The sequence below is a fragment of the Apostichopus japonicus genome, chromosome 16 (assembly GCF_037975245.1).
Source record: "Apostichopus japonicus isolate 1M-3 chromosome 16, ASM3797524v1, whole genome shotgun sequence".
Lineage (NCBI taxonomy): Eukaryota > Metazoa > Echinodermata > Holothuroidea > Aspidochirotida > Stichopodidae > Apostichopus > Apostichopus japonicus.
This window is the reverse complement of record NC_092576.1, coordinates 7,497,501-8,025,000: the sequence shown is the minus strand read 5'-3', so window position 1 is coordinate 8,025,000 and position 527,500 is coordinate 7,497,501. Positions and strand designations below refer to the sequence as shown.

Sequence of the window (527,500 nt, the reverse complement as noted above, 5' to 3'; positions counted from 1 at the left end):
CATTCAAGCTTTCCTGACGCATACAGCTGTCTTAAAACTAGTACCGCGACGGGCTTCTTCTTAGCAAAGAAACAACCAGCACTTAAACACTATTGTCACGGTTGTACGATCAACTTGTCCTTTAAAGGTTGATTCGCTTCCGCGTCACTGGATGAAAGTTACGCAAACTTGGAGATGCAAAAGAGATAAAAACTTTAGCAAAGCCATCGTTTCTTCACAATTCACTTTCGATTACTAACATCTACATCTCACCTGAGAAGACTGAATCATGGCTCTGTCTCTGGTCACTGTCGTCTTTGCCTTAACTCTCCTTGGAGGATGCAGTGCTTGTTCCTGTTACCCCGACTGGATGGCAATTCCTGGTTCTGGCTGTTACAAGTAAGCAGAAATTATATTTCATTTTGTTAAATAGGTTGTAGTTAATTTCATTTTCTTATAGAAAATTCACCAATATTAGAGAATGAGCATATAACCAAACAAGTTATTTAATTTTCAACCAAAGTTCACTTAAATTGATATTATAACCGTGAGAATAATTACGGCGTAACGTCAGGCGAGCATCACGGAAATGAACGATGGGAGCCTGGGCACGGAAACCAAACGAATTAACTGATCCACTCTCAACACTAGTCGCCTTGCCTCGAGACTCTGACAGTGTGATCAGGTGTATGTGCATCTGAAGAGTCCATTCGGAATGGAATAGATACGAGACAATATCTTAGACAAAACGATGAAAAGGTTAAAGCTCTCTAAATTTGCTGTTTCGAAAGCAAATACAGGTATTTCATCGGCTGATTCCGCTTTGGGGGCATTTGACATCAATAGTTGTCTGTTTAAATATTAAACGTGTAATAATCTCTTTAACGAACCAATTTCATACAAATTCGCACATCATTTCAAATTTCATAAAATGCTACAAAATACAAATGCTTCATTGATCAAAATCATCATACATTGGTGCCTTCGATATTTACGTCAAAGAATGAATGATTCCTAAAATTTAACATGTAAAAGTGTCGATGTTTCAGTTAGCAGTGTATTCGAAAGCTAAGTTCTACTTATAAATGGAATTCTTCGGATATTTAAGCACAAATTGTATCATTTGGATGTCTCCTTGGTATTCTCATTTATATTTTGGCTCATGTGACAAAATATCTCCAAGAAATATGGAGTAAACAGATTGATGGATCAATCTTCCACCTTCCTCATTTAGTAGGGATATTATACATAGGTCAAGGTTTTCAGCAAATATCTCGAGGACTGTTAGGTAATCTTCCGCCTCTTAATATATCCAACGACTATAGTCCCGAGAAAAAAAGGAAGGGCGAGTTATTTTATGGTGTCTTACAGGCACTGAGTAAACTTTTAGTCCCGCGTACAATGTGGAAAAGTCTCTTTAACTTCTTTGAGTCTTAGAATGTCGTTGTAAAATGTCCTTGTTCGTAGATTCCCTTCCCATAGAAAGATAGACGACCAATTATTTGTAAGTTTAGTTATTACCAAATTTACACATAACTGGTTCTTTCATCATAATTTAACTATCCCATTCTCCCCAGAAACACACTTAACAAGAACCATTTCAAACAACTTTGTCAATAGACACTTTTTCGTTTTCGTTATTTAGTGGGAATCGTTGTAACGGTTTACAGAATCTCCTTTGATTAATTTATATACATGTCATCGTGTAAAAATAACCTGTATACCGATGAAAACTACTTTACGTTTTTATTCCGTCACAGATACGTCGATACTCCTAAGACCTTTGAAGAAGCAGAATCGACGTGTCGACATTTTAGTCCAGGCCCTTATGGTTTCGGACATCTTGCTTCAGTCCATTCAACCGAGGAATATGAAGCCCTAGCTTCAATGGTTCCAGGGGTAACTATAATATCCAGCAATGTTTAAAGAGACCTCGATCAAGCCATTATTGTTTGTCTACTTGATAGTGCTCACTGTCATCAATACCTTCCCCAAACAGCTAAGAAAAATCTTACTCAATCTTGGGGATCACATATAATTAATGTTCCTTTACACAAACGCTGAAGATTTGATGAAGTCAAACTATGGCATCATAGAGTCACATGGACTGCATTTTTTTATGGTATTATTTCCTTATTTTAATGTTCATTTTCTGTATCGGAGTTGCCATGGGTTTTTTAGAAATCCAAACCCTTAAAATGATCTAATCATGGCAATGGTTTCAAAACTGTTAACATGCTACCCTGCAATTATAAAGAGAAAATCAAAGAGAAATCGAAAAGGTTTTTTATAAGATGTTAGTGGCATAACGAAATCACAGACTTACAGCTTACAGACTTTTTAAAGTAGAATATCACCCAAACAGAGAAAAATGTTTTTTATCTGTTTAGAGGTCAGTTGTTCTCCAAATATCGGTCAAATAAGTTAACAATCATGGATGGGTGTATGTCCTCTTTTTAATAGGAATCGGGGTTTCATGACCCACTTTATAAAACCACATAGGAAAAATTCATAATGAAAAGAGATCCTTAAATTTAATCAAAGAAATTAATGGGTTATGCATCAGTTACGTTCTGATAATAAAATGCTTTATAATACTTAGAAATTGTGTAGTATGTAGAAAGTAATGTTTCATATCACGACATAACATGTTACGAAACATGACAGTGACGAAAAAAAATAAGACCTTGCAACTGGAAAGTGTGAATGAAACCTTAACCTCTACATTAAACCATTTACAAAATGAAAATAAATAATTCAAAGTTTCCACAATAGAGAATTTAAGTGTTGCCTTTTCAAAATCTATTTAACCCCCTGAAGTGCTGCTCAAACAGTACACAGCTAAAATCAATGTTATCACTCCAGTTTGTGTCACAAAACAATCAATTTAACATTAATATTAAGACCTGCAATCAAGTCCAATTTAACTTTAGCGCATCATTCCAAGGACTTGAATTGTTTTAAAGTTGAATATCTTAGACAGAAGGAACTTACAAGCTTTTAAATTCCCTTCTTATGTTTGAATACAAATAATCAATCCAACTTTGTAATATATGTGTGTGTGTATATATATATATATATACATATATTATACACGTATTCCTGTCCATGATATCTGTTATAAGAGATATTACTTGCTTTACCTTAAAGGCTACTGATGGCTGGAATCCCCAAGTCTTCATAGGTCTTCGATTAAAGGATGGTGTTTCACCCGCCTGGACGGACGGCTCCTACTACGACTACCAGAACTGGTGCGGAAATGACCCCAATGCCCACCCTGATGGGTACGGTGCCTTTTCCGGCGGAAGTTACTGCAATGGTCAATGGGTGGACGTCCATACATTCACTAACGATCAATTTCCTTTCATTTGTAAACTTCCATGTCTTTAATTGGATTTTTTAGATCAAAACAGTTGAAGTTTGCACGTTTGTGCACAAAATATGAACTTTAAGAAAAGCGACTCACACCGACGAATTTATATAATGTCTTAAATACCTTAAGATGTTCTCCATTTGTGTTTAAATTGATAACTTCACATTGTCAAAATAAATTCAAATCCTAACCAATCCAGTAGAAATAATTTAAAAAGTAAAGAAAACACAACATGTTGCTTATCGGTGTACAACTGTGGTATCATTATAATGTTTGTTTCATGTTCATATATGGTATAAACTGTGACAACTAAAATTAGCAATATTTGGAAAACGCATGGTAAAAAATTGCTAGAAGCGATTTTTTTTTCTTGGATGAATAATCAATATCTTTAGTCTTTTTTTTTCCTCTGGACTATCATTTGAAATTAGAAACTGTTTTTAGCGGACGTTGTTTACTGTACCATTGTCGAGTTGTAATCAATATTCTGTGAAGGTTTTACAAAAATGTTTAGACTTCCGTTTTTAATTTAAATGGTCTTTGGTAGTGTAAATGCATGATTAGTTGCACGTAGGTTTCAATGTTACTCCAGACTTTAATTTGTCATCAATACTTTAACATAATGGAATAAAATATTGTGGAAATGGGAATAAAGTGGTTTGTATTCTCTGATTCCTTTATTGATGTTGCAAAAGAGCACGAAATAGGTCTCACGTGCTCATACACATCTGGTTTAAAGCTATATTTAGTTAATTATGTAACCTCATTATAGCCAACCCTAAGATATTCCTACATAAAGTTATATATCACCAAGAAGGAGAGAATAATCCAATGGAAATCAACAACTTATTCGTCGACATCAAGATTGCGACATGTTACATTTCGAATGGATACTCTTTGAAGCATAACCGTTGAATCAACCCTTAGAACAGTCCTTACCTTTTACCCGACGCTACATGGGCTCCTGACCTGTAATAAAAAAAAACACTGACAGTAGCTATAATATCATCAGTATTGACTCCCAAACTTTAGCAACCTAAAAATGCTAGAAACTTTCAGAAATACTTTTGTAGAGACTCTGATCCTCCAATTGATTAACCATAGACAAGTATAAACCTCAGTGTGGATATCTTCTACTCAAAATGTCAATTGCATTTGTTAGCTACATGAAGGTTTATGCCACTTCCCATCTTACAGCATTATACCAACCTTCCCCCACCACCCACCCCCACCCCCACCCCCACCCCTCCCTTCCATCATATATTCGATATTCAGGTTAACACAACTCATAAAGTATAGGTAGGTAAATGAGAGAGATTTGTCCCACCTGGCAACTTCCTTGACCTATCACTGGGCGGAATATGCCTCAAAGAAAAATATCTTTAAAAAAAAATTGTATGATTGCAAAATTTACGTTTAGGGGGTGCTATTCAAAAAGTGGGAAAGTTCTACATTTTGACCTTTTTTGCTTTCAAACAAATCTACGCGCCACATAGAAACAGGCCAGCACCTTCATAAATGTTCTACAACAAGCCCAACACACTAAAACAAACTACCTGGAACGATCAGGGCTAAAGAGAATTGGATATTTGCAATATCTTCGGAAAATCGCCAAAAACCCGTCCAAAAACAGAATAACAGTTGATAAACTTCACAGTTTCCAAAAATCACAACTCTTTTTAAAAAGTAATAAATATTATGTTCTTTACAGGCTTCCTTATAACAGTAAAGAAATGAATATCGGTAAAGCGCCACCAATCCGTTGTTGTAAGAACAAGGCTTGCACAATGTGTGGGTGTATATACGTGATTTTTTTTATGTATTGTATAGCCTGATAGAGGGGGCGTGTCCGCAATTTTAATGACAATCCTTATATTTCGGTCATTTTTTCAACAAATTTTCACAATTTTAGCCTCAAATGATAGAAAATATTTTAGATAATACTATTTTTACATTAACACTTTAAAGGGTTGAAACTTATAAAAGGTCACTGCACGGTCAACCTAATTAACATGGACGGAACCATTGTCCAGACAGGGATGTCCAAACATCTGGATAAAGTTTTCGGGCACTACACTGTCAGCGGTATTTTAACTTTTATGTGATATATATATCTCATCATTAAGCCATTACACTCATACCAATCTCTAGAAAACATTTCAATTACCTCCAACATTTTGTTATCATGTTGTATTAGTAAATATTTAATGCGATGACAGTGGTGGATGCAAGATTATGAAGAGGAGGGCCTGAGGTCGTTGAAGCGGATTCTCATGTTGGAGTTGGGTTTTTAATGCCCATCTCCCCGCCAAAGAAACTGATACACTCATTTGAGGCATTTTTAGGCTTTCAGTTGGGTGAATAATTACGGCTGGTACGGTTAACAAGCACGGTTGTGCTTATATCTACTTTCATTTTTTATGTGGGCTGAAAAAGGGAGTTGTACCCCACCTTACCCCACTGGATCTGCGTATGGATATCGGTACGACGTGAAAGTCATAGACAAATGTTTGAACTTTCAAGAGTAACCTATACGTCACACCTTTAACTATTTATAAACTCGCACTGGTGACACCTGTTCATAACATCTACCCCTCTGCTGCACTCGCTATCAGAAAAAAAATAGCCAAATTCGCAAATATCTTGATCAAATGTCGACTAAGTCACTTATCCATGCTTTTGTTTCATCCAGACTTGACTGTTGTAACAGCCTTTTATTTGGACTTCCGGCTTACCAAATCCAGTGAACTGTTACAAGTAGGTCCTATAGGGAAAAGCTCTGTTCACCAGCTCGAAACTTATTTGATACTAATTACTCAAGCTAAATGATGCACGATAGGTGTCACCAACATAGAAAATATGTTTGTTGAAGAATTTTGAAAACAAACTTCCGAAGCAGATTCAATATTTCTCATCCTAAATGCACTCTGACCAAGTGGGTTTATTGAAAAAAAGCTGTCGCAATCGGAAGAACGAATTTATTTTCTATTGCTTTTCTTCCGGGAATGTTTACCGTAAAATCACTGCTGACCGCCCATATCAGCATGTTCATTACACAAGTGAAACCTATATATACTCGTATCGTCCACTTTTCGTCCACAATTTTACGGAGGAAACGTCTGAAAACACCTGTTTAGTCCTTGCAATGGGAGGAAATAACACAATTTCGCAAGATACATCGGTAAGACCGATAGAAAGATATATACTATTCAAGAGAATAGACCTAAAACAGGATAGCACGCAGGCCTCACGGTCGTAAACAAAACAGAGAGATTTGATTTACGCGCGACCTGTTTGGCGGGGCTTGCATAGTTTGAATGTAGTTTGAAGAATCTACGGACTCGTTAAAAAATCTGGCGAATTTTATTCTGCTTAATATGTTTAACGACAGATAATTCAATAAAAATAATCATTATTTTATGAAAACTGTATAGAACGGTGTCATTTTTACTGAGCTTTTAGGGCAGTAAGCTGGAAAGGTCGAAGTTAAAATTTGGAAAACAGACGTTGAGACTTTAAGGCATCTCATCTCGTGTCGCAAAGAGGTCTTACCTGTGAATTCGGTCATGTCCATTACAGTCACAAATAAAAAGCTAATTTTCCAACTAATCAGCACCGATACACGGATGTCTACAACACGTATAAACTTTCACGTACTGGTGCCATTGGTGAATTATTACACAATGTTTTGTTTACACAATTTACCTGAACTTATTATTTATATTTTAGCGTGTCAAAGGGCTGAGTTTTAAACATGCATGACTTGGAGTCTCAGCGAGATTTCAACAGCGGTACTAAGAGTTAGAAAGGAGACAATTATAGACAAAAAAAAATACTTACATTATCACGCGATAAACAATATGCAGTGGGAATAATTTATTATCATGTTGAATACAAGTGTTGATTGCAGAATCATAATAGCGTTCCACGTCATTCTACGCATTCCCTAATAAATGTATTTAATTATAGTTATAATTATCAAAGAAATCAGGTTCATGCACCGATATAGTGTGCTGTGTGGAAAACATACTTAATTCAATATTGGCATTTTGACATTAACTTTTAACATGCTGATACTTTTTCTGAGGTACTGATTTATTCTATCATTTTGAATCATATGTCTTTCCGTAATTTATGATTTTACTTTCAATGATAATTTTTTACAATTACTTTCCCTCTAAAATGTAATAAATAAAAGAGGCAGAAAAAAAATGTCTCACGGTTTTAATGATTGATTCTGAGAAAAACTACAGGTGAGTAGTGCGTGGTAATCCTATTACAGAAGTAAAACAGGAGACACTAGAAGCAAGGAAACACAATGCCTACACCGTGCTCTCTTGTAATCCATCCAGCCTCAAAGCTTTTAGTTGGAACTTTACTAGCCAGAAATGGGGCAGCCTCTTCAAAGACCCCGGTCATTTCGACAATCTCCATATCTGCTAGACATCTCCTTGACCTACTTGTTGACATCGTTGTACACGCGTTGCCGTTGGTACTCTGGATGGCACACATGAGAGGGTCGAGGACTTCACAAAAATTGACGTCATCCCTAAGACTATCACAACCCCAGTCGAATTTCGCTGGATAGTTAGAAAGACGAACGTCCTGTCCCCCGACAAAATTGTCCAAATCCTTGCCCAGTTCTTCGTTATCAACACAATTTTGATCATGGTAGACACCGATCCGCATTACGTCGTCATTATCTCGTAGGATGATGTAATCTTCTCCCATTTCAATGCTGTCAATATATTGAATTGCATCTGTACTCGTCATGTAAGGAACTAATAACGGTTTTGCTGCGTCAGTTAAAAGTGCCAACCAGATTAACGCATGGTCACCGCTGTTGGAGGAAACAACAGGTAAACCAATGAGAAGGACGGTCCCGGAAGTGGATATCTGGTCCTGTTGGGAAGTAGAGAGTCCGTCAGCAATGGTCAGATCCGAACAACTTTGTACCAGAACTGCTACTTCACCAAGAGTATCATCGTACTCAGAAGACGTCAACAGTTGAACCATACCTACATGAAAAACAAAAAATTAATTACTTTCTTCTTCGAAAACATACAGTTAGTTAAAGTGTTTCTTATGCTATTATTTGTTGGATTTCTTAATTAATCAAAAGTCAGTGTAGTCTCATGATCAAGTTGTTGAAACTAGACATTATTGCTACACATATAAGATAGCAAACAAATCAAATTTTGAGTTGCTAATATCAAAACCAAAAACCTATGAAATTATTATTTTAAATGGTTATCTTATCACCTTTAATATGAGGGATCTAGTTATGATAGCATACAATATGTAACGTTCATTGTTATTGATAATAATCACAAATTAGATTCGAAAAAAAGAATAATATGCAACACTTAAACTTTTAATCAAACAGGATACATCTCGTGTGAAAATTTGAGAAATTATAGAGACTATTGTATGCCTGTGCAGAAGAGCAGAGGAACAACACTGGAGGTACTGGTCATGTATGAAAAAGATGGCAAACGCGCCAGTTATCCAATGGGGAGGTGCTAGCAAACCTGTCTAAAGTTTCTACAAGTCGATTAACGACAAAATTATTTTCACTAGTTTTTGTGTATAAACCAACTTGATAAATTGTTAATAATATGCATTCTAAAAAGTTGTAATCTTTTTGTACTTTTTAGTAATACCACAAGATATCTTACTGACGGTACCCCTGGACAAAGTTTGATAAAACATGTACCAGCATTTAACCAAAACATGGACACTTAAATAGTGGCAGTTTGGAAAAAAGGTACAGTACTTGCATTTAAGAATTGCTGAGAAAACTGAAACAGTACTTTAACAAGTTATGCAACCACTTTAGCTTAAGAAAATATAGTAACATGTTTCCGATGTGTTGTAAGTGTATGAAATAGGATTTGACAGTAAATGAATATGCCAAAAGTTGGTTGTTACAATATTTCGTCGATAACATGGTGAGTCTACCTAGAGTATGGTATAGGTAGAACTATGAATGTGAGACCCTCTATCCTAGCAACAAAATCATATTTGATTTTGGGCGATTTGCAGCTCGTGATATACGTCTGTGTATTAGGACGCATTTTATGGTCTTGGCAACGATTAGATTTCATAGTGTAATGACATTAATTTATCCTATTTTGTTTCTTTTTGTTTTATTCATAGAACTTTATTTCAGATGATTTTGAAATAAACAACATACTAATACACAGAATATGATAATTTTAAAGAGACTGAGGAGTGCTCACAAGAAGCTTGGAGTAACTTATTAACATAAACACCCCTTTACAAAATACAAATACCACTAACTATAGAACCATAAACGAGAAAAAGAGTTAAAAAACACAAAGAAATGAGTTACTGCTATTTAAGGTAATCAAAGACTTCAATAGCATAACCAAGAAATATTAGTCACACATATTTGGTCATGAGATGGAGTTTAAGGGCATTTTAAAGGTATTATTTGAGAGACATTTAATTGCTTTATCGGTGAGTGAATTCCTGAGTTAATGTCCTTGAAAACGGACAATGTGCTGCGAGGAAATGAATCTAAAACGTGGAATTATATCAAATCATATATCCGGTAATAGTTACAAAAATCTGATTCGTCAACTTATTTCAGTCCTTATTGATATTTCCTTACCTTCTAAGCCAAGCTCTTGGATAGCGTCTTCAAGATGTGAACGTTGAACGAGAAATCTCCCACTAGGTCCAAAATTCTTGGCATATCGAAGACCAGCTATTATTTCTTGAGACTCGCAAAAATATGCATAAGAAACAAGCCAAACCATGCAGACAGCAATCTTCGGAATGGATCGTTGGACATTCATGCTGATAGACTTATCCTGAACGAAAGATATTTAATATATTTAACTAAACAGTTAAGTAAAAACAAAACTGAGTCTTGACAGCTGAACGGCAAAAGTAAAATGACGTATCATTTAATCAGTCCAGTTTGTTTTATATTAGAGTAAGTTTAGTTGATAAATTCAGTCGTCACTGGCTTGCAGCCCGGTTTTTTCTTCTTAAATACATTTATTGTCGAATAATGCCCAATACAGTTGGAAAAGAACATAAACAGTTTCACTATTAGAGTATCTGTAAAAGAATACGATCAGTTTTGAAAGTACAATCAACCATATTGCAACAGACATCTTTGCATATTTGTTGATTTTCCTTTACTACTTCAATAAAAATAAACATTGCATCTTCATGATGTTCTTTGTCTAAACTAAAACATTAATGTTAATTGCTACAAATTTGAATAGTGAACCATAAACGATACTCAATTTTTGATGAAGTTATAAAGAATTATTCGCTTTTATATCTAGTACATATTTATTTAGATGTTATTACGTTTAATATCAATATCATGCATGATGCTTTATTTCATTCCAGTCGAGTAAACTTCCACTGCGGTTATCTTGCGTTGGTATATATATTGATGTTCTCAAAATATTATTTCAATGGATAAAATTATATGTCATTATATTTTGATGTCAACAAAAAGCCTGGAGAAAAACATAATCGAACTTGAAGATGGATTCAGAGATGCGTGCAATCATAAAACCATTCACATATGAGGGTACATATAGCCTCGCTTCTTTAAAAAGTAAAGGACTGTATGGCAGCTTAAAAAACATGGGCTATAGCAACGTGTTACACAGATAAGCCTAATATATACAGGCCCGTATCCAGGATTTTCTAACCCGGGGGGCGCGAATTACTATCCAAGCGGAGCGCGACCATCGGTTAGCGCGCAGCGAACAAGAACATTTCTGCCCCCCCCCCTCCTCCGCCCATGGTACGCCATTGGATCCACTACATTATATTGACAGGAGATGTTCTCAATTCTCCAATCGCATGCGGAATTTATTTTTATATTCATTGTAAGAGTTGCGGTACTAGGTTTGGGTAACAATTAGCATTCAGGTCTGAGGGTTTAACATTTTCTCTCGAGATGGCAGTGTTGAATCGAAGGACATAGGTCTAGTGCAGTTCGCATACAGATCCTGGTTTAATACCAAATGCGTCATGTTCCCCGACGACTTGGTAGAGTTCAAGACCAGCCAAGCACAATCGTACAACTTTTTAAGGCGCCCATACACACACACGCGTTATGATAGACCATATATAGTATATATATATATATATACATTAGTGAAAGAGGAAAAATGAAAACGACAAATATGGAGTTGTCGGTGTAAGGGGTAGGGTGAGGCGCACACAGGGATCAGCGCTTTAATTATGTCACTGTTCCTCCTTCTCTTCCCGGTGTCTTTGCGTTTTTCTTCTTCTCCCTCCTTTTCTCCTCTCTCTCTCTCTATCTTCTTTTTCTTTTCCCTTCCTTCCTCTCCTTCCTCCTATTTTTTCCCCAGTGTTTTCCCCCTTTTCTTCTTTCTTCTGTTTCTTACCCGGAGGTCGCGCGCCGCCCCAACGCCCCCCCCCCTGGATACGTGACTGTATATAATATTCATTCAAGCGCTCCTGACGCATACAGCTGTCTTAAAACTAGTACCGCGACTGGCTTCTTAGCAAAAGAAACAACCAGCACTTAAACACTATTGCCAAGGCTGTATGGTCAACTTGTCCTTTAAAGGTTGATTCGCTTCCGCGTCACCGAATGAAAGTTATGCAAACTTGGAGATGCAAAAGAGATAAAAACTTGAGCAAAGCCATCGTTTCTTCACAATTCACTTTCGATTACTGACCTCTACGTCTCACCTGAGAAGACTGAATCATGGCTCTGTCTCTGGTCACTGTCGTCGTTGCCTTAACTCTCCTTGGAGGATGCAGTGCTTGTTCCTGTTACCCCGACTGGATGGCAATTCCAGGTTCTGGCTGTTACAAGTAAGCAGAAATTATATTTCATTTTGTTAAATAGGTTGTAGTTAATTCCATTATTTTATAGAAAATTCACCAACTTTAGAGAATGGGCATAAAAACAAACAAGTTAATTAACTTTCAACCCAAGTTTGCTTTAATTGAGGCTATAACCTTGTGAATAATGACGACGCAACGACAGGCGAGCATCACGGAAATGCAATACGACTTAATATATGTCCCAAAGATAGGAGCCTGGGCACGGAAACCAAACGAATTAACTGATCCACTCTCAACACTAGTCGCCTTGCCTCGAGACTCTGACAGTGTGATCAGGTGTATGTGCATCTGAAGAGTCCATTCGGAATGGAATAGATACGAGACAATATCTTAGACAAAACGATGAAAGGTTAAAGCTCTCTAAATTTGCTGTTTCGAAAGCAAATACAGGTATTTCATCGGCTGATTCCGCTTTGGGGGTATTTGGCATCAATAGTTGTCTGTTTAAATATTAAACGTGTAATAATCTCTTTAACGAACCAATTTCATACAAATTCGCACATCATTTCAAATTTCATAAAATGCTACAAAATACAAATGCTTCATTGATCAAAATCAACATATATTGGTGCCTTCGATATTTACGTCAAAGAATGAATGATTCCTAAAATTTAACATGTAAAAGTGTCGATGTTTCAGTTAGCAGTGTATTCGAAAGCTAAGTTCTACTTATAAATGGAATTCTTCGGATATTTAAGCACAAATTGTATCATTTGGATGTCTATTTGGCTCATGTGACAAAATATCTCCACGAGATATATGGAGTAAACAGATTGATGGATCAATCTTCAACCTGCCTCATGTAGTAGGGATATCGTACATAGGTCAAGGTTTTCAGCAAATATCTCGAGGACTGTTAGGTAATCTTCCGCCTCTTAATATATCCAACGACTATAGTCCCGAGAAAAAAAGGAAGGGCGAGTTATTTTATGGTGTCTTACAGGCATTGAGCAAACTTTTAGTCCCGTGTACAATGTGGAAAAGTCTCTTTAACTTCTTTGAGTCTTAGAATGTCGTTGTAAAATGTCCTTGCTCGTAGATTCCCTTCCCATAGAAAGATAGACGACCAATTATTTGTAAGTTTTGTTATAACCAAATTGACACATAACTGGTTCTTTGGTATCTTTCATCATAATTTAGCTATCCCATTCTCTCCAGAAACACACTTAACAAGAACCATTTCAAACAACTTTGTCAATAGACACTTTTTCGTTTTCGTTATTTAGTGGGAATCGTTGTAACGGTTTACAGAATCTCCTTTGATTTATTTACATGTCATCGTGTAAAAATAACATGTACCGATGAAAATTACTTTACTTTCTGCTTCCGTCACAGATACGTCGATACTCCTAAGACCTTTGAAGAAGCAGAATCGACGTGTCGACATTTTAGTCCAGGCCCTTATGGTTTCGGACATCTTGCTTCAGTCCATTCAACCGAGGAATATGAAGCCCTAGCTTCAATGGTTCCAGGGGTAACTATAATAACCAGCAATGTTTAAAGAGACCTCGATCAAACCATTTTTATTTGACTACTTGATAGGGCTCACTGTCATCAATACTTTCCCCAAACAGCTAAGAAAAATCTTACTCAATCTTGGAGATCATATATTTAATGTTCCCTTACACAAACGCTGAAGACTTTATGAAGTCAAACTATGACATCATAGAGTCACATGGACTGCATTTTTTATGGTATTATTTCCTTATTTTCATTTTCATTTTCTGTATCGGAGTTGCCATGGGTTTTGTAAAAATTCAAACCCTTAAAATGATTAATCATGGCAATGGTTTCAAAACTGTTAACATGCTACCCTGCAATTGTAAAGAGAAATCAAAGAGAAATCGAAAAGGTTTTTTATAAGATGTTAGTGGCATAACGAAATCACAGACATACAGCTTACAGACTTGTTAAAGTAGAATATCACCCAAACAGAGAAAGATGTTTCTTAGCTGTTAAGAGGTCAATTGTTCTCCAAATATCGGTCAAATAAGTTAAACAATGATGGATGGGTGTATGTCCTCTTTTTAATAGGAATCGGGGTTTCATGACCCACTTTATAAAACCACATAGGAAAAATTCATTATGCAAAGAGATCCTTATTAATTTAATCAAAGAAATTAATGGGTTATGCATGATTTAGGTTCTGATAATAAAATGCTTTATAATATTTGGAAATTGTGTAGTATATAGAAAGTAATGTTCATATCACGACATTACATGTTACGAAACATGACAGTGACGAAAAAATAAGACCTTGCCACTGGAAAGTGTGAATGAAACCTTAACCTCTACATTAAACCATTTACAAAATGAAAATAAATAATTCAAAGTTTCCACAATAGAGAATTTAAGTGTTGTTTTCAAATCCATTTCACACCCTGAAGCGCTGCTCAAACAGTACACAGAAAAAATCAATGTTATCACTCCAGGTTGTGTCACAAAACAATCGATTTCACATTAACATTAAGACCTGCAATCAAGAGCCGATACCATCGTCAATTTAACTTTAGCGCATCATTCCAAGGACTTGAATTGTTTTAAAGTTGAATATCTTAGATAGAAGGAACTTACAAGCTCTTAAATTCCCTTCTTATGTTTGAATACAAAATAACAATCCCAAATTTGTAATATATATGTGTGTGTATATATATATATATATATATATATATATATATATATATATATATATATATATATACATATATATATATATATATATATATATATATATATATATTATACACGTATTCCTGTCCATGATATCTGTTATTAGAGATATTACTTGCTTTACCTTAAAGGCTACTGATAGCTGGAATCCCCAAGTCTTCATCGGTCTTCGATTAAAGGATGGTGTTTCACCCGCCTGGACGGACGGCTCCTACTACGACTACCAGAACTGGTGCGGAAATGACCCAAATGCCCACCCTGATGGGTACGGTGCCTTTTCCGGCGGAAGTAACTGCAATGGTCAATGGGTGGACGTCCATACATTCACTAACGATCAATTTCCTTTCATTTGTAAACTTCCATGTCTTGAATAGGATTTTTTAGATCAAAACAGTTGAAGTTTACACGTTTTTGCACAAAATATGAACTTTAAGAAAAGCGACACACACTGACGAATTTATATAATGTCTTAAATACCTTAAGATGTTCTCCATTTGTGTTTTAATTGATAACTTCACATTCTCTAAGTAAATTCGAACCCTAACCAATCCAGTAGAAATAAGTTAAAAAGTAAAGAAAACACAACATGTTGCTTATCGGTGTACAACTGTGACATCATTATAATGTTTGTTTCATGTTCATATATGGTATAAACTGTGACAACTACAATTAGCAATATTTGGAAAACGCATGGTAAAAAATTGCTAGCGATTTTTTTTCTTGGATGAATAATCAATATATTTAGTCTTTTTTTTTTTCCTCTGGACTATCATTTGAAATTAGAAAATGTTTTTAGCGGACGTTGTTTACTGTACCATTGTCGAGTTGTAATCAATATTCTGTGAAGGTTTAAAAAATATGTTTACACTTCCGTTTTTAATTTTAATGGTCTTTGGAAGGGTAAATGCATGATTAGTTGCATGTAGGTTTCAATGTTACTCCAGACTTTAATTTGTCATCAATACTTTAACATAATGGCATAAAATATTGAAGAAATGGGAATTAAGTGGTTTGTATTCTCTGATTCCTTTATTGATGTTGCAAAAGAGCACGAAATAGGTCTCACGTGCTCATACACATCTGGTTTAAAGTTATATTTAGTTAATTATGTAACCTCATCATAGCCAACCCTAAGATATTCCTACATAAAGTTATATATCACCAAGATGGAGAGAATAAGCTAATGGAAATCAACAACTTATTCTTCGACATCAAGATTGCGACATGTTACATTTCAAATGGATACTCTTTGAAGCCTATCCGTCGAATCAACCCTAGAACAGTCCTTACCTTTTACCCGACGCTACAGGGGCTCCTGACCTGTAAAACAAAACACTGACTAATGATAACAGTTCAGTAGCTATAAGATCATCAGTATTGATTCCCAAACTTTAGCAACCTAAAAATGATAGAAGCTTTTAGAAATACATTTGTAGAGGCTCTGATCCTCGATTTATTTGACCATAGACAATTATAAACCTCAGTGTGGATAACTACGTTGAGAGTGCGAGTAAAATCTGGCATATTTGGAATCACTGCTGATATTCCTTCAGCTGATAATATCAGGGAGAAATCATGTTGTTTGATTCATCTTCTACTCAAAATGTCAATTGCATTTGTTAGCTACATGAAGGTTTATGACACTTCCCATCTTACAGCATTATACCAACCTTTCCCCACCACCCCCACCCCACCCGTCACCCCTACTCTCCATCATATATTCGATATTCAGGTTAACACAACTCATAAAGTATAGGTAGGTAAATGAGAGAGATTTGTCCCACCTGGCAACTTCCTTGACCTTTCACTGGTCGGAATATGCCCCAAAGAAATATAACTTTTGAAAAAAATGGTACCTTCGCAAAATTTACTTTTAGGGGGTGCTATTCAAAAAGTGACCTTTTTTGCTTTCAAACAAATCTACGCGCCACATAGATACAGGCCAGCACCTTCATAAATGTTCTACAACAAGCCCAACACATTTAAAAAAAGTACCCTGGGAAGATCAGGGCTATAGAGAATTGGATATTTGCAATATCTTCGGAAAATCGCCTAAAACCCGTCCAAAAACAGAAAAACAGTTAATAAACTTCATAGTTTCCAAAAATCATATTTCGCGCACCCTACAACTCTTTTCAAAAAGTAATAAATATTATGTTCTTTACATGATTCCTTATAACAGTAAAGCAATGAATATCGGAAAGCGCCACCAATCCGTTGTTGTAAGAACAACTTGCACAATGTGTGGGTGTATATACGTGATTTCTTTATGTATTGTATAGCCTGATAGAGGGGGCGTGTCCGCAGTTTTTCAACAAATTTCCACAATTTTAGCCTCAAATGATAGGAAATATTTTATATAATACTACTTTAACATAAAATACACCAAAAACAAAAAGTTTATTACTATTGGTATGTATGTATCAAAAAAAGCTATTTTGGGGACCTAATTTTTATACGTGATCTTATGACAATCCTTGTACCTCGATAATTTTTCAACCAAGTTCCACAATTTTGACCTCAAATGATAGAAATATTTTAGATAATACTATTTAAACATTAACACTATAAAGGGTTGAAACTTATAAAAGGTCACTGCACGGTCACCCTAATTAGCATGGACGGAACCATTGTCCAGAGAGGGATGTCCAAACATCTGCATAAAGTTTTCGGACACTACACAGTCAGCGGTATTATAACTTTTATGTGATATATATCACATCATTAAGCCATTACACTCATACTAATCTCCGAGAAAATATTTAATGCGATAACTGTGGTGGATGCAACATTTTGAAGAGGAGGGCCTGAGGTCGTTGAAGCGGATTCTCATGTAGGGGTGGAGGGTTTCCATGCCCATCTCCCCCGCCAAAGAAACTGATACACTCATTTTGAGGCATTTTTAGGCTTTCAGTTGGGTGAATAATTACGGCAGGTACGGTTAAAATGCAAGGTTGTGCTAATATCTACTTTTATTTTTTTTTATGGGGGCTGAAAAAAAAGAGTTGTACCCCACCTTACCCCACTGGATCTGCGTATGGATATCGGTACGACGTGAAAGTCATAGACAAGAGTTTGAACATTCAAGAGTAACCTATACGTCACACCTGTAACTATTTATAAACTTACACTGGTGCCACATGTTCATAACATCTACCCCTCTGCTGCACTCGCTATCAGAAAAAAATAGCCAAATTCGCAAATATCTTGATCAAATGTCGACTAAGTCACTTATCCATGCTTTTGTTTCATCCAGACTTGACTGTTGTAACAGCCTTTTATTTATTTTCTATTGCGCTTCTGGCGGGAATGGTTTACCGTAAATCACTGCTGACCGCCCATATCAGGATGTTCATCACACAAGTGAAACCTATATATACTCGTATCATCCACTTTTCGTCCACAATTTTACGGTGAAAGAAAGATATACACTGTTCAAGAAAATTGACCTAACACAGGCTAGCACGCAGGCCTCATGGTCGTAAACAAAACAAAGAGATTTGATTTACGCGCGACCTGTTGGGCGGGGCTTGCAAAGTTTGAATGAAGTTTGAAGAATCTACGGACTCGTTAAAAAATCTGGCGAATTTTATTCAGCTTAATATGTTTAACGACAGATAATTCAATAAAAATAATCATTTTTTTTATGAAAACTGTATAGAACGGTGTCATTTTTACTGAGCTTTTAGGGCAGTAAGCTGGAAAGGTCGAAGTTAAAATTTGGAAAACAGACGTTGAGACTTTAAGGCATCTCATCTCGTGTCGCAAAGAGGTCTTACCTGTGAATTCGGTCATGTCCATTACAGTCACAAGTAAAAAACTAATTTTCCAACCAATCTGCACCGATACATGGATGCCTACAACACGTATACACACTCACGTTTGGTGCCATTGGTGAATTATTACACAATGTTTTGTTTAAACACTTTCCCTGAACTTGTTATTTATATTTTAGCGTGTCAAAGGGCTGAGTTTTAAAAATGCATGACTTGGAGTCTCAGCGAAATTTCAACAGCGGTACCAAGAGATAGAAAGGAGACAATTATAGACAAGAAAAATACTTACATTATCACGCGATAAACAATATGCAGTGGGAATAATTTATTATCATGTTGAATACAAGTGTTGATTGCAGAATCATAATAGCGTTCCACGTCATTCTACGCATTCCCTAATAAATGTATTTAATTATAGTTAAAATTATCAAAGAAATCAGGTTCATGCACCGATCTAGTGTGCTGTGTGGAAAACATACTTAATTCAATATTGGCATTTTGACATTAACTTTTAACATGCTGATACTTTTTCTGACGTACTATTATATTCTATCATTTTGAAACATATGTCTTTCCGTAATTTATGATTTTACTTTCAATGATAATTTTTTACAATTACTTTCCCTCTAAAATGTAATAAATAAAAGAGGCAGAAAAAAAATGTCTCACGGTTTTAATGATTGATTCTGAGAAAAACTACAGGTGAGTAGTGCGTGGTAATCCTATTACAGAAGTAAAACAGGAGACACTAGAAGCAAGGAAACACAATGCCTACACCGTGCTCTCTTATAATCCATCCAGCCTCAAAGCTTTTAGTTGGAACTTTACTAGCCAGAAATGGGGCAGCCTCTTCAAAGACCCCGGTCATTTCGACAATCTCCATATCTGCTAGACATCTCCTTGACAGAGTTGTTGACATCGTTGTACACACGTTGCCGTTGGTACTCTGGATGGCACACATGAAAGGGTCGAGGACTTCACAAAAACTGACGTCATCCCTAAGACTATCACAACCCCAGTCGAATTTCGCTGGATAGTTAGAAAGACGAACGTCGTGTCCCCCGACAAAATTGTCCAAATCCTTGCCCAGTTCTTCGTTATCAACACAATTTTGATCATGGTAGACACTGATCCGCATTACGTCGTCATTATCTCGTAGGATGATGTAATCTTCTCCCATTTCAATGCTGTCAATATATTGAATTGCATCTGCACTAGTCATGTAAGGAATTAATAACGGTTTTGCTGCGTCAGTTAAATATGCCATCGAGATTAACAAGTGGGCACCGCTGTCAGAGGAAACAACAGGTAAACCAATGAAAAGGACGGTCCCGGAAGTGGATATCTGGTCCTGTTGGGAAGTAGAGAGTTCGTCAGCAATGGTCAGATCCGTACAACTTTGCACCTGAACTGCTACTTCACCAATGGTATCATCGTACTCAGAAGATGTCAACAGTTGAACCATACCTACATGAAAAACAATAAATTAATTATTTCATCTTAGAAAACAAACAGTTAGTGTTCTTGTGTCTAATGTTATTATTTTTTGGTTTTCTTAATAAATCAAAAGTCAATGCAGTCTTATGATCAAGTTGCTGAAACTAGACATGATTGCTACACATGTAAAATACCAAACAAATCAAATTTTGTGTTCCTAATATCAAAACCAAAATAGTATGATATTGTTGTTTTAAATGGTTATCCTATCACCTTTAAATACGAGGGATCAAGTTATGATAGCATACAATTTGTAACGTTCATTGTTATTGATAATAATCACAAATTAGAATCAAAGAACGAATCAAACGCAACACTTAAGCTTTTAATCAATTAGGATACATCTCACGTGAACATTTGAGATATTATAGAGATGCTTCTTTTAGAGACTATTGTATGCCTTTGCAGAAAACAACCTTTAGAGACATTTAATTGCTTTATCGGTGAGTGAATTCCTGAGTTAAGGCCCTTGAAAACGGACAATGTGCTGCCAGGAAGTGAATCTAAAACGTGGAATTATATCAAATCATATATCCGGTAATAGTTACAAACAATCTGATTTCTCAACTTTTTTCAGTCCTTTTTGATATTTCCTTACCTTCTAAGCCAAGCTCTTGGATAGCGTCTTCAAGATGTGAACGTTGAACGAGAAATCTCCCACTAGGTCCAAAATTCTTGGCATATCGAAGACCAGCTATTATTTCTTGAGACTCGCAAAAATATGCATAAGAAACAAGCCAAACCATGCAGACAGCAATCTTCGGAATGGATGGTTGGACATTCATGCTGATAGATTTATCCTAATTGAAAAATATTTAAAATATTTAACTTAACAGTTGAGTAAAAACAAAATTGAGTCTTGACAGCTGAACGGCAGAAAGTAAAATGACGTATCATTTAGTCAGTCCAGTTTGTTCATATTAGACTAAGTTGAGTCTTTTAGTTCATTAAAACTGCAGTTAACGACCTTCCCAATGCATATTAAAATTCATCTGAAAAGAAGATGAAGAAAAGAACGGGTATGTCAAATGTCAGCATTTAGTACACGTGAACCTTGCATTAAGGGTGTAGGCAGGCGCTTAGCCAAAAAGGGGGGGGGGTTAGGGGCGAAGGGGGCGACCGTCCCCCCCCATGTGCATATTTTTTTGTATGTTTTTATGATATCGCTAGTCATTTCAAGCTTAGATGCAACTTACAAGGCCTGGGAAGTGCCTTTTCCAGCAATCTGGGAGGCAATTTCAGCCAAAATATTCTTGTACTCGTAGCGCCAACTCATGGTGGCGCCACGCATGGATAGTTTCCACTGCAGAATCTACGGCTCTGGTAGTTTGCCTACAGGGTCGCCCCTCCCTTGGCAAATTCCTGGCTACGCGCCTGGGTGTAGGCCTACAATGTCAACTGTTTTCAAAATGTTTTGCAGTCTCGAATATCACACTTATAAGCGAATTTATTAAAACTTGCCTTCAGACAAAAGCAATACAACGATGAGAGTCCGGAATGTGAAAAAAAAATTAAAGACAATGAAAAAAATGTTGTCCACGGAAGAATGTGACATGACACATTTCTTTGGGGGGAAGGGGCGAGAGGGGGGAGTTCACATAATAATGCACATTCAGAAGTTGTAGGTAAGTGAGAAGGCCTATTCCTTTACACGACTAAATTCATATACGCAATTCAAACTTTGCTTGCAGCCCGGCGTTTCTTCTTACATACAGTTATTGTCGCATAATAACCAATATAGTTGGAAAAGAACATTAACGTTTTCACCATTATGTTTCTGTAAAAGTATACAATCAGTTTTAAAAACACAATCAACCACAAAATATCAGAGACCTTCTTCCATATGTTTGGTGATTTTCCTTCACTTCGTCAGTAAAGACAACGATTGCATCTTCATGAAGTTCTATGTCTAAACTATAATATAAATTTTGCTAGCTATTAAATTTAATATAGAAATATAAAACGTACTCCTATTTTTTGATGAAGTAGTATGGAATTATTTGCTTTTAGCCGGAGTACATATTTTTATAGATGTTATTACGTTTAATATCAATATACCTGCATTATATTTTATGTCATTCCAGCCGAATAACTTCCATGCGCTTATCCTGCGTTGGTTTGTCTATTAAATTTTCTCAATATATTAACTTCAAGCGATAAAATTATGTCATTGATATTTTATTGAAAAATAAAACAATCCTGGAGTTGTAACTTTCACGTTACAGAGAGTAAATTGTTGTTTTATATTAGGAAGATTTTACTGGTACGTGGTAAATATTTGTATGAAATTGTTGAAGTAGGTAGCGCATCCTTCCGAATACGTATCTTATAATAATAATAATAATAATAATAAATATTTATATAGCGCATAACCAGCAAAGCGCTTTACAAATGTTAAACCTAAACACAAATGGTAACACAAACCAAAATATTAAATATAAAGAACCAATAAGACAAAAAATGCAAAAGCAACAATTTAAAAAAAAACACCGGTACTAAACGATACTAAAATAATTTTAAAAAATAAATTAAAAGAAAAAGCCCATAGCGCAATAGTCCAAAACAAATTCAGAAGTACGTAAATAGTATAATTGATTAAATCGTAGTCAATGTTTAAATATAAATAAGAATGAGAAACTATAGTACAGTAAGACAATTAATGTAAAAGCCTAAAGCAGATAGTAATAAACACCCAATACTAAACGATAATAAATAGAACCCTTATAAACGTAGTAAACAAAATATAATAATAATTAAAAAATTAATAAATAAAAAACAAATGTTAAGAATTAAGAAAATAGTTCCAAACGTAATATCTATGAATAATAACTGTTAAAACATAGTCAATTACACAGTAAAGCAAGTCTAAAATAATATATTTTCAAAGCAGTTTTAAAAGTGGTAAGAGAACTGCATACACGCACAGAAATACTGCTGTATCAATACAGGAGGTCTCCTCGCAAGTAATCCTCTAATCTCCTTAAGTCTGTGCATGCTGTATCTAACAGCCATGTATAGGCCTAGTAAATGGCAGAGACCTACACTGTCACACAAAATTGAATTGAAAATACTCCAAAATGCTCCAAAATATTAACACTATTCCAGCTGAAACGCCATAATTCAGTCCTTGGGTGCAAATAGGCCTACTGTGTATCACTTAATTCTATATGACACACGGTCCTCGAATTCGTTTGAAATCGAAGCATTTAACGATAGCTCACTTTCCTGCAGCCGTACACTCTTGGCGCATGTGAAAAAAAAATGATTTGGAGCTAAATTATATTATTGTTCCTGTTATGCATTATCCTTTCCAACCGCACAACAATTCAGAGTAGTTTTCTTCAATAGCACAAACTAGCGTTAAGACCTGTTCATAGACCTTATTTATAGTCGAAATTTGTCTCAGAATAAACATATTGACGTTGTAAACGTGAAGGTTACTCTCAGAACCTTCCCTACCAACTACCCCCTCCCCCGTTCCACCTTGCTTCTCTTCTCATTCTACAATATTTTTTTACAGGTAGTGTTTTATCGTTGTGTGACATTACTTATTTTTCACTTGCAAAATGTTTGTTGTTAATATACGCTATAAACTTCTATTCCTGCAGTAAAACGACAACCTCGTGTAGCAATAGATATATGGATGGATGGGTTGATGGGTGGATGGGTTGATGGATGGATTGACGGACGGACGGACGGACGGACGGACGGACGGACGGACGGACGGACGGACGGACGGACGGACGGACGGACGGACGGACGGACGGACGGACGGACGGACGGACGGACGGACGGACGGACGGACTGAAAAAAATAAGAAACTATTTCAATACTAGAGTGGCGCTGTTTACACTTCGATTGCTCATAATACCGGTATAGCTTAATAGAAGTGCGGAGTGAGATCAGACTTATTCCAATCATTAAATCGAGTACTCAATCGGCTCCAATTAACTAGCCAAAACCCTCTGACTGACTTTAAAACATGTCCCTCGTTTGGTGTTGATGAAGCGTATAATGACCCTGGACAATAGTCCCTCGTGTTCGTGGACATCAGTCCCTTATGAAGACAGGCCATTATTCAAAAAGACATGAAAAGGTGCATGAACGAACAGGCGGTCCGAAATGTGGAAATTATGAAGACAAAGATCAGGGTAGTAAAATGATTTGCTGCCGAGTGTATCGGTTTCTTACAAGTGACAAAAACCTTATGATCCCATGCCTAAATGGTCTGATACGGCTACGTCACGGTTTCTTTGTAGAAAGCAGTCGATAGGGGCGTAAAGAACAGGGAGAGTCTATGTATGTGGGTATGGGTGTATGTATGTATGTATGTATGTAATTTAGATCCTCCTGTAAGCAGGAACTCGCGAAGAAGCCATCAGTGCCTAATCAAAGCCGCAAGCTGACCGAAGTCAGTCTCCTTAGATTCATAGTTAACGTCCATGATTATGAATTCTCAACAACTCTGTAACTGGACGACAAACATTAATCTTGGAGTAACTCGAACTCGGGACAATATGGTTAACCACTGAGCTAACACTCCTATATATGTTTCAATGTGCAATATAATTACAAACAACAGTAAACTTAATAACAGAAGCATTTTTCTGTAGTCTATTAAAGTTTTACATCTATTTTGTATTTACTGCATATGCATGTTTCATTTTTACTTGTTTTGCCGAGTTCCGATATTTTGTTAACAATACATTATTACGCAATGCTTAAGGATGCACAAACCATGGCTAAATAATTAGCATCCAATTAACTCAACACGCAAAGAAATCAATACAATCTTGAGGGGGTTTTCCCAGAGTCATGATAGGGACATTTTAAGGTTAGTTACGGTGGCGCCAACAGAATTTGAAGGTAATGGAGAGGGGATCAATGTCTAAACTTCCCCGACATATTTACATATGGGCTGAGCCTATATGGAAGGGCCAGAGTCGGATAATGGATTTTATCAAGAAGAAGTGGCCCGCCCTCAACCAGCAACCCCTCCCCCATTTACTCACGCCACTTGTATAATTTGTTTGATGGTTCAATGTGTAAGTTAACGGGTAAAATTATGCAAAGTATGCTACCTCATACAAATTTCGCATGCCGCCACCTAGTCTGTCGTGCTTATTTTATTCTTTCTGATTTGTCTCCGGGCCATATTTAGTACTCTCTTCCTCCCGACTCTAAATAATAAAGTTGTAGTTCACAGCGGTAATGTTACTGAGGAACGGACGAAGTAATTTATGGGGGGAGTACAACTCTTCCCCCGCACGGACCTACTATTTATCTTGTAGTTCATTGCGGTTGTGTTGCTGAGGAAGGGACCTTTTTTTTTGGGGGGGGGGCGGGGCTCTGAATAGAGTGCACCTCTTCCTCCCGACCCGAACTACTGTACTACTTATGTTGTATTTCACAGCGGTTGTGTTGCTGAGGAAGGGACCATGTAAGTTTTGGGGGAGGGGCGGGGCTCTATATAGAGTACACCTCTTCCTTCCGACCTAAACTACTAATCTTGTACTTCGCAGCGGTTGTGTTGCTGAGGAATGGACGAAGTTAGTTATTTGGGGAGGGGCGGGGCTCTATATAGAGTACACTTCTTCCTCCCGACCCGAACTACTACTTATGTTGTATATAGTACGCAGCAGTTGTGTGTGTTTTTTTTTTTTTTTGGGGGGGGGGGGGTCAAGTTGAGAGGTAAAAATGTTACCACTTACTTACATATAGGCTATTGGAGGCCGTTATTTGATATTAATTAATCATAAGGCCAGACTGAAAGAAAAGAACACATTAGAATTGAGGTGCTTCTAATTTTTTTCTCGAATTTCATCTAGTACGTAAATGAAAGATTAGTTTGTTAGCGTATATTTTACAATTTAAAAAAAAATATTACACTTGATATACATAAAGTATATATATATAAATGTATAACAGCATACCTATTAAGTTCCTGTATCATTCAAAAATTTTAATCAAATCACAAGCAAAACAAGCAAGTTCCAAGCAAACACGTAAATTACATGCAAATACAAGCACAAAAACTAAATTCATGAATATGCATAACCGAGTAACTGGCAACACAGAACGCAAGATTTGTGGAATGCTAGCCGAGGAAAACAAAAGTGTAACTTCCCCACGACATGAATTTAAAAATGTCAATTGTCACAAACTTTGAATCAAAATCATTGTCTATGTAATTGATAAGTTGACAAAATACTAAATGATTAGTTGAGTTGTCCTTTTTCTTTGGAGGTGGGGGGGGGGGGGGGATGAGGATTAACTGGACTATTTTTCACGGTTTCTGATACTACTTCTTACAATGTCTTTGTTTTATTTTGCTTTTTTTTTAAAAGAGGGTGGGTACTACAGCTAGCAGGACATTCATTTTACAAAGGACAAGGGGGTTTTTATGAAAGAGAAACAGCAAATGAAAAATGTGCCCTTTAACTTTTACAAATTTCCCTCCAGTTGTAGGTAAGACATAATCTTCCGAATATTGGCTAACATGCTACACAAAAACACCAATGTTAATTTAATTATGTTATATGCATATTTCAAGTACCAATGTCGCTGCCATCAGAAAGGTCATTCAAGATGATATCTTTTTAGTTACTATTAAAAGTTAGGATTTAAAAAAAAAAGAAGTTTGATGCCATTAGTTCTGTAAGTTTCATCGTATCATTTCTGCAACGAAATGTCTTATCATAATAAAAATGATTATACAACACATATTTCTTATTAACTTCCCAATACAGTTGAACGTATGATCCTGTGGTTCCATCAACTAGGTTTGTTCATTCGCAATTTCACAACGAGCTCCAACAACAATGATGGATGATACGGCCAAGAAATCATATGCAAAGCTATCAAAAGAAAAGCAGTCCCTGAATTTTGAAAGACATCAGCGGTCACAAGTTCAGGGCAAACTAACAAAAAAAAGCTTCCACTGTTTCATAAAAGCATCGAGACACTCCCGAACTATTTCTGAATTAAAAATGAAATTATGAGACCCTACACAACCACTCTAGCAGAAAGCTGTGGTGAACACTGTCAATCATGCCATCAATAAACAACTTTAAGACTAATAAATAAAATATTAAAATCTGTGTCTCATGGCATAATGACTTGTAATTACGTACAATTTACAACTGTACTCAATTGATCAGCTGCAGTTTTTTTTTTTTTTTCAATTCAAGTTTCAACTGTCAAAAGACAGTGCGGATTCTGTACAAGGCAGTTCATTCCCCCTCCCCCCCCTCACCTAAACCTTCCCCTCCACCTAACCCTCCCCAATCACCAATACCAAGTGGGATTTTCTTTGCCTTCAACACAATAACAAGTTGCACTTGGTTTGTAGACCTTATTTGGCAATAATTCAATATAACAATCACAAACACTATCAATATAACAAACACTATTATTATGACTATCACAAACACTCACAAATACATGAACATTATATATGGTGTAGATGGCGTTGCCAGGAAATTAGCCGGAGATGTGTAATCTGGTTACTTCAACGTAGCCTGGTTAACTCATCTAAGCCTCAATGAAACAGCCTGGCTAACTCACTGTTAGCTATAATGATACATATTGGGCTACCTCAACTAGCAATCAATAACACAGCCTGGCTAAATCACCTGTAGCCCCAATCCTACAGCCTGGAATACCTCACCTTTACCCTCATTATATAGCCCAGGCTACCTCACCCTTACCCTCTTTATACAGCCAGGCTACCTCACCCTTACCCTCTTTATACAGCTAGGCTACCTCACCTTTACCCTCATTATATAGCCAGGCTACCTCACCCTTACCCTCATTATATAGCCAGGCTACGCCACTCTTACCCTAGTTAAACAGCTAGGCTACCTTAGTATGGATGCCTCATATAACCATTTAAGTAATACAGACCAGCTATCTCGGCCTAACCATGAAGAACACAAACCTACTTAAATCATGCAACAGCCTTCTACTTTACTCCTTTAACAGCCTCCATAGTCCTAACTAATGCATATGATATCACGCTACCCGTACAGATGCTTTCGTCTTCATGGCAGCTACAACATATTCAGCCTTTACAGTCTATTCCATAGCTCATCATGAGCTTCCTGCAAACTGCAAGAATACAAAGGCCACTTTACGAAAGAAACTAAAAGACAACAAACCCTCATTAGGGTTGTACAGAATGGTTCTGTTTTGATCTGACAGCCATTGAATACCAGAATAACCAGCCTAAAGGTCATAGCCAAATCAATAGAAGCCTCAGACAAGTTCCTAATACTAATATGATATTAAAAAAAAAAAAATTAACAATAATAATAATAATAATACTAAAAAAAAAAAAAACCTGAAAATGTTCCTGATACTAATATCATAATAAACAAAAATAATAATAATAAACATTGTTTTAAAAATATATCAAACGTGCCTCTTTTCCTAAAAATTACAGGGGTCATGGCTAAAGACCCCCCCCTAAGCTCCCCCCACCCTGGTATACATGGCTGCTTCCCTGCTTCTACATGTACCCACACCAATGGGAGTTTCACTTGCATTCATACTCATGCTGTGCTGCTATTACTACACGCCTTCCTACCTGGCACAAACACTGACATGTTACAGGCTATTACCATCCTGAGTACCAATACGGGTTATATTTCTGTATCCTGTAGAAAGTTTTTGAGAAATATTTAGCTGAAGTGAAAACTCATCAATCTGATCAGCTGTTAACATCTCCTTTTGATCCATGGCTCATGGACATTGTCAACATTGCCACAGAATACAATTTCACAGGTGGGAGCAATTCCAAAATGGGAGGTATAGCTGATAGCAACCCAAACCTGCCTTTTATTTCTTCTTTCTGTGAACGGCATCCAACAAACCATCGTATTCCATTCTGGCTTAAATATTTGTGTGTTACAAAACAATCGTTTATGGAAGTATATAGTATAATAGTACAATATCCGCCAAGTAGGTAACTAGCCCTAAAAACACAAAACAGAACCCCCCCCAAAAAAATAAAATAAAATAAAATAAAATAAAATAAAAACCATTTTAAATCCCCTCCATAATATTCATGTTTAACTGCCATGGTGATGCAGTAAGCTAGCGATGAATGATGATATCGAAAAAAAACAACTAAATGAACACTGAATGTTAAAAGCTATAGAATATACTTGAAGTTATATATACATTACACTAACTAATTTCTACTATACTACAAAGAGATTACAAACATTTTTTCAAAACTTTTTGACTAACTTTACACTGTTAGAAATCTTTCGTTTTGTTACGGAGAACGGCGACTGGGGGGGGGGGAGGGGGGGCATGATGACTCAGGTGGTACACTGCCTTAGCACAAATAAATGTACTCACCATTGCTTCATCAAATATTAACAAGAATGCCCTCCACTGCACCCTCTCCACCCCACCCACCCCCCCCATGTATTTTAACAATTTTAATAGTAGCAACATGGTACCATCCAATTCACAGACATTAGCATGACCAGAGTGGAACCTTGCTTTATATATAAGATTGCTGACCAAATGCAAAATGCTGTCTCCGTTTAAATCCACCTCAGCATTCCATCCTCCACCCCTCTCTCTGCACTCAACAAGATGTGCAATCTCTTATTTACCTATCTTCCTATCTTGTTTAGATCTCTTTATTTTTTAGCCTACACTGTCATAGTAACACTACTCTAATAAGTATAAAAGATATCTGCAACTAGTCACATTAGCTAGTCTATCATTTTGGCAAAGGCAAAAGATAAGTGCTTAATTCATGCATTCTCCAACCACATCATACAAACCAAAACTAAACTTCCATTCAGATGAAAGTTTAATTATTGGTTTTGCTGCTCAAAGAACATGAATTCAATTAGGAAGAGCGCCCCCAAGAGGGTCCCCTTCACTTTGACGTCGAGGTCCATGGGGAATTGAATTCCAAAGTTGTCGGCGTTGGTGAACCATTCTTTGGTGATGCCGGACCACTGCTTGCTGATCTTACCGATCTGCTGCGATTCGTCGAGCGTCATCAACTTTAAGAATACGTAGAAACAAAAGCGAACAAGATATGGGTTAGCACAAAAGGAGGTTGCTAAGGAGTAAGATCTCATTCATTTGAGCTAACATTATCGCCCCTATCAAACACATATATACGAAAAGAGCTCAACCAACATGAAGCGTCAACAAAAAGTGCAGACAAGGGGTGAACAGCCACAAAACACAAAAGTGAGATAACATCTTAACTCTTTTTTTGAACATCTAGCTTTAGTTGTTGTTATTCTTCTTCTGTTCAAAGAACATAAATTCGATTAGAAACAGCGCCCCCAAAAGTGTCCCCTTCACTTTGACATCCAAGTCCAGCGGGAACTGCATTCCAAAGTTATCGGCTTTGGTGAAACATTCTTTGGCGATGCCAGCCCATTGCTTGCTGATCTTACCAATCTCCTGAGACTCCTGCAAGGTCATCAACTTTATAAATAGGCAAAAGCAGACAACATCCATTAACTAAGAAATTTACTGTCGAGCAAGAAAGAGTCTTTGGTTCTCACTGATTCAATGGTCTCTTGGGTTAAGTAAGCCTAACGAACTGCCCTACTCGACTGGACAGCGACCTAGGTTTCTAAAACTATCACAAATCATAAGGTCCCCGGTTGCATCATAAGGTCCCCGGTTCGAGTCACTCCCAGATTAATGTTTGTCGTCCAGTTACAGAATTGTTGACAATTAACAGTTCATAATCATGGACGTTAAATATGAATTTAAGAGACTGACTTCGGTCAGCTTGCAGCTTTGATAAGCCAATGAGGCTTCTTCGCGAGTTCCTGCTTGCAGAAGGATCTGATATACGTATATACATACAAAGACCTTTACTGTTAAAAATGACCAGCCTCCCCTCCTGAGATAGCCAGTTACGCAGAAGAGGTCTGTTTTAACCCCCAGGACAAGAACCAGTGGAAGCCGTAAGAGTTTTAGAGAGCCGATAATACTGACAACATTTCAATACAAAATTTACAGCAAAATGTTTTTACAATTTTTTTCCTTTCTGTATAACATTTTATCAAGATTTTGATTGTATTTTGAAGCTGACCACCCACCAGTTTTGACGATTAAGTTGACTATGAAAATTCTGAATTTCTTTCTTGTTTCGTTCTATAATATTATTAACACACTATACAGATGATCGATTATAGCTAAAACCTGGTGATTCGACACAACGTTGACCGTTGAATGTTGATTGCTAGCAATGAGGCTCTCAGCCTTACACGACATCAACGAAGAGGGAGGGAGCTGTCATGTCCCCCGAATCTAACGCCACGAGATTTGGACAGGTTCATTGACTGACCAATCACAGCCGAACGTCGAGTCGATCAATAATACTATATACACAACTCCCTTCGTCATTAACCAGGAGAACGGAATAAATGAGCCTGAAGAGATCTTGAGATTTAACTTGTGTCTACCGAGGCAATCATTTGGTGCGGTCAGAACTGCACGGGTAGGAACATGAACAAGTCAATCATGCAGTGTGTCTTGCATGCGAGTTTCATCCCACTAACATTCTGATCAGCTCATTCAGGGTATCGTCTTACTCTGATTCAGACACCCATAAAGTGTAGAGATTATAGACGTTTAGATTGACATGACGGCGCCCTCTACTAACAAGAGCATCAATGACGCAGTATCTCAATACTGGAAGTTCTAATTTCGATTCCTAGTTTCTTATCTTTGCTCTGTCTCTACAATTATCAATATCAATATATATAATACTTTTGGTCATATAGTTTGACGTCAATGACAACAGTCAAATAAGAAGAGGCAAACAACTCGACCATATTCCTGATGCCCGCCTTGAGAAAGCTAGGCCTATCGACCTACTGTAGGTTACTGTAGACTGTAGTGGTGACTACCATCAAAACTGTGTACACTTCCAATTATCAAAACAACCCACGTTTTTCCATCTCAATAATTTTGACATGAAGATTTCGTGGATTTATGACTTGGAAAAAATAATGTGCATATGTAGAATATAAGTTTTAAATTGAAAGTGATGGGTGGCCTCCTCCTCCCCTAATAGCCACCCCAGTTCCTCTCCATTTTAGTATTTTCTTTTAATTCTTTGTATATTTGATGTCAAACATCACAGGTTCAAAAGAAAGCTAAACATACTTCTTATAACCTTATTATATCCTTATAAATAAGACATAACCTTATCCAATTTTTATAGTCTTATAAAAGTTGTAATGCTATGGCCGGCTCCTCTTTTATACATACTCCAGTGAAAATAAAATGTGATAGATTATAATTTTTGTTTTAATTCTTTTTTTTTTTGGGGGGGGGGTTAAAGAAATATACCAAACAAGCTGTTAATTCATAATGATGCTTCATTCTAGAAATGCACAATATACACTCTATTCCAAATGAATAGTTGTTGTATTATCCCATTAACATTATGTTAAATTTATGGAGTCACAGTTAATATATAAGTTGGAAACTTAACTTAAAAATTAAAACACACTGTAAGGCAATCAAACAAACTGACTGTACCATGGCCCAAAACTGCCTGAACACCACCAGTACAATGCTAATGTGGCTATTACTAAATGAAGGCCTAATATAGAATGCATTAGGCCTAGCCTAAACTTGTAGCCTTCAGCAGCACAACAAAGTGTATACGTAATTATACAAAATACCTGATGGGCAATCAAACAAACTTATCATGACTCTTGCTCTGAAAAACTACCTGAACAAAAGAACAATTCTTAAATTGATATTACTAAAACCATGGAGCTATAAACAGACGAAGTCCTAATATAAATTAAATGCACAACAATGTGTATATGGAATTAGTGTGCATTGGTCGTGAGGGTGACCATTTTCGTATATCTAACATGTAGCTGCCATGAGGCATAGCCAATCTGCTACAAACCAGACTTGGAGGCGGGGCTTGAGTCATAGCCAATCTGCTACACAAGACTTGGAGGCGGGGCTTAATCATCAAAAACAATGAAACAAACAAGTTTTGGAGCGTGTGCAAAAAGGCCTCAGTTCAACTGTTTTTCAGAGGGATTTGGCCAAATTTGGACATAAATCGGTGAAAAAGTCATAGAATGAGATACAATTCTGGAATAAAAAATAGTAACTTTTGTTGGCCTATATGATATATGCTTGCTCTGGAAATTCCAGAGAAAAAGAACTTTGCATGAAGACGCTGAAAAATTTTTAAGAGAAGAGAGAGTCCCACTTACTGTTACAATATCTCTATACATGTAATGTATTGAGATAAAAATGAAAAAAAATTAAATAACAAGCGGGAGTCTCTACTCCCCAATGACTCTCGACTCACCTTGAAGTCTATGTCACATGTACAACAGACCGCCTGGCAGAAACAGCAAGGGCCCCAAATCTTCAGGACTGGTTCCATGTTAGCATCGAGAATCTCATAATGGGCCTTCCATTTACTTCCCCTGTGGATGAAAAAAGTAAAAAAATTAATAGAAATGAGTGTCATAGTTGTCATAGTGTCTTTGGTTTTGGCTTTCACCTTGTGAATGAAAATAAATGGATAAATAGTCATTCCTATCATATCCATGTGAACAAAAAAAATTCATAAATGAATCTCATAATGGGCCTTGCATGTATTACTTCCCTTAAAAAACAACACAAAATAGACTACTTTACTGCATGTGTTAAACTCAAAGACAAGACAGTCTACCTTTCTCGAATTATCTATTGAAGGGCAGCTTAATGGTGTTTTCCTTTGTCACTGAACCAATCGATCAAACGATTGTGTATAATTTGCTAAATATAAGTTCAAACATGATACTTTTTTTTTCTGTAGTATTTGTCCGATCTGTCTGATCGCACGAGGATAATTGGTCATCAAAAACAAAACTTTGTCCTCTCAGACGATAGAACAATGGTTAAAGTCCGCCACGGTTGCAAGGAAAAGGGAATTTGATATTTTGAAGTGACACCACCGTGGACCAATTACATGATGCTGTATTATGTTTTTGGATGTTACCTCTGCCGGACGTGTCCGATCACTTGGCCAGGAGGAGACTCGATGGCGATGGTGAGGGCACAGTGATCGCAGCACCCTGCGCACCAGCAGCACCCCGAGCAACATTGGAATGGCCTCACCACCCTCAGAACCTCTTGGTTCAGGTTGTTGAGGACATGCATCATAAAGCTACGCTGAGGTCCACAACACAGCCTCATGCACAGTTCAGACTCCTCGTAGGCAAAGAACATCTTATCAAGAAAACGGGAAAGGATTAATGGAGAGAGAGGGGGAGGGAGTGTGAGGGGGAGGACTGAGGGTGGAGAGGGAGTGAGAGGAGAGGGAGTGAGTGAGAGGGGGCAGGACTGAGGCCTGAGGGGTAGGGGGTGTGAGAGGGGGAGGGACTGAAGGAGGGAGTGAGTGAGAGGGGGAATGACTGAGGCCTGTGGGGTGAGGGAGTGAGTGAGGGGGAAGGACTGAGGCCTGAAGGGGGAGGGAGTGAGTGAGGGGGGAGGGAGGGAGTGAGTGAGGGGGAAGGACTGAGGCCTGAGGGGGGAGGGAGTGAGTGAGGGGGAAGGACTGAGGCCTGAGGGGGAGGGAGTGAGTGACAGGGGGAAGGACTGAGGCCTGTGGGGGAGGGAGTGAGTGAGGGGGGAAAGACTGAGGCCTGAGAAGGGAGGGAGTGAGTGAGAGGGTGAAGGACTTCAAGGACTTGAAGGATTTAAACAGGAAGGTGTCTTAAGATTATGACACTTCAATCCCTCACTGATTTCACTTCTAGGTCCGACGTTGGTGTCATGCTGCACGACGGAGCCACAATTAGAAGTATCAACTAGATTTGTAGGTCTCCAATGTTCTAGGCCATACCTTCCCCTCCCCCCACCCTGGCCCCGGGAGCAATGGGAACTGTTCCAGGACCCACCAGGAAACCACTCTTCAGATTTGACTTGATACTCATTAAAGTTATGAAAGCTGGAGCCTGTAGAACATGAAAATTGGCAAGCTCCAAAACGTGTATGTCTCATTTTTTGATGTCTGGAAATTTCTCACACATGCCCCCCCCCCACCCCAAAATAAAAGAACCAAATGTTGTGTCCTTGTCCCATATTTTGTAGTCTGTTGTTCAGACTGGATAAACTTACCTGCTGTCCAAGAGCATTCTTAATCTGGTAACGATTTTTGGTCTCAATCCCAGTGAAAGCTTCAAAGAGTTCCACCTGTTGGTGAACAAGTATCTGGTCTAACTGTGTCAGGTACTCAAGGCCAGGGGGACATCCAGGAATAGCCTGTTGTTAAAATGAACATAAATTGTTAAAAAATGGATATATTTTATTATTATTTTTTTTTGTCTTGATACATGGTAAGAATATTGTTATGTGTTATTTCTTTTCAAAACAAAATTGATGTTTATTTATGATTGAATATATTTATGGGTTAGGCCCTAATCCAGTCCAACCTGTGCAAAAGATGCAGAAAATTGCAATCAGGAGCAAAAAAGAACCAGATCTGGCTTGGGGTATTGACAAGAAACTTACCTGTCTCTGCTCTACTAATGCACCTAAATATTTTCCCACACTAAAGTATTAGCTGGTAACGTATAACTACAGTATTCCACGTAGACCTGTAAACCTGTAAAATATTGATCCATCTATTCTCAAAAATCTGGTTATGTGTGCAGTAAATTTATTGATGTACCATGGAGATTATTTGAGTGCAATGTACACTGTGCAGGTGGTAAATGGTAGTGGGGTTTTAGTACAGTAGGAGTTCAACCATATTAAACACAATAAAACACGATAAAACATACATACTGTACACAACTAAATATACACAATAAAACAATTAAACATTCGTATTAAACCAGTGGAAGCAAATTTTAGACACAGAATTAGCTGGGTGGGGTCTATACATTGTAAAGTAGTAACAGCTAACTGGAGACTACTGAGAAAATATTTTAGTGGTACGGGGGGACCTCCTCAACCCCCTGTACCAATAAAACAATTCAACATACCTATTAAACGCAAATATTAGATACAGAATTAGCTGGGTGGGATCTACACTGTAAAGTAGTTACAGCTGACTGGAGACTACTGAGAAAATATTTTAGTGGTACTGGGGGGGGGGGGAGGGGGGTAGAAAGGAAGTTGGCCCAAGGTAATGGGAGAAATGTACATTTTTACAAAGTACACATATTATCTATGGTAATGGTTGGTTGTGTGATGAGGGGATTACTCACTGGTGGTGGAGCCATCCATTGCACCTGTCCGGGAGCTCCAGGTAGAGGTTGACCACTCACAATCGGTTGTCCTGGTATCGGCTGAGCCTGCTGTCCTGGCGGTGTGGTCACCCCTGCTTCGCCCATTCCATACTGGGTCTTCTCAGCGGTATACTTATTATCCGACATTTTACTATCTAGAGCCTCTGAGAGCGGAGAACGTTTGTGTAGCTTTAAACACTAATCGCTCCAAACTAGGAAAGAGAGATAGTGAGAGAGAGAGAGAGGGAGAGTTACTGTAATGTAGTCAGACACATGAATGGTATAATCATGTATTGCTATTTACAGTGTCCTTGAGTTACGTAACTAAATTTGTTAGGGAAATGTTATCATTCTTATGCAAGATGTACCATGTATGCTTATTATTAAATATATTCTCTCTGCTAATCTTGTCTCAACGTATTCCCCGATTTAAAAATAAAAGCAATGCCGCCCTCTGTCCTAGCGACAACAGATTCATTCCTTAAATGTGGCATTCTCATCCTTAGTGTAGAGCTAAACAGAATATATGGATTTGGGAACTGTTACCGCAAAGTTCTCAGGTGTTCGAAATTTCAATCCATATCTCAGTTCTGCGTACCCTATAGGCCTGCTGTGTAATCGTAGTGTGCGTTATGTGCAAGCATTTTTCGCTGGTTCACAATGGTGTTAGTTGTACACAATTACTATCCCTGACAGTATTGGGCACTATTAAGGGCAATTCCTTTGCATTTGGATGCAATTACTGGGTGTTTCTACTTTCTATATTACCAAAGCTAGTTGAATAAATGTGTATCAAGTAAATTAGGTTTCCATACAGTAATTCTAAAGATTTTGAAAGGTTCCTATTCATATTCATTGCTTTTATATCAAATTGTTACGGAAGTTTCCTATGAATTTGTAAAGCACAGACTAGTGTATACCAATCTTATCTTTCATTTATTATTAATTATTCTTTTTTACTTTTTGTTTAATTGTCTAAGTGACGTTTGTATCACATGATAACTTGTTCAACCGGCAGGGGATCCCATTTTCTTCAATTATCACTCAGTCGGAAAGAACCACTTTAGCAGCATTCCCACTTTCAGAGAACATTGTTAACTGTTTTCTAAGTTCATATTCTTTATAAGACAGAAATTAACAATGAAGACTTTTTGTTGTTGTTATTGCTTGATAACTATGTCTCATGTTGAAACAGGGTTACTTTAGTAGCCAAAATGGCTGGTGTTGGGCAGACTTGTCCACTGCTAATTATCTGCTCAACAACTTCACTATCATATTAATCTGAAACTGCCCGGACCAACACTCCTACACTATGTTGCTTACTGCAGTACAGTACTATATTGTAAACACAGCTTTCAAATTGAAGTCTTTAATCCATTGTACATGTACACCTACATTAAAGCTAGTACAAACAGAGAGCCTAGCAAACAAGTTGTTTTGTACAGTATGATGCAATACCCTGCACACTGAGTACTGAAGATGCACAAAGCTACACATTTTAAACAGTTTTGTTTCTCTCCAAAGTTTGAATTTGTTTAGTTTTCTTCTTCAAAATTTCAATACATCAATATGAAAAGAAACACTCATGTGGAATGGTTAAGTGTACAGACTTTACAGGCATTGTCACAATGTCAGGAAATCCTTAGGGCAGGAAATATGGTAAGTCTAGGAAACCTGATTCTGTAAAATAACAAACCTATACAGTACATGCTGTGCTGTAGGTCTGTACAGTACATGCTGTAGGTCTGTACAGTACATGCTGTAGGTCTGTACAGTACTGTACATGCTGTGCTGTAGGTCTGTACAGTACTGTACATGCTGTGCTGTAGGTCTGTACAGTACATGCTGTAGGTCTGTACAGTACTGTACATGCTGTAGGTCTGTAAAGTACATGCTGTAGGTCTGTACAGTACTGTACATGCTGTAGGTCTAGGTACAGTACATGCTGTAGGTCTGTACAGTACTGTACATGCTGTGCTGTAGGTCTGTACAGTACTGTACATGCTGTGCTGTAGGTCTGTACAGTACTGTACATGCTGTAGGTCTGTACAGTACATGCTGTAGGTCTGTACAGTACTGTACATGCTGTGCTGTAGGTCTGTACAGTACTGTACATGCTGTGCTGTAGGTCTGTACAGTACATGCTGTAGGTCTGTACAGTACTGTACATGCTGTAGGTCTGTAAAGTACATGCTGTAGGTCTGTACAGTACTGTACATGCTGTGCTGTAGGTCTGTACAGTACATGCTGTAGGTCTGTACAGTACTGTACATGCTGTGCTGTAGGTCTGTACAGTACTGTACATGCTGTGCTGTAGGTCTGTACAGTACATGCTGTAGGTCTGTACAGTACTGTACATGCTGTAGGTCTGTAAAGTACATGCTGTAGGTCTGTACAGTACATGCTGTAGGTCTGTACAGTACTGTACATGCTGTGCTGTAGGTCTGTACAGTACATGCTGTAGGTCTGTACAGTACTGTACATGCTGTGCTGTAGGTCTGTACAGTACTGTACATGCTGTGCTGTAGGTCTGTACAGTACATGCTGTAGGTCTGTACAGTACTGTACATGCTGTAGGTCTGTAAAGTACATGCTGTAGGTCTGTACAGTACTGTACATGATGTGCTGTAGGTCTGTACAGTACTGTACATGCTGTGCTGTAGGTCTGTACAGTACATGCTGTAGGTCTGTACAGTACATGCTGTAGGTCTGTACAGTACATGCTGTAGGTCTGTACAGTACTGTACATGCTGTGCTGTAGGTCTGTACAGTACATGATGTGCTGTAGGTCTGTACAGTACTGTACATGCAGTGCTGTAGGTCTGTACAGTACATGCTGTGCTGTATGTCTGCACAGTACATGCTGTGCTGTAGGTATGTATATACAGTACATGGTGTGCTGTAGGTCTGTACAGTACATGCTGTGATGTAGGTCTGTACAGTACATGCTGTGATGTAGGTCTGTACAGTACCTGGTTAGTAGGACTTGCTGAAGTACCCAAGCCTTTGGCAAACAATTGCAGTCCAAATGGTGTTCTTTGCAAATACATATTGAAAAGAGTTACTGTAAACATGTCACCATCCCTGTCATCAGGGTGTTAACTTGAACAATACTGTATGTACAGCTCAACTATATTATTCAAACCTCTGGACATACAATCAGTGTCTATAGCTAGTGGTTAGGGTATCCGCATGTAAAGCAGGAGGCCCGGGTTCGACTCCCGGTGGAGGCTGGAAGTTTTTCACTGTTCTGGATTTTCCAACTCACTACAATTTCCAATATATAGTATGTATTTTATACTGCCAAACAATATTGAACAGTCCCTGTCAGAGCAGACAGCAGCTCAATGTTTACATGACACACACAGTACAGAACATTAAAGACACACCATCAATCAATAAGTACTGTTTACCCTGTCCTCCATTACCAGCTACAGTAAGTAAGGCTATGACACTCTGCAGTGCAGAAGTCTATGGCACATACAGTAGTACAATACAGTATTGATAATCAATAACCATGTATCAGTGCAGTACTGTACCCCTGTTACTAACTGAACACCACTTGTATACATGTATACAGAATCATGGTGTGTGATAGTGAAAGCTTTATACAATGTGATTATTATCACTTGCTCAGACCGTACAAACACCTTGTTACAGAAATGACCACTTCATTTTTATAGTACACGCATACATGTACCAAATCTGTACCCTTACAGTACTACAAAGACTAAAATATGATAGCCATGCATTAATTACACAATACACTGTGTATATTTATATTGCTATGTACATGTGTCGTACAGTAGGGCAGGCCTGCAGAATTTCACAGCCTATGGGATATGGTGTTGTGCATGACAAGGTTTAATGAAAATGGATAGCATTCCAAAATTCTATTGTGAAATAAATTTTCATTTCAAGGTAATGCATACAGTTTAGCAACTGAAGAGGTAACCTTTTAGTAGTTCTTTAAATGGTATTCAAATGTACAACAAAAGGCTGATTCACTAGAGCAGGTCTTGAGCACAGTCACAATAAATCAACATGGACTTCACACGCTACAATGCTGGGGAATGAAAGAGAATTTGACTACGCCCTCTCGATATTTCGCAGGATAAGAATATACACAAAAGGACAAAATGAAGACTGGTAATCTGGTAAATAACAGATCAACGGGAAAAATACCGAAGATACAAAAAGGGGCATTTAGACACACACACTTCACTAGACTTACAGATGTACTGAATGTATGTATGGTATGACAATTGCTATTATTATGAATGCAATGGAACGTACAGAACCTGCTGTACATGGCCAACTAGTATTGTAAGAAGTGTGTGGGTGGTTTTTGCTGTACAGGTAGTATTGAACTCAATCTTGAGTCTATTGGTCTCTGCAGACACAATTGGGTACAAATATATTAGGTATTGTTCACTGCACCACTGCCCCAAGGGTTTAGTTGTGTAGCTGTATGCACCTGGTGGGATTCTACAAAGGCATTCCTCAAAGACAAACAACTGTTGAGTGTGTATTACAAGAGCCACAGGTTGCAGTTTTACTGATTCACAGAGTAAGTACGTACTGCACCACACCTCACCAACTTTTCCTTTCCTATTGTTTGTCATTGTGACCTTTACTGATGTGATGATGACTGTCTCGGGTGTTTTTTTTTTTGGCTTAAATTCTAAACTATATAAATCGATCGATACTTTGAAATATTACCTAAATCTAGGTCCAGTTAAACTGTACTTTATCACCAGCTATATTCAATGCAGTCTGTTTTGCCAGTATTTTTTTTTAAATATATAATGAAGTACTTCAGTTTGGACTGACTGCCTTGGAAAAACGTTTCACAAAGATGAATCCTGTTACTGAATGAACAGTGGTTTCGTTACACGATTAAATTGCTGAGTCATTATATTAATGCATGTCACAGTATAGCTCAGCAGGTGCTATATATACTTAATAGCCCCCAAAAAGGGTGAAATCTGATCGATCATTTAGGCCATCAGCTGAAGGTCGAAATTCGCTTGTTTCGTTCCAGCAACTGCGGGTCTAAAATTTCTCTACAGCATTGAATACATAAATTAATTAAGATTAATGATCCAAAAGTTCTCCATGTACTTTCCTGCAGTTTTTTTGCAATTCCGCTCGAAAGATCGAACTATATTTTTATTGCGTATGTTAAGAAACTTGCCGTTTTACGTTCAAAAGTTGTGCGCCAGTGAGATATCTGTACCATGTGATATGAATTGTCCAATGAGCCATGAGTTCTGTGTGCAATCTTTGTAGAAAACAACAAACATGGCGGCTCCCACGGGCGCTCAACGAGGTAAATGATTCATTTACCTCGTTGCGGGCGCTAGGCAGTCTCCGACACACGGAAATCTACAGTGCTCAGTGCACATTGAATCTGTAAAATTTGAAGCATTCAAGGCACTGACGAATAAACGATGGACTTAAGTTACTTCCTGCGCTAAAGATTGGCTTAATCTCAGCGGCGGAGACAGTGATATCGCCGTACTACTGATTACTCCATGGCCTACTACGATCAAGCGTGTGTTCAACAGCATAGTATGATGGGGTTCCACGATAAGTGTTACAGGCGGTTCATTGATAGCAAGCACATTGCTGCAAGAAAACGGACAGTTCCAGAGGAGACCCCATATGATTTTAAACGAAGAATTGACGGAAAAGATCGAGGAAACCAAGCAGAAGCTCTGGTGTATTGCCTGTTCAATTTATTATATGTGGGAAAAGAAACAATACATTACTAGGCGTTGCAAACGGGACAAGCTGCAGCAGGCAGAGACTTTCGATGGCGGTAAGCCTAAGCATACTACACGACTCTACTTGTACTTCTGTGGCATAGTTGAAGTGTTAAGAGAAGTTGCATAATGCAAGGTCAGTAGCTCTTAAGGGATATAATCCAAGTCAAAGGGCACAGTGTTGGACCTGAACATAATATAATTAGTGGCATGGTCATCTGATTTGTTTTGTTATATGGTGGTAGGAACGGAAATTTGTTTCAAATTCTCCATCTGGGCACTAGCCTAAGTGTTAAATACAGGCGTCATAGTTTTCTTACTGTGGCCCTTTATTTGAATGATAGAGATATTATATTAGTTAGAAAAATAAGTGTAACAAAGGTGCAATAAGGTTAGGTTTGCAAGGTCTTATGGTCAGCCTGTCTAGCTTTACCAAAATGAACAAGTATCTGTCTCCTTTATTATTAGTAACAGATATAATCTACCATTGTATAATTTAAACCATAACATTAAGAGATAATGTACTGTACTGTCAAAAAAAGCCTTTTTTAATTTTTTTTTGCATGACACTGGTTTGCAAAATTTGAATGTGTCTTTGTTTGTCCATAGAAGATGAGCAGATCACATGTTATATAAATAAAATTGTCTTAGTTCTTATTTGTTCAAACTTACATTTTGATCAACAGAAAATGCAAAACAATTTGCTTTTTTTATTTCATTTTATTAAGGTATTGCTTCGACAAGCAGCAGAGCGGAAAAAAGATGAGCCCAGATTTTATGAATATTAGAGGAAAAGACCGTGTTGCCATTGAAGTGAGGTACCACTCTCTATGTTGAAGAAACTAGATACAATTCTTGACAAGGAAGACATACAGATCTTGAAAGGTAAAGTACTCTCTTCAATGTGTGGTTCATTGAGTGTTCAGGGGTGGATCTAGGACTTTTGGAATATGGGGGTCCTCCCCAAGGAAAATTAAAAAATTCTCTAAACGCTTTGAGATGCAATATCAGGTTAATCTTTCCATTGAAATTATTAAAGTAATTTGCAACATATTTTTAGCTGAATTGTAATTATATTGGTACCCCATCATAAAATGTGAGACTCAAAAATATCCAATTTCATGGTACAAGGTGTTCTGTTCATCTCCTCCTCAGAGCAGAGTTTACCACCAACAAAAGATGCTCTGATCCAGCATGTTAAGCGCTGCACCAACCAGGCTGCTATTCACAGTAGGGCATTGCAGCAAAGGATTGATGCACTCTCACCAGAGGGACATGGATGGAAACTTGAAAATGATGACCTTATAATCACTTGGATGACGAAGCCACCTGACCCAGATGTTTTGTTCAGTGTGTCAGCAGTAGCTGTAGAGTCGGCAAATGTCTTAAAGGAAGATGTTCCTGAATGAATGCACAACTACCGTGTACAGACCTATGTAAATATAGAAATTGCAGCAACTTCCAAGAAGATGTTGAGATTGTTGATGCAGGGGAAGATGATTTGGAGGATGAACTGTGATGGTGTTAAATCTTGATATCTTAGTCTGAAATTTTAATCAAGTTTGAAGTTTGTGAAGAGGGTTAACTTTTTCAAAGTCATGTTGTCATTATTTTGTTCCCCAGAGTTTAAAGGAACCAGAAAACATGATCTTATTCATATATTCATTTTAGCTATTAGTAGTTTTACGTAGATTACCCTACCTACCAGACACCTTTGATAAATATCCACATTTTCTTCAAATCACACTTTTTTTTGAGAGGGGAGGGGAGGGGGGAGGAGGGTGTTATGGGCATGCTTTACCTCTTGCATATTCACATATCCCCTGACCCTGTTCCAATATCACAGTTCTTTATTGTTTGCCGTAACATTTCGTTACCTGTTTTATTCATATTGTTAATATGTTCTGTGCATCTGTTTAAGTTTTGACTGAAGGATATTCAAGTCTTTAGTGACTTTTATTTCATCTAATTATCTTCACCTCTACTACGGAATAGACTTTCCCTTTTCCATACCATATCTGACTACCAAGCAGTGAATTGAAGTGGATACTGTTAAGACTAGTACAACTGTCCTTGGATGAACTTTTAATCACTTATTAATTCCGCTCCGCGCCTTTTGATGAAGAACCTGTATCTTGAATCATCGCAAAGGCCCAGCTCTACTACACCATTGAGTGTATCGACCCAGTCTTAATAGATACATTATTTCTTTCTATCTGGGGCTTAAGTTAACTGTCTTCGTTATTCACTTATTTGTACCATTCACCTTTATTATTCATATTATTTGTAGAATATAGAACTATTATTATTCAAAATACCATTCGAAACCTTGTCGATCTTTTCTTTTATACGTTAACTCCCTTGGAAACTCTTTTTGCAGGAATACGAATTATAAACATGTCGTTTCAGTAACAAGGAGAAAGTACCTAGTTTTGCAGAAGACTGTAGAAAGAGTACTAAGGTAACGGATATATATGGACTATAACTTTATTTCACATCTATGATATGCCATGACGTCTTAGTGTGCCAACTTATATATTGATTTATACAAAAGAAATAGCTCACTGGTCTTGGGGCATTGGTACATCTCATTGTAACTAGGGATTTAGCTACATGTAAAGTAGAGGGGGAGGGGGTTGCATTTGTAAAACAGTTTGGATGGGGAGTGTAACAATTATGGAGAGGAACTTTTCATTATATGTGTATATTTACGCATACATGCACAGACGAAATGCATTTATAACATAGGGGGAATATCTCAAAATATTTGATTTATTACAAAACATTATATCTGAGTTTATTAAAAGTGGTACATTTTTATAATTAAAACCCTTAAGTTATAATGTGCAAAAATTGTATTTCATATTTCAAAGTTGAAAATGTGATTTTTTACCATTTTGGCGAAAATGGAGGGGGGGGGGGGCACAACTTGTAATGCCTGAAAACAACCCTCACTGACCCTTAGACCAGAATCCTCTTCCACCATTCTTGTAACCCTGACCCAACTATTATACAAAAAAAAATATATCAGTCGTAATTAAACATATAAGAAAAGAGTGGTATGCATGCACCACTGTACCAAATCTAACGTTAGCACATGTGTTCCTAATACATAGCATCGTAGCACGTAATGTCTAAATAACATACCCAATTTCAAGGGTTTCTTACAAAAATACTGCAGGAAATTTTTTGGAGAACTTTTGATATAATGATTGTGATGCATTAAGCTACCCAAAAATGCATTAAAAGTCTAGACCCGGTGTTGCTGGAACGAAACTGATTTTACAGCCACATTTTGAGCTTCAGCTGATGGCCTAATTGAGGTGTCAAGCTCTGCCGATCACCATACAGTTAGGGTATGAATATTCATGAGCAATAATTCTAACTCTAATTCTAGGGCATTTTGAACTGTTCATTCATGAACTAGCCTCTAAAAAAAAACATTTTTAATATCTGGGGTAAAGCAAATCACAAACATACAATGTACATTTTGTCACCTATATTATTAAATATTCTGACAAAAATTGGCTTTTTTAAGATTTTGCTGTTAGTTTTGCAGTTTGAAACATAAGTTTCAACAATATCCCCTGGAAGATTTAAAGGAGAAACACCCAATGCCCTTAGAATAGCTTGGAATGTAATGACATCATCAGAAAGGAATTTTCTGACAAGTCAATGGTATTCAAATGGAAATTTTTTTCATACTTCAGCATACTTCAGCAGAACATCAAAATTTGGGTGGAAGGCGTGGCTTGAGGCAATTTCATGTACTCTACAGTAAATCTAAAATTCTAAAATCTGCATAATTTCAATGTTCCTTATTAACCAAAGAAAGAGTGGCACAAAATAATAATTTCAAATTAGTGATCACCAAATCTTTCCAAAGGTCTTCATATCCACGTAAAATGTCTGTGGCTTGCTACCGATATCACTCATTATTAGTCGCAACATCAGGACTTTTGCGATTATGGTTTGTCAAGCTCCTAAATAAATGCCACGTACCATTATGCTCGTAGGCATCATCAGAACTTTCAAAGGGGGGGGGGGGGGTGGGGGGACCCAGGCCAAAGCTATATATAGACAGATTGGTGATGGACCAGCATCTTGCTTCTGGAAAGTTGGGAGCTTTGCTACAGTAGTCCGTGCTGAAGCTCAACACTTTTAAACTCAAAGGTTAAAAACAGTGCAGTTATTGGTACTAAACGCCTTCAAGAGCTCTGGACATAATTGGGGAAGCCTTTACAATAATCTACTGCTTTCACAAGAGTGGTATGTGTACGAGCTGGCCTTAGCAAGGAATGTTTGGAACAGACCACATGTATACTGTACCTAGTTCTGTATAGTGTTATTAATGGTACAAGTAGAAGCAGAAAACTTGACATTTTCACTCGATAGTTCAATTTAGGTCAAGGTAATGATGCAATCATTTAATGCATTTCTTCTTGGGGATATGATCATGTTAAGGCTAAAGTCAGTTACTATTGGAAAACTTTTTAACGATCCAGTAGCATGTTCTATTCCGTTTAAATGATTAGGCTGTGTTGCAATTATTGTACATGGTAATCATTATCAAGATAAAATGTCTCATATAATCATTTAATGCATTACATAGTAACCAGTGTAACCAGTGTACAATACATGTGGTGTGCGAGTGAGCTGACCACTACTATTACTAAATCGAAAAAGTGGCGCCTAGCCTATTTGTGTTTTTTTTTTGGTGTATTTTTGTGCATATCCGGGCGCCAGTTCAGATGATCCGAACGCCTGGGGCCAGCTGATTTTCACCCTTGCAGACAGTGACACTCCTTGTCTAGGCTTAAGTTAGTGCATGGGTTCTGGTAGCGGTAAGTAGGCCTAGTCTATGCAATTAACAATCTTAAGCCCTAGAAGTTATCCATCTTTGTAAGCTAGGCTGTAGTATTTCTATGCAATGTCGATTTACCCGTCAAATTGGACACAGGTAAGATGAGAATGCCTAAACACCCTATAGACTCTAGAGTGGACCTACTCTAGAGTGGACCTAGCCTAACTCGTTCTACTAATAACAGGCTCTAGCCTATTGTACTTTGTAGGCCCTAGGCCAATATTACATTGACACTAAATTGTTCTAAATATATCGGTGACGTTTACGAACGGAAAACCAGTCGCAAAAATGATAATTTCTCCATCCAAAACTTTGCCAAATAATTTAACTTTCAGTACTAATGAGACATCTCACCTTTGCCAAAGGTAAAGGATCATAATAATTTAAGATAGTAACTTACCAAATACCTCTGTTGCGATATGGACCTGGCAAGTTAACCTAGTACTATGCTAGTAGTAAACACTATCAGGGATGTGTCTGTTGTGCAACGCTCATGACTGTACGTACAGTGCTAAGTGGTAAACTGTGTTTTGGGAAGGTTATCATCCATCACACGTACGCATACGTAATATGACGATATATTACATACTAGTTCACTCGTCCCGTGCTGTATACAGAACTACGTCAGTGCTTATCATATCACGATACTTGTGAGAGCGCCTAACAATCATTTCATTTATTTGTTTCTCTTCAAAATACAGCTATTCGTGGTCAAGTATTCTTGACAAGCGTAAGCCTCCTTTTATAGATGCTCTATTCATCGATTTTGCTGAAGCCTTTGATAAAATGCCCCATAATGTACTTTTGCATAAATTAACAACTCAATTTAATATTACTGGACCAGTCTGGCACTGGGTCCAGTCTTTTTTGTTTGATAGATTACAAAGAGTTCATTTTTATGGTAATAACCCCTCGTGGGTTAAAGTCAGATATGGGGTACCCCAAGGGAGTGTCCTTGGGCCAACATTGTTCATACTTTTTATGAATGATTTTACAAATAATCTGTCATCTCAATGCTCTTTGTTTGCAGATGATGCTGATTTATAGATACATCCATAGTAATGCCAGTGGCGGAGCGTCCATACAGTCAGGGGGCGGGCGCCCCCATCACCCCCCCCCCTGACGGACTCAAATGGACTGCTGGCGCCCTTAATTTTCAGCTTTTTACCACTTTTTACTTATTCGCGATTATTTACTTTTTTATTACGCTCTCATCTACCTATTGACATTTGTCACATTATCTGCAAATTAGCAAGGCCCGGAAAGGGTCAATTCCGGCGATCTAGGGAGTAACTTTACTCAAAAAAAATTATACGCGATCCGCGCCAACCTGTGGTGGCGCTCCGTTTAGATAGTGTCGAAAGCGCCCCTACAGACCTTTCTCGCCCCCCCCCCCCCGACCAATACCCCTAGCTCAGCCACTGAGTTATGCTGATTCTATTGCATTCAAATTCAGCTTTGGTAACGACGTGCCCGAAAAATATAACCAACATTTTTCGTACGCTTCGCGCGCGTTCAACAAGTTAATGTACATATCACATAGACATGCATCTATTATTACATCGCATGCCAATTACATACAATACTTTGCCGTGTTATTACCGAAATGGCGAATTAGTCGGGCAAGCTTAGAACTTTATTATAATTGCCAAGGAGATATTTTTGAAATTTTTGATTTCCTTTAGCTATACATCATTGCAATTTATTTGTCTTTCAGTAGGTGCCCGAAAAAATTCTCAGCATATTACCCGAATTTTCACAAAAATATTAGGTCGGGGGCTGCAGCCCTCCCCCAGACCCCCCCCCCCTCCCCCCGCGCCTCCTACGCCTCATAGCATGTCAGTACATAGTTAGTAATATTCATATCAATTCCTTAGCGCCATTCCTTGTGCGGCACGCGAACTGAGTTCCACCGCCGCAGTTTAGGCCTATGACTTTACCATATAGACCATTTTCCTACAGCCATAGCGTGAAAAGTTAATACCGAATAAACTTAGTTCAAACGGCACTAAACAGAGAAATGTGTTGTCTCTAAAGTTCTGTTATTTTCTTAACAATACAGTTCAAACTTCCACCGGACTTCGGTGATTTACGATGCAAGGTTAATAAATATCGAACTCAAAACCCTCATTGAAAACACACAGTAAATACTGAAGAAAATCACCATTTGATAGCCGTACTTTGTTTGCGTAACCATCCTCTTGAATATTCATTGACAAATTTAGTTCAAACGGCTTTGGAAAGGATTTTTTCTTAACTTCACATTGATGTTAAATTCATTTTCATTGGTCACTATCTTCAATCGGACCAAGTACAATCCAATCGAATGTCTTCTAAGAAAAATACAAGTTTCGCTTTCTTCGGTGGGCACGGCCGTTACGTAATATGTGTATCCTGTACTCTGCAATAGGGTACAGCTACGCAATGCACAGTGTTCACCTACATCGCCACAGCCGAGTTTCGCTTTCAAAACGTCATATTTTATTGAACTTAATATTATTTCAAAGAAAATGACCGTGGAATATGCATCATAAATATTGAAGCAAGTAAGTGCCAATTAATTTATCTAATGCAATCCTATAATTATTGAAACACCATTTAAGACCCCCTGATGAATGGAATAGTCCAAACAACTTGTCCGCACAGAGCCACAGGATTTTCGGTCAAGGTGATGAGTCATACGCGTTGGTCAGTAAGAGGGCTATTTTGAAGAATGTTTAGTGTGCATTTTAGAAAGAAAGGAATTGATATGAAAGTAAATACAACGAGGAAAGAAGTGGTCTAAGGAAATATATTTCTGGCATGTATTTTGTGCTTGAAAGTTGCTACGAGAGAACAAAAATGTCTCAAAATCGAACAACTCCCAGCTGGAGTAGGTGCAGGCGGAGAGGGTGAGGAGGAAACCTTATGTGGTCAGTTTGTACGCTTGGGGATTCCGCAGTAGTAGGAATCCATAGTTCTGTATACATCATGATATATGTTGCCACCAGATGGAACTTCTTAAAAAATTTCGATTGCTTCATTTTAAAGTTCCCTCTTATTAGGAAATTCGACTGTTCTATCTTCAAATATTATTTTGAAATTCAAGTCAGAATTTCATTTACCGGTATTTTCTTTAAAATTTTCACAACTGAAAGGCGAGTTTTTGTCTTCTCGAAAACCCGAACAGGTTACAAAATTCCACCTAACAAATATATCAAACTAATTTCGACTATTGTGACGTCAACATTTCGGCATCTGAAAGTTTCAAGTGTAACTTATTACTATACCATAACATGCCTATGTCGAAACTTTGACCAGTTATCCCAGACATTCGAACATTTCACTACAGAATATTTACTTCTCTTGAAAATGTGACATTTTTGTCGAAATCGAATTGTTCCCCTCAAGTTAATTTCGTTGAACTTTATGTAGGCTGATGTATTTTTGGTTACTGTGGTGCCCAACTTCAGCGTTGCTAGTTTCGCGTTTTACACACCAAAAAAACGACAAATTTGGCGATTTTCAAATGTTATTGAACTCATGCAGTGATGCCTTCAGTCCTGGTAAAAGAAAAGTGTGTGAAGGTTTATGAAGAGGATTAATCAATTTCCGGCTCAAATTTCTGGGGAGAAAAAAAGCGGGTTCTACTGTAACTCTCTTTGCAAAGATTTTAGATTTTTTATTTTTTTTTATTTGGGGGGGAGGGTGGGGGTATTTAATAATTAGTTATTGTTTTGTGTGTACAGGGACCACAGTGGAAATAGCTGGGCTTTAGTCTGCTGGTTACACTTAACTGTGTTAAATATCCCTACGTATACACCATCTGTATTGTATTCAATATTTGTCTATTGTATTTTGGTGTGAGATACATCAAATCAATATTTTTAGTATACCACGTACGTTTCACTCCCTAATGTTCATATGAGTAACGAATTGCAAACCCACGCCCAATTCCGACATAAACATTTATGGCCAATTGTCATAAAATGACAGTAAATCGATCCGTTTATTTTGTTTTCACCCGATTTGGTCGGCGTTACAAAATATCTGCGAGAAGTAGGAAAACAATTTGGGATAAGGGACAAAGGCTTGCTTCAGCGGTTAGAGTGTCCGCCTCATAATCCTTAGGGTCCAGTATCAAAATTCCCCCATGAGCCAGATTCTCTTGACCTATTCAAAAATCTGCTGCGGCAGTGGTGATGTGAGTCTTCCGTAGATTTGGTATATCTGGTTTGTGAACTTGGGGAAATGGTTTGTTTCTGTTCTTCACTTGGTTGCGAAACAACTTTGTGATCGTCATGGCTGCACTGCAGTGATGTCGAACAGGGGGGGGGGGGCGTTGCCTATACCTCTAACAGTATTTGAGGAAGTGGTTAGATGCTGGGGCATACAGTTCTCTCGTCCGTCGGATGGGGTCGTGAAATGGTGGTCCCGGGAGCAGTAATGGGAGCGAATTCACACCCCTGACTCGTTATCTGCTGAACACTTATCGAAAAGAGAAGGCTTGAAATAAAAGTCGGTGCATCCACGAACTAACACTGAGAGGGTCTCAAATAAGCTACTATATGTAAGCTAGGCTTCCTGGTCCTTGGGTCTCTAAACTAAACTGACACTAGTGAGGTAGGTAGTCCATATGGTCGCACCAACCCAGCTAGCCTCCTGCACCAACACTAACGATATTAATTTGGGTCCGCCCCTGCCAAACTATATAGCTATTCTTTGCGTTTATATTTCTGTTACCGAACTGCAGTGGCGATGCCAGACATTTCAATTTGGGGGTGGGGGGGGGGGCACAACACTTAATCATGGGGCACAATGTTTATTGGGAAGGCCGTCCTGGGGATGGGGTCTAAGGGTATGGGGACACTGTCCCTAAATTGTGTTTTATTAACTAAGGGTCTTAACATGCAATCTGGTGCTATATTTTGCAACTTGCAGTAACTTTATTTTCAAGAATTTTCGGGCTTAGTCCGTCCGATATTTATGTTTTTAATTGAGGTGGATAAAAAAGTTATACAAAAGAAGGAAATTAACCGTCTTGCTTTGATAATGTTTGTAACTAAGAGGTGTTGAAAATTAAAATTCATGCAGGGTAGTAGCGCGATTCACGCCGGGCCACTGTGACCTTGTTTTAGTGAGAAAACAATTATAACTGCATGGTTATTGTGATGGTCGGTGGAAAGATGTTTTACAGAAGACAGAAAACCTTTCGTCCCCCTTTGTGCACTTTTTTTGTTTGAGTAATGTTTTTTAACACTACAAATCGCATCTATGGTGGGAGGGGGGGGGGGGGCACCTGGGAGCACAATTAATTTGGGCGGGCACGTTCCCCACCCCCAGGCCACCCATTTATGACGCCACTACCGATTGAAGTAAATATTTATATTGCCTACTCCTTCCCCCCCCCCCCAATTGTCATAATATTTATGACTGCTTTTCAGTATTCTGATATCAATCGAGCGATCGAGTAGGTGTCATGATTTGGAGTTTTGGAGGACCCATAATGCATCAGACTTTAGGAGGAACAGGATTGCGCAAGGAATTAATTGTTCCAACAACCGATGTTCTAGTCAATTTTCAGAAGGTTTTTAACGCATGTGTAATGTCCTCGATTGACTGGCACTCAGTTTATAACTACTAATTACGATTGCTACTTCCGATCGTTCCACTTGTTAGATTGCGTAAGTAACTTCTCCCCTCACATTTCGTCATTGTTATTTTTAGAAACAAGAATTTGAGCTCTGTCTGCAAGTACAAAGTCCGGTGAAGTGAGTCGCACACATCGAGGCAAGGGAGATCTAAGGGAACCGTTTTAGACAGTTAGTCAGAGTGTGGTGGTAAGCATATGTAAGGGATCCATGGTGACACCAACACTACCATGTAATATGAATTTGATTAATACAAGCGCCAGAAATATCGCAACTTTGCATTCCTGCCAAATTGAATTTTGTTACGAAAACGTCAATAGTAATGGTTAGGCTGTTTACATTTAGGCTTTAGGCTAGGCCAACACTAAGTTAGGCTGGCTGGTGATTCCCTTAGAAATGTCCACAGTGACCTTACACAGAAGTAACGTGTTGCACCCAATTCTAAAGTTCGGTGCCCAGTGGAACGAATTTTCAAGATATGTAGGGCTATACTGTAGACTAGGAGCTATGTTACAATATGACTTATGACAGTAACACTAACAGGTACTGAATAAGCTACCTGTCATATACTTACCATAACTTAGGCATCTATATATTTATCTTAAACTAAAACTAAAAGAAACAAAAGGATTAAAAGTTTTGATATCGATAACCTGTCCCTAGGCTAGACAGCACCCACCCCTTTTACTGAATCATCACCCAAAAACTTCATAACATTTTCATAAGTAGGCCTAGGGGCCTACGTAGAGCCTATATGTTTTTTAATATTTGTTAGGCTATTATGTTTTGTGTCACCAGACTATATTTCTAAAGATGAGTCAGGTAAACCGGTTGCATCAATATTGAGGTATTGAATTTATGTATTCATTCTATGATATGATTAAAAATCCAGAGCTGATAACCATGCACTCAAGTGTGTTACTATACATGTAACTTGAATGTTCCTACACTTAAAGAGTTCTTTTGCAGTCTCTGTTCATGTACATGTATAAACAGCTTCAAGTAAGATGGGGTATTTTTTTGTCTCTCGATCTTGTTGGTTATACAGGAAACAGTTTTAAGTTTGAGATACAATATTCTAGTCCAGCCTTCCCATACCAAACATGGCAGAAACGTTTCAGTATGGGTCATTAAAAAATGAGGTTGTGACAATCCCACCAGGACGGGGACAACCACCATACCAACATGGGGGACAACCAGCGCCTTCAGCTGTTGGACAAATACAATGGATGGCACCACCGCCCGTAAGTGTATTGGACCCATTGTAAACAGAAAATAGGCCTAATGTAAATATTTCACTTTCAAGCTTAATCTGTCTGCTCATAACTTAGGCACTCTGGCTGTAATATTCCCAGACTGACCTGCAACTTCCATGCAACAAAGGTATAAAGTTCTGCAATGAAAATTGTGTTGGCCTATCTTTGTTTCTGTACACATGACCTCAGTACTTTCACAACTCACTGCGTGCTTTTGAAAACACACTTCCATAATCCTAAAGTTACTACACAAGTTGTGGAGAGTAAATCATTCCTTGCCCTAGATACTACAGGCCTTAATGATGAAAACCCTATATACCCATCTGCCATCAATCTTCACTGATGATGCATCACTTAAAGGTCTTCTGTATAGACCCCAACTATAGCATGCTATCATGGAAAAGTTTCTTGAGATTACGTAATCGACCTGCCTAATCAGGCGCGTAGCCAGGAATTTGCCAAGGGAGGGGCGAAACTGAAGATTTGGCAATGCAAACTATCTAAGCGTAGCGCCACCGGTTGGCGCGAAGCGTACAAGAAAATTTTGGCTGAAAATGCCTCCCAGATCGCTGGAAATGGCACTTCCCAGGCCATGTAAGTTGCATCTTAAGAATTTCTCTTTCGAAAATACTAGCGATATCATAAAAACATAAAAAAAATTTTTAAAAAATATGCTCAATATGCCCCCTTCGCCCCCCCCCCCCCCCCCTTGGCTACGCGCCTGCCTGCCTTGGTCGTAAAATGACCTCTCTTTACCAATTAGTCTGCAATGCCTCACCATATACTTTTTCTTGTATGAGGGTCTTTGTGTGAACGCTGTATGATTAACTACATATGTAGACATGAACATATTTCCACACAGTGTTTACACAAAGAGCCTAATGGTGTTAAATAGCAATGCAGGCTAATCATAGAGCCTGAGGTGGATTTACGACCGTGGCAGGTCGATAAACTAATCACAAAACTTTCCTAGCTATAGCATGCTATAATTGGAGCCAATAAAGCAGATTCTATTCGTCTCTTCATCCCCTTTTTATATGACAGAAACAGTGGTTATCCACCACCACCCCTTATAGTCTGAGCCTCTAGCTGGCTTCTTCAGTGTTCCCCTCTGATTTTGATCACTATTAATGATAGTAATTACTAAATAATAAATTAATAGTAATTATGTAGTGAACCTGCCTGTACCTTCTACTACTCTTTTGCAACACCTCTTTAATACTCTGCCAGGGTCATTGCTGCTTAAAATGTTAACACCTTTTCCCTACTTCTTGTTTAATTTCTTTTGGGTAGAGAACATTTCTTAAAAAATGTTGCCAAAATTAACAGTTTTTTCAACATCTCCTAATGTTAGCATTTTGAAACTTCAGTTCAAGAATAAGTACAGAATTTCACCATAAACTGATGGGTTTGAACTCCTCCTATTTTAGACACTGGATTGACAAATTTGCAGCACCATTAAATTAAGTTTATAACCATAATTTCTCTTCAGTCTAGAAAGAAGAAAGAAATTTCTGATACGATATATACTGTACATACGGAGTAGATAAATCGTAGGCCTGTGCATTTGTCGTAAGTCTCTCTATCATAGAGTCTATAGGGACATTTTTGACTTGGTTCTGCTAACAATCTATGTTTATTTTACCAACAGTCTATTCCTGGATGTCCCCCTGGCCTTGAGTACTTGACACAGTTGGACCAGATACTTGTTCACCAACAGGTGGAACTCTTTGAAGCTTTCACTGGGATTGAGACCCAAAATCGTTACCAGATTAAGAATGCTCTTGGACAGCAGGTAAGTGTATCCGGTCTGAACAACAGACAACAAAATATGGCACAAGGACACAACATTTGGTTACCAAGTTTTTTTGAAATTTGATCGTAGGTTTTAACGGTTGAAGGGACAGGGAAGTCAATGGGTGAGCCTGTGAAAGAGAGGGTATATCTTGGGGGGGCAGCGGGGCCAGGGAATTGGGGGGAGTAGTGAAGTCTTTTTTTTTGGATAAAATGTAAGCTCTCGTTTGGGATAAAAACTTTTAGGCACTTCATCGCATAGATATTGATTACATGTACATACTGCAGCATTGATGTACAGTACAAGTGTTATCTTAATGTGGCAATGAGCCGTGCACATGGAACCCTTCTGAGGTACATAAAAGAAAACAAAATCAAAGGATGTTGCTTCAAAACTGGTAGTTATTAATTGCTCAAGGTAATAATGCATTGCAGCTCAGATGCCGGCCTGTACCTGTCCCACATTATGTTTTTCCAAACCATTCCTGCTTAGTGTTACCATGCCTGCCACAGAGTACATTTGGCATAAGCATGACCAATTCCACCTTTGATTTTTAAAGGTTTTCTTTGCCTTCGAGGAGTCTGAGCTGTGCATGAGGCTGTGTTGTGGCCCTGGGCGGGGCTTTACGATGCATGTCGTCAACAACCTGAACCAAGAGGTTCTGAGGATGGTACGGCCATTCCAATGTTGCTCGGGGTGCTGCTGGTGCGCAGGGAGCTGCGACCATTGTTCCCGCACCATCGCTATTGAGTCTCCTCCTGGCCAGCCGATAGGACATGTCCGGCAGAGGTAACATTACGATCATCCCTGCCTGTAGCAAATACCACTCGAGTCCCCTGCTTTGGGCTAAAATTAGGGGAGAATGAATATATCTAACCGAGTTTGTAATGCTCTGCTCAAATTCATGATTAAACACACTGCATACTATTGCAGTTGTCAAGTCAAATTTTGTCTTCACACACGGAGAGTAGTGCTGGCCATTAGAGCACTTGTGTTTCCAATCATATGGTGGCTGGTCAATTAAGTAGGTGCACTCATGGATGAATCCTAATGACAGTATTTCGGATAGCCTATATGGTATCAAGTAACTAATGATTCATGCTCGAGTGAATTTGAGGACGACTGTTTTTCTATAGCCAGGCTTTACCGTCATGAATTGGCGTAGTTTAAAAAACGACCGTCATGACTGTATTGAGAAGGATGTTTGCCAACCAATCTAGATATGTGTTATGAATTTACACCGGTCTGTGGCAGTCGGCAACAACGGATGTTCATTCTTACTAACCAGCACCAATCGATCGTAGGTCAATCCACGGGTACCTCTTTTGTTTCAACCAATACTTAAAATGTACATCAGTAGAGGAGAATTTCCGAACATTTTAATAAATCAATAACCTTATTCATCCCTTGAAATTTGCCATGATGTATTAAATGTTTATTCGTGACAGGTCATATATTTCTGTATGATTGATATTGTGTGAAAGGTCGTACTCCTGTATGTTTGTTACGTACACTAGCTCTAGGTATCCTAGGCGGACAACTGATTATTGTTTATTCCAAAGAAGGAAGTCATGTTTCATTTTTCGTAAAATTAAGGGTAATACCCTCTGTGAGATTGGTATATTTTGTTATTTTCCATTCACAGGTAAGTGTCAACCAAAGACCGCCCACACTGTAACATTCATTCATTTTGTTTCTTTTAATCCGCAGGGGAAGTTCATGGAAGGCCCATTATGAGATTCTCGATGCCAATATGGATCCCGTCTTGAAAATACGTGGACCCTGCTGGTTTTGCCAGGGTGTCTGTTGCACTTGTGACGTTGACTTCAAGGTAAGTAACCTGTTATGTTATCTCGAAAACTCGGAGAATCGCTTGAGGTATCAAAGCGTAAGTTATGACCCAATGCAGTTAGTTACCAGCTTATCAGTCTGTTATCGATAACCATCTAGTAAATTGTGCAACAAACTCTGTAAATATCATACACAATTTAACATTGAAATATGCTAGGAAATCAAGTGATTGTCAACCATGTTCAGACTTTTGATGCGAGTAGTCGCTGCCATGTTTACTACGTCTGTCCCAGTTACAGGTGATTAATTCGTTTCGTCGAGCTTATATTCCTCAATCGCTGCCCAAACGATCTGGAATTTGGAAACCCAAACAAATATCATCACTAACGATACGGAAGAAAATTGATAATTAATGACCATGACTGTGGCATATGTTTTCTTGCCAAAAGAATCATGTGTTTTTGTTTTTGATAATATTTTTTTGTTTTTTTACTTTTGTTTGACAAGGTACTGTCTTTGGACGAGGACCATGAGGTTGGTAATATTACCAAGCAATGGGCTGGATTTGCCAAGGAATGCTTCACCAAAGCTGATAACTTTGGAATTCAGTTTCCGATGGACCTCGACGTCAAAATGAAGGCTACGCTGTTGGGGGCACTCATCCTAATTGAATTCATGTTCTATGAGCAGAAGAAGAACAAGAACAACAGATATTAGATCATTCATTGATTGGAGGGTAATTGTTCAATTTGTATCGGCATGGATGGTTTCTACTTTTCTCCATATTTTAATGTCGATCACAAGAGATTTTTTTGCTTCACTGGTGACCCTTTCAAGGCTTTACTTTGACAAATCTGTGTATTATAAATTGAAAACAGTTCCCAGAACTGTATGTACATAAGATAATGCAAGCATACCACATGTTTTGGTTTATATGCAGTGTTACCTCACTCAGTATTCACTCCAAGAGTCACCAACAAAAGTGAAAGACATGCAGATTGTTCACTGATTTGTGAAAATTTTTCCATAGTATTCGTTAACAATGAAATTTGAGTTATTTTTCTAGAAGATAGATAAAAACATTGGGCCTCTTCCACTAAAGCGACGTGATAAAGTCTTCCATAAGCAAAGTATGTACAAAGATGTGGCAGCTATCAAGACTCCCAAGCCAGCTCGTCCATCCACCCTTCTATCAGCCTGTATGTGCTGTGTCGACCTTGCTCATAGGTACCACTCATTAAAGCAGTAACAGGCACCGTTAGTAGGAAAATATGATTAGAGGTTGTAGGGATCAGGGAGCCTGCACTACCCACGGTTGCCAAGCATAAGTCTGATTTACATCACGTACTGAAGTTAACATGAACTCCTTAAAAAGGGGACACAGTGATGTACTTGACCTCAGGCCCTGACCTAGTTCTATCTGCTGCCCTCTGTCCATGCCTGCATTGAGTTTGCCTTGCGACATTTGCATTATACTCTGTCAATGTATCATGTTCTGTCTAAAGATTCACTGATGGTTATTTGTAAGTTTATTTGATTGAATCAAACACTATTCTAGGTCCAGCTAGATTGATTGCTATGTTAAGAGATGACTATAAAGTCAGAATTTGAGTCTTTCATATAACACACTATGAATAGAAGATAGACACGTGTGTGTGCGAGAAGTATTTGTCTAGCTAACAGTTTATACTCTGGAATGCTCCTTTAAGGCTAAATAATTGATGTTGATGATGGTGGTGGTGATGATGGTGGTGTTGGTGATGATGATGACGGCAATGATGATCCTTATTAGTGCAGTCCTAAATGTTCAAAATCCCATGTTCTTTTTTTTTTTTTTTAATGATCATAAATCAATCAAAATGTGTTTCTAAATAAAATGAAACTGTTAGCAAACCGCTTATCCATAAAAAAAAAAACCTGTATAAGAAGAATGTGTAAAAGTAAGTGGGCCTGACGTTTCAATGCTAGCAGGATCTTCTTCAGAGGCTGAACGACAGAGTAACAGCAAATACTGTTACTTTTGTTAACGGTTTGCTAACAACTGTTCCTGTTAATTTCATATAAAGAACAGGGAATCCTTCGTCACATTCAACACCAGAGATGTCCTTAATATATTTGTAATTGATTTTAAACAATGTAAACATGTTTGAAGCATATTTTATTTTTTTTTATACATTTTATATATTTTATACATTGGTGCCAAGTCTATATTTTCAAACTTTCCAAAATATATTAATCAGGTTTACGCAGGGATGAGACTGAGCCGGGGAAAAAAAATCTGAAATTTATTGATCGCCGTCCTGGGGGAGGGGTTTAAGGGGAGGGGGTGTCCCCCTCCCCTTTAGAATTTTTTTGTCAGGTAAGGAGGGCTTAAATGCAAAATGGTGGACTCTAGATGGAATCTATCACATCACGTAACTCGCCCAAAAATTGTGGAGTTTCTGCTTGTATAATTTATCCATTAGCTTTTTTGAACCAAAAAAAGGCTTTTTTGCTTGCTTTGTGCTACTTGATTCCACCACTGGTCAAATTCGGTGTTCCTTCCCTTCACAGTCCAGCATGTTCGGCACAAAAAACAAAAACAAAAACCAAAAAAAATTAAATAAAAAAATAATATAAAATAATAAAAATCGCGAATTACGAGAACAAACGCGAAAATGAAAAAAAAAAAAATCTGAAATCCGCGTTTCCGCGGAAGAGTCTCATGCCTGGGTTTACGTCAGCTCTGAAAGTACTATTTTAAATGTTTTAAGTACTTAAACTGTATCTTTGTGTAATTCGTAAGTGTTATTTTTTGTTAAGTATGTGAAGAAATTGCTTTACACTGTCACTCTTGCTATATACTTTGATGTCTAAGCGCTGTGGGTATACATGACTGTAGCCTGCTGAGAAAGTTTCATGCCTGTAATTTCATGAGAATAAAGTTCTTTACAAAAGATAAATTCAGTTGAGAGTCATCTCGAGCCAGTTATCCGCTAAGATCCATACCTCGCCAACGTTATAGTGAGAAATGTGTGCCCTATGGTTTTTGGCACGGACCTTATGAACATAAATATGGTTTTGTTGTCAAACGTAAAAACTTGTACCTTGCAAATAACTTCGCAACATGTCGAATTGTAACCAAACTTGGTATACAGTTGTAGGTTAATAGTTGGTCCCATGCAAATTCTGGGCCCATTTTTGGGTCACGTCGGGCCATATTTCACTTCCACCTCAAATACATTTTTGGGACACATTCTTTGGGACCGAAATTATGAGGCCCAATATATTTTGGGACCATTTGGGACGAATTTGTTGTTCAATTTTGGAAGGGGTAAATTTAATTTAGAGCCATGTTGTTTGGGCCAAATATTTTTGGGACCATTTATTGCAATAACTACACAAGCATATTTAAATTGGGTATTATTTAATACCCAAACAGGTCACAAATACACTTATATTCCCAACTCAGATTGATTAAAGTTGTGCTATGATGTCACAAAAGAGCGATGAGTATACAAAATTGCAAAAATGACAATCTTATATCATTAAATATTTTGATATTATAATATTCCACATCTTTTTTTTTATCCAGAATATGTTTTGATGGTTCGATGGCTAGTTTCGTATCTACTATACTATTACTCATGAGTCACATTCTCGGCATAAATATGCACAGCTAAATTGATTTCACCTTCTGTTTCGTGACATGAGATATCCATAGTATATATATAAATTGTGCTGTATTATGGGTAACATTTTTATGGCCATTCTTAACTGTGAGGACTTGAAAGAAAAGCCAAGAGAATTCAAAGTCCCTCGATCCTTCCAATATGTCTCCACATCGAGATATACCAGCCTCCAGACATGACATTTAAACTAGGTTATATCCCAACGAAATATGTTGAGTTTCTGCTGGTGTAGCGAATAAATCACAAACATTTCTTAAGTGCAACAAAAAATAGCATTTACACTTTCTATTGGATTCCCCAGTCAACATGTATTTTTTCAAATGTCCATTGTTTATTACACACATGTAGTAAATCCTGTCACCCACCTCTCCCTCCCACACCCACCTCTCCCCTCCCGCACCCAGCTCCGCCACCCACCCTGATGATGGATACTTTAAAGAAAATATTGCTTTAAGAAAAACAAACTAACCTTGACAATCCCTTGCAAGAATAAAAATGAAATAAAGTGTTTCCTTGTAAGAATACCAGTATACAAGCTACAGTTTACAAAGAATAACAGCATACAATGTACAGTTTACAAAGAATAACAGTATACAATCTACACTGTTTACAAAGAATAACAATGTACAGTTTACAAAGAATAACAGTGTACAATCTACACTGTTTACAAAGAATAACAGTGTACAATCTACACTGTTTACAAAGAATAACAGTGTACAATCTACAGTTTACAAAGAGTAACAGTATACAATCTACACTGTTTACAAAGAATGACAATGTTGTTTACAAAGAATAACAGTATACAATGTACACTGGTTACAAAGAATAACATTGTACAATCTACACTGTTTACAAAGAATAACTGTAAGTGGACTTATATATTTTTCTTCATTTCACTGCAGGTGTTTTCATTTTTGCCTAATATATGGATCATGTCCCACTCGTCCCAGCCTGTTTTACATTGGACGATACTATTCAATAATAGAATGGTATCCAGTTTAAGAAAGGTAAAAGGTCAACAAAAAGGTTTTATAGAGATTAATAAAAATAAAAATAATATTAATTCACTGAATTAAAATAGGTTAGGGATGTGAATTACGTTTCATTCTTAAAATAATTTGATAACGACAAAACAATTTTTGTTTTAGATTCTACACAAAAGCAAAACACCCATCTCTTAATACTGGAATATACCAACTGGCGACGAGCTGGACATGATTCCCCTTTGTAAAATGAGAGCCTGGAGGAAGGAAAGTTGTCACTTCTGGAGTTACTTTCCATAAAATGAAGTTGGAAGAAAAAGAAATTAAATCATAATGCAACAAATAAACACAGACAATGTAGACGTCTACAGCATATATAAAAGGCTGTGGCTATTCTTACGACTAGTCGTAACAATTATTTATAAACTATTCTTACGACATCGGCGAATTCATGCGCAGTAAAGTAAATAAAGCAACTGCCCATGTAGTAGGGGTAAACCTAACCCTAACCCCTAACCTAGCCCTAACCCAACCCTTAACCGGAAAATATTGTTACTCCTAGTCCTAAAAATAGTACTCCTAGTCCTAAAAATAGCCACGTTAAAGCACCTGTGCATGCGTAAAAGGGAATTATTGTTACTCCTAGTCGTAAAAATGGTACTCCTAGTCCTAAAAATAGCCACGTTAAAGCAACTGTGCATGCGTAAAAGGGAATTATTGTTACGACTAGTCGTAAGAATAGCCACTTTTGCATATAAAAACAAAGCACACGTTTTGTGAAACAGTTTATAGAAAGGGTGGGTGACCATCAAAACCCTATGGAGAGAAACTAAACACACACAAGATATTGACGTTATCTAATATATAGAAGATAGGTTTATCCATCCATAGACACTACACTTTTGTGTTATAAAACTTCCTTTGTCAATAGCAACTACCGATACAAAGTATGAAAATGAAATTTGAATATACAAAACTGTCATTTAAAATGAGAGATATTGTTGAGAGCACACAAACTAATCATGTCAATTAAATTTGTAAATGTCTAATTCTGCAGGTTTATGAAAATTTTACACAGAGAGACCAGATGAATGAGACCAGATGAATATTAGTTTCTAAATAGAAAACTTTAGTGTTAGTAATATTTCTATAGTTGAGGCTTATAAAATATATTCAGTTGTCTGATGATTGCTCAACGCGTGAAACTAAGTAACAACTAGTGTTCCACTAGTCTCAACTATATAAATATATATACATACATACATACATACATACATATATATATATATATATATATATATATATATATATTAGCTTAGGAGTAACAGGAAAGTGTGTGGGGAAGTAACCCACGTGGTCTGTGATTTACCATAAATAAATACATGGAAGTTAAAGATTATTGCACAATAGGGAGAGAGAGAGAGAGAGAGGTGGAGAGAGGGAGAAATAAATAAAATAGTGCGCTGACAGTATTTGGTTGGATCATATCCAAATGTTTGCTAAAAGTTGTCACAAACAAGTTTTCACGTTAGTGGTAATGTTACGTACACTCAGTTACTTTATACAGTACAGCAATAATTTATAATGAAAATAATGACCAAAAAAGGACTTGTGACAGCAGCCTCACTATTCTAGTAACTTAATATACCTCACAACTTTACATGACAATGATCCACTTTACATATTTCATTAACTTACAAACAACAAAGTACGCAACATGAATTCTAGTAATGAACTTGTCAATAAGCCACAAACTGCTACCTATGTTCAATCTCTGAGAGATGAGAATACCAGCCCAAGATATTCTAACAGACAGGTTGGACAAACCCCTAGTGGCTCCCCAATAGTCAAGGTTGACATGCAAACACTTCCAGGCACTTTCCACTTTTGGGTTGTGCTAGCAAACCTTAAATTTGTGTGGGGTGGGGTGAGAGGGGGAGGGAGAGGATGTTGTCTCAGTGTAGCACTGGAGAGGTAAAACCAAACCAAGCCTTTTATTAGTTTTTAATTATAGTAGTTATTAATTAGTAGTAATTATAGTTTGTAAAACAAGAGGTGACCTGTCCAAAATTCTGACCAGAAGATACATTTATGAATTTTATTTGTTATCATTTTCCATTATTATTATTTTTTTATTTTTTTTAAAGATTTTGAAGACTTTGTCAAAGAGATGAGAGTATAATTTCATTATATTTTGTATACATGCAATACTTAATTTTTTTTTTTTTGCAAGAACAAGAAGACGACAAAGAAGGAAAAAAAAACAAGAAAAACAAAAACCAAGTTTCCTATGTTTTCTAGCTAATGACAGAGCACACAGGATATAGTCAACACAAGACAAGAAGTGAGGCAAAAAAACGATATAGAGGTATATGAACGCAGCTTTTGCGTTTTGCTTTGGAATTGCGCTATATAAATAATGTAAAGTATCGGTTTACAAAATACCATTTGATTTTCTTCATGCACTTATTACAAATATTTGTTTATTTATTTATTTATTTATTTATTTTTATAGAATGTAATTCTCCTTCACCAGCTACATCTATTGTTACTATTTGATTTATTCCTTCAAAGAAGATTAAAAATAATAAGTGTTCAAAAATTTTTGAATACTTGTATGTAAATTAATAACTTAGAGACCTGGCAGGGATTCAAAGGTTTCCTTTTTTATTTTATATTTCTCTGACTTACAAACAGAGGAAATAGCCAGTACCTCAAAAACATGTTTGCATATGTTTTTCACGACATGCAAATTAAGGAATCCCGGTACAACTGAAAACCGTATGCTACCATACCACATTCAACAGCACACAGCAGGACCACGATGATTACTGCAAGAGAAAAAGGTGCACTATACAAACATAACACCCACATACATGATACAATACAATGACAACTTTGAGAGTCCAGAGAATGCTAAAACAATAGTTTCCATTATAAATTCATACTAAAGATGATTAAAATAAAAGTTGGTCATGAACGGGGAGCTAGCAATAATCATTTATGTTGCTTTAATAAGAGACATTCCAGCATCCTTGTTAATATCTAATTAGTCAATATGTTAACATAAATTTAACGTTGCAGAGACATATTCAAAATTTATGAAATTGACACAGGGCTTGTTTCTGCAGCCTTGTGGCCGAGAACAAGTACCTCATGGGCTAAACAGATAATCCAGTGCAACTGAGTCGACTGAATCTGTTTGTCAACAAGCACAACATTGTTAAATGTTTCAGAAACTTAAATGTTAGAACCTGTTACATTGAAAACAAAAGAATTTTATGAACCCTGACATTGTAAATGTTTTCTACTTTATCTACTTTGTTCAAACGATTTTTAAATGTAGCCAACCATGACACCTCTCCTCTCTAGCATTCCTCAGTTATTACATGAACACCGAACTATCTTAAAAATGGTTTGTTTTTTTCTGCGTTCCCCCCCCCCCCCATGTCGTTCAGTCAATACCCTACGCAGGGTGAAATCAGCTGGGCTGTGGTGGAATGTGTATCCAAGCTATTGTTATATTGTGATTAGACTCCATAGACTTCAAATTATAAACATCCCCCTTCAATCGTGTACGCTCCCTTTAACTCATTTTTTTACCCATCTTAAGCCATTTTAGTATAAACTGGAATGCTTTCAACTTAATAAATTGACAAACTTTGAGTGATTTGTTAGCAGTATGCCCTGATTTACATGAAACATTATTAAGATAAATAATCACAACATCATGACCTTCTAACTGACCCCCATTTCGGTGTCCCCTCGGTATTTGAACTTTCACAAAGCCTGCTGTTAAGACCAATTAGAGTCTGCTCGAAACCTCTCCAAGCACACAGAGTTCTTTGACAGGTGATTGAGAGAGAATCATTATGTGATAAAAAACATAAAAACGACACCATCTTTCCACTAATTGTCTACCTGGGTGTGTAAATTATTTGCATGCTTTTATCTGTTACCGTTCGGTAACAGTGGTCTTTGCAAAAATGAAAGTTTGAAGGTTTGGATGTGAATGCAAATTATTTTAAAACACTGTGCACTTCATTTTAAATTAGCATTCCATCTATAACCACCGAACCGATTCTACACAGCGATAAGCTCTGATATAACTTGCTGGCACTATGATCGCAAAATTTTAAATATTATTATTACAATATTAGAATATGTAAGATATCTTTGATATAAATCTGCCGGCTGCAAAAATGTAAAATAACTAAAATCGCTTCAATCACCCCCCCCCCCCCCCACCCCACCGTATTTGGAAGTTTTAAATGTACCACTTCAAATTAATAGCCGATGTTAGAGACTAGTATGTGTGTAAATCTGAAGCAGGTTAATTTTTGCATTTTGGTTGTTCAATATCAGCCAGCATTTGTTCAGAATAAAATAAAAAATAAAATAAAAATGATAATATAGTAGCAACAAGAGAATACATATTCCAAACTTGATACACACAAGGACAGACAATTCTTTAAAATAATGACATTTATGGCTGATTTTTAGCAGCTTTTTTAAAGCTTTCTCTGTAGTACAAAATAACAACCCAAACATTTATGCAAATATGGTTGGCGATTTAGTCAAATGCTGTTAGTTACAAACAGCGAATCCCAACTGACCGCCTGCTTGCTTGCGCAAGGTTTGTAACAATTCATAAATAAAAATTAGCCTATCATTCACCAAGAGTGCCAGCAGCAGTGTTTACAGAAGCACACACCTAACCGGCTGCCTACCATTGATAACGATACATTCCCTGCGAAGAAAGGGAAAACCTGCTACGATACAATACAGACACAATGTTACATTGCTCATCTCTGGGTACAAACACCGTTAACGTTTTCACTTACATCTATTACACAAGGCGCGCATGCTATCTTCACCGTTGAACAACGCTACCACGAAGTTCCCGTAGATAAACATCCTGGTATCAATATTAGACTGCAAATATATCGAGATCAGAATCCGTTACCATAGTTACATTAACGTTGCGTCGCATGGCCGTTGGCACGGACGCCGTTCCCATTCGGATGAGCAGGAAGTGAACTGTGTTCCTTGCCGTTGGACATTCTCTGTTTCTTCGTCACCGGTTCGGTCGTGGTCTCCTGGTGGGGATTGGTCCGAGAGGTGGGTAGTTTGAATTTGTGTTCCAGCATCATGTGGTTGATTGGAGCCAAACCAAGGCATGCTCTGATATGGAATGTAAAACAAGAACAAATAAGTTATTCATATAACATATGCCATGATGCACATTAGGCTCCTCTGTTCACAGGTCACAGTGTTAATGCTAATCTATTGACTATCACTATTATGTCAAAATGTCTTTGTTAAGCTTCACAGAAGCAGGGCAGAATTTATATTTGACTGACGAACGAAGACTATATTCAAAGTATCCTGGTGGAACTTGCATTCGATTCATTAACACCTCTAATGAGATGACAAATATTTTGAAGTTCACACATCTTCCACCAAAAGTGAACTTGAAGCAAACAGGTGTGATGTCCTAAATGCACACTCTAAATGGCTCCAATTTTATTCTTCTTCTTCAAACTTGAGATGTATTAACATATCAATACATATAAATGTGTACAGACAACTCTAACCAACATTGTGTGAATCACTCTAATAGGCATTAGAAATCCTGAAAATAGCTGCAACTCCCATCAAAATCCATCAAAGATTGACCATTCTATGAATTATTTATTAAGTTAAGTCAAGAGCTAATTATGCAGATTGATGACGTCAAGGAAGTGACTGCCTAATTTTTCTGTCATGTTATCCTTTTGTTTTACAACCTTTCGTTTCTAGGACACTGCATGAACACAGGTTTGTGGGCCTAAGGCGAAACTTTTTGAAATATTTTAGTTGGCTTCTTTGAAAAGAGGAACATCACCTATTTTCAAATAATATATGTGGGCTCTAAATTAGGGGTTAACTCATCAAGGCCTAAAAAGCGATATTTGGATGAGAGCAATACTCCACGTCATAGTTTGCACATATTTAATGAGTTTCCCAGATTTATAAAAAAAAACTATCAAATGTGTACATATCTTGGAAACAAAAAGAGCATTTCGAACAATTTCAACAGATTTTGAAGGAGCTCATCAAAGACAACAAATGTACTGAATGTGGGGCATATTGGCTAGGTGTCCATATTACTTTTAATCATTGGGGAATTCATAACTTCACATCCCCTTTTGGCAAAGTTGGTACCATTTCCAATCCAGTGTCAGAAGAATGAAGTGATCAAAATTCCCATAGGTTTAAGTTTGAACTATATTGACTCAATGGTTAAAATAATAAAGTGAAAAGTTAAAGAAAACCGAAACAGTTTGCTGCCCGTGTGTACCAATGACATCACACCTGTTTACTTCAAGTTCACTTACGGTCAAAAACTGTAACAGCATAATCATCAATCTCTCCAAAACGATACCTAGGAATTGCACGCAAATTTCTCCTGGATGCATAGTGTTTATTCTTCTTGTTTCATGTTTTCAACAATAAACTAATCCCTTTTAATATCCTTTCAAAGATGAATTCCAACACGACCTTTCCAAGAGGAATAAAAGTTACATTCCTATCTAACCATGTTTAATGGTTTTTGACCACAAATTGGCTTTTGGGGTTTCCATGCCATGTCAGGAGTGAAGTGGAATCAGTTGTGAGCTAAACTAGGTCATCCAGACACTTCGATTGATGAGCCTCCAGGGTTTCAAAGTGTAATTTTTCAACTAAAAAAGGTAACAAGAGGTTTTTTGAAAACGTACCCAGATAAATAACAGTTGACTTAAGTCGTTGACTACAAATCAAAAAGAATCTGTTTTGTCCAATGTCATCTATAAAGGGAGCGATAATAGAACCAGCTAAACCAGCGAGTCTAAGCTCTATCTTACCTGAATATGTTTTCGATACAAGCTCGCTGCTTGAATAAGGCATTGATGACAGGTGTACCGGGGGGTACCAAAGGGGCCTTGCACAGGTAGCTCAGGATAGACAAAACTGGGTGGAAACTTTGGTATTCACTTTGAGAAGCTATAGCAAGGAAGAACAAAAGTGAGTATCTGTGAATAGTTTATACTTTTATCGATTCTGTCAGAAGTACTTATATTCTAGCATTTTTGTTGAAGGAATTACTAGACACCCTTTTGTCTTGTCAATGAAACTTAAATGTGTAAATATTTAAACAAACATATATATATATTTATAAATATATATATACCGGTTTCGAACCTCTGAACATACAATCAGCGTCCATGGCCTAGTTGGTTAGGGTGTCCGCGTACAAAGCGGGAGGCCCGGGTTCGAATCCCGGTGGAGGCTGGAAGTTTTTTCACTGTTCTGGATTTCCTTCTCATTATCTTTTCATTTACATATATATATATATGTATATATATATATATATATATAGATGTCACCAAATTAGAACTAGCATTGCTCGATACATCATGTAAATGCCTACTGTGGAATGACGACCTTCCTTCCTGGTTTTGAACATCAGACAATCAGCGTCCATAGATAAATGGATTTTCTTTGCGTACTTTTATACACCAGTTTATTATTAGGGAGCAACACTAATTTATCTGGCATTGCCACAAGCTGAAATCACAGATTATGGTATGACAGGATCTAGGATGTTGCTAGCAGTGAATCATCACTAGCATTATATGAATACAAACCTGTTCTGAAGGATATCCTCTGACAGATCTCAGTCAGAATGATAAGATCTTGGATGATGGGTGATGCTAGCAGTGAATCATCACTAGCATTATATGAATACAAACCTGTTCTGAAGGATATCCTCTGACATATCTCAGTCAGTATGATAAGATCTAGGATGATGGGTGATGCTAGCAGTGAATCATCACTAGCATTATATGAATACAAACCTGTTCTGAAGGATATCCTCTGACAGATCTCAGTCAATATGATAAGATCTAGGATGATGGGTGATGCTAGCAGTGAATCATCACTAGCATGATATGAATACAAACCTGTTCTGAAGGATATCCTCTGACAGATCTCAGTCAGTATGATAAGATCTAGGATGATGGGTGATGCTAGCAGTGAATCATCACTAGCATTATATGAATACAAACCTGTTCTGAAGGATATCCTCTGACAGATCTCAGTCAGTATGATAAGATCTAGGATGATGGGTGATGCTAGCAGTGAATCATCACTAGCATTATATGAATACAAACCTGTTCTGAAGGATATCCTCTGACAGATCTCAGTCAGTATGATAAGATCTAGGATGATGGGTGATGCTAGCAGTGAATCATCACTAGCATTATATGAATACAAACCTGTTCTAAAGGATATCCTCTGACATATCTCAGTCAGTATGATAAGATCTAGAATGATGGGTGATGCTAGCAGTGAATCATCACTAGCATTATATGAATACAAACCTGTTCTGAAGGATATCCTCTGACATATCTCAGTCAGAATGATAAGATCTAGGATGATGGGTGATGCTAGCAGTGAATCATCACTAACATTATATGAATACTAACCTGTTCTAAAGGATATCCTCTGACAGATCTCAGTCAGTATGATAAGATCTAGTATGATGGGTGATGCTAGCAGTGAATCATCACTAGCATTATATGAATACAAACCTGTTCTGAATGTCTGACAGATCTCAGTCAGAATGATAAGATCTAGTATGATGGGTGATGCTAGCAGTGGATCATCACTAACATTATATGAATACAAACCTGTTCTAAAGGATATCCTCTGACAGATCTCAGTCAGTATGATAAGATCTAGGATGATGGGTGATGCTAGCAGTGAATCATCACTAACATTATATGAATACAAACCTGTTCAGAAGGATATCCTCTGACATATCTCAGTCAGAATGATAAGATCTAGGATGATGGGTGATGCTAGCAGTGAATCATCACTAACATTATATGAATACTAACCTGTTCTGAAGGATATCCTCTGACAGATCTCAGTCAGTATGATAAGATCTAGGATGATGGGTGATGCTAGCAGTGAATCATCACTAGCATTATATGAATACAAACCTGTTCTAAAGGATATCCTCTGACATATCTCAGTCAGTATGATAAGATCTAGGATGATGGGTGATGCTAGCAGTGAATCATCACTAGCATTATATGAATACAAACCTGTTCTGAAGGATATCCTCTGACATATCTCAGTCAGAATGATAAGATCTAGGATGATGGGTGATGCTAGCAGTGAATCATCACTAGCATTATATGAATACAAACCTGTTCTGAAGGATATCCTCTGACATATCTCAGTCAGAATGATAAGATCTAGGATGATGGGTGATGCTAGCAGTGAATCATCACTAACATTATATGAATACTAACCTGTTCTGAAGGATATCCTCTGACAGATCTCAGTCAGTATGATAAGATCTAGGATGATGGGTGATGCTAGCAGTGAATCATCACTAGCATTATATGAATACAAACCTGTTCTGAAGGATATCCTCTGACAGATCTCAGTCAGTATGATAAGATCTAGGATGATGGGTGATGCTAGCAGTGAATCATCACTAGCATTATATGAATACAAACCTGTTCTGAATGTCTGACAGATCTCAGTCAGTATGATAAGATCTAGGATGATGGGTGATGCTAGCAGTGGATCATCACTAGCATTATATGAATACAAACCTGTTCTGAAGGATATCCTCTGACAGATCTCAGTCAGTATGATAAGATCTAGGATGATGGGTGATGCTAGCAGTGAATCATCACTAGCATTATATGAATACAAACCTGTTCTGAAGGATATCCTCTGACATATCTCAGTCAGAATGATAAGATCTAGGATGATGGGTGATGCTAGCAGTGAATCATCACTAGCATTATATGAATACAAACCTGTTCTGATCGATATCCTCTGACAGATCTCAGTCAGTATGATAAGATCTAGGATGATGGGTGATGCTAGCAGAGAATCCTCACAGGTGTTGTGCATTGATATCGTGTTGGTTCCTCCCATCATTATCTCGGACGTGTATTCATCCATTGCACGCTTGCTGTCCTTCACATACGGCACATACTTTATAACAACCTGTAAAATGAAAATAAGAAAGTTTGTTGAAAATCAGATGTTTATTCAAGTCAAGAAGTTTATATACAGCTAAGCCAAAGGAGATATTTTTTTCTCGACCCACATCGTGTTGCTGCCCTCTGTGATACACGACCTGGTAACATTTCTCCATTTTCACCATCTATGGGAGAAACTATTGCAGTTTAAGTAAATTAAATAACAGCTGAATTTAAAAACTAGAGCACCAATGGTGCAGAAGCTCATACCTTTTCGAGCTTAAAAATGTAGGGCCCACAAAACTTTATGGCCCACCAAATTTCAGGCCATTTTTCAGATTCCACCAATTTTGGGCCCATGAGGGATAACCCCCCCCCCCCCCTCCCTCCGTTAGCAGAATCCTGGCCACACCACTGGCTATAATTCCTATTTTCCCCCTTTAAATCCTATTTTACCCACTCTCTCAAACAATACCACTGACCTACTCTATTAAACTTTCTCCCCTCTACCTGAGCAGACCTGAAGCACTCCTTTCCAAAATTTTGGCTGGCTGCCTACATACCTCAGGCTCAAAGACTTCTAAGAATCGGCAAGTGCTGATTGGCTATAGGGCTCTCACGCTTACAGTTCAACAGTTAATAACAACTCCCAGTCCTGCTTTAATTCCACTAACAGCCTCTGCAGAGCTTAACCACAAATGTAAACAAACACTGCAGAGACTGGGAGACAAATTAAAGGAGCTTTGGCAAAAGGTGAAGGCTCAGATTTTTTAAACAATGGGGATTAATTGTAATTAATTAACTATGACCAAAAATTATTAGGCATCACCTTATTCATACACAATCCAACAATCATCAGTTCAACTTTGAATATGATCCATCAAAATCTTGAGAAGATTGAGATATTTGAAAATATTACAAAGAATGACCCCCGATGACCCCCTAAATGACATTTGACCTCAATTTTCCGAACACCCCTCGTAACTCCTATCCCGAGGAACGTTGTGACCAAGTTTCATTATCACTGGCCATACACTGTACGAACAGGAGCAATTTGAAAATATTGGGCCGCGGCCCGGGCCACAAAAGACCCCTAGTTGATCTTTGATCTGAAATTCATGAACACCCTGAAGGTAAAACTTCCATAGTACTATCGTGACAAACCCTCAACATTGTACCATGGAATCTGTAGGAGAAGCATTTTGCGTATTTCCACAAAATGGCCCATTACGGCCCACAGGTGACCTTTGACCCCATATTTCGGACCATCTCTGATGGCCCTATACCCAATGGTCCTTGTGTCCAAGTTTCATGAAATTCCATCAAACATTGTGCGAGTGGGAGCGGTTTTACCAATTGTTGACGGATAGAGTGATAGAATGATAGAGTGATAGACGCCGCACTGTAACAATAGCTCACACCAGCATGCTGGTATGAGCTAAAAATCATATCTATATTCTGTTTTACCATCATTTAACAGATATCCTTTGAATTGAATCCAGGGATGTATATATTGTAGTGAGTTGGAAAATCCAGAACAGTGAAAAAACTTCCAGCCTCCACCAGGAGTCGAACCCGGACCTCCCGCTTTATATGCGGACACCCTAACCACAAGGCTATGGGCGCTGATTGTATGTCCAGAGGTTCGAAACCGGTAAGGAAGGTCGTAATGCCACTCTAGGCGTTTGTCACCTGTATCGAACAATACTAGTTCTGTTTTTGGTGACATATTTTGCTTTACTCTAGGGATCAAACGTGATGCTAACCAACTCGAAATCATTTGTGATTCCTAAAGCCGGATCTCTGGTGAAATACTTTGAACAGACTTTGTTAATGAAATGGAGGTAAACGACAAAGGCAAATGAATATATATTTGAAATCGTAGCAAGTTGGAAAATCCAGAACAGTGAAAAAACTTCCAGCCTTCACCTGGATTCGAACCCGGGCCTCCCGCTTTATATGCGGACACCCTAGAGATACATTGCTGACTGATTTGGACATGTTTTGCGGATATGTATTACATCAATCACAAGTATATCGTAGAAGTACAGACAGTGTCAGTTTTTCTCTTGCAATATGAATAATTTCTCTACATCAGAAACTTCCACCAAACTGGTATCTCTGTCTAAATGGTCGAGTTTTTTAATAGCCAATTGAATTTTGATGACAAATTTACTCCGTAAACACAGATTACGTGGTAATAGCTCTAGTGTAAACTTGGATCTGGGGACTTAATCTTTGATTGTCAAATATGACTAAAGTCAACAGAATATATATATATTTCGAGTGGGCAGAGATGATTGGTATTTATGCCGTGGACTTTGTATCTTCGCCAACAGTTGGTAGACGGTAGCCACTCATCATGCAGGATTTCACATCTGTATCCAGGCAACATACTGATGCTAAACATTCTCGTATGAAATGCTCAAACGAGACTAACATGGACTACAGACGCTATATGAAATCATACCTGATAACCATGCACAGGAGAAGAAATATGAACATTGGACAACTTTTCACTGAAAATTTGGGAAGGCTTACAATAAAGACTGTAGTATTCTCACTGGAATAAATTGGAGAATTTGGAAAGATTACCTTGGCTTTAATGGAATCGGAAAGTAATAACCCATCTTATAAAGATTTGAAATGTGAACACTGAACACCAGTTTGTGTAATCGGCCGCTGAGTGTTAATACTGGATACAAATACATCGCTACGGTTTCTACCGTTTATTCATCAAAATTTGTGAAAGATTTCATATTCTTCCATTGGAAGAGCACTCTGCTTCCCTTGGTCCTGCTCACTGGGATACTTAATTCCAAACAGTCTAAGCGGATTGTCCGACATTGGTTAATTTGAGGCAGCAATTTCGGATGGATTGAAAACGACGAAGACAAGATAACAGCTGTCCAAGCATATGCCAACAGAGCTTAAGAAGATGTCTTGAATACAAAAACAGCTTAACAACACTACATAGAGTAATCACATTTATCGGTGAGGGGAACGGCTCGGCTCTTGCATTCATTTTTCACTGTGAGATACCGACCCAGTAGCAACAACCCAAAGAATTCAAGTCTATTCAAAGAGAAGGTAATTCATAGCTTCTTTTTTTTCTTCTTTTTAAGCAGAAAAATTTCTACATCGGAGGCAAAATATTGCCACAGCTGGAAATGAAAAATAATGGTATCATAGCTATGACGCTGTAAAACAAAATGATGCTGGGTGACCATCTTTATACTCACTGTAAACTGTGAAATATCTTTGATCATCTGAGGTTAGAAAGCTACGGTATAGCAAAGTAGACGACTTGGTCGTGTCATTTCAAACGATGTAGTACAACTGCACGTTATTTTTCTTCCGTTCTCAGAACTTTTTGAAGGGTGTAAATTATGACCGTGGAACTATTCAAGCAAATTTGCTGTTTGATTAACTTTATGGCTGTGGTCGTTTGTCCACAGATAAAAGAGTAGAGAGTTTGCTCAAAATATTTGTACTTGAGAGGGATATATTTCTTGGACAAGGTATGAGATATCTTTATAATACAAATACAAGTAATAGGACATTCTCTTGAAAAAGGTACACGTTTTAATTGAATATATATGATATACCAAAATATGAATATTAGTAAACCTTAAATTTGTTTACCATACAGTGTTACCTTTAAGGGTTCATTCCTTGCATCACAAGTTATTATTTATATTGGGACAAATTTAAGAAACGTCTTAAAGTTTCCAAAAGTGGGACTACAAGTGAATGTATGTAGCAGGGGTTTCTCAATTTATTTTGCTACGGATCCAAACTTCTAGGTAGGATGGTAGAGTGCTAAAGCCCTTTATGCTGGCGATACCGAATTAGAACAAGGTTAGGGGCTATTATGTTTTGTGGGCTCAATATGGCATGTGGGCTGCCTAATGGGAACCCCTTCCCCCTCTACAGGAGGTGAAAAAGGGGGTTAAAGGGAGGGAGAAAAACAGGTTATGGGAGATGTGAAAGAGAGATAATGCAAATTGATCAGGAACTTAGTGTACATGAATGGTCTTATTGTGTAATAATAACATTGTAATTGATAACAGGGTCATTACTCAGTCTTAATTAAAGTTCCACTTTTTCCTCAAGATTCCTAAGGATGTCCTGGAACGCCAGAATAAAACAGGAACAGGGTAAACGCAGACACCTGGGCCCTCCGACAGCCATGAAGAAAGTCCTGGTGCACACGAACCCGCATTACGATCGACTACTGCACGAGCGGGTGGCGGCCGTGGACAAGGACAGGACGGAAGCCCTCAGGAGACTGAAATGGCAGAAGCAGACGTTCGTGATCGACACTGCCATGAAGGAGACCGAACTGAGGGAGCTAGAGATGCCGCACATGTCCTATCTACCAGAGATAGAGATGAAGACCACCGTACCAGACGTGTGGGCCAGGAGGCCCATCGTCACCCACAGGAGAAGTTCCACGTGGATGATGCGAGAGTTAGGAATGGAACCGAAGAGCTCCCTCGAAAGAAACGATAACAAGGCCAGATATCCGACTCTGCCGGACAGCTCCGGAGAGCCTGCTGGACGGGTACAAAGGTTACGACCTAGGTCAGGTGCCCAGGCTGAAAGGCATTATGGGAGTAGATTGCCGTTATACGGGCAGGACCACGTCAGCAGGAGGCAACAGAAGAGGCTTCGGGAGGTGACCAGATTACAAGCTGAATTGAATTCCAAAAATATACAGGAAGATTCGAGGTTCTGTAACTTGAAAGACAGTTTAGTGTTATCCAACCACAAAGACAATACCATGGCAACAGCTGTGCAGCCAAAAATTCTGTAGGGGTCACAGACCATCAGACAAAACAGAATAATAATTGTGGATGTTAATGCAGCATTTTGCATTTGGTCGCCGTTTTCTCCTTTTTGACATGTCCATGGATTTTTTTACATATATCAATCACAAAACAGCAAACTAAGATATCAGCCAAGTTATTCCCTGCCAACATCGTTAATTGGCGAGTAATTAAGGATATTTGCAGATAATGAGAAAAGTATCCACGAAAAAATTCCACATTTAAAATTAATCGCATACAGTTCCCCCAAAACCCACTAGTTTGAATTCAACCAATCAGAGATGCAGGTTTAGTTATGAGCCGTTGCTAAAAATAGATTCAAGACTTTGCGTTGGTACAACCAGGGAATTGTTACGGAACTCCCTGGTACAACTGCCATATAGACTGTACACAAATCAAGCTTGGTGTTGTATTACGTATTGGTCAATGACCTTCGTAATGTTTAAATATTCATATTATGGGCGAGGTTTATTGGGATCCCAACGGAAAATATCTTGGAGAAAAACAAAGTTGAAAGTTGCAAATTTTTCAACTTTTTTTATGCCACCATTTGAAGTAAGATTTAAATAGATAAGCTAGTTATGTATGTCGTTATGGCATAGTGGAGTCAGTGAGGTTGAGAAATATCATAGAAAAGGACGCAAAATGCTGCTTTAAAGTAAAAAATCTGAAGTCTTCTTTATACCTTTACTGCCACAAGGTTTCTGATCCTCTGTTAATTTATAAAGTGTTGGTGTGAATTTAATTGAAATCCTCCAACTATTACTGGCAATATTTACTGTCTATGTTCTTAGATATTCTTTGTCAATTTCTCAAGTTTGGAAAACCTGGCAAACCATTAAAATTATGTCCAGTGACGTAAACGTCTCTGCCTTGCAAACCACACCGAAAAAGCGGGCTGGGATTTATATATCAATGAATACTAAAGAGAGTACAGAGTATCATTTGGTTAGAACAGGATTTGCACCAGCGACCACCAGGGTTGCAGTTTCTGCGCTCTGATGAAGAGTGATTTGATCCATGGATACCAGCATGGACATTCTGACCAGTAAAAGTACACATGCCTTCATTAGAAGGAGTGTTTGTGCCGACGAGTTCTTTGCTTTTCCAAAATTTACTTTACAGTATATCTTTACAGTAATCAGTGTATAGGGACCTAGAACCACAATAGTGCTAAAGGAGATCTCAAAAACGGTTGGCAACTGTTCAAACAATATGTTTGTTTATATATTATTTCTAACCATGTAAATGTCAAAGTTATAATATGTACCAGATTTATTTTACTGCAACTATACTTATTTGCAGTTTTATTTCAACTGCAAATATTTGAATTTTGAAGAAGATCCTGCTAGGATCGAAACGTCAGGCCAACTTACTTTTACACAATATTTGAATTTAACGACACAGAACCTTGTGTTTAATATTTCGAGAAGTGCACTGATAGACAAAACCTCAAACTGTCCCAATTCATTTTAAATTCATAACAGATATGGCCTTCATTTAGCTACAAGATATTTTTTTTTTTATGAGATGCATGCCACAATAAAAAATAGCCCCAATAACTTTAAAGGGGAAGGTGGGGGGGGGGGGTAGGCTGTTCAATAAATATAAAGTTTGAAATATTGAAAGTTGTCATTTGTTGACTGACTAGATTCATTGTTTCCTTCCTTTCATGAGTACAGATTTGTTGACATATTTTATGGCATCTCTTCCTTTTTTCTTTCCCCCCCCCCCCCTCCCAAAAAAAATGTTTCATCATCAACATCCAAAAATAAATTTCACATTGAAATCCCTTGTATGCAGCCAAGAAACTGTGTGTTTCTAACCAGCAAGCTTATAAAGAAAGGACTTATCATGTAATATTCCAACAGAATAAATTGTATAAAGGAAGTTGCCCTGACATTTCGATCCTGGCAGGATCTTCTTCAGAGGCTAAATGACAAGTAACAGTAACAGAAGGGACAAAAACATGTATAGAATACAGACATGTTAATGAGCATGGTGAACACAAAGAGATAGATGTAAGGGGATTATTAGGCAAGGGATGGAGAGAAGAAAGAAAGAAACCAACAGGGGAAGAGGAGAGGTAGGAGATGAACAGTGGAGGGACAAAGAGAGGAATAAATTGACAGTCTGCAATCTATGGGTCTGCCATCCATACTTGTGTGGGGGTGAGGAGGGGGATTTCTAAACAATGCAAAGTTCATCTACACTCCACGAAACTTGGCAATATTTACATGTGAAATGTTACAGACTTTCCTGCCTGTTTTCAGTAAACAATAACCACATGAAGTCCTCCTTCGACAAGCAGGATGAAACCTAATTTTGCAGACTTATCATTTGTATCTGCTGGTATAGGAGTGTGTCTAATAAACAAGGCTTTCACTAATAACCTGACTGCTCAAATACGACAGATACCAGCATACCGAGCAACCCTTATCAGACCTTCATTGAAAGGCAGCTGTTTCTCTTCAATTGCAAATCTGTGTCAGTTGTGCAATCTCGTAGAATGGCAAACACTTTGGCCCAGCAGCACTTTTGTGCCAACCAGTTAATATGTGCACAATACATACCTGACAACATTACAAACTTTACTGCCTGTTCTCAGTAAACACTTATCACAGGAACTCCCTTTCACAAGCCAGTTGAAAGCAGTGTCATTCATATTGGTCGGTCTAGGAATGTGCTACTATATAGGAGGCTTCACTAATTATACATACTACCACACAGTATCAGGTTATCTATGTGTATCTGTTACTTGGTGTATACTCTAGTCATGTATTAAACCAAGGTGCCTGCAAGGACTAACTGACAAATTGAGTCAAAGGGTGAAAAAATATTCATAGAGCCCTTTTATACAATAAAACCCCAAATGTCTTTGGTTCAGAAGAACTTGTGAGAGCAATTATTGAATGTATCTTGACCATGGGTGAACCATTGATCAAAGTTACATGTATTAATTATGTAAGTCAAAATATTGTAAATCATTAAAACTTACACAATGGTCTGGTTTTTTACCGAAAGGATCAAGTGAGAGCAATTATTGAATGTATCTTGACCATGGGTGAACCATTGATCAAAGTTACATGTATTAATTATGTAAGTCAAATATTGTAAATCATTAAAACTTACACAGTGGTCTGGTTTCTTTTACCATAAGGATCAAGTGAGAGCAGTTAATGAATATATCTTGACCATGGGTGAACCATTGATCAAAGTTACAATTATTAATTATGTTACAAGTCGAATAATGTAAATCATTAAAACTTACACAGTGGTCTGGTTTCTTTTACCATAAGGATCAAGTGAGAGCAGTTAATGAATATATCTTGACCACGGGTGAACCATTGATCAAAGTTACATGTATTAATTATGTTACAAGTCAAATATTGTAAATCGTTAAAACTTACACAGTGGTCTGGTTTCTTTTACCATAAGGATCAAGTGAGAGCAGTTAATGAATATATCTTGACCATGGGTGAACCATTGATCAAAGTTACATGTATTAATTATGTAAGTCAGATATTGTAAATCATTAAAACTTACACAGTGGTCTGGTTTCTTTTACCATAAGGATCAAGTGAGAGCAGTTAATGAATATATCTTGACCATGGGTGAACCATTGATCAAAGTTACAATTATTAATTATGTTACAAGTCGAATAATGTAAATCATTAAAACTTACACAGTGGTCTGGTTTCTTTTACCATAAGGATCAAGTGAGAGCAGTTAATGAATATATCTTGACCACGGGTGAACCATTGATCAAAGTTACATGTATTAATTATGTTACAAGTCAAATATTGTAAATCATTAAAACTTACACAGTGGTCTGGTTTCTTTTACCATAAGGATCAAGTGAGAGCAGTTAATGAATATATCTTGACCACGGGTGAACCATTGATCAAAGTTACATGTATTAATTATGTTACAAGTCAAATATTGTAAATCGTTAAAACTTACACAGTGGTCTGGTTTCTTTTACCATAAGGATCAAGTGAGAGCAGTTAATGAATATATCTTGACCATGGGTGAACCATTGATCAAAGTTACAATTATTAATTATGTTACAAGTCGAATAATGTAAATCATTAAAACTTACACAGTGGTCTGGTTTCTTTTACCATAAGGATCAAGTGAGAGCAGTTAATGAATATATCTTGACCACGGGTGAACCATTGATCAAAGTTACATGTATTAATTATGTTACAAGTCAAATATTGTAAATCGTTAAAACTTACACAGTGGTCTGGTTTCTTTTACCATAAGGATCAAGTGAGAGCAGTTAATGAATATATCTTGACCATGGGTGAACCATTGATCAAAGTTACATGTATTAATTATGTAAGTCAGATATTGTAAATCATTAAAACTTACACAGTGGTCTGGTTTCTTTTACCATAAGGATCAAGTGAGAGCAGTTAATGAATATATCTTGACCATGGGTGAACCATTGATCAAAGTTACAATTATTAATTATGTTACAAGTCGAATAATGTAAATCATTAAAACTTACACAGTGGTCTGGTTTCTTTTACCATAAGGATCAAGTGAGAGCAGTTAATGAATATATCTTGACCACGGGTGAACCATTGATCAAAGTTACATGTATTAATTATGTAAGTCAAATATTGTAAATCGTTAAAACTTACACAGTGGTCTGGTTTTTTACCATCAGGATAAAGTATTTTGTTGGACTCTACCATGTCATCTACAACATTACTCTTTGAAATCTATAGAGAAAAAAAAGTGGAGAAAACAAGAATGCAAAACAAAATGAAATATAATAAACATGGCGGTGAATTGACTAAATTATTAATGGGCATCCTGTACATTCAAGATCACAACATAAAAGCAAGTTATTTTTAATCCGTCTTATTACAAACAGCTAATTTCCAAGCAAGTTTTTGTAATTATCTGCCAGGGAGCAGGTTTTTCCTAAACATCAAGAACAACGATCCACATTTTGATTACCATCGCAGTGATGTTTCGAAAGTTTTGCAAATTCCTTTCTCTCAATTTGGCATTAGGAAGTGAGTCCTTACAAGTCTTCACAATACTGTGTTACAGGTCGTCCATATTGCCTCCAAAATGTACAGCATGATATTGCAACAATGCGTATGTTACTGTCTTAAAGGTCGTCCATATTGCCTCCAAAATTTACAGCAAAAAAAGAAGATGTAACAATGCGTTTTGTTCTGTCTCACAGGTTGTCCATATTGCCTCCAAAATTTACAGCATGATAATGTAACAATGCATTTTATATAGCAGTAATAATAACGTATTTAATCTAATGATATGTATGTAAAGTTAAATTAATGCCTGGATGTGAAAATAACAATTGGCTTGAAAGGCAGTTTATTTTGCGACTTTAAGCAAACCACATGTGCATTGGGAGATGTTGAAGAGACTTGTTATTTGGAAATCCATTTCAGATGGGAAAACTGTAGATTTCTCCTGGATGAAACCCCCCACCTTAGTTTGGCCTGACAGGGATGCAACCCGGGACGTACCAGTTGCTAGGTGACATTGTGACTGGTGTCACCACTTCTATTCACACTGTACCTTAGCACTTGTTCACACTGCTTGCATACATGTTCATTCATTAACTCTGGTCTTAAGCTTGCTTTAAATCACACTTCGTGATATATTAAATTAGCTCTCACCTCTTTAGAACGGAACTGCTTTGGTGCGGAGAGGTTCATGCCGTCGTTGTTGCCCAGGTGATTGTAACTCACTATGGAGACGGGCTACGAAAAAAAAAAAAGGGAGAGAAGAAAAATAAAAGTGGAATATCTCAAATGGAATGAGCTGATTTAATCACCCTGGACTACAGTCTACTTGAAGGTCTGACATATCCCATAATCTCATTCCTCTAGGTATTGAAACTTGTCTTAATTGGGACGAGGGGGAGGAGGGGGAGAGGGGGTTAGTGTGTACTTTGATGCTTCACAGGACCCAACGATCATTGCATGAATGCATACTCTCCGGCTGTCAATTGTTAACTTATATTAATTAATTAATTATGGTCTACAAGCACCAAAAATGTAACCTAAGCTTTTGTGATGATGTATCCTGTATTGAGAGTTGAATAAATAAAAAAATCTAAATAAATAAAATAAATAAATAAATCTAGCTAAATAAATATATCCAGCTAAATAATTAAATCCAGCTAAGTGCATGAATGAATGTATGAATGAATAAATGAATGACTATTGACTTATAAAAAAATAATTAAATAATTAAAAAATAATTGAATTAATGAAAAAATAAATGAAGCAAAATAAAAGGAGAGTGGTGCCAAGGCCACTGAATTATTAATTGTTGTTACCAAAAGAAAGTAACAACGTGGAATCATTTTAAAAGCTGAATCTGCGTCTAATTTGAAAACGTTACTATAATCTGAACAAAACTTGTTTGCAATGCTCTAAGCTCTTGATTCTGTTACTGCATCCTCTCTCTCTCATCAAAATGATACAATATTTAATTAATTAATATATATATTTTATATTTAATTAAAAATATTTGAGTTACTATTAGATAAATCATTAGCGCGTGTTGTGCTATATATACGAATGGTGTTCCACTCTTACCTTGATACCTGCATTGACGAGGAAATCGACCAGCACGGATTTGACCTTTGTTTGACCCGACTTGAAGTCGTCGCCGGCTATCGGCACCCCCTTCTGCTCGGCCAGGTCGATGACGCCCGGAACGAAAGTGTTTTGCGGAGATCCATTAACAAACGAACAACCCTCCAATATGGACGCCACTGCAAATAGCGTGGAGGCCGATACTTCGGCGGCATTCTTCTTGATCGAGTTAAGAAGAACATCGGCGGTGTCGTTGAGGCCCTTTTCGACAGAACAGAAACGTTCGGTGTTGGCTGTCCAAAGAATAATTACCTACAGTGGAAACAAAGTAAGAAAGGAAACTAAACAAAAACACAAACAAAATTACTGATTTATCCTTGAAAAAAAAATGTGGTACTTTGGTAGAAATTAGCTAAGCTGTCAATGTTCTCTGTCTTTAGAATTTTCAAAGTGAAACTTTTGTCGTAGAATCATTATCTTCCTCTGTGGATATATGATTTCAACATTTATAAAGACAAACAAATTAAAATTCCATTCACAACTCAATCGCTGTGCTCACATAATTCATCCTGCTGTTGCCAGACGGATTAAAATAATTTCACAGAAAATTTGGAAAATTGATATCCATACCAGCTGTAAGGAGCTGCATTGTTCAATCATGCAGAAAATATCCTGCCACTATTGTTTTAAATTAAATTGCATATACCAGAATACCCCTTAAATGAATTCTTTCTCATTTCAACATTTCATATCTTTACTACAGTATGTATCAAGTAATCATTTCAATACAACCTTTCAAATTGATGAATTTCAACCCACAACACTTTCAGCTATTTCATTGAGCCAAAAAGAACAGTCCATTCTACTGTTGCTAGACTGTTCAATAAAATATCAAATTCGGAAAATAATAACTTGTAAGAAATTAACATTTTCATATTTTACCATATAAAGTAAATCCCTTTCAGAATACCCTTTTAAAATTTAATAGATTTCAACCAACCCATCTGTCTCACCTTGTCTAACTGTTTCTTAGCTTTGAAGTCTCGTATATCTTCCCGAATTCTGGTCACCGCCTCCCAGTTGGTTCCAGAGATGAGGTTATTAGCTCGACCTTCCTGATTAGCAGCTATGAAGTCCTTTCTATAGATGGAGGCCCTCGGTTGAAGCTTCTTGAGGTGAGGTTTCAATTTCTGTTGCAGGTTCCAGTTTAACACGGCGGCTTTTTCCATGGCGACCGCCATGTCATCGGAACAAATATCCCAGCCTGACGGAAAATGTAAAAGGAGAAATGAAGAATTAACAAGAACAAGCAAAGAAAACAAAAATCTACCCCATCAGATGGATGGTTGTACGTATTCCAGGGTTTGGATTCTTTCAGAAGAATGGAAAAGAAAATGAGGTTTTGTTAGTTACAATATATCATTTATAATATAATATATATATTACAATAGTTTTTTTTACATTTCATTACATTTATTTATTTTTGTTCTATCACAACATAAGTATGACATATGACATAGAAGGAGATAAGAAACAAAACTTGTGAAAGGAAGTGTACTAAAAAACCCTATAGGGCTTGTCGGGTAGTGACATTTCCTGAAAAAAGTACAGAACTTTGCAAATAGAAAAGAGAACCAAAAGAACCAAACAAACAGAACCACCCCTTCCTCTCCCTTCCCTCACCCCCCCCTCCCCAGTTTCATTTCGCAGTTCTAACACCTCTCTGTTCTTGATAGTCTTCTCATCTGCACAAAGTCAGCTTTTCTCTCTTCTCGGAGTTAAAACAAAAGCAAAAATCACCAAATTTACAGTCGTGTCAATTCCGAGGCGATTACTTAAATATCTTAAATGCAAAATTGCAGAGGAAAGTGCTCAGTGGATTCAGAAAAGGCTGCAGCAGGCTGAATAATAAGTTCTAGGAAGTGGTTTATAGGTAAACAAAGGTTCATAGAGTCTGTCAGTGACTGCCACCAAACCCTGCTGCTTACTAGAAGAAAGAAAGATTGGTGGTGGGTCTTGGGCTGACAATTCCCCCCCCCCCCCGACTCTGTGTAAGATTTATCTGTTGTCTTTCAGTAAATTGATTAACAAATACTATGAAACTCTTAACACTTCTTTACTTTCATTTTCCTATTACAATTGGAAGAAACTGGAAGAGGCCTGTTTCTTATATTTTGGATATGCAGATTTTTCTTCACCTGGGAAGGAACCTGGGTTGAACTGGAATTCTGTTTATTATAGCTTCCCTAGCAAAGGGCCTACATATATAACTTTTTAATTGCCTGTATCTTAGTTTTTTCAATATTTTCAATGTTTACTATTCTTGTACATGTATGTCTAGACTATTTTGCAGGCAATTTATTCTCACAGAATGAAACCTTTATGACAATCTGTCGACAGATGTTAAACTTATAACTGCTGTGCTAATTGCAACTTCTACGAACCATGACAGTTATGATAACAATGAGTATAAAACAAATTCAAAGTCACTTGGCAGCTGCTAAATACCTACGTTTCTCTGAATCTTTCAAACAAAACTACCTGTAGATTCTTATTTTTCCGGCATTGGGTAAGAAAACAAACAGATTTGGTTGTAAAATCTTCACATTTTAATTAAATATTACCACAACTATCCAGGCCAGAACGGGATCATGATTATATACAGCTAATTTACTGTTCACTAAAGTTATAAATTGAATTAAAGGGGCAAATTCTCTGGAAAATTGCAAATGACACCAGAAAAGAACAAGTTTACTTTGTTGATAGTTTTCACCAAAAACCGCCTGTTTTGGGAATTTGTTATAACCACCCACTCACCTCATACTAAAGAGATTGAAATGAATATATTTGCTGGTTCATTCAAAATGCCCGACAGCAGTTACTGTAAGCTGGTACAAAGATTCGGCCATGCAAAACGTTACAAGTTGCAATCTGAACAAAGCTTACTATATAACACAGTACAAGATGAACATTTAATAACTGCACGGAATTTGAAGAGAAGAATGTATTTCTTTTGCTCTAATGATTTCAATCAATAAATTTACTGGTCCCAAGATAAAAACCCAAGTCAAGGTGATAATAAGGCTCAGCCATGCAATAAGTTTTGTAAGGCAAAAGATGACTATATACGAAAGTTCAGAAGTTTGCTTATTTGCATGAAACTGAATGGGGGTATTTTTATGTAGAGATTGAAATCATCACTCCTAAGAATCCAAGAATCGACACTCCTACGAATCCAAGGGAAGGAAACTTCCATCGATCGCAAATATAACCAAGACGAAATCCAAGGAAAATGTTTCCACAAGAAATCCGTGTAATGACACTTTTAATGGTAGAATGAGAAGGAAGGGCAGTGACCGGGGAGGGGGGGTCCGGTCATAGAGGGCGCACAGTGTTATTATTTTACCAGGACTTTATAGGCACAGTAGAACAAGGTGCTATGGTTGTGGGGAGACAGGTAAGCGAGGAGCGAAGTAAATCGACATATATAATACAACTTCCAGGTTACTAAGCTCAACCCTTTCACATCCAGGTGATTGTATCAGCGTTCCTCTCTTCTGTGATAACTGATTGGGAGTATTCGGCAGGCCAGGGCATTCATCAACTAATGTACCTCTCCTAACGACCCTGTGGATGCTGCCTCTCTTTGCAACATAACAAGTATGTATGATGGGAGGGAAAACTAGCATTAGCAAATCACAGAACTGCTACCCCTAATCCCGACTACGCAAAGAAACCGGAAGAGGCTGTCGCAAAACACTTCCCAGATGAAAATGATACTTATCGGGCTGCGCAGGACAGCTTCAGATGGAAATTCCTACTTGCGAAACGCCCCCCAAAAACAAAAGGCCTTGATAAGTCCATTTCTGAACCATTTGAAAACGATAGAAAAATCCCAGCTCAAAACGAACGTGTGAGCACCTCGGGTGGTAGAATGAGAAGGAAGGGCACTGACAGTAGCTGTATAGATATAGAGAGTGCACAGTGTGAAGGGGCTGGGTCATTCCATGTCAAATCAACCAGTGGTCCCCAGGTGACCCTCTGTATAAGTATAAGGTGTATTATAAGTAGATTCAATATGTATGTGTAACTTGTGTAAATTTCAAAATATGTTTCAATTGATCGCGGGGTCAACCGGGGTCAAGACGGCGGGGTCTTTTTGACCTTTTTTCTGGCTGGAGCCAACTTTGGGCCCATGCCACTTCTTAATTAGGGCATTGGTGGGCTTATAATTGCTTATGGGTATACACATGCAACCATAGATAATACCCAAGGAATATGGGATTCATGTGACCCCTCATATGTGGGCACAGGGTGACCTTAAAAATCACAAAAAACATTTTCAGCAGAATAAAGTGCCTACTTTGGGTGATCATAACCAGAAAAATAAAGGAGATACAGTTAATTTAGTTCAGATTCATGAATTTTGGCAAGATGTAAGATAGAATACCAAATTTGAGCTCTCTACCTGTTACAAAGACTGAATTATGAGCTTTCAAAGTTAGAAAATATCACAAAAGACACTTTTCGCGAATTGCAAACGAGCAAAATGGCCATTTCGACCAAATTTCAATGGGCCATATCTCGAAAACGACATGGAGTATGATTTTTAATTTTTTGTATGTGTTCATTTGGGACATACTCAATCATTCTGATGAAATTTCATCTAATTCTGAGAGGGTCACCTGGGAACTTTTCAGAAAATTGGTTGATCTGAGGCGGAATGACCCGGCTATCAGTTCAATCTGGGCACGGTAGAACAGTGTGCTTCGGTTGTGAGGAGACAGGTCAGCGAGGAGCGAAGTCAAATTAAGCCGACCAGTAAGAATTCCCTGCGATTGGTTTTGTGTATTAGATTATGAGTGCTTCACACTGACAGTAGTTAAGATAACAAACAGGGAGAAGAAATTGCTTGAACTTATCTCATGTTTCAATTTATCTGCTGGCTCCTTCAAAACAGCCCAACTCAGCCGACATTACAAAGTCTCCGCAATCGGTTTTCTAATTAGGTTTAGAGTGCTTTTACACTCACAGTATTTGAGATAGCAAACAGTGATTGACTTTTATTGCCAGCCATTGTAAAAGTGCTTCAAATTTCATCTGTCTGGAAAACATGTTTTTTTGTTGTTATACTTGTAAATTTATAAATAAATTTCTCGCCATCTCTTTATTTTCCATGTTTATTTAAAAACACCTACGATAACAATATCTGACAAGGGTAACTTATGCTAAAAGAAGACGCAGGTAAAAGAAAACACACCACATATAGATTTGGCAGAAATCAGAAAGCAATTGATTGGATCCTTAATATTTTCAAATACATGTTTAAACCAAAGTTGATCATTCTTTTTACATGGAATGATATCCAGACAAAAAAAAACATGAATAAACTGTACAGTATCCACCATTCTTTTAAAAATGGACAGGACCTATCATTTTGTCCTGAAAAAAACTACTTCTGAAATTCTGTTTCAAAAAAATTGACACTGAAAATATTGGACGGATTGCGATGAATGGTAAGGAAAATTATCCCTCCAAAATTTATAATTAGCATTGTAGTTGTAATCTTCTCACTTCGGAGAGAACTTGGTTTCCTACCAGGGACGTGCTCACGCCGGGCGGGCGGCTGCGCCCGTCAGTTCTAGATGCCGCCCAGAACAAACAATACTTTAAACTTTTCCGCCCGGCAATTTATCTTATGATTAATTTTAATACAAATGTTACCAAAACATGGGTGAATAATTGGCACTGAAGTTAGTGCCAAAATAGGGAAAAGATAGCACACCATTTGCCATCCAAGCATGTACTTCATTTGCAAGAATTTTCCAAAGGGGAGGGGGAATCCTCGCACCTGACACCCCTCCCCCAGGGCGTGGATCACACTACCCGATTAAAAATCTGCCCGGCACTCATATATTCCTGATGAGCACATCCAGGTTCTACATGTATGAAATATATAATTGTGCAGTTTAATTAGTGCTCAAAGTAATCAGAAATATGCAGTACTGTAGTCGACCTTTGAATATTGCTGGTTGGAACTACTGTACATATATGGTATTCTTTACATAATAGCATGTCCGAGCTCTTGGAATAGAGCGTACGCAGAGTAGTAGCAGAACCTCAACGGTAATATCAAATTTTGAAATGAAACGAACATTGTCAAAAACTTGCCAATAAATTAATTATTTAATTAACGTCCGATTTAATTTGCAAAATGAGATGACTAAAGAACTCCACTGTGTGGGTAAAATGACAAATTGGATCTTAATGGCGGTGACCATTCTCTAAATAAATCAGGAATCTTAACAGGCACTAAGGCAGAACACGCTAAAGGACGCTTGCGACAATGTTTCACCAAAAAATGACAGAAGTTAAAACAGGGAGGGAGGGAGGTGTTCGAAATGACGAACCTAACAGTGTTGAGATTAATTTGTCAAAGCAATACAGTGTGTCGTTGTAGGTTATCTTGATTAACTCACCCACTGATCATACAATAGCAATATAAAAACATAAGATCAGACAAGATCAGATAAGTTCAGATAAGTGTTGAGCCTAATTTGTCAAAGCAATATGTACAGTGCATAGTTTTAGGTTATCTTGATACTGTAAGTCTTTCCACCCACTGATCATACAAGAGCAATATAATCAGATAAGAGCGCTTGAGCTGTTATGTCGCCGCCGTATAAACTACAAATTCCGTAAAATAGGCGAATGCATCTCACTATAAAAGACACCAATATTTTATTATATCTTGGCGCCAGGATTTGAAAATTGTAGCCCAATCTAGGAGATCTGTATCTGACAGACCTTGTCAACTGACCAGTACAAACACCTGTGTGCAATTAACCACTGGTTTACAGCCCAATGCCACATTAATTGTTTTCCACGTAAAATGTCGAAAGTTACGCCAGTTCATATTGGCAGCTTGCCAATTACAGTACAACTGAGTACATCCATCCAAAAGTATGGATTCTATCAAATCCAAATAAAGGTGGGGGAGGGGAGAGGAAGTGGGGAAGTAGTGGGCAGCCTGGTAGTTTAAAAACGAAAAAAAATAAGAAAATGAAAAACTATACAGGTTAACAATGTTGGATATTTCAGTTCTTCAAATAGGACCATTTGGTGGGTGGTTCAAGGGCACTGACTGAAAGAAATGTTTATTAATGTCAGTTAAAATCTCATGACAACTGTCTATGAATCAAGGGCATGGACACAAAGCTAATTTCTGGGACCACAGTGAAATCTTGTACATGTCTGCAACATGTAAGGATGTACCTACTATGGGGAAGACCAAAAAATTCTACCGGAAGAATATACTCGTATACATTGAATGCTCTACGACAGTCTTCCGGTCTATTTCATGAGTAGAACGCAGTCCTACAATGTTCGTTAATTTCAACAATCTGAACCAAACTTGATTGTTCATCGAAACATGTATACTTGAAGAGTAAATGAGACAGTGAAAGCAGTACATTACCATCGACAGCTATGTCTACAGGGTCAACCATCGGTAGGATGTCCTTAAATGGAATGTAAATGTCCCTGCCATCAGGTCCAGTGCCGAGACAGGTGGTAGATGCTTGCGTTAACGAACCATAAAAGTTAGCTCTCTGTCAAGGAATAATTATTTCAGACATATCAGCTCAGAAGTTGGACATTTTTTTTTCACGACGTTTTAAGAGTCTGCACTTCTCATACGAAATATATTAACTCACGATGGAAAAATTCTTAGTTTCTATTACAACCTTAAAGGGTGATTGTATTTATAATAATTTTCTGACTAATGTCGGGCAAGTAAGTTGAATTAAGTTACGACCAGACACGATCAGATATTTCCAGCTCTTGTTTGTAGCTCTCCCTTGTGGGAATCAACCATTTCATTCACCAGGTAAGAATTTGACACTGGTATAGAATTCTCATTCTAAAATGTTTCAATGGTCCAGAAAGAACAGTCCTCTTACTGTACTGTACATGAAGTATAGAAGCATCTAGATGTATGAATAAAAGGACATTTTCTTTTAACCAATTTTGACCTAGCAAATCAGCTCTGCCACCTTGCAACCATCCCTCAATATAATAATTTTTTTCTAATGAATGAAAGGTCTACTTACTGCCACAGCAAAAGTCATCTAGTATAAAATGATCTAGAGAAAATGGCCAAGTTTGAGACCATTTGAGATAACATGTTGACCCTTTAATAAGTTCAGAAGGTGAAAACTGATAAGGGCATATATGTAAGTGTATTAAAGTAAGACTATTGATTCTTTGAAGCAGATTTCATTTTCCTGGATGACTGTATGTTTTGTTGAAGACAAGGTGGATTGAGATCAGCTTGCTGGCAGCAACCCCTGCTGTGTGTACAGTAAATAAACTATGCATCTGAGGGGCTGTGGTGGTTTAGCGATTGGCCCAATCTCAGGGATGAGACTGAGCCGGGGGAAAAAAAACTGAAATTTATCAATCGCTGTCCTGGGGGAGGGGTTCAAGGGGAGGAGGTGTCCCCCTCCCCTTTAGAATTTTTTTTGTCAGGTAAGGAGGGCTTAGATGCAAAATGGTGGACTCTAGATGGAATCTATCACATCACGTAACTCGCCAAAAAAGTGTGGAATTTCTGCTTGTATAATTTATCCATTAGCTTTTTTGAACCAAAAAAAGGCTTTTTGCTTGCTTTGTGCTACTTGATTCCACCACTGGTCAAATTCGGTGTTCCTTCCCTTCACAGTCCAGCATGTTCGGCAAAAAAAATAAATAAATAAAAAAATTAAAAAAAATAAAAATAAAAAAAAATAAAAAACGCGAATTACGAGAAAAAACGTGAAAATGAATAAAAAAAAAATCGGAAATCCGCGTTTCCGCGGAAGAGTCTCATGCCTGCAATCTTCGGTCTTATCCAGTGTACATATCAACAACCTGCATATATGTGTAAACACAGGTCTCATGGAATTCCCGGTATACATCAGTGACTTGTTTACAGCAGGGAGTTGTTATGGAACAACTACCTGTTTACAGTTTCTGCATGAATACCCAGCTAATATCCACACAAAGTCAGGGTACCTGTATATTGCAAATTTATAACATATTTTGTGTTTGATTTTATGCTATTCTCAGTTTATTTGGTGTATACAATATTGGAATATATAAGGGAGGCAGATATCTGATAAACCAAACGCAGTATACCAGACTAACGTCTGAGCCACCTTCCCCCCACCCCCCCCCCCCCCCGAAATAATCATCTTTTCATTTGCCGTTGCACACACCACATGTTGTAGCGAGATATCTTATTGATCTACAGAATACAGTCAGTTTGAAGTAGCATGTATCAACTATCAAGCACACATATGTGATGCTTGGATCTGTTAAAAAATGTTCACGAGTTTTTGAAGAAAATGTTCTCAAAATCCCTTTTCATTTGAATAACATTTGCAGTACTTTGGTCCTTACCATTGGGACAGACAGATTGCAATTGAGCATTTATGGTAAAGTACCTCCATCACCCCACCCCCCCCCCAACTAACAAAAAATTCCTTACTCTACATTGAGCAGAATGCAAAAACAAGAAACACTTTGCTTCATTTTGACAGGAACAACAATCTTCAAAATCATCTCTGAATGTGATATTACCTTATTTTGCTCATCCTACCGCATGTAAACTACTGTATTCCCTATGACAGTCTGTTTCTTTGTTTTAACCTATCCCAACAGAGTAGACCCATTACTGCTGTTCGAATGTCGTCCAGTGCAGGATGAAGATGGACGCAAGACATGTAATTACCCATTAATTAATTGTAATTATATCACATTATCGTCATAACATACTGTATTATTAATGACTTGCGAAGTAACTATAGATTTAAGTCTGATGAGACTTTGGTGATATCAGTTACGTAAATAACTGCTACCACATATTACACCTCCCATCACCTCTTGACCGAATAGTGAGCGTATCTCTCATGGTTGTTTGTACACATACAACATTACTTAGATATATATATACACTAGTCAGGGCTGAAATTTCACGGTCGTCCGAGAAGACTAAAAATTCTTTGGGACAACCAAAATCGCATTTGAGGTCGTCCGTCGGACGACTAAATTATTTGTGGAAACAATCACATTTATTTCAACTCGACAACATTACACTTGTGATCAATATAAACACCCCTTAAAATTTTGATAGTTTATGTTGGTCCCGTTTCAAAGCCTGCAGCTTTTTATATCCGATTAAGTCATTAAGCAAGGTGGCTTTGCGATTTTGGTGTTTTTCGTAGTTAACAAAAAAAATACATTCTAAAGGCAAAGTAACTCGGTTTTTGAACGTTAGATGTATGGAAGTGGGCAACAGAAGAACGTTGTGGACTACTATACTAACTATTTATACACGTACTGTACATACATCGTACGTATTGATACAGAGCAGTGATGAAGCATGCCTTATCATGTGTTAGCAAGATTGGCTGTTCTAATAAGCAAACTTACATAAACAGAAAAGGGAATCCTAGTACTATACTGTATTTGTGGTTTTGTATGGATGAGCAGACGTTAGTAAACACATGGGCGAATCGACTCATTTTAGGTAGAAATATGATAATTATATTTGCAAATACCTGTATAGGAATATCAAGTTTATAATCATGAATATATTTCCATAATGGATTTATTAATAAATATATTCATATATATAAAAACAACATATATGTTAACAAAAATATTTGTCAGTGTGTTAGTAATAAATGTTAAAGATTGTTTATACAGTACATCCCTACAAGCTGTGGAATAAGAATATTTTTTCCCCACATTTTGGAACAAATATACCTTGTTATGTAAATTACAAAATTTAGTTTGGTTTTTTTCCCCGGACAACCAAATTTTGCGTGAACAGTAGGTTGTCCGACGGACAAGTTTACATTTTACTGAAAAATCAGGCCTGACTAGTTATTGTACAAAATTATTCAATTATGCATAAAGAGGCAATGAAATTTAGATAAATAATACGGCTATGTTTACTGGGTCGTTATCACCTGGTACTGAACAATATGGTGAGATATTGAATGAACTGTACAACTGTTGAAAATAGTTTCATCCAAAAATAGGTTAATTGTATGGAATTAAGATAATTAATACAGCAATGTTTGCCGGGTGGTTACCATCTAGTACTGAGATGTTGTATGTACTGTATTGTATGTGCTGTTCAACTGTTGAAAATAATTTGGTTTTTAAGATAAGAAAGTGTTTTACTAAGATACACAGTTTCTAAGATCGTTTAAATTATTAATGCATTATACTGTATGTGTATGTAATGAGAAAGGACATGGACAAAGTCCATCTGATATGACTTTCTAAATTAAAAAGATTCCAAATTTGAGTTAAAAATGTTGAATTGGAAGCCACCCAACGTGTAAGTTGTAGTCCATTTAAGCCCTTGCGGGTTTCTCCCATATTTTTGGTCACTTGAGCGTCGTAAAAGTAACTGCTCATTACTTTTATTATTATTATTATTACAGTATATATATTGTACCATACCTTCACTGTCAAAGCCTACATTAGCGTTCTCATACTTTGGAAACATGTTTGGAAAATTATTTATTGTTTTTTAAGGTAACTTCTAAAGGCTGCCAGACAATCCTTTAAAAATTTAATACAGCAATGTTTGCTGGGTTGTTATCACCTGGTACTGAGATGTTGTATTGTATGTACAGTATTGTATGTGCTGTTCAACTGTTGAAAATAATTTCGGTTTTTGTGGTAAGAAAGTGCGTATTCACAATGATTACCAGGGTAGAGATCTGCGAGACAGTTTCTAAGGTCTTCATTATGAATGCACATTAATGACACACAGTATTGAGACATTGTATACAGTCCCAACTTTGTAACGTACCTTCTCTCCTTCCTTGGTGTGCCACGACATGTTCATTTTATTCGCTAACAGGGCTGCGGTCACCGTGGAACCATTGTTACCTCCCCAACCTACCAGCATGCAACCCAAGCGTGGTTTACTTCTCTCCGTACGGAAGAGAACCTCTGTATCACGAGGCGTTACCTAATTATTAACACAACAGAGCAGAGGACGGAAGAAAAAGAGAGAACAGATGATTAGAACAAATTTGTAAATTATGTTTCCCGTTGATCACAGAAAACATAGAATGGAATTTATGAATGGCAGATTCTTGTTGAAATATACTAATAATATTACAAAATGTCATTTTTGGGGGGTCAGTTCCAGGAAGAAAATTTAAATATAACCATGACAACTTGATGCAATTGTTGTTTTTGTGTTTGAATAACAGGTGTTTAATAATCATATTTTTAATCATATTTAATCCAAACTATTAACCTATATAATTACCTGAAGTTAGGTGAATAATCAATGAAGCTATTTAACAAAAATTTTTTAATGGAATTAACCATCGGAAAGGCACAATTGCACAAGTTGCTTTTTTCTGTACATTTCCTCACATTTTATTCACAGTCAACGCAGATTGCCATTTTAAAATCGTGCAAAATATTGGTGCTGACTATAAATAAGCAAGGTTGAACAGATCTATACAAGTAAAGTGACAAGTGAAAATGGCAGAAAGAATAAATTTCGGCAAAAAAGAAAAATGAGTCAAAAGTGGGAAACACAAGAATCAGGAAATTTACAGATCATAGTCACTGAGGCGTAAATTGGTTAAATTTGCTCAAATTCAGATCGGGTATATCACACTTTATAGACTTTGAAGGAAAAACATGTCACCTTTGCTAACCTCAAAGACTTCTGACCCTGGGTTTATCTATGCAGTATATTCTATCCATTAACCATAAATGGCCAGTAGGAGATCCACCGTCCAAGATTCCCTTGCAACAAGAATTTATTTATCGTTGTCAATACCTACTGTATACTGAACATTGCATACATGGCATTTCATCAGTTTGTTAAGCAACAGAAAAATTTATCAAAAGTCAACTCAGCTCTAGGCTGCTTTGAATTTCCTGGTTATTCCAAAACTGAATGTTGCCACAATGTTCAGCAAAAGACGTAACTAGGCCAATCATTAATACTTCCTACAGCATACCAGATGTTATCTCCTTAATAACAATCCTGTAATCTTGTTATTCCCAGTTTTAAATATTCCCTAGATGTACATATGTACCTAATATTCCCTGTGATATATCCCTGTACATAAATTCCTTATGAGCTTGTGTGATTCTCTGCATATACAGTATATAAATTTATTCTCTAGATGTATTCCCTGGGAATACATGCATAATATCCCTGGTCCCTGTGTGAAGATACAACATATCCTGTGAATATATCCTGTATGTAATAATTAAATTCCCTGTATACGAAACTTTCTAGATACTGTACCTTATATCCAGTTGCAGTTTCCTCCACCTGGGTGGTTTGATAGTTGTACTTGGCGTAGATGTAGTCTTCTCCCTGGATCACATTGGTGCTATCTATATTCAAGTCCATCGTGAATGCTGATAGAGAGGAACTTTGATAGTATTAGTATTAATCCCAGTCACTGTGGAAATAAGGAAAATGTAAGTTTTAATTACCTACAGTATATATCTAAACCAACTGTCGAATAATCTTTGGTAGACTACTGTGATCACGAACTGTCCATCACAAGTTCATTGTTACCTTAAAAGTTATCACTAAAGTATTGCCCCAAATATATTTGAAAGTCAAATTGGAGAGCCCAGAGGGGTCGTGATTCCTTGCCTTGATTTAACTTGCAATTCGAGCGACCAAGTTGGGTTGGTCGATTTAAATCAATGTGGCATGATGAAGTGAGCTGATTTAAATCCAAATATCAAAATTTAGTTAAGATCTACTTTTTCATGAAACTTAAATATTGTGATGAAATAAGACATAGACTACCCTGCTTACCCTTATGGAATAAAGATATAATTTGAAAAGCAATTTATTGAGACAACTGGCAACTTATAACAAATATGAGGCACTGTACAGTACTATCACCTTAAGTTTTGTAATGGAATGCTCCAATAAGACGCAGGAAAATTTTGTAGTCAGCTTCTGAGGGCTGGGGTCACCTCTTTATATTTGTATTCCCAAAATAATTTCCAGCTGCATGTACAGTACAGTAATGTATGCTTCATTGCAGATGTGAATTCATATACTACATTGTAAAGCAGGTTGTCCTCAATTTATGTAATATGTTGATATGCCCAATGGTTTACAGTGGATTTTGCAGGTGCTATAGCCCAACAAAATAGGTGTCTAAATACCTTGTGAGAAGGAAAGTTTCCTTGTTAAACATCCCACTGAATAACATTAATCAAGAAGAAAATAGTTGACAGAAAGATTTTCTCGTCACTGACTCTAATTTCAATCAAAATTTAGTTACAGTAAATTTGTCTTTATATTAAAAAATCATCAACCTAGGGTCAGGGCCGTCTTAACGCATGGGCCCACTGGGCCCTGACCCAGGGCCCCGCGATGTCAGGGGCCCCACAATCGTAGTAACCCCATGTCTTAATCTGGGAGGAAAACTTATTGAATAGGCCATTATGCCTGATTGAATTCGATACTTGACAACTTGTGACGAGAGTTGGTGAAACACTTGAGAGTTTGACATTAAATATTCGAATCTGAGTTGGCAACCCTGGAATATACAATGCCCCGAAGGCTTACAACACCAGCTGGTCATAGTTGGTCATAAGAACCTACGCTAGTCTCTCCCACTATTAACAGTACACTCAATTCACCTAATACTGTAGGTGCAATTATGTTTCACCATGGATGAGGAGCATGCTGTAAGTTCATGTTCCTCGGGCCCTCCCATAAAAATACTTCAGGTTCTTGGCGACTACGTTGCATTAGATAGTGTAAAACCGCCTACACCCCTTTCAGTTCTATGCATGATGGATACAAATTGTACTGGGGAACATTCATTTTCAAGGTCTAAACTAATCAAGAATAATCTCTGGAACAGAATGAGGCAACGGCGACTTAATAGGCTCTCTCTCATGTGCATAGAAAGCGACATTCTCAAAAAGATTGACTTTCAGCCAATCATACTTGTAACAGTTTACGATCAAGAAATGCCGCAAGTTCCGTAAGCTTCCCCCGTTGAAAGACTCAACACAAGGTTGTTACAAATGGTGAGTCCAGTATTGTTTGGGAAGGGATGGAAGGCAACTGGAAGATTACTCTTCTATAATGTATTTCAGCTTTTAGATATATCACGTATGTAATTCAGCTAAAGTTTTATGCTTAATGTGCGACATAGGGAGGGGTAGTAAATGCAGGCATGTCTATGCTTGAGCGATTGTCAAGGATGTCAATTTTTCAGGCAACTTTTTTCGAGCTCACTTGATTGAGGGGCCCCGTTCCATTGCCGGGCCCAGGGCCCGGTGATCTCTTCAGACGGCTCTGCCTATGGTTATTTTCATTAAATGGTTACTCTCTACCTTAAAACTTCTAAGTTGTGTCCAGGTTGAATTGTTATACCAGTTAGAAATGTATGAAATGGCCCACTATAAGGGAATCGAGGTACAAGGGTGACTAGTCCTTGTAAAGTTGCAGTCAATAGCGATGACAAACATGGAGGGCAGTTTCTCCAATCAAGATACATTTCCACAGATTAATTGGGCTTTATAGCCAGCTTCGCCTTTAGCAAACAGGGCCAGACTAATGCCAAATGAAACTGCCACTAGGCCTAAAGTAACATGTACAGACAATGCTGATGTGACTTGTGAGTGGGCCTAGCTTAGGTTGCTTGACAAAATAAATTTTGAATCGAGTAAGCAGTTTAGACTTTAGGCATAGCCTAAACTAAGTAAGGCTACACTGTGCCATAAGGCAATAATCAATCAAATCAAGGCAACAGTACAGAAATTGTATTACCCTAGGCCTATGTGCCTCTTTGCAAAGCTTGTCAGTATGATGTTATACTAAATCTAGGCCTACTAAGTACTACCATTACTAATGTTACATGTCAGACTCGTAGGTTAGCCTAAGACTAAGAGTTGGCCCAGCTAATATGGGCCTGCTTATGACTTTTGAGTCACGTATCAACAACACCGGCGTAGCATACAGTACGGTAGGTCGTCTTAAATTCCAAAACTAGTTAACGCCGGTTGCAATAATCTGAGAATCAAACATTAGCCTATCCCAAACCCTTGCAGTAAACACTCTACCTGAAAATCAGTTCTCATTCGTAAACTGTCCTCTACTGCTGGGCTTTACTTCCTTCAATATTATTTAGCGCACAATGCAGATTCCTGCTCAAATTGCAACGAAAACACCAACTTTAGCGTAAGCCTGTACGTGTATGAATGCAGATGGATGAGTTACGAATTTCGCGTAACTGCTTTCTACTCAAATAACGTACGTACATGTGTCTTCTATCAACATTATAAGGACATCGAAAGAGTTAACAATGGACCAATCAGATCATAGAAAGAAAATATGATTAAGTCCATTATATACGAGGGGGTTCGTATTGGAAATTAACATATATTAGCTCACATGATAGCATATTTGCTCTGTTTAAGGCAAATTAAGGTAACAAACAGCAAATATGAACATTTACATGTTCTATTGAGTGCAAAAGAGAGGAAAAAACACATAGCTTACCCATATTTGCGTGATATGATAAGTAAAGCCCCCTTAAAGACAGTGTCACGACCACTAGTGTACAGATCAGTGGTTGCGACAGCTGATCATTTGATTACATACTAAATCCAACGTGACCTCTGTATGGAACGCCAAAACTAACATTATTCAGCTACTTTTTATGCAGCTTTGCTCCGCCTACTGTTATTGTGTTTACAATGTTTCAAGTTAGCTTCTGACCTAGGTTCACATCAATAGGTTCTTGTACTCAATAAGCTGAATTTAAAATTCATTTCTGAACTTCATGCATCCAAGCTACAATTAATAAGTTAACCTGATGACAAAGTTTTCAGACTTTGACCAATGTTGGACTCCACGAATTGTAATCAGGTTCTTGTACAACAGAGATCTACATACGAAATAATCATGTATGCTCTGCACTTATTTGAATATTGTTTTAATAGGCTATCAAGCTTTATATGCCTAATTACCTGAAATTGCCTTCATCCTCCACAAATGTATAAAGGGTGTATGTACTCACAAGGCATTTCGACATACCACATGTGACCTTCATCATGTTCGGTTTTCAGACTCTGCCCTCTTTTGACCCCCAAAATTCCATTTGTTCTCCACCAATTTAAAGTTTGTTCTTGTATTCAATAAGGTTCATCTATATACTAAATGTGAAGTTATCCACCCTGTACTAAAGTAAAATTATGTTTAAAAAACCAAGGTTTCAACACTTATGCACACGTACGGACTTCTCTAGAGGGGGGGTGGGGGTCTCACCCCCCAATCTTGGTAAACCTGAAGATAGTTGGAAAATTGGAGTGCGACAGTCGGAATATCCGACTGTCGCACTCTAATTTACCTAAGCCTAATCCTATATTTCTGTGATTGTGAATGACCTAAAACTTGAAAAATTTCGGTCAAAATTGACCTTTAATCAGTCATATTTACCACTTTTTCTTGCCACTTTGAGAAATTGTACCTCGCGATCCTTCTACTCCACCATACAAAACTTTGTATGATTTTGAATACTCTATAAAAAAAAATGCCTCATAGAACTACCGTACAACGTTCGCCAGCTTCAATCCGGTTTATTTATGTACTAATTTTCTATTGGGTGGGTTGACTCTGTTCGTTAGCTTCAAGTTAGTACAGTTTATATCAGGGGGGACATAGCCAGGGGCAGTGGGAGAACTGCCCCCCCCACAATTTTAGTGTCAAAAAATGTTCAAAACTGTTGAGTATTTTGCATGGTATTTTGTCAGTGCTCTTTTGATCTTGAATACTCGTCGGCTCCGTTAACTCGAATTCAGCTATTCAGCTTGGCAGATGCAATTAGCTAAATTTAGCCTATAGCATATTTCAAGTCTACAGTTGGCCACTGCATAATAAAATACATATAGCCTACCTAACCGCACTCGATGGAGAGTCACAAATCGTATGCACAACAACGAAGACAATGTTGGTTCTCATCCTTTCTATGATTCGTCATAAGTTGTTACACGAACAGCATGTTATGAAGCTAAGCTAGTAATCGTGCCTGATACATGCTTCCTATAAATAATTATTACACTGCTAAATATGAAAGTTTATATTGTCCATCAATTAAGTTCGTCAAATGTATTAAAGTCCAGACACTGGACAAAAAACAAGAATCATCCTACTGGAAAAATTGTAAAAGAAAAAGAAAAGAAAAATTGTAATTATATATATCTTGAATATTCCTTTAATTATCAAATCATCAGTGAAAATCTCAACATTACAAGAATGAGGAGCAGCATAGTAAATAATTGCATAAGACATCTTGATAAATGAAAGTAGAACTCAGGGATGGTTACACTGAAATGAGAATGCTCCTTTAAATGTTAATTATATATCTTGAATACTCCTTTAATGATCAAATGATCATTAAAAATCTTAACATGACAAGAATAAGGAGCAGCAAGAAACAATGGCGTGAGAAATCTTGATAAATGAGAGTGGTACTGGACGATAACACTGAAATGAGAAAGCTCCTTTAAAAGTTAATTATATATCTTGAATACTCCTTTAATGATCTAATGCTGGGATGGCTCCTTTGACTACATATGGTCATGTGACCATGCACACAGTGAACATTATTTAAGTCCACATTTCTGATTAGGAATTAACATGAAACTGATTTATTGCAAAGCAGAAACAAATGCGGGTTATTCCCCTAATAACCATTTTTTTTTGTCGGTTATTCCCCTTATAACCATAAATCCTCAACTTGTAACATATCAAAATGGCAGCTATAACAATGGTTGCATAAAAGTTATAATTGAAATGTGTCAATATTTTCCAGTTCAAGAAATAAATCTCTTTTGAAGACCAAAGAGAGTATCAAACATTTAGTTTAAACACCCTCTCAGTACACATTAATAACATGTCAATTAAAACAACTCAGCCTCAAGTACAAATTGACATTACGAACATGAGTTAAGACTATTACATCTAACAAACCATGGGAACGGTCATACTGAATAATACAAGAACTTACATAAATGAGGGCACTATGCCAAAATATAAGTTTACTTTGACGTAAGGTCCCCTGTTAAGGCTACAATACAATTTGTTCATGTGACGTACGTAAATTACATTTTGTTCATATATTAGTTGCCCACATGGGCCCCAGATTGGGCCCATAATGGATGGCACCCATTCAGCCCACATATTACCCATATAAAAGTAGCCCAGATGTTTCCCATATCTATACAACATGGGTTAACTGGGCTAACCCATATGGGTCCTTTATGAATCTTGGGTGCAAAATTAATGGGGCATCCCACATGGGACCCATATCTTGGCCCATATGCATCCCATATGTTACCCATGTGGGCTTACTACCTGGGTATAGAATCATTTTACTGGAGACATTGAACATGTGCTCCAGGTTTCTGACTTTGACCCCTGTTGGCCTCTTAATGACTTACTGAATACAATACTAAATGCTATAAGTTTATACTCATTGAACATTTACTTACTATATATGTATATATATATATATATATATAGAGTAGGTTGGCGTCTATCTTGGCGCAGAGTGCTCTATGTCCATTGGACAGAGCGGAATATATGTTGATACTAGATGAGACTAGTGGAACACTAGTAGTTGTAACTCGGAGTTTCACGCTTTGTAGCGATCTTCAGACAACTGGTAGCTTCAAGTTATGCTCCATGAATATATAGGATCCTCGTCGGGATTACCGGGGATTATGCGGTTGTTGGTGTATTGTTCTGCCTGAGTATTCTCTTTCGCGTCCGTTCTGTTTGTGGGTTTGTAAGACTTTCTTCGGTGTTCGGCTGTTGGTGTATTCTCTTTTGCGTCCGATCTGTTGTTGGGGTTTTTTGCCTTCCTTCGGTGCTCGCTCCTTAGTTGTGTGTGGTTCTCTTGACGGTGTTTGGTGGTTGGGCTGGAGTTGTTTATGTAGAACTTGTTTTCGTGGCGACACTTCGATATGAGCTCTGGGCGTTTGTTCAGGAGGGTCCGTTTGTCTGTGTTGATAATGATGAGTTTTTCAGTGAGGCAGAGGTTGCACCGCTTCGACTCGTTGCTGTAGGCTTTGGCTCTGCTGGCGATCGACCAATTGATAGTGAATGGCTGGTTGTTCTGTTTCAGCTGCCAGATGTGCTTCGAGAGTTCCGTTGCGTTTTGGTGTTTTTCGTGGTTGAGCGACATCTTGTGGTTACCGTATCTGAGCTTGAAGGGGGGTTCTGTTAGGCCGATGTATGTCTTGCAGTTGTCGGTGGTTTTCACTTCGGCCTTGTATATGATGTTAGATGCCTGACAGTTTCCATTTAGTGGGCATGTGTCCTTTTTTCGGCAGTTGCAGGCTTCCTTTTCTTTCGATGTGTGGGTGGCTGCTATACGTTTGTTGTGTCCTTTGATGATGCTGGCGATGTTGGGCATGCAACTGTAACTGACTTTCACGGTGTTTCTGTTGAAAATCTTGTGTAGTTTCGATGTCTTCGGGAAGTGTTTGTTGATAAGTTTCAGGAATGTGCCTCCTATGTTCGTGGCTACGTTGCTGCTAAAAGGTGGGTTGAACCAGATGATGTTGCGCTTTCTGTTTCGGTTGTTCTTGGTAGGTTGGTGGGCGATGTATGAGAGACCCTCGGTGTAATTACTTAACTTGAGTGCTTCCTCGTAGGCTGGTGCGGCTTTCTTAAAGATCACCTCGTCGTGGGAGATGGCGGAGATACGTCTGCTGATTGAGGCTGGCAGGGACCTGATGATGTTTGGTGGGTGGTTGGAATTCCTGTGGATGTACACTGGGTGGTCGTTGGGCTTCCTGTAAGGGTAGTGTTTTCCGGTGTTGAGGTTGAATGTTACGTCGAGGAAGTTGGTGATCTTCAGGTTGCAATCGATGGTGATGTTGAGCCCCAGTTCTTTGAATAAGCTGATCATGTGTTTTCTTATCCGGTCTGCTTTACTTCCGTTGGTGTTTTTGAAGGCTGCTAGGCCGTCGTCCCTGTATAGCCCGATGTATTCCTTCCCATATTCTCTTGCTAGTGTGTTTAGGATGTAGAGTCCTACAAGCTCGCATACCTCGGCCCCATCGTAGCTGCCCATTGTGACATCAAAGAGGTCGTTGTGTCCTTTCTTCATCCAGGGTGTGCCGTTGTCGAAAAGGAGTGACTTCCTGGAGTGCATTATGATTTGTACGTCTTGGTTGGAGATGTGGGTGTGATCCTTAGCCATGGTTAAGGCCTTTTCCAGTAGGCTTCTTGTTATGGAGGGGTAGAATTCAACGATGTCGAAGCTGATGAAGGTGTATTTCTCTTTGTCTTGAATGTTCTTGAACCATTCGATGACGGATGACGTGTTTCTCCATTGGTTAACATTCGTGGCGATTCTTATGGCGTTGTTTATTCTGTCTAGGATAGCCTTGCTGATGAGACCTGTTTCACTCTTTGCCGGGTTGATGAGCCTGCATGGTAGGTTGTTCTCAAAGTTGTCCTTGTGGTCTTTCAGGGTGATGAAAGCTTGCTTGGTGGCCATCGATTCCATGCGGTTGTCGATCCCTATATATATATATATATATATATATATTTTTACTTTTGGCTCTTTTCAAAATATTGTTAACATATCTGTGAATACAGCAAATGAATACAGCACTCCACAAATGAATACAGCAAAACCATGTCATCATTTTACAGCTACTTAAGATTCTAGTGTGCAATATTATATATATGGTATAAGGATTTGGCAGTCACTTTCATGGTAATCTAATCAAATTTAGATTGTATTATCTGTGCTGAAGACAAGAATCTTGTTGCATAGAGTCAACCAGCTAGGTGTTTGACACAGTCAACAGCAACCTGTTATAAAAAGTTTCTAGTATATCATTTTTTTCACTCTTGACGAAGTCTTCTTTACATATACCACAAGGACATCTCGAGTACCACAACTCAAGTTAAGTACATGTCCGACAAAAAAAGTACATCAGTATCAATGCAAGGTTTCAGGCAGTCAATGCCATACTATCAGTAGTCTAAACTACTGAAGAACTCATCACAACAAAACTAAGAAGAAAACACCATTTTCTTGCAAAATGCCCAGTCAAGATTGCGCAATGTACGCTAAACACTTAATATCCAGTCTGTCCTTGAGGTAAGTTGAAGTGTAAGCATTTGTTTTTTTCCCTGCGAGATGTATGTAATGTATGTTACATACTGTACATCCTCCAAGCCAATTTGCTTTGATTAAAAGTTGATAGTCTTCTCTTCAGTACGCTGAAATGACATACACCCTAGTCATTTGCTGACCAATATGTGATATCACGGCATTGAAACTGATGAGTCGTTTCCTGAACCTGACAGAAAGAAACAACAATTTGTATTACTTTCAGTTGACGAAGATATACTTTCATGCATGATCTGTCATCTCAGGTCCATAAGTAAGCACCATGGGAGGGTTGCTGGCTTTTCAAAAGGACTGATGATGGATCCACATTGAAAAATAGCCACATATTGCATTCGATGCTTCACATTGTACATGAAACTGGCTGTAGGTTGCAAAATTGTTCAAGTTTAATTTTTGTTCACAGGCTATGCAATGCTAAACTAAGATATAAACCTTTACAACATATTGAATTACTGTTAAAAGCCTAAGACAAAACAATTTGTATGCTAGTAAGCAACTAAGGAACAGAGCTATTTTCGAAAGAAGTTCTCTGCCAAAACAAACCAATTTCATTTCGTGTCACACACGTAACTCATATTTCTGAGACCAAAACTAAACTAAAGAGTGTGTGAGGTCTACTGCACTTTATAATCTCGAACAAGAATCACTTGGTGTACTCCAAAGTACCGCAAACTGACAGAATATTTGTCTTTCTTAGAAAAAGTTGAAAAGAGGTAGACCAGAAAATATTTGGGTCATACACATAACATATATCAACTACCATATTAGTACGGTTCTTTGATGATTAGAATAAATACAAAATGCAGACATTTCTTTTTAACATCACACCAAAATGTATAGTGGTTCTCTCTAACTTAGATCTGTTGGCAAGGAGAAACGGTTACTAAAGCAATCTTAGTTCATATCTCTAAGTGTTTCATTTTTGCTCATATGTGGAAATGAGGACTTCAACTTTAACACATGTGTTCTCTAATCTTGTACATTCAAAACACTGAAGTACTGTATAAGAAACAAACATGAAGGTCAGGCCTGCATATAGAAAAGCAGTCCTCCTCAAATTCATTTGAGCATGAATAATGTGCTATTGATAGCATTAACTACCCAAATACTGCCATTAGGATTCATCCTTGAGCACAGGTAATTAATTGACCAGCCACCGTATGATTGTAACCACAATTGCTCTAATGGCCAACACTTCTTTCTTGTCTTGACCACTGAAATAGTAAACTGCATGTGTATTTAATCATGAATTTTTGCAGAGGAGCATTCAGTATGGCTAGCATTACCAACTAGGATGAATATTCAATCTCCCAAAGTTTTGGCCAAAAACAGGGGACTGGGGTGGTATTTGCTATAGACAGGGAAGATCGTAATGAATACTTCTTTATCCATAACCCAAAGTGCTTGTTTACTGCTTGTAAACTAGATAGTGTGCAAGGATCACCATGCATACATGTCAACATCTTAAGAAGTCAAGGGACGAAGGAGGAAAGAAACTTTTCACAGAAATTCTGAAGGATACAGCAAATTCAAACTGAGAGAAAATAATTATAAGCTAAATATCAATTTAATGCAGATAAAAAATCATAAATTTGCGTCATTCATATTAAACAGTTCATCATAAACTTTCGTATAACACATATATGCAAATATAACGTGCCTACCAAAGAGTTTTACCGACTCCCAGCTTTTCTCTTCAAAGTTCTCTTCAAAGTGATGAAGCCAATAAGAACAACTGGAGAAAAAAGAATGCAAAAAAAAAACAGGAGAAGAAGCAAAACAGTATTATTCCTCATTATAGAGATGATCTAATGATCTAACACTACTCACCTGACAAATTGTACTTCACACCTACAGCATTGATTATGTACAAAAAGTTGATTGAATTATGTAATGGGAGATTACGTGACTGACTGTACGGGGCAAACTAAGTAAGCGTCCTTCATGGCAACATCCACCATGAAGAGGCCAATTAATCTTTCATCTAATTAAGAATGATTCACCTATCAATGCATTGTACTTAATGGAAGCACTTAATAACCAAGCCAAATTTAGAATTGTTCTCTTGTAAAGTGACATATGTATCCTGATCAGGTCCATACATATCTGGAAATGGTTATATAGTTATTATCTACGCCATGGCCAAGCCAAACTAGGAATTGTTTCTCTAGTAATGAGACGTGATGTATCCTGATCAGGTCCATACATATCTGAAAATGGTTATACAGTGAACCTTGGCCCAAACAATTTAAGGCTGGGAGGTCAGTGAATGGTCTTAACTAAAGAAACTGGTACATTACAATCCCTTGGATCCTCTATAATTTCTATCTGGTTCAATACACATTATAACTCGTATCCTGAACCTGACAGAACCTGACAGAAAGAAACAACAATTTAAGATATACTTTTATGCAAATAGAGCATGATCTGTATGTTAGTTCCATAACTAAGCACCATGGGAGGGTTGCAAAAGCTAACACTACAGTACAGTATACTACGTAATACATGTAAATCAACAAGTTTAATGAATCTGGAGAAACTATCACACAGTAAATACATGCATACCATGTATGGAGGGTCATGTGATGTGTTCCAGGGTGGTACTAATATACTACTCTCCCTATTACGCATGATGATTTCACCCAACTAGTACGTAAATGTGTTTGCGTGCTTAGAGCAGCGGACGACACCTGTTACATAGCAATAACCGTGCCTGTAGCCTAACGTGATAGCTATATTCCCGTCGAGCAGCATTAGGTTCTGTTCCATGGAGAATTCCGTGGTTGCACTGAACTAAACATTTTCCCACATTTCCCATTTCTACATTCACTTATAGCAAGTAGTAATAACGTTAGGCCATATGAGACAAAGCTTGCCCCTGGAGCTGTATTAATAAGTAAGATCTATTATGTAGAAGGCCTGCCTTCATTCAAGAGAATAAGGTTGAACGTTAGCATATTAGCACTATTTCGTAGGCCTGAAGTACCAGTACCTTCTTACGCCGTTAGTTCCCATGTCCGATCCGTCTTGGTGCAAATCTTTCACGAAGTCACTAACACTTTTCTCGAACTGCTACAGAGAAATATCAGTATAGTACCAACCTGGAACACATCACATGACCCTCCATACATGGTACGCGCGCACCCAATTGACATGAATCCTCCAGATTCATTTACCTCAATGATGTAAATATTCAAAGGGTGCAAACAACAAAATTTCACTTCACTACATCACCATGCATACATGTCAACATCTTAAGAAGTCAATTGACTAAAGAGGAAAGAAACATTGCACAGAAATTCTGAAAGATACAGCAAATTCAAAGTGAGAGAAAATGATGATGATAAAAAATCATAAATTTGCAGCATTCATATAAAACAGTTCATCGTACACTTTCGTAAAACACATACATGCAAAATATAACTAAAGAATTTTACTGACTCCCAGCTTTCAAAGTTCTCTTCAAAGTGATGAAGCCAAAGATAAGAAAAACTGGAGAAAAAAGAATGCAAAAAAAAAAGAGAAGAAGCACAACGGTTTGATTCCTCATTATAGAGATGATCTAAATATCTACCACTACTCACTGGACAACTTGTACTTCACACCTACAGCATTAAATATACACAAAAAGGTTGATTGAATTATGTAATGGGAGATTACATGACTTACTGTATGGGGCAAACTAAGTTACTATCCTTGATGGCAACATCCACTTACAGAGAGGCCAATTTATTTTTACTCTACTTATGAACGTTTCACTTACCGATGCATTGTACTTAATGAAATCATCATTTTAGTATACATGCAATTTTGCTGTATTTATTTTTGCCATGAACGTTCCAAGGCAGCTTTTCATGGCTTTTCCAGTGCTCGTGGTATTTGGGCATGCCTATCATACACGGGTACCTATGGCTTTGCCTTTCTCTTGCATGCTGATTCATCTCTAGTTGTAGTGGGAAATTGTGGGAAATTGATTCAAAAGTGTCTACCGCCGTCAATGCTGTACGTCTTATTTCATTCTACACCGCACAAGCTTCATTGTACTGTGTGAGTATCCTGATGAGGTCCATACATATGTGGAAATGGTTTTGATAATGTAATGGAAATGAGGTCAGTGAATGGTCTTAACTGAAGATACTGGTGCAATACAATACCTTGGATCTTCTATACTTGTTATCTAGTTTAATACTAGTTATAAATCTTTACATTTAATTAATGTTTTCACTCACCACTCATACCGAGAAGTATTACTGTGTTCAGACCTGGTGACCACTGCGAAGTACAATCACTTTCTTGATCTGTCAAAGAGGAAAGTTCAATAATACTGAATACTGAATCTGACATCACAGTATAGTTCCTGGTGCAACTCCAATATACCATATATTGATAGAGTTAAGTTAAGAACATCACATGAATGTAGAGAACCACTACTGTTTAATATTGCATCGTCCTAGCTGAACAGAATTCTGTTCCTGCTGCAGTTTGTCTTGTTAACCCTGAGCCTATATATTTTGATGTCTGCCACACCTTTTCCTAAGTTTTCTCAAGTTGTAATATAGCTATTATCTACCTCTGCTGACCTGAAATTTCTGAGGTTTCTTGTACTCAATGATGTGGATCGACACAATAAGTAAACTTTCATTTAGAAATATTGTGTTTACAAGCTTTGCAGACTTTGACCTCTGTCAACCTCAGTTCACCTTTGACACCTGTAGAAAACTATCCGGATCTTGTACGTAATATGAAGATGCCTCTACCAAGTATGAACTTCTTCCAAGCTTTAAGTTTTTACCTAAAATGACATTTGACCTATGCCAATATCAATATTGTTCTTGTACTCACCAAGAGAGATCTACATATCAAGTATGAACTTCATCAAAGCTTCACTTTGTACGTTATTGTGTTTACAAGGTTTCAGGATTTGACCTACCATAACACCAAGTGACCTTTGACCTCTACTAAATTTGACTGAGTTCTTACCAAAGGCGATCTGCATACGAAGTATGGAATTCATACAAGCTTAACTTTTTCTGTTATCATGTTTGCAAAGTTTTCAGACTGACCTCTGTTTGCATCATATGAACTTATCCTCCATGTATTACTACACATTTCTTGAACTCAATAAGGTGAATCTACATACCAAATATGAAATTCATCCACCAGATACTTTGAGTTACCATATTTACAAGCCAAGGCATGCCAAAAATGAAAAATGTTATGCTATTATAATTTCAGTGATATACATTTGTGATCAAAACCAGTATTTACTCAACAGAACTAACATTCTGGCAAAAACAGTTCCACTGTAGTGACGTCTAGGGACGTATTAGTTGTGCCATCGAAGACCCTACATTCTAGAGTAACTCGTTCCATGGACCGACTGAGGAATCCAAAGTGTGAGCTGCGTTTGATGTTGAAGGTCCCATCCTTATTGTGACTTCTAGACGATGTAGTCTCCTGTGATATCTCATCTGATGAAAGAGGGGGGATGACAGACAATTCTAAAGAGACATTTTCTGAAACTCTCTGACTGGCGCAACTAACTTCACCTTCTCTGTTTACATCAAAGATGATATGTTTCTGGTTGTACAATCCATTTACTACAGGTTGCAGATCTGAAAAAAAATCAAATATAAACAATGACATGAATGAAAATTATGAAGGTTTTGGGTGAAACAGGTTCCTTCTATCCATTGCATTTTCACGCATATTCATAACCAACATTTTGTTGCAGTCTCAGGCTGCAAAATGTATGCAAAGATTTTAATTGAGAACTAACATATTATCTAATGAATGGAAACATAAAAGTAGAGGCTCTAAGTCGATATGAGGCATTTCTCAATGGAGGCATGAAAGGTAAATTATATTATTGTGATACCAAGAGAACAGGGTAACACAGAACAGAAAGTGGAAAAAGGTGCTGCAAAGGATGAGAGCAGATAGATACAGTAGCTAGATAGATAGATAGATGATTTATTCAGCCACATGCATATAAATACAATGGAAATTGTTCAAACACAAGAGTTCTAAAACAGACATGAAATTGGAAACGCGTAACGATGAAACACAAATAAAAGTGATATTGCATGAGTAATAAATACCGGTAGGCTATCGACAATGGTATAAAAACATTGCGATAAAAGTGACGATGTAAAAAAGTAAGAATGAGACACTAACCGTTTATGGCTATGCAGATTCCAAGAGCTTCCTTTAAATCGTAAGATGTGAAAACCAATCGTAAACAAGATGGTATATATGTACCAGTATTGTACTAGCATGTGCTGAGGTTTGTAAAGATACACCATCATGAATCTTGTTTAGATCTGACACTTTATGAACAACACAAATTACACAATATAGTATACTTTGACCTCTGTTGACCTCCACCAATTCTGACATGTTGCAATAAGGGTGCATCCACCTTCCAAATATTAAGTCATCCATCAAGTGACATCTTGGCTTGCAACTACTGTGGCTCATGATGTTTATCATTCAAATGCTTACCTTGGTTTAGCAAGTAAACTTCAGTTTCTGATGTGAAATTGTCCGCTTTGTGTCCAGTGGCCCTGCACATGAAAACCACATTTCCCACGGCTCCACTGAGAACTCTAAAATTAGAGTTAAGAGATACATCATATGTTCCATCACTGTTATTAGTCACAGTAGGTGTACCATCTAGAGTTATCTCGTCTGGTGAGGCCACCCATTCCAGATCAACTTTGGGCCTAACTCCGGCCATTGAGCAGGTGATGGAACCGCTTCCGATTCCATGTATGACAACTTGTTGCTGATTGGTTAATCCATTTACCACAGGATGCCATGGATCAGGTGGAACTGGTAGTAAGAAATACCAAAAATAAGACAAAATTGATCTAATTTCGATAAAATGCTTTTTGCAATCTTTGGTTCAGAAGGGAGCAGCCTGACTACTTCTTACATGTCAGGATTTTTACAACACATACAGTATATATTATGGTCTTTTCCATGGAAGGTGGATATGAGACTTGAATAATTGAAACTAACCATGTCTTGATGAAAACTTGTTTCTTTTCCCTTTCAAATAATCTTATAATAATACAGTTTAATAATCAATATCATCTTTTTTTTTTCAATTTCTGCAAGCTTTGCACAAAAATGTTAGTAATCCAGTCATTTTTCGAAAGTTGTACATACTAAACACAGTCTGGAATGATAGCAGAATTTTTTAATGATCTTTTACATATCAAAAGTACATATCTGCCCAATGTTATCTTGCAAAAGCTACATGTATGCAGCAAAACCACTGGCATCACAACATTAATCCACACAATAGGGCTGCCAATACTTACCATAGACTTTCACTGGGACTTTAAAGTACTCATTTGAACCACCAGAAGGAACGAATAGAACTGTGTAATTAAATTCGTTTTCCAATTTTACATCATTGATGATCAAAGAACCATTTGGATGCATGTCATAGCCTCCGCTCCTATACCCTCTTCCATATATCTGTGAACCCTCCAAGTAAATGAATGGGGAAGTACTAGTCACATCACCAGTACCATGAATCCAGCCAATAATGTCATAGTCTTCAAAGTGACATGACACTACACCTTGTTTTCCTACTTCCAAATAAATTTTTTCCTGACAAGAGCCACCTGCAAGAGAAATGTGAACAAAAAAAACATAAAATATAATACTATATAGGTAAAAACTACTACTACATCAACTAGGTCTGGAAAAATACAAACTTAATAGAACTACTGTAACTTAGTCTGTAATCCTATACGATTCATAAAAGTTGTGCCACGTTTCTGCTTAGATCTCATCTCATCAGTTGGAGGAATTGGTGATATCATCTACAGTACTGTACCTTCTTTAATCATAGCGAATGTTGGCGCCTAGGAAATCTGGGGCAAAGGTTAGCTAAGCCAGGTGACATCATACCCCACTTATCTTCCACTCTGGCAGCTGACTGTCAAAGTTAATTATGTAATAACAAGATCAATTCCCTAGCTACAGACTGTATCCAAATGCAATTAAACTGCATTTTATCAATGATGGGGCTTTAACCATAAGATAACCAAATCAACGTCCCACTGTACACAGATAAATATTGTACAAACTATGGTGTGAAAGGTCAAAGAGTCACCTACCTGCATCAGTGCAGGGTGAATACAGGAGTAAACTGACAACCAAATAGCATCTAAGGATATCCATCTTGTTGTCCAACTGTATTCTGTCCTAAAGGTAATGAATCTGGTTAGCATGAATATAAAAGATTTTTAAGATAATTGTCATATACACTCACTGACACTGACACTGAGAGCTGTGAGGTTTTTTTAAGTATAAATTTCGAATGTAGAATTTTGAAGTAACCAAAATTTTAAGGATATGCTTATAACATGGTTTTGCAAGAATACAAACATTTTTGTAATTTTTAAAAGAGGTTAAACTACAACGTACTCCAAAATCTGGTGATTTAATATGGAATGACCCAATGGCTCCCCAATAATGCTTCTATGGTTTCTCTGTAAGGGTAGCTTACAGTACATAGACTAGGCCTAGCTAGTATCAGTAAGTAACAGCGACGGTACAACTTTTCAAGATTTTAACCCTTCAATAACACTACTGCTATGATCCATGCTATTACTAGAAAATCAACAAACTTATCTATCGGCAATCTTGCAACAACAATCTTGAGTAGCCTAATCTGTTAGTAATCTGCGCTGTTGAGTTTTCACTGGAAGAAAATTTTCTAGTGAAAGTTTTGTTCGCTGTTAAGTGTTAGTGCTTACTTAGACACGCAGGCCTAGCATAGGCCTAGCTCTCGTGTGCCTTGCGGGTGGCATACTCCTATTAGAGTCTATATCAATCCGCTCGATTGTTCTCCTTCAGGAAAAGTGCCAAAAAGCAGCAGGAGAACATCTTTTGTGACCTGTTATCAATCATAATCTAGTTTTTTGTGGCTTTCATGTTGAAGAGCATGAATGGAAGTACACGTGGTGAAAAAATTGGGTCAATTGAGGCAATTTTAGACCCCTTTAGGCTTCCCAGGAGCAGCGTAGGAAATTTGTTTACCACTGAGTGAAGAGGTTTGTTTACAAGTGACGAAAACTTCCGGCTCGGATAGCCAAAAATTTTCACGGTCATGGTACGGAAAATTGATGGTGCCATGAAAGGCCAACCTGTCAGCTATCCGGTGATGGGTAGCGTTAAGCTAGTGAAAACTTCTATCTAGACTTGGAGACCACATTACTTTTGTGATTTAGTGTGTAAGTCAATGGGGCTTTTAATGGGCGTATGCTACCTTAAGCAAAAATGCCAAATTTTTCATTTTAAGTGCTAGAAGTCCCAATTTTGGATCAAAGTAGTTGCTATGGTGTGTAAAAATGGTTTTCAAGCAAACGTCAGAAAATTTCACGCTTGGGTGATTTTTACGCATAAATTAGTATTACAGCCTTAAAGTACCACAAAGAGCATGTGCGTGTCCATACATTAGACTAGAACAGCCTTCTGAGCATTTCTAACCAGTTTTCCTCCCCAATAAACTATTGGGTCATTAAGCCTTGACCTACCAAGGCTTCCGTAGTATGATTCCTGCCTTGAATCTGCTAAGTAGGTGCCAAATGCACGAAATTCAAAATCCTTCAGAATCAGACCAAAAAGCCTGCAGTGTGTGTGACGTGAACGACTAAGTTCAGTGAAATTTGACATCTGTGGGCACCTAAATTACATGGTAATCATACTCTAGGTTATTTTTGCTAAAGCTGGAAGTACCTGGTGTTTAACTAAGGACAAAAACTCAGTTTCAATGCATGAAATACCCCTAATGTTGTTAGCTTAGGCCTAGGCCTCAGGTTCATAATGGCGCTACGTTAGTATCCTAGACCAAGTCTACACCAGCTGTAGCACAATGTTGTATGAGGTCTGTATCCTAAGTGGAGTGGCTGCTGAGGGCTAATACCTTGCACAGAGAATGTTTTGAGTCTTATTTAGCAAATAATCCACAAAGGTATGCATATTCTGCTTCTGCCAATGTGCATCAAGGGGTTTTTGAGCCTATTCACTCCTCATTAGTTTTCTGTTGTTTTGTCAATTTCAGAGAAAGTTGATGTGCTAAGTCCTCAGCATGCACAGCGATATACTTTGAATGGGTGTGGTATCAATGGACTCAACTGGTTAGATGAGGTAACAACAAATCCCAAACAACTCTGACAGCAGAAAGAGATATCCTGATGCTTCCATGGGAGATCTACTGTAGTAACTATAGGAACCATTGCTTGCCACCAATGGAGAATAAGGTAATTTGACGTTGTTGTTCTCTGCCGAGCACCAAAGTTTATGTTTTATCATGAAATATGCCCCCCTATCCACCTCTCTTCTCTTATAACTGTCTTTAATACATTGTAACAACCTATGCACAAACCTTTAAATGGACTGGATATGCTATTGAGGTGAACAGTGTATCTAGATAGCATTCCAGTAAGCTTTCCTTTTGACTGCTGTAATACTGTTACAGTGAGGCTGTTGTTTACAAATCCCGATGATCCAGTTTTGGCAAAGAACACCTTCAATTCTCTTCTTTTATTCTTAGTAACTTAACAGTTGCACTGGAGTGACATGCAATATCAGTTTAACATGTTCCAAACAGTTCAGGAATACATTGGGGTATGTCCTGTGGGTCAGTTTGTGAGGAATCTGCTGAGCTAAACAAAAGTAGTTTTCATCACTTTTCAGAGCCAGAGACGAAAAAGCCCTCACCGCTAACCCCTCTATGGATGATGTTTCTGCAGGTAGGGCAAGCCAGACCAAGTGGATTGTGATCAGGGATACCAATAATACCTGCAAGAATCATAGATGCACCCAAATTGGTCAAGCTAATCAAAATTGGTGACTGGAAGTGTTGTTGCAGACATAGACCTGGTTACTGCTTACACAGTATTGCTCATATGTGTATTTACACACTGCACCGTGCATACTGAAATCTCTGAAAATACATCTTTATGGACCTAAAATGATAATTGCATATAATTCTGTTGTGGTTTATATTGTGACGACTATGAAAAGTATCATTTTGGAGAAAAAAAAAAAAAAATTCAACTCTCACTTAAGGTGGCATACTCCTATTAGAGTCTATATCAATCCGCTCGATTGTTCTCCTTCAGGAAAAGTGCCAAAAAGCAGCAGGAGAACATCTTTTGTGACCTGTTATCAATCATAATCTAGTTTTTTGTGGCTTTCATGTTGAAGAGCATGAATGGAAGTACATGTGGTGAAAAAATTGGGTCAATTGAGGCAATTTTAGACCCCTTTAGGCTTCCCAGGAGCAGCGTAGGAAATTTGTTTACCACTGAGTGAAGAGGTTTGTTTACAAGTGACGAAAACTTCCGGCTCGGATAGCCAAAAATTTTCACGGTCATGGTACGGAAAATTGATGGTGCCATGAAAGGCCAACCTGTCAGCTATCCGGTGATGGGTAGCGTTAAGCTAGTGAAAACTTCTATCTAGACTTGGAGACCACATTACTTTTGTGATTTAGTGTGTAAGTCAATGGGGCTTTTAATGGGCGTATGCTACCTGCGGGGGAGGATCAATTTGTAAGAATGTGTTTTTGACAAGGTCAAGATGTGGCATAGTAGTTGTAGGAGAATGACGTCATATGCGACTTGTACCAAAGATATCGAGACGAGATTTATCCATGTTAGTTTTAACTCACCGGAGCCCATCAGCAGAAACTGTGGATCGATGGGGTCGTGAAAACTGATACAGGCAGCCGTTTCTGCCTTATGTAGGGGCCCGTTCTTCTCCGAAGGATAGGCCGGATCGATTATACTTTTAAAATTACATTTGACAATAATAATAAAATAATAATATTTGCTTTTATTTAGCGCTAAATTTGTACCAGCGATATATCTCAAAGCGCTTTTCAGACGTTATATTGGCAGACCTGACAATTGAGTCAAGAGCCATTTTTGTACCTCACGCGTATGTAGTCAGTAGTCGTGATAGCTACCATATGTGCCTGAAATAAAATATGAAAAAATAAAATAAATCCTCCATGATATATTTCCCTCTCCCTTGATACATCTACATCGTGTGACCACCATAATGGCTTACTATTCTGCGTCCTACTTTTCTTTGGAGTGTACGTAGGCATCGCAGGCCTCGCCATTTTTTTTTTTTTTTTTTTAAACTACTCGCCAACTGCATGGCGACCGAGTCTAAAACTCTACTCGACAAAACGTTTAATTTACTCGCCATATTTTCCCGCTAATTGTTTGTGATATAGGCCTATGGCCTAAATTAGGATACCGGTTACTGTTTGTTGTTTACAGCAAAAACGATCTATTTAAATTGTGGTTCGTCAAAAGTGTTTAAAACATGGTATATGTGGAAATATAAAACGGTGAAACACTGTAAGCATTGTTTAGGACAGAAAAATAAGCAATGGCATGGCTGAGAATCTGTAACTTTCACTCGACAAGACATCAAACTACTGTATCAGACTATCAGTGTATACAAGTTAGTAGGCGTAGGCCTATATATCGTTAATAAGTTAAGATAACGCTTGGCACTGGCAATTATTATTGTTATCGATCGATTACTGAGCGTCAGACTTACAGCTTTCATTGGTCAGGTTTCGAGAATTATCTTTTTCTTCTTCTTCTTCTAAAAATTAATCCAATAAACTTCCTGGGCCTGACTTTAGAATCCGTACCATATGAATGTGCAAGCTTACTTCGAATCGGCAGAAGAACAACTGTATAATCCGGCTGAACGTGTGTGCTCGGTGAATAGGTGCGTGAATGATTCGCTTGAATGAGTTAAAGCGGTATAGTGAAATAGGGTGAGGGAATAGTTAAATAGTGAAGAGAGATACGTGAAGAGGGTTAGGAAATAGGGTTAGGAAATAGGGAAATCCATTTAAATAGTGAAGAGAGATACGTGAAGAGGGTTAGGAAATAGGGTTAGGGAATAGGGTTAGGAAATAGGGTTAGGAAATAGGGTTAGGAAATAGGGTTAGGAAATAGGGTTAGGAAATAGGGTTAGGAAATAGGGTTAGGAAATAGGGTTAGGAAATAGGGTTAGGAAATAGGGTTAGGAAATAGGGTTAGGAAATAGGGTTAGGAAATAGGGTTAGGAAATAGGGTTAGGAAATAGGGTTAGGAAATAGGGTTAGGAAATAGGGTTAGGGAATAGTTAAATCCATCTATGTACGCGAAGAGAGATACGTGAATAGGGTCAGGAAATAGGGTTAGGACTATGTACGTGAAGAGAGATACGTGAAGAGGGTTAGGAAATAGGGTTAGGAAATAGGGTTAGGAAATATAGGGTTAGGAAATAGGGTTAGGAAATATATGGTTAGGAAATAGGGTTAGGAAGTAGGGAAATAGGGTTAGGAAATAGGGCTAGGAATTAGGGGTATGAAGTAGGGAATAGTGTTAGGAGATAGAAGAACGGGAGGTGGAGATACGGAGTGTTGACATGAATGTGGGAGAGAGATAGTAAGCTGGATATGGATTAACAGAAATAACTATCAAGGGTGACATTATCTCGCTGGAATTAAGATAATAAGAACGTAGTGAAGACAAATTGTTATTACCTGTAGCCTTTCATAAACACTCCCTTGGACATTTACCAAGTTAAAGTCGTCAGCTTCTCCTTCAATAAATCTTAGTGGAGTCTGTCATATCTCATTGGCTTGGTTGTATTTGCTATTGAACGACTATAACTTTGATTCCAAGAGGGCATGGAACTTAACCCATTTTATTAGTTAGGAACTTGGCTACACATTTAACACTAAGGTGTGTCTTTAAACAGCTGCTACAAGCTAGGATTATTGGGGTATAAGCATCTGCTTAAGTCTTAATGCAGTAGACCATCACAAAAGAAGACGTTTCAATGGAATTAGTTGTCAATTAGAATGTTTATTGATCGTAAGTTATTACATATTCATTATGTGCTCTTATTTGTGTTAAATATTCATGTTATTTATTACATATTCATTATATATTCATGAAACTTGCATATTCAATATTTTGCTTTTGTTATATGGGAATGAATATTCAAATATGGTAATAAAGGAAAAGTTAAGGTTTCAATTTTTCTTCCAAACGCCAAATCTTCATCCGGCTCACAGCCTGATCGGTTAGGAGTATGCGCTATTATTAATTGGCATCCTAACATCCCGGGTTCGATTACTGCTATGTGTTACTCATGTTATTAATCATGTTTTCTCCTCTCTCCTCTTCTCTTCTCTTCATAGATATGTAGGTCTCATCCGAGAAAACGAGTGAGGGAGACAGAAAGAATAGAGAGAACCACGGTTGAAAGTGTGGGGGATGTGAAATGGGTACAATGACGGGACATAAGCGCTGAAGCGAGTTTACTATTTTCATGACAACCGCCAAACTCTTTTAGTCCCCCAAAAATATCCAAGCCCCATTTAAAAACGCTCACCCCATCAAAAAGAGCGCCCTCTTTTAGCCTGTCGGATATCGGATGGTACGGATTCTAAATTAGTACCACTTCCTGTTGTTCATTTTGAGATATGTAATGTTATTTCGGCAAAATGTTTACGTTTGTTCCCGAAAGTTCAGTTCGTATTACTACACTTAATAAAACGTTACCGCACCTGAAAAATCTCCGTACATAATGTACGTAAAAATAGTAAGCGATTTCACAGTTATCTCCCATTGACATTGTTCGTTGAACAACAATGCGATTTGGACTTGCTTCAAGTTCACTGCAATAAACTTTCTTGTAGGAATATATACATTTACTGTTGCTGATGAAGAAACCACAGAGCTTATAGATAGCAGTTACATTGTGATATACTTGAAAAACTTTTTGTGAAAATACGCGGGCTTTTTTTTTCTTTTGTGCACACATTCTGTTTCTGCTAAACTTCCCGCGAATACTGCTTACTCACTTATCTTTGCGAAAATGAATAAATGATGGTGTTGAATGAAGTCGACTCAGTCGATGATACGGATGGGGTGTGGGGGTGTGTGTGGGGGGGGGGGATTCAGGCAAAGTAGTTCTTCATCTGATGATTCGCTTGTTGGTGGTGATTTGCGTTTTGATGTTGTGTTTGGGGATCGATATCCGTCGGTGTGACGTCGCCCTTTGCTGGACAATTACCTCTAGTCAATTGATGTAGTAGGGTTAAAATCTGTTATGGACGGGCCATTCTCAGAAATTTGCGTCAAATCCTTTATAATCTGGGGCAAGAGAAGTGTTCTGTTACGGAAGTTTTGATTATATTGACGGTTGAGAATCCCCTTTCATAAGCTGCATAACTCGCTGGCAGAACCACCATTACTTTAAATAATTCAGACAACTGAGGAAAGTTGCAGCCTTCCTGGATTGCAAGCTGGGTGAGGGGGAACAATTGGATTTTTTTTTTTTGCCACTGACTTGAGTCTTGAATTGAGCCAGTTCATTTTGAATTTCCTCCTTTTTTTCTTCTAGCGACAAGCCATCTGGGTTGTTCTGATCATTTAGCAGCAAAGTCAGTGGCGGCGGAACCGGGGGAGGGGGGGGCTTGGGGGGCTCAGCCCCCCAATGAAAAAGTTGAGGGGGCAAATGCATGATAAGCCCCCCCAATATTTACCAAGGTTCCGAAACGTGCATCTGCCCATTTTTCAATGCATACTTGTCGATCTGTCCGATGCACACGTATACTATATAGGTGTAATAATGTTAGTAATTGCTGGAGGACCCTCGGCCCGTCCCCTGGCTATAGACCACATTGTCACCCCAACCGCGTCTTCACGCCCCGTGAAAAGTGGAAGAAGTTAGTGTGAGTACCGGTAAGCGTAATACAACTTCGTCTTAGGCCAATGACTTGCCTCATTTCAGCCAGTTCTCCAACATCCCCTTACTTAGTGGCGGAGCGTCCATATATACAGTCAGGGGCGGATGCCCCCCCCCCCCTGACGGACTCAAATGGACTGCTGGCGCCCTTTTCAGCTTTTCACTACTTTTTTACTTATTCGCGATTATTGACTATTTTATTGCGCTCTCATATACCTATTGACATTTGTCATATTCTGTTGGTGTAATTTTCCGACAAATTGGCGACGACACCTATTTATTCTCCGTTTATCTGCAAATTAGTAAGGCCCGAAAGGGTGATTTCCTGCAATCTAGGGAGTGTCTTTACTCAAAAATTTTCTGACCGCGATCCGCGCCAACCTGTGGTGGCGCTCCGCTTAGATAGTGTCGAAAGCGCCCCTACAGACTATTCTTGCCCCCCCCTGACCAATACCCTAGCTCCGCCACTGCCCTTACTACACTCAAAAACGTCTTTGTGAGTACACTTCGAGTATTAGCTACTCTCTTAAAACACCATCGAATATACAAATTACAATGTTTTTACAGACTTTCGTGTAATCTGAGAAATTGCAGGCTTGAGACCCATATTCTAGGGGTAGGTATTCGAAACATAAAACACTCGGGAAGTGCCGTTTCCGGCCATCTGGGGGTTTGAAAAAACCCAAAATTTTCTTGTACGCTCCGCGCCAACCCATGGTGGCGCTCCGCTTAGATAGTGTCCACACATTAGCCCCCCCCCCCCAATAATTTTTCCGTTCCGCCGCGCCTGAGCAAAGTACTACAATGATCAGCCATCCTCCCAAGTTCTTGAACACCCGATGAATTCAAAGTTTCGTCTTTTCTTGCTGGCCATATTAAGAGTCAACAATTTGGTAACAGAACTGAAAGTTTGTCGACAAAGGCCGAAGCTATTCCTCATATTACTGACTAGTGAATTGGGATACAATCAAGGGCGTAGGAACCGGGGGGGCTGGGAGGCGCCAGCCCCCCCAGTGAAAAATGTGGGGGGCGGAAGTATCATTCCGCCCCCCCCCCCGCTCCGCAAGTCAGAAAACCCCTTTTTCATTTCCAAATGAGAAAAAATTCTCATTTGGAGCACCAAATTGCATTTAAGGCCAGGTGAAAATGCAAAATTCTTTACAAAATGGAGTGGGAGTTGAAATGTGCTATATTGCACCAAATTGCATCTGAGGCCACCTGGAAATGCAAAAAAATTCCAAAGGGGAGGGGGACACCCCCTCCCCTTAGACCCCTCCCCCAGGCCGGCCATCAGTCTTCAGCCCCCCCCCCCACTCAAAAGTACCTTCCTACGCCACTGGATACAATGTTTTACTTATTGACATGTCAGGCAGGCTTCATCGCGCAATTGCGTTTAACCCACTGACATTTAGTTTGACAGATTACAGGGGCGTCGGAAGCTATTTGGGATTGGTACGGCAGATCAGAGTGTGGCCATCTATCATAATTATCGGGGGGACGTTTGGTAGGTCAATCTACGCTACGCGCCACCATGCATGGTTGGCACGTAGCGTAACGGAGAAAATTTTGAAAAAATACCTCCCAGATTGCAGGAAATGGCACTTCCCGAGCCATGCCAGAGTAATCACATTAAGCCTACTTGCCGTCATCATTATTGAAAATTATACCTGCCAGATTGCATGAAACAGCAGTTCACATGTGTCATATGAAAATACAAGATTCACCCTTGTCTGTTTATGTACCCGATTAATCTTCTGAAACACATTATTGAAGTATGTTTCATTTTGGTTCTTTATTTTTTGCCATTTTTCTTTCTTAGTCCTATTTTTTTTTTTTTTGCCGTGAATATTGGTCCGGCGTTCGCCGGACCTGCCGTACCGGCTCCGACGCCCGTGGATTAGTATCAATTTATCAAATAAGTCTCGAGCTGGTGAACATACTGTTCCTTAGGACATGCTTGTAACAGTACGCTTGATAATACTAATGTGATGTGTAACATTAGGCAATAGGCCTTTCTTGATAGGCTCATTAAGCCTATCGTATAAAGTCAGTGAACGAATTAGCCACTCGCTAAAATTTCGAGCGTAGTGCATTTTTTTGCTCGCCAGACGCTAAATTCTACTCGCCATTGGCGAGTTGGCGACCGTATTTTTCGAGGCCTGACTATACTTGGAAGATTTGATTTATGCACCAACTAGGGTTAAGGGTCAGATAGAATTTTCAACCAAACTTTACGTTTTTAAAATTTTAACTTTTTAAAAGTTTAACTTGTTCAATACCTTCATAGAGGTTGGAACCATGCATCTTTCATTGCAATTTGTTAAGTGTCTAACATTTTCTCAAATCAGTAAATCAAGTCTGTTATCGTTTTTTTTTTTATATTTTCACAATGGTGAACAGCTGTTCTGTGAAATTGTTATGTATTTAATAACAAGTACATATCTGCTTATGTTTCTTGTTGAATTGACAGTTGGAATTAGTGCATGTACTAATAATTGCAGTCGTAATTGCAGTCGCGGCGGAACCGGGGGGGGGGCTTGGGGGGCTCAGCCCCCAATGAAAAAGTTGAGGGGGCAAATGCATGATAAGCCCTCCCCCCCCCCCCAATAATTTACCAAGGCTCCGAAACGTGCATCTGCCCATTTTCAATGCATACTTTTCGATCTGTCCGATGCACACGTATACTATATAGGTGTAATAATTTTAGTAAATGTTGGGGGGACCCTCGGCCCGTCCCCTGGCTATAGACCACATTGTCACCCCAACCGCGTCTTCACGCCCCGTGAAAAGTGGAAGCAGTGAGTGTGAGTACCTGTAAGCGCAACACTCCAACTTCGTCTTAGGCCAATGACTTGCCTCATTTCAGCCAGTTCTCCAACATCCCCTTAGTACACTCAAAAACGTCTTTGCGAGTACACTACGAGTAATAGCTACTCTCTTAAAACACCATCGAATATACAAATTACAATGTTTTTACATACTTTTACGTGCAATCTGAGAAATTGCAGGCTTGAGACCCATATTTTAGGGCTAGGTATTCGGAGCAAAAAACACTCGGGAAGTGCCGTTTCCGGCCATCTGGGGGATTGAAAAACCCCCAAAATTGTGTACGCTCTACGCCACTACTGATGGTGACGCTCCACTTAGATAGTCTCCATACATTAGCCCCCCCCCCCCATAATTTACCCGTTCCGCCGCGCCTGACAAATTGCCCATACATCCTTTGGTAAGGTATTAATTGTGTTTACAGTTTAGTGTCAACTCGACGTCGGCAAGCTATGTAAAGCTTATATTTTTATAATCTTTGGTTAGGCTTTATTTTCACAGCACTAACTTATTGTTTATGCTTTGTATTATTCTGCCAATGAAAGCTTTGTTGGTATTCAGAAGTCCTTTTTCTATTGAACGAGAAGTAATTTTTCACAGTCAGTTTGTAGAGAGTTTGGAAAGAGGTTATCATTCATGTCTCATCCCAAGCTCAGAATAGTTGGATGTAGCCTTGTGCAGTAAAATCACCTCGACCGTATGGAAAGCCGTTTTAACATTTAATAAGGAATTTCAGATATCTCGAAGTCAATATCAGATCTCTCGAATTATAATTTCAGGTATCTGAAATTCAAATATCTCGAATTCAATTTTAGATATCTGAAATTCAATTTCATGTCAGATATCAGTTTAGACATAGGAAGCAATTGATGATTGGCGGGAGGGGGCGGGTTTAAGGGAGGAGATACTTTCAAAACCACCGGAGGTGCCAGACTCACGGATCTGTGCAGGCGAGGGGCGCATCCAGATCCTTCAAACTTTTTCTTTTGTTATTTGTCAGCGTTTACTACAGTTCATTTGTCTGCATTTTAAAACTTTATAAGCAGACTCATGGTTAATTCAGTGCCTATGACCTCATTTTCTGTCTATGTGAAAGAGGGTAATGTTACTTTGAAATTAGATTCCTGGGTGTGTACGACAAGGGTTCACCAAGGGGTACCTTCCCATCAAGGTTGAAGAAAATCGACAGAGCCATTGAGAAGGAGATTTGACACAAACTTGTATAAAAAACGCATAACGCATAAAATATACATTTGACCTTTAACCTTTAACCTTTAATCAATTTATCATGTTATTTGTCCTCGGTTGCCATGGCAATCACATATTGTGAGAGTATTTGACATTTCCATTACACCTGTTAAGGTTCCGGCCGTTAAGGAGGAGTTTTTGACTTTTTGACTTCCGGACACACTGGGGTACCGCTTCATGGTTGACCCATGAGCTACTCAAGAAAATGAAACATTACCATCGTTACTGTCACTGTTGCTATGACAACTGACATAGCTGCATAAGCCCAGGTGGCAAAATATCTCATCCTATCTATATGGGGAGCGATGAGATAATGAACAAATCAATATATAGCAACTGTTGCTAAGGGAGCGATGCGATAAAAACAAAAATCATTTCCTTACTTTTAAATCTTCTTCAAAATATAGATTGCATTTATTTCAGGAAACAGCCAAAACAATATCATAATTTTACTGCTGCTGAGATTCTTTACAACGTTACCTGTTAATGGTAAACTTATCAAGCTTTCAAATTTGATATACTAGCTTTGTTTGCAATAAGCATTGTTCACGCAAAAGCACAACATTGTGCTCAACTTATTAAGAAAAGGTTTGTGCATATTAAGAAATGTTAGCAACTTCACATATAATCAAAGACTACCGATGGACAAGGATATGTATGTCATCAAAAACCATGCTTTGTAATATTTTGGTCGATTGCAACAAATTGGTAACAAATCTTAAAAGACGATTAAAAGATGTGCAGATTAATGGAAAGATCATACTAGGAATGTCTTATAGCTATTGCAATAATTGACGGAAAGAGAGAACTATGGTATATACATGGTACATGTATAGAATCATTTTGCTGGGGACATTGCACATGTATATTAGATCCTCCTGCAAGCAGGAACTCTCGAAGAAGCCTCAATGGCTTATCAAAGCCGCAAGCTGACCGAAGTCAGTCTCTTACATTCATATTTAACGTCCATGATTTTGAATTGTTAATAGTCAACAACTCTGTAACTGGACGACATACATTAATCTGGGAGTGACTAGAACCGGGGACCTTAAAATTGAAAGGTACATGCGAAGGCACATGTGTTCAAAGTTTCAGACTTTGACCTCTGTTGACCTCTTAATGACTTACTGCATACAATACTACATGCTAAAATACTAAATGTGAAGCTTCATCAAAAAATTTGCTACAAGTATATACTCATTGAACATTAACTTAAAATATAATTTTTTTCACTGGCTCTTTTCAAAGTATTGTTAATATATCTTTCAGGATTGATACAGAAACATGTCATCATTTTAAATCTGCTTAAGATTCACTTGAGCATGAATATTGTGTTACTTGATCGCATAAACTACCCCAAGTAATGTCATTAGGATTCATCCTTGAGCACAAGTAATTAATTGACTAGCCACCGTATGATTGTAACCATAATTGCTCTAAAGGCTAACACTACTTTTCCTATGTGAAGACAAACTTGTCTTGACAAACTGGAATAGTACACTTCTTGTGTTTTTAATCATTCAGTATGGCTAGCATTACCAACTAGGGTGTATATTTTTGGCCAAAAACAGGGGACTGGGTGGTATTTGCTATAGACAGAGAAAATCGTAATGAACATTTTTTTTATCCATCACCCAAAAGTGCTTATTTACTTCTTGTAAAATAGATATTGTGCTATGATTACCATTCATACACGTCAACATATTAAGAGGTCAAGAGAAGAAACATTTCACAGAAATTCTGAAAGATACAGCAAATTCAAACTGAGAGGAAATAATTGTAAGCTAACACTTAATTTTATGGAAAAAAAAAGAAATTGATAAAGTTGCGGCATTCATGTAGAAAAGTTCATCATACACTTTCGTATCCACGTATATGCAAACATTACATGCCCGCCGAAGAGTTTTACTGACTCCCAGCTTGCAAAGCTCTCCTCAAAGTGATGAAGCCACAAATAAGAACAACTGGAGGAAAAAGAATGCAAAAAAAAGGAGAAGAAGCACAACGGTATGATTCCTCATTATAGAGATGATCTAATGATCTACCATTACTCACATGACAACTTGTACTTCACACCTACAGCCTTACATATATACAAAAAGTTGATTGAATTATGTAATGGAAGATTACATGACTGACTGTATGGGGCAAACTAAGTTACTATCCTTGATGGCAACATCAATCTACTTACGAACGATTCACTTACTGAGGCATTATACTTACAGTAATGAAATCATCATGGTACTAGTATACATGCAATTTTGCTGTGATTATCTTTGCCATGACCAACTAAACAAGGAATTGTTTCTCTTGTAAAGTGATGTATCCTGATCAGGTTCATACATAGCTGGAAATGGTTATACTGTGAACCTTAGCCCAAACAAAAAATAGTGTTTTCACTCACCAGTCATTAAGAGAAGTATTACTATCATCACTGTGTTTCATCTGCTGACCACTGCGAATCACAATCACTTTCTTGATCTGTCAAAGAGGAAAGTTCAATAATACTGAATGTAACGTCACAGTGTAGTTCCTGGTGCAACTCCAATATACCATATATTGATGGAGTTAAGTTAAGAACATCACATAAATGCTCTGTACCAAACAATTGTTTCTCATTGAAGACATTTGACAAAGATCACCTTCCTAAGACACCATGTCACAAGTAATATGCTAGAGGGCTGCAGCCAGGCTGCATAGGACAGGATCTTGTGTGCCCTGAAGTTTCACACCATAGATGCTGTATGTAGAGATAACCCTCACTGTGAAATATTTTCCAAAGTGTTCTCAAGTTGTAATAGCCTAAATCTACCTATTTCATTCCATCACATTGCATAGGGTCATTCATGAAGTTCTGATCCTTCTTTTATAGATTCTCATCTATCATCACACATTCCTTGCATGTTTCACAAGGCACTGATCTTAAGAAATGTTAATTTAGAGGGCTTTCAAATGATGTTAAATTGTATACCAAACGACATTCTTTGCCCAATGTTGTGAAGTTGATCAACATACTGAGTGTGAATTACACAATCTTTTTTTTTTTCGAAGCTATTGTGATTACAACGGTTTCACAACTTGACCTCTGTTGATTTCAAGTGACATTCAACGTCCACGTAAAACATCATGGCTTATGTAGTCAATAAAGTGGTCTGCACACCTTGTTCATAGTTCATCATGGTGTCAGAGCTCTCAACTGACCCGCAATTTGCAGGTTGGACCCGCATTCTAACACCCAAAGCGTCCTAAAAACCCGCATTGTAATTGTCAAGTATACATAAAAAAAAAATTGCATCAAATTTTGACTTAGCAACCATCATTTCTTTAGCATTTACCATAATAGAGTATAAAACCTACTTTACAGCATCATTTGAACCTCAAATTAGCCTATATTTCTTTTCATTGGGGAGAGCAGCGAACATTTTCATGCCACGGGAAAGAACGAATTATCACCTACTATTCATTTGATTGATGTTACACAAAAAAAAAAATGCATATATCTCAGAAAATTTTGAGTGACAAAAGCCTTTCTAAGTGCAACCATTTTACATGTAGGCATCACCAGGATTCCAAAAAATTTCAAAAGGGGAGTAGGACACCCCTTCCCCTTATACCCCTCCCCCAGGACGGCAATTCGCGGCATGGACCAGCATTTGCCTTCTCAAAACTTGGGAGCTATGTATGGGGCATCCCACATGGTACCCATATCTTGGCCCATATGCATCCCATATGTTACCCATGTGGGCTTGCTACCTGGATATAGAATCATTTTATTGGAGACATTGCACATGTGTTCAAAGTTTCAGACTTTACCCCTGTTGGCCTCTTAATGACTTCCTGAATACAATACTAAATGCTATAATACTTAATGTGAAGTTTCATCACATTCTTTGCTTGATGTATATACTCGTTGAACATACTTGTGGCTCTTTTCAAAATATTGTTAATACTGTATATCTTTCAGGATATATGTATATATATATTTTAGTTCCAACTGCAAGCAGGAACTCGCGAAGAAGCCATCATTGGCTTTATATTAAAATCACATGCAAGCTGACCAAAGTCAGTCTCTTAGATTCATATTTAACATCCATGATTATGAACTGGGCGAAATACATTAATCTTGGAGTGACTCGAACCGGGGACCTTTTGATTGAAAGGCACCGGCATTAACCACTGGGCTAACACTCCACAAATGAAAACAGCATGTGAATACAGCATGTGAAGACAGCAAATGAATACAGCACTCCACAAATGAATACAGCAAAAACATGTCATCATTTGACAGCTACTTAAGATTCTAGTTTGCAATTTTATATATGATATAAGGATTTGGCAGTCACTTTCATGGTAATCTAATCAAATTTAGATTGCATTAACTGTGCTGAAGACAAGAATCTTGTTGCATAGAGTCAACCAGCTAGGTGTTTGACATAGTCAACAGCAACCTGTTATAAAAAGTTTCCATTATATCATTTTAGTCACTCTTGGCGAAGTCTGCTTTACATATACCACAAGAACATCTCGAGTCCCACAACACAAGCTTCATACCAGTTCCACAGAAAAAGTACAGTGACATACACCGGAGTCATTTGCTGACAAATCACTATTAAGGACTTGAAATTGATGAGCCGTATCCTGAAACTGACAGAACCTGACAGAAAGAAAAAACAATTTAAGATATACTTTCATGCAAATAGAGCATGATCTGTGTGTTACTTCCATAGCTAAGCACCATGGGAGGGTTGCAAAAGCTAATGCTACAGTACAGTATGTTACGTAATACATGTAAATATTCAATGGGTGCAAACAACAAAATTTCACTTCAATACATCACCATGCATACATGTCAACATCTTAAGAAGTCAATTGACTAAGGAGGAACGAAACATTGCACAGAAATTCTGAAAGATACAGCAAATTCAAACTGAGAGAAAATGATGATAAGCTAAATATAAATAATATGAATAAAAAATCACAAATTTGCGGCATTCATATAAAACAGTTCATCGTACACTTTCGTAAAACACATATATGCAAAATATAACTAAAGAATTTTACTGACTCCCAGCTTTTCTTCAAAGTGATGAAGCCCCAGATAAGAAAAACTGGAGAAAAAAGAATGCAAAAAAAAAAAAAAAAAACAAGAGAAGAAGCACAACGGTATGAGTCCACATTATAGAGATGATCTAATGATCTAACACTACTCACTGGACAACTTGTACTTCACAACTACAGCCTTAAATATATACAAAAAGTTGATTGAATTATGTAATGGGAGATTGCATGACTTACTGTATGGGGCAAACTAAGTTACCATCCTTGATGGCAACATCCACTTACAGAGAGGCCAATTTATCTTTACTCTACTTATGAACGTTCACTTACCGATGCATTGTACTTAATGAAATCATCATTTTAGTATACATGCAATTTTGCTGTATGTATCTTTGCCATGACCATTCCAAGGCAGCTTTTCATGGCTTTTCCAGTGCTCGTGGTATTTGGGCATACCTATCATACATGCGTACCTATAGAGATACGTTTTTATTCATGTTAAGGAAAAAGGGAAATATCAGACATTTTGTTGTATCTGGATCATTTGCAGATTGTGTTACATCCTTGAAATTAATATAACATATTCTATCATCAAGCTTCAAGTACAAGTGCACCAGAATAAGTTTTTCTGTTAATGGCTTAGCCTTTTTCTTGCATGCTGATTCATCTCTAGTTGTAGTGGGAAATTGATGATGGAAAAATAGTGGTGGACAGACGCAACTTCAAAAGTGTCTACCGCCGTCAATGCTGTATGTCTTATTTCATTCTACACTGCACAAGCTTCATTATACTGTGTGAGTATCCTGATGAGGTCCATACATACAGAATGTGGAAATGGTTTTGATAATGTAATGGAAATGAGGTCAGTGAATGGTCTTAACTGAAGATACTGGTGCAATACAATACCTTGGATCTTCTATACTTGTTATCTAGTTTAATACAAGTTATAAATCTTCACATTTAATTAATGTTTTCACTCACCATTCATTAAGAGAAGTATTAATGTGTTCAGACCTGGTGACCACCCTTACCTAACACGAATATATTCGATAAGTATTCGATAAGTATTCAAAGATTTCCTTAGTATTCAGAAAATCTACCATATAACACACAGTACAAAATAAGTATTCGAATACTAATACGAATAACTATAAGCCTTCGTCAGAGCCGAATTATGTAAATGAGTTAAGTATTCGAATACCTGTTAGGTATTCGAATAGGTATTCGAATAGCTCTTCAAATAGCTATTCGAATAGGTATTCGAGTAGCTTTTGGAATAGCTATTTGAATACTTAGCTCATTTACATATAAGTATTCGCTCATTTAAATAATTCGGCTCTGACGAATACTTATAGTTATTCGAATACTTATTCGCTAGTATTCGAATACTTGTATGCTAATTAGTTATGTTATGAAGGCTTAACAGGTTTCTGAATACTAACTTGAATACTTATTGAATACTTGTATGCTAATTAGTTCCAAGTAAGGAGAGTTAGGAATTTGGCCAGCTTGTTGTCCTAGCTTCTTGATTAAATCTGCTATTAAATGTTGAATAACATTCACAAGGAATAAATATCTATTTGAAATGGAGTATTAAGCACAGAATACTAAAACAGTAGGTCTTATGAATATGATCGATGAAATTTTGGAAACGCTTCAGCTATTAAATCCTCCGCGGTATATTTCAAATATTTTTGCGCTGTTCAAAGTGTGTTAGCCACTAAAAAAAATGTTTGTTCTTGATCAGAGAACTCTGGGTTTGGTTGGAAGACCAAACACAGAGCAGATACATCAAAACTGGAAAACTCAACCGGATTGGATCAAAAGAAATTATAATTATGAATAACAAACAATATTCAGCTGATCTGGGCCCAGTCAAAGAATTAAATAAAATAACTTACAGTCGTGAGGTCACACCCAAATGTTAAAGTAAATACACTTAATTTAAAAGTCTGTTCTGGTGAGTTGGCCTGCTGGTGACATCAAGTATTCTACGACATCATATCTTCCACGACATCAGATATTCCAAAACATCAGAAATAGTTAAACACAATAAATGGTATTATGAATGTCCGATCCCAACAAAGTATTATCCTTCAATTTATAAGCAATGGTGTCGCAGGGTATCCTTCAGTAAACTAATGTCAATATCCTCTGTAGTAAAATAATGTCCTTTATAAGAAATGGTGTCCCGGAATATACTTTATTGTAAAATAATATCCTTTATAATAAAATAGTGTCCCAGACTGTCAGTTGAATATCACAACTTCCATAAAATGATAAGGACTACAGTAACTTGAACTATGTAAATTAAGGTTTAAAACAAACTATCCAGCCATTAAAACTATCTTTCTCTTCTTTTGCAACTGCCTTGCTCAGATACTTATAGCCAACTGCCTAACTCCTTATACCCCTCACAAAACTCCCTTTGTTACTAAAATATACACACACAGACCCCATTTCCTGTGAGAGCTAATTTCCAGGAAGAACAAGATAGTTGCCTAGCAACCTAGAAGAGGTAGAAGTGTAGAGGTTTTAATCCACAAGACAACATACAAATATACTGTACAAATGTATAGCCCCTCTGTTCAGTGCACAATGCACCTAAACAAGTAAAACTATGGTACAAAACAAAACTTTATGTAAGAGCTGACCATCTTACAAATGGAAATAAGTATTCGAATAGGCATTCAATGAAATAGGTGTTCGAATACTTATTGGAATAGCTATATTTAGCATTCTCTAAGCATTCGAAGGAAAGAAGTATTCGAATACCTATTGGAATAGTTATTTTAAGTATTCAATTAGTTATTCTAAAGTCTGAATGCTTAAATTTTTGAAATACCAACTATATAGCTATTCGAATACTTAGCGAATACTAAGCGAATACTTAATAGTTATTCGTGTTGGGTAAGGGCACTGCGAAGTACAATCACTTTCTGGATCTGTCAAAGAGGAAAGTTCAATAATACTGAATGTGACGTCAGAGTATAGTTCCTGGTGCAACTCCAATATACCATATATTAATGGAGTTAAGTTAAGAACATCACATGAATGTAGAGAACCACTACTGTTTAATATTGCTAATAAGCCTTGCAGACTTTGACCTTTGTCAACCTCAGTTCACCTTTGACACCTGTAGAAAACTATACGGATCTTGTACTTAATATGAAGGAGCCTCTACCAAGTATGAACTTTATCCAAGCTTTAATTTTTTACCTAAAATGACATTCAACCTATGCCAATATCAATATTGTTCTTGTACTCACCAAGAGAGATCTACATATGACGCCTCACTTTGTAAGTTATTGTTTACAAAGTTTTCAGAATTTGACCTACCATGACACCAAGTGACCTTTGACCTCCACTAAATTTGATTGAGTTCTTGAACTTACTAAAAGAGATCTGCATACGAAGTATGGAGTTCATACAGGCTTCACTTTTTCTGTTATCACTTTTGCAAAGTTTCCAGACTGACCTGTTTGCATCAAATGAACTTATCCTCCACGGATCACTACACATTCCTTGAAATCAATAAGGTGAATCTACATACCAAATATAAAACTCATCCACCAGATAATTTGAGGTACCATGTTTACAAGCCAAGTCATGCCACAAATGCAAAATGTTATGCTTTTATAATTTCAGTGGTATACATTTGTGATCAAAACCAGTTAAAGGCATATAAGTATTTACTCAACAGAACTAACATTCTGGCAAAAACAGTTCCACTGTAGTGACGTCTAGGGACGTATTAGTTGTGCGATCGAAGACTCTACATTCCAGAGTAATTCGTTCCATGGACAGACTGAGGACTCGAAAGTGTGAGCTGCATTTGATGTTGAAGGTTCCATCCTTATTGTGACTTCTAGACGATGTAGTCTCCTGTGATATCTCATCTGATGAAAGAGGGGGGATGATAGACAATTCTAAAGAGACATTTTCTGAAACTCTCTGACTGGCGCAACTAACTTCACCTTCTCTGTTTACATCAAGGATAATATGTTTCTGGTTGTACAATCCATTTACTACAGGTTGGAGATCTGAAAAAAAAAATCAAATATAAAAAATAGAATGAATGAAAATTATGAAGGTTTTGGGTGAAACAGGTTCCTTCTACCATTGCATTTTCACGCATATTCATAACCAAAATTTTGTTGCAGTCTCAGGCTGCAAAATGTATGCAAAGATTTTAATTGAGAACTAACACATTATCTAACGAATGGAAACATAAAAGTAGGGGCTCTAAGTCGATATAAGGCATTTCTCAATGGAGGCATAAAAGGTAAATTATATTATTGTGATACCAAGAGAACAGGAAAATAGGTAACAGAAAGTGGAAACAGGTGCTGCAAAGGATGAGAGCAGAGACACTAATCGTTTACGGCCATGCAGATTCCAAGAGCTTCCTTTTAAATGGCAAGATGTGAAAACCAATCGTAAACAAGACAGTATATATGTACCAGTATTGTACTAACATGTGCTGAGGTTTGTAAAGATACACCATCATGAATCTTCTTTAGGTCTGACACTTTATGAACAACACAATAAAGTCTACATTGACCTCTGTTGACCTCCACCAATTCTGACATGTTGCAATAAGGGTGCAGCCACCTACCAAATATTAAGTCATCCATTAAGTGACATCTTGGCTTGCAAGCACTGTGGCTCACAATGTACAGGTAGGCACAGCATATTTATCATTCAAATGCTTACCTTGGTTTAGCAAGTAAACTTCAGTTTCTGATGTGAAATTGTCCGCTTTGTGTCCAGTGGCCCTGCACATGAAAACCACATTTCCCATGGCTCCACTGAGAACTCTAAAATTAGAGTTAAGAGATACATCATATGTTCCATCACTGTTATTAGTCAGAGTAGGTGTACCATCTAGAGTTATCTCATCTGGTGAGGCCACCCATTCCAGATCAACTTTGGGCCTAACTCCGGCCATTGAGCAGGTGATGGAACCGCTTCGGCTTCCATGTATGACAACTTGTTGCTGATTGGTTAATCCATTTACCACAGGATGCCATGGATCAGGTGGAACTGGTAGTAAGAAATACCAGAAATAAGACAAAATTTTTTTGCAATCTTGGTTCAGAAGGGAGCAGCCTGACTACTTCTTACATGTCAGGATTTTTACAACACCTACAGTATATATTATGGTCTTTTCCATGAAAGGTGGACATGAGACTTGAATAATTAAACTAACCATGTCTTAAATGAAAATGTGTTTCTTTTCCCTTTCAAATCATTAAATAATAATAAAGTTAAATGATCAATATCATCTTTTTTTTCCAATTTCTGCAAGTTTTGCACAAAAATGGATACCGCCCTCAAGTACTAAGTAGAAGCCTAAATATTCATCTAAACCATAACACAATGTTTGTTTACAATTCAATCATCATATCAGCAACAGAGCACCCTTGACAACAACATTTTCCTTGACAAATTTGCAGATTGTAATTATGTTATTTAAGACCATCAAGCTTGTTAACTTACAAAGTGTTGTACAGGATTTGAGCAACTGACCTAATGGGCTACATGTTAGTAGTCCAGTCATTTTTCGAAAGTTGTACATACTAAATACAGTCTGGAATGATAACAGAGTTTTTAAATGATCTGTTACATATCAAAAGTACATATCTGCCCAATGTTATCTTGCAAAAGCTACATATATGCAGCAATACCACTGGCATCACAACATTAATCCACACAATAGGGCTGCCAATACTTACCATAGACTTTCACTGGGACTTCAAAGTACTCATTTGCACCACCAGAAGGAACGAATAAAACTGTGTAATTAAATTCGTTTGTCAATTTTACTTCATTGATGATCAAAGAACCATTTGGATGCATGTCATAGTCTCCACTCTCATACCCTTCTCCATACATATGTGAACCCTCCATGTAAATGAATGGGGGAGTATTCCTTACAACGCCAGTACCATTAATCCAGCCAATAATGTCAAAGTCTTCAAAGTGACAAGACACTATACCTTGCTGTGCTACTTCCAAATAAATATTTTCCTGACAAGAGCCACCTGCAAGAGAAATTAAAACAAGAAACCATTAAATATAATACTATAAGTTAAAAACTACTACTACTAGGTCTGGAAAATACAAACTTAATAGAACTAATGTAACTTTAGTCTGTAATCCTATAGGATTCATAAAAAGTGGTGCCACGTTTCTGCATCTAAAGGTCTCATCTCATCAGTTGGAGGAATTGGTGATATCATCTACAGTACTTTTTTTAATCTAGCAAATGTTGGGGCCTAGGAAACCTGGGGCAAAGGTTAGCTAAGCTAGGTGACATCATACCCCACTTATCTTCCACTCTGGCAGCTGACTGTCAAAGTTAAGTATGTAATAACAAGATCAATTCCCTAGCTACAGACTGTATCCCAATGCAATTAAACTGCATTTTATCAATGATGGAGCTTTAACCATAAGATAACCAAATCAACGTCCCACTGTACACAGATAAATATTGTACAAACTACGGGGTGAAAGGTCAAAGAGTCACCTACCTGCATCAGTACAGGTAGAATAAAGGAGTAAAATGACAACCAAATAGCATCTAAGGATATGCATCTTTTGTCCAACTATGTTCTGTTTAAATTGTAAAGAATAGTTTTAGCATGAATGCAAAAGACATTTAAGATAATTTTCATATAACACAGTGCAGTGCAAAGCATCATGTTCATTGCATAAGCATATCTGATTTTAATTTTTTTCCATATCCCCCATCCCCCTCCCCCAAAGAAAACTCCATGTACTGCACATCATGGAGAAGAGTTTTGGTGATAATTATTATAACATAACCATGTGAGAGTTGTGAGGTTTTCTTACCTTAATTATGAGTATAAATTTCTTACAATGTAGAATTTTAAGTATAACCAAAATTTAAGGATTTTCACAGTTTGATAGTCCAGACCAGTATAGTCAGTTTGAAGTACACTGTACTGCTGTGTGCTTTAAATAATTACAAGTCTTTGTCATTAATTTGAACAACTCATGCATTTGAAATAAAAAAGATAATATTTTTTAATTTGTTCATTTTTTTTTCTTTGAAAAATAATGACAGTTTTTTTCTTGTACAAAAATGGACGGACTCAACTCCCACAAATAGGTGTTGCTAAAATAATTGGAAAGTACATTATGAGAATGAAGATCAATTGAAATAAATTTTGCTCATTCAATGAATATAAGAATTATATATAAAATAAGAGGTGTCTCTTTGTCTTTATTGGTACTTTGTACTTTGAATATATTCTTATACTCCCTTACTCAAATTCCATATATGGCCAAATGATAGCAATTTGTATCTGGCCCATAATTGTGCCATGGACTTTATATCTGACCATAACAAGAATTGGGCAGATAGAACTTCATATAAGATAAAGGCCATATCTGCCTCAGATAAAACTTTATATGGGTCACTTTTTATCTGGACCAGATATGGTCCATATATGACAAATCCAAATCTGGCCCATATATGGCAAATCCATATCTGGCTCATATATAGCAGATCCATATGTGGCTAATATATGGCAATCCATATCTGGCTCATATATATGGAAAATCCATATCTAAAATCCATATTTGGCTCATATATGGCAAATCCATATCTGGCCCATATATGGCACATCCATATCTGGCCCATTAACTAGAAATCCATATCTGGTGTATACATGGCAAATCCATATCTGGCCCGTTACTTATCTGGCTCATATATGCCACATCCATATATTGCCCTTGGCAATTCCATTACTCTCCCATATTATGATACAGTAAATCCAGATTGAACTAGTTAAAACAAATGGCTACATCTGTGCCAGAGTATATACCTTACCAAAACATTTGCAAATTGATATTTAAGTATGTATATTCAAATTTTGGGCCCAGGTAAATCATATTACATCGCACGGCACCACTAGTACACTTAAAATTAATACTTGAAGGTTGAGTTCTTCATTCTTCTGTGGTCCTGTTGATACTATATTGCATTGTGCTTTTCTTTTATTTAATATATTTGCTTTAATAAATAAGTTCAAGGAGGGCGATGTTCCATTCAGTATCGAAGTTCAGTCCCAAAATATGTTTCCATCTGTTCCCAAAAATGTCTTCCTTACTTCTGACTGTTCAGTTCACTATAGAATCCTTTGCCAATGTCCTGACATCAATCTGGTTATTTTTTGAAGAAACTCCATCACCTTTTCTTAATATACCAATCCTCTCTAAACTTCCTTCTGCTCTCTAACCCTACCATGTGTACACTTCCTTCCCTATCTCACTCCCAGAGTAACAATACACATCCTTTGTTCACAAGCAGGCTCCACACTTAATTACCCTCTGAGTCATCCTTTCTCTAGAGCTACTCGTGGTTGGAAGCTGGTCACTTCGCCCAACAACCATTTCGCCCAACTGCCATTTCGCCCAACTTTACCATTTCGCCCAACCAGCCTGGTCATTTCGCCAAACAAGCTTGGTCATTTCGCCCAATCTTGATTAAATAATATACTTAAATAAGGAAACGTTCAGGAATTGTTAACGTTACGGGATACGAACCGAATATTAAGGGAAGTTGAAGTCGTGGTTACATACAGTTAATTAAATATAAAACTTCCATTGTATGCGTAACCGCCTATAGGAGTGTAATCTTCCCATTATACCCGAAATAACTGCTCAAACTCCGATCGATATCGAACGGACATCACTTTATTTGCCAACCACAAAGTAATATAACCCACAATAAATCAAATTGAACTAGTGAAATAGAAAAAGTAATATTATTCTGACTGAATATGAGTAAAACAAGAGCCCAATGGCACTGTGGTTCCTTGTGTAGGGGTATATGACAATACACATAATATTACCATAGAAAGATTGAGCTCAAATAGTCCAAGTAATTGTGGTCCTACATGTACCCATAAGTAACCAACACTATAGCCAGCACTTTTATGATCACAAATTGTGATCGGAGTTTTGATCAGAAGGCACCTTTGAGATCTGAATATGGCGTCGAAAATGTAAGAAATATAAGGTCACCTACAAGCGGGTCAACAGATATGATGACATTGGTGACCTCAGATCACATGACCATTAAGTTTTAAAATGCATGTTCCACCACCCCATTCACAACTTGTCCCAAAATATCAATCGTGTCAGACCTTGGCACTGGGAGTTAATTATAAATGTCTAAACATTAACTTTTTGAACTTTGAAGTATGTACAGCCATCCTAACTCTGACCGAAAACTTTGACCCCATTATAACTTCACACACAAAGGTCAACCCAACCCTGGGGGTCAACCCATTGACATATATGATCAGAAGGTACCTTTGAAAATAGCATCGAAACTGTAAAAATCCCAGAAACACTTAAAGGTCACCAGAGGTCAAATTGAGGTCAAAAGTCACCCAGATGCGAGTCGACAATTGGATTACATTGAAGCAACTCTCAACCCTAACGGACAATTTGTTCTCAAGTTATCGCAAAAATACTTGTTTTTTTAACATTAATTGACCTTTGGTGACCTTGGATCACATTAATGTTAAGTTTCGAAATGTTTCCCTAACCAGTTCACAACTTGTCCCAAAATATCAACCGTGTCACACTTAAGCACTGGGAGTTATTGCAGTTTTAATATTTTGTGTTTTTGGCCCCTGACCTTCGGTGACCTTCACAGGCACCAAAAAAATTGGGCACACCTCACTATGGCGGATCTATATACCAAGTTTGAGTTAAGTCCAACTTCCCCTTGTTGAGTTACAGTGTACCCAAGCTAGTGTCACAGACGCACACACAGACACACAGACACACGCATGTTTGTATTACATTCAGACCGAGGACCCCATTGTATTTTCCATCTATATCCAGTTATATCTGGCTTTATATGGCCAAATACTTTATCTGCATATCTGGATTAACTCTACATCCAGTTATAACTGGCTTTATATGGCCAGATAAAGGCTTGGTAGGGCCAGATTACAACCAGATATAAAGCCAGATCTGGAATTTTGGTAGGGGCTTATATAATATACATGAATATTAATGAGGTCAGAGGGTCAAACATCAAATTGCAATGACTTGTCAAGCACATGTCAGATATATCTTCAAACTTGGTATGGTTAGATTGGTAGGTAGCCTAAACTTGCTGATGTGAATTTCACCTCATTCATATTGATGAGGTGGGCTTAGCATAATTTATGTAACATAAGTTTGTATGCACCATTTACTTGACAAGGGAGCTATTGATTAATACTGTACTATACATAGTGGTTTGGTGGCCTAGAGATGAACACTATTAAGTTTAATGCCTACATCATGTGTATTAATGAGGTCAAAGGGTAAAATATTTATACTGCAATAACTTGGCAATCAAAAGGTGGAATTTCTCAAAAAAAACTTGATATGGTGATATTGGTAGGAAGCCTAGCTACACATGCTGATGTGTGATGCAATTAATGTCATGCACATTTATGAGGGGCATGGCCTGGCCATTAATTCTCTTGTAACTGTGGTGTCCGTCCAATGGTTATAAGTGTGAAATTGAACAAAGTTTTTGAATTGTTAAACTAATTATGTAATTTAAAGACAGTTTTGTGTTTTTTTGGTATAAAGCAAATGTCCTTAACACATTGCATTAAAATCAAATTCTTTCTCTTCTTAGTAATTTTTTAAGTGAACTACTAATTGATATTTTACCATAAATGTCTGTCCAATCACATCTATGTCGATTGTAACAAGCTAAAATTAAATTCAGAATTTTTAAATAATATCTTTTATACTAGTTATAGTCTGCAACATTGGTGCATTCCATAACTGAAGAATTATGGGACTAGGCCTTTCCTTGTATCTCCTGGGGAATAAAAAGAGGGAAGGGTGAGATTCGATTGGATTGTGACTTTGTGTGATTCTGCAATTTAGAGTAGTAAATTTTCCAAAATTTACACCATATTTTATCTTCTACATGATTCCATTTTCACTTCACTGAGATGTCAAAGAATAAAAGACATGTGTATTACATAACTTGAAACAAACTTAATTTTGTTCATTCTGTGGGAGCTTTTGGACCATCTGATTGTGAAATCTGTCAATCTGTATGGCCTTGTTGCCCTTCTTTAAGATGCAAGCTGGCCTTGGTGCCTTACCTTGTGGCCTTGGTGCCCTTTAAAATTTTGCCCCATTCAAGTGGCCTTGAACTACAAATTGTGAAATTTGAGGCCTGCTTGCAGTGCACACTTAGTCAATGGGAGGGGGGGGGGGGGTTAACTCTGACTGTGCTTTTCTTTCTATCTGGGTTGCTAAGCAACCACAGGGAAAAGGATGACTCAGACAGTCCCAGGATAAGAGTGACAAAGGAGATGTGTATTGTTACTCTGGAGTGAGATAGGAAATGGGAGTGTACATACATGGTAGGAGTAGAGAGCAGAAGGAAGTTTAGTAGAAAGGATTGGTATATTATGAAAAGGTGATGGAGTTTCTTCCAAAAATAACCTAAATTGATGTCAGGACATTGGCAAAGGATTCGAGCAGTTGGAAGGAGGAGAGCTTTGGAATGGATGGAAACAAGGAAGATAGTTTGTGACTGTACTTGGATACTGAATGGAACATATATGGCCCTCCTAGAATTTACTTGTAACGCAATAGTATCAATTTCTACAGGACCACAGAACAAGGGCGTAGGAACGGGGGGGGGGGGGCAGTGAAAAATATGGAGGGGCGGAAGTATCATTCCGCCCCCCCACTTTGCAAGTCAGAAAACCCCATTTTCATTTTCCGAATGAGAACAAAATCCCATTTGGAGCACCAATGATTGCAACTAAGGCCTGGTGCAAATGCAAAATTATATACAAAATTGAGTGGGTGGGTTGAAGTGTACTATATTGCACCAACTTGCATCTGAGGCCACCTGTAAATGCAAAAACATTCCAAAGGGGAGGGGGACACCCCCTTCCCTTCCCTTAGACCCCTCCCCAAGGCCGGCATCAGTCTTCAGCCCCCCCCCCCCCCCCACTCAAAAGTACCTTCCTACGCCACTGCCACAGAAGAATAAAGAACTTAACTTCAAGTATTATTTTAAGCATACCTGTACTATGTGATGCCAGTTTATTTTAGTAAGAAATATGATTTACCAGCTGGGCCCAAGATTTGAATGTACACATGTAGGCTATATCAGATAAGATACAAACTTATCGATCTAAAATCTTCCAACAAATATCTTGAGTAGCCTAATCTGTACAGTATGTAAGTTACCTGCGCTTTTCACTGGAAGAAAAAATTTCGAGAGATACTTTTGTTCACTGCCTAGTCTTTTAAAAGTGAAGGCAAGCTAGGCCTACAGGGTCTCACTCTAACTTAGCCTAAAGTGTACTGACCCAAGTGCAAAGAGGTCTAGGCCTATGTATAATTTCACTATAAAAGTGTGGCTTTAATTAGGTGTGCCCTCAGAAGTTACCTTACACCATAATTACTGGCATTTGGTGGAAGTAGTCACTAGAAACGGCCATTAATTTGGGAAGGTCTTGCTTTGAGTATGACCTACAGTGTAGGCATACACTTACAGTACTTAGGTCTAGACTTAGGTCTAGTCCTGAAGTGAAGGTACTTTACTATACAAATACTAGCCTATATTATACAACACCTAATTATATTCCGGCCATTTGATTGGTCAATTGCTCGTCGATTGCATGCAAAATCTGCTCCATTCCACTCTATGAAAAAGAACCATGTGTTATACTTCTTTGATAGCACTTTTTCAATGGTAAGAGAGCAGAGAAACCTACGGCAGCGTAGAAGGGACATTGCATTGATGAGTTACCAACTTGACAAAACGACAATTATCTGCAAATTGACGAGTTGACGAGATGGTAACGTGACAAAATTCAGAAAATTGACGTTTTGACGAGATAACGGATCTCTTCAATGCAGCAATTTTCTGCAAATTGACGAGTTGCACACTTACTACCATCTCGACAAGTTGACAAAATTCAGAAAATTGTCATTTTGACGAGATATCGGATCTCGTCAATGCAGCAAATTTTCTGCAAATTGACGAGTTGCACACTTACTACCATCTCGACAAAACGACAAAATTCAGAAAATTGACGTTTTGACGAGTTAACGGATCTCGTCAATGCAGCAATTTTCTGCAAATTGACGAGTTGCACACTTACTACGTATACTATCTCGACAAGATGACAAAATTCAGAAAATTGATGCATTGACGAGATCCGTTATCTCGTCAAAATGACAATTTTCTGAATTTTGTCGAGATGGTAGTAAGTGTGCAACTCGTCAATTTGCAGAAAATTGATGCATTGACGAGATCCGATATCTCGTCAAAACGTCAATTTTCTGAATTTTGTCACGTTACCATCTCGTCAACTCGTCAATTTGCAGATAATTGTCGTTTTGTCAAGTTGGTAACTCATAAATGCAATGTCCTTTCTACGCTTCCGTAGAAACCTGTCTGTTTAAAACAATCTGTTGCATGAGTGCATTTCCACTACGACGTTGTCACAGAATGTTAGCACCAATCAAAATAGATCTCAGAAAAGATTTAGGGTTTCGGCCAATCACTACGACGTTGTCACAGAATGTTAGCACCAATCAAAATAGATCTCAGAGAAGATTTAGGGTTTCAGCCAATCGCAGGCAATTCCTGGATAAACAACATGTCAGCGCCCTTTCAGTGGTGTACATGGAATTACGTTAGTAATAGCCAAGGCCTATACTTACAGTCACTTTATCAACCAAACAAGTGAAGCCTTCAGTTCCTATTTTTGATATGAACGCAATGCATGTGTGCCCGGTGACTGTGTTGAGGACTACCAAGTAAAAGTGGTCGGATTTGCACAGAATAATGTTATTGCTTACTTGACAAGTCGTCCATATGACTTCAAGTTACACACAGAGTGAGACTGGAGTAGGCTAGGCCCTAATAATTAAATAGGCAAAGGCCTAGCACTTAAGTTTATGTTAACGTTTACAGCTCATATAGCATCTGCACCTAATTATCTGAAAACGAAATTCATGATGAGGGACGTGTTGAAGATTCGTGTGGATCTTCCAGGCAGGTTGGTCTAGGCTTTATAATGTTGGCCGTGGCTATTCTTACAACTAGTCGTAACAATTATTTATTAACTATTCTTACGACATTGGCGAATTCATGCGCTATAAAGTAAATAAAGCAACTTCGCATAGTAGCGGTAACCCTTACCCCTAACCCAACCCCTAACCGGGAAATATTGTTACTCCTAGTCGTAAAAATAGTACTCCTAGTTGTAAAAATAGCTGCGTTAAAGCAACTGCGCATGCGTTAAAGGGAATTATTGTTACCACTAGTCGTAAGAATAGCCACTTTGTATAATGTTTCTTCTCCAGTCCTAATTTTGTTCAAACAAGAGGATATTTATTATTCCTATTTCCCCATTATATTTCAGAAATAGGCCTATGGTAGATTTGAATTGTGATTGGCCTTTAATAACATTGTCGGCAAAAAAACATTTTTACAGGTTGCACAAGATTATTGTTTCCCTGATGAAGTCTTCTCAAAATCTGTGGGCTGTGTGGGATGCAATGTATTCTCCATATAGTGAAGATTTACTCCACATCCATGACTGATTCATCACATTCATCCCCCTGCTGATGGTTCTCCAAAGTTTCATTCCCTATGTGTGGCAATTGTAGTGAGGGACGATTTGACATTCAACTCCAAAATTGGACTTCAGTTTTTAAATTCCAGGTGCTAGAAACATAGACCAAATTGATTTCTTTCTTTTTGGAACTTGTTAGGCCATTATATAATCTGTTCTGGTGATGCAGAATTAATTCAGCAGGTGGTTCAATTCCATCAACAGATATCATATATACAGCCAAACAGTTTCCAAAAAGAAGGTCAAGTATTTGGCACCATCATGAGACTTGTAACAAAAGGAATTACAGGAGTTTTCAGTGGCAAAGCTCTCGTTGAATTTCCTCACATTGTCTACATAGGAATTTTCTCTGTGATAATCTCGCTTTCTATTGCCCATCACTCTACACAGCAAATGTGAATGGTAGGGGTAATTTTAATGTAATCATGTCTTCACTATAGACCATCCACTGGTGTTCCAATGAAAGACTCTAAATGAGTTGTTAGCTCGGCAGCTAACTTCAGTTTAAACAACAACAAAAACTGTTAAAAGGAAACATGTTTGGATGGTGCCATCTCATACTTTGGAACTACTGGAACAGATAACTAATATATATATTTATATATAGAGAAGAACAGCTCTCAGCAAACTGGTTAGCCATGTGTATGGAAATATCTGTAGTAAGTAGACCTGCAGTTTCCCACCGGGATGCTCTGTAGGCCCATATGTTTAAACAAAAGAAATTTTATTACACACATAGGCATACATTTCTCATCAGAAACTACGAAGTTGTGCAAATTGTTGAACTATGCAAATATTACAGCATGTTGTCATGGCTGAGCTAACAATGAATGTTTTTGAGCACCTCTCGTCAAGCCAATGTGTTCATAAGCACCATTAGATGACTGCATGGAAATAAACCCATATTTTCACTTGTAATCCATTTGTGCTTAACTTTGCAACTCACCACCCCAGATAAAGTTATCATGAACAATATTCATCTTGTATAATGTTCTCCAAATTTCTCCCACTTAGTATTTGCTATTCTGTGTTCCCCAGTTTTCCATTAAGGACATGCATTAGTCACTGATTCACATATTATCTGTCTAATTTTTGTCCATTTTAGGGCACTGTACCACCCCAGAAGTGTTTAATACTGAAACTGGTAAATGGAAAGTGGTGGACACAGCATACATAAGCCTATGGAGGAACATTACCTCAAAAAGTGCAGGTACTTTATGAATAATTGGATTCATATCCACATACTGTATAGTTAATGTTGTGCATAGTGAGTGTGTCTGTAAAACTAGAAGGTGAGGTTGATCTCATATAGAATGGTATATCAAGGCAGCGTCCAGTAAAAAGGAGACTTCAACTGCAATAGCAATTATCTCTTGATAATATATTACAAAATGACAATATGTGAGGAAGTGAGTGGGGTGGGAATTGGGGACAGCATAATGAACACATAAATTGGTATCACTGTTCCTGTGGCTATGTAAAAGTCTCTTGGAATTTCTTTATATTCTTGCAAGGAAAAAGTTAATGAGTAAAATGTTTATGCAATACAGAGGCCCGGTAAAGAAAGTAGATATGCATTGAGAGTGTTTCAAGTAAATCACTAATTCCAGGTGGGGTTCCTCTTAAAGGTATGCTATAATGGCCCCAAATATGCTAGATATTCAAATATGGTCACCTTTGGTCAAAATTATTAAACTTTTTTTTATTACAAACTTTGAGGAAATTTCCTAACTGGGACATTTAGTCATCTTGTGTGTTCCTTAACAATTTCTTAGATCAGTTTGTATAGTAAAGACCTGCAGGAAAGTACTTTTTGAAAACTTCTAGCAGTTATAGCATGCTATAATTTGGGACCTATACTGACTACCTTTAAAGCCAAAAGTTTGACTAATCTCTATGCCAAAATACCCCCAAAAGTATGGACAAGTATTGTTATTCTATAGTGGCTGACACTGGGAACCACCACCTGTCAGTCAGAACTTTGTAGAACTTTAGGGTGGAGGTTGAGGGGGTGGGGGTATCTGACTAAAACTGAGAGGTGTTGCCAATTAGAAGCATAAACACAGTTTGTCTTCTGGGAAACAATATTCTTGATAGGGTTACAAGCAAATCATTTAAAACAAAGAAGAAATGGAAAAATAGAGGCTTAACTTTAAACATGAAGGTAACCTATGGGTTTTCTCTCCTGACCAATGCAGTAAGTACAAGGCACCTCTCAGTATGTGAAATGATTGTGTTTATCTCATTGTTTTAATTTGTTATTTTTTAATTGACAACTAGCCATCCATCATAGCATCATCATAGCATACTGTATGAGTAAGAGCATAAACTTCTAGAAATAATTAAAAATTCATTGAATTCAATGCTTCATACTCATGGTTTCGTGGGCAATGACTTTGTGTTAAACCCTGTAATACCCAGGACACCTTGAAGCAGGAGTCATGGCAAAGCAAAAACATGAGAAATGATCTGCAGAAAGTTATGAACAGTTGTTGATTTTTTTTTTAACTTCCTGAAATCTACGAAATATATTGTATTTGCTTCCTAACTATTTGTTTATTTACTACATTTTATTCATGAAGGCACCAATTCAATGCAAAGTGTGTTACTTGAAATGCCTCGACGATGGAAACAGTTGCTGACAACATCTGAAGTACGGTGGTTTGGAGCACTCAGTGTTTCTGTGGTCCAAGCATGTTGCAGCATTTGTTGAATGAAATAGTGAACCATGGTTACTTGCACACATCCATTAAGAAAAGCGGAGGGGTGAGGTGGGGAGGGTGGGCAGGTCGAGAGTTTCAGGTACACCAATCCATGGGCAACTTAATGTATAAATGCCTTTTATTATTATTATTATTATTCATCGTCATTCTTATTGTTGTTATTATCATTGTTGTTGTTTTTACTATTATTACTTTTATTATGATTATCGTCATTGTCATCCTCATCATTCTTATTGCTATTATTATTTTTGTTGTTGTTACTATGATTACTATTGTTATCTTTATCATCATCATTCTTATTATTATTGTTGTTGTTACTATTATTGTCGTCATTATCATCATTATTTCTATTATTAAGTCTTCGGAGAGGGTGGAGTGGTAAAGGTAACTGGGATTGTAATGACTTTTACAGTACATTTCAATCAAGTTTATTTCAAGCTCCTTATCACATCTTTTCTCTTACCCTATACATTCATATTTTGTGTACCTCGTGTATTTTTACATTTATACTATATTTTTGGTTTGAAATAAAAAGAATAAAATAGAAAAGTCTGAGTCATTGTATTTCAGTTGCTGTAGTTCTCTGGGGCATTATATCCAGAAAGAGACCTCTTTTGATTCCTTGCCAAAGACTGAAGAAATCAATGCGATGGTGATTGTGTGGGATGGTGCGTGTGCGTGCGTGCGTGCGTGCGTGTGTGTGTGTGTGTGTATGAGACAATTTCTTGTAAACACGATATCTCAACAATTGAAGCATGTTTGTAACTCATACTCTTCATATGGGTAACCCATATTAGGAAAAAGACTACTATTGTTTTTGGTGGAGGTCAAAGGTCATTTGAGGTCACCAGAGGTCAAACTAAAAAACCTCTTAAACTGCTTGTAAACACAATATCTTGTAGGAAGGGGTAACTTGGAAGGATTTCATACTTAGTATGTAGATGGCCCATATTGTGTAGGAGATCCCTATTATATTGGACGCGGGTCAACAGTTATGTGAGGTCAGCAGATCTGAGGTGAAAGTCTGAAAATCTTGTGAGAAATTACTCTAAAAGTGAAATTGCGTTAATGTACAAACAAAGCACGTAGATTGCCTTTGGTGAGAACAAAATCGCTGTGGAATTTCATGCGTGTCAAATTTCCTTTGAGGTCAAGAGAAGTAGTTTTCAGAAAACCCAATCTACGGTACCCAACATCGACCATACTGTCATCACATACATGTTTCTGCATTACGATCATGATGCACAAGCCTATATCATTTCGTCGTCCGGAGCAGGCATCCGTACAAAACTGTCGCAACGAAACCGGTTTACGAGCTGCATTTCGCGTAAGTTGCTGAGTTCCTGTAGGTTCTCTCTGGCCAGTATCTTTGTAGTAAGCAATAAGATTTTGATATGTACTTGGTATGTCGATGATCCATATCAATTAAATAACCCTATTGTTTTGGTGAAGGTCAATACAGCCCAAACTGTGAATAACCTACAAACATGGTATATCCAAATCTCTAGTTGAAATCAAAGCCCTAACAAATTTCTCCTATGGGCCCGGCAAGGAATCACTAAATCTTTGACTTTCTGGTTTCTTATTTGTTCATTACTAGGCTGCTCATTGCCCTTTTGTAAATGATGTTCTTATCCTTTAAGAAAAGTGAATAATAAAGAAAAATACCACAGCAGCACGGCTAATAAATGAGCAGTGATGTAAGATCGATGTTTGAATAGCTAACCACCGGACCAAAGTTCAGCAGGCTGATTCGAAATATACCAATAACAGATGAGAACAATTTGCGGAAGGAAGGAGTGCTTCTAAATAAACCTTCACATGATCAGCTATACACAATAATGCAAATGTTTTGTAGCATATATAGTCCAATACACCTGTTTTATCAAAGGTATTCCGTAAGAGTGGGGGGGTCTTTAAAGGGGGTGGGGTCCGATCTTCTAATTTTATGGCTTAGTGGGTCACTAGTTCCCAAACATATTCGAGACGGATGCTCATACCATTTCTGGTTTAGAAGGTTAAAGGTTAAAGTGCTAAACTGGCCATATTTTCAAACTGAGGCTAAAAATCGAAAGAAACTTGCAGAACTAATAGTTTCTATGGAAAACTTCCCCACCTTCCAAACGAGTGTGATAACGTCACAGAATCACAGGAGAATGGCATGTCCAAAATATTAAAGTCTTAAGAAAGTCAAAATCTTGGTTGGAACTAAAATTTATATGTGCGGCATTCAGTGGAAAGGATTTCGACTTCGAAAAGAATTTTCGAAACAATTATGGCGTTAACCCACACCCTATAGGTTTACCATTAGGATTAGCCTGATTAATTATGGTGTCTAAATGAAGAAGTCTATAGGAAGCTGAACCTCCAAATGCATATTATGGCAGACCGATGCTTTCACGTGATATCCATGTATAAGCTCATTGGAAGTTGCTCTCCATGTGAGGGCGCTTCATAAGAATACTTTCTAAGGCAAACCCCACAGCACTGGAAAGATCTGTGAACTTGAAACTTATAATTACCTTGAAAGCTAATTGGAAAGGTACGTTTTGTAAATTAAATCCCGATTTTCCCGTCTTTTAACTCCAAGCGGATGTGACGTATTCGTGTACGTCAATAAGTCGGAAATGCAATGGCATAATAATTTGTGGCGTATATATACAGCATGACATTCAGTGCTGCCAAGTCACCCGCTTTGGGCGGGTGTCACCCGCATTTTCGGGTCGTCTCCCGCTCACCCGCCCACCTGTCCGAATCTCCCGCATTTTCCAAAAAACTCCCTCATTTTTGAAGAATCTCCCGCATTGTAGGCCCACAGAGTTTTTCCTGTGAAAGTGTATCATTGCTAGCGTGAAATTCATTTCATCACACCAAAATGCGAATTACTCAGAACCGCCAGGATCGGAAATTACTCAAAGCCGATCGTGCTAAATATGCCCGGCTGAAAGCAACGTTACCTATACGATTCGTGAAAAATAATACCGTTACGACACACGTGAACGCTACAGCGTCCGCAAAATTTCAGAGATTTTTTTTATTTCAAGGTATTTTTTCCTCTGGAATGAAAAAAAATAGACACAATACAAATATGGAGACAGTATAGATTCAGCTTAGATGACCCGGGGAGTGATGTTTCCGGCCATCTGAGGGGCCGTAAGATCCCAAAATTTACTTGTACGCTTCGCGCCAACCCATGGTGGCGCTCCGCTTAGATGGTGTACGTAACCAACAGCACCAGACAATTTTCACCCGCCTAAAAAACATCTGACCTCGGCATCTCTGGACATTTTCTCTCACTTCTTAAGTTTCACATCTTTTCTTATACTTGAATAAAAGGCGGCATGTTAAAAAGACATACAAAAATTTAAAAAATATAATAAAAAAATTACCAGAGGTCGGAGGCAATCGATATGACATTGCAAAACTGAGCTTTGTCTTTATTATTTAAATATAGAATTTCAAGCCAGTCGGGCAAAGTTTACATTGGCGCAAAATACCGCTCCACAATATAACGTCATAAAAATCGATAAAAATACTGTTTGTGATAGAATTGGACTCACTGGGTCCATTGATGCAATGATCAGGACGATCAAATGCATTATTGTAGGGATTGAGAGGAGAATGAAAGGGTAGATAATTATGATATCATTCCGAGTCTATACAGCTAGGGGAGGCCAGTGGCGTAGCCAGAGGGAGCCAGGTTTTTTTCTTCTTCAAATTTGCTTTGTGCTACAGTCTTGCCCCCCCCCCCCCCAAATGAGATCCAGTGATGTATTCAAAATTATACTTTTTTTTAACATTTCTTCGAGTTCTGATCACAAGTATTCATACCTCAGGGCTCATGTTCATACTTCATGTAAGGTCAGAACTTGGTAATCACATACATTTTGGGCCTTCATCATACCCACATACGGAGACCGTTGATCAATATCGTCCTACAGAATAAGCGCCAATAATTTGGCCAGTTGTATAACCGTTACAAACTAACGCTAGCAACCCATGTTTATTTTCAGCGACCAATGATGCCACTTGTGGAGAATATTCACTGCACGTAGCCTATAGGTCCTATAGGCCTATTGAAACTTGTTTCTGTGGGAATCTGGGCATGTTGTGAATTAGAGTAGCAAATTTATTCACTGTATCCTTTTCATTGTGCGGAATTATGCAGAAACCACGACGACTGTCTCCGCAATAGAGGTAAATTAAGTGAAAGTGTGTCATGTTCCACTGAACCGTTAGATGTAGGCTATATTTGTGCAGACGAGGTGCCCGTTAATACATATATTTCTTGGTAATTCCTACCATCAACCCCTCTTAAGAAAAATCTTGCCCCCTAACAATTGAATGTTGGCTACGCCACAGTGGGAGGCCACGTTTACTTAGAACTTATGTTGTTGGTACAAGAACACAGATGGGACTCACTATTGTTTAGTCTTGCCCGATTTAAAATGTCCCGTGATTAATATGGCATACAAATGTGTCCAAGGAACAAATAAATATTAGTAGAGGGCGCTCTTGTTAGCTTACATTTAGAGCTAATTTATGTTCTACTTACATTCAGAGCCATGTATCTCTTTGTTTGCATTAATGTAATATACATAACCTGTCATTTTTCAAAGCTATAAGCCTTAAAGTGTTGAGATTCTTCATCTTATCAGACCAACCTATGAGAGGTTATTGATCCCCCCCCCCACTCCCCTTGGCAGTATTATACTGCATGATGTTGAAGCGAAGAAGAGTTTTGCCTGACCATTGCCTTTTCCAAACTTAAATGATCGGGCTGTTGTTAGCATTATAGGAGTGCTGTTGTAGGTGCAACTTTCCGCGTTTTCCCTACGAAAACACTTAGGTATGGGAGAGGGGGCAAAGTGGAAATGTCATAAATAAATCAGCCTCCCTAAAGAGTCATGTTTTTTGTGGTAACATTAAACATGGACCCTCACACTTGCAAAGTCATTCACATCCAGTGTGAGTGTATGACAGATAGGTGGGGGGGGTGGCAGGGGAGACACTCCCAAAATGTTCTGCTCAGTGTCCCCAGGGGAGACGCACCCAAAATGTTCTGCTCAGTATGTGCTGTAGACATGCTGACGGAGTTAGTGTGAAGGCTGGTTGCATGTGAGATAGTTGTCACAACATCAAATGATGTAGCATCACAGGCATTTGGGTTCATCTAATAATTTTAAATTATTTTATGCTAGAGAGCACCTTGACAAGATTTCAGTCCCTTCCGTAATAATAAAAATGTCAAGAATGTGGATTTTTATCAATCTGTCAATAATAGTTAATGAAATAAACAACCAAATACCATTATCAATTGAGACTAAGTTGAGTTTATTGAAATCACCAAGTACAGTCCTCTTGTTGCAATGTCACCAGATTAAAGTATTGCCTTTATTCACCACAAATATGCTTTGATATCACTTGAATAACAAAACAAATCACTGCTTTTTTCCAGCAACTAGATCGTAAGTAGAAATAAGCAAGCACAAAGCACACATACTAATTAACATATGAAACACAACCAGCTATGGTATTTCCAAGATACATTTGGCATAACAAGGTACTGTCAACCAGAATGAAAACATTTCATGGTTCCTGCTGCTGCTCATTGATTAACAGGGAACACTCCAAGTATGTAATGATGAAGCAAGATCAATAATTGCCTTACAAAGCCACACCTCCTCATAAATACACACGTTATCCATTTTAACACATATCGCCATGTGTAAGCTACCTATCAATAACACACTCACCTTTGATGAAACTGTGACTTATGGTTGTCTACTGTAGGTTTAACCCTGTGACCTCATTAATATTCATGATATGAGCACCAAAATCAATATTTTTATCAACTAATTATGGACCACCCACCCACCAAATATAGCATTGATCAATCATAGCCCTTGTTGAGTTATCGTGCATAAAAACTTAAGTGTCACACACACACACACAGACACGCAGACCTGACTACAAAGCTTTCAGCAAGAAACCAAAACTACAAAATGCCATACCTGTACACAAAATGCACATAAATTTAAGTTTGCTGTTGTGTTTGATCCAGGCACAATGCAACATGATATTTCTTGTTAATTAAACAAAGAGGTAATTGCATACTTCCTTGACAGCAAGGAAATGTTAATTGACTGTCAAGACTGACTGAAACCACAGAATGTTTAATATACAATGGGTGGGTTCATTTGCTGAAATGTTCAGAAAATAACATTATATGAACCCTGCTAAAGGATAACTATTTCATGCCACAACAAATACCTTTTCACAGTGAAAAGAACCTCTTTAGACTAAATAGATCTGTCAATAAATGAACAGAACATATGTCACCTGTGATTTGCAAAGGGCATATTTCTATAGCGTTTTAATGGTAAGATTTGTTATTTATTTTAACATTGTTTACTAATTATTAGTCACTAATATAAAATTCTTCTTGATTAACTGTATGATTAGGTGGCAGAAATATGATAATTATGATAGTAACATGAGCAAATTCTGTATACCTACAAACCTTTTCTGCCACACCCCTTTTTTTTTATCATCATTGAACAACCATTCCAATTGTTATTCTGCTTGCATACAGGGCTTTCTCAACTGACTTGAATTGTGATCAATAATAACATTGAGTTGCTTTTTATAGTTATTGGGATCATTTGCTTGATCCTATTAAGTTTTACAGTACCTAAAGGAGTAAACATCTAAGAATGTCTGCAATGGTAAAATAATAACTGTATCCAAGGACAGTATTTAACTTATCACAATATGAGGTTCAACTGCATTATACCATACTGCAGCTTTAAACAACTACATACACATAAACCTGCAAGCCCAAGAAATATGCCTCCTCCCAACCCATTGCCTTCTCAGGTATGCACAGTATGCCTTCATTATTAGCAATCATGGCTGGTGAATATAAATTGATAAAACTAAATAATAATTTTCAGTTGGAATGTCCAGCCAAATCAGTCTCCATGTGATTACTGTCATGTCTTTCTGCTACTACTGCACTCATGAACCTTTCTCTATGAGGCTTCTTATGCCCTTCAGCATGTCTCTTGACATAAATAGAATGAAAAGATAAAAAGTTTCAACACAATATGCATGAAAATATGAGTGTAATGCCAGGTATTTTGTGTGAAGTATTTGCCAGTTTTGCACACTTTTGGCAAAAGTTTTGCTCACTGCCATAGGGTAAAATTATTGAATTTCTTCTCATACAATGTCTGAACATTTTGCCAACAGATGATTGAACGAACACCGGCCCAGTGACTAAACGGAGAGGATGAACATTTCTAGTTGCCAGAGAAATGCTTGTGGTTGCAATTGTGACCTTGCAGAGGAAATTGCATCCAACTTTCACAAAAATCCATCACAAAAAGAGTTTCCAGAGCACTTAAACAACCATAGATAAATGTAATACAGCTAATCCATTAAAACCACAATCAAGTTGTGAAATTTTAACCCTAAATATGTATAGCTTTTTTAATACTACTGATAAGTTACCACTGTAAACTGGTCATATACAGTGTACCAAAAGATTGAGTGATTTGCAAACCCTGAAACTGGCATGTTGTATGATATGCTGCAGGTTTCCTGTAAACAAGGCTCTACTTGATTCATAAATAAGTACTCGACCACATCATGTGTCAAGGTGAAAGAAAAAGACATAATTTTATACCCTGTCCAAACAAGGATCTCAATCACTGCAGTTTACAATGTCATTACAAACTGAGGGCTTCCAATTTCATCCACAAAAGTCCACGAAATACGTACCGTATAGCCTATGCTGAAGAACATGTGGAGTGAGTACTTGGTCATAATATTATATTTTTCAAAATTGCAGACAATACGCTGCAAATTGTTAAACAGTGTACAAAGGACAAACAATGGGGCATTAGACATATTGTGAATCGCCTTTGGGTAAGCACGACACACCTCCCCCTTGGATCCACCAGTACAAAGCTAAGTATTGATCCTAGGCCCTAGGGTACTAATAACTATTAAAATACCAGAGTGAATTGCCGTGCATGACACTGGCAGTACAGTTTGCAGGCCTAAGTAAGGCTAACACATTTATACATGTTCCTAAAATACAGTTACGCCTAGTAGTAGTAGTATAGTAAAAGCTTCATAATTGACGCACCCCCGTAATTGACGCATCTTCAATTATTACTAGCAACGATACAGCAGGCCACCTAAACTTTTTACAGTCATGTAGAATTACATATTTCATGAGTTTGAATCCATTTCTGCTATTTGCTGACCAAATTGTGGTATTTTTTAAGCTTTTAACACCTTCCCCCCAGTTTTGCACATTTTTTTTGCATTCGGAAATCTTACACCCTAAAAGTAACCAACAATAACTCAGTATGATAAAACCTCTCTCTGGGACCTGACCTGTCTGAGCTTAGAGGCTCAGAGCATAACAATCAGCATCTTAAGTCAATGGATGTATACTAAGGCCTACAGTACAGTTAGCTTATCGAAGGATGTGTCAATTTAGGGGTATGAAAGAACTTGACACGGCAGACATTTTGTGGTCAAATTCTGCTCAATTGTACGGTGCATAAGCACAGAACCTTAAATATTTTGAGATCATAACATTTCTGAGGAACTACACATGTGAAAAACACATACAGTTGAGTGATTTGGTTTTTTCCTTGATAGACATCGTTGATCAAATCCTTAAGTGCGTCAATTATGAGCCCACCATGCTACTACTATAGTAGAACTACAGTAGTTAATACTATGCCTACTACTAATTATAGGTAGGCTATATCGAAATTCGGACTTCTCCATCACTTCTAAAGGGCCCGAATCGACCGCTCGCCATTTCTCTATTTCGATGCTCCTTCAACTTGACTATACACGCTTGAAGTCGGGCTCGAAGTCGCCATTCTTCTCGTATACGCTTTGCACTTTGTTTACATCTATGGGCACAGACATCTTGATTAGGGGTGCTTGGCAGCGATTGGCTGAAACCCCAAACCTTCTTTAAGATCTATTTTGATTGGTGCTAACATACTGTGACACCGTCACCCTCATAAGGACATCGAAAGAGTTAACAATGGACCAATCAGATCATAGAAAGAAAATATGATCAAGTCCATTATATACGAGGGGATTCGTATTGAAAATTAACATATATTAGCTCACAAAATAGCATATTTGCTCTGTTAAGGCAAATCAGGATGACTACTGTACCAGCAAATATGAACATTAACATGTTATTTTGAGTGCAAGAGGGAGGAAAAAACACATAGCTCACCCATATTTTCGAGATATGATAAGTACAGCCCCCTCAAAGACAGTGTTGCGACCACTAGTGTACAGATCAGTGGTTGCGACAGCTGATCATTTGATAACTTACTAAATCCAACGTGATCTCTGTATGGAGCGCCAAAACGGACATTATTCAGCTACTTTTTCTGCAGCTTTACTCCGCCTAACTGTAGGAAAATTTAAGTGGAATTACATTTGACATGATCCACCAGTTTTAATAGGGTTCTCTGGTGCACTGACCCTAGAGATGTAAATACAAAATATTAACTTTATACAAGCTTCACATTCCAGGTTATTGTGTTTACAATGTTTCAAGTTAGCTTCTGACCTAGGTTCACATCAAAAGGTTCTTGTACTGAATAAGCTGGATTTAAAATTCATTTATGAACTTCATGCATCCAAGCTACAATTAAATTAGTTAACCTGATTACAAAGTTTTCAGACTTTGACCAATGTTGGACTCCAATTGGGTTCTTGTACAGCAGAGATCTACATACGAAATAATCATGTATGCTCTGCACTTATTTGAATATTGTTTTAATAGGCTTACAAGCTTTATATTTACCTGAAATTGCCTTCATCCTCCACGAATTTATAAAGGGTGTATGTACTCACAAGGCATTTCGACATGCCACATGTGACCTTCATCATGTTTTCAGACTCTGCCCTCTTTTGACCCCCAAATGCCATTTGTACTCCACCAATTTAAAGTTTGTTCTTGTACTCAATAAGGTTCATCTAGATACTAAATATGAAGTTATCCACCCTGTACTTAAGTAAAATTATGTTTAAAAAACCAAGGTTTCAACACTTACGCACATGCACAGACTTCTCTAGAGGGGGGGGGGGGTGGGGGTCTCACCCCCCCAATCTTGGTAAAACTGACGATAGTTGGAAAATTGGAGTGCGACAGTCGGAAATTCCGACTGTCGCACTCTAATTTATCTAGGCCTATTCCTATATTTCTGTGATTGTGAATGACCTAAAATTTCGGTCAATAAAATTGACCTTTAATCAGTCACATTTACCACTTTGAGAAATTGTATCTCGCGATCCTTCTACTCCACCGTACAAAACTTTGTATGATTTTGAATACTCTATAAAAAAATGCCTCATATACCGTACAACGTTCGCCAGCTTCGATCCGTTTTATTTATGTACTAATTTTGCTATTGGGTGGATTGACCCTGTTCGCTAGCTTCAAGTTAGTTCAGTATATATCAGGGACATAGCCAGGGGGCAGTGCCCCCCCCCCCCCATTTCAGTAATCGTACGTGATACACGCTTCCTATAAATAATTATTACACTGCTAAATATGAAAGTTTATATTGTCCATCAGTTAAGTTCGTCAAATTTATTAAAGTCCAGACATTGGGCAATAAACAAGAAACATCCTACTGGAAAAAAAAGAAACATTGTAATTATATATCTTGAATACTCTTTTCATGATCAAATGATCATTCAAAATCTTAACATGACAAGAATAAGGAGCTGCATAGTAAATAATTGCATAGGACATCTTGATAAATGAAAGAACTTAGGGACGTGGAACTGAAATGATAACGCTCGATCCTTTAAAAGTTAATTATATATCTAAAATACTCCTTTAATGATCATATGCAGGGAAGGCTCCTTTGACTTCATGTGGTCATGTGACCATGCACAAAGTGAACATTATTTACGTCCACAATTCCGATTAGGAATTAACATGAAACTGATTTATTGCATAGCAAAAACAAATGCCGGTTATTCCCATAATAACCATTTGTTTGTCTGTTATTCCCCTTATAACCATAAAGCCTCAACTTGTAACATATCAAAATGGCAGCAATAACAATGGTTGCATAAAAGTTATAATTAAAATGTGTAAATATTTTCCAGTTCAGGAAATAAATCACTTTTGAAGACCAAATAGAGTATCAAACATTTAGTTTAAACAGCCTCTCAGTACACATTAATAACATATCAATTAAAAAACTCAGCCTCAAGTAGAAATTGACATTACGAACATGAGTTTAGACTATTACATCTAACGACTCATGGGCGCAGCCATATTGAATACAAGTACTTCCATAAATGAGGGCGCTATGCCAAAATATAAGTTTACTTTGACGTAAGGTCCCTGTTAAGGCTACAATACAATTTGTTCATTTGACGTACGTAAATTACATTTTGTTCATATATTAGTTGCCCACATGGGCCCCAGATTGAGCCCATAATGGATGGCGCCCATTCAGTCCACATATTACCCATATAAAAGTAGCCCAGATTGGCCCATATCAATACAACATGGGTTAACTGGGCTAACCCATATGGGTCCCGTATGAATCTTGGGTGCAAAATTAATGGGGCCCATATGGGCATCCCACATGGTACACATATCTTGGCCCATATGCATCCCATATGTTACCCATGTGGGCTTACTACCTGGGTATAGAATCATTTTACTGGAGACATTGCACATGTGTTCCAGGTTTCTGACTTTGACCCCTGTTGGCCTCTTAATGACTTACTGAATACAATACTAAATGCTATAAGTTTATAGTCATTGAACATTTACTTACTATATATATATATATATATATGGGCAATTCCATGATGGAGGGGACACGGCCTAAAAAAAAGAAGTGTCAGTTTTCAACCTGCTATCGGTCTAATGTTGTAGTATACATATCTAAGTTTGTGGAATAGGTAAGCAATTTTTCTCGAACACTCAAATTTTGAATACATGGCTCAGATAATCAAGCAGGATGAGAACTCAAAATAATCCTGAAAATGCATCATACATTCCATTCCATCCTATATGATGCTCATCATATAGTATTTAGTAGTTTTATTATGTGTTATGGTAGATACTCCTGTTGACTGTGTTATGACAGAAAAACATTTCAATATTTCTTCATGTCAACTTCAGAACAGAAATTTTTCAGGCCTCAATCACTGATGTAACGTGAGTAACCGAAAAAACAACTTTTTCTCTATGTGACATTTCTTTAACAAGTGGAAATCTGATAACCATAATTTCGTTAGTACTCATAGTCCCAAGGTTGGAAACAAGATCACTAATGAGGAGAGACCCATTATGTGTGAGTGATAGATTACTGAAATCTGTAACGTGAGTAACCGTGTAACGTGAGTAACCAATGTGTAACGTGAGTAACCAAGCTAACACACAATGCAGGAAATGCCTATTATTGTCTTGTAAATAATTGCTCAATAAAAGAGGGCAGTTGGGGTTAGGGCTAGGGTTAGTACAACACATGGAGAGTACTCTCCCATCACCCATGAAGAAGATTCAACAAGAAGCTAGGAGGGTGGCGACTAGATCGACGAGTTGCCTCCTACCGGGAGAAGAGAAAGACGAAGGAGGCCATGAAGAAGTTGCCTTTCAGCAGTGCATGAGCATACGCAAAAGCAACAGTACACGACAGATTGCCGGAAACACCACATCTCTGGAAAACTGTTTGTCGTAATCTCTGCAGGTCTGAGCTAGGCGACGACATTCACCAATCGACTACAACAACTGCTGCTCCGCCACCAACCCGAGAGGTCTCAGCGATGAAACTGTTGAAGTTATCCAGCAGTTTTATCAGCAAGATGACATCAGTGGGCAGACGCCAGACAGGAAGGATGTGGTCAACATCTGGCCAAAAGAAGGGGGCAAAATAAAGAAGCAAATAAGACATTTGACGTCATCCATCATGGAACGTTCGCCCTATTCCGGGAGGACTATCCCAACATCAAGGTCGGCAAGAGCAAATTTGCCGAATTGCGTCCAAAACATGTCCTGTTAAGCCACAAGCTACCACATATATTATGCATGTGCAGATATCCTGAGAACTTTATGTATGCTGTAAATAGTTTACATGATGCTTCTCCAGAATTTCCTGCATACTCCCATGACCTACCTGCCAAGCTTCTCTGCCAAAATCCAACAAGGGAATTTTGGTTCAACGAGTGTGACCATTGTAAGAATGGCCCTGGGTTTATGATGAACTTCAACATCGACCTGGGAGCTGCAACATGGTATGTGTGGAAGAGTGAAGAAGACAACAGGCTCACAACCTGCTCAGGGAGTGACATGCTGGTATAGAACTCAGTGACTGGTATGCCGTTAAATACGAAGGGGTATTGTACCCCGGTGTAATAGAAGCAAAGGGGGACCAGAACGACGTACAAGTGTCAGTGATGCAGCCAGCAGGGCCCAATTGGAAATGGCCAAACCCAAGGGACAAGATATTCTATATCATGGAGAAACTCATCACCAAACTTGATGCACCAACCTTGGCCAATAACCATGGGCACTTCAAATTTTCTGGCACCTATTGAAGACTGAATAAATCAGCTCTCCAAGAGAAAGCCTCTTCCAAACGTTACTCAATATTCAATCGAGTTGTTAAAGTTGAACATACAGTATGTTACCAATTTCTTATTGATTCATGGTTGTTGTTCAGTTGGCCTGTTACTTCCCCAGTGACATTTAGTTCCCTGAGTATTATATCTAGGTAAATTAAAGTTTGACACACTGCTAGTCCTTAAATAAAACTTAATTACAATGTTCAGAATTTGCTGCCGATTTGTGAAGATATGATTCCTGCATTATCTCAAAAGGACATTGTATATCTCTTTTAGATTGTAATATTATTGAATTACACTGGAGAAGATGTTCAAAATGTCAATTCCACTGATATATGGGTGTTTCCTAGTCACTATACAGCAGCAAGTTTCTCACAGACTCTTGATTCCCTATGTATTGTATAGGTGGACAAACTGTAACGTGAGTAACCGTAACGTGAGTAACCGGTGAATGCCTCCTTTTCACCGAGACAGGAAACCAGATGTGATTTTGATTGTGTTCAGTATTTGTATCATCACCTAAGGTCCAAAAAACATGTATTAATTTTCTTCAAATATATCCAGTATGAGGACACTTTTTGAATGAAGTTTATTTTTGACGTTGGGGTGATTTTCAAATGTAACGTGAGTAACCGACACTTTCATGTTCCTATATCCTACAAGAAACAAGATAATCAAATAGTGTTTTCGCCAATGTTCAGGTAAATTTGTTACCCTATCAATGCATAGAGAGCAGTCATTCAAATTAATGAATGGTGGAGCTATTAGACCATTTGTGAGCCAAAGTCTTCAAAAATGTAACGTGAGTAACCATGGAATTGCCCATATATATATATATATATATATTTTTTTTTTTACTTTTGGCTCTTTTCAAAATATTGTTAATATATCTGTGAATACAGCAAATGAATACAGCACCCCACAAATGAATACAGCAAAAACATGCCATCATTTTACAGCTACTTAAGATTCTAGTGTGCAATATTATATATATATAAGGATTTGGCAGTCACTTTCATGGTAATCTAATCAAATTTTAGATTGTATTAACTGTGCTGAAGACAAGAATCTTGTTGCATAGAGTCAACCAGCTAGGTGTTTGACATAGTCAACAGCAACCTGTTATAAAAAGTTTCCATTATATCATTTTTTTCACTCTTGGCAGTCTTCTTTACATATATCACTAGAACATCTCGAGTCCCCCAAGACAAGCTTCATACATGTCCGACAGAAATGCCCTTTGAGAAGTACAGCAGTATCAATGCAAGGTTTCAGGCAGTCAATGCCATACTATCATTAGTTTAAACTACTGAAGAATTCATCACAACAATACTAAGAAAAAACCCTTTTCTTGCAAAATGCCCAGTCAAGATTGTGCAATATACGCTAAACACTTAAAGGCATTGAAGACGACCGCCCCAAACCGCGTGCGGACATCTGAAAAAGTTAACTTTCTGTTGCTTGTAAGTGACGTTTTGTTCGTGTCGCTACAAAATGCAGACAGTAATGAAATGTGATACCTTAATTGTTATCTTTAGCTGGACCTGAGATGTCCATCGCTGTATCGTTTGTACACTGTGTTGTGGGTAATGACCGCAGCTGTATGTACTGACTGTACACTAGTGTCTAATTACCAACGGTAGCAAGCTGTGCGTGTGTTTTCTGGGATCGATGGTAGTGTTTAACACTTCTGTTACACCTCATTCGAAACTAGGTCAAATTACCGGCATTAGACGTTTCTATTTGCGCGAGTCTTCACCCTTTAATATCCAGTCTGTCCTTGAGGTAAGTTGAAGTGGAAGTATTTTTCCCCTGCAAGATTTCCTTTTTTCCCTTTCCGTTTTTTCCCTGCAAGATGTTTGTAATGTATGTTACATTCTGTACATCCTCCAAGCAAATTTGCTTTGACAAAGAGTTGATAGTCTTCTCTTCAGTATGCTGAAATGACTCATACAGTGACATACACCGGAGTCATTTGCTGACCAATCACTATTAAGGACTTGAAACTGATGAGTTGTATCCTGAACCTGAGAGAAAGAAACAACAATTTGTATTACTTTCAGTTGACGAAGATATACTTTCATGCAAATAGAGCATGATCTGTCATCTCAGGTCCATAAGTAAGCACCATGGGAGGGTTGCTGGCTTTTCAAAAGGACTGATGATTGATCCACATTGAAAAATAGTCACATATGGCATTTGATGCTTCACGTTGTACAACTTGTACATGAAATTGGCTGGGGTTGTAGTTGGCAACATTTTTCAAGTTTAATTGTTGTTCACAGGCTATGCAATGCTAGTAAACTAAGATATAAACCTTTACAACATATTGAATTACTGTTAAAAGCCTAAGACAAAACAATTTGTATGCTAGTAAGCAACTAAGGAAGAGAGCTATTTTAAAAGGAAGTTCTCTGCCAAAACAAACCAATTTCATTTCGTGTCACACACGTAACTCATATTTCTGAGACCAATACTAAACTAAAGAGTGTGTGAGGTCTACTGCACTTTATAATCTCGGACAAGACTCACTTGGTGTACTCCAAAGTACCGCAAACTGACAGAATATTTTTCCTTCTTAGAAAAAGTTGAAAAGAGGTAGACCAGAAAATATTTGGGTCATACACACAACATATATCAACTACCATATTAGTACGGTTCTTTGATGATTAGAATAAATACAAAATGCAGACATTTCTTTTTAACATCACACCAAAATGTATAGTGGTTCTCTCTAACTTAGATCTGTTGGCAAGGAGAAACGGTTACTAAAGCAATCATACTTTATATTTCTAAGTGTTTCCCTTTTGCTCATACGTGGAAATGAGGACTTCAACTTTAACACATCTCTAATCTTGTACATTCAAACACTGAAGTACTGTATAAGAAACAAACATGAAGGTCAGGCCTGGGTATAGATAAGCAGTCCTCAAATTCACTTGAGCATGAATAATGTGTTACTTGAAAGCATTAACTACCCAAATACTGCCATTAGGATTCATCCTTGAGCACAAGTAATTAATTGACCAGCCACCGTATGATTGTAACCACAATTGCTCTACTGGCCAACACTACTTTCTTGTCTTGACCCCGTGAAATAGTACACTGCATGTGTATTTAATCATGAATTTTTGCAGAGGAGCATTCAGTATGGCTAGCATTACCAACTAGGGTGGAAAGTCAATCTCCCCTATTTTTGGCCAAAAACAGGGGACTGGGGTGGTATTTGCTATAGACAGGGAAGATCGTAATGAATACTTCTTTACCCATAACCCAAAGTGCTTGTTTACTTCTTGTAAACTAGATAGTGTGCAATGATCACCATGCATACATGTCAACATCTTAAGAAGTCAAGGGACGAAGGAGGAAAGAAACTTTTCACAGAAATTCTGAAAGATACAGCAAATTCAAACTGAGAGAAAATGATTATAACCTAAATATAAATTCAATGCAGATAAAAATCATAAATTTGCATCATTCATATTAAACAGTTCATCATAAACTTTCGCAAAACACATATATGCAAATTTAACGTGCCTACCAAAGAGTTTTACTGACTCCCAGCTTTTCTCTTCAAAGTTCTCTTCAAAGTGATGAAGCCAATAAGAACAACTGGAGAAAAAAAAATGCAAAAAAAAACAGGAGAAGAAGCAAAACAGTATTATTCCTCATTATAGAGATGATCTAATGATCTAACACTACTCACCTGACAAATTGTACTTCACACCTATAGCATTGAATATGTACAAAAAGTTGATTGAATTATGTAATGGGAGATTACGTGACTGACTGTACGGGGCAAACTAAGTAAGCGTCCTTCATGGCAACATCCACCATGAAGAGGCCAATTAATCTTTCATCTAATTAAGAATGATTCACCTATCAATGCATTGTACTTAATGGAAGCACTTATTAACCAAGCCAAATTTAGAATTGTTCTCCTGTAAAGTGACATGATGTATCCTGATAAGGTCCATACATATCTGGAAATGGTTGCATAGTTATTATCTACGCCATGGCCAAGACAAACTAGGAATTGTTCTCTAGTAATGAGACGTGATGTATCCTGATCAGGTCCATACATATCTGGAAATGGTTATATAGTTATTATCTACGCCATGGCCAAGCCAAACTAGGAATTGTTTCTCTAGTAATGAGACGTGATGTATCCTGATCAGGTCCATACATATCTGGAAATGGTTGCATAGTTATTATCTACGCCATGGCCAAGCCAAACTAGGAATTGTTTCTCTAGTAATGAGACGTGATGTATCCTGATCAGGTCCATACATATCTGGAAATGGTTATATAGTTATTATCTACGCCATGGCCAAGCCAAACTAGGAATTGTTTCTCTAGTAATGAGACGTGATGTATCCTGATCAGGTCCATACATATCTGGAAATGGTTATATAGTTATTATCTACGCCATGGCCAAGCCAAACTAGGAATTGTTTCTCTAGTAATGAGACGTGATGTATCCTGATCAGGTCCATACATATCTGGAAATGGTTGCATAGTTATTATCTACGCCATGGCCAAGCCAAACTAGGAATTGTTTCTCTAGTAATGAGACGTGATGTATCCTGATCAGGTCCATACATATCTGGAAATGGTTATATAGTTATTATCTACGCCATGGCCAAGCCAAACTAGGAATTGTTTCTCTAGTAATGAGACGTGATGTATCCTGATCAGGTCCATACATATCTGGAAATGGTTATATAGTTATTATCTACGCCATGGCCAAGCCAAACTAGGAATTGTTTCTCTAGTAATGAGACGTGATGTATCCTGATCAGGTCCATACAAATCTGGAAATGGTTGCATAGTTATTATCTACGCCATGGCCAAGACAAACTAGGAATTGTTTCTCTAGTAATGAGACGTGATGTATCCTGATCAGGTCCATACATATCTGGAAATGGTTGCATAGTTATTATCTACGCCATGGCCAAGACAAACTAAGAATTGTTTCTCTAGTAATGAGACGTGATGTATCCTGATCAGGTCCATACATATCTGGAAATGGTTATATAGTTATTATCTACGCCATGGCCAAGACAAACTAGGAATTGTTTCTCTAGTAATGAGACGTGATGTATCCTGATCAGGTCCATACATATCTGGAAATGGTTATATAGTTATTATCTACGCCATGGCCAAGCCAAACTAGGAATTGTTTCTCTAGTTATGAGACGTGATGTATCCTGATCAGGTCCATACATATCTGAAAATGGTTATATAGTTATTATCTACGCCATGGCCAAGCCAAACTAGGAATTGTTTTTCTAGTAATGAGACGTGATGTATCCTGATCAGGTCCATACATATCTGAAAATGGTTATACAGTGAACCTTGGCCCAAACAATTTAAGGCTGGGAGGTCAGTGAATGGTCTTAACTAAAGAAACTGGTACATTACAATCCCTTGGATCCTCTATAATTTCTATCTGGTTCAATACACATTATAACTCGTATCCTGAACCTGACAGAACCTGACAGAAAGAAACAACAATTTAAGCTATACTTTTATGCAAATAGCGCATGATCTGTATGTTAGTTCCATAATTAAGCACCATGGGAGGGTTGCAAAAGCTAACGCTACAGCACAGTATATTACGTAATACATGTAAATCAACAAGTTTAATGAATCTGGAGAAACTATCACACAGTAAATACACGCATACCATGTATGGAGGGTCATGTGATGTGTTCCAGGGTGGTACTAATATACTACTCTCCCTATTACGCATGATGATTTCACCCAACTAGTACGTAAATGTGTTTGCGTGCTTAGAGCAGCGGACGACACCTGTTACATAGCAATAACCGTGCCTGTAGCCTAACGTGATAGCTGTATTCCCGTCGAGCAGCATTAGGCTCTGTTCCATGGAGAATTCCGTGGTTGCACTGAACTAAACATTTTCCCACATTTCCCATTTCTACATTCACTTATAGCAAGTAGTAATAACGTTAGGCCATATGAGACAAAGCTTGCCCCTGGAGCTGTATTAATAAGTAAGATCTATAATGTAGAAGGCCTGCCTTCATTCAAGAGAATAAGGTTGAACGTTAGCATATTAGCACTATTCCGTAGGCCTGAAGTACCAGTAACTTCTTACGCCGTTAGTTCCCATGTTCAATCCGTCTTGGTGCAAATCTTTCACGAAGTCACCAACACTATTCTCGAACTGCTACAGAGAAATATCAGTATAGTACCACCCTGGAACACATCACATGACCCTCCATACATGGTACGCGCGCACCCAATTGACATGAATCCTCCAGATTCATTTACCTCAATGATGTAAATATTCAAAGGGTGCAAACAACAAAATTTCACTTCACTACATCACCATGCATACATGTCAACATCTTAAGAAGTCAATTGACTAAGGAGGAAAGAAACATTGCACAGAAATTCTGAAAGATACAGCAAATTCAAACTGAGAGAAAATGGTGATAAGCTCAATATAAATACTATGAATAAAAAATCATAAATTTGCAGCATTCATATAAAACAGTTCATCGTACACTTTCGTAAAACACATACATGCAAAATATAACTAAAGAATTTTACTGACTCCCAGCTTTCAAAGTTCTCTTCAAAGTGATGAAGCCAAAGATAAGAAAAACTGGAGAAAAAAGAATGAAAAAAAAAAAAGAGAAGAAGCACAACGGTTCGATTCCTCATTATAGAGATGATCTAAATATCTACCACTACTCACTGGACAACTTGTACTTCACACCTACAGCATTAAATATACACAAAAAGGTTGATTGAATTATGTAATGGGAGATTACATGACTTACTGTATGGGGCAAACTAAGTTATTATCCTTGATGGCAACATCCACTTACAGAGAGGCCAATTTATTTTTACTCTACTTATGAACGTTTCACTTACCGATGCATTGTACTTAATGAAGTCATCATTTTAGTATACATGCAATTTTGCTGTATTTATATTTGCCATGAACGTTCCAAGGCAGCTTTTCATGGCTTTTCCAGTGCTCGTGGTATTTGGGCATGCCTATCATACACGGGTACCTATGGCTTTGCCTTTCTCTTGCATGCTGATTCATCTCTAGTTGTAGTGGGAAATTGATGATGGAAAAATAGTGGTGGACAGACGTAACTTCAAAAGTGTCTACCGCCGTCAATGCTGTACGTCTTATTTCATTCTACACTGCACAAGCTTCATTGTACTGTGTGAGTATCCTGATGAGGTTCATACATATGTGGAAATGGTTTTGATAATGTAATGGAAATGAGGTCAGTGAATGGTCTTAACTGAAGATACTGGTTCAATACAATACCTTGGATCTTCTATACTTGTTATCTAGTTTAATACTAGTTATAAATCTTTACAGTTAATTAGTGTTTTCACTCACCACTCATACAGAGAAGTATTACTGTGTTCAGACCTGGTGACCACTGCGAAGTACAATCACTTTCTTGATCTGTCAAAGAGGAAAGTTCAATAATACTGAATGTGACGTTACAGTGTAGTTCCTGGTGCAACTCCAATATACCATATATTGATAGAGTTAAGTTAAGAACATCACATGAATGTAGAGAACCACTACTGTTTAATATTGCATCGTCCTAGCTGAACAGAATTCTGTTCCTGCTGCAGTTTGTCTTGTTAACCCTGAGCCTATATATTTTGATGTCTGCCACACCTTTTCCTATGTTTTCTCAAGTTGTAATAATTAAGCTATTATCTACCTCTGCTGACCTGAAATGACCATTGAAATCAATATAAAAACAACAATAGGTTTCTTGTACTCAATAATGTGGTAAGTAAACTTACATTTAGAAATATTGTGTTTACAACATTTGCAGACTTTGACCTCTGTCAACCTCAGTTCACCTTTGACACCTGTAGATCTTACTATACAGATCTTGTACTTAATATGAAGGAGCCTCTACCAAGTATGAAATTTATCCAAGCTTTAATTTTTTACCTAAAATGACATTCAACCTATGCCAATATCAATATTGTTCTTGTACTCACCAAGAGTGATCTACATATGAAGCCTCACTTTGTAAGTTATTGTGTTTACAAAGTTTTCAGAATTTGACCTACCATGACACCACGTGACCTTTGACCTCCACTAAATTTGATTGAGTTCTTGAACTTACTAAAAGAGATCTGCATACGAAGTATGGAGTTCATACAAGCTTCACTTTTTCTGTTATCACTTTTGCAAAGTTTCCAGACCGACCTCTGTTTGCATCAAATGATTATTCTCCACGGATTACTACACATTCCTTGAACTCGATAAGGTGAATCTACATACCAAATATGAAATTCATCCACCAGATAATTTTGAGCTACCATGTGTACAAGCCAAGGCATGCCAAAAATGCAAAATGTTGTGCTTTTATAATTTCAGTGGTATACATTTGTGTTGTGAAGTCTATAAGTAAGGATAGGAAGGCTGCTTATGTCCTAGGGATAGCTTAAGGGGATTACAAAGCTGGGATTACTTAGACATGTAAAGACTTGCTAATAGGATTAAAGGATAGAGCTAGAGATGAGGAGAGGGGTTACGGGCAGTTGGACTGTGGCTTTTGTGAGGTGAGGAGCCAAGGTATTAGGAGACGAGAAAAGGAGAGAAGCGTAAGGGAGTGTGGGAAGATAGCGAGGATAGTGTTGCAAGGAAGCAGAGGTTGTTTAGGTTGAGTTAAGCAGAGGTTGAATTGATGTTAGTGAATTGTGAAAGGAAGCAGTGGAGTTATGTGGAGCTATGTGGAGTTTGAAAAATAAAGGAAGAAAAGCAACGAATGACACTGTCTTGAACTTATTATCCCACACTACGTAACATGGTGGCAACGGTTTAAAAGAAGAAATACCTCGGTGTTTGCCCACTACCATTGTGATAAATCCGCTACCAGCAAAAAGTCAATGAGACTCAAAAAGATATATATATATATCGTTTACTAATGTGTTAGTCATGCAGACGATTGTTTATTCAAAAGAAATTATGTAACACAGGAATCTTGGGCGAAATGGATGGATGGTCATCGTTTCAGGAACATCTAAAGAAGCAAGATCCCAAGGGTATGTAACAACATCATACAACCGCATAGTGGTGGAGCTTATTGTACGACGGAGATTATTCAACGCCCAATTATGGAAGCGGAGTTGTCCATGTAAAAACATGCTGTTACATAAAAATGCAGTTGCGTTTATCAAGGTGGAAGAAGTCATTGTTTGGTGGCAGAGAAGAAGGAGAAACCAAAATATAGAAAACAGACAGCAACCAACTGTGAGAGCTGAGTCACTTGTATGGAGTCATTTTTGAGGAGTTCTTCTTGGACACTTTCTGGCTGAAACTGCGGTGGAGAATCTGAAAGAGGTCACAAATACATTAAGGTTGTAAATTGTTATATATTTATTTATAATTGCTATTTTCATATTCTCCATTTAAGGGTGCATCATGTATAATTTAAGATCAGAGAAAAATGAAGTGAAAATGAACACAACAGATAAAAAGGAAGACGAAACTTGTCCACCAGGGGATACCTGAAGGTCTTCCAAAAGGAATGTGGATTGACTACTTACTAGAGATGCGTAAGGTAGAAGCACAAATTGAAATAGAAAAGTCCAAACAAGATCATGAACTGAACAAGGCTAAAGTAGAGGCAGATAAAGAAGTAAAACTAAAGCAACTTCAGATAGAGAACGAAACTGCCAAAGTTAAAGTGAACCCAACTTCAGTGGCAAGTGGTGAAAGTGTAAATTTGATGAAGGTGCCTCGTCTGCATGAAAATGAAGATGTCGATGTATATCTTAGAGGTTTTGAAATGTTAGCAGAAACAAACAAGTGGGATAAATCACAGTGGGCAATATTTTTGATCCCAAATTTATCTGGTAAGGCTAAGGAAGCCTATGTGAACCTCCCTATAACAGAGTCTCAGAATTATGATACGATAAAAGCTGCCATACTAGCCAAATACCATGTAAATGCAGAAACTTACAGAGTCAAATTTAGAAACACCACAAAAAAAAGAGACCAAACTGTGTCAGGGTGGGTTAATGACTTGGATCACCATTTAAGTGGTTGGATAAAATTCTCAGATGTAGAAGAAAAGGATGTTGAAGCTGTAAAAGAACTATTAGTTGTCGAGCAAGCAATTAGTTGCCTCCCTACTGATTTAGGCATCCACCTGAGGGATAGGCAAATTAAGACCAGTAAAGATCTGACCCATGAGGCAGACAGATATATAATAAACAGAGGTGGGGACGAATATTGGAGTCAAGTAGCAAAATGGGAGAGGCAAAGACACGGAAGGGGACTCCAAAGAGAGGGACCACAGTTAAATGCCAATGCCACTGCATTCAAACCCAGTATAGTTTGTTTCAAATGTGGTAAGGCAGGTCACATTAGCAAATTTTGTAGGCAAGAGGCAGCATTAACAGAAGTCTGTGGGAGATGCTTTACTTGTGGCCAGACAGGCCATCTTTGTAATGCAAGCTTCACTTTTTCTGTTATCACTTTTGCAAAGTTTCCAGACCGACCTCTGTTTGCATCAAATGATTATTCTCCACGGATTACTACACATTCCTTGAACTCGATAAGGTGAATCTACATACCAAATATGAAATTCATCCACCAGATAATTTTGAGCTACCATGTGTACAAGCCAAGGCATGCCAAAAATGCAAAATGATGTGCTTTTATAATTTCAGTGGTATACATTTGTGATCAAAACCATTTAAAGGCATATAAGTATTAACTCAACAGTACTAACATTCTGGCAAAAACAGTTCCACTGTAGTGACGTCCAGGGAAGTATTAGTTATGCGATCGAAGACTCTACATTCCAGAGTAACCCTTTCCATGGACCGTCTGAGGAATCCAAAGTGTGAGCTGCATTTGATGTTGAAGGTCCCATCATTATTGTTACTTCTAGATGATGTAGTCTCCAGTGATATCTCATCTGATGAAAGAGGGGGGATGATAGACAATTCTAAAGAGACACTTTCTGGTACTCCCTTACTGGTGCAACTGAGTTCACCTTCTCTATTTACATCAAGGATGATATGTTTCTGGTTGTACAATCCATTTACTACAGGTTGGAGATCTGAAAAAAAATCAAACATTAACAACGAAATGAGTGAAAATTATGAAGGTTTTGGGTGAAACAGGTTCCTTCTATCCATTGCATTTTCACGCATATTCATAACCAACATTTTGTTGCAGTCTCAGGCTGCAAAATGTATGCAAAGATTTTAATTGAGAACTAACATATTATCTAATGAATGGAAACATAAAAGTAGAGGCTCTAAGTCGATATGAGGCATTTCTCAATGGAGGTATGAAAGGTAAATTATATTATTGTGATACCAAGAGAACAGGGTAACACAGAACAGAAAGTGGAAAAAGGTGCTGCAAAGGATGAGAGCAGATAGATACAGTAGCTAGATAGATGATTTATTCAGCCACATGCATATAAATACAATGGAAATTGTTCAAACACAAGAGTTCTAAAACAGACATGAAATTGGAAACGCGTAACGATGAAACACAAATAAAAGTGATATTGCATGAGTAATAAATACCGGTAGGCTATCGACAATGGTATAAAAACATTGCGATAAAAGTGACGATGTAAAAAAGTAAGAATGAGACACTAACCGTTTATGGCTATGCAGATTCCAAGAGCTTCCTTTAAATCGTAAGATGTGAAAACCAATCGTAAACAAGATGGTATATATGTACCAGTATTGTACTAGCATGTGCTGAGGTTTGTTTAGCTACACCATCATGAATCTTGTTTAGATCTGACACTTTATGAACAACACAAATTACACAATATAGTATACTTTGACCTCTGTTGACCTCCACCAATTCTGACATGTTGCAATAAGGGTGCATCCACCTTCCAAATATTAAGTCATCCATCAAGTGACATCTTGGCTTGCAACTACTGTGGCTCATGATGTTTATCATTCAAATGCTTACCTTGGTTTAGCAAGTAAACTTCAGTTTCTGATGTGAAATTGTCCGCTTTGTGTCCAGTGGCCCTGCACATGAAAACCACATTTCCCACGGCTCCACTGAGAACTCTAAAATTAGAGTTAAGAGATACATCATATGTTCCATCACTGTTATTAGTCACAGTAGGTGTACCATCTAGAGTTATCTCGTCTGGTGAGGCCACCCATTCCAGATCAACTTTGGGCCTAACTCCGGCCATTGAGCAGGTGATGGAACCGCTTCCGATTCCATGTATGACAACTTGTTGCTGATTGGTTAATCCATTTACCACAGGATGCCATGGATCAGGTGGAACTGGTAGTAAGAAATACCAAAAATAAGACAAAATTGATCTAATTTCGATAAAATGCTTTTTGCAATCTTTGGTTCAGAAGGGAGCAGCCTGACTACTTCTTACATGTCAGGATTTTTACAACACATACAGTATATATTATGGTCTTTTCCATGGAAGGTGGATATGAGACTTGAATAATTGAAACTAACCATGTCTTGATGAAAACTTGTTTCTTTTCCCTTTCAAATAATCTTATAATAATACAGTTTAATAATCAATATCATCTTTTTTTTCAATTTCTGCAAGCTTTGCACAAAAATGTTAGTAATCCAGTCATTTTTCGAAAGTTGTACATACTAAACACAGTCTGGAATGATAGCAGAATTTTTTAATGATCTTTTACATATCAAAAGTACACATCTGCCCAATGTTATCTTGCAAAAGCTACATGTATGCAGCAAAACCACTGGCATCACAACATTAATCCACACAATAGGGCTGCCAATACTTACCATAGACTTTCACTGGGACTTTAAAGTACTCATTTGAACCACCAGAAGGAACGAATAGAACTGTGTAATTAAATTCGTTTTCCAATTTTACATCATTGATGATCAAAGAACCATTTGGATGCATGTCATAGCCTCCGCTCCTATACCCTCTTCCATATATCTGTGAACCCTCCAAGTAAATGAATGGGGAAGTACTAGTCACATCACCAGTACCATGAATCCAGCCAATAATGTCATAGTCTTCAAAGTGACATGACACTACACCTTGTTTTCCTACTTCCAAATAAATTTTTTCCTGACAAGAGCCACCTGGAAGAGAAATGTGAACAAAAAAAACATAAAATATAATACTATATAGGTAAAAACTACTACTACAACAACTAGGACTGGAAAAATACAAACTTAATAGAACTACTGTAACTTAGTCTGCAATCCTATACGATTCATCAAAGTTGTGCCACGTTTCTGCTTAGATCTCATCTCATCAGTTGGAGGAATTGGTGATATCATCTACTGTAACTTCTTTAATCTTAGCGAATGTTGGCGCCTAGGAAATCTGGGGCAAAGGTTAGCTAAGCTAGGTGACTTCATACCCCACTTCCACTCTGGCAGCTGACTGTCAAAGTTAATTATGTAATAACAATTAAGATCAAATCCCTAGCTACAGACTGTATCCCAATGCAATTAAACTGCATTTTATCAATGATGAAGCTTTAACCAAAAGATAACCAAATCAATGTCCCATTGTACACAGATAAATATTGTACTAACTATGGGGTGAAAGGTCAAAGAGTCACCTACCTGCATCAGTACAGGTTGAATAAAGGAGTAAGATGACAACCAAATAGCATCTAAGGATATGCATCTTTTGTCCAACTATATTCTGTTTAAATTGAAAAGAATAGTTTTAGCATGAATGCAAAAGACAGTTAAGATAATTTTCATACTAGAGCACCAATGGTGCAGAAGCTCATACCTTTTCGAGCTTAAAAATGTATGGCCCACAAAACCAATTTTGGGCCCATGAGGGATACCCCCCCCCCTCCGTTAGCAGAACCCTGACCACACCACTGGCTATAATTCCTATTTTCCCCTTTAAATCCTATTTTACCCACTCTCTCAGACAATACCACTGACCTACCCTATTAAACTTTCTCCCCTCTACCTTAGCAGAAATAACTTCACAAGCACTCCCTACAAGACATAACTTCACAAGCTGCCTACATACCTCAGGCTCAAAGACTTCTAAGAATCGGTAAGTGCTGATTGGCTATAGGGCTCTCATGCTTACAGTTCAACAGTTAATAACAACTCCCAGTCCTGCTTTAATTCCACTAACAGCTTCTGCAGAGCTTAACCACAAATGTAAACAAACACTGCAGAGACTGGGAGACAAATTAAAGGAGCTTTGGCAAAAAGTGAAGGCTCAGATTTTTTTTAAACAATGGGATTAATTGTAATTAATTAACTTTTGACCAAAATTTTTTAGGCATCACCTTATTCATACACAATCCAACAATCATCAGTTCAACTTTGAATATGATCCATCAAAATCTTGAGGAGATTGAGAAATTTGAATATATTACAAAGAATGACCCCCGATGACCCCCTAAATGACATTTGACCTCAATTTTCCGAACACCCCTCGTAACTCTCATCCGGAGGAACGTTGTGACCAAGTTTCATTATAACTGGCCATACACTGTATGAACAGGAGCAATTTGAAAATATAGGACCGCGGCCCGGGCCACAAAAGACCCCTAGTTGATCTTTGATCTCAAATTCATGAACACCCTGAAGGTAAAACTACCATAGTACTAACGTGACAAACCCTCAACATTGTACCATGGAATCTGTAGGAGAAGCATTTTGCGTATTTCCACAAAATGGCCCATTATGGCCCACAGGTGACCTAATTTGACCCCAAATTTTGGACCATCTCTGATGGCTCTATACCCAATGGTCCTTGTGTCCAAGTTTCATGAAATTCCATCAAACACTGTGCGAGTGGCAGCGGATTTACCAATTGTTGACGGATAGAGTGATAGAGTGATAGACGCTGCACTGTAACAATTCACACCAGCATGCTGGTATGAGCTAATAACACAGTGCAGTGCAAAGCATTATGTTCATTACATAAGCATATATCTGATTTTAATTTCTCTATATCCCCCATCCCCCTCCCCCAAAGAAAACTCCATGTACTGCACATCATGGAGAAGAGTTTTGGTGATAATTACTATAACATAACCATGTGAGAGTTGTGAGGTTTTCTTACCTTAATTATGAGTATAAATTTCTTACAATGTAGAATTTTAAGTAACCACAATTTAAGGATTTTCACAGTTTGATGGTCCAGACCAGTATAGTCAGTTTGAAGTACATTGTACTGTTGTGTGTTCTAAATAACTACAAGTCTTTGTCATTAATTTGAACAACACATGCATTTGAAAAAATAAAGATAAAATTTTTTAATTTGTTCTATTTTTTTCTTTGAAAAATAATGACAGTTTTTTTTGTACAAAAATGGACGGACTCAACTCCCACAAATAGGTGTTGCTTAAATAATTGGTAAGTACATTATGAGAATGAAGATCAATTGAAATAAATTTTGCTCATTCGATGAAGATAAGAATTATGTATAAAATAAGAGGTGTCTCTTTGTCTTTATTGGTATTTTGTACTTTGAATATATACTTATACTCCCTTACTCAAATTCCTGATATGGCCAAATTATAGCAATTTGTATCTGGCCCATAACTGTGCCATATATGGACTTTATATCTGACCATAACAAGAATTGGGCAGATATAGCTTGATATAAGATAAAGGCCATATCTGCCTCAGATAAAACTTTATATGGGTTACTTTTTATCTGGACCAGATATGGTCCATATATGGCAAATCCAAATCTGGCCCATATATGGCAAACCCATATCTGGCTCATATATGGCAAATCCATATGTGGCTAATATATGGCAAATCCATATCTGGCCCGTTACTTATAAAATCCATATCTGGCTCATATATGCCGCATCCATATATTGCCCTTGGCAAGTCCATTACTGTCCCATATTATGATAAATCCAGATTGAACTAGTTAAAACAAATGGCTACATCTGTGCCAGAGTATATACCTTACCAAAACATTTGCAAATTGATATTTAAGTATGTATATTCAAATTTTGGGCCCAGGTAAATCATATTACATCGCACGGCACCACTAGTACACTTAAAATTAATACTTGAAGGTTGAGTTCTTTATTCTTCTGTGGTCCTGTAGATACTATATTGCGCTTTTCTTTTATTTAATATATTTGCTTTAATAAATAAGTTCCAGGAGGGCGATATTTGTTCCATTCAGTATCGAAGTTCAGTCCCAAAATATGTTTCCATCTGTTCCCAAAAATTTCTTCCTTACTTAGACTGTTCAGTTCACTATAGAATCCTTTGCCAATGTCCTGACATCAATCTGGTTATGTTTTACCAATCTCCATCACCTTCCCTTAATGTACCAATCCTCTCTAAACTTCCTTCTGCTCTCTAACCCTACCATGTGTACACTCCCTTCCCTATCTCACTCCCAGAGTAACAATACACATCCTTTGTTCACAAGCAGGCTTCACACTTAATTACCCTCTGAGTCATCCTTTCTCCAGCTAAGACCCTGTGGTTGGAAGCTGGTCACTTCGCCCAACAACCATTTGCCCAACTGCCATTTCGCCCAACCTTACCATTTCGCCCAACCAGCCTGGTCATTTCGCCAAACCAGCCTGGTCATTTCGCCCAACCTTGATTATATATTATACTTAAATAAGGAAACGTTCGGGAATTGTTAACGTTACGGGATATGAACCGAATATTAAGGGAAGTTGAAGTGGTGGTTACATTGATACAGTGGTTACATTAATTAAATATAAAACTTCCATTGTATGCGTAACCGCCAATAGGAGTGTAATCCTCCCATTATACCCGAAATAACTGCTCAAACTCCGATCGATATCGAACGGACATCACTTTATTTGCCAACCACGAAGTAATATAACCCACAATAAATCAAATTGAACTAGTGAAATAGAAAAAGTAATATTATTCTGACTGAATATGAGTAAAACAAGAGCCCAATGGCACTGTGGTTCCTTGTGTAGGGGTATATGACAATACACATAATATTACCATAGCAAGATTGAGCTCAAATAGTCCAAGTAATTGTGGTCCTACATGTACCCATAAGTAACCAACACTATAGCCAGCACTTTTATGATCACAAATTGTGATCGGAGTTTTGATCAGAAGGCACCTTTGAGATATGAATATGGCGTCGAAAATGTAAGAAATATAAGGTCACCTACAAGCGGGTCAACAGATATGATGACATTGGTGACCTCAGATCACATGACCATTAAGTTTTAAAATGCATGTTCCACCACCCCATTCACAACTTGTCCCAAAATATCAATCGTGTCAGACCTTGGCACTGGGAGTTAATTATAAATGTCTAAACATTAACTTTTTGAACTTTGAAGTATGTACAGCCATCCTAACTCTGACCGAAAACTTTGACCCCATTATAACTTCACACACAAAGGTCAACCCAACCCTGGGGGTCAACCCATTGACATATATGATCAGAAGGTACCTTTGACATCTGAAAATAGCATCGAAACTGTAAAAATCCCAGAAACACTTAAAGGTCACCAGAGGTCAAATTGAGGTCAAAAGTCACCCAGATGCGAGTCGACAATTGGATTACATTGAAGCAACTCTCAACCCTAACGGACAATTTGTTCTCAAGTTATCGCAAAAATACTTGTTTTTTTAACATTAATTGACCTTTGGTGACCTTGGATCACATTAATGTTAAGTTTCGAAATGTTTCCCTAACCAGTTCACAACTTGTCCCAAAATATCAACCGTGTCACACTTAAGCACTGGGAGTTATTGCAGTTTTAATATTTTGTGTTTTTGGCCCCTGACCTTCGGTGACCTTCACAGGCACCAAAAAAATTGGGCACACCTTCTCACTATGGCGGATCTATATACCAAGTTTGAGTTAAGTCCAACTTCCCCTTGTTGAGTTACAGTGTACCCAAGCTAGTGTCACAGACGCACACACAGACACACAGACACACGCATGTTTGTATTACATTCAGACCGAGGACCCCATTGTATTTTCCATCTATATCCAGTTATATCTGGCTTTATATGGCCAAATACTTTATCTGCATATCTGGATTAACTCTACATCCAGTTATAACTGGCTTTATATGGCCAGATAAAGGCTTGGTAGGGCCAGGTTACAACCAGATATAAAGCCAGATCTGGAATTTTGGTAGGGGCTTATATAATATACATGAATATTAATGAGGTCAGAGGGTCAAACATCAAATTGCAATGACTTGTCAAGCACATGTCAGATATATCTTCAAACTTGGTATGGTTAGATTGGTAGGTAGCCTAAACTTGCTGATGTGAATTTCACCTCATTCATATTGATAAGGTGGGCTTAGCATAATTTATGTAACATAAGTTTGTATGCACCATTTACTTGACAAGGGAGCTATTGATTAATACTGTACTATACATAGTGGTTTGGTGGCCTAGAGATGAACACTATTAAGTTTAATGCCTACATCATGTGTATTAATGAGGTCAAAGGGTAAAATATTTATACTGCAATAACTTGGCAATCAAAAGGTGGAATTTCTCAAAAAAAACTTGATATGATGATATTGGTAGGAAGCCTAGCTACACATGCTGATGTGTGATGCAATTAATGTCATGCACATTTATGAGGGGCATGGCCTGGCCATTAATTCTCTTGTAACTGTGGTGTCCGTCCAATGGTTATAAGTGTGAAATTGAACAAAGTTTTTGAATTGTTATTTCTAATTATGTAATTTAAAGACAGTTTTGTGTTTTTTTGGTATAAAGCAAATGTCCTTAACACATTGCATTAAAATCAAATTCTTTCTCTTCTTAGTAATTTTTTAAGTGAACTACTAATTGATATTTTACCATAAATGTCTGTCCAATCACATCTATGTCGATTGTAACAAGCTAAAATTAAATTCAGAATTTTTAAATAATATCTTTTATACTAGTTATAGTCTGCAACATTGGTGCATTCCATAACTGAAGAATTATGGGACTAGGCCTTTCCTTGTATCTCCTGGGGAATAAAAAGAGGGAAGGGTGAGATTCGATTGGATTGTGACTTTGTGTGATTCTGCAATTTAGAGTAGTAAATTTTCCAAAATTTACACCATATTTTATCTTCTACATGATTCCATTTTCACTTCACTGAGATGTCAAAGAATAAAAGACATGTGTATTACATAACTTGAAACAAACTTAATTTTGTTCATTCTGTGGGAGCTTTTGGACCATCTGATTGTGAAATCTGTCAATCTGTATGGCCTTGTTGCCCTTCTTTAAGATGCAAGCTGGCCTTGGTGCCTTACCTTGTGGCCTTGGTGCCCTTTAAAATTTTGCCCCATTCAAGTGGCCTTGAACTACAAATTGTGAAATTTGAGGCCTGCTTGCAGTGCACACTTAGTCAATGGGAGGGGGGGGGGGGGTTAACTCTGACTGTGCTTTTCTTTCTATCTGGGTTGCTAAGCAACCACAGGGAAAAGGATGACTCAGACAGTCCCAGGATAAGAGTGACAAAGGAGATGTGTATTGTTACTCTGGAGTGAGATAGGAAATGGGAGTGTACATATGGTAGGAGTAGAGAGCAGAAGGAAGTTTAGTAGAAAGGATTGGTATATTATGAAAAGGTGATGGAGTTTCTTCCAAAAATAACCTAAATTGATGTCAGGACATTGGCAAAGGATTCGAGCAGTTGGAAGGAGGAGAGCTTTGGAATGGATGGAAACAAGGAAGATAGTTTGTGACTGTACTTGGATACTGAATGGAACATATATGGCCCTCCTAGAATTTACTTGTAACGCAATAGTATCAATTTCTACAGGACCACAGAACAAGGGCGTAGGAACGGGGGGGGGGGGGGGGGCAGTGAAAAATATGGAGGGGCGGAAGTATCATTCCGCCCCCCCACTTTGCAAGTCAGAAAACCCCATTTTCATTTTCCGAATGAGAACAAAATCCCATTTGGAGCACCAATGATTGCAACTAAGGCCTGGTGCAAATGCAAAATTATATACAAAATTGAGTGGGTGGGTTGAAGTGTACTATATTGCACCAACTTGCATCTGAGGCCACCTGTAAATGCAAAAACATTCCAAAGGGGAGGGGGACACCCCCTTCCCTTCCCTTAGACCCCTCCCCAAGGCCGGCATCAGTCTTCAGCCCCCCCCCCCCACTCAAAAGTACCTTCCTACGCCACTGCCACAGAAGAATAAAGAACTTAACTTCAAGTATTATTTTAAGCATACCTGTACTATGTGATGCCAGTTTATTTTAGTAAGAAATATGATTTACCAGCTGGGCCCAAGATTTGAATGTACACATGTAGGCTATATCAGATAAGATACAAACTTATCGATCTAAAATCTTCCAACAAATATCTTGAGTAGCCTAATCTGTACAGTATGTAAGTTACCTGCGCTTTTCACTGGAAGAAAAAATTTCGAGAGATACTTTTGTTCACTGCCTAGTCTTTTAAAAGTGAAGGCAAGCTAGGCCTACAGGGTCTCACTCTAACTTAGCCTAAAGTGTACTGACCCAAGTGCAAAGAGGTCTAGGCCTATGTATAATTTCACTATAAAAGTGTGGCTTTAATTAGGTGTGCCCTCAGAAGTTACCTTACACCATAATTACTGGCATTTGGTGGAAGTAGTCACTAGAAACGGCCATTAATTTGGGAAGGTCTTGCTTTGAGTATGACCTACAGTGTAGGCATACACTTACAGTACTTAGGTCTAGACTTAGGTCTAGTCCTGAAGTGAAGGTACTTTACTATACAAATACTAGCCTATATTATACAACACCTAATTATATTCCGGCCATTTGATTGGTCAATTGCTCGTCGATTGCATGCAAAATCTGCTCCATTCCACTCTATGAAAAAGAACCATGTGTTATACTTCTTTGATAGCACTTTTTCAATGGTAAGAGAGCAGAGAAACCTACGGCAGCGTAGAAGGGACATTGCATTGATGAGTTACCAACTTGACAAAACGACAATTATCTGCAAATTGACGAGTTGACGAGATGGTAACGTGACAAAATTCAGAAAATTGACGTTTTGACGAGATAACGGATCTCTTCAATGCAGCAATTTTCTGCAAATTGACGAGTTGCACACTTACTACCATCTCGACAAAACGACAAAATTCAGAAAATTGACGTTTTGACGAGTTAACGGATCTCGTCAATGCAGCAATTTTCTGCAAATTGACGAGTTGCACACTTACTACGTATACTATCTCGACAAGATGACAAAATTCAGAAAATTGATGCATTGACGAGATCCGTTATCTCGTCAAAATGACAATTTTCTGAATTTTGTCGAGATGGTAGTAAGTGTGCAACTCGTCAATTTGCAGAAAATTGATGCATTGACGAGATCCGATATCTCGTCAAAACGTCAATTTTCTGAATTTTGTCACGTTACCATCTCGTCAACTCGTCAATTTGCAGATAATTGTCGTTTTGTCAAGTTGGTAACTCATAAATGCAATGTCCTTTCTACGCTTCCGTAGAAACCTGTCTGTTTAAAACAATCTGTTGCATGAGTGCATTTCCACTACGACGTTGTCACAGAATGTTAGCACCAATCAAAATAGATCTCAGAAAAGATTTAGGGTTTCGGCCAATCACTACGACGTTGTCACAGAATGTTAGCACCAATCAAAATAGATCTCAGAGAAGATTTAGGGTTTCAGCCAATCGCAGGCAATTCCTGGATAAACAACATGTCTGCGCCCTTTCAGTGGTGTACATGGAATTACGTTAGTAATAGCCAAGGCCTATACTTACAGTCACTTTATCAACCAAACAAGGGAAGCCTTCAGTTCCTATTTTTGATATGAACGCAATGCATGTGTGCCCGGTGACTGTGTTGAGGACTACCAAGTAAAAGTGGTCGGATTTGCACAGAATAATGTTATTGCTTACTTGACAAGTCGTCCATATGACTTCAAGTTACACACAGAGTGAGACTGGAGTAGGCTAGGCCCTAATAATTAAATAGGCAAAGGCCTAGCACTTAAGTTTATGTTAACGTTTACAGCTCATATAGCATCTGCACCTAATTATCTGAAAACGAAATTCATGATGAGGGACGTGTTGAAGATTCGTGTGGATCTTCCAGGCAGGTTGGTCTAGGCTTTATAATGTTGGCCGTGGCTATTCTTACAACTAGTCGTAACAATTATTTATTAACTATTCTTACGACATTGGCGAATTCATGCGCTATAAAGTAAATAAAGCAACTTCGCATAGTAGCGGTAACCCTTACCCCTAACCCAACCCCTAACCGGGAAATATTGTTACTCCTAGTCGTAAAAATAGTACTCCTAGTCGTAAAAATAGCTGCGTTAAAGCAACTGCGCATGCGTTAAAGGGAATTATTGTTACCACTAGTCGTAAGAATAGCCACTTTGTATAATGTTTCTTCTCCAGTCCTAATTTTGTTCAAACAAGAGGATATTTATTATTCCTATTTCCCCATTATATTTCAGAAATAGGCCTATGGTAGATTTGAAGACAAACAATGGTCTGTTTGAGATATTGAAATGCACATTTGGTCTCCAACTGTGTAAACTCATTGAACTTCAATAGGCCTGTACATGTTATGATATTCGTTGTAAATTGTGATTGGCCTTTAATAACATTGTCGGCAAAAAAACATTTTTACAGGTTGCACAAGATTATTGTTTCCCTGATGAAGTCTTCTCAAAATCTGTGGGCTGTGTGGGATGCAATGTATTCTCCATATAGTGAAGATTTACTCCACATCCATGACTGATTCATCACATTCATCCCCCTGCTGATGGTTCTCCAAAGTTTCATTCCCTATGTGTGGCAATTGTAGTGAGGGACGATTTGACATTCAACTCCAAAATTGGACTTCAGTTTTTAAATTCCAGGTGCTAGAAACATAGACCAAATTGATTTCTTTCTTTTTGGAACTTGTTAGGCCATTATATAATCTGTTCTGGTGATGCAGAATTAATTCAGCAGGTGGTTCAATTCCATCAACAGATATCATATATACAGCCAAACAGTTTCCAAAAAGAAGGTCAAGTATTTGGCACCATCATGAGACTTGTAACAAAAGGAATTACAGGAGTTTTCAGTGGCAAAGCTCTCGTTGAATTTCCTCACATTGTCTACATAGGAATTTTCTCTGTGATAATCTCGCTTTCTATTGCCCATCACTCTACACAGCAAATGTGAATGGTAGGGGTAATTTTAATGTAATCATGTCTTCACTATAGACCATCCACTGGTGTTCCAATGAAAGACTCAAAATGAGTTGTTAGCTCGGCAGCTAACTTCAGTTTAAACAACAACAAAAACTGTTAAAAGGAAACATGTTTGGATGGTGCCATCTCATACTTTGGAACTACTGGAACAGATAACTAATATATATATTTATATATAGAGAAGAACAGCTCTCAGCAAACTGGTTAGCCATGTGTATGGAAATATCTGTAGTAAGTGGACCTGCAGTTTCCCACCGGGATGCTCTGTAGGCCCATATGTTTAAACAAAAGAAATTTTATTACACATATAGGCATACATTTCTCATCAGAAACTACAAAGTTGTGCAAATTGTTGAACTATGCAAATATTACAGCATGTTGTCATGGCTGAGCTAACAATGAATGTTTTTGAGCACCTCTTGTCAAGCCAATGTGTTCATAAGCACCATTAGATGACTGCATGGAAATAAACCCATATTTTCACTTGTAATCCATTTGTGCTTAACTTTGCAACTCACCACCCCAGATAAAGTTATCATGAACAATATTCATCTTGTATAATGTTCTCCAAATTTCTCCCACTTAGTATTTGCTATTCTGTGTTCCCCAGTTTTCCATTAAGGACATGCATTAGTCACTGATTCACATATTATCTGTCTAATTTTTGTCCATTTTAGGGCACTGTACCACCCCAGAAGTGTTTAATACTGAAACTGGTAAATGGAAAGTGGTGGACACAGCATACATAAGCCTATGGAGGAACATTACCTCAAAAAGTGCAGGTACTTTATGAATAATTGGATTCATATCCACATACTGTATAGTTAATGTTGTGCATAGTGAGTGTGTCTGTAAAACTAGAAGGTGAGGTTGATCTCATATAGAATGGTATATCAAGGCAGTGTCCAGTAAAAAGGAGACTTCAACTGCAATAGCAATTATCTCTTGATAATATATTACAAAATGACAATATGTGAGGAAGTGAGTGGGGTGGGAATTGGGGACAGCATAATGAACACATAAATTGGTATCACTGTTCCTGTGGCTATGTAAAGGTCTCTTGGAATTTCTTTATATTCTTGCAAGGAAAAAGTTAATGAGTAAAATGTTTATGCAATACAGAGGCCCGGTAAAGAAAGTAGATATGCATTGAGAGTGTTTCAAGTAAATCACTAATTCCAGGTGGGGTTCCTCTTAAAGGTATGCTATAATGGCCCCAAATATGCTAGATATTCAAATATGGTCACCTTTGGTCAAAATTATTAAACTTTTTTTTATTACAAACTTTGAGGAAATTTCCTAACTGGGACATTTAGTCATCTTGTGTGTTCCTTAACAATTTCTTAGAACAGTTTGTATAGTAAAGACCTGCAGGAAAGTACTTTTTGAAAACTTCTAGCAGTTATAGCATGCTATAATTTGGGACCTATACTGACTACCTTTAAAGCCAAAAGTTTGACTAATCTCTGTGCCAAAATACCCCCAAAAGTATGGACAAGTATTGTTATTCTATAGTGGCTGACACTGGGAACCACCACCTGTCAGTCAGAACTTTGTAGAACTTTAGGGTGGAGGTTGAGGGGGTGGGGGTATCTGACTAAAACTGAGAGGTGTTGCCAATTAGAAGCATAAACACAGTATGTCTTCTGGGAAACAATATTCTTGATAGGGTTACAAGCAAATCATTTAAAACAAAGAAGAAATGGAAAAATAGAGGCTTAACTTTAAACATGAAGGTAACCTATGGGTTTTCTCTCCTGACCAATGCAGTAAGTACAAGGCACCTCTCAGTATGTGAAATGATTGTGTTTATCTCATTGTTTTAATTTGTTCTTTTTTAATTGACAACTAGCCATCCATCATAGCATCATCATAGCATACTGTACTGTATGAGTAAGAGCATAAACTTCTAGAAATAATTAAAAATTCATTGAATTCAATGCTTCATACTCATGGTTTCGTGGGCAATGACTTTGTGTTAAACCCTGTAATACCCAGGACACCTTGAAGCAGGAGTCATGGCAAAGCAAAAACATGAGAAATGATCTGCAGAAAGTTATGAACAGTTGTTGATTTTTTTTTTAACTTCCTGAAATCTACGGAATATATTGTATTTGCTTCCTAACTATTTGTTTATTTACTACATTTTATTCATGAAGGCACCAATTCAATGCAAAGTGTGTTACTTGAAATGCCTCGACGATGGAAACAGTTGCTGACAACATCTGAAGTACGGTGGTTTGGAGCACTCAGTGTTTCTGTGGTCCAAGCATGTTGCAGCATTTGTTGAGTGAAATAGTGAACCATGGTTACTTGCACACATCCATTAAGAAAAGCAGAGGGGTGAGGTGGGGAAGGTTGGGCAGGTCGAGAGTTTCAGGTACACCAATCCATGGGCAACTTAATGTATAAATGCCTTTTATTATTATTATTATTATTCATCGTCATTCTTATTGTTGTTATTATTATTATTGTTGTTGTTTTTACTATTATTACTTTTATTATGATTATCGTCATTGTCATCCTCATCATTCTTATTGCTATTATTATTTTTGTTGTTGTTGTTACTATGATTACTATTATCTTTATCATCATCATTCTTATTATTATTGTTGTTGTTACTATTATTGTCATCATTATCATCATTATTTCTATTATTTAGTCTTCGGAGGGGGTGGAGTAGTATAGGTAACTGGGATTGTAATGACTTTTACAGTACATTTCAATCAAGTTTATTTCAAGCTCCTTATCACATCTTTTCTCTTACCCTATATATTCATATTTTGTGTACCTTGTGTATTTTTACATTTATACTATATTTTTGGTTTGAAATAAAAAGAATAAAATAGAAAAGTCTGAGTCATTGTATTTCAGTTGCTGTAGTTCTCTGGGGCATTATATCCAGAAAGAGACCTCTTTTGATTCCTTGCCAAAGACTGAAGAAATCAATGCGATGGTGATTGTGTGGGTTAGTGCGTGTGCGCGCGTGCGTGGGTGTGTGTGTGTGTGTGTATGAGACACTTTCTTGTAAACACGATATCTCAACAATTGAAGCTTGTATGTAACTCATACTCTTCATATGGGTAACCCATATTAGGAAAAAGACTACTATTGTTTTTGGCGGAGGTCAAAGGTCATTTGAGGTCACCAGAGGTCAAACTAAAAAACCTCTTAAACTGCTTGTAAACACAATATCTTGTAGGAAGGGGTAACTTGGAAGGATTTCATACTTAGTATGTAGATGGCCCATAATGTGTAGGAGATCCCTATTATATTGGACGCGGGTCAACAGTTATGTGAGGTCAGCAGATCTGAGGTGAAAGTCTGAAAATCTTGTGAGAAATTACTCTAAAAGTGAAATTGCGTTAATGTACAAACAAAGCACGTAGATTGCCTTTGGTGAGAACAAAATCGCTGTGGAATTTCATGCGTGTCAAATTTCCTTTGAGGTCAAGAGAAGTAGTTTTCAGAAAACCCAATCTACGGTACCCAACATCGACCATACTGTCATCACATACATGTTTCTGCATTACGATCATGATGCACAAGCCTATATCATTTCGTCGTCCGGAGCAGGCATCCGTACAAAACTGTCGCAACGAAACCGGTGTACGAGCTGCATTTCGCGTAAGTTGCTGAGTTCCTGTAGGTTCTCTCTGGCCAGTATCTTTGTAGTAAGCAATAAGATTTTGATATGTACTTGGTATGTCGATGATCCATATCAATTAAATAACCCTATTGTTTTGGTGAAGGTCAACACAGCCCAAACTGTGAATAACCTACAAACATGGTATATCCAAATCTCTAGTTGAAATCAAAGCCCTAACAAAATTTCTCCTATGGGCCCGGCAAGGAATCACTAAATCTTTGACTTTCTGGTTTCTTATTTGTTCATTACTAGGCTGCTCATAGCCCTTTTGTAAATGATGTTCTTATCCTTTAAGAAAAGTGAATAATAAAGAAAAATACCACAGCAGCACGGCTAATAAATGAGCAGTGATGTAAGATGTTTGAATAGCTAACCACCGGACCAAAGTTCAGCAGGCTGATTCGAAATATACCAATAACAGATGAGAACAATTTGCGGAAGGAAGGAGTGCGTCTAAATAAACCTTCACATGATCAGCTTTACACAATAATGCACATGTTTTGTAGCATATATAGTCCAATACACCTGTTTTCTCAAAGGTATTCCGTAAGAGTGGGGGGGGGGGTCTTTAAAGGGGGTGGGGGTCCGATCTTCTAATTTTATGGCTTAGTGGGTCACTATAGTTCCCAAACATATTCGAGACGGATGCTCATACCATTTCTGGTTTAGAAGGTTAAAGGTTAAAGTGCTAAACTGGCCATATTTTCAAACTGAGGCTAAAAATCGAAAGAAACTTGCAGAACTAATAGTTTTCATGGAAAACTTCCCCACCTTCCAAACGAGTGTGATAACGTCACAGAATCACAGGAGAATGGCATGTCCAAAATATTAAAGTCTTAAGAAAGTCAAAATCTTGGTTGGAACTAAAATTTATATGTGCGGCATTCAGTGGAAAGGATTTCGACTTCGAAAAGAATTTTCGAAACAATTATGGCGTTAACCCACACCCTATAGGTTTACCATTATGATTAGCCTGATTAATTATGGTGTCTAAATGAAGAGGTCTATAGGAAGCTGAACCTCCGAATGCATATTATGGCAGACCGATGCTTTCACGTGATATCCATGTATAAGCTCATTGGAAGTTGCTCTCCATATGAGGGCGCTTCATAAGAATACTTTCTAAGGCAAACCCCACAGCACTGGAAAGATCTGTGAACCTGAAACTTATAATTACCTTGAAAGCTAATTGGAAAGGTACGTTTTGTAAATTAAATCCCATTTTCTCCGTCTTTTAACTCCAAGCGGATGTGATGTATTCGTGTACGTCAATAAGTCGGAAATGCAACATTCAATGGCATAATAATTTGTGGCGTATATACAGCATGACATTTTCTCTTACTTCTTAAGTTTCACATCTTTTCTTATACTTGAATAAAAGGCGGCATGTTAAAAAGACATACAAAAATTTAAAAAATATAATAAAAAAATTACCAGAGGTCGGAGGCAATGGATATGACATTGCAAAACTGAGCTTTGTCTTTATTATTTAAATATAGAATTTCAAGCCAGTCGGGCAAAGTTTACATTGGCGCCAAATACCGCTCCACAATATAACGTCATAAAAATCGATAAAAATACTGTTTGTGATAGAATTGGACTCGCTGGGTCCATTGATGCAATGATCAGGACGATCAAATGCATTATTGAAGGGATTGAGAGGAGAATGAAAGGGTAGATAATTATGATATCATTCCGAGTCTATACAGCTAGGGGAGGCCAGTGGCGTATCCAGAGGGAGCCAGGTTTTTTTCTTCTTCAAATTTGCTTTGTGCTACAGTCTTGCCCCCCCCCCCCCAAATGAGATCCAGTGATGTATTCAAAATTATACTTTTTTTTAAACATTTCTTCGAGTTCTGATCACAAGTATGATACCTCAGGGCTCATGTTCATATTTCATGTAAGGTCAGAACTTGGTAATCAGACCGAAATATTATACATTTTGGGCCTTCATCATACCCACATACGGAGACCGTTGATCAATATCGTCCTACAGAATAAGCGCCAATAATTTGGCCAGTTCTATAACCGTTACAAACTAACGCTAGCAACCCATGTTTATTTTCAGCGACCAATGATGCCACTTGTGGAGAATATTCACTGCACGTATAGGTCCTATAGGCCTAGTGAAACTTGTTTCTGTGGGAATCTGGGCATGTTGTGAATTAGAGTAGCAAATGTATTCACTGTATCCTTTTCATATTGTGCGGAATTATGCAGAAACCACGACGACTGTCTCCGCAATAGAGGTAAATTAAGTGAAAGTGTGTCATGTTCCACTGAACCATTAGATGTGTATTTGTGCAGACGAGGTTCCCGTTAATACATATATTTCTTGGTAATTCCTACCATCAACCCCTCTTAAGAAAAATCTTGCCCCCTAACAATTGAATGTTGGCTACGCCACAGTGGGAGGCCACGTTGACTTAGAACTTATGTTGTTGGTACAAGACCACAGATGGGACTCACTATTGTTTATAGTCTTGCCCGATTTAAAATGTCCCGTGATTAAAATGGCATGCAAATGTGACCAAGGAACAAATAAATATTAGTAGAGGGCGCTCTTGTTAGCTTACATTTAGAGCTAATTTATGTTCTACTTACATTCAGAGCCATGTATACCTTTCTGTTTACATTAATGTAAGATACATAACCTGTCATATTTCAAAGCTATAAGCCTTAAAGTGTTGAGATTCTTCATCCTATCAGACCAACCTATGAGAGGTTATTGATCCCCCCCCCCCCACTCCCCTTGGCAGTAGTATACTGCATGATGTTGGTGCGAAGAAGAGTTTTGCCTGACCATTGCCTTTTCCAAACTTAAATGATCGGGCTGTTGTTAGCATTATAGGAGTGCTGTTGTAGGTGCAACTTTCCGAGTTTTCCCTACGAAAACACTTGGGTATGGGGGAGGGGGCAAAGTGGAAATGTTATAAATAAATCAGCCTCCCTAGAGAGTCATGTTTTTTTGTGGTAACATTAAACATGGACCCTCACACTTGCAAAGTCATTCACATCCAGTGTGAGGGTATGACAGATAGGTGGGGGGGCCAGGGGAGACACACCCAAAATGTTCTGCTCAGTATGTGCTGTAGACATGCTGACAGAGTTAGTGTGAAGGCTGGTTGCATGTGCGATAGTTGTCACAACATCAAATGATGTAGCATCACAGGCAATTGGGTTCATCTAATAATTTTAAATTATTTTATGCTAGAGAGCACCTTGACAAGATTTCAGTCCCTTCCGTAATCATAAAAATGTCAAGAATGTGGATTTTTATCCATCTGTCAATAATAGCTAATGAAATAAACAACCAAATACCATTATCAATTGAGACTTGAGTTTATTGAAATCACCAAGTACAGTCCTCTTGTTGCAATGTCACCAGATTAAAGTATTGCCTTTATTCACCACAAATATGCTTTGATATCACTTGAATAACAAAACAAATCGCTGCTTTTCCCAGCAACTAGATCGGAAGTAGAAATAAGCAAGCACAAAGCACACATACTTATTTACATATGAAACACAACCAGCTATGGTATTTCCAAGATACATTTGGCATGGCAAGGTACTGTCAACCAGTATGAAAACATTTCATGGTTCCTGCTGCTGCTCATTGATTAACAGGGAACACTCCAAGTATGTAATGATGAAGCAAGATCAATAATTGCCTTACAAAGCCACACCTCCTCATAAATACACACGTTATCCATTGTAACACACATCGCCATGTGTAAGCTACCTATCAATAACACACTCACTTTTGATGGGACTGTGACTTATGGTTGTCTACTGTAGGTTTAACCCTGTGACCTCATTAATATTCATGATATGAGCACCACAGAATGCTTAACATACAATGGGTGGGTTCATTTACTGCAATGTTCAGAAAATACCATAATATGAACCCTGCTGAAGGATAACTATTTCATGCCACAAAAAATACCTTTCCACAGTGAAAAGAACCTTTTTAGACTAAATAGATCTGTCAATAAAGGAACAGAACATATATCACCTGTGATTTGCAAAGGGCATATTTCTATAGCGTTTTAATGTTGAGAATTGTTATTTATTTTAACATTGCTTACTAATTATTAGTCACTAGTATAAAATTCTTCTTGATTAACTGTATGATTAGGTGGCAGAAATATGATAATTATGATAGTAACTTGAGCAAATATACCTACAAACCTTTTCTGCCACACCCCCTTTTTTATCATCACTGAACAACCATTCTAATTGTTATTCTGCTTGCATACAGTGCTTTCTCAATTGACTTGAATTGTGATCAATCATAGTTATTTGGATCATTTGCTTGATCCTATGAAGTTTTACAGTACCTAAATGAGTAAACATCTAAGAATGTCTGCAAAGGTAAAATACTAACTGTATCCAGGGACAGTATTTAACTTATCACAATATGAGGTTCAACTGCATTATACCATACTGCAGCTTTAAACAACTACATACACATAAACCTGCAAAACCAAGAAATATGCCTCCTCCCAACCCATTGCTTTTTCAGGTATGCACAGTATACCTTCATTATTAGCAATCATGGCTGGTGAAAGACATAAAAATTGATAAAACTAGTAGAACATATAATTTTCAGTTATGTCCAGCCAAATCAGTCTCTATGTGATTACTGTCATGTCTTTCTGCTACTACTGCACTCATGAAACTTTCTCTATGAGGCTTCTTATGCGCTTCAGCATGTCTCTTGACATAAATAGAATGAAAAGATAAAAAGTTTCAACACAATGTGCATGCAAATATGAGTGTGATGTCTGGTATTTTGCCCACTTTTGGCAAAAGTTTGGCAAACTGCCATAGGTGAAATTATTGAATTTCTTCTCATTCAATGTCTGAAAATTTTGCCAACAGATGATTGAACGAACACCGGCTCAGTGACTAAACTGAGAGGATGAACATTTCTAGTTGCCAGAGGAATGCTTGTGGTTGCAATTGTGACATTGCAGAGGAAATTGCATCCAACTTTCACAAAAATCCATCACAAAAAGAGTTTCCAGAGCAATTAAACAACCATAGATAAATGTAATACCACACTCAAGTTGTGAAATTTTAACCCTAAATTTATATAGCTTTTTTAATACTACTGATAAGTTACCAAGTGCTGTAAACTGGTCATATATACCAAAAGATTGAGAGATTTGCAAACCCTGAAACTGGCATGTTGTATGATATGCTGCAGATTTCCTGTAAACAAGGCTCTACTTGATTCATAAATAAGTACTCGACCACATCATGTGTCAAGGTGAAAGAAAAAGAAATAATTTTATAGAATTCCTAAATACAAACTGTAAATGATGACATCCTAGGCTGCTAGCACAGATACATGTATAGTGAACAAAATTACCACCTTGATGGTTATCTATTACATGTTAATACAACTAGGAAGCTAATTGTATTTTGCCAATTTTGAGCTGTCTACATAAACTTAATAGTTCAATCTTTTGTCAAGCAATCTCACTTGCCTCAAACACAAGACTGCACGGTTTAAAGTTGGTAAAGGATGGCTAAGCCAAAGGCTGTCATACTATGCTATGCTATGAGGGGCTTTCACACCACCCATTCAGTAGTTACTTCAAAAGGCACTGTAGAAAGATGAATAACAGATGGATAACAGCTAGATAGATTGACAGAGTGAAGATTCTGAGTCACAATAGTTCAAGTGGCATAGCTTGTTCGAGCTAAAAGTAACATTCCAATATGGGGGAGTCTTTCGAATATCCAGTTGCTCAGACTTACACCAGTATTTTACATACACTGTGCTTTATCTCCATTAACCAGGTGCCACTCCATTAAATATGGAATAACAACATTTTGCTCCAGAGTCTCCGTTCATACAATACCATGATGGCAACTTCCATAGACCAGTCATGGAACCATGCAAAATATTTTGTGTATCTTTGAGTGCAGCTTAACTTTCCTTTCCAATGTTTCTGGTTGTGCTTCTACTGCTAGTACTATCTTTTTTATCAGCATTTTAACGATCATTGACATCTTCTGCCAGGGTGTGTTGTCAGTAAACCATGTTTTGAAATTAAGGCCAGACTGTATAGTCATGCTTTTGAATGACATATCAAGTTCTCTTGGATCTCATGCTGATCACCTGTCACAATTTTATTAAAATAGCTCAACACCTTGTCCAAACAAGGATCTCAATCACTGCAGTTTACAAAGTCATTACAAACTGAGGGCTTCCAATTTCATCCACAAAAGTCCACGAAATATGTACAGTATAGCCTAGTGCTGAAGAACATGTGGAGTGAGTACTTGGTAATAATATTATATTTTTCAAAATTGCAGACAATATGCTGCACATTGTTATACAGTGTACAAAGGACAAACAATGGGGCATTAGACATGTTGTGAATCGCCTTTGGGAAAGCACGACACCCCTCCCCTTGGATCCACCAGTACAAAGCTAAGTATTGATCCTAGGCCCTAGGGTACTACTAATTATTAAAATACCAGAGTGAATTGCCGTGAATGACACTGGCAGTACAGTTTGCAGGCCTAAGTAAGGCTAACACAGTTACATTCCTAAAATACAGTTACGCCTAGTAGTAGTAGGATGGTGACTTCGAAGTTCGGCCACTTAAGACTTAACACCACTTAACACCCCAAAACTAAATCTTCTGGTCTAAATCACCAGAAAATATACTTCATATGGTGGGAGAATTGTGTTTTAGTACGATACACGGCCAAACTTTCTTTCCTGCAAACTTTTTTCACGTTGTTTTCCAAGAAAATTCTTCGTGATTGTGGAACTGGTATTTCTTGCTAGAGTATTGCGAAGTTCGGACACGCAACCTACAGTGTGGCGCTGGTAAAAATTGGTGGCGCTGTTGCTCTTTCAGTAATTATAACAGACTTCATAGATCTTCGTCATTTTATTGACAAATATGTAAGTAATTTCTTGCACACGGGTCATTTTGGAGAGAAAATAACTGTAGCTTCGTACTTTTTGGTGAAATTTGGCTCTTCCTGTATATAACTACAGTAGTTAATACTATGCCTACTACTAGTTATAAGTAGGCTATATCGAAATTCGGACTTCTCCATCACTTCCAAAGCGCCCGAATCGACCGCTCGCCATTTCTCTATTTCTATGCTCCTTCACCTTGACTATACACGCTTGAAGTCGGGCTGGAAGTCGCCATTCTTCTCGTATACGCTTTTCACTTTGTTTACATCTATGGGCGCAGACATCTTGATTTGGGGTGCTTGGCAGCGATTGGCTGAAACCCCAAACCTTCTTTAAGATCTATTTCGATTGGTGCTAACATACTGTGACACCGTCACCCTCGCAGTGAACAAAGAGCATGCGCTGGCCGAGTATTTTTTTTTCCTAGGAGGGTTAGAGGCAATTATCATATGTTGGCGTATCCAGACCATAGCGCATGCGTGTTACTCGTAAAAAGTTTACAGCTAGTAGTAGTAGTCGTACATACAGTGTGTACGACGCGATTCACGTTTTGCACGCACGTATATGCGTTCGTGCAACAATGGAGACCTGTTCAACTGACAATCCTTGCGAAAATCTTCAGCTGAAATCTTGCCCTAGATTAGAGGTAAAATTACTCGATACAATTGCATAAAATATAGTAATCCTCTCTCCCAGATTTTACACACAATGTACGGATTTCATCTGTCGTCACCATTGTGCGCGACGGACATTAATTTAATGGTTTGATTTATGTTAATCTGCTAGCCTACATTACATGTATTTCTAGCTTCACGGTAAACTTAAATGTTACGGTAAACTTTAAAATTCTGTACATGATACTTATATAGTAGGCCTACATACAAACTCAAGCCTGCTTTTATGAACTATCAGTCATTCGGTACTTTATCTGCTTTGCAACATTTTTTAATTGTACAAGTAAAAAATAATTATGTGATGATATTGAGGGTGACGATTTGATCGCGATTTAATTTGTATTTTTTAACCCGCGTCCCATCACTTATTTTCTTCAATTCTCACTTGGTAAACCTTGGCCGAAAAGCAAAGTGCATTACGTGTAAAAGTGTACAGCGGAGATATATTGCTTCAGTGGCGAAGGAAGGTACTTTTGAGTGGGGGGGGGGGGGGCTGAAGACTGATGGCCGGCCTGGGGGGGTCTAAGGGGATTTGTTTTGATTTGTTTTGCATTTCCAGGTGGCCTCAGATGCAATTTGGTGCAATATAGCACACTTCAAACACCCACTCTATTTTGTAAATAATTTTGCATTTTCACCTGGACCTGCAATTTGGTGCTCCAAATGAGATTTTTTTCTTATTTGGAAATGAAAAAGGGGTTTTCTGACTTGCGGAGCGGGGGGCGGAATGATACTACCGCCCCCCCATATTTTTCACTGGGGGGGCTGTTATGTGTATAACAGCGATCGATGAGTAACGCGTGTCTATGAAAAACACGCATGCGCGAGGATTTGGATACGGCTTTATACGATAATTACCCCTAACCCTCCTAGGAAATAAAATTACGCAGCCTGGCCCCAGCTGGTGACTAACTGCTTCACTCAGCGTAACAATATATAAAAATCTCTACAGATCTCGGAAGCGAGAGCAGCAGTACCCTATGTAGAGTGTTTACAACCAACTCACTTACTAAACTTACTAGATACTTTAAACAATAAGAAATGACTCTTCAATCTCTCAGAAAATACGCAGTAAAAACTGGACTAAGTTCTGAAGCACATGTACACTAAAACCACAGTTGCAGAGAGGTTTATGCAAATAAGGTAGCCCAATGCTCAACATCCATGGAGAGCCAAACTTCACTTTACCACATAGCCTATTACCAGCCTACAGTTGGCCACTGCGTAATAAAATACATATAGCCTACCTAACCGCACTCGATGGAGAGTCACGAATCGTATGCACAACAACGAAGACAATGTGCGTTCTCATCCTTGCTATGATTGGTCATAAGTAGTTACACGAACAGCATGTAATGAAGCTAAGCTAGTAATCGTACGTGATACACGCTTCCTATAAATAATTATTACTGCTAAATATGAAAGTTAATATTGTCCATCAATTAAGTTTGTCAAATTTATTAAAGTCTAGACATTGGACAATAAACAAGAATCATCCTACTGGAAAAATTGTAAAAGAAAAAGAAAAGAAAAATTGTAATAATATATCTTGAATACTCCTTTAATTATCAAATCATCAGTGAAAATCTCAACATTACAAGAATAAGGAGCAGCAAAGTAAATAATTGCATAAGACATCTTGATAAATGAAATTAGAACTTAGGGACTGTTACACTGAAATGAGAATGCTCCTTTAAACGTAAATTATATATCTTGAATACTCCTTTAATGATCAAATGATCATTAAAAATCTTAACATGACAAGAATAAGGAGCTGCATAGTAAATAATTGCATAAGACATCTTGATAAATGAAATTAGAACTTAGGGACTGTTACACTGAAATGAGAATGCTCCTTTAAACGTAAATTATATATCTTGAATACTCCTTTAATGATCAAATGATCATTAAAAATCTTAACATGACAAGAATAAGGAGCTGCATAGTAAATAATTGCATAAGACATCTTGATAAATGAAAGTAGAACTTAGGGACCGTTACACTGAAATGAGAATGCTCCTTTAAAAGTTAATTATATATCTTGAATACTCCTTTAATGATCAAATGATCATTAAAAATCTTAACTTGACAAGAATAAGGAGCTGCATACTAAATAATTGCATAAGACATCTTGATGAATGAAATTAGAACTTAGGGATGGTTACACTGAAATGAGAATGCTCCTTTAAAAGTTAATTATATATCTTGAATACTCCTTTAATGATCAAATGATCATTAAAAATCTTAACATGACAAGAATAAGGAGCTGCATAGTAAATAATTGCATAAGACATCTTGATAAATGAAAGTAGAACTTAGGGACCGTTACACTGAAATGAGAATGCTCCTTTAAAAGTTAATTATATATCTTGAATACTCCTTTAATGATCAAATGATCATTAAAAATCTTAACTTGACAAGAATAAGGAGCTGCATAGTAAATAATTGCATAAGACATCTTGATAAATGAAAGTAGAACTTGGGGATGGTTACACTGAAATGAGAACGCTCCTTTAAAAAGTTAATTATATATCTTGAATACTCCTTTAACGATCAAATGATCATTAAAAATCTTAACATGACAAGAATAAGGAGCTGCATAGTAAATAATTGCATAAGACATCTTGATAAATGAAAGTAGAACTTAGGGATGGTTTACACTGAAATGAGAACGCTCCTTTAAAAGTTAATTATATATCTTGAATACTCCTTTAATGATCAAATGATCAGTGAAAATCTTAACATGACAAGAATAAGGAGCAGCATAGTAAATAATTGCATAAGACATCTTGATAGATGAAGGTAGAACTTAGGGATGGTTACACTGAAATGAGAATGCTCCTTTAAAAGTTAATTATATATCTTGAATACTCCTTTAATGATCAAATGATCATTAAAAATCTTAACATGACAAGAATAAGGAGCTGCATAGTAAATAATTGCATAAGACATCTTGATAAATGAAAGTAGAACTTAGGGATGGTTACACTGAAATGAGAACGCTCCTTTAAAAGTTAATTATATATCTTGAATACTCCTTTAATGATCTAATGCTGGGATAGCTCCTTTGACTACATGTGGTCATGTGACCATGCACACAGTGAACATTATTTAAGTCCACAATTCTGATTAGGAATTAACATGAAACTGATTTATTGCAAAGCAAAAACAAATGCTGGTTATTCCCCTAATAACCATTTTTTTGTCGGTTATTCCCCTTATAACCATAAATCCTCAACTTGTAACATATCAAAATGGCAGCTATAACAATGGTTGCATAAAAGTTGTAATTTAAATGCGTAAATATTTTCCAGTTCAAGAAATAAATCTCCTTTGATTCTTGAAGACCAAAGAGAAGTATCAAATATTTAGTTTAAATAACCTCTCAGTACAAATTAATAACATGTCAATTAAAACAACTCAGCCTCAGCCCGCAAGTACAAATTGACATTACGAACATGAGTTTAGACTATTGCATATAACGACTCATGGACGCGGCCATATTGAATACAAGTACTTCCATAAATAAGGGCGCTATGCCAAAATATAAGTTTACTTTGACGTAAGGTCCCCTGCTAAGGCTACAATACAATTTGTTCATGTGACGTACGTAAATTACATTTTGTTCATATATTAGTTGCCCATATGGGCCCCAGATTGAGCCCATAATGGATGGCACCCATTCAGCCCACATGTTACCCATATAAAATACATATCTATACAACATGGGTTATCTGGGCTAACCCATATGAATCTTGGGTGCAAAATTTAATGGAGCCCATATGGGGCATCCCACATGGGACCCATATCTTGGCCCATGTGCATCCCATATGTTACCCATGTGGGCTTGCTACCTGGGTATAGAATCATTTTACTGGAGACATTTCACATGTGTTCAAGGTTTCTGACTTTTACCCCTGTTGGCCTCTTAATGACTTACTGAATACAATACTAAATGCTATAAAACTAAATGTGAAGTTTCATCAAATTCTTTGCTACATGTACATACTCGTTGAACATTGACTTAATATATATATATATATATATATATATATTTTTACTTTTGGCTCTTTTCAAAATATTGTTAATGTATCATTCAGGATGTATGTATATATATATTTTAGTTCCACCTGTAGCAGGAACTCACGAAGAAGCCATCATTGGCTTATCAAAGCTGCAAGCTGACCAAAGTCAGTCTCTTAGAATCATATTTAACATCCATGATTATGAACTGGGCGACATACATTAATCTTGGAGTGACTCGAACCGGGGACCTTTTGATTGAAAGGCACCGGCGTTAACCACTGAGCTAACACTCCACAAATGAAAACAGCATGTGAATACAGCATTTGAATACAGCAAATGAATACAGCACTCCACAAATGAATACAGCAAAACCATGGAATCATTTTACAGCTACTTAAGATTCTAGTGTGCAATATTATATATATGGTGTAAGGATTTGGCAGTTACTTTCATGGTAATCTAATCAAATTTCATTTTTTCCCTGCAAGATGTATGTTACATACTGTACATCCTCCAAGCCAATTTGCTTTGACAAAACGTTGATAGTCCTACTATTCAGTACGCTGAAATGACTCAAGCACCCGAGTCATTTGCTGACCAATCACTATTAAGGCCTTGAAACTGATGAGTCGTATCCTGAAACTGACAGAAAGAAACAACAATTTAAGTTATACAAGTTTAATTGTTGTTCACAGGCTATGCAATGCTAGTAAACTAAGATATTAACCTTTACAACATATTGAATTACTGTTAAAAGCATAAGACAAAACCATTGTATGCTAGTAAGCAACTAAGGAACAGAGATATTTTCAAAAGAACATAACTCATATTTCTGAGACCAATTTACTAAACTAAAGAGTGTGTGAGGTCGACTGCACTTTATTTTCTCGGACAAGAGTCACTTGGTGTACTCCAAAGTACCGGTCGCAAACTGACCGAGTATTTTTCCTTCTTAGAAAAAGTTGAAAAGAGGTAGACCAGAAAATATTTGGGTCATACACACAACATATATCAACTACCATATTAGTACAGTACTATGATGATAAGAATTAGTACAAAATGCAGACATTTCTTTTTAACATCACACCAAAATGTATAGTGGTTCTCTTTAACTTAAATCGGTTGGCAAGGAGCAACGGTTACTAAAGCAATCATACTTTATATTTCTAAGTGTTTCCCTTTTGCTCATATGTGGAAATGAGGACTTCAACTTTAACACATCTCTAATCTTGTACATTTAAAACACTGAAGTACTGTATAAAAAACAAACATGAAGGTCAGGCCTGGGTATAGATAAGCAGTCCTCAAATTCACTTGAGCATGAATAATGTGTTACTTGAAAGCATTAACTACCCAAATACTGCCATTAGGATTCATCCTTGAGCACAGTAATTAATTGACCAGCCACCGTATGATTGTAACCACAATTGCTCTAATGGCCAACACTTCTTTCTTGTCTTGACCACTGAAATAGTACTGCATGTGTATTTAATCATGAATTTTTGCAGAGGAGCATTCAGTATGGCTAGCATTACCAACTAGGGTGAATATTCAATCTCCCATAGTTTTGGCCAAAAACAGGGGACTGGGGTGGCATTTGCTATAGACAGGGAAGATCGTAATGAATACTTCTTTATCAATAACCCAAAATGCTTGTTTACTTCTTGTAAACTAGATAGTGTGCAAGGATCACCATGCATACATGTCAACATCTTAAGAAGTCAAGGGACGAAGGAGGAAAGAAACTTTTCACAGAAATTCTGAAAGATACAGCAAATTCAAACTGAGAGAAAATGATTATAAGCTAAATATAAATTTTATGCAGAAAAAAATCATAAATTTGTGGCATTCATATCAAACAGTTCATCATAAACTTTCGCATTCACATATATGCAAACATTACTATCCTACCGAAGAGTTTTACTGACTCCCAGCTTTCAAAGTTCTCTTCAAAGTGATGAAGCCACAGATAACAAAAACTGGAGGAAAAAGCATGCAAAAGAAAGACAGGAGAAGAAGCACAACGGTATGATTCCACATTATAGAGATGATCTAATGATCTACCACTACTCACGTGACAACTTGTACTTCACGCATACAGCCTTAAACATATACAAAAAGGTTGATTGAATTATGTAATGGGAGATTACGTGACTGACTGTACGGGGCAAACTAAGTAAGCGTCCTTCATGGCAACATCCACTACGAAGAGGCCAATTAATCTTTCATCTAATTAAGAATGATTCACCTAACAATGCATTGCACTTAATGGAAGCACTTAATAACCAAGGCAAATTTAGAATTGTTCTCTTGTAAAGTGACATGATGTATCCTGATCAGGTCCATACATATCTGGAAATGGTTATATAGTTATTATCTACACCATGGCCAAGACAAACTAGGAATTGTTTCTCTAGTAATGAGACGTGATGTATCCTGATCAGGTCCATACATATCTGGAAATGGTTATATAGTTATTATCTACGCCATGGCCAAGACAAACTAGGAATTGTTTCTCTAGTAATGAGACGTGATGTATCCTAATCAGGTCCATACATATCTGGAAATGGTTATATAGTTATTATCTACGCCATGGCCAAGACAAACTAGGAATTGTTTCTCTAGTAATGAGACGTGATGTATCCTGATCAGGTCCATACATATCTGGAAATGGTTATATAGTTATTATCTACACCATGGCCAAGACAAACTAGGAATTGTTTCTCTAGTAATGAGACGTGATGTATCCTGATCAGGTCCATACATATCTGGAAATGGTTATATAGTTATTATCTACACCATGGCCAAGACAAACTACTGTAGGAATTGTTTCTCTAGTAATGAGACGTGATGTATCCTGATCAGGTCCATACATATTTGGAAATGGTTATACAGTGAACCTTAGCCCAAACACTTTAAGGCTGGGAGGTCAGTGAATGGTCTTAACTGAAGATACTGGTACATTACAATCCCTTGGATCCTCTATAACTATTATTATTATTATTTAAACATTTATAAAGCGCATATATATATTTAAGAACATAAGCTATGGCGCTGTACAAACTTAAAAGAGTAACGGTAAAAAAACTTAACGAAAATTAAGAAACCATGTTAATCAAAGAAAGAGGTAAAAATCTTAAAAACAGATAACCCTAAAAGACTAAACAAATCCAATAACAATGGAGAAAATGAAGACAGTACAGTATATACCATGCCACAAAATCAGAAAAAAAGGATAAAACAATAGTAAGAGATAAATACAAAAAGAATGATAAAATAAGTAAAACTAGATTAATTATATACACGTGTGAAAATGAAAGTCTTAAGACTGGATTTAAATGAACTTACAGTACTTGAATTGCGAATAGAAAATGGGAGTGCATTCCACAATTTGGGGGCACAGACACAAAAAGATCGGTCACCAAGGGACTTGCAGCGAGTGCGGAGGGTAGTTAAAATCAAACTGTCATGAAATCGTATGGAGTAGCTCACTGATCGTGGGTTAAGAAGGTCCTTCAGATAAGATTGTGCAGATCCGTGAAGGGCCTTATAAGTGAGAGATAACATTTTAAAATCGATACGATCCTTTATCGGAAGCCAGTGGAGAAGTTTAAAAGCAGAAGATGTACAGTACTGTCATATTTGTTCAAATTTAGGATGATACGGGCAGCCATATTTTATACACACTGTAACTTATTAAGGGAAGAACTGGGAAGACCATAAAACAAAGAGTTACAATAATCAAAGTGTGATGTGACAAGAGCCTGAACTAAAGTGCGAGTAGAATCAGTTGAAAGATGCTTACGTAATTTTCGATTTTACATTTTTCATTTATATGTTTTTTCATTGATAAGGTGTTGTCCAAATAAACGCCAAGATACTTCACATCATTTACACAATTAAAAATAGATGAACTATCTGGTTCAATACACGTTATAAATATTTACATTTAATTAATGTATTCACTCACCATTCATACAGAGAAGTATTAATGTGTTCAGACCTGGTGACCACTGCGAAGTACAATCACTTTCTTGATCTGTCAAAGAGGAAAGTTCAATAATACTGAATGTGACGTCACAGTATAGTTCCTGGTGCAACTCCAATATACCATATATTGATGGAGTTAAGATAAGAACATCACATGAATTCTACCAAGTGTTTCTCATTGAAAACAAACAAAGATCACCTTCCTAAGACACCATGTCACAAGTAATATGCTAGAGGGCTGCAGCCAGGCTGCATAGGACAGGATCTTGGGTGCCCTGAAGTTTCACACGATAGATGCTGTAAGTATGTAGAGATAACCCTTACTGTGAAATATTTTCCTAAGTGTTCTCAAGTTGTAATAGCCTAAATCTACCTATTTCATTCCATCACATTGCATAGGGTCATTCATGAAGTTCTGATCCTTCTTTTATAGATTCTCATCTATCATTACACATTCCTTGCATGTTTCACAAGGCACTGATCTTAAGAAATGTTAATTTAGAGGGCTGTCAAATGATGTTAAATTGTATACCAAACGACATTCTTTGCCCAACATTGTGAAGTTGATCATCATACTGAGTGTGAACTACACTCTCTTTTATTTTCGAAGCTACTGTGATTACAACGGTCTCACTTGTTGATTTCAAGTGACGGTCAACGTCCGTAAAACGATATGGCTGTTGTAGTCAATAAAGTGGTCTGCACACCTTGTTCAAAGTTCATCATGGTTTACTTTTAGGGTTTGTGTTTACAAGGTCTTTACATTTTGCTCTGCTGACACGAAATGACCTTTGAAATCAATACAAAAACAATAGGTTTCTTGTACTCAACAATGTGGATCGCCACAATAAGTCAACTTTCATTTGGAAATATTGTGTTTACAAGCTTTGCAGACTTTGACCTCTGTCAACCTCAATTCACATTTGACACTTATAGAAAACTATATGGATCTTGTACTTAATACGAAGGAGCCTCTACCAAGTATGAACTTCTTCCAAGCTTTAAGTTTTTACCTAAAATGACATTCGACCTATGCCAATATCAATATTGTTCTTGTACTCACCAAGAGAGATCTACATATCAAGTATGAATTTCATCCACTTCACTTTGTAAGTTATTGTGTTTACAAGTTTTTCAGGATTTGACCTACAATGACACCAAGTGACCTTTGACCTCCACTAAATTTGATTGAGTTCTTACCAAAAGTGATCTGCATATGAAGTATGGAATTCATACAGGCTTCACTTTTTCTGTTATCATGTTTGCAAAGTTTTCAGACTGACCTCTGTTTGCATCATATGAACTTATCCTCCATGGATTACTACACATTTCTTGAACTCAATAAGGTGAATCTACAAACCAAATATGAAATTCATCCACCAGATAATTTGAGTTACCATATTTACAAGCCAATGCATGACACAAACATGAAATGTTATGCTATTATAATTTCAGTTGTATACATTTGTGATCAAAACCAGTTAAAGGCATATAAGTATTAACTCAACAGTACTAACATTCTGGCAAAAACAGTTCCACTGTAGTGACGTCCAGGGACGTATTAGTTGTGCGATCGAAGACTCTACATTCTAGAGTAACTTGTTCCATGGACTGACTGAGGAATCCAAAGTGTAAGCTGCATTTGATGTTGAAGGTCCCATCCTTATTGTTACTTCTAGACGATGTAGTCTCCTGTGATATCTCATCTGATGAAAGAGGGGGGATGATAGACAATTCTAAAGAGTCATTTTCTGTTACTCTGTGGCTGGTGCAACTAACTTCACCTCCTCTGTTTACATCAAGGATGATATGTTTCTGGTTGTACAATCCATTTACTACAGGTTGGAGATCTGAAAATCAAATCAAACATAAACAACGAAATGAGTGAAAATTATGAAGGTCTTGGGTGAAACAGGTTCCTTCTATCCATTGCATTGTCACGCATATTCATAACCAAAATTTTGTTGCAGTCTCAGGCTGCAAAATGTATGCAAAGATTTTAATTGAGAACAAACACATTATCTAACGAATGGAAACATAAAAGTAGAGCTGCTCTAAGTCGATATAAGGCATTTCTCAATGGAGGCATGAAAGGTAATTATATTATTGTGATACCAAGAGAACAGGGTAATACGGAACAGAAAGTGGGAAAAGGTGCTGCAAAGGATGAGAGCAGATAGATAGATAGATGATTTATTCAGCCACATGCATAAAAATACAATGGAAGTTGTTCGAACACAAGAGCTCTAAAACAGACATGAAATTGGAAACGCATAACAATGAAACACAAATAAAAGTGATATTGCATGAGTAATAAATACCGGTAGGCTATCGACAATGGTATAAAAACATTGCAATAAAAGTGACGATGTAAAAAGTACGAATGAGACACTAATCGTTTACGGCCATGCAGATTCCAAGAGCTTCCTTTTAAATGGTAAGATGTGAAAACCAATTGTAAACAAGACAGTATATATGTACCAGTATTGTACTAACATGTGCTGACGTTTGTGAAGATACACCATCATGAATCTTCTTTAGATCTGACACTTTTATGAACAACTCAATAGTATACTTTGACCTCTGTTGACCTCCACCAATTCTGACATGTTGCAATAAGGGTGCATCCACCTACCAAATATTAAGTCATCCATCAAGTGACATCTTGGCTTGCAAGCACTGTGGCTCACAATGTACAGGTAGGCACAGCATATTTATCATTTAAATGCTTACCTTGGTTTAGCAAGTAAACTTCAGTTTCTGATGTGAAATTGTCCGCTTTGTGTCCAGTAGCCCTGCACATGAAAATCACATTTCCCATGGCTCCACTGAGAACTCTAAAATTAGAGTTAAGAGATACATCATATGTTCCATCACTGTTATTAGTCACAGTAGGTGTACCATCTAGAGTTATCTCATCTGGTGAGGACACCCATTCCAGATGAACTTTGGGCCTAACTCCAGCCATTGAGCAGGTGATGGAACCGCTTCCGATTCCATGTAAGACAACTTGTTGCTGATTGGTTAATCCATTTACCACAGGATGCCATGGATCAGGTGGAACTGGTAGTAAGAAATACCAAAAATAAGACAAAATTGATCTTATTTTGTTGTTTAAAGTCTTTGGTTCAGAAGGGAGCAGCCTGACTACTGTACTTCTTACATGTTAGAATTTTACAACACCTACAGTATAATATTATGGTCAATTCCATGAAAGGTGGACATGAGGCTTGAATAATTAAAACTAACCATGTCTTAAATGAAATTGTGTTTTCTTTTCCTTTCACATAATTGAATTTTATAATCAATATAATATTTTTTTTTTTCAATTTCTAAAAATGGATACCGCCCTCCAGTACTAAGTAGCTACGTAGTATTAGAGGGCAGTATCCATTTTTGGAAATTGAAAAAAAAATACTTATAGAAGCCTGAATATTCATCTAAAACCTAAACACAATGTCATTCATGTTAACAATCCAACTTCATATCAGCAACAGAGCACCCTTTGATGATATTCAACATCATTTCCTTGACAAATTTGCAGTGTAAACATGTTATTTAAGTCAATCAAACCGACTGACTTACAAAATTTTGTACAGGATTTGAGCAACTGACCTAATGGGCTACTGTGTGTTAGTAGTCCAGTCATTTCTCGAAAGTTGTACATACTAAATACAGTCTGGATGCTAGAAAGTTATATACTAAATACAGTCTGGAATGCTCAAAAGTTGTATACTAAATGCAGTCTGGAATGATAATAATAATAATAGAGTGGCCACTTATAACCTGCCATATCTGTCAACAGGCAATGAAAAAGTTTTTAAACTGTACAGAACAAACTCGACGTGAAATGAAAAGTAGCAAAATAGAGTTGATCAAACAGAGTTGAGGTGGGGGAGGGAGGTTTCCTGCCGAAGGCTAGGAGGGAGCGTGTTCTAGAGGGATGGCCCAGATGCAAAAAAGGATCGGTGTCCCCAAGAGTGTTGTGTTCGTGGAATGTGCAAGAGCCCTGTGTTGGTGGAGCAAAGCTGTCGTGTAGGTTGGTACAGATGGATGAGTTCTTGAATGTATGAAGGCGAAGTGAATGTGTGCCATGAAGAGAATGCAAAACAAGGAGGAGAGTCTTGAAGAGAATGCACTGTTGAACATATTGGTTTTAAATGATTTGTTCATATCAAAAGTACCTATCTTCCCAATGTCATCTTTCAAAAACTTTACATGTATGTTATGTAGCACAGCTACAGACATCACAAAATTTAATCTGCTCATTGGGGCTGCCAATACTCACCATAGACTTTCACTGGGGCCTTGAAGTACTCATTTGCACCAGCAGGTTTAGGAACCAATAAAACTGTGTAATTAAATTCGTTTTCCAATTTTACTTCATTGATGATCAAAGAACCATTTGGATGCATATCATAGTCTCTGCTCACATACCCTCTTCCATATATCTGTGAACCCTCCATGTAAATGAATGGGGAAGTACTAGTCACATCACCAGTACCATGAATCCAACCAATTACGTCAAAGTTTTCAAAGTGACAAGACACTAAACCTTGCTTTCCTACTTCCAAATAAATATTTTCCTGACAAGAGCCACCTGGAAGAGAAATGAAGACAAGAAACCATTCAATATACTGTAATACTATAAGGTAAAAATAACTGCTACTAGGTCTGGAAAATAAAACTAAATAGAACTACTGTAACTTAGTCTGTAATCTTATAGTATTCATAAATGTTGTGCCACATTCCTGGTTCAAAAGATCTCTGTCCAGGACCATAAAATTAATAGTGAAAACACTTTATTTCTCTGATACTGTCATCAGTTGGACGAATTGGTAATATCATCTACTGTACCTTCTTTTGTCATAGCAAATATTGTCACCTAGGAAACCTGGGGCAAAAGTTAGCCAAGCTAGGTGACATCATACCCCTCTTATCTTCCACTCTGGCAGCTGACTGTCACAGTTAATTATGTCATTTTTCTCGCTTCTGAAAACAAGATCAATTCCCTAGCTACAGACTGTATCCCAATGCAATTGAACTGCATTTTATCAATGATAGAGCTTTAACCATAAGATAACCAAATCAATGTCCCACTGTACACAGATAAATATTGTACAAACTACGGGGTGAAAGGCCAAAGAGTCACCTACCTGCATCAGTACAGGGTGAATACAGGAGTAAACTGACAACCAAATAGCATCTATGAATATGCATCTTTTGTCCAACTATATTCTGTTTAAATTGAAAAGAATCGTTTTAGCTGATGCATGTTGTAATTGATATCATGCATATTAATGGTGAGGTGGGACTGAATTTTTTGGTTTGTATGAACGATAACTCGACAAGGGAATGATTGATCAATAGCATACTTGGTGAGTGGGTGGCCCATAATAAAATGATGAACCCTATTGAATTTGGTTCTCATTCATGAATATTAATGAGGTCAGAGGGTAAAACATCAAATTGCAATGACTTTTCAAGCACATGTCAGATTTCTTCCAACTTGGTATGGTTAGATTGGTAGGTAAACTGAACTTGCTGATGTGAATTTCACCTCATGCATATTGATGAGGAGGCGGGCTTAGCGTAATTTATGTAACATAAGTTTGTATGCACCAAAACATGACAAGGGAGCTATTGATTAATACCATACATAGTGGTTTGGTGGCCTATAGATGAACACTATTAATTTTAATACCTACATGTGTATTAATGAGGTCAAAGGGTAAAAATATTTATACTGCAATAACTTGGCAATCAAAAGGTGGAATTTCTAAAAAAAAACTTGATATGGAGATATTGGTAGGTAGCCTTGCTACACATGCTGATGTGTGATGTAACTAATGTTATGCACATTTATGAGGGGCATGGCATGGCAATTAATTCTTTTGTTACTGTAAGGCTTTCTAACAAATTTCCCTGTGAATGGGTATACTAGTATACATATTTAAACCAATGACTCCATCCATAAGTTATATTTGAAATTCACACATATACTCTGTGTCCATCCAATGGTTATGTGTAAAGTAAAACAAAGTGTTTCGTATTGTCAAGCTTAATGCAATTTAAAGGCAGTTTTTGTGTTTACTTGTCATTTAGCAATGTTCTTAACAACTTTTAACACAATTTACCATAAATGTCCATCCATGTCGGATGTTACAAGATAAAACTCAGCTATACAGTTCTATAACATCAATTCAGTCAATTAAATGCAGTAGTTAAAGGTGAATTCAGTATGCCTGCAATTTTTATATTACATTTTCCCTTTTTGCTGTTGACTTCATTGCAATATTTGTGGTGACAGTCAGACACCACTGACTGAGTTTCAGTGTGTGAATTTATCCATACACTTGTTGTTCTACCCTTGCAACATATATCTGTAAGTTAAATAGACATTAAATTAGAAATGGATGAAACTGAATCAAGCAAATTGCATAATCATTCTGAATGATTTCAAACCAATGCTTCTGTCCAATGGTTATGTGTCAAATTCACACATACTGTAACTCTGTGTCCGTCCAATGGTTATGTGTGAAATTGTTGTAATTGTAAGCTAAACTTAAATTTAGAATTTTTGAATAATATCTTTTATACTAGTTATAGTCTGCAACATTGGTGCATTCCATAACTGAAGAAATATGGGATAAGGCCTTTCCTTGACTTCGTGTGTAAATTTTCCAAAATTTACACCATATTTATCTTCTACATTCCATTTTCACTTCACTGAGATATCAAAGATTAAAAAACATATGTATTACATAACTTGAAACAAACTTAATTTTGTTCATACTGTGGGAGTTTTGGACCATCTGATTTTGAAATCTGCCATATGCTTATATCATGGTTTTGCAAGCATACAATAAATTTTGTAACTTTTAAAAGAGGTAAAACTACAACTTACTCCAAACTCTGGTCATTTCAGGTGGGATGACCCAATGGATCCCCAATATGCACAAAGACACACTCCAGTACATGGTATGTTAGAGGTCTATCTACACATGCTGTTAGTAGAATTTCATCTCAGCCAGTGGACAACGCCTCATCCGTGCATATGGTATTAGCATGAAGTTAGCTGAAAAATACTATTCATACAGTACATTGGAATTTTTAAACTTCAATGTACATGTACAGTTAATGTATAGCATTTAAGGGTATTAGTTATGTGGTGAAGGTCAGCTACTGTATCTGTTCTCCTTGGTGAACTCACAACACAATCCTCCAACTTTACTAGTATACAGACAAATGCACATAACCAGTGTAAACTTGCTAGACAATTAAAAAATAACTATCATATAATATAATAACACAAGACAGGTTATTCCAGTTGCTGAGGCTCTGTATTCAATAGTAATAATGCAGTATGTCTGTATATAGTACTCTCTAATAGAACAATCTGTTATATGAGCTCATTTACTCTCAATGGCTGGGGTCAGGGTAGGTATGTAACCTCCAGGCAGGACTGGCTGTGGCTGGTCTAGACTCCAGGTTGCAGTACAATATATGTTACAACCAGTTATTTACAATATTATCTACCTTGTTGAAGCCAATCTTGTAGGTATTGTCCTTCTCTCATACCTGCCCACATTTTCATAACTCTCATGCAAACATAAGATTCAAAACTCTCAGGGCAGCTCAAGGCCCACCAAGGAAAGCAGGGGTGGATCCTGTTACTAGTGGGGTTCCACAAGGATCTGTTTTGGGTCCCTTGTACTAGTTTCTTGTCTATATTAATGACATTGATGGAGATATTTTGTGTACAGCCAAGAAGGTTGCTGATGACAACAATCACTGTATTCTGAGATCTCTTCTCAAAGCATTTCTGAGAAAAATCAAATTTGGATAAGGTTTTTTCCTGGTCTCAGTGATGGCAAATGCTTATGACATACAGATTAAGTTTTATCTGTCCCATATCAAGCCAGATATAACTCAATTGATATACATGTAAGACTATATGCTCTTATACATAGTATATTTTCCTAGAGGTTTAAATTGCCCTCTGTTGTGGTACTGCCCATGTATATCTATGGTAAAGCACTCGCAGTGAACACTAAGACAAAGGGGGAGGGGGGTTAACTCTAACTGGGCTTTTTTTTCTATCTGGGTTGCTAAGCAACCACAGGGAAAAGGATGACTAAGACAGTCAAAGTATGAGTGACAAAGGAGATGTGTATTGTTACTCTGGAGTGAGATAGGAAATGGGAGTGTACATATCTAAGTAGAGAGCAGAAGGAAGTTTAGTACAAAGGATTGGTAAATATTAAGAAAAGGTGATGGAGGTTCGTAAAATATTAACCTAAATAATTATAATAAAATAATAATGAAAAATAAATACAAAAAAAAAATAACATAAATGTCAGGACATTGGCAAAGGATTTTATAGTGAACTGAGCAAGTTGGATGGAAGAAAGCTTTGAAATGGAAGGAAACAATGAAGATAGCTTGTGACTGTACTTGGATACTGAATGGAACATATATATCGCCCTCCTGGAATTTATTTATAAAAGCAAATATATTACAAGTTAAGGAATAGCACGACCCAATAGTAACAACGTCTACAGGACCACAGGAGAATAAAAACTTAACCTTCAAGTACTATTTTAACTTAAGCATACCTGTACCACATTATGCCAGTTATTTTAGTAAGAAATATGATTTACTTGGGCCGATGAGTTGAATGTACATGTTTATCAGTCTGCACATTACATTTTTACTTTATTACAATGCAGTTGCGTTCTTTGTTTCTGTTTCGCATGTCTTGTCTCAGAACAGAGATAATTGATCAAGCTGGAAAGTTACTTTCAACGCTAGATCCAACGTAACAATATAGACTAGGCCTAGTAAGTATCAGTAAGTAACAACTTTAACGGTACAACTTTCAAGATTTTAATCCTTCAGCAACCCTACTGCTACGATCCATGCTATTACTAGAAAAGAAACAAACTTGCAACAACAATCTTGAGGAGCCTTATCTGTAAGTAATCTGCGCTTTTCACTGGAAGAACATTTTCGAGTGAGTCTCACTGTTAGTGTGTACTTAGATGCGCACATCTGATATGCAGGCTAGGCGCGCCTAGCTTTCGCGGGGCGAGAGGATATGGCAATTTGCATGAATTTGTTCACAACAACACAAGGCCAAGGTGCAGCATAGTGACCGGTGTGAAGTTAGATACTCATTCCTCGTTCCTCTTTCGACATTCGCGAATGAGTAACTGCTATCCAGTTACTTATTCGACAATGGTATCGACGTAACCCCCATGGCAAGACGAAAGCTTTCTTACAAGATGTTCAGCATTTTGTTGTGGAAAGAGATTTATCTATGGGTCATATGAACTCTTATGACAATGTAGAAGGGTACCATAATGCGTCTTGCCCGGTCCAAAGAGTGCTTGACCAATTTAAATGACCACTAAATCATTACTTCTTTAATGAGTGTAACGGGACCACAAAAAAAGCTTTGGGCCCTAATCCACGCAGCACGCCTTGGATCACCCAACCGATGGGTAACATGAACTCTAAGGACATTGTAGAAGAGTACCATAATGCGTCTTGCCCGGGCCAAAGAGTTCTTGACCAATTTAAATGACCACTAAATCTTGACTTCTTTAATGAGTGTAACGGGACCACGAAAAAGCTTTGGGCTCTAATCCATGCAGCACGCCTTGGATCACCAAACCGATGGGTAACATGGACTCTAAGGACATTGAAGATTACCATAATGCGTCTTGCCCGGTCCATAGAGTGCTTGACCAATTAAAGTGACCACTGTATCAACACTTTATTAAATGAGTGTAACGGGAACTGAATTTTTTTTTAGGCCCCAGACAAGACCAGCACACCTTAGACCACCCAACCAATGGGTCATATGAACTCTAATGACAATGTATAACAGTACCATAATGCGTCTTGCCCAGTCCAAAGAGTGCGCAAAATAAGTGTAACCCCAAAGAGTGCGCGGAGCGCGCGAAATTTTTTTGGTTTCACCAGATTAAACGTATATGCATGCTCGCTATTTGCATAGACTTCCAGGCTGTCCACCATGGGCACATCAGGAGACAGTACTAGATCCAACATATTTTTACCTATAGTTGGTTCAGAAACATGCCGATGAAGGAACCAACACAAATATGATTCAAACCCTTCTGCCCTTCACTGCTATAGCATGTAATTAAGAGCTCCAGGGTTAATTACAGACCTGTGATTAAAGTCACAGCCGATGAGGACATTATCATATCTACAACAAGATTGTCTGATGACACTGAAGGGCCTGATCCTCGTTAACATCCGTGTGGCAGCTAGAAGTGCATATATGGTAGCGAGCACCAAAAAGAATAATAGACGCAGGAATAAACAGCTCACACGTAGATTCAGTACCAGGAGAACTTCAATCAAATCCGCAATCAAAGAACTTGATAGGATAGGCCTATCTTTAGTGTACATATACAACCGCCTCCTCTACAATAGCCTATATCATCACGAAAGATCTTAGTTTGAACAACTAATATTACGTTTGTCATCACCAATAGTTTCACTGGCCCATGACTCTGTAAGTCATGATGTCTGGACATCATAAACATAACAATCGAGTTCACCCTTTTTGTTGACAATACTTATCGAATTAACCATGAAACATCTCATCGGCTACCCCTGATTTGCCAATAAAATTTGATAAACAAAACTTGCGCTCGTCGTAAAGAAAAAAGAAGAGCTTAATTATGCTATGTAGCTGAGACTTGGCAGGAACATTATTTGTTTGTTTACAAGGGTTGGCGTGTTCTGCATTATGCCCAAGGACCATAGGCGTAGGAGCCTAATTTGATTTAAGGGGGGGGGGGGGCTGTATAACGACTTGCCCGAAAAATATAACCAAAAATTTTCGCATGCTCTGCGCGCGTTCCACATGTTAACGTGCAAATCATATACGGTAGGCATTCATCGGTTATGACATCGCATGCTAATAACATACAATCATTTTCCGTGTTATTACCCTTCCGTATTGGCTAGAATTATTTGGGAAGTCGTTACAATAATACTGATCATAATAATATAAGTTTAACCATTGAAAAACACATTCCAAATTATTTTTCTTTCAGAAGGTGCCCCAAAACTTCTCAGCATATTGCTCGAATTTCCACCATAAATTTTGGTTGGGGGGTTGCAGTCTCCCCCAGCCCCCCCCCGCCTCCTACGCATATGCCTAGGACGCAGCTGAGCTGTATACCTTCCGCTCAAAATAAGATGTTGCACCAAACCTGAGTTAGTTTGGTAAATATGGTCACGGATGGTCACAGATCCTGCAGGTTAATTAGACATTTTTGAGTAAAACAGAAAATATGTGAATCGAATAAAGAAGAAGACAAACAACACACGTAATTTTGAAGCTTTTAACGAGTAATGGAAACTACTTCGTAAACGTAATGGGAGGTTGCTCCAGACCTGGCAAACCCACTCTGCCGGGATGTACCCTTACGCTGAGAAAAAAAAGGAAAAAAAGAAAAAATTGGTAGTGAATGGTTTGGTAACTATTCGACCGTGGCTCCATTTTAAATTAGTCTCATCCCTATTTCTACGTTTCATTTCTGTTCGAAGCTCGTAGTCCCTTTTCCTTTCATTTGTTGTTAAGTCTGGGTTTATGAACACACCTTGCCAATGAGCCTTATTAACACCTAACCTCTTTGCAATTCTCATTCGTGTTTTTGGTTGACAGAGCCTGTAATGTAGTAAAGATGAAGTATTATACCTCCACCTTTCTGTAATTAATTATTTATACCGGTACCGTATTGAACGATAACGGACAGATTTGAAGATTAGAATATAGTATGAAGAGCATGATAACACACGTCTCTTGTTTGCTCTCTGTCTATTTGTTCATTCTTTATTAGACTACCCTTACCTAACACCGAAGAACATCACAGAGCCTAGTTTTCACAACTAATTAATTTATGATTAGTCTATTTGATTCCCCATTGCCGCTTGAATTAAGTTGGCACTCTATATGTCACAACCTTAGTAGACAAGTGTGGTCCGCCGATATCGTGACCCGGTATATTCTTTTATGATTTAAAATCAATTCAAAGTCACAGAAGGTCAGATTAAAACGCATGAGATATTTGTTAAAGTGATAACAAACATGTTTATATTATTTGTTCGTGTCTCCTTTTCTTCAAGTGATTACATAATATGTGGGTTCATCTTTAACTTATGAGCTCAATTCCCCTTCTTTTAACAATTATTTAACTTACGGAGATCTCCAAGGCGACGCGAGAGCCCTTTTCGTTTTTCCGTCGTCTTTAAAGGAATAACGAAGGCAGGGATCAAATGCAATTTGTATTATTCAGTAACCTCAATACTCTCTCAAATTCGATTTTTAAGTTTACCGCTTCCTGTATGACTGAAGACGCTGGCTCGCTTTGGTTACGTTATACCCTTGAAATTCCTCTATGACGTCATCAATATGGAATTTCAAGCATATAACGTAATCAATGGCGACTTACTGTGTTCTGTGGTGAGGGCTTATCCTTCAAAGCGACTGTATTCAGTCATACAGGAAGCGATGGGACGTCGGTAGAAAATGCAACCCCGGGACCAGGGGTCATTAAAGGGGGAGGGGGATCAGTGATGAAGAACATTGTATTGTTAGTTCTATGCGACACTTAAAGGGATATTCCGTTGGCTGAAATTGATGGCCTAAATTGAGGAAACTGTTGCAAAGTTTCTGCATGTCTATGTCAGAATCAATCACCTCTGCATAGCATTTTATATGTCAAAGTTATGAACTGGGTGGTATTTTGTAAAATAATCTGGCAACCTGCAGATTGAATGATGTCATCACTGCATTTCAAGTGATTTTTTTTTGTTTTTCTCTATAATCTTTAACTTCTATTATTCATGCACAGAGGAGAACGAAACATGTTTTCTACAGATTTTTGCAAACTTTCATTTTGATCAAAGTCTTAAAACAGAGAATTTTGACAGTTAAGCGAACGTTCCGCAAAACATGTATGAAGGTTTTACGATACATCAACAGAAAGAATATAATGGAAAAATTTAAATCTATTGAGGAACATTTGCTGTTATCATCACAGGCCACCAACTGGGGATGCACTGCATGCAGTAAAGAATCCAACGGTAAGACAACCATATCTTGAGTTAAGTACAATATAAAGATATGAGATATCCCTTATAAGTGCTAAATTTTGTCGCCCGCCGGAGTATCCCTAAGGGAGAAATGAAGATTTCAAAAGAGCGCCCTCGTTTCATTTATCCTAGAGACCTGCCTCTCTGCGTTGCTGAAAGTGACACAAGCTGAGCAAAGAAGCTCTCAATCCTTTGTTCTACGTTTCACTATACGTTTATACAGTAACCGCTATACAAGTTCATAATAGCCGTCCGTTCCCTAAAACTTCATAACTTTATTTAATTTTGTAGCTTTCTACAAGGAGACTCCCTTTTCCGAAATGATTTCACAAGCTTGCGCTTCTACCAATTATAAATCAATCTGACATCGATGGCAACATCGATAGCACCATGCCTTTTTGCACCACTTGCACCATGCACTGAATGAACAAATTACCTGAAACTTACACCCCCACGCAGAGGGTAGGACACACCTGAATGGATTTCTTATTGTGCCACGAATAATATAGTTCATGTAACTGACATGGATGTCCACCAGTACTCAATATGGCAAATCCATATACCATGTATAAAAAGTATCCATGATTTCTACCATGAGAAATCATGTTTTCAAGGTTCTCAGGCCTCGACAAACATTTTTGGTTTCGATGATAATCGTAACCTATGCATTCATGCAGGCGGAGAGTGTGTGTGTATGTGTGTTTGTGTGTGACGCCTTGCTTGTAAACATGATATCTCAAGAGAGGAAGCATGGATGAATATAATATTTAGTGAATATGAGTACCACATTGAGTAGAAGAACCCTATTGGTTTGTTGGGAGGTCAAAGGTCATTTGGAGTCATCAGGGCCCAAATAGTGAAAACCTTGTTAACACGATATCTCAAGGAGGTAAACTTGGACCAATCTCATATTTCATTGGGTAGGAGGACCACATTTAGGAGCAAAATCCTATATTTTTTGTGCAGGTAAAAGTCCATTTGGGGTCACTAGAGTGAAAACCTTGTAAACACGATTACTCAAGAGGGGAAGGTTGGACGAATCTCATATTTAGTATGAAGTTGGTACACGTTCAGTACAAGATTTAATTGAGGTCAAAGGTCAGTTGGAGTCACCAGACGCCAAATTGTGGAAACCTTGTTTTATAAGCTACCGTGTCTCCCACAGACCAGCCTATCAGATGACATACTGTATGTGCGTTAAGCCTCATACGAATAGGAGGCTATTGGCGATTGGAAATGAGCTTATGGGCATTCGTAGAATCTAGAACTCAAACCTGAAAATACGAACATATTTGCATTGGTTCAACGTGCCGCTCGGAAAGCTTACTTTGCGTGCAAAAAGGTGTACTTTGTAGTACAGCGGTTTTATTTGGACGTTTCCCGTCGTATTTATTTCTTTGTATCAACAAAGAAATAAATACGACGGGAAACGTCCGTAGTAGTATTTTACTTTGAGTGAGCTTTTGTTTTGCGGGAGTCTCTGATCCAAACTACCTAAACTACGTCACAAAATAAATTAATTTGTTCAATTGACGATAGACTACGCAAGCATATTAGTGCAATTCGAAAAATATTTGTAATTCGAATGATTAATTCGTCCGTAGAATGAATTATTTTAAGTGTGTTCAATATTACCACATAAAGGTTGGACAAATGTTGAAGATTGTATTGAATTCGTTAACTAGGCCCTCATTAACTTACAGTGGTTGGTGAAATACTCAAAGAGCACTCCTTGGTTCGATAAGTGGAACGTTAATTGATAAATGCTCTTAAGTTCTAATATATTTGTCTACTATAATGAAAATCTAGTTAGTTTTTTTTGTTGGCTTGTTTGTTTGTTGTTGTTGTTTTTAAATTGGGATTTGTTTTGGACAGCAGGTGAAAACTTTACCCTTATGAATGTGTAATCGTGGAGACGTGACTTGTAAGTTTGGTGACAGCAGTGTGAATGGTAGGATACTAGCAAATGAGATCAAACGTTTTGTCCATTGTACAGCATATACAATTGACTGTGGAAAATTTCAATATGTTGCATTGTCTTACACAGGAAATATCCATTCTCTATGTTGAACGGGATTTCACATGTTAGACACCACATCTGATATAGCTCAAATCATGAAGCTGTCTGTATTGTACCTAGACGGATTGATGAATCATTATCAATGGTTTTACAACTAATCAACACAGTTAGGTTAAGAATACACTTCCTTCCAGGGGGTAGGAGCCGGGGGAGGGGCACTGTGGTTACGTGCGCCCCTCCACTTTCTCCAAAATAGCAAATGTGCCCTACTGGCAAATAAAATGTGCCCCTGTGATGAAGAATAATGTTAATTTTAATAGTATATTTTAATTATTTATTTTTAGTCTGTACAGGGGCACATTATTATTGAAATGGCATCCATATCTTTTTGTAGCACGGTAAATAATAACAATCTCAATAAATAAAAAAAAAATCAATGTTGCAGCTCATGCTACTAGCATATTATTCTATACTACACCTGGTCAGTCAGTTTAATCCTTGGAAAGTTCTAAATTACAGATGGACAAAAGTACAGATGTAGGTTGAAAGAGTCACATGCACCATACTAGTATTGATAGCACACTAACACATCATAAATATTAAAGTGATATGGCCGGTGTGCCCTCCTGATTTTGTGCCCCCCCCCCACTTTTTGGAAGCTTCATACGCCCCTGCTTCCTTCCCATAATTATATTCTTCACAAAGAAGAACATTTCCTATGGATAATTTCTAGCGAGGTGAGGATAATTGACTGTGTTTTAAATCAAAGTAGCGCCCTCTATTTGACAGAAACGTGTTTTTAATGTGCTCGTATTTTCATACATGGATTTGTACTGAGAACTCAAGGTGTATTGTAAATATACTATAGAATCAGTGCATGGTTAATGACTCATACAAGTACGCCTTATATCATACTTACTCATACTGTACGCCTTGTCGTACTCATATTCATACCAAGGGAAATTCCCCGTCAGTTTACCCCGTACTCATGTATAGTTGTATTCGTATACAGCACGTCTGCTTCAAGCCAAACATAAGTAGTCAGTTCAGAAGCAAAAAAACAGATAGTGAGACTTGAAACTTAAATAAAAGGTTGTAATGTGAAAAGCAACTTATGTAACAATTATAACTGAAATAAAGTTTGCATGTTTTCTTTGAAATTTCTTTGAAATAAGTTTCTCAGATTCTAGCAAAAACTTAAAATTTACTGTAAAAGAACTCATCTACTGTGGGTAATAACTTCCTTGGTTTACATTGGAAAATACAATATTAAAACTAAAATGCGGAAACGTTGCTTCCTAGCTAAGACTACTGAAACAAAAGAAATATTTTCTTTCGAAAACACAAACTGACCCTTCAAAGAACGTTCTTCTCCGTCTTAAAGGAACTAGGAGACAATAGGGCATTGTCTTAATAAATGATTTAAAGTCTCCTTTTACTTGTTACAAATGTACACACTGCGCTATGAATTAAATACATGAGAAATGAGAGTCTATTCGTTCAAAGTATAAGATAATGAAACAGAACTAAAAGTGTTGAAATTTTGACTACCGAACCGTGCATAAATCATAAATCGTGCACCTGTCTATGTCAACAAAATGAACACAAGTTTGCAATTATTTTGTTACTGACTTTGAATTGCAACCAATATTACAATAAACACATTGTAAACAATCTTACAGACCCTTAAGGCCCGGTCACACTACAGCGATATTTTATCGGAATACGGTCCGGTTTTTCCGATTTTAGGCCGAAGAGTGAGGTTTGTGGTAGTGAATGTAATGAATGCAGTGGAATATTCGAATACCTTCTCCAAATCTGAGGGGGTCTGGAACGGACTACATTCTGAAGTGACGTCACATCAAAAAACGATAAAAATCGGAAGAGAAATCGGATAGCTATCCGATAAAAGGAAACAGAGTCAATATCAAAAGTTAGGAGAGGGCTATTCCACATCGGAATGGTTCAATAGATAGAAAAGCAGGTCCTTTATCACGTGGTTAAAAGACCCGAACGAAAAACTGGCTGTTTCGATTCCTCCGGGAAAATCGGATAGTATTCCGATAAAAAATCGATATAGTGTGACCGGGCCTTTACATTGGAATTTCAAGAATTTATAATACTTTCACTGTAACTAGCATTGGCAGCATCAGAAGAAGAGCTTTGAAAATATCTGGGATAGTCTTTATAACCCCCCCCACCCACCCACCCACCCACCCCACCCCCTCCCCGCAGGACAGATAAACATGAGAGCCAAGTTCGAAACCCAAACCGTGAAACTCGAATAACAATAGCAATAACATTAGTTTCCCTCCTCTGCTGAATTCACGCCTGATTGTTTCCGTTAAACTATATCAAGAAAAATATGTACAAGGTAATTCTAGTAAAACGACACATTAATTAGGCTGACCTATGCTCTGCTATATCAGTTAGGAAGCGAAAATGTGGAAACACTAGCTCTTCATGCCAAGCTAGCGATACTATTACCGTGACGATGAAACTGAGCTGCAGGGAAGAGATGAGAAACAAACTGTTAAGGAAACACTCGCTTGTTTTTTTTTTTCTATTCTGACTTAACGTTTAATTTATTGTCATCGATCCGTTCCTAATAGTGGTGATTTTGCCAATGTGTGCTGGTAACAGATAACGTGATGAAAACTATGAACGATCAATGGAGATCAATAGTAACATCATCAAACAAGGGCAACATTCTATATTCCGAGATTCCATTCATTGTACAGAACTTACAAATCAACGTTTCGTGTTGTCAAAGTGAAAGAAGTCATTCTTATTCAGTATTCAAAATATTACGCTTTCAGTTTAACATTAAGTTTACTGGATAACGTTTCCTCCGTATCATTATTTCCGTGTTTCATAGAATCGGGTGAACCTCTGTTGCTACTTTAGGTTATACACAGAGAAAACTTCAAGTAAACACGGACAAGGAAGTATACATGCAAGAAAGACTTTGAGATAGCAGTAATGATAATTACAAATAAGTCAGTAAAATACGCAATTGCTGCACGTGCGATATAGTTTGGACAAAGTTGTTCGCTCATACAGATTTAGACAGAAGACACCTTAGCCTCAATAAATCCTACTTTTCCCAAAATTAACAAATAAAATGAATATTTAATGAAGGCTCAACACTATGCATATATGTTGATTATCGGCGATACTCCTTTGACCACAATGATCGGGTATGAGATTTCATGAAGTAATATAATAGTCACGTGTCATCTTTCTTGCCATGACTCATACGTTTTTGTTGTAGTCTGTCGTTACCAGGACTACCCGTGCACGCCTATATTTTACTCTTTTGATAATCAAATTTTCTCAAGGGCTTAGCTTCTGGTTAATGATTAGCGCACGGTAGCGTTAAGTCGCAACTCGGTCCGTGGTGCAAAGCTCTGTTAGGTTGAGTTTAGCGGGCAGCGTAGTCAAACTGAAGGGCCACGTTTAGTTGATATGTACACAAAGTGAAAAGGAATTGTTTTTCCTTGCCACTTACAGCAATAGTCTCTTAATTGTTAATCTGTGAAAAGGTAAACAATATACGAGCGATTGGGCCAAGCAAACCAGATAGTGAGGTAGGGAGGTCCAAACATGATTCAAACGAGTCATCAATCAAATTCAATTTTAAAGATAGTGTCGTTGAAGTAGCCTAACCATTTTTCGATGTCATCATAACATCACGTGCATAAAATGCCAAATCGATGAAAAGGAGCAACAGAGACGCCGCGTTCAACCAGATGGTAGAATACATTCCACTCAATGTCGTTTGATGGGTGTAGTGATGTCACAAATGTATATTAACTATTTATTGCTTAAAACGAATAAATTCATGAACACGCCGTCAGCCGAGTTCATCGGACGTTTTTACTTTATTTTGTCTCTAGTTTTTGCTATTGTGAAACCTGAGTCACTGCCAGTAACTAATGGTTAACCAGGTAGCATCGGCGTAAACTTTCATTGCTCGGGGACGTACATCAGCTGAAATCTTTTTTTTTAAATTATAAATACCTTTCACGGTAAATAGTAAAACTTGTAACATTATGTATGTTAATGGAAGGGGGTGAGTCCTAATTGAGGGGGGGGGGGGGGGAGTTAAAGCCCAGTTGTAATACTTACACAGATCAGCATATACATATATCTTCACCCACTGAGCATTAGCCATTGCCTGATAAACGTCCTTAAAATCAGTAGATTTTGACTAAATTAACAAGTACCTGTTCAAATATAGGTTTGAATTAGGGTTTAACTGTTTGCTGACACCGGAGATAATTTGGAAGCATTGTTACCTTTATTTCCTTTCAAGGTCTGCCATAGACTGTCTAGATGATCAAGATAAATGAGACTGTTTCCTTTTTCGCCCTCGCCCGTGAACATTGACGGGTTTAACATGGCGGGGTGGGGTCGGGGGGGGGGGCCGGTAAGCACTGGGGTATTGAGCCGACTCCCATGTAGGAGACCACAGAAGAAATTAAAAGGTTACATGTGAAATGGTGCATGGCATATTTTAGATTTCTGTTTGGTTATAAAATGGCTAGAGCGGGAGACGTGTACATACACCCACACAGTACGGTGGTGTGCACAGGATTTCAAAGATATCCTTCTTTTTCTTATGACGTACAGTATTTGTGAGTGCCTCTGTTTAATTCCTAAAACCTATTGTCAGTCAAGCATCACTTCGTCCGTTCGTGCTGAACGTTTCCTTGTTTTGTTTCCTTGTTATGTTTTACTGTATTGGATCTCATTAGTTTGACCTGGTTAACACAAATCATTAGCTTCAGTGGACCAAGACATTTTCATTTTCAAATCCAACCACTAGTCTTTCGTTTTGGTAATAAATCTTAAAGAAAAACGGTTAGAACAGCTGACTACAAGAACATGACTGATAGTATGTATTTCTACAGTAGCAGTTTCGCTATTTTATTTTGCACTACAGTATTGCTACTTTAAAAGAGGTACCACAATATGTGTGTGGTTTTTCCCTCCCTTCAATTTTATAGCTTACTTGCGCGATACGGCTTTCAGTTCACACGAAAGTTCAGTCTATATATCAAGACAGTTAAAGAGAATTATAAGAAAGTTAAAATTTTGTATCAATAAAATAAGAAGGTCAAAGAGCAGTGGCGGCGCCAAGGGAGGGGGGCTTGGGGGGCTTTAGCCCCCCCCCCCACTGAAGTAGTCAGCCCCTCCATTACCACCTCCCCCAACTGAAATAGGCAAAAAAAAAAAACCTCATTGAAACAATATAGCCTACCCAAATTTTGTCAGCCATAACGCAGTGCTACAATGGTCAATGGAAATTTTGATAAATTTTGTTCTCATACGGCAATGTCGTGTGCGTTTCACAAACAGCGTGTATACAGACTAAAACAGGAGTTGTGTCAGAGAGCGCGATATAATAATTGAGCAAAGGGAATTGGATCTTTCACAGCAGGTAATATTTTAGTGATACGAAACTGTGAATTGGTATCTTCCATCTTCTTCTAATTTGACTAAAGTTACTCACAAAAAAAATGCATATTTTTTGGAGGAATTTTCAGGTGACACAAGCCTCACTAAATGCCACCATTTTGCATGTAGGCCTTTCCAGGATTGGGAAAAATTATAAGGGGAGCACCCCCTCCCCTTATACCCTCCCCCAGGACGGCGATCACTCAATCTTGTAAGCCACCCAAAAAATTGGCTCAGCCCCCCTTAGCCTCCCCAACTAAAAATTCCTGGCGCCGCCACTGTCAAAGAGAGAAAGGAATGAAGACGCAACATGGAAAAAACTTGCACCAATGTGACGCAAGTCATTTCTCTTTACAGCTTACTTGTAAACCTATTTGTGCTGTATTGGGATTAAAATAATTATTTTCTCATGGGATTTTAACTGAAACTCGATTTCCTTTTGTTTTTTACTTAAACTAGTTCCCAAATTGAGGTCTTTGATGTTTTTGATTATTCTATAATAATAATATTATTATATATATATATATATATATATATATATATATATATATATATATATATATATATATATATATATATATATATATATATATATATATATATATATATATACATATCTATATATTTATATAAATCAGGGGTCTACCAGACGAAAGTCTTCTTCTACGCTGCGCGCTAACCTGTGGTGGCGCTCCGCTTAGATAGTCATCATCTGCTCACGCCCCCCACCCCTATTTATTTTCGCACGACGCCCCTGGTTGTACTCACATGTACGTAGTCTAATTTTCATGTACAACTCACTTCAAATTGAATGTACATATCAGGTTGCACATTTTCACAGTTGAGTTCTTTGTTTGTATTTCACATATGTCTTGCTCTCTGTTTATTTTCTCAAAATTAGTAATTCAAGTGTGTTAACCGTTTGTTATATTTTCACGATGGTGAACTGTTCTGTGAATTTGTTATGTATTTTTTTAAAAAGTACAAATCTGCTTATGCTTCTTATTGAATCGTCAGTTGGATTTAGTGCATGTACAAATTGCCCGTACATCCTTATGTAATGTATTGTTTTCACAGTTTTGTGTCAACTCGAGGTCGGTCTATGTAAAGCTTATATTTGTATCTATCTTTTCTTTTGTTAGGCTTTATTTCTATAGCAACAGCACTAACTTATTGTATATGCTCCGTAATATTCTGCCAATGAAAGCTTTGTTAGTATTCAGAAGTCCTTTTTCTATTGAACGAGAAGTAATTTTTCACAGTCAGTTTGTAGAGAGTTTGGAAAGAGGTTATCATTCATGTCTCATCCCAAGCCCAGAATAGTTGGGTGTAGCCTTGTGCAGTAAGATCACCTCGATCGTATGGAAAGCCGTTTTAACATTTAATAAGGAATTTCAGATATCTCGAAGTCAATTTCAGATATCTCGAATTATAATTTCAGATATCTGAAATTCAATTTCAGATATCTCGAATTCAATTTTAGATATCTGAAATTCAATTTCATGTCAGATATCAGTTTATACATAGGAAGCAACTGATGATTGGCGGGAGGGGGGGGTGGGGGTAAGGGAGGAGATACTTTCAAAACCACCGGAGGTGCCTGACTCACGGATCTGTGCAGGCGAGTGGCGCATCCAGATCCTTCAGACTTTTTCTTTTATTATTTGTCAGCGTTTACTACAGTTCATTTGTCTGCATTTTAAAACTTTATAAGCAGACTCATGGTTAATTCAGTGCCTATGACCTCATTTTCTGTCTATGTGAAAGAGGGTATGTTACTTTGAAATTAGATTCCTGGGTGTGTACGACAAGGGTTCACCCAGGGGTACCTTCCCATCAAGGTTGAAGAAAATCGACAGAGCTATTGAGAAGGAGATTTGACACAAACTTGTATAAAAAACGCATAACGCATAACATATACATTTGACCTTTAACCTTTAATCAATTTATCATGTTATTTGTCCTCGGTTGCCATGGCAATCACATATTGTGATAGTATTTGACGTTTCCATTACGCCTGTTAAGGTTCCGGCCTTTAAGGAGGAGTTTTGACACCTACCCACCCACACACAGAGACACATTTTGACCTCTCCATTAATCATTGACTTCCGGTCACACTGGGGTACCGTACCATGGGTGACCCCTGATCTACTCAAGAAAATGAAACAAAACCATCGTGACTTTCACTGTTGCTATGACAACTGACATAGCTGCATAAGCTCACCTGGCAAAGGAACTACAATATCTCATCCTACCTATATGGGCAGCGATGAGAAAATGAACAAATCAGTATATAGAAACTGTTGCTATGGGAGCGATGCGATAAAAACAAAAATCATTTCCTTACTTTTAAATCTTCTTCAAAATATAGATTGCATTTATTTCAGGAAACAACCAAAACAATGTCATAATTTTGCTGCCGAAATTCTTTACAACATTATATATATGATATCATTATTTGTTACCTGTTAATGGTAAACTTATCAAGCTTTTTAATTTGATATACTAGCTTTGTTTGCATGGTACATGTATAGAATCATTTTGCTGGGGACATTGCACATGTATATTAGATCCTCCTGCAAGCAGGAATTCGCGACAAAGCCTCAATGGCTTATCAAAGCCTCAAGCTGACCGAAGTCAGTCTGTTACATTCATATTTAACGTCCATGATTTTGAATTGTTAATTGTCAACAACTCTGTAACTGGACGACATACATTAATCTGTAAGTGACTAGAACCGGCGACCTTATAATTGAAAGGCACCAGCGAAGGCACATGTGTTCAAAGTTTCATACTTTGACCTCTGTTGACCTCTTAATGACTTACAGCATACAATACTACATGCTAAAATACTAAATGTGAAGCTTCATCAAATAATTTGCTACAAGCATATACTCATTGAACATTAACTTAAGATATATATTTTTTCACTGGCTCTTTTCAAAGTATTGTTAATACATCTTTCAGGATTAATACAGAAACATGTCATCATTTTAAATCTGCTTAAGATTCACTTGAGCATGAATATTTTGTTACTTGATAGCATAAACTTCCCCAAGTACTGTCATCAGGATTCATCCTTGAGCACACGTAATTAATTGACCAGCCACCATATGATTGTAATAATTGCTTTAAAGGCCAACACTTCTTTTCCTATGTGAAGACAAACTTGTCTTGACAAACTGGAATAGTACACTGCTTGTGTTTTTAATCATTCAGTATGGCTAGCATTACCAACTATGGTGGATATTTTTGGCCAAAAACAGGGGACTGGGTGGTATTTGCTATAGACAGAGAAGATCGTAATGAACATTTTTTTTTATCCATAACCCAAAAGTGCTTATTTACTTCTTGTAAAATAGATAGTGTGCTATGATTACCATGCATACACGTCAACATATTAAGAGGTCAAGAGAAGAAACATTTCACAGAAATTCTGAAAGAAACAGCAAATTCAAACTGAGAGGAAATGATTGTAAGCTAACACTTAACTTTATGAGGAAAAAAGAAATTCATAAAGTTGCGGCATTCATGTAGAACAGTTCATTATACAAATTCGTATACACATATATGTGTAACCCCAGGTTGATCGCTCCCATCCAGGGGACATTAGCCTTTAGGGAAGCGGTGGTTCTTCGGCTGTAATGGGGTCAACTACCTGCACCGAGATACTCGATGTCCGTTAAGCACACATATCAACAATGCGCCTTGTGACGTATAGGGACCCTACCTTACTACTACTGCTGTAACTACTGGCTCGTCTGAGTCAACACACACAAAAAAAAACAGAATAACACATAAAGCATATATATAGTTATGCGAGATACAATCTCAAAAAAAAACTACGACATAAAGAAACAGAAAAGAGGATAACAAATGGACTTAAACACAACTGTCATTAATTGTCATTAACAATGATTAAACAATAAAACACAGTCAATCTCATCTCGGGATGGATCACTCGTGGGGGTTGGCGCTCACTCCCTCTCTAGAACCGCTCGACCGTCTTTCAGATCCCGGGGAACATCATGGCCTGGTGGGGAGGGGGCATGTTAAGACCAGGGAGTTTAGTCACGCCCACCCAAACCCAAAGGACCTGTGTAGAAATTATAAGGTAATTTCTAATGATGATGTCTCCGACATCCTAACGACGGCTGAGGGCTGTCAAGTGAGTGGCACAGATCGCTGGTAAACTGGCCTTCTTATAGAGCCAGGGGATAGTACCCTAAAACAATACAACTTCCTGCCCAGCCCAAATAAGGAGATAAATGAACCAGCTGATCGGCCTACTCATTACCGGAAAACACCAACATTCTCAATAACCACTAAGACAACAAGTGTAAACAACTTAGTGATGTAGTCCCAGGGAATGAGTTCATACACAAGAGGTGAACAGTGGGTCACCTGTTTGCAGAAGATCTCTCTCACTCTGGGGACAGCTTAACTCGCTAATGGGTTATGTGGTGGTTTTACTCTCTGGTACACTTGGAGGACAAAGCAATGCCATTCCAAGAATACAGGCTTAGTCATTACAACTTCCTGCAATGTAGTGACAGGCCATTGAACTCAATGAGCACCCGAGAATTTGTAGGGGGAACCTATCACAGGGAGGGGGAATCTAAATTCTAGTACTTCCTAATTTACCAAAAAATTAGGGGTGCTACATATGCAAATATTACATGCCTACCAAAGAGTTTCACTGACTCCCAGCTTTCAAAGTTCTCTTCAAAGTGATGAAGCCAAAGATAAGAAAAACTGGAGAAAAAAGAATGCAAAAAAAAAAAAAATCAGGAGTAGAAGCACAACGGTATTATTTCTCATTATAAAAATTATCTAATGATCTATCACTACTCAACTTGACAGCTTGTACTTCACGCATACAGCATATATACAAAAAGTTGACTTAATTATACAATGGGAGATTACGTGATTGACTGTATGGGGCAAACTAAGTTACTTTCCTTGATGGCAACATCCACTACGTAGAGGCCAATTAATCTTTAATCTACTTACGAACGTTTCACTTACCGATGCATTGTACTTAATAAATTCATCATGGTAATAGTAAACATGTAATTTTGCTGTAGTTATCTTTGCCATGACCAAGCTAAACTAAGAATTGTTTCTCTTGTAAAGTGGCATGATTTATCCTGATCAGTTTCATACATATCTGGAAATGGTTATACAGTGAACCTTTGCCCAAACAATTTAAGGCTGGGAGGTCAGTGAATGGTCTTAACTGAAGAAACTGGTACAATACAATCCCTTGGATCCTCTATAACTACTATCTGGTTCAATACACATTATAAATCTTCACAGTTAATTAGTGTTTTCACTCACCAATCAAAAGAATTATTAGTATCACTGTGTTCAGACCTGGTGACCACTGCGAAGTACAATCACTTTCTTGATCTGTCAAAGAATAAAGTTGAATAATACTGAATGTGTACAGTGTAGTTCCTAGTGCAACTCTTATATACCCTGTATCGATTGATTTAAGTTAAGAACATCACATAAATGCTACTGTACCAAACAATTGTTTCTCATTGAAGACATTTGACAAAGATCACCTTCCTAAGACACCATGTCACAAGTAATATGCTAGAGGGCTGCAGCCAGGCTGCATAGGACAGGATCTTGTGTGCCCTGAAGTTTCACACCATAGATGCTGTAAGTATGTAGAGATAACCCTTACTGTGAAATATTTTCCTAAGTTTTCTCAAGTTGTAATAGCCTTTTATTCAGCATTTTTCTATTTCATTCCATCACATTGCATAGGGTCATTCATGAAGTTCTGATCCTCCTTTTATAGATTCTCATCTATCATTACACATTCCTTGCATGTTTCACAAGGCACTTATCCTAAGAAATGTTCATTTAGAGGTCAGTCAATTGATGTTAAATTGTATACCAAACGACATTCTTTGCCTAATGTTGTGAAGTTGATCAACATACTGAGTGTGAATTACACAATCTTTTATTTTCGAAGCTATTGTGATTACAACGGTTTCACAACTTGTTGATTTCAAGTGACATTCAACGTCCACGTAAAGCAACATGGCTGTTGTAGTCAATAAAGTGGTCTGCACACCTTGTTCAAAGTTCATCATGGTTTACTTTTAGGGTTCGTGTTTACAAGGTCTTTACATTTTGCTCTGCTGACACGAAATGACCGTTGAAATCAATACAAAAACAATAGGTTTCTTGTACTCAACAATGTGGATCCCCACAAATAAGTTAACTTTCATTTTGAAAATATTGTGTTTACAAGCTTTGCAGACTTTGACCTCTGTCAACCTCAGTTCACCTTTGACATCTGTAGAAAACAATACGGATCTTGTACTTAATATGAAGGAGCCTCTACCAAGTATGAACTTCACCCAAGCTTTACTTTTTTACCTAAAATGACATTCGTCCTACGCCTATATCAATATTGTTCTTGTACTCACCAAGAGAGATCTACATATCAAGTATGAACTTCATCAAAGCTTCACTTTGTAAGTTATTGTTTTTAAAAGGTTTCAGGATTTGACCTACCATGACACCAAGTGACCTTTGACCTCCGCTAAATTTGATCGAGTTCTTGAACTTACTAAAAGAGATCTGCATACAAAGTATGGAGTTCATACAAGCTTCACTTTTTCTGTTATCACGTTTGCAAAGTTTCCAGACTGACCTCTGTTTGCATCAAATGAACTTATTCTCCAGCGATTGTCTACACGTTTCATGAACTCAATAAGATGAATCTACATACCAAATATAAAACTCTTCCACCAGATAATTTTGAGGTACCATGTTTACAAGCCAAGTCATGCAACAAATGCAAAATGTTATGCTATTATAATTTCAGTGGTATACATTTGTGATCGAAACCAGTTAAAGGCATATAAGTATTTACTCAACAGAACTAACATTCTGGCAAAAACAGTTCCACTGTAGTGACGTCCAGGGACGTATTAGTTGCGCGATCGAAGACTCTACATTCCAGAGTAATTCGTTCCATGGACAGACTGAGGACTCGAAAGTGTGAGCTGCATTTGATGTTGAAGGTTCCATCCTTATTGTGACTTCTAGACGATGTAGTCTCCTGTGATATCTCATCTGATGAAAGAGGGGGGATGATAGACAATTCTAAAGAGACATTTTCTGAAACTCTGTGACTGGCGCAACTAACTTCACCTTCTCTGTTTACATCAAGGATGATATGTTTCTGATTGTACAATCCATTTACTACAGGTTGGAGATCTGAAGAAAAAATCAAATATTAACAATGGAATGAATGAAAATTATGAAGGTTTTGGGTGAAACAGGTTCCTTCTATCCATTGCATTTTCACACATATTCATAACCAAAATTTTGTTGCAGTCTCAGGCTGCAAAATGTATGCAAAGAGTTTAATTGAGAACTAACATATTATATAACGAATGGAAACATAAAAGTAGAGGCTCTAAGTCGATATGAGGCATTTCTCAATGGAGGCATGAAAGTAAATAATATTATTGTGATACCACGTCAGGAGAACAGGGTAATACGGAACAGAAAGTGGGAAAAGGTGCTGCAAAGGATGAGAGCAGAGACACTAATCGTTTACGGCCATGCAGATTCCAAGAGTTCCTTTTAAATGGTGAGATGTGAAAACCAATCATAAACAAGACAGTATATATGTACTATTGTACTAACATGTACTATGTAGTATTGTACTAACATGTGCTGAGGTTTGTAAAGATACACCATCATGAATCTTCTTTAGGTCTGACACTTTATGAACAACACAATAAAGTCTACATTGACCTCTGTTGACCTCCACCAATTCTGACATGTTGCAATAAGGGTGCATCCACCTACCAAATATTAAGTCATCCATCAAGTGACATCTTGGCTTGCAAGCACTGTGGCTCACAATGTACAGGTAGGCACAGCATATTTATCATTCAAATGCTTACCTTGGTTTAGCAAGTAAACTTCAGTTTCTGATGTGAAATCGTGTCCAGTAGCCCTGCACATGAAAATCACATTTCCCATGGCTCCACTGAGAACTCTAAAATTAGAGTTAAGAGATACATCATATGTTCCATCACTGTTATAAGTCACAGTAGGTGTACCATCTAGAGTTATCTCATCTGGTGAGGCCACCCATTCCAGATCAACTTTGGGCCTAACTCCGGCCATTGAGCAGGTGATGGAACCGCTTCGGATTCCATGTATGACAGCTTGTTGCTGATTGGTTAATCCATTTACCACAGGATGCCATGGATCGAGTGGAACTGGTGGTAAGAAAAACCACAAAGAAGACAAAATTGATCTAATTTCGATAAAATGCTTTTTTGCAATCTTGGTTCAGAAGGGAGCAGCCTGACTACTTCTTACATGTCAGGATTTTTACAACACATACAGTAAATATTATGGTCTTTTCCATGGAAGGTGGACATGAGACTTGAATAATTAAAACTAACCATGTCTTGATGAAAATGTGTTTCCTTTCCCTTTCAAATAATTACATAATAATAAAGTTTAATGATCAATATCATCTTTTGCACAAAAATGGATACCGCTCTCAAGTACTAAGTAGAAGCCTAAATATTCATCTAAACCAAAACAAAATGTTTGTTTTCAATTCTATCATCATATCAGCAACAGAGCACCCTTGACAACAACATTTTCCTTGACAAATTTGCAGATTGTAAACATGTTATTTAAGGCCATCAAGCTTATTAAGTAACAAAGTGTTGTACAGGATTTGAGCAACTGACCTAATGGGCTACATGTTAGTAATCCAGTCATTTTTCGAAAGTTGTACATACTAAATACAGTCTGGAATGATACAAGAGTTTTTAAATGATCTGTTACATGTCAAAAGTACATATCTGCCCAATGTTATCTTGCAAAAGCTACATGTATGCAGCAAAACCACTGGCATCACAACATTAATCCACACAATAGGGCTGCCAATACTTACCATAGACTTTCACTGGGACTTCAAAGTACTCATTTGCACCACCAGAAGGAACGAATAGAACTGTGTAATTAAATTCGTTTGTCAATTTTACTTCATTGATGATCAAAGACCCATTTGGATGCATGTCATAGTCTCCGCTCCTATAACCTTGTCCGTATATCTGTGAACCCTCCATGTAAATGAATGGGGGAGTATTCCTTACATCGCCAGTACCATTAATCCAGCCAATAATGTCAAAGTTTTCAAAGTGACAAGGTACTAAACCTTGCTTTCCAACCTCCAAATAAAGATTTTCCTGGCAAGAGCCACCTAGAAGAGAAATGAAGACAAGAAACCATAAAATATAATACTATAAGGTAAAGACTACTACTACAACTACTAGGTCTGGAAAAATACAAACTTAATAGAACTACTGTAACTTAGTCTGTAATCCTATACGATTCATAAAAAGTTGTGCCCATTTCTGGTTCTAAAGATCTCTGTCCAGAACAATAACATTAATAGTGAAAACACATCATGTTTATTTCTCTGATACTGTCATCCAAGGGCGTAGGAACGGGGGGGGAGCTGGGGGGGCGCCAGCCCCCCAGTGAAAAATATGGAGGGCCGGAAGTATCATTCCGCCCCCCCCCCGCTTCGCAAGTCAGAAAACCCCTTTTTCATTTCCAAATGAGAAAGAAATCTCATTTGGAGCACAAAATTGCATCTAAGGCTAGGTGAAAATGCAAAATTATATACAAAATGGAGTGGGTGGGTTGAAGTGTGCTATATTGCACCAAATTGGGAGGGGGACACCCCCTCCCCTTAGACCCCTCCCCCAGGCAGGCCATCAGTCTTCAGCCCCCCCCCCCACTCAAAAGTACCTTCCTACGCCACTGCTGTCATCAGTTGGACGAATTAGTGACATCCTCAATTGTACCTTCTTTTATCAAAGCAAATTTTGGCGCCTAGGAGGTATATGGCAAACGTTAGCCAAGCTAGGTGACATCAATATACCCATCTTTTCTCCCACTCTGGCAGCTGACTGTCACAGTTAATCATGTAATTTTTCTCCTACTGATACAGACTGTATCCCAATGCAATTGAACTGTATTTTATCAATGCTGGAGCTTTAACCATAAGATAACCAAATCAACAGTCCCACTGTACACGGATAAATATTGTACACAATATTGGGTCAAAGGTCAAACAGTCACCTACCTGCATCAGTACAGGTTGAACAAAGGAGTAAACTGGCAACCAAATAGTATATAAGAAAATGCATCTTGTTGTCCAACTGTATTCTGTCCAAATGGAAAAGAATCTGTTACCATGAATTTAAGATTAATTCGCTAAGCAACATGTTCATTAAATAAGCTATAGCTGACTTAAATTTCTCCAGATCACCCCCACCCACCCACCCACCCACCCACCCACCCATCCCCCCAAAAAATAAATCCATGTGCGGCACTCAAAAAGTGAAGCAATTCCATGCTTTGTAGGCAAAAATGTTTTTACCAAAATTACACATAATCGAGAACTTGTGTTATTAACGTATAGATTTTAATACTATAAAAATAGGCGGCGGCGCCGATTTTCATAGTATTAATTTGATATGGTATCAGTGCATGGGGACAAGTAGAGTGACATGTAATTTACACTTTATAAACGAGTTGCTTTCCAGTTTACATAGTGTTAGCTAGCTTTCGGTTTTTATAATTTGGAAGGCCATATCAGATGGAAAACCATGGATTACTCCTAGATGACAAACTACCTAACTCTGGCCGGCCTGGAATCGACCTCTCGGCCTTTATCAACTCGACCATATTAATGTATCGTTGTGTGGAGCAGGTAATGATTCTTATTTCATGAGCATATTTCCTTAAGGATAATTCTTAACAATCACATATGACCGCAAATCAGAGCGTATCCTAGTATCGACCTATTACGTTTAATCTCTAAAGGCGCCCGATATAACGATGTTATCGATGTCTTTGTGTTTGATGACGTAATACACGCACATACTGAAAGAATTTTTCTTGACGAACGACGGAGTGTCCACACATAGTTAGTTCAAGGCTATCTACCTGAAAGATAACTGTCCTAGATCTCAGATCTCTCGATGTCGAAATTTTACAACCTTTGATCTAAAATGATTAAAGTTCAAAATTAGTTTATGTAACTTGGTGTTCAGTCATCAAAATGATAATTAATTAAAACAAGAAGCAAAAACATGACCAATGATCGACTATAACTATGTTGAAAGTGTTGATTAAAATTTCTTACAATTTCCCAAAATAATATAAAAAACAATTAAAATGTTCTCTCAGTTCGTTTGTCTATGGATAGTGGGAATGAAAGCATGAAAGAGAATGATATTGAGCTACAGAGCTAGACGACCGTCTAAATCAGAATGGTTCCATACCATGATGGCAAATGGAAAGCATTCGACTCTCTAACATGGAAATGTTACGAAGTATGTATTTTTTTGTATATTGATATTAATCGTAGATAAAACAAAAAGTGAAACTCTTCAACATATATTGACTTGAATCACTAGTTATATGTATCGCTTACTAACTCTATAAATAGCACTCCACAAAACGGTAACAGATCTGCAATTATAACAATTCTGAAGAAGGCGGAAGTATAGTTTAAAGAATACATTGCTGAGCGCAGTTACCATGGGTACCTCATCATAAAGTATATAAAGTAGAACCCTTATATAACGATATACAACTTTATATGGCTTAATGTGGATTCTATATGGACAGGGAGAGGAATGGAAAAGAGGAAGAGAAAGGAAAGTGATGAGTTGAGTTGAGTTGACACATATGAAACAAATGAGGCAATTTAAAGATTGAAATTTATAAAACTAGGCCGACAGGCAATTTGCCTTACACAAAATATATCACTGTTCATGTACGCTAACGCAGCGATATCAATATGTGTTCAACCCGTAACTGTACGAAACTATTTACTGACACTTAAGGAAGGAAACGGCATCATCAGGACATCCGTGAATATTACAGCCTAATAAAATAATCATCAAAGCGTCAAAATATTGCACTACATATTACTAAAATACCAGCTCTAGCTTTATATTTGGTTTAATCAAGCCTTTCTATAGGGCCACATAAAACTAGATATATCTAGTGAACTGAACAGTTAGAAGTATCGAAGAAAGTTTGGAAACGGATGGAAGCGACGATATTTTACGACTGAACCCGAATACTGAATGGTACATATATCGCCCTCCATGGAACTTATTTATTTTAAAGCAAACATATGACAAATAAAGGAATAGCACAGACTTGACAGGACCACTAAACATGTATAGGAATCTGAAGGAAAGTAAATAATAATTATAATATTAATAATTATATCATAATATTATAAATATCTTGGAGTATTTTACAATAATGTTTATGAGATAACTACTTTTATTTAACTAATGAAGTTCTATTGGTCCTGGGGTTAGAGGGGGTTATAGTGGGCCAGTTTAATATTCAAATTGGTGTAAAGGGGGTGTGCTTTGTTAAAGTGCACAATTACACTAATATATTACTTTACTGTAAAGAGACGCAGTCTTGTTAGATTATTGAACAAAAGGGGAACAGGAGGGTGTGTAGTGGTTCAGGGAATGGGTGAAGGTAGGGGTGGGGTTGGGGGGTGGGATTACATATTCTGTAAGTGGTATGGGTTATTTTGCTGTTCAGTTGAAAGTAATTCTAGGTTAGGGGAAAAACAAAACTGTAATACATTGAAACATTGCTGCATTATGACCTAGGTCACAGCTGGGCTGTACCAGGGAGTTCCATAACGACTCCCTGGCAGTGTACCCTCCGCTCAAAAAATGATGAGTTGGCTTGGTAATTATATGGTCAGAATAAAAAGTGCAAGGCACGGATCCTGCAGGTTAATTAGAATCTTTTGAGTAAAAAAGACAATAGATAATAATACATAGATATAACTATGTACCAGAAATACATAGATATAGCTATGTACAGTGTTCGACTTATGGCCAAAAAATTGCATAGCAACAAATTTCGACAATTGCTATACAATATTTTTGTTGCATAGCAGTTCCCCAATATTGAATAGCAGTTTTGAAATTACCACAAAACGGACCAAATGTTGGCGATCAATGTATTAACTACAAAATGTTTGTTTATTATTATTATTATTTATACTAGTGTTGCTATTTGCAATATCGGCAGCATATCTGTATCGGTAAAATTTTGCCTAATTGCCGATAACAGCAAACCGATATTGAACTTTTCTTTTTAACAGCAGAGCTACCTGTACTTATTTATACTTGCAATGATTTGTTAATCTGCCCAAGACGATCCATTTCTTTAGCTTAGTTAAACTCAGATTCATTTTCGATTAATATCCATGGAAACCTGACTCACCGTAACATCTAAAAACACGTCTACGGCGCGCGAATATAACCAATGACCTTCGTGAACCTTGGCATACACACAACATTAGTGCAGCATATATACACTGTACTAACCATTGATTTCCTCGAAGGCCTCGTGAAAACCTTGAACATGATGCATACAGTAACTGCACAGTTCAGCAGTGTTGGAAAACCTTGTTCAATTTCCCGCGAACACTCTGCCGATTTCCCGCCGGTGTTCGCCTGCCTAGCATGCATAACGTGCGAGCATAAAGGCGTGGTGTCCAGGGGCCCGTCTTAGGGCTATGGTGGGGTCATATGGTAGAACCCCTCGTGGGAATCCTGGGGGCGAAAGCCCCCGAAAATTGTTGTCATTTTTTGCGATGTCTGGCGATGAAAAAATTCGCAGTTGAGGATGCAAAATACTGACAACTTTTTTTGTTTAAATTGTCACGAAACTGATGAAAATTTTAAAATGACAAGTTAAAGTAGCTATATTATGTTATAAAATGAAAAGAGATTTAATCTGTCTTTCAATCTTTAAAAAGTGCAACTTACAGTTCAACTTCCGATATTATGAAACAAACAAAGTTCAGCAAAGCCCCGTTTCTAGACTGCCTAACAATGAATAGCTTGCACTATGCATACATTTTTACAACTGCAGTGTTTAACCCTATACCCAACTACTGTACCACGGTACATGTGCTGCGAATTTGCCCAGGTAACTTCCCAACAACTGTGAGCTCATCCCCTGTGTAACACCTGTTTGTAAACATTTTTTTGGCACGTTGCCAGGGAGTTTAGTTACGTGAGATCCGTAACCGCCGAGGTGGTCAGGCTATTTGCTTTACACTTAACTATGGTAGGATAATATTTTTTTCAGGTGTTTTTTCGCTATACGGTCGAGTGAATAAGTTGTACATTGAGTATAAACTCAATAAATTATAACTTCTACATTGTGATCGACAGTTCGTAAGTTAAGGTTTGAGTGTTTGCTCCCAAATCTGACTAGGAATTTGTATCGCACAAATCGGCACAATGTGCGATGCTGATTTGGAAACGTCTCGCAAGTTTGTCGTTTTGGATCGCATTTTGCGATGCGATACCGGAAAAATCGAACACTGGCTATGTACTAATAACACATAGACATAGATATGGACCAAAAATGCTTAGATATAGCCATGTACCAATAATAGAAAGACATAACTATGTACCAGTAATACATAGATATAGCTATGTACTAATAATACATAGACATAACTATGTACCAATACTACAAAGACATAACTATGTACCAGTAACACATAGACATGGCTATGTACCAGTAATGCATAGATATAGCTATGTACTAATAATACATAGACATAGCTATGTACTAATAATACATAGACATAACTATGTACCAATACTACAAAGACATACCTATGTACCAGTAACACATAGACATGGCTATGAACCAGTAATACATAGATATAGCTATGTACCAGTAATACATAGATATAGCTATGTACTAATAATACATAGACATAGCTATGTACCAATAATACATAGACATAACTATGTACCAATACTACAAAGACATAACTATGTACCAGTAACACATAGACATGGCTATGTACCAGTAATGCATAGATATAGCTATGTACTAATAATACATAGACATAGCTATGTACCAATAATACATAGACATAACTATGTACCAATACTACAAAGACATAACTATGTACCAGTAACACATAGACATGGCTATGTACCAGTAATGCATAGATATAGCTATGTACTAATAATACATAGACATAGCTATGTACCAATAATACATAGACATAACTATGTACCAATAATACAAAGGCATACCTATGTACCAGTAACACATAGACATGGCTATGAACCAGTAATACATATGTAAGGGTGTTTGCCACTGAAAATAAATGTTTTTCTTGATCAGAGAACTCTGGGTTTGGTGTGAGGACCAAACACAGAGCAAGACACATAAAAAATAGAAAACTCAACTGAATTGGATCAAAAGAAATTATAATTATGAATAACAAACAATATACAGTATAGCTGATCTGGGCCCAGTCAAAGAATTAAATAAAACAACTTACAGTAGTGAGGTGCGCACCCAAAAGTAAAGTAAATACACTTAATTTATAAAGCTGTTCTGGTGAGTTTGCGTGCTGGTGACATCAGGTACAGGTCTTCCACGACATCAGAAAGAGTTGAACAGATAAATGGTTTAATGTCTGATCCCAACGAAATAGTGTCCTTTAATTAATAAGCGATAGAGTCCCAGGCTATCCTCCAGTAAAATAATGTGTATATCCTTTGTGGTAAAATAATGTCAGTTATAACAAATGGTGTCCCGGCCTATCCTTTATGGTAAAATTATATCCTCTAAGTAAATAATATTCTTTATAGTAAATAGTGTCCCAGACTGTCAGGTGAATATGACTCCTTCCATAAAATAATAAGGACTACAGTAACTTGATTTGTAAATTAAGGTTTAAAACAAACTATCCAGCATTAAAACTATATATCTCCTCTTGTGCAACTGTCTTACTCCAATACTTATGGCCAACTGCCTAACTCCCTATACTGTACCCTCAAAACTCCCTTTGTTCCTATAATATATATACACAGACCCCATTTCCTGTGAGGGCTAAATTCCAGGAAGAACAAAGATAGTTGCTTAGCAACCCAGAAGGAGAGATTTTAATCCCCCTTTTCACTACCACAAGACAACATACATATATACTGTACAAATGTATAGACCTCTGTACAGTGACCCTGCACAGTACACTAATACTAATAAACAAGTAAAACTATAGTACAAAAGAAAACTTTATGTAAGAGCTGACCATGTTACATCTCCCTCCTGCTTAAAGTTGGCATACTTGACAACAACAACAAAATGAGCAATAAACTAAAGTACAAAAACATTTTGAGACTGCTCTCACTGAACACTGGAATAGCAACAAAAGAAATAATACAACTCAAAGGCAAACTAAAGAAATGAAATACTATGTACAGCAACATACCAAATTAATCACTGATACAGTTTAATACACTATGCATGAAATAATCTTGAGATTTTGCAACTTTTAACCCATGTTCTAACCACGAAGACTTGATGGTAATGGGGGTCAACACACAATGCAATGTATTTACGCCATTATTTTGTAATGGGGATAACCCTCTTAACCGTCTAGATTCCCTAACAGGCTGCAAATCATATTCCCTAGGAGGAGTGGAGGTTCGGGCGTGGTTTGGTTTCGATGGGTCATTATTTCCCATAACTTCAGGTTCAGGTAGAACTTCTTCATCATGTGTATGATTAGGTACTGGGATAACTGGTGGCTCCAAGATGGGGATTGCGATTAGAGGGGTGACCTCTTCCTCTGGTGCAGACAATGGTTCATTGGTGGGTTCCGCTACTTCATCTGTTGTAAAGTCAATGGTACATGGCTTCAACCTATTGCGGTGTACAATTTTTTCATCTCCACTGCCGCTTTCAGGCCTGACCTTATACACCGGTATATCTGGGTTTATTTGTTCTACAACAATATAGGGGGTAGGATACCAGTGGTCTTTCACCTTGTGACGCCCCTTAAAGTCTCGTCTCTGCAACAGTACTCGTTCGCCCCTACACAACTGTTTTGCCTTCGCTTTCTTGTCAAAGTTGTGTTTCTGCACCTGGGATGCCTTATTCATCTCCCTCTCAGCCAGCTGATGTGCATCATGCAGGCGTCTCCAATGGTTGATAACCCAGTCACTGCTGGAAGTTTCCGTTTGGTTGTCATTCAGTCCAAAGGTCAAATCAATTGGAAGCCTGCCTTCCCGACCAAACATTAAGTAGAAGGGTGTGTGACCAGTGGAGGAATGTGGCGTGTTGTTGTATATATACGTGATTTCTGGTAACAGACTTGGCCACTTATTCTTCTTTTCTTCGGGCAGGGAACGCACCATGTTGATAAGTGAACGATTTAGTCTTTCACAAACCCCGTTTCCGGCAGGATGATATGGTGATGTTCTGCTCTTCTGTATCCCATACAATTTGCACAATTCAGCTACCACAATCGATTCAAAATTTCTTCCCTGATCTGAGATGATTCTGGCAGGACAACCATACTTTGTGAAGAATTGTTGCCAGAGTACCCTTGCTGTCGTTACTGCTGTCTGATCCCTGGTAGGCACTGCCACAGCCAACTTAGTGAAATGGTCTATCATCACAAGGACATTCTCATACCCATCAGAGGAAACATCTAACTTCAGGAAGTCGACTGAAAGTAGCTCTAGTGGGGCTGATGTCTTGATGGGTACCATTGGGGCTCTGGTGCTAGGAGCAGGTGGTCTCCTCAAGCTGCATCTTTCACATCTTTGGCAATATGCCTTAGTATCCGAGGTCATTCCTGGCCAGTAGAACCTTTTTCTCAGCAAAGCCAGTGTCCGCTCTGACGAAGGGTGATTGGCATTATCATGCAGGGCAAGGAGAATGTCAGCTTGGAGGCCCTCTGGAACAATAAGTTGCTCTTGGCACCTAGCACCCCTTTTCTCCTTGTATGTTCGGAACAGAAGCCCATTTTTCATCTTCAATTTCTGCCACTGGTTACAGAGGACTTTGAAAGATTTTGACGTACCATGAACAGCGGGTCTGGTCCCTTCATTTAACCTGTCTACAACCTCTTTAATTGTAACATCTCCTTGTTGTTTGAACCTGAGTTCTTCCATTGTATAACCCGGAAATGTCTCACTGCCCTGAGCAGCTTCCAGCTGCATTGCATAAGCAATCATCTTGTCTTCATCGGCGTCCCCAGAATTATTAAGTACATGTGGATATCGGGACAGTGCGTCAGCATTGGCATTATTTCGACCAGGTTTATACTTAATCTTGTAATTGAAACAGGAGAGTTTTGCAACCCACCGTTGCTCGATGGTTCCAAGATTAGCGGAGTGTAGATGTACTAATGGGTTGTGGTCAGTGTAGATGGTGACTTCTGCTCCCATCAGATAGTCCTTGAATTTCTGGGTGACTGCCCAAGTCACTGCAAGCAACTCCAGCTTGAATGCGCTATAATTCCTGTCATTTCTCTCCGACTCTCGTAGGCTACGGCTTGCGTAAGCAATGACTCGTTCTTGCTCTCCCTGTACTTGGCTTAGTATAGCACCAAGACCCAAATTGCTTGCATCTGTATACAATAGGAATGGCAAACTGTGGTCAGCATAGGCTAGAATTGGAGGTGATGACAGACACGATTTCAGCTTGATAAATGCATCTTGACACTCTTCAGTCCATTCAAATTTAGATTTCACTGGATGTTTATTCTCGTTCTTGGGAATTCGTGTGAGACCATGTAGCGGAGCTGCAATCTTTGAAAAATCTTGAACAAACCGACGGTAAAATCCAGCCAATCCCAAGAAGCATCTTACATCTTTAACACTATTGGGCGTTGGCCATTCCTCGATAGACTTGCACTTATCAGGTTCAGTAGCAACACCATCAGCTGATACTACATGGCCCAAGTATCGCACTGAAGATTTTAACAGATGGCACTTAGACGGTTTTACTTTCAGTCCATGTTGGTGGAGGCGACTCAATACTGTCCCTAGCCGGTTTAGGTACGTATCAAAGTCTTCAGAAAACACAATAATATCGTCTATGTAGAGAAGCACTGACTCATAATTGAGGTCTCCTAGACATCCTTGCATCAGCCGCTGGAATGTTGCTGGGGCATTACAGAGTCCAAAGGGCATCCTGTTGAACTCGTATAATCCCATGGGTGTTGTGAATGCCGTCTTGGGTTGGTCCTCTGGGCTCATTTCCACTTGCCAAAAGCCACTGGCCAAGTCTAGTGTAGAAAATAATTTAGCTTTGCTAAGTGCATTGAGAGATTCGTGTATTCTGGGTAGTGGAAAAGCGTCCTTTCTGGTCTTATCATTCAACTTTCTGTAGTCTACACATATTCTTATGGTCCCATCTCCCTTCTTCACCAACACCATTGGCGCTGCCCAGGGGCTGTAACTCTCCTTGATTACCCCTTTATCCAACATGACTTGGAGTTGTTCTTTGACCTCTTTGTATAATTTTGGTGGGATCATGCGATAGCGTTCTCGGCTGGGTAACTCGTCACCTGTGGGAATAGTATGCATGATCGTGTCTGTACAGCCATAATCACTGTCATGTTGTGAAAATACTTGCTGGTGGGAGCACAGGAATTCTTGCAGCTTCTGTGTCTGCTCTTTTGTCAAGTCATTGGTGTTCACATCAACATCAGGTACTATTTGGTCAGAATTGTTAATGACCGTTGAAGTGGAAACATGCTGCTGTTGGATTCCAACCTGGAGAGTATTTGGGCCTGTTTGTTGAATTTCAACTTCTTTTGCTGACGATGGCAACACTTCTACCTGAAATAATTCACCCAGTGGAGCACCTTTAGGCAAGGTTATGTCGTGATCACCTACATTGACCACACGGGCAGTTACTCGGTTATTATTGACAATTACGAGTGTTCGGGCGACCAGTATGTTGTGGGGCAAATTATAGCGATCTGAGGGCATCGGCTCCAGCAAAGCTTGAATAGGTCGTTTGTGAGATTTCAACTCATTACAGCAGGCATCAATCAAAATTTCCTCATGGCCCTTTATTGTTATGGGACCATTCCCCCTGATGGTCACTCGTCCAATCCTTCCAGTGCTGTCTATGGGCAATGGCTGTGACTCTTGCGGGTCTAGCTGCATAGTTGTAGATTGAAATAGGACTGACGTATTCCTGACATTGGGTGTAAGATGACTGAGGAATCGTGGAGCGCAATGATGGAACAATATCTCTTGGCACTGAGATATCACATTCATGCCCAACAGACATGGTACCCCCTGTATTGGTTCATTTTGGACAATTAATGCAAAGACCTCTAGGTTAACTCCTGCAACTTCCACTGACATCTCAGCACCCCCGAGAAATGGAACGGCTAAACCATTGGCTGCTGTCAATTTCAACCAATGTAATGGTTCTTTTTGAACATCTCTCCGAGTCAGTTGTCGGGTGAAAAAGTCCTCTGAGATGGTTGTAACCTGTGAACCAGTATCAATAAGACAGGTGGTCCTTACACCGTCAATGATGATGTCAATCGTCAGGTAATCACCAACAAGTCTTGCCTTTAAGCCGGGTGGTGACAGTGTTCTGTTTTCTGAGCCTTGTAATTTACACATAGAGTCATCCGCAGTCTGGCTCGCAACCTTGGACTTCACTAGTTTAAATGATGTTGCTGTGCGGGTGGAGAAGTTACTTGTTGACTGGCAGCCATCTTTTTCCTACAAACTCTTTCAATATGTCCAGCAATCTTGCAATACCTGCAAACTGGTCGGCCATCGGGTGAGTACTGGTCATCTGGTCGTCCTCTATACCCCCTTGTTTCTGCTGGAGACCCCTTCAACCTAATCACTTCCTGTTGTAAGCCTTTAATGGAATCCTCCATCTTTTGCTGCCATACCATCAGCTTACGCTCCAGAGATACTAGATTATCAACCGGTTCATCCCTACGAACTTGTTGCACTGTTGCTGCCATAGTTTGGTTGATCGTTGGTGCTGGTTCTACCAGGAACTCTTCCTCCAGATGAATACCCTCCTGCTTCACCTCCTCGAATGTCATGCTATTTTTCTTTCGAATCTCCCTTCGGAGTTCCATCTGTATGGCACTGTTTCTAATACCTGCCACGAAGCGATCTCTTAGGGCCCTGTCTGGGTTCACTATTGTATTTGGAAATCGTGAGACTATTCGATTTTGCAATTCCCGCAAACCAAGTCCATATTGTCTGATAGTCTCCTCACTTCTCTGACCCCGTGAGTAAAATGTGGCCATGAGAGTATTTTCAGGGGTTTTGTCACCATATATTTGCTCTAGTAACTCGAATACCTTGTCCGAAGTGTTCCTGTCGGCATCCTCTACAACGCAAACCTCCCTTTTAGCCTCTCCTCCTAAGTACCTGATAGCTAATGCAGCCTTTTGGTCGTTTGGTGTATTAAATGCATGATAGGCTGCTTTAACAGCCGCAACCCAATCAGTAAGTGAGGGGTCATTAACACTTTTGGGGTGACCCGTAAAAGTAGGAATATGTACATTTGGCATAAACATATATGACATTGCGTGTTGGCCCCCTGTGTTAGTACTAGTGGTAGCAATATTATCATTCATGGTGAGAATTGTGACCAATAATAATAAAATATAAAATATATATATATAAATATCTCTGAAATTTAATTTGTTCCACTACAGTTGGTTATAGGCTGTGTCTTTCTGATCAGTTTAAGAAACCCCACTCGTACTACCAATTATGTAAGGGTGTTTGCCACTGAAAATAAATGTTTTTCTTGATCAGAGAACTCTGGGTTTGGTGTGAGGACCAAACACAGAGCAAGACACATAAAAAATAGAAAACTCAACTGAATTGGATCAAAAGAAATTATAATTATGAATAACAAACAATATACAGTATAGCTGATCTGGGCCCAGTCAAAGAATTAAATAAAACAACTTACAGTAGTGAGGTGCGCACCCAAAAGTAAAGTAAATACACTTAATTTATAAAGCTGTTCTGGTGAGTTTGCGTGCTGGTGACATCAGGTACAGGTCTTCCACGACATCAGAAAGAGTTGAACAGATAAATGGTTTAATGTCTGATCCCAACGAAATAGTGTCCTTTAATTAATAAGCGATAGAGTCCCAGGCTATCCTCCAGTAAAATAATGTGTATATCCTTTGTGGTAAAATAATGTCAGTTATAACAAATGGTGTCCCGGCCTATCCTTTATGGTAAAATTATATCCTCTAAGTAAATAATATTCTTTATAGTAAATAGTGTCCCAGACTGTCAGGTGAATATGACTCCTTCCATAAAATAATAAGGACTACAGTAACTTGATTTGTAAATTAAGGTTTAAAACAAACTATCCAGCATTAAAACTATATATCTCCTCTTGTGCAACTGTCTTACTCCAATACTTATGGCCAACTGCCTAACTCCCTATACTGTACCCTCAAAACTCCCTTTGTTCCTATAATATATATACACAGACCCCATTTCCTGTGAGGGCTAAATTCCAGGAAGAACAAAGATAGTTGCTTAGCAACCCAGAAGGAGAGATTTTAATCCCCCTTTTCACTACCACAAGACAACATACATATATACTGTACAAATGTATAGACCTCTGTACAGTGACCCTGCACAGTACACTAATACTAATAAACAAGTAAAACTATAGTACAAAAGAAAACTTTATGTAAGAGCTGACCATGTTACACATAGATATAGCTATGTACCAGTAATACATAGATATAGCTATGTACTAATAATACATAGACATAGCTAGTACCAATAATACATAGACATAACTATGTACCATAGTTATAGCTATGTACTAATAATACATACATAGATGTATTACATACATACATAGATGTACAAATATAGACAAATATAGACAATAATACATACATAGATGTACAAATATAGACAAAATAATACATAGATATAGCTAGTACCAGTAATACATAGATATAGCTATGTACTAATAATACATAGACATGAAGTCGAGTGAAGAGGAAGACAAGCAGAACACGTAATTTGGAATCTTTAAAGGAGTAATGGAAACTACTGAGTAAATATAAGAGGAGGTTGCTCCAGACCTGGCAAACCCCTTACGCTAAGTAATGGGGGAAAAAAAGATAAATTGGTAATGAATGGTTTGGTAACTATTCGACCGCAGCTCCATTTTAAATTAGTCTCATCTCTCTCTCTCTCCACCTCTCTCTCTCTCTCTCGTTTTAATTCAGTTCGAACTTCATAGTCCTTTACCCTTTCATGTGTTGTTCTTCGTCTGAGTTTATGTATATATACACATCTCGCCAATCAGCCTTATCACCTACTCTCTTTGCAATACTCAGGACTTTGTGTTTTTGGTTGACAGCGCCTAGTTTCACAACTAATTAATTTATGATTAGCCTATATGATTCCCCATTGCCGGTTGAATTTTGGCACTCTATCATATCACAACCTTAGGCCTAAATGTGGTCCGCCGATATCGTGACCCTGTATATTCTTTTATGATTTAAATTCAATTCACGGTCACAGAAGGTCAGATTAAAACGCATGAGATATTGGTTAAACCAATAATGACAAATGATTTATATTATTTGTTCTTGTCTCCGATTATTCAAGTAATTAACAAAATATGTGGGTTATCTTTTAACTTATAAACTCGATTCCCCTTCTTTAACAATAAGAATTAATTCACTTACCGAGATCTCCAACGCGACGCGAGAGCCCTTTTCGTTTTTCCGTCGTATGCCTTCACTTCTTCTCTGTATTGGGTTGACTGTTTCGGTAATATCGCCCTTTAGTTATTGTTTCGTGCAAAACAACAGGCGTAAATTATAAGTTCGTCTAACTGCTCTAACGTATATATAGTAGTACTGAATAGGAGTATTTCCTTTCCATGTTTTCATTAACTCCCCTCAAATTAAATCATTTTCGTTTTCCATTCGAATATTCTTGAAAATAGAATCACCATAACGTAAAAAGAGTAACCATATGAAAGTGATTGTTTTCCTAAGCACACTTCATAATTGCAAAATGAAACAACCCTGACAATTACCGTTTCCACATATTTCACAAACCCGTAAATAAAACGTTCGTAGGATATCTTGAAGGTCAAATTTTTGGTTTGTCATGGGAACGGGATGTTTACCTTCAAAAGACAATTAAAGATTTTGAAATCGTAATGAAGCACAACAAATTCCATTGTTAATTTATTCATTAGTAGGTAATCTTTTGTTTAAATATATATACATTTTTCCTTTAATATTTATTAACATACGTATATACATATATAGGTTAATTCTCATACAAAAACCAACAATTACAACAACAAGCAGTAATAAATTTCTCGGAAATACGTAGTTAGTAAAATATTAAATAATGTTTTGGTTAATTTGTGCAGAGGGTTGTATAAACATAGTTACTACTCGATTGCGGAACTAAATTTTCTCTTTAAATAATGTAATATTGCAAAGCCCCGAACCTGGTAGCTTGAGTACCGTAAGGGGAGAGGCAAATTTGAAACGAAGTGCCCCGAAAGTGCCCCGAAAGTGCCAAATTTTATAAATTAGAAGTTCTCCCTTTTTATGTAAACGAGAAGTACCCTTTTGATAAAACGTTATGAAAAAGCTACAATTAGTAAGATTCTAGTTTATATGATATTTTTCTAAACTTAAATGTTGCTTTGATGGAAAAACATTAAAATACTGAAAATTGTGATACAAAATGCAAGGAGTATCCCTTTTGTCAGTACGTTGTAAAGTTATTGTGGAATTTGCTCCCTGAATGCCACATTTCCTACTGCTCTTTGAAGTCATGCCCACCACTCCACCTCCCCCCTCCCTCCCTCCCTCCCTGAATTGAACTCTCTTTCATCGCTTCTGTTCATAACCCCCAAAATCATCCAAATACATGGGTTCTCGGTAAACAAATATTGCATAATTATTCTCTTAAATTAGTAACATGCATTATATCTGCGTTACCGAATTTGACTTAACTAAGCAGTGGTTTTTACGCGATAAAAACGTAATAGATTATGTCTAGTCGTTCGTATTTACAATTAGAATCGGCGACAAAGATCAACTGTGAAAAAAGCAACCCTGTATTCACACACACCTTGGTTACTCCACATGGAATATTTAACAAACCTTTAAAAACAATCTGTAATTTCTATAAATTGCAACACAAACAAAGCTGATTGATATTTAGTTCAAATGAAGAAAAAAATGGAAAACTTATCATTGGGTATAAAATAAAATTATTGCATTTGTGCTTTCTGAAATTGTAACAAATAGCACGACAAATAAAAAAACAAAAATGAACTACATTACCTTGTTTTATATATTCCTAAAATAACGACCAAAAAAAGGAAACATGAAAATAAAAAAAAACAAACATAAATTTTGTGCGAACTTTCACCCGCTGATGATATGAAAAGAATTTCAATAAAAATGTACATATAGGACATTACGCTATTTAACCAAACAACATTCTAGCCTGACCATATAAGTAGTTTAATTCAAGGATGGTATGAGCCCCCCTCCCATCTCCCTCACCATCCACCCTCCTCAACTACCCCCCCCCCCCCAAAAAAAAAACAAAGAATAAAACAATGATCTGTAAAATACAAACCTTTTGAAAATGTCTTTTGTCATTTAGCAACAATTACACTTTCGGAGAAACCAAACAGCAAACCGCTCGTCATTGAAAACTGCTGAAATACATAGTCTGGCATACAAACATTAAATGAGACACAAACCCAGCCATCATTGTTTTTCAATGTGATAGAGATAACTGTCACGAACAACTTCCCTGTTTCTTTCCACATCGGGGCAAAGACTTTATCAAGTCTAAATATGACATCATCCAGAAAAATCTGATTCATTTCATAATATTGTCATTTTTATATTAATAATATGTGCCATTCGCCGGACAGGTTATGATTTTTTTATTTCGACATTTGTTGTTTACAAAAAGTTGAAAAAAAAGGTCTGTTAGATGATAAGATAACAAAACTAATATAACAGTTATATTGTTACAAGTAATTTTTTGTTTTAGTTTGATCTCCGATCTTTCTTAATGCACAATCGTCGTAGATCAACAATAAGAACGTTATGATTGTGTCGGGGATTTTATTTTGGTCAATTCCTCCAAGATAAAGCCAGGGTATAGGAACCAAATAACTCGATCCTCTCTCAACTATACAGTCCCCTTTCATCGAAACTGCAACTGCACAATAAGCTCAGTCGATTGTGTATGACGCACGAGACGAATGATTATTTAAATGTATATGTTGCGGATGTACCTGCATAGATACTTAAGTATATATGTTGCGGTTGTACCTGTATGTATACTTAAGTGTGTATGTTGCGGATGTATACCTGCATGGATAATTATGTGTGTATGTTGCGATGTACCTACATGGTAACTTAAGTGTATATGTTGCGGATTTACCTGCGTACAAACTTAAGTATTATAGTTGCGGATGTACCTGCGTGGGTACTTAAGTGTATATGTTGCGGATTTACCTGCGTGCATTCTTAAGTATGTATGTTGCGGATGTCCCTACATGGTTACTTAAGTGTATATGTTGCGGATGTACCTGTGTGCATACTTAAGTATGTATGTTGCGGATGTACCTGCGTGGTAACTAAAGCGAATATGTTATGGATGTACCTGCATGGTAAGCGCACATATTGCGGAAGTACCTGCCTGCATACTCAAGTGTATATGTTGCGGATGTACTTGTATGGATACTTAAGTGTACATCTTACTAATGTATCTGCATGGATATTTAAGTGTAGCCTAGATGCAGTGGATATATACCTACCTGGATAAGTTTACATCAATAGATACTTAATGCACATGTTGCGGAAGAACCTTCTTGGATACTTAAGTGTATATGTTGCGGATGTACCTACATGGACACTTAAATGTACATGTTGCGGACGTCGGATACTTAGGTGAACATGTTGCGAATGTACTGTATATATATATATTTACCGTACTTCATTGTGTATAATGTGGATCATACTTCTATGAATATGTTTAGTGTACAAGTTGCGGATACGTACCACATGCAACGTAAACAGTGTGAATCATAATCAAAAATTTAATCAAGTAATGATTTGCCTCTTCTCAGCATTTAATTCATAACACTGCCAGTGAAGTAGCATCTTTCAACGTATTGGTTCGTATAGAGATTGGTAAAGTCCCGGCTGGTCAGTTACATTTGCTGGTAGACGATAGAATGATAGTGACGTCACTGGAACATTATTCATGAGTCATCCATGCTGGATATTCCAGTTGATTACAGCACATGAGTTGATTCATGTGCTCACTTATTGCAACAATTAATAATAAAAATTGTAGTTGTAAATCATAACAAATTAACCTAATCGAAACTGTCATTTGGTATAGTCAATTAAAAATGCAGGCATTTCATATGGGGATTGAGGGATATTATTTGTAATAGCACAACCGCGGACTGGAGAATTATCCGGCGTTTTAAGAGGTACAGTGTCATCATATGTTCTATGCACCTCTGCTACACTGTCTTGAAAAGATCCGTTCTGATTTAAATCGTATGGATATTCATAAGGTATTAGTTCAGCATCCGGGTTATCTTCAGCACCCGGGGGCCCGATCCATACGCCACCGTAGTTTTCGTATAGTTCCTTTGATGGTTCCTCCTCGTCCGATATATTAGGTACTTTCGTTTCTACCTGACTTGAGGGGTTACTGGTGTTACTTGGTTGATAATAAACTGAATTTGGAGACAGATTTATCCGTTTAGTTCCACCTGAATACAATCAAAATAAAAAGGAAAAACAAAATAATGAGTCCCAATCGAATCCTTTAATGTCATCGATTCTCTGAATTCTAAAGACTCTAAATTAATCCTGACAAATTTCGAAACTCAAATTATTCGGGAATCAGCGTCAAATCTAACACTTTTGAATTTCTTAAAATAAATTGTGCGCGAACAGGTGTCTTTCCAGACGAGATGTATGATTGGTTTAAAAAGGATGTCGTCTGCTCTATTGTACACTGTAATTCATACCACGATGAACAATAGGAGGTCTTCAACTATTGTGACGTAATTTCTATATGCGTTTTTTTAGCCTATCCCAAAAAATATAAAACAGGCATATTAATAAACGACATCTAGGCTATTCTGATAGTATTTAAGTCAAACAAAATATTTTGCCATTTCAGAACATAATGAAAGGAAAGCGAAATGTTTTAAGTGTGTAAATACCATATGAGAGGCACTTTAATATTTTATCCGTAACATTATGAAGGAATTTGCCATCTGCGGTCGTTAGTTTATGACAGCCAAAGAAGGAGGGAACGGGAAACTGCGTCAAGGTTCTCGCTATGTTTGACAGAAGAGGCATCTAGGTCATGGATATACATATTCATATATGCATATGCAACAGATGACGTCTGAGAAGTCCATCTACATGTTCTCCCTATACTTCAATAGATGTCATTCGTCCCTTCATTTGACGGCCATTAATTCAATGCTTTTTAGAATTGCTTCTGGCTGATCTATTTTTCTAAAAGTATTAAAATTTCAATTTTGCCTCCGTTATTTGCTTTTAAAAGCAGTTTCTTCTTCAATCAGTAGTGATCATGCAATTTTGGTAATGGCAAAAATGGCAATATTGTATTTACAATTACTTGAATATATGCATCTAGCGTGGTAAAATTGCAAAGGTATCCTATAGAAAGTTCATTACCGTGAACAAAAGAACACACTTCCCTACACATATACCCATCACTAGCAAGAACATATCATATGGTGGATATATCCATGACGGGTGGTGGGTAATTGACTGCCTTATATCCATGTAAAGTACATTGCCGTGAAGAAAAGAACACACTTCCCTACACATATACCCATCACTAGCAAGAACATATCATATGGTGGATATATCCATGAGGGGTGGTGGATAATTGACTGCCGCATATCCTATAGAAACTGCATTACCGTGAAGAAGAGAACACACTTACCTACACATACACCTCTCACAAGCCAGAACATTTCATGTGGTGGATATATCTATCAGAGGGTTGTGGGTAATTGGCTGTCGCAGCACAACATATCGACTAGACTTGTAATGAAGAGATGAATATTGGAGTATAGTATAATGGAAATGGAAAGGATGGGAGAGGGAGAGAGAGGAAGAGGGAGGGAGAAAGGGAGGGGGAGGGAAATGGAGGGGAGGGGTGAGAAGTGGTCTTACCGTTACTCTTGGAAGGTGACATTGAGGGTATGTCTGAGTCTGAATCAAGTTTTAATAGTAAAGGTGCTTCCTCTGGAGCTATTCTATATAACTCATCTTCCAGCTCCTTGATCTTCTTATCGCTCTGTGAAAAGAAATTAAAATAGGACTGATGAATATGCATGAATATGCATATAGAAACACGCAGTTGGGACACTTTTTTTCTATACTGTAGTGTGTCATGTCCGGCTTCAGAGAACTCGTATTGTCGTAGCCTGGGGGGGGGGGGGGGGAGCATAATTTAAAAGGGGTATTTCTGATAAAGGGAGCATTTTAACATCTAACGGAGTGCCATGCTGTAAAGAGACATTTTTTGTCCAAAATGCCTCCCACTTCGCAGGATATAAACAATAATAAGAGCATTGTATTACGTAGCAGACGAACTTTCAGGGGAATGATTGTGAAGGGTCGCTTAGCTTCCTTCAACCTGAAAAGAGGGCTTTAATGATATTTCCTGCTTCTAATCAAATTTTATTTTTCGGGGTACTCAAATGAGAGGGGGTTTGGAGGGGGGGGGGTGGGCGACCGCTAAGGCCTTTCTTGTGTTAACAGTAATTAATAAATTAAGAATTCGATGTTTGCATTTATTTGCAGAAATTAACCATAATTACATTTTTAAAACCTTCACAGAAAATTAACAAACAGTTGCTCAGATCCAGATATACCATTTCAAAAGAAGTACATAATATTGGCTTGTGGGATTTTAAAGACGTTTGGCTCATTATTATCATGTTAACTTTCACATGATTGACTATACTGCAATGTGTTCTTCTTTTGTTTTGTTTTAATATTATACATTTGTGGTCTCATTGCTTGCGCATGCGAAAGCAATGTGGAAATGAGTGAGGAAGGTTGCGATCAGTTGAAGTCATATTCGATATATTATTTCCGGGATCCGGATATAATTCAGTACTCGGAAAACCGATGTAAAACACTTCAATAAGCATTGTTCTCAATCTTTAACAAAACATATGGTCGTTAGGTTTCAGTTGTCAGAGGAAGCTCAAATCGAACAAATCATTACTGTTATTTGATACTATTGTTGAAGTATCAAAGTTGTAAAGGAGAATTAACTAAACTACATCATACTATTCCACAGGTGACAATTATATCTAATTGTTTACTAGAGATTGTCTGTTATCATATATAGAGACCCTTCAAACGTTACTACCGCGAACGGGGTTGAACCTCGCGATCGGGGTTCGATTTATGATGTAAACGCGTATCAGACCCCGCGATTTGTACGCTATATATACTAGTATCGAGGGAGGGTCATACCCGCGCTCGGTGTTAAATGATGTGGCAGCGTGGGGGGTCCTTCAACTTCCGCTGTTGTTTACGCGCGTCGTTTATGGCAAGCCATATGGGACAAACACCGCATAATATATACGCGTATTAATTGGAACATATACGCGTGTTAAATCAGACAATAACGGACATGTCTTATCATAGCTTTCATCCACACTGTAGCCTCACCAGTGCAATAAGTGAGCACTTGTAAAGTTAGTATCTATTGAAGTACACCCAGGCCCAAACGTACCGTACTTGATCTAGACAACAGCATGACTTAATACGTGTATATATATTCGACTTAACCTTCACATGTGTTCGAATTAATCCTCATATGTGTTCGAATTAATACGCGGATATATATTTAAGCCTTACGATTGGTTAATAATATTTACGCGTATATATTCGAATTAATACGCAGATAAATTATGCGGTGTTTGTCCCACTTGGCTTGCCATAGTCGTTTGACACAATAGAAGCATATGGTACGGTTTATGGTTTATCACCTTTTCTTCTAAAAAGTAAACCTTAACTTTCCGTGGTTGGTGATCGCGATCGTACCATATTGTCTGACACCAAGCAAAGCGTCCACTACAAGCGACACGATACCAAACAGAAGACCACAAAACGACAAGAAAGGATAATAGAAGTGATCAATAAGTTACACTAACGGAGAATTAACAATATCAAGTATAAATCATATAATATTCTTACCTCGACAAGTTTTTTCCTCAGGTCTGAGTTTTCTTCGGCTATAATCCTAACCTTTGCGCTGGAAGTTATACTCGCGGCATTCCCAGGGGTTGAGCGAGCCTTATCCAACCCTCCTACAACCCTGATCCTTTCATTAGCATGGGGGTTTATCCGTAGCTCAATAACCTGTTGGGAAATATAATAATAATAATATAATAATATGAACAAAAGTTTAAAGGGAAATATTGTCTGTATTGACGGTGGGTGACCATATTAACATGTTCCTAAAACACACACAAGCACACAATGCTAGCTATAGATGTAGGCCTACGGTACCCTATAATCCGGGTCCTTTTTCTGTAATTTTAAGTCAACTCACGAGAACATCCACAAGAGGATTGAAACTTTTAACTGCATTACTCATTACATATACCCATGGAGGTAAAAACAGAACCTCCATGATATACCGAACAAGTGTAGGATCATGTTTTCGGTGACTAACAAGTCGGTAATGGCATAGTACTTAGTAATATATTGATGTATAGCGCCATCTATACTGTAATGAAACTAATTCGTTGGTGAAATGGAATTTTGAAAGGACCGATACTTGTCTGGCTTTTTGGTATTTACAAAACAAGGATGCTTACCTGTCTCCACACCAAACCTAAGCAGCACAATGTGGGCTGGGGAGGGGGAGGGAGGGGGGGGTCATTAAGCGGAAAAGGAACATGAAGGAGAATTGCTTGCAACAAGTTATGAAAACTTGATAGAGAATCTTACAGTGGTGTGTATATGGGACTTCAAAGGTGTGTGGTCGAGGGAGGTGGGGCAACTCTTCTTTTTTATTTAGCTCCGACTGATTTAAGAAGGGGCAAGATTAAGGACTAGATGTCGGATTAAGAATTTGACAATATAGGGGCGTAACCCAGATGGCGGGGGGGGGGGGGTCATGGAGAGGCACTCACCCGGAATTTTAGACGTCAAATAGTGTAAATGTGGCATTCTGAGACATCTTTAGACAATAAATTAGGCCATTATGGTTGAATATAACAAAAGGTACCCACGACTGAACATTTTATTGTGCTAATAAGCAGGCCAGTGGCCTCCAAAGAATTCAAGCCACGGAAAAACACTAGCTAGATTCGGAAAGATATAAAATCGGAGGGGCGTGCTAACATCTGATCAGTAAGAGGGAAATGGGTCAGTGGGGAATGGGAGGGGAAGTGCTAGCATGCGACCAGTAAGGGTGATTTGGGTCAGTGTGGGATGGGAGGGGTGCGTGCTAGCATTGATCAGTAAGGGGATATGGGACAGTACGGAGGGGCGTGCTAACATCTGATCAGTAAAATGGAGGTAGGGGAAGGGAGGGGCGTGCTAACATTTGATCAATAATGGTGATATGGGTCAGTGTGGGATGGGAGGGGTGCGTGCTAGCATTGATCAGTAAGGGGATATGGGACAGTACGGAGGGGCGTGCTAACATCTGATCAGTAAAATGGAGGTAGGGGAAGGGAGGGGCGTGCTAACATTTGATCAATAATGGTGATATGGGTCAGTACGGGATGAGAGGGGTGCGTGCTAGCATTGATCAGTAAGGGGTATATGGGACAGTACGAGATGGGCGTGCTAACATCTGATCAGTAAAATGGAGGTAGGGGAAGGGAGGGGCGTGCTAACATTTGATCAATAATGGTGATATGGGTCAGTGTGGGATGGGAGGGGTGCGTGCTAGCATTGATCAGTAAGGGGATATGGGACAGTACGGAGGGGCGTGCTAACATCTGATCAGTAAAATGGAGGTAGGGGAAGGGAGGGGCGTGCTAACATTTGATCAATAATGGTGATATGGGTCAGTACGGGATGAGAGGGGTGCGTGCTAGCATTGATCAGTAAGGGGTATATGGGACAGTACGAGATGGGCGTGCTAACATCTGATCAGTAAAATGGAGGTAGGGGAAGGGAGGGGCGTGCTAACATTTGATCAATAATGGTGATATGGGTCAGTGTGGGATGGGAGGGGTGCGTGCTAGCATTGATCAGTAAGGGGATATGGGACAGTACGGAGGGGCGTGCTAACATCTGATCAGTAAAATGGAGGTAGGGGAAGGGAGGGGCGTGCTAACATTTGATCAATAATGGTGATATGGGTCAGTACGGGATGAGAGGGGTGCGTGCTAGCATTGATCAGTAAGGGGTATATGGGACAGTACGAGATGGGCGTGGATGTGGGGGGTGGGAGGGGCGTGCTAAAATTTCATCAGTAATGGGTATATGTGTCAGTACGGGAGGGAAGTGCTAACATCTGATCAGTAAGAGGAATATGGGTCAGTGGGGAATGGGAGGGGGGCGTGCTAGCATGCGATCAATAAGGGTGATATGGGTCGGTGGGAGATGGGAAGGGTGCGTGCTAGCATTGATCAGTAAGGTGATATGGGACAGTACGGAGGGGCGTGCTAACATCTAATCAGTATAGGTAGGTTAAAATAGATACGAGTGCATACGTGGTGTGTAGACAGGTAAGAGAGGCGTTTAAAGAAAACGTTGATCTGATTACGATCATAAATTACGAAAAAATACCATAAAAAAGATAACAATAATTATGTCATCTGATGTCATACCTTTGGAACGAAAACCAAGCTAAGGGTAATGGTTGCACAGAATAAAATAAATACAGAGATGAGCCCGTGGGATGCAGCTGGGTTGTCTTGTATAACGAATGAGAGCGCCACACCAAGACAGCACATAATGGTGACGTTGTACACACTCATGCCGATGTATTTACTGTCGTTCAGAGCCGGGATGCTCACGTGTCTGGTTTCCCAGGCTAAAAATAGACCAAATATCTGCAATGAAAGAGGTAGAGCGACACGTGATCACTTGGAAGCAACTGTGTGTGTACTTAGAAAGTGTAATGCCTGTTAGCATAACACACATTATAAGCATAGTATGTAATCTAGGCAGAAATAAAGAGGGCGGTATACTTGAACTTTTAGCCACGCTAGTCCACATCGCAAACTGTTGGGAATGTTCTTTCCCCAACACTAAATAAGTACGCATGCATCCAACAATTTTTTTACTCTGTGTTTGACATTACGCCTCAAATAAACAAGTCAACGATAAATTAAGAGTTGAATTGTCAAAATTATGATACATTGATCACAGTGAACAAATAGATAATTGTTCAACTGTTTTATGTTTGTTTTATCGTTCTTTTTACCCGAGAGTATTTGGTGATACTTCCATATATGGAGAAGACAGGTAATGCGCACAATAGTACACAAGTGTGCGTACTGTTGATAACGATGCCAGTATATACTTACTAATAAGACACCTTTGTATGCGTAAATAATAGCCAACCAAATCATTGTGTTGCGACTCTCACAGACTGCTAACTTGTATATGTAAAGAACGTCCATCTCCTCTGGTTGGTCAGAAGTCTGAAGAAGAAGAAAATTACAATTCCCAAAGATGCGGTATATTTGAAATTTCTATTAAAAGTGGGAAATATATTAAATTCCAATTTCTACCAATATAACTCTATTCAAGGAATTTAATATCTTGAGAAAGGAAGTGAAAAGTTTACGTAGTTGGTGAACCAAAGTGCTGGAAATCCTTTGGTCACTGCCTCGAATCTTGTTCTTCACTATAACCCACCCCCCTATATACACCTCCCACACTTAAGTACCGCTGCCCATCTCATAAAACATATTTGGTCTGTGAAACACATACCAGTGGATCGTAGCTACAAGAACAACCAACTGGTATATATTTCATCAATGGTCACTTAACCAACAGCAAAATTTGTGTCATTCATGATAACTAACGTGGCCTTATTCTGGATGGCAGAAAACCTTACCTCAGAACAGTGACCATAAGATCGTTAGCACGATAAAGCTAGACACAGTAGTGCAATTCTTGAACAGATTTTTTCACGTGATGCATATACTCACACAGGACAGAGCCTAGGTACAGACATCGAAACATATAACGAACTGAAACACCACAGTCCTCATATATCGAGACTGTGCCCCTACGTGATCATTACGTCACGGTGGTTTGATTAAAAGTGTAATACAATATGACTATTGTCATATTGTGAAGAATAGATACAATAACTACACATTACATGATCGTTCACACAGATCGACAAGTCCTCAACATTTTACTGGTTGGAGTTTTTTATGAACGATGATACTTACATCACTCCTCTCAAATAATACACTTTCTCTATCTACCTAGCCTAACAAAGAGTTTAACAATACCCCCCTCTCTTGACTCACTTCCAGGTCAAATCACATCTACCTAAACTGTCAAAGTGAGTAGAGTTTTAGCCCCCCCCCCTCCCCTCATCATATCACTCTCCTCCTGCTGACTCACTTCCGGGTCAACTTAATCACTTGTCCCTCCTGATCCACCATTCTTAGTGCAGAGAAGAGAGGCAAGAGGGGGAGATAAAGTAATTTTATACTGTTTAAAGAAATACGCAACATTATAATAACAATAATAATTCATAAACTACTAATTGATGTGACTCACCTCCTTGTATACCTCTTTCACATCATCATGTAGAGAGTCGACTATCTCCCACGTGACCAGGATAACCAGATCAACAACCAATAAGACCCCGACGATGGCGAACAGCTGGTGATCCTTTATAACCTGCTTTACAGAGAAAGTCGTATGAATAGAAAGAACGGTGTCCGTTACAGAGAATGGGTTAGCAAGCGCATGCATGATCGGTTAAAGCGACAGGATGGGTTAGTTCTCCTCAAAATGCGATTGGATGAACGCCTTAGCTACATGCCAAGCAGAAGATATCGCTTTAAAGTAGCTTAATAATAACTCTTATTCCCGTTTTTAAATGATTTGAAATCCCGGTAACTGTAATAAGTCTTGAATATATATATATATATATATATATATATATATATATATATATATATATATATGAATAATTAATCAACGTTGCGCGAAGGTCGCAGCTAATGTATCACGCTATATATTTATATATATATATATATATATATATATATATATATATAGATATAGATATAGATATATATATATATATATATATATATATAGATATATATATATATATAATATATATATATATAGCGTGATACATTAGCTGCGACCTTCGCGCAACGTTGATTAATTATTCATATATATATATATATATATATATATATATATATTCAAGACTTATTACAGTTACCGGGATTTCAAATCATTTAAAAATGGGAATAAGAGTTATTATTAACCTACTTTAAACCGATATCTTTGTTCTTTTCCAGTGGAAAAGTACAATTTACGCGCTATAGCGTGATACATTAGCTGCGACCTTCGCGCAACGTTGATTAATTATTCATGCACGCACAGGCTAATGATATACAAACATACACGTGACAAACACAAAGCCAAACATCAATAAAACAACAACAACAAATGTCGCTTTTATCATAAGATGTTGCGCTAGGTAACGACACGGTAATTAACTTTGCGATGACAACAGAAACATTTAATGGTTCATTCGTCACGGAATTAAAACACGTGATCACGCATGCGTGGAATCATAATAATACAGAGCAATACAGAGCAATGTCATCACTCAAAATGGACAGTGGTGACCTTTTGATATTTTGTTAAGTTTAGGAAGAAACAACAAGTTTGACATTAGCACTTCGATAGTACGAAGTTTTTTTTCTCAACTCAAGGGATAAAATCCTTATTGATGATAATTTTAGTAAAAAAAAAAATAGGAAATCAACGATTGAGTTCCGAATATGTATGACAAATAATCAAGAGTATACATGTCAATACACCGGTTAGGTCCCATTGGACAGTATTACGCTTGTTTCTGATGGGATACAGGCTAACGGTGTTAACAAAACATTCAAACAAAGTAATATATTCTTTATCGTGTTGCTGACTTTCGGGAATGTATATAAATTTTATATAAACTTGACGAGTTGCTCCTTTTAATACTAAGCTTGACAACATGTCAAATATTATGCCGTTCCCTCGAGTAGATCAGTTCTAAGCTGACGTGAAATCTTGTCATAGGTTGTCAAATAGCTGTGTTTTTTGTTTTTTTTTGTTTTTTGCATTAAAATTTATCTTGACAACATGTCATAAAGTAATTATTAGTATAGACTTCTCACGATTTACACTAACATATGTATATATTGACGAAAAATATTCCCATAAGTTTTTCTAGTTGCTTCGTTATACCGTGGAGCTGCCGATTGCTATTCAAGATTGCTACTTTTATGAACAGGAAAACAGAATCAGAAAGGAGAGAAATATGATACATGATGCGTTGCAAAGAGCAAGCTGGGAAATGGAGAAAGCTTATGATTCTGAGCAGAAATGAACATGTTAACATATATGAAGGTACACTGAGACAATACTTTGAAATAACCCCCCAAAAGCATAACAAATAATGTATGCAACTCTTGCATATATATATACATATATATATATATACATATATATATATATATACATATATATATATATATATATATATATATATACATATATATATATATATATATATATATATATATATATATATATATATATATATATATCAGTGCTAAAAGAATGACTCGAAAATATGGATACATTATGGCGCAAAGAAAAAAATACATTTGAACTATAAGAATTTCAATATCGTTGTTGTTATTTTGAGAAGTTTCTCAGTTTGTAAATTAAAACCGGAAGTTCTCCAGATCCAAATGGCATGGATTTCCGGGATTGTCAATAAGACCATCCAGTCAACTCTTAACAAGCGACCAAACAGTAATTAGAAACATATCAGATTTTTGTGATGTGAAATTTGAGATGTTAACAAAGCATTTAGCAAAAATCGTTACTCGTTTCAATGGTTAAAAATCTTGCTTTCTTTTAAAGTGGACCCAAATTCAACCACTATGTTCAGTTTTTTTGTTTTTCTGTCTAATGACAGAGAAGAACAAATTCCCAAAATAACTGTAAAGAAAAGTCTTGTTCCTTTTCGGATATATCTCAGTTTAAAAGCTGTGTTTTTGAGCTGTTAATTTTGAAATCTATGATATCATAATTATCGCTAGGATCTTAAACATTTAACTTTATTTTTTTTAAACCTTTCACTTTATCTTGGTTTTTCTTTCTTGCCTCATATTTTCCAGATGAAATATTAACAGTTTTGTCATCATTAGATCATGTAACCAGCGTCTATTTTTTTTTTTAGATTCAGAATGAACAAATCCCAACTCCATTATTGAAAATAAAACATCGCCAAAAATATAGAAAATAAAATAAGGAACTGAAGAACATGTGGCTCGATGACGTCATACTTAGACTTGATCAAGTCGTCAGCCCTACATGTGAAAAAACACTGCATAGTTCAGTCCTATCCTAATGATGCATTCAACTTTAATACAAAATGGAAATTTGAAAAAATGAGCGAATATTAAAACTAATCGAAACTCTCATTACGACATTTATATCAATTTTCGTTTTCACACACAAAAAAAATAAAAAAAAATAAAAAAAATAAAACACCTCTGGACTATTATTTACGCATTTCGTGCTTACGCACATTGTCGTACCAAACGTACCGTACCTGCTGTTCAACTTACTTTGCGTTTCATTTTGATGTTGGTGAAGATCCTATGTACTCGCCATGTTTTACTGAACATAGCCCCGAACGATAAGGTAAATCCAATGCACATACACCAAGCACGTGCCTGTGTTAAAGGAAACGTAGGAGAAGAAAATACGAAAAATATGAGATAAAGGTCCCTTTATCAAACATCAGGGACTGTCATTAAATACCGAGAGGTTTATATAATTCGACGTGGTTTTACACCACCCCCCCCCGCCCCTCTGACATGATGAATATTATGTATACAAGTGTGGCTCAGTTGCAGACTTGCAGCACCATTATAACAACATCAGTTGGAGTACAACTAGATTATTGCTTTTATTATTAATACGAGTGTAAATCTTTAAGCGAGAGAATGAGTAATAAATATTGTACAATAGTGTCTAGTAACCTATATACTTCCAAATTGCGTAGTACAACTCAATGAGGGGGGAGGGGGGGGGGCTATACTAGACAGACATGTGTGAATTCTAGTATATCTGCAATATAATAACCACAGCAGGGCTATTCAGGTACAAATCAAATGCGAAGACACTTCACTGGATATGCAGCCTGTCATTGTCACATAATGACAGTAAGTAGAAAAAAATAGTAGAATTATACAGAGTGACGGTAAGCATACCTTACATATGTTAGCCAGACTAACGGAGGACCCCATGGTACCCCTATCCATACCAAGAAGAAAGACACTGGAGTAGGTTAGGATACCTCCAAGGATAATCAAGTTATTAAGAAATGGACTTGACATTTTAATGTATCTGGAAAATGAAAAAAAAAAGGTATCAAATATGAACGAAATTTGACGAGCAAGTGAGATTTGAGTTGTACTCAATTTTATAGGAATCGTGGAACAAAAAGAGGAGTAGGGAACGAATTGTGGAGCAATGGGGGGAGGGGGCAGGCGAAGAAGGGAGAGGTGCTGTTGTCGAAACATTAGAGGACGGCAGAGGTCACTGGGTAGAATTTTGAATGTACAAAGAGCGGTATTAATATTCCTTACTTTCATAAAAAAAAAAATCATTTTAGAATGATGAGGCGCTGGGTGGGGGTGGGTGCTTGGAGGTAGGGGAGGTTGGCTGGGGTTATGGAGTCACTAAGTTTTGCTTTACCTTTGATTCCTGTGTTTCATGTTGAATGTTAAAAAGCCGATTGCCATTAGAATCCCCGCAAAAGCTATGGACGCAGTGAGAACAAAAGTAACCTTTGACACGGTTTGGAACCGTACAATCATCTCAATTTCATCCTTGGGAGCATGGCCACCTACGAGAGATGAACAAAAATAGAAAGAAAAAAATGTCGTGATAAGTTAATATTAAGAAATAAAGAATAATATACGTTATCAAGAAACGTTTTATCGATAATGTGTCATAAAATAAGGTTTATATGAACGGCTGGCTGTAAGTCTAAAATGAAACTTTGAAACTTTCACCAATTTTTACTCATATTTTTGTCGTTGGATTGTTGTCATGTTTTACTATATGCTTGTACGCTTGTTCGTTCACTACCACAGGAAAGTATTGGATATGGTTAAAGCTATGGGACGCCAAATGGACCTTTAATAGTACAAACGATTATGTTGTTGCAGTTTAGACTATTAGCTGTGAGACGGTACTCTTAATCCGTTTTTAGGATAGTTAACCTGTACTCGCTTGCATACATTTGCAATCGAACGTGTACTCCGTTCATGTTTGAAATCTCTACCAGATAGTACGAGTGATGTCGAATGGGGTGCCTTTGTCTACCTCAGTATTTGAGAAAGTGTTCAGATGCTGGGGCATACACTCTCGTCCGTCAGATGGGGACGTGAAATGGCGGTCCCGGGATCAGGAATGGGAGCCACACCCCTGTCGGGTTATCCTCTAAACACGTATCGAAAAGAGAAGGCTTGATATAAGCCGGTTTGCATCCACGATTAAGCACGGATAGGGTCTCAAATAGGCTACTATAGTGTAAGGCTTCCAGATTCTTGGGTCTCTAAACTAAACTAGTGTAGGGTTAAGTTTTCGCACCAGCGCTTAGAGCCTTTTTACTTTTACTCGTACCCACGATCCTGTATTCTTGTTATAAAATTGAGCAGCTTCAGTTGCAAGATAAGGACGGACTGTCTTGCACGCGACAAACTTCAGTAAGGCGAACTTAACACCACTTAATATTCCTAGAGCTGAAACACACCTAGAGTAAGAGGTGACAATGTCATAATTATAACGTAATGTTATCTGACGCAAGAAGCGAATGTTTCCATTAAGCCCCATCCTGATTTTGCATTCATATTATTAAGTTATCGTCTCGCCAAAACGGCTTGTTTAGTCAGTCTGGAAATGAATCTTAAATGTCTAATTGTGTTGAAATATATTTGGCCATGACGGTTGAGGTTACCACGACCGGCCTATTTTGTATTTTATTCTTTTCACGTCACTAAGGAATCTGCCCTGGCTAAACTGTCGCTAATATCTGCAGCTAAGTGGAGAAAATAATTGGTTCTCTCTCGTCTTCTCCCACAGCGGGGGTGGGGTGGGTGGGGGACCTCCTAGTTAAGGAAACCCGGTGGTTAGAAGATCTATGAATCAAAACCCGTTTTTGGAGAAAAATACGATCAGCGCGAAGATGAAGATAGAAAAATCTGCCAAATGTAAATTAACCACGGAAGGGTGTTTTACCAGGTCTGGGGAAACCCATATGAAGTCAGCATCGGATAACCCCACTTTCAAGGTATTTTTCTTTTGTTTAATGGTCCTTTGTCTTTCATACACCCTTCTTCCATCATGAGAAGGCGTTGTCTTGGTAAAAGACCTTAAATTTTCAAACTTTTACCTTAACTTTAACATACCAAAAAAAAAAAATCGCCTGTAAAATCGCAAAAAAGATTTACAAGGATTTATATTATTGCAACCAGCCAGAAAGTTGTTAACATTTGAAAATGTAAGATGGATTTGATACCGCGTCAAACGTCGTATTGTGAACGCGCGCGTACTAAGGATCAGACCGCGTACTCAGGAACAGACCGCGTACTCAGGACAGACCTCGTACTCAGGATGACAGGATCAGACCGCGTACTCAGGATCAGATCGCGCACTAAGGCTCAGACCGTGAACTCAGGATCAGACCGCGCTGTCAGGATCTGACCGAGTAGGCTACTCAGGATCTGACCGCGTACTCAGGATCAGACCAGGCATCGGTGATCGGACTTTCGAGGATGATCCTGACCTATCAAGGGCGATCAGGATTGTAGTGTGAATGCTAGAGAGATGACCACGCGAACCGAGTTTTCCGTATACTTGCCCTCGTCACTTCCGGATAAACACAAATTGGGCGAGAGTCTAACAGTGGGATTACTGACATACTATATATACCTGCTTTAGCTGTGCCAAAAAACAACAACATTATTGTGTTCTTTCGCGCATACGTTATTCTCCTGCGTTCGAAGTTGAGCCCCACCCGTCCTCAAGTGTGGAAAGCGTCCGGGGATCAGTTTGTATTACCTCCCAGGGAAATACAAGATCCTGATCTTCCCTTGAATTATCAAATGCGAGCAAGGCATAACAAGATCTTGATGAACGAAGTACGCATAATAAAAAAGAAAAGCAAAAAGGAGCATTTCCTATTTTTAATCAGATGAAGACTTATCAGAAACCTGTGACACTCTTAACAGCAGATAAAACCACCTGAAGTGTTGTGTCCATCAAGGAGTTGCTATTAGGAAGAAGGGAGATTGTGTTACAACCATTAGTTACCAGTATGAACTATTTGATAGGATAGTATGCCTATCCAGTGTATTTCCGGACTTGTCAAACTACAGTAGACTGAACAGTTTAAACGTGACCGAGTTTTTTTTTTGTCTTTTAAGAAAGAAAACACCACATACGACTGGAAAAAGAGAAAAAAGGAGACTTTCTTAGGTTATAAAGACGTGCTAAATATTCATTTACATTTCATTTTTTTTTTGTATCAGAATCTATTCATCCATAAACCACTACCTACTCCAAGTGAGAGTCTACCGTCAGTTCTCAAGTTTTTTTTAATTTTTTTTTTGTTGTTATCTGTCGTTCAAGAACGTGTCACTTGGAGCGATTCCTTCACGTGTACGTCAACCTGTTGACGCATATCTGATTTGGGGGGGGGGGGGGGCCTCATGTCTGTAATCGAAAATACATATTGTTTTGTCTCTGGTTACTAAGTTTGATTGTAACTTAAACCGTTAATATGAAATATATTAACCACTTGAGAATTCTTAGGGTCATTTTAACGCCCTCCTTAATTTAATCTTGTGTACAGGAAAAGCGACCTTTCAAGCAATTGATTTTATCCTGTATATTCATACGCGTCTGAGCTATAAACCGTTGTCTGTTGAATATCGCTTGTTTTATCAATTTTTACTTTGTTGGGTTTATCTTTCTTTATTTAGTTTCTGTATTTTTTTTTTTACTCTTTCTTGGGACTTATGTGATTATTATCAGAGTTGAGTAATCGTAAGGTAAAGCGCTACGTCTTATAATGTATCACACTAGTTCGACCATATAATTTATAACGTTCTGTCGATAGCAATTCCAACGTATATATCAGTTATACGTGCACGCGGTTCATACAAAACATGCACTGGCAGTACACGTGTCCACTATATATATATGTGTGCTAGCTGTGAATGGACATTCACACAGTAACACGTGTCCTCTCTAAGTGGTAGGTGTAGGCCTATTTTTATTCACAGTGTTAGGCTACATAATGTCCACTATCTGGATTTATAAGATATAACTACAATGGCATATATATATATATATATATATATATATATATATATATATATATATATACATATTATGTCCGTGCCACGTCATACAGTTGTGAATAGTTTTATTTAGTGTACTTTCATGTCAGACTTAAAGAGCCAGTGTAAGAACAGTGGGAGAATTGTGCATAATCTGTGTTGCTGTTTAATAAAGATACGTATATGGCAAGCCACATGTGCAATAATTCGATAAACCGAGTTTATCGCCGTTAACTCTGCTTTTCGCTCGATAAACTGAATTTATCGCGAAAAACACGGTTATCCATTCGATAAACTGAGTTTATCGATCGAAAACCGAGTTTAACGGCGATAAACTCGGTTTATCGAATTATTGCACATGTGGCTTGCCATATATACGTAGTTGTTTAAATCCACCATAGACATATTGCTTATAAACGAATCTATGCAACTTCGTTTATCATTTCTTCAGTCAAAGTTGGTACTATTGTTCAATAGGCAAACCGTCATTTGACCGATGTCTTACCTATCCATATGAATTCATCTGTTAAATTCAGGGAGTCTGTTACGGCATAATATTCGGCAACTTTGACTTCATCATGGTCTGTAAAAGAAACGATAAAATAACTGTCTGTTATAACGTCAAGCTTATACCAATGTTTCAGATCGCCTTCAAAAATGATTTAGTAAAGGATGAAGAAAATTAGATTAAAGGTTTGACTAAACGCTGCAATGTCACGATAAAAGGAGGATTATGATAACATCAAAACGATGGAAATTGCTGTGCGTTTTTCAAAATAGCATACATTTTGTAAAATATGTGAAAATTTGAATAATAGGCCTATTCATTCGTGGGTTTAAAATATCTTACTATTTACTCGGTTTATTCTGGATGCAATTATCATTTAAGAGGTAGGGTTTTCCTGACCATCATAGCCAAGAAAAGAAAAAAACACTAATTAAAATTTAAACCACTTAGGGTATTTACTGCCTTATACCGTACGATTTTGCGTCGTCTCCATTTAAAAGAAATTAAAAGATAATAACTTCATTGGAAATAAACTCAACCTTGTTCTTGCTCACAAACAGATCGATATCATTAACTTTTTCGTGATACACACACATGTATTAAAGGTATTAAAGCCTTTATATGTGAAGCAATGTAAATATTTAAACCAAAACCCGTGACAGCGACATTATGGTCATCATTAGCTAATTGAACCGTCTTTCGAAAATGCCCTCAGGTAAAATACAACAAACAGAGCGAGGATCTTTTTTGAAGAAAAAAACCCAGATGGTTTAATATCATTCTAGGGATATAACTGTTCATCAAATTCACTCATATTGAGTGAATTTTAAATGATCAAAATACATTTTGATAAATGGGATGGGGGTGGGTGGGTGGGGTGGGTTGTGCCAAGCAAGGATAGAGGTGGATCTAGAACTTTAAAAAGGATGGCTCTGGGGTAGTGTTGCGATGTGTGGGGGTGTTAATGATAACTACAAGGTACATTCCGATGCATATTTAGGCTATAAAATAGTTATTAAATCATGATCATGATCATGATCATCATGATCATCGTGATCATGATCATCGTCATCGTCACCATCGTCATCGTCGTCGTCGTCGTCGCCGTCGCCGTCGTCATCGTCGTCGTCATCATCATCGTCATCGTCATGGCCACCGCAACCGCCACCGTCACCGTCACCGTCGTCGTCATCGTCATCGTCATCGTCATCGTCATTGTCATCCTCATCATCTCATCGTCATCATCAACATTTACCTTGTAGCTGTTTATGCATTGTACAGCCCAGTCTCTCTCCCCCTCGAAACTGAACCGGTCCGGTCACTCCCATGAAGTTGGTCTCATTCATGGCTTGAATAAGTAAATTAGCAATCGTCCTATTCTTATAGTCGAAATTCCAGAAGCTGGCTTCATCGTTGGTTTCCTTCAAGGTCCGTAAGACTTTGTCGAGAGCCTTGGCCATCACCCATACCCCATCGTAGGCATAGCCATGAAATACGGAATATTCGTTCCCCCTCTGACCGTTATATAGAGTTTCGTACTCAGCAGGTGTCTGGTGAAATTAAATTACATTAAAATAGTTATAATCAACAGTAATAATAGTATTTATATAATAGTGATATATAGTATATATAGTATATTAAATATATATATATATATATATATATATATATATATATGTATACATATATACGTATGCATATATACATATATATATATATATATATATATATATAGAAAGATCTACGCAAAGATTCAAGCGTTTTAATTAATTACATTAAAATAGTTATAATCAACAGTAATTATAGTATTTATATAATAGTGATATATAGTATATTAAATATATATATATATATACATATATATATATATATATATATACACATATATATATATATGTATATATATATATATATATATATATATATGTATGTATGTATGTATATATATATATATATATATGTATGTATGTATATATATATATATATATATATATATATATATATATATATATATATATATATATATATATATATATATATATATATATATATATATATGTTAATGCAATGGAGGTAAACGACAAAGGCAAATGAATATTTATAAATGAAAATCGTAATGAATTGGAAAATCAAGAACAGTGAAAAAACTTTCAGCCTCCACCGGGATTCGAACCACGGGCCGGAATATATATATATATATATATATATATATATATATATATATAGAAAGATCTACGCAAAGATTCAAGCGTTTTAAACACATTCTCCTAGCGGTCCAACCACTCTTAGAACCAAACAGATTTTCTGAGGCGATTATACAGTAAGTTTACATAGCCTTGCTCCTGTCACTCAAATAATCTCTTGAAATGAAAGTTACATAGAGGGTTAGAGAATACAGTATCCATACAAGGGTATATGAAGTTGCCTTGCTAACAAGGGAAATTTGAAGACATTTTATTTTTTATATAACACTATAACATTTTGGTAGGAGGAATTCATTCTGAATATAGATGTTGCATGCCGTGAGCAAAATTGTGAATCCTTGCGAAGCCTTGGAAGATTTTATGAGTGTAATTCTAGAAGACAAAAAAATCACCCAAGATGAGTAAAAGGGATCGGTTGACCATACAGAGGTGGGGAAGGCAGTGACGTCACTACCGATTTATATCAAGTTTCCTGTTTTCTGGAAAAGGCCGCGTGGATAATTGCGGTTCATAAGAGGCACAGACGTAGTTTGGACACAATGTTATCGTTCCTTAAACAGTCCGGACTGACGAGATGGAGGCCCTCAGGATGAGGGAGGGCAACAATAATCTCCAGAAATATGGGCTAAATAATGAGTGTTAGGTGGCGGGGGTGGGGTGGGATGGGGTGTGGTGTGTTGGAATTTGTGGTCCTGATTGGTTTTGAGGATTGGTTATCACCGTCATTGTACCAGGAGTGACAACATCTTCTATTATTACATTGTCAGTGAGATCGTAGTTATTGATTATAGATACTAATTCCAAATTAAATTTACCTTTTGAGTGATGGTATGCCGTGTTGTTGATAGTCTTATAAGAGCCTTAGCTTTGTATCATTTAAACAGAGGAATACGAGAAGGAGATGTCTTAAAGCTGTTATTTTGTAACCCAATTTGAAAAGTTAAAAAATTTCTAACGTTTTGCGCGAAATTGAAATATTAAGATTAAATGTACAATTTAACGAATTTGAGAAGTCTCAAACTAAAATTCCGTGTTGAATGAGCAGCTTAAACACCAATTCTTGGTCAAACAGCTATAGAATAATAACAAGAAGAATAAGAAAGGAAATATGAAGAAGGGATAAAATATAATTAATTCTTAACTTCGTATTTATTATTCCTTTTGTTGAATTATGGTTATACGTAATACTGCATGAAGCATTACATGTCTTTGGTTATCATTGAAACATATTCACCGTTGTTCTTATTAATCAGAAAAGTCAATCACAGGCATCTTAACCAGGAATCTCGCAAACTGAATAGTGAGGTGGACAGCAGAGTATAAACGCTTGGCCTAATGTAGTAGTCGGCTTCGGTCTAACGCAATCATGAAAATAATCCATCAGCATGTCATCGATGTCCACTGCCCTCTGTTGACTCCTTAGAATCAGAGCGCCACCATTCATATGAGTATGGCTGTGTGCGTCAATCAGAAGTATTTGATTATCTTCGGTTGGAAGGAAAACTACAGATTTATCTTTCTGACAGAAAAGAAGAGATTCGTGCTTTGATGGAGCAAGTTTCAGAAGGTAATTACGAATAGCGCCATCTCCATGCCCACTGTTCACGAGCGACACATGGTTCTCAAAAGTGGGAGTATTTTTCGACTCTATTACTTCAGTCACGTGACTCCAAGAAAAGTTTTTCAGATCACATGTGAATTTCAGGATATCCAAAGCTTCGTCAGTAGATGAGGGCGCTGTATTTCTTCCGAGGAACTTCTCCTGAAGTTTGTTACCCATTGAGAGCATACCACGAAGCCAATTAGGAATGTGTGCGGTAGAAACCGGAACGTCGCCTGTAAACTTCTTACCCGTTTGTAGCCCAAACTGATAGAAGGTAATTCCAAGGAGGGCGTGGTTGATAATGCTTGATTTAATATTGAGGGCGCCATTGAGATTGTAGCTATACTGTGATGTGTCCCTAGAGAATATCCATCCATTTTCAAGGGTATCTGGTATGGACGGTCGGTTGAAATACCATTTTTGGTGCTCCGACATCTGTTGAAGGGAGGAGAAAGAGGATTAAGTTAAACAAACTTTGACAAAATTCCAAACAAGTATGAAGGGAAAAAAATCCTGTGTAGGTATTTTTACATGTACATCTGTATAAAAGCAACCACTAAGTGTACCATACAATGAGTTTTCTAAAGTATATATGTAGTGAAATTCCTTCTTCATATTTTATTTTTAACAGCAGTTGACATTATCAGTATGCTGCGTATTAGCTTAACAACATATGCCTTACCTTGAGAAGTTCAATTTTCTATTGGTACAACACGTTTGCCCTTCGGCATTTTTTTTTATGGCGTATATACCTTACGGCACAATTTTCACCCGATTTAATGGTTTTTAAGAATACTAATTAATATTGTATTTGTTCCATTAAGCTATAAACTGGAAGCATTTCCTTTTCAGTCGAAAGGGCGCAGGTTATGGTGACATATCTGCATGCATTATTATAGTATGGAAATTCTGCTAGACACGAGGACAAGACAATTGCTATGATCAGTTTAGTGCTGTAGCCGCCTTCAATACGTGGCTGGTATGCATTTTAATGCTTGGTAACTTATGTTTATTCAATAACGTTTAAACCACGCTTTGAGGCAATATGCTGTTTTACTGTTATAAAGCGTCATGCAAACAAATACATTGCAACGTTGCTTTTTCATTGTCATTCGGATACTAAGTCGTAAGGATTTATCTAAGGAACGTTTTAAGAACGTTAAAAAAAAAATCCACAGGTGGCTACAAAATTTTGTCGTAATTACGTCACGTAACTTTCTGTTAAACGTTTACAGAACGTTGAACTTGTTCAGCCCGGAAGTGCTGTATACGTTTGGTCGGAGGATCATTTAATAATACATGAATCATATAAACGACATTTCTCGATGATCATTAATATAGGTTTATCGACAACTAACTAAAAACAACAAGAAAGTAATATAAGGCGCATTCATTAATTCGCGTAACAGTTCGTAGCATACAGAAAGTCATGAATCCATAATGTATCCAGAAATTATACACAGTTTTTACATAATAGCTACTTCAAACGCATGTTGCTTTCCTGACATATTTGATAATTTAATATATTAAGTACCACAGAGTCAACGCCTGGCAAAAAAAAATATATAGATCAACACTGCAGAAGTTCGGAATCAGATTACTTCAATTTTAATATTGCTACCAAATTTTAATGTGTTAAATTTTGGGGGCAATAAAAAGTCAAATAGTTGAGATCGGCTCTATTTGCATTAACTCATCATATACACATTTGAAAATAGATCAAGAATATCTCTAGTTCCATAACGTTTACTTCCAGCATATGATTTTTTTCATGCTCGATCCCGTATCAATTGTTAAAACATATATATACAATCCATTAATTTTTTTTTTTGTATATATTATTTACGCCTGTAAAATAACTTACTTCAGTTGTTCCACATGGATCATTACAGCTAACCTTGTCCAGATTAGATCGCACTTCACTACATTCTTCCTCTCCGATGACATAATCATTGACGTCATCAGAACTACCGCCTAAAGGCCGGTTTTGTATCTCGACTCTAACGTTTCCAATTTCATCTTCCGACTTGTCATTGTCTTTGTCTTTAGTGACGTCACAGCAGATATCACCTCTCTGCAATCTCCACTGAAAGCGTTTACGTAGCTTGCGCAGTCGCTTGCCCGTCACGCAAGGCAATCGCAGACCTTTAAGATGCTTGGAAAGGAGTCCGGGTAACCGTTTCGCCTGGCTTAACCGGGAGCCACCGATAGAAGGATCAGATGCAGGAGAATTGGGTTCGATAAGGTGATCTATAATGATGAAGAGATTTTAAGATGCAAATTTGAAAATTGAATGCGAGGCATTCGTTCATTGTAATCAATGGAATATTTTAACCATCCCATTAAAAATTCGAGTATTCTTTGTTATAAACCAAAAACCAAAATTACTAACTTGAAATTATTTTTACCATAATTATCTTTGATTCTAAAGATAAATACAAATCGGGAATGCGTCGGTGCTTTTATTGTTCTCTAAATATTTCACGATGAAGCTGTCAAATCATCAGCCAAAAGATTTGTAGGACCTGTAAATAAATGTCTTAAACAATAACATCAACTTGGGCTAAAGATTTTCATAATTTATTAAAAATAATTCATAATTATTACTGATGCCATTAATAATAGAGTATAGGTTGAGTATAGGATACAGAACGGCAGCGATAGCAAGTTTTAGACACGGACAAACGAATCTGATGAATGTGGGTGGGGGAGGTGTGGGGGTGCGGAGGGTTCCAAAGTGGTACTCCATACCATTAACTTCCCAAAAGTATGTTATATTTATTTCTCATAATGATGGAGTACTCAGATTTCCTCCTTACAAATAATTCTTATACCTATGTGTGATAGTCTGGGCCTAGATTTAATGAAGATAAAGAACATATCATTTGGTAGGTTGTTAGGCCTATAGTTCTAATTCATTGACGAGTGTGTGTGTGTGGGGGGGGGGAGAGGGGATTCAGCTGTGGAAATATTTCACAATCAGTCGGGGAAAAGGTAGTCTACACCACTATTGGTGGCCCAGCAAGACCACAGAAGCGGACCCAAGGGTGTAATGGCGTCACAGATCACTTTTCAACCTCAATATAAAACTCAGAAGTTCTTATACAATGTTGAGTTTTGACCTACTTATAGACCTAATTTATAGTGTCTAAATATGCCTCAGAATACGTATTTGGCATCTTAACTTTTAAGTTTATTTTCTCACAATACTCTTAACACCCCACCCCCACCCCACCCCCACCCTTCACACTTATATTGGAGTCTGTTTCAACAACCCTAAACCCACACGCCATCCTTTAGAAAATTCTGGATCCTTGGTTGGATATTTGGAATTTGCAACCCTCCACCATTGCAATGGTATTGCACGTCACTGACCTAGTCCCAGGTCATAGGTTGTAGGTATTTAGGCCTATAACGTGAAAAGTACCTTTGTAAAAGCACGTTTCCATTTTAAGAACTTTTATACTTTTCTTTTATATTTAATAACAGAAGAAAATACTCACCGATTTCAAGCCTTGGTCCAAATGTTGCCATGGTGTTTGTTATACACCAAATTAACCGCTATGCTATTAAAACGTTGGTAGTTGATTTGTTTATGAAACTATTAGCATTACTGTATACACATATAACACCAGCCGACAACACGCTTTTCTTTGTGTCGAAACAGTACCGTGAAACGTGTAGCGCGCGTTGACGCAAAAATGCGCAGCATTGCAATTTAGTAAATATATCACTATCTACATGGGCGCAGATGAACTGATAAATTTGAATACGCGCATTCTTATACGGCGCGATGATACCGTTGCGTAGCAACTAAATGTATATACGGCATACATTTCATTGCCGGTTCAGAGTCGCGTCGAACTCAGCTTAACGATCCTAATAAAAAGAGATTCATCATTGCGCCAGCATGAGCGCTAAAGGGCGACCATGCCGATCCTCTTTCAATAAAGTTGAGGCAATTACCGGGCATGGAACGTCAAAATGTTCACAAGTTATAATGGTGGTTTTGTCCATGTTTTAAGAACTACATCAATGTTCTTAACATGTATAGCATAACATTATGCTCGTAGTATTATTTTAGCCTAAGTGTAGATATTTCCAGATAAATAAGAGGGAACCATTGCGAGTTCGCTGAAACCTTTCACTGTGACATCTTATGATCTAAATGTATACATATAACGTATTGTCACACACATACCAGGTATGTATCCCCCCTCCCGCCTTCCGCCTCCCCTCATTCAGTTGGTTTAACTCATACGGGTCGGTTATTGCTGAATTCATGATGTCCCTATCCAAACTAGTTTTAATCGTTCCGTCATTTCTGTTTCTGTTCTGCAAGTGTCGTTTTTTCCCTTCACCGTTAGCTAACGTTTGGAATTTCAATAAGTAAGAACCTTGACTTTAAAACTCATGGCCTCTTGGATGTCGTATTAATTCCATATGGTAGCCCTTCATAGAGTAAGTTTCATGAGCATTGACACCTTTTTGTATCTAAAAATAAGTACAAAAAGTCAGAATTTGTTTCTCCATTTATCCTTTAATCCCTGGTGTGTCTGCAGATGCTCTTAGTTTTACATCACATAGCCTTCCGGTCAAAGCTTCAATTTTCAAAGTTGCGTTATTCATCGTCCTTCCAATTACTGCCGTTTTTGATTGGCTAGTTCCCCTCGGATGTTGTAAAAAAAAAGCAATTGCGAATGTGTCTACTTTTCTTTCAGGAAAGTGATTGCGTGAATTCATGAGGGCATGCTATCAATGTCAAGGATCATGTCTAATGATAGATAGTCTACAGTGTTGTGTGGGTATGATAAAATTACAGGCTTTGACATGAGAAATAAGCAACAGAAAAATAAGAAGAAAACTTCACTTTTAATTGTCATTTTAATACCAGGGAATTGTTTTTGGGTGGAAATTATTAGGACCATATACATGATGGTTTAGCCTGCCTATAGAAAAACAGGCCTCCTCAAATTCACTCGAGCATTAATAATTTGTTACTAGATAGCATAAACTACACCAAGTACTGACATTATAATTCATTCTCGAGCGCATCTAATCAATTGACCAGCCACCGTATGATTGTAAACACACGTGCTTTAAAGGCCAGCACTACTTTTCTTGTGTGGAGACAAACTTGGCTTTACCACCTGTAGATTTGTGCACTCAATAAATTTAAATGTCTTACCCATCCAGAAATGGTCTTCTCCGACCGTGTACTCAACGGTAATATATCTGTGCCGATGTACCCTTTTAGAGCTGTGTGTAGCTGATCCGGAGTACAATCTGTGCTATTGTCTGCTTTAGTCCACCATTTATTGGAGTACAAGCCAGGCAGAAGCCAGACATATGTGCGTCCATAAAGCTTTTGTTTATAGACCTGTAACAATAAATAAGACATGTCTCATATGATAAACAACAATAATAAAATATAACTCAAAACAGAAGGTATTGCAGGATTTATATATATATATATATATGTTGAAACGGCACTGATAAGAAGAATAAAAGAGAACATTCAGTTTCGAACCCGGCAACACGTTGTCATGTTTTTAGAATAACAGGTCAGGATTTTAAAAGTGGGGGCAGATTCCTAATTTCCTTCACTGATTCTGGTGGGGGGGGAGGGAGGGGGGAGGTGGAACTTTGTGGAAATGCTCGAAGCTGGTCAAGGATTCTACAAATTACGGGTGTGGCCCTGGGGTCGTTGAAGCTGACTCTGTTTGTAACGGGGAATGGGGTTCCCCCCTTTTTTTGGTCTAAACGCATGATTGTGCTAATAAATACTAAATACTATAAATAAATAATAAAAATAATAAAGAAAGGGGATTGCATATTCTCCCTCACCATGTTACAAACTGTAGCCACAACGTTATTCGTTGCGGCGCTTATACTGTTTCCGCCTTGACAGCCCTATTGACGCAACAATTTAATTTATGAGTTGCAGACTACTTCCGGCATAATCTGTAACTTCCCTCTAAAACTTCCTTATATGTCCCTCTTCTGTTTTTTTCTATTCTAGTCGGCTCTTTTGGACGTATACAGTAATATCCGATAAATGTTGTCATGTGGCGAGCTCCTTGCTGCATATTTAAACATATATCACAACTTATCTACGTTAAAATATTACACATACCGTGACGACGATTAGACGAGGAAATTAATGTAAAGTTCCCTTTTTCTTCCCGATTTGTACTGCATGGAATAATTCATAAATGTATCTAATTTGTTATATGTGATAATTCTCAGATTTTAATTACCAGCTCGTAGTCAAAAATTAAAATAAGACCCTCAAGAGTTATTGAGAAGTTGATAAGTGTATCCCTTAACATGACGAGATTAAGTGAAAGTCGTAAACATTTCAGCTCTTAGGGTCGTATATTCATTTAAATTCACTAAAGATAGAAAAAACAAGATTGAAAAAAGGCAGCAGGAAAGAAGATAACATAAGACAGAAGAAAATATAAACTGAAACATTAAATCAGTTAGTGTGAAATTTCAAGCTTGATACAAATAAATATAATTAAGTTATTGATTGATGTGTCTGTGACTTCAGGCGAGAAATCACACATGATCATATAAATCCTGGTAGGAAAAGATAAAATACAGTGAATGCAACGAAGAGTGTGACACGACATCATTTCATGCAACACTTGTTCTTTCTATACTAACCGTTACTATATATCACAACGTAGGGAACAACCAGTTGGGACAATTTCCAAATGCTAATACCTCTCTAAACTGTACTACAATATCATGCTTCCAAGCGCTGGTTTTGACAGTACAAACAGTTCCTTACCTCTATCTGATTCTAATGCTAATACCACTATATACTGTCCTCTCGTATCATGCTTCAAAGCACTCGCACTGGCAGTACAAACAGTTCCTAACCTTTATCTGATTCTCATGCTAATACCATTATATACTGTCCTCTCGTATCTTGCTTCAAAGCACTCCCACTGACAGTACAAACAGTTCCTAACCTTGGTTTGATGGAAACATGATATTCATACTGCTCGTACTGACACGAATGCTCTGAAAGCGGAACATGACACAACAGTATAGAAAAAATTGTCCCAACTGGGTGGGTGCGGGGAAGGCAATATGCGACTTGCGATGTATACGGATCTGAGGTTTAAGTTGTGAAAGTCGTGGGTGAGAAGATTTTTCCTCTTCTAAACCATCATTAGTAACTTTTTTATATTTAATCATGACAAATATAAGTTTAAAATGAAGTTTAATATACTAACTGTGTCAGCAGAATATGTTCCAATTGTTTTAGAGACATTTTCAAGTTCAAAGATCTAAAAAATTACAGACAACATTTTGCAGATATCCTCATTATAGTCAAGTATATATTTTTCAAAACCACTATGACTGTTTTTCTCTCTCATAACTAATACACTGAACCTTTCACTTTTTCGTTTTTGAAGTAAATGTCTGTGGCTAATTTATTCTGGTCGTTGACCTTCCCGATATATATGAAACCATGAAGTATGTATTTACAGAAATTCGATTCCAAAAATCATAACAAACTTCCTAACAAAGATAGTAAAATTGTCAGAGCTGGTATTTCTGAAAATGCATTATTCACACACATACATATAAAGTATAAGAAATTTAATGACAAAAACTAGACTTGGTCCTTCTTGTGAAGTAGTCGCAATGCCTCATGGGAAATTCCCCAATATCTGGCTTATCAACTACGAAAGTGGAAATAAATATTTCGTAATAAATGTCTTCTGTTAGTAAATGACGGAAATAATCATAATAAAAAACGGCTTTGCAGACTAATATCTGACAAATCTATGATAATTATGTCATAATGACGTGTCATGTTTCTCGCAAAGACGCAGAGAAAATATCATACTTCAGACAAGAAAAAAATGCCATTTTAGTAAAAAAATGAAATAAGATACAAGTGCGCGTTATAGTGTAAACATGGAGTTGTTTTTTGTTACGAGGAAGACGGCATATACTTGGTTTTTATTGAGAGGGGAAATAATACCATGATAATTCTGGAGGATTGTCATGAATACGATTATTATGAATATGTTATCACACTTGTTCATTAGACAAAAAGTTTCAATATAAGGTAATTTGCAAATAAAATGTTCTATGCAGGAAGTTATCAGTATAAGGTTCATGTTTCTTGAATATGTGACAGAACTGGTATAATGTTAGTGCAAATCAAAACTCGTTCACTATGAACAAAATCGTGTATCCTACAATGTGCTGCCATATATATATATATATTGTATATTCGGTATATTTTCAAATGTGCTGCCATATATATTGTATATACTGTATATCGTACGATGTGTTGCCATATATATATATATTGTATATTTTGTATATCGTGCAATGTGCTGCATATATATATATATATATATATATATATATATATATATATATATATGTATATATATATATATATATACACACATATATATATATAGATATATATATATATTTGTATTTGTATATATATATATATATATATATTTGTATATATATATATATATATGTATACAAATATATGTATATATATATATATATTTATATATATATATATATATATATATATATATATATATATCGCCTTTTTTTGGGGGGGGGGTGGCCTAGAGTCCTTAAAAGGGACTTAAAGGGGTGTGGGTCCCCCCCCCCCCCCCGCCACCAATGCATATTAAGGCTATATTAGCTATGTCAATAATCGGTTTGGATAGGTGTTGTTGGGGGGAGGGGAGGCTGGTGAGAACCTTCAACCTGATCCGCGCCTATATATATATATATATGTATATATATATATATATATATATATATATATATATATATATATATATATATATATAATAATTCAAAAGATGATCATTCCGATAGGCTGTAACAAATGTTCAATTGAACACTATCACCAAGGTACTGTCACATTTCATTTTGTGTTGGAGTTTCATCACGTGCAAGGTGCTGTCATATACACCCACGTGATGGTAATATTTCTGATTAACTGTCACATTTGTTCACTATGAATATTATCATACAATCTACTGTCATATCTATTTTCAATATGTTAATTGTCACCATGAAGAAGTGATTATTTAAATGCTGAAGGTTGAATGCACTCGCATATCTGTTCACTTACGACTTTGAGCTATCACAAGAATGCAAACTAACAATTTTGAAATTATTCTCCGCATCGCTTCATCTGTTAATAACCTCTCTATACATCATCTGTCATTTTAAGTCTCTATGTTTATTCATCTTAGAAACAGATGATGAACTAGGTTTTCTTATTTCCTTTAATAGTTTCTTAACTACTTTGGATTTCTTCTAAACAGTCTTTGATAGATCTGGCGAGAGTCTGTAATAAATTGAGACTAAAAGTTTTATGTTTTATTGAAGGAAATAAATATTACGTCACAAAAATTCATTCACTGCCTACGACCTTCGAGTACGCACTTTCGTGATGAGACGTCGTTCCTGAGTTAAACAGCTTTTAAATTAATTATATTTTCGTGGCATACAAAGGTCTGTGACCTTAACCAGGTTACTTTGTTTCGGGTTGAAACTGTAGGATTGGTATATGGTGGAGATTGAAAAGCTGGGTGACGGAGTATTTTAATTCGATGTTTCAGGGTGTATGCAAAGGAGAAGACAGGACGGGGTGGGGGGGGGGGGTGGATGGCGGTTCGGGCAGAGGTTGAATGGTAGACCCTCCCACACCCTCCATTCCTACTGTTTTCTCTGACGACTGTTCTAGTTATTAGTTGACAATGCTTTTTACATTTACCGTAGAGGTACTACTATATATATATATATATATATATATATATATATATATATATAAATATATATATATATATATATATATATATATATATATATATATATATATATATATATATATATATATATATATATATATATATATATATGTATATATATATATATATATGGGAATAACGGAAAAACTGTTAAACAACTATGCTGCATTTAGAGAAAGGCTGGATCTCGAGTGAGATACAATAATTGAATTAGGTAAGTGATTGGAAGTAAAACAGCCAAAACCAAACATTGGCTGTTTTACTTCCAATCACTTACCTATATATATATATATATATATATATATATATATATATATATATATATATATATATAGTCTTCATAGAGTTGTCATAACATCCTCATTCTTCGCTATTGTTTTCTACACCGAATATCTAACTAAACATATACCATCATCTGCTCTTAGGGAGTTTCTCATTATGAATGTTCCAGTTATAATAATAATAATAATACACAGTTCTTATAGAGCGCAAATACACACTTAAGTCTCAATGCGCTGTTATGACCAAACCACAAACGGAATTGAAGGGTTAATTCTAGAAAACACAGTTTACATTCAAACAGCAATACCCTTGAGTTAGGAACAAAGATTCAAATTATGTTTTCACCTTATATATAAAATATAATTCTTCATATTGTCTATTTATTATCTGCTACTGGAATATTCCCTTAAAGTCATGAATGGCCAAAACAAAAAGTAAATCTTCAGTTAAAATATGAAAGAGCCAAATACTTAAGACGTATAGAAGGATTGAGTTTCATATATTGACCTCACAGTCACTTCGAGAACAATATCACAATACTTTATATTATCAAGATGCTTAATGAGATTCTGGCGTACAGTACTTTACACTACTACTTTCCTTGGGCCATTGGTATATATATATATTTATAAGTTAGGGTACATGATACCCACTTATCTTCTTCCACTTGTAATTTTATGTTTTTTCTTATCATTTGCTGTATCTTTTTCCCCGATGTTCATTATAAACACGAAGACGTTAGAGTCTTGGTGGTTGCATTAAAACACACTGATATGCTTTCCTTCGGTCAAAATACGAAATACTATCTAGTTTGCCGAAGAAAGATTTAAAATATTTTTGCTCGTAGTTTTTTTTTCCACCTCTTTGTTTTTTCTTTTTTAGTATTCGTAAAAAAAATTACTTGCATCCCGAGAGGAATGAAACCTAATACAACCAGTTAAGCTCTTGACGGGAAAAATTAAATGAGGGATGACACTTCAAAAACTCCTTAATGAATCCTAGTATTACTTCCGATTTTACACATTATTTATAGCAGAACCATGAGAGCAACTAAAACTGCAATCACATCCTCCATATATGTTAGGTATAGGCTTAGTGCAACAACGCATTAGTCAATGTTATCTGCTGCTACTGATGTCCTTCCAAGTACAGTAAAGTATAGTACAGAACAGTGCAGATCAGCACGGTACAGTACGGTACTATAAAGTACTGTACTGTATCGTACAGTACAGTCAGTACAGTACAGAACAGTGCAGATGAGTACGGTACGGTACGGTACTATAAAGTACTCTACTGTATTGTACAGTACAGTACATTACAGTACAGAACAGTGCAGATCAGTACGGTGCGGTACTATAAAGTACTGTACTGTATCGTACAGTACAGTACATTACAGTACAGTACAGTACAGAACAGTGCAGATCAGTACGGTACGGTACAATAAAGTACTGTACTGTATCGTACAGTACAGTACAGTACAGTGCAGATCAGTATACAGTACGGTACTATACTTAACTGTACTGTACAGTACAGTAACTCCAATAACAACATGCTGTAAGTTACCGTATAGGTAGACTATACTATAATATTGCTCTACTTCTACGTATTGAGCACTCTTGCAGCAGGAAGAGAACAATTGAATCGTTGTTTTTATATATAAGGGGAGTAATCTTAACAAATAGCGCCCACTACATTTGTGAAGAAGCAATGCTTGAAACTTGTAGAGTCAAACTTCATATTTTGAAAGTTTTTCATAAAGTACAATGACAAGAAGAGGTTTGAAGAACGCAAAAACATGGCTAATGACAGTGATAGAGTGACTGATAACTAACGCCAATATGTACCATATCGTTTGTTTTAATGGTAACGTAATCTATATTGTTTCAAACACTAAGTCCACTTGGTTTAGAAAGCAGTGACGTGTGTACAGGAACGATATGATTGAGCGATTGAATATAATCTGTGATAAAGTGATTGATATCCGAGGATTATATACTCGTTTTAAAACGCAGCAAGCTACACTATAGGACTGTGAATATATTGCATTTATATTCCCATATCTGCAGCCAAAGCAGATGTCTTAGTTGGAATAGTAGAGATAAGGGATGCTCTCTGAAATAAACTTTCATCAGGTGAAGAATATCATAAAATCATAAGTGTTTTATGTCCTCATGTGGTGATGGTGGGGGGTGTGGGGGGTGTGGGGTGGGGTGAGGAGTGAAGCGTATAGAGAGAGAGAGAGGGAGGCGCAGAAAACAGGTGAGGGCAAAGAACAGTGGACAGAAAGGTTTGCAGAGATTGGTGTTTGGAAAGAAATGAGAGAGGGAGATATAAGGAGGGAAGTATTATTTAAGAGTTGAGGGGAGAAGGTATATGGAGAGATGTGTGGGGAGAGAGGTGACGGGAGGAGGTGCTGGAGGGGGAAGCTGTGGAGCAAGAGGCGTCGGAAAACAGCAAAATTATCTCCCTCTTAAAAACTCCCATTCAAAATCAATCCACAGGACATTCTACAGCACAGACTCAAGTATTTGAACGGTTTTCAACAATTGCGCCTAACTTTTATTTAATTCAAGCTTTCTTTTTCATTTTACGTGGAGAGGACAGCTTTTAGTTACAAACAAATGGAAACGATTTCATTAATGAAAAGTGCAATTTAATAAAGGAAATGGGCACTTTTTATTGGAAACAAGCAATTAAGCGATAGTAGGTTATTAACTCTTTGTAGATTTTTTATAAAATGCAAAATATTAAATAGGTTGACAAAGTAACTGTAGCATACCAAGCTACATTGAACACTTGAGGTTTTAATTAAAATGCTATTCAATTTGTCTCTTTTTTTTTTGTTAAGTAAGGAGTAAGTAAGACAACAAAGAGAGAGGGGTGGGGGAGGGGGGAAGGGGGAAGGGGAAGGGAAACGCATTTTCCTACTGTTAGCGAAAATGCAAAGAAGTTAAAATCCATACCACTTAATGAAAACAAGTCGTTATATTCTGTATCTATAGCATTATCTACCCATGCAAGGGTGTAATCTTTATTGTTGGAAATCGTTGCAGTGCCTTTAACTGTGTAGATTATTAACACATGTATATTTGCTGTTTTATAGGCGAGGAAAATCTGTATTTAATGAGTCCAATAGTTATATGATTGCGTTGTATGCAAAAGTGAAACACGTTCTTCTAATGTTAACCAGGACACACAGCTAGTTTAATTCATTTTCAAGTCACCTATACATATGACGCCATGTAGAGCTATAAGTCACCTAACGGAGTAAGGCATAAATACATATCGTAGTGTTAGTATATTGTTGTTACACTATACTTGTAGTGTGTAATGTATTAACACATGCTGTAGTAACTATATATATAAAGTGTAACTTATCTATAACATATATGTACATTTACATACATAGTGTACATACATATATATGTATATGTGAAATATATGTTTCATTTATACATGTATTACACACATGTACTTTACACAGCCATGTTTAAAATCTGTATTAAGTATATTGTATACATATATATTTTATAGCACGTGTATGTTATACATATACGTGTACTCTATGTTATGTTCAAGTTACCCATAACATATATATTTGTATCTATACGGCTGCATTAATGTTCCTTTACGCAGCGAACTTTAGACAAAATAAATATCAAATTGAAATAATGTCACATCAATATTTCGACACAATGTATGTGATTTAAGAAATTATTATCACTATGGTAATATCAATTTTGCGTTCGTTTTATTATCTGTCTGGCTGCTCCAATTACTACGATATCAACTCTATTTTTTTATTTTTGCATTTTTTATAGTTAAAAGTCTTTAAACAGTTAGCTTGAGAGGCACCTTTGTTTATGGTACATTCATTTCAAGACAAAGGATTTCTAAAGTTCGTTTACCTTAACAAAATGGAAACTATTTAACCACAAAAAAGAACAGAGGAAGAGAGAAGTTTGTTCTCAGAAAGAAAACGTGTTTCCAACAATGCATCTGGGAGTAGAGAGGAAATGAGAACCTGAAATGCGAAGGAGTCGTTATTGATTCGAGATGGCTGACAGGATTATCTTGTTCGAGTGTTTCATGATGTGTTCAAGGCTACACATCAATTTCCATCACGCTTATATACTGTGTTTTCTTTCATACAATTCTCACAGGAAGTGACGTAAAACGACAAAGCCTGTATCAGCTGATATATCCTAATAGAAACACAGAAAGGATTGAAATCAGTAATATACTATATACTAAATTATTGAAGTGGAGCAACACCGCATAGGCTTAAACTTAATGCAGTATTTTGTACTCTCTCACATACTGTGTTTTCTTCCATACAATTCTCACAGGAAGTGACGTAAAACGACAAAGCCTGTATCAGCTGATATATCCTAATAGAAACACAGAAAGGATTGAAATCAGTAATATACTATATACTAAATTATTGAAGTGGAGCAACACCGCATAGGCTTAAACTTAATGCAGTATTTTGTACTCTCTCACATACTGTGTTTTCTTCCATACAATTCTCACAGGAAGTGACGTAAAACGACAAAAACCTATATCAGCTGATATCCTAAAAGAACACAGAAAGGATTGAAATCAGTGATATACTATATACTAAATTATTGAAGTGGAGCAACACCGCATAGGCTTAAACTTAATGCAGTATTTTGTACTCTCTCACATACTGTGTTTTCTTCCATACAATTCTCACAGGAAGTGACGTAAAACGACAAAAACCTATATCAGCTGATATCCTAAAAGAACACAGAAAGGATTGAAATCAGTGATATACTATATACTAAATTATTGAAGTGGAGCAACACCGCATAGGCTAAAACTTAATGCAGTATTTTGTACGCTCTCACATACTGTGTTTTCTTCCATACAATTCTCACAGGAAGTGACGTAAAACGACAAAGCCTGTATCAGCTGATATATCCTAATAGAACACAGAAAGTATTGAAATCAGTGATATACTATATACTAATTTATTGAAGTGGAGCAACACCGCATATGCTAAAACTTAATGCAGTATTTTGTACTCTCTCATAAACTGTGTTTTCTTCCATACAATTCTCACAGGAAGTGACGTAGACAACAAAAGCTGTATCAGCTGAAGGCTTATTAGAAGAACGATGCCAAATTTTGCACTTTCTTGGAACGCCGAATACATATTACTTCAGGTAGATGTTGAAAACTGCCTGCAGTACAGTTGCTTTTGATCAGATTGCTATATGTTTGTCATAAGTTTCCCTTGATTAGCAAAAACATCAATTGCAACAAAAGGATTATGCGTGTTTGCATATTGTAGAAAGATTATGCATCCAAAGATGTTTACACCACACCATGGACACGAACAGTTCAATACCCTCCCCGATTCTCCACCACTCTTTGTTTTGGGGAGTGGTGGGTTGGGGGTGGCGGGTGGGGGGTAGGGAAGAGGCGGAAAAGAGTTTGCAACAAATTTGCTCTTTTGTTGAATGTCATCATTTCAGTTGTGCTTGAGTGGATTCGTATGTGAACGCACTAATCGAAAGTACCAACACAATTTATTTAAAAAAAATAAGAAAATGAAAAACATAAAAAAACATCAATCACCCGCCCCCCTCGCCCCTCCCCCCCACCGACTCTCTCCCAATAAAAGAAAGGACAGAAAAAACTTAATCGAAATATAAGATACAAAACTCTTCAAGTCGAAACCGAGTCTTTGAAGCAACAAGAATTTGTTTACATATTTTGAGTTTGATCAGAAATGTGCAGACTTGTTGAAAGTTTCTCCTAGGGAATGTATGAGACGTGCTGATGCATAACTTACATGTTAATATACAAATTTGAGATCGGAGTGGGTTGTGGTAAGATCTGTTATTTTCAACGAAAAAAAGGGCTCGCACTTCAACCATGAAGAGGCAATACCAGCTTCATATTAGACACGTTTTAACTTGCTTACGGCATAGCTTGTTTACAATCTTGCGTTTATGCGTTACATGTTCTGAAACTGCGTTAAAGGTCAAGGGTTGTCCAGTCATCAATGTAACACAATGTAAGACAAATAATTTAGAAGTAGAAACAATATTCCACACTTTTAGAGACGGTGTAATCTTATTATCCTTATCATCATGATCCTGATCATCATCATCATGACCCTGATCCTGATCTTCCTCTTCCCCTTCCTCCTCCTCCTCCTCCTCCTCCTCCTCCTCCTCCTCCTCCTCCTCCTCCTCCTCCTCCTCCTCCTCCTCCTCCTCGTCGTCGTCGTCGTCGTCGTCGTCGCCGTCGCCGTCGTCGTCGTCGTCGTCGTCATCATCATCATCATCATCGTCATTTTTTATTTGTCCCTGAATTATTATTTGGCTTAAAATATTTTCTAGTTTTAGAGCTAAATTGTTATGAAGCCACTCTTCGGTGAGAAGAAAAATGTCACTCCTCAGTTGAGCGATCACCCCTATAGACTGCACCAAAGAACGAATTCCCGGCTCTGTGGAATTACAGAGTGCACACATGCATATTCTATCGAACGCCGTTACTTGATACATGCGGTGGTTATCCGACACTTTCAAAGGGCATAAACTGTGACTTTATACATGGTCTACTCACGTGACAGAATACCTTCCTAGCCATCGCTTCACTAAAGAATCCCATGATAATCCTGGCTCGAGAGGACTGAAGAAGGAAAAAAAACATCATGTCGATATGTTAGTTGCGGTATGTTTTAACCATATGGTAACCATAACAACAGATTAAAAAGTCATTAACTCTTGGATGTGAAAAGTCATCCCAGTTATGAAGAAAAAGGGGGAGTTAGAGAGGGAGATAGAAATAAAGGCACGGACATGAAAAGACAGCGTTAATTTTACAAAATCCAGAAATATTGTTAAATATAGGCCATTATTGCATTAATATAATGTATTATTTACTACACTTACAAATAAATTGAAATAGGACTTAATTGGCTATGTCATTTTTAATTATTAATTTGATTGTATACATTTGGTTTACCAGCAGGGTAGGACCAGAATAATTAAGTCAGTCATACATGGGTACTGAATTAGTAAACGGCTGGATGATGTAGGCTATATACAAGTCTCAGTGTAACAATAAATACCGTCGTGTTCAGTGGTCAAACTTCTTTCAATGTAACTGGGGCTGAGAAAGGTATAAACCGTTTTGCTTTCTGGCGCCACTGGGGCGCTGGTTGAGTATTGTAAGTTGTTCTCTTAAAGTATCCAAAAGCGTTACAGTTTATTTTATGAATGTATTTATCCGGAAAGGATACATTTCAACGCTTACGTAATGAGGCTTAGTCTACTATGTATGTTTACGTCAATCGTGGTACGTCTCAATTTCCTATAATGTAAAATACGTGTAAGCTAATTATTTCAACTATATCCTATATATAACATGTCTCCCAGTTAACTGGTCATTTACAGCCGTTTTATTCTACACAGAAAGCTTTTTTTTTACGAAAAGTTATCATGATAGACTTATATGACTCGTGTACAATCCGAACTAGTCGGGAAATTAAAGTGGGGATGGGAATGGGGGGGGGGGCTGGGGGAGGGTAGGTGGGGGCACAACACAACCATCTTCTTTGATTTTATCTGATAGAGGTAACAGTAATGAACAACGGAACCAAACAGCTAAGGCAAATCATGGGAGATCTAACATGTATTATGTTTCTCCACACACAAGACCAAAGATTTGGGCAAGTCTAAAATGATATGATTCTGCCACCCTGTGCTTCAATTTTGGTAATTCCGGTATAAGATCCTGTACAAAAGCTTCTAAAAACTTATTGCAAATTCTGCTTTAGGATCAATTTCCAAATCGATTCTCCAAATGTGTATCGCTTACGACAACGTTCACACACTTTCTTGACGATAAACTTCCATGATCAAATTGTGAAATTTCCATAACCTTTAACAAATTCTGATTTTCGGGAGGACAAAACAGAGCATAAGAAGACACTGGGGCTGCCTCACAATTATACGTGAAGGACCCCTATTATTAACATGACAACATAAATTGTCTGCAAATGCTGCAGAAAAGAAAATCTTTTAAAAGTTCTTGACATGGCATCTATATAAAGAAAATATTATTAGAGAAAACCAGAGAAACAAGATATGACTCATAATTGACAGATAAGGAGTAATGTTTTAGAAAGTATATTTCGGGACCCCTGGGACCTTCGTCAACAATAATCCGTTCAATGCTCCTTAATCCGCTTCCTGTACAGTCATGGTTTATTTGGTTTTATACAACACCTAATTATATTCCGGCCATTTGATTGGTCAATTGCTCGTCGATTGCATGCAAAATCCGCTCTATTGCACGCTATGATGATAGAACCATGCGTTATACTTTTTTGATAGCACTTTTTTCAATGGTAAGAGAGCAGAGAAACCTGTCTGTTCAAACAGTCTGTTGCATGAGTGCATTTTACATCCAATTATATCCAAATTTGAAGGTGTTGTATAAAACAAATGATGAATGGTTTCCATTCGTGCAATAGTGCAAATATTTCATTCGTTGAAAGATGTAATTTGTTCCATTCAACTCGGCTGCGCCTCGTTGAATGGAACATTTCATCTTTCAAATCATGAAATATTTGCATTATTGCACTCATAACCATTCATTATTTGTATATTAATTCCATCAATGCAACTTACACTTATCTAGCGTCAAACTTTCATTGTGTTACATTTTGTACTTTTAATTCGACTGCCAAGTTTTCTGACGAAGGTCCCAGGGGAACCGAAAAGTCCAATATATTTTCTAAAACATTACTCCTTATTTGTCAATTATGAGTCATATCTTATTTCTCTGTTTTTGTTTTTCCTAATACATATATATATGTATATATATATATTTATATATATATATATATATATATATATATATATATATATATATATATATATATATATGTTGATACTAGTTGAGACTAGTGGAACACTAGTAGTTGTAACTCGGAGTTTCACGCGTTTTAGCGATCATCAGACAACTTGAACACTGTAGTGTTCCACTAGTCTCAACTAGTATCAACATATATTCCGCTCTGTCCACTGAACATAGAGCACTCTGCGCCAAGATAGACGCCAACCAACCAGCTATATATATATATATATATATATATATATATATATATACATATATATATATACACACACATATATATATATACACATATATATATATATATACACACACATATATATATATACACACACATATATATATATATATATATACACACATATATATATATATATATATATATTTACATATATATATATATATATATATATATAATATTTTAGTTATGGACAAAATGCTTCCTTCGCCTGTCCAACATGATGGTTTCATATATTACAACAGTTTCCAACGCAAAGCGTAGTTTACAGAATAAAATTTAAAAAATGTCTCGATACTTACGTTGATTTTTTCAACAGCTTCTAGCGGATCGTGTGCAAAATCAGCTTTAGCTGTTATGTTTATTCCTCTCTCTACAGCAAGATCAACCTGTGTCGCCTGAGCCTACAGAAAGAAAATATATATAGAACTATGTTATATATTATATGTCTATTTTGTGTAGACGAAAAAAATACCCCACTTCAAACCTGGATTTATTTTACATTGCAGTAACATATTACCAGGCAAAGCTGTCAACGCCTGCAGGTCAGATCAAGAAATATTACCCCTACACACATGGGGGGGGGGGGTGTTGGGGGGTGCTAACAGAGAAATACAAAGAAAAAAATTATATAAACACATACATACTTAATCTAGCTTGTCTTTTAAGTTTACTGTTTGAAGAGAACAAGAAATATGTTAACATGACTTCTTGAGTCAGAAAAGGAAATGATGAATTTTTCAGCAACGTTTATTCATCAAACCTCGCGGGTTATTTTATGATCTTGAAACAGATATCGTGACAAACCGAAATGTGAGTTATTGTCCTGTGAGATTGAAAAATAAATAAACAATGAAACAGAGAAACTTTAGAGATGTTATAGTGTAATAATTGTGCCGACACTGCAGTTATGCCTAGTTGCTCATATTACGGCGCTCTGTCCGTACGTGTAACTATAGAACGTTAGCTAAGTAACAACTAATGTCATCACTCGAATGGGTTATGCTTAAATGAGCCCACATAATCGCCTAGCCCCACCCCCCTCCCCCGGGTGATTCCGTAAGCTAAATTCGGTCCGGTACGAAATCACTATACTAGTCTCGTTTTAACAAGACAAAATAGCTTCTTAAACGTAAAGGTATGCTGTAAATTGTCCCCAAATATGCCAGATATTCAAATATGGTCACCGTTAGTCAAAATTGATAAACTGTATTTATTACCACCCTTTGTGATGTTTACCTCACTGGGACACCCATTCGTTACCTGTGTGGACATTTAGAATGTCTGAGGACAATTTTGAGAGTAAAGACCTCCAGGAAAGTACTTTTTGAAAACTTCTAGCAATTATAGCGGTGTGCTATAATTTGGAGCCTATACAGACTACCTTTAACAGATTCAAATGACCTCCCATCTTCAGATTTCTGTCAAACGAAACGGCACTCCTACTTTGTCGACTGTCAGAAAGAGACGGAAGACCAATTGCCTTTTACGTCCGAGTATGCAGACATTATAAAGATGCAGAAAGTTTTCATCAGTTTTGATAGATACAATCATTTTCAAAGACGTTTCCGGAGGTTTCACATGATAATGAAAGATGAAAATTGTCCACACATTTTCTTCCATCATTTTTTATTCTACTTCGCTTAACATTTATCAGATTTCAATACAACTTTGAATATTTCGTCGGGTTTTTGTTGGTATTATTCTTGGATGCCAGTAACACATTGGCAGTCTGATCAGAACAAAAAGAGATGAGAAAAAAAAAACAGTTCTCCTATACTTTGAGATAGAGCTACTCTGAGCCTGTAACAAATTACTATAAATCTTGTTATTGGGGAGTATTTAATTTGTAATGAATCATTTTTTCCTGTAATCCTGGGATGTCGTGGTAAAATAAAAGATTTAATGGAAGGGTCCATTCCTGAAGAGATAGAAGAGTTTAGGGGGATACTGCACCGGGGGCCCTGGGTCAACCAGGTGTCCTGGAAAATATTCAAGGGGCTTGTGAAAATATGGAGGGACTCTGGAAAAAACGGGATACTAAATATCATTTCCACATTTTCTACGTTTTTGTCCCTTTGGTCCGATCTGACTCCCGGCGAGGTCGTGTGTTCATCGAGTATTAGTACATATTCTTACCAATATGAATCGAGGAGTGTTCTGATGTATTGTTGCAACTTTGGTCCAGTTGAAAAGCTGGAATAGTTTAATCCTTGCAGCACCGATATCGTTTTCAGAAGGCACGGTGCTGTAGAAATTTGGATAAAGATTCTTGTCAGGAACACCAGTTTTCTTCTGCCGCGGTCTTGGTGTTGTGTTGGCGTATGATAACTATAAGATGAAAAACAAAGTTTAAGTTACAAGAGAGGAGAGGAGAGGAGAGGAGAGGAGAGGAGAGGAGAGGAGAGGAGAGGAGAGGAGAGGAGAGGAGAGGAGAGGAGAGGAGAGGAGAGGAGAGGAGAGGAGAGGAGAGGAGAGGAGAGGAGAGGAGAGGAGAGGAGAGGAGAGGAGAGGAGAGGAGAGGAGAGGAGAGGAGAGGAGAGGAGAGGAGAGGAGAGGAGAGGAGAGGAGAGGAGAGGAGAGGAGAGGAGAGGAGAGGAGAGGAGAGGAGAGGAGAGGAGAGGAGAGGAGAGGAGAGGAGAGGAGAGGAGAGGAGAGGAGAGGAGAGGAGAGGAGAGGAGAGGAGAGGAGAGGAGAGGAGAGGAGAGGAGAGGAGAGGAGAGGAGAGGAGAGGAGAGGAGAGGAGAGGAGAGGAGAGGAGAGGAGAGGAGAGGAGAGGAGAGGAGAGGAGAGGAGAGGAGAGGAGAGGAGAGGAGAGGAGAGGAGAGGAGAGGAGAGGAGAGGAGAGGAGAGGAGAGGAGAGGAGAGGAGAGGAGAGGAGAGGAGAGGAGAGTTGTTTACGATGATCTAGCATCAGCTTAACTCGTTTGGAGAAACACGCCTAGGGAATGTGCTTACTAATTATCAAATAGGAACTGGCTTGCAATTTAAATCAGTAAGTTAGGGTCGCATCGATGAACGTGGCAAATGTAAAACCGTTACTTAACTAATTCCATCCACGAGGAATTATCTCTTACCGATAAGTTTTATTTTATTGCTTTCTGATATGAACATAGTTGTAAGATTGATAGTATCTCATCAGAGCTGTCATGGATATTGATAAAAGGCCTTCCATCAATGCCAAGATTTTGCGTTGACTAGTAAATCAATTAATTAATATATTTTTAAATACCCTTCTCTGCCAATTTTTGCGCAGCTATCACACTATACATTTAGTAATACATATACTTAAGATAACATATCAATTTGAAATTCATAATAATTATGCCATATGGATGAGAATGTGAAAACTACCAAATATCATTAATATAACGATCAAAAAATAACGTAGAGTAGTATTTCTCTTGTTAATTGTGACGTCATTAGGGTACCGATGAAGTTTCTTTGAAAAAAATCTCTTTTGTGTGGTTTTTTTTATAAATAGGCAGTATTCACCTTTAAAACTTCATAATTCTGAAATTTGGTTAAAAAAAAATCATTTTAATACGAACTTCGGAATACATGAAAGTTCCGACCCTCCAAATCTTGCCAAGATATTAAAGAATGAATTTAGCTACAAAATTAATTTTGAAATTTTGATGACAGTCAAAATAAAAAAAATCTCTTACAGTTTTGAAGATAAATAAATAGACATTAGTTGATTATATGTCAGATTTGGCGGCACACTAAAAATCTTTAAATTTACCACAGTGAACTATTGAATATTCAATCTAAATATTCAATGTTTATATATATATATATGAGGTTTTATTACCTGGACAATATTCCAAAAGTGTACCGATTCTGCGATGGGCGTGGTTACGCTAGGACACGCCCCTCCAAAGATCATAAACTTTGGCGGTCCAGAACCGAGAGATTCGAAGAAGGCTTGTAAGCCAACTGCCATCTTACACTGCAGGGAGAAGAAAGAAGGGTACAATTATGTCATTACACATATGGCGATAATACCTCATGTTTATTCATAGATCCTTATGCAAATAAGGCTTGCAAATCAACAACCATCTTACACTGCAGAGAAGAAAGAAGTGTGCAATGTCATTACACATATGCCATAGTGCTTCATGTTTATTCATAGATTCTTATGCAAAAGAGGCTTGCAAGCAAACCGCCATCTTACACTGCAGAGAGAAGAAAGAAGTGTACAATGTCATTACACGTATGCCATAGTGCTTCATGTTTATTCATATAATCTTATACAAATGAGGCTTGCAAGAAAACCGCCATCTTACACTGCAGGGAGTAGAAAGAAAGGTACAATGTCATTACACATGGCCCTAGTGCCTCGTGTTTATTCATAGATTATTATGCAAATAAGGCTTGCAAATCAACCACCATCTTACACTGCAGAAAGTAGAAAGAAGAGTACAACGTCATTACACGTGTAAAATGTGCCTCATATTTATTCATAGATATCTTATGCAAATTTGAAACTCTCCAAGAAATCTACTCTCGGTGCGAAGGAAAAGGAACTTTGTATATGAAGTAAAAACATGCCACAATTATACGCGAGCAGCCGCATGTTCATTCAAAAGTAAAATTTGAAAGTGTGTGCACTAAATACTAATACGATCAATATCTTTCGTTTCCTCACAATGTTCTGCGAACAGATGAATCATAATTTTCCTTACTCTGTGGCTGGTTATTTGGAGTAAAAATGCACTTCCGCGAAAATATCTGAAATTGACTAAGCCTGAAAACTTCCTTGTTAACTATCATTCATAAATCGGTCAATATATACTGAGTAACATGACCAGGTGCATAATGTATCAAATAATGAGCTTCATAGGTTCCTGACTGTGTGTGTTATTAGCTATTTCTAGGGACTAGTTACAAGGCAATAGGTACCATCATTATCTATGGATAACGAGTTCCATTTACCCACCTTCCCTACGTGGCATGGAAGCATGCTGATCTTATGTTCAGAGGAGGGGGGGGGGGGGGGATATTGCTGCTGGGCACACTGTGAGGACAGGTAACAGGTACGTGGTGATGAAAGCATGATTTTTACAAAATGTCATAGTGTTTAAATCAACGTTTTCTGTAGATATAGGCTACTTTGCAATGTTGAAAATAAAGGGCAAGAAGAGAAATTTTCCGAAAATAATATTCAGTTAGTAGGCAGCTCGTGTCTTTCTTAAAGAATTGCACCAACACTCGTCGGTATTTCAACACGTAAAGTTCATTGTGATTAATTTAATAATTATAGTTTTTGTTAAAAAGTCAATTTTGGTGAATTATTTATAAAAATTTGAATTAATAGGGACAATTTAACAATACAGCCTCAAATCGCTCAGACTATCACAACGAATTACAAACATGTACTATCGCCCTCTATTTATGAGTGACTGTTCGTAGGCTTATTCTCCAAATAAGTTAGACCGAATGAAAAGTCTTTTCTTTCATTTTTTGCTTAATAAATGGTCTTTCATATCACTAACCACTTTACAGATTGTCTGTCAGCAACTTTCAAATGTGTTTGTCCTCTTAATACAGCTGTGTAAACACTTGTCAACCAACCATATAAAATTCGAATCGATTTCATATCAATGTTAACATTTTCTCACCAAAATACAAAAACCTTATATTTTCTTTTTTAAAGACTGTATCAATGTTTGTTTATCTCTGCGATGAATAGGCCTCTGGACAAGTAAAACAATTTATTTGGGCATTCATTCAACAGAAATATAAAGAGAGAAATAAAGCCATAAAATATACTAAAGAGGCAGAGTTACAGAGATTCAGAAAAGAAACAAATATTTTTCAATAATGGACGTTGGACCAGACATTTAATATAGTGAGGAGGTAGTGAAGGGTATTGGATAAGCTGTAAGATTACAATCAGCGAGCTGTGATTAATTCATACAAATTATACATCGTATGTGGACATTACACATCCTATGTGGACTTCACATCACCGCTATGAACAAGATGCAGCACCCTCAGCAGGAACCGATTTAAGCGATGAAAGTAGGTAACTGGATATAATACAAAAGACTGTCGAACAAGTTCAATGCAATTATAAAGCTGTGAGAGTAGAATAATAAGCATTGTCCATTATACGCATACCACATGTACCCCACTAATCATCAACCCACCCCATCTTGATGCACAAACCAAGTCTAGAAGTTGCACCATCGCTAATCCTTCCCTTGCTCGATTCTGTGGGAGGACGAGGTCTTAACCCCCCCCCCCTCTCCTTCCACTCTTACAACAAAGTTCCTAGTGCACAGTACATATGGGAATTAACCAGTTGTCTGCTAAAACATTAACGTGCTATCTACCCCGTACCCCTACCCCACCCATGCCACCCCCGTCTCTCTACCTTTGTCGGACCTCCTCTCCTTACAACAAATAACCAAGGCTTCAACTTTTACTAGCCTAACACGATGCAAAAGTCAATGTCAGCTACTTAATATCTCGATGTACGGTAAGAGTTCCCCATCGCGGATCCTCACTTGATCTACAACAGTTGTCTGCATCTCGGTTTTCTTGCCCTTCGTCTTTTGATCTATTGCTCCGAACATAATATGAATATTTAATAATCACTCCTTGAATTATCTGTTATCCTTCGTGTGGTTTTCAGCGTTGGCATTTTCGTATGATGCGGTGTTTTCCATCATTTATGTGGCTAATCTACGCCGTGATTAAATTTGGCCAGTGAATATCTTTGGTGCTAACATATACCGTTTTCTTTGGATCTAAACTTGCCCCAAATCATGTAAACATTGCCAGATAGAAGGAGAAGTAGAAGAAGAAGAAGAGGAAGGAGAATAAGATAAAGAAAAACGACGACAGAATCTTACGACGATGTGTAAAAGAACAAAACATTAGTCTAACCTTGACATTTAAAGGAGTAAGGATTTGATTTAATTTGATGGTCTCCCAAAGGCTGGGCGGGATGATTTCCACGTGGCAAAAGACACAATGTCAATACTTTATTGGAAGATTGGATCGCGGATTGGGAGAAGAATTACTTGCATCACACCTTACGCTATAAATATCAACAGGCTTTAATGCAAGAAAAAAATATATATGAAACAACAAAGAGAAGAAATGCTTAAAACGGAAGGTCGTGTGATTATTAGAGTTCTTGTAAAATAAAACTGATTAACTGCTTCTACAAATTCTAGTCAATAAATAAATTTCTCTGACGTCACGGTGCGAAGTAAAGACGCCAGGGATGGAAAAGTATAGAGAATGAACCAAGCAACTACTATGTACGTATAGATTGTTGGAATTCTGCTGTGAAGATTAAAGAATATCGATGACAGATGAATTATTTTAATAAAATAAATGCATTGGGTGCTAGATAGATGTGAGGTGGTGCGATCCTTGCTCAGTCATCTATTGGACTATATGTGTGTCATGCCAGACTTGAAAATTGTCCGTGCGATGAACATGAATTAGTTGGTGTAAGGTGGGTGTTATGTAGTACCGCATTCATTATAGAAATATCAAGGAATTGCTTCAACAAAAACGGCATACGCTAGTGTGACTCTTTGGTGTTGAAATGGTGTAGGATAATATCGCCCTGTACATTCAATCAGATGTAAGACTATAGCCTATACTATTGCTTATTATTTGAAGTACTTCAAAGCATGATCAAGTTTATGTGTCTTCATGGTGTTGGTATGGTGCATGATAATATCGCCCTGTCTATCACTATAGCTTACAATGATACCTTAAACGCTTCAAAAGAATACAGGCCAAGATTTTTACGACTCTCTAATTTACTCTTTGACATTCGGGGCTGGGGGGGGGGTGGTTTCAAATTATAAAATAAGTCTCGGATAGTAGGAATCCTGAGGTTGGCGATAAAACTGCTTGAAAAGCTGAATTTTGAACATATGTGTTCATTATTCAATATTCTAGCATATAATCTATTTCTTGCCTTCATGCTTATGAGTTCAATGCTAGTACATTGTCGTTGAATTTTCTAACAGACAAAAACATCAACACTATTATAATAGGAACAATATTATAATTAAAAACACGATCAATTTCATGAAGAAAATCATCTTGGCGCCCTGGAGACGAAATATTTTTTTGAGTGTTCCAACGTTTCTTCTATAAGTCATAAATATGTCTGTCCGTGGGTCGAGGATTAGTTGTTCGTTCTCAAGATAATTAATTTAAAACTTAAGGATGGTTGCCGGGAGAATATGCAGACACTCCAGTAAGTCATATTTCTTTATAGCCTTCAACACGAGACTTTTGCATGTATGTAGCGTCTATTACAGACGGAAAAAAGGAGGGGTGGGGTGGGTGGCTGGAATGGGGGGGGGTTGGTAGGACCCACGACGGGGTGAAACTGAAAGTTTATTTTATATAGTTGGTCTCTCTTCTCATGGAGAAAGGTTCTCTTCACGTGGAGAAGAGGTGCAATGTTTTAATTTGCTTGTTGTTGTTGGTTTGTTTCTTTCCTTCTTGTATTATCTGTTATATTATTATAGTATTACATAATTAGTATTTCATAATTCGTACTACATAGTTATTTTAACATCATGAGGGTTACATAAATAGTATTACATAGTTAGTATGCATAATTAATATTACATAATTAATAGTACATAATTATGATAGGCTAAAACTGTATTCTTTACCAGCGAGTTTTAATTGTCAAACATCGGAAGGAAATTTACTTCTCTTACTCCGCCACACGTAGAACTTCATTTTCGTATTATTTATGTTTAAAACTTCATAACATGTGTAAACTTGCACTGCGGTGCACCAAATGTGCATGGCTGATCAGTCTGTACACTGTGAATAAGAGACAACCGTTAATCAGTATAAACTGAAGTATGTTATAACACCGTAACATATGTTAGACATGTCAGCAGATGCTACTGTGGAAAAATTACTAACGGACGAATTCATAACTCAAAGGCTGTTTCAACTAATGACTGGTTAGGAGTCTAAACCACAGTCACTAAGTTTGACTAGTAAGTATACATTGTAAAGATGGTTCAAATTGCAGATTTTACACGTTTTGCATTAACGTGTAGTCCACTTGCTGTTAAAATGTGGACTAAATTATTGGCGAACCCTTAGAGAAGTCTGGTTAGTCCAGTCAATCATTTTGCATAGGATCGTGTGTTTTTTATACCAGTTTGTAATTCCTCCTCAGTATAGCAATTGATCATAAATGTAACACATGTTAAGAAATTATAACACACATCAGTTTTAACTGATTAACGAGTACTCATCTGTACCAGTTTGAACTGATAAAGCCACGAAAATCGGGTGATGTGGTGTAAAATACCCATCGCTACCAGGCAATCGGTACTTCAGTGTGTTGTATAAAACACTGCATAGTGAAAAAAACAACATATATATGCTTATGTATATATATTTGAATACGTTTTCTATAAGCCTATGTCGCTGCTAAGATGAGTGGCCTTTAAGCTACGGAAATTGATAACAATTTTACCCATAAATACCCTTTTTGAGTAGGAAATGACAAATTATCCTCAGGATCGGTTGATCAGACTAGTTTTGACTAAATTCAAAAAATGTGAAGTGAATATTGGAAAGCTTGCATTTAATTTCATGAGGACGCTTAGGGCGTTTTGTTTTTCACTTTTGTTATCAGCCCTTGTTTTTTATATTTTGTTATTGTACTTCCAGTCTTCCAGTCTATAACATCAAACTAGGTTATATGATGACCTGCTATGTTTCGATAGCATAAACTGTTGGATTAGACTCGAGAGGCGTGAAATTGGTTAAAAGAAGAACGAAATCGATTATTGAACGTGGTTGACGGCTGCCATGAGCTGTTTGTATTGCTCTATGAGACGCGAAATTTTGTCAACTTAAAGAAGAATGACTTTTTTATTGTAATTTTTGTTACTAAAGTAGGATATCTAGTGAGAGTAAAAAATTGTACGGTATGAAGTTTTCATGTAGAGGTAATGACATTTGCTACAAAAACAAGGCAAATTCTGTTGATTATTTTAGCGAAGGTCTCACCTAAGGACTTTGGTAACACTGAACTTTTTTTATTGGTGGGGGGAGGGGGGAGGGACCTGTGAAATTTGTTCTCAAGAACATTTACACCCTATGTGAACCATAAACTATGTAATTATTGATAATAGCATATGTGACAAACTAAGTTAACGCATTAGACGGAGACATCAACTAGGATTCTCCGATGCGGCAGACAAACAATATGAAACAATAACTATAGATATGAAACTATTTGAACGCCCCATCTCAATATCTTGCTCCTAACTGGAGATATCTTTGATTGAATGTGACCCTATTTTGACCGGGCTAAACATTCAACTACTCGAGGAGGTCATGTCACAGTAGGGGGTCTGTGACGTCATCTGGACGAATGCACTTCTTAAGTTTTACTTGTACTATTATAATAGTTTTGATGATTAGTTATGCTTGGAAATTGGTACAGTTGGGAATATTTATTTAACTGTCTTTGTTCTCTGGACGAAATTTTTATCATTTTTTTTTTCTTTTCATAGAAACATTCTTTGCCTCTGTGGATTAATAATTGACAAATTATCGAAAAAAGAGCAAAAAATAAATAAATAAAACACACTTTCAGTAGATTTGAACTGATGACATCATCAATTCTACTGTTGCCAGGTGCCTTTTAAAAATATCACAAAATCTTTACGATACGAAATGCTATGTGTGGATATATAACTTCGTCCAAAGATTCAGACAATTTTTCAGCAGTTTTGCTAATCAACTCATATTCGGCCACCAGCATATCTGTTTTAAGTACTGAATGGTTTACAGCAAAGGCTTTTTGAAGATATTTACGTTTATGTCTCTTTTCTTGGAAATGTTAAAAACCAGAAGAAAACATAAATAACTGAATGTACCGATAACTCAGTGAGCATTTACGTGACTATATTTTAAGTTAGAGAAAAGGTTTTGGTAACTTTTAACACAAAATTCGACAAATCTTTCAAATTAAATGTCACCGTACACAGGCTTTCATTAATAAAGAAAAAGAAGAAATAAATAAATAGTGTTTCGTGACCTTGCTAAGTCAGACGGTAAGTCTGGTGTTGAAAACACGGTTTGGAAGTCGAGGAAATTTTAATGAAATAACAAACAACCTAACTAACTCAATGTGTGTGGGTGATGTCAACCATATGTATATCTCTCTGTGGTTGGCATCTGAAAAAAACAATGACTCATAATTGACAAAAAATAACAATGTTTTGCTTTTGTTTATTGTTATTTTCTTTTGAAGTACAATTTCTTTACAATAATCCCGAAGAGGCTGGAAGTTCTCTCTGTTCTGGAGTTTCCAACTCATTACCTATATATATATATATTTATTTATTTATATATATATATATATATATATATATATATATATATATATATATATATATATATATATAAATATATATATATATATATATATATATATATATATATATATATAAAACGACGCAAAATATGTCACCAAAACCCCGACTATATTTTCCGATACAAGCCTGGCAAAAAGCCTAAAGTGGTATGACTACCTTCCTTACTGGTTTTCGAACTTCTGGACATACACTCAGTGTCCAGCATAATATCACGCATAAATAAATACATACAACCAAACACACAACCATACATACATATATATACATATTATAACGTAGAAACACAAGCAACCGTCTTTACGGGCGAGTAAATCGAAATCTCATTATTACCAAATAAACCTTACGCCCTCCTGTCCTACTCTTTCCTCTGTTCGATTTCTTCTGTAAACAATGCAACCTTGAGCTCAAAAATTCAATTTTCCAGCGAAAGCTTTTATAACCTATTGTAGCTTTTTTTTTTCTTTTCTTTTTTTTCTTTTTTAAGGCCAATAAACCGTCGGACTGCCGAATGCAGTATATTATCCTCCTCTCGTGTTTGAACACGTCCTCCGGTTATACAACCTTGAGTGTAGAGATCACGTATACAAACCGTCATATTCGTATCATTAACGTCTTCTTCCGAGTAAACAGAGAGATATAATGATGCTACTTCGAGAATGAGTGTCTGAAGCACATATGCATAAATTGTTCCCATGATTTAAAACAAACAAGAATTTAATTATTAAATTATACTAGGAAAACAAAGTGATTGGAGGGGAGCGGGAGGGGGGGGGGTGGCGGTTTGTTCTATTTTGGAGGATAAGTATGATTATTTTATTACACACAGAACGATGACCACTTTATAACAGCATTCTATTTTGTTTGTGACATGTAATGTAGTATAATGTTAGCATCCAACGCAGCACGAAAAGTCTTAAACTTGAATGAAAATTTCACAAGAAATTAAATTTATAGCATACAACAAGGAGTTGTTATGGAACAAATCCCTGCACACACATTGTTGTCATTTTGTCACAGCACTATATCGGAACCTTTTATTCCCTTTATTCTTGTAACTCTCTTCCAATGAATCCAAGTAGAACCATGGTTAAGAACACAAAAACCAACCCGCCAACCAGCAAAACGATCCGTCATATGCAGGAGGATGGTTCGGTCACTGGTACCAGTACCGAACCACGGTTTGACCATGGTCAAACAAATATAAGACCTTCTCCACCCAGTAAATCCACGACTAGATTCGTGAAACATTAATTCGGAAAGGACAACATGATATACGTCAAATTATGATTTAAATTTTCAGTCAAGGTAGTTTGATAAATGGTTGAGTTTCGAATTGAATATTGACAACCGAAGGATAGCCTCATCTTGAGCTGTAAAATGTTTGCTTCGTAAACCTTCCAAAATTGGTGAATTATGAGAGAGAATATGTTGTTATATTTTATCATAACTAAAGAAAAAAAAAACCTGTACAATTAAGTTACATAATTGTCGAGGACGTTTGGGTATTAATGTTCCCTATACTAACATAGTCACATCGTTCATTATATGTATACAGGACCACTGCAAATGTTACAGTATACCAAGCATCTTCAAAACACACACAATTCTTTAACTGGCATTTTTGACATTTGTTACAGAACACATTCACGTTAAAATCGTTGTTTTTTTTGTTGTTCTTTCTTCTGAAAGTACCATTTAATTAAATTTTAATCTCTGGTCGTAAAACGAAAACAATTTTTGGTTAAACAAAATGAAAAAAATCATATTTTTGAAAATTATTTTTTTATTCAATTTTCCCGGTGTCATGAACAAACCCTAGTACTATCCAAGATTAGTGTTGCTACCGTCGAAATATAACTTCAACATTTTCACTTCACACATTAAATATCTCAAAAAATATAGGAATAATATTTGGAGTCATAATACTGTAAATTTTTATCGAATTAGTGAAGAATCGTCAGAATGCGGGACTTTAATCTTAGTTTTGTTGAGAAGAACACTCCGTTAACTCATCGATTCACGACTGCACGATCTTGCAGAATGCTAAAAAAGTAACCCTTTGTTTTGTGTGCAAATTATGTAACTTCTGTGCCAGCGATGTCTCATTATTGAGCGTATATATGATTAATTAAGTATCATAAGGAATGGATAATGAAGAATGGCGTGTGTATGATTGATAATTTCAAGTCTCCTCGAAGGTGGAAAAATTTCTTGAGGAAAAAGTAAAAGAAAATGTTGTAGCTTATTTATTTATATAATATTTACATACAACGAATATTTCCAGGGGATGATGACATGCCTAATAAGCACGGAGAAAATTAATCGATAATTTCTTTTTTTTTCTGTCGAGAAATGTATTGAAACCTTTAAGCCATTATTTTGATATTGTTTATGATCAAAACGTGCAAGTGATTATCTACTTCGAGCGTAAAATGAACCATGAAAGGTGCAAAAGAGACATTTTTTTGGTTTTAATGTTCCAAATATTTGTAGAGCCGGGAATGAATTTCACGACAAAATACATGAGTGAGTGATGTCTAATGGAAGGATGGATTACAAACAAATGTGGTATAGGGGGAGAAGAGGGGGGGGAATCAAATTTCTGCCAGCATTGATATGGCGAACGCTATAGGGATCGCGGTAAAGAAGTCGGTTTTGCTTATGAGGTGAACATTTAAAGAAAGTGAAGACTCGCGCACAAAGAAACGTCTGATGCCGGTAATCTGATCTAGTCTCGAATGACGTGTAACAGAAGTGTTAGACACCACCATCGATCTCAGAAAATACACACACAGCTTGCTACTGTCGGTAATTAGACACTAGTGTACAGTCAGTACATATACAACTACGGTCAATACCCACAACACAGTGTACATATCAGGGAGTTGTTATGGAACTCCCTGATCTCAAGTCCAGATAAAAGATTAGGTATCACGTTTCATTACTGTCTGCATTTTGTAGGGACTAGAAGAAAACTTCACTTGCAAGCAACGGAAAGTTAACTTTTTTTCAGAGGACGGCACGCGGTTTGAGGCGAGTCTTCTATGCCTTTAAAGCAGTATTTTGTGTTGTATATGCTACAATCCAGCCATTCCACACTGAAACGAAATTGCAATGACGAAAACTAAATCTTTTAATTTATATTAATCAAAAAATTCAGCAAGAATATTAAAATAAGCTGCATAAGAAGCTTAATCATTGAAACAAAAATATATGTGTACTTGCATCGTTCTCTGGGAAACAGAATTCTGTTAATTAGATATAATTTGATTAATAAGTTGCTCTTTTGGGACAAGTTTATTGGTTTTGACCACAAGGACGCACTGAGGAGTATCAACTAAGATGCGAATATTACATAACTTGGTCAGAATGACGTAAAAGTTACAAACACCCCCCACCCCACCCCCAAAAACCTTTAGAATTTATATCATGACAGGCTACAATATGCTAACACTAGGCTAAGCCGAGTTACTATAGAGTTCAAAGCAGGTTAAAGGAGCAATCTAACACGAGGGAGTCACTTCCGTTAGTATACATGCAGCTATACAAATAAAATCAAGGTATCGTCCAAAACGGAGCCGAGCTTCTTGGTAAGTTGAGTACCACCAATAAATCTGCAATATATACGGGTATACGTTTTATTTAACCTCGGTCAAAACAGCTGAGCTTGTTTCTCATCTTAAACATATTTTTAGTTGATTTAACAAAAAAAATTATTCAAATATAAAATATAGATCATTTACTTGGCCGAGTAACCATGTCATTTAAAAAAAAATCAAGTTCAAGTCAAAACTTTTGAAACATTTTCAATTGGAACTTGGCAATATTTCCTTATTCAAGAAACGTCCGAGGGATAGAATGTTAACGATTCTGATTCATTTCTTCAATTAAGAGTTCATTAACAGTTTTTTGTTACAACCCCCCCCCCAAAAGAAAAAAAAAACTGTAGAATGATGTGAATTGTAATTATAATTATCTTTGGTATAGTTTTAAAGTTGACCACCAAACGTAAGAAGAAAAAAACTGCTTCAAATCAATAAGGAAATGACATTACTCTCGTGAGATGTGGAGTTGCTAGGGTATATTCAGAGTCTGGTGTTGGGGATCTCCACTGGGCCATACAACAACAAAAAAGCGTTTGGAACTTTTCCAATTTAAATTTGACAGTCTTTTACTTTTCTTGACTTACTTAAAAAATATTCTGGCCAAAGAATGTCAAAGATTTAATAATTATTTCATTAGCAGTCTTTTGTTGACCAAATGAAGAATGCTACTCTTAGGTTTGGTCCATCTTCTCTTTTTTTTTAATAAGGAATACTACCGGTGCTGTGGGCCGAGTGGATAAAGGCGGTGGTATTTGAAGCAACGACGCTTAGCAATCGCGAGGTTCCGGGTTCGATACCCGGCTGGGTCTTTTATCCAAAAGCAATCTACGGTTTTCCATCTGATATGACTTTCTATAATTGAAGAGATTCCAAATTTGAGTTGAAATGTTGCATTGGATGCCACCCTACGTAAAAGTTGTAATCCATAAGCCCTTTTGGTTTTTCCCAAATTTGTGGTCGCTTAAACGTCGTAAAAATAACTGCTGATTATTATTATCATTAATAATTCTTAATGCTTTAATGTTTTAATAAAATTGACCAGCAAACACAAAAGAAGAGAAGAGCGTCTTGAAAGTGAGTGTTAACTATTTGATTAATCTCATTAAATGCACGTGGAGATCCCAGGTTGTACCGTCTGGCGTTAGAGATGTCCACTTGATGCGATACAACAAAACTCTACAAGAGCGAACTTTTTTCATTTTCGTTTTTCACTTCGTACTTGATTTTAAATAAAAAAGGGGATCTAAAGCTCTCAGAAAAAGTATCAAATGACTCTCTTCGTAAATATTGTATGCAATATATATGCAAATTAGACTGATGCTGTGAATTGCATGACCTCAATCGAGACAAAATTAATCACTTCGCATTTCCCAACACTTTGGCAGGATATGCGGACGTGAGTAAGACAATGGCCTCATCTTCTCAACACCTAAAGGCGAAAACTTAACTCACGAAGGGTTCATGAAGGTTCACCCTCGAAGAGGAAAACATACATTATTTTTATGTGACGAGAATTCTTTCAAATAATATTATATTTAGTTGGTGTAATCAAGTTTATATAATCCCCCACAACCCCCCCCCCCTTCCCAAAAGAAGGAGCAAAAATAAGGGTTTTTATAGCAAAGAAGAGTATTATACAGTTTCGCACGATTTTCTTTGTTTCTTTTTCCCCGTTCTGTGGGGAGGGGAAGAGCTTGATAACTCGACCCCCCCACCCAAAAAAAAAAAGACATTTTATTTGAATTAAAAATCTAACATCAATGTAAAAAGATGTCTGCTTCTGAACTTAGCGATTTTGTCTTAAGTTAAATGTTAAACAGTCTCAACGTGCCACTGTGCCGGATTAATTGAAGTCATCAATTAAATGTTCCATAAAATTTATTTTTAGATCCTACCGCTCTAAAAAACGACCTTGCCGAATATGCCTATATTTCATGTTTTATTATTTTGTGTTCGAACTACTTAAACCTTCCTAAACTCTAAAATAAAAATACAATATATTTCAAAAGAAAAAACAAAACAACTTAGTGGATATTTAAAAGGGAGAAACCCTTGGTAAAGTAACAAATTATAAAAGAAGATATCAAGATACGAGGTTTTATCTCCCAATTTCCCGACATTTTTCTGTATATTTTATCGTTTTTCGCTTTTACACAAATATCAAGGAAAGAGATTCAACAAAAGATACGAAATAAAACTTTGTGTACTTGCGCAAACAAAAATTAAAATAAAAAACAATAACACTTAATTACAAAATCATTGCCTAAGGTCATTGCCTTAAAAATAAAGTAAAATTACCAAATATCTAGCTCGACGCATAGGGATTCACCTTTGCAATTTGCAAATTTATGCGATTATAGTGATATCTTGGGGGAATAAAAGTATTGCAAGATTTAATCAGTTGAATACATATGTGAGTAAACATCAACAAGTTTCCTCTTTTCCCTCTGACATATATCTGACCCTAAGATCCATGACCCATTTTTAATAGTTTCGACAATTTTTCTTATTCCTAATGTGGCGATAGATTAGACACGAAAGGAATACTGGATTTTCAACTGTTGTTATTTTTAGTTGTTGTATATTTCGGTTGTTAAATCCCTCGGAATAATGTTTTAGATAAGAAGAAGGAGATATAACGTTAATCTAATGTCAGTATCACACACACACACACACATGTTTGTGTTTCATTCCAACCGAGGACCCCATTGTATTTTCCATTGTTCAAATCCACGTACCCTAAATTTAACAATATCCCATACAATAGAATTCTTCCGAGGACTTGGTGATTCTTTAGAAATCACAACCGAGGACCTGAAATTCTTTTGTTCAAGTCCTTGGTCAGAATACAAAACAAACGCACACACACACACACACAAATCAATTAAGATCGAATAACTACAGAGTCTCATTACTTTGATTTACTTGCTAAAAATGACTAAACATTATTTTACATTGTTCTTTACATATGGTCAAATGATAATGTAGATGTGACGGAGAAAGTGACCAAAATGGTAAAGGGAAAATATGCTGTATTGTGATGAAACTATTAACGAAACATTGGCATATTGCTCTCTTGAAATACGATTTCTGGGCATTTTCTATCGGTATTTCACAATAATTCGTCGAGGCTTTATCTTCCATGTACACAACATTAATGTAATGAATGAACGACTTCGAATTACACCACAAGGTCTCCACCGGGAACCGCATGTACATTGATACTCTTTAACGTAAGGCAATTTAAAACCGTGAAATTGATTTATATCATCTCAACGTATTTTAAATCCCCTTTAATATCGCTTCTATAGCCAATTTTATCGTAATTTCTCTTGGGGATGAATATACGACTTCTATTATACGTTTTTTTTTTCTTTTTCTTATATCCTCCTCTCCTTAGATCCGTCAAACCGTATATCAAAAAAATCTTTAACCAAATTCTTTGCCAAGACGTTCGCGTCTTCTCTGATGTACCTCACTTAATCCAGAATAAAGTCATTACCAAGGTACCAAACTTGTCAAAATACTCGACGGAGCCTCTTTTCCTTATACAGATCTTGAGTTTTTTTTTCTTCTTTCGTCGCCATTACTTCCTTGTGTTTTTTATTCTATCCCTCCTTTCTTTGGAGAGGTATCATAAATCATTTTGTTTATAGTTCCTTAAGAGCAATTTGAAAATGTAAAAACGACGGTTTTATGGTCGACACGTTCGTCGCAATATTTGATTCATGGTTTTCTGGTTATATGAACAGTAACGGACCTCTTTTTTGATCTCATCAATTTATTTGGATTGGTCAAGGTGAAAGGGCCATCTTCTAAGTAAGTTAAATACCGATTTATCTAGTTAAAGAATTGACTTTCTTTGTAACCGACTTGTACTGAGTCCGTAGTCGTATTGCATCAAAATTGCTTTACAATGGAACAAGTATACGCTCTGGTGCACAATTACGTAATGATACTCCTGGCATTTTGGAAGCTAGTATGCACACTAGTGCAAAATTACGTATTCGTACTCATGGCATTATGGAACTAGTATACACGCTAGTGCAAAATTACGTAAACGTACTCACGGCATTTTGGAAGCTAGTATGCACACTAGTGCAAAATTACGTACTCGTACTCATGGCATTTTGGAAGCTAGTATGCACACTAGTGCAAAATTACGTACTCACACTCATGGCATTTTGGAAGCTAAAATACGCACTAGTAAAAAATTACGTACTTGTACTAATGACATTTGGAAAGCTAGCGTATACGCTAGCGGGAAATTACGTATTCGTACTCATGGTATTTTGGAAGCTAGTTTGCATACTAGTTCAAAATTATGTACTCATACTCATGGCATTTTGGAAGCTAGTTTGCAAACTAATGCAAAATTAAGTACTCGTACTCATGGCAGTTTGGAAGCTAGTATGTACACTAGTGCAAAATAACGTACTCGTTCTCATGGCATTTTGGAAGCTAGTTTGCAAACTAATGCAAAATTAAGTACTCGTACTCATGGCAGTTTGGAATCTAGTATGTACACTAGTGCAAAATTATGTACTCGTACTCATGGCATTTTGGAAGCTCGTTTGCAAACTAATGCAAAATTAAGTACTCGTACTCATGGCAGTTTGGAAGCTAGTATGTATACTAGTGCAAAATAACGTACTCGTTCTCATGGCATTTTGGAAACTAGTTTGCCCACTAGTTCAAAATTATGTACTCGTACTCATGGCATTTAGAGTCAAGTATACACACTAGTGCAAACTTACCTATTCGTACACCTGGTAGTTTCGAATCTAGTATACACGCTAGTGCAAACTTACGTACTCGTACTCATGGTATTTTGAAATCGAGTATACTCTGGTGGAAATTACATACTCGTACTCCTGACATTTTGGAAGCTAGTATACACACTAGTGCAGAATTATGTATTCGTACTCCTAGCATTTTGGAATACACTAGTGTTAAATTACGTACTCGTCTCCAGCTTTGAGTCTTTAATTGGTATACGTGAACTCATATCAGGGGTAATTCTACTCATGCTGATGTACTCGTACGACACATCTTCTTGATAATCGTTAGTTCACTACCACATCTTCTGCTGTTGTTGTTGCAGCTCGAAACCAAAACATCACAGAGAAGCTATGACGATATATCACAATGTTAGATTAAATAATATTCAAGATATTGTAATTGCAAATTGTTTGTATGATGGACTTGATATTACAGTCAAGTCGTTTATATTGAATGTGTTACTCTTACTGGAACCACAGACTTCAAGTAATCGCATACATCTTTCCTAAGATTAAAATATTTCTCTTGACGTTGACACGTATTTTAAAACAGCATGATTAACTTTTAAACTACAGTTTGCTTTAAACATCTTACAAGGTGGATCAAACATAATGGACTTCATTTCACAGTCAAGTCGTTTATATTGAATGTTTTACTCTTACTGGAACCACAGACTTCAAGTAATCGCATACATCTTTCCTAAGATTAAAATATTTCTCTTGACGTTAACACGTATCTTTAAACAGCATGATAGACTTTTACGCTACAGTTTGCTTGAAACATCTCACATGGTGGATGAAACATAGTCCAACCGGAGGTAAAGCAATAATTTTTTTTTAAAAAGAATGACATCATCTGCCAAACGAAGCAGCAACGAAGTCTTAGGCATTAATAACAAAGATTGACAAATGAAACTTGAAGTCAAAGTTAGCAAACATTTTGGTGACATTAATGTAATAGATTTACAGCCTTTGTTCTCTTTCTTTACGCAGTAATGATAATTCTATATTTCTAATAACCCAATCTGCATAAAAGTAGTGTTTTTGCGTTGATACTGTCATATTTGATATACTATCTCCATTATATATATATATATATATATATCCATCAATATTTTTATACTATATCCATAATATATTCATTCCATAATTCCAAAAGATCCATAATTTCTTCTTAACGTAGCTACTAAAATGTCAGCGATAAAGCAAACAATAAGAGAAAAACATTACAATATTTATTGATTAAATTATTTTGTTCTATGTATGTGATTAACACTAACAATATAAAGTGACTGAGCTTATTTATAATCAAATTAAACAGAATCAATTAAAGGTGTTAAAATATAAAACAAAATTGACTTGTTTTCCAAATCCTCGAGAGATTCTTCGTTCCGCGCTAAATAGCGTGCAACATATAACAATTTCTGGTAGGTTTAGAAAATTGATGAATGCAGCTCAACAAAGTTGCTTCAAGAGCAAGATTTATTCAATGAATTAAGTTCATGAAAGGTGAACCAAATTCTCGTTTATCTTACTTTGATATTCCTTTGAAATAGCTTTTCCCCATGATTGCTTTCATTGTGTGTGTATTAAATTTCTTCGTTAGGCTAGTATTTTGCAAACGTAAATGTGAAATGTAAATTTGTACATGTTGCCCTGTAGGTGTCACGTGTGTGCAAGAGTCTGTGTATCAGTAATCAGTTCATGTCCTAAGGGCTAGCTGTTCCTGTTACTATACAAAACAGAGAGTTTCATCGATCATATATATGCACGACCAAGAAAGGTTAGTTATTAACGATCTGGAAGATCAAATTGATGGAAATGTAAATCATTATTTTAATGATCAATACTTTTAAAGACTGAAAAGACACATTAACGACTTACGAAACTTTTAAGTGATGTTTTCTGCACTTTGTACTTTATTTACTTTTTTATCCGTCTATAATTCACAGAAGGAGGAAACATCGGCGGCTTTTTAACACGAGAGCGGTTTTACAACTGATGCTTTCATGTCACGTTAGCGTTCTTGGGTACCACAAAGGACAGGCGAAACTATACTTAAAACAACATCATGCGTTAGGCTACCAGCTTTTACAGACCTATACCAGAGACCTCAAAGGGATTATGTTAGACAGACGTTTCGTTTTCGTCTTTATATAGTCGAAGAAAATAGAACTTTTTGAGTATAATGTCTCTATAACTAGGATCATTTGTAATATATTTCACCTTTAACATATTATAAATACTCTGGAATACTCCTTTAAGGCTAAGCTGATGAAAACGGCAGCGCCATTGTTGGTGAAATGTTTACACATTGTTTTATGTATTGTAATTAAAACAAAAGGACGATCTTTTGAACTCAAATGAACAACGGAGCACCCTTAGATGGCTTTCGGTATGAGTAGCTCTTGACAAGCTTTTCATGTATTGTTAACATATTATTACTTCAGGCCATATAATCACATATTATATTACGTTGATGTAGCATGTGAGGAACTGGCGTAATGGTGGACTATGTAGTCCAGCAACTTTAATTAATTAGTACTTAATGAACGCCAAACGTTTCACGGCTCAATATTTAAAATGATATGTAAGAACAAATTAGACTGTAAGAGAGTGTTTGCAAATAGTTTACACCATACACAATTACTTTGTTGCCTAAAATCACCTTTCAACTTTTTCTTCCCATTGCAAATGCTTTGTGGAAGTTATGTGCTCATAATTTGAACACGTCTAAAACTTGTTTTTTGGTTGGATTCGAAATTTTCAGCAACCAGGAAGAATTTCTTGCAAGTGTTAGCTGAAAGTTCCCAGTGGAACATTTTGTCTTGCTATGGCTTGAAACGTTACATGTATGTTACATGTACGTAGCTATGCATGTATGTATGTATGCATGTTTCTATGTATCTTATTTATCGTATATATTAACTTGTACTGTATTTGAGAAACATACCGAACGAAAAGTCAGAATTCATGCCTTTTTTACTACTTTGTTATTATTTTCTCTGAGGCATATTACATTTAATGGAGTTCTGATTAGTCGATAAGATCGACAGTGACTTGTATCAAACTACATCTATGAGCCTAACAGGGAATTCGAGATTGTAATTTGCGGTAGGGTTTATCATATGACTATAACATATATATAAGACACATAGACACATTTAGCTCCAGGCATCAGCAAACAAGAGTCTTTTTGGGAACTGTTACCGTGAAACAGTGTAGGCCACATTTTATTTTGTAATAATGGTTTATAAAACATCATTCCCGCTCTGTTATTAGTATAAATGTCTGATGTTATACATGGCTGGTTATATACATACGGTTCATGAAATTCCTGTGGCAATTTACAACCACAATTTGTATTCGAATGAGATGATTTTATTTCAATGTGATTAACAGACAATTAGCTTACATTGGAAGGACACTTTTTTTTTCTAAATGTAATGTGAAATGAATGCCTTTTATTAAGCCACACGAATATTAATCCATTCCAGCTCCTACCTGATTGGCTGATGTTCATGAACGTCACAGGAGGAATAAAAACCACCATGTTGACGCGCGTGAACTATATGAACAACCTTATGAATATTCATAAGAATGATTCATCTATATCTCGCCAAAATTATCTGCCCCAGATATACAAATGATTTGGAATCATGCCAAGTTTCAAGTATAGCCGCTTTTTATGACATGATGCCTTACAAAACATCTTCAAATTATAGGAAATTTACCCGTTTTGACGTGTTTTAAAAATATTCCATTGTTTGACACGAAAAGATCTAAAAACACGATGTAAAATAATGCCTTCCTTTGAAAGAATGATTACCTCCAGGGCCAATAATTGGAGGTTCAATGATGTTCCCGATATACCAAGATTTCTTTTTAAAGTGTGCATTTGACTTATGTCTACCCATTCCACCCCCTTTTATTAGTACATTTCACTATAAACTTGGAGGCTGTGAGAGATGATACTCGACAGAATGAACAATTTGTAAATTGGTCTAGCTCACAGAATGAGAGCCAAACTTATTGCTAAATCGACACCTGTTCAATGATTACAGACATTTTATGCGTGTTGGTTGGTACTAACAAAAAAAACTCTTCAGGACGTAAACAATCTGTTAAAGAAGAGCTATAGTTTCATAAGTACGCAGGGCACCAAATTGGAACTTGTTATTATTATGCCATTTAATGATATACCTCCCATTGATCAGGTAGTTCCATAAGTTACGCTGGGCATAACATTGGATCTTGTTATTATTGTGCCCTATATCCTATATCTCCCATTGATAAGGTAGTTCCATAGTACGGTGGACACCAAATTGGAACTTGTTATTATTATACCCTATATCTCCCATTGATCAGGTAGTTCCATAAGTTACGCTGGGCATAACATTGGATCCTGTTATTATTGTGCCCTATATCCTATATCTCCCATTGATTAGGTAGTTCCATAGTACGGTGGACACCGAATTGGAACTTGTTATTATTATACCCTATATCTCCCATTGATCAGGTAGTTCCATAAGTTACGCTGGGCATAGCATTGGATCCTGTTATTATTGTGCCCTATATCCTATATCTCCCATTGATCAGGTAGTTCCATAAGTACGCTGGGCACTAAATTGGTATTTGTTTTTGATGCCCAATATCCTATATCTACATTGATTAGGTAGTTCCATAAGTACGCTGGGCACCAAATTGGAACTTGTTATTATTATGCCCTATATCCTATATCTCACATTGATAACGTAGTTCCATAAGTACGCTGGGCACCAAATTGGAACTTGTTATTATTATGCACTATATCCTATATCTCCCATAGATTACAGAAGATACAGTATTCTGTCAACTGTGGAACCTCTCGCAAACAGCCATTAGCTGTGGGCCTCTACACTCTTGGTTTACTGTATAGGTTTTTCAGCTTTGCATATATATATATATATATATATTACAATTTTCTTGTTTCAACCATAGACTTTGTTATATCTGTAACAACTTTGAACAGTCATTGGTTTGATTTGACGGTGTCGTAACGGTCTCCTATGAATACATCAAGTTACAGCAAATATTATATTGGAAGCTGTCTTCTGTAGATGAACAATCGAAATACTGCATGGCGTGGTACAGATTTTGAAAGGCCAAGTACAAATTGTTGAAGTGGACGAAAATGATGGACAATGATCGGACTCTCAAAGTCCCCTCACCCACCCCCTGCCCCCCTCCAAAAACAAAACTCCCCTACAAGAGAAAAATAAAAAAATACCCCCCCTCCCAAAAAATTATAGTATAGAAATTGTAGATGGAAGAATTCCATTCGGTAGTAATTAAGCCATTTGTATTCCAAATAAAAATCAGCACTTCTAAAAGAAAATGATTTTGTATATCTCCCTCACCCTGGTGTATTCATAAAAGGTACTGAAAGTTCAATAAATACCATTTTCCAGTAGTTTTCAACTGGTTACATCATGAGCTCATCTAGGTCAATGGGGGATGGGCATTTTGGGGGTCTACTGGCAGGGGTACCCCACCAATAAAAATTACTGGCAATGCCCATCAGTTGTATCTGAAGCCCTAACCAACATTTTCCAGTAGGTTACAAGTGGTTACCTCATGAGCTGACCTAGGTCAGCCTTGAGGGGTCAATTATAGATCACTGGCAGGGGTACCCCACCACCAATAATTACTGGCAATGGCCATTTGTTGCTCTTGGGGCCATACCTGACATATTGTACTTACTTTGATGTGTTACCATGAAAACTGATCTAGGTTAGCTATCAGGTGACTTTAAAATTGCTCTCCCAGCCACACCCACCACAGTCGGTTTGCCAGTCGTCTGGTTTCATATACAGGAATGCACTGTGAACATTGTGATGTACAAGGCAATTGGTTACCTTCCCAGCTAACCAAACCCTCTGGGATCCCGGTCTATTGGGATCATTATTAACATGATTAACATAATTATTAAGCTTTGAGAAATAACTTGGTGTTATGCTGTGCAAAGCTAATAATAATTTGGTAAAGCTGCTATTCCTGGCTTATAATTTGAGGGACCTAGATTTAAATGTATACCTCCCAATATGTTATAAAATTTTAATGTAAATGTATGTTTATGATAATGTGAGTTATCATGTGCTATATCTTTATCTGTGCTTACACGTATATCATATTTTCTGTTCACAGGTCAATAATGGTGCAGATTTTGGCTTCCTGAAGACAAGTGGGAGGCCATTTGTAGTTAAGAGAAACACTCTTTGTTCGTGAAGACTTAACTGGTGTCGATTTGGGGTACCACTTTAAAACGAAAGTCATGAGGAACCCTTGCCCAAGACTCAACTTTGCATTATTGTGCAGTGCTATACTTTTGCGATTCATGTTTGATCCATTAACTTGTCTTAACTTTGTTGGAAAAAAAATCAGATTTTCAGATTTTATTTACAGTGATTTCTTCTCTATCTGTCGAAAGTCAGCCTTTTGTAGACATCAGAAGTTTTATCAGAAATAAATACTGCCAACGTACACATTATTTGTGTTTCTTCTGCTCTCTTTTCTTTCAGTGATACTAGTCAGTGAAACTAGTCGGGTTTAATTCTTTCAGTGAATCTAGTCAGTGCAACTAGTCAGTCGATACCGACTAAGAAAGGTTAGTCGGGAGAGGCACCATCCTGACTAATGTAAAACCTGCTATAAACTAGTCGGTGGCTCATATAAATTAGTCGGTAAAGACCGACTAATGTCACCAACTAATGTAACTGACTAATGAACATTTACCGACTAAAAAATTGTTGATCAACTAAGCTGACGGACTAAGATGACCGACTAAGAAATCCAACTGACTAAGGAATAAATTAGTCGGTATAGCAACTGACTAAGGCTATGTTAGTCGGGAGAGGCACCAGATGGACTAACGTTTTGTTAGTCGGTGAACCAATTTAAGTTTTCAGTGTACTAAGACAACGACATCAGTAATGTTAATAACTCTGCGATGTATTCTCTAATCCGTTGCGACATGCAAATGTTAATATGTTAGATCGAATCAAACCTCAAATTCACGTCACTTCCAGAATTACTTACCAGTAATCGGATCTCATTTTTTTTTTATTTCGTAATAATTGTTTGTTGAATTTGGTCTATTTTTGAATTGGTTTCATTTCCTTTTTCCTTTTTTTTACTCAGTTTTATCTGATACTGCCCAAGTTTCAACGTCATGTTATATAGTGCAAAATATTCAGTAACATGAAAATCACATCAAACGACAATCACCTTATTCAAGTGTAATCCTCGTGATTACAAAAAATGCAGAAAAAAAAAATAGTCCGGTAAAAATCGTCGAATACCCAGACACAAAACGTGTTAGTTCCTATAGCGTTTACACACCGCAGAATTTTGACTTGGTAATAACGCAACACTTGTAACAGTAGTAGTACCAATGATGCCTCATTGCCAACGTTTGTAAATTAAGGTCAAAATGTTGATAAGAGATCGGTAAGGTGATATGATCTCTCCTCTCCCTCTCTCTCTATCTTCGTTAAAGCTTGTACTTAAAGATTCCTACTCAAAAGATCAATTCTTAAATCCTTAAGTCTGATTAGAATCGATGAGGATCTAACGTATATTATATCCTTCTTTTCATACTAACCGCTTCACAATAACCTCAAAAACTAGAAGATAAAAGACGAAACTTATCGCCGTTCTCATTTGATATTCCCAGAGGAGAGTCGGCACTTCTTTCCCAAGTCAAAGTCCTTCTCCTCGCTTACACAATTTGGACAAGTTTACTCCACGTTCTTCATCAATGTTTTTTGTGTTTGAATTTCCAGAACGTGCAGCTTCAGCATTAGAAATCAAAAGAATGCCCACTTCAGATAAGTAATTGTCGAGTTTATTGAGGTCAAGAGCTGTACTGGAATTACCAGTTGATTATTGGATAAGTTTTACACATACACAACATTAGGAGAGATCGCTGCGATTGGGAGTTTCAATTTGGAACTTCCTCTTTGCAAATGGAGAACAAATCTCAATATTTCCTCGTTACCAGGAGTTTCAGGAATGACGAGTGTTATATAAGTTATGAAAAGTCAAGCAGTATTTTGTTTGTTAATGTTCAAAAGTTGGTTTGCGGGACTTGACAGACCCATATTGGGTGCAGCCACAAACCGGCGCACGCAACAATATTTGCAAGTTATTTCGCGGGTCCCCATTTATACACCTGGGTGAAAGAGATACAATGGAGATGCCCAAGGACACATCGTAATGATCTGGCCAGGACTTGAACCTGCAATCCTCAGATCACAAGTCCACTGCCTTAACCACTTGACCACAACACTCTCAAGTTACACGCATACTACCCATAATAACAATACTGAATGAGTCACACGAGAATGATATGTAAAGCAAAAGGCTGACCTGGAAACCTATTTTTCAAATAAAACGTAGTACACAATTAAGATGATTGTGTACTAGTTAATTGGGAAAAAAATGTCCGGATTTTCTTTGTAGACTTACTGGATATATAAATTGAATATATCGTTTATTTTATAACGGTTTTACAGTTTAATTTGTCCTGGGAGCTAAAAGTGAATAGCTGTACTAGATAAGCCCAGAACCGTTACCTCTTGAGATTGCTTTCTTACTCAAAATCCACTAACGGGTGATTGATTTACAATTTAATTATATAACTACAAGTTTATCTTTTACAAGCTTTGATGTAAGATTTACCCGCAAATGTCGCGCACTCAATTGAGCAATGAGTTCAGTATTTATTTGACATGAAAGTTAAGCGCGAGACTTGAACTCAAATGAAATGTCAAAACAGAAAAAAAATGAAAGAAGATGTAGATGTTTAGAAACAGCTTCTTGATATTTCATAATATTTATACCTTTTAGTCAAACATCATCAACATTTATAAGTGCATAATGTAAATGAATCATGACTATTTTTTTTTTTCTGTTTTGGCTAATATGTTTTTCTTGTGTGTGTATATGATGATACTTACCTAACTTGAATTGTGTGGTTTATGGTAATATCAAAGTAGGATAGCCAGATATATTGAAATAGCTTGTTGTATCACAGAAGACATTGTAAGACAAAAACTCGCCTAGTCATTTGACGAGAAGAAAATTTCTTTAAAACCATTCCCTATGTCATTACGAAAAACGTGTTTTGTTAATATAGTGTATGATTTAACTGTCACTCTATTATCGACATGCCTTATCATTACAGACCTATTAACCTTATTTTATAACCATCATACAATAATTGTTAATGCTTAGTCAGTTAGTGAATAGATATAGATTGATTGATAGCTTCGTTATGCATATCGTTGCCTTTCAACTTTTACTCCAGAGATCGAGTTTACCGTTCGACTTTGGGGGAACGTGACTGTGTCTATTCACATAGTCAACTAATATTAAGTGAGTTATAGATAACAAAGAGGCTACAAAAAAAGATGTTTTAAGCATTATTAATATCTTTTGCAAACCATCTCTCCTCTTTCTCTCATTTTTGTTTGTACCCTGCATTACACCTGTAACGGATCGTGTGTTGTCTATTGGATTCATCTATTTTAGATGTATCTCCGGGCATTCACATTCAATTTTCTGTTTCCATTGTGGCCGCGATGGGAAAATTAAGGAGGCACGGTACCGTAAAACAAACACGTGAATAGCCGGCGGATATCCCAACGTCTAAGGAGTCAGAGAGAGCAATGTAAACTTCCCGAGAGATCAATAATTATGGCTGAGGTTTAGAGAGGAAGTCTCAGACAGGTGCAGCGATCTAGTGATATTGATTCAGGCATGTCATTTTGCTAGTAAAGTTCCTTCTAGGATTTCTCTCTCTTTTTTTTGGCGAAGAGGAGGAGGAACTGTAATTTCCTCTCAGCACCTGGGTTTGTCTGCGGGAGCTGTTTTGTATGACGAAGGCGAAGTCAATGTAAACAATACATGCTGGAAAACAAAATAGTAACCTAGTGGTCACAACTATTTCCATACTGGGCCCTTAAAGAAATGGCTGAATTGGAATGAACTGAAGGAGACTTAACAGAATGTAATGCAACAAAGTGAAACACACATTTGAGGTACAACTATGGTGAGAGGTAGATACGAAACACAAAACAAGAGGATGGCAAGGAATGAAACACAAGAATTTGATCCTCTAGGGTCTTTAAATATAATTCAATCTGGTAATTGTGCCTGTGAAGAACTCCTACCATGACGCAATTATGACGTAAATAGTGTATAGGTTAAGGAACTAACACTTTTAAAGTTGAAGGCTCTTTAAAGTCAGGCTTGTCAACGAGGTCGACGACGACGAACGCTGGATAGAAATTGATACCGATAAAAAGGCATGGTTAATGAGCTCAACCTTATGAAATGGGATACATAACCTAATTCTCTATCAATCGTCAGCATAGATGAATTAATTGCCTCCATCAAGCAACACTTGAGCACCATTCACCATAGGTTAACCTGGCGTATAGTCGGTATTGCTCAAAGCATGAGCACTACTGATAACTTACGATACACGCTTGCCTTTAAGTGAAGACGTAAAAACAAATTGTAAACATTAATGCTCACATTTTTATGCCTAAATCAACTTTTTTTTTACGTCTAGCGTGAATGTCAAGCAAGCAACGGATTTAGTCATTGTATTATTGCACTTGTATATCTTGCATAATGACAATTTAACATTTCAAAGGAAGTGCTGCTGCACTGTTTTGGAATAATTTTGACGTTAACAAATATAGATCACTTGATATTTTTTTTTAATAATGGTATTTGATATTCAAAATTCATATTTTTTTAAATAATGGTATTTGATATTCAAAATACATATTTTTTTTTTAAATAATGGTATTTGATATTCAAAAGTACACGACTCACTAAAAGTCATTGTAATAATTAAAAGAATTGGGTTATTAGCTAGCATGCAATTTAAAGAAACTATATCGCATGAATAAATCAGCTTCGTGGTTCATATACTTGACAATATTCAAGTACCTAAAGCATCGTGTTACTTTAAAGAAATATCACTCCACTTAGAAGCACATACCCACTTGCCTTAAATGTGTCAACAACTCTCAAAAGACACTGCAATAGAGAAATATGAAAGCAAAGGTGTTATGTGCTAATGACATCTCGACATCAATTTATGCATGCATGAACGCCTTATTAGTGACTGCATGCTTGTTACCCTAACCTAGATATAAAAATATATGAATGTTAAGGTTATGTCCTACTGTGACACTGTATGTAATTTCATGTAGCAACACGTCATATCTCTCTGAGAAGTCATGAAGGTGGTATTTTCGTGAGCTTGACACGTTCTTTCAATCTTATACCTCAAGGTTGTATTACGTATAGTTAAATTATATGCAAAATACATATATTTATGCTATGGCCGCTCTTTTCGTCTTCCCAAATACGATTAAAAAGTTTTGTTTTTGAAGCCTTTGAAACAAAATATATTGACTATGCCGCACGCTGAAAAAGAGAGGAAAACAAAGTGGTTAAAGTGGAAATTTTGAAATAGAAATCTTAAATGACAACAATATTGGATAATTTTTAATAGGGCTATTGTCGTAATTTAAGTTTAAGCATTTTGAAAGCTCTAAGGTATTTCATTTTCACACGCGAAAGATGTTATTTCATCCTATAATTGATATTCGTTAGTTAATTAAGGATCGTGATTTTAATAGTAAACAGCGAGTACATGATTTGACACGTAAAGTTATTAGGCCAAACAGCGAATACAAGATTTGACACGTCAAGTTGTTATGCCTAATAAGATATCAATGTTTGACACACATAACTAAAGTTATGAATATTTATGGTAATCACGAAGGGAAGAATGTAGTGTAAGTATATATTTATTAGATACTTAGGAAACAAGATATATATATATATATATATATATATATACATATATATATATATATATATATATATTGATATATATATATATATATATTTATATATATATATATATATAATGAAAAAAGAATGTTGGCGTCCATAACTGAAAATCTTTCCTAAATTTCTGACAAAATATGACATTAATATTTTCATAAGGTAAACATTTTCCTACACCTTTAATAATCTCAATAATTTTGTGCAAAGTTGTATTGATATTCCTCTAAAAGGAAAATTTAATAGTTAATCTTACTTTCTTCAGTGTAGGCAAGCATGTTATTTGTAGTTACCTCAAACATATTACATTCATGTTCTATGTTATACAGTAACTTATTTAACATTAAATTGACAATGTCATAGTTTTTACGAAAAGCAAACAGACAATGTGTTAATTAGGTGAACAAAAGCTTCAGAAAAATGCCGACACCTGACATCTTAATCTCTCACACTTGTAATTAATTATCATCTATAGGGCTGTATAATTGATAAATGTATCAGTTATGCACTGGGAATTAGCTCTTTACATGAAAACAGTCTAACGTGAAGCGACATATATCTATAACTTCTTTCTTTCCAGCAGAAAATTTGGTATCTGTGTCCTTGTTAGTTTAACAAGTCATTAGATGTAAATATAAAGACAATGAAATAATTTGAAAAAGTAATTTGCCTAATTGGATATTTAACCGTGTGCATTGTACAACCTTGGAGATATTATATACTTGAAGACATATCCGGGGAACCAATACCTAATACTGATATAGCTATCATCAGTTTCAGAGAAGTTATTAACATCCAATCAGATGAAAACAAAAATCAACCTTTAGAATTAATAATTATTGTAGAAATGGAGGAGAATGGGTAGCTACAAACCAACACTAATATGTCTACAAAGCAAACAGTTATCTCGAGAAAACTTGAGAAAACAGGAAATTAGACCAAGAAAATCTTATAATTATCCACCATCAGATTTATACATCAAACATCGATAGTATTTATTATTCCAAAATTATGATGGTAACTTTTTTTTTTATATTTCAAGAAATCAAGCAGATTTTTGCTAACGTTTGGAAATGTCAATAGGTAAAATCGAAAAACTTAATCGGCCTCTTTTTTTTCAAATTTGTAATGACTCCGGACTCGTGTCCTGGAGTACTCCTCGACTTATAAGTTTTTTACTCGCAGTCGGGGCATTTAGAAATCTAGTGAATTTACTTAGGCTATAGCGTGCAAAATTAAGTACGCGTACTCGCGCTTATAACGTTTTAAACTTTCTCGTTCTCATACCAAGGAGAATTCTACTTGTACTCGTATAGGCACGATGTGGTACTCACGTCAACTCCTTACAATCACTTGCTAATCAATTCAAGAGATACTCGTGGAGAAGGAAAAAGCATTGCTTTTTTTTTTTTTATCTATTAGCAGTTGACTCGCTTAAATATATTCTTCAAATACAAAATAATGTAAAGTCATTATGGCTTCTGAAAACTACACATTCACTAAGGAACTGAATAAATACAAAAAAAGACTACTTCGAAGTAATAAGATATAAAACGAGTTGAAGCACCACCGTACAACCACGTGACTGTTCGTGAATAAGGAGACGCGTTGACCATGTTGAAGGGCTTTCACGGAACGGGGTATCTGTTTAGCTCGGAGACGAATAGCGAGATGATTGCTCTTGAGTACTTGTTAGAATTCGAGACGGGTGCATAGCTAAAAACGTAATTTATAAAACTCAAAAGGGTTCATTCCCCACGCGGCTAACAAAATGCAGTGACATTTCTTACTTGTGAATTTTTATGCAGAAAATCCATTACCACATTTCTGTTCCTCAAGTTTTTTTTTTCTTTTTAGATTTTCGTGTGGAATGAAATCAAATGTATGAAACGAGTATACAGAAACTGAAGAGCTATCTTGAAAGGATTCTGGTTAAAACTAAGAAAACCAGTTAGAACTGACAAGTTGATGTCACCAATAAACAAAACACAACAATAATCTATTTTAGGTTTATATATCAAGGAATCAGATGACCATATATGTACGGTGTGTAACGTCACTTGTCGTTAGAATATAACCATGATCGGGACCCATATCACATGGCTACGTGTATTTATATTAGTGAATGAATTACTAAGAAAGAAGATTTAGTAGAAAATAAGAAACAAATTTATGAAGAAGCAAAACAAGAAGAAGACAGTTTTAGCTCGAATTAGATGAGAATCGGTGACCTCAGAATGACATATTTATATAATCCAGCCCTTAGTTAAAATGGATCCATGTATAACCATCGATTAGCATAAATGCCACTCTGATGCCACAGTATTTTGCATTTCTTGTAACCAGAATCTGCAACCTAGTACAACCTAGCAAAATGGAAATGGATGTTGTAACTGAACCGTCTTTCGGTGCACATATTTTGGAATAACATGTATTACTGTTCGCTCTACTGATTTACATATAGCTGCTGGAGAAAATGTGAACTTTACTTATGTACTCTCTGTTTCCTTGCACGATGCCTCTCAGAACTCTTGCAGAAAAAAAAAGAAATAATCTAAATTGAGATTCTTTTTTATCATTTTATACTGGAGATTTGGTTCCGTAAACTAGGCTAATAACTCTGTTTATTTTCTCGCACCGATAACACATAACAACGTTAAACACCGACCAAATCCCTGAAAATCAAATATTATCTACACAGTACGAAACTTGAGAAGTCGGTCGAAAAATTAGGTCGACCCTCCTATGGGTTGGAATAGAATCCTAACATATAGGCACTCGAGCGTACTTATGTACCAGCACTTCGCACCTTTTATAAATGACATTACACACATTAGTATATTATAACCTTAGGCCTAGCCAGTTGCTTACTGACAGTTAGAGCGTGAAGGCAAAAGATTGGACAGAATAAAATAAAGAAAGATGTTGGGGGAGAAAGAAACATATGCATGGCCCAAATCCAAACATAGCAAGAGGCGGTTTTTAAGCTACTTAAACAAGGTACGACTTTGGCAACAGATCTGTTTCTAAGCGTTTCCCAGTCTCATTACTTGTTTTAATCTTTTTTTCTTCTTCTTCAAATCGTTCTATTTTCTCTCTCCTTCTCTCTCTCTTGTAAATTCGTATCATTAGAAATTGCTTTTCCAAACGTTACAGAGTGAAACTGTTTTCGAAATAACCATGTCACTATTCAGAACGGCCATTTGAGTTTTGTTTCCTTTCATTTATTTGATTAACATGTATCGTCATCTAATATCTTGGGGCGATGATTGGGCAGTTAATTAACAGGTATAATTAAAGTTGCCGTAGGACCAACGTTCGCCATAACAGCAAGTTGAATAACCAAAAAAAAAAAAAAAAAAAAAATCTAGCTAAATTGATGAAACCGAACCAGTAGATGGAATGACCGCTTGTAGGTAGCTTGTTTTGATGTATTTGATGTTAACTGTGTAACGTAAAATAGAAAGGGGTATGAAACATCTTTTTGGCATAAATCTTTAACTTAAGGCTTATATTTAAAAAAAAATACCATGAAGTTAACGTCAGTGATGTATTTTATTTTATTTATTTGTGGTATTTCTTCTCCTTTTATGAAATAGTCTGATATATATAAATATTTTGGTAATGGAACTCAAAAGGAATTGTGCGTGGGAGCGAAACTTTTTTTCCATTTCTGAATGGGAACAAAATCGTGCTTTAACTTTAAAAAAAACGAGTCATAAGCACCATTCCAAATATGATAATAACTATTAATAAAAACTACTGTGATGATTTCAAATCGTGCAAATGAATATGCAAATAGTATTTGTCGGGACGATTAATTATGGTAACTTTCTTAATTCAGAAGCAGATCGCAATGTAGTTCATTGACCTGCACGATAACGTTTTTTTTTAACATAAGATTAAACATTGAGGAGAATTTACTTAAAATTAGCATATAGATTGTGTTTGTTCATTATTTGCGAATATCACCACGTTTAAAAGTAGACCGTTTTAAAATTTTCCCCGGGTTCTTAAAAACTGTACAAGTTATTAGTAGGTCACTGACACTAATTATCAGGGGTTCTGATTATATTTGTTTTATCCTTCTTCTTGTCATTAAATAAAAAAAAGAAACATGGTTTACAAGCCCATTGAAGTACAGTTTTATCAAACACACTAAAGGGTTACTGTATTGTCAGCCTGAAGATGATGTCTTTAGTGCTTATATAAAGGGATGCAAAGGTATTTCTGATATTAAACTGCTTGTTTCTTATTTTGTTAAGAATCATACTCCTTGGATGAGAAAAAACTTGGAATATGTATATATATATATATATATATATATATATATATAAAATATATATATATCTATATATATATATCTATATATATATATATGTTTGTTTATATATATTCTTAAAGCAATAGTATTAATCATTGTCATCGTCATTATCATAATCATTATCATGATCATTATCTTATCATTTTTTATTATCATTGTTATAATTGTTATTATTGTTATTATCAATATCATTATTATTATTATCATTGTTATCATTATTTTCATTGTTATATTATTATCATTATTATTTTTATTATTATTATTATGTAATCATTAAATATGTATAACTGTTGAATGATGTTTTATTTATTTAAACCAACCCCTTTCGTCCCCTTCCAAAGATAGCAAACATTGATATATATATGAAGATACGTCATATAAAATCTACTTATGGATACCGTACTGTCAGCATGAACATGATTACCGGAGTGATAATATACAGAGTTACTAACTTGTCACTGATAATAATGTAAGTTGATAATATAGTCAATACGTAGAATCTCCCGTCGGGAGGTCGTACGTAGACAAGTGAAAATCCGAGCCATTTTTAATTTCAGAGAATAATGACATCACAACGCGCCTCTATTGTCTCCACCATTATTATTTATGGTTATAATTTAATAAGTGTTATCACAGTTGGGAGTCGTCTTTTTCAATTATGTTGATGGATATAATGAATATATATATATATATGTATATATATATATATACATATATATATACATATATATATATATATATATATGTTTGTGTGTGTGGGAGATGTAATTAAAAAAAATACATAGCACCTTTCTAGAAGTGTATACTAAATAAAACTTAGTTATGAAATTAATTAAATAATTATGAAATGATGGGTTTTCAAGCGTTCGTAGATGATTCCAACCAAAACTTAATCTAAAATTATGGAATTGTTTTTCTTCATTACTTGAAATGAAAAGATAATAAAGATAATAGATAATGTGCTTTGTAAAAATGCACTTTTCATAATGTCTGTATCATGTTATCAAAACTGATAAACAGGACTGACTAAGGAGAATTCAGAATTAGTTTTACGAAAGTTCTAATGACAGACATGTACTCCGCACTATTTGTAACATCTTATGTAACAGATACATTAATGTATGAAATATGTTCCTGATATAATGTTACAGTTATCGCTGCGTTTGTTTCTGAGGTATAATTCGCCAATGTGCGTCTCTCTCAGCGTCTTGCATTAAGTCATACTGTGAGCAATAATACTTCTATTCGTTCCCATACATCATTGGTACATACACCCAGTATGACTTGGTGCATTATTACATTCCTGGGAGCTCTCCACTATGCACATAACAAAACAACAAAATCTGAATTCAACTACAGACTGTTAAAAAAGCGACTCTCTTGGAATAATCACTGTCAATAACATAATGTTAGCAAATGATAAAAAACGTTTCTGAAACCTTTTTAATGCAACTGAGATTTGTATTAATATTTGCCGAACTTTCTTATCGCTAAGTCACAATTTAGCAATTTTAAGCAACCTTTTTTATGCCGTATTTTTAAAAGCATCAGATTAGGAAAACAAGCGATATTTTGCATATTGCAAAGTTGACTGTTGAACTTGCTAACTTTGTTCAAACAGTTTGATATCAGAAACCAAATCAATTTTAAGTCATTGTGATGTGTTATGTAACCATTGGTCACTAACATGTTGATACCTAATTTTTTTGTTACTGGACCCAAAAGTAGTTTTGTGACAATATTTTATATAATCTCATTTGTCTTACGTATTGAATGCGATATTCGAGACTTCCAGATATTATGTCCCTCCTGTCCGTCTCATTAATTAAGAGCAATGACTCATTTGAACCCCTGCCTTCTCTCATATAAATGAGGAGTTTGGTTACGTTTTAATTTGACGCAGTCTTTAGATATTATTAAGTGTAAGTGAATCTTAACAAGGTTTATATCGTGCGAATGACCAATAATAATGATAGGATCAAAAAAGTAACATCGCAACCAACACGCAAATATATATATATATATATATATATATATATATATATATATATATATATATATATATGAGACGAAACTTTTAACAGCGTTAAGGTTTGAGTGGATCAATATGTATTGATTTATACGACTGACCAACCATGCTGCAATGGAGAGCACTAAAAATGTAGACAAATACAGATAACCACATACGGAGTTACTCGAGAGACTTAAACCAACCAAAAATATTCCAAGGAGAATCCTGATCGCGAGAGAGCTTTATGTATTTGATGATAATGTCGGTTTAGCGTGCTTTGGGGGATTCTTCAAAACATGTTGTGAAGTTTCAAGAGGTACAAGGTACATTAGTGTGCAGAAAAAAACACAGAGGGAAATAAGAAAACCGGAATTAATTGTCAGTTTTTTTCCAAAAGGAAGGAAGGAAGACAATTTAGACCTACTATTTCAATTTTACAAATTGCTCTATCAGGATAATTCAGATGGAACACACACATACACGCATATATTTATATATATATATATATATATATATATATATATATATATATATATATATATATATATATATATATATATATATATATATATATATATATATATATATATATATATATATATATATATATCGCATACAGGTTTAGGATTGTTCTCTATGGAACGTTGTTTTTTAATTTACAGCACGTTTGATTCCTGCCGCTACCTAATATGTGTAACTGGTGAAAGTCCTCTTACTTAATGTCACTTTAACCAACCTTGCAGAAAGGTAGAAGAAAAAAAAAACGATTCTCCTTCTTTGTATATAAGTTTCCGTGATCAATCTCTGAAACTTAATGTACCGTTAACAGTGGGTCATTGCTACCGCTAAGAGCCTACAAAGTAAATAAATGACGAAGCATGAGCTTTTTTTCTTCGGTCTAATCATAACTGAATACTATACCATTTTCGATTGTTTCCAGCCTTTCTAACATTGGCGACTAAAATATTCGGCTCCTCAATTCATTCTCTCAATCCGGTCAATAAGCTAAAAATATTAACTTGGAAATATAAGTCTATACGTTAACCGCATGCTTGACCTAAATATATCAGACCATGCAGCTGTAGTGTGCATGTGTACATATATTGTGTTTATAGCACTACCCGGTATACTTCCATCGGTAGACATCTGATGACGACGATAATAGTTTTGTTATTCCTTCATTTTCATTTGTATAGAGTTCATCTGAGTTAGATGAATAGTGGGACGTAAACGACTCTAATTGATTGTAAAGTGTTGAAAGTGTTTATACATAAGCAATGGAATGTTTGAATATCCATTCAGAAAGACAGGTGTGGATGGAAATTTCGTACATGTTTGATAATGAAAGGAATGATGGATTGAAAGGAGAGATGAAGCTTTAGCAAATTATCATATTACATGGCGCGCGCGCGCGCGCTTTCTTTCATTCTTTTTTTAAGGAATGTTAACAGGGACAACACTTAGCGGACTGTTTAGCCTGCGACTGTTTAGTTTGCAGATACATACTCAAAGTCGCGCTTCTTGTAGAGAATGTGCTTGGAGCAGTGATTCAGCGCAGTCTTATCGTCTGGTTTGAGATATTGCCGCATCGATCAAATGAATTAAATTGAGGAAAAACTAGGTATAAGAGACAAATAAAAAGACATTATTTAATATATGTGTGAGACCGTTATCAATTTGATGTATGTTTAACATAGCCTTAATAAATGTGTTATAAAGAAAATACGGCTGGTTAGGTACCGTAACTGATATTTAATTTTTTTTTATTATTTATTTATTTATTATTTATGGTGTTGTTGTGAAGAATTGATTTCTTCTACAACGAGCGTGTTAGGTGAGATGTGTATCCAAAGCCAAATATTCAGAAGGAGAACAGCCTGGTGGCAATCCAATATAATATATATATATATATATATATATATATATATATATATATATATATATATATATATATATATATATATATTATATATACTATAATAAACGTCGCTAAAATAGCTGTGTGAATATCTACATTTGTACTGGACGTAGTGTTTACATTAATGCCAATGTCGAAGTACCAGCATTAACAGACTGAAACAAGGGATATGATGAATGCAAAGACAATGTTCCTATGTTAACAACCAAAAACAAATCTGGTTTTTATTTAAAATGAAGGTTCAACAATTTTACTCTATGTTGATCTTTTTCTATATATATTCATTCTGCTTACGCTAAAAATTTGCGATAGCTTCTTGCGCACGAGTTTGCGCTAAAGTAGGCTAGAATTGTGTATCATATTGATATATTTCCAGATTACTTTATCATCCTCCTGGGATTTAAAGACACAAATGTTTCTCTCCAATCTTAAAGATAATACTTTACTAAAGTCGATTATAACTATGAACAAAGGGGAAAAAAAATACGTGACAGGATTAATAGACAGCATTGAATCCCCCAAATTAGACAGAAACTCTCAAACGAGCCAGAGAGGAACAACGACCGTGAGTTAAAATAGTACAATCTTAAAGGACATTGCAAATGTCAATATATGTTAAATCAAGTTTCCATGCACTGTTACGTCACAATAACGAATTCACGATAATCACACACTTTGCATAAACATAACTAGAGAAGAAAACAAACTTTAGCAGATACGTTAATTAATGTTCTCGTTGTGGAACATTGTAGAACCATAACCACTGGTTGTGTGTGTGTGGAGGGGGGGGGGGTGGGGTGGGGGCATGACAGGGGAGCAAGCATCCGCCAATAGGTGCAAAGGGTAAATATGCTCCTTCCCTGTAAGTCGTATCCCGAAGACTAAATTTCAGCCGGATCATTTCTGAGAATCGTGATAAATATTTTAATAGATTTAGATCAGTTTGACACTTTGGTTGTTTTTCGACATCATTAATAAGTAATATGCGACAACGGATAGGACATTGTATTACAGCTTTTGTATTTACTTGAAAATCACGGATTGATTGTCACAATATATATGACGTGACATTTCAGTGACGCTCTTTAAGATTTATCGTTCATTTACTCTCTAGAGACAAAGAATTGATAAAAGTTCATCAAAGACCATTTACTATACTTTACGCAATGAACCGAAAAAGGTTCAACCACTTAGCGTGGAGAATTTATACATCCCAACCTCCTCCCCCTCGTCATTAGTTACAAACTTCATGCTGCAACACCGATAGTTGACAGAGCTTATTTGCAGGTTATCTAGGTATTGGTGATACGAAGGGGAGGTACACCGGATGAGATTACTTTCAATAAAGTGATAAATTGTTAACACATGATGAATATAAAATGTTTATACAATAATGGTGTATACTTGATATATTATTACGGACAGGCAGACACAGACATGGATTGTGTTTATGTAACATGTAAAACGGTAGATGATTAAACTTTGATTAAATTTCCGAATGATCTTCGAAAGAACTTGCCATTTTAGACATTTCCAACTTGTTTACACGTGTTTTATATCAACATGAGGCAGCCCGCAAGACTTAACGCTGATGATGGAATAATATGTTAAGTTCGTGCAAAGTATTCTTCATTTTGTGAAAAACGTATAGTATAGGTTTTGATCAATTTGGGTAAACTTGCAAACCAAATGAGAACGATTTTTGGATAAATTGATCACCTTTCAACTATGTTTAACTGACCTAATTTAATATGTAAAAGCAAAATCAATCGTCACCATTTACACATGTGAAAGAGGTTCCTGTGATGATGAACTCCCATCAGGAATTACGAAAAACTCTCTTATAATTTGGAAATATGGCATAAGCAGAGTTCACATGACGAGATAAGAGGCTTAAGTCAAAAACATAAAACTGGTTCGATAGAAGAAATCCTTGTGCAATCCTAGAATTGACTTTCCTTGCCGATAACTAGGTGAGTTTTGCTTGTGCTTAAATTAAAATATAAAGTTTAGATAAGATAAGATCTGATACTAAATTTGTCTTCAACGTTAACTTAACCTTCATAATACAGAAACTCTCAACGACGTCGCAGCAGGGAGTTATTATCCATATAGACAACATTACAGCTCGCTGACACGATATTTAAAACTTGCTCATCCCAAATGGTACGTACAATATTTTAGCCAGTAGGAGAAGTTGTTGAATTCAGGTATTCTTATGAATTCACGGCAAGATGACTATCAGGTTTGTTTCTTCTTGAAGAGATGGTATTCTGTATGCAATCCTTGACTATCGACATCCCATTGCTTCCACACTTTGCTGTCATATTGCAGTGATAAACCCACTCGGCGTTGATGTCTTTACTAACAAATCAATCTCATATCGATTCCTATTCTGACTCGTGCTCATTTCAATTACAGCAATTTGTTGCTCTAAACTTTACCAAAAATGGGGTAATTTGATCAAACGAGTCTCTCTGACCTTAATCAAAGCACCGGACAAGACTAAATAAGTGTTTCGGACAAGCAAGTAGTGGGTGTAATTTGACAAACAAACAGTTTGTGCAGATACGATCCGCATTTAGTTTACCGTATGAAAACTGCAAGCGTGTATGTCTGAACGAACTGTTGGCTGAAACATGATGGTGAGAGCAAGTGACGATATTAAAAACTTCAAAAAAACGATGATTAAAAAAAGGAAGAATTTTACGAGTCAGATTTGGCAGATAAGAGTTAGAAATGTATATTATAACACAGATATGTCGGACATTATTTTGACAATGTATTTATCATACATCGCCTATCAATGTATTTTCATTCCGTAAACATTATCGTGTTATAATATTCTGCTATAATTATAAATGGTATCCTTAAAAGTTGCCTTTTGTGTATATTGCAGCATTCCAAGACATCCAAACTGACGCACATCACTTGAGAATCACTTGTACTCTTCCCCTAACGTGCATCTAAAGTAATTTTGCACTTTATACAGTCATCATCGACGCCACGAAATATCAATTTTTACAGATTTTAGGTAATTTCGAACTATCGCCTAGTTTTGTTTTGTACAGGTTATGATTTGTTAGTAACTCATTGATAAGTACTGGCATACTTCCATGGGTTGATAAAGGCTGCTCCACTGTGCATTTGAAATACGTATAGTTCACTGTGAATGGAATTGTGATCATTAAGGTTCTGGTAACCTTCCATTAACTACATTTGACAGTCTTATTGTACTTTTTTGACATTTTAATACGATTGCATCTCTCAATTTGTCTAAGTTCCTTCAAATGGTTACTTGGATTCCCATATGGTTAATGTCGTAAATGACATGTTTATTGACATAGTACACGTTACATTAAAGTGTACGTTAACGTTCATTCAATGATCAATTTAGGCTATAACTTTGATCAAATACAATGGTGTATTAAACAGTAATGTACATATTGTAACAATTGTTGCAGGGTGTGAATTGGAAGGAAAAACTTGCATTGCTGTAAAGCGATGTAATAACACCGTCTTTTAATAGCGTATACTAATGTTTGTAACCAGATTATATTATTATTGTTGTTATTATTAAAGAAATGAGGAGCAGTAAGTTACGCGTGAATGGTATATCCTAACCTAAGGCTCAGATAACACAACGTTACAATGCAGTATAAAGTGCAGCTAGAGATGTAAATGTGTGTTAACAGATTGCGGTCTGTTGCGGTCTGTAGCGACATCTTGAACTGTTCAAAATAATCCATCAGGAGGAGTATTTGTTAGAAATTCCTTACTCATCTTTACAACTCATTTAACAAGGACTGCAAAAGGGCAACTGTAATGTTATCCCGAACGAATCACATGGAAACCGTGTCGTGACGTCAGAAACAAAGTATGCTTTGCTACGTCCGTGAAGTAATTCCGTGTAACCTTAGCTGACTGTGTATCTTACCCATCAAATTTCTATTACAAGTCTTATTATGCTGTCAAAAACGATATGATGTATATTTCAAACCAAGAGAGACAAGAATCTATATGAATGTATCGGGTTAACTTCGACAGGACTTGAGGTTTTCTTATGCTAGACCCATTCCATACATTACTACGCTGGCTAAGACAAACAGTGTAGTTGAGTGTATCCCAGCGTGGGATTTTACACGTCAGTGTAAGATGAATCTCGGCGTCGCAAACATACTGGTTATTATAGGCACAAGTAACATAAGGATCATAATTAATAGGAGGGAGAACAGTCTGGGCGAAGATATTTAATCTCATTACAAGAGTACATAAGATGTAACGGGGAAAAATAACATAGCAAATATATGTGATGAAACAGAAAAATACAAAATGGGCGAAAGAAACAAACATGGTCTAAGATGTAATAATATAACTTAACAACCATATCGCAAAGATTAAAAGATGTTTCCTGGCCACGCGCAGCAATAATAAAGCTATTTTAGGTAATGTGAATGAAAACAAAAGGATTGGAAAGACTTTTAAGGTTTAAAGGTAACACTAAACAGGTTTACCTACAAACATTCAATGGACATCAGGAAGATAGGCGGAAAGCAAAGTAATACTTGTACGTTTAAATAGGGAATAAAGCATAGGAGAGAATTATTATAAAGATGCAACAGGAAATGAGACTCGCTTACTACTAAAGTAACTAAACAGCGTTACACGCACAGACGTGTTAAATAGAACAAACAGTGGATAGTTTACGCTATGTGTAATACAAGCAAGTTTGCTTTGTCAACTTAAAGGTGAAATTATGACAGCATACTCGTTCTTTCCTTTCCTTTTCTTTTCTCTTCAACATCCCCGCATTGAAATTTTTATTATTGAATTAATTTTTGTTGTAAGCGATGGACGGTATAGATGTATTCGTGTGAGTCGTAATTTTACGAAATCTAATTTGAGTTGAGTATAACGGAACAAAAACAGTTTAACGTGTATTGTGATTTCGTGAAATATAAAGGCTTCTTTATTTCTTTATTCTTATACCAGTCAGATTCATTTATCTAACCTGATGTAATTAGTGATACCTGTACTAATTGAGTTAATGTTTCATTCAGGAATCTTCCTGTAAGAGACTTGGCTATACGTTGTGATTCCACTGAGCGATTGATAAACTAAACAAAATAGGCCTATAACTAATTATTTTGTTATCCTAACCTATAAGCTACAGAATGCTGCAAATGTCATATTCTTTGTCTTTTACAATTAATCTGGTTTGTTATGTATACTTCCAAGTGGGTAGTTCTATTCAGGTAAATGTCGAAAGAAAAAATGTTTTAGAGTGTTGAACGATTGAGGTCTCCTTTACAATGCAATGAATGAATCTTCAGCAAAAGACAAAATATTGCATGTGAATTTGTTCATATGTGTATACACGTACGGAATGCCATACGTTTCAAACATGTCCACAACTAATATCAAATAGTACATTGGACATGTTGATATAATCTTTCGACACTCTTTTATTATTTTGGACATGCTCATATTATTTTTGGACATACTTATATTAGTTTGGACATGTTTATATACATTTGAACATGCTTATATTGCTTTGCACATGCTTATATTGTTTTGGACATTTTTGATACATATGACATTCCGTACACACGCGCATGATCTCTAAAGGCATAATTATGTACAGTGTTGTTATTATTTGCTGAAAAGAAATATATGAATGAAACCCACCCAGCGATACGTTTTACATCTCGTTAAACATGAAGTTAAACATTTTCAATTGGGTATACACTTAATTGAAAGATGGCATTTAGTCCACCTATCAAACGTGAACTATTAAATACGTGCCTATTGCTGAAACAAGTGACGTCACAAAAGTAGTATGTATCCCCATTGGTTCTTTCAATGTTCTATTTCTGTGTTAAGAGTAATAAAACAGTTTCCGGCGATTCACCCTGGAATATTCGACCCACATTTAGTATTTGGATATCATCGCAAGGCCCCCTAGCGTCTATGCCCCGAAGAAAGATTCTTATCTTCATTCATCGCTACTAATGGAACGATGAGGAGAAATAAAAATAAGACTGATCATTCCACACTTCGTATGGCTGACTCTTTCTTCGACTTACTCAGACGGGAGTGAAAAAAATAAATATTACTTCACCCTTAGATTAAATACAAATAATAGATATATCATGTAAGAAATATCCGATTGGTCGGACTTATAACATGGCGATGTGAGTTGCTGATTGTATGTCTAATCAAGGTTTTCGAGCACTGAGGGTGCTTTTTAACTCACACAATAACTTAAAGCATCGATTATGTTGTAATATCTCCCGGCATACATGTATCCTCGTAGTACGAGTTGAGATCGGTATCAGTATCACGATTACAAGTAGAATTAAGTCATGAGTACAGTACTCTAAGCACCTGGAGGACTACTTTATCTTACATAAGTATCTGTAATAAATATCCAAATATTGTGAATGCGAGTACCCATTATGTGGTGGGGGACGAGGGGCGGTGGGGACGGTGGGGGAGGTGGGGGAGATGGGGAGGATGGGGAGGAGGGGGATGAGGGGCGGATGGGGAGGAGGGGCGGAGTGGGCGGTGGGGAGCGGTTGTGATGAGTTTACAAGTATGGAAGGCATACTAGAATACACGTACAGGTTATACGATTTTACAAGTAGAATTCTCATTGGTTAGGTTAACTAGTAAAAGTAGAAATCTCTCTTCGATATGATTACGAGCACAGCACTGTTCTTTGTAATCTTACAATAGTAGCCGATCCATACTTGATTTTCAAGATGCCCCCAAGACAGAGATAAAGTGCAACATGTGCGTTCGTATTTGTAGGGGCCAGGGGTCGGAGACGGGGACGGGGAGGAAGGGGCCAAGTACGGACAGCTTTGCTAGAACAATGTTATGTGTACGGACTCATTTTGAGTGTGACATGTATACACTTAGGCATATCAGGACATCAAAACTCCCTTCACTTTTATCATAAACACATTTGTTTTCTTTGGGGGGGGGGGGGTCTAGGGAAGGAAGAAGAAACACTGGAAGAGGCGGAAAAGAATATTTCTTCTGTCACGTGTTTCTTGGTTTAATAAATCTCTCTCATCTTTGCAAATGTTTTTTATCGAGATTAATGAAGTCAAACGTTGTTTGATTTCATACTTTAACGATACTTACATATATCTTTCATACTTTTCTTTATACATGGAGAAGTCAGTTGAATATTTCGTCTTCTCTGATAATATGGTTAGAAGACTATATAGTAACCTTTTTGATGGCTCCACACTTACCCGCTTATATATGAAAATACATTTTCAAGTCACCACACTCTCATTAATTATATCTACCTACGTGCACGAGGCTGTTTTAAATAATTCAGCAATCATTTGCTTAATTATTAACTGGGTCACGTCCCACCTACTGAATTACTTTATTGTGATAATATTCACAACTTCATATGGTATAAAGTATTCGATTTCTTCACATATAGTCTGAAGGTGGTAAAATGCAAAAGGTGATAGTTTAGTGCTTCGTAATTCTTACTGTGGCCTTGATTCAAAGTTCCAATTGGAAATTATTGCCAGCCAACTGTCTTAAGTTCCGGCTGATACTGATTTAGGATCAAGTTTTGCTAAGTGGAAAATATTTAGGGATAATATAGACTAAAATTTGTATCTGGTAAAAACAAAGTCTAAAAGGGTGATTCTTACTATAGGGAAGACAGTAAGGTACCATATTCAGGTTTGAGCTATACATGAATATGCAGTAGTTAATTTATAAATAATTATGATATAAGTGATATCTGTTATAGAGAAGTCAAATTTAATGCTAACAAAATTGTTGTACAAGAACATTCTAAGTGTTCGATTTAACACTTGTGTCTGTCTGACTCAAATTTCTTTGAAGGATTTCGATTTCTTTAAATAAGGATACACCATGTTAGCTGTTTCTTTTTTCTTTAAGCTAATTTAGTTTCAGTTTAGCTTGAAGAACTTTGCGTTTCAACAAATACAAAAGAAACATCTTCTTGAGATGGCTCTATCTATGACATTCCTGTCTGAACATCAATAATGAATCATATAGACACCCCCTAACAAATTTTAAATCATCCTTTTGGTGTCACGTGATGAAAGCAAGCAATTCAACTAAAATTGTGGAATATTGTTCTCGTCAAGAAAAGTCTTACAGCGTCTGATACTGGAATGGCCCTTGAATATCTTTGAAAAATAAATGTGTTTTTGTGATAATTAATCAGTCAAGATAAGTCCAATGAAATCGATCAAAACAATTAGATTTTGATATTGAAAATATAAATAAATATAAATGACGATCACTCAAATTTCTTTAGTAAGACTTTATGACATTATGACAACTAAAATGTTTGAACAGTTTGCAAAGAAATTATATTTGATATAAAATGGACTGTCGTCTCGTACATGAGAATTCAGATGTTATCCTTACATTGGTGAACTCAGAAGAATTTGTATTTATTAATTCAGTTTGAATTCTCGCAGTCGAAGAACGCATTTCATTTTCTCGAATTCCTCTTCCTTGTTAATGAATATACTATCTACTAAGCACAGTGTGGTCACGAATAAGTAACTAAAATAGGAATATATTATCAGAAGTCTTAACTATTCTGAATTCTTCATGCCTGGCCAAAAACTTGACAATAATTCTCCAAAGATATTTTTTTATATTTTTGGTCGATCGCGAATCATGTTTGACAACCTCTTTTTTTTTAATATTTGCATTTGATGACGTCATTCATATGACAAGCAATTCCAGGTCAGGCAAGTTAATTCAAGGTGCTATTTTGTAGGTGATCTTCTGATAGGCTATACGTTGGCCTTCCTGTTCCCAAATGAGTATCAGGAGGGTTTACCCTCTATTGCTGCTAATACCGCTGAAGCCAGAATTTAATTCTCGTGTGTAATCTTAATCAACACAATGAAATTCAAGTCAACATATTATGTAGGACAAGGCGAAAAAAAAGTAGACGGTATGATTAAAATGTAATTTACTAACATACATCATATGATTTCCCGAAGGAGGGCGACACTAGATCACAAATATTGAGTTTAAATTGGAAGACTGTACTTTTGCTTGATGGAAATGGAATAATGAAAAAAATAAGAAGAGGGAAATATATCAATGAGACGTAGCGAGGCCAGCCAGTTCGACAAATAATGCTGCATTTAGCGTGCTTGTTTATTCGTATAGGCCTGTTTGATGTTAACTGATCAACAGAAGACTTTATGTCCCAAGAAAATATGATAAAATACTCAGTACATAGCAAGTTTCACTGTTGGACGTTTTACACTTTTGTATAATATCTATAAAATATTTGTATTTAAGTACAAAAGAAAAAAACATCAAATCCATGTTCGTAACAACTGTCCTATCGTTACGAATCACCACAAAATTGACTTTTTGTGTCTTTGTCACGCGATCTTCGTGCAAATAAAAAACAAGGATTACAATTAGCAAAAAACTGACGGGTTTTATTACCAATGTCTTAATTATTGACATGTCTTCGAAGTTTAAAATGAAACGACGATGTTATCATCTCCAACGACGGTGGGGGGTGGGATGTGTTGCTGAATCTCGACAGAGGTATTGCGTCAGCAAGCACGGAAAGCGGAGATAACATATAAGTATTTTTTTTTATCATAATAGTAACATAACATAAATGTTTCTGAAATTCGTTTTAATTCAAGTGACGTCTAAAATGAACAAAACAGAAACGAAAAACATCACCGCAGCGAAATATGCGGCGACGATTGCTATCGATATTGACACAACTGTCAATAAAAACTTCAAGTCTCATGTTTTTTTTTACGACTAAGGCCTGCTCCTTATCATCGCAGAATCAGCAAAGTTTCAAGGTTTCGAGAATTTTTTTTTTTAAATTTCTTATGTTTACTCTTATATCTGAAGCGTTTCTATAAACCATCCTACTTTTTTTTAGGTTTGAAACATTTAAGTGACAAATCAATATTTTCAACACTCGTGTCCCTGAAATCGTTATTAGATTTGATTGTCAAAAAAACTGGGGCCATCAATGGTTGAAATGAAACGTTTCGTTCATTTTGAACAATGCAACATGTTTGCAATAAAGCTTCCTCGACTCTAATTCATGGTTGTTCGTTTTTTTTATTTTTTATTTTTTATAATATGATCAGAAATTTGGCGTCTGGTGAAACGCTCTCCATGCATGGACTAAAATAAATATAAGGTTATCGTCCTCCCTTGTAATAGTTTCGCCGTTAACCATTTGGTGAAGATATTGTTGTTGAGATGAACCACAATGAAAACCATCTTCCGTTTCTTAAGCTCTTTTGTCAAATCTCAAGAAAAGTAATTTCCGCGTGTTATGACGTCATCCATTAAAATCTAGATTACTCCTTGTGCCTTCAGCATTAAATAAAATAAAGAAAGAAGCTGATGTAGGTTGCTGTACCAGTACTGTCAGAGGCAGATAGAATCTGGAACAATTATATCTTGCCAAGGTTAGAAAGTTCATGTGATCATTTACGAGTTATTAGAGACGGGATGCGTATAGAGTAGACGAGAGGCGGGTGGGTATAGTGCCGAAGAGAAGATAGCGTCGCTTAATAGCGAGAAGTCGTCCACTTATAGGATACGTGATGAAAAAAAAAGGGATCAATAAATAAGAAGAGCATAACTGTAAGTCTGCCTAAAAATACTCTCAAGACGATTGTGCTTTCAAAGGAATTTCCCTAGGGTACAGGGATTAAATTCAGGTCTAAGCACTGTCCATTTAATAATATCCCATCGTATATATAGTTAAAAGAGAAACACGTACAAAAAAAGGGGGGTTGACATTGGTAAAGTAATAATAGTATCCAAGCTTACCATTATTAGTGGCATTGTTTCTTTTGTTGTATTGTTGTATTTAAAACCATTGACATCATTTCACATATACGATGTTCATATTGTTGTATTGTTGAATTGTGAAATTAAAGCCATTGTCCTCATTTTCACATACGTTGTTCATATTGTTGTATTGTTGACTAGTGTTATTAAAACCATTGTCCTCATTTTTACATACGTTGTTCATATTGTTGTATTGTTGACTAGTGTTATTAAAACCATTGACATCATTTCACATATACGATGTTCATATTGTTGTATTGTTGAATTGTGAAATTAAAACCATTGTCCTCATTTTCACATATACGTTGTTCATATTGTTGTATTGTTGACTAGTGTTATTAAAACCATTGTCCTCATTTTCACATACGTTGTTCATATTGTTGTATTGTTGACTAGTGTTATTAAAACCATTGACATCATTTCACATATACGATGTTCATATTGTTGTATTGTTGAATTGTGAAATTAAAACCATTGTCCTCATTTTCACATACATTGTTCATATTGTTGTATTGTTGCATAGTGTTATTTAAGCCATTGTCATCATTTTCACATACGTCGTTGATAAATGTTGTATTGTTGATGTTCAACATGATTGTTCTAAGGCAATATCAACTAGGTTTGGTGACGTCGGTCAAACATAGATAACTGCTTGCAGCAAAATGCTATTATATGTGTCAATAATCACCTAGTGAAGGCCGTTAGATAGTAGCTTGCACTTCGTAAACAAGATACATACATCCAACTTCGTTTATCCTGCCTCCTTTTAGGCAAATAAAGAAATAGGCCTACACAAAAATGTCATTTCAAGGTTATATCAAATAGTCATGACCTCTGCTTTGCAAAATATTTCTTCTTAAGGTCTAGTTGGGACGGCTGCTTTAGAGAATAACATTTGCCCATCTGAGATATATCCACTGGCAGTAAATAGAATCTATTCGATAGGGTGAGGGATCTGCCCAACTTATCCCATACAGCATGATATTATTTTCTCTGGAGAAAAAGGCTTAAAGTGGCATGACAATTTCGAGTCTTACGTTTCACGACATGACGGCTATGACAGGGCCTTGAAATTACCGGTTACTATAGAGTCGGGCAGATGAGAAGAATTTTCAATGTATCCAACATAACACACTATAATATAATATCTGGAAAGACATACGGTGGCATGAAAATATTAAGCCTTTAAATTGTTATAACCTGTTATAACACTGCTATAACCTGTTACTGAAGCATGGCAGGTGAGAAAAGAAAACGCAGAGATTGAACAAAAAATATGAAAAGACTGTAATATTAATAATAATAATAATAAAAAGATGACTTATTTGTCAAGTTCTCGCCATCATAAAGTTTGATGTATCGTTTCATCCATCATTAATATTGTGAATACGATTCGGTAGGTTTTGTTTGGTCAAATACGGACACATATAGATCAAACTCATCCGGCATCCGTAAAGTATAGAATTAAATTATTAAAATAATGTCATTTTCCATCTCTTACGCATCCTTCTCGAATGCAAGAGATGCTAGTAATATGCAAAGGTTGTATTGTAGATGAATATCTGATAAAAGTGGGATAAAGCCCGTCATTTAAAAAAAAAAAATGTTATTATTAATGAATGAAATGCTATAGTGATGTTGAAACCAACTTTTTTTCCGCGTGTTAAATTCTCTTCTGTAGCAGATATATTACGTTTGCTATCAAAATGAAATTCAAAGTGTACAACGCAATACGGTTGCTGTTAAATGACAAACGAATTGTAATTAAGTTGACGGAGACTGTAAAAACAAATTGTCCTCCATACACGTTACAACTAATTAGTGAACGTGAATTTAATTAGACTACAGGTGTCAACATAGGAGTATGAACGCCATCTGCGAAAATGTGTTCTTGTAACGTTGACCTCGATAATAATAATGATAATAATATGCAAACCGAAAATTAATATAGCAAAGCTATGTTTTATCATCAGAGTTACATGCAGTGGCGTAACCAGCTGGGGGCAGGGACGGGAGCCCTCTCAGTCAAATATCTTATCCTCCACTTGCCCCCCCCCCTCCCCACAAATGACTTTGGTGGGTAACAAATATTTGACGAAATTTACAAAGTGCATTATAGGCTTAGTTAAAACAGTTCGAAGCAGTTATATAAAGCCTAAAGGCATATAATCTTATGGCACAACGACCTTATATATTCTAATGAAATTAGGGTTCGAACGACCTTTCTTATCCTAATTTAATATGAATATATTGGACTCAAATCCCCTGATGTTGGATTTCACATAACTCATGAAATCTCTTCCTAACTGTAAAAAAAAAGAGTAAATAGATCATTACTCATGCCCACCTCTGACACCAGGTAATTGCATAATATTTCACACGGTTGACAATTCTAAAAACCTGTACGAATTTTTTCTCGTAAAATGACCTGAAAATGAAAAAAAAAGGAAATACCCTGTCGTCTTTTTCTACGCGTAATGTCTATAAAACACATGTTACAAGTTTAGAGATTGATTACGTCACGTGATTACACGGCTGAAATACATCAGAACAGTGCCATTCAATAATTGTTTTTTGTAAGTGATATATCAACTTTGCATTAATCATTCACCTAAGGGTGTTGTAACTCTGCCACCACTGGTTGACGTGAATGGCTATATAGGAACCTTATTCCACAGAGATATATTACTAGTGTAATTGATGGATTGAGGGACAACGGTTAGTTTGTTCATTTCTGTTTTATATATGTCAAAAGGCGGGTTGCGGTAGAGTCATGGGAAAACACCGTCTGTTAGTTACTTCGAAATGATTAATACGTGTGGGTAAATTCGATAGGATGAAGAATGAATTATATATAATATCAGGGTGACAAGAAATAGGTACTTGACTAAACTGTGTCCGTACTCTCTCCACCTCCATCCCCCTCCCCCCCCCCCCTCCAACCCTCCCTCTCTCCCTGATGTGTATTTGTAATGTTAAATTGTCAAAGTAAAAGTTGCCCATACTATCATATTTTTTTTTAGTCAAAAGTTGTTTCATACATTTTAACATTTTAAACTTGTCATTCGGAAGTCCAAATAAAAGTGTCCATTATCACCTGCAATCAAGAGAATCATTTTGCAACATTTGTTAAACACTTTTTTACGGATGAGAATCTCATGAGCTTATTTACGACAGATACGACCGACAATTATAATTCCGAGCATAGATAGAATATCAGAATATATTTTCTTCTTCTTTTCCTAGTGCAAAAGTGGAACAAATGTGTCCTATCATATCTATTATTCCGCCTCATTATAAATGGAAACCGTTAAGATTTTAAACCTAAGGACATTCGATGTCGTCATACTCTTGTAGCCGTCAACTAAAGCGTTCTTACGAACTATGAATGAATTAAAAAAAAAACATGAAAGAATGGCCCAGGTCTGTGCAGTAGATTTGAAAATCTAATTTTACGCTTGATCTGTAATGACTCATATTCATTTAACCGTATCCATCCGTGAAATGGCTGACCATCGCGGTATACGTGCAGGGTATATAGAAGAAGTTCTTTAGCCTCGGTTCGCAACATTTAGTAATCAATAATATGGCAGAAGTATTATCAAAATATAATGCAATAATCGGCATTGAAATCTTCTATTTTATTTTAAGGAACTCCATCTCTTTATGGAAAAAATTGAATGCCAAAACTGCTGTCAAATCCTGTCGTGTCATCAAAAATTGAATAATATGGAAACATGCTGTAATTTTTTTCGTTGGCGCTTTTATGCAAATTTGATAAGATTTCATTGTTATTATTACATACCCTTTTGTCATTGATATATATATATATATATATATATATATATATATATATATATATATATATATATACTCCTGTTTAATAAGATCTTATATGACAATGAATTAAATCCTAGTTACAACAAATATTTTCTTCAACCAAGTAGAAAATAAGATTTTTTCCTCACTCAATTTCTTTTACTTGTTATAAATCCAAACTCCAGGATCTCAGAAAATATCCGTTTACACACACGCGTTGCTATATCCAATAGCATTTGTGATGGTTGTTTTTATTGTTACAGGCTGTTAATTAAAGAAAAACAGACCTTGAAACACACAGTAATAATAAAAAACCTGTTGAATTTACTCATATCGGCTTGATTACTGTTTTAATGCTATAACATTAGGATACGTCTAAAACAGTTTGATTGCTGTTACAAGCGCTTGGCTGTAGACACATAAGTTCAAAGTCCAGATGTAACAGCTTAATTGCTTTAAAAGAAACTTGATTGCAGTTATTATAGCTTGATAGCAATACAACAGCTTGATTGCTGTTGTAACTGCTTGATTGCAGCTTAATTACTATGGTAACAGTATGTTTGCATTCTAAAGTTTACTACAGTTATTGCAGGTTCATTACAGTTACTATAGCTCGATTGCATTTTTGCGACTGCTTGATTACGGTAACAACAGTTCGATTCCAACTGTAACAGTTTTATTTCAGTTACACTGAAAAGTTGATTTCAGTTATTACAGCTTTATTGTAGTGACTTAATTGCTTCATTGTTTCTGTGACTGCTTGATTGCTTGATTGCAATTAAAACAGTTTGAAGGCAGCTTAATTGCATATGCAATAGCTTGAATTGCTTTTGTGACTGATTGGTTGCAATAACAACATTTCGATTCCAGCTGTAAACAGCTTGACTGCAGTAACGAAAGTTGATTGCAGTTATAACAGCTTAATTGCCCCCTTTTTTTGACTGCTTGGCTGTGGTAACAACAGTTCGATTCCAGCTGTAACAGCTTACTTGCTTGAGGTGCGTCAAACACTAGGCCCTAACAGTATTTAACTGCAAGTATTCGACTCTCTGGCGCCCCATGTTACTTTATGTCAAGGTATCACGGATTATGAATTAGAATTATTCAGCGTCCTCCCATACTAAGCAGATCTCTTTGGTTTAAAGAAAATCTATTCTAGGGCATCTTCATGTTATTATTTATATAACTAGTTATATTAATTACTTGCAGCGAACGTCAAATGCCCTTAATGACTAGTTATATTAGTTACTTGCAGCTAACTTCAAACGCCCTTAATAAATAGTTATATTAGTTACTTGCAGCTAACGTCAAATGCCCTTAACAACTAGTTATATCATTTACTTGCAGCTAACACCAGATGCCCTTAATAACTAGTTATATTAGTTACTTGCAGCTAACGCCAAGTGCCATTAATAACTAGTTATATTAATTATTTGCAGCTAACATCGAATGCCCTTAATAACTAATTATATTAATTACTTGCAGCTAACGCCAAATGCCCTTAATAACTAATTCTGTTAATTATTGTAGCTAACATTGTATACCCTAAATAACTAGTTATATTAGTTAATTGCAGCTAACGCCAAATGCCCTTTATAACTAGTTATATAAGTTACTTGTAGCTACATCGACTACCTTTAATAACTAGTTATATAAGTTACTTGTAGCTAACATCGAATGCTCTTAACAACTAGTTATATTAATTACTTGCAGCTAACGCCAAATGCTCTTATAATAACAACTTATATTAATTACTTGCAGCTAACGCCAAATGCTCTTATAATAACAACTTATATTAATTACTTGAAACTTATGACAAATGCTCTTAATAACTGGTAATTTTAATTACTTGAAACTAACGCCAAATGGCCTTTATAACTAGTTATATAAGTTACTTGTAGCTAACATCAACTACCTTTAATAACTAGTTATATAAGTTACTTGTAGCTAACATCGAATACTTTTAACAACTAGTTATATTAATTACGTGCAGCTAACGCCAAATGCTCTTATAATAACAACTTATATTAATTACTTGAAACTTATGCCACATGCTCTTAATAACTGGTAATTTTAATAACTTGCAGCTAACGCCAAATGGCCTTAATAACTAGTTCTATTAATTACTTGCAAATAACGTCAACTGCCCTTAATATTTAGTTATATAAATTGCTTGCACTAGAACATTAAAACAAAATCATATGGCATGTGGTGTTCATTATACTGCTTGGTTAAAGTAAAAGTTTGTCACTTGAATCGAGATGTTCAAGGTCGCGGAAAGACATGAGTACATAACAAAATAAATGTTCGCACGTAATGTTTTGAATTTTCGAGATGTACAGCAACATGTACAGACCTATAAATACTATCATCTGCGTGGACATATATAACAATGTTACTAATTGTTATATGAGAAAAGTGACGCGAGCTGTTACGATGATATTATTTATAGGTTACGTTTTATTTCTAGTTGGATTGCTCCATTTGTCCGTGATGAGAAGAAATCAGATCATTTATTTCTAACAGTTGGTTTTGAGCTTGCTTGTACGAATCTTATGGAATGTGCACTACTACCGTTGTGCAATTTTAGTCATAAAAGTAACCATGCAGTTTATTTAAAGTAACGTGTTGCAAATGATCAGCAAATAATAAGAATAATAAATATAATACATATATAATGTTATATTTTAAATATGTGTATATATAGTCAATATAAGATTATATTGTAAATATATACATAGCCTGTATAATAAACATAGCGTTATGGTTTAAATATATACATATATAGTAAATGTAATGTTATATTTTAATAACACGTACCGGTATGAAAATAAAGTATTTAAAATAAGGGAAATGCCACAATTGTATTTATTTTTTAAGCAAACTATGAAACACATTATTTTCGCATTTGTCGTTACTGTCGGCTCCACACAAATTTATGCTAAAATCACGAGCTTCGCATTGAGGAGTTGAGTTAGTTTTCGTCTTTTATGAAAAATGTGTAGATTAACGTGTATTAACAGGATTAGTGACCGACAAGGACACAAAACAAGCTGTATTTTACAAATTATACTAATTAATAATGACCATTGTTTTAACGCTAAACTTTCCTTTACAAAAATTGTTATCTGCAATTGACCATTGAGAAAAAGATTGGAGTCACTTGAAAACACAACGGGGCTACGCAGTGTCCTCTGAACTAAAACAAGAATTGAGGAAATTGGAAATAAGACAAAAGACGTTACAGGTGTGAAACGAAGTATTAATAACTACCAAACTAGGACAAATGCATTGTTTTAATTAGTTTAAATCGTCGAAACTTCAAGTTTTTATTTCAAGTTTACTATATCGAAGTGATTATAATCGCATTCTAGTTTAGTCGGCCCCAACACCGGCCAATTCACTTCTTAAAGTGATATTTCGTAGTCAAAGTGACACAGTTACTCAAAAGAAAGTAGAACATTTTTTCTTTCTTTTTTTTTTCTGAATGAAACGGGTTACTCACCTTTGTATCAAATTGTCGACTCTTTAAAGTAAGTCCCGGTAGAATTGATGGATCCCTGTTGACTTTGTCAAATGCCAACTTCATGGCTGGCGTTACACCCCTCCCCAAAGACCCTTTCTTTACCTCGTGAGATAATGGGAACAAGCCAGTAACGTAGATTGTATTATTACCGTGCGGTTCCTCAGTTTCATATTCTGGTAGAGTAGTGGTCACTATATCCGTAAATGTTTCCGTAGCGAATTCGTCAGTTACGTAATTATTACCGTCATACGGGAGCTCCGTACTATATTCCGAAACTATTAACACAAACTGTAGGAAATACAGAAAGAATTTAAAGCTACGTATATCCATGCTGGAAATAAAGCAAAACAAACTACCAAAGCAAAACAGACCAGAATAGTTGACGTTCTGATACAAGCCACTGACGTTGTAGTGTACTCCGTTTGATAATACGTAATCCAAAATGCGTGTTCACTCACGGAATGAAAACAACCGTCTGAAAACAAATCCCGACTTGTCATTTTAAATGCCGCGGTAGAAGTCATTGACAGTAGTATAGCTTACGCGGGGGCTACGTTGTTTTTTTGTGTGCATTGTTTTGTAATGATATGGCGGTGCTCATGTACACCGAAACCGAAGAAAACAACGAATCAATGCATTGTCGTTATTTCCTTGTGAAATTTCTCACATCTTTCCCATTGTGACATCACAGGGTATTGATTACAGCTATAGTCGACGTAGAACGTGACTTTGTGCAGTGCAAATCCATTTTTATAATCGCGGCATTGGAGCGATCAATAAATGATTTTATTGCTTGAATTGGCCCCTTGTGTGACATAAGAAAGAATCAACATTAAAATTTGGCAAATAAAACAACAAAACATGGAAAATAATACTTTAAAAAAATGATAGGGATTGCGTGAGACTCTGTTATAAGATTGTAATAAGTGAACAAATAGATGGAGAGATATTTAACAGAAGGAAGATGATATGAAATGCAAAAGAATCAAACTAGGTTGTTAAGTTATATGAGGCACAGATAAAAGACGGTACATCAAAGAAATGTGGGAAATATTATAAAAAATGATAAAAAAAAATGATTCATTGCACGGAATGTAATTCGCCATTATTAGGGTAACTTAACAAGTTCAGATGGCTGAATGTTGGTAAATAGCTTATACTATATGAACCCAAACTGCTATAAGAAGTGCATTTCATGACCTGGTTCGTGAAATTAACTTTACGTAATAAAGTAAGACACCTTCTTTGATTCTTGTTTCCATTTTGACTTCAGATTGCCTTTACTATTTGCTAAATATATTACAATAGCAGAAGGGTAGAAACTTGTCCGCTAATTAACTTTCATTTGATTAAAAGACTTTTCCAAGATTTGTTTAAGTGATCACCAACCACTTAAAATGTTGTTCAGTAAACGAATTCATTGATAATTTATCAATATATCCCAATATTATCACATTTGCCATATCCAAACCAATTAATTTCTCATTATATTCAGTCGATATATATCTGTAAATTAATAAAGTGTCAATGAGAACATAATCTCAAGTATTTTCAAAAAAGTGTCGATGCAACCTTTTAATTATATTAATTAATTTTTGTCTATTAGTAAAGGAACAGTTATTTTTCTCCATACCTAAGAGAGTTTTAGATCATTCTTATATTCGTAGTTTTTTATTATTATCTTCATTTTTAAGTTTATTTTTCACTATTAGTTTATGTGAAGATTTAGTTCAGCAAATGCATTTGCTCATCTTCAACGAAAAAATCCAGTAATTGCTAAATAAAGTGTCGAAAAAAGAAACCCTGGTGAAACGGGAATTTCATAGTGACTTAACCATACAAGACTTAGTTTAAGAATATTCCAGGCACATACTGAACGAATATGCTTGGGATAAAAACAAAATCATAAATCCGAACGATTTCATACATGTTTTTGTTCATGTGAACATTTCCAATACAACATAGAGGACATACATACTGTTGTAACTATTGAAAAAAAAACCCATTAATGTACTGTCTCCATTTGCTATAAATATATATATGTATATATATATATATATATATATATATATATATATATATATATATATATATATATATATATATATATATATATATATATATATATCTTTACTTAGCTACAACATCATCAAGTTTTCAAGTGAATGTAGAGCTACAACGCAGGGTGAAAAAAAAGAGGTGGCGCTGCACACTTTTGTGTTGCCACTATATAGCCAAGATTACTCGTAACAACTTGAATAACTAAGCAATAATTTTGGTTATTCAGCAGTGTAAGCCCACGAGACTCCCCCACCCCCAACACCCCTCCCCCAGAAAAGAAACTATATATATATATATATATAAATATATATATATATATATTAAATAAATAATAATATGATTTTATTTAATATAAAGTAGCTTTCTACTTTCATTTTAAGTTTGCAGTATTTTTGATAGTTTGTATGGAACGGTTATAATAAATACAAGCCAATATCGTCAGTTCTTAACTTTGTTAACTTAGTTATTTATGTTTGTCATAATTTGACAGGGTGTCTGCAAATATACGGTTTTTTAGCCCAAGAAGTGCAAATAGAAAAATTTAAAATAATTTATTGGTTTTGTTATCCATCACAACATATCAAATTCACCCAAATGTACATGGCTTGATCAGTTTGTATACTGTGAATGAGAGACAACCGTTATTCAGTATAAACTGAAGTATGTTATAACACCGTAACACATGTTAAACCTGTCAGCAGATGATATTGTGCACCCAATGTACATGGCTGATCAGTTTGTATACTGTGAATAAGAGACAACCGTTAATCAGTATAAACTAAAGTGTGTTATGACACCATACCACATGAATATGCTTAGGATAAAAAAAAAAAAAAACATAAATCCGAACGATTTCATACATGTTTTTGTTCATGTGAACATTTCCAATACAAAATGAAGGACATACATACTGTTGTAACTATTGAAAAAAAAAACATTAATTCTGTCTCCATTTGCTATATATATATATATATATATATATATATATATATATTATATATTTATATAAATATATCTTAACCATCATATCACGAATTCATAACTCAAAGGCTGTTTTAATAAATGACTGGTTTGGAGTCTAAACAACTGTCCCTATGTTTGACTAGTAAGTACATATTGTGAAGATGGATCAAATTGCAGATTTTAAGCGTTTTGCAGTAAAGTGTCATCCATTTCCTATTAATAATGTGGACAAAATTATAAGCGAATGTTTAGAGTAGTCTGGTTATTCCAGTCAATATACGTATAGATTGTGTGTTTAGTATTTTCTGTTTGTAAATCCTTCTCAGTAGCAACTGGTCATAAATGTAACATATGTTAATAAGGGGTTAATTAATCAACGGTCTAGCGTGCGTTACTCACAGGATTAATGCACGATCGGGGGATAATGCAAGCGATGCACGAGGGCGGAGCCCGAGTGCATCCAGCGATAGCATTAACACCCGGAGTGCATTAATCATGTGAGAAACGCACGCTAGACCGTTGATTAACCCCGTTCATTCATACACTACCATTTGTGTGGGGGAAAAATCATAAAACAAAACATTTTTGGTTACGTATAACCAAAGATTTATTAAAGTGATGCCCCGTAATTTTACCGTGCGTTACTCACAGGATTAACCACGGTCAGCTGACCTGAATGGACCAATAGGATTTGGGAATCTTTACTAAGTATGAATGAAGAACTTATAACACACAGCAGTCTTGACTGATTAACATATACTCATCTGAACCAGTTTAAACTGGTAAAGCCATGAGTAAACGAATGGGTTGCTACACGGAAGAACAATGTCGCTTTCATTAAAATTCGTTAATGTTGCGCACGCGGTTTTTAATTGCGGAACTCGTGTATTTATAATTGTATTAACCTGTTATCACTTACTTTCGTACACATTAACAGACTGTTTCGTGTTATTTAACATGATACTATGTTGTATATTCAATGCTGAAACCATGTGATTGCGTTTCATATGTATGTTTGACATTACTCTCAGAATACTCAGTGTTGAAACGGGCTTGGAATACAGTTGCTTCGATGAATAAATGGAAACGAAGATTGGGGAAAACATAAAAAATGGTACAGTTATTTGAAAGCAATTAATATATCCTATGAAACTAATACCTAACGACAGAGAGGAGAAGAGTTATTGTGTACGACATATCAATCATTGTTGCCAAAATCAAAACTTGAGGCATTTACAAACTGCTTTAATCAGTGTGAAAGACATTTAAGACCATTTAGGGGGTCGACGCTCTCTACCTCTTCGGGAAGCTTTTTGCCTTTCTTCCCTTGGAATACTTTAATTCCTTCTCGGATTCTCGTAAAAGCGATGATTTTTAGTGAATGCAAAAGAGATGCTTCTTTTTAGACGATGGAATTCTACCGTGAACTTAATCTCCCGTAACCTTCAGGGAGATTACTGGATCTATAAAATGCTTCGAGTGTTAACGTAAATAGCGTTAACGTGAGTCGCAAGATCAGCAGCAGCAGCAAAAAAAAATAAATAAAATAGAGTTAAACGAAAGACAGGTTTCTTTTCCTGAATTTACTGCTTTATTCTTATTCTTCACCAATGGATGACCAAAAGGCATATCTTTCCCAAGGACAGGATATCAGGCGGATTTGATTAAAATTGTTAAACGGTTGATTGGACTTGAATCACATGAGGTTGGATTTTGTGGAAGATTAGAGCATTGTGAAATATTGTTAAAATGTTTAAGATTCTTCTATACTCCTGCTCTATCTCCACCTCTTTCTTTCTTCCTCTCTATATCTCCATCAGCCTTTCTCTCTCGGAGTATGGATTTTCGTAATTGTGTAGAAATCAAATTCAAAGAACATGTACCTGTCGTAATTGAACATGTAACTTTTTTTCTTGATGATGGATCCATGCATGCATGACCACACAGAAATCTTTAATTTTGGTATTAAGCCGTGGAGCTTGAATAATGAAAATGCGAATCGAATTAGATCACGTGACTATGAAGACATTAGCCGTTCTTAGGAAAAAAGTTTTTACAATTACCATTTTGAATATCAACAATATATGTCAGTCGAAGAGGTATTAGGCTAGTGCTCCAGCTGCATTGTTTACATTTCAGAGCATTTCCCTAATTTATTTTAGATTTCTGATAAGTTATCTAATAAGTAATCTAACACTTATATTGATTATCATACTAAATATCAACACAGTTGAAATTATTAGCTTGAATAGTCATTTGTCAATCATGAATTATGATGAAGAATTCTTTAACTTTTTGAACTTTTCCTGCCCAGTTTGCCTTTCGTGTTTGGTAATGACATTGAGTCTGGTGTTGATAATGATACTGATCAAAGTTGTGGATGCAAAAAAAAAAAACACCCATGGTTAAACTATATGACACCGATATTGAGTGTGGTGTTAGAAGGAGATCGCATGGTGTTGAAATATGACGACCATGGTAATGAGTCTGGTGTTGAGCTAGAATTGGTCAACGCCCTGAACTGACCGTTTGGTCTGTACCGCATAATATTAAAAAGACCAAACCATCATCTTGTTGATAACTATATTATCATTTATTGTATTGGTTTTCTTTAGCCGGTTTCAGTGAGAATGTATTTGACAGTATAATATCGCGATGTATAATATCGTATAATATCGTATAGTATAATATAGTATAATATCGTATAGTATAATATAGTATAATATCGTATAATATCGTATAGTATCGCGATGTTGACAATGTCAATATCCAATATATCGAGAATGTTTCCATCTTGGATATATTCCATCTGTCCTCCCCACGCGATTCCGTGAACTTTATGCCTAATCCAGTTCAGATGTGTTCTATGGCAGCCTTTAGGGTGATTCAATAATCCCCCTTTTTTTTTGGTCAGATTGTGTAATACTTTGAGCCATCTCGAATGTTTGTACTGCCTAATCAGGTTCACGTGGCGTACTGTACTCCCTTACAGACAAATCCCATTAGTTGTAGTCTTTGCTACGTATTATTGGATTAGGAATGTTTATTTAAATTTCAAGGATAAATTCGGAGTAACCAGGATAGTTCAGTGCAAGAAACAATAATTGGATTTCTTCACTTGTAGTAGACTCTCCTGGTATAATCTAATTTCAGAGACCGTAATTTTTTTTTTTTTTTTGTAAATCTGAAATGCAGGTAGAAGAATTTTTCCTTGACTCAGTGGTGCGACTGTGCGTAGAGTTTAGTTCGGGGCTAGGTCAAATGCATACTGTAACGTCAATTTTCTCTACAATAGTATCATAATAGGATAACTTTGGACACCTTCGGTAGGTCACTAGTATATTTATAGTGTCTTTATTAATTGATGATTTCTGGAAAGCTTAAAATTTGCCATGCAAGTCTAACCATTTCCTTTACCCTGTGATGTAATTCTCATTATGTGGCGTATAGTCCCTGCCCATGCAGGTCAATTGGCTGCTGTTACACACACTGACTTTTCATAACATCGAAGCAGGCCGTTTTTCTATACTGTGGTGTCATGTCCCGCTTTTTCAGAGCACTCGTATTGTCAGTACGAGCAGTCCATCAGACCAAGGTTAGGAACTGTTTGTACTGTCAGTAGGAGTACTTTGAAGCATGATATGAGACGACAGTTATAAAGTGGTATTAGCATTAGGAAATTGTCCCAGCTGGCTGCAGTTTGGTATTAATGTTATGAATATTTACATAGGGTTTTGAATATGCATGAGTTGTCAGCTCAAAAGCCATTCCCGGGATTATGGCTTTTTGTATAATTGTATCGACGATTTACTTTACATAATTGTATAGATTTGTGTCTGGAGATTTGCAATGTTTGTCTGTGGTGATGATGTTCTGCTGCTATATTAATGCTATGTTATTAATGCTATGCTATTATGATATTAATGCTATGCTATTAATGACAGTATTGAATACCTTATAATGGAGAAAAGATTATGCAAATAGTCAAGTGTGTATATTTAATAATGACGTTAAAAGGCAATACATTTGAATGCGTCCGAGAATTTCTTTCTTTTGTTTGTAGGTTCTCCTGATTTTGGCTAATATCGTTCATGGTAGTATATGTCCCCCTCCAATTCTTAAGAGCTACACCCCCCCCCCCCGCATTTACCCCTCTTCTCAAATTCACCCCAAGCCTTTTTAACCCCCTGGGGGTCCACATGCACCCGGTTGAGAAGCACTGCTCCAATCTATGTCCAGTTGAACAGTCGCGTGACTTTTACTATCATTGACACAGTCATTGCTCACACTGATGGATCATTCTGAAGACCAGTACCCAGATCAAACTATTGACGATTATCTAGAACTAGGCTATAACATTGAGAGAGTCTTGCAGCGTGTTAGAAGTCTCGACATAGGTCAAAATAACACACCCAAGCATATGTGTAGTATAGTACATGGGTAAAGCATGGATTGCATACCATGCCCCGCGCTGAACTAAATGCTAGACTATGTGTGTAAATCTTATGAATAGAAGAATATGACGATTTAATTAATTAACTACATAACTCCCTTTTAATGCCAAAAAAAAAAGATCATTATGTTTAGAGAAAAAAAATGGCTGTTTCATTTTCGAACCTAGTTTACAAGTTTTGTCTAAACATTAGGTAGGGAGTTTGATTGCCTAGTGTAACTTTTTGTCAGCTTTTCAGAATGGCAATCTTAACCTGGAAAGGAAACATGTTTATACTGTCAAATGACACGCAGAACACATCTTAAATGCTCCGCCGTCAGTCTTTTCACCGAATTTCTCTAAATAAATATTAATGATTTGCTCTCAGGTTGCACAATGCTGTGAGCAAATTGTTTGAAGTATCAATAAAATTGGGGGAAGCCAGTATATTTAAGCAGCGATTTGATAAATACAATGCATCAGGCCGCCATCAGCTCGAGCAGCCCAAAATAAGTACTGCTTCAACAGACTTATCCGTAGGAGCAACCTGTTTATCTTTGGCTGTCTCATATGAGAAGAGGTAGTGTTGGCTTTGGTATCTTAAGGTCACTGACACCTTATAATATGAAAACCCCTAACGGGTCTACAAAAAATTACACCATCATTAACATGATTTGTATCTGGTACTACAAATAATACACATGGAATACTTACAGTATAATCTGATATATCCGACCCCCCCCCCCATCCCCCCTCACCCACCCCTTCGAAGTAACAGTAAACTACAGATGCAATCCTTTACTGTAATTACTTTATCTCGAGAAAGGTTTTAACATAACAATGTTATCATAGTTACGGTTTCTTTATTATTCGCCTTCAGCCAACAACAACGACTTATGGGGGAATTTACAGTTTGGTGTTTTTGCTATCGAAGGTAGATGAATCAAATTTATTCATATCGCTGATTGTAAAGAAACGGCGAGGCAATGCGTCGATAAAATAGCGGGTTCAAGCTAACTCTCGTCTCGGTGATTGCACACGGAAGGATGAAAGAGGCTTGGAGGAATTGTTGCTCCTTTTTGTCGTTTGTATTGTGTATATTGAACAGATGTTAATGGTTGTAAAAAGAAAGATAAAAGGAAATAAAATGAGAAAAAGAAGGTAGGCTGCAGAAATGGTGACGTCTCGTAACCTTTCGTAATGCGTATAGAAGCGTAAAAGATTATGACTGAGATACAATGAATTCTCTAGCACGCAACTAATGCCGTAGGCAGGGTTCTGACCATTCTCTATGTATTTAACTCTGTTAAGAAATCAAAATAAATTACTTTAAGTGTAAATGGAAGGTACCTATGGGGGCTCTAATTGCGTGCATATGGCAATGTCATGTAAATCGAGCAGAGTTTGTTGGTTTTAGAGGTATAACGTGGCCTATATATTGTCTACGATGTCGTTGCTACTGGTTTTCCCCTCTATCTGTCTAGATCAAGCGTTGAAAAAATGAAAGATCGTGTAGTTGATAAAGATCGCCAAGTGTTAACATTAATCATGTTAAGATTATGATCTTTATAAACTCAGATGGGATTTACTCATATTGGTTTAAGATTAATAAGATTAATAATAAGATTAATGACGTCACAAATGACGTAGATTGGTTTTAGCCATTAATTATAGTAGACATTTAAATCACTATCGATTCATAGGTGAACCTTGAATAAAGTTTCACCCATGCTCATGTAAGGTTGAAATCGACGTATATTTAATCGAACAAAAATTGGAAATCGAATATCAAAAAAAAGGAATGAGTAAAGTAGATTAAACAGACAAGGTTGTCAGTCCATGTGACGTATAAGAGGAGTTAGTTAATGGCCATGTAGCTTAAAGCAACGGACGTCTGTGTTCTGTGCGTTTTTATACGTTTACACGTATACTCTTCAGCAGGGGTTCCCTGTATGGGGTGCACGAGTCCATCCCAGGGGTTCGTGGGACGTTTCTGAAAGTCAAAACTAGAGAAATTTTTGTTGAACTAAAATCTGATATATCATATAATTTAGTAATGTACAAAAGTCGTACCTATCGACAAATTCTTTTCGCTTTCCATACGCATATGTTGCCATAGAAGTACCGTACCGTGTATGTGATAAATAACTGAATTATGAAACAGACGTCTTTTCATTACAATATTACACTATGAACTTGATCTTTTACGAAGCACTGTTATGCGTATTATAGTAAAATAATGAGTCAGATCGTGTCTCGAATAGTTGGGGTTTCGTGGACAACTCTGACATCTACAGGGGGTTCGTAGGGGGGGGGGCGGGATAAAGTTAGGGAAAACCTGCTCTACTGTAATAACGTAGTTACAGTCTCCAATGTGAGTGTCGTACACCACAATTAATTGCTCCGTTTACTTTATACAGACTAAGTCTGTCACTTTTCCAAGCGCGCTAGATGTCTTCAGCTGACATGTCCTAAACACCCCACCGTATGATAAATGACTACTGGACGTATCGTAGTACCTTCAAATTTACACATCATGATTGTGTATACTTGTAAAGTTTAGCATGGCGTAGTACTATCCAACCCATCTGCCAGCTCTCGCTTCCGGAATCTTCCTGTTTCACTGAAACAAATATCTATCACGCCATAATCAATCATTTTCAATGTTCCTCATTTCCGGACACAATGTCATCCTTTATTTCAGCCTCTACAATACTCGAGCATAGTAAAGAATTTGTTATTTTATTTGTTATGTTTATTTGTTATGTTTATTTTATTTAGTGTTAGTTTATTATTTATTTTATTTATTATTTTTTTGTTTGGGGGGGGGGGAGATAACTTATGATATTACTATGACTCAGCGTTTACATTTACTTATCTATTTTAATTATTTTTAATAATTTTAATTAATATGTGATTTTGCATATTTTTTATTTCTACATTTCCTCTTCTTACTACTTTTTTAATATTTTTTAAAATTATTTTTATTACAATTATTAGTATGTGTTTTTTTTTTTTTGGGGGGGGGGGGGGGCTGGGTAGGCTTACTATGACATATTGACTTAGCTTCGGAGGGCTCCTTGCTATGAAAAGATCCCCCTCTCTCTGTCCAGTACAAATCCTGGAGAAATACAATGTCTTCAAAAGACTGAATAATTTCACGGAAACGAAGGAACTTCTCTGACGTGTTAATTCAATATAACTTCGTATTCGAGAGATTTGTTTCAAAACCGATTCGAAGGAGTACTTGGCCTTGAATGGAATAAAAAAAAAATCGTTTACTTCACTTTTTTTGGCGTTGACTCGTTGTAACTGTCAAGGCTAGGGAGATCCGATTACCTATAAGTGTGTATCGAATCACACTCACAACTCACAAGATTATCATTTTGAGTTTGCTGATCAATCTTGACATTAGCACGCGCCATTTTTCTCTCTCTCTCTGTCTCTCTCTCATTTCTCTCTCCTCTTGTAAATATTTCATCCTCATCTTCTTGCTTGTTTATGTCGTGCCTTTTCTTCAGCTCCAGGTTACTGACCTGTGTGTGACTGGGTAAGAACTCTACTTGGACAATCTTGAAAAGAATTTTGCCATGATATATATTTCTTTCTTTTTTCTTCTTCAACGTTTTTTTTTTCTTGTTACATGAGAGGGTGAAGAAAGAATATAATACGAAACGCAGAATGGTTCAGGGTAATTTGAAAGGTTTTATATTTGTACTTAAGAAGTTCAATATGGTTGTGTGGAGTACCTAAATTCGTAGATTAAACAGATCTCTGAGCCACAATAAGTGTAATATCTTTGATATGATTTGACAAAAAATTCTTATAACAACATCGTACATTAAGGTGAGTAGTCAATCTTTTATATAAAAAAGTTTTAAAAAAAAGTTTAAAAAAGATCAAACAGTGGGTTAGTTAGAAGTAGATGTGGGGTGGGTGTGTATGCACTTGTTTTGTATACTGACCGAGGACTTGAACCAAAGAATTCCAGGTCCCCGGATGTGATTTCGTCCTCGAAAGAATTCTATTGTTATGGGGTAGTGTTTAAGGTTAAAGGTACGTGGATTTCAACGATGACAACAACATGGGATCCTCGGTCTGAATGTAAAACACAGCTGTGCGTGTGGGGGCGGGGGGGGGGGGGGGTGGGGGGCACAATGTCCTATATACTGCAAATATGATTAAAATGATTGAAACGATATCATCGTATTCCTTCTCAGCTACCTTACCGAAATAGAAAATAATTGCTCAAAAATATCGCCACCAGAAAACCAACTTAATCCAAATTTTGTGTCCTCTCCTTCCCTAAATTTTAATTGATTACAGACGGCAGAGCCTTTTTGTTGCCATGATCAGTTGAAACAATGTAAGCGTTATTTTTTAACTAAAAACTCTGACTGTTGGCAAACAATTTTTGCCTTATCCTCTCAAACCGCGATTGCTGAGTACGAGTACAACATTTCTTATACAATTTTATCAATTTGCTCTTTACCTGTTATAATTATTATTATAATTATTATCTCGAAGACATATTTGAGCAACGAAGTGCTCATGGCGAGTTGGAATTATTAATTAAAAACCTGAGTGACTCGATCAAGCTTTTTCTGTAATGATGTTTTGTTCCCCGACTAGAGGTTAAATAATTTAATATGTTACAAGATAAATCGATGCTTTCAAATGCACAAAGTTCAAGCTTGAATCACATTTCGAGAAAAAAGAAAAGAAAATTTACTTAAAAAAAAAAAAGAGTTTCATGCTGGGCCAGGTAATTTAACAATAATAAAAGATGTGAAGGAGTTCCATGTCCTCCTTAACACCTTCTCTCCCATTCAGGGACGTAGCCAGGGGGGAACAATGGGAGAGATCGCCTCCCTCCCCCCTTGAGTACCCCGAAAAAATTATGGGCCAAATATTTCTTAATACATCATAGCGCTCCGTTAAGTGCAATAATGCTCCCTTTTTGATAAGTGCCCCTTTTCTCTTCTCTTCTACCCACCAAGCCCCAACCCCCCTCAAATTTCTGGCTACGTCCCTGCTCCCATGCATCGAATAAACAAGTTCGACCCTTCTCTCCATTTGGAATTATAAATATAATGCAATGAGGAAACCAGAGTTTTGTTTGATCATAACTAAGATAATTAATGGAGGTTAATTACATGCAAAATGAATACTAGGCCAACTAAGCGATGGGAACCGGACAATTAATATGAAGTAAACAGATAAATAAATAAAAAAGCGATGATCACAATAACAACAACAATATTATCAATACGTGAGCAAAACTGAGAAAATGTTAAAAACGAACGTGACTCTTACTAAATATATTCGTTTTGTTCACGTTTGAAATGGAACAAGAGAATATAACGAATATAGTTTGTGTGCATACCTTCTGTTTCTTTGATTTCATGACAAAATGAATGAATAACAATTTGATGCCGATAGCAAAGTTGACATGTTATTATGAGGCCTCAGCTAATGTAGAAACAAAGTAATATCAAAAGAAATAGAAGGAAAATATGATCATAAAAATAGGGCCTCTCATTGACGTCATTCCAACAAAGAAAGGAAATTCTCTCTAGTAATTGTCTGAAGACGGTATGACTTGTAATCCTTAAATTACTAATCAAACCACAAATTTAAAACGACTGGTTTAATTAATGAGATATTAGTCATAAAGAGATGCTTTATATCATATATCGGAGGATGAATATCATGAGTACAGTGCGTTAAGACCGATAAGGTATGGATTCCAATTTTGTTTTATAAAAAGAAGTTAATAATTATGAGGGTGCATCCTTTGGGAAATTTGCATCATTACATATTTTGTTGTGGAAAGCATCCTCATCCTCATCCTCATCCTCATCTTCATCTTCATCCTCATCCTCATCCTCATCCTCATCCTCATCCTCATCCTCATCCTCATCCTCATCCTCATCCTCATCCTCATCCTCATCCTCATCCTCATCCTCATCCTCATCCTCATCCTCATCCTCATCCTCATCCTCATCCTCATCCTCATCCTCATCCTCATCCTCATCCTCATCCTCATCCTCATCCTCATCCTCATCCTCATCCTCATCCTCATCCTCATCCTCATCCTCATCCTCATCCTCATCCTCATCCTCATCCTCATCCTCATCCTCATCCTCATCCTCATCCTCATCCTCATCCTCATCCTCATCCTCATCCTCATCCTCATCCTCATCCCCATCCCCATCCCCGTCCCCATCCCCATCCCCATCCCCGTCCCCGTCCCCGTCCCCGTCCCCATCCCCATCCCCACCCTCGTCCCCACCCCCATCCTCATCCTCATCCTCATGTTGAACATTAACTAGAGGTACACCGTTCTTAATATTACTTTTAGTTTTGGAGATATACATTAAATATATCGAACTTGCATCACGCAAAGTCGATAGAATACCACATCAAGCAATGACAAGTTATTCAGATTGACACCGTAATTGTATGACCTCAGGCACTACGATTTTAAATCCACAGTTAAAACCATCATTTAACGTTAATATAATGTTGCTTTTAAAAACAGTTCATATGGTTTGGCAAACAGGTAGATATCCTAGTAAACAAACTCATGTAGCTTAGAAACAAACGCGAAATTGATCGAAGACTCCCGTAGAACCAGTGCGCCACTTGTCAGCGACCTCCGAATAGAGGGCGGCATATTAATATTGGATATAAACTATGATTTGGTTAGCTAGGCTATTGCATACTTTTTGACAAGAAAATGCACTGGACAGGAAAAGTAATATTCTAAGAACGTACTGGCACCGGGTTCTTTTTTTCGTTTATGGGTCTAGTTGACCTTCGCCCTACACATGAGTACATTAAATTTGACTGGTAAACTTACTTAGTCAGATTATGATATCAGTAAAGCTGAATATCACTAACTAGTCCGTGTGATCGTATTGTAGACGGGCGCCCTCTATTCGAAGTTAAGCCGTAGCTTATTTTGATCTCTAATGTTTAGGTTTTTCCCTGTAATGCCATGCCGTCAGCTTCAAATAAATTGTCCGTACATACGCTTAGAAAATGGTATGAATAATAATGGTAATGATATTTACAACAAACAATACGCAAAGGTGGTCTCGAACACGGTCCTTTTTACCCTAATGCTAGGACAGCGGCGGACTGTGGGGGCGGGGGGGTGGGGGACGACGTGAAAAGAAGCCTGTTGGTGTGTCCGTGAGAAGAATGATATATATTTTAAGTCACATACAATATGAAACTACGTGCCTAGGAGGACTTTTACCACAGGCTCATGTCCCCTCATGCTGCTTTACTCTTCTTATGGGGACATAGTAACTTAACGTGTTTTTTTTTTTTTTTTATGAGCAATAACTTATCTGTTATTTTGACTATTACAAAGTCAACGTAAATCAAACGGTTAATTAATGTTACACACATTGTTATCTTTTTTTTTGCTATGAAAATTTCAAAGTAAAAATGGATCTGGTTTATAATTTTACAGTCAACGAGGATTTCCGAATCCCTGTTAAAGGAAACAAATCATAACATTCGCTGGCGTGTTCACATCTATTATTCATGGTCATACTTTTTTTCTGCTAAGACTTGATTTTGGTTATTAATCAAGGTTAGGATTACAGGGGTCAAGATAATTTTGCAAAGAATTGTGTTATTTAGGCTACTAATAAGTAAACCTTCTCCAACTTCAACTTTAACAACCTAATTATATCTCGGAATACCTCGGGATATGTGACACGCGTAAAAGTTTCAGCCTATTCTCACTGGAGTAGTGAAATAATTATTTCCCTCGGCCGAGTATACCTAGACTCAAATATGAGATATCCTTATTTAAATTTTCTGAACTATAGCGTTGTTGTGCGCAATGGGTGCACAAGAACATTTAGGCAAGTATCGTGGACTATGCATACGTAAACGGGTATACAAAAAAACTATTTTCAAGTTGTTCTCATTTCCGACACTTTAATATACTTGAAAGCGCGCGTCCGCTGAACTGCTCAAATTGAGCGTACCACGGAGCGCCATGATCCTATTATCGGGTGCGAGTAACACTGACGCTAACCAGTATACATTGAAACCCACATAGTAGACATGCCAACTGTGTGGTTTGTATAACAGTGAGTGTATGTCTCTTTGTTAGAGCGCCACCAATTTGGATCTTTTTTGTCTAGCGTCTGCTCGTCTCTTTGTTTTTGATGACGTCAGCATTTTTCTTTACTTACCATCTGTCATATATTTTACTCAATGTTTACACTTGAATAGATACTATGAGAGATGTGAATTGTTTATAGGGGGATCAGCAGGCATGGTTGGGCCACGATGTCAATTAATTCAATGGGCCCCCATTTTTTAAGCCTATATTTTTGCCCATTTTTTAAGCCTTTAATTTCCTTTAATTGTCCAAATAAGAATATTTATCGCAAATATTCCCGGTTTCACTTTAAGACCACTGACTCCGTAGCTATAACCCTCCCACTCCCCCCCCCCCCCGGCACCACTTCCACCCAACGTGAACCCCTAAATCGAACTATCCCGATAATACCGGTTCTTTGTCATAAAAATGAAAGATTTACTGAACAATGGAAGAATTACTCTTCATGCAAATTCCCTCACATACTTTTGAAGAGAACATTACTTGACTGAGTTTATAATAACAAGTGATTTATAGTTCTAATACCGTATGTATTCACTGTTAGAATGGATTACCCTACCTGCAGGGAATTAGGATATTAGGTTAACTTTATAATATTATCCAGCAAAATTGATGTGACTCCATTGAACTTGAACGGAGCGGATACTTCAATTACAGTTTTATCTGTAATAGTAACATAAATCACGTGACAATAAAATGAACATGTTTTGATGTTCAATTTTTATTTTATAACTCATGCGTGACTTGATCAGGTCTATAAAACAAACTGCCATGAAAGGTTATATTTATTAATAAACAACTTCCGACGGATGTCGCAAATCTCATTTTATTCCTGGTAATTTGACCTATTTAGTGCTAAAACACGTCGTGCTAACGTTAAGAAAAGCATTCGGCTATATATATAGAACTTTGCATCCGGGCAAGGAGTTTTGATTGCATGCTTAAGTTGATCAAACTATTAACGTCAGTACGGAAAATACTACGCCATCATAATAAAGGTTTCGTGACGAAAATTTCCGACTGAAGTTTTGTATAAAGTTTTCTGCCATTTTTATGAACTATTCTGGTAAGAGCATACCAGTGAGTGAAATATTCAATAAAATTTGTAATTTGGAAATGTCTAAAAATCAATTTACAATGTTTAACTCTTTAGTACACACAAACACTTTATTTATTCAAAGCGACAATATTATTATTTTCATTTAAAGAAAAAGAATGGTGACTGATTTTGCAGAATCACTTCAACGACGTTTCCCCCATTGATCAAAAATGATTTTTCATTTATTTAACGACGGATAACTTTTGGTAAAAAAATTTGATCTTTGAAAATTTTTCTGTCAACATCTATGAGACCGAGAGACATCAAGCGTGGAGGCCAAGGTTAACACTAACGAGATATTGACAGAGGAGGTGCAAATGCTATCATGGGTTTCAACTTCAATTCACATTTTAGTCAAGAAATAATTTCTTCCAAGAAGTTTTGAAAATACACATCTTCAGATCAAATGGCAATAGTTTAGTCGACCTCCGTAGTTCGTGGAGGCATAAAAAATACGACCAAATCACAGCCAATCTGCTGTTTATAATGTCAAGGCAGCACTCTCTCCTTCTTTCTTTCTCTGAGAGAAGTCCTCACCGACCAAAAAACAAAATCGATGGCTTTTGAAATTGGATGTGAGTTTGGAACAACTTGCATGATCAGGTTTTTCTTTTGCCTATGCCATAGTTTTTTTGCTTTGTGTGAAAGTTAGAGCAAATGATGTTTCGATCCGAACGGGATCTTCCCCGGAGGCGAACAACAAGAAACAAGAACTAAGGGAAACAGGCACTAGACGGATTGTAAAGACGAGTTCATAGAACAATACAGAGTCTGGGTTAAACTCAGACAGAACAATAACAAGGAGATGAAAGGAAGAAAGGCGTTGACAGTGTTGTTGAATATAATGAGTGTTTGCCTCTATAAAAGATCCTTCCAGAACAGAAACGTCACACCCTCTCTGGTTTCAAATATTTAGTAGTTTTTGTTGCAGTAGATAAGCAGGAAACGAATAGGGTTTTCTCCTTTGTAAGCCATCTTAAGCTTGTGTTAAGTATGGTTATCTCTTTGCACAGCATTATTTTCTACTTTGAATGTTTGGACATAATCTAACAATTGTAATATATTTCGCAAGTGGCCCTGTGCAAGGATGGGAATATGGATAAATATGTTATTCCAAACAATGAAGGAATCATGTTGATACTTGAAATTAGCCCCCGTTTTAACATATACCTAAATGATAAAGGTACAATATTATTTGTACCTACCGCAAACAGAATTTTCGATTAAGTTGTAAGTTAACAGTGATCTTGTATCTTGGAGTAAATCGTAAATAATCTTTGATTAAATAAAATAATAATATTGGGAACTGTTTCATGTTCATAAATTTGCAATAATTATTATTAGTTGTGTTCAATAGTCGACATGTTTGGTGAAGTTGTTGATACAAGCAATCTTTAGTCTGTAAACTGGTACTTTAATGAAATATTCTTCCGACATCTAGGTTCTTTAATATAAAGAAAAGATAAGTGTCGGGAAACATTTTGTAAAGGAAAACCCTAGTCTTGTTACAAGAGTTTTAATCATTAGATGTTAAATTCAACAAACAACTGTAGCTGTTTCTGTTTAAAGGGCGATACAAAAATTCGGAGGCTATTGTCCGTCCTACTGCTTTATGTTGTGAGAAATATCACCTAGCTGATTGTATCTATATACTAAATGAAGAAAATACCATAGGCCTAGAAGTTTTCAGGAGATAAGGTAACAGTTTTTGGTTAGTAATTGGCATAAGAAGATGAAATATTTTCTTTAACGAGTGGTTAATACACAACCGGGATTGAAACAAGAAATATTTGTTTGTGGTTCAACTAACAGAATATCGAATTTCATTTACCAATGAAAGATAAAAAAAAGCATCGGATCTTGTCACAGTAAACGTTAACTGAATCCAATAACAAACCCGTTAGGGTAGAGTGAACACAATCTTGGAAAATTGATTTGTTTAAAGAAATTGTGCTGTTGTGACATTTATAACCCATTTTGTGGTGAGGAATTTAAGTACGAAAGAAGAGGTAAACTAGGACACATGATTAGCACGATAAGAATCTGATACGGTTAATTATATATATATATATATATATATATATATATATATATATATATATATATATATATATATATATATATATATATATATTATATATAGATTATATTCGACGAATTGAAATGAAACTAATGCAACAAATTATAACAAGATATTTTCAGGTAGCGCTATATTATTTCTTTTCCATAGTTTCTGATAACAATTGTCGATTTCATTTTATAATACGTATTCAGAAGTTATTAATATCAAGGAAGATTTACTGAAAAACAAAACGTACAATTGAAAATTGATTACGCAACTTGGCCTCTTGTTCTTCTTCCTTTTGTGTGTATTTTTTATTTCTTTATCAGCATCTACGTCACGCCGAAACTTTTTTTTACGGACATGTGAAATAATGCTCACGAACTGTTTGTTTGTAGTTAAGACCACTACCCTACCAGGTTAAGGGACCAAACTGGTAGAGAGTGTTGTGTACTAGTGTGCTATAACAATGGCCTTTATATGTACCCGTACTGTCGGCCGGGGAGTCTGTACTCCATGATAGGTACGCGTACTCATATATACTTATACTTTTTGTACATATTATTGTACTCCTTTGCCAAGAACAAAACCATATTTTACACTTAGCCTACTCACCATGTTTTACTTGTACACAAAGTCATAACACTACGTACTTTCAAAGTAAAATATTATTAATACAGTTATGAATATTCAAATAAGAGGTTGTGCACAACAAGATTTCCAACCAACTTTCAAACAATAAAAAAATCAGCAAAAGTTGAACGAAGCCTAACAGTGCATCATTTATGGAGTACCGGTCACGTGCTTCATTTCAGTGTGTTTATAAACTTCTAAATATACATCAGACGAACGAACAAGTTTATTTGCATTAGTTCCACTTCGAACCCGTCAAATTGCTTTGTCCCCAATGAGAGTTAATTCTTTTAACTGTTAGTATCTGCAAAGTCTCTTCAGCGTGAGGACTGTTGATGATTTATAAAAACCACTGTACCGTTATGGATGTAAACAAGCAAAGGCATTCTTTAATGAGTCAATAATAAAAATCATTAAAGAAGACTTTATAAATAAGGCATATTCATACGTTGTCAGTCGTAAAAGACAATTCAATATAATTATATATAATTATTCAGACACATATCTGTCGTCTTCTTCTATGTTCTTCTTCTATGTCAGCTTTAAGGAATTACATAGTTTTAGATCAAGTCTGTCCGCGGACCTCAAATTTCAATCACGTTCGCTCTTGTATTTGAATTATCATTAACGCGTGATTTTGTTTGGTTCTTTCTTGAAATTTCGCAGTTAAATCAAGCGTAATGTTTTCTTCGTAGCGAATGTTGGATAATAACTACGGGGGCTGTCACGTAGCCACGGAATCAATAATCTCAAGGTGTGAATTACGTGCTGCTGCAGTAAAAGATACATACAGGAGTCATTCAACCTATTAGGTTTAGAAGCTCTGAAACAATAGTGCACGGTATACTATGAAGCGTCTGTGTGTGTGTATATATATATATATATATATATATATATATTTATTATATATTATTATGACTATTATCCGTTATGAAGTTGAGATACAAGCAGCAACACACGATCGATCGATCGATCAAACCCGTCCCGACATTAATATTGAGACGGAATTAATCGAGAAATACGACGCATGAACGTTTTAAATATATTGGAAATTGGTTAGGATAATAGAGTTTGATTGATCACACGAACATTCAACGTGACACGCAATTAACCGAGAAATGCAAGTTATCATTGGTAAACAATATTGATGGATTAAAATGATGTATCAATATTGAAACACGTTCATAATAAGTCATAGGGAATGTTAAATTTGAAAGACTAGTAAAGAAGCAAATAAATGCATATGATATTTCATGGGCCCAAAATTGGATTCTTGAGTCTACAGCACGGTGGTTAGATATCAACGTGACATAGGCTGTATGGAACAAGGAAAGATTTTACCTCAAAAAAATATATTGATCAATGTTGAGGTAAAAACTGCCATTGAAGTACGATTAATCGATCATGCTAAGATATTAACACAGAACAAATTAGGGTTGCAACACCACTCATAAATGTCACTGACATATACATTTAAGAACGATTAATCTATCACATTGAATAAAAAACAAATCATATTTTTTGGGGGGAATAATTCTGTTCTTTTCTTCCTATCTCTGTTACTCACGGAAGCCTCATATAGCTGAATCAGATGGGCAACATCTTTAAAAGTCTGCCAAATTTGATATTAAATGTTCACCTCGTAAAGGTATACTTAGCCCGCTACACGATAATCTGCGGTGAATATCTCCGTCAATATTGGAATGGGTACAATCTTTGTCAGGAATTCAATATTTGACACCGAGGTATGTGGATGAGTTGATATGAATATTGAAAACGACCAGTTTTGAAGAGAAACAGATTAGCCTAAATCATCTGAGTTGTTTCTTCTTATGATATTTACAGTGTGTTTATCATCGTCAGATGCTGTGAGAATATCCTTAACTTGAATTATATTACCGATATTGCCTCATATTTCACAAAGATGAGATAAGAGTTATGAAAGTTATAAGGCCCACCCCCTACCCCCTCCCTTTCTTGCTGGGGTAATCTACTACAAAGGGGAACAATGAAACCCTCGTCGGTACAGCTTTTGTTTAATTATTGAAACAAGAAAGTTAATTTTCCTAACTGTTACGGTATGATTTGTCCGTACTAGCAACTAATTTTGCCACGGCAAACTTTCGAGAAATGAGGCTTTTATTTAATCCACATTATCTCTGTAATTATTTATGTGATTTAAGTTTTGTTTATACTTAATCGATACAGTTACGTGACTCTTTTATACTAGATAAACGCCTTGGCTGTGTATCATGTAATATTTATCTGTAGAAATTTGGCCTAACATTATACTTCCGGTTGTTTAACATATTTTGTATTTTCAAAAATGGAGTAATAAGATCACAAAATAACTGATTCATCGAAGTTAATATTTTCACTGTATCACCACAGAGAAAACAATGACACTCATCCACTTTACCCTTGAGGTGCATCAAACAAGTTTTGATTTCTTTGACTTGTAGCAAAAGCCTTACGGAGAATGTAAAGTAGTAAAGAAAATTGTGACATATGAAATAACTTAAAATTATATGATTATTTTGAAATATTCAGTAAAATCATTTTAATCCTGTAAAATACAAAGATCATCATAAACCGATTAAATTTAATCTTGTTGATTTACAAGAGATTCTGGCTAGTGGCAAGAACAGAAAAAAATGACAGATTTCTTTTTAAACGATTACGTTTTATATTTTGTCCACCCCATGAGAACATCCCTAGAGATGTTTTAACCCAATCAGCTAAGAATATATTTTATCTGCTTTAACAGTAGAATAAAAGTTTCGAATATGATACACGTTTTCAAGTGGAATTCATACTGTCGTATCATGAAGATAGAAAAAAAAATAATCATTGCTCAAAATGGATAGGAAAACACAATCAGTTAATTAGCTACATGTTGAATTGATTTGGAAGTTTTTGCCATGCTATAATGAATACATGAATACATTTGCATATATTCCATCATGAATTCGCTTGCTCTATTAATTAATTCATTCATATATATATATATATATATATATATATATATATTAATTATATAAATAATATAAATTCATATATATATATATATATATATATATATATATATATATATATATATATATAAATGTTTAAAGAAGAAATATTCAAAAACAAAACATCCCTCTACATGTGCCTCTTACATAGTAAACCCACGAGCCTCCATGCGAATAAAAAAAAAATCAATATTTGCTCAACGTTCTTTGAATCTCTAGCCCCCCAAAAACTTCAGAATAGTTTAAAAACACATAAATATGATTTAAACGTTTCCAACATATCGTTTCCTATTACATTTATTTCCTCTCATGTCACTATTTTGGTACTTGTATCTAACGTGAAGACGTAACTTGATTTACTACAACATTAATCTACATGGCGTATCACTTGTTTCTATACCCAAGTGCGTAGATATGACGCGGTGAGGAAAGGTTACAGATCAATAAAGTTTCGTTAAAAATCCTTCAACATGCGAAGAGATTACCATGTTCCCCTTAGTAGAAGACAGCGTAGAAATTAGCCGAGTAAAACATCATCCACGAACGCGCAAAGATATTTTATATTTGATAATTTGAGAGTAAATAAGATTATTGTAACGTCACGACAAAGTGTTTACATAAAGTGCATGATCATAACGATACTTCCCTTAGCATACGTATACTGTGTTCTATAAGTTTATGCTCCCGGGGCATAATATGTAGCTGCAGCTACATAATCAGTCGAGAGTAATATTTTACACCCTCCCCTGCCCTCTCCCCCCAAGATATACATACAGAGACATAATATATGACTCATAATTGACAAATAAGGAGTACTCTGTTAGAAAATACAATCTCCCTTATTTGTCAATTATGAGTCATATCTAATTTCTCTGTTTTTGTTTACTATTAAAACCCTTTTGGGACTCTTCACGTGGAGGTAGAAATCCGCACCACTAAGGCACAGTGATTCTACCGATGTGAGTGCGTATATTGTATAGGCTTTCTGCACCTGTCAAATGGGTACGTATTACGCACGTGATTCGAGTAATTAAGAAACTATGCTATCATTCAATTTAGTACTTCTGTACAAACGTTCTTGTGGAATGAGCCTTTAAACATCTGGGTATCAATCAATGCATGAAGAAGTCGGACTACTTGGTCTAACATACACGCAATAAAGTCACTCCAAACTTCAATACGCAAACACTTTTATGGCTTCTTTATAAATACGTTTAACATACCATTGCAAATTCGCCAGGTAGGTCGATACAAATGTTGTTGAATGACATCTTATTGTGTTCTGGTTTAAAGACGAAGTTAAAAGGACATGTTATTTGAGTTAATCTGACTATATAAAGTTCATACAAAAGATCATGAATTAACATTAACATTTTGACTGACTATATAAAGTTCATACAAAAGATCATGAATTAACATTAACATGTTGGCTTGCATTGATGGGTTGACGTCATGATATGTTCTAGTTTTATAGACGATATTGAAAGAACATGTTTTGGTTGAGTTTAACTGACTAAATAAAGTTCATGAGAAGAGAATAGATTAACGTTAACACTTTAGCTTGCATTGATGGGTTGACGTCATCATAAATTTAGCCTTAAAGGAGTGCTCCAGAGATTTGTGACGTTAAAGCTTTATATCTTGAAACTAAAGCAGATCAAGAAACTTTAATAGCGCTCAAGTTCTTTTCCCTTTTTTCCCTCGACTATGACTAATCAAGGCTAAACGTCTGCCGAACGTCACTCTTTAATCTTTTCGTTCAATTCAATCAAATGGAATGTTATTTGTTTTTAATAATTTCTTTTATTTATTTTTTTATCCTCCCAATCCAACCTTTGGTCTTGCGTTATATATATATAAATCACGATATTTGAAGATGAAATGTCAGTCGACGTGACTAAGCAAGCAGATCTTGAGTGGTAGCATTATTTACTAATTATCCTGGTTAGTAAAAGGACGGTTCAAATTTTCTTCTTCATTTTCTTCTTCTTCTTCTTCGAGTAGATCAGAATGAAATTGTATTTGATCATCCGATTAAGTTAACAAATGACTTTAACAGAAAGTCCTCTGAGAAAACAAACACATGGCACTTTCAAATTGTTTTTTTTTTCTTTCGTCCGATTTTTCGTAATGAAAGAAGAAGGAGAAGGAACCAGATGAACGAAAGGTTATTGATGTCAATACAATGACTTTATTAAATGCTACGTGATTTAACGATTATGAAACATGACAGCTTTGATGAAAAAGTCTGTAATTGTTCAAAACGGTTTCTTTTCAATGACGGTATCGCCATTCGCCAAAGACATTTATATACATATGACTCACTTGTTTCGATATCTGATTAATACTAACTGATTATGTGTGACGTCATCAAAAGGACAGGTGCATTAACTTAAAGAATAGCTTTAATAAAGTTTCACGAGTGTCATAAGAGTTGGGTTGTGAATGACGTCAAACAGGGACAGATTCATTTACTTAAAGGGACATTCAGGACTTAATAATGCGTTTTTTTTTAACGAATGATATAAAAAGGTTGACGTACATGTTCATGAGCAGAGGTCAAAGGAAACCATGCAATCCATGTGTTTTGGTATAAAATCTGTGTTGTGTGTGTGACATCATCACATGACAATAGTATTTAATTAAATGAATATTCATGATTTCATATAGAATAACGAATCACGTACAGAGGAAATAATTTGACGTAAATCTTACATTGAAGCAAATGTCCAATTGGCTGGTTTCAAAACAGACATAATTATGCGTATAAAGTAACCAACCTTAACATTAAATTTTAGATTTAATCATTTTAGACTGTTGTACCATTTGAAAATCCGCCCTTTAGTGGTACGGACATAAGGATTTTTGCTGCCTCGGGCATTCTTGCGGTATTCGCGGGAAATTTGATCTTCCGTAGCTATTGCCTATGCTTCATTCCTTTTCTATCCGACAGACGAAACTCGATTTTGGTATTTAGGATGCCAAAATTTGAAATGCTCGAACGATTTAGTACGAAATTGCACCCTTAAAACTAAAAAATAGTCGTCTATAAAGCATTTTTCACGAAAACTTGTAATCCGGTTTACAATTCAAAACAGATATTCTTCACGGCAAACTTCCTCCCCATCTTTATTTTGGCTTGAATCTCGTCCGTTTCAACTTGGACTGTACCATTATCTTTTGGTGTTGAGAATATACATTGTTATTAATTGAAATATGACAAAGCCATTGAAGAGATTGATATGATTCTAAGCTCCCCTTTTTTAATTATTAATAATGATTTATAAGTGATTTACATTAATTTATGTAATGATTTAAACGCATTACAGTTAATAAAAGGGTTATCTAAAAACCACTCTCCCCCATCGTTTATCAACATCGAACATGCCAAAGGTAAATGTTACATCATATTGTACAGAACTATCGTACGTCAGCTGGGAAAATCTATAGAGCTAACTTGCGTTAGCAGAAATAGTGGAACCCATACCTATCCATGAACCATACTGTGCAACGATATACCCCTATCGTGATTTGCGAAGTGTGGCTCAAAGGCGAAAACTTCTATCATTTAATATATAGCATAAGTTGATGCTTGATGTTGCATTTTTTCCTAAATTATCATAATAGGCTAGTTGTACAGAAACTTTGCTTGAACTAAGTCACTAGTAATATTATAGCATCAGCCATAGATTTAATAAAATGATCTATTTCATGCTACAATAAGATTTGCTTGCTTAAATGATCCTATTATTATATACAGCAACAATCATTTTATCCATACATCGCCCATCATGCTTTTTTTCTTTAGGCCATCATCCCAGATATTCAATCTCACCATGACTGTACTGTAATAATGTCAAATAAATATGTAGAAATCAGCAATTGATTTTACCAAACAATTATTCTTTGTTAGTAAGTGGGTTCACTGGATTTTTAAATATCAGCTTGGGGAGGGGTATTGTTGCTTCTAGAAGGAGTGTTTTTTTTTTCTTCAAATTATTTACTGTCTCCTAGGAAGCTTGTAGAAGTCGATTACAAAAGCACATCTGGTCTTTGTTTGAGTAGGAGAAGGGAGACAATGGAAAAAATTCAAAGGGCCTGTGACTGGAAATGTCATGTGAAAGGTCAAAAATTATTTATATACACAATTAATAAGTCCCACATGGAAACATGGGGGTTGGGGGCAGAACAATGTCAGGCTCTGACTAGCAGTAAGTGATGAACCTTAACAGTGTCATTATTTCCCTCTTACATGCAGTCAGGGTGGGGTGGAGAGGGACGCTGTTTGGTGCAGGCAAAATAATGAAAAGCACAAAGAAAAGGATAACAAACAAGATTTTACCATTGTTATGTTCTTTTTATTGTGTCCTGTCACAGTGAACAGCAGAAGAAGGCAAGGTACAAAGGTTTTCAGCATAAACATCAAGCTTCCTTTGGGTAGGATTTGTTCATGGGAGGGGCACAACTTTTATTATGGGGGGGGGGGTCTGATTGTCTCTAGCGTTGCTTTGAAAGATCACAGATGGCATCATTGACATCTTTTGTAGCGCTTTTTAAACTTTCCATTTGATAGGTCACTGGAACTCAAGTTGTTGCTCTGTGTGAGAGCCTCTAGATGTAAACACATTCACTGCACTTATGTACAGTAAATACCAAACTTTCTGAATTGTTCTGAAATGGATTTTACACGATTTTGGGAAATCTATGTTTAACAATGACAACTACTAAAAACTGCATATTATAGGCTCACAGAGTAAACAATATTCACTAGCAGCATTGTTCAGAAATATACTTTCACCTTTTGTTATGATTTCATGTATTGATTCTGACAAGAATATTCAAATGAAAAAAAAAAAAAAAATCCAGTCCATTTAATAATATCATGTTGTTCACATGGATTTGAAATCACATTCTACTGACATCAGATGACCATTGCCTTGTTAACACAACTGCAGAGAATGAGTAATTTCTGTGAGGAAAAACCTGTACAGCTTATTAAAAAAAAAGAGAAAGACAAGTCACACACTTACCTGAAGAGAAAATTTCCACAGCAAGGAACCAAGTTCATTACAATCTTCTCCATGTTGGAGAAAGACTGTTGATTAAGTGCATGAAATGTGTATCTTCTGCTTTAATCGATCCCAAATGTTGCCACCGCTTGCAATAGACCAATTAGCAAAGAGTATTGAGAGATGACAATTAATACTCACATCGGCAGCTGATGACCAAAATTATTGTCTTCTTGTGCTCAGCATATAGATATGGTTTGCAAGGTTCTCACATTCTGACTACACATGACCTTTGACCACCAAAAACAATAAGTCTCTTGATTCTTGAACTCAACGTGTCACAACAACGTTTTTAATATGAAATTGGTCCAAGCTTCCTTTCTTGAGATATCAAGTTTAAAAGCAAGGCATCACAAACACATCACTCCTCCACCTGCATGACTACAAATTATCATTGGAACCAAAAACTGATATTTCTATCAATACAGAAAATATCTGGAGAACATTTCAACAACTGAGGCAGCTTTTAATTTAATTTTTAGGGGGAGAAACGGATAGATCATTTGAAAGGAAACTGCACAACAAGAAAATGTAATATATTGACATGTATACCTTCAATGTGAAAAAAGGGCAACATACTGTGCAAAATCTACACAATGACACAATATTTCAGCCATTGACTGCAAAATGAAAAGCATGTGGCTAAGCTTGAAGCCTAACTAGACCGTATGTGCTACCTTCACACTCTCACGAATAAGTCATCTGATATTGCACACCACATTAAAATGTCCTATGCTATTCTTTGTGTAGGCCTGCTGACATTTGTACCATTTGATGAACCTACTGTACAATAGCCAGTTCTGGGTTGGGGGGGGGGGGGAAATGGGTGGTTTATTGCTTACTCTTCACACTAGTAATATCTTGAAATATACTAACACTCGCATAACTAAGAGAAACCTATATTGTATCATATACATATCATATACAGTATAGTCTACTGATCTATTAGATATATGCCCCCAGTGTAGACCTCAAGTATTACAAAGTACTATTCAGCCACTAACAGAAACAGTAAAGAGTATGTGGCAAAGCTTCACACCAAGCAATATGGTGTGTGCTGCCTTCACACCCTCACTTATTCCAGTTGCATGACAATACCTTAGGCCAATTGCCTATCATATACAGTATAGTCTACTGATCTATTAGATATATGCCCCCAGTGTAGACCTTAGGTATTACAAAGTATTATTAAGCCACTAACAGAAACAGTAAAGAGTATGTGGCAAAGCTTCACACCAAGCAATATGGTGTGTGCTGCCTTCACACCCTCACTTATTCCAGTTGCATGACAATACCTTAGGCCAATTGCCTATCATATACAGTATAGTCTACTGATCTATTAGATATATGCCCCCAGTGTAGACCTTAGGTATTACAAAGTATTATTAAGCCACTAACAGAAACAGTAAAGAGTATGTGGCAAAGCTTCACACCACGCAATATGGTGTGTGCTGCCTTCACACTCTCACTTATTCCAGTTGCATGACAATACCTTAAGCCAATTGCCTATCATATACAGTATAGTCTACTGATCTATTATATATATGCCCCCAGTGTAGACCTTAGGTATTATGAAGTATTATTAAGCCACTAACAGAAACAGTATGTGGCAAAGCTTCACACCACGCAATATGGTGTGTGCTGCCTTCACACTCTCACTTATTCTAGTTGTATGACAATACCTTATGCCAATTGCCTATCATATACAGTATAGTCTACTGATCTATTATATACATGCCCCCAGTGTAGACCTTAGGTATTATGAAGTATTATTAAGCCACTAACAGAAACAGTAAAGAGTATGTGGCAAAGCTTCACACCAAGCAATATGGTGTGTGCTGCCTTCACACTCTCACTTATTCCAGTTGCATGACAATACCTTAGGCCAATTGCCTATCATATACAGTAGTCTACTGATCTATTAGATATATGCCCCCAGTGTAGACCTTAGGTATTACAAAGTATTATTAAGCCACTAACAGAAACAGTAAAGAGTATGTGGCAAAGCTTTACACCAAGCAATATGGTGTGTGCTGCCTTCACACTCTCACTTATTCCAGTTGCATGACAATACCTTAGGCCAATTGCCTATCATATACAGTATAGTCTACTGATCTATTAGATATATGCCCCCAGTGTAGACCTTAGGTATTACAAAGTATTATTAAGCCACTAACAGAAACAGTAAAGAGTATGTGGCAAAGCTTCACACCAAGCAATATGGTGTGTGCTGCCTTCACACTCTCACTTATTCCAGTTGCATGACAATACCTTAGGCCAATTGCCTATCATATACAGTATAGTCTAATGATCTATTAGATATATGCCCCCAGTGTAGACCTTAAGTATTACAAAGTTTTATTAAGCCACTAACAGAAACAGTAAAGACTATGTGGCAAAGCTTCACACCAAGCAATATGGTGTGTGCTACATGTCCCTTCACACTCTCACTTATTCCAGTTGCATGACAATACCTTAGGCAAACCATATTAACTTAACTACTATACATACATAGACCTATCTTGGGATAAACCTACAGACATTAGTATCATTCAATGAGATTCACTGTAGACTAGTATTGATAACATACTTGTACTGTAGCTATGGGTTTGTGGGTTTGGGGAGGGTTGGGGCAAATTGACTTGACTTGGAGAATTGCCATACCTTCAGTGTGAAAAAGGGCAACCACACCTACTTCACAATGATACAGTATTCAGCGATTGACTGCAAAAACGAAAAGCATGTGACCATGTGGTTTGTGCTGCCTCAAAGCTCTCACACATAACAGTCTCCTTATGCAAACGACATTTGAATTTTATATTAGACTATTTGTTGGATAGTCCTGCCAATAGTTGTATAATCCAATAACACTAAAGCAGCCTATTCTTAGGTTATTTAAACTTAAGAGGAAAGGAAGGTGTTGGTGGTTGACTGCTGGCAAATAAAATGAAAGCCATGATCCTCACACTGCACGAGATGGTAGGTACTATCTTCATTGTCTCAATAAAATGGGTCACATAAAAATGAAAATATTAGTTTCCTCGACTCCATAAACCCATCCAAAAGTTTATCCTCAATGTTGTTTTGTTTTTATATTACATCTGCACCTTGTATTTGAAGGAGTGCCATCACCTGTACTTTTGTCAGGCAGTGTATGCGCTGGTACAGTAGTTGAAGCCTTCCAACCACTTTGTTAGCCTTTCAAGCTCTGGCTACTACCGGGAAATGGAGAACGACAGAACATTCTTCCACATAGTTTTCTGCCATCCATGACAGAACTTTTCTGTCACAACTCACTTCTTCAGAAGCGGAGCGTCTACTTTGTTTCTTGATTTGCTTAGCTTTGCTCCTTTCTTACTTTTTGCTTCTCTATTCTTCTCAAGGCCAACAGTTAGTTCTACAAGAAAAACAAGCAATAAATGAACAGTGTGTAAAGATCATAATCTGTGACTTGGCTTTTAGTTTCAAAGTTTTCTTTTTTATGGGCCCAATTCAATTAGGTTGGTAGGGGTGGGGTTGTAATGATTTGCCTGAAGATTTTTGTGGTACTCAACTGGTGCCAACTGTGTAGTTCTCAACTGTGCCATGTGAAAAGTAAAAGTCAATATGGTGTGAACTTGAAACATGACCACTGGGATACTAGCATTTGAGGAGCTTTGGAAAAGGTCTGTTATTTTGACAAATCACCAATGTGCTGTCAAGCACAAACTTTGTGGTTGCTTACTTAGTGCAGTAAACCACATTACACAATGGTGTGGACAGGGTGGGAATGTGTGTCAGTAGAAGGGGTGTGAAAGGCCAGTCATGCTGAGTGCAAGTGAATACTGATTGCTTTCATTTAGCAAATCATAGAGGCCTGGCAACAATATCATAATTTCTTCAATGTGCAAAGCACAATAAGCCTATAATTAGCCACTGAATATGATAGTAAAAAGTGTGTGGTAAAACTTTCTTTACACTACATAAAGGTGGTACATGCTGTCTTAGCACTCTCACTTACACAACGACGTACTGTACCGTAATCTCCTAATAAGCCTAAACATTAAATGGATAATGCTCCCTGGGTTAGGCCTGCTGAAATACATAATTAACGGTAATCTTAGTCTAGATGATGTACTTGTATATTCAAATGTAACTGAAACATGAGGGAAAGGAGTAAAACGTAGAGGGAGGGGGTGGGGGAAGTGTCTATACTAGGAACATGGTGCTTTCACAAAATATTACCTCATAATTCAATGAAAGACTTCAATTTCTTACATGAAAACCTTGAACTCTGAAATCAACAGTACATGGCTACCTGTACAATATTGTTGCTGGAAATGGGAATTGGCATAATGACATACCTTCAATGTGAAAAAGGCTTACTTTACACTAACCACAATTATAATTTTCAGCTATTGACTGCAAGAAAGCATGTGGCAAAGCTTCACACCAAATTATATGACACTCTCACAAATAACAGTCACTTAATATTGCAAATTACATTTAAATGTCCTAGACTACACTTTAATTAGGCCTGTTGATATTGTACATTTCAATGAACCTACTGTATTACAGCATACAACTGTAATGGGTTGAGGGGTAATTACTTCACTGTACATAATAGTGATTTTGTCAAATATACCTGTAGTAACATTCTCACTACTAAGTGAAACCTATAAAGTACATTTATATATCAATATTGAGTAATGAATGTGTTTCTCTAAGTCTACTGATCAATTGGCTATAGGCCACTAGTGAAGTCTTAAGTAAGTATTATAAAATAAGATTCAGCCACTAACAGCAATTAGTAAAGAGTATGTGGCAAAGCATCGCACCACACAATATGGTGTGTGCTGCCTTCACACCCTCACTATTACCAGTTAAATGACATTTCCTTAGGCCAGCTACATTATATGAACTACTGTACATAGGCCTTTCTTTGGATAAACCTACTGATATTTGTACCATTCAATGAACATACTGAACAATATCCTATAACTGAACTGGGTTAAGGGCGGGGGAGGGGGAGGGGGGTGGGAGGTTGTGATGGGTGGTTGATTACTTAACTGTACATATTAGTTATTTCTGGAAATAATGTAACACTCTTACTACTAAGTGAAACCTATAAAGTACATTTATATATCAATATTGAGTAATGAATGTGTTCCTCATATAGTCTACTGATCAATTGGCTATAGGCCACTAGTGAAGTCTTAAGTAAGTATTATAAAATAAGATTCAGCCACTAACAGCATTAGTAAAGAGTATGTGGCAAAGCTTCACACCACACAATATGGTGTGTGCTGCCTTCACACCCTCACTATTACCAGTTAAATGACATTTCCTTAGGCCAACTACACTATATGAACTACTGTACATAGGCCTTTCTTTGGATAAACCTACTGATATTTGTACCATTCAATGAACATACTGAACAATGTCCTATAACTGAACTGGGTTAAGGGCGGGGGGGGGGGGGGGGTGGGAGGTTGTGATGGGTGGTTGATTGCTTAACTGTACATATTAGGGATATTTCTGGAAATATTGTAACACTCTTACTACTAAGTGAAACCTATAAAGTACATTTATATATCAACATTGAGTAATGAATGTGTTCCTCATATAGTCTACTGATCAATTGGCTATAGGCCACTAGTGAAGTCTTAAGTAAGTATTATAAAATAAGATTCAGCCACTAACAGCATTAGTAAAGAGTATGTGGCAAAGCTTCACACCACACAATATGGTGTGTGCTGCCTTCACACCCTCACTATTACCAGTTAAATGACATTTCCTTAGGCCAACTACATTATATGAACTACTGTATGTATAGGCCTTTCTTTGGATAAACCTACTGATATTTGTACCATTCAATGAACATACTGAACAATATCCTATAACTGAACTAGGTTAAGGGCGGGGGGGGGGGGGGAGGGGGGTGGGAGGTAGTGATGGGTGGTTGATTACTTAACTGTACATATTAGGGATATTTCTGGAAATATTGTAACACTCTTACTACTAAGTGAAACCTATAAAGTACATTTATATATCAATATTGAGTAATGAATGTGTTCCTCTAAGTCTTCTGATCAATTGGCTATAGGCACTAGTGAAGTCTTAAGTAAGTATTATAAAATAAGATTCAGCCACTAACAGCATTAGTAAAGAGTATGTGGCAAAGCTTCACACCACACAATTTGGTGTGTGCTGCCTTCACACCCTCACTATTACCAGTTAAATGACATTTCCTTAGGCCAACTACACTATATGAACTACTGTACATAGGCCTTTCATTGGATAAACCTACTGATATTTGTACCATTCAATGAACATACTGAACAATGTCCTATAACTGAACTAGGTTAAGGGCGGGGGGGGGGGGGAGGGGGTGGGAGGTAGTGATGGGTGGTTGATTACTTAACTGTACATATTAGGGATATTTCTGGAAATATTGTAACACTCTTACTACTAAGTGAAACCTATAAAGTACATTTATATATCAATATTGAGTAATGAATGTGTTCCTCATATAGTCTACTGATCAATTGGCTATGGGCCACTAGTGAAGTCTTAAGTAAGTATTATAAAATAAGATTCAGCCACTAACAGCAATATTAAACAGAATGTGGCAAAGCTTCACACCACACAATATGGTGTGTGCTGTCTTCAAACCTTCACTTATTCCAGTCACCTTAGGCAAACCATGTTAGGTTTTTAAAAGATACTTTTTTGGGATAGGCCTGCTGACACTTGCATTATCCAATGACCCTACATTAACCTATTCTTAGGGTTATAACTTCAGAGGGAAGGGGGATTTTGGTGGTGGACTGCTGACATATATGTGACCAAATGAAATGAAAGCCAATTATCCTGACACCACACAAGATGGTATGTGCTGTCTTAATAAAATGGGTCATATGCAAATGAACATAATCATAAGGAATCAAGAATTTAAAATTAGTGGTTTTCATAAAATGCCACCAATTGGTGAGCTTTCCTCCACTTCATAAACCCATCCATAAGTTTATCCTCCTTAATATTTTGTTTTTTAATATTAAAAATACACTTTGTGTTGGAAGATGTGTCATCACCTGTACTTTCACTAGGCACTGTTTCTGTGCTGGCAGTTGTATCCTGCCCATCACTTTGTTGGCTTTCCGAGCACTGGCTACTACTGGGAAATGAAGGAAATGGAGAAGAAGGACATTGATCATCCAAGTTGGTCTTTGCCATCCATGACAGAACCTTTCTGTCGCAGCCTACTTCTTCAGAAGCAAAGGGTCTACTTTTAATTTTCTTCAATCGCCTTGTTTTGCTCCTTCTTTTCACTTTCTCCTTCCCTCTTTTTCGGGCCATTGCAGTTCTATAAGAAAAACAAGCAATAAATGAACAGAGGGCTTAGATAATAGTTTGTGACTTAACATTTGCATTCAAAGTTGTCTGTTATTATATGAGCCAATTCATTTTGGTTGGTAGAGGTGGGGGGGGGGTAAATGATTTTCCTATTGTGGTCACCTGGGCCATGTGCATGCATCAAAACTGTATTGGCCCCAAACATGCCACATATTCAAATATGGTCAACTTTGGCCAATTTACCTCACTGAGGCATTTAGTCACCATGAGTGTTCATTGAGAATGTCTGAGAAGAATTTGTTAAGTATTGTAAAGACCTCGAGATAAGTTTAAGTGACTGATACAGCAATTTATTGAGTTATAGAAAAAAATCACTGTAATTTATTTGTTATTCCTTTTTTGTGGGGTTATTACTACCCAATGTGCTTGGGAGACAATGCTACAATTAATGGAAATAAGTGTATTTATAAATGTATAAGATGTGCAGGGCGAGTGATTAGTGAGGTACAGGAGGGACTGTGTGTACCTTGTGTGTACGTAACGAGCTGCTTCCCTTTGGACTGACAGTAGTCCCCATCCATGTCCAAATTATGTGGCAAGTAATTCAATGCAGTAGTAGGCCCAGTCAGCCTTCTATGACCTAAACCTGCTATCATTTTATCTTTCATTCTCTGGCTATTAAAACTCATAATATTAAATTGCTTTTTCTGTACAGCCTGCTGCAATTGTGGTGTTGTGTTTTCTTCCATGTTATGTTTTATCAAGTTCTTTTTAAAGTAGTGTTTGAAAAATTCTACTAATTTTTTGTTGTTTGTGTAGGCCTACTTATTTGTAACTGCCCTGTGTAATTTACTTAAGAATCATGATACATTGTCTTTGTTGCAGGTGGACAATTTCTATATTCTTGTGAACGAAGTCAATTTATCTCCTATGCCTAGCCTTGGCTGATTACATGCCACAATTTGGTACAAGGATGGTGTTTTGATTTTCTTGTTTCAAACACCACTGCAAAGGCACCCAATTTCAAGCGAATAGCGGCTTTGCTTAGGCTCTGTCTTGTTTATAGCCTAGGTAGACTAGGTCTTGTTCTAGCCTAGTACTACTATTACTAGTTAGACTTAAGTACACTAGGCTAGGCCTGGTACTAGTAGTATAGCAGTAATTAGTAAGTAGTACTAGTACTACTACTATTACTAGGCCTAATACTAGTTAGACTTAAGTACACTAGGCTAGTACTAGTAGTAGTATTAGTAAGTAGCCTAGTACTACTATTTCTAAGCCAACTATACATTTAAATTAAAGAACAAGTTAAGCATATACTTTAGTACTTACTTCAAAAGGTTCATCGAAAGTACATCAAAGGCTTCCAGAAGATAACTTAGATGTGTAGGTTATCATCTTAGACTCGTACGTATTGTCAAAACCCTTACATAACCGACAACGTACATGTAATAGGCCCACCTTTATACTATAGAAACTCTCAAACTAGTCTAGCGTGAGGCTAAGATTACCTAGCATTGTACTAGCTTAGGCCTAACACTAGTTATATTACGGCTATGCTTAGCCTAAGTTCGGCAAACCTGAAACGAAACAAACATTGGAGGGATGTGAAACAGGCCTATGTTTCATAGCCTAGTACTCACCTCTTCAACCAAATCAGTCTCTTCTGTAGCCTTATTCTACTTGAACAATAGGCCGAGACAAAAAAATAAGGGAATTTATGGCCAATTTGAACTCGCTACAGAACGAAGTCTTCAGACCTGTACATTTTTTTACAGCGCTGTAGTGTGTAGATTCACGATCACTTTCACCGGGTTTTCGCAAGTAGCGCCTGAACTGAAATGCGCGGGCTTTTCTCCTGGGGAGGATGTACGCTCAGGGATCGGCACGATTTGAAAGTTCAGATCGGAATTAAACTTCTCAAACTTGTCTATTTCGATGAATATTGCAACAAATTGGAAAATTCAACCACTAAATTGGGTATAAATAATCCAGCTAAGACTTTTATTACAGTAAAACAATCATCAAACGTAAAAATTACATCTTATTTGGCTGCATGGCTGAGGGAAATCAGGCTACTTGAAAGGAAAATAGTTACGTAATATACAAGCTTATATTCCAAACTAATAACCTTGAATGGTACAGAAACTGCCAGTGTCCAAAAGTGAACGTCCGTGCTACTAAAGGGCGGATTCTCACATGCCATTTTAAGACGTAACAAACTAGTCTAACTGAATTAAAACGAACGAACCACTTTGTTTTTTTATTTTATTTTTATTTCAGGAAAGATTTGAAGAATATGAGTAACAAAATGTTACAATCGGATTTATTTTCTAATATACAAAACTCACAACACGTAAGAAAAGAATTACTGCGAGCCCACACAAAAAATAATTTCATACGTTGACCTTGTATGATTAATTTGACCTGAAAAATTGAAAATTGAGCAACATTCATTTTAATCTCACTTATAAAACATATATACAGGTTGACATGTCCAGTGATGACGAAAAATTAATTTCCCGTAAAAGCTGCTAGTATTAAACTTAAGATTAAAATTGAACGATAGGAACGCAATGTGAACTGTTAAAGGTTTATTATATAGAAACTGTTTATACGTTTCTTGAGAATGACACCGCAATGAAATCTTCTCTCCTGGAGATATTGTGTTCAACTGTAAGACATAGATATTATACTTAATTCGCAAACAATCACTAATCGTTAAAGAAACATAAGGTTTACGAAAATGTTGTTTATTGCTCCAGCAAACTTGCAAAAGACTTGAACATATAGTCTTGTTGAGCATGAGTAATTTCCGAAAAAAGGCAAGGCAAGTTTATATTGATCTTGCTTTTTTTTTTTACCTTTATTCATTTTCAGCGTGGAACACTCCTTTAAGTGAATAAGTCTTCCATAATACAATTTTTTTTCTCTGTCTATCATATCAACACAAATAAGATTTTGTCTCGAGAAAGTCTTGACGTTTTGTAAACATTGGCTTATTATTCCCGCTTAGTGTAAAATCTCGCATTGTGTTGTCTTAGGTGCGAATCAAAACAAGGGTTAATTAACGGCCTACATTGGTTGAGAGGGGGGGGGGGGGTGAGGAGATAGGCTTAAGTCAATATTTAACACGGCTAAATGAAAATTGGTGATGAGAGCTCATGGAGAATTGATTGGTAAAATTAACAGCAATCTCACCACTGAAAGTGTATTATAGCTGCCATTGACCGATCTATACGGAATAGTACAGTGTACTGGTCGAAGTTTGGTATAGTCTTTACAATTCAGACTAGGAGAAGAAGTGATGCACTGCTTAAGGTTTCGAAACTCAACCGGGATTCGAACCAAGACCTTTCCGTTTGTAAACGCACATCATTAACCTAACTCTTTGACTTGCTATGCGTTATTCGACGCTAAGGATCAATAGTACAGTATACTTTATAACTATGCATGTGTCTGGTATAATGTAATAAAATCTATGAAAGTTTACATAAAATTAGACTCTATATATAACACAAACACTGTCTGGTTAGCCACAGGATTTATGAGTTCAGCACAGGATTTGGTGAGTTCAGGACAGGATTTACTGAGTACAGCATATGATTGACTGAGTACAGCACATGATTAAATGAAATCAGCACTTGATTTATGAGTTCGGCACATGATTTAATGAGTCAGAACATGATTTACAGAGTTCCGCACAGGATGTACTGAGTTCAGCACATTATTTATGAGTTCAGCACATGATTTATGAGTTCAGCACATGACTTAATGAGTTCAGCACATGACTTAATGAGTTCAGCACATGATTTATGAGTTCAGCACATGATTCATTGGAATCAGCACATGATTTATGAGTTCAGCACATGATTTAATGAGTTCAGCACATGATTTACTGAGTTCCGCACATGATTTACTGAGTTCAGCACATGATTTAATGAGTTCCGCACATTATTGACTGAGTTCAGCACATGATTTATGAGTTCTGCACATGATTCATAGGGTTCAGCACATGATTTAATGAGTTTAGCACAGTGACCTAAAGTTGAGGTTATTGACTCACCACCCAATCCATTAACTCTCAACAACGTGAATCCATGGTCTTTGTTAACTAATGTTACAATAGTTGCCGAAAACATTTTTGTGATATAAAAGCAGTGTAGGCTAAGTGTGTTTTGCGATAGAGTAGCCTGTATAACATAGCCTACGTTACTGGTTACTACACTGAATATTACTAAATACGTGTTGAGTAGAGTAGCCTTTATTACATAGCCTACTTCACTGTTAACGATACTGAATATAATAGAGACGTGTTGTTGTGGGTCGAAATTAATTAGTCGCAGATATAAACTCGTTATTACAATAGTAGAAATATTTTCGCTCTATGAAAAGTTATCAAGGATAGCACCTGGACACGAAAACTAAACAACGATCAAAGTTCATTTCGCTGTTCGTTTAGCACAAGCGAAAGAAATAAGAAAGTTAAGTAAGGGTATTGATGTATGTATTGCATGTTATCCGCGATATTTCTAATAGCGGACGTTGCTCCTTGGTCGCAAAGAGCCATATACGTTGGCAATATTGTGAGTCCGCCCTCTATTTTATCTATCTCCAACTCTAAGTTATTATTAAAGACAACTTTGCATTAAAGAGAAAGTGTTCAGTCACTCTGATAAACAAGTAACCCTTTAAGACACGATAACGGTTGACTGACACATTCAGTCACCCTTTAACAAAGTATACATAGGACTATACATGCTACGAGAGAGGGGTACCAGTCCGCAATCAACCGTAAATCTTCTCAAGAAAATTAACATTCGTGAGAAATATAATCTTGACGGATACTCTCTAACATCGGATCTGGTTCGGATATCACGTATACACAGGAGACTGTTATTCAATTATAACATGTCTCCGTCAATTTTTTTTAAAAATATATTTAGATTACTGTATTTTATACCTATAACAGATGTGAAATGATTACATACGTAGTAGGGTTCTTACACTGACATTCATGTTTACATAGCGTCATTTGTTGAGCTGCAGAATCGACACTATATCGGTAATCAAGCGTGCTGAAATTCGACTCGTTTTTATCTGATGTGATAGGGAAAATGTACATTGTGAAATTTATATTTAATTAAAAATAAAATTGAGCCTATCAATTGCCAAACAAATTTCCAACTTGAAATAGGTCTTAGTACTATTTCGCTGACGACTCGGAGAAAATGTTTAGGTGATACATGTTACACGTGTTATTATCTCATAGTTCATAGATACATGAATTAGCCTTCTTCAATTCTTGCAATCCTTTAACATTTTAAAGTAGCGATTATTGTCAGAACGAGAGGCCACTGGGATTTTTTTTTTGATACGCCGAAAACATTGTAGTCCAACTATAGCGTATTCATGCAATTCTAAAACAATAAGGCAGAATTTATAATTCACCATCCCAAACTCAAATATATTAATATGCATGGAAATTAGGAGAAGAAAAAAGACATATGCAAATTATTATTATTATTACCGTATACCGTGCAAACATAGAGCAGTTTCAAGCTTTCATGCTTTTTGGGGCTATTACAAAACAAACAAAGACATAATGATCGATATAGATTAAAAAGGAAAATTAAATTATCCGATCATGCGAGAGATTTTGCTATCATCCAGGCTAGTTATATTCTCTGAAATGTGATCTTAATGCATGATATTGACTTTTCTATAACAAATTAGTAGAATGGTCCCTGAAATGTTTGAATTTTAATGTCTTATCCAGACTTCATCTCTCACTCAATACAACCGGCGTGAGAATTAACTCCCTCGTGGCATTGAGAGACGTCGACTCTGTTTGACAAGCAAACACCAAAGAAATGTTAATTGTTTCTGATGGGAAACCCATTAACTGTAATTTAGAAGACTTTCTTCTCGATGGATACGTTGAAGAACTATATACGTATAATAATGAGACTATTAGGGCAAACTATCCTACTGCGAGAGAGAGAGAGAGAGGGCCTTCAAGCAATAACATTTCATAAATAGCTTTAGAATAATAATGACATTAACCCATAGACTCCACGGTGACCCAAGTCGCTGGTTTTTATTGGCTTTCATTAGTATCCATTAAATGTTACAGCTGTGAATTAACTCCAGGCTAATTTCCGCCGCCGAGTAAAATATGTTATCGGGGGCCTAGATCTTAACCTCTAACTGATATACGTAAGACATATACGGTTAACAGCCCTTGTGGTATTCAAAAATCATCATGTTAGCGACCTTACAGTGGTGGATGGACGGTGACATGGGGGGTTGGGGTCTACTGGCATATTAGCGACCCTACAGTGGTGGATTGGCGATGACATGGGGGGGTTGGGGTCTACTGGCATGTTAGCGACCCTACAGTGGTGGATTGGCGGTGACATGGGGGGTTGGGGTCTACTGGCATATTAGCGACCCTACAGTTGTGGATGGGCGGTGACATGGTGGGTTGGGGTCTACTGGCATGTTAGCGACCCTACAGTGGTGGATGGGCGGTGACATGATGGGTTGGGGTCTACTGGCAGCGGGATACCCCACCCTTTGAGAAGTTTTAATTAAGGGTTTTTAGTTGTAAAATGATTTTTTATTTTGCAGCTTTTTAGGTAATTTATGTCCAAATAGTTTTCCACCAAATTTTTGTTTTCATCCGAATTTTTTGGACGACCTTTCAAAATGTTATTGTCGCCCCCCCCCACCCCCCCCCCCCCGCGTCCTCCAAAACATGGGATGCAAATCTACTTTGAATACCAGGAGTTCAGAGAAGACTTTATGTGGTTTTAATTTAAATAAATGAGCAACGGAAAACTATCATTTCATCTGTTATCCTACAGTTATAATGGAATTGTATTTAAAAGTTGAATGATGCCTTCGAACCAGTTTCTCAAAGGGGAAAGAGACCCTCCCACCTTTAGACATCCTTCCCGCACTACGAGATATATTAACCCCCACCCCCCCCTCCCTTCTCATCAACCCGCCACATAAAAAAATTGTGTTTCTGCCTCTAGCTTGGAAAATAAATCGGAATATATCTATGAATTAATGGCAGTGATAAAGCGTTACATATATTATTGTATATAGATCTAAGAGAAGGAGGGGGGAGGGAGGGCGTTCCGACTTCATAAAACGGTCATTAAATTAAAAGATACGATATAGAGGCAAGAACGATTTACAAACCAGCTCGTACAATCATTAGTCTACATTCGCAATGGCATGTACACGAACGATACAAATCAATCAGTCTAGATATCTGCAACATCGCGATCAATGTGTCCAGATCTAAAAAGTGTTTTTATTTATTTTAAATAATTTAAACAAATTATCGCGTATCTAAGGGGGTGTCGCGGAGGAGGGGGGGGGGTGTCTGCAGCAAAAACGACACAGAAGATGACCATAAATGCATAGAATGCCCTCAGTGCATTTGTCAAACATCATAAATCTTGAATCCACCAGTGATAAAGGAATACAGAGATTGAATCGAACGTGGTTTACAGCCCGATTGTGGTTCCTGTTAAATTACTTATTATTGTGGGGGCCTAACCAGTACTACCGGGTACTTTATTAAGAAGAAGTGACGGAATGGCAACCCAAATTCAATGATACATTTTTTTCTTCTTCACGCAAAGCCAACCACGGTCGTGGTTACTAGAAAGCAATTAAAGTTGGACTTTTTTTTTTAATTGGAATGGGTTATCTTGATTTGATATCGAATTTCCAAAGCGATATGAAGGAAACGTATAATGTCCTACATCTCACGGTAAATCACGTAGTCAAACAATGGAACGTGATTTTATTATGGGTTTTCATCTTTACTCTTGTTAGCTTAACAAACGGGAGCATACCCTAGCGATAATTGGGAGGATGGAATTGCGAAGCTACGGGAATTCCGTGTCGGTTCCAGAGCATCACTCATTCAGTCAGTTAACTTTTATCACGATTCTGCCGATGCGTGTAGACATTTACGAAATGCGAACAGCGGTTAAAGTTTAGCAGGGGGAAGTGTAACGATTGAAGATTATATGAAATCATGATATAATAAAATCATTGAAATCATTGTATAATAGAACAAACTGGGAGGAATATAAGGTTGGAATACTTGACAAACTAATTGGGGTGGTCTTTAGGAGGAGAAAACCAGAGGTGCAGGGTGAGGGAAGGGAGGCCAAGTTACCTATTTTTGTAAATCTCATTACTTATCTTTGAGAAAACCAGAGGTGCAGGGTGGGGGAATGGAGACCAAGTTACTTATCTTTGTAAATCTCATTACTTATCTTTGCACTTGGCAAATCGCTGTCATGGACGATGCTCTAAACATGTAGTAAAAGTTACCTTCTCTGGTCATTGAACGACCCTGCAGCCACTCGCTCTGTCTATCCAAACTATAGTAGTCTATGGTACGTATTCGTGAAAAAACATGAAGTACTACTGGACAATTTTAGAGAATGTAAATCTAGAAAGAAAAAAAACTTAGTACAGCTACACGTCAAAACGAACAGATATAACACCAACAGTTGGATAAAAAAGGGAATGTGAACCAGATTTTTGGTACAGTTCTACCAGAGGTATTTATAAGAGACTTTTATAAACCATGGTTGTATATCGCGAGGCAAGAATGATCAACAAGCTACTAGTTATTTCGTATAGCCTACCACAAATCAAACGTATTTAACCACATGAAAAAAAAAAAAAAAAAAATCATCATTGGGCATAGCCAGTTTTCGGTGACCTGTTACCGAAAAGGATCGCTGTTCTACGTCATTTCCAGGCCTTCTCTGGATCATTGCTCTTCGTATCCATTGGTAATATACATATTTTCAAACTACGTAATCCATTGATCCTCCCTTAGAACCATCTAATCGGTGCAGGATAATTATCAAGTGAGCCTCATACCATAGTGATATTTATATATATATATATATATATATATATATATATATATATATATATATATATATATATATATATATATATATATATATATATATATATTTATTTATATATAGACGCCAATAACCGAACGTACATGGATATAACATTGGTAGATTTAGTACCAATACTGCATTATACAACCAGTTTTGGAATTCATAGGTTTTATATACCATTTTATCAATGCTGTTCAATACAACACAAGACTTGTTGCATGTATAGTTTTGATGTGTTTGTTTTACTTTTGACGTAGTAGTTTATTATCATTGTAGAGAAGTAAATGGCATAACCTATTCATAACGTTCACAAAGGTATTTGCATAGCCTAGCTATTTTACATAGACAAAAGGGGGTATATAATAGCAATGTAAGGAAGCGTTGCTTATATGAATTGCTAATGGCAAACTACAAATCGGGCCACGAGACGAATTGTATCGCTTACAGGAAATACAAAGATGTTTAGCCAAATTAACCTGAACGATGTAAGATATGATGTTAGAATGATGTACATGTATATATACATATATATATGCATATATATATATATATATATATATATATATATATATATATATATATATATATATATATATATATATACATATATATATGCATATATATATATATATATATATATATATATATATATATATAATGATGTACATGTATATATACACATATATATATATATATACATATATATATATATATATATATATATATATATATAAACGATTAAGCACAATTCTAGAAACCTTATGTATTAACATCACAGTATGTGAAAACACACTAGATGAAGTTCTGTAGTAAGTTAGCTAGAAGAATAACAGAATAGATTAACTTCTCTATTAAACATGCTATCACATTTTAAAAATGATTTTAACAACAACAACAATAATAATAATAATAATAATAGGCTACGGCTTAGATTGTTTTGAATCCCGACAGCACCTATAGGCTACTGCTAATTCTGTTGCAAACGTTTTGTAATAAGAATCATTCTTACCTTTGTGTCATGTTTAACTATCCCCATCTTATGGCCAGTTAGTAATGGTGGATCCTCATTAACGTGTCTGATAGCTAAATTGACGGCTGGAAGTACTCCATTACCTTCCTGGTGTCCTCTCGTTGTATTCCCACTCATCATCGGGTAAAGCCCCGTAATAATTATATCAGAAGTCTGGGCATATCTCAAACATATTAGAAATATACATACAGTTTCCCGAAACATTTTAAATGTATTGCCAACTCTCACTCTCCAGCACACCTTTGAGATGGACACACGTCTATACTTCCTTTTTCGATGTATCGCTCACTCCACCTCTCTCGCTCTCTGACTCTGAACTTGTGCGTTTCGGTAGCAGGTCGTAAGACGAGAAATGGCTATAAAGTCATGAATGTTTGAATGTTACAGTTTAACATAGAATGTCCATATTGACTTCCCCAATATTGAGATCTAGAATAGACTGTGACTGATCACTTCCACGTGACATATACTTGTGACTGCTTAAGTAAACAATACGTCGACTTTGACGAGGGATTAACTTGTAATCGATAAGATTATCCGCCGATAAATGAATAAGATATAACCACAATGTTACAAGAAGGAAGAAATACTTTCCGATATTTTCATTTTATGACATGTTTTTATCTTCCTTTCTCTGTCGGTTTGATCCTTTTAATCGTCTTTATATAAGACCAGGTAACTGTCAAATTTGTTATCCGTTAAAGTCTACAGGCATGGATTTCACAAACGACTGCAACAGACTGCTGGAAATGAAAGTGGTTCATTTCATATTGTTTCGATAATTTATTTATATATATATATATATATATATATATATATATATATATATATATATATATATATATATATATATCATCTTGCAATAAAAAAAAACGTAGCTTCCAGTGATTATTTAAATTTCTGTTAAATCTGATAGAAATTTAATAACACCTCGGGGGCATAACAAGTTTGGAAAGGGGATGGAAATGATTAAAACCTGCTCTCTTTGCGCAGGCGATATTAACATGTCACCAAAAGTGTTTATAAATCAAAGCTTTTGGAGAGATTTTCATTTTGACGTTATAGTATACGTTATAGCCGCTGGGATTAATTCTATAATCTTCTCTTTCGGGGTTCATTTTATGCTATACCATTGAACAATTAACACTATTTTGCTTACAACTCGTTGTGAAAATCAATGATCAAAGTTTCACTTTGGAATTCTCTCTCTCCACCTCTGTCTCTCTCTAAATCTCCTTTTAAAAGAAGAGCAGATGTCAGAAAGACTAAAATATTCATTTGCAAGATTGATGTATCAAATATGACAAATTTGAGATGACTCTTTAGAGTGAAAATGAAGAAAATTCTTGTACAGAGGCTGAATTTTTCTTAGTAAGGATCTCAGTACGTTCATATTTGTACAAAGAAGCAGAGGTAAGAGGTTGAGATACTCTTCAAAAGTCTTAATTTCAAACTAGAAATATTCGTTCTCGGTTTAAAGTTTAAGAATTATGTGCTCGATCGGGACAAACCGTCGATGGCATAGAACAATGACTTAATATCGTGAAATTATGTTTTTACATTACCTACCTGTTCACTGAAATCTTAGCCAATTTCATGAATAAACATGAGCTTAATTACGGTTAATATTATAAGAAAGAAATTTGTGTGGGACAAACCGTCAATATAGGAAAATGACTTAATATCGTGAAATTATGTTTTACATTACATACCTGTGCACTGAAATCTGAGCCAATTTCATGAATAAACATGAGCGTAATTACGGTTAATATTAAAAAGAAATATTCGTGCTCTTTTAACGTTTAAGAAATATGTGTTCGAGTGAGACAAACCGTCAGGATAATGACTTAATATCGTGAAATTATGTTTTACATTACATACCTGTGCACTGAAATCTGAGCCAATTTCATGAATAAACATGAGCTTAGTTACGGTTAATATTATTAGGAATATTCGTTCTCTTTTGACGTTTAAGAAATATGTGTTCGAGTGGGACAAACCGTCAGGATAATGACTTAATATCGTGAAATTATGTTTTACATTACATACCTGTGCACTGAAATCTGAGCCAATTTCATGAATAAACATGAGCTTAATTACGGTTAATATTATTAGGAATATTCGTTCTCTTTTGACGTTTAAGAAATATGTGTTCGAGTGGGACAAACCGTCAGGATAATGACTTAATATCGTGAAATTATGTTTTACATTACATACCTGTGCACTGAAATCTGAGCCAATTTCATGAATAAACATGAGCTTAGTTACGGTTAATATTATTAGGAATATTCGTTCTCTTTTGACGTTTAAGAAATATGTGTTCGAGTGGGACAAACCGTCAGGATAATGACTTAATATCGTGAAATTATGTTTTACATTACATACCTGTGCACTGAAATCTGAGCCAATTTCATGAATAAACATGAGCTTAGTTACGGTTAATATTATTAGGAATATTCGTTCTCTTTTGACGTTTAAGAAATATGTGTTCGAGTGGGACAAACCGTCAGGATAATGACTTAATATCGTGAAATTATGATTTACATTACATACCTGTGCACTGAAATCTGAGCCAATTTCATGAATAAACATGAGCTTAGTTACGGTTAATATTATTAGGAATATTCGTTCTCTTTTGACGTTTAAGAAATATGTGTTCGAGTGGGACAAACCGTCAGGATAATGACTTAATATCGTGAAATTATGTTTTACATTACATACCTGTGCACTGAAATCTGAGCCAATTTCATGAATAAACATGAGCTTAGTTACGGTTAATATTATTAGGAATATTCGTTCTCTTTTGACGTTTAAGAAATATGTGTTCGAGTGGGACAAACCGTCAGGATAATGACTTAATATCGTGAAATTATGTTTTACATTACATACCTGTGCACTGAAATCTGAGCCAATTTCATGAATAAACATGAGCTTAGTTACGGTTAATATTATTAGGAATATTCGTTCTCTTTTGACGTTTAAGAAATATGTGTTCGAGTGGGACAGACCGTCAGGATAATGACTTAATATCGTGAAATTATGTTTTACATTACATACCTGTTCACTGAAATCTGAGCCAATTTCATGAATAAACATGAGCTTAGTTACGGTTAATATTATTAGGAATATTCGTTCTCTTTTGACGTTTAAGAAATATGTGTTCGAGTGAGACAAACCGTCAATATAGGATAATGACTTAATATCGTGAAATTATGTTTTACATTACCTACCTTTACACTGAAATCTGAGTCAATGAATAAACATGAGTTTCATAACTGTTACTTTCAAGCAAGTTTACTTCATTTATCATGATTCTAGTTAACGTTATTTAAAACAGTGACATGTATCATGTGGGATTCAGTTAGTTATACAGATTACCTCACAGATGAAAGTCAAGGTTTGCTTTATATTTGAAATGAATTTTGGAGGAGAGGGGAAGGGGGGGGTGGAGCAGGACTAAGTTTATTTGTTTGTATCTCAGTTAGGGACTCTTTGGAAAACGGTTCTAATTGAGGTAGTTGTGCCGCACCGCCACCACCCCCGTCGATCTCATATGGTTTCGTCACTGTGGCAACGAAATGTTGCAAACCTAAGAATTGTTCATTAATTGTTATAATTATGAAATTAACTGTGGTATATTTAAATAATGACGTATAGTATAGGGCCTACCTCAAAGTATGAACAGATAGAGAACGTTTTTTTCTTTGCAGCTAGGCAGAGTAAATATTTATAGTACTGAGATTTACATTCATCCTTTTATCTCCCAAAGATCCATAATTAAACATTCAAGTTTTTACGGGAACTATAAATATATATATATATATATATATATATATATATATATATATATATATATATATATATATATATATATATATATATATATATATATATATATATATATATATATATATATCTATATCTATATATATATATATATATATATATATATAGATATAGATATAGATTAAGCATAATTAAACATTCAAGGTTTTACCGGGCACTATATATACATATATATGTAACGACACGTTGATCATAAGTCCAATCACCAATCTTAATCCAAATAGGGCAATGTTTCCACTAATAATAACAAGTATGTCATTTAACCCTAAAAGGGTATAGCGGAAAAAACAGCCTTACAATAATTCCTACTACAACCTTACCTTGATTTTTATATGGAAAGTAAGGTAGACTTCGACTGTTGCGAAACGTTTGGTAGGATTGAGACTAGAAGCTCATTACATTCAACATTGTGTGAGTGTGTTTTCTTGGCAAGGACAAGACCAATAGCAACGTTTAAATGGAAAGTTGTTTTTTTTCCAATAGGTAAAACTAACGACATATTTTGAGATTATATACTTTCTTTGTTTGATGCGAATGGAAACGTAGTCAAACGCAGCCAGACTCAAATGAAAGCAAAATTAAACTGTGACACGGAGGTCAACGTATAGGTTCCACGTTAAGGTTTGAATAAAGTACAAAGACTTGTTTCAACGCCTCTGATCGATAACAATAGGTATTGTGTATACAGAATAACAATAAGCAAGTGCACCTTTATGACGTCACTTCCTTTATTGTCGTTGCAGCAACGCTACTGCTTCTACACAATAATGAACACCCCGATCGGTTCTGTAACATTTTGAACTATACGGTACTTACGGTATATATATATATATATATATATATATATATATATATATATATATATATATATATATGCAGTAAAGATCGTAGTTCATGCATCGACAAACTATGAAATTAAAAGTAAAAACCAGCACCGATAAATTGCGCTATATGTGCAAAAGGTTGTAGTCTTTCCATCACTTCTTAACTGCGCCCAAACAGTTGTTTCAACTACCAGTTGTTACAATGAAACGCATGCGCACTGTTAATCATGGAACAGCTCTCTTTGAGAAATTACTTCTCGGTTTTGACATTCAGTGTGCTTATTCGTTTCAATCCATAAAGTCCTTTCATTACAAGAACGTGATTTTCTTTTATTGGAATAAGGCAAGCTGAATATGATTGTGGATTTTGTCTCATTGTAAGTCTAAACTAGGCGGAACAAAATCAGCTAGTATTTAGTTAAGACCAAGATATGATTGTTAGATTACAGGTTCATCTATTCCGGGTCTTCACATCTTTAAAGGAATATTAAATCCAAATTTACGACGAGGACAACATATACACTGATTTCCATCTTTATATCCAATAATTACAATGTTTTGATGAGAAAATTACCATTTTTTTTGTTGCCTATCAGAAGGTTTTATTCCTTGTTGCAATTATTCCGACTTATTATCGAACACGAATACCTTCATGATTTCGAAGAACCGGTGTACATTTATAGTATTTAACAAGCCCTACTATCCTACTACATTCAGTCTTCAATTCAAATTATAAAATATATAATTGATGCACGATAAAAGCAAACAAAATCTAATGTCATTGAAATATAATAATCTTCAGATTATGATACCATTGTTATCAAATTTGCAACATCATGATTACGAAATTCATTATCGTATTCGTGTTATATTTTAAAATGAAACAAAGAGATGACCTTTTTTGAAACCAATTTGACTGTATTTTCGACCAAGATTGAAAACAGGCGAAAAAGACTTGGGAATGGAAAGATTAATATCGGACCGGATATATTGACAATTTATAATGTTTTCTACTGTCTTATGTGTTTTCATGAAGATATCAATCAGTTTATATTATAAAATAATCATCCTCTCTATATAGTAGATAGATTACACAGACTTCAAATTATTTTATTGAGCTACATCATTTGTCATTTTTCAAGTTTTCAACGTCAGCATATTCAAGTTACAAAATGCTAAGTTAGATCATTTCATTTTAGAAATTTATGTTTTCTTGTTTACTGTGTGTTCCCTTTCCATATGACCTTACACTCTAACGGGAAGTATACCAACTCACGTTTAACAAAGTTGTAAAATCATTCCACGACTTCCTCTGAGTAAAGAGCAGTGAGTGGTTGCAGTTTCATGGTTATATAAAAGAAAAAAATGGTTATATAAAAGAAAAAAATATATAAAAAGAAAAAATTATGAAACGAAAATATGTATTGAACAAAATGGGACAAAGCAGAAACAGCTAATGTATGAAAGGCGCAATCATATTTTCCTTTGCATATTATTTGTTTGTCACGACTACGTAAGTGTCTAATTTGTCGGTTGTTTGTTTTAAGTAACCTTGGAAACTGTCAAGTATTATAACACTGAGAACAAGGGGAACCTTTATTACCGTTCTTTGTAAATCAAATTAGTTCACCTTATCTGAGGTCAAGTTAAAGATTCGTTATAGGTTAACAACACGGTTTGAGGGAGTGCATTAAGGAAACCAACATCAATAGGTTTACTGACTTGATCTTAGTCACCATCAAGGTCTCATTTCAATATCAAGACTATATATAGTGTAACGGGATTAGAAATTTCTCTGCGTAAACCGTGGTTGTAATACAGAAATAAAAAAAAAATGAATTGTACTCCAATGAACAAAACTTAAGTAAGAGAATAAAATTCAGGAAAACTAACGCTTTGGTCGAAACATCAAATATGCCTAATATATATAACATGATAATTTTATCTACTAATCCCTTGTCTACTAATCCCCTTACATCTATTTCTTTGTGTTCACCATGCTCATTAACCTGTCTGTATTCTGTGTGTTGTTGTCCCTTCTGTACATGTTACTTGTCATTTAGCCTCTGAAGAAGATCCTGCTAGGATCGAAACGTCAGGCCAACTTACTTTTACCTATTCTCTTACACAGGCTCTCTAGTGGATAAGCAGTTTGCTAACAGTTTTATTTTATTATGATAATTTGTGTTAATTTTGAAGGACAGTCAAATAAGCCTATTCAAATATTGAGATTATGTTATATTTCCTTTTAGAGCAAATACTCATGCAGAAACGGGATATATGGAATATATTCTGCTACCTAGGACTCTAAGAATGCCACAGAAGAAAATGTTACGTAATTGGACATTTATCAAACAAACTTTGATTCCTGTTAAACAATACTTTTTATTAATCAGGATATATTCTTAGATCATTACTATAAAGCAAATAAGCACGTAAACAAATTGTTAATTAATTAAAAAACAATTAAAAAATTGTATGTGTATCAGTATTGTATGGGGTTTACTGTTTATAAGTTACGGCGAATTTATCATGAAACATTGACGTGAAACACTTAATTAGGCACCATTTAGCAATCTTTGATTGACATTAAATAATGCAACTAAATTCAGTCATGTTTGGGCCAATGTTTGGTTTCGTTTGGCAGAATTGCTACACATTTTAACGATCTAGAAAAAGTTGACACTGCTTTAAAATGAAACATTTACGGTTTTTTAAACTTCCCATTTTGCAAGGACATTAATGATTCCGGGATTTAAAAAAAATATTGTTGTACACTGTTTGTTAAGGAAGTGAAATAACTAAAGAAGTTGTGAGGTTCTGCTCTCTCTAGAACCTTTCATTGAATACGTAACTTTTGGTTAAGTTTTCATGTCAATTTAAAACTTAAAAGTGCACCAGTTAAGAAGTACATTATGAGCAAAAAAGTGCAAGATTTTCACTTACCTTGTATTGATTTTTTCCCCCGTTAGGTGTGTTATTATTATTATATAGTTTATATACTGTTTACCTTCAATGCTTATCAACTTTAACGTTTACTTACTACAGATATCATCTGAGTCTATAGTGACCTTTACCCCATCTCGAGCACATATTTCTTAAAGTTAACAGATGTTTAAGCACCACTTTGATAAATAAATAAATATATATATATATATATATATATATATATATATATATATATATATATATATATATATATATATATATATATATATATATATATATATATATATATATATATATATATATATATATATATATATATATATATATATATATATATATATATATATATATATATATATTGTAAATTGCATGAAATAAAGTCAATTGAGCGGGAAATTGAATGTCGCTGCATTAAACTAAATACGGAGGTTAATGATTTATACTGGTTTATTATGCGAACTTAAATACATCAGTTACAATATTCATGTGCAATACTTTAAAATTCCAAATTTTGAGTTGTGAATTGATATTGTGTCCAATAAATTACATATACATTGATTAACCTACTACTTACTCATTCGATGCATAAATGAATGAATGATGCATTGAAATTTGCCAACTGCCACATACGCAAAGTACAAACTGCAAAGTTTGCATAACAAATCAACAATTCTATATTGTCATAAATTTTAATTCCTTACCGGTATTCGTCTAATTATTAGTGCACTGACATATATTATTATGTGCATTTCTGTCCATTTATTCTGTAAATTGTCATAAATAATACCATATCTTTAAAAAAAAAACATAAGAAAATAACGAAATTATAATTACTTAGCGGACACTTACGATGTATAACCTTCGAGTAACAACCCGTTAAACTTCACCACCAATTATCGATCACACGGGCACATTAAAATTCGTCCCTGGTTGCCTTTATTTCAAACTATCTATACACATCCAGTTCCAAGAATTTAGTCACAAAAAACTGAGGGTCGAATTCAAGCGTTTGATGTTAAAACACAACGATACTTATAAAGACACAATCCTCAACTGAAGGATTCTTTATTTTCCTTCCAGTAGTACAGATAATCAAACTATAATTCCAAAATGCGACAACATCCAAAGTATAACTCCGCGAGAATAAAAGAAACTCCCTCTGTACGAAACTTATAGTTTAAATGATAGCGATGATAGTTATACGTACTAAAGAAAACACAAATACACCTCCGTACGAAATTAAAGCTGTAGTAAATGCCCCTCTTCTTAAAAAAAAAAAACGTGTGTATGCACTTCGTGATTTAATACTGTTATATTGTACCACTCAAGTTAGAGTGGTGTTATATATATATACATACTACAGTGCGTTCCACAGTGTAGTAGTAGGTCCAAATTCCAGTGCCTGTGCTGGCATGCTGCTATGTAAATCCCACGGCAGTAGCTAATAATACCTCCATGCTACGTAAACATTCTCATCGGGCTATTAAACAAATGAAGCCGCGCGTTGACGGTCTATTAAACTTCAATTGCTTCAGCAATTAATGCAAATTACGTTCTTCAAGAACATTTTAGTTTCTGACTCGGTGATTGATAATAATAACAATACCGGGACAGATCGCTTTTGATAGTGCTTGGGTATAAGCCTTAATATTGGGTTTTGTATAAACCATGCAAACTTATATGCTAACAAGAAAGTATAAAGATATATTGATTATATCACAAAAAATTCACTAAGCTGCAAATTGTTGGTTCCTTTTCTCGTCCAACTTTTTGGACAGAAGTTGGGATTTTGCTTAATATTAATTTGGTTTAGTTTCGATGACATTTTAGTTTGGGGATTTAAATTGAAATCGATGATGTTCGCGAGGATTTCTTTGAGAAGACAATAAGCTATGACGTGGGTTATGACTAGTCGGTTTGTTGTGATTACAAACAATTATTACGTAATATCTATATCCTACAATCATTAGATCAAGTTATAAAAAATGAAGCGTTTTTAAATGATAATTTTTCATCACAGTCTTGAATATAAAATCATGCAGGAAATGTGGATCTATATGAAAGATGTAAAGTGGATTTCTCTCAGCAGGGACGAATAGCTTCTTTTCTTATTTTATAAAGGAGTGTACATTCCTGAGGTCGTTCAAGACGACTCCTATTTTATTGGGGAAGGGTTTCGAAAAGAAAAAACAAAAGTTTAGGCGTCAAATTTAGCATTCTGAGGCTTATTCAGAGTATAAATTATGTCTAGACAATGATGTTTTGGACGCAACTTTGAGCTTATAAATACATTTTGTTATAACCCACACCCCACACTCATTCACTAACTCACCCTCCCCCCCCCCCTTTTCTCTCCCTTCATTTTAGATCGGTTCCTGCTGTGTGAGCGATATAATGTGATAAGATCTCTAATAATAGCAACAATAATGACAGTATCAGTGAATTACTTCACTGATTAGACAATATTAACTATACCATTACAAACGTCTGCATTGGTCATAACTGCTCAGAACTGTACAATACATGAACGAAGTCAAATTGACGCAGTCAGTAAATATATGAGCTATATCGTCTCCCGTGTACGTTGATGGATATCTTATTAACTCGCGGAAACCGATTATGCTTCAATATTTCAATACAACTGGATCAGAATAACAATACAAAACATTGTCATATTCAAAAATAATAAGCAATTTTTCATACCTTTTTTACTTGCTTACTTGTTTTCTCACCGGCCCCAGTAGTTAATGTCTACGTCATCTCGGCATAGACAGGGGTGGTGGGGAGGGGGAGGGGCTAAGCAAATTCCATATGATATATATATATATATATATATATATATATGTATATAGATATATATATATATATATATATATATAACGGACTAAAATATATTGACAACTAACGCTATATGATCGTTGATGTAATCATCATTAACATTTCCTGATAATATCAAGGGAGGTTGACAATGTGTTACATATTACATACAAACAACTGTTACCGTCGAGTTCATACTTAGCGAAATAATAGTTTCAATATTCCACCCGAGGATGTTCTCAGCAGGAGAGATTCGCGAACGACACCACCTGTCTTTGAATGTTTGAAGATCACACGTCCACCGTATGTTAAAAATTACATCATTATATTCACGCGTCAGAGATTTTGTATATTAGTTGTATTAGAAGCAGAAGAATACCTTCTGGTTAGGAGTCGGTGCTCAAACTCTATCAATAATAAGTAATCGAGACACTATGTAACAATACACACACGTACACACACACACTGCTGGTAAGACTTGAAATAATAATAAAAAGAGTTCAAAATTGTAGAAGTTTAAAAAGTAGCGTCTGTATATCAAAGAACTTAATTACATGACCTTACATTAAAGCTTGCACTAAATATAGGTATTCTTCAGTTCTACTAAAAAAATAATGGACTTTGCTTCAAAGCAGGGTTGTCCAACCTACTGCCCGCGGGCCACAGTCCGGCCCGCCGCAGGGTTGCGTCCGGCCCGCCAGAGATTCTCTACGGTGCGAAATTTTAGTGAGCAGATTTGTTGATAACAATTTGGAGCTATATAATCAATCAATCAAACCTTCTGGGTCCAAGAAACTGCATACAGGTCAGTTTGTGTGACACTCTCAGCGGAGGGGGGGGGGGGGCGGCTGGACTTTATTCATCTGTTTTATCAGGAAGTAAAATGAATCAGTGCGCTCCGCGCGCAGTGCTCACATTATGTTGCCTTGAGCTTCGGGCAAAAAATCGAAAAATCGAGCGTAGGGTTGATGCGCCCTCCTCCTTCATCATAATCATTCCATGTGGCCCTCCTCTGCAAAAGGTTGGACAACCCAGCTTTAGAGGCATTGAAAACTGGCCCAATCCGCGTGCCGCCCTCTGAAAAAGTTTTCTTCTTGTCGCTACAAAATGCAGACAGTAATGAAACGTGATACCTTGTTATCTTTTATCTAGACCTGAGATGTCCATCGCTGCTATGTACACTGTTATGGGTATTTACCGTAGCTGCATGTATTGACTGTACACTAGTGTCTAATTACCGACGGTAGCAAGCTCTGTGTGTATTTTCTGGGATCGATGGTGGTGTCTAACACTTCTGTTACACCTTATCGAAACTAGGTCAGATTACCGGCATCAGACGTTTCTTTGTACGCGAGTCTTCACTCCCTTTAAGTTGTCCAAGTTGGAAGGTAATACACCACTATGATGAAACCAACGACAATGAGTCCCAATATGGAGCTTATTCCAAAACCCAAGTGAAATTATAAAACGATGTGTTGTAGCTAAATATCCGAACTTACACCAAACATGAACTGAACTGAACTTAGTTAGTCCGTACAAACTCGCTCTGATAAACACTTACTGGGATATGTCTTTTCTGGACTTGTTGTGAGGCCGATCTCGAATTCGTATTCTAGTACATATACTAGGTACTCATCCTCATGAATTGTACTAATAATTGATACCAATTTATAGACCCAACTGCTAAATTAGTTACTGATACGCGCAGGGGCGTAGCGAGGAATTGCCAAGGGAGGGGCGAAGCTTGTAGGCAAATATCGAAGCGTAGCGCCACCATGAGTTGGCGCGAAGCGTACAAGAAAATTTTGGCTGAAGATGCCTCCCAGATCGCTGGAAATGGCACTTTCCAGGCCTTGTAAGTTGCATCTAACCATTTTTTAATTTTAAAATTACTAGCGATATCATACAAAAAATTACAATTTTTTTGGAAGGGGGCAGGGCGGTCGCCTCCTCCCCCCCCCTTCCCTTGGCTAAGCGCCTGGATAGGAGAGCTTAGAATCCTGTACTCATATACTGTTTACCTATACTGAACTATAGGGATTCTACTCATACGCATGCGTGTTTCCGTGTCGACATCCGTATACCTTTACGTGATGTAAATTGATAGATTAAAAACAATTATGCTGACCCCTAATATTGCCTGGACTCACTCTGGCGATGTCTCATGACGTTACTGCGAGTCGTCTGACGACGTAGTTACTTTCGATAAATATAATAAATGAACTCCCCGCCCACCTCCCTCATAAACCTAAGATCACGAGCAATAATAAAACTTCCTTTAATTAACTTTACAAACTGACCTGGTTGAACCTGACGTTACTTATACAGAGGAACTGTCACCTGGGATGGACTGTAAAGGGAGTATTACAGCGAGAGACAATCTAACACTTATCATAGAGATGAACAAACCATTCCACATTGTTAGCTGACAACCACATCTCAAATATGTCCGCATCCCTAACTCAAGGTATAGTTAAGGTGAATGTTACCTATTGTGACTTTGCTAAAGCCTCAATTCTTCCAGGGAATGGCTCCCAGTAGGAGGTATGTGATTTCAACACGGAAACAAAAATATCATCAAACGTGTTAACTCTCCGTCCTTAACCTTCTTTCTGATTGACCCGGGATTTAATTGTGATACAGTTGGACGTTTTGCTCAGCTGTTAATATTCTTTTTATTAAATTCACAATATCACCAAAGTGCAACCGTTTGTTACAAATATTATTTCCCTCTGTGGATAAGACATAAAAGACATAAAAAAAAGCTTAGGCATATTTGCAACTCAATTGCCATATCATTCAATCTGATTGTGGCCAGATGCTTCAGCAAAGTATGACCAAATATTACCAAAAATTAATATCTTTGTCGAAAGCAAAAAAGCTACGAGAAAACAGTACATGATTTTTGGTCTAAAGATGTCTAGGAATTGTCCAGCATTTTGAAAATAAGCGATCAACTTTTCGGCCTAGGGAATATTCCTTTAAGACATTCCTTTACCTGCACAGGGTGGCCCCCCAGATGCGTCTGTCTTTACTATTAAGTATGTGACCTTCATAGATATCACTGTTCGCCCCATTAGTTGTTACGTATCAATAGTTAAAGTTAATTTAGTTTCCTTAATTTATGTCATTAGTGGAGAATATAGAATCCCATTAGTCGATATCTTCATCCATCGTGACATTAGAGACATTCCTGAATTCATATCATGTCAGGAGGGGTGGGTATATTTGCAATTAAATATTACTGACTCTGTATATACTTCAAGGACGACCTTAGTTATAGATATTTCTCCAGGGTGTTTTCCAGATACATGCAAATAATCGACTTTTATTACTCCTTAACATCTCTCATCTCTCTCTCTCTAACAAGCTTATTCTACACCTGCTTTTCGAATTATTGAACACGAATTGTTACCTTCTTTGAGAGTAAATACCACGTCGCGGGGATCGGGGTGAGAACCCTCCAGCAAAATTGATTATTATAAACAGCTCTTGTGTGTTCACAAGCACATTTCATTCAATTTCCTGATCAAGAAATGACGTTCTTCTTGTCAAGACATCTACGCTTTTGACATTTACAAAACTTAAAGGAGAACTTGGAAGCTAGAATTGTTTTGAAAGTCACATATGTCGTATCTTACAGATTAGGTACTTATATCCCAAACTATTAAAATGGTTTTCTCCGACGTTTAATTCTCAGAGGGGAGGGGGTATATTCTACTGTTTAATAGTCCTATCTTGGAGCTGTCGTTTTGTTCGTCTGTAATGCCATCGTGCCAATTGGATCTGAAATCTTCAGCATCCATGTTACGAGCATCAATGTAATACATTCAGAATTGACAATACCTATCTCCATGATAACAAAGAAACATTGTTATAAACTAAGAGAAGGAAAACAAAGGAATGCAGTACACGTGACTCGATGACGTCATATTTAGACTTGATCAAGTCTTTTTTCTTGTATGTGAATGAGCATTAGATATGTTATATCTCCCAACTGGAATAAAGATATCTCTTAGCTCTTAGTTATATCTCTATCAGATGAACCAATGATGTTTGGGATAAGATAGCTGGAATAAAGATATTTCATAGCTGTCCGATTAAGTTGTTCATGACAGTTATATCTCTATCAGATGAACCAATGATGTTTGGGATAAGATAGCTGGAATAAAGGTATTTCTTAGCTGTCCGGCTAGGTTGTGTATGACAGCTATATCTCTATCAGATGAACCCAATGATGTTTGTTAGGCTTGTGTCGCATTAAATGTTCTATTCTGGAAGCAGCGATGGAAGAAAAACAATAGCTAGATTTGATTTCATTTTCAACAATTCTCGTGCGATTTTCCCGGATATTGTCTATCTATGAGTGATGATGATTATGATGACGTGGTAGTTAGAAACGTCAAGTCCGCGGTATGAACTAGATTTGAGGTTGGTGGACACCACATGCTCTTCGCAGGAAGGTGTAAAGACAATTAATAAGGCACGCGACCAGTCATGTGGTCTCAATAATACAGTTTGTAATTACAGACTTGTCAGGCTTATAGTATTGTGAAAATCAAGTGTCTTCATGACATCTATCAAACAGCGTGACATGTTTATATTAGAGTGTGCACCCTTCACTTTACAACGCGTGGAATGTTAGTAGGTATTGTAACACATACCGAACAATGTCTATCGTAAATTTGACAAGTCCCAGCCAGTTGTCAAGATCTGTGTTAGTGTTACGTGACGTCAGAGTCAAAGGCGTAGAAGTACGGTGTATCCCTTATCCCCACTAGTGCGAGGACGTGTAGTGTTTGATCAATGAACCTACATCACTTATTCAAAATCACAACTAAACCATGAAACATGTACTTTTTGAGCTATTTTTGTGTGTCATCGTTGATATTGGTTTTTGGTTAATATATTTTGAAATATTTTGATATATTTTGATATATTTTGATATATTTTGATATATTGATATTTTGATATTTTGATATATTTTGATATTTTGATATTTTGATATATTTTGATATATTGATATTTTGATATTTTGATATATTTTGATATTTTGATATTTTGATATATTTTGATATTTTGATATATTTTGATATATTTTGATATATTTTGATATATTTTGATATTTTGATTTTTCGATATTTTGATATTTTGAGTAAATGCGTCTGTACAAACTGTAGATAGGAATACTGTAGTCTCGAATAAATAAATAAATATATATATATATATATAAATAAATATATATAAATATATATATATATATATATATATATATATATATATATATATATTTATATATTTATATTTTATATATTTATATTTATATATAGGCTATATATATATATAGGCTATATATATATATAGGCTATATATAAAGGCTATATGTATATATATATATATATATATATATATCAGAGAGGAAGAATAAGACCATAGAAACTGCTTTCATTAATTTATGATATTAAACTTAAATTAATACACGTATGAAACATTTCCGACCCACCAAGAGTTCCTCACATGCGTCCTACTTACTCAGTACCTCATAGGTAGTCGGGAAAGGTTACCTGATTCTCACAGGAATAAACATAGCAGGCTATTCGTTGTACGCTACAGGTATTCATCCTAGCTCCCAAGTTAGATATCAGACACGTGACATACTATTTTTGACTTGAACTGCAGACGAGAGTTCATTACCCGCTGCTAACGTTATGTGCTTTTACGAATGATGAATCGAACATTTCGATGCCTAACAGTTTCTTTCTCTCTGTCTCATGAAAAACTGTGACTTCATCAACTTGTCTTTTGTAATTTCGTTATCATTTCATATGGGTAAATGGGTTACTCTCAATTAGATTCACGGAACACTCTTGTACTGTATGATTGAAAATATTATAGTGCATTCACTTTGAGGTTATAAATGACGAGTTTCATAGTCATCTTATTTAAATCCATTGACATTCAAATTATTACAGACAGCCGGGTCGGTGACGTCATGTGATAGCCAGTCAGAGACAACTCGAAACCCATTTGAGCAGTGTATATCCTCTATAATGTGTGAATAAAACGTACATTATATACATCAGACTATGTATATTTCAAATAATCATTTCGGCGTTCCAGCAAAAGGTAACAGTCAAAACTAAGGTTTGTATTTATTCTTCAATGCAAAAAACCTTTTTTTATTTACATACAAGATCAAGTTCGTGACTCCCGATGCAACAACCAATCTATGCTAGAAATTCAGAGTTCTTACTTTAAGATGAGTTTACTATTTTCAATAAACATAACAAGATCGCGATGAAAGATATTCATAATTTGTTGGCTATATATATATATATATTTATTACGTCAGCATTTCGGTTTTCCGCGTTAATTACGCTATTATGAAACATCTTCCGAAGAGAGACATAAACACAATACCCCCCCCCCCCTCCGCCCATTCAGTCGATAGTTAATCAGCACTTGGTCAGTTTGATCGTGTTCTGAATTGTACAACCCCTACCCCTTCCCCCTCCCCCCCCTCAGCAACTCTATCTTCAATCGTACTAAAAACATTCATTTCCTTTTTTACAATTTAATAATGTTAGCATAACATTGCACTGAGACCTAATTATAGATCTAATTTATTGTCAAAATATGCAGCAGAATGCAGCATTAGACTTCTGATTGTTTAATCGGTTTCACTAATAGCAAGACTAAAACAAACCTACTTTCGCTTCTGGTCCATCTATAACCTTCCTTGCCCCTACCAATGCAAAATCACTAAACTTATGCATATCACTTGTTGGTATTTTATGCGCAGGTAATTTACTTCCGCACAGTCTCAACGCCTACACAAAATGTATCCTTAACTCTCTTTTATACTTCCCCCTCTTTACAATGATGTCACCCAACAGAATTAAGCACTTCCATAATTTCACTCGTATCTGGTAAACGACTTCACCACACAACATCACGGAAACTTTAAGAGTTTTAATGGCAGCAATAAACCAGAAACAGCGGTGATAACGTTGATAATATTAAAGATAAAATCTGACATAGCCATCGTAGACTATGTTATTAATACCACGGACTGATACACAATCAAATCACGACAGCATTTATGGAACGTTAATAATTCTAATACAAATAAAAAAAAATCGCAGGCCTTCTCATTAATCCATCTATTTATTTAATAAGTGATATTATCTTTTATTCAGTCGCTGAGGATTTAAGAATTTCTTTACGCTGTGATCGTGACTAAGCTGAATCGATATGGCACGCATCATCGAGCCAAAGTATATAGTACTTTGATTCGTTAAATATCAATTGAGATTATTCTGTAATATCGCCCCCTTTTTTGTTGAGTGTATATTCAGTTAACGCGCCTCTGTTCACACAATCATACTATTCGGTAGCACTCAAATGTCTATATTATCACTCGCAAAATTCCACAAAAAATGTTCTTGCTTTCGAAAGATAAATAATAAGAAAGTTCATTATTTTGTTCATGGAAATTCATTTCTGTCGGTTGAATACATTTACAATTCATCCTATCTGTGAGGCTAAGGCTACAGTTGAAGGCAAAAACGAAAAAAAAAAATAACTATAGACGAACGACGGAATTTGAAATTACTAAATGTTATCAGTAATAAATAATAAATTAATAAATAATGAGTGTAGCTTAGTAATCCTTTACAGTTAAAACCAATCATTAATTAGAAAAAAAGATTAAAAGTTACAGAAATGTTGTTACTTTACTTTGAGTTTAATTTACTGCAGCAGCGTTTAACGATGTTTAGTTTAAGTACATAATTAGTATATTATATCGATAATTAAAGAGAGAGATAAAAACAAAGGAAAACTATTTACAAAGTACACGTCATCAGAAAATGTAAGGCAACGTAAAAGAAAACAATAAGTCAAACCAATAAAAGTAGAACCTGGTTCAGGTAAATGAATAGTAAAAGGATAGCCCAGACTGAAACTTATTTTTATTAACTTAAAACTTGCTGTATTCAAACATATTTTTTTTTCTTCATGTTGTTTTATATTCATAGAATGTCGTTAGTAGTTACAGATCTCTCACATTAACTTCCTTAACCGTACGTAGGATAACCGCCAATGCGATGGAGAAATAGAGGACGCTCTCCTAAATTAAATCCCCGGCATGTTAAGCTGAGTTTTATCCTGAATAACGAAAAGCGAATACATTTGCAGCGCCCCCTTATTCCTCGCTGCAACAAATTGCTACATGCGTCTTGAAATTTTTACTAAATTTTGAGCACCGTGATTTTCTTAGTCCACTGTGTTAATATTTTACTTTAAATCCTTCAAAAATGAGTATTATTCCACTTTTGGTTTCATTCAAGTGATAGCCAGACAATAGCTATAAACATGCAGATATTACTTAAGCCGAATCATAGAAGTTTTCTCTGATTAAAAAGAAGTAGTGAACTCTCCAAGACTCAGCGACATGCCTTGATTAGCGATATATCAAGGTACAGGTAATAGTGTTGATAACTTTTTTCAAATTAAAGTTGTTTGTAAAATGAAAGCTGTGTGTAATGAGCTATGTAGGACAACTGGTGAAACACGAAAATATGACCTTGTATGGTAGTAAGCTATAGTGTATATATATATATATATATATATATATATATATATATATATATATATATATATATATACTATATATATATATATATATATGTATATATATATATAAATATATATATATATATATATATATATATATATACTATATATATATATATATGTATATATATATATAAATATATATATATATATATATATATAGATACATATATATATATATATAGTATATATATATATAGAGTGATATGTGTACACTTGCTTGTATATAACTATGATTTATACTTTATATAAGTAACGTAAACATAAACTGTTCTATGCGTAGACACTCGCCTGCGTATATACTAACATAGGCACAGACCTACGTGAAGGTATACACCTATCATAATAAAAGGCGTCTTATTCTAAATATAACAAAGGTCATGATATATATATATATATATATATATATATATATATACATATACGTAATGTACTTGTTATAGCTAGTCAATGGTGTTTGCCTTACACAGTTACAATACAGGAATACGTACCGTGTCTAAGGGCAAATCCAACTAAAACTATACATTTATAATATCTAAAACAACTGTCTTGGGAATCTGTGTGGGTGACTTTTCTTATTAGTTTTTTTTCTCTTCATATTATATCCATACTAATGATACTCTCCTGCAGTGTAATCTATGCGCACGGTACAGTAATAACTAGATAATGGTTTTGCCTTATATACACAGTTACTATAAATTCAAGAATGACTTATCTATGGGCATAAATATCAAAATATAACGCCTAGCAATATCATGCCATTATCTTTGGAGGCGGTGCGGGTGACTTTTATTAGAGATATGTCAGTGGGGAACCCGCCTGCTCCAACAGTTTTGCAATATATTTTCCTAAACCAAAGTGATAACATGTTTTTATCGAAACTATAATGGAAATGTGCAGTTTGATGAAATGTTTGGAATGACGTATCTTGGCAGGATTGGAAAAGTGACACAAACATGGTTATTAAACATGTGAGTTTGACAATGTACGGCTTTGATAAACGTTGTATAAACGTTGTATAAACGATATATATATATATATATATATATATATATATATATATATATATATATATATATATATATATATATATATATATATATCGTTTATACAACGTTTGCATGGCAATTATAGGCATGAAGTGCGACAATAGGCAAATGAAAAAGTGAAGCATCACATTACATTTATGGGACGCAAAATTGATGTCACGAAATCTCTCCATTAATAAATATGGCATGAGGAACTGTCGAACGTTGTAACTAAATAGATCCCTATAGTGAATTGGAGAGATGCCCAAATATTTACTACTGCTACATGGCTAGGTGAGAATGTTGAGTAACACTCCAACTCTAACCTACTTTATAACACTTGAAGAATATAACATTTCAAATAGGCGAACGTACTATAGTTAACCAGCTTGACTTGTGCACGTATTGTCAATATGTCATATTATTGACACACTTTTAGGTCCTAACATTTTTTCGAAAATACTATCAACATCAATTTTTTTTTAAATTTATTTTTGACCTAATAGGTGTTTACTGCAATGTTAGCATGAAACTCAAGAAGTTAAACCCAAGTAACTAACAAGTAACTAAAACCTGCAAGTAACAAGCCGATACTTTCCCCCCTTTCCTTTGATATGTAGGTCACCCTTGAGCGTATGCTTTCGTCGTAAGATGGACTTTGAATTTGTTGGCAGTTTCTTCTTTGCCATAAGGTCAAACTTCCATTTGACAAGCCTCCGTTCTTTGAACAATAACCACATCATTGTTATTTTTGTCTTTGCCTCTTTTCTTTGTTTGCAGTTTCCTTTTACGGTAAAAAAAGAGTCCTTCAAAAACCCTTCTCGTGAAACATAATGCGCATGAATCATTTAGTTTTTGTTGTAGTAGTTACAGCTTTACAAATCAACATCTACAATCCTTGAGAGGTCAGTGTCTCTGCACTGTAGTTTGTTAATAGCACTTGACCTCCATAGAGTAACTGTGTATAAAGGTAATTGCATGTAATGGTATCTTAGTGTGATAACTAAGTATACTTTCTTTTTCTACACAATATTTACATCAAAAGTCGACACAGTTTGGAATCTGATCGACAAGAAACAGTAAAAATATCTGTTGGTGTTTTTTTACAAACTAGTATCAAACAGAAAGGTTCACCGGAATTCGCTAGGGTAAGGAAAGTTGTGTGTACAGCAGGCAATATTGACTAAGAGCATCGGGACGGAAGTTAAAATGAAATAATCCTGAAAATCTGGAGAATGACTGAGGTTAATAACCTCGATTTTCTTTGTTTTCTTCTTCAGGGACTGCATGTTATGTGTTGGTAGACTCAGTTCCCCTAACCCTCTCCTCATTTTCCCCTTTCCCCCTCCTCAATTTCCCCTTACCCCTCCTCGATTTCCCCTTACCCCTCCTCAATTCCCCTTACCCCCTTATTTCCCGTTACCCCCTCCTCGTATCCCCTTACCCCTCCTCGATTTCCCCTTACCCTCCTCAATTCCCCTTACCCCTCCTCGATTTCCCCTTACCCCTCCTCAATTCCCCTTACCCCTCCTCATTTTCCCTTACCCCCTCCTCAATTTCCCCTTACCCCTCCTCAATATCCTCTTACCCCTTCCTCAATTTCCTTCCACTACGATCTCCTACTATTACAGATCGTTTTGTTAATGCGATATCATTCATATAGTGAGTTGCATATTGTGTTACATGCCATGTCACGTACTGCGTTTACTACTGCCTTAAATACTGTGTTGCATGTTGTGCAACATATTGTGTTACATGGTGTGTTACATATTGTGTTACATGATGTGTTACAAACTGTGTTACACATTGGGAAACATACTATATTGCATACTATCTTATATGGTAATGTGATGCATACAGTGTGCCATATTGTGTAACAGACTGTGTTACATAATTGCGTAACATATTGTGTTGCATGATGTGTTACATATACTGTATCGCATACTATTTTATATATGGTACTGTGATGCATACAGTGTTTACGTGCTGTGTTACGTACGTTGTTATATGCTGTGTTACGTACTGTTTCGTACCTCGTTACATAATGTGTTACATATTGTGTTACATGATCTGTTACATATACTGTATCGCATACTATTTTATATATGGTAATGTGATGCATACAGTTTTAACTGCTGTGTTACGTACTATGTTGTATGCTGTTTTACGTACTGTTTCGTATCTCGTTACATAATGTGTTACATATTGTGTTACATGATCTGTTACATATACTGTATCGCATACTATTTTATATATGGTAATGTGATGCATACAGTGTTACGTGCTGTGTTACGTACTATGTTGTATGCTGTTTTACGTACTGTTTCGTACCTCCTTACATAATGTGTTACATATTGTGTTACATGATCTGTTACATATACTGTATCGCATACTATTTTATATATGGTAATGTGATGCATACAGTGTTACGTGCTGTGTTACGTACTATGTTGTATGCTGTTTTACGTACTGTTTCGTACCTCCTTACATAATGTGTTACATATTGTGTTACATGATCTGTTACATATACTGTATCGCATACTATTTTATATATGGTAATGTGATGCATACAGTGTTACGTGCTGTGTTACGTACTATGTTGTATGCTGTTTTACGTACTGTTTCGTACCTCCTTACATAATGTGTTACATATTGTGTTACATGATCTGTTACATATACTGTATCGCATACTATTTTATATATGGTACTGTGATGCATACAGTGTTACGTGCTGTGTTACGTATGTTGTTATATGCTGTGTTACGTACTGATTCGTACCTCGTTACATAATGTGTTACATATTGTGTTACATGATGTGTTACATATACTGTATCACATACTATTTTATATATGGTACTGTGATGCATACAGTTTTAACTGCTGTGTTACGTACTATGTTGTATGCTGTGTTACGTACTGTTTCGTACCTCGTTACATAATGTGTTACATTGTAATGTTACATTACATTTTGCTTTGCAAACTGTGTTACGTCCTGCGTTACCTACTGTTTTATATGATACTACGTTGCATGCAACTTGACATACAAGGTTACGTACCGCTTTGCATGCTGGATTACGTACCGTGATGTATCCTGTGTAAAGAGTACTGTGTTGTATACCGGTACTGTGTAAAGTACTGTGTTTTATGTTTATGCTGTGTTAAGTTCTATGTTACATGCTGAGTTATGTACTACGATGTGTTAAATATTATTTTTATTAATGCCGTGATAAATACTGTGTTGCAAACATTGTTACATGTTGTGTTACGTACTGTGCTGCTTGTCGTGTTACGAACATTGTTGTATGTTGTGTAGCTACTGTGTCACATACTGTGGTAACTTCAAATCAGCAATGTTAGCAGAAGTAAGCCCGACGAATGTTCAGAACATAAATCCTGCTTACGTTTCTGTGCCGTATACAATGTAAAATCGTTCATAAGTGAAAATCCCTGAATTCTCTCAAATTTTGATGTGGATGGCGCATTTATAAACAAAATGAATATCGGTATTCCGTATCAATTAGTTTGGTGTCGACTTTTTGCGATATTTCATCATTCCCGGTTGATTGTAAGATGTGTCCCTCACGAACCGATGATATTGTATAATGTAGAGTGGCTTCTAGGCATGGCTAAGTGGTTACCCGATATCGCATGCAAACTCTGAAACAGGAATTCATGTTAAAAAAATTATTTCAAATGAGGCCATCGTTGTAAACGTTGCATTTGTCGTACACGAAACTGAAAATGTTTTCACTTATGAAACTACCTACTGCTTTAATGACTTTCCTGTGTTTTCATGCGAGACAGACTTACGTACACAATGATATAAATAGGCCTACTATTCAAAAATGTTACTGTATCTGACAATTTATCACATATAAAAACGACACATGAAGAAAAAAAAGATTTTTTGATAGATGAAATTTACAATGAACCAGCCACGCTAACGAATTGATTTGTAAAGGTAAATTGTGTCGAAAAAATTACCAAAATTAGACAAAACGCTGCTTTAAGATTTACTAATAGACTTAAAGTAAATCTTTCAAGTTGTAATGATCAAACGCGTACAAAACATTAAGACATATTGCATACTGCGAGGACATTTGCAATAAAAAATTGTTATATTTAATTACAGTCGGCATTCTGTACAACAGCCAGTTAACTTGCTTTTGAACTCCAACGAAATATCTTTGACCGGGAAGAACACCATGAAAACTGACGTCAAGGTGTTATTAAGTCTTCTTTATTTTTATCAGAATTAAAAGAAAGATACAAGGTGTTCTTTACGAGCTGGTGGGGTTTTAATTTTGCCGGGTTTTTCCTGCAATAATGATGCGCTTATCTGAAAACAAGTGCCACAAAGCCTGGGGATAAATTCACAAATTTAATGAAATGATTTTTGTCGGTTGGTATAATTCGAACTTCTAAAGAAATTTATCAGAGTCAATATAGCTTTAGGCTTACCTACTTATTTTTTTTTTTGCCAAGACTGTGATATAGATGGAAATCTAAAATAGGTTATCTTCTGTTCAGAATCCAGGTAAGGTATTCTAATGTTATTTATTTGATACAGGTGAAAACGATCCCATTATTGAGTGTCAATTTACGACAGCAAAGTCCTTGGTCTCTTGGGGAAAAATTTAGGTTTATTTGTGACATTATTATCTAATCGTATACGGTCGATGTTACAGAAGCAACATTAACCTTGCTATCTTACTTTTGGTTGTGATATAATAAAGGGGGGGGGGGGAGGGGGAGCGACTAACGCTTGAAGCATGAATACAAAAGAAAGAAAAAGATTACCCAACTTCAGCAATCATCCTTTTTGACGCGTGATACACGACGAAGACAGATAAGAACCGAACACATTATGTACGAAAAATAAGTCAACAATTATGTCAACAGTTATGTAAATAATTAATATAAAGACAAAGAAGTTCGGTCAAGACATGCAGCTATGGCCGCACGTTTTACTGTTTATTTGTAACTTATTTATTTTTAACTCGACAAGTAACTTGTTCTTGTATCAGGACCTATATTAATGATTTGTTCGTCTCTGATTCCTTTGCAGTGTTATGTAGGTATTGCAGGAATTGTAAAACTTACAAGGTTTTACGTCGCTTTCTGGTCCAAAAAAGAGAGAAAGGAATCACTTATAATTGTGGCTCTTCGGAAAAGGATAGGGATCCTCAAATGCCTCAAGCTAATTGCGTATATACCCTTTTGAAAAGATCATTATCATGACATCACAGACCACTTACTGACATTCAATTTCTGGGGTAAAGGAAGGTTAATTCAGTTCAAAATTCAATCAACTATTTAATCCACGTGTTGGGGCAAGATATTTTGAGATGGGGATTTTTCAGCTATATATATATATATATATATATATAAATATATATATTTATATATATATATATAAATATATATATGTATATATGTATATATGTATATATATATATATAAATATATAAATATATATATATATATATATATATATATATATATATATATATATATATATATATATATATATATATATATATATATATATATATATATATATATATATATATATATATATATATATATATAGTCCGTCTCCTCTCGTTATCTCGAAGCCCACATTTATTCTCTCATGCGTAACAGATCTTTTTTTTTTGCTAATGAAAGTTCAAAAGAATGACGGGGACTTTATTCTTAAACTTTATAGCTTAACCATCAATCAGGCACAGAATGATAAGAGAATTATTGACATCGTTCATCGATAAGAAGACGTTAATCACGGTCGTTTAGGATATCCTGTCTCATGAAATTATCATGTTAATATAATTTCTTCTTTTAATCATAGAGGGTCATTCACCTGTAACACTGAACACGCGTATACCCAACACGCAAAGTATGTTAACCTGTCTTACTTAATGTTTTTCTTCAGCAATTCAACCGGTTATTTACTTTTTTTCCTCTAGCCATCTTACTTCTTTTGGAATCTCTCTTAGTTCCGCTTGCATCAGCCATGATCCTCCTGATAATACTGTGAATGCTAATTATATTAGCCGGCGAGGAAACGAGAGCATGACCCACTTGGATTTAGATCGTTAAACAGAGAAATAGCTCACGCCAATAATATTACTCCATGAGCTCAAAATTGTTATTTCTACCTCCTGCCTGTGCCTCGCAACGGTGTCTTTGGGTTCCTCTTATACAAAAAAAAAAAAAAAAAATTTCCAGTGAAATGTTTGAGGGAGCAAAAAAAAAGAAAGAATGGAGATCGATAACTTGGCAGAGTCTGTTTAAGTCACAAGGGAATGGGCCGACCGACAGCTGCTAAAAGATCAATTCTACAGATGAAATTCATGAACACAAAATTTCCAAACTGGTTTTTTCTCCTTAACTTATGGTCATGCCTGCAAACAAGCTAATCCAATAAAAATGTGCCAATTTATGATTTTTGATAACACACAGAAATACAAATTAAAAAAACCTCCTCCGTCTCTTGTAAAATTTATGGACTTTATTAATAACAAGGCGGTAAAAACCAGAGTAGTTCGAGGTTAAAAGTAAATTCCCTCAATGTTATAGTCACGTAAAAGTTGGTAAAATTTTTAACTTGAGTAAGATTGCTTCATTCTCATGGGTGTGCTCACTTCTTTCGAATTGTCCTAAAAGTGAGTCTTAAGAAACCAAAGCAATATATATATATATATATATATATATATATATATATATATATATATATATATATATACATCGTTTAACAAAACCGTACATTGTCAAACTTACATATTAATAAACATGTTTGTGTCATTTTTCCAATCCTGTCAAGATTCGACGTTCCAAACATTTCATCAAGCTGCACATTTCATTATTGTTACGATAAAAACATGTTATCACTTTGGTTTAGGGAAATATATTGCAAACATGTTGGAGCAGGCGGGTTCCCCACTGACATATCTCTAATAAAAGTCACCCACATCGCCTCCAAAGATAATGGCATGATATTGCTAGACGATATATATTGATATTTATGCCCATATATAAGTAATTCTTGAATTTATAGTAACTGTGTATATAAAGCAAAACCATTAACTAGTTAATACTGTACCGTGCGCATGGATTACAATACAGGAGAGTATCATTAGTATGGATATAATATGAAGAGAAAAACTAATAAGAAAAGTCACCCACACAGTCTCCCAAGACAGTTATTTTAGATATTATAAATGTATAGTTTTAGTTAGATATGCCCATAGACACGATACGTATTCCTGTATTGTAACTGTGTAAAAGCAAAAACCATTGACTAGCTATAACAAGTACATCACGTATACGAATTGTAATATTGGAGAGAGTTACATAATGTAGAGCAACACAGACAAGAAACTGCGAAGAATTTGAATTAGTTTTGTGAATTAAAGATACTTGATGTACTGAACAACTGAAATACAGTTAACGGTTCTCGACACCCAATGTACATGGCTTGATCAGTTTTGTACTGGGAATAAGAGACAACTGTTAATCAGTATAAACTCAGTGAAAGTGTAAATTATAACACCGTAACACATGTTAGACCTGTCAGCAGATGCTACTGTGCACCCAATGTACATGGCTTGACCAGATTGTACTGGGAATAAGAGACAACCGTTAATCAGTATAAACTGAAGTATGTTATAACACCGTAACATATGTTAGACATGTCAGCAGATGCTATTGTGTACCCAATGTACATGGCTTGACCAGTTTGTATACTGTGAATGAGAAACAACCGTTAATCAGTATAAACTGAAGTATGTTTTAACACCGTAACACATGTTAGACCTGTCAACAGATGCTACTGTGTACCCAATGTACATGGCTTGATGTATACTGTGAATATGAGACAAACGTTAATCAATATAAACTGAAGTATGTTATAACACCGTACCAAATGTTATACATGTCAGCAGATTATTATGGGCAACCAATGTACATTGCTTGATCAGATTTTACTATGTATAAGAGACAACCGTTAATCAGTGTAAACTAAAGTGTGTTATAACACCGTAACACATGTTACACATGTCAGCAGATTTTACTGTGGAAAAAATTACTAACAGACGAATTCATTACCCAAAGGCTTTTTGAACTAATGACTGGTTAGGAGTCTAAATACTTGTCCCTATGTTAAATAGTATGTACATCTTGTAATACTATAGATTTTTATGCGTTTTGCAGTAAAGTGTCATCCACCTTCTGTTCAAATGTGGACGAAATTATTGGCGAAACCTTAGTAGAAGTCTGGTTAGTCCAGTCAATCATTATCCATTGAATTGTGTGATTTGTTTCTGTTTTTTTTGTTTGTAATTCTTTCCCAGTAGCAACTTGTGATAAATGTAACACATTTTAAGAAACTATAGCACACATCAGTGTTAACTGATGAACGGGTACTCACCTTTACCAGTGTTATGTGATAAAGCAATGAGCATCGGGTGTTCTCGAATAAAAATGTTTGAGTCAATGATCGGAGTGAAACTAGTATTTTGCGTTAGTGTCGGTTGTTAATTCGCAGCACTCTCTTCAAGCTATTTGTAAATGTTAATGTTTTTAGATCTAGGTACCAACTGATTCATGTCAATAGCATATATTATGGCTATATATGTGGTTACAACAATATGTTTGATTAGCCTTGTTTCAACCAATTTCGTGTCCCAAAATTCTCAATATCATGTTTAATATTTTTTGGCAATCTTTTGGAATTTACTCATAAATTGTCATCGTTTCTTATGGGATTTAGTTGGAAATATAGTGATAAATATTATAATTTTAGGTACGTTACGGTTACTTAAACCAATGATGGAATTTGACGTAACGATCACTTCATTCAGACAGAATTCACATTAAATGTTTGTTTTAGTTTGTTCTGAAATTACTTTAAGTTTCATGGCTAATGACATAAGAAAGCATAATAAGAGCACATTGATGTTTGTATACACATGAATCGGTTTACAAAAAATCTGCCCAAGGCAAAAATTAATTTCAGCAAAAACATTCACATGACGCTTCACTAGACATATCACTCCCCAATGTGGTTAGTAAACTTTTTTACCTCTAGGCAGGATCTATCCTTTTTATTGACTTCTCCAAAATGCGCTCCGAGTTTTGTTAGGGGAATATTACAGGTAAAACTTCGCTCTCGGATATATATATATATTAAAAAATATATATATATATATATATATATAACAAAATATCATATTAGCAAAGTATGATAACACGGCATCAAAGATTGGTTGTTGTTGTAAGTGTGATAACACGGCATCAAATATTGATTGTTGTTGTATGTGTGATAACACGGCATCAAAGATTGATTGTTGTAAGTGTGATAACACTGCAGAAAAGATTGATTGTTGTTGTATGTGTGATAACTCGGCATCAAATATTGATGTTTGTTGCTTCCAGTTGTATACATTGTGTTGCTTTTTAAATTTTGTGTCTAGTCCCATCGAACGATATACATTTTGACACATATAATTCAACATCTTGTAAGTAAAACAACATGTTTATCTTCCTGCATGCTCATATGGCTATAACTAATAAACGAATCATTGTTCGTTTGTTTTGATACAGTAAACCCTTCTATTCCATATATTTACATCAGACATAAACTCAAACCACCTTTCTTAGCCTACATGTGATGTAAGTCTATTTCATGAATATCTTTTACAAAACAGCTAAGAGGAATTTATTTCATTTGAGCGATATCACTGGTGCAATTTCCCTCCACACACGAAGTTCAGGACTGGATCAAGTCTAAATATGATATCATCGAGCCACACGGGCTTCGATTTTTACGGGATTTTATTTTGTTTTTATAACAATATTTATTCTGTGAAATGGAGATGGGCAAATGCTAAACCTAAAAAAGTAGCACTGCATTTTATCTGCAATACGCAGTATTGTAGTGCGCGTAGAGTGTTTGCAGTACAAAAGAAGAACTTTTGGTTGTTCATGGTGTAATTTTTTGGGAGGACAACACAAAGGGGTCATATAGGTACTTACAAAGTGAGGGCACTTCTGAGCGCCGTGACAGGCTCAGAATATATTAGCCTCTGAGACTGCAGATGTACAGAGACTATATGAAACCTTAAGTTTCAACGCCCAGATATGTAGGTATCGTTTACTTGGCAAGTAATGCCAACATTATGACGCGCACGCGCACCACTATAAAAAAAATCTCTGAAAAGGATCTAAGAAAGCCCAAGGTTTAGTGTAAACACTGTTAACATAAAATGTGCAGGTCAAAACAGGGATCATGGTTATTCTGTGTAATGGAGATCAGTTTTTGCAAATGCTAAATCTAAAATCTTACAGCTTTTATAACGATCAAACGATAGCAATAGGTTCATTGTAAACATACTGTTAACATGAATTGTGATATTCTTACGCTTATTTTATTTTTGTCCTTTACTGGTACGAATATGGGAACTTATTGAACATATAATGTTGCCAGTGCTTATATATTGTTGGCTATTGTTTTCCGTAAACAATTTCGAAATAAATTACCAGTAGATTGTATATATATTAATTTCACGAAAGGCGTGAGTCATATTCTTGAAAGACACACCTCAAATTCTTACTTTTACTCAATTGTAGTCGATCGCAAACAACTGAGTTTCTCACCCCTATTATTGTCTACAGGACGCAATATACATTCACTGTTATGATGCTTCCCGACGAACAACATCATCATTATTATCGTTCTTGCATACATGCTGGTGCAGTTTATTGATAAACCAATTTATTTACAATGCGATAAAAATTTAGTCGTATTGGAATTACGCACAACTCGTAAAAAATTTCCCGCTTCCCATTGGCATCAAGGATCTCGGAATCTACAGTTTAAAGCTTTCATAAAGATGCACTTTAACGGGATTTTTTTCCTCTCCCGTTTTAAATCACACGTTGTAACCGGTTGACTAACGTGGAACAGTCTGTAATAAATGTCGGTCGTAATTAAGCCATCACTTTGACTTATATATGAAGAAAAAACTGACTTTGAGTACTGTTCATATAAAGTACCTCGTTTAGTAATGGCTAAAGCGTGAATACGTGTGCGTATATATCTCAGTAAATTGATTTACACTGTAAATATACTTTGAAATGATGTCGTGGGAGTATACCTCCGTATGTTGTTATTAGGCCGTCCGTATTTCCACTGATTTTGTATTGAATGATATAGGGAATGTAGCTTAAATCAATGCAATTTATACCATTTTTTGTTAATTTTTGTTTTATCTAACTTTCTTTACATGGATACTCAAGTTTTTACGATTTTTGCGTTCATTATCCCAATTGCATTGTAATTCTATAATTTTCAGGATTAGGGTAGCCACAGTATCAATATTGAAATGTTATACAACGTTTAAAACCACTACCATTGGTGCAAGCTACATTTCTAAATCCCTCTTAGCTTAATTGACAAATATCCGTGGTTCATCAGTCAAAGCGGCTGGACTACCAAGTCTAACACACAGAGCAATAGATCAGCTCCACAGAAGCAACACTGAAAAGTCAACAGCAAAAGAAAACATGAATAAGAAACAAAGGATAGTATGACACGTGACCAACAATTTCCGCTAAAGTGAAATATTACGAATAAGAAATGAATGCTTCTATACATGTCTTAACATTAAAGCCTAACTTTAATTATGCAAATTGGAAAATTCCAAAAAGTCTCGTAACATGACTTTATCAATTCGAAAGGAAATTTGAGTATTCAAGTTAAAGGACTACACCACATTTTTATGGTATGTTAGGATCGACATTATACTGGCAGAATACATCATCCATTTAAACGATAAAAGCTACTTTAAGCTATACTTGCTATTTCAGCGTCTGAAATATTATACTGTTTAAGTCAATTTCAAATTTTACATCAATTTCTAAAAAAAACGGAATTCCTTTGAAGCAACTTTTTCCTCATTTATGTTTCGTCAAAACCGTTTTTCACAGCTTGTTCTCTTAACCAATCATTTTCCTTCAATACGATGAAACGAACCGATCTGTTGACTTTTAAATTTTCTTGAAGCTTCAGTCACAGCTAAAACTGAATGTCAAAAACACCTTTTTAGGCTTTCGTTACGCTTAACCTATTTCATTTTCCGAAAATGTGATTTTCCCAATTTTGCGTGAAATTGGAAAAAGCTTCCAAGCTCTACATGATTACTCTTAAGAGGATGCGATGGCGGGTTCTGTTTGACAACAGCCACCGTATCAAACAAGTGGTGAAAAGCTTTATGCAATTTCATATCGAGTGCGAAAATAAGGAAGACTTTGCGACACCTTTGAGAGAAAGGTGATAATTTGGAAGCTAGAAGCGTGAAATGTCACACAACATAATAACTCCATGTACGTCATAGGTCTAAAGGGCTGTTACACGTGACAATTGTAAAAGAGAAAGAGAGTGCGTTATTTCTCATCATTAGATAGGAATTGATGAAAATGCCTAAAGAAAAACGAATTTCGTACTTGCCAAAGTTTCTGTTGAGGTAATTAAAAGAAAGCTCCATGTACTTTAGTTCTCCTATACTATTCCTACTACTACTACTACTACTACTACTACTACTACTACTACTACTACTACTACTACTACTACTACTACTACTACTACTACTACTACTACTACTACTACTACTGCTACTGCTACTGCTACTGCTACTACTACTACTACTACTACTACTACTACTACTACTACTACTACTACTTCGCTTATTATAATAACTTTGTGAGGAGACTATGAGTAGAAACAATACTTGTTGCACTCGAGTCCTTACTCGTACCCTTACACGATTACATTGTGTTTTGTACTGCCGTATTCAAGCATTTGTACTCACCTAACTATTAAAACCACGTACTGGTACTTGTACTCATACGGTAACTTCCTACTCGTACTCAGTGTTTTTACTTGGTACTCGATATCATACCCGTGACTTTGTACTCAATATCATACCCGTGACTTTGTACACAATATCATACCCGTGACTTTGTACTCGATATCCTACCCGTGACTTTGTACTCGATATCATACCCGTGACTTTGTACTCAATATCATACCCGTGACTTTGTACTTGTTATGGTGCCCGTGACTTTGTAATCGTTATAGTGCCCGTGACTTTGTAATCGTTACCATGCCCATGACTTTGTACTCGTTATAGTGCCCGTGACTTTGTACTTGTTATGGTGCCCTTGACTTTGTACTCGTTATAGTGCCCGTTACTTTGTAATCGTTACCATGCCCATGACTTTGTACTCGTTATAGTACCCGTGACTTTGTACTTGTTATGGTGCCCTTGACGTTGTACTCGTTATAGTGCCCGTTACTTTTTACTCATTATCATGCCCGTTAATTTGTTCTCATTATAACCTCTGATATAATCTGAGAGGCATTGGACTTGTAATAGTAGGTATACAGGTTCTAGTCCTGGCCAAGACGTTGTGTTCTTGGGCACGGCGCTTTATCTGCATTGCCTCTCTTCACGCAGGTGTATAAATGGAAAACTTGTGTGAGATGAATTGTCAGTTGAACGCTGTTTAGCTGCTGCCATGTGGAGGGATATATGTTTGACAGGTTTTCGCTGACTAGTGTAAATTTGTGATGTGCCTTGAGCACCGTTATCGGTGTGGAAGTCTGCGCTTCATAAATATAAATATTATTATGATATAAACTAAGGATATCAGTTTTTTTTGGCAACCTGAATTTACATTTATAGTCTACATGTCTTTTGTAACTTTTCCAAATATGCTAAAGAAAAAACAAAAAGGACACTGTCACTTACTTCGATGTATTTTTTGTGTCACCTAAATATCTAATTGTCTAACTTAACAATGAGTCCTCTCAATATCTGGGATATATTTAAAAGAAATCGAAACCACTGTTAGCCTACGACTAACAAACGATAACTTTAAAACTTCTCAATAGTTGTTACTATCTAACGAATTAAATCTACTCTGTATGTTGGAATAGTCACGTGATTGAAACTTTAAAATAATAGTACCAAAACAGGCATATAAATTGCACTTATATCATAAACTGTAATATCGTCTTAAACATTTATGTTACTCTATGGAATAGTTTTCTCTTCGTATACTAAAAAGAACGAGAAACATTTTATTTACGGAATATTAAAATAAACTACAATTTACCGGAATTATTTATTTCATTACGTGAAGGCAGCAACATTAGGGACGTAAGGTAATACTATTCCAGTTGTCACAAGTTACCAATCAGGAGCCCCCCAAAAAAAATCAAAATATTTTAATTTTTGTTTTGCTCCAGCGAATGTCACGTTTGCATCCACAAACTATTCTCTTTGGACATATTAAAATATTTATGATATTAGTAAAAGCAATTGTCTATCTTTACCTACTTCATTGATGTCAATATTTGAACATAGGCTTACTTTTCATACATCATACTTATACGTGGGCGACAGTATGATTAGTATAGAAACCCTTTTCATTTACAAGAAAACATGAGATGAAATTCCTTCTCTTTATGCAACTCTTTGTCCATCCTAATGATAAAATAAACTCATTATAAAGACAGTGTCTCTCGAGTATTATTAAGCTTCTGGATATATATATATATACATACATTATATATGTACTATAGGGGCGACCATACAATGTGAAAGGAAGGCGAACTTGAAGTAGGCGGTAGCAAGACAGAAAATAATTTAAAAAAATCCATCAACCCCCTCCCCCCCCCCCCATCCCTCCCAACCTAATGATTGGCAAAGTTGTATCTAAATACCCTTGAAACCAGGAAATTAATCATTACAAGTATGCCTGAGTGAGCAATAAAAATAACAACTTCAAGTATCATGATTGTTTCCTTTACGTTTACATTGTTTTGAAATTAGACAATGCGTGTTGCTAATTGACATCTCAAGACGCAAAATTAAGCAGAAACGATTTCCTATCAAATTCGCGAGAATATGTTTAATATGTTTACTTTTTAACTAATAACCAGCTATGTTCAGTTGTTTTTATCATAATGTTTAAAAGTAAGTGGGCCTGACGTTTCGATCCTAGCAGGATCTTCTTCAAAGGCTAAATGACAAGAAACATAACAGAAGGGACAAAAACACGCACAGAATACAGACAGGTTAATGAGCATTGTGAACACAAAGAGATAGATGTAAGGGGATTAGTAGACAAGGGATGGACAGAAGAAAGAAAGAAACCAACAGGAGAAGAGGAGAGGTAGGAGATAAACAGTGGAGGGACAAAGAGAGGATTAAGGGAAGGTGGTAGGGAATAAACTGGAGAAGGACAAAGACAGAAGGGTGTGGAGAAAAAAAGGGTGGAAGATAGCTATGACAAGAGGAGTGATGGGGGTGGGGGAACAACGAGAGAAGGAGAGGGGGGGCAGAAGATAAGTTAGTCATGTCCTTCATAATTGATGTCATTGATGTCATTTGTTCTTTTCAAAGATGGTGACAAGATGCTACAATCATACTTTGCAGAACGTACTGGATTCTTTCTGACTGAGATCGTTTGGCTGTGTCTATTTCATGCGAGTTATAGACTGTTCCATCCTGCACGGAAGGGGGAAAAACCCAAAACAGTAACAAACAATTGTAAAGTAAAAGTAAAATTTATTGATATCAATCATAAAATGAAGATATAATAAAATGGATTCCGCAGCTTAAAAAATATGCAAAATATAAATACAAAAATATGATAAAAATATCATCTAGTTATATGACAGTTCAAAAGCTTTATACTTCTCGGTAAAAAGGAATGTCTAAAGCGTTCAGTACGCATACGAGATAGGGTATACAACCTACATGGAGTGGTGTAATACTTATGGAGAGGATGGTCAGGATCAGTCAAAATCCCTCTTACATAATGAAGTACAATTTCTTCAATGTACTGATCATCTATAGAATAATACTTTCTGAAATGTCCCCAAATTTAATAATTTAGTATTTATGTTTACTTCATTTGGAAAAGCATCGAGTTTGTGTCATTGTTTATTCTTCCTGGTGCAGATTTGATTGAGTAAAGTTATAGCACAATGATATTTGTGTATGTATGTAGCCTAAGTACGTATGTGTATGTAACGTCTGCTGACAATAACGTCTGCTGACAATTTCAAAGTGAAAATATATAGGTACTTAGCAGAGATTTAGTGTGCAACACATGACTTGGTGATGTCACTAATCATCCTTTGCGAGATGTACACCAGTCTATTGCAGAGTACCGATGTAGATGTATGTATGCGTGTACGGACATGTATGTATTTGCATACGTACGCATAGATATGTACGGACAGGTATATCATAACATTTAGACAGAAAGTTAACTAGCATACCAACACGACAAAAGATCCTGACGTACATCGTTCAGACTTATGCTTGTTTCGTGCTAAGAACGGCTGCTGAAATTCCCAAAAGAATTATGTTTTAAATACCTTTTTACGTCCAAATAAAAGTTATTTATAATAATCGTTTGTATTTCGTGACGGCAGACGAAATATCGATCGAGTAAGGCAGTAAAGTGATTTTTTATTTTACCCAAAAAAAAGTACATGCCCAAAACATATTGTAGAATATATTAAACCAAAGACTTTTGTATATAGAGAAGGAAGAAAAAATATGAATTTACGTCTTCCAAAGAGTCTAGCATCAAACATAAAGAAAATAATCTTTTGCCCGAAGGTCCTACATTAAATTTCGTTGTTATGGAGCCCTTGACACATGTTATAAGTAATACCTCGGTGACTTTATTTATCCACCCGGGGGGGATTTTAGCGATTTTTGGTAGATCTAAGTATTTATATATCAGCATGCAACGGCACGTATTCGCCCATTGGCGTAATAGGATGCAATCGTATTTGGCAATGTAAACATGTTTCATGCAAAAAGACAGAGGAAGAGAGAGGAGAGAGAGAATAGAGAGAGATGGAGATGAAATAGGAATGGAGTGGTATTGTATTGCCATGAATTATTAAGAAACTGCACAGACTATATGGAGGATTTTAGAAGGACATTTAACAACCATATGGATGGGAAGAACACAAGCAGGAAATTAAAAAAACACTCGTTTATTCAGAGGATTCTCTCTGAGTCAGTGGCAATGTGAGAAGATGAGATAAACTATTTATATTGGGAAAAGGAAGTCGGAAGTAAGATGATTTCAATAACAGTATAGCTCAACATACACATTCGATAATCCAGTGATCATAGTCATAAATTCACACATTGGGAGTTACAGCAGCTGTCGTTCCCACTTCTGCATATAATGTGTCCTCTGAGCGTGCGTATGCAAGTGTTTTTGTATTCAGACTGAGGACTTGAACAAAGGAATGTCAAGTCCTCACATGTCATTTGAAAAGAATCACCAAGTCCTCAGAAGGATTCTTGTGTTGTGTCTATTGTTAAGTTTAGGCTACGTGGATCCGAACGATGAATAAAAAACAAAGGGGTCTTCAGTCTGAATGCAAAACACACTCATGTTGTTAAAACACATTGTAACATGATGTCGATGTATGTTTATGCGTGTGCAATATTTATGATGTTATTTATGTAATCCGTTATCATTTGGATTACGTGTCGCTATAGTCATACTTTTACATTAGGGTGTCACATGATTTAGACTTATATTTTGACATTGTTATCGTATTTTAATTTCTCTTTGGTTAGTACCTATCACAGACACGAATAAATTCTCTATCCACGCTTTGTATTGATTTCATTAATTAAGAATAAACGTATAACGTGCTATTTGTGTTTCATAAGGCTGGCGTAACTCGAATATAACATTTTCATTTCAAATCCTACTTTTTTATGTGAGCATCTCAGGACGACTTTATCATTTCGAAAAATAGAGGGAAAAAATATCGATTTTATTCCCTTAATTTCCTTTTTTACATGTGATTAGTATAGTACTAATAAACAGCATTTCTGGGCCTGTAAGAAAATAATTAAAATAAATAAGGCATTTATATAGTGGACAACACTCTATGAGGATGTTTTAGGTTGATAAATTGCAATATAAGAATTAAGTATTTCTGATTAGGCTTGGTAAAACTTCACTCCACACGGGAAAAGCAGGCTTTAATATTACTGCGGTCTTTCTGCCTATATGCCTATAGGTAATATCTTCCTTTTAATTTTGCTTAGCTCCCTGTAAGTAGCCCAGAAACTCCACTAACGCGGAAAATTTGATTGCGATTTCTTCAAGAATGTTCACCAAACTGTGACATTTTATCAATCTCTTAGTTTATTTGTGAAGTTAATTGTGATTCCGTAAAACAAACAGGTAATGAGATATATGAGCTGGACGATGAAAAGATCTGATAAAAAGCCGTTAGACAATATTCGATCCACTGTAACCATGGCAACTAACTTGAGGAAATCAACCGTGAAAGCAGATCAAATAAGTTTTCATTTTAAATTTTAAGAAAACGGCAGAGATAAAACAAATTTCAAGAGAGAAAAAAAATGCCAAGTACATTTTCAGCGCTTTCTAAAGCATTGGTATGTCAGTGCTTTGCAATGTGGTATATATATTGAGCCTTTAGTCAAATACTGTTTGGCGAGGACGAACAATTCACAAAATGTTGATAGTATCAAGCTTTACCGTCTATCGAGATTTACCCTGGCAAATCGTAACTATAGCAACTCCTAAAACAATTTGTCTATATATATATATATATATATATAGGCCTATATATATATATATAGGCCTATATATATATATATATATATATATATATATATATATATATATATATATATATATACCAATCAAATTTCCGTTATTCCACTTAAAAGGTAAAGATTCGATCCTAATCATATACAGCTGATCGTAAGTGTTGGCTTATGACGTCACAATGTTGAACCTTGCAATGTGTGCAAGACAGAATAAGTATTTTGTGTTACGGTAATGATTTGAAGCTGCGCATGTGCATTGTGAGCTCGAGTCAGTCACTTGATATGACCTTATAAGGACGAATTGCAGTTGCATATACCGTACGGCGTTACTAGTGTAGGAAACAGTCATGGGAATTTTTGGATAAATTCCTCTTCTCATTTTTTTTTTTTGGAGGGGGGTCATATTTTGTATTTATTTTACTTAATGTCGATTACATGCCCGCGAGGATATATTTAATGACTCTGAAGTTTTGCATTAATTTATTTTCATCAGTTTTGTCAGTTTCTTACAATTTATTTATTTATTCCCTCTGCACATAAACAACCGAGAAATACATATTTTAACATATGTACAACACAAATAATATGATCAGAAGAAACATAAATAATTCATGTATGCGAGATGAAGAGTCAACTGTATAAATCCAGCGGAGGAGACCTGACAGAAGCAAAAGCTTATCAAGATAAGGCCACTCTGGAAAAAAAACCTAAAAATAAAGAAAAAAAAACACTTGTAATTCCCGCGGTAATGCCCTTACCCCAATAGACTAACTAATAACCCCAAATACCCCGCATACCCTCCCTCCATCCCTCCCACTCCTGCCGAACTCAATGCCTCACCAACACCCCAACCTCTATAAACAACAGTGGTAGAATCGCACAAATAGCTATTACGGGGGAAAGATATGATTCAATGATCCAATAAATACTGCTGAAGATATTATTGACAAGTCTCAACGACAGCGTCACATCACGCATGCGCAATTAAAACTGCAAACTCCATGTTTTTCTGTTTTTTGTTACTGAGTGTGTGTAAAAGTACTTCTTCCGTCATGAGTCAGAATTTTGTACGCTAATTCGCGATATTGTGTCAGTTATCGTTGAAAACCTGTTTGATTATTGAGCTGTATATATTTGCTTAAACTATATCCTTCCGATAGCATAACGTATTTCTTCAATTGTATCAGAAACTTAATTGGTGCTGAGACAACTGATACCTATCGACCTAGTTAATACTGCCTTACGTAAACAAGACTTCACGGAAAGTTTCTAGTTTAAATGGTTAAATTTCTTTTCAAACACGGAATGTAACAGGTTTTCAATAAGTCAACAGAGGAAATCGAGGAAATTGCGCTCGAAAACGAAGAACTGTAGTATTACCATGTGGCCATTAAACTTTGTTAATTTTAACAAGTATATGCCATCGTAAAAGATCAAGCTAATTGTCTAATAATTATAATAAATCATAATAATATAATATATAAATATGTGTATATATCTATATTTATATATATATATATATATATATATAAACACACAAACATCTATATATATATATATATATATATATAAATATGTGTATATATATATATATATATATATATATATTTATACGTATACACACATATATATATATATATATAAACACACAAACATCTATATATATATATATATATATATATATATATAAATATGTGTATATATATATATAAATATGTGTATATATATATATATATATATATATATATATATATATATATATATATATATATATATATATATATATATATATATATATATATGCATAAATGCAGCAAACCCCTCCGTTTAATCTTTTCATTCATTCTCTTTCCTACTGTTGTTACACAATGTTTTTAAACTGCAACTTTTGAAACATAATATCAAGTCCTAATTGTTGATACTTTCAGCTAAGAGAACAAAACCAACCAAATGCGACACGACGATACAGAACGTTAAGAGAACCTGTCATGAAAACGTTCTTGTTATTACACCACTCGTCAAGGGACTAAACTGTGATATAATTGAATATGATTATATTGTTAATGACCTTGAAAATTTGACAATTATGATCAGAAATATCATAAAACTGACTCTCTCTCTCTGTCAGTCTCTCATGTTACATTTATCTCTCTAGGAGAAGAAGAAGAATACAGACAGACAGATAGCGAAACGTATAGATAGATGGAGAGAGGGAGAGATAGAGAGAGTAATTACATGCTTGAATCTTGCCCGTTATACGCTGAAAATCAAAAAGAGTCGTATAGATATAAATAGATATGTACAACATGACTCACCAACTTCCCTTTTACCCAGCTTTTATATGTAATTATATACAGAAAATGGAATGGACACTAACATTTGTCGAGACAGGTCTGCTTCAAGCTGCCAACATTAAAAAAAAAAATCTCTGTAGAACAAATTCCTTATTCCACTTCGTGTTAACTTGAGATTCAGATAATAGTAGTAAAAGCAGAACTGTTCCACTGACAGTGAATTTTGGATTCTAGCGTTGTAACTTGATGTTTTAAGAATTCATGAAAACTTGAAATAGCTGTTTTTCATTTCTAGATGATGAGTTTCATATTTTGCAGCCCGCTTTGCTTATAGCAGTTGTTGTGTGATAGTGTTTAAGTGTAAACTTTCATTACGTTCCTTAATAATAATGCTCGATAACCATAAAAAATAATAATGATATGCTCAGTAGCGCTGTACTGTGAAGAGATGTGGCAGTTCTCAGCATGATAATTACATGATAAAAACAAAGGAAAGTGTTATCTTTAAATTTAATTTCATTAAAATTCTAATTTATGTATAAATAAATTTGAATAATTACAAACAAAGAGGAACACTTTTATTTACTTTCCACTTGCCCGATATGATTGACTATGTAATGGTAATCTAATGTAACGTCTCGAATTTATTTCCGGAACTCCTTCAATTAGACTTTCTTCTGAGATTAACAATATTGAAATATTACATTTAAATTGGTAATATATGGGTATATACCTAATTATGCTCCAGACTGCACAATTGGACGTCCAAAGGTGTAATCGTTTCATATATGAGAACCACCAGAGCGCGCTTTAAGGGAGTCGGCTTCAATAATCTACTACTTTATAAAACATTTCACTCGCCCAAGGCAATTCCATAAAGGTCCAAGTCCCAACCTAAATATGTCGGTGTGAAGTTACAGTTCACAACATCCCACCCTTTTTTCATCTCTTTGAAATGTTGTTTTTCTGTATGTAACTTGCATGAGAAACACCAAAACTATCTAACGAAGATAGCTATCGCTAATCGCTTATATATCAGAGCGTATCAGACAACTGCAAAATTCATCTATAACAAGATAAGTTATTTTGAATCAATATATATATATCTATATGTATATCTATAATATATATATATATATATATATCATAATAATACATTAATTATACATTTTACATTAATTATATATTAATTTATTGAAACATTGTCCATTCGAGCAGTCAAGGTTGTCATTTACTATAGGCTATATTAATATTTCATTTGATCATATCACGCGAATAACTAACTTGTGAACGGTTCATTACGTGATATCAGCTAATCACGTTGTATCCCACATACACACTCACTTGTATCATCGGAACATACTGATCAGAACTCGTAAATTCCCAAAGTATGAAACAAACTACTGACAGACAGATCACACGATTAATTGAGAGTAATGCGGCGTGATTTCTTTTGGCCGTAGGAGAAATGTCTTGGCGTGCTAGATTGTAACTCGAGGTGTTTCTAGCACACTTTATTCGTATACCTCTATATATACCATACATCTATTCACACTTGTTTGAATATTTCACTCCGGAGAAGAAGAAGTGCCTTGTGTAAAATTTCTATCTTCAGGGTTTAGGAAGATCAGACAGGCTTACGAAGAAAAAGTTTTTGGCATAAGAACTAAAATAGATCCAAGACGTCAATGCTTTCATCTCGTGGGCTTAGTTCTACATTTAAAAAGAAATATCATATCCTTCAGAGCCTAGCCTGTAGTATCCTTATCTAGTAAGTGTGCGCTTAGTTTGTGATGTGTATTACCTTGAACCATGTAGTTATAATGTATAGAGACATGTAGTATTATATTATACAGTGTACTACAACCTTTAGTTCTGATAAGTTCAGAATATAAGGCTGGAGAAACAGCCTCCTATATTATGATCATCATTCATGCATATTAACTTCATAAAACATCATAAGCTGCTATTACAGGTTGTATATACAGCCATGTATCTATTGTTTGTAACTCTTGTCACGCAAACAGTTTGCTTGCCTTTGTATTTCATGTTTGCTTTCAGTGTCTATTTTGTGTTTTATACCGGTGCTGTGGCCGAGTGAATAAAGGCGGTGGGATTTGTAGCAATGAGGCTTAGCAATCAGTAGGTTCCGGGTTCGATAACCAACTGGGTCATAGTAAGGTGGGTTTTTCATCCAAGAGCACTCTTCATTGAAAATATTCCAAATTTGAGTTAAAATGTTGAATTGGAAGCCACCCGACGTGTCTTTGTCATCGTCATCGTCACCGTCACCGTCAGCGTCACCGTCATCATCATCATCATCATCATCATCATCATCATCATCATCATCATCATCATCATCATCATCATCATCATCATCATCATCATCATCATCATCATCATCATCATCATCATCATCATCATCATCATCATCATCATCATCATCATCATCATCATCATCATCATCATCATCATCACCATCATCATGAAAGCAGATCAGGATCACACAGTCCTTACAGTCTCGATGCAATGAGGGGCTGAGAGGGGATCAGTTTTTTTTTTCGTGCCCAGGTTCTTTCCTGGGTGACTTTTCTTATAAAAGTGTCTCCGTTTTATCTTATGGCAGGACCACTCTTTGCCTCTTACGTTACAATTACCATATAAATAAGTCCATATATGGCCATTGAAACTACATTGTGAGAGGTGTTATTGTGTTTTTCTATGTGTTTGATCTATCAGTAGGTTAAAGCCATGCACGGCGGTTACACTATAGATTAATTAGAAAGGATAATAAGCTATCACGATGAACTGTTCATACACACTACTATAGTTAGCTAGTTATGTCTGACTACCATCATGCATCAGTATCACTTCCTGTCAGTTAACGCTGTCATTTTGAAAACGAACAAATCTTTCCTTTGCTAATGATACGCATACAAAAGTTCCACTAGCTTCACAAAGACATAAGTGTTAAACGTTGACTTCTTGTTTCATTTGAATAATTATATTTCGAAACCGGTTCAAAGTTTCTAGTGTAGATTACGACAAAATAGCTTAATATTAACATAGAAAAATTCAACTAACCTGTTTCAAAGATTGAAGAAAAAAGTTTTGCTGAAAAAACAGGTTGTTTTTATTAACCAGTTTAGTTTGCAAAATGATATCTGAGTTTGAGTTGTATTTCTTCGCAAACTGAAAAGTTTAGATGTCGTTATAAACAAAATGTCAAAATGATTGAAACAAACACCCGATCAACCAATTAAGTTTGAAACAATTAATAACACAAATAACAAATTTGTCTATTTGTTTGATAGTTGATAAAGGTCGTGCCACAATATTTAACCTTGTAACCATACTCATGACAAATTAAGCGTAATGGCCTTAGATTCACTTTGGGTTTAACTTTTCCGTCAAATATAGTCCTGTCGATCACATTATTAATAATACGTCTAACCCAGTTAACAGCATTCTTGTTAAGAAATTCAATTGACATGTATCCCGAACGACTGAAGTATGAATACTGGCAGGCAAATTCATCGTTGTATACTTTATATGGTATCTATACAGACGTACGGTAGTTAAGAATCAATTATTGGGTAACAATGATTTATGTGTTGCATGCCGTGGAGACTAATGGAAACATAGCGAGTGCATTATATAGTCTTCGCTTAACATGTGCCAATCAGTATATACACGGAAAACGAATAGGGTGATGTAATGTAACTGACACATTGGTTATTTATATCCAACATATGTCGAATTTTACGGCAAGAGAGTTAAAAATATTGGGGTGTTTGATTACCAGGTTGTAAAATTATAACAAATCTTGTCTATATGAAGCACTAAATCTTCATTTGGGATTGTAGAGAGAAGAGCTAAAAGGAACAGAAGATCGAATTTTTGACGGGTATATTTTCCAAACCTTACTCGAAAAAGTCAAAACAAATTTAGCGATAAATGACGACAAGAACGAGTCCTGAACAGAAAGCTCCTTAGTCATAAAACTAAATTACGCCAGTGGCCTTGATTTATAGAATAATCGTTGTATAACAAACATAAAGTGGGGGTACCTTAGGAGTCTCGAACCACCGGATTATAGTTAATTCACTTTCAGAGTACCCCTTAATCTGTCAGGAATTAGTTTCCTGAAACCCTCGCAAGTTTGTTTGTTTCTTTTTCCCCTGGCAGACTTCAGGATTCAAAATAAGAAATAAAAAAACACTTGATCTTTTCTAATTCTAACGTAAATCAATGTAAAGCTTTAGAGAGAGAAAACAAAGGAATGTAGTGATAACATTTTTCTTCTATCATGAATTTAATCTTAGCGACAAAACCTGCTTGATCTTTTGCTCTAGCCGCTTCGAATTCTTACTCTTGCCGAATGCAGATTTAGGTCATGGAGCCTGCGTAACTATTCTATATATCGGTAAAGAATAAGATGGCTGATGCAGTATATAGGTGGCCAGAACTTCCAACGACATACTCAAACCGAGACTAAAAAGCGGCAGAATTCGCCAGAAGTAATGAGCAGCTGCTAAAAAATCAATTCCTTTCATTATTAAAAGATTTTCCATAATTCCACGTAAGCCCTACAGGGTTAGATATATACGCTATATGTGAGGTGACTGGGAATGAAGATACCGTTTACGCCTCTAGCGTGAGATTAGACAAAATTATTATCATGCAGTTCTTCATTCAAGTTCGGTCGGTTAAGGTGATCTAATGGGAAGCCTCATTTACACGTGGATATAGTATGCGATAAGATAAAGAAATATAGCAGACTATGTTAGTCTACAATATAACGTGCGTATAAGATAAGCCTAGATTTAATAACACTATGTAAAACTATGTAACACTATGTAACACTACGTTACATACATAATATGATTATTCACGTATATTGCACTCCGTGTTTGAACATGGATACTTCAATAATATAACTTCAATAATATAACGTTATAATACCCTAGACTATTTAGGGTCTATAATTTTAACGTAGGTGTAAGATAAAACCAGAATTAGTAACAATTTTCGACATGCGGTAACACTATGTAACACTAAGTAATATACCTAATGTGATTATTCACATATATATCCATATGTTGTTATGTACTTTTAATTATTGATATACAGCACTACTTACAGTTATAATATACAATAATACCTCCGACCATGTAGTCTATATTTAACAATCATATGCATATTAATATACCAGATTCAGTCATATAAAACAACTGTATCTGATACCGTAAACAACATACATATAATGTTCAAATATACCACCACATATTATATCGTATATCGTAACACAAATAACACAAAAAACACAATCTATTAACAACGGTAACCATGCGTATACCGCATGTATAACATTACAGTTTCATTAACACACGTAAAGGGATAGTTTATTCTATACATATCATAGTAACAGATTCAGTTCCCCCTCAAAAAAGAATATATATTTGACATATTTGTCCACATGTGTTATTACACGTAATATTTGTCAGAAAAATTTGTTAATTTAGACAGGAATGATGGTTTTATTTCGAGGCTTCAAGAATCACGCTCTGAGAGTGATGTCGCTTTCAATCAAGAACGTGCTCTGTACCGAAAGGAAATCGAAGGAAAAAATGTTCAGATAATGTGTGTGTTTGATAAACCATCGCAGTTTCAAAGAAAAAGGAAAAATTGATAATAGTTTACAGCGCAGAGACACAAAGCAAAAAAATATTAAATAATATAATTATTATAAACAAGGCATATTGTGCTTGTTTCCTTTTGTCTTTAACAAGCATTGGTAAGTACTGAGAACTGTTAAACTGCCCATGATAAAGATATAGGCCCTATAAACAAAACCATGAAATATTGCTTTATCGTAATTAGACCCTAATTATATATTTATACAAACTAAAATAAAAAATGTAAGCAAACTGCTTATTCACTAGAGAGCATGTGTAAGAGAATGTGTAAAACTAAGTTGGCATGACGTTTCGATCCTAGCAGGATCTTCTTCAGAGGATTAAACTATTATATTTATATATATTTATATACCGTAGGTAATACACGTTTACATAGGACATGAATACAATGAATCGTATTTTATAACATACAGTGGCGTAGGAAGGTACTTTTGAGTGGGGGGGGGGGCTGAAGACTGATGCCCGGCCTGGGGGAGGGGTCTAAGGGAGGGGGTGGAAATTTTTTGCATTTCCAGGTGGCCTCAGATGCAATTTGGTGCAGTATAGCACACTCCAACACCCACTCCATTTTGTAAATAATTTTGCATTTTCACCTGGCCTTAGATGCAATTTGGTGCTCCAAATGAGATTTTTTTCTCATTTTCTGACTTGCGAAGTGGGGGAGGGGGGGCGGAATGATACTTCAGCCCCCATATTTTTCACTGAGGGGGCTGGCACCCCCCACCCCCAGCCCCCTCGGTTCCTACGCCCTTGATAACATAGGTAGTATTCGTAAACATAGATAATACAATCGAGAAAGTATTCCTTTACGTTTAAGCAGGTTTGGTCAGTTTAAAAAGAAATATCGTTATGGTTTGCAGTTATTTATACTTAGTCATCCGTTATATACGGTGTTTATGACGAATCTTTGATTCATGATTTGGTCATTAGTCACGTGTCTAATATTGAACATTCCGTTGCTATTTGGCCATAAGGCTGATTCTATCGTCTTATATAATTAATGACGTCATTGTATCGTCACTTACTGAATTTCATAAACTTCTAAATAAGAGGCATGTTTAATATCATCATCGCTTTCTAAGTATCAAGTGGTATAGAAAAGCTCAGAAACTCAATTTATAAAAAAAAAAAGAATTGCTGTAAGGAATAGTCTGGAACTGAAATAATTCATCGTCCTGATTTAACATTAAATACTTTAAATGTTGCATTTCCCGGAGGTATCTCTCTCGATTTTTGTATTAAATTGCGTCACACACCCAAACACACATACCACAAGTCGCTGATAAACTATAGAATTCCATTGAAACTTCATGAATTGCTTAAAAAACAAATAATAATTAAAAAAAAAAAAACGTGCGTAACAAGTAAAAGAAAGATGTGATAATGAAATTGCTGATTGAGATTAAGACAGCTGTCATTAATAACATACTAATGAAGAAAGATGTACGCTAACTTAGAATGTTTAAGTACATTCTCCACTTTCCCTGCGTCATTTGGCAAATGAAATTTAGTTATCCTTGTATAGACAGCGATTCTTGTTATTAACGCTGATTACAGGTATAATTCTTCTTATCGCTTCATGGGATGTGCTTTGACGAAGCTCTTTTTTTTTTATTCATAAAGACTATAAATTAAAACGGAGAGTAAAATGAGGTAAGAACAAGTTTCATGTATGTTGAACAAAATTATATTAAATCTTGTTCTTGCGTGAGGAAATAAATATAAATAAATATAAAATATTAATATTACAGAAGACTTTTGATTCCATGTTTCGAATTTTAATGTCATTCTATATTTAAAATCCTGTTAGCTAATGTAAATCATCTGATCGACAAGAGAAGATTAATTTCGAGTCAGTGAGTAAGACTTGTGAAACTTGAACATCAAAATATGAATTGTTTTTTTTAGAAACTTTAAGGTGTTTTGGTGTGATTAATTACTATGATTAATTACTATGGTAAGACTAGAGGAAGATTCCATGCCCAGGTGACATATTAAACATATTAGTATTAAACATAATCCAATTAATAGTCAATCGACTATAACTCAATTAGTATCCATAACGATTGTCATTATGGAAGTCTAGAATCAAATAGAACAAATAGTTATTCCAATCGACAGATTTGAATAGAATGAAAAGGTATAATACGGAATCGAATGGAATGTTATATGGCATTCCATGTAATACCATTCCATTCAATTCAATTCAATCCATGGCAATCCATGGTATGAAAGGTGACGGAAGAGGGTTTAATCACTGGACGATTGGGACATATAGTTATTCCAATCGACAGAATTGAATAGAATGAAAAGGTGTAATACGGAATCGAATGGAATGTTATATGGCATTCCATGTAATACCATTCCATTCCATTCAATTCATGACAATGCATGGTATGAAAGGTGACGGAAGAGGGCTTAATCACTGGAGGATGGGAACATATACTTATTCCAATCGACAGAATTGAATAGAATGAAAAGGTATAGTATGGAATTTAATGGAATGTTATGTGGCATGCCATGTAATACCATTCCATTCCATTCAATTCATGACAATGCATGGTATGAAAGGTGACGGACGAGGGCTTAATCACTGGAGGATGGGAACATATACTTATTCCAATCGACAGAATTGAATAGAATGAAAAGGTATAGTATGGAATTTAATGGAATGTTATATGGCATTCCATGTAATACCATTCCATTCCATTCAATTCAATTCATGGCAATCCATGGTATGAAAGGTGACGGAAGAGGGTTTAATCACTGGACGATTGGGACATATAGTTATTCCAATCGACAGAATTGAATAGAATGAAAAGGTATAATACGGAATCGAATGGAATGTTATATGGCATTCCATGTAATACCATTCCATTCCATTCAATTCATGACAATGCATGCTATGAAAGGTGACGGACGAGGGCTTAATCACTGGAGGATGGGAACATATACTTATTCCAATCGACAGAATTGAATAGAATGAAAAGGTATAGTATGGAATTTAATGGAATGTTATGTGGCATGCCATGTAATACCATTCCATTCCATTCAATTCATGACAATGAATGGTATGAAAGGTGACGGAAGAGGGTTTAATCTCTGGAGGATGGGGAGACAAACTTCGAAACGCATTGGGATAATTTGACTTGATTTCAGGAAACAATCCGCAAAATCAACTAAAAAAGAGGTTTCCCACAAAATGGTTCCTCTGTGCATTCGGTACCGCAAATTCCAGTACGTGAGAGTTTCTTTACACAAAACGGCACTTTGTTTTCAATACTCATAGGACATGCTATTACTACATTAATGGGATTGATTAGTTTTCATTTACGAAAAGGGCTCATCTTATTTATGTAAACGGGGTTTGGAGAAATAAAACCGGGGAGCACACGGCATCTTTCCAACAAGTCATCCCCTTAATTTATATAAAGGTGACCTTTTACTGCGAAGATACAGTTAGCTTATTAAGGTAACTCTACAATGTCAGCAATACCGATTGCGTTGGTATATCTCCCATCCGTTGGTCTCAGCTGTGAAGGTTGGGTTATAGCAAACAGTTTTCGATGACATCCAAATCTCCGTTACTCGTCAATATCACCCACTACGAACGGATATTATTCGGAAACTCCAACCTTCCAAAGAGGCGATTTCTGAAAGGCCTGAAGGAAGTCAGAAGCTAAAGTGAATCGATTCCAGTTCCCTCTAAACGACATATATTAGTTCGCCCTTCTTCCCATCCTTTCATGAATGGACTCTCACTACCTTGACCTCGCCAAGAGCGGGTTATTTTAGGGAATGGAAAATATAAAGCAAAGCGATTATTGAAAGACAAAAATCTTTGTGCCACCAGAAAAAGAAAAAAGGACGAATGAATAACCTTATTATGCTCTGATCAAATTAATAACAATACGATGTGAGTGGACGGTCGTTTTAGGCGATTTGGTAGATTTATTGGTTGAAGCAGGAAGCTCCTTCGTTGATGGGGAAGAAGTGAGTTGCACGTCTTTGTAAAGGTATTCTATGCATCTCTCAGTCTATGATCAAGGTTCTCTTGTGTTTTGGGTCATTGATTTACCAGTCCATAAACATAACGTTTGCTTTACATAGGGAGGTAATTACTGGTTGACGGGAAGAACGGAGTTGCACGTCTTTGTAAAGGTATTCTATGCATCTCTCAGCCTATATGATCAAGACCTTGTGTTTTGGTTAATTGATTTACCAGTCCATAAATACGACATTTGCTTTACATAGGGAGGTAATTACTGGTTGACGGGAAGAACGGAGTTGCACGTCTTTGTAAAGGTATTCTATGCATCTCTCAGCCTATATGATCAAGACCTTGTGTTTTGGTTAATTGATTTACCAGTCCATAAATACGACATTTGCTTTACATAGGGAGGTAATTACTGGTTGACGGGAAGAACGGAGTTGCACGCATTTGTAAATGTATTCCATGCATCTCTCAGCATATGGTCAGGATTCTTTTGCTAACTAAGCTAAGCACGGTTAATTTAATAACAAATTGACTTAACAAACAAGATTCCATTTGGCTCAGACGTACATGAGTCTGCTCGTTTCAGCCAGTTGGGACAATTTTCTAATGCTAATACCTCTCTAAACTGCACTCTAATATCATGCTCCAAAGCACTAGTACTGACAGTACAAACAGTTCCTAACCTTGATCTGATAGAAAACATAATATTCATACTGCTCATACTGACAATACGAGTTCTCTGAAGCGGGACATGACACTACATTATAGAAAATATTGTCCCAGCTGGGTGGCTGGTTTCGTTCAATATTTCTTTGTAATCAAATTTCTTCACTGGTTTAAAAAAACAGGTTCATAATTAACGCCGTACACAATAACCACCCTTAGACTATTGTTTTACTTATGTTTTACATCCATGATTTTCATTCTTGGAGATAAATCAGTTTTGTAAGTGCCTTATCGTTTTCTTTTAAGGACAATAATCAAACTATAGTTATCAAAAATAGTTCATTTCCCAAGTTGGTCACAAACAGGACGTCTGAAGCTAATGGAAAGACAACATACAATCGTGCTGTGTGAATAATGCGAAAGAAATCTCATAGGGAAATAAGAATCACGAACCTGAGTTTTTTTAAACCAGCAGTGAAGAAATTTGATTGCACGAATTATCGAATAAAAACCGAGAAATTCTTTCAATTAAGTAAATTATACCGATCTTGTCTGACAGCAGATATAGGCAACCACACATACATAAGTAAAAAGAAATTTGGAACGTGTGTAAGGCTAAGAAGTACAAATTACCACTCAAAACTAATGAAAACCAACACTACCACTCGAAAGATGCTAAATTAAAAAGTAATTTAAAACCATTAAGAAAAAAAAAAGGTTCTAAAGTGCTCTGAGCTTGCAAAACACATTTCTAAAATGAACCTTAAGCGTAATATAAAAAGAATATGATTTTTTTTTTTTTTTCATCTCTTCATCTCCGTTTCGAAATTTCGGTGATTTTTATCTTAGACGACGTAAATTGCAAAAAAACAGACTGAACCACCCCGGGATATCGTTGCTGCATCTGTTTTTTTTTTTGCGAAATGATATTCTTTATATATATTTGTGTTTCTTCTTCTTGTTTATTCTTTAACAAAAAATCTGCGATACGAATCTTCAAATATAATGTTACAGATTACTTGTCACCGTATATGGTTCATCTTCTTTCATAGATAATATAGTCTTACAGTGTACTGAAATGCCAAGAGTCACTTGAAAGGGAAAATTCTTGATATTGCGGATTTATAATCATAACTGTGAAATTAGACACATTACGCGTGGCTACCAATGTATTACAGAATACATTTGTTTGTTTGGAGGGGGGAAAATCAGTCATATTCCTCACATTCAAACATCAAATTATATTTTAATTATGAAATAACATGTCTTGAACTAATCAAACTATCAAAAGTCCAGCAATTTTCATCAAAATAATTTCAAATGGGCAATAAAAGTACATTGTTTGTATCATAACCTCATTTACATATTTGCATATCTAATTAGCTTAATTATAAAAAAATGATAAAAATTAAAACCTCATTTCAATACCTATCTGTCAATACTTGGGTCCCTATTGACAAAAGTGAACAGATTTTAAGTAATTACAATGTGTAAATAGTTTCCCTAAGGGACAATGTTATGACAGGAAAATAGTCTATCAAGGGTTAAGAGAAAGAAAATGGTAATTATGTATTATAATTATAATGATAAAGTACATGTAACACACCACAGAAATATAAGTATTGAGTATATAATTTCCTTGGCTTCCTAACGTAAAGCTTACTGGATCTTAGTAAAGCAAATCTGCCTCAAGTTGCATTAACTATTTGCAGAAATCGGTCATTTTTAAAATTTCCCCCAAAAAGGGTTTTCAAAAACCCCAAAAGGCGTAATAAATTAAGTTTGTTTCACAAAATCACATTAGTAACATCTACCGAAGTTAACAGTCTGGAAGCATATTGCAATCCTGTGCTTCGACTGCTTGTAACTTTTCAATTAGCTATTCAGTTAAATTTTCGGGAGGAAATTCTACCTGGTCACTGTGCAAAGTACGATTCCATGTGATAATTTCGTGTCACATTTTCGTCGTGTACTGTAAATGTATTCGCATGATTCTTGACTTGATTTTTCCTACAAACCATGGCTCACCCATGATAGAGAGTATTGGTACGGAAAAAGGAAAACCAAATTGATCTACTCTTAATCTTTAAAATGTCTTACATTCAATCATTCTAACCAGATGATAACACAAGATCCGATCCAGTTTGTTAAGAAGGAGTGGATGTGCGCCTGAGGTTATTTAATGTGAATTTCATGTAGGGGAGGAGGGGGGGGGGGGGCTTGGGTCCCTTCCACAGCTCAAAATAAAATGGAAGGTGCAGTTTTAGAAATTAACATTTTGGGGCATATTTAGTCTATAAACTAGAAATGAAAGGTCTAGAACGCAAGTTTTTGCTTATATCTACTTGAAATTAAATTTTGAGTTTGAAAAAAGGGGTAAATGGAGACGGGTATCCACCCCTAATCCCCGAGATACGCACGTGATGCATGATAGTGGCTAAAGTTTACAAGGGACCAACACTGTGCACTGTGTAAGCAACATAGTTGCTATTTCATCACATACTTTAATCTCGTCTCTGACGTCATCTAGTTCCGAATTAGTGTCTTCTACCTCAGAATAATGTTATGCAATTTACCGATATGCTCCATTAAACTGTGTACTTCAAGCTTGAGAGCTTCAGCTATACAAGGGTCAGTAAGATTTATTTATTTTGTGACGGTTGGTTTCTCCATGCATAGAGTTGCGATATTAATATTACAGTTTTGTCAAAATCAATATATTTCATTTAATTTACAGTTCATCTTCGCGTCCAGTTGTTACGTCCCTTGAACGCAATTAACTGAACGTAGGCTACTACTACAGTCTGTATTTACACACCGTTAGATTCTATAGTGTCACTTGTAATCTAAATGTTCATATTCCCATGATGATGATGATGATGAAGATGGTGGTGGGGATGATGATGATAACGATGTTGGACAATGCTTGTTTTCGTATGCTGTCTTGGTCGTATCAAAATATTACTGATAAGAGCAATATCCCATCACGCACATGTAAACTGAAGACACACGTCCCTATACGAAATAGTCGACAGCTTCTTGCATTTGCTTTATGGTCACGACGAAAAAGAGTTTTCTTTTCTTTCTTGGGGTGTGGGGGTGGGGAGGGGGAGGGGAGGGCTGGGGATGGGACGGTTGGGTAGGAATGTAAGCGTTGTAGATGTAAAATTACTATCATGGTATGTTTGTGACAAAAAAATGACAACTATTTAGCTGTCAATAACCAAAATAATTCTCTTTTCCTGGCAACATTGAACGAGACGAGACAGAGAAAAATTATGAGAATTACTCGACCACTTGTCCGATGACTCATAACAATACCCTGTTCTGATACGTTACAATGCTGAAGTTAATGACACTCGCGATACTTGTAAAAGATGCTTGTATATGTCCCTACTGTGTTGAGAAGGGAAACAATCTTGTGAATTATTATACTACCAAGCAGTCAGGGGCGGTCCGGGGTACAAAGTGATACCTGCTCAGGAATACAACCGGTGGCGCCGGGGCCTTGAAACAAGCAACGCATATGGTGTTTGAGATAAAGCTAAAATATTGTCGTAATCTAGAGGAATTCGCAACCTGCACCTCCTCACCCTGGTTGGGTGCCTCTACGTGCCTCTGCGTGCCTCTATGTGCCTCTACGTGCCTCTGCGTGCCTCTACGTGCCTCTACGTGCCGCTGCGTGCCTCTTCGATGCCTCGTACTAAGCGGCGCACCGCTTCTGAGAAGGTGAACCCGTAGGCTAGTCTACTCCCAAACTACTACGGTAGTTTTTGTTACAATATGTCAGATTGAGGTTGCGAGGAAGGGGGAGGGGGTGGCTGAGGGGTGAGGGATACTCTAAGGAAAATCAGCAATTTGTTCAGAGCGTATATATAGGGAGGTCATAAGATAAGGTCAACTTTATTAAACCTAAAAATGGGTAATTGAATGCTCGCATGAAACCGTAAACAGTAATACAAAAATATATAGAAATGTAAAATTATAAAGACATCCTCAAACAATGCAATAGAAAAGGCAAGAGACCTGAATAGTCCTAACAAAAAGGTACTAAACAGGCAAGCTCTAGCGTTCGCAAATTTAAGTTAAGAAGTTGTATGCGTTGTGGAATAATGAGGAGGAGGAGGAGTGAGTCATAGAACAATAAGTAAATTACACATCAGACTTGACGTTACAGTAAAGAATCGAGTAAGCTACCATAAATGACACCCAAGCCGAAAAGGTGTGAGCTTATATTTGTTCTTAACGTGTAGCATATTTAATGCATTTATATGCCAGGGTGTTATGACACACTAACACGTGTTATGTTTTGGGAGCATGCGAGAGCTAGATATGTTAAAGATACAATACAGAAAATCGTAGTGGTATTATACATATTTTTTTATTATTTTTTTATTTTTATTTTTATTTTTATATAATATAAAATATTTTTATATTTTTTATTTTTTTTATTTTTTTTTATTTTTTTAACACAGGCCGCAATAAAATGTGCCTCTAGCATAACACGTGTTATCATGTTATAACACAGATGCATATAAATGCGCAATATATTCAAGTCGGAAACGCTATTATAAGCAACTGTATACAATTCGGTTCGGGTGTCAATGAAGGGTATAAGCCAACGTTTTCAAGGAATCACTTACCTGGGTGTCGTTCTTGCTGAGTATTAGTTTATGTCCCTGTAATATTTTCCGCTGGTCTCGTCCTTTGGGATTATTTAACATATCCACCGCCAGGTTTAGCGCTGGTAATACGCCTCGTCCTACCTTACCCACTTCAATATCACGTGACATTGGGTATAATCCAGTAATGTGAATTTCTCCTGCCAGTGCGTTCTCCAACAAAGATGCGATAAGAATCCACTGAATCAAACGTAGATTGAATTGGAAGTTTGAGAAGCTACAACGTGGAGGAGAGGCGTGGATAGACATCGTTGACTGCTGAAATAAATGTAAGAGAGGTTTGGCGTTAAATGAAACAGAAAAATGTGGACATAAAGAAACATAAATATGACAGGGTCACGGTTGTAGCTTTACAGGCTGACTAAGTAGCTCAGGTTAAGAGAAAATCTAACTGATTTCCCCTAAATCATGTTATTATGGGTGAAATTCATTCCCGAGCCAAAGATGTAAGGCAACTATTTTAATTTTTATAAAATGTGTAATTTCAGAAAAAATGAGCAGTCTGCAGAGAGGCTATTATTGATATTCAACATGTACAGTAGTCTGCAATCAACCAGACTAATCCCATGTGATCATCGGGGTCCGTTGCTTCTTGGTGTAGATATCCAGATTGGCTCCCTCCTGTAATCGGCTGTTGGGCACACCACGAATAGTATATATTATACGTCGGCCATTCCAGGGATACTGAGCGTTTCCTATTTGTATACGTCTAAATGTGCCAAATAGAAGGAAACTAGTCTAGGCCTAACCAAGTTCACAACACGTTTGGGCTTGAGTGAAATGGGCCAGGGTTCTTTCGTGAAACCCATTTCTGTTACTGCACCAGGACCCTTATTTCGCGCAAACTTACAGATAATTGCAAAAAGCTGCTCAGTTTAAGCCGAGAGTTAGACTTCCAGCTAACAAACTCACTGCTTGAAATGTGTGTATCGTGATGCTTAGAATCTTTGTCGGTTTTTATGTATATTTACATTAATGTTTTTACGTCTCAAGTTTGATAACATTCAACTGCAGTCATCCAAATAAGCGAAAGGAAGAACCAAGCATATGCTTTATTAAAGATGAAGTCTAATACTATAGCCTGTAGGCATGTGATTCTCTCAAAGTGTCTGTTCTTTGCAAAACCTCGTAAAAAAAGTGCATGTGTAATAAACTACATGTTGCATCGGTAATCCGAACCTCGAACCTATAAGTTGGTTCTCCAGTTTCATCAGAAACAGGATGTAATCTGTTCATAAAGGATCAACTTTATTGGTCGAAATCCTTTTACTCTTGAAACCGAAAACTGAATTGCTAGTGCCACTGAGAATAATAAAAAATAATAAAAAGCAGGTATAAAATACAGATTATTTCAAGGTAAAATATTATCAAAAAATGGTGAAATAAGAAGAAGAAGGAGACGAAGAAGAAGACGAAAATCTCAAAATCATCGATATGATTACAGTAAGGAAAACGAATGGTCAGAGTCTTGCAGTTCTCGTTTGATATTATTGATTACTCAGATCAGATCGAATCGGATCAGATGAGATTAGATCAGAAACTAAACAATTCTTCTCTTGTGTGTTTATTTTTCCATCATTTGAAAGAAAATGTTATATTTTAAAATAAATACATTAGAATATGAATACATACAACTTCATTGGTATAAACGTCGGAACTCTACATTCTGAAACCAAATGGTCATGGAAATCCAAATGGTTATATAGATTAAACAATAAATAAATACAAGCCACTTTTTTTGACCTTGTTCATTTACAAATTATGGCTTCTCCAACTAGCAATGTGTCTCGGAAACAGCATGAAAGAGCTGAATGAAAATTTCATTAAGAGATACTTAAATTAGTTTCTCCCTTCTATACGTGACAATGCTTACAAGCCAGGTTTTTTTCCTGAAATACTATTTCAATATTTAAATTACGCAATGCAACGTGAGTAACACATGATTAGTAAAATCACTACATGGAAATATAAATCAATAACGCACATGCAGTTTTGTATTTGACTAAGATATGTAATTTCATAAATATATATATTTTTTGTAATGCTATATTTTATTTAAATTAAAGTATTTTTTTCATGAATATGAAATAAATTGAAGCGTGCTTATTGTTCTATATATTTCAAATGAACTATAAATGGAAACAAACAGATATGTCGCGTTTTGTTACTGATAACATGAAGACAGTCTAAAATAAATTTATTATAACCAGTAGACTTTTAAATATTATATGACTATCATGGAAATTGATACTTCAACTCCGAGACAAAAATGCTTAAAGCTTTGTTTTAAAAAGCAGCTGTAAAGTAGATTTTCATCATATCTTAAAGCTGTTTTATATTAAAATATCATATCAATTTGATATGATTAACTTGACTAGCCAAGATTTATATCAATCAGCGGAGCATAAATCCAATATTTTGACATTTTAAATACTTTTAAGTTCTTTTGATCATACGGATCTTTATTATTTTCGTGAATAAAATATTATTAAAAAAAACTTGTTTTATTTCATTTTCTTGGTTTCCGTGAATACCTATATTGTTACATTGCTATTGATTTTGACCTGCACTCCATAATAGCGGCGGAAGAGGATGATAACGGGCGGGGAGGGGAGAGGGGTGGGAGTAATGGGGAGGGGGGAGGGGTGGACACGAACTTCAAGGGGTGTTGGAACATTTGATCTTGATTAGAAAGCGCCAAAAAATATGTTTTAAAAGTTCTCCTACCAAATATAAATCGCTTTTCCACAAGGTAACACAAACTTCTTTGCAATTAAGTAATTGATTGTTTTCTCTTTGTAACAAAAGGGAAAATATACGTAGTTCACCGAGGTAGCCTCCTTTAAGTAACCAGTCACAGATAATTATAATTTTACGAAATTGGATATTAGACTACTTTCTGTTAACAAAATGAGACACTTCTTATTTACATAAAGAGGTACCTGAGGTTTGTTTTATAGTTTTTTGGACGTGGGGTTGGGGTGAGGGTGGGTGGGGGCGGGGGGGTGGGGAAGGTTTCTTGTACCTGCATGACACCGTCCTTGCATAGCAGACATGGAGATGGGGACAGATGGATAGTTGTATACCTACAGTCCTACTTGTCCAGATTATAATCACCATATATGAAAAGCGTATACAATCGTTAGTACAATAAACTGTACTATGAGAATATCCGAAGTGAGAGTTAAGTACTTTCTCATTAAAAACCTCCCTAGCATAATTTCCCACGGGAATCCTCAAATTAAAAACTCTAACATTTCTAGGTGAACTATAAATACATAAATACACAATGAGCGAAAGCACTTACCTCTTTTGAGTGAGTATTCCACTTAAAATTCCAAATCTTTAATAACCTCCGTGTATATGTGCGATTTTTTTTTTCCAGATTATGAAAACTGCCAGTATCCATGTAATTATAGTCGTATTATACAATTCTTACATGTGCAACTTTGTTACTTTGTTAGGATGAACCGAAATGATTGGCGCCAAAAAACAAAAAAAGAATCAATATTTTAGCGAAAACTACACGAAATTACGTATGTCACACATGAAAACTGATAATGTAAACAAATCTTGCAAATGATTTATATCAACAAATCTATCAAGTCAACAAGTAAATTCAAAGATCCTCATAAAAGTGAAATCAGATCTCAACGTCATTTGACTTTCGTATAAACTTTAACTTTTGACGCTTCCGCAGTTAACGATAATTAGTAAATTCCTTTACTACACAAAATATCCGTGTCAGCCCAACACACTTGTTCCTGGATATAAAATAGTTTAACGATTGAAGCCGTCGTCATGTGGCATACTATATGAGCTTCCCGCCTTTTAAAGATGTTCAATTTCGCGCGGGAGATGAGCACAGTTGTGATTACAACAATATACGCTCATGGTTCGAATGAGCGCGTACATCAGTGTAATTCACAAAGTAATAAAAACTCACAGAACAGAACTGAAGCACTGAACGAACGAGCGAACTATAATTGTAAGGTGTCGGTACTGATTAAGCGGACTATAGGAACAGTAATGGTCTGTTTACTAATATAAAGACGCCGAAGAAATGTTCGTAATTTCTTTCTGAATGGGAAGATTTTTTTTTTTTTTTGGGGGGGGGGGAGATGAATTGGAAGTTAGGAGAAATTGTATAAAGGATAGATCATTCTATTGAGTTTGATCATGATAAAAAACAACGAGGGCCGTATTTGAAATAGGTAAGGAAAATAAAGATAAACAGTATTTCAAGAATGTTGAATTGATCTCTGCTAGCTGTAGGCAACTTTATTCTCGTTGTCACAAACTAAAACAAAAAGAGATAACTTAGATTTTGCTTTTTCATTATTCTATTTCGCATTCCTTCTTACAAATAGAAATTTAGGAATTGAAAAAGAAGAAAAAGTGAACAATTCATGTGATAGAGGATGTGGCAGATGGTATGAGTTAGGGTCAAGATTACTTTCAAGCGATATTTTGCTGGCTACCAAAAATAAAGTTATATTGACGAGAACAAGTATTCTACGCTGCGAGGTAAAAGGAAACCCATTTCAATATGTTGTCTCTAACTCGAGAAATGGTTGATTGAAGGTAACCTATTTTGACCTGGCTAAACATTCAACTACTCCAGGAAGTTGGATTACAGTTTTACATTTTATTAGTTTAGAGATTTTTCAATTCAAATTAAGGTTTCAGTCTAACAGGTATAAATTAAGCGTCTGAAGCATAACCTGCCGTTATGACATCACGGACCTATGCCAGTAGGTTACATTGCCTGTGATATCACAGACAACAGGTGTCCTATTGCCTGTGACATCACAGACAACATTTATCCTATTGCCTGTGACATCACAAACAACCGGTATCCTTTTGCCTGTGACATCACAGACAACAGTTATCCTATTGCCTGTGACATCACAGACAACAGGTATCCTATTGCCTGCCTGCCTGTGATTTATATTCTTCCTGAAGCAAGGATTAGGGTTTTAACTGGTAGTTTATATTCCAACAAATATATCTAGAGTAAGATATCAATGAGGTGCACATGCTTCCAAAATAGGGGGTGGGGGCTGTGGGTGAGGAGGTACTCAAAATATTCCCCGAAATATATTAGGTAAAGGGCCATGAGCCTTTATGGGCGGGCTGTATGCATGCGAATTAATGTTTTTTTAACAAGGTTGTGCCAATAAATAGTTTTGAATTTTTGAACTCCCATGACTGAATGTTTTCTCCTTGTCTCGGCTGACGGCTGGAGATAGAGGTGGTTTCATGCCCCTCCCCCTCCCACCTCTCGTCACTGCTAGGAACAATATTTTAAGATGGGAATTTCAACTAACATTTTTGAACTTTTTTTTTTTAATTTCATTTTGCCTTTTATGTCTTTCATTATAAATGCCACTTTGTTTATTATATTATTCCTTTCAGAGAATTATTTTTCAAACACATCAATCAGAAAATTTAAATATAGCGGTTTGGCATGTTTTCCTCTCCCTTTTCTCACTAGCGTGATTTGAATCTACCAACAGCCTCATTGAAACCACTTCAAACCATGTTTAATTTCCCGCCAAATATAGGATCCAAGGATACTCAGTCGTGTGTAAAACACCTTCCACCCGAAACCGAACCTTGTTCAGATACAGCTTAGCTTCTGTCACCGTTTGTGGCGATGTTTTTGGAGGGGGTGGGAGAGGCGGTTTGGTTAGGGTGGTTCCGATTCTTTCCTATGGTAATTTTCGTCACAACTTAGTCCATTTGCTTCACAAGTATATTTCGCATTGTCAATTCTGAACACGGTAAGCCGACAAAGTCAATACATTACAGTGTATCGTATGATCTGTACTGTCTGTTTCCTAGTTATTTAGATCGACATTGTATCCCATTGCCTAACAACAGCAGACGGTTACAACACCCTCCAAAAATATTGTGTTCCTATATGGAGATTCCTTGCATGATATATGAAGTTACTAAATCTGTTGTTGTTGGGAGAGAACTAAAACGGATTGTCATTATACTGGTCACAGAATCATTAATTAATGGCTCATTAATCTTCATTAATAGACAATGTCGAGCCATAAGGTCCTATCTTGATTCAAATTAATCTTACACTTGGTTATGTAAACCTGCTTTAAAGCGATATACGAGTAATAATGGTACTAGGCTATACGCATGCAGATTTGCGCATGATGCGTTTCATAATTGTCCAACTTTCCAAGAGGTCAGGATTTCAATCGGAATTATCGACTAGAATTATCTAGTTCGTTAAAGATCAGAGGTAACTACACTGTGTATTACGTAATTCAACAGGCCCCAATTAATTTCAACGGTCCCGCGCTTCAGTTTAAAGAGACTAGTCCAAGAGTAAATTTATTTAAGTTTGTTTTTTATTTGTCTAATGAAAGATCAAATTAGAATTTCTAGCACAAACGGGTTACAATATGCATGAATGTATTTCTTTCTGTCATATTGGAATTCATCCCTACATGAATTAGAACACTGCCATGATAATCTTGAAAAAGAAGAAGATGATGATGATGATGATGGTGGTGGTGGTGGTGATGATGATGATGATGATGATGATGATGATGATGATGATGATGATGATGATGATGATGATGATGATGATGATGATGATGATGATGATGATGATGATGATGATGGTGATGATGATGATGATGATGATGATGATGACGACGACCATCATCATCATCATCATCATCATCATCATCATCATCATCATCATCATCATCATCATCATCATCATCATCATCATCATCATCATCATCATCATCATCATCATCATCATCATCATCATCATCATCATCATCATCATCATCATCATCATCATCATCATCATCATCATCATCATCATACTAATAATAATGATAATAATAATAATAATGACCAGCAGTTATTTTTACGACACTTAAAGCGACCAAAAAAGGTGGGAGAAACCCGCAAGGGCTTATGGATAACAACTTACAAGTCGGGTGGCTTCCAATTCAACATTTTAACTCAAATTTGGAATCTTTGCAAGTTAGAAAGTCATTTCAGATGGGAAAACCGTATATTGCTCTTGGATGAAAAACCCACCCGGCCGGGAATCGAGACCCGGAACTTCCAGATTGCTAAGCCTCAATGCTTCAAATGCCACCGCCTTTATCCAATCTGCCACGGCACCGGTTATAACCCACGTGGTACAACATAACTGATATGCTGCCCCCAGTTTGAGTGTGAAGCCTGTAGTGACAGTGTAGTAGTGTATAGTGACATTTTTCAATGGACTGTTATCTGTTGGATAAGACTTGAACAATAGTCATTGGTGACATTTTATAGGTAATTAAAATCCATCTACCCTTTTTGAATAACTTTTCACAGTTGAATGACATTATTTGTCAGTAATTATCAAGCCGTATTATGCGAGAAAGCTACTTTGTTTTAAGTAAAAATAAATCCTGTAAGTAATAAATTAATATGATTTCCTTGTTTCACTTTCCAAATCGAACTTGCCAAAGAATATGATAAACAACAAGTCCTAATGAACGTTAAATGTTACTTCCCTGTCTGTATAGGTTAGATACAGCTACAGTCAATAGTAACCAAGAAACACGAGGATGCATTTTAAAAATTGCTAATTTGAGAGGAAACTCGGGCTTAAGTTAGTTACTAATATCATCATGAATTCGTTTTGGGCAGCATTGTTATGAAGCAAACCAGTATTGATATTGGCAAACCAATCAATACCGATATAGCCAGTAGCCCCCCTCTCCTCCCTCTTAAAACGGAAAGACATTTAATTAATGTCTTACATAATGTTGTAACCTTGCTAATACAGGACATAGCAACCCCCCCCCCAACATCCCTTCCCTTTCTACCAACTCCAACAATCAAACGAAGATGGAGTTATATTTCCCATTTTCTTGTAATAAATTTCCATTTTGGTGTTAAGCTATTCATGCTGTTGCATAGTAACAGAACTTCCATATCTCTGTATACAACAACCATGTTAAGACTGTTACGTGTCTTCATCATGAGAGAAATGGTTCCGTTTATGATTAATACTGACTTGGGGACACCAACAGTTTTAGGAGGGGCACAATGTTCGTGTCCTGTAAATGTTTAAGCTTCTATCCAGAGCTTTTAAGCTTCTGTGGTAGTGACACATATGAAGGGGGATGTTATTCTGCACGGGAGGAGCAAGCTATCCCCCCCCCCCCCTGCCCACCCCGTCCCTCCATACCCCACCCTGGCTAGACGTGCCTTTTATAGTAGACCAAAGTAGACATTGCAATAATTTGCCTCTCCTACTTTCCGTATTGCGAGTATAAAAACGTGAGTCTCAATACGAATAAGATTCCACTTAGTATGGAGTACGACTAAAAATAGAGGGCGGTAAAGGATCAAGTAAGAGTACTTAATATTGAACTACAATATCTAAACACTGCAATTCGAATGTTTTCCCCGGGTATAAATAATGTGTACAATTCCATGAGTACGCGTATGAAAAGTATAACTGACAACAGTGCTAGAGTACCTATAAACAAGTACGAACTCGCAACAAGTCTAACATATTTATGTCAGGTGACTCAAATGTCCCGAGACTCGAGGGTCCTGTGAAAGTCCCTGCTCGGCTATACGAAGTTAAAATATTGCCAACTTTCATAACCTGCACATTTCTCATGTCAATTATCGATATGAGCTCTGGTGCAGGGTTTACAAGTTATGATACAGGCGTATTCAATAAATGGGCATAGTTAAGTAACCTTGTTTTCTCTCTCGATCAGGATTCTTCGGTTTCGGTTTTGGGATCTAGGAAGCAGCATTTAATCGACCATACCTTTAGTACTTTCACGCTCAAAGTATACTTACTACATCGCTGAATCGCTACAAGGACAAACATTGAAAGACCGATCCTTCACAACCATGCATTCAAGTGAGTTTTTATTCTGTTTCTCTTTGTACCATTTCTGTATTTTTTAATTTTTTTTATAATAATCTGAAATCATATTATCTAAATTAGATCGATTCTCGCTAACAATTGGTGGGGAAGTACATTAAACATATTGGCTCTGGGGAGGATGGCCTTTTGAGGAGGATAAAGGGAAAAGGAAAGGAAGGGTAGGGGTTGGGTTGGGTAGAGAGGTAAGACCAAAATTATTTATTCAAGCTAATGCTAAAAAGGAGTTGATAAAAACGTGCCAACGTACAAGTATCTTCGTTTGTCCACTTTCTGTAAAAGATAAGTTACCGTAATCGACTTCTTCTGCATCTACAAATTACAACGTAATACAAAATTGAATACAATACAACGTGATACCAATTGGTTACAATACAAAGTAATTTATACAACTTTAATGCAATACAAAGTAATGCACATTTAATACAATTCAAAGTAAAAATACAAATAAAAAGTGAAAAATAAAAAGTGTAAAATTTAATGTGCAATCACAAACACAGAGAACAAACTTCAAATTACAAAGAGCCAATACGAAGTATCGTACAAAATACAAATACAGAGTACAAAAAAAAAATACACGTGCAAACAAAAGAACAAATTGCAAAGTACAAAGAAAAAATACAAAATATGAATACAACGTACGAAATACAAAGTGGAAATACAAAGAACAAAATACAAAATATGAATACAACGTACGAAATACAAAGTGGAAATACAAAGAACAAAATACAACATATGAATACAAAGTACGAAATACAAAGTGGAAATACAAAGAACAAAATACAACATATGAATACAAAGTACGAAATACAAAGTGGAAATACAAAGAAAAAATACAAAATATGAATACAACGTACGAAATACAAAGTGGAAATACAAAGAACAAAATACAAAATATGAATACAAAGTACGAAATACAAAGTGGAAATACAAAGAAAAAATACAAAATATGAATACAACGTACGAAATACAAAGTGGAAATACAAAGAACAAAATACAAAATATGAATACAAAGTAAATCTTTCACCGTAATCTTAGACGAGTCAAGAACAAGACGTTATGGATTCGTGTGCATGGACATATAAACATGAGAAACAAAAGTTATGAGTTAGATATTTCCAAAGAGATTTAATAGGAATCTTGTGAGCTGTTATCCACAAATGAAGGATGAATACACACAAAACCGGAATGCAAAAAAAGCGTTAAAGGTACCCACATAATATACAACATAGGCCTTCTTGTTTATGTCTCTAAATAACAGAATATGCACAAACATATAAATATACTGTGTATATAAATAAACTGTGCATCCAATCCCGGAAGTAAAGCCAGCAACAGGAAAGATATTTCTTTCTTCTTTTTCTATGGATAGGTTCCCAAGGGGGGGGGGGGGTCTGGGGCAGCCTCCAAGTGAAGTCTGCCCCCTCCTTCCTCCCTTTCCTCTGGCTGGCAATAGCATAACTTTGTCTATTTTTTGTTTTGTATATACGCGTAAAATTTAAAAAATTATTTGCGTGTCTTCTATTTCTTCTACTCTATCCTTTACTCATTTTCTAGTCTGCCATATTCCCAATGTTGCTAACCCTGATTGAGATGTGCGTCGATCAGCCTCCCCCCCCTCTGCCCTCCCCCGCCCCCTCCCCCATTTCACACGACGGCTGACTGTGCATATAACACCAATGGAGTGTAAGTAGAATGCTATCTTTCGTGTGACCGTTGTGAAGTCTTCCTTTAGTGAAACTCGTTAAAAAAACAAAAAAACTGTTAACATTTTAGGTATAATGCATGGCAATGACACTTAGTTTTCATTGCCCATCAAGTATTGTAAAGTTTTAGTGTTTTTGCCGAGTTTTTATTGGTTTGGAGAGATGTAGGGATTTTTCCTTTTCTTTTCTTTTTTTCTGGAGGTTTGCATCATTCTGTTGACATTTATTAAACGATTGTTCATCATCAACTCCTGTTCAACAAATACAAGGGAACGTTGACTTACATAAGAGCGAGTAACTGCTTCAAAATGTTTTCCGATTACTAAAAGAAAAAAAAATGTCTTCAAAAATAACTAGCCGACAAAAACAAAAGCCTAACTATAGTGGAATCCCCCAACAAAAATGTCCATTTATTCAGTTTTGGTTAATTTACAGAAATTATGCCTAATTTTTTTTTTGAAATTCCTAGACGCGATTTCGAAATGACTAATTTAAAACAGATTATTTTGCCACCAGGTCATTTTACTTTTATTGTTTTTATTACTTGAGACGAATTTAATTAGTTTTATCTTCAGCTTCATTACGATATTACGATGTTTATCACCTAAATAACTCCTTGCTTTATCTCACTTAATCAAGTGTAAAAAAAAAAATAATAATAGAAATAATAATAATCATAAAAAATAAATCAATAATCAATAAAAAATAATAAATAAGAAAATCTCGCAAATGAGCTTGACTCAAGATGCTTTCGAAAAGTCTTTCCAACAGCCAATAGAAATCGAATAAAAGGTATTTTAAGTTTGCCTATCGTGTGGCAAAGGTTTGACCAACTGACATTACAACTTGGTGATACATACATATGCCTATACCAGTTATTGATGATACAAATTTGAAGTATTCAGGCAGAATTCTGAAAGACGAAAACCTGATCAGGTTAATTTCATAAGCTTCATCAGAACAACCTGTGATAGACTTGCTCCCGGAATGTCTCAAGCAGGACTCGTAAACCAGTCAGTTGGGACAGTTTTTTAATGCTAATACCACTCTAAACTGTCATCTCATATCATGCTACAAAGCACTCGTACTGACAGTACAAATAGTTTCTAACTACTATCTGATAGAAACATGATATTCATACTGCTCGTACTGACAATACGAGTGCTCCCAAGCGGAACATGACAGTGTAGTATAGAAACAAAAATGTCCCACCTGGTTACGTAACACTTCCATTGTCCAACCATTCCATGAGACGCACAATCATTTTCATTTACTTCAGCTTTTTTTCCCTCCCTAAATCAGGCATGTGTTTTTGTACAAACTTTAAAGAAACTATCTTTTGACATATTTTTGTCTTTAAAATGTTGATTTCTTTTCATAAGACACGAAGACACCTGATGACGCCACTTATTTCATAGGGTCCTCGTCAGCCATTGTTCAGCCCGAACATCAACCGCCACGTGACTATGGTGCGTGCGCACCGCATGGCCAGGTCATGGGACGAAATCTGAACGAGGTAGGCTAATCGTGGCCGCCGACATCTGGTATAGTCCTATTACAATATTCACAGCAATGATTTTCGATGCAGCAGGCGTATTACCGCCATACTGTATAGGCAAATCTTTGTAAAACCTCTTAGCATCTATATATATATATATATATATATATATATCTTTCCATTCCCTTTCCCATCTCCCCGTAGCGTGCACAAAGTGTCGTCTGGACAGGGGAGAGGGGGGGGGGCGTGGCCCCACCGTCTATCGTAAGTCGGGGAAAGTTTTACATTTAATCGTGGTGAACTACGGATGTGCACCCACTTTTTTTTAACCTCACATAAAAATTCAATGGCATTGATGAGCACAATCTTGCGTTTAGACCTAAGTATAGACCTAATGTATAGTCTAAAGATGCCACAGAATGCATCATTTGAATTATTAACTTCCATTTCGTTCTGGGGGGAGGTGTGTGTGTGGGAGGGGGGGGGGAGAACCCACAGTCCATATATTGGACTCGGCTTCAATAACCCCAGAGTTCACAACTTCCTTTATGAAATCCTTTTGCCCAAGGCATAACGCTTCCTTGTTCAGTTGGGGAAACTTAGGGTTTGACCCCCCCCCCCCCCCCACCACCCAATTCACAGTTTTGTACACGCCAATGCCCGGGCCTCTTCTATAATCTCAAACCTGTGTCGGGGTTCAGGAACAACAATGTGGGACATTTATGAATAACTGTGTTATGTATTGTGTGTATTTTGCGAAGGCCTAAAAAAATACCTTACAAGTCCAGGTTTTCGTGAAAAATGCAATTTTTAAAATTCACTTAATTTCCGTGTAGGAATTTTGTTTGTTTTAAATAATAAGTCATTTGAAAGATTTCCTACTATAAACGTAGTTTATTCTTCTTCATTTTCTTCTTATCAAGGTTCACTTACAGCCGAACTCTTTCATGGCGACCGCAATATTTACAACTCTCTGTTGTAATTTTGTATTTGGGTTAATTGCGGTCATATTTGCATCTCGGGTAAGATATTAAATAACTTCACAATCGTAAATTTCATAGTTCCATCATTTTATTTATTTATTTTTTCTTAGTCGTTCGTTTTCTTTAAATAATACCTTTAGATCTTAATGACAAAAAATGTTTATGAACACTGCTATGAAAGTATATGTTTGTCGTCGTCGTCATCGTCGTCGTCGCCGGCATCGTCATCGTCGTCGTCGGCATCGTCATCGTCATCGTCATCATCATCATCACCACCACCACCACCACCACCATCATCATCATCATCATCATCATGAATATTAATTCTAAGAACTTCAGCAAAACAAATTTCATGGAGTACCTCATACTGAATTACGAACAGGAGAGGCTTACAAAGTATATATTTCTTTCTCTCACAGTATTTCACTTGGGCAAACTTTAAGATTATTGTTTTGACTTTATTATTCTGTATACTTTTTAATGATTCATATGATGACACATTCAGCAAATGAGTGCATGAAAAATACTTTTCTCTTTTCTGATCGATTTAAAATCTTCTCTTTAGGTTGATATTTTGTACCTAAACGGCGATTACGTACGGGCTAGGAAAAGTTCACAATGTGCTGCTGGTTGGTCATTTGCGGGGATTTTAACTGGTATAGTCTTTATGGTCGGCGCAGCACTCTCTTTATTCTTTGGAGTAGGCCTATATCTCTCGACAAAACACTGATACTCGGCCTTTTAATAATAACCGGAAGAGAGACAAATTCGACGGCACAGTGTGACGTCACTTCCAGCTGAAGTCACCTCTCCCTCCCTCGCAACAGTTTACGTTCCTGCGTTAACAATGCACTTGTGAGTACGGTACGGTGTGTGACGTCACTTCCTGCTAAGGTTACTCCATTCGAGATACTAACATTGGTTCGGTGTTGTCACTCCCCTCGTCCAATGCTAGGACAGTGGCATAGGAAGCTATCAAATAATGTGGGGACAGCATACCGATGGGAATTGCCTGGACGTATACCTCCTCCACCCCCCCCCCCACCCTTCCCAGAGGAATTTCAATTTTGTGCTGCAACGGACATTATAAATGTCAACTTTCTATCTTATCTCCGAATTTCTCGTTTTCCTCGAAATTTCATATTTTTGTTTGTCTCACAACTTTGCCTTCTTGTTAGGTTTGTCCATATAGTTGATATTTCAACTATTTATTTCAAATTTCTCCTCATTTATTTTCCATTTTTTTATATATGAAAAACTTAATATTATTTCAACGATTTTCTTCTGAGTTGGACTCCTTTCTGATTTCGACTTTACACCAAAATGTCAGCTTTTTATGTCAATTATCGAAAACATTCTTTGGTACCAAATTTTCAACCCTTGGCTCAAAATTATGTATATTTACTTCTCTTTGTTTTATAGTTTTTTTAATCCACGTTTTTATATTCCATGTTAAATGATATAAAAAGTCGTGATGCATTACCCTCTATAAAAGCTCCTTTCTAAAAACCTTGAAGTTATATTTTCCGTATATATTTGCACTCTTATTAACCTTTCAAAATCGACTGGGTCGATTGACGGTGTCAAATCAGCGGATATTATTCATATTCTCAAGAAATATGGTTCTGATCTTGAAACACACTGAAATATTACAGACTTATCTTTAATCTCAAATTTATTGGTAAGCTGATGAAACACTTTGTTCTCAGTCGTCTTGTCGAACATATGAGAAATCTTATTCTCCATACAGTGAAACTGAACAATCTGGGTATAAAAAATACCACAGCAAAGAGACGCTCCTTTTGAGATGAATTCAAGGGCGGCGGAAGCACTTTGAATCTGGGGGGGGGGGGGGCACCGACATCAAAGGGCACTTTGCAGAAATTCGATTGGACTGATGCAGCCTTATATTTAATACCCTTTATAACTCTTATTGTATTATCTTATTTGTGTATACACATCACTCCATCAACGCCCCCCCCCCCCCCTCAAGGAAAATATGCATACTAGCACTGCAATATCCAATGTGCAAATTGGGAAACAAGGAACAAGTTTTCTTTTGAGACAAAATGGATGAAATCATGCTAGTTGCTAATGTAGGAATCTTCCGAATTAGAGTTTATTTCTTGTTAATATCTTAACAAATTTTTTTCATTCGAAATAGCTTTGAGTTTGACCCACAGAAATTCATTAAAAGTCAGGGGCGTAGCCAGGATTTGCAAAGTTGTATGCACGACTATCTGAGCGGAGCGCCACCATCGGTAGGCGCGGAGCGTACAAGAAAATTTTTGGTTTTACAAACCCCTCAGATGGCCGGAAACGGCCCTTCCCGAATGTTCATTCTGGTTCCCTGGCCTCTTGCTAACCTGAGACACCTCAATTTTTATGTAGAAAAAGAGCACATTTTTAACCTGAGGAAAAGTCGGGGGGGGGGCACGTGCCCCCTGTGTCCCCCGGTTCCGCCGCCCTTGGATGAATTCATGATATTTATATGGCCACTGATGATCAATATGCCACTGTCCTTCTTTTTCTCGATATGGGCGCTGCATTTTACACCGTCGACCACTCCATGCTCCGGTGCGGGAAGGGGTCAGAACATTTGCCAATCACTTGGAAATTCTCCTGGGTATTGTATAATATCATCACGTAAGTGAAGGGGCCTCATCATTTTAATTGTTTATGAAATGATTTTCAATCAATCTACTTTTGCCTCAAAACATAGCAGTACCTGCATATTGTAAATGTTGTCATGTGTTGTTAGACTAAGTATTGATAAAGGCTAGCTCGCAGTTGTTTCAATTGCTGTAAACTTAACAAATAAATAAAAGAGATTTCGAAAATACAATATCTGGACTGTTTGCATTGCATTGCATTCACCTACAACGCAACTAAATAATATGCATCGACTGTTCATCTCTCCTGCCAAAGCAATATAGCTTGTTTCTGTGTAACAAACCCATTGCTTATAGGAAGAGTATGGCCCAAGTGTACATGACAGGCGTGGATCCAACGGGGATGGGGTGGGGGTGTACACCACCCCTTCCCAAATTCCTTATCTCCGTGTCTATAGCCGACGTGTTTCTGTTCCAACGTTAATTATGAAAACCTAACAATCGTTGAGTAACAAACACAAGAAATGTATTTCCCCATCGCATATAGGAACAGAATATGACCCAAATACACAGACGCGGATGTGTGTGTGGGGGGGGGGGGGAGGCGTAAATAGTAATACTAAGAACACAACCTTGCATGTAGACATTATTGAAGACCTTAAATTATAGCCTAATTATGCCTTACAATGAACCATTTCACAACTAAAATTTTGGATTTTTTGTTTGTCCGGAGGGCCACCCTCCCCATCTCAACTGACTCCCCTCCCATACATAACGGTGTCATACTAGTGCGGGATTAACCCCCCTCCCGACTTCCCCTCCTGCCTACCCCCCCTACCCCCTCAGCTTTATTTCCCTTCCAGTCCTCGCCCTTTATCAAATTTTGTAGAAACATTTCCGGAATAATGTGTACGTCTTATTTGGAATGGTTAACGGTGGCGTCTTGCCATTGGGGTAGCCCCCCCCCCGTAGCCCCCGATCTTTGGAGAGGGGGTCCCTTCATCTTGGGTGGCCCATTGACCATAGAGGTCTCTCGACCTAGGGGTCCCTTGGAAGGAAATATACAAGTTCTTGACCTTCGTATTAGTTGATACTAATCGACCAGTCAAAAGAATGTCTGGACAAGTTGGTCACGCGAGACTTTGATATTATTGTGGTGACTCCCTACTTTGCAGAGACTCAACAAAGCTTACAATCTGGGGACAGTCAAATACTAGGTATCGTACAACATTCAGAACGAGACAGAATGATATCATCAACAAAATGTTACACTTAATTTTAATTTCCAACACTGTATTAACATGTTTTGAACATGAAGTATTACATTCCGAATATTATATAAGAAAATAGTTAACATAACCAAAGATTTGTTTACATAGGGAAATAAAAGAAGACAAATTGAGAATTCGCCTGACTAGTACTTGCGAATAACTACATTTTACTCAAAAGATGCAAAGCCAAGTTTGAAAATTTAAGAAAACAAACCCCGAAAAACAAGCATTTGTAGTAGGAAAGTCACGCATATAATAAAATACACTAAGGTTAAATATATAAAATACTAATCATAATAAATACAGTGCTTGATATAGTGATATTCCAGATATGATCACAGTGCTTAACATCTAAAGAAAGCAAAACACATTGTCTGCAAATACAGAGATCAATATGATAAAATAGAAGAACATCCTTGAGAATTAAATTTACCCCAGCGATATGGTGGGAGAGGGAATCCTTAAAGGTATGCTGTATTGGCCCCGAATATGCTAGATATTCAAATATGGTCACCAGTTTGGTCAAAATTATTCAACTGTTTTTATTACAACCCTTCGAGGAAATTGTCCTCACTTAGACATTCAGTCATCTTACTTAAGAATGTATGAGAACGATTTGGAGAGTAATGACCACCCAGGAAAGTTTGGAAAACTTCTAGAAAATTATAGCGAGCTATAATTTGGGGCCGATACTGACTACCTTTAAGAATTTTCAGAAACGCATCTTGTCGCAATTAGTATCTTTATATATCTTTTTGAGGGTTGTTTCGACGAACTCTGGGGAGATCCATTAACAAGTTTGACACCTCTTTAAGACTCCCGATTTAAGAGAAGAGGCTGCCGTGTGAACAAAACCCATACAACCTAAGACAACATGCCTTTTTTTCCCCCTTATTTATACCTACCATATAACACCAGAGTATTAAACTCATGTATTTCTTAAGAACAACTCACATGTCTGGAGGAATTGTATTTACAGATAAGCCTTACAAAAGAACATTTTTACTCTCAAAAAGGATAGTCCGGTGTGTCAAATTTCACATTCAAATATCTTGTTATCTTGACAAGAATTGTTAGGAACTATATTCAAACATTTTACCAGGACGTTAAGATAATGGTCCTCTCCCCAAACGTCAAATATTATTTCCACCTGGAATACTTCTTTGGTTAGTTCAGTAGGCTATGGCACCACTAGATATTCCAACAGTCAAGCTAAAATAAATATATTACAAAAAAAAAAAAAAAATCTTTTTGTCCAAATTTTTCTTGTCCAAATTTACTTTTATGATGCTCATTTCAGGTGTCCTTTGTTCATTTACTTGTACGCCATTCACTTTTGATCTTAACATTTGGCCTCACCTACACATTGATCATAGTTGACATTCCCTTTCATAAATCTGTGTATACTAACTTGCTACCTACCCTTAATATTTTGGGCATGTGAATACTGTAACGGAACCGGCTCCTGAATAGACCATTATGGTTGATTTTGTCTACAGTTTTAGAAAAGTTTACCATTCTTACCATGTGGTCTAACTAACATGTCCAACAGCAGAAGACTCCTGCTCTTATTGCCAGCATTAACCTGAGAAATAAATAATACTAAAAGATACCTCAAACACACCCCTCCTAAATCTCCCAACCCCCCCTTCCCACAAAAACGCACCCTCAGAAGGCAACATAAGACAATGTTGCCATTGCATATTTCTTGAAGAAATGAAATCAATCACAATTATAAAAAGACGTCTAAGACCTGTATGGTTTCAAATGAGGTAATATTAAGAGAGTGAAAATGATTAAAACGACTGATTTCTCAAGTCTATTACTTTGGTGATAACCTGACTTTATTAAGCCGATTTGTGACCAATCATGACAAGAGATTAGAAGTGAGCAACCAAGATTTTTTTTCATAACTTCCCTTTCCCAAGTAGAAAGACATGATAGATTTTATCTTAATAAATGCCAACATTTTGTTTGAATCCAAAAAAAGAGGAAAAACTACATCAAAATTTGCAGTGAATTTTAATGTGCAGTGAAGGGTATCCATGTGCTCAACAGGTCCAATGTTCCTGACTAACGGACATTTCTGATAACACACCCCTGTAAGCCAGCCAGGAATCCCAGCCATCTACAGCCATCAACCTGTATGTTATTTTTATGTATGATATATATAGATGTGAATATATATATTAATTCATAGAGAACTTATCCTTAGCCATAAATCTGTACGTTATATTCATGAAGTTATCTGTGAATATGTATAGTTATAGCATCAAGAGAGTACGTTATCCATAAACCTGTACACCCAGTGGCGTAGGAAAGTACTTTTGAGTGGGGGGGGGCTGAAGACTGATGGCCAGTCTGGGGGAGGGGTCTAAGGGGAGGGGGTGTCCCCCTCCCCTTTGGAATTGTTTGCATTTCCAGGTAGCCTCAGATGCAATTTGGTGCAATATAGCACACTTCAACACCCACTCCATTTTGTAAACTTAATTTTGTATTTTCACCAGGCCTTAGCTGCAATTTGGTGCTCCAAATGAGATTTTTTTTCTCATTTGGAAATGAAAAAGGGGTTTTCTGACTTGCGAAGCGGGGGGGGGGGGGGGGGGGGGGGGCGGAATGATACTTCCGCCCCTCCACATTTTTCACTGGGGGGGGGGGCTGGCGCCCCCCAGCCCCCCCCCGGTTCCTACGCCCTTGTGTACACCATTTCCATCCAGAAAGCATTAACGTTTGTCTTCTTCATGTTGTTCAGCCTGTCTGTGATTTTGTGTGTGATATCTTTAAAAAAATAAAATATAAAAATAAAAACCTTCATAGAAGCCTCTGACTAGGTTAACCTCAGTTATAAGGCAAATGTTCAAACCATCTAGATGAGAAAATCATCGGTTCGGGGCAGTGTCTTGTATATATACAAGTTTATTATTAATATAAGAATATTTCATGATTGATATGGGAATACATCTACAGTATATCCACATGAATGCAGATGATTGTTCACTAACAAGTCACTATGTATGGCCAAGGAATTACAACAGTCAATGCATACAGAGCCAATCTCAAAATTTAACTTTCATTCAGTCACGGTTCGAAGTACTGATCAAACTTTTCCAATGAAATGTCCAAGTAAATGAAATGACAATTAGACCTACTTCCGATGAAAACTTTCAAGCAACAGACGGTTTTTTATCTCCTGCCAGAAATCAAACCCTCACAAGTGGACAGAGCCAGCATATCCAACAGACAGAATTACCTCAATATGGTACAGCTAACCCCCCCCCCCCCCCGCCAAAACAAAAAAAAAACAAAAAAAAGACCAGAAAGAGCTTTAGGATAATTCATTAAATCAGAGAATCTAAATGAGGACAGTAAACTAACTACAATCAATATTTTGATTTTTATTACCCTCCGAACTGAGACTACGCCAAAAGAGCTGCTACACGACCGTCGCTAGTAGTAACTGGAGGAGGAGGCGGCTGCTGCCCCCAGTATCACCACGTACAGAATCACGTAGAAGAAGAAAAATGAGCCAAAGAGTATCAGTCCAGTCACCAATCCGGCGCAAGACCAATTCTTAGCAGAGCGAGAGGAATCCTCGGCTCCCTGGTAGTCTCCCGAGACGAAGCGACTGCGAACCTGGAGGATAGAAACGGGGATGAAAGCATGAAAGACAGACTCCCCAAACCTTACCTGGTTTGTGAATCAACGATCTACGTACTCACCTCATATAACCTATAGTGCATTACCGTATTGACCTCGCTCTAGCATCTGGCAATTGTCTGTATGTGAGTGTGGCCATCTCCCTTCCGTAATTGCCAGCCTTTAATTAACGCAAGTATCGCTCTTGCATTGCTCTTAATAAAGCTTAAGATTTCAATCACTTTGTATACTTTAATCGTTGTTTTTGTAATTCTATTGTGAAAGACAGACAGACAGACGATTTAAAAACAACAAACTCATCTTCCAACTTCCAGTGATTTGATTTCATGTCAGACTACTATTAACACTGACATAAAAGTTTCAGAGAATACTGTGGTAGACCATCGAGTATTCTTGCTCCGGGCATGCACGAAGGCCTCTGATGTGAAAAAAAAGAAAGAGGAAGATCGAGGATCGGAGGACGGCATTGGATGGATAGAATCAGTCAGGCCAGGCCTTGTACGGAGCTGAATAGTATTTACCAAGGTGGTGTAATAGATGGAGAGAGACAGAGACAATGGACAAACTAGGACTGTGTTTGTCTGCAAAATGCCAAATACACAGTGTCCAAGTGCGGCTGGCAGTATGGTGTTTTTCTTTGGGCGGACGAAACACCAGGGAGTGTAGTCCTGTTGGTACCTACAAAGTGAGGGCACTGGTGATTGCCATGACAGGCTCAGAATGAGTTGGCTTTGCAACTAGCGTCGGCTACATCGAAATACACATGTCTGGACCCCCTTACGACCACCATATAACTAGTGACTATTACTTAGTATACTGTGTTTCTAGAAAGGTGCACAGTCCTTATGGCCTACAATGTACATTTAGTAAGCGGTCCAAGTAGCCCCCCCCCCCCCCCACGCGATCATAGATTTATTATGATAGCCTTTTAGGGATGCGTCGTACTCCATCGTTCAGATCCAGCCGAGACCAGCATTTTCTTCTCACTGTACATGATACAAGACAGCTAATTGGTGTTATACTGCTGCATAGAATGTAGGGAAATTGCACAATTATAGCGGGTGTGTTGCAAAGTAAAATCTGTTTCACAGGGGCTTCTTATCCCCCCAACCTGAAGTCTTTGTGGCTTATAAACCGTTGGGATTACCGACGCGTCTAGGCGAACTTAAATCGACGTAATCCCTTCATGAATAGACGGTCAGTTTCGTCAGGGATTACAGGAGTATAGTTCCGGCGCTTTCGACAATTTCACAAGTGCCCAGCCAGAAAGCACCTTCATTGCTTTTAAAAAAACAAATTTCAGAAATTTATGATGCTTTGGATTAAATGACGATTAAGAAATAAAAGGGAATCTGAGAGGACACTACACTCTGCTAGGAGGGGACACTACCCTCTGCTAGGAGGGGAGACTACCCTCTGCAGGGAGGGGAGACTACCCTACTGCTAGGAGGGGAGACTACCCTACTGCTAGGAGGGGAGACTACCCTCTGCTAGGAGGGGAGACATTACAACCCTGTCAACTATATATGAGCACTATTCCTGGGGACATTTAAGGTCGTCATCCAACTGGAATGAAGTTTAATGCTAAGTACTGTTAATCGGAGTGTTAGCTCAGTGGTTAACGCCGCTGCCTTTCAATCATAAGGTCCCCGGTTCGAGTCACTCCCAGAATAATGTATGTCGTCCAGTTACAGAGTTGTTGACAATTAACAATTCATAATCATGGACGTTAAATATGAATGTAAGAGACTGACTTCGGTCAGCTTGCGGCTTTGATAAGCCAATCAGGCTTCTTTGCGAGTTCCTGCTTGCAGGAGGATCTAATATACATACAAACACACATATATATATATACATACAAACTAGGGCTGTGCCGTTTACACGTTTAAACGTGTAAACGAACGAAACATCGCTTAAACGTTTAATAAAACCTTATGAACATTTAAACGAAACTATATCAACTGAAAATTAAATTATTGGCAAAAATCGCGTATTAATTCCCGTGTTTATTTTCCTGATTCGCGGCACAAGTGTACTTTATATCGAGCCGACAGCGGCGGCGCAGATAATCCAGTCAATGCATGTTCGATTGAAATGATTACAATCCCTGTCCATCACGTTGAACTCTCCGACCAGACAATACCGGGTCGAATACTCGACTTGGTAATAGTTGTTCAAATATATGATCAAAGGAAATGTATCCATTGGAGATCGTAAAATAAACTCTGAAAATCAGTAGAGAAATTACCAATTGTGTACAAAAAGTAAGTTGGTACACCTTTCAAATTTTACGAAAGATCAAGCAAAACACTTTCGAAAAATTCACGCGAAACTGGCAAATCGTGCTAAATGCAACTAATGTCATGTAAACAAGGCTCTAGTACACCCATTTATGAATAAACCGTAAGACCACATCTGGTGTTAAGCGGGTGGGGGGGGGGGGAAGAGAAAATATTTTCTAGAATTTCCAAAAATACGGAAAAAATAATGTCCTACCACAGTTAAGTGTATAACAAATAGCCTAACCACCTCGTGTGTTATGGATCTCACGTAACTACAAAAACACAACCAATTGTATTTTGCGAACTTGACGTTTTCTACAAGAACATGGAAATAATGTTAAGCATTAGTTAATCATGCCGTGTGGCCTAAAACATATTTTATTACAAGGTTTTCTTTCATAAAGATGACCATAGCTTGATATCTTGTGCTGCGTGTATGAACTGTTCCTCGTGTATCATGGGGAATACTCTATGAAACGTTTCTTGGAAACGTGCCAAAAATGTTAACAAACAGGTGTTAGACAGGGGATGAGTGCGCAGTTGTTTGGCGAGGTACCTGGGAAAATTCTGGGCACATATACAGTATCCTACCGTAGTATTTAAGTTAGGTTAAACCGTACTGCAGTTGTAAACTGATGTACGTTTAGTGCGCGCTATTCATTGTTAGGCATTCTAGAAACGGGGCTTTGCCGAACGTTTTTTGTTTCATAATATCGGAGGTTCTGTAAGTTTTTAAACTTTTTAAAGATTGTAACTTTTTAAACTTTTTTTAACTTTTTGTAACTTTTTAAAGATTGTGAAACAGATTAAATCTCTTTTCATTTTATAACATAATACAGCTACTATAACTTGTCATTTAAAATTTTTCATCAGCTTCGTGACAATTTAAATTCAAAAAGTTGTCAGTATTTTGCATCCTCAACTGCGAATTTTTTTATCGCCAGACACGCAAAAAATTCCTTTTCCTTTTCCGGGGTCTTCGCCCCACCAGGGCCCTAGGGCGGCTCCCTGGACCCCACGCCTTTATACTCGGCGTTTTCTCGCGATATTCGCGAACGTTTAAACGTTCAAACGAACGAAAAATCGGCCGTTTAAACGTTTAGGTCTTTAAACGAAAACTCACAGCCCTAATACAAACACACATATACATACATACATACATACATGGTCATTTTCACAATCAGTGGTGTACTAACTTCCAATATTGGCACTTATTGCTTTGTAACTCAGTGACCAAATACCAGAATTCTTAGATTTTTTGCCATTTGACCATCCTAAGTGAAGTCTACCTTGGGTAGCTTAACGAACTTTCTCGGTTTCTTCAGGTTGATTTGGTGGCCATAAATATGCTTAAAATATGCTAGTTCAGCCGTACACTCTCAACTACCCTGTTTTTGTCAGAGCCTGTACTTATTGGTGGAAGGTATTTTCCAGTTCTTATTTGGTTGATATTATCAACAAGTGTCCAAACTAAAATGCAATTGTGTTCCCCAGGTTTCCTTCCTTTCCTTCTCCAAGGAACGGTGGCTAGATTTTGCCGTTTCGGAGGTGACATTTTCCGTTAACAATTGGTACCTAAGTTTGACTGCAACTAAGTTCTATTTAAGCAGTGTAAATTTTGTTAAGTAAGGTTGCATTATTACAATAACTAATGTGTCTAATATCTGGGCCAAAAAATATCTTTCATTTGGAATTCTTAAAATAATTGTGTTAATTTCAAATTTAATGTTAACTTTTCCGTTAACTTTTCCGTCACCTCCGAAACAAAGCATTCTTCAGTCCAAGATTTATGTAAACAATAGTATAGCCATTTTGAACTTATTAAAATATACCTCACCCCCTAACGTAATATTTGAGTAAAAGTTGTACAACATGACCAGTCGTTTTAATTTCTGGGAGATTCTTAACTTTCCGTTAACATGCGTCACCTCCGAAACACCTTGTCACCTCCGAAACAGGTTAGTTGGAAATTTGATCTCTACTGATCCAATAAACATCTTCCTTGGCTAAAACTCATATTACAGTAATTCTGTAGAGGTGTAGCAACCAGTATGATAATATCTTTTAAAAGGTCCTTTATTAATTATGTTAAATTTGAATTAAACTGTAAATTAATGTTTCGGAGGTGACACAATATTGTTAACACTACATTTTTTACATTTCTGCTGTTTGTGTACCATCATATGCTAATGGATGACTTGATCTACCTTAGAAAACACTGTAACAAACTGAACAAAGTATTAATGAAACTCTCACATGCACAGTTGATGAATAAATTACAAATATGTGTTTTTTTGCCACTTTTTCCCCTTTCTGGACAAGAGATAGTGTACCATTGCTTACATTAGTGCTATTAATAAACTTGAATGAAATGATCGATTAGCAATGAAGTGCTGTCCATAAAAGATCACAATCACCAAACATGCAGTTTTTAAAACTTTATTAACATGGGACAAATTTATCAGATATTAGCTCAATCTGCCTGTGGTCTTTGCTATCGTTTCGGAGGTGACATTGATTGTTTACGTGTAATATACTGAACTATCCCTTTGTTTGAGCATATTTCTGAAATATTCTACTAGTGCATATATCTTGTGCTGCAGTTATATGTTACCTTCTGTGAGTTCTACAGTGCTGTTGAGTACATGTTCACAGGTTTAATTTTGCACCATGTTGACCTGTACCAGTATACACATTAATTTGCATGATTCCCACTATAACCACGGAGGGCTCTACTATTTGGTCCAGGTAAATATCCTACAAAAGTTCAGAATATTTGTTCACAATATGTAGACCTGCTGCTGTAACATTTGAAGCAAAAAGAAAGAATCTTATTGCTTCTTTAATGAGCTGTTGTCATCACAGCACATTGTCTGAAAAGAGATTTCCCAAAAATACATAAAATTTGAATAGGGAATTCCCCTCCCTTTTCTTAAAGAGTGTGAAGAGTGAAGACTGGTGCAAAAGGAAACGTCTGATGCTGGTAATCTGACCTAGTTTCGATGAGGTGTAACAGAAGTGTTAGACACCACCATTGATCCCAGAAAATACACACACAGCTTGCTACCATCGTTAATAGACACTAGTGTATAGTCAGTACAGCTACAGCACAGCACATTGTACAAACGATACAGCGATGGACATCTCAGGTCCAGCTAAAGATAACAAGGTATCACGTTTCATTACTGTCTGCATTTTGTAGCGACACGAACAAAACGTCACTTGCAAGGAACAGAAAGTTACATTTTTCAGATGGCCGCACACGGTTTGGGGAGAGTCTTCAATGCCTTTAACAACCAATTACAAACAACTAACCTTTATAGAGTGAAAACTCATTTAACTCTAGATTGTTGCTCCAGATGGTCTCTTAGGCCTTGTTCACATTTAAGAATGCAACCTGGGCGATTATTGATATTAAGTCCGCAAGGAGGATAAACTAGTTAAGAACAAGAAGCATTCACATTTCAGAACGACTAAGTTTCGTCTGTTTGCGAGATTAATATACTGCGCAGGCGTATAAAGGTCATATCAGCTGTTTACATCCCCCCCCCCTGTGCTTTGCCATTGTCTTATGTTCTGTACTAGTACATACTACTCCGTACACCACTGCACGGCACCATCGCACATAAACAGTTAACTGTATTCAAACAACTCCATACTGGCATTACCATAACATTTTAACCCAGATTTGAATTTCTTCCAAACCCTTCAGTGGATGAGCAAACGATATTGCTAGTCAGTGTTTTACTGCTTGATGTCGCATTTGAGGCTAATCTAACATCAAAGGCATTTAATGTTAAGGTCTACTGTATCTGTATACAGTAAGCTAGTAAATGCAACTTCATTATAGGCCAGGCCAGACGTAACGGTTTTAGCCTTTTACTAACTTCCATAGCAACCGAACCCAAAATCATCCGTTTTGAAATAACCATCAAATTACAGAGTTTGGCCTCTTCAAAAATCTGTCAGTACGGCGTACAATGAATTTAAGGTTATAACAGTAGATTTAAGTGGACTGTCATTTAGTTTGTTTTTGTCTCACAACCGTTACCGCATCTTTTCTGCAGTGTTGGTCAAATTGGTTCAAAGAAAATGAAATGGGTTCACGAATAGCATGGTTTGGTAGTGTTTCTGTTAAGATGGGCAACGCTCTGACAAACACATACATGTACGTACTACCCACCCAATAGCAACTTGATATATCGGAAATCTCGGGTCACCATTAAGTCTCCGACCATTCACATCACATTTACTGAGAATGTAGGATAAATTCTTAAGACTGCATGCCGACTTGAAGTATGAGTAAAGGAGTGTTCACACTAAGGGAATTAATTTCCCTTGAGGACTTGAAGTACGGGTGCATTCTTAAATGTGAACAAGGCCAAGCTGCTGTTAAATGATTTTAGCCCATCATTTATGCAGTTTTTGACAAGTCTTTACCTAACTTTTCACTAACACTTTGATAGAATGTGGTTAGGTCATGTTAATGAAGTGTTTTTTCCAGAATAATTGACTGAATGTCCTCTTCAAATTTGTAAAAGGTTACAGGAATGTGACAGTCAGTTTCACTGCCAAAAGTGTAACCAACATGTACTGTAACTAGCAGTCAGAATGGCTAATGGCTACGCAATGTTAATCACTTCTTTGTGGTATAATATTTCATATGCAATTAGCCAAAACTGTGAATTTAACCAAGTGATTTTGAATGGATACAGTATTGTCTCCAAGTTATCATGAATGGCAGCAAAAGCAGTCACAGCACTAGTATCATGAATGCCATTAAAATATTATCAACATATCCTTCTAATGTTTTTCATACTTTCCAAGGTAAGTTCTATGTGTTTTAGCATGAATCAAGCCTTCTGGGTTGTGTAAACGTTTAGCGTCACCTCCGAAACAAAAGAGACTGAAGGTATATACAATATGTTGTATGTGAGATAATCATTTGCAATATGAGTGCCACAGTAAGAGACTTCAGCCCAATGTTTTCAATTGCTTTTTAAATGCCCTTATTTGCTTTACCTGACATTTACCTATTTTTTATAACATAAAACTATTGTATTCTGTGTTCTGTATTCATCACTTGTTTCACTAGTTGTACAGGTAGTTGACATACATTCTCTGCTACTTGGCAGAGATATTTTTTATTTAAATCAGTGTTTGATTAAAGATGTTATGAATATTCATTGAGTTTAAGTGTTTAATTCTTTGTTAATTAGCAAAAAAGCCTTTACAACAACTTGTAAACATTTTTGTCACCTCCGAAACACATGTAAAATGTTAACGTCACCTCCGAAACGCGTAAGTGGGAAAATTCCAACTTTTGCAAAACTGCATGGATTTTTGTGCAACTTGGATTGGATATTAGCCCTCTGAGAGGAGACATTATTTAGGGTGTTTGACTTGGCCTTATCTTTTTATTAAATAGTTTAAAGTTAAAATTAAGAAAAACAATCCTTGATTTCCAATAAATTTTCAGTTAACATGGAAATATCTGCAATAGTAATAAAAAATTTCTGCCAAATCCTTTTCATTTTTAAGTAACATATAATGATAAGCATTTTAAAGTTTACTTGAAACAGAGTACTGTTTTAAGACTGTGTAAATATGGTTGCTTAAAAATATATCTTTTTGCTTAAAGTTTCCTAGAGTCATACAGTCACCGAAAAATTACACCCATAAACGTATATGTTTAAGCTCCGAAAAGTTGAAGTTACAAAAATTTGAACCCTTTAACATGTGATGTTAGTAAAAATTTTAATATATATGGTGTTTGAAATTTTGGCCCTGAGTGTACAAAAGTTACACCACTGATTGTGAAAATGACCACATACAATTGTTCCTGTCTATGTCTTACCTCCGTAGCTTTGATGATTCCAACGATGCCAAAAGGCAGACAGCAGCAGATGGTGACAAAGATGGCGAAGCCCAGGTAGTCGTTTGGCTGGATCTGCGTCTGGCGGACAATCACAGTCTATGAGCGGACGAGAAAACAACAGCACTGGTCATTTTGGGCTATAACTTACAGGACCTTACACGGTTCGGAAGGTCATCACCCAATATCTTAAACTCTTGATTCACATACTTACAGAGTAAACTTGCTCTAGTGCAGTCGTTGCGAGGAGACAGGGGAGTTGATGAAGTGAAGTGAAGATATGAAACTGTGCAGTAAGTACAGTATCCCAATCCCCCTGTGCAGTCAGTCCACACACCCCCCCCACCCCCCACCCCCCCCCACCCCCATCATCTCAAGTCACTGACATACATTGATGATATGTTGAGACCATGAGAGTCACATTTGAAATTTTCTTATGAATATGTATGTACAGGTATTCTACAAAACCTGGGTATATTTTGGGGGGGTGACTCCAAGCTTGCTGTATGGCTTGAAACTGGTGTGGATTATTATCACAATTAAAGTGCAACTACCTGTATGTGTACTCTAGAATGGAATTACATTTTTTTTGGGGGGGGGGAGGGGGCATTGTTTTCCCTTCATACAAAAGTCCCATTGCCAACCACCTGAATATCCATCTAAATTGCTGTCTTAATGAGGGTTCTCTGATCATCAGCGATGAGCAAATTTTCTCTCCTTCTGTTTTTGATTCTTCCAATTCGATATGTCTAGACATAACTTGTAACATCCTAATTCGGGATTACATTGTTACTAAAAATAGCCCGAAAGAGACCTGTACTGTGAAGTGATAAATGGGTATCACCCTCTATAACTTGCGGAGATACTGATTTATATTGAGATATAAGAAGGGGTAGGCCTACATGTAAGTGGTACTGTAGGCCTATGATCCACCCAAAGGGGAGTTTCACTGGCCCAACACTGGTGTTTTTTTTTCACCAAGACTACACGTCTCTCCTCCGATGTACTTAAGGTGTACATATTGGTAATTCTGTATCACTTTGAAAATTCCCCCACCCCCCCCCCCCCAACGACCAGATAAAATGCTGTTCGGCCAACCACTTGTGTAACGTAATCCTTTAACATTTTCAATGAGAACAACCTTTTGTCACCTACTGTACTGAAGTATATAAACTACAGCTGAAGTGCCACTGTGTTAATTAATTATTTGTTTTAATTAGGGATTGTACTTTACATGGTTATGTACATGTCTTTGTTCTACTGTATTGACAGTTATTGTTGGAATTTGAGAGGAAGCTAATACTCAATCTTTGCTTTTTGAATATATTCGTATATATTGTGCCCTGCGGCACTACACTGAGTCGGGATAATTCCCCCCCCCCTGGTCCTACTCCCCTAGGCCTCCCCCTGGGCCTCCCCCCTTATAACTGGTCTTTCATGTCCTTTAAAGCCTTTGTATTTTATAGTATGTATTCAGCAGTACTGTACATATCAAACTGTCACTACAAGTGCTTTGAAGCACAATATGAGAGGACAGTATAGAGTGGTAAAACCATTAATTAGAATCAGATAAAGGTAGGAACTGTTCATACTGTCAGTATGAGTGCTTTAAAGCATTGATATGAAAGTACAGTATAGAGTGGTATAAGCTTAAATTTGGAAATTGCACCAACCATTGATCATGGGGTTGGGGGGGGGAGGAGGGGAGGCGACAAGAATACATCTGCTGAGAAGGTGTAATAGGCCCTAAGTTACTGCAATTTGTTGATTTTTATTTCCAGACTGAATGGCTAACCAGCACTGGGTAGGATTTAGCACTAGTGAGCACTTCTATCTAGACTCACTGTAGTGACCACATTACTTTTATGATTTGGTGTGTTAAACTAGTCAATGGGGCAATTATATGGAGTATGCTACCCACCCTATACGGTAACTTTTTTATGATTTAGTGTGTTAGTCAATGGGGCAACTATATGTAGTATGCTACCCTATACAGTACAGTACCTTCTTATGATTTATTGTGTTAGTCAATCGGGTAATTATATGTACTATGCGGCCCTATACAGTACCTAAATTATGGTTTATTGTGTTAGTCAAAGGGGTAATTAATATAGTTTGCCACCCTATACAGTACCTTTTTATGATTTAGTGTGTTAGCCAATGGGATAATTATATGTAGTATGCTACCCTATACAGTACCTTATTATGATTTACTGTGTTAGTCAACGGGTAATTATATGTAGTATTCTACCTTATACAGTGTTAGTCAATCGAATAATTATATGTAGTATGCTACCCTATACAGTACCTTCTTATGATTTACTGTGTTAGTCAACTGGTAATTATATGTAGTATTCTACCTTATACAGTGTTAGTCAATCGAATAATTATATGTAGTATGCTACCCTATACAGTACCTTATTATGATTTACTGTGTTAGTCAATGGGGTAAATATATGTAGCATGCTACCCTATACAATACCTTTTTATGATTTAGTGTGTTAGTCAATGGGACAATTATGTGTAGTATATATGCTATCCTATACAGTACCTTTTTATGATTTAGTGTGGTAGTCAATGGGGTAATTACATACATGTACAGTAGTATGCTACCCTATACAGTACCTGCCCAGGTTGTTGTGGAGCTGCAACATATCCTCCCTGTGGAGGATACTGCTGTCCAGCGACTGGAGGATACTGCTGTCCAGGAGGAGGATACTGCTGTCCAGGAGGAGGATACTGCTGTCCAGGAGGAGGATACTGCTGTCCAGCTGGAGGCTGGTAGTATGGAGGTGGTGCCCCTCCCCCTGGCTGGTTTGGTTGCATTGGGTAACTGCCCTGCTGAGGAGGTGGATAAGCTGGGTTATGTGGAGGATTTCCTAGAAACAAAAAAAGTGGTTGTTTAAATACACTCTGAAGATGACACAGATACTGATCATGGAGCTGCAGATGTATGTTAAAATAAACATGTCTTTGAGGTTTAGGGTGGAGGGGGGAATCTACTTATTTTAAATAATAAAACAACCAAAAAAGGACAATAGGGCAGGGGCTTTTTGTTACAGCTCATATACTGAAGGGACTACCTTTAAAAGACAACAGTACATGGCAATGGGTAGGTAATTATACTGTCATGATTTTTAATGCAAAAACACACGCGTAGGATACGACCGAAACAGTTTATTTCCAATTTGTATATTAAACAGGGTAAGTTCAAGCCCCTCTTTGGAGAAATGTCCAAGAGGTTTGTATCAGACAGATCCTCTGGCATGTAAAATACAGTGGGCAGGCACATTCGTGATCGGCAGAAACAGACTCTGAGGCATGTACAGTTTTCACGCGAGAAAAAGAGTTTTACAAACGACTTGGCCAAGACTAGTACGCATACAGCAAGTAATCTTTTCGGTAAAACTTTCAGTTTTACGCAAATTCAGTAAAACTTGTAAAAGGATGCTCATAATAGCAATACAGGCTGCAGTGTTTCAACGTTGCATTGCTTGTCTGCAAACGTTAAAATGATTAGAAGATACAGTAATTCTTTAGTACGTTTAAACTCAGTTTCGTTCATTTAAATGTTTACACTTGCAAACCTGACCTTTGACCTAAACCAAAAACAATTGACTTCTTCTACTTAATATAATGCATCCACATGCATATGTATGAAGAGTATCCATGCTTCCTAACTTGAGATGTCATGTTTACAAGGTTTTCAATATATATACAAGTATTTCTTGAATGATGCACTGCTCAATATGTAAATTTTCTAACATTTATGCACTAATAACATTTTAAATTTGATACAAACCTTTAATCCATGATTAATCCGTGATTAATGACCATTTCAGTGCTTTTGTCTGCATATTATAAAGTGTGGCATACATACTGTAGCAATAACAAAAAGCCAACATGATTCATAAAGTTGTCATTCTTGTCATTATCAGAAACAATAAAAGCCACTGAAATGTCCCTTACGTCACAATGTAAGTATATAGCTTCCCCATATTTCTTATCAGGCCTCAACAAATTTTTAAAAACTACTCGCCAACTGGCGACTGAGGCTAAAATTCTACTCGCCAAAACGTTAAATTGCTGGCAACTTACCACAAGTTGTCAAATGCTGTGATAGGGTTGAAATTTGTTATGGATGGGCCATTCCCAGAACTTTGCATTTAAACCCTTAGAGTCTGGGGCAAGAGAAGTGTTCTGTGTGAAGTTTTGATTATATTGAGTTGAGAACCCCTTTCACAAGCTGCAGAACTCACCAGTTGGCAAAATCAACTATCAAAAAATTCAGACAACAGAGGGAAGTTGCAGCCTTCCTGGATTACAAGCTGGAATAGGGGACCAAATGGAATATTTTTGCCACTGACTTGAGTCTTGAATTGAGCCAATTCACTTTGAATTTCCTCCATTTTTTCTTCTAGCGACAAGCCATCTGGGTTGTTCTAATCATTTAGCAGCAAAGTACTAAAATGATCAGCCATCCTCCCAAGTTCTTCAACACCCCCCATGAATTTAAAGTTTAGTCTTTCCTTGCTGGCCATAATAAGGGTCAACAATTTGGTAACAGAGCTGAAAGTTTTTGGACAAAAGCCGAAACTACTGCATGCCTCATATTTCTGACTTGTAAACTGGGATACAATGTTTTTTACAAGTATTGACATGTCAGATAGACCGTATAGCGCCATTGTGGTTAACCTACTGACAATGTTCACTGTTTTCGTTTGTACCGATCGTACACACAACAAGGTACAGTACCACTGTTTGAGTTGTCTTTAGCATTTATCTAAGGTTCCATTTTGGTTACACCAATCGTGCATCGTTTACCTCGAGTGATATAGTATCAAATTAGTTTCGAGCTGGTGAACAGAGCTGTTCCTTTAGGACCTACTTGTAACAGTCCACTTGATAATACTACTATTATACATGTGTAACATTAGGCAATAGGCCTTTGTTGATTGGCTCACAAGTTAATAGTAAGCCTATCGTATAAAGGCAGTGACCTAATGAGCCACTCGCCAAAATGTCCAGAGTAATGCATTTTTTTGCTCCCCAGTCGCAAAATTCTACTCGCCAGTGGCGAGTTGGCGACCGTATTTGTCGAGGCCTGTTTGTATCCATTTCAATTATTTTATTTTAAAAGTGTGTAAACATCAACGTTTTTATAAACAAAAATTTAATCTTATAACTGTCACACTTTAGGCTTTATTTGGATACAGAATTTGTTTACATATTAAAATTTTAAAAATAGGGTAGTCATGTCCACCTTTGCATTGAATTACCAAAAGAGCTTAATGCTAGGCTGGAAATACAATACTACCAAGTACACAGTACACACGAACGCATACTCAAACCACCTACTGTACATGCATACAGTACAGTTAGTCACAGTGATGCTGTAGCTCAAGGTCATTAATTGTATAAGACTGCATAAATGCTGTGACTAAAATTGTATAAGACTGTGTAGAATAATGAGGCATGCCTGAGTGCATTCCCGTCACTACTTGTATAAGTTACCAGGGTTCTGCCCAGGATGGATTGAGTGCCGGCAGGACTATCTAAGCGGAGCGCCACCATCGGTTGGCGCGGAGCGTACAAGAAAATTTTGGGTTTTGGAAACCCCCCAGATGGCCGGAAACGGCCCTTCCCGAGTATTCTGAGCCACATGTAGACAGCTTTGAAATGAGATATCATATCTGGAATTTTTTATAATTAATGAAAAATGTTAGGACAAATATCTGGAGCACCAGAGTACAGACCAGCCGGTGGTGCCTATTAAGTATACTAAAAAGCAATAGCAATGCACCGTGCACGTGGCTGACTAGTTTGTGTAGCCGTCACGTATAGTCACTACGAGGCGGAGTGCGCTGGTCGTGCCTAATGCAATATGATGTAAATTCACCCGCTACGAAGGTTAACGGCCGTATGTGTACTAGATAGCTGGATAGTGCCTGTGTCTCGCGCGATAAAAATAGATATAAATGAAACTATCAAAAGTACGATAGGGAGTTGGAAACGGAAAACAGTCATTGGTCTGGAATGCGGAACCCTGGTAATTTTTACTAAGTATGACACTGTGATGTGTTGGATATTTTGAAATTTGAACAGTTATGAACTGGATTTCCCCTAGTCTCAAACAGATTGTTTCTGTACGTTCGACCCTCCGGCTATGGAGCTGTTTTTTGGAGTTCCTATCGAAAATAAGTGCCGGTCGGAAAAGTCACTCAGGCAGATTGTGGTGGTCGGTAATTCAGCGTGCTGGTCGGGTCCGACCGGCGCCGACCGGCAGCGGCAGAACCCTGACTGTGTTTGCACGCGATACCTAATTTAATACCTGAATCCTACACAAAGTGTGATTTTTTTTGCCCAGGGCAAAAACGATGGTTAGGCTAGATTTTCCCATTGACTTAGTGTGGTGTTAGGCTACCATGAGGTCGAAGATAACAGTAAGAATGAAAGTATTCCATGGTCTATCTGTTCTGCATCACGATCTCAATGAATAAACAGATGGTTAGGCTAGATTTCCCCATTGACTTAGTGTGGTGTTATGCTACCATGTGGAAGAATTGGAAAGACTTCTCACAATTATTATTTTTTCATTCGTTTATTTCATGAATAGAAGGAACAACTGACAAGGAAATTTACGAAATGTTACAAATGGATTATAGACGGGATAACTAAAAACTACAGTAATTATCGCAAGTGGCTTTTTCTAAACGTTTATACCATGTGCAATCAAAATGCAGGAATCTTGCAATCCTGCGGCTAATGCAAACCCTGGGCCTGCATAGTAGATAGTAGTAGTAAAAAACTGTTTAAGAGCTAAATTTGATATAAATTATATGGTCTGATCCAATAGATGTGGAGAGCAAACATAAGCAGCTGCGGCAGTGCGATGTTTGTAGTGATGTTAATTATATGAAATTATTAACAAATTAGATGAAAGAAACAAAAGCAAATCAAAATTATTCAGGAAGGTTTTATACCTTATCTTACACCCATTTGAACATGAAAACATTGTCAGTAGAGAATATTATTCATTTAGTATATGTAAACAATGGTAAACAATTTTTTTTCGCGTACCCGAATACCCTACGAGTAACGGCTCTCAAATACCCGGTTCCCAATTTTTGGACCCGTGTAAACACCGGTATAAGAGTATTATCTTAATGAGGCATGTCGGTGTGCATTCCCCCCCCCCCCCAGGTGCTCACTTCTATTATGTAATAGGGACATAGCATACAGCCTCAAGAGAGTAACTGTAAATATAGTCAGATGCACACAGACCCCCTTCCTGTTAAGTTGTTCATTTGTCTCTCTATAAATCAGCATTGTCACGAACACAGGATTCTGCAACCGGATGCAATGTTTTTGCCAGGGACCCAAAATCTTCAAATTGTTTGCGGCCAGCGGATGCAAACATTGTTTTTTGGATAAACAAACCCCAAGTACACACTCATTACTATGTCAATGGAAAACAAAACAAAACACATTTTTGAATGAACATCTTTCATTATTTCTTTCAAAAACTACAACTTCTTCTGACAAGAACCAAAAATTCTCCTACTCCTACAGATCATTAAATTTGTTTGAAAATAAATATCATAAGAATCAACTCCAAGGTACAGGGTTAACAACACTCCATTACAGAGATTTTCATGCTAAAAATAGACAATGATGCTTTCCCAAATTCCCGTGATTTGATTGGCTAATAGTCTTTATCAATTGTCTGGAAACATTCTTGCATCTGTAGTGGTCAATGAACACCGAGTATGATGTTTAAGAATTACTCGCAACGTTTCTTTCCCCTGTGTAGAGATAGTGAAGTTTGCGGTATAGGCTACTGTATCATATGTGTGCACTCCAATATCATAACGTTAGGCCTTGTCACATACAGTACGTATACCTTTTGACAACAATCACTCCTGGTACGAAGATGCACTTGAATTGTTTCTGAGACTATTGCGTAATATTTGAATCATTGTTTTGATCAGAAAATGTTAATGAGTTGAGATTGATCCTGAAAAGGATATTTCAGCTCACAGTATGTTTCTTCTCTCTGCATTCAGAGTTGCTAATGTAAAATGTTCAATCTTACCATCAGTAGTTTCTGTTGCAAATATTTTCACGGTCCAATTAACCAAATGCTTCAGTAAATTTTAATTTGGTGCAAAATTTGTGTGTAAACTACTGTACTTCATAACATTTGACTTTGATTTTTTTAATTAACATTGCGTAAAAAGTTATTCACATAGGCGTACTGTAGTTTTCAAAATGATGATTGCTTGCAAAGAGCCCAGGATAAATGTTGGATCAGGTTTTAAGCATCTGCGCATGTGTAGTTGAAAATGAAGCTTGAACAGGCATGTATGCAGTAGTACAGTAAACTGTGGAATTTAGAGAGAGATATGCACACTGTAGGTTACTGGGATTTTTGAAGAGTTGGTTGTTGGAATCGCTGCAAGGTCAAAGCACGGAGCTACTACAGAGTTGGCGAGTAGGGAAGTAAAAGCGGTCAAACAGCGAAGCTAAGGCCCTGAGCCATCTGCCCTATATATTTTGTATAACATTCACAAAGTATAGGCAGTGATACTACACTACAGTAGACTAGTATTAGTATGTACAGTAGTTCATACAATGAAGGTAATTGATGTTTGATCGGGACGCAAGGTTTTTTTACTGGACGCAAACTTTTTTTCTTAAATAAACAACCTGTTTCAGTTACAGCCAACTCCACTGTACAATGCAGTCTGTGAACATTGCAAGGACATCTATGACTTGCAAGTTTGGTTTGGCTTGACTCGCCACCCCTTATTACACTACAGTATGTTAATGCTAACGTAGGCCTACTGAGTACTGTACAACACAATGCACATAACTTCATGTATCTAAGGCCTTACTGTACACAGTAGTCACACTGTGAAGTCACACAATATCATGTTCATAACTTAGGTTAACGACAATAATACACACCTAACTGTTAACCTGACATCGGGTCATGATATTAATGAGTTCTGCTTAGCCAAACCCTACTAACTTCTTACATATTAATTACCTGATTTTTCATCCGACATTTTCCTTTATGTGTTATACGCAAGTATGTATAGAATTTCGAATTTATTCTCGGCGATCCGATTTCGTTCCCTGCAGTTGTGTGGTAACGTATTCGCTAAGGGCTGATCAATGGACGATTGGATTTGGTGTATACAATTCAGCTATATGACGTCATATACCGCAGCAGCGATCTGTACTGTCTGGATATTATGTGTACAGTGTTTTTATTCAACGAAAGTGTGATGCATTGATCCAGAATAGTAAGGGTTTGCACCAAGTAACGTTACATGTGTGTCTTAATTTTGAGTTCATGCCATAGAAATTAAAGTAGTTCAATTTCTATGGTTCATGAATACCTTACTAGTCTATTGTACAATGTACAAGTAAAAAAAGAAAAGATGGTGTGCACGGGTTGGAATGATCAACCCTGACTAAAATTTTGCCATGTTCAGAAATGTTTATTTTTAGGTATGACAGCTTAATTTAAGCAAGCAAGCAAGGTAAAGCAAGGTTAATGCATATCATACTAGTATATTGTACAAATTTATAAGTAAAAATGACAAGAAAAGATGGTGTGCATGGGTTGGGATTAAGCAACCCTGACTAAATTGTGGGCGTGTTCAGTAACGTTTATGTTAGGAGTTGTAAGTAGGCCATAGACAGCAGAATGCAGCAATGTGGTGTAATAATAATAATAATAATAATAATAATAATAATAACAATAATAATAATAATAATAATAATAATAATAATAATAATAATAATAATAATAATAATAATAATAATAATAATAATAATAATAATAACAACAATAATAATAATAATAATAATAATAATAATAATAATAATAATAATAATAATAATAATAATAATAATAATAATAATAATAATAATAATAATAATAATAATAATAATAATAATAATAATAATAATAATAATAATAATAATAATAATAATAATAATAATAATAATAATAATAATAATAATAATAATAATAATAATAATAATAATAATAATAATAATAATAATAATAATAATAATAATAATAATAATAATAATAATCAGCTGCAGCAGCAGGGCTTGTGGATTACAACTTACACGTCGGGTGGCTTCCAATTCAACATTTTAACTCAATTTGTGAATCCTTTCAATTTAGAAAGTCATTCCAGATGGGTAAACCGTAGAGTGCTCTTGGATGAAAAATCTACCTTACTATGACCCTGGCGGGTATTGAACCCGGGCCCTCCCGATTGCTAAGCCTCATTGCTTCAAATGCCACCGCCTTTATTCCACGGCCACAGCACCGGTATATATACACTAAGCCGGACGATGGGAAGGGAACAGGAGTAACAAGAAAGTGTGTCGCTTAGGGTAGCACATGGGGGTATGGGGAGGGCAGAAGGATGAAACGTCGTTAAGCTCATTTCAATTTGTGAGTTTAAGGGGCATATGGATGGTCTTCCTTACCTCTATTTCATTTCCCTTTCGTCAGTATGAAGGCCCAATTATTCTCATGCCTGCAGTGTATCATGATTATATGTACACGAAATGGAAAATCATGGTAAAAATGATCAAAAAAATAAATAATAATAATAATAATAAGTTGTAAAGCAGCTCTATACACATAACTTGTCAAACACTTCAAGTTAGTCTATGATTAATTCGTAGAAAACTGCTGTAAATCAGTGTGAACTAAACAGCGAACTTCTACATCCGGGTTATTCAATTCGTTGACGTTGCGTGTCATGCGCATGCGTGTGTTCAGTAATATGCTATAGAGTTCAAGTTAGTATGGTGCTGTGGTAGTGTATTAGGGGAACCGCTAAGTTATTTTATACGTTTGCGCACAATCCCTGTATAACCAGATGATCATTTGTAGCCTCAGCGCCAAACACCAAGCACACTTCACTGAATAAACTACATGTCGCCTATATAAATAGATAAAATGCCGTAGGAGATCTTTTCATAAGATTTCCTTTATGTCCCCACTGTGTTTGCGGGACTACAAAGAAACGTATATGTGCGTTGTAAGTTACGTCTATAGTGTTAAACACTCACACTCTGCCCGACTATCCGGCCATAATTCCCCACGTTACGACGGTTTCGGATGGGCCAGTGGCGGGTCGTTATCCGTCGACCAGTGTTCGGCGGTCGAAGTTCACTTATATTTTATGGTGACGGAAGTTGATCGCTTAGCGGAAATTAATCTTAAGGGAGAAACCCACATCCTCATAGCAGTTTATGCAAGGGCGTAGGAACAAAAAAAATCGTTCATTTAAAGGGTAAAATATCCCCTCAAAAGTGGAGGTAATTCCGAAGGGTATATAACAGAATTACGAACATGGTATATATGTTGATCCCAACTTTACACCTCGATTTTGACCAAATGCCGCTATATATAGTTCCGAAACTTACAGGTTCCTCTAATTACACTGAAATCTTCGTGTTTGTATGTTTTCTTCCATTAATTTGGGATATTTAAGAAAATAAGAGTTTCTATTTTAACTGGCAAATTTACACGTAACGAAACAACGCCCCCATATATAAGCAGTTCTTTTCTGTGTTCGGTGGCAGGGCAGTCGATCGGATCGTATCGTTGCTATCCCAATAGCCTACATTCAACGTTACTTTATGTGGGCCTAGCCATGTAGTCTACGAAGGAAAGTGCCCCAGGTTACCGTAAACGTTGCCCATTTGAAGTTGGCTTTTGGAACTTTGGTGGAGTATATGCATTGTAAGTAAATTCCTTAAAAGTGTTCCGGATATATTAATAACATTTAGAGTAAATGGCCGAGTAAATACCTTCATGCTGAACATAAATAAAGTAAGACCATGGTTAGAGTTAGAGTAGACTAGCCTAGGCCTAACGTTAGCCCTAAATTGGACCTATCAGTATTACTGGCTATGGTAAATCACAGCTGCCTGCTACTGCCTTTGCTGATACTCGGAATATAAAATATGATAAATAAATTAAAGTATATACTTGTAACAGACTGGTCAACCTACACATTTTGCAGCCTGGTGATCTTCCAGATCTTTTAAAGTAAAGGCTTAATAATTGACGCACCTCCAAATATTACTAGGCCTAGTACTAGGCCTACAGTAGGCCTAGTACTACTGTACTATTACTATACTAGCCTACTACTACTGTAGCTAGTACTAGCAACTATACAGCAGGCAACCATAACTTTTTGCAGCCAAGCAGAGTTAAATATTTCATGAGTTTGAATCCATTTCAGGTATATGCTGATCAAATTGTGTTTGTGCATGTTTTGGGGCATTTGGAAATCTTACTCCCTAAAAATAACCAAAATTAGGCCTACCTCAATATTATACCACTAATCTCTGGGACCTGACCTTTCTGAGGTTAGAGGCTCAGATAGATAGAAAATTTATTGTCCATTTCAGAAAATACAAAATTACCTCAGAGCATAGCAAACAGCATTTAAAGATAATGGATGTTTACTTAGGCCTTCACTACAGTAAGCTTATCGACAGATGTGTCAATTTAGGGGTATGAAAGAACTTGCATTCGTGCGATGCAATTTTGAACCATTTCACAAAATATAAATCTTTGGGTATGTCTCAATCTCTCTGCCATAAAATAAGGCAGTCAGAAAGTCACAACTCCACAAAAACAGATACACAAGCAAACGGAACACTACAGTAAAAGAAAGGCCCTGATAGATTTCATAAACGAGTTACAAAAGTAAAAAAAAATGTGAAAACGTTTCCCGTCTCAGTACAATATTCATCCCCACAATATTCTCTATATGTGTAAGTGTGCATCACTTAGCCCTGTGTGTACAGTAGTAGTGGTGTGTCATTGGTTCTGATTCAGAGAACTACAGTAAGTCACATAGGGCCTCAGTGTAGCAGTGTACAACAATTTTTTGTAACATGAGTTTTTTTCCCCTGCACCTATGGGATGAATCATGGCTGAAGGTAAACAATTGAGTATTCATTTTAGAATAACAACGCAATCATGGCTAAGTAATTTAGGCATTTTGATATTAACGTTATGATGTGGGTAGTGTTAATAGTGCTGAAGTAATAGCTTGATCAAAAGTATTCCTCAAAGTCCCACAATGCCTTCACAGGGTGACCTACTGTACAGTCACTTGAGCACTTAGGAGTTTTTGCGAAAAGAGAAAATTCCTTGTCCAAAATTGCTAGGTTTGATCCAGTTTTACGGAGTCCCATAACAAAAACACACAGTCTGTGATATATCAATGGAAAAGTGTAAAGATTCAGTGTTACATATTTGAAAGGATTAGAGTATGTTGAAAAACCACCAGCTATGCATTTTAAGGAAATAACAGTACCTCATTGAACCTTGCATTGTGTTCACACTAATGAGTTATGAAATTGTTATCTGTGTCTTCATCATTAAAAGCTATTACTTAGGTTGATCAATGGTCTCACATATAAGTGCAATCACAGAGGTTAAATTTCAATCAGGTTATAATGCCAAGGGAATCCAGACCTGCTTCATAAAAAAAAAAAATTCATGGCTCCTATAAAAATCATTCATGATATAAAAACCAGCATACATACAGTATGTGCAACTAAAGTAGTTTCATATTGGGTATCATGTCCAAATAAAAGCTCTTGATTGTATTCAGTTTTCATACTTTTAAAAATGACCATCTGTGTGCAGTAATTTGGTGTTAGTAAGTAACATGAAAATGCACAAGACTAATGTTCAACAGGCACTAAATAGTTCTCATGTCCATAGCACAAACCAGGGAGTTGTTCCATTACAACTCCCTGCACGAACAGGCTATTATGATCAGAGTTGTTATGGAACAAATAAAACTCCCTTGTATGATGTTAGCACTGTACTGTGTGACAAAACACTTAAATGCATACATGTGGTAACATGTTGCTATGATCCGATACTAGCTGGTTGGGTGTATAAATAGATCACCATTATGCAAACTGCACTGCACATGGTTTCCATTATGTAATAAGTTTCATTTTATGAATTTGTCAATTTGACATGTATGCTACTGTATATGTGTAGGCTGCATGTACAACTTATTGTATCTTAATAATATACAGCAAAAAACTATTGAGAACTGTGATAAACAACATTTTCAAAGTGACAGTTGGGGATCTAAAAAGACCACTGAAAGCCTTCTGTAGCGATATAACATGATAATTAACATTATGTATCTCTGCAAGCTAGTGTACCCTGCTTTGAGATGTATGGTTTAAATAAGGTTTTCACAAGTTTGCCCTGTTGACCCAACCACTGGCCTAGACATACCAATAAATAGATCTATCCATGCTTCAAATTGAGTTTTCACAATTTGACCATTTTTACCTAAAGTACCTTTGACCTTCACCAAAAACAATAGGCTTCTTATACTTGTGATGCATCTATACATACATACTGTACCAACTATGAGATCTGTCCAATAAAGCTTACTGTCATGAGAAACTGTGTTTACAAGCTAGGATCACAAACACAGTACTCCTACCAATGCACACGCACACATATGCCATCGTGAGTGGAAAGTTTCAACATCATTGAAACCAAACATTAAAAATGAACTCAGTCATAATGCCAAAGTCTGTGTACACGAGTAGTCCTGAGCTTAAACCCCAAATGATACGTTGAGGGACTAAATGTACCGGTATACATAGTCTAGGGTGCATGCAACTTTTAAGTAAATGAACTGCATGCGAGATGAGGCATTGAACCATGCATGAATACTCAGTCAATCTCTTGAAGTGATTGCATGCTAAATTCCTGGGTACAACTTACATACCAAATAATAGATCAATATTCAAACTTAGTAGTGTGGCATTTTTCTCAATTGTTGCATATGCGGTTTCCATGAAAAAAGTGATAGCTAAATTAACTAAACTGACATGAATATTGGACAACATGTACACTAAGTATTGACATCAAATAGGGAACTGCACTGTCAAGACTTCCACTTGCAATTTATGAAACAATTATCTGGACTTATTTATGTTCATTCTCTTGTCAGAAAAGATGGCTTAAATTTGGCACAATTTGAGGAATGCATGAATGCAGAATGAGAACACCACAGCAGATATGCTCCACTTTATTGCAAGAAGTACAGGGCTGCACAATTTCAAGGTCGACGCAGGATATCAAAATACTGTAACTTTGAGCTGCTGGTTCATGCTGACCATGGGATGTAGCGAGAAATGGCTTACATGGAAATAAGGAGCTCCCACAAGCATATATTGCAAACATCCCCAGTTGTCTTTAATATATATTCAGTAAGTATTGACTGTGAGATATATTTTAAATCCCTATGACCTGAAGTTAGTTTTCTAAAGCCTTCCCTTTAATATCCTCTAAGTCTGATCAACACACACTATACATAATATAAATTTACTGTACTAAGTTTCAACACGAACAAAGATGATGAAAATTTGCTGTTTATTTTCAAAAACTGTAAACGATCTAAGGCAACGGCTAACAAATTAATTATGTAAGAAAGACTTTCCACTTCCCACCAAGTCCACTGCCAAACCTTTTGTTTTACTTTGCTACTTCCACCATCATAAAATGTTATCAGAATTGAAATGACTTTATGTGTAGTCTTTGAAAACCAAATGTACTGTAAATCTGCCATCTGGCAGGCTGGAATGAATTGTAGGTAGGATTGTGAAGCAAAGACTTGAGGTGTTAAAACACCATCACATTTTAACCTTGATTGTGATGTGTTTATTTGTACCTTTTGCAACAATGTCAATATCAAAATGTGAGGCTTTAAAAAATATTTACATGGAATTTACTTCAGTGAAACTTTGACATATGATTGAAATGTTGTTTTGGTTTGTTGTAGGTTAACAAGAGCTGGTGGAATTTCTCCACAAGAGAAGGAAGTACTGTCATCAATAAAATCTGCAGACAGAAGAATATTTTTACTGAAGATCAAAATTTTCAATGAAAGGAAAGGCTTTCGATTAAAATCGGACAAACAACTTCTGTAGATACAATGCGGACTAGATTTATATGTCATTGCTTGGAGCCAGGTACAGTGCATTCTGTGAGTTTGAATTTTTCTTTTTAGTTTCTGGACAGGTATATGACATGCAGCATACAAATTAAAATTTGTTAATGAATTTTCTTCCTTCACAGCATCATAAAATTCATTATTAATACTGTAATCCATTTATACAAATTCTTATGTTGCTGTATTTGAGAATAATTTTTGTTAGTAAAACAAAGATTTTAATCATATTCATTGCATTAACTATTATTCATGTAACTCCCTTACTTCGCTGTATCAAATAAAACATTGTTTCACCAATCCATTATTCCAGTTGTTATACTGCTGGGAGGGGAGACACCAAGGTCTTTTAATACTTCAGTTACCCAATTAATGCTAACTAGATGCTCAATAATGCTTCCCACAATGGGGATTTTGGGTCTAGCAAACCTTAAGTCTAGTGGACCCTCAATGTAATGGGCATCCTCCCCCCCCCCCCCATGTTGGTACTGCATGTGGTATACTTTTGTTAGTGAAACTAAGAGTTTCATCCTAGTCATTACATTGAGGGATGCTCTTTATTAAACTCCCTTACTTCACTGCAGCGTATTGGTAATCAACTATTCTAGTTGTAATGTTGCTAGTACTGTATTTGAGAATCCTTTTGTTAGTGAAACGAAGAGTTTAATGCTATCCATTACATTTAGGAGTACTCTCTAAGTGTCTACCTTCACAACATCATATAATAAATTATTAACAATCCATTATCTCTTTATATTTATGACAGAGCTGTAGTCGAGTCCAATTAGCCAGAGTCCGAGTCCATCTGGTCTGAGCCAAATACAAGACCCCTCAATTCCGAGCCGACTCCAGATACCAAAGATCACCTTCGGTAAAAATTCTTGAACTGTTATGATAATTAAGCACCCAGGAGGAAATTTACCTCATGCTATAATTTTTTCGGACCAGATAAGTGGCAGCAAGCTCTTCCTGGTTCATAAATGTTATAAAACTACTGGGAGGGGAGTCACCAAGGTCCTTCAATACTTTCAGTTACCCAATAAATGCTAACTAGACGCTCAATAATGCTTCCCACAATGGGGTTGTTGGGTCTAGCAAACCTTAAGTCTAGTGGACCCTCAATATAATGGGCATCCCTCTTGTTGGTACTGCATGTGGTATCCTTTTGTTAGTGAAACTAAGAGTTTTATCCTACTGTAGTCATTACATTGAGGGATGCTCTTTATTAAACTCCCTTTCTTCACTGCATCGTATTGGTGATCCATTATTTCAGCTGTAATGTGCTAGTACTGTATTTGAGAATCCTTTTGTTCGTGAAACGAAGAGTTTAATGCTATCCATTACATTTAGGAGTTAACTTTCTAAGTCTCTACCTTCTCAACATCATATAATAAATTATTAACAATCCATTATCTTTTTATATTTATGGCAGAGCTGTAGTCAAGTCCACTTGGTATGAGCCAAATCCAAGACCCTTCAAGTCTGAGCCGACTCCAGATATTCAAATATGATCACCTTTGGTAAAAATTCTTGACCTGTTATGATAATTATGCACCCAGGAGGAAATTTACCTCATGCTATAATTTTTTCGGACCAGATAAGTGGCAGCAAGCTTTTCCTGGTTCATAAATGTTCAGCCCGGGCGCTCAACTTTCAAACCATGCAGGGAGAGGCAAAATCATATTCAAACCACGACCACCGCCAGGTTAAAACGGGCTTGTGAGAACCCTGCTCTACTAAAAGTGATATTCTAGTTACATTTAGGATTGCTCATTAAGATTTTCAAATCATCATCATTGTCATGGTTGCTACTTTTTCTGATGTCATCATCATTTGTGAATTATTGTTATTGTTGCCATGTTACATTTGCCAGTATCAATTTTGCTTATTGTTCTCTCAAAATTGCAGAGTAGAAGGAAGAAATGTTAGCTAATAGTTATTATACCATATGTTCTTGGTCTCTAAATTGTTTACGCTGAGGTCAGTATGAACAGAAGTGTTTATAATAGTTTTCCTTTCTGATAAAGTATTTTCTGAATCATTTCATTAATTTTATATTTAAAATGGAATTTTCAGTAGGTGTTGGCTTCATTGAGGGTCAAAGGCTACTCAAGGTCAGTAGAGTAACATAGAGCATCTAACTCAACAAGGAAAAGTTGGTAGTCATATGTAGTGCATATAGGTTTCTGACATTGAGTACTATTCTATAAACAGTATAGCAGAAGCCCATGTGAGATAACTAGATATCTGAAACTGAAAGCCATGTTAACATGGTAGTTCAATATTGGAATGATGAACTGAAGTTTGTATGCAGGTGTATCATGTGCTGAGTGCTCTTCGCCAAGTCAAAGGTTATTTGAGGCCAATATAGGTAAAATCTGAAAACATTCATGATCCCATACTATCTAGTATCTGACTAGTAGCTGCTTTAATAGCTGAATCTTAGGGCAATTAATATATTTATCAGAACAAGTAATGTACCTCAAAAGACTTCTTAAGCTCTTTTGAGCCCCATTCAATATTTCAGTGTATTAACTTCATCATTCTTTTAACAAATTTACTCCAAATTGCTAGGTTCATGTTCTGGCAATGAACCTTTGTCATATCATGTTGCATGAGTGCTGTAACTGGTTTACAAGCTTGCAAAAGTCTTAAAAGGAGGATAGGGTGTTGGGATAAATAGTTCAAAATAATATTAACAAAATTGAACCATATTTTGCTTTTCTTTTTTCCCATATGTTGTCACTGCTTGAATAAGACTAGTTGATAGGACTTTTTGTGAGCTCCACCTTTGACAACAAGGTACAGTAGACTTCAACTGCATCTTGTTGGCAACATCCTAAGAAAGTTTCAATAAACACAGATGTTTCTATAAATGAGGAATCTGATGAACATTCCAATACTGCGAGTCTTTATTGGACATTTCAGCAGGAGGCAATAACCAATTCTGATATCGTTACATACTGTGGGTCCTTCATAAAATGCTACTTAAAGAACTGTATTACTTCCTTGGGAAGGTGAATTTTATTGTCAAATACAAAATCAAATACAACCTGTCCAACTCCCCCCCCCCCCCCACACCTCCATTTATCCCGAGTAGTTTACAGAAACTGGGACAGAACATTTTTTGTGGGAAACAAGGTTAAATGTTGTTTGAGCATTTGTCTATATGTCCCTTTCGAATCTAGATAGGAGGAAGTAGCAAACAATGCAAGGAAAACATGAAGTTCAAGTGGATGCTTTAATTGTTTTTACCCAAAACATTGCTATATTCATTGATAAATATAATCCACTTCAAATTCAGTACCGTTATACAACATGCAAAAGAGTTATGATATTGATGTACTTTCTGAATTTAGACCATTGCAGGTGAACAAGTTTAACATTGGTTTTTAATTTGACTTTATGTAGAAAACAGCGGTTACATAATGAACCTCAGATACAATGTCGTGTAAATACATATTACTGCTAGGAGCTGTTTAACAAACAGCGAAAGAAAAATTTATTACTTGACTATCAAGAGATTCGCAGAACTCCACTCCTTCAACAATATTTACAGTGGTGCAGACTTCAAAGCAGTGCAAGGGCAACAACTGCCTATCTCTTTAAGAAATTTCCAAGTGCTTTCATTTCTTTTGAACATTTGCATATGTTCAAAAGAAAAATGACAAATTAAAAGAAGTGGTCTTTTCAACATGTTACCACATCTCCCCCACCCCTCTCTCCCCCATCAAAAAAGTATTGCATGTAAAGCAGTAACCCTTTTTGTACATGTGCAATATATGGGGCAGAGCCTTATTCATGACTTGACCAAGCCCTTTATCCATTTGAATAGCACAAGTTATGTCAGTGGTATTCACATCAATGCCTCATAGAAAATATGCCTCATGGTAAATTTTCTAGCTGATAGCATGAATGTGAATGAGCTGAAGTTGTAGAAGTTGCTTTGTTTATATATTTCTGAAAGTAACATGAAATTTCATATTGATTTTAATGAAAATATTTGCATTTTTCAGTAATAAACAGAAAGAAGACATAATGATTTCTGCTATAGTGTCTTATTTCTGCCTCTTATGTTAAAATTGTGTTCATTGGTTGGTCCTTGTACTTCGAACATATTGCTCCCTAACTCAGCAAACCCATATTCGATCTGAAGATGCTAATTCAGACAGCTTACTGTTCTAGCAAGTTCTCGATCAATTATATTGATGAATTTGCATCTGGATGAATTTGCACTGGATGAATTTGAATCATGCCAACTATATAAGGAGCCATTTCTTTAAACCTTGAAAGACTGGTCTATAGAGTTTCAGCTAATTTAATACAAGCCGATCGATGAAGAATTCAAATACTGTGTAATCCTATCCTACTTCAAAGGTGTACGTGGTCGAAAGGTTTCTTAGTAAAATTACTGGTCCTTTCAGATCTGCAACTTCATCTTGAGAACTTCTTTTTGGTCACATAGTAGCTTGAAACAATTGAAAGTTGGAGACAGTACTTGGAAGATATGTGCTTCGGCACCATGTACCCAGTGGCGTAGCCACGGGGGGGGGGGGAGGGGTGGGGGCGACAGCCCCATGAAAGCTTGTCGCCCGCCCACTGGGATTTTGGGTGTCGAAAAAATTACATGTGCGAAAAATATATCATTCATTGGTCTGCATGGTATCGAATCTCCATGATGACCACTCATGAACGACCCTTCGACCGCGGACCGGCAGTAGGCTATAGTTGCTGCAAAACCTGACGTGACATAGCGCATAGGCCGAGATATGTCATGATATTTCAAAGCAACTTACCGGATTGTCTTTTTTCTTCTATTTCTCTAAACTATTTGATGACCATATCAAGACATGGGGATCTCAAAATAAAGGATGTTGTGAAACTTTAGAGGAGCTTACAAGGCCTGGGAAGTGTTATTTCCAACGATCTAGGGGGTCTTTATAGCTGAAAATTTCCCGTACGCTGAGCGCCAACCCATGGTGGCACTCCACTCAGGTAGTAACAAGCGCCCTCCCAGGAATTGGTCAAGCCCCCCCCCCAAGCGCCCACCCCCTCGAGAAGCTAGGAAGCTAGGGATATTGGTCAGAGGGGCGAGAAAGGTCTGTACGGGCGCTTTCGACTTTATCTAAGCGGAGCGCCACCACAGGTTGGCGCAGAGCGTACAGAAATCTTTTGAGTAAAGATACTCCCTATATCGCCGGAAATGACCCTTTAGGTATAGGTGCCATCGCCAACAAAATGTGACAAATGTCAATAGGTAGATGAGAGCGCAATAAAAAAGTATATAATCGCGAATAAGTAAAAAGTGGTGAATAGCTGAAAAGGGCGCCAGCTTCACATTTGAGTCCGCCCCCCCCCCCCCGCCTGACTGTATGGACGCTCCGCCACTGCCTGTTATGACATTAGAAACAAATACTGATGTGAGATGAGTGTGTACCTACTCACGACTGATAACAGTATTATAGTGCATGTTCTAGCCTTTTGACATCGTATGAATCTAGCAGACAACGTACAGGTACCGTCTGGCACCATTATCCGTTTTGAGTGCTATTTAGGGGTTCTAGGGCAAAATCCCCCCGGACAAAATCTCCCCGGACAATATCCCCCTGACCCATACAAAGCCTGCCTGCAACAACCAGGGATGGCCCAGGTGTGACAGTCAAGGCATGGGACATTGCACTGGTTAGGGTACCGTTCAGGGGATTGGTCAGGGGACTGGTCAGGGTACTAGTGAGGGTACTGGCGAGTGTTACTGTGAGGGCTCCTGTTAGGGTACCTGTGAGGGTACCGGTCAAGGTACTGGTCATGTGACTGGTCAGGGTACCGGTCATCATACTGGTCACTCTACCAGTCAGGGTTCCACTCAGTGTACTGGTTAGGGTACTGGTCAGGATACCAGTCCGGATACTGGTCAGGGGACTGGTCGGGAGATTATTGAGGGTAATTGCGAGGCTACCTGTTAGTGTGGCCATGGGATATAGCTCCATGGTGTGACATTTAAGGGACCGGTCAAATTACTGTTTATTGTACCAGTACTAGTAAGGGTACGTGTCAGAGTATGTGTCAGAGTGCCTTTCAGGATACCAGTTGGGATACCGGTCGAGGTACCGGCCGGGGTACGAGCCGGGGTACAGTCCAGGGTACTGGTCAGGGAGGGGTACCGGTGGGGGTAACTGTCAGGCTCACTATTAAGGTACCGGTCGGGGTATGGTCGGAGTACTGGTCCGGGAACCACTGAGAGTACCACTGAGAGTACCAATGGAAATACTGGTGAGGGTACTGGATGACGATACCGGGGACCGGGATGACACATTTTTGTAAAGAATTGATGGGATTTTTTATAGCTTGGGGAGATTTTGGCTTGGGTGGATTTTGTCCTAGGGGGATATTGGCTCTGGGGGATTTTGTCCTAGGGGGACTTTGTCCGGGGGGGATTTTGTCCTGTCACCCTATTTAGGTATTAGTATTGGACCAAAAACAGTATTAATGTCGGCACGAAACAAACGTTAAAGAAAGGTCAAATGTTGTTTGTCCATCTCTAACATCCCTGGTGGAACCATGGAAATATTTGAAAACTGTCAGCACTGTGGCAAGTCCCCCAGACATTTTGATATGTTACCATTATAGTTAACAAATTGGGTAAAGCCTGTTCAGGGAATGATGATAAGCAGCCCCTCCACTTTTATGTTTTTGACAAAATACTATACACTCAAAGCCAGATTTTTAAAGCAAAAAAATTATGGCTCAGGAACTAATGGTATACTGGCAGTTTTGAACTAAAATCGACAGTGAATATTACATGAATTGCATCAGAACATAATTTAAGTAATGCATAAATGCATGCGCAGTTGCAACTGTTCACTGTATGTTTATTTTTTGCACTCCTCAGAGGAATACTGCTACAAACAGTCAAACAACAAACAATTTTCAATTGATCAGGAATACAACAGAAAGTGTCCATTTCTTTTCACTACTGTACAGTATACTGTGTTGCTGACTCAAAACATAAAGAGAGATAGAGGCAGTGAATGCGATTGCTTAAAATTCATCAAAAATTGTTGACGATTTGTTTTTTTAAACTTCTACCCAGAAATCTGGCTTATTACCAAACACATACAGTAGTGGAGATTAGCATGATATTAAAAGACGAGACACAATAAAAATTGTACAATCATATTCAAGCAGTTGATTGTATTTTCAATCCCAGTTTATATTTTCCACAAGATTTATTTCACATAAACCAGGATACTTGCACTATTTCATGACCTCAATTTACTGACCTCTCTCATACATGAGAAACATTTTGGGAACTAACTTATACCTCAAGTATTTATCTAGACTTACCAGTATAGGCTGTATCTAATACCGTAACCAATGCAAATTACCACAATATCATGGAGTTTCCATGCTTGGAGGGACAACATTATACACTATACCCCTGGATTGCACAATTTCATACCTATAGTTACAAGTGTTGTGGTTTTACAGTATGTTTCATTGGGCTGCACTAGGTTTCCATGACATTGGTGCTAGTTGCATGTGCCTTTGCTGTATTCACTCCCCTCAATTTTCAGGGGAAATAATTTAATTTTGTTTAAAGAATAAACTGGTTCTTGGTGTAATAAAAGACCACAAGCTTTCAGTAATTAAGTCAGGCCTAACATTGTAAACTTTTCCCATAGCATAACCCCTGAACCCCACTTGTAGAATTGTGAAACTGTGGTTCAGAAACAATGCAGTGTACCCCTGGAGATTTTGAGGGATAAAAGTTTGAAAGATTTTTATAATAGTAATCTGCTTAACAAATACCCTTAGTCCTGCACAAGTATCTGTGTGGTGGTTGTTGAAAATTACTGTACTATGGCTTGCTGATCTTGTTTGGAATACAAAATTAAAACATCTTAAAACATGAGAAATGCATTTAAGAACAGTTAAAGCAAGGTAAGGCAGCAAAATATCCAGTAACCTCAACACTTAAGCATCAGGACCACTTCAGTTGTATAACAAGTTCCATGTTCTTGACAAGCAGCTGCAAATGTTCCCTAATACTTACAAAAACATGTAGTGCCACAATGTCACCAAACTAAAATATTTCAAGAAGTACATTGCAAAAGAATGAGTCCATTCATACAGTTAAATATGTAGAAGACTTCCCATGAAGACTGGTCTGCATTCTCTTGGTTCTGTCTGCTTGAAGCTTATACTATTAATTTCCTCTATCTTTCATATGGTGTAACAGTGTAACATATCCTGGAACTAGTTAGTTTTCTGTTACTGCTCTGCATTTATGTGAAGCAAATACTACATTACTGTGCCAATCCAACAACTATTCCCAGCAACTTCCTAACTCCATTGAAAGATGTGCTGTGTCCCAGAGGATATACATGAGATGTGTGAATCTACTTCGCGATTTACAGGACATACTTTTGCTTTGCTTGGCATCGGCTTCTATGCAAGCTTTTAATTGATAAGCCCAACAAGGAGCTACTGTATACCACTATGTACAGCATGATGAAAAGCTTGGTTGATGATTGTATTCACCCCACTGTAAACTGTGTGACAATCTTGCCTGGCATTTCTAATTAGAGCATATCCTTTACTGTATTAGCCTGTAGATCTATCCATCTGTTGGTACAAAAAGAAAAGCTTTCTCTTAAAGATATGCTGATTTGGTCCCAATTATAGCACGCGCAATATAGCTTGGAATGTTTTGCGATTACCGATTAGACCTCACATGACCTCACACTCTACAAATGAAGAAAACAATGAACTGCTTTACAAAACTAAATCTCCTGTAATTCAGCCAATATTTTAATCATCTCACAACCTTTCATATATACTATTTTCACTGTAAATTTCAATTCGTTTATCCATCCCATTTTGGGCCCATTAATTCTTGATTCATCTTGCCTTGTATACAACATTACACATTTTATTTATGCAGCCATGCATTCAATTGGAGCTGAAACAGCTCCCTACCATAGCAAGTGCTTTTAAAAGTTGCAAGTCATTCAAGCTTTACCAATTGTAAAGGTTTCAAAATTTAAATATGCATGTACATTTTATGTGGACCTAGCCTGACAATTTGGTGTTGTCTTGCATTGACCTTTAAGATTAAAAACCAGAGAGTGGATATAGCTCTAGTGTAGTTAAATACTATGGACATAGAGGAAAAGATACCACCACATTAACCAGATCATACAAAAGTTTTCATCCCTTCTGATTGTTTCTTTCTTCATTCCATAACTTTGGAATAAATTACCTCAGATGTTACTCGTATTTGAGATAATAGAGTCCTATGGTATCAAGTTTATGCGATGTCAAACCTACAGAATATTAACTTACTTTTTGGTTAATTCAGAAAATATTGCTGTCAATGATGCAGTAGGTCACCACATCAGTCTGTCCCAGGCGGCATCTGTGCTCTAGCTATGATTGCAACCGTTCCAATATTGACTTTTTCACTGCATGGCAGCTACATCGTACAGTGTTATTCCCTTGGATAGTGGGCTGTTGTCATTCATCTTGAGATTGAGAATGTTGATCATCAAATTTGTCTGAGAAAACATTAACAGTGCCAATCAAATAAATATCAAATGGTCAGAGTGTAGATGTGCATTATTTCAATTTTTATTGTACACTTCTCTCCAATATATTTTGGGCCAATACAGAGCTCAGATCTTTAACACTGAATATTGCACATTTAGTCAACTTGGTGGATCTAAATAGACTTAACAAAATGACTTACAGTATATGCAAGGGAGGGGATAGAAGGCTTTATCAAATTTTTGTGTTATATATATTTTTGGAGGATGTTAACTTTTAATTAGGTGCACTCAGCTTTTGTAATAGTTACATTATGGAAATGTACTGACTCAATAACCTTTTGGATGCATGGCATTGTTATTTTGTACAAATTTTGGCTAGTTATAAATAAGACAGTTGAAACACAATGCATCACTTGAGAGACTTAGATTAAAGGTATTCTGCATTGGCCCAAATTTGATGCTGGATTTTCTAGTATTATATCCTTTAACTGTTTTTATTGATACCCTCACTGAGATATTCAGACATCTTACAGTACAGTGGTGTTTAGAATGTCTGAGAATATTTTGGAGAGTAAAGACTTCCAAGAACTTTTTGAAAAGTTCTAGCAGTTATAGCATCTCTTATTCAATACAGGCTACTTGTAAGTTGCATTTGCATGGTGACTTCAGTCTCTAATAATCTAGGCATAGCTACTGTACAGTATAGTAAAGGCTTCATAATTGACGCACCCCTGTAATTGACGCACCTTAAATTATTACTAGCAACGATACAGCAGGCCACCTAAACTTTTTTTGCAGTCAAACAGAATTACATATTTCATGAGTTTGAATCCATTTGAGGTATTTGCTGACCAAATTGTGGTATTTTTTAAGCTTTTAACACCCTCCCCCCAGTTTTGCACGTTTTTTGGCCATTTGGAAATCTTACACCCTTAAAATACCCAACATTACCTCAATATGATAACACTACTCTCTGGGACATGACCTGTCAGAGCTTAGAGGCTCAGAGCATAGCAAACAGCATCTAAAGTCAATGGATGTACACTAAGGCCTACACTACAGTTAGCTTATCGACAAATGTGTCAATTTAGGGGTATGAAAGAACTTGACACGGCAGACATTTTGTGGTCATATTCTGCTCAATTGTACGGTGCATAAGCACAGAACCTTAAATATTTTGAGATCAGAACATTTCTGAGGAACTACACATATGAAAAACACATACAGTTGAGTAATTTGGATTTTTCCTTGATAGATATCATTGATCAAATCCTTAAGTGCGTCAATTAAAAGCCCACCATGCTACAGTATCTGGTCATGATTAGGGCAATGTACAGTAACATAATTGTCCAGCAAAATCTAAGGCCATATATGATACATACTGTACATGCACAGTAGGCTAAGAAGTTAAGCTGACCTACTTGAAATCTAATTTCTCTGGCAGTTGGTATTAATTTGTAGCTCAAACTACAGACCAGTTTACCCTTGACCCAATGCTAAGGTAGTGTTAGGTCTTGGACTATGGCCCTAGGCTACAGTCGAACGTAGGCTAGGCCTTACAAGTTTTAGGCTAGAAGCTAGTCTAGACTATAGTATTGAAATATGGGTATGAACAAATAACGTGAAGCTGTATGCAACAACATTATAATATCAACGTTATTAATATCACCAAACTTTATTGACTAATCTCATGGACCTTACCTGAAGTTGTTGGTGAGACGTTTTCGTGTTAACGGTACTTTTTTAAGAAAAAGTCAACAAGGAAAGAACCTGGGCACGAAAACCAAACTTCCCGGCGAACGACTGACCCGATCTCAAGCCCAGTCCCCTTACATCGGGAGAGAACAGATACTACACATCATCTTATATTAGCCGAAACTGTTATTGGGTTGCATGCAATGCAGCCTACGGGTATGCTTTAGCGTTAGCCCTGGCGTATACAGTGTACACAGTGTAGAGCGTATACACTGAATACAGGCAACTGCGGCTGTCAAGAAAACTACGGATGCCTGTACGTCAGGTCAACTTATATACCAACTGGGGGATATACTTTGAGAGCAAGACTTAGGTTTACCGTAAGGGTTTGACCAATTGGATTTTTCCTTGTCAAATGACCCAAAAAGTAGGTAGCAACTTATAACGACTGATATGCAGTCCTAGTACCATAAGGTACACTGATGTAAAATTTCAAGTTGATCCAATCATTTCACCTCAGGTAAACCTAAGCACCAACTTGGAGAAGTAAACGTAAATACCAATCCAGTGCTATATATATATATATATATATATATATATATATATATATATATATATATATATATATACTGTAAGGTTTGATAATGCAGCTTAGCATATTGCATTTAGTTAAACATTTCCTTGCATGTCCTGTTCGTTCTCCTTTTCAAGAATATGTTACCGTGACCCATTCAAATACTGTAAAGTGTTATACAGAATCTATAGGATAAAAGGGTAAACTTACCTTCTGTGTTTCTTTATAGTGCTGTTATGCCAAATACATATTTCTGTATGTACCACACGATCTGAAACGCTTTGCACACTTGTTACTCAACTAAGTACGTAATATATTCATGATAACTGTCACACTGTGATTGCAAACACTATATACTAAATGTTCTCCAAGACAATCACGTTCAAGCTCTCACAAAATCCGACGTCGCATCTGTTACGCCAAATATGTTTGTTAACTTGAGTATTCTCCCAGATGTAATTTCAAACCCTTATAACAGTTTTAAGTGTAATTATGATGAAGATGTGTCGTGGGTGTGGATACCCTTTTTTCTGTAGAGTTTTGTACTACAATCAATCTCTCCTGGGGCACCACAGTGCACCACAACCACGTGTCCCCCGGGGGACTTCCCATAGGGTGCAGCCACAAACCGGCGCACGCAACTATATTTACAAGTTACCTCGCAAGTCCCCATTTATACACCTGGGTGAAGAGAGGCAATGGAGATAAAGCGCCTTGCTAAAGGACACAAGGCAATGATCTGGCCAGGGCTCGAACCTGTAATCCTTAGATCACAAGACCACTGCCTTAACCACTTGACTACAACGTGCTCCGTGAATCAACGATGCTTTAATAAATATCACATTATGTCTTTCTACGTTGGCAATTTTATGTAAAAATTTGGTATCGTACAGTGTAAATATGGATTTGATAAGATTATGATTTGATTATGTTTTAGATGTATGTGGTAAACTGATACCGATCAAAACTATGAAATTAATTCCCGTCCCCCAAGATCAGCAGCTAATTAAGGGTAGTTAAACACTGGTAGTGGTTCATCAATGCCTCTTCTTATGAAATAGCATTCACATCCGTAACGTTGTTAATATACAGTTTAAATCTTAAAGTTTTGTACCACTGACAGTAAATACTGGATCGTGCTGAAAAAAAAAAAAATCTGATAAATCGGTAGCATGCGCTATTAGGTTTACTGTAAGAACGGCATGAGGATTAGTGTAATCCCAACAAATGCAACCGACTGGATTTGTTGGGATTACACATATCCTCAGTTCTGTCTGTAATCATAATAGCACATGCTACCGATTTATCAACACGAGGCCAGTTTTTAATTTGTTACAAAACTTTTAATGATTTACATGACAAACTGTGCTCTGTGTGTATCGGGTGCAATATAATAAGCTATTTTTTTTTCTACATACAATCTTGCTTAGGATTTCTAACCAAGCTAAATAGCCTATCTGAAGGCAACGGGACTATATAGCCTTAAATTAAATCCAGTAAGATTAAAAGACCATTAGCCTGGAAGCGATAACTTTTATTATGCCCTGGCTTGTTAAATATCTTCAATAGTTTGTATAAGTACTAGTTGCCAAACAATCTCATCATGTGACAACGTTTGTACTTTCCTTTTTCTTTCTTGAAAGGTTGAGAAACTAACGCATACGAACTTGACATTGTTTCCAATGTCATATACAGTGGCGGAGCGTCCATACAGTCAGAGGGGCGGATGCCCCCCCCCCCCACACCCCCGACGTACTCAAATGAACTGCTGGCGCCCTTTTCAGCTTTTTACCACTTTTTACTTATTCGCTATTATTTACTTTTTTATTGTGCTCTCATCTACCTATTGACATTTGTCACATTTTGTTGGCGGTGACACTTATTTATTTTTCGTTTAACTGCAAATTAGCAAGGCCCGGAAAGGGTCATTTCCGGCTATAGGGAGTATCTTTACCTTAAAAAAAAGTCCTGTACGCTCCGTGCCAACCTTTGGTGGCGCTCCGCTTAGATAGTGTCGAAAGCGCCCCTACAGACCATTCTCGCCCTCTGACTAATACCCCAGCTCCGCCACTGGTCGTATAGGTCACATGGAAGAGCTGAGGAGGTGCCGGATGATGTAATGGATTACATATTTTGTTACTTATTTTTTTTCCGCAAACGTCAAACGCAAATGTGTTCTCATTTTGCCTTGGAAAGATATATATCGTCACTTTGTAGTTTAGAGTGGGTATTGAAGTGTGCTATATTGCACCAAATTGCATCTGAGGCCACCTGGAAATGCAAAAAAAATCCAAAGGGGAGGGGGACACCCCCTCCCCTTAGACCCCTCCCCCAGGCCGGCCATCATTATTCAACCCCCCCCCCCACACTCAATAGTACCTTCCTACTCAGTGCTAGTATCATATTCCATTATGTGTTTTCATTACTCCTGGTGTATTTTAATCATTGCGCAGATATGTACATATTTTGCTCGATTCCTGTCTCTTTCGACAGATGCCCTCGCGGTCACTTCACCGGCGAAATAAATATAAGATGCCAAAAAAAAGGAAAAAAAATAAAAAATGTCACGGCAAGTTTTCAACCCCCAACAACTACCAGATGCTTTAAGGTTAACTGTTGTCATTCCTCGATAAAATCCGGATGTGTCCAATTCAGGGAGAAATTAAATCATTTGCTTCATTTCTGTCATAGAAAAACACACTACAATCGCTATCAAATTCTTAAGTTATTAGGAATGGTATTCACTTATATCATATATTAAACCAAATTTTGTGAAACGTTAAAACGCTACGACTCATGGTTGAAATGGCTCGATTTAAAGCTCTTTAAGTGGATAAGGAGGGGGTTGTGGAGGGTGAGGAGGTTGAGGAGGAGGAAGCCGATGTAGATGAAATAATTTATTCTGTCTGTGTGTATAATCTACTGGTCTGTTTAAACCCTCAAGACTTTGCGTAAGATATTAACAGTTAACCTGCATTAGTCTCACTACGGGATAAGCTGTCAAATCTGAAATGGTTTAACATTTTTGATTAACATGAATGTGCAAAAGTAAGAGGGTCTGACGTTTTGATCCTAGCAGGATCTTCTTCAGAGGCTGGATGGCAAGTTACAGTAACAGGAGGGACAAATACACACACACACACACACACATGTTTGAATTACATTCAGACCGAGGACCCCACTGTATTTTCCATTGTTCAAATCCACGTACCCTAACCTTAACAATACCCCATACAATAGAATTCTTCCGAGGACGTGGTGATTCTTTAGAAATCACAACCGAGGACCTGGGATTCTTTTGTTCAAGTCCTCGGTCAGAATACAAAACAAACGCACACACACACACACAATACAGACCGCATAATGAGCAGGGTGAACACAAAAGAGAAAGCCGTAAGAGGAGTTTGCAGGATTAACAGTTTGCTAACAGTTGTGTTTGATTTTGATTTCTGTTATACATGTGGGCAGACAGACTACACGTTCATCGAGACAAAGTTGATATACAATAAAAGATTCTTGCTTTTATTAAAAGTTTATTTCTACCACCTATAATACCAATGTCAAAGAAAGTATAGTATCAAATACATTTTCTTAGTCATTAGGTAAGTATAAACTAATAAAGAAAGTAAAACCGTTGATTATAATTTTAACATCTCCTACTTGCTACGAAAGAACGAATTCAAAAGAAAGCATATTAGTTGTTAAGACACAGTGCCGTTACCCGTTTCGAGATATGGTGTGGTAGATGTAATTGTTGATAATACAAATTCCATGCCTATATACAAAACTTGGTATTAAAAGTAATTTCATATTAGATCAGCTAGTAAATGTTCCTTTAAAAAACAAGCATAACATATTTTCTATTATTAAAAAATCACCATGAACCTTATCAGAAAGATTCCGAAGAGAGACCCCAGGTTACGCAAAAATATTTCTCAAAAATGTTTGCATAAATGCAACGACAAGTATAAATTTCGTCTTTTAATAAGATGTTGAAATATTACAAAGAAGAAGTATAATAAACGTGTTAACGATGAAAACATATACTCTGCTGTTTCCAGAAACATCAACATTATCAGGGCTGTACCCTGCAGGGGGGGGGGGGGCTTGGGGATGAGTAGGGGAGTGTTGGCAGGGCGCAGCGAGATTTCCACTTCCTAAAGGAAAGAAGGCCTACAATAATTTCAACGTTTGGACAGTATGCGCTATTTCAGTAAGTTTTAGTAAAATGTTCATATATTTACTTTCTGATAAGTCGAAACATTCGATTGCCAAGTATTGCTGGCGAAAGTCCCAGGGGGACCGAAAATTCCACAAGTAAAAAAAATAAAAAATAAAAAATAATAATGCTGGCGAAAGTATATATATATATATATATGTATATATATATATATATATATATATATATATATATATATATATATATATATGTATATATATATATATACATATATATATTATATACACACATAACGTCCCAAGTGCTTTATGTAGACCAATCAGTTTCATTGGTAGTGCCAATATCAGTGCCCTAATTTATTAACTAAGAATATTCAGGCAATAAACGTTCTATACGTATAGACCGGGTAATTTTTAACCTATTAACTAGGGGGATTGGGATGTGGTGGAGAGGGGGGGGGGGAGCCTCTCCCGTCCCATGCGAACTAAACAAAAACGAAAAGAAACCACGTAACGACGTTTTCTCCTCTTCAGCTTAGGGTCCGAAGAAACGATCGCAATAAGGACTGTCTTGCCCGCAGTTTTGTGAGCAGCCGACGCCCCATTTTCCTTTTGCACAAGCTGTAGATACAAGAGATACAAGTATTTACGTAAAAAAAAAAAACACTTCATCGTCACCATCATCATCATGGGCTATCATCATTCATCGACCATTATCGTAATCAACATCGCCACCACCACCATCATCATCATTCACCATCACCATCACCATCAACATCATCACCATCAACATCAACATAATCACCATCCATCATCATCCACCATCAACCTCCATTATCCACCATTACTATCATCATCACCATCACAATCGACATCACCATCATCATCATCGTCATCGTCACCGTCACCGTCACCGTCACCGTCATCGTCATCGTCATCGTCAACATCATAATCATCATAATCATCCGCCATCGGCAGCATTAACCTTCATAATCTTCATCATAATGATCATCACCATCGGAATAATCAACATAATCACTATCATCACCATCATCACCATCATCATCGACATCATCAACATCATCACCATCCATCATCATCCACCATCATCCACCATCATCCACCATCGACATCACCATCATCCGCCATCATCCACCATCGACATCACCATCACCATCGACATCACCACCAAGTATTAAAATATTTACCATAAAAAAACACTTCATCATCACCATCATCATCATGGGTTGTAATCATCGATCGCCCATATCGTTATCAACATCATCACCATCGGAATCATCATCATTATCATCATCATAATCATCATCATCATCATCATCATCATCATCATCATCATCATCATCATCATCATCATCATCATCATCATCATCATCATCATCATCATCATCATCATCATCATCATCATCATCATCATCATCATCATCATCATCATCATCATCATCATCATCATCATCATCATCATCATCATCATCGCCATCATCATCATCACCATCATCATCATCACCATCATCATCATCATCATCATCATCATCATCATCATCATCATCATCATCATCATCATCATCATCATCATCATCATCATCATCATCATCATCATCATCATCATCATCATCATCATCATCACCATCATCATCATCATCATCACCATCATCATCATTATCACCATCATTCACCATCATCATCATCATCATCATCATCATCATCATCATCATCATCACCATCATCACCATCATCATCATCATCATCATCATCACCATCATCATCATCATCATCATCATCATCATCATCATCATCATCATCATCATCATCATCATCATCATCATCATCATCATCATCATCATCATCATCATCATCATCATCATCATCATCATCATCATCATCATCATCATCATCATCATCATCATCATTCACCATCACCATCATCACCATCCATCATCATCATCATCATCATCATCATTCACCATCACCATCATCATCATTCACCATCACCATCATCACCATCCATCATCATCATCATCATCATCATCATCATCATCATCACCATCATCATCATCATTATCACCATCATCATCATCATCACCATCATTCACCATCATCATCATCATCATCATCATCACCATCATCACCATCATCATCATCATCATCATCACCATCATCATCATCATCATCATCATCATCATCATCATCATCATCATCATCATCATCATCATCATCATCATCATCATCATCATCATCATCATCATCATCATCATCATCATCATCATCATCATTCACCATCACCATCATCACCATCCATCATCATCATCATCATCATCATCATCATTCACCATCACCATCATCATCATTCACCATCACCATCATCACCATCCATCATCATCATCATTCACCATCACCATCATCACCATCCATCATCATCCACCATCACCATCACAATCGACATCACCATCACCATCATCATCACCATCATCATCATTATGCACGTAAAATTGTATTCTTGCTATGAAGTGTGCATTAAGATTTTTTTTAAATGATGCATAAGCATTTGATTCACAATTTACTAAAAACCGTATATATTCTTACGTCGATCGCAGTTGCTCCCCCACCATCCTGAAGCGCAAGTACACCCATAAAGATCACCAAGGCAGAAGAGATGACCCCGGCACTTAGGATTACCACCATCAAGATCTCCACAGCGTATGGTTTCGCCACTACCTCTGTTATATGCCAATACGAAATCACGTTCAGCTGGTTCATCAACAGCTGAAAATGAAAGAATCAAAATTTAAAAGAAGGAAATTGAGAATTTCTCTGAAGGCGAAGATTTGTGGTGACTTTGAAAATCGATGTATAATGTGTAGCAGTCCTTACCGATCACTATTGGTTTGAAATTTAATTAGTTTAATTATAACTAAAATGTATTCAAGTTCATTGGAACCAGACCGTTTACAATGTGCCATTGCTGCTTAATTGACGGACGGCCAAAAACAAATGTTAAAGACACGGGTTGATTTTAGTGTTGAGTGTTTTAGTACTGGTGTAGAGAGGTTTTATTCTTTTCTTTTTGTGAAATCAAACAGTTTGATGAAATGTGTATATCGTAATTCCAATGTCAGTCTATAATTTACAGTATTGTATTAGCTATATTATATACAATGGCTATAGTGCTTACCCAGTAATGGCTCTGTCCATTACGTATGTATGTAAAACGTATCATGCATATTGTTGCTATTCTAAGAATTAGTTTGTCATAAGGAACAGGTCTTTGTCTTCTTATTTCAAAGCAATGTATTAATATATAGCGCGCAGCACAGTCAATAACGGAAGCATAGAAGTAAAAGATAAGAACTGAAGCACAGAATGTATTCCTCCGTTATGAAAAAAAAGGAAAAAAAAATGTCTGCAACCATCTCTAAGACCTGTTGCCATCAAAGCATTACGTAAATTACACAGACCTAAGTTAACGCAAACTAAATAAACCTCAATACCTTTGGCATTAAAATATGTCTTTAAGTTTTATTAATTGCTGATTGGATTAATGATCGTTTCCAGAAGATTCCCAAGCAGGCTATGCGGAGGCTAAGCAAAGGCTACTCTCAGACTGTAGAATGTCAAAAGACGCACGCGTGTATGGCGGGCCATCAGTCTCAAATTGTGGGGAATCGACATATACCGATTTAAATCGACATATACCAATTTCCTTAGACTTATACCAGTTTCCAGCAGCTTAAATTGTCTTCTACCAATTAAAATTGACATATCATCGATTTAAACTGGTATATGTCGATTTTAATTGACATATACCGATTTATTTTACTTATCATCGATTTAAATTGGTATATGTCGATTTAAATCGATGATATGTCGAATTAAAGTAGTATATGTCAATTTCAATCGGTAGAAGTCAAATTAAGCTGCAAGAACCTGGTATAAGTCGAAAGAAAATTGGTATATGTCGATTTAAATTGGTATATGTCGATTCCCCACGATTCTAGACTTATGGCCCGCCATAAAGTGCATGCATATACTGTACCTCTGTTTTTGTCCAGTACAATAAAAAACAAACGAATGTTAAATATAAACGCATAGTGGCGGTAATTCGACCAACACTTCCAAAGTGTCTTTCATTCTGGAAAGTATCCATCAGATAACTAATTGATCAGCCGTCTGCATGAACGGTTGAGGTCTGTTTACTTACCGGCAGCACAAATTTGGCCGAAGAAAAATGGAGGACATGTGCAAGTGTCATCGGCATCCTTTAGTACTCCTCCATTTTCACATACGGGGAAACTGCGGGTCCTACACTCACCATCTGACAACACATGTTGACTTTTCTGACAAGCTGTCAAACATGATGGAAGAGAGGTAGAATTTTTAACATGACCTTACCGAGAAACTGCTTAGATAGAAATTGAAGACAAAAATATCAAGTTAGTATTTTTCTGTTTGGTTTTGGTGTTTGCCAAGGGTAAATGACATTTCAAATAAAAAGAACAAGTGAGAAGGTAAACATTCACCATATTGTCGTATATACCGTAGACTAAACGTTTAATATGAAAGAAATTCGAATTTTTAATGAATCCTTCCGTCTGTGGAGATTGCATTCAAACAATCTGTACCAACATGTTGTCTCACCGACGAAATGCACTTCAATACAATTGAACGTTAACGTGATTCTGTGTATTTCCAGACTGAGGTATACTTACTTGCAGCTATGACTTTGATTTGAACGAACCATCCTCTCGCACCTCGTTTCCCTCTCCGTATGGTGTAAACACCTGCATCATCGGTAGATGTTAGCTGCAATCTGGGCCCTGTGTTCACGTTTCGTTTCTTGCCTTTACACCACTGAATACTGCGACAGCCAGGAGACCAACGAACCCCGATGTTGTTATCTTGGAAATTATCAATTGGAGTTTTTGCTCCTGAGGATGCAGGCCACACAGTGTGGGTGTAAACCCCTCTGGTATCCAGTATATCTACAGAGAGGAAATATGCGATGATGAATTTTTCGTACTCTGTGCATCAAAATCAGTAGAATTTAAGTTTGATAAATGCTATGAGACGAAGTTAGAAATGTAATTTCTTCATCAACATCATAGGCTTTCGTCATCGGGATCACCGTCGTCAACAGCAGCGGCATGTGCGCCAATGCAGCCATCGCCGCTATTGGAAAATAACCGACCTTACCGTCGTCGTGAAGTTTCGGTACATACTTATCTGTTAAAAAAACAAAAGAACAATCTCTCCTTTATACAAACGTTCTTCGGGGATGAATATTACAATCGTAATACATTCTGTTGTTGTATTCTTCGGATATTTTGATGAGATGGAAAAAATTACATAAAATGATACAGCTTCAGCTTTATTTTTCTTACCAGACCTACTCCTTACAAATCCGTATCTCTCCACCGTGGATCCTGCAACTGGCGTAAACGTTGCGTCGTAAGTACCATATCGTGTACCTCTATACTTATTCGGTAGACCAACTCTCAAAAAGCAACCGAAGATCACTCCTCCTTTGCTAATCTGTCCGTCTTGAACGGTATGTGCCACTAGACCACCTTCCTTCTTGAATTGAACAGTATTATCTGCATCGTGATTGTTCGTGTGTATCGCATATAGAGTCACCGCATCTTCGGCTCGGCCTAATACAGGGCTATTCACCGCTACAAAGAAGCCCTGATTAGGAGGATAGCCGGCTATTGCATCAACGAAAGCTGGGAATATAAAAGTGAAGACCAATTCTTACCATTTAATTTTATAATGGAACTCATTTAACGTATCAGCAGGTAGTATGAGGCTTGCCAAACAACAATTAACGTGTATATATGGTATACAAAAAAACTTTCTTCGGCTTACGAAGGCGCTGTGAGTGGTGCGTACGAATGCACCGCATCTTCAGCTTGTCCTCGTGCAGGAGAACTCACTACTACAGAGAAGCCTTGCTCAGGACTTGCTGCGTGAGCAAAACCTAGAAAATGTACAATAGAAATATTAAAGAATACCGTTAACTTTTATGAAGCTCCTTGTATCATAATATCGTAGGCTACAAACGTTCAAACGCACCCGTCGACAGTAGTAGTAATGTCAGCGACAAGTTCACTGTCAGCGAGAAGATCCATATTTGGCAAGCTAGACAATGGTCTTTCTTGTTGCAGAGGCCATTAACACGAACTGCGACAATACCACAAAGTTATTTATGGTTACAAAATATAGCCGCACCATTGTGCATATTGGTACCTTTGATTGGTCTACACGTTGTCCCCCCCCCAAAAAAAAAACACGGGGGTCCATTAAATGTACGGCATGCGAATGCATCACATGACTAACACAACTATATCGATATTAAAACTATTTGGGAGTTGCAAGGTTCCTCTTTCGCCTGCACCGAAATGTTTTGATTTGATATATATGTATATTTATTATTTATATTTATATATATATATATATATATATATATATATGTATATATATATATATATATATATATATATATATACATATATATATATATATATATACATATATATATATATATATATATATATATATATATATATACATATATACATATATACATATATATACATATATATATATATATATACATACATATACATATATATACATATACATATACATATATATACATATACATATACATATATATACATATATATACATATATATACATACATATATATACATATATACATATATACATATATACATATATACATATATATATATATACATATATATATATATATACATATATATATATATATATATATATATATATATATATATATATATATATATATATATATATATATATAGAATACGGCATTCATTTAAACATATGCTACTGATAGAGAGAAATAAAGTTTACTCTAGCTATGTTCTTACTGTCTAAATACGTGTAATACAAGTACATTACAGTAATAGCCCACGCAGAAACTTTTGAACCGTGGCAACTGCACCGTAATAAATTACCCAGACAAATGGAATAAAAAGGTATTTATTATGTTGTTTTTGTTACGGGCTATTGTTACGTCGGCTACAGTCACACCCTCTCTGTACTACCCATGAACAAAAGAGACTTGTTTTGATCAATTCATAGTTGATATTTTATTTACAACAACTATGACTTTGACCTGCTGCACCTCTCTGGTTTTTTTTTTTTTCATTCAACGACTGTACTTGGCATTATCCCCTATACTCTGAAACAGTTGTGAGAACTTAACAGTTTGCGTGTTTGGTATACTGAGATATCACTGTGTTAATCACGATACACGTCTTCTTACCACTTAGGGCGAATACGTTGTTCTGCAACGGTTTCACATATTTTGACATCGGTGTGTCTATGTCATTGGGAGACATCAGGGGTCACAGAGCCGGTCATGCTTGGGTGTTTGCGGAGAGAGGTGGGTGAGGGTGGAGGTGCAAAGCACACCTGGTCACAAGTTCTGTCATATATTCCTTAAGAATTCCCGTTCCATGAAGTGAAAGTTCCCATTTGCTACAAAAACAGTGTCCTTCGATCATGGACGCTAATTGGTGGTATACTGCTATGTATATAATATCATATATCTTGCCGGATGGTTGTGACTTATTTCCTTGCACATTCAATTCAAAAGTCACATGCCCCACTTCCCTTACAGTCTTATGCCCCACGTTTGAGGCTCTTTCAGCCGGACGGACTGCACTACGGTGTAATTCATTAAAGAAACTCTCTGGCAACGATCAGTAATAAAGGATTTCAACCACTTGAATACCTGACAAAGCTATTTCATAACTTAGAATTTGATTAAGAATGGAATGGTCAACGGTGTCAAATGCAGCACTCAGATCGAGAAAAAGAAGGACAGTGGTTTCTATATATATATATATATATATATATATAAATATATATATATATATATATATGTATATATATATATATATATATATATATATATATATATATATATATATATATATATATATACATATATATCAGGGGCGTATCCAGGATTTTTTAACCCGGGGGGCGCGAATTACACTCTAAGCGGAGCGCCACCATCGGTTGGCGCGCAGCGTACAAGAAAATTCTGGTTTTGATACCCCCCAGATCACCGGAAATGGCACTTCTCGGGCTTGAAAATGACCAACCAGATGTAGCCTACACCTTAGCCTGAGAACCAAGTATTTCCCAATAGTTTTTTTTTCCATCCATAACGTTTTTGAAGATTTTCACAAGCCACACATCATGTTCGACCTCATCGCATCTCCTGTGGATCATTGTTTTTGTATAGGTGATTCTACTTCGCAGTCCACAATACCCGACATCCCCACTTTTCAAGGTTTTAAGCCCATTATTTGTTCAGAATTTGAAATTTAACTCACCTCAAAACATACCCATCATGTTACAAAAAATGTCATCTATGGACAACCAATATAGAAAACCCTCCACTGAACCCCTAACAGACCGGTCAAAATTACAAGAGTAGAGGGAAGTATGATGAAGAATCATGTTGGTAAGGAAATTTTCGAAACTTCAGACACAGTTAATTTATTGGTGTACAAATATTTAACCCTCTCATAACGGCTATTACAAAACTTGGTTGAAGGAAATGAAAAAATAGCAGATATTTCCGAAACCGAACACTACACACATAGGCGTATGAAGCGGGGGGGGGGGGAGGGTGGGGGCTCCTATTGAAAGAAAAATAAATTGCAATGATGTAGCTAAAGGAAATGAATAGTTTAAAAAATATCTCCTTGATAATTAAAATAAAGTTCTAAGCTTGGCCGACTAATTCGCCATTACTAATGTAAAAGAATTTGACATAATTGGACCTAATAATGCTTTTTCTCCATCTATATAAGACATTCCGTTGTTTACATTAGCATCCCGCGGTATACTGCGTAATTTCCACGGACCGTACAGTACACGATGGCATGCAATGTAGTAACCGATGCTTGCTTATATGATATTGACATTAACATCGCGCGCGAAAAATCTAGGTTATATTTTTCGGGCAAGTCGTTACAGCCCCCCAAATCAAATTGGGTTCCTATGACTACACACATCGACAGTTTTGAGGCGGTTCATCCTGGAACCGCCATTTTCATGTTCACTGATATGATGAGATATCTGCTGTTTGCTTTACAAATTCGAACAGGCGCGTAGCGAATAATTTGCCAAGGGAGGGGCGAAGCCTGTAGGCAAACTATCTAAGCGTAGCGCTACCACGAGTTGGCGCGAAGCGTACCAGAAAATTTTGGCCGAATATGCCTCCCAGATCGATGGGAATGACACTTCCCATGCCTTATAAGTTGCATCTAAGCATTTTCTATTTCAAAATTACTAGCGATATTAAAAAAAAAATATCCTAGGGGGGGGGTGCGGCGGTCGCCCCTTCCCGAAATGCATCATGTTCCCCGACGACTCGGTCGAGTTCGACAGTTTGTTTCCAAGCACAATTGTGTAAGGCGTCCATACACACACACGCGTTATGATAGACCATATATTTGATATATATAGATACATTAGTGAGAGAGGAAAAGTGGAAACGTCAAAAATGGAGTTTTCGGTGTAAGGGGTAGGGTGAGGCGCACGCCCTTTCCGAAATCCTCGATCCGTCACTGGCTATACCCGGCCATGTGTATATAATAGGGATCAGCGCTGTTATGATGTCACTGTTCCTCTTTCTCTTCCCGGTGTCTTGGCGTTTATCTTCTACTCCCTCCTCTCCTTCTTCTTTTTCTTTTCCCTTCCTTCCTCTCCTCCTCCTCTTTTTTCCCCTCTTTTTTCCTTTTTTCTTCTCTTTTTTCTCTCTCCTCTTTTTCTTACTCGGAGGGGGGGGGGTGGGAGGGCGCGCGCCCCCAACGCCCCCCTGGATACTCGCCTGTATATATATATATATATATAGGCTATATATATATAGGCTATATATATATATATATATATAAACGCTGTCACCCTCAAAAGTCAATATTGAGTGTTAATATTACAATTAAACTAAGCAGGTAATATAGTTATGTTAATTTTCAAGTTTAGTTCGTGATATGAGCTGTATAATTTTATCAACTACATCGGTTCTGAGCTATATATATGTCGCAATGAACCATGTAAAATTAAATGTTTTTTTTTATTACTATATATTAAGCCTTGAACAAATGTAGACATAAAATATCTACCAAAAAATGTGCTTACATTTATTCGGAGAAGCTAATAATGTTTCGAAAGAGAATGTGAACGAGCTTTTTAAATTTGATCACGATTAATGAAATAAGTCAAAAATAAGGCATATTCAGTTGAGGAAATAACCGCAAGGTAGGTAATAATATATGTTTCATAGGGACGTAACCATTTTCTAGACACTTCACCTTATTCTTACCTTTTTGTCAAAAGAAGACATCGAAGGCAATTTGAAATATTTTTTTTTTTTTGTCTTCATATCTGCCATTAGGTATAAAAACAGTTATGAACCAACAACTGAACGATAACTCTTGCAAACTGATAATTAAAGTACTCTTGACTTTTAATGTGAAGTTTGTAAAGTTGGTAAAGTGGGGGGTAAAGCGTGTTACACTCCGAAACATTAGTCTAATTCTTCTAATAATCCAGCAGCTCCTAAGCAAACAAAATTACAACAACAAAATCATAAGCAAAAAAAATAACAGTCGTCATTAAAAAATGTATAGGAATAACATAAATATTTATTCAAGATATTTTCTATTTATTAACTTACCCAAAAGGCCAAAGAAAAGAACCCCAACATAGAAATATTTCGAAGCCATTTTTCTACCAACGACAATAACACAAATACGATATGGATCCTCCAAAACGTCAGCAAGTACCTTAGCGATTAGAAAGAACCTGCACCTCGACTCAAACTCTTGTACGGGTGTGTGCCCCTTTTATACAATTTGGTTCACATGACAAGTTATGTACTATAACTCATGCGCTGTATTGAAATGCAAATCTTTCCATTCAGTGCTGGCAGTGTCAGTAACTGTAATAAGCCAGTAAGGGTTGACAAATATTTTGTGGGCGTATAATATAGCCATCAAGCATGCGTATTAACGACATGAGAAGGCATAGACGAGTCTGTTCTGTAAAATTTAAGGTCGATAGCATTCCAATAACAGAAAGCCTATATAATACAATTTATTCCTATTCTACAACAAAACAATTAGAGAATTTGTTTTGCACAATCATGGTTTGCAAAACGTACTTCAAGCAGCCGGACAACCAATGCAAAGGTAGGATTCGTGAAGGTTTTTCTTACCTCGATTCTGATTGATTGTATTTTGTGCAGGCAAACAACAACAAGCTGGCGACTATTTTTCTCATAATAACCATGTACACAATAGCACCACAGCTATTCGTATAGCCTACAAAATTCTCGTGAACATGGGCACAAAAACAATAATAGAAACTACAAATTTACACAATTTGATATCGATCAGTCATAACTTTAATCTTAAACGCCTAAGCCTTTCATTCCTAATTGGTCCTAAAATCTGCAAACTCAAAAATATACATGTAGTCAACCATATATATTATAGAAAACAAAAACACCATGAAACTTCTTATAACGTTCTTAAAATCCACTGGGATTAATTCAACCCTCACTCGTCGAGCAATTTTCTAAGGGATTGAACTTTCCTACCCTATCTAACTTGTGAGGGAGGGAGTGGGGGAAATATCGGGAAGGGACAATAAAACGATTCCAATGGTCTTTCCTCCATCCAATTGTTTCTGATATTTTTTGGCCACCTCAGTCTTTGTGTTATGATGCTCTTGTTTGTTTTCAACTCCTCCTGGCAGTGCTATCCCTGTCATTTCTGTCCAAAAAAATAAATGAAGAAGTATATATATATATATATATATATATATATATATATATATATATATATATATATATATATATATATATATATATATATATATATATATATATATATATATATATATGCATGGTCGGCGCTGGCGCAATACGTAGACGACTCACTGCGGCGGTTATTTTATAATACATGCGAGATTCAGATGGTAGCCTACCTTTTTTTCTAATCGTATTTGTAAATCCGTTTGATTGAAACATTCCTCACGGACAGGTAAGTGTGTGCAAGTCTCAAATAGATACTAAACAGATACACAAAATGGGACCTAAGATGGGGGAGGGAGAACCTAGATTAGCCTTATGGGTAGCTCCACGCCTAAATTATGCCTTAATATAGTAATAGTTTACCACGTCAAATACTCATAGACTCCTTGTCCAGTCGCGCTGTTCTTTCTCTTACATGGGAACGTGTTACAGCTTTGAATTAATTACTGTGCCACCTGTAATACATGTTACCGTGTTACGAACACAGCGCAGTATAGTTACTGATGCTCGGTTGTGGAATACGAACAGTAGTTACTGTACTAGCTATGAGTATCGGGTGTCAATAGTTTGTATAAGTACTAGTTGCCAAACAATCTCATCATGTGACAACGTTTGTACTTTCCTTTTTCTTTCTTGAAAGGTTGAGAAACTAACGCATACGAACTTGACATTGTTTCCAATGTCATATACAGTGGCGGAAGGTCCATACAGTCAGAGGGGCGGATGCTCCCCCCCTCCTCCCCGACGGACTCAAATGGACTGCTGGCGCCCTTTTCAGCTTTTTACCACTTTTTACTTATTCGCTATTATTGACTTTTTTATTGTGCTCTCATCTATACCTATTGACATTTGTCACATTTTGTTGGCGGTGACACTTATTTATTTTTCGTTTATCTGCAAATTAGCAAGGCCCAGAAAGGGTCATTTCCGGCTATAGGGAGTATCTTTACCTCAAAAAAATCCTGTACGCTCCTTGCCAACCTTTGGTGGCGCTCCGCTTAGATAGTGTCGAAAGCGCCCCTACAGACCATTCTCGCCCCCTGACTAATACCCCTAGCTCCGCCACTGGTCGTATAGATCACATGGAAGAGCTGAGGAGGATGTAATGGATTACATATTTTGTTACTTATTTTTTTTCCGAAAACGTCAAACGCAAATGTGTTCTCATTTTGCCTTGGGAAAGATATGCATCGTCACTTTGTAGTTTTTGAGCCACATTCCTCGGAAAGAGTAAGTACTCTAGTATCCAAGGGCGTAGGAACCGGGGGGGGGGGGGGGGCTGGGGGCGCCAGCCCCCCAGTGAAAAATATGGGGGGGCGGAAGTATCATTCCGCCCCCCCCCCCCGCTCAGCAAGTCAGAAAACCCCTTTTTCATTTCCAAATCAGAAAAAATTCTCATTTGGAGCACCAAATTGCATCTAAGGCCTTGTGAAAATACAAAATTAAGTTTACAAAATGGAGTGGGTCTTGAAGTGTGCTATATTGCACCAAATTGCATCTGAGGCCACCTGGAAATGCAAAAAAAATCCAAAGGGGAGGGGGCCCCCTCCCCTTAGACCCCTCCCCCCGGCCATCAGTCTTCACCCCCCCCAACTCAAAAGTACCTTCCTACGCCACTGCTAGTATCATATTCCATTATGTGTTTTCATTACTCCTGGTGTATTGTAATCATTGCGCAGATATGTACATATTTTGCTCGATTCATGTCTCTTTCGACAGATGCCCTCGCGGTCACTTCACCGGCGAAATAAATATAAGATGCCAAAAAAAAAAGGAAAAAAAATAAAAAATGTCTCGGCAAGTTTTCAACCCCCAACAACTACCAGATGCTTTAAGGTTAACTGATGTCATTCCTCGATAAAATCCGGGTGTGTCCAATTCAGGGAGAAATTAAATCATTTGCTTCATTTCTGTCATAGAAAAACACACTACAATCGCTATCAAATTCTTAAGTTATTAGGAATGGTATTCACTTATATCATATATTAAACCAAATTTTGTGAAACGTTAAAACGCTACGACTCATGGTTGAAATGGCTCGATTTAAAGATCTTTAAGTGGATAAGGAGGGGGTTGAGGAGGGTGAGGAGGTTGAGGAGGAGGAAGCCGATGTAAATGAAATAATTTATTCTGTTTGTGTGTATAATCTACTAGTCTGTTTAAACCCTCAAGACTTTGCGTAAGATATTAACAGTTAACCTGCATTAGTCTCACTACGGGATAAGCTGTCAAATCTGAAATGGTTTAACATTTTTGATTAACATGAATGTGCAAAAGTAAGAGGGTCTGACGTTTTGATCCTAGCAGGATCTTCTTCAGAGGCTGGGTGGCAAGTTACAGTAACAGGAGGGACAAATACACACACACACACACACAAATGTTTGTATTACATTCAGACCGAGGACCCCATTGTATTTTCCATTGTTCAAATCCACGTACCCTAGCCTTAACAATACCCCATACAATAGAATTCTTCCGAGGACGTGGTGATTCTTTAGAAATCACAACCGAGGACCTGGGATTCTTTTGTTCAAGTCCTCGGTCAGAATACAAAACAAACGCACACACACACACACAATACAGACCGCATAATGAGCAGGGTGAACACAAAAGAGAAAGCCGTAAGAGGAGTTTGCAGGATTAACAGTTTGCTAACAGTTGTGTTTGATTTTGATTTCTGTTATACATGTGGGCAGACAGACTACACGTTCATCGAGACAAAGTTGATATACAATAAAAGATTCTTGCTTTTATTAAAAGTTTATTTCTACCACCTATAATACCAATGTCAAAGAAAGTATAGTATCAAATACATTTTCTTAGTCATTAGGTAAGTATAAACTAATAAAGAAAGTAAAAGCGTTGATTATAATTTTAACATCTCCTACTTGCTACGAAAGAACGAATTCAAAAGAAAGCATATTAGTTGTTAAGACACAGTGCCGTTACCCGTTTCGAGATATGGTGTGGTAGATGTAGTTGTTGATAATACAAATTCCATGCCTATATACAAAACTTGGTATATTAAAAGTAATTTCATATTAGATCAGCTAGTAAATGTTCCTAAAAAACAAGCATAACATATTTTCTATTATTAAAAAATCACCATGAACCTTATCAGAAAGATTCCGAAGAGAGACCCCAGGTTACGCAAAAATATTTCTCAAAAATATTTGCATAAATGCAACTACAAGTATAAATTTCGTCTTTTAATAAGATGTTGAAATATTACAAAGAAGAAGTATAATAAATGTGTTAACGATGAAGACATATACCCTGCTGTTTCCAGAAACATCAACATTATCAGGGCCGTACCATGCAGGGGGGGGGGGGCTTGGGGATGAGTAGGGGAGTGTTGGCAGGGCGCAGCGAGATTTCCACTTCCCAAAGGAAAGAAGGCCTACAATAATTTCAACGTTTGGACAGTATGCGCTATTTCAGTAAGTTTTAGT

General features: G+C 36.7%; 19 protein-coding genes, 4 long non-coding RNA genes and 1 other non-coding gene across 49 annotated transcripts in view; 8 read left to right on the top strand and 16 right to left on the bottom strand.

Annotated features, from left to right (window-relative positions):
- The first annotated feature begins 196 nt into the window (after positions 1 to 196).
- Positions 197 to 4,006, top strand: LOC139983590 (lectin 1). The gene is made up of 3 exons (XM_071997247.1): positions 197 to 378; positions 1,740 to 1,878; positions 3,130 to 4,006. The coding sequence occupies exons 1-3, from the start codon at positions 269 to 271 to the stop codon at positions 3,367 to 3,369; spliced, it is 489 nt and encodes a 162-aa protein (XP_071853348.1). The 5' UTR covers positions 197 to 268; the 3' UTR covers positions 3,370 to 4,006.
- A 3,207-nt stretch (positions 4,007 to 7,213) lies between these two features.
- Positions 7,214 to 10,335, bottom strand: LOC139983588 (uncharacterized). The gene is made up of 2 exons (XM_071997245.1): positions 9,990 to 10,335; positions 7,214 to 8,370 (listed from the first exon to the last, which is right to left on the bottom strand). The coding sequence occupies exons 1-2, from the start codon at positions 10,174 to 10,176 to the stop codon at positions 7,652 to 7,654; spliced, it is 906 nt and encodes a 301-aa protein (XP_071853346.1). The 5' UTR covers positions 10,177 to 10,335; the 3' UTR covers positions 7,214 to 7,651.
- A 1,610-nt stretch (positions 10,336 to 11,945) lies between these two features.
- On the top strand, positions 11,946 to 15,901 carry LOC139983589 (lectin 1). Its single transcript, XM_071997246.1, has 3 exons — positions 11,946 to 12,196; positions 13,565 to 13,703; positions 15,031 to 15,901. Exons 1-3 carry the CDS (start codon positions 12,087 to 12,089, stop codon positions 15,271 to 15,273), a joined length of 492 nt encoding a protein of 163 aa, XP_071853347.1. The 5' UTR covers positions 11,946 to 12,086; the 3' UTR covers positions 15,274 to 15,901.
- Positions 15,902 to 18,907: 3,006 nt separating this feature from the next.
- LOC139983586 (uncharacterized) lies at positions 18,908 to 21,073 on the bottom strand. The gene is made up of 2 exons (XM_071997240.1): positions 20,771 to 21,073; positions 18,908 to 20,142 (listed from the first exon to the last, which is right to left on the bottom strand). The coding sequence occupies exons 1-2, from the start codon at positions 20,955 to 20,957 to the stop codon at positions 19,424 to 19,426; spliced, it is 906 nt and encodes a 301-aa protein (XP_071853341.1). The 5' UTR covers positions 20,958 to 21,073; the 3' UTR covers positions 18,908 to 19,423.
- A 4,889-nt stretch (positions 21,074 to 25,962) lies between these two features.
- Positions 25,963 to 47,620, bottom strand: LOC139983580 (phospholipid scramblase 1-like). Of its 7 annotated transcripts, none has more exons than XR_011798755.1 (8): positions 47,461 to 47,620; positions 36,408 to 36,640; positions 35,314 to 35,457; positions 34,193 to 34,422; positions 33,515 to 33,635; positions 28,008 to 30,203; positions 27,876 to 27,941; positions 25,963 to 27,841 (listed from the first exon to the last, which is right to left on the bottom strand). XR_011798755.1 is itself a non-coding variant. In XM_071997232.1 (6 exons), the coding sequence occupies exons 2-6, from the start codon at positions 36,573 to 36,575 to the stop codon at positions 30,009 to 30,011; spliced, it is 858 nt and encodes a 285-aa protein (XP_071853333.1). In that variant the 5' UTR covers positions 36,576 to 36,640; positions 47,461 to 47,620; the 3' UTR covers positions 25,963 to 30,008. The 7 variants fall into 7 exon arrangements, 1 of the variants encoding a protein (XP_071853333.1); XR_011798753.1 differs by having other exon boundaries at positions 25,963 to 27,870; positions 27,904 to 27,941; XR_011798750.1 differs by having other exon boundaries at positions 27,876 to 30,203.
- LOC139983582 (phospholipid scramblase 1-like) lies at positions 40,811 to 62,568 on the top strand. 4 transcript variants are annotated; one of them, XM_071997236.1, is made up of 7 exons: positions 40,811 to 40,998; positions 52,767 to 52,889; positions 53,739 to 53,934; positions 55,598 to 55,741; positions 56,301 to 56,530; positions 57,452 to 57,572; positions 58,040 to 62,568. In XM_071997236.1, exons 3-7 carry the CDS (start codon positions 53,794 to 53,796, stop codon positions 58,247 to 58,249), a joined length of 846 nt encoding a protein of 281 aa, XP_071853337.1. In that variant the 5' UTR covers positions 40,811 to 40,998; positions 52,767 to 52,889; positions 53,739 to 53,793; the 3' UTR covers positions 58,250 to 62,568. The 4 variants fall into 4 exon arrangements, with proteins under 4 accessions (XP_071853337.1, XP_071853335.1, XP_071853334.1 ...); XM_071997234.1 differs by having other exon boundaries at positions 52,767 to 52,922; XM_071997233.1 differs by having other exon boundaries at positions 40,814 to 40,998; positions 52,767 to 52,879.
- Positions 59,353 to 100,287, bottom strand: LOC139983576 (inositol-3-phosphate synthase 1-A-like). Of its 2 annotated transcripts, XM_071997220.1 has the most exons (11): positions 99,786 to 100,284; positions 96,985 to 97,144; positions 95,515 to 95,676; positions 91,120 to 91,252; positions 84,656 to 84,906; positions 83,643 to 83,954; positions 82,716 to 82,799; positions 81,702 to 81,782; positions 72,050 to 72,242; positions 69,074 to 69,212; positions 59,353 to 67,370 (listed from the first exon to the last, which is right to left on the bottom strand). In XM_071997220.1, the coding sequence occupies exons 2-11, from the start codon at positions 97,090 to 97,092 to the stop codon at positions 67,163 to 67,165; spliced, it is 1,671 nt and encodes a 556-aa protein (XP_071853321.1). In that variant the 5' UTR covers positions 97,093 to 97,144; positions 99,786 to 100,284; the 3' UTR covers positions 59,353 to 67,162. The 2 variants fall into 2 exon arrangements, with proteins under 2 accessions (XP_071853321.1, XP_071853322.1); XM_071997221.1 differs by lacking the exon at positions 96,985 to 97,144 and having other exon boundaries at positions 99,786 to 100,287.
- On the top strand, positions 69,428 to 69,500 carry Trnac-aca (transfer RNA cysteine (anticodon ACA)). The gene has a single exon. It is a non-coding gene; the product is annotated as a tRNA-Cys (tRNA).
- On the top strand, positions 72,382 to 80,171 carry LOC139983584 (uncharacterized). Its single transcript, XM_071997239.1, has 2 exons — positions 72,382 to 75,307; positions 76,334 to 80,171. Exon 2 carries the CDS (start codon positions 76,344 to 76,346, stop codon positions 77,034 to 77,036), a length of 693 nt encoding a protein of 230 aa, XP_071853340.1. The 5' UTR covers positions 72,382 to 75,307; positions 76,334 to 76,343; the 3' UTR covers positions 77,037 to 80,171.
- Positions 100,288 to 105,249: 4,962 nt separating the features above from the next.
- On the bottom strand, positions 105,250 to 216,633 carry LOC139983577 (uncharacterized). Its single transcript, XM_071997222.1, has 10 exons — positions 216,594 to 216,633; positions 175,459 to 175,540; positions 136,552 to 136,860; positions 135,530 to 135,859; positions 134,524 to 134,856; positions 133,734 to 133,758; positions 131,795 to 131,838; positions 109,322 to 109,372; positions 107,545 to 107,615; positions 105,250 to 106,049 (listed from the first exon to the last, which is right to left on the bottom strand). The coding sequence occupies exons 2-9, from the start codon at positions 175,520 to 175,522 to the stop codon at positions 107,554 to 107,556; spliced, it is 1,218 nt and encodes a 405-aa protein (XP_071853323.1). The 5' UTR covers positions 175,523 to 175,540; positions 216,594 to 216,633; the 3' UTR covers positions 105,250 to 106,049; positions 107,545 to 107,553.
- Positions 110,123 to 113,958, bottom strand: LOC139983583 (uncharacterized). The gene is made up of 4 exons (XM_071997238.1): positions 113,209 to 113,958; positions 112,385 to 112,714; positions 111,149 to 111,495; positions 110,123 to 110,178 (listed from the first exon to the last, which is right to left on the bottom strand). The coding sequence occupies exons 1-3, from the start codon at positions 113,330 to 113,332 to the stop codon at positions 111,158 to 111,160; spliced, it is 792 nt and encodes a 263-aa protein (XP_071853339.1). The 5' UTR covers positions 113,333 to 113,958; the 3' UTR covers positions 110,123 to 110,178; positions 111,149 to 111,157.
- LOC139983585 (uncharacterized) lies at positions 114,709 to 116,982 on the top strand. The gene is made up of 3 exons (XR_011798756.1): positions 114,709 to 115,598; positions 115,965 to 116,163; positions 116,600 to 116,982. It is a non-coding gene; the product is annotated as an uncharacterized lncRNA (long non-coding RNA).
- Positions 162,702 to 213,417, bottom strand: LOC139983578 (uncharacterized). Of its 5 annotated transcripts, none has more exons than XM_071997226.1 (7): positions 213,300 to 213,417; positions 208,637 to 208,948; positions 207,082 to 207,411; positions 205,866 to 206,198; positions 204,329 to 204,397; positions 202,270 to 202,337; positions 162,702 to 163,882 (listed from the first exon to the last, which is right to left on the bottom strand). In XM_071997226.1, exons 1-6 carry the CDS (start codon positions 213,400 to 213,402, stop codon positions 202,279 to 202,281), a joined length of 1,206 nt encoding a protein of 401 aa, XP_071853327.1. In that variant the 5' UTR covers positions 213,403 to 213,417; the 3' UTR covers positions 162,702 to 163,882; positions 202,270 to 202,278. The 5 variants fall into 5 exon arrangements, with proteins under 5 accessions (XP_071853327.1, XP_071853325.1, XP_071853326.1 ...); XM_071997224.1 differs by lacking the exon at positions 162,702 to 163,882 and adding an exon at positions 197,875 to 201,000; XM_071997225.1 differs by lacking the exon at positions 162,702 to 163,882 and adding an exon at positions 197,875 to 200,994.
- A 10,256-nt stretch (positions 216,634 to 226,889) lies between the features above and the next one.
- On the bottom strand, positions 226,890 to 248,845 carry LOC139983579 (uncharacterized). Of its 3 annotated transcripts, XM_071997230.1 has the most exons (8): positions 248,604 to 248,845; positions 235,128 to 235,210; positions 233,928 to 234,236; positions 232,915 to 233,235; positions 231,884 to 232,216; positions 230,312 to 230,383; positions 229,659 to 229,726; positions 226,890 to 229,067 (listed from the first exon to the last, which is right to left on the bottom strand). In XM_071997230.1, exons 2-7 carry the CDS (start codon positions 235,189 to 235,191, stop codon positions 229,668 to 229,670), a joined length of 1,158 nt encoding a protein of 385 aa, XP_071853331.1. In that variant the 5' UTR covers positions 235,192 to 235,210; positions 248,604 to 248,845; the 3' UTR covers positions 226,890 to 229,067; positions 229,659 to 229,667. The 3 variants fall into 3 exon arrangements, with proteins under 3 accessions (XP_071853331.1, XP_071853330.1, XP_071853332.1); XM_071997229.1 differs by lacking the exon at positions 248,604 to 248,845 and having other exon boundaries at positions 226,890 to 229,726; XM_071997231.1 differs by lacking the exons at positions 226,890 to 229,067; positions 229,659 to 229,726; positions 248,604 to 248,845 and having other exon boundaries at positions 230,338 to 230,383; positions 231,870 to 232,216.
- Positions 248,846 to 250,489: 1,644 nt separating this feature from the next.
- Positions 250,490 to 455,257, bottom strand: LOC139983565 (gamma-aminobutyric acid type B receptor subunit 2-like). 7 transcript variants are annotated; one of them, XM_071997202.1, is made up of 18 exons: positions 454,577 to 455,257; positions 451,231 to 451,527; positions 295,963 to 296,100; positions 294,288 to 294,479; positions 292,451 to 292,552; positions 289,613 to 289,678; positions 278,095 to 278,286; positions 270,355 to 270,649; positions 269,097 to 269,174; positions 264,939 to 265,089; positions 264,452 to 264,587; positions 263,804 to 263,911; positions 260,712 to 260,837; positions 259,496 to 259,612; positions 258,794 to 259,018; positions 256,197 to 256,361; positions 254,154 to 254,277; positions 250,490 to 252,703 (listed from the first exon to the last, which is right to left on the bottom strand). In XM_071997202.1, the coding sequence occupies exons 1-18, from the start codon at positions 454,676 to 454,678 to the stop codon at positions 252,309 to 252,311; spliced, it is 3,009 nt and encodes a 1,002-aa protein (XP_071853303.1). In that variant the 5' UTR covers positions 454,679 to 455,257; the 3' UTR covers positions 250,490 to 252,308. The 7 variants fall into 7 exon arrangements, with proteins under 7 accessions (XP_071853303.1, XP_071853305.1, XP_071853304.1 ...); XM_071997204.1 differs by having other exon boundaries at positions 451,231 to 451,524; XM_071997203.1 differs by having other exon boundaries at positions 260,712 to 260,834; positions 454,577 to 455,256.
- LOC139983566 (uncharacterized) lies at positions 272,424 to 276,522 on the bottom strand. Its single transcript, XM_071997210.1, has 3 exons — positions 276,410 to 276,522; positions 274,771 to 275,156; positions 272,424 to 273,341 (listed from the first exon to the last, which is right to left on the bottom strand). The coding sequence occupies exons 1-3, from the start codon at positions 276,438 to 276,440 to the stop codon at positions 272,577 to 272,579; spliced, it is 1,182 nt and encodes a 393-aa protein (XP_071853311.1). The 5' UTR covers positions 276,441 to 276,522; the 3' UTR covers positions 272,424 to 272,576.
- LOC139983572 (uncharacterized) lies at positions 377,561 to 387,348 on the bottom strand. Of its 2 annotated transcripts, none has more exons than XR_011798745.1 (3): positions 386,789 to 387,348; positions 384,884 to 385,155; positions 377,561 to 381,207 (listed from the first exon to the last, which is right to left on the bottom strand). XR_011798745.1 is itself a non-coding variant. In XM_071997219.1 (3 exons), exons 1-3 carry the CDS (start codon positions 386,489 to 386,491, stop codon positions 381,104 to 381,106), a joined length of 390 nt encoding a protein of 129 aa, XP_071853320.1. In that variant the 5' UTR covers positions 386,492 to 386,782; the 3' UTR covers positions 377,561 to 381,103. The 2 variants fall into 2 exon arrangements, 1 of the variants encoding a protein (XP_071853320.1); XM_071997219.1 differs by lacking the exon at positions 386,789 to 387,348 and adding an exon at positions 386,478 to 386,782.
- On the bottom strand, positions 381,377 to 384,851 carry LOC139983575 (uncharacterized). Its single transcript, XR_011798749.1, has 2 exons — positions 382,915 to 384,851; positions 381,377 to 382,465 (listed from the first exon to the last, which is right to left on the bottom strand). It is a non-coding gene; the product is annotated as an uncharacterized lncRNA (long non-coding RNA).
- A 4,619-nt stretch (positions 455,258 to 459,876) lies between the features above and the next one.
- Positions 459,877 to 470,275, top strand: LOC139983571 (proline-rich transmembrane protein 1-like). Its single transcript, XM_071997217.1, has 4 exons — positions 459,877 to 460,192; positions 463,305 to 463,438; positions 464,344 to 464,442; positions 464,969 to 470,275. The coding sequence occupies exons 1-4, from the start codon at positions 460,183 to 460,185 to the stop codon at positions 465,131 to 465,133; spliced, it is 408 nt and encodes a 135-aa protein (XP_071853318.1). The 5' UTR covers positions 459,877 to 460,182; the 3' UTR covers positions 465,134 to 470,275.
- On the bottom strand, positions 468,288 to 489,312 carry LOC139983570 (uncharacterized). Of its 2 annotated transcripts, XM_071997216.1 has the most exons (5): positions 489,153 to 489,312; positions 482,726 to 482,979; positions 480,083 to 480,199; positions 471,689 to 471,919; positions 468,288 to 471,064 (listed from the first exon to the last, which is right to left on the bottom strand). In XM_071997216.1, exons 1-4 carry the CDS (start codon positions 489,169 to 489,171, stop codon positions 471,734 to 471,736), a joined length of 576 nt encoding a protein of 191 aa, XP_071853317.1. In that variant the 5' UTR covers positions 489,172 to 489,312; the 3' UTR covers positions 468,288 to 471,064; positions 471,689 to 471,733. The 2 variants fall into 2 exon arrangements, with proteins under 2 accessions (XP_071853317.1, XP_071853316.1); XM_071997215.1 differs by having other exon boundaries at positions 468,288 to 471,919.
- Positions 489,313 to 491,956: 2,644 nt separating this feature from the next.
- LOC139983573 (uncharacterized) lies at positions 491,957 to 500,182 on the top strand. 2 transcript variants are annotated; one of them, XR_011798747.1, is made up of 4 exons: positions 491,957 to 495,412; positions 495,985 to 496,174; positions 496,919 to 497,023; positions 497,585 to 500,182. It is a non-coding gene; the product is annotated as an uncharacterized lncRNA (long non-coding RNA). The 2 variants fall into 2 exon arrangements; XR_011798746.1 differs by having other exon boundaries at positions 495,985 to 496,188.
- Positions 500,183 to 503,328: 3,146 nt separating this feature from the next.
- LOC139983574 (uncharacterized) lies at positions 503,329 to 505,616 on the bottom strand. Its single transcript, XR_011798748.1, has 2 exons — positions 505,498 to 505,616; positions 503,329 to 504,777 (listed from the first exon to the last, which is right to left on the bottom strand). It is a non-coding gene; the product is annotated as an uncharacterized lncRNA (long non-coding RNA).
- Positions 505,617 to 511,482: 5,866 nt separating this feature from the next.
- Positions 511,483 to 523,068, bottom strand: LOC139983568 (uncharacterized). The gene is made up of 6 exons (XM_071997212.1): positions 522,909 to 523,068; positions 517,545 to 517,886; positions 516,873 to 517,145; positions 516,365 to 516,508; positions 514,750 to 514,929; positions 511,483 to 512,769 (listed from the first exon to the last, which is right to left on the bottom strand). The coding sequence occupies exons 1-6, from the start codon at positions 522,955 to 522,957 to the stop codon at positions 512,684 to 512,686; spliced, it is 1,074 nt and encodes a 357-aa protein (XP_071853313.1). The 5' UTR covers positions 522,958 to 523,068; the 3' UTR covers positions 511,483 to 512,683.
- A 3,721-nt stretch (positions 523,069 to 526,789) lies between these two features.
- The window catches only part of LOC139983567 (uncharacterized), a 10,796-nt gene continuing 10,085 nt past the window's right edge, over positions 526,790 to 527,500 (bottom strand). Inside the window, exon 6 of the mRNA XM_071997211.1 lies at positions 526,790 to 527,500. This exon is cut by the window's right edge and continues 611 nt beyond it. The gene's annotated coding sequence lies outside the window, so the exon portion shown is untranslated.

Bases quoted from the DNA above. Each gene is read 5' to 3' on its own strand.
- LOC139983590 (XM_071997247.1), top strand. From the start codon at position 269: ATGGCTCTGTCTCTGGTCACTGTCGTCTTTGCCTTAACTCTCCTTGGA. The intron at 379-1,739 runs GTAAGCAGAAAT...ATTCCGTCACAG, and splicing joins CCTGGTTCTGGCTGTTACAA to ATACGTCGATACTCCTAAGA. The intron at 1,879-3,129 runs GTAACTATAATA...TTTACCTTAAAG, and splicing joins TAGCTTCAATGGTTCCAGGG to GCTACTGATGGCTGGAATCC.
- LOC139983588 (XM_071997245.1), bottom strand. From the start codon at position 10,176: ATGAATGTCCAACGATCCATTCCGAAGATTGCTGTCTGCATGGTTTGG. The intron at 8,371-9,989 runs GTAAGGAAATAT...TTTTTCATGTAG, and splicing joins CCAAGAGCTTGGCTTAGAAG to GTATGGTTCAACTGTTGACG.
- LOC139983589 (XM_071997246.1), top strand. From the start codon at position 12,087: ATGGCTCTGTCTCTGGTCACTGTCGTCGTTGCCTTAACTCTCCTTGGA. The intron at 12,197-13,564 runs GTAAGCAGAAAT...CTTCCGTCACAG, and splicing joins CCAGGTTCTGGCTGTTACAA to ATACGTCGATACTCCTAAGA. The intron at 13,704-15,030 runs GTAACTATAATA...TTTACCTTAAAG, and splicing joins TAGCTTCAATGGTTCCAGGG to GCTACTGATAGCTGGAATCC.
- LOC139983586 (XM_071997240.1), bottom strand. From the start codon at position 20,957: ATGAATGTCCAACCATCCATTCCGAAGATTGCTGTCTGCATGGTTTGG. The intron at 20,143-20,770 runs GTAAGGAAATAT...TTTTTCATGTAG, and splicing joins CCAAGAGCTTGGCTTAGAAG to GTATGGTTCAACTGTTGACA.
- LOC139983580 (XM_071997232.1), bottom strand. From the start codon at position 36,575: ATGTCGGATAATAAGTATACCGCTGAGAAGACCCAGTATGGAATGGGC. The intron at 35,458-36,407 runs GTGAGTAATCCC...TTTTAACAACAG, and splicing joins AATGGATGGCTCCACCACCA to GCTATTCCTGGATGTCCCCC. The intron at 34,423-35,313 runs GTAAGTTTATCC...TTTCTTGATAAG, and splicing joins AGAATGCTCTTGGACAGCAG to ATGTTCTTTGCCTACGAGGA.
- LOC139983582 (XM_071997236.1), top strand. From the start codon at position 53,794: ATGGCAGAAACGTTTCAGTATGGGTCATTAAAAAATGAGGTTGTGACA. The intron at 53,935-55,597 runs GTAAGTGTATTG...TTTTACCAACAG, and splicing joins AATGGATGGCACCACCGCCC to TCTATTCCTGGATGTCCCCC. The intron at 57,573-58,039 runs GTAAGTAACCTG...TTGTTTGACAAG, and splicing joins CTTGTGACGTTGACTTCAAG to GTACTGTCTTTGGACGAGGA.
- LOC139983584 (XM_071997239.1), top strand. From the start codon at position 76,344: ATGTCCTGGAACGCCAGAATAAAACAGGAACAGGGTAAACGCAGACAC.
- LOC139983576 (XM_071997220.1), bottom strand. From the start codon at position 97,092: ATGGACTTGAATATAGATAGCACCAATGTGATCCAGGGAGAAGACTAC. The intron at 82,800-83,642 runs GTAAGAGTGGAA...TTTTTTTCGTAG, and splicing joins TCGTCAATGCAGGTATCAAG to CCCGTCTCCATAGTGAGTTA. The intron at 81,783-82,715 runs GTGAGAGCTAAT...TTTTCTCTATAG, and splicing joins AGCAGTTCCGTTCTAAAGAG to ATTTCAAAGAGTAATGTTGT.
- LOC139983583 (XM_071997238.1), bottom strand. From the start codon at position 113,332: ATGCATCCAAATGGTTCTTTGATCATCAATGATGTAAAATTGGAAAAC. The intron at 112,715-113,208 runs GTAAGTATTGGC...TCTTACTACCAG, and splicing joins AGTCCCAGTGAAAGTCTATG to TTCCACCTGATCCATGGCAT. The intron at 111,496-112,384 runs GTAAGCATTTGA...ATTTTTTTTCAG, and splicing joins AGTTTACTTGCTAAACCAAG to ATCTGCAACCTGTAGTAAAT.
- LOC139983577 (XM_071997222.1), bottom strand. From the start codon at position 175,522: ATGCATATCCTTAGATGCTATTTGGTTGTCATCTTACTCCTTTATTCA. The intron at 131,839-133,733 runs GTGCCCTTACCC...TGTTAGGTAAGG, and splicing joins GAAAGTGATTGTACTTCGCA to GTGGTCACCAGGTCTGAACA. The intron at 107,616-109,321 runs GTCAGTAAAATT...TTTTTTCTCCAG, and splicing joins GAGAACTTTGAAAGCTGGGA to TTGTTCTTATTGGCTTCATC.
- LOC139983578 (XM_071997226.1), bottom strand. From the start codon at position 213,402: ATGTGCGCATCTAAGTACACACTAACAGTGAGACTCACTCGAAAATGT. The intron at 208,949-213,299 runs GCAAGTTTGTTT...TTTCTCTTCCAG, and splicing joins GGCTCCTCAAGATTGTTGTT to GTGGCTCTTGTCAGGAAAAT. The intron at 204,398-205,865 runs GTTAGTACTGTT...CCTCTTTGACAG, and splicing joins GGAACTGTTTTTGCCAGAAT to ATCAAGAAAGTGATTGTACT.
- LOC139983579 (XM_071997230.1), bottom strand. From the start codon at position 235,191: ATGCATTTTCTTATATACTATTTGGTTGCCAGTTTACTCCTTTGTTCA. The intron at 233,236-233,927 runs GTAAGTATTGGC...TCTTACCACCAG, and splicing joins AGTCCCAGTGAAAGTCTATG to TTCCACTCGATCCATGGCAT. The intron at 229,727-230,311 runs GTGAGTGAAAAC...TTTTTTCTCCAG, and splicing joins ACTAATAATTCTTTTGATTG to TTTTTCTTATCTTTGGCTTC.
- LOC139983566 (XM_071997210.1), bottom strand. From the start codon at position 276,440: ATGGCAACATTTGGACCAAGGCTTGAAATCG. The intron at 275,157-276,409 runs GTGAGTATTTTC...TCATCATTATAG, and splicing joins TGGACCAAGGCTTGAAATCG to ATCACCTTATCGAACCCAAT. The intron at 273,342-274,770 runs GTAAGTTATTTT...TCCCTTCAACAG, and splicing joins ATCCATGTGGAACAACTGAA to ATGTCGGAGCACCAAAAATG.
- LOC139983572 (XM_071997219.1), bottom strand. The intron at 381,208-384,883 runs GTGATGACACAT...TTTTTCTTGTAG, and splicing joins AGTGCCTAGTGAAAGTACAG to AACTAACTGTTGGCCTTGAG.
- LOC139983565 (XM_071997202.1), bottom strand. From the start codon at position 454,678: ATGGATACTGGCAGTTTTCATAATCTGGAAAAAAAAAATCGCACATAT. The intron at 294,480-295,962 runs GTAATAAAACCT...TTCATCTTATAG, and splicing joins ACTTTTGGAATATTGTCCAG to TTATCATACGCCAACACAAC. The intron at 278,287-289,612 runs GTGAGTAGACCA...TTATTGTTACAG, and splicing joins CTAGGAAGGTATTCTGTCAC to GTCTATAAACAAAAGCTTTA.
- LOC139983571 (XM_071997217.1), top strand. The intron at 463,439-464,343 runs GTAGGCTAATCG...CTTCTTATCAAG, and splicing joins TGGGACGAAATCTGAACGAG to GTTCACTTACAGCCGAACTC. The intron at 464,443-464,968 runs GTAAGATATTAA...TCTTCTCTTTAG, and splicing joins CGGTCATATTTGCATCTCGG to GTTGATATTTTGTACCTAAA.
- LOC139983570 (XM_071997215.1), bottom strand. The intron at 480,200-482,725 runs GTACTGTATAGG...GTCCGCTCATAG, and splicing joins CTCCACAACAACCTGGGCAG to ACTGTGATTGTCCGCCAGAC. The intron at 471,920-480,082 runs GTAAGACATAGA...TCTATCCTCCAG, and splicing joins GAATCATCAAAGCTACGGAG to GTTCGCAGTCGCTTCGTCTC.
- LOC139983568 (XM_071997212.1), bottom strand. From the start codon at position 522,957: ATGGCTTCGAAATATTTCTATGTTGGGGTTCTTTTCTTTGGCCTTTTG. The intron at 517,887-522,908 runs GTAAGTTAATAA...TTATATTCCCAG, and splicing joins TCTTTTCTTTGGCCTTTTGG to CTTTCGTTGATGCAATAGCC. The intron at 516,509-516,872 runs GTAAGTATACCT...CATGTTTGACAG, and splicing joins AATCAAAGTCATAGCTGCAA to CTTGTCAGAAAAGTCAACAT.